This window comes from Lepisosteus platostomus, chromosome 13 (assembly GCF_059453375.1).
Source record: "Lepisosteus platostomus isolate fLepPlt1 chromosome 13, fLepPlt1.hap1, whole genome shotgun sequence".
NCBI classification, from domain to species: domain Eukaryota; kingdom Metazoa; phylum Chordata; class Actinopteri; order Semionotiformes; family Lepisosteidae; genus Lepisosteus; species Lepisosteus platostomus.
This window is the reverse complement of record NC_142623.1, coordinates 26,593,042-27,153,679: the sequence shown is the minus strand read 5'-3', so window position 1 is coordinate 27,153,679 and position 560,638 is coordinate 26,593,042. Positions and strand designations below refer to the sequence as shown.

Genomic DNA, 560,638 nt, shown 5'->3' with positions numbered 1-560,638 from the left:
CAAGATCGGCTTTTAAATATATACATGTATAAATGAACCACACACAAACAAGCCACATTTGGACAAATATAGAGAAACAGCTGTACAGTTTTTTTCCGCTAAAACTGCTGTTCCATTCATACAGAAAAGTCTTATCTGTTCCTATGTTAAAGATAAGTCTATCTTGATTTTTTGTTTCCTATTATGTGATGTATTTACAAAGAAAGAGAAAATTAAAAAACAATTGAATGTGAATACCCTGCAGTAAATGAAATCCATGATAAAAATAATGTCTGCAGTTAATCCAAGACTGAAACCGAAACAACTTATATTACAAAAGTCAAAACAATTTTTGAGTATGATTTCTTAATTCGCTTCAGCATTATAAGCACTGTAAACCTGGTTTCGTACAGACTGTGGAGCAAAAAATTGGAAATTATATTTTCAAAAGTTGGGATCACAAGTAGGTGCTCCAATTTCCTACTATAGGTGAAAGAAAAACTGGTAGGTTAATTGGCTTTTGTGAAAACTGGCTTTAGGTGTGTGTGTCTGTATTTGTGTCCGTGCATCTGTCCTGCAATTGGACTGGAGTCCCGTCCAGGGTGTAACCTGCCTTGTGCCTGTTGCTTGCCAGGATAGGGTCCAGCTCCCCCATGACTCCGAATTGGAAGAAGCAGTTAGAAAATGTATTGATGGGTGGGATCCCTAGTATTTCAACTCTCCAGGTTGACATCAGTCCCAGGTGTCACAGTTTTGATCTTGGGTCATGTCACTAATGGACCAGAATTCCCTAAGGGAGGCTGAGAAAGGGTTTGAATTTGGCAGGGCCCTGTCAGCCTTCACCCCAGAAGCATCACCTGGGATGTGGGCCTGTAGTGACATCAGTGGAGGACACTCAAATCCCCAGGCTCTTGTTTTACATCCTGTGTCAAAAGATGATGGCTCAGTGAGGGGGCGGCTGGAAGGAGACTATCTGCCCTTCCTCATTTTCAAGCAAGCCCAGAAACAAAGACACAATTGGTGATTCCCAGTTGGGAGGGGATACCATTAAAATATAAATTAATTATTTGAGAACTGAAAAACAGTTCAGTTGTAATTGAAATCAGAATTAAAAGCCAGAGGATGCTGTGGCCTTAGAGGACAGGAGTTACAAAACTCAAATGTAATGCTGGTGTAATTTACTTAAATTGAGAAAATACATAAACCAAAATATATGGTTAATGAACAATTCATTCCCAAAGATTTTAATTGGCCCAACAGCAGATTCGTGTTCTATAAGTGATTCAATTGAATTATTTGTTTTACCCCTCAGCAAATTCAGTCTTTCCATATAACTGTATTCTGCTTTCAAAGTGTAGAATGCTGTATGTGTGAATTTACAATCAATAAAGATGTCATATGTGATGCCTTGAACTGAAACAAATGCTTCATTAATATCCTTAGTCTTTTTCCCCTTTATGAATTTTTGGTTATTGCTTTATGAATTACTTTTCCAAAATCATATCACTTAAGTTTGCCATAATATGTGAAATTTTTAAGAACCAGTTTCTCTTCTATGTTAAACATTTTTTTATTTCCAGCCCTATGTCTGTCACACCATTCACAAACAAAGCACAGTAGCTTTCTCCTGTACAGTTGTAGGAAATGAATCAAGCATTTCTGAGACTTCACACATTTTTTTGCTCACTTTCAGTAAATCATGCTCTTTTCCTGCTTTCTCTATCACCTACACTGCTTTAAAAAATTAGAACATTGGCCATTGGTAATGGATAGCTAAAGTTCCAATAGTTGATGACAACACTGGAAAGCAGAGTGTCAGTGATGTGGCTTCCCAGAAACAGGAACAGCTCTCAGCGTGGAGGCTGAGAGCCGAGAGAGTCTGGTTGAAAGTCACAGCACAGTTGATGGAAAGAGTCCTTTTGTTGTGGTTACGTCTGACACCATGCCTTCATACAGCCAGTCACAGCTGTACTAAGCCTACGAGTGCTCCTGCATGCTGACAGATCACTGTTTTAGTGTGCGTGCTGATGTACGTAACAAAACCATATATATCACTTACATATCTATATCAGCATAAATATATATATATACTGTAACATACAAAGAAATAGTAAGACTGAAACACAAGGTATAAGATACATGCAGATACAGATATGCAATACCAAAGCACACATGTTCAAATTCCAACCCAAGAGGACTGCACAGGTCTAAACTAAGTTTTGGTAACGAATTTTGGTGCTGGTGTCCTTTTAATTGGGGCACAATCTGCAATATAGGCTGCCTTTCTAACATGAGTTCACCGGTACATACTTCTTGTGGTCATGGACAGCTGCAGAGGTGAAACAACACTGCCAATAGATATTTTTTCACTTGTTAATGGGAAATGAAATCAGGTGCATTTCCTATTGAATGGAAAAACTGAAGTGTCTAAAAATGACTATTGTTGTGCTTTGTTACTATTAATAAGAAAATCTGTTCTGAGGACAACTCCTTGGACAAAACAGATTGCCACGTTTGCTCCAGTCGAAAACTAAATTGTGTGAGCGATTCTACTTAATGAGCAGTCTTTTGGTTCAGCTTCCGAGGAATTGGAAATGAAACAAATCAGAGTAATGGAGATAGTGTAAAGTCTGTTAAACACAAATTTAAGGGCAATGGATTGATGAAAACTGGCTTTGCATTTTGAGTGTTCTTAATTAAAAGGGGACAAACAAAATCAACTACTCTAAGCCAAGAATGTTAAGGTAAGGTGTTTGTATGTTTAGAATTAAGTAAATCTGTCATTTATATGAAAATTCAGCTTCATTCATGCCTTCAAATGTTTAAAAAAAGTATCCCAGTTTGGCAAAAATCTGTGGAAACAATGCATAAGGCGTAAGAAATCAGAACTTTTATAAATACTTGTGATCTTTTTTAAATTCTCCCTATACATACAGCCCATATAGCCTTGATAAATACCAACTGCCTTCACTCCCTTTGATCTCAACCACAGAATACTCTCTATGTAGGATACATTTGATGTTTCTTATACATTGATGAAGTTACAGCATTTATTACTGTTTTTGTCATAATTTTGGAAGGACACTTATTTCCCTTGATTTTACACACAAAATTTTAGTAGTCTTCTGAAAAAACTAAATGTGATTGAATTGCATCAGGTAATAATTTATGGCAGTATACTATTTCAGATCATTACACCCAGTGGAAAACAGGGTGATGCTTACTATTTGTGGATATAATCATTATCTAAGATCTCACAGAACCCCAGTGTTCAACTAAAATGTACATTGTAGGTTGGTTGTTTCATCAGCAGAAATTGACATGCTTTTCTGTTTGTACATACTGTACTGTACATGCACTTTTTTAACTGTCACGTGGTAATAAAATTAAAATTCACTGAATATAATAGTAATTATGAAATAATTAAAATTTCAGTTAGTTTAGCATCGAGCATGATTTTGTGCCCTGGCTAGGTGTACCTTGCAATTGAAATGTCAGGTTTAGCTGTCAGGTTGAGACTTCCTGAGTGACTGGAAATCATGTTAATTTAATCATGTGATACATTAGTTTAAAGAGGCAGTCGTCTTTAAAATCAAAATTGGGCAAATGAGGCTTTTAACTACAAATTGGTAATTAAAAAGAATGTTTCGGCGACTTCTGAAACTATGTATCTACATTTTCCATTTTTAATCTTATGAATTCTTTAAAAAATACTGAACTGACTTTTACTGCTCTACGGTAAATTCTTATAGTCTCATTGTTATTTCACCATTACCTTAACCTTTTGAGTCACAAAATCATGTCTCTAAACATTCCCTGCTGTCAGTGAAATGTATAACATTTTGTATTTTGATTAAAATTCCATTTAGACCTCAGAGTTTTATCTTGTACATAATCTTTAACATATTTAGTCTGAATAAATGGACTCTGGAACAGGACTGACATTATTACTTCATCCTTCATCAGTCTATCTATTCATATGCACATATAGTTGCAGTTGAAAATGTACATATCCCCAATGGAATTTATCATTTCACAAAGCAATTACAGGATGTATTCAATTGACTTGCCCTTAGATGATAAACAGCCTCATAGAATAACATTACTACTGTAGCTGCATGTTTGACAGTAAGTATGGTGGTTCTCCAAATTTTCCAAATGTCACCATGACCAAATAACTCCACACCATCACTCCACAAGACATTTTACCAGAGCTCATACTCATTATTCACATTCCATTTTGCTAATATTAGCAATTGTTATATTTTTCTCAGAGCAGCTTGCTACTGTTGAGACACTCACCATGCAATATTCAACCTATACAGTACTTGAAATGGAAACCTTAGTCCTTCTTGCAACCAATTCACTTTGTATGTGAAGTATTTCCAACTTCCAATTTATATATCTTCTGTTTATAGTGTGAATGAAGGTGTGGCTATACAGTATCTTTGTAACAGCAATAAAGGACCACAGTGAATGGTTAAAGAGGAACGCTTGTATATCACTAGATAACACTCATAACAGAAATAAATTGCTAAATTATATGAAATTGTTAATCAATTAATTTTCCTGAACCAGCATTTTAATTTTTAAGCACTTGCTATGCTATAATCCTTATTGAAATCTGAATTAATTTAAGCATGTTTTAAAATCAAAGCACAAAGGGAATATTGTATTTTATGGATGCTTTTGAAGTACCAAAGGCAAGTTAGATTTAAACTTTTACTGGATGATGCAGAAGCCCATAGTTGGACTGTGGAGTTGAAGACTATGTCTTGTTTACATCAGAAAACTAAATTGCTTTTTTTCCCCAATTTCTGTTAACAATATTCAGCATTGCATATTGCTGTATGAGGATTATATATTGCTACACATACAGATTATAAAACTAATTAGTCCCAATCTTCAGTTATATTTAGTAGCAAAGAGACCTGGCCTGCTTCTGAATATGCCATCGGTTAAACACCTGATTATTGAGCTTCACTTTTCTTTATATGCCATCACAATCAACAACATTAATACAATTTCTAATACATAGAGATGTCATAGATGATTCCAATTTTTCCATTTAGGATATTGGAAAGGGAAGTGGCTGCATCCATTCTGCATTGTGAGAGATCTATCGGGTACCTAGCTCTACCAAATTTTTAATTTTATTTCTGCTTCTTCGATTTGCAATCATTATTTGTTTGGTTTAATCCTGACAGTCCTGTATCTTGGTGTACACTTGAAGAACATCTGTTCTTAAGATTTGCTTTATATCAATGTTCCCTTTAAATATTGTAAATTGCATTTTGGCTACGTCAATACTCTCTTGTGTCATAATTTCCCTCACTTAGGCGGAATGAGCCAGGGAGCTGCAGCAAGGGTGCAGCTGGTTTGGAGGGCAGGGAACTGGAAAGGACATGCTCAGAGTTGAGGACAGAGAGCAGAAGAGGAAACGTCTGTTAAATAACATTATTGAATGTGCCTTTATAAAGAGTTCTACAGAACTTTAACTTCCAAAATCTAAAGTTTAATGGAAATGTTTGTACAAGTTGCATGATCAATGGACAACAGTCAGTCTATATCAGTCACTTAGAGGAACAACCGAAGATCATATTGACAGTGATGATGTTTGTTTGACGCATTGTCAGTTTGCCTTAGTATAGGCTGTTTTGAAACATTATTAGATGTAGTAGTATAAACAATAAAGTAGGATACTCTGGGTTATGTTCATAAAACCTTTACTTAATTTTTACCACACCTGTTTTGAAATATAAAATATAAACTGTTAATGTTATGTAATAAAATTAAAAAACATTTCAATTTAAATACCATTTTAACTTAAATGATTTGAAAGTCATTTTAGTCTCAGCCTACCTTAGTCTAAGAACATTCACCTACAGTTTTCTAAATGTTTCTAATAAGGTTTGCATTATCACATTTCTATCATCTTGTGGACAAAAAAAACATATAAAAATGTATGAATATCTTTGCAAAAGAATTCTCAAAGAAAAACAAAATCTTTTAAGTTTTTGATTGCAAAACCATGTCTTATTAGAATTGAATATTGAGTTATGCAAGCCTTGTATTAACAGTGTATGAATTGTTCTATTTATGACCAGAGCTTTGCTTTTGAATTTCTTTTCACATTAATATGACAAGATTTAAGGGTACATTGAAATGTGTAATACTATACTTGTAATAGTTTAACTATTTAACTGGTAAACTGGAATAACAACACAAACTGATCACAAACTAGTCCCCTATCAAAATTAAACATTACATAAATTAAAAAAAGCACAAAGCAAATTCTGTATTTAAGAATATAATATGGCTGCATCAGAAACAGAGGAACAGGTAACGGGTTTATTCCATACTGAACAGAAAAGAAAGAAAACACAACGTTTCGGCCTTTCAGCGTTCTTCAGGTGTGAAGGTTCCACAGCCAAAACGTTGTGTTTCCTTTCTTTTCTTCTCAGCATGGAATAAACCTGTTACCTGTTCCTTTGCAGCCTATGCATGCTGAGGCAGCTACCTACTTGAACAGCATCAGAAACAGTTGTTTGTAGAGGTAGCCACGTTCACAATGTCATAATATAGGCCATTATAGAATATGTATATAAAATAATTGGGAAATAATCCTGGTCTAACTTCCAAACATTAGTGCTCAGATTTCTGCCACCACATCCTAAGACTGCAGTGTTCAGCTAAGTTTTAAACAGAAAACGTCTCTCTGAGACTAACAAAATGAACATCAAGAGAGCTTAGAGTGATTCCAAATTCAGACACTCTGTATGAAGCATTGAAAAATTAAGTAAAGATTGTCTGTTTGTTCATAGACAAACCCAAACATTTTTAAATGTTAAGTTTGGATTTGAATCATTATTCAAAGAGAGGCAGACCACCTCTGCAGAAAACTAATCTTGTCCATAAAATCCATCCATCTTCTAACCACTTCATCCAATACAGGCAAGGGGCGCAAGGCAGGATACTCCCTACACAATGCCAGTCTATCGCAGGGCAGACACAGACATGCACACTCACACCAAACCAATTTTCCCAAAAGCCAGTTAACCTACCAGTATGTCTTTGGACTGTAGGAAGAAATTGGAACACTCGGAGGAAACCCATGAGAACACGGGTAGAACATGCAAACTCCACACAGATTGCACCCACATTCCAGAACTGAACCCAGGGGCCCAGCACCGCAAGGCAGGTAGGTTAACCACTGCAACACTATTCTGCCTCTATCCTTAACATCTTTCAATAAATCATAGAATCAGACGTTGCCTTTCTTCACCTTCAGTGTTCCAACCCAAACAAAGAATTATTTTCTTTACAGTACGTGATTCTGCTACAACAAATCATCATTCCAGCACTCATTTTATAACACATCCGTGTCCCTGCAGGGAAGTGAAATATATATTCAAAAGTAGAAATAGAAGAGAGAAATTATGTGTTAAGGTTTTTTTTTTAAGGGGAGAAAACCGTACTGGCAAAGGATGTGTATAATTATCACATTTAAAATATTAATGAGAATAATTCATCCTATTTCTGTCTTCGGTTAAAATAAAGACTCAAAAATAATTTGTTAAACCAACAAAAGTAGGACATAAAAAACACTCCAAGTTCAGTACTGTTAAATCTCATGCCATGTTCTTCATTCTTTTATATTTTGCCAACTGTTTATTTGTTTAGGATTAATTTAATTATCCCCTTCTTTTCAACTCTCAGATTGTGTTGCAGTGTCATAAAAAAAATTACAAGACCCATTTTCAAATATCCGTTTCAAAGCGATCGCACAGGAGCTGAAGATAAATCTAATTACACGGTGTGCTTAATTCAATCTGAAAATTAAACTGCCCTCTGACACTGTTTAACACATTGTAAACACAAACCCTTCCTTGTTTCACATAAAACCTTGTTCTTTGTCTCATGAGCAAAAAGATAATATTACCATGCTTAAAATTAACCATGGTACCTTTTAAAAACCTCTGGCTAAAGTTAAAAAGTTTGTGACTACTGTGCATTTTTTAAAAACTACATTTTAAGTTTAGTTAATTGATTATTGCACAATTGAATGATTATAAATATATTTAATGGCAGTATCTTTACTGCACCACCTTTTCATAGTTTTCTAGACAGTTAAAGGGAGATTTGTTATCCAAAAAGCCAGTAACAAATGATATTTCAATAATTTAAACCTTGTGTACAATAGAAGACCTTTAAGAAAAGGTAAGATCTTCTAAGATATACTGTATGTATATAAATGTCTTGTTCCATTCCATAATTAGAACTTACTAATACTACATTTTCACAGCTGTAATATCTGAACACAAATATCAACAATTAATGTATTTTATACATATATACAAATACAACTATGCACAGATGTACTTTGATCAAAACAACATGCTGTAAAGTCCAAATATAAGAAAAATGCTAAGATAAATGTTACGGTTGATTTTCAGAAAGCTTATTTTTCATATTAATGATGATAAATATTTGCGGTGATGTTACATAGGATTAGGGTGGTATTCTACATAGACATAAAAACAGTCAAAATAGTCAGATTACACACAAGCAATTTAAATAACCTTTTTTCCATCATGTTTGTTTTATCTAATGCTTTAGTATCATATTATACAAAAAGGTACTGAGCCTGACTGGTATCCTTTTTGTTCTGTTACAGGAGCAGGTATCCTAGTGTCTTTGATAACATCAACAGGTGGACATTTGGTACTCAGCTGTTGAGTCAAAACACAGACGTTGATATGAACTTCAAAATCAAAATTTAAACAGCTGCAAAGGCTGTTTTTTTTTTAGCATGGGAGAATTCCAGTCAAATGCATGCACCCACAAGGCAGATCAACACATTTTTCTGTCTACATACGATTTTGTCAAATCTGTCTCAAGCTTTAAAAAGAGATCTCTGCTGAACCCTGCTGAAGCTTTAGTACTCCCATTGGCTACTAGACAATAAAACTGACACATTTTTGCACATTTTTAGGATGCCTTAATCTTTAACATCGTTGGTTGGCTGGTATCTTTGTAGGGTGTCAAGGGGAATTCCAGCAAACCTGTACACCAGATCTTAGCACTGCTGCTGATTCTGCCAGTCAATTGGCATTTTTGTTTCCATATCCATCTGTATGGGACAGCAGTTGAGAGAGGTAGCATTTCTAACACAATGCAGTTTTGTATATTTAGTTCAGGTGGGTAGCTGCGTCAGTATGCGTAGGCTGCAAAGGAACAAAGGCTGCACAGGGTGTGAACACCCAAAGAAGGCTCTACAGCTGAAACATAATGTTTTCTCTCTTCTCTTTTCAGCATAAACCTATTACTTGTTCTTTTCTGTATTTATACACGTTCAATGCATGATGCAGTCTATATGCAAAGTTTTTGTGACACACTGCACATAAACAAGTGTTGACAGTAGTTGATTTTCCTGCTTAGCTAAATAATGATTACTGTATATAGTCTAGTATTGTGGGCTAGACACAATGTGTTTCTGATTCCAAAGCTGGCATTTTCTTGTCCTTTTATTTATTTTTATTCAAAGGAATGTGATCTCCAGAGAAGAGGAGTCTTTGGTTGTTTTTTTTTTAATCAACAGAACCAAGACAGATCCTTGACTTAAAAAAAGAGGATTCCTAAAACAAAAAGACTGTAAAAAAGCTGGCAATTAAGCAAAGGCATTTAACGTTCCCGTTTGATTAAAAGGTTTAAATCTAAGAAGAAAATGAAAAGGCTATGATCAGATTAACATCAGAATTTGGTGAGAATTTCTTTATCCCTTGTGAGGTTTACATCCCTGAACCACAGTGCTATGTAAGTGCCATGCATATCTATATTAATCAAGCACCTACTTTAAAATTAAAATCTATTAAAGGTAATTAGTTTAGAAAATCTGATGATCCATAATCATAATTCGTTAAGTGACCTATGTTAATGCATGTGAGAATTTCACATTCAGATGCTGCATCAAACCCTTGTGTAGCAGACTGTGGTCAGGCATGATACGAAAGGTTAACCAGGGCAATTTGTGTTTTATGTTGCTGTCTTACCTCCAGGGGTCAGCATTAATCATTGTGCAAAAGCTGTTACTGTATATATCTGATAGCTAATATTTCATAGTCCATATTTCAAAGCTAATACATATTTCAGATAGAAACCAAGACCAAGTTTTTGTTTTTAATATGTTGTGCAATTATGAAAGAAAATAAATATAAGAATGTATAAACTGTTTTTTATTGGTTAAACAGTTTTTATATCTTTATTTGTGTACTTACCACAAACGATTTACTATTCTCTTATATTAGTATTATGTTTTCTTGTATCACCTATTGAATGATAGATTGCTTAGTGGGCATGAAACAAATATCGAACATCTCTTAAAATTTTGTTAAACAACAGAGCTCTCACTTCTGTTTGAGAATTGAGCCCTACATAGTGACAGGAGAATGATTAAGCTTTCTGAGACACATGGGCTGTTACAGTGTTGAAGATGGACTGTACACATGTGTACAGACATGAGACACTTGGGCTGTACTGATTGAAGATTTAATGTATTAAATTCCCACATTATGAACTTATTGTTTAACAAATCATGTCAATTAAAAATGCATGCATCTTAAAATGTTAAACTTCTTTTAGAATTCATACTTACTGGTTGTAATAAGTGACAGCTTGGTTGTATTTATTTTTTGCTTCTCACATTTATTGCTTAATTCTGTTGTTTATTTAGCAATGTGTTTGTTGTTTATCCAGAAACAGTCAGTGAAAAGCCTAAGGTGGTGACTAAGTTTAAAGCTGATTAAACATCATGATCAAATCAGCACTTTCAAAAAAACTGAATGCAAAAATGACAAGATGAACAAAGAACTATACTGAGTTCGGCTTGACTTTGGTTGTTTATTTTTGTAATCAGGGAACCACTTAAGCCCTGCATGTGGCTGTCACAATATTGTTTTCTTACTTGATTTGTTTTTATTTTCAAAATTTGATTATGATAAAAATTACATTAACCAATTTGAGATAATTACATTTTGAATGTCATCCCATAGCAGAATGAAATAATTACAAAACTGAAGAATTCACCTTAATGGTTTAAACTGGAAAAAGCTCAAAGGTTGAGTTAAAATTAAACACAATTAATCTTATTAAATAAATTTAAAGACACTTGTCTTAGTCTTTTGATAGAAATATTTTTTCCCAAATATGTAGGTCTGTTGCTCAGAGTTTTTAGCTTAAATTATTCTGTATATATTTGTAAGGTTGTTGCTGTTTTGTTGGATATTGTCTTTCTTCTTCCAGTGCTCTAAAAATATCCAGTCACAAAATAACATAACTTACAATTCTATTTAAATATTTTGATTGTTTTATCCATTTATATATTTAAAGTCTCATCCACTACTTTTGAATAATTGTCTAAAAGTAGCATAGTTCCATCTTATGTAAACGAGATATAAACCACTCAGCTAGAATGCTATTTTAAGTTAAAATTAAAAGCACCGACACTGCTACTGAGGATCTTACTGGGAAAAGAGCAGCAGAGAGTGGATTTTATCAATTAGTTTAAAAAAATGAACACTGTAAAATTTAAAATATAGGAAAAACATTAAAAACTGCAGGCTTCTGGCTACAAGTCTACCAATGTACCCTCAGATTCACTTATAAAAAATCTTAAATGTGCCCATGCAGCATATTTAAATAAGCACAAAAATGTCTGTAATCATATAATTGTTCATAGTTATCATGAATATCTAGCATGTTCCAAATAAAAAAATCTAATATTATCATCAGCTCATATCCAGTGATTGAAGTGTTATTTGGTTTACCATACTGCATTAAGCTTTTTTCACCTTGCACAATAGACTCAAGCAAACATTTTGCAACTTTTGCAAGTTTTTTGAAGTCATATATAGATATTCTGATGTTTATAACAATGTATTTAGTAGCACATAACCCTACATTGCATATATAAAAAGGATTTACCTTATTTTTCGCTAATAAGAAATTAGAAAAGTCAACAATCATTCTTGTACCGACCTCATAATTGTTTAGCTGTGTTAATTTAACCATTGTGTCCGAAAATAAGGATTGATTTAATTATGACCAATTATTTATTGCTATGACACTTAATTTTTGTTCCTTGTCTAACAATGACAGCTAAACGATGACATATATCTGATACCATTTGACAAAAATCTAAATCTGGGCCTAGCACACCAATGCCTTTACATTATTGAAAATAAAATGTTAATAACCAAACCTAAAAGGGAGATCTACCTTCAATTCTCTGTAACTTACTTATCTTCCCTGTGTTCCTGCTTACAGTGTAAAACAAAAAGAGAAAAAAAATACCATGCCTTTTTTAAAGATTAAAAGCCACGATGTAGTTTCCCTACATGCAGTAGAAATTTTGGTGACAGATTCAATCTACTTTAAATCATCTAAATTGTTCATGTTGGTAGAAAAATATAAGCAGATTGCCTGTTAGCAGGAGGAGGAAAACAGCACCTTTGTGCTTCTACTTCTTATCTCTAGACTTTCAACCATAGAATTGCAACAACCTGACCCTGAAAACAAAAAGCAACTGTGACCTGGTTCAAGACAACAAATTTCCCCAAAAGCCAGCACCTATTCACGCCTTCATTCACCAGCAGCAGCAAAACCTGATTTTAACAAAGATTTCTCACCTATGTAATCTTTGTTGCTAATATTAAAGGTGCACTTTTAATTTCCTATCAGGATGTCCAGCCCACACATTACCAGAAATTCTAAAGAAACTCCCAAAAAGGTACCTAGGTACAAGAGTTGATTTATAACATGAAAAGATATCATGAATTTAAACCAAGTGATTTGACAGGTGAACTATCTCTGCATGACTGAAGCTGCTGTAGCTATGTCCATTTTGAAAGGAAGTTTAATTGGTTGATCATTGTTCATAAGGAACACAGCCCTTCGCCATAGCCTGGAAAGTAGACAGAAAATTCCCAGACTAAGCCAAGAGGCAACATGACAAAACTGCCAAACACTAATAATCACCAGAAAGTCTTGCAAATAGAGCTGGAATCTTTTTCTTCCCCATCCAGCGATTCTATTCTGTATCCTAAAACAACAGTAACAGAAGAAGGCAGTTTCACATGTCGGGATTTTTCTGTTTGCTTTCTTTCTTTCTTTAAATCCCATCATCTCTGTACTGCTGAAAAAAGTATGTTATGAATATACAGTATATGTATGTCAGCTCTCATGCAACTCCTGAAATTAACATTGCTGTGCTATGGCCTAACGGACTACAGTATGTGTCATAGGTTCCAGTTTGATAACTGTTTAATTTTTTCTAAGGGGGCAATGTAGAAACACACGTTTTACACTGATGGAGATGCTGCTTCCAAACAATGATACATCATGAAACTTGACATCCTCTCCAGTGCCACATCACTGTTACAGTGGAAAAAATGACCCTGGAATCTGCTCTTAACCGTAAACTCAAAACTCCACCCGCCATCTAACCACTAGAAAGGAACCATGTTCAATGCAAAATTTTAATACTAGTTCCATAAGACTAAATACTGGTTAGGTCATTCTGTTTTAAAAACTGTGTCCAATTTTTTTCCCTTAAAACAAACTCAGATCAGGATTATGATGTATTTCAATGATGTACCCATTACAGCTTTAAACTTTATTATGTATGTAAGCAAGGTATTTCCCAATAAAGCTTTATTATTATTATTATTATTATTATTATTATTATTATTATTATTATTATTATTATTATTATTATTATTATTATGTCAGCTGGATGGAGCATTTCATTTACTGTGAAAAAAAGCTATATTAAAAATATTAAAAACAATCTATGTACAATATGTTTTTATAAACCATTTATTGAACACTACTGAAACTGTTATGGAAATGTATGCAATACTAGGAAATAAATGTTGAAGGCTTTTCAATACTGAGAAATACATTTTAAAAGCTTTGCAAACATACCTTAATTTAAGTGTAATCGATGCATTTGTCACGCACAAAGCATGAAAACAACTCAGCTTAACTGTAAGTAAACATACCAAGGAAGAGAGTGAAAATGTACTATATCGTCCTCACACTTCTGCGTCTTCTTAACTGATGTGGCTAATTGGTTTAATTCATCATGTAGATCAAAACATGTGTTCCAATGACATCAGCTGCCATCTAGCTAATGTGTGACCAGAGTCTGCCACTCCTGTGAGTTCCTGAGATCTCACGAAAAGTCACACTGTGCAGGACCACATGCTGGAGTGAATTCAATTCCGTCTGGATTTCCTGTCACATGGCCTCATGGCCTATCCATTTATGGCATCACAAAGGGAAGAAATCAAAGGAGGTCTCTGAAATCAGCCTTGAGCTACCAGTCACTGTGGTCAGGGACTGCCTCAGAGTCCAAGTGGTTCTCACGCCAGCCCTGATGTACAGCACAGTGCCCCAGTCACTCAGATCCATACACACCTGGATCTTTGTCAGTAGCTTTGTCAGCTGCTGAAACTAACAGGGATCCTGAGCACTCAGCTTTTACACCGTGTATTTGGAAAAAGCCACTTCAGAAATTAAATAGCCATTTGTTTTTAAAGCTCAATAAGTCATGTTTCTGTTCTATCTGTAAAAACAAGCCCAGGTAAAGTGTTTATCTGATTACACAGATGAATAATGAATACATCATGTCCTGCTATAAATTAAACACCATCTCACAATAATGCAGCGATGAGATGTGGATCATCCTGTCTTGAATGTTCACCACGAAACAAAAACGTGTAGAAGATTTTTCCAAAAAACAGAAATCCACAAAAGGCATTCTTAGATAGTTTGAAACAACACATTATAGAAATAACCACCTCAAAACTTTCTGAGGCATGAAATCCAGGGTGGCAATAATGTTATAATTAACAAGAAGAAAAATCTGAAAACCTACATAAGTTACAGCCACTGCATATAAACTGGAGAGAAACAAGTCCAGTACATAATATGACCTGGACAAAACAGACAGAGCTGTTGGGATTTTAAGAAGTTTGTAACACAAAATGTGTTTTGATACTGATGTACTGTAGCTGTTTAAGCTCTTAAATGTGAAAGGGAACCTGATGGCACAAAATCATGATATGAAGAAGTTAAATCCAAATCAGATGTGACTTTGAAGATTTAACAGCATTTTAATTACATGCATAAGACTCAATTTTACTTAATTAAGCTATATTTTAAAGTGTTTATTAGTTAAGAGAAAAGAACTTTTGATTTACCACTTTAGAGTACCCAAGCTCAAGGAAACTGTCTGTTTCTGTGTCACAACAACACGCACTGTGATTTATTTAATTCGCTTGGAAGCAGCTCTTTACATACTGAAGGATAACAAATAAAATAAGATTCAAAGACATTATACAGATCTAAACTAGGACAGAAAGATATGGATGGGAAGGCTGTAAACACAATTACAATAATTGGTCTTGTTGGTATGGTTAAGCAGAATTGAACCAAGGGAGGACGGTTGTTTATTCGATTGTCATGGAAAACAAAAAAGAAATGGTAGATTCAGATTTTTTGTTTGCTAAACTGCTTTTAATCTACACCTTGCTGAGAATGCACACATGAAGTTTTTTGTCAACTCATGTAGAAACCCATATCTCCTTTCAACTAACTGCAAGGTTCAAATTTTATTTCACCTTCTAATCTTTATAAAATGGGAAGAATTATGCAAATATGACTAGCAGGGAAATTTGCTGTTCCTAATACTATGCATGGAAACTCCAAGCATATAGCTCTTTTTAACTATTCTGGTAATTCAGAAAAGATGGATGGCAATATCTTGCCACACACGCCTGTGTTAATAACTGAAAAACTTCAGCTGGAACAAAAAGTCCCTTTCTGCTTTGTAAAGTGTGTATTCTCTGCTTTATAAAACTTACAATGAATAAAATAATGAAAAAGTTATTTCAACTGTGAAAATGTTTGTAATTACAATTTCCACTGGAGCACCGCTACATTGTACTGAACTGTGGGGTTTCCCTGTCAAATACAATTGTATAGAATAACAAGGTCACATAGCCTAACAGTGGGCAGGTAGAGTCCCTGCAGTCTTCTGCTGACAGCACAGAACTTGAAAACTCACAGGGAAGATTCCCACAATAAAATAAAGCAAGAAAATCTAATGATTTACAAAATCTTAGATGTTATATATATATAACACAGGTAAAAGTCTATATTTTTATTAAATATAAACTACTATAATAAAAATGTTTAATGTATACTTTTTCCAGATGGATAGAAAAAGCACAACAAATGAGTACTGTCAATGCCTGTCAATAGAAATACCAGGTGTATACGGTGAACTGCATTTTACATTTTTTTTAAATCCCAAGTTGGTTTCTAACATTTCAAGAAAATGAGAGTTCAGTGCATTGTGCAGCTGCATAATCTTTGTTAATAAAAACTACACTTGTATCACCGCTCATCTCATTCAGGGTTCTGTATTTTATTAGGATTAATAGCGTTGACAGTGATTTCTCCAGTAGATGTTAGGTTCTAGTTTTTTTTGGAGGGAGTTAAGGATGCTGTCCAAAGCTGACTCAGAGACTGAAGAACTCCCAGTGTTTCCCTTTCCCTCGGTCAGCTCTTTCTGTGCCAAGAAGGACTCACGGCGTGGCAGCCCACTACAGACCTGCTGCAGGAAGAGGTTGATTAGTGCCACAGGCATACTTAGGAATTCTTTTGCTGGAGTTGGGGAAAGAAATCCTGAGCTTTTAAGATAGCCTGAGCAGCAAAGAGCAAAATTCCAAAAATGAGTGTAGACCTCCACATCAAAGATGGCAGATCACATACATGATTTTGCCATCCATACAGTACCTGTCTTCACCCATTACTAAATTCTTTTGTATTTATACAGGGGCTTCAGTCAAGTCAAAATTCATAATTCCAAATAAGAATATCTCAAGCTAACCTATGAAGTACCACCTTTCACACTCATAACTCAACTCAGGAGATTGCATTTACAGCAGCAGAATGTAGAGAAGAAGCAGAGGTACAACAGAATGGACTCAGGGTACCAAATACAAGGGAGGTCTTGGAGACAATGTGTAAAGATTATACGTTTTATAGAAAATCAGGCTTATTTACTAAAGAGACAGAGAATCTCCGACACAGTTGACTTTCTGTAAATACTACTTAACCAGATCTTTTCTGTCCAAATATGCAAATAGAAAAACAAGAACACATCATGTGTGTTTCAGTCCAAAACAAACATGTCAAAAACATTGAAAAAGAATCAGAAGCATAATCAGTTGTGTGCTACAATTCAGTTGTGTGCTACTTGAAGGTAAACTACAGTTTCTGTTCATAAGACTTTTTTGGGACATTTCTAGAGGCAAGCAAAATTAAACAAACGCTTTTTGCAAAGTACAGTATGTTAGTTGCACTAGATTGATTTCCTATATGTAGATAAGTCTGTGTCTTTATGGAAATGGGAGAAGCTTTGCACTTGAGTTCTTTGGTATGAGACAACTAGGCAGATAGAATCATCATAAAACAAACCACTCGCAAAAATAACAGTAACAAGGGAACTCATTACAGATCTACAAGACGTTTTGGTACTACAAAGCACAGTACAAGAGCAAAGACCTTCAGTCTGACATAAATGTAAAAAAAACAAAGGAAGGAAGAAAGAGCTTAGGTTAAAATGTACACTAGACAAACTGCATTTTCCATTGATTTAACCTGCACCACAACGCACCTTTTACATACAGTGTTTATTCAATCTAGTGCATCTTTTAATAGCAAGTACACTTAACCACAGAGAGACGAGGCAAAGGAAGGAGAGATGATGGTTTTATGAATGTTTTTGTGTAGAAGGAGCGAGGAGTGAATGGCTTGGCTGAACATCAAAGGCCCGTACAGTCTCTGCATTAATGAGGCTCTTTGTTTCCTGCCTCACAGATTACAACAGGTTTCTACTTTATTGCCAAGGTTTAATCTCTATCTGGGAGGGCAGAATAACTCCAACGAAGGCTTTCTTCTCATCCGAGCCCAAATAGGATACAATTAATATGAAGAAGTAAACTGTGGCAACAGGGTCAATTCATCCAATCCCACAAACATACTGATCAGTTTTGAAGTCCCCAACAGATTAACCGTGCAGAAAGTTTGCCAGTCTCAGAGCTAGAGATGTAGTGCTAGGAGGATTTATTCATAACACAATTGCATTTACTGTACCACTGTAAACTTATGAATATGTGTCATTAAGGGCAAAACCATGCTGAATCATTCATATGACAGATGGAACCTTTGGATAAAATTGCATTCATGGGAGACTGCATAATTTTCAATGTCAATTTCAATCTACAGGCTTCTTTACTCATTTTCTTCCTTTAAACTTAAAACGGTACAAACAAATGCAACAAAGTTAATTAAAAGCAGAGGACTCCCTTTGTTTCCCAGCTTCAACCTTTTGCTATGAACCTTTTATTTTTTACTTTAAACAAGACATACAATGGTACTTATAACTGAGTCAATATTCAAGAACTGTATGTAGTCACCAATATTCATCTGATCAATATTCAAACAACTTTATAATGTTTAATAATAGTATTTCTGAAAATGTATATATTGTTTCAAAGTCTATTTTTTAATTTTAACTATCACCCCATGTTTGAGAAAATAACCGCTTAATAAGAATGCATTGAATATATGCAAACTGACACTAATGACAAATCAGATTTGCAACTATTTATAGGGGTATGTTTTAATCAACTGGAACAAAGGACTCAGATACTATAATTGTAACAGCCTTCTACTTTTTAGGGTTTAATTATGATGATGATTCATTAGCCTTTTAGACAGCCTATTGTCTATCAGGTATTAATGCCATTCTAGCATCTGGTCTAGTGCTCAGCTAAAATGATAATGTGCAGTGTTTTGCAGATCATGCCAGAAAAAACACAGTTGTGATTATTGTTTACTGCTGGCCTGGTTTATTTGGTTTTAATATAATTAGTTTACTCAGGATTGCCAACCTACAAAACCTTTATTTACTGACTTACCAACAGAAAACAGTTTTCTCATAGTCTTAGGAATAATGTTTTTCTTACAACTTTCTGGTGGTGGGGTCTTGCAACTTTTTCCCACCCGAGGGGGTCCCGAGCTCGACCTATTTTCCCCTGCTGAGGGCTGGAGCGTGCTCACTCAATGCATTTTTAAATGCGTTCTGCTGCATTTTCAGTCTACTTTCTTCTTTCTTCATGCAACAAACTCAACATCTGAAACCAACAACTTCTTAAAACTGTTTTTTTATGTATGGTTAATGCTGATCTTTTTTAGTGGATTGTCTGTTACAGGCTGTTGGCAATGCTGTCATTGTAAATCAAAATAATTGTTCAAATTGTTCATTTATTTCAAACAGAATGCAGTCCGTCATGGACTGTCAAAAACTAGTGGTGGCAAACTGTGACTGTCCCTGAGCTACAGTATATAACATGTTCATGAAGCCATAAAATTTGTTTGAGTTTTTCTTGAATTCTGCAGGCAATACATGATTTAAGGGTCGGATTAAATTTAGTCAGGTAAAATGTTGAGCTTTATTTTTAAGCTACAGATAACATTTTGTAATAAATTATTAATGCTGCATTTAATGTTCACAAACCACTTCTGAGAAATAATAAGTAGTAGTTGTAAGATTATCATGTTAATAACAGTTGTATTAATATGGTAACATATGTCACACTATGAAAGCTTTATAAAAGTAATTTTAAACCTCTACTATAAATTTGATCCTCTTTGATTTGTTGAACACCAACTACTGAATTAAGGGGAATATACGAAGCACCTCAGCAATGTAGTCAGTTTAAAATGTGCAATTTCTTGAAATTCTATAACAAGACAAAACAATTAACTGCTCTTTCTTAATGTTAAGTCAAAGGTTTGTTGTATCGTACACATATGTCTAACTTATTTCTGTACAGCACTGTGGATATTGCTCAAAAGAAGTTTTCTATTTGAGGGAAACTAGCAATAAAACACACAAATGGCTTGAGTTAGGAACTATTTCCTTCACTGTGGGCTAACCTCAATGAAAGGATATGATTTAATTAGTTTTCTTCTTTAATGTGCATGAAGTTTATTTAGAAAGCAGAGCTTGTCATTTTTAAGGATCTATAATTTATGCTACATATAATAAAATTTGTTCAGAAGAGAATTAATAGTTTATCATTTAGAGCTGGGGAAGAAGATACTGTGATACTGTGAAAAAGATACTGTGTTTCATGCACAACAGATTACCCCAGGTGACAAATGATAGCATTTTTCTGTTATTAAGTGTATTTAATATAGAAAAACTTGTACTTCATTGAACTGTATTTGTTTTCTTTCATCCTAATAATTTCCCCAAAAAAATCATTTTGATTTGCAGCTAAGCAGTAAGGTGTATTTAGAAAAGTAGCCACTAATTAGAAACAAAATGTTGAATGTATTTGTCTTTATGACTTAATGTTGATTCTCATTCAGTATTCAAAGAAGAACATGGGACTGTACAATTTAATGTCAACTAAGCTTTAAGATAATCCAAGAGGCAGGTGACTGGATCGATTTAGAAAGGCAACACAATTTTAATATAATTTCATTACCACAGAAAGTCACAGAAAACCCATACAGACCACATATAGTATGTGGTTCTACAGAACATCCTACAATCACCTAAAAGAAAAAATAATTTAAGTACCAGAAGTAAAAAAAAATAAGATGGCCTAGCAAAAACTCATCAGTTTATCAGTTTTTTATATAATATGTATCAATGTGTTAATTCCATAATCATAATGAAAATTCTAAGCACATTCCAATAAAAACAAGAAATTAAAAATACAAATAAGAATTTTAGTAGTTATCGTGAACACATTTGGTTTAAATTTTCATTACGTTTCCAGATTTTTAGGAAAATATGGAAAATACGTGTTTACTATAAATAAAGATCTGAATGATATATAATTTAGATTTTTTGAAATTATAACCACTACCATATGGTTAATATCAAATGTAGTATGGATGGGACTGTTTAAAAGCACCAAGCAAAGGAAGAGAAAATCCAGTTAACATTATTTAAAGTTATTGAAACTGACAGTTTACAATTCTAAAACCATAGAGTTGTTTTATTCAATCATTATTAAGGGCATATTTCATAACTCTTGTAATGCATTTGTCTTAATAGAGTGCATACAAATGTTCAGTTATATACATTATTAAATAAAAAGCACTTTTTTTCTTTCTGACAAAATACAGTATTTGAAAATGTGGCCTGTTTGATCAAAATATTAAGGTTATCTCTTTCTATATATATAGTATGAAGATATGCGTTTGTTATTTGTCCTTCTAGTACTTGCAAATACTTTGAACACATCTAATTGCTGTTTACTTTTAATGCCTTTGTTTTGATCTGTCGATGTAATTATATTCAGAGACATTGCTGTTTTGACCCTTCTGCTTTGTTGCCAGTCTGAATTTGACTCAGTACATTCATATACTATTAAAAAAGAAGCGCTAGTGTTGATGGTGGCTGAAAAAAGTTTCTTTTTTTCATGTTTCCTGTCCCTAAGGCAAAGCAGAAAGTAATAATTTACTGAAATCTGACGTCATGTCTGCAATTACTAAAAGTGATAAGAGATAAAGATATAAGGAACAGTGAAAGAATGAGTCATATAGCCAAAACAGATGAGCCAGCTAGAGACAGATATAGCAATAAATATATCAATCAAATACAAGAGTCAAACACAATTCAATTTAAAAAGAGTCTATAGGCTTGCAGGTAGATAAGGCAATCTGCAAGAAGAGGAAAAACTTAAAATGAATAATCTGGGGAAAAAATCCTATGAAAAACAGCTGTCCATATTTAATCAAGTCGAATCAACAAGGAGTTTAAACAACTCATTTATAATTTAGATTTGCATATATTAAGCGTCTTGTTTTAATCTTTTTATTAATATGCATGGATGATATTGTATAAATATTCAGCTTTATGCAAATACTAGACACATTTTATGTTTGTATTTCATTTTATTTCCCAGCTGTGGCTCATCATTTTTATTCAGGGCAACAGATTACCAAAAATTAAGTCACAGCATGAAACAATATAAACATTTCTAAATTAAAACCTGAAAAGACCATGATGCCATGTTTCAGGCAGCCTTAAAAATTCAGAAAAGTAAAAAGTAAAAGATACTGGAGCGTTTATACATCATAGGCGTGTTCTTAGCATTTTGACTACTTTGGCCAACTTAACATCTCAACTACCTCTTGCAGACGTCCTGCAAGACAAAAGAAAATAGCACTTTCTATTTCTAGTTGGAGTCCCTGTTAATTTTCCTTAAAATATCAATTTTGAGGATTACATAATCTGCTTTTTGGGATTATTCGAACATGACTGGTTGCAAAATGGAACCAGTAGCCAGATAAAATTATATCCTGGGTAACAACTTGTATTATGGAATGCTTTCCTTTTCTCTGAAGGGTTTAGGACAAAAAACACTTGAACTTTGAATCTTTATCTAACAAAGTAGGAAATAGGATCATGTCCTGTATTTTTTAGATTTTAATTAAAAAAAAGATCAGGAAATGCCCGTAGTCAGCGTCACCTCAAATGCGTTTTACAACCTATATTACATTAGGACAACATTGACAGTATAAAAGTATTATACACGGATCAGTATTTATCATGTTTTAAATTAATTTATAATTACTGCTATTTGCATGAATATGTCTAATCAGGAAGAGTCCAGGTCAAACAATGAAATCCCAGCTTTTGTAAATCACTAAATAAAAACTAGAAGAATTTGTTTTAATCTTTGGCACAAACAATTTTGCATAAATTCGCACTCATGCGTAACAATCGGGAAAACAAAACAACATGTAGCAGTTTAAACACTTAAATAACTTTACACAGTAACACAAACAGCTTGCTTTGAATTATCGTAAAGAAACTTGATTGTAATTTGTATGCTACTTTTAAACAAAAGAAGTTTTCACTTTATTTTACCTCTTAATAGGTAAAGAGGAAACCTGGTTAATTAGATACCGCAGTAGTGGGGAGTAACTGTTGAAAGCTACATCAGACGCTGGGGCAACCCTACAGGCCTAATGACACAAAGGTAAAGGACATTAAAAACTGTATCATAATAGTAGAATTTTAAAATGAAAGCCTTCGAGAGTATATTATCGTAGGTGTGCGACTATTTGATTTTAGATATTGTTTTAGATATTCCTTTTGCTTCAGAATACCCAGTGTAAAAACAGTAGGAGCTGAGGAAGATTAATTACGGGGAAATGATTCTGCTTGGGGTGGTAAAACTTTCCTTATTATTAGTTTATTCATTCATTATCCATATTGTTTTATGATTGCATTTATAAATCCGAGGTCTTCGAGACATATAAAAAATATAAAGTATCTTTAGGTTGTCAAATTCAACGTCGTGTGTAGGGATTTCAGAGTAGGACGGTTTATGGAAACCGTTAAGTAATTTTTGTTGACGCACAATATGAAAACGTGATTTTTTTGGAAAGTCGTTAGACTCCTTATCACGCTAGTTTAAACTGCAAATTATGAGAGCCTCTGGCAAAGTTGCTGTGACATTTCACAGCCCTCGTAAACCGTTTGAGTTTTGAAAGTGTTAAAACTCATGAATATTGCAGAAGCTGTTTTAAAAGTAGTTGTCTCTTTAAGAGCGGAAACCTTCGCTGAAACAATTGTTCAACCCCCAACAAGTCATTGAATCTGTCAATCACAAGGCGGTGCTCTTTGATGTTGGAGCCCTCGCCTCGTCTCGTAGCACAAATGTACTATTTGTTGCTGCTGGGCTGCAGTAGTTTCGCCGTGAGGGACCACTTCTTAGCTTAAGAACTTTTGCTTTGTTTCTTATATTTGTTATATCCGAGCACATCAACAGAAGAGGAAAAACAAAGCAAAACTTTGGGTGCTTGGCTTTCTTCAAAAAAGAAAACTAGTGTTTCTTTTTTTTCTTCTCCCAGCAAAATGCCTCAACTCAATAGCGGTGGAGGAGATGATCTCGGAGCTAACGACGAGATGATTTCCTTTAAGGACGAGGGAGAACAAGACGAGAAAATCCAAGAAAATGCCTTTACTGAGAGGGATTTAGCAGACCTGAAGTCGTCTTTAGTGAACGAGTCGGAGATAAACCAGAATCCCAATTCGGTAGCAGACCCGGGGGTGAGAGACAACCTTGTTTCTGTGCTCTTGTCGTTGTAACTAGAGATGCTCTGCCTGATCTGTTAATTGTAAAAAGTTTTATTATTGTTGTAGTCGTTACTTTTGATCTTTTTGTCTCAAAAACATTTTTGTTATTTTGTCATCCACACGGGTTTTAACAGGCGATCAGGCGTGTACAGCAGGACGAACACAGAGTTTACACAGAGAAGCACAGGGAGCATCTAGAGGACGGTAAGTTTGTAGCAATTTGATAAGTGTTGCGCGTGTGTTTCGAGATGTAGCAGCGAGTTAAATCAATGCTCACAGTTACCTTTATGGCCGCACCGTTGCATATACTCCTAATGCAGCGGTTTAATGCATCCCGTGAGAATTATTTTTAAAGGTGTTGGATTTTATGTATTTGTGCATGGTGCTGACGGAACATAAAAAGAAAGTTAATTTCGGTATCATTACCAATGGTCAGTTATCAAATCGTTTACAACTCGTAATGGGTTGATGAGCAATTGTGGTGTACAGTATTGCTATTCATAGCGTACCCAAGTTCTCACTTCCCCGGTCACCTCCTAGGAAAGGTCAATGCCGGGTACCATACTGACCGACGTGTGTCTTAATTTAGTTTACCTAGAAAACCCTTTGTTTTGAAAATGTCTGTGCTTCCTTATGACACATTACCACAAATGGGTCTAAAACGTAGCACATATCTCTCAGTGTATTTACAGAGGCCAGAAAGTACAAATGGGTTCATTAATGTATAAAAACAAGAATAATCGTAGTAAAAAATCAGAAGACTGAGGCCACATCTGTACTTGAATATTACTAATCTATGCAAAACATGCAAAGAGACACAGGTGTTTTCTGTCCATGCTGCAGAGGATCTTCCAGTCATAGGTGAAACTCAGAAGTCATCTTGTGTAAATTGTTCAAAGCTAAGGCAAAAACATATTTTGCTGTTTTGGGGATCAAAATCATTGCTGAAGAACCAGTGAGACCAGCTCACTCCATTTCATCTGTAGTAAGACGCCTGTGTCTGAATAACAAAATGAAGTACGTAGGGATATTTTGCAACAAAAAAAACATGATAGCATTGAGGTTGAAAGACTGCATGGATACGTAAACTGCATGTTTTGGTACATCCCTGTACTTTGACTCTTTTGTGTCATTTTGAAGTGAATAAACGTCAAGATGGAGGAATGTACAAAGCGCCTGCTTACTCAGGATACCCATTCCTGATGCTGCCAGATCCATACCTGCCCAATGGAACTATGTCTCCATCTGTAAGTTCACTACTTTCTGACACTATGCTCTATGCTTTCCTGTAAGCTTCAGGTGTCTTTTTCCCCAGAGATGACTTGTTACCCTTAACCATTTATCCTGAAACGCTCCTTTTTTAAACTCTGATCCTATAGTGCCTGTTAGTAGAATGTCAGTCGGGCTCACAATAAAAAAATCTTCAGATCACTTTTTTGTGTGTCTCCTACATTTTATGACAACAAGCATCTTTAGGGTATACACAGTAAAACAAACCTGTAACAATTACTGCCTGCCATTGATATGTGTCTAAGCGTTCAATAAGTGCACAAATAATGTATATTCACATATGCATTTTATGTCAGGGATTTGGGACGTTGTTTTTTTCCATATTTATTTCCTATTAAGTTGCAATTGAGTCAAAGGCTTAAAAGTAGCGTCAATCATACTGCACATATTTTGTTTTATTTGTTTGAGCTGAAGTGGATAAAAGCAGTTTTGTCAGGTGGAACAGTTGACCATATCAGCACCGGATATAAGCAGCTCCCGGCCACCTTCATGGTGCTTCAGAAGGTGACATTTTTTTGTAACATTTGTAAAGGTGATTATAATACAGTTAATTCTGATGAGTTTTTTTAATATTGAAACTGTATCTAGGTATGTATATTTATTACTAAATATGTCTAGATCAGACATTAGTTGCTGGTGCTTTTGAAGTGTCTTTGAAGTGTATGTTTTTAACCTTGTTATTTTGTGTGCTTCATGATAACAACATTAACCCAATTTCCTATGTTAAGTGTCAGGTTACTCAGGTTGCACTGTTTTGACTTTAGAGTGCAAAGGAGGCAAGAAATTGTTTGTTACACCTAAAATAAGTTTTTTATAATGCCAACACACTGTACATCACCGCTACCAGCAAACTGAAACAATTCATATGACAAGCAGACGCCAATAATGATACATGTAATACTGTAAACGGGGAGCTGAGAATAAATATCAAGCAGTGACTGCATATGGATTGAAAATCTGAAATTTCTTAGTTAAAGCCTGAAAATTCATATTACTATTTGTAAAGCATTGTGTCTGTATTGAGATAATTTGATGCTGAAGTTCTGAAAGTATTGTTTCCTATAAGAGTATCTTAAGAAAGCAAAGAGAAATCAAATCAAATAAAAAAATGAGAAATTGATTTGATTGGCAAAGCACAATCTTGGAAAGGAGTACATTTACAAAGTTATAGCCCTTTCAAATGATTTGAGAAAGAATGAGCAGCATGTTCACAGTTCTTTGTCTTCTTGATCTTCAGCAGTGTGTACTTGTAGGTTCTTGGTAATTAACAACCAGGCCACAAGAAATACCTGATACATGAAAGGGAAGTTAGTGATTATAGCATGAGAGTAGGGTGTAGAAGAAAAATAGCTGTGGCTTTCAAAACATTTCATTCATGTAACAGCAATAATGTTTACCTTAGACAGGAGTATGTCTGCCTTCCAATCTCAGAGCCTGGAGGCACCCTTATTCTAAACCACATGGTATTCCGGATCTTTTCAGGTTGTGCCTATCACGATTGGCTCAACTATAACTTGCTTTGCTTAGATTGTCTATTTATTTCTTTTATAGCAGACACCCTAAAGGCAAAATATGTTTATCGATAAGCTACTCTTATAGTAAGGAATTTGTTTTTCTTTCCATTTAATCAAAGATACTATATCTTAACGGGGAATTATTCAAAAATACTTTTTAGGGTTGAATTAATCCATTTGATGTTACTCAGTAGTTAATGCAATACATAAAAATACCATATTGTTCATCTGAGTAGAGCTCAAAAATACATGTGATGCACAAAATCTATTATATCTGTCAGTATTTGACAAATCCATTTGAAGCATCTTAATTTTAATGTCAGCCAAATGTAGAATGGAAATGTATTTTGAAAATGTTTACTTTAAGATTATCAAATATGTTTTTAGTTACAGTCCACTCATTAATTTATAGGCATTCATGGTCAGATGCTTTCCTTTACAAAGATTTTTACACTTAGATGATCAAATTGTATTTATTCTATTTAATGTCCCATCAACAAATTTTTTCGTTTACTAGGGCAGCAAAATTCACAGGAATAAATTAATATCTGTATATTCTCACAGCATTGTCTTTCTAGGGCAATCCAAATATATGTGGATGTAACTTTAATAGCATTATTAGTCATCCCCACTGACAGCTTTTTTAAGGACTTCTGAAAAGCTTGAATAAAGTAAGTATTGCTTTACACAACAGACAATAACTCTTTCATATTTGATGTTCTTCTGGGGGGGGCAAGTGTGTGTGGGGGAGTGGTTGTAATTTTCTGAACTACCAAAAGAGATTTTAATTTAAAGGGATAAGCGGTAAATGCTCAGAAAGTCCAAAAGGTTTTTGTTTTGCAAATATTCCTTTCTCGTCATCTTTCCAAGCAGAATTTTCAATAACTCCACTTCTTCAGCCAGGAATTTTGAGCTCTGGGCTTTAGAGATCTGTCCTCATCCCTGCTGCTTGTCCCAAGAGGGATTAGGAGGATGTTTGTGGCTGGTTTTACAAGTGGAGGGTTACCCTCTTAAGCTAATCAGAAAAGAACAAAGGGGCTGTGATGTGGAATATGTGGTCCTTCAAGAGGAAGACAGGCAGAAACTTGTTCAGCAAAAAAAAACGTGTTTTTTTTTCAGATCATCATTCCCATCCATATAGTGTTTCCATCTTCCATCTTCCCTGCTTGAATTTCCAAGGATGAATTGTGATTGACATTTTATTGCTCAAAGGGCTGTCTCAGACTATGGCACGTCCATATACTTTTATGAAGTTAACACTTTTGAGAATTGTAGTGTTGTTATTTAGCTAGTCCATTCACCTCAGGATAATGGACATATCTTCGGTCTGTCCTGTGAACAATGGTATTTGGTATTTAGTCAATGAGATGTGGCTGTACTGCATTGCTTTACAGAAACTTTTATAGTATCTTGGGCAGGCTCCCTATAATGAACTTTTTGAAATCCAAAACATTTGACAGAAATGTATTTACTTAATTGTAAACAGAAAACAAGAACTTTGTTGTTACTCCTTTTAAGGGGAGATGTGTAGATATAGAGGACAATGTATCCATTATATTCATATATTAATAAGTATTTTATAATATTAATAAGTATATTAATATGCCAGAAAATCTTGAAAACACAAGGGGAAATGTTTCCTCAGAAAGCTGTTTTTCTTTTAATTTATGAGCAAATGGAAAATAGTCCTCAATGAAGAAGTGACAACATATGTGGTTGCTTAATGCCTTCATCTCTGGTTATCAGCAGACTGCAGGATTATATTTTAATGGGTGTGAATTGTATTCACCTTCCCTCTGTGTTTTTTAAAAAAGTGAACATTAAGGTAAGCAAAAGAAATAGAAGTTGAAGAATGAGGCCTTCACATGAGAAAATCTTTACCAGAGAACAGGGCCTACTGGGAGGGAGAGAAACTACCCATTCACATCCAATCTGGAGGATCTCAGCTGTCTTCACTTCGATAATTTAATTAAAATGAATACCCCCTCAGCTGTTTATTCAGAACTGAATTGAGTACATTTAGCAAAGCCGTGTTTTTATTTAGTCTTCCCTCCTCACCCTAATCTTGCCGACTGTGTTGTGCCTGAGGCGTTAGTTCATCTAGTGACGCTCAGAGTAGATTACGTTTGAATTTTCAACAGATATGGGCTTCTGTTTGGGAACTTTCAGCTTTCTTCTTCTGGTATGCTGTGGATCACACTTTCTGGTGTTTGCTCCTGATTTTTCTATTGCGTTGTTATTACAGTATAATCCATCTTGTGGAGGATAAATAACAGATCTTTTAGTGCTCATAGTGTGCTCAGATATTGAGCACCGAATGTGGATTTCTTCCATAACTTAGTGTCTCTGAGATGCTATCTTGCTGTGTGAGTTCTTAGAGGCTTTGTGCTGTAGGGATGTGATTTGAGTGGGTGGTGGTGGCAAAAAAGATTTTTACTATGTTGGTGGAAGAGACTAGTTTGTGTTTGTTCCTTTTGTACTTTGTTGAGTCTGTGATCCCGCAGGCCATGTGGAACACCCATAATTCTTATTCACATATGTTTGCTAGGTCATAGTGGTCAGGACAGGCCAAATTCAGTCTGGGGAAGGCTGACACTGACATGACATGAATCCAATCGTGTTCAAATCTTTTTCTGTGCTTTGTGCCATATCACTGTGAAGCTTCTTTCAAATAGGATGCGTTCTTTACGCTGATGATGGGCATCCATGATTAAGCAAATGATGACAAGCAATTAATTAAAACTACATGTCGATGAGTTTGAGAAATTTTAAATGTTTGATGGCATCTTTCTATTGGAAAGCAAGACGACTCAAGTAAATAAAATCTCATACTAAAAAGGGAGAAATTAAAACAACTCAATTGGCAGCATTTTAAGTTAAATCGGGGCAAGAGGTAATTTAAGCACTTTGTGAATAAAACAGTTTAGTTTGGCATTGTCAGAGTCCTGTGAGATGCACGGAAATTATGTAGCTGTCGTGCAAGAGGTATTCAGCAGAGGTTTATATATCGTTTCTTGTTTGATATTTGACAACGACACCCGAATATCTGATCCTTAAGTGTTTGGTGTCCCACAGATCAAGGGATTCATTAAGTTTAAAGTAATGGATTATGCATTCCCGGATAACACTTCCTTGTTTCACATTGTGAAGTACTGTTGACACTGACTTGTTAAACCAACCCTTATTCTCAGAGTAAACATTGGAAAGCACACTGGTTTAGTCCTTGTAATCCCTCCATGTGGGCTAAGGGGTGGTGAATTCCTCTCTCCACTCCTGACTGACAGTGATAAGGAACTGTCTCTGGATTACATTTTCTAAGAAGGAAAGTAGCTTTATGCTGGTTATTAGCTACTTGCAACTTGTAAAAGCAGTATTTCAGCGGAAGATAAATTAATTGAAAACAACTTTAGGGAGTGGAATAACAAAAGGTTAATGCGCAAGCTTGTAGTCTTTCTCCATGGGAGACCAGGATTCCCGTCCAGCCCGGGCCTCAAGTTACTTAACAACGAGATGTTTGAGCTAAGTCGCCGTAACAGAACTATGGTGTGATTCACCAGTCATGAAGGAGATGCCTAGGACACATGCGCTGGGGAGAATGAGCTTGATGCTTAGAACAAAGTGGAAAACATCTCAAGGACAGGGTCAAGACACACTGGTGGGACAGGACAAGCAATTTGTTTTATGAACTGAGTTGAACAGGTTTTAAAAACGTTTTGAGGGAAAAAATTTTAAATTCTCACTATTTTGTACTGATGTATCCACAGTAATTCCAGACCCTTTCCTTCACACAACTAACAGTAGTTTAAAAATAGGATGTACTTGTACAGATCAGCAGCTTGATCTGATTTGTCCTCAAGAGACATATGAAATGTTGCAACGAAAGTCATTCAGCTTTTGGTTGCTAATAGCTTATTGATGCTACATTTTATTTAAGGACAACCTTAAAAACCATAAAGATGATGGGCATCCCCAATCCATTGGTTTTTTTTTTGCTAGGAAGTAAATTTTATGTCCTAGCAAAAAATAATACAGGACATTAGAAGCTGTTTGGTAATACTGATGCATCATGTAAGACAAATGTGTGAAAAGCATGGAACAAGCATGGTGTTGCCTAATCAGTCCTGCTTTTTAGACATGGTACTGTATCATCCTAGATCCTTTGTATCACATTTGGAAGGTAGGAACAAATGGTATTAACCAGATCAGTTGATTTAAGTATTGATAATTATAAGGCAAAAGTACCAGAGTAATGTCTAGACATTTAGCTCTAGTTGTGAAAGTGTTTTAATTGAACCAATTGGACTGCTATCTTAATATACTTTATTTTGGAAATGTACTAGTTAACCTTTGAATTTAAAAAATATTAATTTGTGAATTTACTTGGAAAAACATTTTTGCATCTTTTTCAGTAGGGAAGTGAAATGTGTTCCAAACAATACATTTATTATTTATCATAAAAAGGTAACAAGAAGATTTCGGTACAGGATGTGGAATTTGTAGGAGTAACTGATGACTTACAAATGGCTGAACAAAAGACTTGGCAGTGCTCAAATGTTAATCCCTTGAAAATCGTAGCATCTGCATTGCAGTTTATTAGCTCTTAAAATCACAGATTCAGTGACTAATACATTATATTAGATTGCTCATTTTACCAGACTGGCAAACACACACATCCAGGGAAGTAGCTGTGAAATACTCTTGACTAAAATGTTTCCTCGATTATTAGTGTTTTTTTGTGGTAAGTTACTGTGAGTGTTTGTGTACTAGAAATTTTTAAAGTTGAAAGTTGGCACATGAGTGATTCGTTTATTTTTACAGCTGGATGTAGAAAGTGGATGCATTGTCCCCATAACTCTGTTTACAGACAGACCTGGAGCCCCTGCTTGTGCACAGATGTAGGTTTCTCAAGCCTGAGTTAATAAACCACAGGAAGAGAATCACCTGGATTAAAATAGACCGTTTCCTTGCAAGTACTGCTGTGCAAATAAACCAACCACACATTTTATATGCATTATCAAATCAAACCAAGCCTAATATTAAAAATGCAATAACTTTGAGTAAGTAATGTGTATGTAAGTGTAATCCAAACATGTCCGAGCATGCAGTTTCCCAAAGTTAATAAATCGGTGTACTCTTCAAAGATGCACAGATATGAAAGATGAGCAGGGAATTGCTCTGACCAGCAAAACGGAAGTGATCATATTATTATATTTGTTTTAATGCAGCAGATGTATAATTCCCTTTTCCATTAATCTCCATTGAACCGATCTTAAAAAAGGGAACCTTTTTTTTCCGTTGCAGAGATGCTTGTACTGAATGGACAGATGTGGGACTATGAAGTGAATAGGACTGCCTTGTAGTTTACCTCTCGGATAACATGACCAAGAAATCTAGTACAGTTATTTTGTTTCTGTTCTTGTCATAGAGGCAGCACGTTTCCCTTGTTTCCTTCAAACCAGGCAACACATACATTCATGGGTTCATCAGGACACTTTCATTTACTATTTTAAATGACTCATCCCCATCTACGCTTAAAAAGGTGCAGATTTACCGCATGTGTTTTTTTCAGAATTTCCCCTTTTAACAAAATGCAATTTAATCTAGGAATGCAGATTGCTCATTATGGTCTTATTATTATTGTAGATGTTGAGGATGGTCTTGGTATGAACACATTTGCAACAAGGGAAGAGGTGTTTCTTCATTGCAAATGTAAGTGGCTATGTGGGCACAAGAGAAGTAGGTAATTGCCAAATTGAAGCGGTTTTCAGTGTCTTCCATGTGTGTCCACATTCACTTGCTTTAATTCTCCTCCCAGAAATCATCTGCACCACAGATGTCGCTCACATACTGTAGCAAAGCCAGCACCACGTACGATGTTTCACTGCTTACGGCACAAAGGTGATTCACTAAAGCTGTGAAATGGTGGAATGCCAGCTGACTCACACATTCTCACTATGCAGTGTTCTGGCGCTAGTTCCATCTTGCAGCCTCTGTGTGAGTGTTCACCCCTTTGACACACTACGCAAGTCAGTGGGAGGAAAGGGAGGAAGGGAGGAGAAACAGCTTGTCCTGAAGTGCGAAGTTCAGAGGTGGGCGCGATGGTCAAGATGTCACAGGCTGCACCTGGAAAAGGCGCAAGCTCTCACTTTCCACAACTGTCGGGATCAGCCATTAAGACCTTATAGGTGGGATCAGCCTCTATGACCTTCCAGGTGTCACTTGAAGCAACAGAATGGCGCGTCCTGCTCACAAACCAGAGTGAATGAGTCTCTCTGCTATGACATGATTTCTGCTTGAAGTCATTTCAGGGATTTGGAAAGCTGGCTTTAAACTCTTTGTAATCAAACTTCTTAGGGGAACAGGCACACTACACATTGCTTTCCTTTGTAGATCAAACTGGTTATAAGCTATGCTTGAACTGTACTGGTACTGTCTGACAGTCTGCTTTTTTTTTACCGGTATTTCTTGAGTCACAACACTTTTTAATGGTTCACAACATTAAATTAATTTCCTAATAACTTCTCTGTTTTAATCATGTTAGATGCAAAACACATCTGATTATACTTTGTAATAAAAATCACTATAATATGGGTGTGCTTTTTTAATCCTGTATGTTATTGCCTTGAGTTGAGATGAAAGAAAGCTAAGAATACGCTCAAGCTTGATCCCCATTTGATTTTATGATGTTTGTGAGGTAAGTTTTGAGCCTTCCTTCGACCGAGTAAGAGAATCCAAGACAAAATCTCTTTTTTAAGAGACTCCATAGACAAAGAACTGGCTTCCCAGTTATTTTTTAAACTCAAGTCAAACTAATACGCCAGCATGTTTTCTTCCAACATTTGCCAACATCAAGTTTTCTTTTTGATTGAGAAAAGAGGATACTTTTTGTTCACTCCAAGCAGAGCTTATAAATACTTCTCTGTATCTGCAATTTTTTTTAAATATTGATTTGCTTTTATATATCAATACACATAAACCTAGAATTGCCTGTATTGTGGCTTTCATCCCAAGGGTCATAAGGAAGTGTGCAGTCTGTTTACACACCTGTGTGTTCTTATGTGCTGGGAAGGTCTACAATGTGTATTCATAGTCATTTAAAAGTTCTTCAAGGTCATCTGCTTTTCTGTATCATATAATGAAAGTGTGATGCTTGCTTGATAGCTATTATACATGTCGTTATTGGGTTACATGCTGTTACTGGGTTATTTGGTAACATTATGATCCTGTTTGCTCAGGTGGACCGATTCCTTGCAGTAGTTTATCCTTATTCTTAAAATTGTTATATGACTAGGACTAGTTATAGCAGTTATGACATACTTCTTTACATTTTGCAGTAGGGTTTTTTCAGTGTCCTTTGAGTGAGTCTTCAGTGGACCTTAGACTTAGTAGCTGTAGTTCAGCTTCCGTTTTGTTGTTCAAATTTCTTTCAAGCATTACAGAAAAAAATGTACATAATAGTAAAGTCATAATATTGTAATTTCATAATATAAATTGCATTTACATAGCATTTTCTATACTAAAGTGCAGTTCCTACCTCATTCAAATTTGGCGGCCATTATGTGCCACTTGACATACCATGCAGGAGATCAGGAAGACAAGAGCAAAAGTGCTCCTCCAATTGAACTGATAGAATATAACCCAAATACTATCTCACGGCCTCTGAAAGACGGCTCCATAGGTCTTCAGTGATCATAGGGTCAGGATCTCGTTTTCAAAGAATAAGAATCCAAAGAATGGCATCTCCCAACGCATGGTTCAGTAATGCTGTAGATCAAAACGTCGACACTACATTGCAAGTGGAGGCCCTCACCTTTCTCTGCTATGACTCTGTCTGGAGTACCCCTTCTCTAGAGATCACTCTCGATTAAGGACTCTCAGTAATTATAAAGATCACTGTGGTCCAGTCTAATATATTTAAACCAGACCAATACAGCAGGTCAATACATCATTCATAAATGTTGTCAGAGCAGATTTGTTCTGGGAGAGTTTTGATTGTAAATTCTTCTGTACTTGAGGTGACATGTTTCTCCTTTTCTCCTGAGAATGCTCACAGTAGACTGTCCCTAAAGACCCCCCAGGGGTGCTCCTTGGATTTGGGATAAGAACCAGTGCTCAGCAGGAAATATTTCCTGGCAGTGGGCCCATGGGTTCTGCTTTGTATTAAGTCTGCTTTATTAATCCCCAATGTGATGGGCGATGGTATTATAAGAGCATCACACCTTTGTGTGTATGTCATATGTCTGTGATATGGCTCTGTGGGATCTTAATTTTTGGCTATATTGAAGCTGGGGCAATGATTGCCACCAATTTAAAAAAAAACAGAGCTCAAGGAACATGACTGAAAGCATATATCACCAACCTATTTGACTTGTCAGCAAAATGTTTTGGATGCCTGTTACTGAACACTTGTAGAGAAATTTGTTTTTTGAAGCCAAAGAATTGAGTGCACCCAATGTACCATGAAAGACTCATCAAGCACTGCATTCTCTCATCAGTTTACAAGAAGCATATATATATATGCCTATAAAAATGTTTGTTTCTAAAGCAAAGAGGTTTTGTACTTTCATGGATTAAGGAAGTGGAACTTTGCACAAAAGCGTTCTGGGGTACAGGACAATTGACTTTAGTAGCACTTCTCTTTTTCAAATTACATGGGATTTTTAAGAACCAAATAATACAGGGGGCTTCAGTTTTTGTTTTCATTATGAAAAATATGACTTTGACCCTTTAAGGTATGTAAGGAAGACGCACAACAGATTTAGGAGGAGTAATGCTAAAAGACAGAGACAGCCAGGCTGCTCACAAGGGAAAATCTCCAAAGCAATTTATAGTTTTCCCTCATGAGCGAAACATTTCTGCCTTTTTTTCTGTTTTGAATCATGATGTAGTCTTTTTTTTCCTATGTGTATGGAATTAATTTGTTTGTTTGTTTTTCCTTTTCTGGCTTCAGAAGGGAATTTTGTTCATTTGTGCAGGGCAGTGAGATTGTCAATTACAAAAAAATGCTCTTATAAAAGAGTTACTTGAGCTGAACGTTAAAATATGACGTTTAAGCAACTGGCATCTAGATAAGAGGTTTACGAAGACTGTGTGAGACTGTGTTTATTGGCATTTAATATTTCTTTGAACCTTAAATTGGCAGTAGTGTGGAGTAGTGGTTAGAGCTGTGGACACCAGACCAATCATGGTTTCAGATCTCTGGTGAGACACTGCTATTGTAACCTTGAACAAGGTACTTTACTCAAAGAGCAATAACAGCTCTTGCTATATAAATGGCTAATGTCCAGGCTATTATTGTACAATATGTTTTAAACTAACATATCAGGTTGAACAAAATAATAAAATGTCCAAAATGGGCCCCTATGCCTCACCTTTCTCCTTTCTGTTTCTCTTAAATTTGACCATAAACCAGGCATATGTATGTATAGATGTTGAAGAATTTGGTTTGCTTTTAGCTAAACTGTTACACTTTAAGTAGCATGATTATTAAGTAAAACATTAAGTAATGTGTTTGAAACCAAAGCATTATTCTCAACCTGTTATACTTTTAGAATTTTAAAGTGTATCCTTGAAAACACTAACACCAAAATGTAACAACTATTACAATCTGGGCTGCAGTCAATTAATTAGTTGCCTTAAGAAAAAAAAATGTGTTAAAAGAGACTAAAGTAAAATGGTTAGTTTTGTAAAGATTACTTACAGGTTTCCACTTTCACCATTACAGACAGTAATTTAAACGTGTTTCCTTATTTTCCAAGACATTTGTCTTGTTGGTCTTTGGCATGAAAATAGTACAGGCAGTTTGTCTCAAAGTAAGGAAGATAATTTATGCGATTCATCTTCACTGACAAACCTAGCATTTAATTGGTTAAATAGGAGCCATCCCAACTCCACCAAGCTACTCTGTCCCTTTCAAATGTTATGGAATGTGGTTTTCAGTGTGGTTTTTCCCCTATGGTCCTCTGGAGCCAACTGGAAACCATTTCACTTCTAAAAATAGGGCTTTGCTTATGGGATTGAGAGCAAGGTCTTTGTAGATATCAAACAAGAAAAAAAATCTTTTCAAAAATTGCATTGCGTTTTAAATGGTTAGCATGAAAGTCATTAGCATTCTGCCATTTCATTTGAATCAGATGGGAAGCTCGTTCTTAATGGTTGAGCTTGAAGAAAAGCATGTAGGGAAAAACTAAGTTAACTGTGCTGATGTGGGGGTTGCTTAAAGACCCCCTCAGCTTGTGTCGCAGGCTATGTGGTGTTGCTCATATGTCACTATGTCTCTGTATTGAGCACCCATTATGTGAATTCATTAGAACATCTTGTTTTTGTTTTAATTAAAATTTATAGTTTTATAGTTTATTTATCTGTTTTATGGGATTTTTGGTTTGTTTTTAATGGAAATCATACTGAAGTTGCATCTGCCAGTGACTAGCATTGCCAAAAATAATAACTTTGGTTGCATGTTGAATCTACCAGATCACCATGAAGCATGCATTCGTGAACCCGATAGCAACCAGTCAGCGCTTGTGATCAAGAATTGATTTCTGCGCTCAAGATTTTTTTTACGTGCAAAAAAGTGCAGGTTTATAGCAGGTGGCTATAAAGGTTTTATAATTGGTGAGCAGATGGATATCCCTTTCATTCTTAATCCATGTTACAAGAATGAACAACTCTTTCATGAAATGTGTTCTTAATATTGATAGCCTTTGATTATAAACCGCAGAGATTAGTTTAGTAATATAGCTTCATACAGACAGGTTAGCTGCAATGATCCAAACCTTGCATTCTGGCTTGTGGTTACCACCAAAAGAACCATAGGGCCAACACCACTGGTGCATAGGACATTGAACAGAGTGCAGATCATGTCTAATGATACATATCACTGTGAAATCTAAATCTTTTTTCTTCTGTTTGAAGTGGAATGAAATCTATTTTGCATTGCATTTTGCAAGTTTAATAGAATTTGTATTTTTTGTCAATCTTATAATTGGCCTTGTGCCAAGCCTTCCACAGTAAGATAAAACAAAATCAAAGCGTGAAGGGTACCTTAGAAGTGGACTAATCCAAAGAATAATAGTTTTTTCTTTGAGTGAATGTGTTTTGACATGGAAGCATGGCCTTCATGCAACTGGTTGATGTGTGTAGTGCAGTCTGAAAGAGAAAGTGTCAAATCTGCTGCACCAATCAGTACGGGTATGAGGTGCTCAAACGTTACAGAAGCTTCACCGAGGGTTCTCTTTGTGGGTTGTGTAGGATTGCTGTTGAAAGAAAAACATGCCTTAGCCTTTTCGTCCTTGCACATACATTAGTGGCCTTACCTTGCGCTTCTGATAAACATCCTGTACGGCTTGAGTTTTTTTTTTATTCGTAGGCAAACAGTGGCAGACAGTGCATTTTGAGTACTGTAGTGAGAGGCTGTTAGAGATTGGATCTTATTGATGATGCACGGTGTGGTTTGAACGACCGGTACAGTACGTGAGCTCTGCTGGCAAGTGTGTATGTGTCACTCTGGTTGTGTGTGTGTGTGGGAAAGGCAGAGGGCTAGAGAGAGTGAGACGAAAACAGAGAACGCACTCCCTCCGCTGCGTTATCTGATTTTGCGAGGATGGAGTAAACAGCGCGAGACAAAGAGCTGCGGAAGGGAGTTTGCAGTAAACAATAAGAAGCCGGTAACCACATGCGCACCTGGTACCACCTCGGGAGGAACGTCTTCAAACAGTCAGAAACACCTTGAAAAAAGATCTTAACTATTTCATAGCCCTTCCGTTTTAGGGTGATGGAGCAATGCTACTGCTTTCTCTCATTCTTGTCTGTGCGTAGTGCTTTAATTTCAGGAACTTTTCCCATTTATATGTTGCTCGTTTTCTCACACACCATCATAGAAAAGAGAAGGTGTAAGGAAACGATTTCTTCCGTTGTGAAATAATTCCCTAACTGCAACAGCCGACGTTTGATTATATGCACCATTTTTGTGAACTTTTGCTTATTTTTCAGTAAGAAAATGGAACTGTTTGAAACACTTTTTGGGCTCACAGTTTAACCTGTCACATAGTATGAATTTTCAGTTACCCCTTCAGCAAATGAAAAATGAAGAGAATAAAATGTGAAATTCCTCTTTTACTTAAATGTGTCAGTTAACAGTTTAAATAACACTTTCATCCCACATCATTATCCTCAGCTAAGTTTTAAATGTATTTCACACACTTTTCACACATCAAGAGTATAAAAAAACATTGCAATTTTGCCCAGTTGTTTATCTTATGTGGTTTATCCCTATTGCATATTACCTATGAAAGTGTGTTGTTTGTTTTCATTGTTAATAGACAGGATCTAAACCACTTTCTGTTCCTTTCCTTTTATCTGCTCTGGAGGTTTCAGAAATGTTTTTTTTTCTCTTCAATTACAGTTTTTTTTTTTCAAAATGCACTTGGCTATGTGTGTGCTTAAAGTCTTATATCTCAGCAATAGTAAAATTGAAAGCTGAAGGACATAATATTAATCATCCGTTTTCTTTTGCATCCACAACGAATAGGCCTTTGGTGTGTGTTTTTTTCATCCTGTGGCTCCTTTGTTATACACCTTCTCAACACCACTAAAATGAAACCTCACCTTCTGCTGAGATCAGTATCTGCAGGAATCTGGAAATGCACAGGTACATACCATCTATTGATCTGCTCAAGGAGGGCCAAATGAATGAACAAGCAGAGTATGATGTCACTATATACCCATGGCCCTCTACAGTTGGGATTTTACTTCTTTATTGGAAATTTAACTTTTAATTGGGGTTAGCAGCATCTGTGGCAAATGCCAAAGGCCACCAGAATAGCTTGTTTTCTAGTGAAAGAACAGGCCAGAGACGGCACAAGCACATTTTTACAGCACAGGACAGGCTGTCCTCTCTGCAGTAGGGCTGGCAGCTGGAAGAATAATTCTCGCTTCTCAGTCCAATAGAAGATGCCAGCAGTTTAAACCCCATTTAACTTGACATAGAGTGCTATGGAGTTCATTTGCTCCCATCCGATCTATGTAGGAACAGACCACATTGTGGGACTGTGCGCAAGTTTCTGTGTGCTCATCTTTAATCCACTGGGAGTACTTATGGGCCTAAGTGATTAACTAAAGGCCTAAGGCTATTTATTATTTCCTAGCGTCTGCCATGTGATTTTTTTTTCGCTTGCCAACAAGTTGCCACCCTGCATGTTAAGTAAAAAAAATAAACTGCAATCCACATCCTAAAAGCAGTGTGAAAAAAGCTATGTAAATCTTTTTTGAAGTGAGGCTAAAAAACTAAAACAAAAAATAGATTTGATCAAAGACCGGTTAACAGATGTTTCATACACACCAAACATAAATTTATAGTAATCTCAGGTATATGTGAAAGGATGCATGCTTTTATCATATTCTGTATAATATACTCCAAGTTCATATATTACCTAATAATGTAAGAAAATGAAACTTCTGCCTCCAATTGGACCAGATAAAATTCTTAATCATTCAATTTAATGATTTTAAAATATTAATGAAGTTTACACGTGGGGAGTTTTCTAGAAAAAAATAAATGTTTGACTTCTTTCTAAATTCCAGGCTTCATATTATTTAAAAATGTAAAAAATACTTAATCCAATTAATTTTTAGGCTACAACTCTCTTCTCTTTAACTCCTTTTTCTTGGTTTTGGAACAAATGTGTCAAATTAAAATTACCATAACAAATGTACTTTATAACTTCATTAAAACCACAAGCCCAGTCAAGCTAAAGGAAATTTTCTTTCTCATTAATTTCCAGAAACCCAGTGACTCCTGTTTTCTATTATGTATTCATTAATGGGACATGAAGTCAATATATTGACTTTTGGGAAAGGGAGGTGGGAGGGTGCAGGACTGATATTCTGGAAGTTTCCCGTTTCTTTTGGTGAACAGGTTATCCTAACATGAACCACTTTCCATCTTTTATCAGTTCTTTGTTTCTATTTTATCTACTGTAAGGTTCAGGTTCCTAAATATGTGTGTGGGTGGAGCAGCTTATTAACTTACTAAGTAAATAAATTGATTTAGAAACTGAATCTGTGCAAAACAGCATATACATCATACATGCAGAACATGTCTGTTGACTGAATAAAATCATTGCTTTAACTCTCCTTTTATATAGTGGAATACCTTATTTTACCAAAAAAATAAAGCTATCAAATAGAACCATTGTTGAGAATGGTTAACCTTTTAAATGGATAATAACTATTCTGTATCTGACATAAATTTTATTAAACTAAAAGTTTTGCATTTTACTAGCATTAAGTTCTAGGCAATACCACATGAAAACTGGAAAAATAAATAGTATTTTTACAGGGTGCAACAGTAAGAATTGTCGTGCACACTTCTGTACATTTTTTAATTTCTTGGTTTTTTATAGTATTTAAGAAATTAGTCAGTTTATAACATTTTCAAGCATTGAGGTTATTCCCAACGTTTTTGTTTAATTTTTTTCTGTTTTGTGTTTTCCAGCAAAATACAGTTTCATTCCAGGTAGCTCTTGATGTCTTTATGTTATTTTAATTGTGAGATCAAGGACTCTGACAGTTTTTGTGTGTTTAGGATAATGCTAAATCTTTAGTTACTGTTGCTTTAAAAGAATGATAAAACAAGATTAATCAGTAGATCAGTGCACTTGTGTATTTTGGGGGGGCTTCTCTGCAGCTTGTGACTGTTTGCTCTGTTAGTACAGTTATATGAGGTTAAACCAGATGTGGTTTACCATGGAAAATAAATATACGGTATTTCTTGTCACCTGAGTAGCAGAGTTCTAAAACTGTGGCAAGGGGAGGCTGCTAGATGGAAACTTTTAAGTGTTTTGGTCATAATTCATCTAGTCTTTTTTTAGTTAAACAATAACAAGCGCAGTCTCATTATCAGTTAAGCCAGAGGTTTGCAGCTAATTGTTGTTTTTTTTATGCTAGCACAGAGCATGTACATTATATGTTGACTCAGGTACAATAAGCACACTCCTTTCAAGCATAACAAGAATTTTTGGCTGTGTTTATCTGAATGATCAGCAGTTTCAAGAGCAGGACATTATCTAATCAAATGGACATGCTCATTCAGTGCAGGTCTTAGGTTCTGTAAGATGTGGGGAAGATTGCATTAAAAGACTAGCCTCTGTAGAGTGGTACAACTCTGTAGTTTTTTCCATCTTGGTACTGGAGAGGGATGAAACAGAACTGCTTATCTTAAGCATCTGAAGCCACAGTGCAGCAATAAGAAAAAGAATAATGCTGTTGGGATGTCTCTTGGCTCAAATAACTAGCCTTTGGCAAAGGGGAGTCAGTGAGCAATTAGAAAATAAAGTCAGTCCAGCCACTCAAGCAGAAGATGTGGTTTCTAGGAGGCGGTATTTGTATGTGTGACCACATATTTACATTACAAATAATTGCAAACAATTTGCCAGACCGCAAGACAAATAAGGGGTATTGTTCAGGGGATGGTGTGGGCGATCATGCTGTATCTAACCATAATCGGGAAAGCAGCGTGTCCTATTCATTTCGGACTATTTTAGGTAAAAGAAAAGTCTGCACCACTTTATTTTGAGGTGAAAATTACATAGTAACAAGTTTCACTATGTTATTTGTTCAGATGATCGATTGCTCAATACACCCTATGGTGGTGGGTGGGGGGGGGGGTTGGCAGATTCCCCAAACCATAGGCTGCAGTAGTTAAAATGAGGGAGAAAAGACTTAGCAGTATCTCTCTCTAAAATGCACACAATAATACATTACTTGTATTTCCCTGCCTCATGGTTTTCAGGACTATGGCTGTGTACCTGTTGAGTTTAGCTTGCCATTACTCACCAGGCCTGTGTTTTCAACCAGCTTGTCAGGAATGGCAGAGAAGATATGTTCTTCAGTGGGGGGATGAAAGGAGCCATGTAGTGGTACACAAATCATCAGTGTGCACTTTAGGCCTTAGGCCTTTGTGTCAGTTCAGAGCTATCCACTCTCATAAGAAACACAGCATATGGGGTTTGTCTGAAAGTCTCTCAAACCCAGCCTCACTACCTGAGGAGCTGAGAGTCTGGGGCTCTGTCTTGCATTGCTTATCTGCATTGCTTATCAAATCTGCAACACTGCAATAGGCAGAATTTTGTACTTTGTTATCAAGATTGATCAATCTGATTAAAAAAAGATGGCTGGTTACTTTGGAATTCACTTACTTCCTGTTTTTTTTTTAATATTTTAACCAGATAGTGTTCATAGTTAGATTAATTTTTCAATGGGTCCATCAGCATTTCTAAAGTGAGAGCTTGTTGTCTGATCTTTGTTACTGTGTAAGGAGCACTGATTAGTCATTCAACAGGGAATTGAACAAGAAGCAAAAAAATAGCTTTCTAATCAATCTCCTTCTATTAGAAGTAAGCATCCGGCTAATTTACATTTTACCAGTTGGCTTTGATATTTATTTCTGAAAGCCCTCTTAATAATTAATATTATGCGAATTGTGAGTACTCAAAAGTGTGTACAGCTATCCTTGATATTAGTAATACTGTTTTGTGCCTACCAATAGATTTATTTAATCATTAGTTTTTATTCCACAAATCTGTTAGCATGAAATGCTGTTGGTAGCTAAAGAGTTTAATGAAATGTCTCTTGTGTGTTTTATGAAGTACTGACCATAAGACAAGCACAACCAGCTCTACTGTAAACCTGCCAGGACTGTGTTTTAAGGAGCACTACACAGCATTACATTAGCTGAAGCTCAAAGAGAAACTATTAAGAAATAACCATCCTGAGTTTATCTGAAGGGAAAAAAATGCAATGGGGACATTAATTAGTTCTGCAGTAATGTAGTCAAGGAATAGTTAAATGATTACACATCAGAGGAGGACATGAAGGTGCTTTGAGTTCCTAGAGATAAAAGCAAAAGCATGAACATCAAATCAATAGTCCCATCAATAGAAACATCTATAAGAGATTAAAGAGAAGAGAATTCAGGAGCCTTCTGCTAATAACATACAAGAGAGGTAAATGGCAAGCTTTAATAGATCTGAAGAGGACAGTGATAATAGCCGGGGATCCGTGAGTGAGGGTGTTATAATACAATTTTAAAACCATCCAGCTCTTCAACCTTTGTCACAAGGAGAACCCCTTTGCAGTTCATTCTGTGTCCTGTGCTGCAGTGTGATTGATCACAAGTGTTTAAAGTGGTTTTGATAACACATTAAAAGGCAATACTACACAGGGACTGTGTTTAATTGAAGTAAAAGGTGTCGTCTAAAAAACTAATCATTTTCAGAATGTTTTTTTTTTCTATAATTCCTGAACTCCTTTTCAGCATGGCTTAGTTGTTGCTTTTCATTTTCTGTTGTTTGTTTTAAGGGAGACAGGCAAGAAAAGAATTAATACATGGTTTGACCAATAAATGCATTTAACTCACAGTCTGAAAAGATGCAGTTTATAGCAGTTTCTTTGACTGGATTTTTTATTCCATCCCCAAATATATTGTTTCTTTGGATACGATTTAATCTTCAGTTTGGTTAATTGTACCATTTGTCAAATAAAAATGGCACCATCTTTATATTGTGCTTCAACTTTGACTTTACACAACTGTAATGAGAAAAACTGACTAAGATAAATGGCTGCTGGGGTAGAGTTTAATTAGAATGAGAAGAATTTTAATCTTAAAATGAAACGTAATTTAATTTTTTGAAACATTAAATGTCTATTGTGATATATTTTTTTTAATAAACAGATATAAAATGTCCTGAAAGAAATTAAAATGCAGGTATGTGTAACGTTTTTTTTGTTTTCGAACTAAAAGGCTTCCGTTTCTGTGCTTGTCATCAATACAAAGCTTGTTTGATTCTCTGCGGTTACCAGGTGTATAAACACCCATCTCATTCCAATTAGCAGCTCTCCAGGAGTTCAAAAATAGCTGGCAGTTTTACATTCGAAAAGCCATATAAAACATTACATTAACAGTCTCAATGCAATGATCCAGATGTAAGAGAAACGTTGTCTTGCCAAAAAAGAAAAGCGCCTATAAAATTCCCTTTTAATACAATTCTGACATTTCTCCTTCCGAAATCTGAGTGGTTTCAATTATCTCGCCATTTGTTTTTTAGCTAGCAAATGTAGTACTAATGTACAGCCATTCATCAATTACTTGCTTTGTCATATAGTGATGGTGAAGCCAACGTGAATTGCTATAGTCTTTTTCCATCCAGGAACTACAGCCACAAACTGCAGTTTAGTTTCTCAGAGGGCACACTAATGCAGGATTTCCAAGCTTAATTGTCAGTGTGTCAAAACCGTGGATTACTGAGGGCGATGGATATATGACTTTTGAATTTGTCTTTTCTGATGGAAATGGTTTTGTTTTGCTAGTGTAAATCTTTATGGTCACAGTACTACTTGGTGTTGTGATGAAACTGCAGCTTCAAATGCACATATTAGCTGCTCCTTTACTACTGTATTCTTTCAGATTCGCCTTCTAGGAATGTATTTCCTCCTATTCTGCACCCACAAAAACTGAGGGAAAACTTTCTGAAGCGCAGAAGAAGCGAAGTGCTGTTAAGTTTTCACACTTTCCGCAGCCCATATCCTCCTTGAGGCTTTGTAATTGAATCTCACAGCTGCTGGAGTGGCCACCTGTGATTGTTCAAAGGTGACTGCGCCTCACGGGATTTCATGACCTAGTACACAGCACTGGGTGCTGGAACAAACAGGGTAATAGACATTCCAGGTCTTAGCCTCACCTGAAAAGGCCTGCAGTTGTGTTCTGTTTAATTGCACTTCGCAAACAACTAGTGTTCCAATAAATTGGCATAAAGAGGCCAGGATTATGAAAGCACTTACAAAAAATGACATTTTTCCTATTTCAGCTTTTTACATTTCTTTTTTTATTGATTAACTTTATTTAAGAGGCAGAGAAGAAGCTTGGTCTGTTCACTATTTTGCATCTTTGTTGTATCTCTGACAGAGAAGTTGAAGGACTCTAGATGTGAATGTCTGTTATCGAGAGTGTTCTTGTGTTAGACTCATTTAAATGTGCAGAGTATATTGTTTCTGAAGCATGTGAATCTTGTTTGACTGGTTAGGAGATGCAATGTGAAATTGAACAATGACTAGTTAGAAGGGAAACTAGTCACAAATTGGTGTTGAATAACCTGAGGTATAAATAACATTTCAAAAGTACTTTCATTTAGGATCATATCAGATGTTTTTTTATTAGTTTATAAAATGAGTACAGCATGTAGTCCTGGAGCATTTTGTTTACACATTTCCAGAGTACTTTTAAACTTTCTTCATATAGGAAAACCCATAATGCCTTACATTCTTTTTTATGCATTTTTATGATTTTTGATGTAGAGCTTATCTGTTGATACATCTTTGCTATTTCTTCTGTGACATTCAATAAGCGCCATGCAATTTTCTCAACTAAAGAGGGAAAATACATATTTAGTTTCAAAATAAAGAGTGGCATCACTAAGAGACTCATTTGTGATGTCCCACTAATTCAGCACAGAACAGTGGTTTTCTCAGAAAGTTAACTTTTAAAATAGAATTTACTTCTCCAAGAAATGAACAGGACATATCATTTTCATAAAATACATTATCATTTTTTTATTTTCTTTTTAGCAATATCTATGAATAGTTAAAAATGTAACTGCTGAGTTTTGTGATTAGTATGATCTTCCTCTGCAAAATTTGTATAATGCTCAGCCAGGGTTGTTGAGACATGGCAAAGGCTGAGACGTTCACTATCAGTTGCCTTTATTTTGTGTGGAGAAAATATGAATTTCTTAATTTCTCAAATATTGGTCACTGAAATGTTCACTGTTTTTATTTTCTAAATTCTATTTCCAGGAGTGACTCTTGACCATGTAATCAGTTAACGTTTTCCACTGATATGGAAAGTATTGAAAATGTGAGAGATGGTTATTTTTTCTCCTTCTTGAATGCATATTCTTCATTTTAATATTTAATATTAAACTTATTAAGTTTATAAAAAAAAGATTTAACAATCTGGTAGTCTATATAGTAATTTAGGACTTGATAATTACGAAGCACACCTCGTGTTCAGTATATTCTGGAATATTATCACTATTAAATATAAAGCTCCAAGAGGAAGTATATATTGTATTTTCATAAGCTCTCCCAATAACAGATGCTGGAGCAAGACTTCTTGCCTTTCAACTGTTCAAGATGGTAACCATGGGAACAGCATGGCTGCTTGCTTCCAGTCCTGGGCTGTTCTGAGCCCTATCATGGCCCAGCCCAGCAGGTGGTAAGAAACCAGCTGTGGGGGGCATCTCTGCTATAATAACTTCAGCCAGAGGGGTAAAGTGAATTAATCAAAAGGAATAAATTATTACATGAAAGGACTGTTTTTAACTTGATCCCTGCAGTTTACTTTTTTTCCCCTGCCTACGTTAGGCAAGCTATGTGCTTTTTTCCATTTAACACTTCCCGTTTTCATTAGGCCTGCTCATTTCCAGAGGAATATGACAGTGGTGGAATCCAAATTAACCTGCAATGGGATTTTCTATGGTTTTCAATGGAGTTTAATATGATAATCTGAGTATACCCACTACACATGCACTAAGAATAGGAAAGTAAATGGTTTGTTCTGTCTTTGAGCCATAATTTGTATTAAATTGTTTATGAGGAATATGATGTGTAAAATAAAGTTAGAGAGATCTAAATTCATGTTTTTGATCCTCCATGGATGTAAGGGCTAAGGAACAGAGAGTTGTAACTGTTAAAAGTTTTATTCTGAAAGAGTGTGTTCTGCACCACCCTGACTTCACTTTAAGATATCGCAATGCCACCATTTTGAATTTATTTAAAGGAGGACCTGAATCTGAAAACCTATTTAAGATAATACTTTAGTTTTATTGATATCAGGTGAAAAAGCATTTCTTATTTCATTTTGTTTTTAGAAACCCTTACATTGTTTTGTCAGATTATTTGGTTTAAATGCAGCCGACCCGCTGGTGCATTTTAAAGAGACTTGTTTAGTAATGTACCCAGTGGTAGCACACCCACATCCTTCTTGAAATTATAGGAATTGACCGACTTTTGTCAAGACTGACAAAAGTCAGACACACTTTGCTTTTCTGTTGAAAGGAAGGAAGACTGGAATTCCTTGACTTTAAAGACCCACTTTCTCAGCAAAGGTCAATATTAGTAACTTGTAAATGTCAAAATAAACCCTTAGTCATAACACAAATTAATAAAACAATTAAATGATAAAGTACATGTAAATGGAAAAGCTTGTGTTATATTTGAGGGGAGCAAGTAATGACTTTCTTACTTTTAAAAAAAGTTTCTGTATTCATAAATGGATTGGTGTTCTAATGAATCGCATTAAACATATATTAGTGATTTGTTTTGTGTTCATTATATCTTTTGATGTCACAAACACTTAAATTACACTTCATATATATATACAGTATACGCTTCTCTGGCAGTCTTACAGGTTTTGTATTGGTCTACTCTCTCCACTCCTTCTTAGTGCAGAAACAGTTCTGTGGTGATCTTAATTTGATCTTGATACAGCTGCATTCTGTACTACAAAACATAATCTTTTGGATTTATATAAGTGTTAAAGGGTGCAAATACTGTTATTGATGAGGATCGCCTGAAAATAAATTGAATAGATTTGATTGGTAAATGAGTTGGATTAGCTAATCTTAACACTTCCTCTTGAGTGTTCAGATATAGTTTACCATTTATTTAAAAATCTCATTAATGTGAATGAAAGATACCTAAAAGACTAAACTGTTTTTTGTTACCAACACAAAGCTTTATTAGTAACGAAGTCATTATAACAGTGAAAATCACTGGATTAGGGTTTGAGCAAATAGTTGCACATAAAATCACTTGTATATCTCCTCTTAGTGTCTAAGATGTCTTAGATTTTATATAATGAATATATACACTGAGAGTAATGAAATGCTAGTGTTTCCAGTACTTGTTGTATTCTTCATGCCGTTCAGTTTATATATATTGAAGTTGTTTTTTGAATTTAGAATAGAAGAATAAACAATATTGAGTTGCATAACCTTTTACTTGATTCTGACAAAAAGAAAATTCCTCTGTGCACTTGATGAAACTTTAGAAATACATAAAATATCTTGCCTTCTTACGTTACTTTAAGATACTTTTCATTTACTTTTTCACCCTGTGAACACTAGGTTTTGAAAGATTTATTTAATGTGTTTACTCAAATACATGTCAGGAGTCATGTAATGTAGTTTTGAACGTGAGTCTATAACACTTTGTATTGGAAATGACTATTTATTTTGGTCCTAAACAGACCAAATTCATTGATGTGATCTGGTTTGTGCTGTCAGATCACGTTAATGATCAAACAAAATATGGAAATGGACATAGGGATTGTATATTTACATTTAGCAAAATCTGACTGTACAGATTGTTTTTTTAACTAACTTTGATGAGGTGGAAACAATTGGAAAGCATGTATCAATGTGGCTTTATACAGATGGACATACACTTGGCCAAAAGCACTCTATGAAATCAAGAAAAAGCCTGCATCTTTATTACTTCTCAATGTTAACATTACCTCCCAGACCTGCACAGTTGACTAAATGTTGATAAGGCTTTTTGGCAGTGATAAAACTGTGAGAAGCTTCTCAGAGTGGAGTCTTTCTGACACTTAGGAGTATTTCCATCTGGGAATCCATTCTTTCTTTGGCAGTTTTGACAGTTTGAAGGAAACTAAGTATGAATGTATGACATTCAGAAGTTTTAAACGTCAGTTCAGAGGTTAGAGTACCTGGGAAAGAATGTGTTTTAAGAACCCTACATTTCACTTTAAGAAATGATTACATTCATAGCTGGTCTGAAGTGAGCAATCAGATAACTTAGCTTCAAATGTGCATTTTGAAATCTTAAAATGCAGGATTAAATGGTGATCAAATCTGATAAAATTGCGAACATCTTTGCATTTTTGAAAGTGAAAAGTGAGGAATGCTCACATGGATTCAGAGCTTCAGGGTGACAAACAGAAAGATTTCTGCATTTCTCTGGGGATTCCCTTTACTTCACCCTTGGAAAAATAAACATTTGTTTTTAATTTTACAAGTCAATACTGTATCCTAGAAAATAAATAGGTTGGCACATTTCCCCTCAATAACATAATTAAATAAAGACTCAGTTTACAATCAAAGCTGAGTAACTCTTCATCAGTAACCTTAGATGACTTTAATGCTCCTAAGTCTAAGTAAAAGCTGTGTTGGTGCTACTCATCTAGAGGGTTCAAGCTCATGAAACAAAACTTGTGGCAGCCAATCTGGAAATTTTCAGTGTGCGCTTTTGATCATTCGTTCCTCAAGCATTTCAATTTATTATTATTTAGACCTTTTTCATTCTTAACGAAAAGGAAGAAGTACATTAATTGTGAAACATATCAGTGCTTTCACTATATAATGCAAATACATTTCAAAGATTTTTTTTTTACTATCGATAATAGTAATTTAAAGCCCAGAAACTAGTAACAGAAGAGGTATTTAAGGTTATATATTAAACTATAATTTCAATAACATTTTATGCTGAAAATATTTATTGTAGTTTTATTTTTTCACTGCAGTGATGTTTGCTTAAGTACAAAATATATACAATATTTATGCTTAATTAAATGTTATTCTTCTAACTAGCTTCTTGATTTTATTCCCTATTTGCATTATTTTTTCCCTGTTTTTTCTGCTTTGTCAGTTGCTGAACAAACAACAGTTAAGCAACCCACTTCACTGTGCCAGTAGCACACATCTACATAATTTGGAGTAAAAGGAATAATTGCTTACTGGGCAATAATAATAACCCTAATAGTTCCTGTAATAAATGTGTTTATTGTATGTTTTAAGTGTGTGGGGACAGGCAGTTGAGAGGTTTTACCTTGGAGTCCTTCCCAAAGCAGCAGATAACCCAAATTCACACACCCAGTCTCTGCATGGAAAATTAAATACCAATCGAACCCAAACTAAATCCAGTCTTTTGAAAAGAAAAAACAAAATTACAAGAGTAAAAGAAATCTTTTTATGTCTCCTTCCAGCCGTGGGTGAGAATATAAAGGCTTGACAACTACCTGGTTAGTCCTAGAGTGCCTTTTGAAAACACAAATCAGGTTCACTCATGTGGTATCACAGGGGTAACTGTGGGGGTTTTTGTGCGAGAGGATCGAAGTATTGTGTGTATGGGTGTGTGTGGCATCTGTATTGCTCAAGTTCAAAAACGTTTCACTTCAGGGGTTTGCCTCTTTTTCTCTAAAAGCCCTTTGATGTTCCTACATTTAATAAAGGACCCTTAAACTGGTTCGGAATGAAAACACTTCTGAGCAGGGCACATCCCCTTCCTGTGGTGAGCTCCAAGTCCTTGTACTTGGACACCTTGGACTGTTCCCCTTCTTGGGGGTTAGAGGCCAGGAGAAATGATCTCCAGCACCTCTGCCCTACTGCACCAAACACGCAGCCTTTCATCTGAGAGCACGTTTCTGTCATTATACTGTAATTAAAATATAAGCGCCTCCTGGCTCCATTTGCAGCAACAGTAAGGTATGTTAGATAAGCACAAAGCAATGGAATATTAAAAAATAAAAATCGTGCTTCTTCAGGTCTCCTCCAAGAGGCTTTCAGAATAGCCAATTATTTTACTCCATTAAAGTACACAGAGAAAAGGGTGCAAATCGAACTGCTCTCTGCTTTGTGCCCACACTTTTATGTATAAACATCATATTTTTGGCATATTCCTAAGAAATGTAATGACGCTGTAAATCATGTTGCTCTATCAGTTTGCTAATTAGTTGTGCAGAAGGACAGTGATGCTTTACATTTCTTATGGCGCATTTTACATCAAAAAGCTAAGAAATCATTCAAATGGTCTGACTAGTAAACTACAATAGAGCTATGACTGACAGAAAACTAACTTTATACAAGCAAACAATACTCTCGTGGAGGAAATTTCATCAGGCTTGGCATTCTTCTCAGTCCATTTAGTAAGTTTTATCTGTTTGAAGGTAAAAATAAAATGTGTTAGGCTCTAAACAGATTGGGATACCTTAAACTCTTTTTAGGTATTTTTTGGTAGAGATTATAGGCATGTCTAAACCAAATTTCCAGACCCCATCTCCAGATAATCATGTATAATAATGCAACTTGTTACTGAATGGAAAACATATTAGTGCAGCATGAAAATGTACGCATGTAAGTTTTTCCTTTATATATAAATGTAGTTAAGAATTCCCCTTTTTGCCCAAATGGTAAAATACAAGGTATTTAAATGAAAATTGAGTCAAAGGTCCAGCCTGACTGGCAGACAATTTTTTTTTCCGATTTTGAATTATATGTGTGACTCCAGACTCTTCACTGTTAGTCAGGTGCTATGAGGTTTAGTATTCCTACATCTATGCGTGTCTGAAATGACTAGTTCAGGGTATTATCAACTGTTAATGTGTTTGCTGCTTTCTTCTGGACATCTGGTTACAGTCCTGTGATGTTTTAGGAGATGTGCAAACAGCTGCTGTTATGTCATCTGAAGCACTTGTAAGATCTATAATGCAAGTCATGTGCACCTCCCTAAGCGTGGCACCAGACAAGACTTTGTCAGTTTTGTTTTGCATGGCAAGGTATTTCCCATTTTGGTAATAATGCAGGTTTCGCAAATAATTGTAGAATGGAAACAGTTCCAAAAACTGTAGCACTGAAGTTTCACTATGATTTGCGTCTTGCTGTTTTTTTTGTTTACTCAGCAGAGATTGGAAATTTATTGTCGCGTCAAGGGAGAATTTAATTCTGGGGGATCTTTAAGAAATTTTTTTGGTGTTTTTTTTAATATATTTTTTTCTTTTTGGTAAGGGGATGCACACTGCAGGTTCCCAGGTGAAGAATACAGAACTAGAAGCTTAAGGTTTTCTTTCTGATATTGTTCTGTAGAGTTGGAGATTCACTGCATGCAGTAATCATCTTAAAAAGAAAAGGACTGTAACTAAGCCACATGCTTAATTTAATTGGTGGAAGCCTGTCCTGTGGTTTTATTTTAACAAACAAAAAAGGGAAGGCTTGGCCAGTTTTTCAAATAAGGAATGTTGTGGTACAGATCAATTTTGGGAGGGGAATTTCATAGTTTTTTAGTGCTGTTCAAACTACTGTGACTTTAAATGTTATTTAAAGTATAGTTTCTACCTGCTGTATCTACACTTTTGTTTATATAAACCACTTAAGTGATGATCAGTATTTATTTTTTGTTTCTTTATTACCATCCTAATGGATGACAGTTTATAAGTATTGTTTTTGTAACCTTTAGAATAAAGCCAAAAGGAGAAGGAAGTGGTTTTTGTTCAGCAGGATTTATGACATTTGCGGCAGATGAATTTCTGAAAACTGTTTTTTGATGAGAATTTTCGTGCTGCCTTTTTCTTTTTTTTTACCTTAATGTATAAGTAACAGAACACAAATAAGATTGTTTTATCATTTTCTTAAGTAAGTATTACTTTATTAAGTATTGCACACTTAGGTTATATCCTTCCATCTGAATTTGATGGCCAGTTAAACGTCATTTAAAACAATCTTTAGGAGATGTATCACTGGGTTTACTGCTTTTTCTCATGAAGGCCATAATTCTCATGTAAGATCTTACTGGAAGACAGAGGTGTGGACGACCTAAATCAAGGATGTCCAGTTCTTGTCCTCGAGGGACGCTGTGTCTAGAGGTTTCCTAGGTCTCTTTAAAACAGCAGTGCCCAAAGAGCTGGGAGAAGCTATTAAATAGTTCAAATTAAGCCAGTAATGAGTTGGTTTAGCTAGTTAACAGCTGAGCTGGAATGAAGAGCCACAGATACGCCAGTTCTCCAGGACCAGCATTGCACAACCCTGACCTTAATATTAGAATCAAAATCTGTGGATTCTAAAGTTATATTGTGTAATATAAAAAACATTTTTAAACAATTATTACCATCAGCTTTGTGTTTTCTCCAATTGTGAAATGCGAAAGATGAACTTAAAACTGTACCGTCAAGCATTCCAACAAATAATTACAACCAGAGGAGTTTGCCAACAATTTATCAGCACAGAGGCTGAAATGGACACTCATGCTGCTATTATTGAATATAATAAAGGATAATGGCGTTTTGCTCATAATTAAAGGTCAGTATGTTTGGAATCACAGGGCTGCTTAAAAAAGGGAAGCAATAAAAAAGGAAGGCAAACTTGGAGCTGCGCAGTCAACTGATCTATCTGAGAGTAGACGAGCTTGAACACGTACGTTTTCAATTTAGATGTAAAAGATTCCACTGTGCCAGCATTCCTAATGTAATTTGGAATGGAGTTCCAAAGACAGGGAGCACAATGACTAAAGGCCTTTGACATATGGCATGGTTTATAAGGCAAGCTGTCCTTCAGGTTTGTGTGTGGGAATCCAGGGAGCAAGTCTGTGCCGTGCAGTGAGCTGGAGCAAAAGCGCATAAATGGAGTTGCTCTTTTCCTGCCTGTGTCACACCGGCCCCTACAGAGCACTCCTCCAGTCAGGCAAGGCAAGATGAGCAATGAGCACCTCATAGGATCGATCGCCTGGAAACACCCAGTGTGTCTAAAGAGGGACTTTTGTTTCTAAACCTCTATTTAAACATGCCTTCGTTGTTATGTCTGCTTCGGCTTTGATGTTCCCATAACCTCCAACTAAGCGGCTCTCATTTTCTTAACTTTGGTGCGTGGAATCATTTCCAGATTGTGCCTCATATTTCAGAGTCGGGGTTATTTTGGCATGAGCCGATGATGACTTGGTTGCTGCCATTATGACTGCATCCGTAAATGAGCTGGAGCTGGGTAGTCCTGGCATAAAAATAAACATCCCTGCAGAGACAACACCAGTCCCTTTCCTTTAGGAAATGGGAGCTGAAGTCTTGAGCTAAGCCCAGCCATGGGAATTGAGAGAAGAGCCAGTAAGACCTCAGATACCATGCGCTTTTGCTTTTCAATCGAGTAGGAAACTTCCTTTGCTGTTGGTTACGGTAATTTCAATATACTCATATAGCACGCACCTAAAATGAGCACCACCTACTTTTTTCTGCTCCAAATTAACAACTGCTTTATTTTATTAAATGAGATATGAAAGTAGGCAGGTAATTTTGAAAGGCATTGTCATTCCCCCCCACCTCAACCCTCCGCGGGCAGGGAGGAATAAGCAATGTTCCCCAGTAATGTATTTTTCTCTCAAATTTCGGTTTCTCAGAGGCCCCCCCCCTCCCCTCCACACACACCTCCCCCCTCCCCCCCCCCACCCGCATCTCTTCATAGTGTGGGCAGTCTTGAAAGTGAATTGACTAATGCTATGCACTCAGGTTATCCCACAGACTGACTGATGCTAAAACCACAGCAGAGAACAGCGCAGCGATCTTGAGATATAGTCCTCTTCATAGCCTGGTTTTAATACAGTACGTATATGGTTAGTGACAGTGAGGGCTAAGTCATTTCTGTTCCCCACTTAGCTGTTTCCAAATTGGTAGGCAGGTAAGCTGAAGCCTGTACTTAAAGCGGGGGGGGAGTGGGTTGGGGAGCCTATGATACTAGGTAAAGAATAACGAACAAACCTAAAACAATATATATATATAAAACCATTTTGTAGATGGCTTTATGGCATTTTATTAATATTAGTGTTAACCTGATAATTTTGTTACATTCAGCTGGAATGAAAATCTTTTTTCCAGCAATTAAGCTGGAAAAGCAAAACTGAACAGGAGCTTTTGTTCTTTAAATTACTGATGTCTATGATGCAACGCTTTAAAAAAAATCAAAAGCTAAACATGCAGATTTCATAAACTGTCTGCACTTTAAACTGATATCAGAGCGTCCTTTCTCATAGGTATTAATAAAGACTTTTTTTCAAATGAAATGTGAACAACAAAACCTTTATTGTTCATTTATATAAAAAAAAGTGTTGCTGTTTTGTACTGTACAAGGGCAGCATGAAATTCTAAGTGCAAATAGTTTTTAAAATAAATAAAAACATTGCTCATACCGGTCACTCATACCGTTTGAATAAAACTTGTATTTGCAAAGTACTGTGCTCCCAATGGAGCCATAGCTCAAAGCACGTTTAATAAAGGAATATGGAATATCCAGGTATTCTATTCACACAGGATTTCACCATTCAAAGCACTTTATTTTTCATATTCAAACTTTGCTGTTACAGCCTAAATTGTCTGCTGCTGAGTTTTGGAAATCCCCTCTTCTGACATTTTTCTGATCCAATGAGAACATTACACAGTGCCCATTAAGGTATTTAATTTTAAAAGACAAATGCTTTTATGATGTTTATAATGAAAAAAGCTTCCAAGATTACCTGTCTGTTTATCTTACCCACAGCTGAGAAACTTAAATGCACAGTGTTGAAAAGCAGATTGAATAGCAAACTTGCAGCTAAATCTATTTTTTATTTATTTATTATGAAACAAAATATTAAATTGCTGTGCACAAGGGAGGTAGGAGATAAGTGCTAGATCACGACTCCAACTGAGAAAAAATCAATGCACTAATTTTGAGAATCAAATAATATATTAAATGTTAAGAGGCTTATGTGTATTAAGTTAAATAGATAAATAACTGGACATGATTGGGACAAAGTGTTGTCCAGTGTAAGCGTCCATCAGTCCATCAGTGGTTCCCATTTAAGTATTCCTGAAAATACAGTTGACTCTTTTATCTAATAGTGCATTCTTGTTCAAACAAACATCAGATAAAAGAGATTAACAATATGCTAATAGATTTTCTTTTAAGTTAAATTAGATTTAAGGTACGGAGAACTGAGTGTTTACTGCACTTTAAAAGCTCTAATATCTAATTGGAATTTGTCTTTGATGCTGCACCTACTAAAAATTCAACCCAAGTTAGAAGAAAGTCAGAGCTTACACACACCTGCTGCCTGTGTGTCTTAAAATTACAGAAACATAATTATCCAAAGTTGTAAGGGGGGTTTTAATTAGAGGGTGGCTGATAATTACACGTTAAATGAGTAATCTGATCCTTATTTCATCTCGAAAGACATAAATAAAAACCCATACACATGGAAAACCACTTCAAGGGCAGTTGATTGCTTTTTGGAAAAGAAAAACATCAAGAAACATAAATACAAAGTTCTGCGGCTATACTGTTTGAAGAAAATCTCAAATAAACAAGGGTTAATGAGTCTGTAAGTTCTTTTTACAGAACTTTTTTCCCCCATATGATAAAGGCTACGTGTGTTCGCCTGAGTGGCTTGATCAGCTAAAGTGCTTTGGGATGTCTGCATGAAAGACAGTTGCAATTTAACCCCACCAGAAATTGTATGGGAGTTCATGCTTAATAAAATCCAGTTGCATTCAATAAACTTTGGAGAGAAAACTCAGTTGAACAGGACTGAGTAATTACATTTTGTTGACAAAGGTAAAAAAAAGTGCTTAGCTGAAGGTGTTTCCTTCTGCATTTGTTGTAGCAGAAGGTTTTACGCATGAACACCAAAAGAGATTTCCTCAACCTATTCAAACCGATTTTTATAGAAGGGAGAAAAAGAAACGACCACCGAATTACAGGACTGCCCACCATAGGAAAAAGATATGGAAATGGTTAACTTTGGCAAAATTGAAACCCAGAAGCTGAGTATTAAAATGGTGTTGCATTTGACAGAGTTTTCATTTGCAAGTGCTGAGAGCTTGGACGTTGGCTGTTAACAAACAGCCCCTGGTCTATAGCCCCTGGCACAGACACTGATCGAGCACCTAGTCTAACAGAACATATGAAGTTAGTTGCATTCCCTTTCCTCCCTGCATTGCAAACCAGAAGCCCGGTGTTTTTCACCCCAGCGGGCGTTTCTTCTTTTTTTTTTCGAAAGCATATTTGTGAATTCATGCATTTACAAATTGACTGGCTGCCCAAAACTGATAACAAATTTCTCTTGGTGAAGGAGCAGCTTGCCAAAAACCATCCAGAGACTTCCTTGAATGGAGCTGAAGTATTCCGAGACAAGCTTTTAGTGGTTACAAAAATTGTTATATAGACACACGCGCAAAAAAAAACAGTCAAGGTGGCAGCCAAATTTGGAGAACATAATTATAAAATAACAGTTAAAAGACTTTACGGTGGTGAATGTTCACTCCTAAGTAATTGAACACTTCCAGCACAATAAGAACATTGATTTATAGTGTGGAGAACAGCATGCCAGTTAGTCTTAAATAAGATTCAGTTATGTTTAATGAAACCCACTAATAAATGGAAATTTGAAAGCAGGAAAGCAGTCTAAATGCCTCCAGTTATCATCAAAGGCTTATCAATAGAACAGGAGTTTTCCAACTTGTGCTGTAGTGCGCCCTGTTGTTAAAGCGTGTTTTACTTATTTTTACATGTTCATTACATGTTCTTGCTTTTGTCTTTTTTTTCCAGTCGAACAAAGTATCTGTGGTACAGCAGCCACATGGAGTGCACCCTCTGACTCCTCTCCTTCCCTACAGCAATGATCACTTCAACCCCAGCTCCCCACACCTGCCCACAGACATGAGCCAGAAGCCAGGTATGTGTCATTGCTTTCCCAAGAGAACAGCTAGGAAGAGGAGCTAGTGCTGTTTATTCACTTCGCCTTCCAAATGTAGTCAACCTGTTGAACGTGCACACAGACAGGATTCCATTCATCACAAATTACAGCTCGGAATCATCATCTGAAAGAATCATTTACTTCAAAACAGACTGTTTGATGGTCTTTCTAGGCCCGTAAAATGATAATTAAATGTCAACAAGAATTGGTGAAGTGAATCTCAGTTCTGAATTGAAGCCCCATGAATAATAAAGATCATTGTAGGTTTTTAAAACTATAAATGTTGAATTGATTATTAATTAACTATAAATAGTTAAGTGTTTGCATTTGTGTAGTGTTTTTATGTACATATAGGGAAGGAACCACTCTATACAACACTTAAGAGCAGCATGCGTTAGAAATTTAGCTACGACATCAGGGTTAAACGGGGTTAACACCCTAACTCCAACTTAGATTTGAAGAGTTAGTTTTTTTCTAGGATGTTTGTTTTGACAAAGAACAAAAAATAACAGAAGCAGACAACAGCAGAATGTGCTTTTTGTTTCTAAGTACCTTCTTTCAGTTACAGATCCATAGAGAATGAGTTTTGTGTCAATATTTGGAAACACTGTTTATCTCATGAAAATATCGAAATTTTAAGACAACATGAAATATATGAGTATAGAGCATACTCGCCTGAGCACACTTGCATTATTGGTCTGACGGCCTGTACCAGTGTCATGTGACCCCTCTCCTGCCCAGTTTACTATCTCCCCCTGGTGGATCACCATGTGATTTCTCTGAACACAACTTGTTATAAAACAATCCAAATCCAGGACTTGGATTGTTTCGACATGTTGTGCAATAAGTTTTAAGAACGCATTGTTTATACAACAATATAAATACTATATGGTACTATTGGTATGTGTAATTTTATCTTTGAAATTTTAGAAGGAAAAATATTGCTATTTCTTTTCATTAAACACCTATTCACACCTCAACGCGGTTTGGGAAGCACTGCCATAGGCAGAGACGTATCTAAATGTTGCTTCCAGTTTAAAATAGGAGGCTGTTCTTTGCTGAAAATTGTCAAATACAGGACATAATTTTACTACATGTCAAACAGGTCATGAATAAACGCTACTTTCATGCCTATTCAACATGAACCCAGTGTTAAATCGTTCATTTGTGTTTAATTACATTGTAATTACAGATGCTTGTTACATGGTGTTACCAAAGCATTAATACGCTAGTCATTAAGAAATAAAATATAAAATTAGAAACTCCTCAGAGAGTAACGGGGAATCTAAGCATTTAGAGGATGTTTTCATGTGGGTGAGTGTAACTGGAACACGAAATCAGAAATCTGCCCAACACACTGGCCTATATACCTGTACAGAGCTAACTCGTGGGGTTTGTTCTGCAGGTCATGTATTTTTTTTCATCAAAGCCGAGCGACACACCAGAGCAGAGATTTAGGAAACCACCAAGAGCTTTTGTATTTCATTACAGTGATGCAGAAGAAGTACAACTGAAAACACACTGAGATGTTTTCCATTTGAGTAATGCCGGCATGTATCCATAAGATGCTTTGGCTTGCTGCCGCTGTTTACTTACTCTGTTTGCATTCTTAGCCGCAACTGTAAAGCTCTTTAAATCATCGACAACAACACAAAAGGCCCTCCTCTGTTCAGTCTCCTGCATTCTTCCCGCACTTGAAGTGGTTTGAGTCCCAGGGGACATTCAGTAGCCGCAGAGCCAGAAGGGCTACAGCGCAGCAGCCCCCACACCATGCTGGAAGCAATTAGATTGACAGTCACAGGGAAAGCTCTCCGCACAGCACTGGGCTTCACTGAAATTCAACAAATCTAAGTGCAAGAAAAAAGGATGGGAAGCAATATTAGGCTTAAGTGTTTCAAGAGATCGTTAATGTCTTTTTAAGCAAGTCTTCAAAGTTGGATGAACGGCTAGAACAGCTTGCATTGCCTATGAGAAATTAGACCGACCTATCATCAGAGAAGACGATTTCTTTCTGTCTCTTGTCGGTTTCAGTTCTGCTTTTGCATTTGTTTTTTGCTTGCATTTTTTCAAGCGCACAAGGGGTTTAAAAATATAAACTCGGTAATCTGAGTGCATTCACTGGAAAGCAAAGTATTTCAGTGCAAATAACTGTATTTTGGTGTGCTTCGTTTTTTAAATGGATGTTAAGTTGGGTAGATAAATGTATTTTTGTATGCCTTAACGTGGCTTACTTTATTGTGCAAATTCTTGATTGCTTTTGAAATTCATCAGCACAACATGCTCATTCAGGTGTCATCTTTCAGAGGTTTAATTATCTGAAGCATCCTATGGGGTGAGCTGTTAAGATCTGAAACTTGGGTGCACAGCAAGTGTGAGTCAATTCAAGGGGAAAAACATGATGCCAGCACTTACCATGGCTCACCAGAGATCCTTCTCATATTGAAAACCCTACTGTGCCTTTTTAGAGGTGTGCTTATGAGAGATAGACTTATGGAATTTCCCTCAGGGGTCCTTTGTGAGAGACACTCCTTGTCTAGACTCCAGGACACTCACAACCTGTTGGTCTCACAATGCCCAGACGTGACATGAGACACCCTGACTCACTGTTAATGATAACGTTCGTTCTGATATCCCTTCCAGGTTATATATGAAGAACGGCTTGAAACCTGTCTGAATTTTGTGTATTTTTTGTGTGAGAGAGATAGAGTAAGTAAATAAACTCATAATGGCAAATGCAGTGCAGGTGGACCCAAGTATGAAAAATTGACCTAAAATTACAGAAATTGTAGAGTTCCTTTAGAAAACTGGAAAAAATTACAGACTATTTCTGTCTTCTCTAGTCTTACTCTGCAACCATTCAATATCATTTAAGTCTCTGTATAAAGTCCTAACCCCAAAAAAAGTGATGTAGCTTATAAGAAAATGTATTAGCAATGTAAAGGTCAAAGTTAGAAAGAAAGGTCATCCTCAAATGTCAAAGGGAAAAAGTTCAAAAGTTAGAGCAGTTAATAACTTACAATTTATCTCCTTAAAAAATGTGAACAATTTCTTAGCTGCAGATAAAGTCATCACAACATAGAATATGGCTGAAAAGATTTACAGCTAAGTACTAACTTTAGTATTGATCTACATTTGATTATCTAGATTACAGCAAAAGTGTCCAGATTATGTATTGGATTTCTCATTTACAAAAATATGATCTGTGATCTCTACATTGGCTGTAGTGTCTACAATCTGCAATTTCAGTCAACAGTTTTATAACTTACTGTTTTGTTTAAAGCTAATATCCGATACATTTTCAGTTTGATTCCTGAGATAAGAGCAGAACAGATTAAATGCAGGCATATACATTTCAACACAATTCACAGGGATTTTGTTTTTTGTTTTATACACAACCCTAAGTATTGTAGGTTGGCAAAAATATGAGTTACCAAATACCTCCAGGGCCTTGTTGTTATATCTTTGTTAAATTAAATTTCTACCAGATGAGTAATACAGTAGAAAGAAATCTGTAAGGGTAAAGTACAACTGGATATTTCGAGCATTCTACCAGAAAGCAGCAACCCAATGCCCTTAATGTACTGTAAATGTTGTTTCAAACAGCTTTTACAGTCAAACAGCTGCAGTTTTCAGGTACAGTACTGAGTACAGTCCAGTCATTCAGTTCTTCAGAGCATGTTTCAGTTTCGGTATTTTTGGAAAAAAGTTGATATTGAGATTTCTTTTTTATCCATTCTGTCTTCTACACCTGATCTACTGACAAAAGCACTAGATATTACACAATTAGATACTGAAAGCTCCTCTGTTTTTGAGTAAATGAGTTTATATTTAGAATTTGCTTTTAAGTCTCAATCAAACTCAAAGTATTTTAAAACACAAAAATGAGTAAAGAATAACGTGTTGTTTCTTCTGAAGTAAATATAATCTTGCGATAAGAACAGCTTTAGAAATTTGAAGCACCTAATTTTGAAGCCTTATACATTAAAATGTCAGAATCTATATTTTACATTCAGAATACTCATTGGTTAATATTTGTTTATTTGAACACATTGAAATAAACAGGACATTTGTAATGCAGAATCTACAAACCTGGTTGGTTGTAATGTCAAAGCTAGGACTGTGATCATGAGAAACTGAACTCTGTGGTGGTTAAGTAACTTTTTTTTTTTCATTCAAAATTCAAATGGAATAAAATCTCATTTTATTCAAAATGAGATTCTGGTACAACTTTATTATACTCAGATTTAAAACATTTTGCATAAACATTTGCAATACTATTTCTTAAGATATACATTTTTTAAGAGGAAGATGCAATAAAGTTTTTTGCATTTGTCATGCCATTTTTGTGAAAACGTTTTTAAATTCAGATCCAATAAGCTAACTCTTTAGCTATTTAGCTAACCAATGCTGTTTCATGCTGTACAATATAATCTTTTTTTGGGGGGGGGTTCTTCCGAGATTATTTCTGTACATTTTTTAGTTATCTTTTCAAATGATGTTTCAGATTCTTCTTTATAAGGAGATAAATCACAAAAACACAGTTTAACTAAATATTTTGTACTTAGTACACTGTAAAGAATAATAAGTGGCTTTAACAGCTCCTTTACTTAACTTGCATTGTTTGAATGTTGCTTCTTACTGATTCTTACCTTCAAACTTCTAGGATTGTTAACAGGAAAAGTGGAACAAAAGCCATTCTGATGCAAAAGAAGCTGTGAAGTTTTGAACCATGCCAAAATGAGACTTAGAGTCTTGTTTTTGAAAACAAAATTAAAATAGGCTTTTAGTAGTTGTTTATATGGTATTTGTGTGGCGGATTTCCAGAAATGTTTGACAAAAAAAGAACTGCCGCCTCTTACAACTTGAAGAAAGGGGTTCTTTTTCGTCGGAGGTGGAGGGGGGAGCTGAAAGACAGTGACTCAGTTACATTCCTGTTAAACAGCTTTATAGATATCGGAGTCCAGAAACAAGCCTACAGCTATTTCAAATTATAGTCATTTGCAGCATTCTTCTAGTAAAGTATATGTTACCTTTGGGTTTTGCTAAGTGCTAGGTGCTGTCTGCTGACAAATGACTTCCTTTCAAAGGTACTGAAACTTTTTTTACCCACAGTTTTGTTTCAGGAGCGCTTACATCTGTAAGTGGGCAATCGTAAGAACTGCTCACTAATCTTTTAATCAAAGATGCCAGTTACTTGTGAAAGGTGATGACAAAATGCTTTCTCGGTTTTATGCAAAACATCTCAGCAGCAGTCTGCAGTCTTATTAACGGGGTGACTTATTCAATGTAAAAACCCAGATTCAGATTTAAAAAAATTAAGACCACAACAACTAAAGACGTGTGTCTAATCACACATTTGAGGCAGCTGGAGAACTAAGTGAATATTCAGTCTTGAAGGCATTAGCTTACGTTAAACTAAAGTTGTATGTCACACCATATAGCTGTCTAACCCAACATCTAAGACATTATAGCATCAGTACTATAAGAAGCGTAGAACTGCAGAAATACAGTGAAGACATTGAAAAAATCAATCAGAAATAGCTGCGTGAGCCATCATTTCTAAAACAGACTTGTTGTTTATATTGCACATTTGAAAGTAAGGCAGAAGCAAAGCTTGCAAAGAACTTGGAATTAACCAGATCCATTTAGGAACATCGAAAGCATGTCACATACTTGTTAGCTTAGCCATTCAAGTACATTTTTCTCCGTTTTTTTCTTCTTACTCTAATTGAACACAGGTGCCCTATTGGCGTGTAGAGATAATTTGAAGAGAAGAGAAATTCAGTCTTGTGACTGAAAAAAACACACCATTTCAGGCACTGTGATGGCATCAATAGAAATTATTTTTTTTAATTAGTGTTGTAATCCTAAAAGGGGGTTGAGTTGTCTTGTTTGAATTTGTAATGTTCTTGGATTGAAAGTCTCAAGAGTGCTACTCTGTTTCTACAGCAAAATGTTGATTGACACTAGTGTGTATAACCTTTGGATCTAACCTGTAACTTTAATCCTCTTCCATTAGCCCAAGAAAACCTACAGATTTTTTCCCACAAATAATATAAGTTTGTATGAGTACATAGATTGAGCTTTGAGATGAAAGAGAAATCTATGAATCTCACACTAACAGTATCAAAATAACGTGTCATCTGATCTTTGATGCAGTTAAGGCACTGGCTTCTGTTTCATAAACATGCCTTTGTGTACCGAGCCACTGTTATTTACTGGAAGTGCTTAATGTTTGTGTTGCTTCACAACCTTTAGAAAATTGCTCTACTTTTGAGACTGCAGAAATCTTTCCCCCCATGTTGATATTGTCCTGATATTGGTGGGTTCCAGAACACTCAAGGAGTGTTAAATTCTGCTGACATGCTGATTAAAACACACATTCCTAGTGTTCTGAAGTGGGTATTTCCCTAATGAGTCTTCTCTTGACCTCATTTTGTCAGCAATTAAGTGCTGTGATTGCCCTCTGTAATAGTAGTTTCCCAGTGTGGTAATGATGGCTTTGCTGACCTAGGGCCTTCACTTAAGTGTTTTTGTTTTGTGTTCCCTACAGGCATTCACAGACCCCCATCCCAGGAGATTTCAGGCTTCTATTCTCTCCCTCCAGCTGGTGTTGGCCAGATCACCCCTTCAATGAGCTGGTAAGTGATATTGTCCCCTTGCAAACACACAGAGCCCCTTGCGTGAGTAGAGAGGACCAATCGAAGCAACAGAGCGATGCACCAGATCAAGAGCCTTGCAGGATGATATTGAGAGTCGTCCATCAGCTAGCGAAAGAGGCAGACGTATTTTCTGCTCCTTTCATTTAAACTTTCCAAGTTCTACAAAACATATTTAAGAATTAATGCTTTTTGGAAAGGCAAAAAAAGTTTTATAATCAGCCCGACTGTTTCATTGAGTTCATTCATTCATGGGTCATTCACTGTTATTGTGGAACCTCTAATTAAGCCAGTTACATACAAAAGTTGATTATTTTCCCTCTTACACTTCAAAATGTTCCTCAATGAAGAGCCACAGAAGAGCATCTGGAAGGGAATGTGGATCAGATAAATTCTTTAAGGCAAATTATATCCTTTATTGCTGAATACCCAGCATTGCAGTTTGATGAAAGGAATAAAAAGACTGTGGGATTAAACAGAACATGTAGTCTGAAGCTGTGGTTTGCAGTACCACAGAGGACGGTGTAGTGGAAGGGGTCTGGAACTCTGGTGGGCGTAATTTTCTTTTCCCAGCGTCCTCTGCTGAATGCTATAGACGTCCTCGGCCACACCCGATCTTTGTTGCTGACAAGGGGGTGATCACAAATCGTGTTAGATTTCAAATTATACTGCATTTTCAGTGTGTTTTTTCTGCTGAAGAAAAGATGAAAATTTGAACACAAGCACCAACAAGTCTAGATTTTCTTAGAAAGAAATGAGAAATACTTTTTTTTCCAGAACTGAGAATAACTTAAATTTGAAATGTATCTGCTGTTTTTTAATTTAGCCGTAAAAAGGGGCGGAAGGAATTAGGTGTGGAACATGTACTTTCAAGTTTGCCAGTCTGGGTTTGATTTTCGCTGCCATCTACAAGTTAATCTCCAAGAAGGATTTGGCCCGATTCAAAAGGAACAGCTCTCTTCAGGATAACATGCTGCAAATACCTCAAGTTCCTTTGCCTATATTTCTGGTAAAAATGTGTTAGTATGGAAATATGTTTGAAGGGCAGAAAGGTATATTGCCTATCACCCTTTGCTGTCTAACTTAGAAGAAACGCCCAGAGTTACGGTGGAATCCATGTGGTTTTGTTTATTTCATCCCGAGGAAGATTCGGTCTGGATGGTTTCTTATGTCACTTTAGTTTTACAGAAGAGAAAGTGAGGATGAAATGCCAAGTGATGCTTTTCGTTGTTCACACAACTACCCACCCCCCACCCCAGGTCCCCAAGAGCCGTTATCTTTTGCTTGTCTTTATGTGCAATTCCCTTATCAGCCGTCGTTTATGGTGTTGTGCCCCATAAAGCTTCTGGTAAAAGTGCAGTCTAAGTATATGCTTTGTTGAAAAGTCTTTGTTACAGGTAAGTTATAGAAAAAGACTATGATATATTCCCATTTTCATATGTTACACTTCATTGTTACTCTGCATTCTGGATTCCGTAACAGAATGTAAAACCCATAGTCAGACAGCATCTACCTAGTCACTTTATGTTGTATTCAGCAGTTCTCCACCGAGGTGACTGATGAAGTCTGTTAATTCTGTCTCAGCAGCTGTGCATCATAATTGGCCTGTTCACTCTGATTTGCAAATGAATCCCTCCTTGATCAGGCAGTGGAGCTCATACAAGCCCAGAGCCAGTGACTTCACAAGCCCTCACTGACCTACAGACATTCCACCTCCCCTAGGGGCACAATTGTTCAACATCAAAGGACAGTGACTTTCCTTGGGACGGCGTATGATCCCCGCCTGATGTTTTTGTGATGTTTATCCTGTGCTCACGAGCCACTTCGTTCAGTGAGTCACTCAGCTTAACTCCTCCTCAGTGCCCTCAAGCTGGGGCCCAGCATAGTGATCCACTGGGGTTTTCTTTAGGCTGTGAGGTTTAAGCAACAGTTTTTGGCTAGATTACAGTTGCCTTTTAATGCGGCATTGGCTTTTAAAAATGCATATTATAAACTTCCTTAAACGTGGCCCGCTTTCTTTTCTGGGAAGGAGCAGCCAAGAGACGTGACATTTGTACCCTTGTGGAGTTCTTCTGATGTGTGTGATCTAACATAATTCAGTGCGCCTTAATCAAATTTGAATTTTCAATACTGTTAAACCCATGGGAGAGTTCAGCTGGACATCGAAGAACAAATAGGGGGAATTAAAAGTCCCTGATAGTGCCGCGGAAAATCTACCATATAAAGACAGATCATGTCTTTTAGAAATCTGGAGTCTGTTCCGTTTGAACATTCATCTGCCCTGAGTCACTGCTGCCCACTTGCACCGCAGTGGCTCTCAGTGTTTCAGAAGGGAATGTTAACTGGTGTCAGCGTGCTTGGACACAGTAGGTCCTCCTGTTGTTCCCGGTAGCTTGATGGCCTATTTCTTACCCCAAATGCAGGCAAAGTCAGCCTGTTTATCCCATCTCATCGTGTGGATTCAGACAGCCCTACTCTTCCAGCCTCCCCACCAGCTCCTCTTTCTCCAGGTAGGTATGGGCCGAGCCAGGAGGGGGCTCCCCTGTGCCGCCCACCCCCCTCCCATTCTGCTGCTGCTTGCACTTGGCCCGCCCCATCGACTCGAAAGTCGACTGCCCCGCCGGTACCCAGCCACCGGCTCCGCCCCGCCTGCAGACAGCTGGCAGTGCCTCCGTGTCCCTGCTTTGCGTGTGGCGGCAGCGATGTCCATGTCCAATACCCCCCGCTGCGCCGTCCCAACCCAAGAAGACAAAATGCTTCCGCTGTTCACTGCTGCATCACAGCCGGCTGTTGCTGCTCTGGACCGGTACTTCAGAACATGTCCTCATAGGCCTAAAGGAACATGGGAAGACAGGCAGTGGTTGAATAGATATCACTCAGTGTTTCTGTTCTTTGTGTATTTTAATTCAACAAAGAAAATATTTTGGGGGGGGAAATTGGCCTTTGAAACTTTAAAAAAACATTGATATGGACTGAGTCTTATATGTTACAATTGGTTCTAAGTAACCAAATTGGGGAGTGGTTAATGTATGAAAATCAGTGAGTATATCTTTAACATCTTTTTCTAATTGTAATCATTTTAGAGCAGAAATGAAGTTTTAATGTAGACATTGGGAGTTGTATTCCTTTAATGTACTAGAAATGTTTTTGTGATTTAAAAAGGCCTCAAGCCTTTCTTCTTTTTTTTTTAATCCCATAAATTATCAAGATTATAAAGATGTCTCTCGTGTTATGTTTGGATACTTAAAGTGCTTAATTGATTCAAGGGTTCATTTATGTTTGACCTCAGTGAAGGGTCCCATCTTTTATCCTAACAGTAATTAACACTAGCATGTCAGAGATTTTGATCGGAAAGCTTTCAAACTGAGATAAGTGAACTTCACGGCAGAATTCTTTCATGATAGTAAAATTCTAATAACTTACTGTTTCACTTCAGGTTGCTTCTGGATTTCCTTTGCTTTTTGTTGCAAGTTGTGCTCCATCTGGTGGCCATTGTTCAAATTTTTATCCGATCAAAGATCAGTCCCAAAGGGTAAAAGGGCAGATCTGGTACTAAACTGTTACAGCTGTACAGCGGATCTGCATGGCTTCCAGCCAGTTGTTAAATAGATGTTTCCTTGTCTTTTCCAGGTTTCCCCATTCTCTGGTGCTGGGTCCTTCTAGCATGCATCCAACGGGTATTCCCCACCCTGCCATAGTGCCCCCTACAGGCAAACAGGAGCATGACCAGTATGACAGAAATATGTATGCGTACGTATACCTAAAATATTTTTTTTTCACAGAAGTGGGGAGGGAATTTCCATTCAGGACCTCTGATAATGAGTTAAAACATAAAGTTCTCGGTCTTTTAAATGAATGGACACTGGAATCATGGGAAAAGTAGAGCCAGTTTCTTGGGGGGAGGGGGTTCAAATTCAGTCTTGCCCACAAGATTCCACAGTGGTGTTTTCAGCCAGTTCCTAAATGACAACTCACTATTTATTATTTCCTGTTTTGTACTGTACTGTGTACATTGTGTGGTGTTGTCTGTTATACTGCGCATGTCCTGAGAAGAATGGCACTGATTGAAAATCCCATTGTACGTGTACATATGGCAAATTAACCCCTCTGTCTCTATTGAATTGACAAGTTGCCAGTGGGTCTGAGAGTCATGATACTGATCATGGCTTCAGCTGGAATGTGCACTCAACACAGCTCCTGGGGGCACTCAACACGGTCATGCCCCATCGTGCTACGCGTTGTGATGTTCCAAAGTGTGTGGCTAAAATCCAGGGCCCCTTCTGTAACGCCAGTGTGCATGTATCCAACAGGAAGCCCCAGCAAGAGCCAAAACGAGACAAGGAGCCAAAAAAGCCAGTGATCAAGAAGCCACTGAATGCTTTCATGCTGTACATGAAGGAGATGAGGGCCAAGGTGATCGCAGAGTGCACCCTGAAAGAGAGCGCTGCTATCAACCAGATCCTGGGGAGAAGGGTGAGTGGCCCACAGAGCAGCACGGTGTCCACTGTCTGACTCTCTGGACTGTCTGTCCAGTGGCCCACCAGGAGCGGCTGAGCTGCAGTCTGTGGGCTGGGACAATAATACTGTGCTACCTCTTTTTTTTAAGTGTCAAGTTCCGAATTGAGAAATAGTGAAAATGAATGAAAAAAGAGAATGAAATGTCTAAAAAAAAAACAGATTTGCTTGGGCTTCACTCCTAGACATGTCTTCACTGAAAAAGCCATTCCCTGTGTTTGTGTAGTGGCACGCCCTGTCCAGAGAAGAGCAGGCCAAGTACTATGAGCTGGCCAGGAAGGAAAGGCAACTTCACATGCAGCTCTACCCAAGCTGGTCAGCCAGAGACAACTATGTAAGTCAATCACATCCTTTACCTTGGATTTTATCATCTAAACTGGAATGGCCTATGAGAATGACTGTGTGTTTTCAGGAAAGAAAACTCTTTTGTTCCAGACGTCAATCGGACATCATTCAGCCTCTGTCAAAAAGTAAAGATAATGTTTGAGATGAAGATTTTATTTCCTCATCTCAAATGATAATCTTGTAAGGGCTTTTTGTCTCTTACAGATACATGGTTAATAAGGATTAGGGTTTAATTGAAGTCGATGGTAGATACAGCAGATTTAATGTACTGTTCCTTCAGTCAGGCCTGATGTGATGCTCTCACTGCTTTCACGTTGGAGTTTTTGGAAATCCCCTGATTCTTTAAGTTATACCATACATTTTCTTTTTTTTTTTTGGTTTTATAGCACTTTTTATCTGCACATGTATTCTGTGTGTAAATGTTTCTTCTACTCTTATGACTTGGTCCCCAGTGATGGTAACAGTCATCGTTGTGATCTGAGTCTTGCTGTGGTAACCTTCACAGATTGCATAAATCCAAATGGAGGGCTTGCCTTTTGACTCCAGGAGCCTTGAACACAGAGAGCTTTGGTTTTTCATTAATGTTCATAACAGCATCTTGTGAACAGGCAAAGGTTCACTGGCAGGCAGCAGTAGGTTTTATCCAGGATTCAATAACTCTGCAACTTGCATGTTAGGGTCATTCAAGCAACAAGAATGGACAGACAGAAAACAGGAAAGCAAAGAAAAATATAGTCCTTTGCACTACACAATTAATAGCTATATCTGTAAGAATGACATGAATGATGATCTTGTATAATTTGAAGAATGTGAAAGTTGCTGTTGAACTCTTACAGGAATCGAACCTTAGAGGGGAATCGGGGGAAAGGCATAAAGCAGATTGGGTAGGGCAAATATTTTGCACGACTTACTCTACTAACAAGCAAGAAGCTTGCACTTGCGTTCTTCAGACATCTGGGTTCTGGATCAAATAAATCTAGACAGGCCTGCAGTAAAAACACCAGATTAAGGCTGGGACACGTATTCAAATCCGCTTCAGATACAATCACTGACTCATGCCTGGTGTCATAGAAGTTCAGGGAGAGAGTTTAGAACTCTCGGAAGTAGATGGAGAAGATGATGATCCTCCAGATACTGATCTCTATATGGAGACACTCGAAACCTATTTATCTTAAAAATTAATTCTGATGCAGACTTCTTTTACACTCCATTATCTAGCCATACACATAAACTATGCTTCTTTCTTTCTAAGAACTAAACAATTCTAACTCTGTATGCATAAATACAGTGGCTTGGTGTATGGCTTCTGCATTCTGATTTTCCTGTCTTTTTTGACAATGTGGTTATTTAGTTTGCCTGACTCTGCCACCACAGGGTAATAAGCTTTAGTTATAGAAGGCCTAAATGTCTTCTTAGCAACATTGTGCATGAATTAAAATTTCCTGGATACTGACTTTTTTACTTTCCTTTATCTTTTCAAACAATTTGAACTTAAAATAAATGCCTTTGTGTATCTCTCTCATGAGCATAAAAGAAGCATGAAATAGGAGCTCTTACATGGATTCATGAAGGCATATTTACATTATTTTGGAACAGCTTTTGCTAACAGCAGCCTAAGGTCACTGATGAGACACTGATGTTGATCGGTTAATATATTTCAGATTTTTACTGTTGATTACGAAATAATACAATTTGCAAACACAATATTAAGGAGGGAGTGAAAATGAGGATGTGATTTTCCCTTTAGGATACCATTCCTCAGGAAGAATTTCAGATAACTTCCACAAAACATAATTTCTCTCAGAACTAAATCTTAACAATGGTAAACCATTTTATCACACTCAAAATTCAATTTGCAAATGTCATTTGATAGAACAAATGATCCCTGTTGTAAGATGCTGGTCTTTGGTATTGCTGGCTTCAGCCTGCACTAAGTGAAAGGGAGAGCAAAATCTAGGTCACATATCCCAGTCACATGACCCGCTATCAGACAGGAAGTACAGTTCCTCCCACGGCATACTTCAGCTTGCTGCGGTTCGGATCTCTCCACCTTCACTGAAACCACAAAGACTCATTTGAGAAGTCGGAGGTGAAACCTAGAGCTGCTAGCTGATCCTTTCTCCTGTCTTTGTTTCAGTAGTTTCAGAGCTCCCCCTGGTCTGTTCTGCATTTCTTTTGTTCCATGTGTATTGGTGTCCTACGGGGCCCTAGAGCTGGGCTTTTCCAGGATACTTATATTGAATGGATGTCTTATTAAATCAGTTCAAATGGTGCCGCCTGATACGTTGAGTTGTTAAACAGACATATTAAAGCCACTCCTTTCTCAGAGTATAGCTTAACTTTACTTTGAAAATCCCCTCGTCAAATGGGTTGTCCCTTGGTTTTTCTTTTTGGCTTTCACTGCTTTTCTTGTCCTGGTTTTCATGTGTCATGCAGATGGTATTCACACATGCTAAAGACCAGTTTGCTTTTTAAAGGTTCTTCTCCACAATGATTCATATTACATGCATAAAGATACTTTTTTGGCCTGTTTTAAGTTAGTTATAGGTGATGTGGATGTGGTGGTTACCGCAATCCCAAAGAATTAGCTGAGCAGAATTTCTTGAGCCACCTCTTGAGGAATTCCATTTAGTCACAGCAGCAGGCTTGTGTACCACGTGGCTATTTCGTTGTGATCCTTATGTCGGACTGAATTTTTGTAATCTTTAAAAATGAACCTTTCCTACATACTGACAAAGAGACAATATTACTTTGTATTACTTCATGTTTTTAGAAAAAGCTCTTGTGTCATAGTACACATAACTCTTTCAAGCTCATAAATTTATTTAACTGTGTTTTGTGTTTGTGTGTAAAACAGGGAAAGAAGAAAAGAAGAAAAAGAGAAAAGCAGCAAGATTCCAGTTCGGGTAAGTTAGAATTTGATATTTTAGCTTTTGCTTAATATTAAAATCCTGACCTGGAACACTAAAAACACCTTTTCCATTCATCCCTCAGGAAAAGCATTTAACACTGCAAACGTATTCCACAAAACTGACTAAGTTCAGCAAAACACAATTCATACACATATGCATTACTCTCTGAATTTCTTAAATTGTTTTCACCTCACACTGTTAAGGCACAGTACCTTACTATACTACAATATCAGCTCTTTTCATGGATGACTGCTGTCCTAAATACTTTTTTCTGTTGTTGGTCTTCGTTTTTCTCGGGTTAAAAGCAATGTTTTTAACGCTTTAGTAACATGCTAACAATTTTTTTCAATTTTTTTTGCTGCCCTTTGTCCCGTTCCTCCTCCTCCTCCTCCTCGCCCGTCTGTCCTTCCTCTGGCCTTGCCCTCTCTCTCTCACGCGCATGTTGTCTTGTGCTCAGACCCTGGCTCTCCTAAGAAATGTCGAGCTCGCTTCGGCCTCAACCAACAAACGGACTGGTGTGGCCCCTGCAGGTGTGTATCCCAGCCTCCTGCCCGGCAGCACTGCTCTCTGCTCTGCATGTCTGTCTCACTAACGCCATGCATACACAGCCTCAGAGCAATAAGAGACTAGAGAAAAGCTTGCGCTGGTTTCTCTTGTGGCAATACTGTTTAACATTTTAAAGGAAATTTTAAGGAAGCTGTGGCACCAACCAGAGAGGTGTTCGGTTATTTTTTGGCTCTTGTTTTTCTAAATATTTTATAGGGATCTCCTGCATTTTGCACACCAGTCTCTTTTTCTGAGACAATGTAATTAATCAGCGATGCTAATGAGGTAAAGAATTCCCAGACATTATGCACTGAATTAACAGAGCTCAACGCATGTGAGAATTACCACTTTGAATATTCTGGTGGTTAAAGTTCCAATTTGTTCATCTCCTTAGGGGTGTTATCATGGAACAGATCTTTGAATGGTGAAAGAGATTTGGACCCGCTTTTGGTGAAGGAAAATTGCTTCCGTTATTGATACACACTTTGTAGCATTTAGTCCTTAACTGCCTAGAATGTCACCTGTAATTAAATGACTTTGGAAATAATTTAGTTATTTTTATATTATCCATTAAAGACAAATGATCATATCATTTAAAAGATGATACTATACCACTTACGGACTGCAAAGATTTACTATGACGAATCACCTTTGGCAAAAGATGAGCTGATAAACTTCTTTGTCTTTTCATTGTAGCAATGATGTTTGCAAACAAACCATCCATAACTTAACACCTGCTAGCAATTTAATTGTCCTTTTTAGGAAGGGGGTAGCTCCCATCAGCCAGTCTTGGTGGACTTTACTGTTTTGTTATTGGGGTTTTGCTGCGTCAATGGAGCAGATATTTCCTCACGGCAAAAACTTTCTTTATGAATATGTATTAGTACAGCCCAAATAAGAATATGGAAATGTAGCATTTTGGGATATGCACTGCAGTAGCAATGCTCGTTAATGAGTGGGTGGATCAAAATGTCACTTGACAGACGTTAGAAATTCAAACTGGTGAGAAAATGCCATAGCTGGGTTCCTTTTTTTGAAGACGGCCACAATTTTTTTTCATTTCATAAACATTAATTTGACCCTGCGGAACTGACTGTTCATTCCATCACACCGAAATCCGGAATTTTGCTCCTTAAGATTTAGCCGATACTCCACAAGACTGCTGACTGCCATGAGGGAGTTTACAGAAGAATCTTGGAAAATGACTGGTGTCTGTGCATACATGTATCATAATGACAAAATAGTCTCTGCACGATATAGGGAACAATGAAAGCTATTCTTCCCCAGCTCAGATTCCAGCTGAAGCACTGGCTCTTTGATCTGGTTTATTTTCTATAGAATTATTCAGTGGTGCTTTTCATGCAACAGCCATTACTGTGTTACATCAGTATAGTTCCTGTAATGTCTAGAATATTAGAATTGTTCTTTAAAACTATGAGCAATCCTAATTGTTACAGGGGAAAAAATGTTTTAGTGATCTTGCTGACATCAGCAAAAAATCCTCTTACACACTGAAGTGCACATCAACACTGTATTCTGCTGGGTGATAATTCTGCATGCTTTCGATCACCTTCCTCAGCATGGCGATAAAAATCCAATAAATTCTCATTTCCCCTTGAACACACTGTGGCTAACACGTTTTTCTTTAGATGTGTCTTTATTCTGCTACTTGATAGCAATCTTAATAGGTGTGCTTTATGGATGTTCTTAACAGATAATAAATGTGAAGAAAGCCACGTGCATCACTGTGGTTAGCTTTATCCTGGTTCCTCCAAATGGCTGCACAAACAAAGCATGCTTTGCACTTTGATGACATTTTGTATGCAAATCTCCATTCACTTTTCAATTAATGCGGTCAGGCCTATACATACCACTGCAAACGTTTGATGGTTAAATGTGACCTTTTGAATTGATCTCAAATTGCTTATCCTCATAACTGTTTCTCTCATCATGCAACTTCCCAGATGAAGTTGGACTTTACCCTGATACATGTACAGATGGTATTTTTACATAGTTATGACTCACTTCTAAATTCTTGATATTACAAAGCAAACCATCACTTTTTGTTGGAACAATGCCAGTAGATTACTTTTTTCTATCAGGAAATGGTAATTTCTATAAATTCGCTTCCAAACCCTCTATAGGGTTCATGATGGTGTTAAATGATATCTGATTAGAATGGGCAATCCCTTAAATGACCTATTTCTTAGTGAACCAGCTACTAGCTGTGTCAATTTAATTAAATTCAGGAAAAAATATAACTTTAAAAAACTGTTCAATTGCATGCAAGTGCTTAAGTGTAAAATTGCAGATGTGGAGAATCTAGAACTTTTATTTCTTCGTTTTGAACTGTTAATTGTAAGATCTACCATGTGTACAGACCTAGTTTTTTAAGCCACCTCTTGTTGGTGCATGGTGCATGTGATTTCACTCCATATTGGTGACACTTTGAATCCACGCTTTATTCACAGATAACTCTCTTGACTGTTCCTAGGAGGAAAAAGAAGTGCATTCGCTACCTTCAAGGAGAAAGACGGTGCGCCAGCCCCGATTCTTCCGATGGAAGTGCTATAGACTCTCCCCCTTCCCCACCCGATGTCCCCCCAGCTCCACATCAAACCACGGAAAAGCTTGCCGGCTCTCCAGTGTCACTGAGAAGAGAACAGACCCCCTCCTCCCTTTCTGGAAGTGCCAAACCCACTGAACTATCGGTGAAAACCTTAACAGAGTCGCAAGATCGCACACATCCATCACACCAGCCTTCATCAGCTGCCTACAGCATCTCAAACACTGCAACGTAAACCAGCGTCTAAGAAAAAAACAGAAATAATTTCAGGAGAAAAACAGAAACTTGGAAGAATTTTGGAAATACCGTTCACTGGCATCATCTACTGATGGGGGGGATGGGGGATTATATAAACCACTACCAGTCTTTCAAGGTTCTCCTACTCTAGTCTCCTGTTTTTCTGATTTCCCTTGATGACAAGGAAAAATTACCCATTCGTGGACCTGAAGATAAATGTCACTGTCTCGTTAAAATGAGAAACTACGAAGATAGACTAAACCCCTATACGCCTGACAAGTTGCACTCATTATATATTCTGTTTTGGAGCCAGCACTGTCTAAAGTTAAGATTTCACTACAAAAATATTTTATGAAGTTTCAGATGGGCTCTTTTATTAAGTTTTAAAATGTAAGTGCTCTTATTAGAGCTTAATTTGTTATATTATGGATGACTGAAGCACAAGATTTTATAGGCTGTTCAGTAAATCTGTGCAATTCACTTTTAATACAGCAGTCTGAGTAAAAAATAGGATCAGAAAAGAATATTGTTAACTTTTAATTTGTATATTGGATTTCAAGGTTTTTTAAGCAGTCATTACAGTTATGTGTTTAATAAATGGCTTTTGAAACTATTACCATGATCTCCCAACACTAAGAAATGTGTTAAAATTAAAAATCTTAGTGTAAGCAAGTAATTAATTAATCAAAACTATATACCAGTTGTGTTTTGGTGCCAAGTTTTATCATGTGTGACATTAGGAAAGTTGTCTAGATTTTGAGTTCTCCATAAAGGATGGGTATTGGGTATATGGCACTATAATATCAAACTTAAGAACCAGATTTCAGGCAAGGAACTGACAGATAAGAATACAGTTTCTTAAGTAAACATATATGTGCTTATAAAGACTCTTTTCAAACAATGTGTCATGAAAACTGCATCATGGAGGAATGTGATTATGTACACGCACAAATGTACATTTAATTTCCATGCTCTAGTCAACAAAAGCACACCAGAGGGCGCTAACTTTAATAGTGTCTGCCACAAGATAAGTACAAGCAATTGTAACCACATATCATCAGTTTGAACTGAAATAGTGCCCTCTGGTGGGTACTGTTCTTGTTCCCAGAAGTCACATTTGTACAAAATTCAGTTTTTACCTCGGCTGTTTGAATAGATTAAATACATTTTTAAGTACCCTTAAAAATGTACCCCATATGTTTAAAGTAACAGAGCTGAAGTAACTCTGCAAATGAAAATGCAATGTTATTTTGAAGTCCTAGCCCCAAATTCAACATTTTGTTTTGCATTTTATCTCTGGCTTTCCCTTCAAAATAGTTATACATATTGAATATCCACCAGAAGCTGTCAATGCACAGGGACTAGCAAGAGGGCTTAACTGCATTATATTTGTGTTGGCACTTTTAATAGTATGCAGATTGTTAGCCTCTTGACTTAAAATGAGCATATTAGTGTAATAAAGTTGACGTATGCTTCCAACAAAGGATGCACAAATTTTTAAATAAGGTCATTTATTACATCAGGCTGGTCTATATATTTATGCTGGTGTTAAGGATTTCCATTAATGAGTGACATGAGATTCAAGGCTTCAATGTCTCAGTAAAACTGAAAAGGCGTGCTCAAAAGTCAGTGGAATAAACCAAATGGGTACTGTATCTCAGATGAATATCAACATATAGAAGCTTTAAGAATGGGACACCTTATATGCGAGAATCAAACTTTTCTATGTTGTTTTGTAAAAAAAACAAAATTATAAAAATGCTTTGCTATGTTTTCATTATTTTTTTTTATCATTTTCTGAAGCAATTCACTTCTACATTTTTTAAAGCAGTGGCAGGGCAATGGAGCAGGTGTTAAAGAAGTCTGGGTTTTATCTTATGACGAACTAAAACTCAAGCTGCTTTTACACCACAACTGAGCCTGAGATGATAACTCACTCTCAGATCAGCATACTAATCATCTGCAATTCATGCATGTTACTGCCTTACTGTGCCAAAAATAGCTTTATTTTGCGCTTTTAGCATCAATCTTTTTTTCTGTGGAAAGTCACAGTGCCAAGTGATATTCAGCCAGATATCAGTATTGCAAATACCGTAAATACAGATGGTGCTGTGATAACAGATGTTTCACTGCAGGCTGAAATCTGAAAAAAATTGTGCACTTTGGTTTTTCCAAAGTGGGGGAAAAAAAAAAAACCAAAAATACTTAACACAATCCACGTAGTGCTGGCAGTGTCTGAAGTGTGTTTTCATGTATACATTAAATGATTTTGTCTTCTATTGCGATAAAACTTTTGTTAGATGTAATTATAATAAATTTTGGACTCCTTGATTTTTTTCTAAGACTTGTTTCATCACTGAACTTTACATTCATGAATGTAGAACTCAGAAATATCATGCCTAAAAACCAATATTGTTATGCATGTAGCAAATGATACTATGTGTTCTACATAAAAAAATAAATTTGATTTGTTTACCTTTAAGTGAAGATATTGATTTCCCCCAGTATCCCACTAGGGGAACCCTACATACAAAAAAGACCCCATCTGCCGGATTGCTAACTTCCTTTGAAGAATATCACTAAATATCACTTTGTTTTTTTATACAAAATAATAAACAAAACTCAAATTTCAGAAACACTATTTCAAACCTGTTCAGAACATAAGTACAAGCTTTACATGGTCATAAAAATCTTGGCAATATACATGGGCATATACCAGTGACTAAACTCAAACTAACATTTGTATTGTTTACAGAGGTCTTCATGCCTGTAACATTAATAAGCAAATACTAAACTCTGTAGTACCACAACCATCTGCCATTACCGATGTTTACCGAGCACCGATTTTTTCCATGACATTCATCAGAGGGCTGTTCAAAAGTCAAAGTTTAAAGCTGCTCTTTATTCAAAATACTTAATTGCACAGCAATGAATCTCATCACTTAAATAAATGCTTCTCTACATTACAGAGGGGATAAAAACAATAAGGAAATGAAAATGTGGAGCTTTGAGATGAAAATGGCAAGCTTTCCACATTAAAGAATTCCATAATAAAACAGTTTTCTTTGTTACTGTTTATTTCAATCATATTAAGGGTGAGCTTCCCAGATGTCATTTTGTTTAGTTATAAGCGGTTTTCATCTTAGTAACAACAATAAATAGAAAGGAAATACTGAACTGTGTAATCGAAGACATTATTTTTACTACATACTAATGCTTTCAGTCCACAGCAAAAGCAAACCAGACAATATCTTCTACACAGCTGTTCTGAAATTTTATTGTTGACTTTCACTGCCTGTAATTTTTTCCATTAAGAAACAAGATATCCACAACTTCCTAAGTTTATTATGTTGCATTTCTCTTGTACAGGACAGGATACAAATGAATTTGAAATTGGCCATATTTACAAAATTCAGCTTTTATCAATAATATTCATCAAAAGGTTGTTTATTTACCACAACAGAAAAACAAATTCAGTAAAAAAAGACAAACCTAAAGCTTTTAAAAACAGCAGGGGGAAAAGGTGCTTCTAATGTTCAGCGATTCAAAATTATCATAATTTTAGATATCCAAGACTGAAAAGTGAATACAACCTTCAATAAGTCTGTAAAAACAAACTGGAAAAAAATTTGCACCAGACAAGCAATGGGAATTATCATGCTTTGAATGCACATGGATTTGCTGCTCTATTTCTCTACGGTAATATTAACAAGTATGAACAGCGCAGTGCAACCAGTATTTGGAACGATCATTACAGTGTGTTGTAGTGTCAGCTTGTAAGAGCTCATTTTTCTTCACACCACTGGTTCTCCTTGCGTACCTAAACAAAACAAAAGTCAAATATTTTAAAAAAAAGTTGAAATACTCATTTAGCATCTCAAAAACCCTGACCAAACTACACAGATTCTGCAGTTTATTTCAGCCTTCATCTAACCTGAATTTGCCAAGTTCAGGTATTCGGGCAGCTACATGTTTTTGGAAACCACAATGCAATACTGTATATCCTACAGTGGTAGAAATAACTAACTTGTCTCGCAGCTTACTTAACATGACTTCTGGATAATGCAACCTGTATTAATCACTGCTTTTAAATGCAGTTTCAACTTCACATTCCACATTCTTACATGCAACATGGTTTTGGGCTACTCTCGAGCACAAACCTTCCTAGGTAAAATGTATTTAAGGTATATACGTTTACTATGGTTGGGTAAAATGATAGTATAGTGAATTAGACAAAACATTCTGAGGAAATATGCTGAAGTTGTGACACGCATTTAATTATCTTTCAAGTTAAACAATGTTTTGAATTGCATTAAATCTCACCAGACGCAAGTATAATCTGTGACATTTCACCAATGTCTTTTAAAATTTACCTGAACAAAACCTTGATTCATATCTCGAGGGTTTGACCCCACTGCTCCATTAGCTGTAGCAGTACAGTGTACTGGTGTAACAAAAGCCTTTATATTGCGTAAAAGGGCAAAGTAAGTTTCTGACAATTGTTTAACTCAATTATTTGATTGCTGGCATCTGTTAACTACATAATTTGCTTTGTGCAAATCAATTAGTTCTGTGTTGTGTGCCAATTTGTAACTGGTGTAGGAGTGGCTATTAAGCAGTGGGAGGAAGGTGTGCTTTGGAGCAGACCTGTGTGCAAGGTCGACTGGTTAGAAAGAAGTTCAAAGAGATAGCTGCATCAGCATGTGCAGGCTGCAAAGGAACAAGTAAAGGTTTATTCCATGCTGACGAGAGACAATATATAAAACGTTTCTCTCGTTTCTTTTCAGCATGGAATAAAACTTGCTCCTTTTTAATTTCTTTATCTTCTTGCTTTGCCTGTTTAAGGTTTAATGTAACTGTTTTCTGTGTTTGAGGACCAAGTCAAGACTTGATTTTTCTTTCTGGATGTCCACAGGGGGCCTGATTTGAGAATGTTTTTGGTAATGATTTAAAAACCAATGATGGACTGGCACAAGAGCAATGTTCAAGTGGAAGCTATAATACTTAAAAATATGAAAGCAAATACACTTTCCACCATTTACAATTTGGTCCTCATGTAATGTCAGTCTTTTGTTTGGAAAGGTTTTGCTCCGATTTAAGACTGCCTACTATGTATACTCCTCTTTTCATAACATCACCCCAGTGTACTACCAGTATTAGTACCTGTCCCAGATTAGGCAGAACAATAAAGGGAACTGTGTCTTATGATGAAATGTAGATTAATATGACCTTATGAATATTGTTATATATTGCCCACCTCTAAGAAAAGATCTCCCTAGCCATCCTGTTCATTATACACATACAATAATAAATACAAATAAACTTTGATTATAAATAAATTGTGGAGTTTATATGTTCTGTGTTAACATGGGTTTCTTCCTACGGTCTAAAAAAAAAAAAACAAGTAGCCCTGGTGAGAATGTGTGTGTATCTGTCATTGTGTGTCTGTGTGTCTGCCGTGTGATGGACTGGTGTCCTATCCAAAGTGTACCCTGCCTTGTCCCTGTGGCTTGCCAGGTTAAGGGTCCAGCTCTCCTGCGACCCTGAACTGGATGAAGCGGTTAAGAAAATGGATGGATGTAATGCATAGGATATCAACGTTAACCACGTCTACACACAAACTGAAGTAATTACCTGTGCTTCCTCTTCCTCAGTGAAGTCATTTTTGATATTGAAGGTCTTTCGAATTTCTTCTGGAGTTTTTCCTTTAATCATGTTAGCAACTGTCTTGCATGTAACATCTAACAGTCCCTTGATGTCCAAATAGTTTGCAGCCTTGAAAAGATGTATACATGTAAAAACATTATATTCAGATCAAAACTCTGGAAGGCACATACTTTCAGGCAAATCGATATTGCAGGAATGAGAAACAGTTCATAATCAGTCTAATGACTGACAAAATGGCAGTCATTACTGACAAAACAGGACATTAGAAAGGCTATTAAATGTATTGCTGTGGGAGCCACAACTAATAGAAGGTTTTTTTACTACCATAACTGTTAAAAACAGTAAAGGAGACAGTTAAGTGTGTAATGGTTAGCAAGTGAGTAACTGCACTTTATAACACAAATTATTAAATACACCCTTTTTACATTTCTACTAGAAAGATTAAAGATTTGCATGCCTGAAAGAACCATCTGAAAAAAGGCCCTGCTTAATCTAACATTATTTTAACCAATCAGCTGGACATCCAGTAGCACTTGAAGATTCAAAGATCTTGTTATATATTTTGCTTTAACTTGGATATTTCACACGCTCTTAAAACTGGGGTTGTTCTTACCGACTGGAAAAAAAAAAAACATGTTAAATCTATCCATTACAAAGATACTGAACAAGGCAAGTAGACAAATCAGTAAAACTTCTGAGATTATGGGAAAAACTAAATTTAAAGATCTTTATAGCAATAATCATCAGGGATTTAGAAATTATAGATGATCTTAATAAACTGCTAGTTTTCAATGCAAGACCAACAGTTGAAGAGGATACAAAGCCTATGATATAGCACATTTCTAAAGAACTTTTGTTTGTGACTAGCAATGTCACATGATGTAGACTGAAGCAAGTTCAAAACAATCAACATCTTTACGCCATGATTTTTCCAGCTCCATTCACTCTGGTCCACTGCAAACTGAAATCTGCAGCCTTCCAAACACATTCTTCATGTACACCATCTTGTATATGATGCTGACTCAGTTTTAGTCTCTTCTTCATAAACACATTAAAATTGTAATTTATTTCAAACTACAGTCATACCAAGTTAAAATGATTAAGTATTGGAAAAACATCATTAAACAAGGTTTTGCTTCTGTTTCAGGAACTAATGAGAGTTATGAGAGAAGGTTGTGAGGAATTTGTTGATGCTTTAAAATAGAAACTGCAACTCCTGATTGTGTATAAGATGACACTGACTTCTGTAAAGCAACGTACTGGAAAAAGATGCAAAGCATTTAAAGCTAGTTCACAAAGGTCAAATGTGCTCAGATTACAAATTAAGTATGTATTACATAACAAAACAGGAGTGGGACAGCTATACTGATTGCAAAACAGCCACATCAGAGCCAAGAATTTCACAACAGCCTTACAAGTAAAACTACTTTTACAGAACACAAGTCACTCATACAAACAAGCAGAAGAAACTAATTTGTGCTTTACAGTTGAATCACTAGGTTGGATTATATTTTTCAGTGGACACCTATTTGCACTGCTTTTATAAATTACAACAAAAGCAAGGAGCCTAGTGATCTAATTTTATTGAGTTTCTAACCAATTATTACCAACTCTTAAGCACACACTTAGACAATTAAGTACTTGAAATAACCTACAAAGACATTAATGTTCACACTTTTCAAACCCAATGAAGAATTAATAATACACACCAGGATAAGCTCAAAAAGTGTTCCCTGGTCAACTTTCAGGAACTCCTGATCCCACACAGGGATATCATCTGTTCTCTTCTCTTTGTTTTCATCATCTTCAGGAGGAGGGGGGTCATCTTTGTGATGAGTGCACCACTGAATCACCTAAACAATTAAAAGGAGAAAAACAAGTTTTCAGGAATCGGAAAGGAATTTTCAGATAAATTCATATATATTATTAATTTCAATTGTAATTATCTGAAGGGAGCATGGTTACATTTCATACAGTACATACCAGATCATAGCAAAGAAACAGAATTCCCTGGAATTACGGGCTAATCTAACATCAAGCCGAAATGTTATAGCTACACTCACTACTTCATTATGAGAAACTATCCTGTGGTGGTGCGGTGGCTCTGTGGTTAAGGATCTGTGCCTGTGGCTGGAAGGTTGCCGGTTTGTATCCTGTGGCCGGCAGAGGAATCCTACTCCGTTGGGCCCCTGAGCAAGGCCCTTAACCCCAACTGCTCCAGGGGTACTGTATAAATGGCTGACCCTGCGCTCTGACCCCCAAACATTTTTCCCTGTCTATATGTCTCATGGAGAGCAAGCTGGGGTATGCGAAAAGACAAATTCCTAATGCAAGAAATTGTATATAAGACCATTTTATTAGCCATATGTACAGACATACTGTATTTAAAATGAGAAAATAAAAAACACTTACCTTTTTCAGAATAGCTGCATTAACATTGGGAAGAGGAACAGGATCATCATCACCTTCATCGTCCATGCCTAAGTCTGTGCCAAAATTAGCAAACACAGTATATCAATGTCAGCAAATGAGATCTACCTTCCAGCAGGTTTTCTAAAATTCTGAGGACCCATAAATGATCCAGAGGTCTGTTTACACAACCAGACTAAGCAACCATTGCAAATATTCATTTCACAGTTCCCCTTCTGGGAAAAAAAAGTAAAACTAACTTCTGTCCTTGAAGAAATAAACCTGTTAACTTCCAAGCTTTTCTTTTATGCAATCCTCTTCATAACCCACTAAAAATAAACTTGTTTCTAGCTGTACACTACAATTCTCAACAGTAAAAAATCTTATTTCTTTTGCAGATTATAAAAAGTGAACAGAGCATATTACAACTAGGACACTCTCCTTAAAAATATAGCTTATATGTATCCTCTCAGACCCTTATCTAAAAAACTTTAAACTAAGGGCCATTATGCTTCCCTGAAATTCAGTTATTCAAAATAACTATAACAAAATAATGTAAAATTCTTGATAACTGACAACAGTCCCTTCTTTTCTAGCAAACAGCAACATGCCATGTTTGAGAGGAAAAGAAAAATATTTCCTTAACAGTAACAAATTCAGTACTGCAAAGTACTGCTTTGAGAAGTTCTTTCCTCTCACGAATCTCCTTTGGTTTTGTAAATTCATGTTTTAACAGCTTAAAACAATGAAAACGTCATACACAAGAGTTTATGTGAACTTCTTACCTTCTAACATAGTCTTAATGGTTACAGACTGCTTCGCAATTTCAACATCAACTTCAAATATCTCTCCATCAGAACTCTGCAGTTTAATAGTAGGCATCTGAAAAGTAAATATGGTGGAGATTTTGTGACATCTAGCTAAAACTAAATGTTGTATTTAGCCCCCATGCACCTCAATACTGGACAGAAACGGCTTATGTTTTAAGTAAATAGAACATCTGAACATATTTAGTAATCGAGAATTTTGAGTACTACCATTATTTCAGTATTAAGTTATTTGTCAACGGATCTGAATATGTGTACGTAAAAAAAATCATTCTTGTCATGATGATGCATGATTTTCAGCGTAATGAAGCCACAAAACAGACTAAGCGGACACGATATTACTGAGCTCACGAATATACAGAAGAGACCAATTTGAAGGTCTTTTAAATATGCCTTTACAGGTTTCACTATACAAATAATGTAAAGACTCCCCTTTGCTCTTTGTACAACCAATTTAGCTTTCTACCTTAGCATTTTGAAGAATGCCATTAATATCGTTACCACCACTTATACCCAAGGTTTCGCTAATTTAGAAACACACCACTATGGCTAAAAATCCATAATAAAACTTTTTACATAACACATCTGAATTTAAAAAGCCAATTATTTAAACGTCAACACGGAACGTTTCTCGAAAAAGAAAGCGCCTCACGAGAAAGGCCTCTCTTAGCAACAGTAATTCATTACAGTAAGCAGTTGTTGTTTAAAGCCAGACAGATAAATTGAGAGGTTGCTTAAAATAAAAAAAACAACAAAACACGTATCCCGTATAGTATACATTTCAATTCAACTACCGACTTACGGTGAATATGGTATTATTTCACAAAAACAAGACGACACGATAGCAAGGCCCAAATACAGCAACTACTACTATAATCCGTTGCTTTTGTATGCGAAAGACGACGAAGTTAGCTGTCTTCTGATATTGCCGGTTTAATTTATGTCACGGCGGTCTAGGTTTTTTTTTAATTTGATTGACGTTACATTAGTTTTAAACATTACCAGTTTAACTATTTATAAAATAATCTTACTTCTTTACTTTTAGATTTTCTGATTTAAAATATCTTCTTATTTATGGTTCAGGCAATCACCCAGACTGCAATCGGCGTTATTCTAGAATATGCAGTAAATGGAGGAGTGATGTGTCTTTTCAAAACGAAACCTCTTGGTCATGCGTTTTCTGATCCTTTCAATTTTGAGTTTGTAAAATATCGGCTGTATTGTTAAATAATCCAATCATTCTTTCCACTGGTCGAAAAAAATACTGCTATAAAAATGTATCTGTTTGAGTTGAATCACTTTTTAACCTGAGTCCTTTGATTTATTCCATCAAACATTGTATTATTTGGATGATTCATATAGTTAAATAATTATCTACCCCGTAAGTCACTGATGAGAGCTAAAAAATAAATAATATTATTACTGATAACTAGATTTAGATGCATTATAATAATGTTATGTGTATAATGATGTAATAACTAATTTGATGTTATAGGTTGCCTCTGATTTTTTTCATATCTAGGAAATTTGTGTTGATTAGGTTCACCTGTAGATCTTCCTGCCACTTGCCTTATCACTACAGAGTGAAATTAATTTGACATTTCTAATTTTATTATTCTATTGTGTGTATGGGGATTAAAAGTGGACAATAACAATGCCCCATTATTGTTGAAGAATGTCATACCAGTACTAGTGCACGTTTAGATTACTTTTATTTCCAAAAAAGAGACAATTCCGGTTTAAGCCAAGATGTTTATTTTGTATTTGGGTGTCACAGTGGTGCAGTGGTTAGCATTGCTGCCTTGCTGCTCTTAGGTCCTGAGCTCAGACCCCTGAGCCCAGACCGGGGACGCTATCTGCGTGGGGTTTGCATGATTTCCCTGTGTTTGCATGGGTTTTCTCCAGGTGCTCAGTGTCTTCCCACAGTCCAAAAACGCACTGGTAAGTTAATTGGCTTTTGGGAAAACATGCCCTGATGTGAATGTGAGTGTGTGTATATGTCTGTTTGCCTGCAAGGGTCTGGCATCCTGTCCAGAGTGTACCCTTGTTGCTTGCGGGTATAGGCTCTGGCTCTTCCACAACCCTGAATTAGAAGAAGCAGTTAGAAATTGGATGGATTTATTTTTTAACTATCTTAACTAGATAATTATGTTTGCTGGTTTGGCCAATCCTGGTGCAGGACTGTTGGTGAGTCTTCAGGATTTTATTCCATCTCTGATCTTATTCTAAATCAGCTCATTATTGACTTAATAGGACCACATCAACAATATTCCAGCTCTTCAGGTGCTGCTACTTCCAAGAGACATAGTAAACCTCTAGACACACCTGCCCTACTAGAGATTTATTACTTGTCCCTGTGATAAAGATTTATGTGGCCACTTATCTCAATCATTTCAGTAAGAGTGCTCTTTTATAATCTCAGTGATTTTCTTTGAATGATCTGTAAGACAAAATAAGAATTTTGTACCCAATTTGACAATCAAAAATCAGAAAACGATTCAATGATACTTTCACCAATATCCCCTCTAGAATAAATATATTTCTTTAAATATTTTGTATTTTCAGAAGTGCTAATGAATTGACGATGTAAGCCATCAGCCAAAATTCCTAACAGCAAAATGAATGATGCTTTCAGCATCTAAACAGTCAATGTGGTAGTGAAAACATTAACATGGTGGTAAAATGTCTAAGTCTTAATAAGAAAATCAGGTTTCTACTATTTAATGTGATATGGACATAAAAACACTTCTTTCACACTCTATTCATGTTTATAATCTTTATAATCTTTGGGGTTAATCTTTAAATGAACCATAATTAAGTGTGGATCCACATATCTAGTAATACTGTTCTGGGTTTTAAAAATTTCGTAATTCAACTTGTAAGACACTTGGAACATGAGACAGATGTAGGCCGGTTGGCCACCAGATGGCAGGAGTAATCTTCAAAATGTGGAAGGATCACACCACCATATTTTTATTCCACTTATATTATCCTTTTAGATTTCTAAACCCCAAGTAGAATTATTAAAGGAAAACATAGATTTGAAATCCTTAAGTGAAACAGCAAGAAATCCCAAAGTGAAACAGCAAACAATTACCTACAGAAAGAATACAGAATATCGACAAGTTTGTGAATCTTGAACACTTTTAGACACACACCAGATCAATGATTACAGATCAGGTACCCATGACAAGTGTTCAGTCTTAAATGTGACACAGTGTAAAAAAAACATTGCGAGTTATCAGGTATGACTCCCCTGCACATTAATGCAAACATGGCTTGCAGTGTTGACTTATACAGCAGATATTCTCTCGCTCTTCCTGTGCAAACTCAGCAAGTAGCGGAGGGCTGTCTCCTGTCAATGACATTGTTTTTCCCCACAGATGTCAAAAGATGCTCAGAACAGGAGAAAAAAGATGACAATGGCAAGATCTCACCTGTTCGTTAAGGGGAACCATAGGAATTTGAGCGATGTGCTGTCATTCTGTGAAAAAAGCCAACAATTCAAGACCGTCCTGTAGCAGCGAATAACAGAAGTGCAAGTGATCACATTACTCCTATCCTGGAGTCCTTGCACTGGTTTCCAGTCAGGTTTAGTTTCAACTTCAAAATCCCCATGCTCACCTGTAAGGCTCTCCATGGCTTAGCATCTCAGTACCTGTCTGAGCTACCATCGTCCTACCCCCACCTTGCAACCTCCACTCTTCTAATTCTGGTCTCCTGTCAGTCCCCCAAGCCCATCTACACACTATGAGCAAAAGGGCCTTCTCCTGTTGTTCCCCAAAATTTTGGAACTCTATCCCTTAGGATATCAGAGTCACCTTCCCTAAAATCTTTCAGATCTAGACTCAAAACCTTTCTCTTACTTATACCGTATTCAGTACTCCCATCTACCGTCTCCTCATTGTGTATTTGTTCTTCTTGTTGTTCTGTAAAGCGCCTTGAGAACCACCTTTAAAGGCGTTATATAACATAATGTTTTTTATTATTATTGCAAAGGAAAGAATTGATCAAACTAGCTCTGAGAAGTAAGGTGTCCCTTAGTCTGCACTAGAAGTGTCCTTGTGTTGAAAGAGGTTCCTACTCTAGTCCTCAAATATTCACCACCCCACTGGTTGGCTTGAAAAACTCAACGATAAACATAGCACTCACCCTGACATTTCCACACACCCACTACCACCAGGTCTGTGAAGAGCAAAATGGCTCCACTAGTCTCTTCGGCACCACCAAAGTTGTGCTCTGGATCACAGAGGACGGCGATTTCACCTCTTGGCTGTCAACATTACCCCACGAAGTATGCAGATCATGCTAATGCAGTCGATGGGCTGCAGTCATTGCACCGATGCACTGGTTCCTCGAGCCATTTTGCATGCTGTAGCCACTATAGTCTGAAAACCCTGCAGATGGATCATATGGAAATGACTTTCCTGGGTTGGTGTGGTGTGGCTTTGACTCCCAGAACATGAACTGTCAGTTTCTTGGTTTATCAAGTGAGTGAATAAGGAACAGCACACATAAAGGGTGAATGCCCAAACTGGGGTGATGACCACACCTGACAGCCTTCCTCTCCTAATTAAACTAATTCACTTTTTTTAATTACTCAAATGTCACATATACTTTGAAGTCTCTACAAATTGATTTAAGTGTGACCAGTAAAATGTGATAGGGTGTAATACTCTGTGGAGAGATGTAGCTATTTTTGCACTATACAAGTGTGAGTTTACCATGAATTAACCATAATCACCACCACCAATGCTTTAAATAACTGCTTATCCATATCAGGGTGGTGGAGTAGAGCCTTTACTGGGAAGCACTGGGTACAAGGCAGGATACACCAGTCAATTGTAGTGCACACACAGACACAGACCCTCTCACACCAGGGCCAGTTTTACAGGAGACTTAACCTACTAGCACGTCTTTGGACTGTGGGAGGAAAGCAATGTGAATACAAGGAGAACATGCAAACTCCACACAGACAGCACCCCAGGAATAGCTCCCCATGAGAGACAAAAGCTATCCTAGAAGCTGCATCTGCATTCATCTGGTGAAAATGTGAGCTAATAACTGAGGTCTGGCTCACAAACAAAAAATCCAAATAATTGAGTCTAGGTTCTGATTCTTTTATGTAACCAGAGTAAAATGTCAGTCTTTTATCTCGTCAGAACTATTATTAATTTGATAAACAATTTCAACTTCTGTTAATAATCTATACAGAAGGAAATGACCTAACAGATTTGTTCAAAATGGAAAAGGAATCACAAAGGTAGAGTCACACATGGAAACAGTTCTTCTAATTGCTGCCTTTCTTCAAGAACTGCTTACATTATTTGGACGTGAGCCATTCCAGTTTTTCTCAGCATTTGATATTTAAATAATGGAAGCCAGATTGCATCCAAAGAGAAGGGATGTTATAAAACAGCTTGATTCAACGGGCACCCCAGTTTTAAAAAGACAAACACCCATTAAAACTCGACAAAGAGCCCAGTTAGTTTCTGGCAACTTTTAAAGAAAACTGATTCTTCCAAAGATTTTGGAGGTTTTACCTGAAGGGGTACGCATTAAGACATGAGTTTACAAATACAGATCTCTGAAATGCAGCTTGATACAACACAGCTATGATTTTACAACAGGCTACATGAAAGTGCTCTGAAAAACACTGGGATACTGCTCCTACTGGCAAAATGAATTAAAGCACATGATTTGTGACACTTTCTTTCTCATACAGTAGACTTCAGTGAAGTTATGTTTGAGAGCGAGGACATGAAGTTAAAAGGCCACTGTCTGCCAATAAGTTTCTTGATTTACAAGACAGCACAAAGAAGATGCAAATCCTGGCCCATTTCCTTTAACCCCCTTTGAGATGCACCTCAACAGGACCATCTGGGTTAGAGAGGTTTCCACTTGGACTGCTGTGCATACAGATGAATCCCAAACAGCTCAATCCGGTAGTTTCACCCATTGCACTCCACAGATCAGATCTCAGAAACAAAGCAAAGTCAGGCCTCTTAAGTTCAGAAGACCTCAAAAAAAGAATATAGCTGGTTGCCCTTATAAGATGCGTGTTGGACCAGAATTTCCATACCAGTGACCTGGAGCTATAGAAGGTGTTGTCCAACACGTGAAAATAAGAGTCAGACTATTTGGTCATTAAAGATGCAAATGCAATAGGTGTTCATCTCCTGGTGTCCTGGATAAATTCTACTTTTAGACAATCATAACTCCCTAAATTACCCCTTCATTCAGCTCAAGTCATTCTTTTCTCTTCCTGACCTGCTGTGTGATGATGGATCACTCATATGGATGCTACTCTTCCAGTGATAGTTGGTTCACTGCTATATAAAGAGCAGTTTAGGATCCCTTGGGATGTAAAGCTATTATATAAATGCAAGTATTGTTCTAACTAATTATCGTAACAATGCCTCTGAACCTTACCACTAACAAGCAGCATAATGGACGAATGTATAATAAATGAGGGGATTATAGCCAAGGCAAATATAAGTGATGCAATAACTGAAATGAGAAAAGTGCTGCCTTTGAAACCGTGAGAAAATAAGTCTTTGTCTTTTAGGGGCAGTGGATAGGGGAGTGTTGATCAGCCCCAGTCTCTTTAATAAAACGTCAGTGAACCTCCCACAAAACTAATTTCTCTTCATTATCACTGTGAATTGCTTGCAGTTAAGTGCTTGTTATGCTTAGCACATAAAGAAAACACTGCATTACAACTTTTGAGTTCTTGACAGGAAACCACACACTTAAATTTAGTTTCCCCGTCTAGCAGAAAACGCTCAATCTTCAGGCTGATATGCTGTAAGCAATCTCAAAATATACCTTTTACTGTATATGAAAACCTTAACCTAACTGATCATGTTTGCATAATCACAATGTTTAAAATGCAGGTCAATGTAAAATGTAGGGACAAAAATAATGCACTTCTCAGGTGAACTGGAGGAGAGTTTTGATGCTGATACTGGAAAGCCAATTTTTTTGCAAATATTCAAGTTATGTGGAGTCCTACGTTCTGTCTAGCAGTCTTCCTAAACAAAATCTCTTGCAGCTAATAAAGCTTTACATTTTTTAACTTTAGGTAATTGTGTCATCAGTAATCTATTTTACCTATATACTTAACTATTACCTTGACAGCTTTCCTCAGCTGTGTAAAACTGTGAGGAAAAAAACAGCAGTACAAAAGAAATGTAGTCTGAAGGAGCAACTTCAGTCTTTATTATTCCCCTGGAGCCTTCAATACAGACATTATCCCATCAAAAAGTGTTAGTGTTACCATTTCAACAATGGCATCCATTTCCACGTTTTCCCTATACAACTGAACTGGACTATTTTAAGCACTTAGTTCACAAGTTTGTTATGTAAAGAAAATATGCAGGAAATCTCTCCTGCATTAAAAAAGGTTTGACTGGAAAAAAAAACTTCTGCTCAGTACAGGTAATCAAGTATGAACCAAGTGATAAAACAATGAAAAAATAAAGAGTGCAGACAGAAAATTAAATTAAACAGTACTCCCTGAAAAAAATAGTTTGCACACAAAACAGGAGGCCGTGGTAGTTTTTAAAATGTTCTTTAAAGCTCCAATGATTGTATGCTGCTATTTTTATCTACAGTCATGCTGAGTAAAGCTATAGCTATATGGATTTTTTAATCACAAGGTCCAAAGTTTAATCTTTAATGGTTATAACTTTAATTCTCCACAGTCTTTCTTACAAGCAACAGTACCTATTAACTGTACTAGTCCAGGAACAGTGGCTTATTGACCTGGAGATTAAAAAAAATGCAACATCATGCACAGAGGAATTGGTGTTGATTTATATGGTCATGGTCTTCCTGGACTGAGGCCTTTGCTTTTCAAATATGGCACACCTTTTGGTCCATGTACAGACAAGTTTCTGAATGCTTAAATAAAGTTGCTTGTCTGAACAATTTGGAGTAACTGTTGCCCTTCTCCCATCTTGTTTTTAATCTATTATTCATGGCAATACTGTACAGACATTAAGATTCATTTTTACAGGAAGTAGTCTGGAGTGCGGCGTGTCACATGGGGTTCTCCTCTGCGAGGTGCTGGATCAAATTGAAGGCTAGAGAGAAGTAAAATAAAGCGTGAAACTCGAGAAATGAAGTTTTAAAAATGTGGTACAAAATTCACTGAAAGCAGCTTGAATGGTTTAAACAAGTAAATTAAAACAATCTTGGAGAGATAGCTTTAAATTGCATATGATTAAGCAGTGTCTTGCATTAAAACATTTTTTAAAAGGCAATCTTTAACCTGCTACTTAAACCTACTGGTAATGGATTTAATACAAATCTAAGCTCAAACAAATTCAGTCTTGGTGCACAACTAATTTTTACAATAGTTACTTAGAACTGTATTTGTTGTAAAACAAAAAAAAATCTCATCTTGCTTTACTGAATTAGAACCATATTATAATCAAAACATTTGAGTCACATCTTTAGACACTATAGGAACGTAAAAATACTTACAAGGAGTATTTAAGAGTGTCATCAAGTTCCATGATAGCTGCCTGGTTACCACAGCGATAACAGTAATTAGGTGCACTGAAAATTGTTACCACATTGCGATCGTGGCACCAGTTATAACCCTGAAAGAGATTTCTCATTAGGACAGAAAAAAAATAACTGTATACGAAACGCCACTGATGATAAAAACCAGCCTATTAGGACTACACCAGGCACTATGCCATCTGTTAACTTGCTACATGAAACCGTATCAAAGGTAGCCTTATGAAATCATTTGCCATGACCAATTAATAAGTGCAATGCAAACTGAATAAATGAAATTACTTAAGCAGCATTACAGTGCCACCTGACATGTATACCATTTTTCATATTTCCTCATTCAGTTAAAGAATGTTGCCTTTAGGAAGAAAGTCCAAGGCACAAGGAGGAAAAACCAGTTAAACTACAGAGCTGAGAGAGCTGCCAGTGCAGATTTTGTGTTTCAGCTGAAATGTCTTGGGCAGTTCTCAAGACTACAAATACAAATGATGTAATATTTTAGGGTCTGCACACACTTGCAATTGCAAAATGTACCTTTTCATAGAACAGATTATATATACATTCAACTCAAGTACCACCTACACTAGTGTCTTAAAAACATATCGATACATACAATTACAAATTCAGTTTTTGTTAATATATACTAATGTGTATATTACTAATGCACTAAACGAACCACAGTAGGTGCTGTACAGATTCCTGTGCATATAAAGCAGCCATTCAATGGCCTTTAGCAGTGCTTTACTACCAAAATGGCACCTTCAGTCACTGGCTTGTGGGAAAAAAAAGCATTGATTGGCTACCTTTATGTAAAGCACTGGACTTCAAAAATCAAAAACATGAGCAGTACCAAGCTCAGCATTCACGCAGCTAGACAGTGCACTCACTCTGTACAAGAAAAGCATGAATAAATGAAAACACAAACACTGTAGTTCAGCTGTTTCTATTAGTAGCATGACAACTGCCAAAAAAACAGCAAACGGTAACCAAGCCTTCCAACTGAAAAGCTCTTACCTCCATCACCAACTGGTGAGCTCTTGAGACCAAAGTAAGGCCATTAGCATGATTGAAAGTTTCAGAAATATCCTGTCCAAAGGTGTAACCTGCACCACGTGGAGAGATTCCCCAGCCTCCACGATCATCAGGATCTGACCACAGCAAGTCACACATTGGCCCCTAAATTAAACAAAGTTTTACTCACATAGAAAAGATTCTATAAACTTACAAAGTGAAAACAGGACTATAGCCAGACTAACATTTTACAGTTACCAGTTTAAAAATCAAACTTTATATGTACAAATCTACTGAGTCTTTAAGACCACTTAGCCCCAAACAATCTCCTACTTACACTACTCCACACTCAGTAGGGGTTTTCTTTAATCCTTGTGTGCATACACAGCAGAACTACAAATTGGGATACATCTTAACATCTACCAGTTCTCATTCAAGACATCCCAGATAAGAGCAAATATCTACCTCATGTGGAACTTCCTGTAAACGGTCGAGTGCTCTGATGTGATCCAGTGTGTCTATAGATGGCGAGAGTCCTCCATGAAGGCAAAATATCTAAGCCATAGAAAACAAAAATTGTTTTATAATTTAATGCAGTTTTTCTAAACATCGAAGGAAATTGAGCAAGGTGCATTGCCTACATAAAAAAAAAACTCAAATCCAAATAACTAGCAAGAATTTGTTTATTCTACATTATCAGAAGTTTGGATGATTGGGCTCAAATCAACTGGGATTACCAAATCTTAAATCACTCAAAAGACTTCTTTGAGACAAGACAAAAAATATTCTTCCTCAATCTGTTACATAAACGATAATGAACCTTCATCATGTCTGATTCTTAATATTAGCCAAAATGAAGCATGTTGTATTCTATGTACTGTGTCCGCCCATCAAGGGTTCTCAATAAATGTTAATAGTAGCAGATTCAGTTACAACATTTTTCACCTAGAGAGGGCCATCAATTTTATACATTCAAACTCCATTAAATTGCTATTAAAGAGTGCATAGTTGTGATTTCACAGCCTCATGCATGTAGGAAAAGGTTTCTATTACAAATTTGAGAAAAAATCAAACTTGTCGATAACTGAGAATAAAACTTTTTTTGAAAAGACTGTAGGTTTTACAGGCATATAATATTCAGATTTCAGTGCTACTTACCTGACCATCTACCAAGGCAGTTAAGGGAAGGTAATCAAAGAGGTCTGTAAAGTATTTCCAAACATTAGCATTTCCATATTTCCTTAAACATTCATCATAAAAACCATACACTTGTGTGATCTGTCTGCTTTCATGATTCCCTCGAAGAATTGTGATGCGTTCACGGTATCTAACCTAAGAAACATGAAAGGAAAATAAGCATGAATTATACTCCTCATTAATACTTTTACCAAGTAAACTGCCCATTGCATTGGTGGATTCAAGTTAAAAATCTGCTTTTATTTCCCAAATAAACCACAGTAAAATGTAGATTGAAATGAACCCTTCTGCACCGAAGCCATGATTGCTATACTCAACAGATCTGATAATTGTATTTAATCGGCATATGATTTCTAAACTGGGCTTTACTATGGAAGTAATGTGATGCCTATATAATGTCATTGATCAGATCAAGACCTTTACTTTCTGCAGATATCAGTCTCTAGCTGCTTCTGAAAAGAGCTATGGAAAACTGAAATCGGAGCACTAGAGAGCAGTGAAAGGTCACCACTTATCCTGATACTAATTTTGACATTTTTGCTGTAATTTTAAAGCTGAAACTGACAAATCACGTCAAGCAATTGCAGGAACATATTGTGGGAGAGGACATCTGACAAAAACAAAAAGGAGATGGAAACAATTGGGTTCTAAATATCTTTAAATTTGCAAACTTTAAATTAACCCCAGCCTTAGCAGGATAAAAAATAGCTTTAGAAAGTCTATTCATTTTGCCTGAATACATCAGTTATATGAAAACTAGATGTTAGGGCCTACTATAAAAACAGCATTGGTTAAATTGTGGTTGTGTTGAGGACACACCATTAGTTAATTGTATATTATGCTAGCTATAAGGGTGTCACATTGCAAATGAGAAAGACAACTTAGTTTTCTTAAAGAAAATGCACAAAAAACTCCAGCAACTCAAGACAAACATTAGGATCCAAATAATGCCCATGTAAACACACAAAAGCTAATATTTGATTAACTAAAAAAAAAGACTCCTCAATTTTACCTTAAGAGCTACAAGCAGTGTGACCGTTTCCACAGAATAGTAGCCTCTGTCAACATAGTCTCCCATGAAAAGGTAATTTGTGTCTGGAGATTTGCCTCCAATTCTGAATAACTCCATGAGGTCGTGAAACTGTCCATGAACATCTCCGCAAACAGTGACTGGACACCGTACCTCCTGCACATTGGACTCTTTTGTTAAGATTTCTTTAGCCTGAAAAGACAACAAAAATCAGTTACATCACAAAAGATGAAAATACTTTCATAACCATTTTCTAAAAACACAGCTGGCACAGCAGATGCATGTCAGGCTAATTAAAGAACTTTATCAACTGGGCACCTCAAATTTGGATGAAGGCAGCCATTATGTATGATAGTCTGTTTTCGGCAGCTTGAAGGACACGGAAAAGCCAGTTCAAGACAACTGCTCATGAACTAGAGATAACACCACCACATTCCATACTTCAACAAGGAGATCAAGGAAGAAACCTGAGAAATTAAAATGTACAGTATATTGACACTTTAGAGCTCATCAAAATATTAAGTTGGTGAATCCTCAGTCGAGTGTAGCAAGAGTGCTAGAAAAATTTCCTGTAGGCCAGGGAAATAGGATATTTAGAGGGAATGAGATCACTGAAACCCTTAGGGACAGCTGATCCACAAAACGAAGTAAACTACACAAACTGGGAAGGTTAAAACTGACAGCTGTGTGGGTGTGTTGACAATTCTACTTTGCATACTGTTGAAAATATTCTGCATGAAGTTGTGGAAGCTCCATTCTTGTTATTCCACCATTCTTTTGCTATAGCAAAAAATACCCTGTTACCAAATGAGTTATGTTTTAATGCAACCATTAAAAAGGATGTCTGGAAAACAGGTCAGGATTAAGTGACATGGGCAAAAATGAATTCACTTTATTCAGTAACCCAAGAGTGCCATGCAGCTGACCTGTTTTTCCCCACTTCTGTTTAAGAATTATGGTATTTCTCAAAATGAAAATTTGGCTGAGATGACAAATTAGCACATTAGAAGGGTGCAGTAACCTCCCCTTTCCTTGTCATACTTTTCTACAGAAATTACAGCAAAACTACAACTTGAGTGCTAAGAAACCTGGGTCTTACTGTATAATGCCATTTGACATCACCCACCACAAAAAAGTGAAAACCAGTTGGAATTCTGTAGAATTGTGAAATTCTATCTTGAGACTTGTGACTAAAATCAAACCATTTTAAGTTTTCATATGGAAGCAGCCTTGCGTTATCAGAACACGCCTAGATTTATTTTCAAAGTATCCAAAAATCACAGCTCAGATGAGTCAGAGAGCAGAGGTAATTTGTGATGCAAGTCTGAATCAATCTAAATCCACAGCTATTTTTACACTCAATTTAATGCATGTCTGAATGAGGTAACCGTTTCCATGGAAGCACAAATTCCACTAAAACATTTACGATACATGCTCCAGACCAAAATAAAACTGGACTGAATTCCTGCTTTGTTCTGTGAAATGTTCAAAAATAAATCTACAATTCATGTTTGGCCAACAAAGTGGTGTAAGTTCAGCTTGCAGGAGTTAAGTCATGTAGTTTTTCCACATTAGGATTGAAAGATTTTATAAAAACAATTAAAAAACTTAATTTGAGTGTTAAAGCTAAAGTGCGAAGACAAAACCAATAAAAAAAACTAACAAGTGCACTTTGTATGTCGATTACGTGATCAATCTCATTATGAGTGAGTTTCAAGTGCCATAACCTCACATTTCACGACAAATAAAGGAATCCGGCTCTCTAAAAACCAACAGCTGTGTGAAACTACACGAACAATGCCTAATTTTCATTCTTGCCAAGTTCATGAAGCTGCAGCGACTATTTGAAAAAGAATATTTCGTTAGGAACTGCATCAGTGTGCAGTTCACAAAGAAGACACCAGAGGTTAACTCCATGCTGAAAAGAAAAAGGTTTCAGTTGCCAATCCTTCGGGTATGAACCTTTAAGGCATTTTAAATTGCTTTAACTCAACCATTTATCACACATGGTTTGTGAACCCTGGGAAAGGGAGGGATAAAAAAGCCACTGTCAATCTGATTTGGAACGGAATGGACTCATCTAGAAAATATCAAGGGAGAGTCAATGTGTAGCTACAAAATTAGACAACTAGTTTCTTCAGAAAAATAAAAACGAAATCAGGGATTAGAAAACAGAAATTTTACAGGGTTTCCTACAACTACAAAGCTGTACACAGCAATCTTCCCAGATTTTGTGCAACAGAACTTTATCTAATAAAAAAATCTCTCACACATCAATTAGGTTGAATTTTTTTACGCATCTATCACCTCAAAGCTGCCATCGGAAAATATGAAAATACCTAAATCTATCAAAGGATGTTTCATCAACATTCATTTTAAAATACACATTCTGGAAGTATACATTAAACTACTAAACCTACTTATATTAGACATCTTCAAAAACATGGTAAAATTAAGATGTTGTCAGTCTCAGCTGGTACTTCAAATTGTTTGCACCTGTTCACTGTGTAATGTCAAGCCCCCATTATGCCTGTAACCTTATTGCTAAAAACTAAACAATTGAACCTGAGTTTCAGTGATGAAATTCCCATTAATTGAGTTTTTAACTCCCAACCCAACAGAATATAGGTTATTCTTGTATCTATTGACATAAGCATTTATTACTTACTTTACAGCAGTAGTTATAAATGTGAAGAGCTTGACATCTTCAGGGAAATAGCTATCAAACAGCAAATGTTAATGCTCAGTTTTCCCATACACAACTCCTAGTAGGAAACCCCATTATAAACCTAAACACCAGAAAAGCCACAATAATCTGAACCATGAGGAGTGTAAAAGATAAAGCAGGTAATTTGCCCTTTCTGAGGGCTTTTCAATCTTCTTATACCAGTGAAACAGCAGCTAGACAGATGAGCTGCACAGATAAAGCAAATAACTGGGATTTTTATTTTTTTTAATTTTACAAGTATATCTATGAAACTAAAATATGCAGGATCTTGAGCACTACACAATTTCAGCATCATAAAAACTCCAATGAACCAAACTACTGCACAATAACCGATTATCAACAAAACAAAATGCAACGTAACTATTATAGCCCCCCAAAATTACTTGGTTCTTGAAGTGTTGGCTATTCACTTGCTTATGACAAACCCAATTCACTGTCCCTGCTCATCTCATGGAAACACCCTGAAACTGTTGCTTCCCATCTATGTTGCTTAATTCCCTACTACCTGTTCCACAATGACCATCTCTTGTGACCTTTTATTAGCCCCAAAATATTTCCTTTCATTTATCCTGGAAGCAGCTGAACGGTCTTGCAGTGTCAACTTTTTATATTCTGACCAATTTTAACCACTGCTAAAGGTTAAAATTTGGAAGTGTTTTGAGTAATTCCATTACTGTATTAAAAACTAGTTGTAAAATGGAATACGACATTGCGGAAAGCACACTATTCTTACTGGTTGTTAAATACTAAATATAATTATCCACCAAGATCCCGAACATCTGCAAGTTTGCAGACTAGAACCCCTAAACTTCCAGAGCTTTGAAGTCTGCAAACCCTTTTTCAAAATTAAAACCAAAAGAAAATGCCTTTGCACTTTAATTCTTACCAGATGATTAAACAGATTCTTCGTAAATGTAACAAACATTACTTAATACTCTGAACAGTCTCACCTCGTTAGAAACAGGCTGTGTATATAAGAGTGCCAATTATATTTCATACGAAATGCTCGGACAATGAAGAGAACACACAATTTTATCAAAAGTGTTCCATCTCAAACATTTCTTACTACCAAGTTAAAAAAAAGCCATTTCAATTTTAGTATTTTAAAATGTCTCTCCCTAGACCAGATGCCAAACACACCCAATTACATATGCACTACCTTAAATACTAGAAATGGACTTCCAAATTTTTACTTTACCTGTAGGCAAATCACACTTCATACTAAATTCTATAATTTGTCCCGAGTTTACTAATGTGGAAAACCCTGTCCTAGCTCTTACAAAAAGCATCCATTAAGTGTTTAGACCAAAGAAATGACCAATGATTTGATGATCTTGAAAGGTTTCTTCTCTGCTTCAAGTACAGAAAATCTTAGAAGTGGATCTCCTTCAGCTCATTAAACAGTGGCAGATACAAAATTATCATTAAAATAATCTATAATCCCTTTATCTTTTAAACTCTTTAAAAACACTTATAAAACAAAGAGCTCCACAATCATTTGCGCAGGTATATTTTTAGATCCCAACAATCAGGTAATAAAATTTCTTTCAATATCTGAGACAACACTGCAAAACAACATTCACAATCACAGAATAAGTTAAAGGGAAATTTAGGATGAAACAAAATAGTCATTATGTATGAAGCAACATTATAATGCAACACTATAAATCTCAATTATTTGTCCTCTCAGTACAGCCCACTGAGTTACTAACGATGCCTTTCTTTAGTAAAAAAAAAAGGACATCTACTGGCTCATTCTGGTACAGAAGCACGATAAGGTGCACTGAACCACACATACAAAAATTACAGCTTTGTCCTAGGAAGAAACAACGATTTCAAACAATTGTTTAAGATGTCACACAAGAACAAGACTTCCTACACCCGTGTCACAGCTTCCATACTAGGACGGTGATTTGGAAATTCGGGTACCAGTTCTCTTTAGAGGTCTATCGCAGTACTCAGCAGACTTTGCTTGCTTAGCTTCTGAGCTTCAAAACGCACAGGAAATAAGGTTTTAATACTGCCTTTTCTCCTATATCTTTCCCAGCAGAAATTGCTTCTACTTGACATTTTAGTGTTGGATTATACAATGGGCGTGATGCTTCAGAAGTCATTGGACTCTCTTGTACAATAGATCTTACTTTTGGTAGAAATACACACTTATGTACTTTAAAGGGGAACTGCAATGCTATTTTTATTCTGGAGTTAGAAAGAATCTGCATTGAGTGCATTTTAAACTACAATGAAATTAAAATGAGCATTAAGAGTAAAATTTCCATCACGAAATAGATCATGACCTCAAGCTTCTCTCCCCGTCTGTGTGTCTCATGGAAAGCAAGCTGGGGTATACGAAAAGGAATTCCTAATTGAAGAAATTGTAAAGGGTTAATAAAGTGATGTTATTTCCAGGTATAAGCAGTTCCCTATTTTGCGATTCAGAACGAGGCAACCAAACTTCCGCTGAAGTGAAGCAGCCCTACTTTCTGGTAAACAAACAGGCTTGCAAAGACATCTCTTTAAATTGAATACAAATATTGCTCTCAACTTCGAGAGAGTTTTGCTGACAAATACAACTTAATTGTTAACTCAACATTCAGATCACATTGAAACACTTCTGCGGTGAAATCTCTGCTACACATGCACTTATTTGCTCATACATCACATTAGTCATTGCAGGGACTAGTAAGCAGGAAGGGCTGCTTCACGTCGCAATTTGCACAAACTTGCTCTCATCCATGGTGAAACCAGGGCTGTACACATCACAGCGACAACACAGTACTTTCACCAAGTTCACAAATTTGTACTTAAATCTGAATTTTGATAACATTAATTTCCAAGATTTACTAACCAGCCTGAGAAATTGGGACTGCAGTCCCCTTTTAAGGTAAAAGTCCTATTATTTTTTATTCCCATTATCCTGTCACAGAGATCTGTAATTGTTCAGTGTTACCTGGGCATGTTTCCTCTGCAAGAGCTTGTCCAAGATAGGTGACCAAGTTCCTTATGTATCAACCAACCATGGGTTATTTCAGCACATCCAAGAATAACTCTTTTTTCTTAAACAGAGAACAAGTTTCTTAGAACAAGTAGTACACTGCTCCAAGAACTGGTCAACAGCTGATCTTTGCCAGCTTACCCTGAAGACCTATATGAAGCTTAACTATTAAACATGCAATCAGAGGACAAAAAATTGAAATACCTGGGTAAATGAGGGACATCAAGTAGACGGAAGCACATCTCATTTGTTAATTAGGCAAACAACACCACAGCATATTTAGGATCATGTATAAAAGTGCTGGACAGGCCAGGTTGCTAAGTTAAGTATGATTGGACTGTCTACAAGAAGAGATCTAAGTGAATTTGAAAAAGCCGCAATGTATAGTGTCTACACCCAGAAGGCTGTCTTCCGGGATGATAAATGCCCCCATCCACAGACCATGTGCAGTTTTAATGAACATGACACTACTGTCATCCATATATCATGGCCTTCTCAGTCACCATATCTGAGCCCAACCAAGCATTTATGGGAAATTCTGAGACAGCATTTTCCACCTCCATCAACCAATTTCACGGTCTTGTGGAAGAATGGTTTTGCACAAACTTCCTGCAGAATTCCAGAAGCAAGCAGACTCGATGCCATGGAGCATAAAGGTAGTACTGGCCACTCATGGTGGCTTAACATGCTATTAAGTAACTTTACATAGTTATTTCCATTTTTCCCTACATATACAATAGCAATATATGAACTTAAAAAAATGTACTTTAGTCTAAGGTCCAAACCCAAAATTAGTTGTCTAATTTTATAGCTATACATTGACTCTCCCTTGATAAAAAATGCAAGGGAAATCATTCTTTACTACATACTATGTTCTGGGAAGGGTAATTTTAAAAGACATTTTAAAGAAATGCCTTGTGCTGACAGTTAACTTTGACCCAGAACTAGACATTTAACTATCACAAAAGTCACCTTACATGAAATCACCCACCTACAAAACCACTGAATCTCACTTGAAAGAGTACATGATAATAGCCAATAATAAGTTTTTAGAAATTTGTTTACATTGATGTTCCTCTGTGAAAGTAACTTAGATTAATTTGTAATCTCATGAATCTCATTAGTTTACCAGGAAGAAAGCAAACAGCTTAATAGCACTTTTCCTGACAAACACAAGCTAACAGCTGATAAATTATTTTGGGAATCACTCAGAAAAGTTTTGCTTAACAATTTGTTTAGGTGCACACAATTGACATCTGGGTCTTTGAGAAGGTACAGGGTCTTTTGATTTGGTACAGGAGTCTTTTGACAAGATACAAAATGTAGACCCAGAAGTTACTATATATAGTGGGAGTCCTCCCTATAGTCCACACAGGCCTGCTTCCAAAACAGTTCATTTTAACGTCTGGCAGTGTATGAAAAAGATTAACAATAAACGATCCCCTTTCAGTACTAACCATGATGCAGCCAAACTTAGTCTGGGCTACTCATTAGGAAATCCTCCATCCTCATCATTGTGTACATTAACATACCATAATGTTTCTTGACTATGGGTGGAAACTGGAGCAGCCGAAGGAAACCCACACAAACACAAGGAGAACATACAAACTCCACAGAGATAGAAGCTCAGGTCCAGAATTGAACCAAGGGCCTGAGCGCTGCAATGCTAACCACTGTGCCATCATGCCATGACATAATACAACAAGCTTAATTTGCATTAAACCTGTACCAGATGCCAAGTTCAACTCTCCTCTCATTGAGCTTTGCCTCCGCGACTTGGGTGCATTTAACAAATAGAGCCATGCTCCACAAGGAATGCTTAGAAATGTCACTATCTGGGTAATAAGAATTCAGAATTCCAATTTAGAGGAACATTCATTTGAAACTAAGTTTATAGTTCTTCTCGCTATATATAATTGAAACAACAAAACATTTGTGAAAGTCCTGTGTACAAAAAATAGTTAAAAATATATCAAAGATTCAAGACACTTAACTGACTGACAGCTCACTGGAAATGAAAACCAGCAGAGACAGGAGTACTTCAGGATCAGGGATGGAAAACGACTCTCAAGGGTCCAAAAACCTTATGGGTAAACTGTAACCATGCACAACCTAAACAGAGGGCACACCTGCACACATGAAGAAGGTTTCACAGCCAAAACGTTGTGTTTTCTCTCTTCAGCATTGAACAAACCTATTACTGGTTCCTTTGCATGCTGACGCAGCTACCCACCAAGACAGGGGTCTTGTTTCGTTTAGTGACGCTTCTTTCGGCTGTCCCCTTTATTCTGTCACAGAGATCATCACTTCATAACTCTCACATTTGAGAACAGCCCTACAAAACGTTGAGTTGTTTTAAATACTAAAGAGCAGATCTTGACCACTACTACATATAAACTTAAAATACAAATGAAAAAAAAAATAAAATCCATAACTTTACTATTTAATCTAGACAAAATACCAATCATTATTAATATACCTATTGAATTTAAAATCACCAAGGGCTAAAGGCGAGCTAATTCAACTTCCACGTGAGGCTACACTTAAGTCAGAAGTTGCCACTGTAAGCGTTGTTTTAGAAGTAAACACTACTCTGCCTTTCAGTACTTAAAAATATTCTGAGCAAGGAACAAAGCAAGGAAAGTTAAGAAAGAACGCCAGCTTCTAAAAACCACCGCTACAGCATTACACCGGAATACCGCGGCTCATCAAAAACAAAATACCTTAATAAACTGGGCCGAGGTCTCGTTGCTCGAATTTAGGGAACCTAGACAAAGTGCTTATCTGATAAAAACGCATAACTACTACGATAAATAGAGATCGTTTTTCGTATAGCTACGTTACCGGACAACACAGTTAGCCTGCACGGCTTTCGGAGTCTGCTATGTGTAACTATCGGCGCCATTTTAGGAATGTACTACAGCCCATCGCAAAAGCAATCGGAAAGCGACGCATTCAATTTAACGCCGAATTTCACCGCTACAAACAATTCAGTGCCAAGATGTCCGCAGGCAGTTCGAAATATTAATCATTTAAACTGCCTTCCTCCGCCAGCAGTGCTGTTTTTTCTATTTTAAAAGAAGTTCCTTAGTCAATGCATTTAACCTATATATCTTGCACCATCAGAGCTGCTGCAGGCTTTAGATTAAGGTCTATTTCTCAGCTAAGTACTCTTGAATTATAAACTGTTAAATGCTTGAAATACCGCTTCAAATGAGCTTTTACGAATAATACCTCATTCATTTGAATCGGTAACCAATGGCAATCCACTCCGCCATCTTAACAAGCCGGTATATGCAGGGCAAGAGAGGACCCGCTCGAAACCCTCGACACCGTCCCGTCCATACACCTTTCCCCCAGTTAAGATGGACAAATGTCTGTGTTGTACTGAAGAAAGACAATAATTACCTTTTCGCAGAGAGTCTTGACTTGGCTTTCCGAGAGCTGCTTGCACTCGTTGAGTTGCTCAATCCATTGATCAAGTTCCTTCGTGAACGCCTTTTCGTCCATTTCTGAACGTTACCCTAAAAAAGATTAAGTATAAAACAGAAACGAAAAAAATAAAACGCCCTGCCCTATTGTTTTACAAACCCCGTTTAATCTGCGAGGGAAGGGAAAGACTCAGTCCCGGCAAGTAGGAATTATAATTATTAACTGAAGCAGATAAAAAAAGAAATACGAAGACGTCAGTCAACCGCTTTCCCACCCCTGCCTCTCCGGCTGCCTAATGGCCGTCCTGACGTCACGAACGACGCTGATCACTTCCGGTCCCGAAAGGAAGCAAACACAGTCCGCCTAAAACCGCACTGGGAGTGTGGTAAGCCTGTCTGCAACGCTGTTGTGGGCAATGTTGCTGGTTTTGAGTACCGTGTTACACCCATACGCGCCATTCCTTGGAGGTGTTATAGCTCGGCTATCCGAAATACTGTAGCTGTTATAAAATAGATTGAATGCTATAGTCAGTACAGAAATACATGTACATTTACACTGTAAAATAATGCACGTTTAGAAGGATAATGCCCGGTGTAAAAAACAGAGAATGTAATCTTAAAACAATAATATGTAATTTTATGTAGGACATTTAAAAGCAAACATTTAAAGCCCTTCACTCTAAATAATTAGCACATCACAATTAAAATTGTGGAGCTCAATATGAAAGCAAATAAACAAGCACAAAAATCCTTTCTGAAAAAGATAAGTTGCTGCTTACGATTTCAACAAAAAGCAGGGTTTTGACTGACAACGTCCCAATCCCCCTTATTCGCTTGAAAATCGGTCATGGCTTGTGAATGTTTTTTAAATCTTCTACAATCCATGAGTGTCAGACATTCGTTCTGAAGACAAGTTTCCATTCAATGTTAAAATGGATGTAATGTTTCATTTTAATTATTATGTTAATCACCAAGACAATGATGTGTACAGCCGTCTTATACTGTTATAAGACATTTGTGTTAATGAATACGGTTGTATTTGAAGAAGGCTGCTTCAATATTAAGATATGAATTCAGTCTAGGTCCCAGATAGGCTTTTTCTTTTTACCCATTTAATGTGCGTCTTCAATTCTAAGGACTTTTTTTTTTTTCAAATTACCTGTTTTACTTCAAGTTACATTGATGGATTCCTATCACAATGTGTTGAATATAGAAGGTCAGAAGACTATTTACCCAGCACCTGTAGAATGGTTGCCTTTACAAGGTGTATAACATGCTGACATGCTGTTGAACTTTGGCTGTCAGCTGTAATTTGCTTGCATAACCTAGTTACTGGTTTATTACTGTTGTCATGTCTTACACGTTTCACATTTACATCTGAAGGGTTGCAAAATATTTATATTTGAGAGTGAAAAAGTGTCTTTTAGAATATTTAAGCATTTGTCAAGTAAGTCAAGAAATAACAAAAAGGGAAAAAAGTACAGCAGTTTTGTTTCATGTGCTAAGCTTACTGTCCTAATATTGTTGAGTCTGTTTTGTATTACTTCCCTGCCCAATTGAGAGCTATGGTTAAGAGACGTTATGGCATAAGATGTACCAGCTTAGATTTTGTTGTTTTGTCCTGGTTGCATGATTATACGCAGCATTCCTGCCATAAAAACAAAGTGGCTTGCTGTTGATTGTGTATCTTGTCACCTTCATAAATGCTGATGCTTACAGTAGGTCTGCCAGTTACCAATTCATATGAATGTGTGGAAAATTAAAAACCACACATATATATATATACTGTACGCAGTATCTTGCAATTTTATTAATTTGCAATGAAATTAATAGGTCACACCATAAAGTAAGAAATCTGAGAAAATTATATGGATTTTTCTGAGTATTAATATGTGATAGAAATATCTACATTTAAAAAGCTTTTGTAAGAGGATCTTCTGCAAATACATGTGCATTAGTAGTCACATTTATAGTTATCTTTATTTCACAGTAGAACACAAACAATGTGATCTTTAAATAGTCCAGTCACAATGACCATGTCACAGTGAGAAACAACAGCATTTCTCTCTGGTAACAGTGGTTCTGTTGGATGAGGTCATTTATTTAGAGCTTTTTTTAAAGTCTGGCCAGGTGACCACAACAATTAAAGCATTGACATTTGCCATGGAGATGAAGTCATTTATTATTCCTGTAAATAGCTGCCAAGAAAATAAATTTTGCTAGACTTCTTCACTGCAACATGAATCAGCAGGTTAAATACTAAAGAAAAACATAAAGAACATTTCTTTAAAAAGAGTGCCACAGCAGTAAATGACCTAATGGTGTACAAAAAAGAAGCAATCTAGTTATTCATATTTTTAAGCATGGGATTTATTTACATGAAAATTATGTGAGCAAGGAAAATGATAAATTATTTGAAAAAAAGATTGAAGAAAAAGATAGGAGCATTACTAAATGGCTCTGTGATTCTCTGCATATGTTAATATTGTATGAAAAACTTAATCCATTAATCCATTTTCTAACCGCTTCTTCGAATTCAGGGTCTGGGGAGCTGGAGCCTATTCTAGCAGGCAACAGGCACAAGGCAGGGTACACCCTGGATGGGACACCAGTCCATCACAGGTCATACACTGACACCTAGTGCCAGTTTTCCCAGAAGCAAATTAACCTTCCTGTATGTTTTAGGACTATGGTAGGAAACCCACACTGACGCAGTGTATACATTCAAACACCAAGCAGATAGTACCCCAGGTCTGGAATTGAACCCAGGGCCATAGTGCTGTAGGGAAGTGATGATAACCACTGCACTACTGTGTGGCCCGTTAATCATTTTTATTGTATTGGCCATTGAGGGGACCACTGGGCTAACTATTATTTATAGTTAGAACTATTATCAAGCACAACCAGCAAGATAAGCAGTTTCACATTTTGAAACTATGTTAATGTGATATGGATATGTTTAACGAGGGAAGGTCACGGGTTCAATCCCCGTATGGCCCAGGTGAACTCCTTCTCTAGGGGCGGAGCGGTGGAACTGTGGCTAAGGATCTGCGTCTGTAGCTGGAAGTTTGCCAGTTCAAATCACGCGGCCAGCAGAGATATCCTACACCATTGGGCCCCTGAGCAAAGCCCTTAACCCCAGCCGCTCCAGGGGCGCTGTATAAATGGCTGACCCTGCGCTCTGATCCCAAGCTTCTCTCTCCTGGTCTGTGTGCCTCTGTGTCTCATGAAGAGCAAGCTGGGGTATGTGAAAAGATGAATTCCTAATGCAAGAACTTGTATTTGGCTAATATTGACAAAATGCCTTTTAGACACATGTGGCGTAATTTTTAGCACTGCTGCCTTACAGTTCTTGGGTTCTGGCTTCAATCCTGGATTGGAACCCCATACCTGTGGAGATTGTTCTTCCAAAGCCTGCATGGGATTTCTGCAGGTACTCTGGTTTCCTCCCAGCCCCCAGCAACATGCTTCCTAGGTTAATGGGTGCCCCCAAAGTGGATATGTGTGCTCCATATTGTATTGGTGTCCCAGCACATATGTAGCCCTGCCTTGTGTTTCTGGGATGAGCTCCAGGGTGCCATGACCCTCACCAACAATGGATTCATGGGTAGTCCCATTGGAAGTCTTTTCCAGAGTACACAAGTACAATATATGCAGAAAAGCCACAAAGCAATTTAACTTAACTGTTCTGAACTCAACAGTCTAATTATTTCTGAGGAAAACAAAAAGACGCAGGCTGAAACAAATGCCAAAAAACAACTCCACCTTCTAATTAGGGCTCACAGTGAGAGATACCACACCACTGAGCATTGCTTCTGTTCCAAAATATTTTCAGCTTGCTACCATAAAGCACCTGAAGCAATTTGTGCATAGTGCACACAAATAGTCTCGGACCATGTGAATTTATTTTGAAGTATTTTGAAGTAACAATAACAGAATTGTTAAAATAAAGTTCTACATTAAAAAACTTATAAGTACTCTGAGGTAAAAGCAAAAATAACATTGTGGCTGGAAGGTGGTATAAAATATCAAATTTATGTGAAATTTATGTTATACTGCGTATCTACAGTATATATTATTTGTTATGTACAGAAAGAGATAAATAGATTTAATAGCCCCTACTGCATAGTCTTCCTCAACTGGTATGGTTCTGGATGGTAATATTCTGTTCTTTTCAGTGAATTAATGCTGTGTGATTTGCAAATGTTTAGCACTATGTTAGAACTACGCAGCAAATACTGTATTCATGTAAATTCATAATTTATTCTGCATTGGCACTATCACTTTATGAATTGTTTTTTATGGAAAAAATCCCTGTAAAACAAGATACAAGGAGTTTTTTGCATTGCATATTCGGGAAGGAAGTGGCTCATTCGGGGGTACTGCTGTCCTTGTGACGACTACTCTGTGTATCAGTAGAAACCTGAAAAACAGAAGAAACTCATTGCCGTGAAATTACATTTCAATCAGTCAGACTATTGAGACAAAGAAAGCCACGCATGTCTTCTGTCTGTACTGAATATAGACAGAATAAAATGAACCATGCTCAACTTAATTAGCTGAACCTGTTATCTGCATGCCTTAAATTTGTACTTTCTATTACATTTGAAGATTCAGAAGAAAGAGAAAGGGAGTTGAATTATATATATAAGACTTTATTGATCCCAAAGGGAAATTGAGGAATGATATGGTATAAAAACTGTTGTAACACAAAGCTGGTGCAATAGTTAATGTTAAAAACATTTTCTGCAATAAAGTGTTTCAGAGTGTTAACAGTATCATCCCTTAATGGAGCCCCATATTGCAGAATGACAACAGAGCTGCTTATCCATCCTCCGAATGTTGCGTTGAGAAAGTATCTATTCTTAATAGAAAGTGAATAGGAATGTTAAGAAGTGGAACCTTGCTAATCACATGTTGAATACACATTGTTCATCTTGTATGTGATTCCATTCACAGATTAATTACTGGTGGGATACAAATGAACTGTACATTTATGTAGAGGAACAACTCATTGCAATCTACAAAACCTTTAGAAAAATGCACTTTATTGAACTGCATCATGTCTTCAGCTTTATAGTATTACACATTCTTTCATTTTGTTGATACAATGTTTTTCCTAATATTTAGGAGCTATCTAGCTAGGAAAAAAACATAGTAACATTTGAATTGAAAGAAAGGTCTTAGAAATACATATGTACATACATGGGTATTCAGCTGTTCTAGTTGTACCTACCTGTTGTTTTCCTTGATCGGAGTCAAATGGGACTAATGATGGAATTCTTGAGTCCTCTCCCTTTCTCTGCTCCTTTCTCGGGTATTTCACTTGCTTAGCTTGGGAAGACAAATCAAGATAACATTTATTGAAAGCAGTGTAAGTCACTACAGTATTTAATAGAAAAAGTATATTCCTGTTGTTTTTAAGACATTTGTTGAATCTCAGTTTTAGTTTATTTCATTGGTGCATTTCCATTTCTAGGACTTAGCTATAACAAAGAATGCTATGGATGACTAAAGAGTTAATTATTTATATTATCAGTTAATCACCCATTACATGTGTTGGTTTCATTCACTTTAAATTAATGGTTATAGAGTGCCTTGATTTGTAAAACAAACAGAATATTTGTAAAACAGCTAGAAATATAAGCACACTAAAGGTATTTCTTTAATTTTATTTGACACAAATTCTCACCATTATTTTCCCTTTCATTATCTTTAATAATTGGAAGCTCATTATTTTTCTTGGTTAATTTTACTTATTGAATGTTTACCATAATAGCTCCATGGGTGTTTCATTGCAGAATACTGATTATATGATCACAAATTCCAATACAAGTCTGGCATAATACAAGGAGTAGTTAAAAGACAACTATACATGGCTTTTCTTGATCCAGTTTTACACTTTGATAGCACATCATTGTATAGCATTTCTTTGTCACAACACATCTATTAAATTACTCATATGATTAACATTGCTTTCTAAACTTAGAATACGGTTCAAAGAATCTCTGGCTTAAAAAACACTGTTTAATTTAGTATTCTCATCAATCCAGTGACATATTTATTTGTAGCTGTTGTTTTGCTTGGCTTAGGCAATGTGTTCTAATTACATAACCATGACATGAATGTAATCTTTCCACAAGTCAAGATAATGCTCTGTTTTTGTAGCCACTGACAGCTGTTTCAAACAGGAAAGAACTAGAAATTCCTGGGTAGGCAGACAACGCCAGGTCCAAAAAGGAGAAACCAAACAAGCAGACTATTGCTGACATTTGCCAAAACAAACCAGAACAGCTAAGTCAGCCTAAAAGCTTTCAAGGGATGGTTAATAGAGCTGTAAAGTGTGGAGGGTGTGCTTTGACTTTTGGTGTCAACAAATAGAACTGCCACTGCAAAGACTAGCGCTCTTACCCTTTCTGATCTATGGCCTTCAAGCTGAAGTACTTTCCTGGCACACAGCTATCTCTGAATGCACAATATCAATTCTAGAGGCTTTGGCTTCAAATGAAGCATTTATACCGGTTTCTAATGATTGCAAAATGATTGATGATTGATGTGGTGTAGAAAAAAAAACTTTAGAGCACTACAGGGAACAAATAGTCTGGGACATCAGTAGTGAAAACAGTGTCAGCGGCTAAATCATTTCCAATTTTAATGACACAGTTGAATAAAACAGATTTCAGTCCCCATATCTGCGAGTGTAGCATAATAGTTACTGTACCTTTGTAAAAACCGCAAAGTAAGGCCCGGATATCTGCGATTATGAAAGATTTTACTTGGGTCTCAACAACCAAAAACATTATTCCCTTATTGCTTATTTTTTGTGACCTTCTAAAGCTAAAACACATTGATCATACTCCACCAGGCAGTGGTTACCTCTGAACTCCACAGGACTCATGAATAGTACATTCTCTATTCTCAGAGGCTTCCAGTAAATTCATGGAATATTGAATTTTCATAAATATAGCTGTAAATAACGTTTCAAGGCTAAAAAATGATTAACACAGTGTAAAACATGAAAAGTCTGAAAGCAGTAGTACTTAAAAAACTCAAGAAAAACTCAAGGATAACTACGTGTCATGTGTCGTATTACTGTTTTTTAATTCACTCTCTTCAGAAGCTTTTTCATTACATTTTTCATTACAATTGAATGAAATATGGTAAGAGAGTTAAAATTTGAGATCAACCACAACCTTGAAACAAACACATTTTGAAATATTCACATGAAACATTTCCATAATGAATTAAATGTTCCACTGTTTCATCTCTTCTTTCAATTCTATTTTATTGTGAACAAATGCACAACAGAGAAACACTTAACAGCATTTTATATTTTAAGGCCAATTATAGAAGGTTTGTACGAACAAAGCTGGTGATTAACATTTTTAAATCGAACCTCATTATGTGTTACTGCACATCTGTCCCCTACTATGCTGTAAACCATATTTTTCTATTATGTCTACCCTATAACAATAAAGCAATAAAGAACATGAGTACAATTTAAATGAATTAAATAAGCACTGTGATCCTACCTGCCAGCAAATTTTGAAAAGATGTAAACAATAATTGCTTTTTTTTTCAGGAAACTTCTCTCTTCTACCTAAAGTAAAGTCTCAGATGAGTACTGGGCTTGTATTTTAAATCAGCAAGTAAGTTAAAGTTTTAATTTAATCCTGGCTGCAGTTAAATAAACACAATATCTAATGACTCACAAATATGTTAAGTCTTTTATTGCACATTGGCTGAAAACCATGATTATGTTGCTCTCATTTGCCGTGCAATCATGAAGATTCACCAAATACTGCTTTGTCCTTATTAAGAATGCTTCTGATCGCAAATGAGACAATCTGCCCTGTCAAAACCAATGGGAAAATCACATTTAGTGACGCAACAAGAAATTGCTGTTTCTTTTTGGTTTTTTTCTTTCAGAGTGCTATTCTAAGACTGCCATCTCTTCAGCTTTCCAGGAAAAAAACAAAATGAAAGATTACACAATACCGATACTAAGCTTGATCTGAAGATAATACTGCCTTGACATTGAGTACTGACATAATGGAGCTACCTAATCCTTAGCACTTCATTAAGTGGTCAGATGGAATTGTTTCTCACTCACTAATATCCAGCACTGTCATTTGTAGGTCACAGATGTGAACTTTGTATCAGCTATGTAATGGGAAATTGTTTCCCATTTGAAAGAATATTTGATGTTCAAAGATTAATACTGATATAGAAACAGCTAGAGGTACAGCCTAGTAAAGGCTTTCTGTTTTTCTTATTTAATATGTACATTTTTTGGAAATTTAGCTTATGTGTTATTTAGAGGAGTTAAATGTTTAAATGTATTAATGAATATACATTTTCTTTTGATCAAGAAATAATCATATTATCAATTAGTGACCAAGTATAGAAGGGTGCAAATTTCACTGTGGTGTCCACTTTCCACTTATTATATAAAGAAGCAAATCTATGTTGATAATGCTGTTAACATTAACAGTATAAACTAACAGTTAACAGCTGGTCAAAATTTTGTCTTCTCTCGAATTGACTAATGTAACACTCTACAGACTGGAATATCTAAATTAACAATGAAAACATTTCAGTATGTCCAGAATTCTGCAGACAGAATCCTGACTAGGTCTAGTGCAAGTCATCACATTACTCCTATCCTGAAGTCTTTGCACTGGCTTCCTATTAGGTTTCATGTTGTCTTCTATACTCCTACTGTATTTAGTACCACCATCTACTGTCTCCTCTAACTGTGTATTGTCATCATGCATATCTTGTGTTTTTTTTAATTGTTGTTGTCATTCTGTAAAGTGCTTTGAGAAGCCACCTTTAAAGGCGCTATATAAAATATATATTTTTAAATTATTATTATTATTATTTCAAAATCCTCATGCTCACCTATATGACTCTACTTGGCTTGGCATCTAATTCTGGTGTTCTGCATGTTCCCCAGGCCCGTCTACACACTGTGGGTGAATGGCCTTCTCCTGCTATGCCCCGAAGGAATTCTATCCCTAAGGCTATCAAAGAGTCACCTCTCCTGTGCACTTTCAAATCAGGACTCAAAACCTTCTTCTACTGTTCTCCAAACCCTTATTATAATTGAGTGATCCTCCTGTCTTTTCTCATTGTGTGCTTTTTTTCTTTACTTTAAAGCTCTTTGAGAACACACTTTTATAGGCGCTATATAAAATACAACTCATTATTACTATCATTAAGACTACTTCTAATAATAATACAATTATATTTAGATAACAGTTGGGACCTCGGTGTGGGGATTTACTATTACTAATGTGAAAAAGGAATCCTTATGGTCATAAGCAGTTAATGTCAAGACTTTTGTTTCTTGTTTCTTGGCTGAATCATCTCTCACAATCTCTACTGGACCAAGCACAACCATGAGTGTCTTTTCTCAAAACAGCTGAAAAATGTAGTTTTGAGCCAGGTTATTGTGACCCAGTCCTACTGAACAATGATTGAGTGTTTGTGGACTTCTTCTCTCACAGTGCAAAAATTTAATAACAGCACTGATATCTCAGTAAAGTGTATTGATCCAGGAGCACCTAGAAGACTGAGCTTATTTGTGCTGATTAGTTTCACCCATCCAACCAGGTTTTTGAGTTTCTCTCATTTGGTTGGTCCTATTGATCTATTTAAGCGATTAGCAGCTATTCAGAAACATTTTTATCCTGGTGTCATACAGATATTCTCATGCAAGAGCTTTTATATTTCTGTTTGAGGTTGTCATCATCATAATCACCATTTCATTTGTATTACACTTTTCATCGCAAAGTTCAATCCTGGACCTGGGGTGCTATCCGTGTGGAGTTTGTATGTTCTCCCTGTGTTCATGTGGGTCTCCTCCCACAGTCCCAAAAACATACTGGTAGGTTCATAGGCTTCTGGGAATATTGGCCCCCGTGTGTGTGCAAGTCTGTGTCTGTGTCTCTGCCCTGTGATGGGCTGGTGTCCCATCCAGGGTGTACCCTGCCTTGCGCCTGTTGCTTGCCTGGATAGGCAAGGGTTCCCCACGACCCTGTATTGGAAGAAACGGTTAGAAAATGGATGGATGGATTTAGGGAGGCCAGATTATACAATCTCCAACATGGAATTTCGCCAAGACACTGACATTAACACCCCTACTCTTGTGAACAGTGGCATGGGATACTAAAAATACCCCCAACAGGACATAACTTCCATTCCTCTCTAAATTGCAATTGCTCCCAGGGATATTTAGAGTGCAGTTTAATGTTCTAATTGTGCACTAAATAGTTTTGTTGCATGAGGTAATTTGTTGCATGAGGACTTCATACTCCGACTCCACACAATGAGTAATAAAGCTTTATGGTGGAAGAACTACTAACAATTGAAAAGAAATTACTTTTAAAATATTACCACTTGAAGTGGTAGGATTTTGTATCTGACTTTGACTACAGCACATACTTTGTATTCAGCGATGCATGTTTGGTTGGTATAGAAACCAGCAAACAACAATAATGAAATCACAAAATATTTATGTTTTTAAAAATAGGAGATCATTGTCCTTTTGTTAAAACCACTTCTTCTGTGTGTGGATCCTGAAAAGTGTGAACTAATGTTTAAATGTCAGCCTCCTACAGCATTTAATTTGTATTTACAACATAAACTTTCTTTCTTATTCTATAGGGAGTGTAAAAAGTTAGTGAGTTATTCAATAAAAACACCTTGCTAAAATATTCTTGTTTCGTCATTGCACTCACAGGTTACGAAGAACTCTGAACTCTGAAGAACTGAAGAATTACCTTCTGTTAACATTGGCGCCACCTTCTGGGTCATTGTTGGTAATTCTGGAAAGCGAACATCTTTCATTGGTTTCACTCTTCTGATTACGCTTGCAGCCTCAATATGTTTGGCGCATGTATACTGCATCTGCAGAAATAATCATACAAGGTAAATAGGAAAAATAAATGTACCACAAAATAACCTTCATTGTTTTGGATTTTCACTTTTTAATGTTCTAGTTCTTTATGGCCTGATTTGAAAAACAAAATCACCCACAAACTATTTACAAGGATATTGTGAATTTTTAAATTATCCAAGCATTCTATCAAATATCTTGACCCCCCTTTTGAAATTTCACCAAATGGAAACGAATGCAGTTTAAAAATAAGGATTACTCTATTCAAGCTTTTTGTGGACTACAGCTTTGAATCTTTACAGGTTTTGACATAAGAAACACATTAATACTTCACTGTGCATACTCAAAGTGGGAAAGCCTTTTTTGTCAAAACAATACAGAAGTAACAGGACTCTGTTTAAACAGTGCATGTAAGTGTGTTTATATTATTTATTTTACAATTCCGCACTTAGCGTCACATATCTCCAAGGATATGAGATCATTTCTGCTAGATTGCATTTTAATTACATACAAATTGGCTGTTTCTGAATCCCACACAGCCTCATTGCGTCTGTTCTGTGATTAATGCATTTAAATAATGACACATGCTGCTCTTTGAAATCTGTTGCGCATAGAGAGGAGGCCAGTCAGGGTGAGAATTCAATCCCTGAGCTTAGGCAGTGAAGTCAATAAGAGATCATTATTCTGAGGACTGATGAAAATGACCCATATCTGCTGGACACCCGGGTTCAGCGGCTGGAGGGCTTTGATGGATTTCTTCATCCTTTAATTTACCTTGCATTTTTGACTCCCTACTTTCCCCTGTATCCTCATTCCTAAAACAAGATTCAATTTTCAGACAGGAACTTTTCTCACTGAAACACCTCATGGGAAATCTTTGTGTGTTTTTTTGCCTGAGGAGGCATTTTCTGTTGTGATTTTAAATTAAGATCCTGATTACATGGTCATTCATAAGAGCAGGGATGTTTACTCCAACATCCTGGCTTCCCAGATTCTCTAGCTGACCTGCTGAGTAGTGAAGATGGTGGTGAATCAGAGCTGTTGCTCATTTGGTGGTGGAAGAAAAGGGTTTCCTTCTATTTAAACTGTACTTTGAGATCCTTTGGTGTGGAAAGCGCTATCTATACATCCATCCTTTTCTAACCCCTTCCTGCAGTCTAGGGTTGCAGGGGAGCTGGAGCCTATCCTGGCAAGCAAGGAGTGCAAGCGGAGAGGACAGGATGCAAGAGCATACAATTGCAAGTGATTCTTCTCATTGTTTTTACTGGTTCTCTCACCTGTGTCATGTCAGGGGTCTCATCCTGCTGTCCAGAGGCAGCAGCTAGTCCAGGATTGTGCTGGGGGCTTTGTCTTCTCTTGACATTGTCATGTTGGGCCCTGAAGTAACAAACCGATTTGATGAACAATGAAATGAAAAAAAGATTAGTCAGTTTGGTTTTGTAGTGCATGAAAGGGAAAGAGCATGTTGTTGTTGTAATTCTTACACATTATTCCAGTGTTAGGAGCTCTAAAAGTAACTCAGACAGCCCTGAATGGCTTTGCACCTTCTTAAATGAAATTATATCTGAATCCCACGTACGTCTATACTCAAGATTTTAGGTAGCTTGTTATTTAATTTTTTTTTAAAAGAAGGTGGGTGGATCCTAGGGTTTCCATTACAGGGCATCTTAAACTTTGTAACGACACCTAGTTTTGTGGTAATAAGAGTTGCAGTGTTTAAAATTAGATTCAATTTTAGAATTTATCTGCTTCTTAACGACATACCTTTTAAATGGCTTCACATTGTATTTACTGTTGTGTGGTGACTTTTTTGTTAGTGCTAAAAAGGAGTTTTATTAAATAATGATGCACAGATAGAGTAAAATTTGAGCAAATATTATTTTATGTATTTGTATTTGGTGAACTCTTTGCTCTTTCGAATGATGGTGATCAGCGGTCAGAGTAAATGCGATCGTCTATCTGTACGCACTCAGAGAACAGCACAGGCAGCTCCAGTGTGATCATCTCCAAAAAACCTCTCAACTACCCTTTAAATCAGCTGTTAAGAAGCAGAGGAATAGGTGGTCTATCTGTCAAAGCTGCTCTGAAAAGTTCCCAGTACTGCTGGATTAAGGCATTGAGACTGAGACAGTTGTTAACTTGGAGCACAGGCTGAAACGTCCAAAGACATTTCACCTTTACAGGTCAAGGAGTAGAACAGCTTAAAACCCCAATCCACTACGCAATGAGTAAAAATCTGATGTAATCGATATGTAAAATGTAGTTCAACTATGGCATATCACTCAGCTTGCCCAAGAGCTGGAATTTAGCTTGTACTGTGACTTAAAGCCCCAATGTGAGACCAAGGATTAGAGCCCATGCACTGTTTGGAGATCTGAGAGAGGGTGGAGACCATATTCAGTTAGCACTGTAGTCCTACAGCTATTGTACAGGAATTGTTGATGACCTGCTGACCAGGACATGTTGGCCTCCAGCCCGGAGGCGGCTGCAATGACCAGGTTATTGCAGGAGTTGATGGGGGGCATGACGAGTGTGATGGGAGACTGGGCCTTTCCCTGGCCGGGGTCAGGTTTGGAGTCTGCTTTGAGAGTGATGGGGTTCTCCTCCTGGAGGGGCTCCACTCTCTCTGTCCTCCTCCCCTCTGTGTTGCCCACTCTGGACCTGGACGGTTTAGGTTCACACTTCCTGACCTTGTCGTTGTCCTAACACAAGTGAGAGACATCGCTGGCAGAATGTACTAAATACAGCAAATAACACCTATAAGACAACTTACACGTGGTAAGCCTGAGCCAGGTTAAACATGTAAACCAGCACTGATCAGAAATAACCCAAAATCTATCCAAGCAAACTGAATTGATCTTATTAACTGATTGGTTTGTGTCTTACACAAGTCCATTTGAGGTGCCAGTTTTCCACGAACAATACATACAAAGTTTATCTGTGTACATCAAGCAAGATGGGCCTCTCTTATCTATATTTTCAAGAGGGCATAAAAGTATGGACATAACATCTTATGAATCATGGTGGCTTTAATTACTCCTATAGAATGATGAAAAGTTCTTAACTCAACCGCTATGATCAACAACAGAATAAAAGATGTTTGAAAGTAATGAGGCCCAGCAGCTAGTGTGCCTCCCCCCGGGTCTAACCAAAATTTACTGCATCTCCATGAAACCCTTCACAGAAATTCATAATACCTGGATAAACTTTGTAAAACCAGCTTTGAACTTTTGGACATAGCCAGGAAAAAAATCCCAACCTTGATTTGTTTCTTGTTGCTTGACTTCATGCTAGAAGGCAGCGGGTCATCTGGATGCTCCTTCCCCGCAGCGCAGAACTGACTCCTCCGTCTACCACAGCTCCTGCTCTCCTTTTCAATCAGGGCCTTCAACTCTGGAACGAACCTCAACATTCCCGACAGGCTCCACTGAAAACTGTGCATCCAAACCATTTCACTTCAAATGTATACATTGTCCCTTCCCCCTCAAAGAGATGTTCGGAATAAATGATTTTTTTTATCACCTCTCAGGAAATCGGTCCTTAGTGATGTAGTGATGGGACAGCAACTCAGAGCATGATGCCCTATCAGGAGGATCAATCTGGAAACAAGACTGAAACAAACAAAACACCTTTCAGATTGATAACCCTGGCATTCATGGAGAATTCTATCCTGTGCGTGAAAGGTCACTGATGTTGTCATGAGTAATTTGGGGGGGGTGTACATACAGTATTTGGCAGGTTGTATTCTTGAAAGCATGCCTGTACAGCCTATGCATTTACCTCTACTAATAATACAAGTAAAGTGGCTCGACAAGGCAAAGAATGCAAAGCTGATGAGTGAAGCTTACATCCACCATTTCTGCAAGGAGTGGGGTGACCTTGTGATATTTCTTCCTTGTCTCTCTGGGGAGCTGGACTTGAGGAAGAGTTGCTGCAGCAAAAACCGGGTTTTGGCAATAAAGATCCAGCTGGTGGAGGGTCAAAGGCCCTGAAACAATGAATAAAATGAAACGATTAAATAAGATTAATTAGGAGAAGTGCACAAAAAAGAAGAGCTCCACCTGCTTAAGTTCCAGCGTGAATCACAGGATTGGAATCTTATTTTTCCTAGATCTTCAATCATTTTTTCAAGGCTTTGTCTTAACAGCAGATTGCAACGATTTTGCAGTTTTTGGTGATGCTCTCTCTCTTTAAGTATTCCCCTGTTAACAATAATGTGTAGAGTCGCCATTCATTACATTTAATACTCTCAGTTGTCAGCAAAAGTGTCTTAGATAATGACAAGCTTTTCTTAACAGCACATCTGTTGGTGTTTAATAAGGTCCTGGTGTATGAAGGCTTACACTGTCATTGAGGATTAGCTACCAGTTCTTCCATTGCTTCTCACACTCACACACATAAGAATGGAAACAAGCGTAAGAGCAGGCCATCTTGCACATTTGATAGTCAGTAGCAAAGATTCAAGGATCTCATCCAGCCATTTCTTGAAAGCAGCAAGGGCATCGACTTCATCAGCTTGGCTGGGTATTGTGTTTCAGACTCCTGCAATTAACCAACAAGTGCCTCCTGTTCTCAATTTTAAACGCACTTCCATATAATGTACACTGTGCTGTCCGGTTTGTGTTTCACTGTTCATTCTGCAGAAATCCACTGGATTTACTTGGTCTGAGGGTTCCGAATACTTGTATCAGGTCCCCTCATAGTCTTCTCTTTTCAAGGGTAAAAAGGCTTAGCTGCTTCACCTTGTCATTCCATGAATCCCAGAACGGATCTGGTTGCTCTTCTTTGGACTGATTCCAGAGAGAACTGTGTCTCTAGCTGTGAACTAAGTACATTATATATACAGAAAAACTAGACAAGGATAAAGATAGAAAACTGAAATATTGTTCAGGAATAGCTGCTCACATGTCTGCTGTTCTGTTCTATCAAAAACTTTTCTGTGATCTCCCTTGGAGCAAAAGTGAGCCAAAAGGCACCAGACTTCTTTCAGCAACAAGCGAGTCATTTGATATGATGGTATGCAAAACAACTCATGCTCTTCCATCTGAATTTGTTGAGATTGAGGTGCTTGATTGTTCTGTGCAAATCAGACCAGTAATTGAATTATGACGCACACAAATTTGCAATGTTAGTAAAATGGCACGTCCGTAATCACAGTTAGCATGCATAATTACACAGCTCCAGACAAACAGTTCGTGGCTGGAGTTTCATTTGGGCACAAGGCAATAAAAAGCTGTAATGAATCATTTCAGAGACACTTTGACTATTGTAAATAGATCTGTCAGCCTGTTGGACAGATACGGTGTATCTGTAGACAGCTGCTGAACAAAAAGGAGCACTCTGTCATGCACCGCACATTATTATCGCTGCTGCATTGACGCTGGCACACTGCCATTACTACCGAAGAGGCTTTGGAGTATAGAGGCAGACACTCTGGGACCGATTAAGGAGGTGAGTAGCCTTGGGTATATGTTCCTTCACAGCTATTCCGGTTAATGAACTGGAAACTAACTAGATGAAACATTTTCTCTTACATAAAGAAGTGTTCTGCTTTCCCAGGAAGGGATTCCAACCGTTTCCCCTCAAAGTCCTATTTAAAAAAATAAAAATGAGATAATTGGCCCAATACCTTTAAGAATTCTCAGTGTAATCCTGCATTTGGGGTCGAGCTTAATTGCAGGCTCCGACCTCACGTTAGATCAGGGCGTTGATCTTATCTTTCCAATCTTAGAAGGATTCCAATATTATAGCATTTAATTTGACACAGGTTGGTTCCTCTAACAGACTGTGCTTTGAATTAATTTAATTTAAAGCAACTTTGGCAGATGTCTGAGTCATTGTTCATGAGAGTCCTGTAAAGTGGTTTATTTTTGGAGCAAACATTTACAGCTATGGATCAGAATTGATTTTGTTATCCTAGACAGAAAAAGAGCTGCTTTTCTGGGGTCTAAAGCTGGACTATAAAACTGCATTTGTCAAACCACATTCCAACATGCAGACCTCATCCTATATGAAAACCTGGTGAGAATCCTGTTCTACTCACCTACTTTAGTCACAATCCTGTGCACCTGATCCAGGTCAGAGGTCCCTTTTAAGAAGGCGTGACTAGTGGCCATTTCCATTATCAAGCAGCCAATGGCCCAGATATCTACAGGTCTATAACATGGAAGAAATACCAAGAGAACTCGCTTGTGAACTTAGAAATTCTACTGCTTCCTGTACTTAAATATTCCTACCATGCCTTTTACTGTTTTATTTTCACTTTAATAGCTTGCATGACATATTTACGTCATGGTTAAACACATCGATGTGGTATTATAGTTTGAAAGACATTATTCAGAAATAAAAACATGCAGTGCTCTGGTTCCATAATGCAATGCAGGGCCTACTTTCATATCTGCAGTCCAGACTTTTCTCGGGCTGAGACTGCTCTTTTTCAAGAAAAAACAGCATTTTTTTCCCATTTATTTGTGCTCTTCACTCTGCTATCCTTGACTTTTCCTTGGTTCACAACACACCCTGTCATACCTCTTTATGGTTTAAATGTTTTGTCACAACTCCTTAGCATTTGTCATTCTCGCAACTACATCTCACCCTGCACATCACAGTAAACTGTTGTAAAGACCCTTTTTTTTTTGACCCGTACTTGCTGTAGGTTTTGTCTCCAACAAGAAGCTCAGGCGCTCGGTACCAGCGAGTGGCCACATAGTCTGTGAAAGGCTCGCCTGTTGGTGCAAGAGTTCGGGCAAAGCCAAAGTCACACAATTTCACAATCCCCGAGTTGGACACCAAGACATTCTCTGGTTTGATATCCCGGTGGATTATCTGTTGAGCAGAAAAAGAAAAACAGCAAATCTACATAGATGCATAAAAGCAGGGAATATACACCTGTGAATCAGGCAGGTGTCAAACCTCTTTGTTATGTTGTTTAAGGGAAGGAGTAAGTTAAAAAAAACATTAATTATTTGGAGCCTTTCTGATCCTTCTAGCTTTCAAAGGATTACATGAATCTTTTTTTTCTGAGGTTGTTTTCCTCCAAGTACTGCTGCAGAGCCAGCCTGTTGTATGAGGTCTTTGTCAAGAAAGGAAGCAGAACTTTGTATCCACTTACATTATGTTAATTATAAAATGTATGATGAGTTTTAGGGCTAGAAATTGTATATTAAGAGACTTAAGAATACTTAAAAATATGCAATAATGATCCAAAGATCCCTAAATGCTTAATGAATGACTGATAACTTGTGTTACAATAGACAACTCAGGGCCAGACCACTGTGTCCCCCTATCTTCATATGATACTAACATTGCACGAGTGAAGGTATTCCACCCCTCGCAAAACCTGGAAGATGTATTTCCTGAGTCGTCTGCTGTCAAGCCCACAGGGGAAGCGGTCCAGCTGCTCCAGAACGGTGTGGTCGATGAATTCAAAGACCAAAAACAAGCGGTGCTTGTATCGGAACACCTCCAGCATGTTCACCAGGTTGTCATGCCGAAAAAGCTGTACAGAGAAGAACGTTCCATTTGTCAGGATAAGGAAGATGACAACCTAGAACAGCATTTCTATTTTCTTTCCTCACTCTTTTAACATGGGGCATTCCAGACTTTGATGAAGAAAATCAGAAATGTTTTACTCCCTGGTGCAATCAGAATCGTATGTATCTAGAGATACACATAACTACTATAGTTATTTTAGTTAAGTTTTTTTAAGTAAAATATTGTAGTTCCTACATGTTATATATAAAATATTTTTTTTCATAACCAAAAAATAAAAATAAACATTATGTTGGAAACAGAGCTTTGTTTAGTTTCGTTGTCATGTTGTTCTCCAAGTGTTTCTGTGGGCTATATCTTCCATCTCCACTAAAATTAAGAGTAACAACAGAGGATCGCATTAAAATATAAATATTGAAATAAACCTTTAAGGGCTTAAATCAGTTCATTTTATGAGAAAATTACACAGAAGCAATATTATTTTTAGTGTAGGAATCATTGGTTACGTGACAATATAAAAAAAATGATCATTTCTTACTTCAAGCAGTATGAAAGGAACAGATTTGGTTGTGTGTGTAGGAGTATGGCAGCACAATGTGTGAAGAAGGAATCAAGCAGAAGAGAAAGAAAATGAGAGAACTAGAGTAGGATCTTTCATCAATCTGTAGGCAGAAGAAAAAAGGATAAACTGTCAGAGAGGATGTTAGTTGTCGTTACCTTTATTGAAGAAGCATCCTGCATTTGAAAAAAAAAAGTAGCTTTTCTTTTTCATTTTTGCAAAGTCAGATACCATTCAATATTCCCTTGCATTCAGAATATTCAGACATTTCCTTGCTGGGTATGGACTTAATGTGTTTATAAGGGTAAAGACATTGTTGTCAAAGACTACAGCTTCCTGATATTACTCAAAATGACCCAAAATGCTACTGATTTTTAATGGCATATTTAATATGATGTAGGTGAAAGTGTTAATTGAAAGATTCACGTTTTGTTACTGTTCTACACATATTACAAATATGTGTTTGAAAGATATGGGTGACTTGTTTTGTTCACTGTACAGTGTCACTAAACAACCCTGCCCCTTAAAAAATAAAGATCATTACTCTTATGTCAAGGACATAAACAAAATTGCTAGACATATGATGACCCATGGAAAGCCATATTTCACTTTTCTCTTTTGACTGCTTCAACTTTTAAGTTTATACCACTATTAGACAGTGATCTAGAAGCATTTTTTTATGTACAGTAAACATGGATCTATATGGGGTACTGGGTTTGTGCAAATACAAATACCTTATGCCAGAGATATATAAAGCAATAAAGCAGATATCACAAAAGGTAGATATAGGTTCTTATGGAAATTAAGAAATGTGGGTTCCTTTCAGGGCTGTAAACTGAATGTGAATCTAATTCTGAGGGTACAAATTCATAAAATAAACAGCACCCCTCCTTTCCTTCTCCCACCCCAAAAATGGGAGAAAACAAAGGGGTTGGGTTTCTTATCACAATACATGAGATAATATTATTTAGTTCTCAGTAGTTTCTCCTTACCCTTAAGAATTTGATTTCTCTTGTGATTATCTTCTTCATAGTTGTGTCTTCTTCTGTGTCGGTGAATTTCTTGATGGCGACAATGTGGCCTGTTTCCTTATGCTTGCACTTCATGACCAATCCATAGCTTCCCTCTCCCACAATCCCAAGATTCTCATACATATCCATCATACCGGGTGCATGGGCTGTGTATCACAACTATGCACAACAACAGAGCAAATGCTATTGTCTCCTAAAAAAGAGCACAGACATTCTTCTTTGCACTACAGATACTTCAGAGAAAAATAAAATCACATATCTTACTACTTACCTAGTCTTCAGCAATGAAATAAAATAGCAGTACAAACAATGCCCTTCAGCGTATTCTTCTTTTTCTGCTTATTTTATTTTCACAGATCACTTTTATTCCTGGTTGCATTTTTTTCTATATATGTTTTGGAAAACTCCTCATTATTTAGCTTCTTCTTGTAAATTGGAATACAATTACTATTATAACGCACCTCTCCTGACAGGTTATTTGGGCACATTAAACAATTTACAGAAATCTGAAAAGTTAAGAATTAGAAGTGAAGTTACCATGACAACAAACCAAACAGTCACAATAGAGAAAAAAACATTCTGGAATACTACAGTAAAAGGAAGAACAGAGCACAAACTGAAGATAAAATGTTGATAGTTGCATTCTTTCAATTTATAAATTAGTACATGTCCCATGTACATTGTAAGGAACAAAAAGAGGTTAATTCTACACTGAAAAGAAGTAAGAGAAGAATGCTTCAGTCTTTTCCAGAACTGTCAAAAAGCTGAAACATTGTTTTTTTAATTTATTTATTTTTATTTTGGGGGGCATAATTAACCTTTCTTTGTACCTTATTAGCTTGCAGGCTAACACATCTCCCCTAATCAACCTTTAAGATAATATATCCATATATATTGAATTCTTAATTCAACAAGTCAAAATTAGATATTTATGCAGTGTTTGCAATACTATCAGACGTAGGTCTTTCAGACTTTTTTAAGTCTGTTTTAAGTATATACAATACAAAAATCTAATTTCTTGTGAGGATTTTGACCTAATCGGGAATAAATATCCTGTACACAGTAGATTTATTTACTGAACTGTTTTATCATTCAAATACAGTGGATTACATTTTCTCTTTTTTAATTTAAATCAATCCAAAAGGAGCTGTGTTAATACAAAATTCATCTGAGAGGAATGAGAAAGAGCTACAGCAATGCTGAGTCAAGACTGTTGGCACACAAAGTGATGGGGAAAAGCATTACACTGGCACTACACAGAAAAATATATACGCTAGATATAAAAATATCAACCGACAGAAGAGACTAGGGACCGCTGCCACACTGGACAGGCCCAGACTTGTTACAGTTACCATCTACGTCCCATTTGGCATGGCTTGTCATTACTGGACACCTTAATTAATTAATTAATCAACCAATCAATAAATAATAATAATAATAATGATAATAATAATAATAATAATAATAATAATAATAATTGTTTACACTAATATAGCGCTTTTCTGGACACTCCACTCAAAGAGCTTTACAGGTGATGGGGACTCCCCTCCACTACCACCAATGTGCAGCATCCACCTGGATGATGCCAGAACGCTCACCACACATCAGCTATCAGTGGGGAGGAGAGCAGAGTAATGAAGCCAATTCATAAATGGAGATTATTAGGAGGCCATGATTGGTAATGGACAATGGGAAATTCGGCCAGGACACCGGGGTTACATCCCTACTCTTTTCGAGAAACATCCTGGGATTTTTAATGACCACAGAGAATCAAGACCTCGGTTTTACATCTCTTCCGAAGGACGGTGCCTGTTTACAGTCTAGTGTTCCCATCACTATACTGGGGCATTAAGACTCACATGGACTGCAGGGTGAGTGACCCCAGCTGGTCCCACTACACCTCTTTGAGCAGCAACCTTAGTTTTTCCCAGGAGGTCTCCCATCCAGGTACTGACCAGGCTCACACCTGCTTAGCTTCAGTGGGTAAATAATTAATTATAATTAATAATATAATTACTATAATAATAATTAATAATTATCATGCCACTGCTGATATTATAATGTGTCTTATCTATACAGGGATTACCATTTAACTTCCCAGGCTGCTGGGAAAAAATGTGAAATGGAAAACCTTAAAATCCAAAGTATGAATAAAAATCTTCTGCAGACCATTGACAGTTTCCTCTGGTAGCCCATGTGCTGCAAACAATATAAGCAGTTTCTCTGCCATCCAAATGTTGGTAGTGTAAGCCATGGGCACAACCTAAGGCCACCTAGAGTTTGTGTGCAACTGCATACATTGATCTCTCTTTTCTTGCAAAGCCCAAATTTAACTGCTGCAGGGGCCTGTCTGCTGACTTCTAGCGCAGAAGCAGCAGTTTACCAGGCAACTGTCTGTTTTGGCCAATGACATCTGCAAATAAAAGGTCCAGCTTCAGGATCTTGTATTTGAAGGCCACATCCTCTGCAACACCCAGTAACTCAAACAATTTCTGTGTAAAGACTTTCAAGACAATTTACAGGTTCCAGTTTAACTCTCTTAAAGTTCTTTTCAGAACACCTGCCTAGAAACTGTACTCATACTCTGATGGGAAGAAAACAACATGATCTATGCTGGACCAACACTGGGTATTTCATGGTACCAATGTCATTTTACTCATCAGTTTCACATTGTTCCATGTACAGTATGTGAGCCTATTATATATACACATATTCTGTATGCGAATGTATGTTAGAAAAAAACAATTTATGTTGATGGAAGTCTGGTCACGTTACTAGAACCCTTTAACTACCCCGCTTCCAATAGTAACTGAAACCTTAACTGCACTTCACATATTGATCGAACGTATTCCAATTTTATTCTCCATGATCTCAACATGTAACACCATTTGGACTTAACCTTTATTGTGAAGCACTTTTTTTTCCCATTTCAGGTTTACTAAATATTTGCCATGCACAATTTGCTAAATATACCAAGCATACTGTAGGATATGCGAAATTAAACCAAATAATCTACTTTCCATTAATGGTCATAATGATTACCTACCAAACACCGCTGTTATGGAAAAAGGCATTTCGTTTTTTGGCCTGGTATGAAGGAGCAAAATGCACAAGTATGTACAGCCTGCTATGTAAACATTTATATTTCTTATACATGATATCAAATGAAGTCACAAAAAATACAGACTGCGCTCACCTAAGCCCTACCTCCAAAACACACATCACTTATACTTCTGCTCTAATGCCACTGAGCCAACTGCTACAGCGTCTTATTTCTGTGGAAGCCGCACCAACTCTTCATTCTGGAGAGGGGTGGTACGTAAAATTGAAAAATGTATGTATAAGCCCCACTAATGTAAACAGGATAAAGAGGACACAGTTCTAAAGGTTTTTTCTGATTAATAACAATTAATTCGCATTTATCTAAAATGAACCGTTCACCTTTCACTTTGTAGATAAAATTAAAATTGGACTATTCCAATCGGTCGATTCGTCACCTTTTATTTTCTGGGAGGTCTATGACGTCACCCTAGTTGTTTGGAAGGAGCAAAAAAGGCACAAGAGGTGAAATTAGCTCAAAAATATACCGGCTCGGCTTTGGTTTTATGGTTGAAAATTTCTGAATTTGTCATTTTGAACCATGTCTACCCCGGCCCGGAGGCGACTTATGAGAGATTTTAAAAGGTGAGCTCCATTTTTCTGAGCATTGTTTTTTTTTCCATTGCCCAACAGTAATATTCAGTACGGCAGTGCTAGGCCTGTGCTTTTAGGTATTCAAGTTTCGACTGCCTGGTCGATATCTGCGGTGCATCGGTGCTTTTCTTGAAGGTGAACATATTTTTGGTGTGGGGGACTCATTAAAGCGAGTTGTCTTTCAAACCACTCTTTCGGCTTTCTTTGCAAAAAGGTTCCTTTTCGAGAACCGTGCCTGAATTTCTCACACGAGAGAATGCATATCCTTTTTTCTTTTCAGGCTTTTTTCCCCAGTAAACACAATTCAAAAATTCAGCGGCGAATGTATATTTCCAAATTCACTGGTAATGCTGAGCTAATGTGATATCACCCCTCGATTGTGTCAAATGAATATATAAAGGAGAATAGCTCGCACAATGACACCAGGACGCTGTTGGAAATTCATTTTCACTATTACTAGGTTTTAAACGACACCAATAGACAGTAGATTCACCTTTTCAGGTTAAGTACAGGTCACATGTTTTTTAGTTGGGATCTTTTTCTTCCTGAAACCCAGAAACTGGCCGGTGCCCTATAATTCCTTGGTGGACAGGGGCAGACGGGCTGGGTTTGGTTAAGAAGTCGGTACTCGCAGTAGAGAGGATGTGTCCTTTTAATGTTATGTAACGGTCTTTTGGTGAAATGTTTGGTGTGGCCATCCCCTAGGATGTGTTGTGATTCCAGGAGTCTGGGTATTGTTCTTCAGGAGAAATTGAAGTTTTCCGTAAGCTGTAGGGAGGCCGTCTCTCAGCCTCTTATTTTATTATGGTTCTGGATAACGACGCCCAAACGTAGCCGATACAGTCTAACTAGATTTTATACAGTAATTACAATATTATTAATAATGCTACAGGTTATCATTGTAAAAATATCAAAAGCTGAATTTCAGGGCAGAAAACCCTCCTATCTCCTGTAACATCATTGTACCGTCTTCTCTGTTGGTAATATTTGTCTTCCTTGGTGTATTGTTGCATTTGTAAAGCAAATTTCACCCAGAGCATAATAAAGCTTGAATTGAATTCATGGTACATAGTACTTGGGGGGAAAAAATTGAAACTTTTCTAGTCCCTCTTTCTTTCTGGGTACCACTAGCTGAGAACTAAGGGATGTTGTAACTTGCCAGGCGAGTTTGTGGTTGAATTTTGGGTCCTTCCTTTTCAATATATATCCATTAACTGAAGGTACCTTTTATAGAATTGGATAACTGCTTTTCTTTTGGAAAACAATTTGCTGCTGGTTTTCAAAATCCAATTTTCCTTATTGTGGGGTGAAAAAAATATATTAATTTAATTTCAATGCAATTATTGGACTAGATATAAGAAACAAATTAACAGGGCTCTATGTTTTTGCAGCATTTTTACACAAATGTAACCTTTTCATAGTGTAACAGAAGAGCATTGCTGTTCTTCCTGGACCCTAAAATGTCATTTGGGAAACACATCTCCCCTTAAAACAACTGTATGTGCTGATGACATTTTTTCATTGGAATCTCTCAATCCACTCAGTTAAAAGCAGGCTTTACATCTTGGAGAAGAATATTTGCTGGTTAACATTCATATATGCCTGATATAATAGTGTATCGCAAAGCCTGAAGGTACAACATTTATGTTTTACACGAAGCACTTAATCTTTGACAGTGTTATGCAGCTGAATGTACCTTTGCAGACTAATGCATCATCTTTTCCTTCGGAAAACAATTTGATGAATCTGATGCTAGTTTTTTAAATCCAGTTTCCCTGTTGTGGGTGGTGGTTGTTTGTTTTTTATTTAATTTCTTCTGTGATGGGAATTGAGCCCATCTTGAAGTAGGATAATCCCTGGGGCTGGGGCAGCAGTGGCGCTGTGTGACAGTGCAGTCAGCAGCAGTGAGGCATGACCTGCATCAACCTTCTGTCATCGCAACAGACAGATGAAGGGCTCACGTGTGGAAGCCTGTACTTGAGACTGAGCTCTTTTTGTTTGCTAAGAGCAGCGCTAGACACCTGTTTGAGGTGCAGATGGTTTGGAAACCTTACAAGAACAGACTCAAGGCGGCTGCTGTTAAGATGTAATCATTCATGTCCCTTGAAGCTGGGGTATCAGATATTGGAAAGTGATCATAGTCATGCGCTGGGATGACAGGCAGACATCTGCAGAACAGGAGCCTAAAGCCACAGGTTATTCGGATTATCACCAAATGTTTTTAACATTGTCATTACTTTCTGGTGCATCGGTCTCTGATGGATGTGTTGTTTTGAGCTTTGGTAATATACTTAACACTTCTAATAAGATTAAACTGCTAGGGAATAGAATCTGCCACCTTTATCTTAAATAGGACCAGAACCAGCAAGCATTTTAATTCTTTTTTACTGGCAAAATAGAGCTTATACAGTACAGTTTTGTCTTAAGGTACCTCTAGACTGAATAATCCAGACTCTGCAAAAAGGTTAAGATTAAAGAAAGCCATCCATTACTGAGACCTGTTTCCTGTTCTATACCTGCATTAAGGTAAACATGTGCCTTATAACAAGTCCTTTTAAAAAAAACCTTCAAGGCTTTTTCTAGGCCGGTCAGATTTGGAGCTTGTTTTCTATAATATTACTAAATCCTAAAAGTACATTTTCACTTACAGTATAAAACTCTATTATTTATGTCTTAAAAGGCTTCAAGAAGATCCTCCTGCTGGAGTCAGTGGTGCCCCATCAGAAAATAACATCATGCTGTGGAATGCAGTGATATTTGGGTGAGATTTAATAACCGTAATATTGTACTGGGCTTCCCATACTTTAGTAGAAAGCCAGATGGAAGCAGGTGTGATTTAAGTATTTGGTCTGTTACATTATATTGCAGCTTGGTTCAAAACTAATCTTATGAGTTGGGAGTATTTGCAGTCAGTCTTGTGTCTTGTGACTGAAACAAAGAAGAATGCTTGCTTGTTTATGTAGAGGTCCCATAGAAAGAAAAAAATCATAGAAGAAGCAATTACCTGCAAATTAAACTGTTGGAAGTGTATTAAATAAGTAACAGCACCACATGATCTGCTTTATTATTAAACTAAATTTTGGACCCAATTGTTGTATTTAATGCTCATTGTTAAACAGTGGGGCATCAAGGTGGTGCAGCGGTTAGCACTGCTGCCTTGGAGCACTGGAGCCCTGAGTTCAATTGCCGACATGGGGTGATGTCTGTGTGGAGTTTGTATGTTCTCCCCATGTTCACATGGGATTCCTCCAGGTGCTTCGGTTTCCTCCCACTGTCCAGAGACATACTGGTAGGTTAATTCGCTTCTGGGAAAATTGGCCCTGTTGTGAGTATATATGTCTGACTATGTGTGCCTTGTAATGGACTGGCATCCCATCCAAGGTGTACCCTGCCTTGTCTCCATTGCTAATGCTGGGATAAGCTCCAGGTCCACTGCAACCCTGTACTGGATAAAGCGCTGAGAAAATGTATGGATGTTATATAGTAAATGCAAAACCTGTTGTCATGTAATTCATATTTTTGTTATTCTTTTTCAGCCCTGAAGGCACACCATTTGAAGATGGTAAGTTGACCAAAAATATGTAGAAGTATTGCAACATCCTAAAATATTGATGTTGTATTTTCTAACACATCATGATAACTCTGAACTAGTCTGATTTCCCCTGAATCCCCCTGGGGTGTGTGCTTAGTCCATCGCTCTACTCCCTCTACACCCATGACTGTAAGGCCAAACATAACACCAACTCCATCATCAAGCTTGCCGATTACACCACAGTTGTAGGTCTGATCACAGACAATGATGAGAGGGCCTATAGGGAGGAGGTCAATCTCCTTACAAAATGGTTGGAGGACAACAACCTCACCCTCAACGTCAGCAAAACCAAGGAGCTGATCGTTGATTTCAGAAAACTGCAAAACAGTCATGCCCCTAGCCACATCAACGGGACTGAAGTGGAAAGGGTCAGTAACTTAAAAGTCCTTGGCGTCCATATCACCGAGGACCTCACATGGTCTCTCAAGGCCACTTGTCTGATTAAGAAAGCGCAACAGTGCCTATACTTCCTAAGACAGTTGAAGAAGGCTAAGATATGTCCCCAGATCCTCACTAACTTTTACAGATGCACTACAGAAAGCACACTGACAGGTTGCATCACAGTGTGGGATGGCAACTGCAGTATTGCTGACCGCAAAGCCCTACAGCGGGTGGTGAAAACTGCCCAGTCCATCACTGGGGTTGCTCTCCCATCCATCTATCCAGGACATATATGACAGATTGTGCTTGAGGAAAGCTCTAAGCATCATCAAAGACCCCACGCACCCAAGCTACAGACTGTATGACCCTCTACCATCTGGAAAATGGTACCGGAGCATTTGGGCCCGGACTACCAGACTTGGAGACAGTTTTTACCCTTGCAGTATCAAACTATTTCTAAAGCCTCTCTCACCCACGATCTGAACCCTTACAGTGCCTTCTCTCTTTATCAAAACTCAAACACACATTGATATCTACCTCTACCTCACATGTCAAGAAGTTCACTCCCCATAATTTTTTATCCTTTATTTAATTCTGTTGATGTTTGATTTTGCACAACTGATGTTGATTTGCGTATTGCCTGTTGTCTCTCTCTTTTCTTATACAATTGTATTGTTGTTTTTTTGTACTACTTACTGTCTGAGAACTAGCTAAATAGCATTTTGTTATACCATATACCTGTGTATGAGTATAATGACAATAAACTTGAACTTGATTTCGTCATGATTGTTATAAAAGAAACACTTTTACTCACTATCATTGTCTTATTAAACATTCTCAGACTTTTTCTTTCATATAAGTTCTCTAAGAGACCGTTGTTGTAAGGATATAGATAAGCATATAATCAAAGCATAAATAGCAGCAAATCATCACAAAACAAATAGAATATTAAGTAAAGGAACAAGTAATAGGTTTATTCCATGCTCAAAAGAGAAGAGAGAAAACACAATGTTTCGTCTGTGAAGCCTTCTTCAGGTGTGACACCTTTCCAGACTACGCATGATGACGCAGCTACCCACCTGAATATTAAGTAAATACTTAATCAGTATTTACAGCTGAGAGGTGCCAATTGAATGGAATAGGCAGATGCCAGATTAGTGATCTTTGCCCCATTTTTCCTTCTCTCCTCCTGGATGATGAAAAATTAGGCCTAGTTATGTGAATGAGCAGAAGGGTGTCATTATAGTTAACTATGTTAATTAAGTAGAGATTTAATGGTAATGTGATGAAAATGTTAAATGCTATCGTATTCATAATACCCTAAAAAATATCGCTTGCTGAATCATCATTTATTTTTAATCCATCATTAGTCCTTTCGTACATTATTAACAATGAGGTTGATATTTTTTAGTCCCAAATCAAAATTAATTCTTGTCATGAGGAAAGTGTTCTATTTTTAGTATCCTTAATTGCTTTTCTCCACTCCACAGGAACTTTTAAGCTTGTGATCGAATTTTCAGAAGAGTACCCAAATAAACCCCCAACTGTCCGATTCATCTCAAAAATGTTCCATCCAAATGGTAGGACTTTCCCATGTGTAGGTTTTGTTGATGTTGATGAATTTTAACTTCTTAATTTTGTTGCGTAAGGATGGCTAGCTAAAATAGTTCTGATGTCTTCACACTGTTAGTAGGTGGATTTCATGCTGAGACTCCTGCTTATGTAAAACTGTAAGACAATGCCCACTTACATTCTCGTCATTTTCACAAGCTGCAGTCGATCAGTACTTCTACTTCTGTTTTGTCTACAGATATTGGTTTAGCCAGGACAAATCAACCTTGTCCTGACCAAACTGAACTCAGAAATTGTATAAACTTTATGTAGTTATTGATGAACAGCCACTCAAGGATTTTCTTAGCATGGGTTGGAGAGTTAGAAGGACATGCATCTTAAAAATTGGTCCTTCTGACAAATGTCACAAGTAAAGCATCTATGCTGATTCTGCATGTTTGCAGAACCACACATCATTTTAATCTTAAACTTCTGGAGTTAGGACATCTGCCATCTTTTACTTGGGCAGTCCTTACTTCTTGTGTATTCACTGTTGTGCTTTGTAGTAGACTCTATTAAGTCTTCTACGTTATCTAGCATTATCAACTGCACTACAAATCGAGGTTTTTTTCTAGCTATTTGAGACAAATTTGTCTCCCTGTACTGAATAATTTCCCCAGATATGCTTTACAGTGTATGTCTGCTCCACCCTGATGCACTGCCTTAAAATAGTGTTTACACCTATTTAAATGGATATAAATTTAGGTTGTGTAATTCTGAAATACATTTTTATTCTTCCAGTTTATGCTGATGGAAGCATATGTTTAGATATCCTTCAGAATCGCTGGAGTCCCACATATGATGTGTCATCTATTTTAACCTCTATTCAGGTTAGTTTTAATTCCCTACTTTCTGCAGATTATATAACCCTCTTGATTTTTGCTTGTACCTTCATTGCGCTACTCTTCTGGGGGTCTTGTGCCGATGTATACAGTATTAATACTGAGTCAGCAAGAGCGTACCACAGGATCTATGAATTCTGATTGGGTAGCTAACATAACTGTATAACATAAAGTCTGGTAAATTGCTGCTAGGCTTATAAAAACCATGAGTTTTATGCCTGCTGTTGATATGTAGTACATGTGCCATTTTAACAGTGCCTTTAAAAGACTGATTTTCTGAAAAAAAATAAGGTATGTCATTTTAAAGAGGCTGGCAACTTTACTGAAGTATTTCTGCTAGGTACAATCAGGCTAGTAAAAGGAGCTGCTAGTAGTTGTCCTGTGCGCATTCACTGGGTACATAAATGAGACTTCCACCGACATAGGAGAGGAATTCCCAGAAAATTCCAAAGCTGTTTTCCTAAGTAATTTAAAAATATTCTATTTTTTTTCTTATCCAGTCCCTCTTGGATGAACCAAACCCGAACAGTCCCGCCAACAGCCAGGCAGCCCAGCTGTACCAAGAGAACAAGAGGGAGTATGAGAAGAGGGTCTCTGCTATTGTAGAACAAAGCTGGAATGACTCCTAACAACAGAGTAGAGTGCTCCTCACCACTATCAATCTCTCATTTACCTCATCAGGAATAAACAGTCAACAACAGAAGAACTTTTAAGTGCCACACATTTGGAAAGAAATAGGGACTTTTACTTGCTTGCCAATATGTTTGAAATCTACCTTTGAGGTTTGTGTTATTGTTTTTAATTTTTTATTGCATGATGTGAAATAAGTTATTGCTAACAAAACTTGTAATATATCTTTATTTCCTTTTTTGTTGGTTTGATGCTGTTACTTTTCAGTTTCTACCAAACTTTTTTTTAATGTTTATCTTGGTTTGAAGAACACAGGCTGTGAAGAGTTTTTTGTTGTTGGTTTTACTGGTGCAATGGCAGATCACATTTTAATTTTTTTGGTTTTGTCTGAACAATGGCTGCTCCCTAAAAAAATGAGGATTTAATCAGTCACAGTCCTGTCCTTTATCAGAAAGATGCAGTGGAATGTTGCTCTGGCAACTTTAGATCTGTCCAAACTGTAATTTTCTAATCAAATTTCTCTAATTAAAAAGAACTACAGTCCCCGCAAATTTAACAGTGTATCTTGACTTGGAAGTGAAATCTATTTTAATTTGCTTTTCAAAAGCAGTTTGACCCAAATCCTTGTGAAGGAAAAGCACTTCTTGTGCAGAAATGTTCAGCTGTAATAGGTTGAATCAACTAAGCATGTGACAAAAATGAAAAACAAAATTACTTTTTAGTTTTAAAAATGATTTCTATGAAGGTCTTCTTTCCTTGCCTTTCTCACCACGATCTGCCATTTCCGTACACCTGCTGAAGTCTAGATATGGTTTTCTCTGTGTGTTTGTTTCTTTTTTAATGCGGCATCCAATTAAAGGTAACTAAAAATAAAGAGCATTTGTTCACCCTGTCTTATGTCCAAGAAAACAATTGTGGATGGCAAAAACATTTTTTCATTAAATCAGATTTTATTTAGAGAATATTGATTACTTAGTGGAAACATAATTTTGTTTCCACTTAATATAATGAAAAGGGAGATGTTATAAATTAGTATTTTGTGAATTTATTAAGACACAATGTAAACTTCTAATATGCTGTATAAACATAATAAAAACATTTTGCAGACTTTGAGATGACCACTGTGTGATGTTAATGTTTACAACACAGATTGTAAAATTTTTAAAAAAATTTAATTGCTAAGGTTTTGCAAGTCAAGACTCAAAAATGCCCTCAGCGTTTGTCCCTGAACACTGGATAACAGGGCCGCAGCATGGTTGCCATGGGAATGGCAGAGCTTAAGATTCTTTTTGTTTCATTGATATGATGGAATTAGCAGAAATGTAGTACAAGGGCAGATAAACTACTATTGTATGACTCCCTGTAAGATCCCCCTTCTGTCAAACACAAATGTGTGCTTTTACCACTGTTAAGAATTCATAGAAAGCATGTTTTTGAGCGTCCTACAAGAAACAGTTGTCCCACTGTCAGAATACAGGGGTCTTAAGTTTTCTCTTCATCAGACACAAACATCATCTCCTGATGCAGTGAATTACAGATTGTTTTATCAATGTGCCTTAGGAGTCCCCACTGATTTTTCATAGAAGATTTGCCTCTCACCTCTTTCAGTTATGTATAAATCCACTAAAAGCTTGATTAGTGTATCAGGGTTAATGTTAAGATCAAAGCCCCTACTCCCTGAATACTAAATGTTTCACCCAAGACAGAACTGCTGCGGACTCAATTTTCAGCTGGGAAAGCACAGCCTACCCGATGAGTTGCTTTTAAAATATGCATGCAAGCATATTATAATAAGTTTTAAGTGACATTAACATCTAATTTTAAACATCTAATTTTCTTCATGTAATTGCAATGTAGGAAGGAAGAGCTTTTATCCACTTCAAGTGAACTAACTATAGGTCCACTAAACCTGTAGCTGAAAATCTTTCAACTCCAGTAATTTAATAGGGCAAATTAATACAGTATATTAAACATACAGGAATGTTTTTTACTCTACCCAGCATTTATAAAAATTTAGAAAATCTTAAATTCACCCTTTAATTTTTAATTGTAATGTAAGATTTGCATTATGGTGCCATTACAGCTATTGTAAAGTACATCAACAGCACCGTGATAGCTCTCAAGGTAATATCGGCCCCAATTACACGTTCTACGAGTGTTATTATGTTTAATTATGACAGGCCTCTCGTACAATGGCCAAATAACTTGCTTCAATAGTAATAGTGCAGCGCATGTATGTATTTTGTATTATGTAGATTTTTTCAAATGATCTCATCAGAATGGAAAAGCAGAGTTTTAGGCGAAGGCTGCTCTCCACCCTGTCAGACCCATTGTCCCATTCAAAGAGTACTTCTCGGAAGTGACTACGCTGCTGTGCCCCTGACAGGTATTTCTCAGTGAGAACACTCAAATTACCATTAGTCTTCAGGTTAGTGTAGATTTTTTCAAGTGGGGTTAAGTACACTGTAAGTGGGCCATTCAATTGTAAAAATATTAGCTACTGTAAATCACATTTCTGCTAATATGGAACCTTCGACAAGGCTGGCAGATGCGCCTTGTCTTACTTTAAAAACCTTTTTAATTACCACACACGTCTTCTGGAATTGTATTTGTTCCATTTTGAAAACAAATGCTGATAAAAAAAGACAAGATGACGACAATATTGAAGCAGAGGCTGCCGGAATCGACCAGCTTTCATTACAGCGGAAAGGTCCACTGTTCCTTCATGTCTTTGCTTGCTCGACGGATGTTTAATAAGGTCTGTTAGTGGTGTTTTAGAAGATGCACTCACGCAGGTCTCCTGATCACAGGTTCGAGCCTGGGTGGCGTCACCAGCCTGCAGCGACAGCCTGAGGGCAGGAATGTTTGTCCAGGCCTGTACCAGCACTCAGAGACCCCTGTGACCAGGCATGCGGTACAGTTACCAAGGGGCACACCCCTTCTCTAATCACCACTGAACCTCCTGTGCTGAGCTGATGTGTTAAAATACTATTGGGCTGAGCTTGTTGGAAGAATCTGCCTACACCTCCTCATTCTCCCCTCTGTGTGGGCTGCTGGGTTGGTAGCTCCAAGCTGACACGTAAAAAAAACACAATGGCTACTCCAAATCAGTTGGGGATAAAATATAATTGGTGATTCCAACTTTATACATTAAAAAAGTAAAAAAGATACACAAAACCACATTGGCTACTCCAAATCAGTTGGGGATAAAATGTAATTGGCGATTCCAACTACAAAAAGTAAAAAAGAAGCACTTCAATCAACCTGTCATACCTCTAAAACATGAATTATCCATCAAACCAGTGTAGTAGACAACTTAAGGGTCATTTTCTGATAGATGTTCACATTCTTATAAGAAAAAGACAAACATCTTATAAGAAAAAGATGCTGGTATGTTTTCTATGTCTGTTCATATCACACAATTAATCTTTACTATTTTCATCTGGAGACCAATGCCTCATTCCTTCAATTTTGTTGCTTAAAATACCCACTGTAAGTGGCCTTAAAATAGTCCATAATGAGTCTTTTGCATCCGGTAACCCCCAGCACAGAGGTCTGGTCCAAATTGTCTTCCGCTGGAGCTGTGTTCTTGTGCTGTTACCGCTTCTGAAGTGGAGAAAGTGAAGGAAAACTTTATTAATGGCAAATAAATATACAGACTGTAAGAGGCAATAGGCAAAAATGACATTTGCAGCTGTGGTATTTGAAACAAAATACTCCAGGAAACAACTGCATCTTAAAAAATGGTTTAAATCCAGTCTGTTCTCCTCATTACTAAGTAAGGAGATGCAATATTCAATACACGATTCGGTTTAAATTACTCCTGCTAAGCAAAATGTTTGGCTAAGCCTGACATTTAAAAATCAGTTCAGACATAACTTGATAACTAAACAATGAACTGATCATAATTGTTTCCCATTATTTCAATGGGAAGGTACAGTGATGCAGTGGTTAGCATTGTTGTCTCACAGCATTGGAACCCAGGGTTCAATTCCAGATCTGGGGTACTATCTGCATGGAGTTTGCTTGCTCTCCCTGTGTTAACATGGGTTTTCTCCAGGTGCTCCGGTTTCCTCCCAGAGTTCAAAGACATTCTGGTAGATTAATTGGCTTCTGGGAAAACTGGCCCTGGTGTGAGTCTGTGCATGGTTGTGTCTGTGTGTACACCGTGATGGACTGGAGACATGCCCAGGGTGTATCCTTCCTTGCGCCTGATGTTTGCTGGATTGGGCTCCAGCTCCCCCCGACCATGTACTGGGTTAAGTGGTTAGAAAATGGATGGAGGGATAGATTACTTCAATGAAATACAATTTCTTTGGAATGAAATGTCAAAGTCGTTTATACTTGAATTGTAAAATTGTGAGGTTTTTCATGGAGCCTTGGTAAAATAATTAAAGTCCTGTAACCACTAATTTTGTCCACAAATACATTATTCATGACTGGGATACAGCAAAACCCACCATAAATCTCTCTAGAATTGTTCAAGCATTTTGGAACAAAGGTCTCAAGTTCATTTTATGGGTGGCCCTGCAGTTCTTGTTCCAACATGAATAGCGAATTAATCAAATAACCTAATTATCTCCTCAGTAAAATAAAGAAACGTACAGATTACAGATTATGTGTACAGATTATGTTCAAAGGATGAAGTTCTTTAAAGTTCCAGTTATGTATAAAACACTTTAGATCCTTGTTGCGTGATTGAGAGCTCAGGTAAACAAATAGCCCAAAGGCAGTGATGCCCACCGGGAACTCAATTTAAGATCCCTGTTAGTGGAGGAAACAAAGTGATGGTGAAGACAGCATGTCTTCTGGTTATCATTCCACCCTGGACTCTTAATGACTTCTTCTGAAGCAACTGTTCACTGAACTGTTCTGTAGAACCACTGTTTCCAGGGCCTTAGTCCTTAGTCCTTAGTCCTTGGGGATTTTTGTTACTTATAACAGCCCTCCAGGTCCAGCAGATAATACTGCTCATCGACAATTTAATATACTCTCCTAGGACAACTATTAATAGGACAACTGTTTCTATCAGTACATTTTCTTTACAGCAGAGCAGTACAAGACAAGACAAGGTATCTCCAACAAGCCTGAACCAAGTATCTAATTCTAACTATTGAAAGATCTCTCTTCCTGATTAACAACTGCTCACCTCTTTCATGATCTCATCGCGTGTTTTAAAGGTCGGTGCATCTTCAACCTCAATTCCTTCTGCCATCTCCTTTACTTTCTCCATGAGGTCCGGGCTGTATCTACAAGAAAAATAAGAGCCTTCAGCAAACAAAGAGTGTCACTCTTTTTCACTACAAGAAATCGCCATGTATGAAGATCAGGCATTTTTCAAAAGTGCCCCCCAGAACCAGATTCGTTCTGTCCAATGCAGACCAATAACTATTCTAACAATTTTTTTATTTTCTTCTTTCAGTCCTTGGTTCTAGGCTGTACTGTTGCCAGAATGATCAGGAAACAAAAACTGCTTAGTCTGTCCTCAATTCTAATGATGCCAATGATGCATTAAAACCAGGTGGAAATCACAGTATCTCAAACATTCTGGTAATGATCAAATCCACTCATTACTGAAGGTGAACAGCAGTCCCAATTTCTCAGACCGGTTATTAAATCTCTGCAACAAAATTAGTTCAGTGACATTACAGAAAATGTGAAACATTTTCCAAATTAAGCACAGCATCGCAAACTTGGTGAAAGTACTATAAATTGCCATGTTGTCGCAAACCCCTGGTCTCGTCAAGGGTGAAAGCCAGAGTTTCCACAAACTGTGACATGAGGCGGCCCTTCCTGCTCGGTAGTTACTGTAATGACTAATGTAATGCGATGTACGAGCGAATAAGCACAGATTGTGTAGCAGACATTTCACCGCAGAGTCAACAAGTAAGTAGTTGTTGGCAAAACCCTCTCGAAGTTGAGAGCAATATTTCTATTGGATTAAAAGAGCTGTATTTACAATCCTGCCTGTTTACAAAGTAATAGGGCTGCTTCACCTCAGCGTAAGTTTGGTTGTCGCATTCTGGCAATATGGCATTGTGCATGCCTTGAAATTGTGTCTATTTTGTGATGTACAGTGCAGTCTGTAAGTATTTTGACAGTGACAATTGTTGTTGTTTTGGCTCTGTACTCCAGCACATTGGATTTGAAATGAAACAATGACTATGAGGTTACAGTGCAGAATGCCGGCTTTAATTCGAGGGTTTTTATGTCTATATTGGATGAGGAATCACAGCCCTTTTTATACATAGTCCCCCTATTTAAGGGGATCATTTAGGGGGTTGAGTTGAGTTTAAATTTCAGTCATCTGGTCCAGTCATCTAACCAAATGATGGGTGTCTAAATCCCATCTAAATATCAGTACCAGGTACAAATCTAACTCCTGTTTAGAACCTAAGAAAGGTTACAAATCTTCCATGAAAGAAGCCAGGTATCAGTTTTGATTAGGTAGCCCATTTTATACTTCTACAATCCTCAGAAATTCAGAGCTCCCTTGTAATAAAAGCAAAAAGAGATACGACACCCTACAATGGGGAATCGGAGGAGAGAATATCCCGTTTCTCCAGCACTGAACACCCCCTGCAAGAGGACTAGTACCGAAAGCAGCTGCTCTAGACTAGGCAGACTAACAGAACACAGATCGCCTTGTTCACGAGCACACTACCAAGCAACGGCCGTTTTATTCACGTAGCTCAGATCCACCCATCCACACACATCTGCGCAGATTCCCTACAGCCTAGTGCTTCGGGAAGAAATGAGCCTAACTGCAGCTTCGGAGCGATAAAATGATGCAGCTGTTATCTGCCATTTCATTCAATCATGCTTATGTTTGCTTGTAAACCAATACGTCTCTGATGCTGCATGCATTCCTTGAACAAAGCCAGGACTATTTGCATTCCCATTGCTGAGCAGTCTCTTCATACCCTAAGGCAAATTATGTTTTGGAAAAACGAATGATGGATATATACACATTTACGTGGTTTTAACTGGCATTGTTTCGTCGTGCTTGTATTTATAAAAGTAAAAGTTACTAGTCCTACAATATGAAAAGAAACAGGGATTAATGGCAGGGGAAAAAACACAGCTAAATTCACACTTTGCTCCGAAGTTTTGTCTACGTTGTTGGACAATACCCAAATGAGTTTACATTGTCACGCGTGATATTGTGGGAGATCCTGAACTTTGCAGAATTTAATAATGTGGCTGTAGGACCGTCATTAATTCTCAAACATTCAAAGTGTGCATAACATTTCGGTCTGATTTGCACCCATTTATACCGTCTGCGCAAAAACGCAGACAATTAACAAATAAATCATATATATATATAACTTCACCAACCGACAACCCAGGAAAACATGGTTCGCCCAAACCATAGACAAAGCCAGGAGATGGTCTAAGTGTGGATCCTCATAATCAGAGAGATTCCTGAAGATAAACTCCCTTCGCGACTTCCAGTGCTTTTCGCTCTCCGAAACAGAGCGGAATTTATCCACGAATTCAACAAGATCCCTGTTTTGTTCCACAAATTCCTCGACATCCACAGAAGCCATAACACAGACCAACAGAAAAACTAACACCGACACAGAACACAGGAAATCAGTCTCAAAAACGCTAAAAGACCTGCGCACAATAAGACCCACCCGATACTACTTTTTAAAATACAAGGCCTGTAATTTTTCGCAGCGCTTCCCCGTGGTCACATTTCATATTACCGCGGCAACATAAGCAAGATGAATGATATTTCTCTAGGAAATCATACGAAACTGTGATGCATCTTAATGGTTTTCTCACAATAACCCTTATCACTATTATTAAACATCACTTTAACTTTCAGGATGATAGAATTCTGCCTAATGGAATTATAATGGAAAATTGAATTTTGCCTGTGTTCTCCTATAAAGCAATATTAAAATATTTAAGCAGAACTTGTTTAATTTATAGCGTAAATAGTACAAAAATTTTGAAGGGTTAAAGAATGAAACCTTTACCATGATAAGTATAACAGCACTTTATTTACGTTGGCTAGAAAGCTTAGTAAGGCTTTCTACATAATCAAAGCGGATTATTTTTTTGTTTTTTAAAATGTTTGTAATTAAAAAACTGGACATAAAAACAGTTCAAATGTAGGAGAAAACAATCCACCGATGTAGATTGACTAAAATCATACAGAAAATAAACTAAATCATGCTTTCGGATAATTTTTGACAGAAGGAATAAAGGTGCACACTGTATGCTAACAGAATAATGTGTCTGCTCAACACTCTTGGGTCCTGGTTCCAGCCTGGGGAGCCTTCTGTTTGAAGTTTCCATGTTCTTCCTATTTTTACATAGGATTTTCTCCAGATACTCTGATTTCTTCTCACTTTCCAAAGACGTGCAAGCTAGGTCAGTTGATGTTTTTAAATTGTCCCTGTGTGCTTCGGATTAAATGTACTGTGTAGTGGCGTGTTGTCCATATGTATCCAGCTAGGATAAGGTTGCAACAACCATTAAATAAGCTGCTTTCTGATAATGGATGGACTATGACTGAGCTCCCTGGAAGAAGATCTAATGATTCTTAAGTGGAGTTTCGATGCTGAAAATAAATCACCTGAAAGAGACTTCTTTGTGGGATTCGTCAATCATTCAATCATTAATGGCAAGCAGGTTGCTGCAAGAGAATCCTTTTATCACCCCACCCATCCTGGAATAATCCACTTTTGCTCATCCCAGGAATATTCCTCCAGTGTGTCTTGACTTCAGTGTGTGCGGCAGTCTCTCCCCACAACACCAGACTAGAAAGTCTCTGGAACGTGTATAGACTTGTGGAGATACATGCTGAAATTCCAGCGGTACAAACCTACAGTATAACAGATATAGACCTCCCTCAGACTTACAGTATTTACTGAACAGGTTTCAGCAGTATCTTCAGAAACAGGGCTGTTACCAAGCACTCAGAGAGCTGCACATGTTGAAGTACATTTTCTCATGTGAAATACAGTACTATATGTTGGACAAAGAAGCAAATCCTTTTTTATTTCTGTTTTTGTATGAAATCAATATGTCGTGGTTTCTGAAATTTAAATGTTCTAATTTTTTGGAGTCTATTAGATCCATTATCACAATAATAAATAACCATAACTATAGCGAAGTAGAAACTGATGAAGTGATGACTTTTACTATTTATTGCACTTTATTTCTATACATTTTGTAAGTCTAATCCTTTATTAATTTAAGGATCCATACTTGAGTAATATGATCATATTATTCATTATACATACTGTATTTTTCTTATTATTTTTGAAAATGAATGTAAGTTCAGTATTCATACTGAAAAACCAAATTATTCTTCTATTGTTTTAGTGGTGGTTCTGAAATGTTTGTCAATGTCACAGGCTTCATTATCCTAATATCAAAAGAATGCAGGCCATTCTCATAATTGTCCAGATGGGGAGGCCTGAGATAATATGATATGTCTCATAAAAAGTGTATTGCATTCTTACTTCTGAGTGTGTACTGTCCTCAGACAGGCCTAGTTAACAAAAAAGGCCCAGAAACATAGGTTTGTCAATTGTTCACTCTGCAATTCTTAAAACCCTATATCAACGTTTGCCCTTTGTGGAATCATGGAACTTGAAATGTGCCGCATTGTAAACAGCAGGAAAAATACTTTAACTGAACAAATAATTCTATAAATTTTGGCTCTAATAAAGCAAATTTGGAAAGAAAACAAGAAGATGGAGGAGTCCATGAAGGATTAGATCAGATTAGATTAGGACAAGGACATGTGTGTTAGTCAAAAAGTGACGCTTTTAATATTGTGGAATGTAGTCCAATAAGAACTGCCCATCTTGAGTGAATTCCTAACATGATGTTGTATGTCAACAAATACATTTGGGGAGAGAAACCATAACCTGACTACACTGGAGACACAAGGGTAATTTTTACAAGTGTAAATTTTTACAAGAAGAAAATAAATCATAGACATATAGTTACAGAATGTGTATTTTAGGTATAAACTGCTAAAAACCAGTGATAAAAACTAAATAGGATTTTCTGAAGGAGTGTAATTACTTTGTACAGGACAATTTTCATAATGGCACCCTGGCCCCACTGTGTAAATGAAAGGATACAGCAGCATGAATGTATTTCGTTAAAATCTTATAAAATTAAAACAAAGTAGCTCTGCATAATTAGTGGCCTAGAGCTAATTTGTCACAGATGAGTTTCATGTTAATCATAAATCTCATTTTAAGATAGGAGACCCACTGTCCTTAGCGTAAATAACAAAAAGGACATATTCATAAATAGTAAATGATAAGTTGTATATAACAGAACATTATCAAAATATTTAATCATATAGTGATTATGGCACAGCACACTGGTGCAGTGGTTAGCACTGCTACCCTGCAGTTCTGGGGCCCTGGGTTCAATTGCTGGGGTGCTATCTGTGTGGCGTCTGTATGTTTTCCCCATGTTCGCTTGGGTTTCCTCTGGGTACTCCTGTTTCCTCCCAACGTCATATTAATATACGTGTATATAACACACACTGGTAGGTTATTGGCTTCTGGGAAAACTGGCCCTGGTGTGAGGGTGTGTGTGTCTGTGTGTGCCCTGCGATGGATTGACATCCTATCCAGGGTGTATCCTGCCTTGTATTCATTGCTTGCCAGGATAGGCTCAAGCTCCCCCATGACCCTGAATTGAATAAAGTAGTTAGAAAATGAATGGATGGATGAAGTGCTTATACTGCACAATAGGGTACTTTCTAACCTCTCTGTCTGCGGCACACTTTAAGCATTAAGGCTAACATTTCTAAAGTATTGCATGAATTTTTAAATCCTTATTCGGAATTTGATCTGTCATTTGGCATTATACTATACAGTAGAAATATACAGTTCATAAGAAACTTATCACTTACAACACCAAATTCACAAAATTATTATCAGGAAAATGGAAGAATCTTTTGTGCTGACATTGAACATAGTGATTGAAAAGGTAAATTCCTTACTCTGATATACATCTGTCATCAGCATGGTTGATCAACAGGGGATTTACTATAAAAATCGCAGGCTGATAACATATGCAACTGCTATTGAAGCAGTTTAAACTGTACACATGTGGCTTTGCACCAGGTGCCCCCCTTATGGGATTCTCCCTCATCATGGCCTGTCATTGACAGACTGACTAGCTGTTCATCCTCCAACATACTAAAGGAACAAAGACATTCTTCTCTTGATAAGAAATAAGGGCATGTGGGTTCCTTTCTGTGTTTGTCTCGCCTCTTCATCTCTGCCAAATCATTTTTCTTATGAAACAAAGTTACTCAAGTATATCACGATGAGTTATGAATGATCAACTTTTAAACCAAAAACGTTTTTATACCAAAAACATTTAAAAATAAAATAATAATCCATCCATCCATTTTCTAACCTCTTCATCCAGTTCAGGACCGTGGGGAAGCTGGAGACTATCCTGGCATGCTAAAATGCTAGAAATTAAATAAAATAATGTCTTAAAGCTGTATATTTTATTTTTCTGAAAAAAATCAAGCATAGAGTGACAGGTTTCTTATAATGCTCATTTTATCCATTGAGGATATATTATTTTCCATATACTCTACTAAACCCATAAAGAATGGTATGCAATTGAGGCCTGTAACGTCTTCTGGTTCTGTTAAGATGTAAGCCCTCACTTAGTTAACCACCTTAATTTAATTATAACTGCCATGTGATGTGTTTATTCTTTGTAAAATGTTTTGTGCAGTTCAGATTTTTATAAAGTATTTAATTTGTTAGATTATTATAGCCCCCAGTAGCTGAGCTTGACTTTGCTCACACAGGTAGACCTCGTGCCAGCAATACCCAGCTTGACCGTGTCTGAACAATCACAGGGCTTTCTGTGCAGAACAAAGGATTTCCAAAAGCAGAACACAATTGAATAATGTATTTATAATAAAACAAAGACTTGAATTTTATCCACAGCCAAGATTATAACATCATAGTGTTGAGTAGTAGTTCAGTGAAAATTATGGAGTCTGAATTACTAAACCAATGACAATAAGGGCAATAAAGAAGCAAAATATTCCTCCACCATCCATTATTTAACCTCTTCTTCCAATTCAGTGTGGCAGGAGAGCCAAAGCCAGTCCCAACAAGAAACAGGCACAAGGCAGGGTACAGCCTACCAGTTTGTCTTTGGACTGTGTGAAAAAAACAGAGCACCCTGAGGAAACTTACCTGACTTGGCACACATAAACACTGGGAGAACATACAAACTCCACACAGATAGCACCCCAGGTCCAGAATTGAATCTGGGGCCACCCAATCACTGTGCAACCTAGTATAACATGCAAAAATCACTGTAATATACATGTATTCATTCTTTACACTGTAGAACATTGAATTTGGCTTCAAATGTTGTAAGTGATGTTAGTCAGTCCCTCAGCTGTTTGTGCACTAGGATCTGAACCTGGCTGTCATCGCTGATCTTCTGACCTCAGAGAGCTTCTTCCTTCATCAGGCTATTAGGCTGATGTGTGTTGAAAACCTCACAGTGCAAGATCCAACCTATAAGAATAGTGGGATCACAGATTGCTCAGTGCACTGTATTTCAGGTCTTTCTGTGCATGGCAGTGGTTTGCCAAGTTGGAGTATCACAGACTTTGGCTCTGAAAGCTGTCTGCCTCGTCCGGACAACAACCATGCAGTGATGAAAGAACTTCATTGAAAATAACGAGGTTGAGCATGACTGTCTCAATTACCATGTTATTTAAGTTTATTTTATTTTGAGGGTAGCCCTTAGCTACTTATTTTGAAATATTCCATAACTTAGTAAAGTGGCAACAAAAGTGCTTAAAAATAAAATAGTATTTTGTCCTCTCAAGCACATTTCACATATTCAAGACAGTTCACATATTCATTTTATTGATTGCATTACCCTTGTGTGTGCATACATATAATATTTACAAAGACACAAGGCAATGTTTCAAAATATATCTGAATGGACAGATGTTAATTCACAAAATATTGTTCGATGAGTCCAGGCACATGATATGAAAAATAAAAAAGTCTGCAATCCAATTTCCTAATCAATGCAATATTATATTGTTTTGAAGTTCAGTGGATTGCATTCTCAGTTTTTTGCCTAATGTAATTTATTTTATTTCCCTTTTCCCAGCATGATAACTGAATAATCTCCAATTCTGAAAAGCCCAGAAACATCTCTGTTATGGTGAGTCACCTAATATACTCATAGTAAGGAGAAAACTCTGATCAGGAGTAATAGAGACAGCAGGTTGGTTCCCTGTTCAACAGAAACCTGGTCATGTGCCAGGGAAACAAAGCTGCCCTTGACAGCCACATTGAGGGCTGGAAAGTGCTTTTCTAGCTTTCTTCTTGATCCTCATAAGAGCTCTTTTTTCTTTTTGAGTGGAAATGTTTTCTATTAATTTTACTCCAAGATAGGATAAATGTGGAAAATATGTACTGGATTAAAATAATCAATAGCAATAGTCAAAAAAACTTAATACTCTTGAATAGCTTAGAGCCACAGTACCGGCCCACCCGCAGTATTAGGGCATGTTGTAAAGTCTTCTTCTCCGATTACTGCCAACAGGCTTCAACAGTAGTTTGAATATTCCCTACCACTTAGTTCTGGACTGCTCTCAAAAGACTCTAAAGAACTTGTGCCAGATTTTACTGAGTAGTACTGGTAGACCAGGAGGGTGGGAGATGAAGGACAAAAGTCAACTGGAGGAAGAGATTTTCTGTGGCTCGCAATAAGATAAATGGAACTCTATGATTCATTGATGGGATCATGAAACACACGGGCAAGATCCTGGTAAAACCAAGCCTGCAGCCCCAGCCTCACACCCTAAAAGTGACAGCCCTAACAATTGGTTGAAAAAAGGATGCAAAACAGGGAGACAGGCTCCCGAACCTTAGCAGCTGCAGAGTTTCATGTTTGCCACCAGGGGATGATGTTTATGACAATCATGCATCTCCTAAAACTTGCCTCCTATTCTGGTGATCCTATTCTTCCTTTCTGCATTCCAGTTCTGTCCCCTATTGCACTTGTAGAGGCTTAGTAAGACCACATTTAGCTTCTTTTTAAAAACAAATGAATGAGAATATTTTAATATTTTAATTTGGGGTGCACCAAATAGTTTCACAAAAAGAATAGACTCAGGAACTGAAACCAGGGTATGTTTGTCAATTCATGCAAGCTGAATGGATGCATAATTGTTGTCTGCTCATGGTAAGAATCAGTGGTGGCATTTTGGGGCCATTGCTTCAGAAACAGGTCAGTTTCACTTTACACCTCCGGTGTAGATTTGATGACAGTTTTCTGAACAGCTCACGGACTCCCATAGGTGTCAAACACATTTTTATTATCCACACGGCAAATGTCTGTCATGTACCTCTGATGATTCCAATTCAAATAATTGCCCTGAGTAATGCATCCAACTTTTCCAGCGTTGTTATTCTCAGACTCCTGATCTCTGCTACTCGACTTTTTGCCATCATGCGTGTCAAAATGAATTATGGTATTGGCTCAGAAGAAGCCTCTTGATTAAAATGGATAGATGAAAGACTCCTTGGGACATGCTTCCAGCACATCATCTGTGTCACAGGTCTTGTCAAAAATACACAGTCTATGAAATTTTCAATTGTTTGTGTCAACCTCCTGCTTGTGTCAAGATTGATTTTATGGAAAAGACTTATGGACCTGGTTCAGCTTTACCACTTAAGGCATACTCATTCATATTCATTCTACAAACAGAAATATTTTTTTTTACTCAGATGGATTTAGTTAACTATCTACACCCTATCGGGATGTGATACATATGTAAGACAATGCTAAATCATGAATTGCTTTATGCGGGAAAGATGAAAGTAGATTCACAGGGCACAAACCTCTATGCACAATTTGTTATATACTGTATACTGTATACTGTAACTATATGCTCATACATTACTCCCCTGCCAAAATGTTAATAAGCAAGTAGTCAGTTTCATAGGAGTGACCCATCCTGTCCAAAGTAGTGGGAAGTCAAAGTATATGACGGAGGACAACAGCAGACGTAGCTACTGTGTCAAATCAGACAGCATTAAAACTTTACAATGTTTGCAAAACACACCAACAGGTAGTATAATTATGGCTACAAGAAGCACCTGACAAGGAGGGTGCTCTAGGAAGACTGATTCTCTATTTCCATGGAAATTTGTGCACATCTAGTGGAACCAATTGTAGCAGCTCTGACTTTCACTTTAGGTGGATGGACACCCATATTTGAGGTTATCATTTAATATTTTGGAAAGGCGCTATATATGAATGTATTTAGTACAGCATAAGAAAATAAGAAAAGCTGCAAATGAGAAGAGGCCATCTGGCTCAACTTCCTCACTTCATAGTTTTAGGACGTAAACCAAACCAAAATCTTATCTGGCCATTTTGTAAAAGTGCCCAGAATTTAAGAGTCCTTACACTTATATAGTGCTTTTCTAATCACTCCGCTCAAAGTGCTTTACACTGTAATGAGGACTCTCCTCCACCATCACCACCACTGTGCCGCACACACCTGGATGATGTGACAGCAGCTATAGTGTGCCATTACATTCACGACACATCAGCTATCAGTGGGGAGGAGAACAGAGTAATGAAGCCAATTCATAGATGGGGATTATTAGGAGGCCATGATTGGTAAAGGCCCATTGGAAATGTGGCCAGGATGCCAAATTATTTAGGCCTCAGACACCAAGATGGGGAGCCTGTTCCAAATACACACACAATACTTTATATAAAGAAGAATTTCTTATTATCTGTCCCAAATGAATTCTGTTTTAGTTTCAAAATATGACCCTATGTCAAAGACTACTGATTGTGAAATAGTCCCTTGGAATAACCCTGTCTTTACCCTTTAGAATCTTAGATAAATCTCTCAAATTCCCTTGCTCCAGATTGAAGAGATTTAATCTCCTTTACCTTGTCTATATATGACAGTTTGCTTTGACTAGGCATTCTTCCTTTTGCTCTTTTTTGAACTCACCTTAGGGCTATAATATTATTTTAAAAGTCAGAGTGACCAAAACTGAACACAATATTCAAAGTCAGGTATTACCAGATTGAAAATCTTGAGCAAAACAGGACCTTCCCTTTCTAAACTATGTATGCTTTCTCTAAAAATGCAATTGTGTTCTAAGCATTTTTCTAATTTAACTCTTGCTTATAATTTCCAAAACTGTACCTGTAACAGACATAAAATGTACTGGTTCAGTTCTGACCCACTTTTTATAAACGAGAGTTACATCAGCAATGCACTAATTTATAGGTACTGCTTCCTTTCTAAGATAACATATATGGTAAGCATATATACTGTACTGATTTATGGAGTGTCACTTTGTAAAACCAAAGCATCAAAGAGGAAGCATAGATTTTTTCCAGTTTTGGAGATCAAGTCTCAATACAAGAAAATATATAATGGCTTTGTGCTGCTGCTAGAGTGAATATTTCAGCGCTAAAAAAACAGCACAAACTCCTCTGAAGGTTTTTTAGATTGAAACAAATCACTGGTAATCATAAAGAAAATAAATGATCTGGTGCTCTTTGTTTGGGATGCTTGCTTATTCTCCAGTAAGAAGTAACTCCTTGTCTTCATTAGAGAATTTGATCTGGAGCCAAAAGACTCTCAATGCCCTTGAAAACAGCACTATGACATATGCAAAAGGGAGTCTCAACATTGCAGATAGAAAGACACCTGACAGCAAGACAAAATTGTGCTCTCGGCTAATTTGCTTTCAAAAGTCATAGACAGAACATTAAGGTAATTAGGACCTCTTATGATTTTAGTGTGATACAGTGCTAAGATACTAGGAACTGGATTTATATTAGAAGAATATAGAAGATACAATGATTACTTGCAGACACTCTCTTAAATAATTGAAATGAGGAATTAGAAAATGCGAGGGCAGTTTAATAAAAGAAAGAACTTATGAAAGAGAAAATTCGGCTCTTTAAAGATGTTAAAAGTTTCCTTCTTCGTTCTCCACTGATCAAATATTAGCTAATAAGAGAAAACTTGAAAGTAAAACAAAATTAAAAATGAACTAAATCCTAATGATAAAAAAGATAAGTAAAGCCAAAACTCCCTCTTTCAAAAACATTTAGAAATTTACCACTGCTATACATGTATCACCTGATTGCTCCCCGAATTATTTGCAATTTACTACCTCTTTAGCTATGAGTCATGACCAACAGTCTGTATGACTATGTCTAATTTTATTTAGTAAGGATTTTGATGGGATAATATATTCCACATTGAACTCATATCAGTATGTGAAAATACTGATGAAACATGTTGATCAATCAATCAATCTGCATCTGGATAAGAAACTTTTTCTGCCTTTTCTCTTAAATGTATTCACATGTATACTTAAATGCATGCACCTTCCAGTGTCATTCTCATTCTATAAAATCAGTATTTTTAGAATATATTGTTAAAGAATCTTGTTAAATTTTAAATGATGAAATTACTACAATTGTATCTGAATCTGGACCTTTTTGAAACGCATTGCTGTGTTTGTGACATTGATTTCTTAATGTTTGACTTCAGAATAGCAAGTCTGAGATGTAACGACTATACTGCATATTTTAATATGCTTACTCATTGTGCAGGTATAGTGTAATTCTGGGCGGCTTATTGTTTCTACTTTTAATGAACCACTTTCTCCTACTTATTCACTTAACACTAATAGTTATCATTACGTAGAAAAGTTGATTTTTAGATTTTTTTAAGCGGTAGTCTGAAAACCTACGGGAAAAGAAACGGATTCCAGTGATAATGTACTGTACACAGATAAAATCTCTCACCTCAAGTATTTGCACTTGAACAAGATGGACTGGTACAAATACGATGAGCTGGCTGGGGTTATAAACGTTTACTGTGATATTCAGTGGTAAAACAGAGCAAAGTTGAGAAAAAGCATAGCATAAACACGTCGAAGACACCGTGCACATTTCAAACAGTAAACATATCAGACGAGGGAGGGGGCGAAGGAGACGCGCGGACTCAGTACCGTGAGCAACGTTTTGCCACTTTAACTTGTAACACGTAACTACAGATTCTATGTGATTTGCTGGGTCACTGCAGACTTTAATAAAGTTAGAAATTATCCTGTTGATATAATGCAACACCCCTTTGGTTACCGTGGGAAATAAACTAATTTTATTTTTTTTAAAGCTATTTTTCTGTAATCCTAACTACGACCGCAGACCATCGTATTTAACTGAAGTCCTGTCATGAAGCCACTGCTCTGTGTTTCTTGGACAGTTAGCCAGCTATAACCTTTTCTCTTTTTAAAATCCATGAAAGCTAATGTTGTCACTTTCCCAAGAAACTTGACAGGCGAGAAAACAGCTCTTGTTGTTTTGGATTTTGTTGTCAGCATTGCAATAAAAGTGCTATTTGAGACGCCTTTGGGGCGCAGGAGAAATGGCAAATTTAAAGTACGTCATTAATATGGCGCCAAAAGATTTTTAAGTATGAGCTTATTTTTGTTGTAAGGTTGCGAGACCCAGTATACGCCTGTGCAATCACACAGGAGAGGGAGAGGGAGAGGGTGAGGGAGAGAACGAGAGCGAGAGAACCAGCAAGAGAGAGAGGGGAGAAATGTTTTGGTAGCAGAGCGTTGCGAAACTAACCTGATCTGACTTGTATACTGCAATTTAAACCACCAGTTTTTTTTCCACGATTACAAGAGGAAAAAAGCAATCTGCTGTGAAATCATAAACTGAGACAGGACACCATCCTGGATCTGGATTCCTATCGAAAATGCGACATTGGTAAAGACTAACAGCTAATTTGGAATCGGAAGACATCGCTACAAAGTCTAAAAAAGATATAACAGTTATACAGTTAAGAACTGGCTGCGTAGGCGGCCATCTCGGTTTTGATGCATTTTTCTGTGCCCTTTTGGATGTAATACATGGAGTAGTTACTTTATTTCGACTCTCGGGAGAGCATCAAAGCGCTGTCACTAACCAACGTGGAATGCTGTACTAGAATTATCTGTACATGTCAGTGGTTACCAATGATATCCTAATTTTGCAGCATCGTTCATCCTCTAGATTCGAGGACGCCTTGCCTCCGAAAACCACACTGCAAGCAAGGTAAAATGCATTTGTTTGCTCATTATTAATCTTTTCAAGTAAGGAGATAAACAGCAGCGGAGACTTCAGGATATGAGCGGGTCGACAGATTTCATACGCATGTAGGTCAGATGTTTTCATAGATAAAGCAGAAACGAACCATACTTCAAACTAACTTTTTAAAAATATGAAAACGGCGCTGTCGTGATAGTTGCTAAAATATCCACGCCACTGAAAGAACGGTATTTTGCATTCCCGCAAAACGTAAAAGGTGTCGTTTACAATACTGAACGCGGGGCTCTGGAGATCAGCAGCATGTCTTGGGAATGGATCTGTATTTTGCCTTTTTCATATTGACTGTGCTACTGGCAGGAAGTAAAAAGTCGATGTCAAACTTGTGCCAAGCCTTACGTCTCTCGTACCCAGTCGTCTGTTCGGTTTCTTTCAAAATATGGTTAATGTGCTGGCTTCAGTACAACATCCAGAATTATATTTGAATACATAAAACATGTGAAAATGGAAATTTCGGCAACGAACTGTGTTCTTTGAAGCGGGCGGGGGGGGGGGAGCGGCGGTGGACACGGATGGGGAGGGGGGGGGGGTGTAAGGATTAATCCTTTAAGCAAATGCGTATGATGCATTGAACTGAAGTTTTATTGAAATTATTTTTGCAATCCGGAGTATGCGGCGAACATACATGCATGCAGGGTGAAAAGGGTGTTTTGTAACGCAGGCGACGAGCGGGCATCTCGGAAAACATGCTAAGTGCTTGCGAGGCTGCTGCTACCTCCTTGCGCCGAGCGGCTCGCAGGGCCGACTGTAGGGGGCGTGGCTGTTGTTTACCTTCGGAAAGTCTGTGCGCTCGCAGCGGTGGGGGGCGGGACTCCGAGCCAGCAGCAACATCGGATGTCCTTTCGCTGCGCATGACATACCTTGTAACAGCGCAACGTTGGAAAGGTTAATCTTCAGCTAGGAGAGGCGGCCACTGTATCCCAGGGGTGCTGTACTGTTTCCCATTTCTGACGTCTCGATACAGTAGCTCTTTTCAGAAATGAACTTTTGCTCCTGCGTCTTTCGTGACGCATTTCTGTGCTTGCTTCGTGGCGGTTCTTATGGATATTTGAGTTCATATTATTAAACCACTTTAATCGAATAAACAGCCATGGGATTTGTTTAACAGCCATTTTGGGGGGGGCGAATGCAGTCAGTGATCAGTTTCATTTGGTGGGGTTTTAGAACTGTGTTATTTATTGTGGTTTCCTGAATAGCGAAAGGTTCAGGAGGTGTGTAGTGATTTGCTGTTATCTTCTAGTGAGTTTCATCGGATCGAAAGATCGAGAAACGTGGCTTCTGTCTCCGATTGTAACGTAAGAATTCCCTCACTACACCTTATCCCGGAGTCCTTTTTAAGACAAAATCGCAATGCTCAATATAATATTTTCACATTAACCCCCTTAAAACAGTCTAAGCAGGCATCTTATTGCTGCTCCAGGAGATTTCTAATCCAGTATTTCTAGATAACCATAAAATCATTACTTTTTGGAACAATGATTGCTTAAATTAAGCAATTTAAAAATTATTCATCCATTAGTAGGATGACACTTATTTCTGGTGATAGTTGCAGCAATCTGGTTATGTGTCCCAACCAATAGGAAGGACTACAGTCTGTTGTTATTGCCAGTCCACTGCAGGTCACATGTAACCACACAGGATAATCTAGAGACACCTGATAACAAAGCTAGCATTTCTTCTGGAGGTACAAGGAACCAGACCACACGGAGAACATCCAGCAGAGGAGAACATACAGTCACTTTTGGTTTTGAAACTTTTGATTTTGGGTGACCTCAAAGTCCTTCTGGATTGTTCTTGTTCTCTAGAACCAGGGTAGAGAAATATACCCAACTTTGTTAAATCTGAAGTTGGTGTGCTCATATATTGCCTTTTAAGTCCAACTTTCAAAAGTTTGCAAAATGTCTGCTCTTCACAGTGCAGCTAATCCTTCATTTCTCCTCATTTCCTTGGCGCTACATTTTAGTCATGAAGTCTTTTTCAATTAAACTCTGCGTCATTTCAAAATCTAGAGCTAGACATAGCTACAGTACTTTTTCTTTTTTACTGCAGTGCAGTTAAAAGCAGAAAAAAGCACAGTTTTTCCAGCTGGAGGTTTTCACATCTGTGAACATCATGAAATCTTAAAACATGTCAGGCAAGAAGTGTACAGAGAGAAGGAGTGACAAGGTTGAAGAGCACACTTTTTGTAAAAACACGGCTGTGTTTAAAGTCACCACAAAGTAGTTGCCACTGTAATATTTTGGGAACAGTTATGGGTGCTGTTTGCCAGCAGTGTCAGTGAAAGGTCAGGTGGATTTGCTTGAATGTCTCTTATTGAAGATTCTTTAGGCATGTTTTTTTCTATTGTGATGAAAAGGTATCTTTATGTGAGTGAATTATAGCATTTAAATGATGTAATTTTCTATTATTAAGCTTCTGTTTGTGTTGTGACTGTTGCTAAACTTTCTTAGGATCAGTGCACACGTCTGTCTTTTACTAAGCAAAATAGCAAACCCTCATCTCCCTCAAGATAGATCAAATAAGGCAGAAAGTTAGACCTGTTGATCGTCCATCTCCAGGTATTTTGCATTCTGCAAAATAGGGGCAACGTGTTGTGTGGATCAGAGATGGAGATCTGTGGAGTTTTATTGCAGTTAAAGTGTCCATCAAGATCCATCAACTGTTAAAGTGCTGAATGTGCAAGCATTGTGTTTGGCTAAGTCTTCGAGTTCTGTGATTGGCTGAAGCTTCAGGAGTCACTTCCCTTTTTGAATGAACTGACCACTGTAGGAAAGGGTCCAACAGACTTTTGAATGGGCAGTTATGTCCCATTACCACCTTTCCTCCACAGGGGGGAGTATTATTCATGAATGAAAAACCAGGGAGTTACTCAGTACTGCGGTGCTATTACATGGAGAAAAGTGCCTCACTTCATATGTGCTTCACATGAGCCTTAACTGCGAGTAGACAAAGAATTATCCAGTAGAATACACATTAATGAAAGCTGTTGTGATAACGTCATCACCTTGTTTTGTGGCTACATTAAATTTCTGGAAATAAGCAGTATTCCAAGCCATTTTCAATAGGCTGATGATGACTCATTCTGATTTGGAGCCCTGTTAATATGACAGAGCTATAATTGTCAAGTAGATTTTAATCTCTAGGCTATTAAAATGTTACTAAATCATATTTTCCCCCATCTGTGAATAAAATGCTGCCACAAATCCCTGTAGAAAGTGTACATTCAGTCACATACTGCTCTTCAGTTGTTTTTGACAAATACCTGCTGAAGACGTGGGTTGAAGAATATGTTGGTCTTGTCAGGCTGTGTTTTTTTTCCTTCGAATGAGCTGGGAATGCAACAGCCGTATTTTAAGAAGAAAGCAAACGGGCTGATAAATAAGAAACTATCTGATGTTTTCTTGAGTTCTATTTTTTAGCCCTCTGTGAGAAGGTCATCATTGTTGATCAAGCACAAATCCAGCCTTCTCACCAGCAGAGCTCTGCTATGTAATTGCACATCTGTTGTTTTGTTTAAAACAACTTTGGAGATCCAGTGCATTGTCCTTATCATGTTGTTGAAATGCTTGTTCCTTGCTTGTTATGCTAGTTGAATTATTTTAGGAAATGTAAGGTGTTTTGTCAACAAAACGGTACAGAATTAAGACACTCTAGAAATGTGAGGCAATGAACTGAGTCAACTTCAATCAAGCCTCTCAGCTTTTCTGTGTGTAGCAATGGAATCAAATGAGCCATCACACCCTCAATACACTTCTGACGTCTTCCCATTGCTACAGTATGTTTCCCGCGCCTAGAGGTTTTTATGTGTCTCATCCTCATAACCAGACTGTTTCTTTCCCCTCATCTGATTCCTCTTGTACCATAAGAATTTATGTACTTCTGAAGTTTCTGTTAGCCTGCACAGGCCGCTAATTAACTAATGATCGCATGAAAGCTGTGAGTTGTGGATTAATCTCGCGAAGCCTCCCTGCACTCCTGCTCGGTAGCTTGGCAGACTCTCAAAGGAGGCTGAGACATGCAGAGGTCCATTTGTCAGCAGTTTTGGATGATGCCTCAGACTGATTCTGACCCCAGAATGTAAATGGCTGCTTTCTAGTGACTGAAAATGAGATTAGTGGATCAATAAATAAGGCTTATAGTATCTTATACTTATACACCTTATACTATCATTTGCACTGGACAGTAATTCTAAACCTTGTTTGTCCTCCAAATGGCAGAGTTGTAATGTTGCCTCTCCTCAATGTTGTTAGTTCTTCAAGGGTTTTTTCAGGTGCCAGCTGTAGGGATAGTCTGTCAGGATGCCATACTCAACACTGAAGTCTGCAGTCCACCTCTCTTTGTTGAGACACAAACTCTTCTTATTCAGTGGGCTTCAACAATAAAAAGCTCAGGTGCTATAAATTACACAGATAATGCCACACAGACCTCTTTTTATAGCTCTCACTATCCAAGAAATGAATGTTAATTACAAAGCTTCAATGCATACTGATCACCTGTTACATGGCAGCATGGATATACAGTAGGAAAACCTGTAGTCAGATGTTCACAGCCAAACAAAATAAATGAAAGCGGAGGATAGACTAGGATAATAATGACACCTTTAAGTTAATATAATAAGTATTAATTATAGGTGCACTGCAATATCACCCTTTAGCATTTTTCTGCTGATTAAGGATTTTAGAATGTCTTGCTGTCCCATACTTGTGAAATCATTACTCGGATATGTATGAGTGACAGAATAGTAGGCAAATATGCCTAGTTTTGTACAATGTGGAAAAGGTACTGTAACCTGGTCAGTAGGATTCAAAATGAGAAGATTTATTGTAACTAATTGTGTGGATCTTTAGCACGGATAAACTACTTTAGCTGATGTATTCATGCACTGTGCTTTTTTTCTTCACATTTTCCAATGAGGAGTAGAACAACAGACTGTATGTATTGTGTATAGGTTATAATATCCACTCATCCATTTTTAATGACCACTAAGTCCACAGCAGGGCTAGTTACAATTAACAGGTATATAACACAGCAGAAAATGGATGCACAGAAGGTTTCAACCTGGATGGAAGGTAACAATCTGTAGTGTTAAATTACAGAAGTGAATCCTACTGTAAGTTGAAGAACTGCATATTTGGAAACAAAAGGTGTATCACGGTAGAGGTTTGTCTTTATTGTTTATTTCTTTTTTTATTTTTACATTAAAAATCTTTATCAAAAACCATCTGTTAGAATTCTTTCCCCAATTACTTGACATTGTTGCATTTGCCTGAAGCCTTTGCAAAAAAAAAGAATTGTTTACAATGGCCATCACCTTTGCAATATTTACCTCGATACAGATAATGATTCAAGATGCTTAACTGATGCCACAGTCAGTTATCCAGCGAGTAACTCCTGCTGTGATGGATATTAGTGCATTAGAAAGCCTAATGCCAGTTATGCTGCAATCTGGCTGTTTTTTTAACGTCTCCTAAAATAGCTCAATTGCCATTTCTGTGCTAGTGAAGTGAAAACGGGAGCAGAGTCCTGTGGGATTTGGAGTGATATCACTGTTCTCTTGTCGCCTGAGTTTTGTTTGGACACAGGGCATTAACACTGTACTGGGCACTGTTATAATTGCAGCGTTGCACATGTTCAATAAAAGTTTTATTTGGAAAGGAAGAAAAACTGTAATAAGAAAAAAATGAGAGCCTGGCTCTCTGACAGTGTTTTCTCACATGTGGCTCAGGTATGCTATTTTGTACTTGCACTGTGATCTTGGATGTTGCCTTTTTTATGGTATTGCAGATTTTAGCAGCACCTGTGGATCAATTCATGGTTTAGACCTTGAAAGCACAGGTGATTTGAAGTCTTATCCACTTAAGTGGTTCAGTTAAAAGGTCTGTATGAAACCTAGTAGTTTTTGGTTTTGATGTAAGATGTTCAGGTAGTATAAACTTTTAGTCATTTCTGAAGAGAACAATATGAGACATGTAGTTTTCAGCTGTAGGTATGTAATGATATAATAGGAATGTTAAGCATAAGATCCATTCACTAAAGCATCAGAAAATGCAGGTTTCATATAATATTGGGAAGAAGAATGGTTTAATGAGTATGAAGAATGTACAGTAGTTTAAAGGTGGGTTTGAAATCACACACAGTCTTCTTTACTGTATGTGTGCTCCATAGTACTGCAAGTGATTTAGGACCTGTGTGGGATTGCACGTAGCTGTCTATCTTACAATCTCCTATTTTCTAGTGCTTGTCACGTTACAGCAGTTATAAGGAGAATAGGGCTAAGGGTTGTTGGAGCAAAGAGATGAAGTTTCAGATAATTATACTTTCTCTTTTGCAACCTCTGGATTTGTTCAAATATGACGGCACCTAAAAGATATTTTATTTGCTGTATATCCAATTATAGGCAGCATCATTCGCAAGGAAAAAGGTAAAGAAACGGACTGGAGGCTTGGTGGATATCAGTGAAGAATTGAATGCTACCAGTGGCTCATGTTTTATCGAGTTTTCTGTGAGTTGTCAGCAGGCTTTGAATTGGGGTCAATTTGCAGATGCATCCTTGTTCTCTTACCACTAATCTGGTACAGTTTACCAGCGTTCACAAGCCAAGGCAGGCTGCCAGCGTTTTGCACTGTATTTACTTTACAATAAACTACGTCGATGGAGAGGGGCCTGTGTGAAGTCAAATACCACAGTAATGTAATCCGACTTGGCTGCAGCTGAAAGCATTTAATGCCAACTACTACCGAGTGTGTAGAAGGCATGTGTGTACCTGCTCAAAATTGGCTAAGTGCTTAATTTGTTTATGGCATCGGATTGAGGGGACACCTGGATCAATACATTTGGAAGCACATTACTGCTCTTTAGATGGGTGAATAAATTGGAAGGCAAACTACTTCATTAATGACTTGATTTGAGTTAGTTGCATTTATGATTAATTCTGTTGTTTCTGGGGCTTTGTTTGAAGGAAAAGTTCACTTTTTACTGGCATAAAATGAAACGGTTCAGATTTGTACTGGGCTACATCTACATGCATAATGGGAAGTTTTGAGGTCATGAGAAAAAGCTCAAAGGGATGTGGAATCTTCCGTAAGATGTACAAGCTGGACACTAACGTCGGCTGGACAAGAAGCATGTTCACAAACAGGAGTCTGCTGAATTAATTAAAAAAAAATCCTAGCCAACACCATGGCTCTCAACAAAGATAACGAGAAAATGAAAAAGTTATTTTTAAACTGCTGTTACAGCTTTGCCAATCTAAATGTCGTATTTTGGTGGTCAGAACTTGAAAGTGCCTAGTTTAAATGCGAAAAAAGCACAGTTTTAAAGCAGAGATTCCTCCCCTTTTCCTAGCTAACTGGTCCTTCTACTGGAGCAGGTGAATCCAGCTCTCTCTCCTTTCCTCCTCTCTGGCTTCATGTTGGTTTTCTGAGGGCCATAGAGTGTGGATAAGGACTCTGTCAATAGTGTATTAAAAACATGGAGTTTGCATGATGCAACGTCTCACTTAAGTGTTTTATTTCTTTTCCTCCAGATGGAAAGTGAAAAGAAAAGGAGGAAATACTCAACCAGCAGCAATGACTCAGACACCACAGACAGTAAGTAGACGCTTCAGCAAGATAAGGTGGGGAGTGGGGATCGCCTCCGTTAGAGACTAATTATTTTGGAGTGAGTTAGGAGGGCTCAGACTAAATGGAGCAGACCACACAAAGCTCTGTTCTGTTCGACAACTGTTCCCGGAGTCTTGGGAAAAGAAAAAAAAATCACAAGGATGAAAAAATACAGGCGAGCATTTGGGAGATACTTAAAAGTATTTTTACGAATGGCACTTGTTTTTGCTTTGGTGTCTCTGGACTAATAGACTCAGCCCAATGTGCTGCCAGGGAAAAGAGCTCTTTGACTGCTCATTAAGCCGCAGCCACAGTATCTCCTGAAACTGATACTGACACTTACTACAGTAATGACTGTCTGCCCTTATTTTAGCAAACACTTTCATTCCCCTGCAATGCACCTTCTGTGCATTGCCACAGGTACTGTACAATAAGGGTCAACCCATATCTCCAGCATGTATTTGCAACACTTTCTAGCAGTTTTCTTGTCATGTTGTTTGTTGATCTACATTCCCGATTTAACTGTGATGTTTTTGGGCTGTAAAATAAAACAGTGGATCCCCAGCTTCGAAAAAGTTACGTTTTTGAGTGTTCAAAGTGAAACCTCAGCAGTCCTTCACTGTATTCAAATACATTTTCTCCCAGCACCCTAGAGGAAGTTTAACGTAAGTTTATTGCAGCCTGGCAAATAAAGAGGGTGGGAACTTCCTGGAGCTCCCCATCAACACGTTAGATCAATCCCAGGGCTCTTTGCACAGCACCTGCTTTTTTAGATTAAATTTCAGTCCAGGGCGTTTTATATGGCAGCAGCCCTTTATGCAGGCCCCTTAGAAGTGCACATTGGATGTGGAGCCAGGCATTCCCTCCCCAAAATCTTAAGAGAAGAAGCAGGAAGCAGTCCTGACCTTGCAGGCCGCAAGTGCACACACAGCACTTTCCTGTGGTTGCTCAGTGGGGTAAGAACCACAGCTCACTGATGCGTAGCTCTGCTCACTTAGGGATTTTATAGAGGGATTCCTCAGGGACTCTATGAAAACAAGTTTATTTGCTGATGTTAAAATCTGTACCGCTCTAGGGACTATCTAGTCTGTGGTTATGTGTGTCCACCGTATGATGTAGTGGTGTTCTGTTTGTGGTATAGTTCTGTTTTGTTCCTTATACTTCCAGGATAGAGTTCATGTTGCTGCTGCCCTTACCAGGATGAAGTGTTCTTTAATAATGGCTAGTTGGATGGTGTTACTATTACTCCAGATACATCAAGCTCACGGCTGTGTGCGCGTTTCATTCATAAAGTGTCGATTTTCCTACAAGAGGTGTGGTCTTGTTCAGTAAATAATTTCATGTAACTATAACCACCTACGTGTAATTTTAGGTCATCGCCTTTTTTCTGGATGGTGTCTTTTTAAAAAAAAAAATAGCCTGAAGTTAAAGTATCTGAAAGCTTTGATTAAATCCTCTCAAAGTTGTCAATTCCAACCTCTCAAATGTGCCTGGATTTTCTGTGCTTTTGTTAATACTGTTACAGCTTCCCATATCCTTGGTAAGTGATTATCTGAAGTGACAGGCTATCTGCTTTTACAAGCACTTCACAGCAAAACAGTTCCTGGAGTCGTATCTGAATTAGTGACACAGACTATAACTGTGCATTGGTGTGCAACAAAGAGTTTTAAGCCAAAACCACTTTATGGGGTTAATAACAGAATGAAGGTCTTTAACAATTAAATTAGTCTAAACTAAATACAGCTGCTACACTCCAGGTGAAGATGTGCTTGTGTATGCCTGGGGCAGGTTTGTGCCCCCTGGGGCATTTTTTCCCTTCAGGCAAAGTTAGTCAGGACTTAACACTTGTTTTTAAAACTGTCACCTGAAGGTAACGTTAAGGATATGGATCTGTAGCAGGGGTAAATCTGGATGAAAAGAAAGAAAGACCGGGGTTTACGTTTTTCCTTTATTCCCTATAGGATAATTCACAGGACATGTGGTGACCCAGTAGAAATATCTTTAGAAAGTTAGCTTCTCTTCTGCTACATCTACTTCTTCTTGTCTAAAAATCTGACCTATCCATGGTGAAGCTCGGTCTTTAAATTCATATTGGCTACCTAAACTCAAAATGTGGCTGCTTGCAAAGTTGCACTCCTGTTACGCCATGTTTTTTTTGTTGTTGTTTTCCTTTGCGTTTTCAAGGTGCATTTGAAGTGCAGCATTGTGTTTCCATTGCTTTAATTACACGCACAGAACTGGAAGCTGGTGGCTCAAGGGAGGGCTGAGTCATTGTCTGCAAGGCAGCTTCGAAAATGTGACTGAGTCATCTGTCCTTCTGTTTTGTGGCAGGTCACGTGACCTCCTGGTCAAGGTGCTCCAAGAACACAGGCACTAAGTGCACATGGGTTCGGCAGGAACAGAAGAAGCCCTCTGAGGTCAGTTCTCGGCAGCACCACAAGGGTCTCACACTGAATCTGGGGGAGAGGAAATAGAACATTCAGACTGGCGCTGCATAAAAAAATCTTAGTAACAATTTAGTTAAGGGGCTGCAGATTTCATTTATAAATCCTTTATAGCCTCTAATAGGTAAGCATTGTAAGTTTTAGTCATCAAATTTATATAGATTTTTACAGAAATATGCAAAAGACCTTATTAATGGCTACTTCTGTGTTAATAATCTTGATTGTTAAGCATTTTTAAAGTGTGATTTCCAGAATCTAAAGTGTTACCAATTGGTTTAGAACTGAGTCTTAAATATAGATACTTTATACTTTAACTTGGTTATGGACTTTAATATGTCAAAACTGGTTAGTCAGGAAGTACACCCTTTAACTCAAGACACAACTGTCAGATGCCCATAACTTGCATTTTGCATCAGTTTGCCATAAGATTGTCAGTGGTAATGAAGTACAATGGAAAGGAATTTGTTTCTATTAAACAGTGGTTTCTCAACTATGGCTCCCAAGAGACAATCCAGGTAATCCCTAGAAACAAAGGAAAACTTTTCTCCCATAGACCTGACAGTAAGAAAAACATTCTTGAACCATGAATCAGCTCTGACAGAGCTTACAGTAAGTCTGCTGTGCATTTTTGCTTTTAATAACTTCTAATTATTATTCGTCAATTAGGTATTTTCTATATACTGAATTAGAGTGCCCATACTAAAACATATTTTTTTACAAGAGACATATATGCAAGGAAAATGATGAGAATCTCTGGAATAGAGGAAAGATGTGAGCAGACGGTGGACACAGCCTTGAGCAGCACTTGCGTCACTGAATGTCCTACTGAGGTCATTGCCTTCTGAAATGTCAACTTGTTGGGCTCAGCCTCATACCACATCCTAAATTCTCAGTAACTTCATTCTCGGTGTATCAATTCTGATACAAAGCTCACTCAACCCATCTTCATTGTACAGTTCTTGGGCTTCTTGTCTTTGAGGAGTTCATGGAACATGTGGTTTCTTCTTTGCTGAAGGAGTGAACACAGTAATTACAGGAGTTTCAATACTGCTTGCATAGCCAGAGTTCAGCAGTAGTAAGCTTTTGTCTTGTTGTCTTTATGATTCTGTGACAGTTGTCAACATTCTTGATAGTTAATGGTTTGGGCAGGGCACAGATTCAATTTCTAGGCACTGAAGACTGAACTGAGACAAAAACATTGTCAAACAAGATGAGTTTTTGAAAGTAATTTTTAAACAGTATGCTCAGCCATATGCGAAATGACTCCAGACACACAGACTAAATAGCATAGCAACTGATTTTGTGAAAGGGAAAAGCTGCCAGAATATTTGCCCTTGATAATGCAGTTAAAAATATCTAATAAAAGTCACTGAATGGTCTCATCAAGTGAATATAGTAAAGAATTTAGACTTTATTCATGAGGCATTTGTTTTGGGTTGTGTGTTGAGGTTATTTAAACTGTTGAATTTCAAGCCTGGTTTAAGGAAAAATACAGAAAGGAACCAGTATGCATTCCTTATCAAGAGTCCATTGCCTTTATGTTATCAGTAAGTTTAGATTAAGACTAGATTAAGTCACCTTAGGTGGACTCTCCAGTAGAGGAACCATATTTTGAGCTTTTTAGCCATCAAACCAAACTTTGCATAGATGCAAACTACCCAGTTGGACATCAGCAAATGTGGTACTAACATGCAGGACACACTAGTTGTATACAGCAGACCAGTTGTGTGAGAGGTCCTAATGTAATGATCAGGGCAGGAATGTCTAGTCCCCACCCTAACATTTCATCAATATATAAAATCCATGCAAATTATTCATGCATATACAGAGTGCAAACTTTATTTTGATTCTCGACTGTATTTGGGCACTAATGGACACCAAAACACAAACCCCTCATGAATAAAGTCCAATTTCTTTACCGTATTCACTTGATGAGACCATTCAGTGACTTTTATTAGAGTCAAGACTGCCAACGACATGTGTCCTCCTGCCACATGTACCTGTATTACATTGCCTTTTTGGCAAAATGAGAATGTGATATTTACTCTGTGGATGCTTTATTCAGCATACATGAGCTCTCTTTAATAATATGGGATGAGCAGGGGATACATGCAGCATCTAGGGTTTGGAGACCAGTGAAGAAGCCTTTTCTCTCTCTGAGCAAGGAGTTGGACAGAATCCCACAAGACAGCATCTGGAACTTCAAGCAAAGCTTTTGTAACAAGTATACAGCTTCTCTTACTTCCAACAGTGCGCACACACTTCTAACCTTTGTCTCTCACAAGCTGATGATAAATGTTAATCAACTTAATTTATATATGTCATAGCTGTATTTGTTGCAAAAATGTCAGTGCATGTTATGTTTTTTGTTTTCCTTATGATTTTATGAATTTGTTGCAACTGTAAGTTAGGCCTAAGTGTTTTTGTGTTTATATGTGTTACTCTACAAGTGAACAAGAATGTTACAGTAGTAGAAAGCTGGTCCACCTCTTGTCATTTAAGCAGTTTTACCAGCAATGCATTGCAGCATCAAGTTTTTATTTTGTTCTGGCTTCTTTAATATTCTTCAGGGGCTTTGCCAAAGATAAGATTTGCATTTTTAACCATGAGATTGAAAGGAAAGATATGGAAGTGAGGGTCTTGAATGTAGAACGCAATTATGAAGCAGCCAAACAGCTTTTATTACAAGACTGTCGTTTTGGTTCGCAACAGTTCCCTTGTTAATTCCTCTGTCTCTTTGCTCCTGTTTGAATGAAAACAGATGCCACAATCCGTACAAACGTATTGATGCTAGATGCCACTGATTGTAAAAATCAATAGATCCAGATGCCAGCAGTTGCATACACCCATAGAACTGGAAGCAGACAGCTGTTGGAGCCTATTAAGCTCGGCAAAAACAGCTGTGCAGATCCATGGAAATGAGACACAAACAGCTGTACGAAACTAGAGGAGGTAGTTAGATCCATCAGACGTGTGCAAATAACTTTAGGTGGACTTTCAGATTATCTGGCATCTACTTTTGATGTTCAGAGAATATACAGTAGGTAACAGCATCCAAAAAATATCTTCATATTCAAATGTGTGGTAGGTCTATAAATATGCCTTCTGGTATATAAGCTTAAGAAATCAAACCTGTTATAGGTTTGGATGTTGCTGTTTTGTCACATCATTAAATCTGTTTTACTTTTAGAAAGTGGCCAGGGCTTTTTGTGGCTTAATACTGTACATGCATCCATTTTCTAACTGTTTTATGCAATACAGGGCAGACACAGACACACACTCACATCAGGGCCAATTTCACCAGAAACCAATTAACCTAACAGTACATTTTGGATTGTGGGAGGAAACCGGAGCACCCAGAGGAAATCCATTCAAATGCAGGGAGAACATACAAACTCTACACAGATATTTCCCCAGGTCCAGAATTAAACACAGGGCCCCAGTGCTGCCAAGCAGCAATGCTAACCACTGTGCCAACATGCCATTCCTACAGTACATACGCCATAAAGGCAAATTAAAAAAAACATGTAAATAAGAACAATAAGGGTTAGTGTATTTCTTTTTTAGCTAAACTGTCTGCCAGAGAAAAGGGCTCTGTAATGTACTTGTAATTGAGGGACAGACATGATTACCTGTGCCTGTGCACTTACATCTTAATGGTGTGTTGTTCACAGTCACGGTGTAATGCAGGTCACAATCTTTGAGTGTCAAGCATTACTATCTTTCAGTGAGTGACTAAAACCTTGGCTTAGCAATCTGTCATTATTCTTGAGAGATTTTTTTCCAGTGAAGAGAAATAGAGATATGCAAGGTTGTAGGTATATTTTATGTAACTTGTGCATTGAGACAGGCACTGATTTAAAAAAAGGAAGAATCACTCTGTTAGATGGTTTATATAAGCAGTGGACTCCGATTGGCCAAGCGCTTATTAAGGTTCAGAGAATGAGGAAGGAACACTGACATATGGTCTCGTCATTTCAAAAGGTGTAGGTGTCATACTGAAAGCTCCCATTGAATTAGTTAAATTGCTTTCATGTCACAAAATGGATAGATGTGGTAAACAAAATAAAATGACTGCTGAAGTGGGATGAAGGATGTTCATGTAGAAACAGTTATGAAAAGAACTGTCTTATTGACTTTCACAATGATTGTTTTCTTGTCTAACAGACTGATACTATTCCATGCATGCAGGCTTAACTTTCTCCACTTTTTCCACATTCTTATTTTGTGACTTCTACAGTACTTTCAGAGGGGGAAAAAGACTGCAGGGTAGGACACCACGCATACAAGTAGCAGTTGTCATAAAGGCAAATTCCGAATACAAATAAGTAACGACACGGGTTAGTGTGTTTTTTAGAGCAATAGCCTGCTGGAGAAAGTGCGACTGTAATGTACTTGTAATTGAGGGACAGACATGATTGAAAGGTTATCATGCTCTGCTTTTGGCAGTGTGCTTTCCCATTTTTGTTTTCTGCTCAGGCTTTTTGTAACTGATCTTGCTGAGCGTCGGCATCTTGTGCCAGATAGTTGTGAGGCTCCAGTCGCCGGCCTTTTGAAAAATGCCAGGCCAGGGGCAGATCCAAGCCGTCCCCTACTGCGTATCTTCATCCGCATTTCTGAAAAAAGTCCAAGTGCCTGTTTGCGCTAACGTCCTTCGGCAGTGTTCTAGGCGAGCTTCTGATTCCGATTGGAATCCAAGGGTTTTAAAAGGACCCAGGGAGCAGGAGGAGTGGGGCTTCCACCCTCTTTTGCATTCGATTCCTGTAAAAAAGATTCCCTCTGTGTCAAGAGGGTTCTTAGAAAGCAGTGGCACGGGTGTTCAGTCCTGCATCACAGACTGGGCGCATTGTCCCTTCTCGTGCCAGGAACGCCTTCTCATCATGCGCCTGCATTGGAATGATAAGGTCAACACTATCCAGTGTCAGTCTTGGTGCATTGTTAATAGTTTAATCTCCCCCCTCCTCCTCTGGAGCTAGCTGTGATTGCGGTGGTCATAAAGGGTGATGGCCAGGCTTGGTCGGGGTCTGGCTCTCTCTTCTCCCCCAGAGGTCTGCCAGTCTGTACCTCTTCCTCTGCCCTAGATATGAGTCAGGCATTAGCTTTCGTTCAACTCCTCCAGATCTTCAAGCAGTCGATCCTTCAGTCCGTATGGATGCTAAAATTAGACTTTCTCTGGCAGCTAATGTTTTGACATCTGTTGTGATGCACTAGAAGATAGTTGTCATAGCAGTTTACCATGTTCATTTTCTTTTAGGACTTTTTTTTATAGTAGTGTTTGATACAGATGCACATCTAACAGAAAAATTGCTTGTGCAGTTCTGATGACATTTTTTTAAATATGAGGTTTCTTTGATTCTAACAGTGCTAGATTCACTCCCGCTATGAAAATGTTATGATATTTAAATCATCCACTGTGCCATTTAGAAGTCTTTAGTTACCTTTTATTTAGGTCTGTAATTAATTAGAACTGTTAATTAACCTAGATAGAATGCAAAATACAGATAAAAGAGGAATAGCCTAGAATACAGATAAAAGAGGCACAAGTAGGTGGTCTACAACTTGAATACCACTGGAATAAGAGGCCACATACAGTTGGGCTAAACACCTTCCTCTCAGTACAGCACACTCAACTAAACTAACAAAAACGTAGCTACTAAAGATGACCTTTTTGCTTAATCACTTCTACTGCTCAGGTTGGTGCTGGCCATGTGCCATGGATACTTAGTTTTGTTACAATAGTAGTACAGGCGCACGCTGGAGTATCACATGGCCGCTATGGTGTGGAAGGCAAAGCTATTTAATATTAGAGAGTAGACACTAAAACTGGGGACCTTGTAATTCTGTTTCCCTGACGTTAATTAGCTATGGTTCTGTTGTGTAAACACGCTGCAGTAAAAATGAATCACTGGTGCAGCAGCACAGCGCGCCCATCCAGCAGCAGAAACTGGCATTTCAATAAATCTCCGCAACCATTCGTAGACGCCTCCCATCTAGGAGATCCTGTGACGAGTCCCTAGTCCTGGACCAGCGACAGCCTGCTAAGTTTAGATCTCACACCTCAGCGAGTGAAAGTGAAAGGCTCTTCTGGGTGTAGGTATTTTGGAACAGCAGTATTTGCTGGGTGTTTTTTGTGCACTAAAGCAGTGAAAGACAAATGAGTTTTCGATGATGTTTTTTTATGAGGCTGAAACCGTAAATCTGTAAGGAGTAACATTTGTAAAGCATCTGTACAGAGGAATCTAATAAATCTGGGAACAGGCAGCTTATATAGAAACAATAAACTGTATAATGAAGATGATGTCAGCAGGCTGAACTCTGTGACTTGGAGGATAATGTTTTCAGCTGATGTCTTTGGGAGGGGGGGCTGTTGTGGGTTTGGACTTCTTCTTGTGAAGAGAAAACTTGAGCTCCCTGCTTAGTGGCACCAGGGACAAGTCTTTAACACCGCTTCCCAATCTTCCTGCTCTAGGTGCATTTTTTTCTCTCTTATCATCTCATCTTCATGTTCAATTGTAGCCAAATTCCTACGGCAGAAAATTCTACATGACTTCTTGCTGTTTGAACCCTGGATTATAAAATAGGCACATGCTGTACATGTGTTCCTAAATGTCCCTGGGCAAAATAGAGTGATTGGGGGAAAAGAAAGGCAACAGGCAGAACTCACACATCTTTTCTCTGACTTTACCCTTGTTTATAATACAATGGTTGAATTTTCCATGAACTGCCTGTGTTGCTGTTTTCCTTCCTTGCTTTGCTTCCAAGCTGGTTGCTGGGAGGCCTGCTGGCCTGATGAGTGCCAGGACTGTGGGTGACTAACCTTCTCTCAGTGGAATGCTCAGTAACCGTTCGACACAGAGAAACAATGGGATAAAAGAAGTGGGAAGATTCTGACCCCATTTCCACCCTTCTGCATTCTGGCAGGTATTCCAGACACATTTTATTACCGCCATGAAGCTTCCAGATTCCTCCCAGCTAAGTCCGGACGAATTCTACATCCTCTCTGACCCTTGGCGACAGGAGTGGGAGAAGGGAGTTCAGGTTCCTGCCAACAAGGAGGCCATTCCGGAACCCGTGGTCAGGTACAAAGCTCCGAATCTGTTTGTGGTTAAGCAGACCTTCAATAATCAGAAGCACAGTGCTTCTATAGCCCTCCACTAGTGTACAGGAGGCAAGTGTGACAGGCCTGGCCAGGCTCGGGGGAGCGCTGGAGTGTTTTTTGCATCATCACAGCTCATAACAACACAACAACAGATTCAGTCAAATAGCAGGATGAGAGACAGTAAAAATGAGAATTCAGAAAATCAGCAGTTCATACTTTTTATATAGCAATCAATGTGGAGCAGCAGTTAGGGTTCTGGATTCATATCTGGAACATTATTGGTTCACATCCCAGGTGAGAAACTTGGTGTTGTACGTACCCGTTGGACAATATATTTCACCCAGTGCTCCAATAAAATGCCCAGCTATATAAAAGAATGTTTCCATATCATAAAAGTGTCAGAGAAATAAATTATTAGAAGTTCTAATGAGAGTGCAGAACACCAAAGAACGCTGCATGCTGCAAGGGTATAGAACCTTGCACAGGATGTAGCACATATTACGCAACACATTGCAGAATGTTATCACATTTCTTGCAAAGGAAACCATACATTAAACCGTACTTACTGTATCCTCACATTAGACTATTGAAAAACTTATACCTTCTATGATATGCTACTTTGATTGCATAGTACAAAAAGTGTGAATTGCAACAAACTTTTCACGGTTGTTCAGGGATGTAAAGCATGCTGGTAGAAAAAGCCCAGATTAAAAAAAAATGTAGGCTGGCTTTTAAATATAACCATGAAGTAAATACTTTTTCAGACGGGATTCAGTGGTCAAAGATGTTGAGTTTTTGAATTTTTGATTACCACATCACATGTGCAGAAAATTACACTTTATTGTAGAACATGTGTTCACCTGGCTTGTGCAGACAACACAGGAGACATCTGTCAACCTTTCTTTACCCATAAACCATTGCTTAGTCCAGCTCATGTGTAATATATCCCAAGTGCGTCACTCTCCACTATACCTATGTACCTATCTACTTGTTTGTCTTTGTGTTCTGAAGAAAGGATGTAATCCTTTGTCATTTGAGCTTCGTACAGTTTTATGTTTCATTGTGATGGTATTTTTTTTTACAATGTAACTGCACAGCGTTGCAGTCTGACTGAGCAGAGAAGACAAGCTGTGTTCAGAGCCAAGTGGAAGTAATTAGCTATTGCATAAGAGTCCCATTCAGCAGACAGAGAATGGCGAATTGGCAGGACTTCTTATGCCTAAGTCCCCTTGCAAGCTGGGAAATTAAAATAAAAAAATAAATATATGAAATCATTTAAACAAAAAAAAAAAGCTTGACACGGCTTAATTTTCCACTGCCATAAATTGGAAACAGCATCTTTTAGGCAACGTACTGGCCAAAAATGGATCATTCTTGAAGCATATAAAAAGCTTAAGTCTGTGAGAGACATAGCTCTCAGATCACAGGCAGACTGACTGCTACAAAGAGATAAAGGCGTAACAAAACTGTGCCTGGGAATCCCATGTGTAGAAATTTAGATGTACAATTAGAATATTCAGCCATGCAAAAACAATATTTACATCGGCAACATTTGCAGAGGTGGAGATTTTTGAGGCCGTTTCATGTCGGTGTCCTTGCAGTCTCCGAGCAAGGCTGAGACATTGCAAGTGTAGCTGATGAGGCATTCCGGAGGTATCCAAAGCGAATGGCTTCCAATTCCTTTGCCACATCTGGAAGGCAGTCTGTCTTCAGCGGCAATTAAGTTTAAGCACCGTTTCAACATTTAAAAAAAAAAAAGACAAAATATGAAAGCCTGAATCTGAATTGAGTATGTGCTGGAGAAAAGGCTCGCGCTGATTAAGAGTAGAAAAACTGCTTCTCTGGCAGCTGGGGAATGATAGCTATTACCAGTTGGATTTCCTCTGCAAAACTACATTTTGGCCAGAATATTTTAATACCAGAATACCTTATTAACAGCTGTCCCACATTACCACGGGTGTCCTTTAAAATCATAGCTCTGTTTTGCACAGGACAGATGTTTTCTCTAGACTACAATATATTTTTCCTATAGCTTATTCTTGTCTCTAATTTATTACCTCTTAAAAAATGCTTTCAGTACTTACCCTTTCGCGATTCAAAAAATGGACTTTTCAGGTGAGCTTCTTACCTAGTTAAGTTTAAACATTGTTCTGCTTTCTGAATTAGAAGAGCACGTCTTTTAAAAGATGATTAAATGGGAGGTTTCAATTCAATTCTTATGATGTACATGATGATTCCTAAATAAATCAGTGTAAGCTGTCCTCTGGGTATCAGTTGAACTCTTTTTGAAGACTGGTACTTCATCCTCAATCCTTCATGCAACTGTCACAAAGCAAACAAGATTCTATCTGGGATTACATTTTTGTTTGCTTCACACTAATCTTGGGTGCAAGTTTACTGAAAAATAAAACAAGATAGTGAAGCCTCATATTCTCTGGTTGTTGGGAAGCAGTATCATGTCTTTATCTGAATCATTAAACCCAAATCCTGAGATTGGTTTAGGTGAAGTCACGAAGTTGGCACGCTTACCTGGATGAGGGAGACAATGGCCTATTTAGCTTCGCTGTCAAGGTTTCATATCCTCATTGCACAGATTTGCAAATTAAAAAAAAGTCAAGATCCTTTGCAAGCTGAACATCAGTTTAGAAGAATGAAACAATACTGCAGCTTGCACCCGGATAGGTTAAGCAGGTGAAAAGGGATGTGTGAATGTTTACTTTTGCAGGCAACCCAGCTGTAAGCTCCACCTGCAGTATTGCACAGTCATCCTGTAAAGAGAGACAACAGAGGAAAAGTTCTTACATAGAACCCGCTAATGAAGCTTCACCACGTGTTGCATGTGGTCTGGCATGCTCCATCACTGCACACAAGATCAAAGCTGCAAATTGCTAGCAAAAAAGGAACCAAATGAGGACTTGAAGGCTTCTGCATCTTTCACTGATCAGCTCATCTGATCTTCTTTTTGTGGTTGCCTGAAGAAATAATATCAAGCAAGTATAATTACTCTTGTAGATGAACGCTGTTTTAAATATGTATTTACTCTTTTAAATAAAATTCCAGTTATTCTTATGATTGGAGCACCTATTTTTTATTTGCTTCACTGTTCTCCAGGATTGCTGTTGATTTTGCTCCCTGGGTTCTCGACAGTTTCTAATTCCAAAATTGTCTTCTGTTGCAGAAGCCCCAAGCTGGACAGATATGAGTCACACTCGTCCTCTTATTTACAGAGTAACAGTTTCCGCCCACCACTGCCTGCTCAGTCCATTCCACCTATTATTTGACAGAAACGCCTCCAGAGCAGTATTATAGTGATTGTTCTGTCTCACACTGTACAGGTTTGCAAGCCCTGAAAACTAGTAAGTTTGATGCACTTAGCATAGTTTGTAATAAAATAATTACAATTTTATTGCTACATACTTTTTAATTAACTGAAAGTGCTGTGCAATACTACACACATAATAGATGTTAAAAGAAAGAGGGGGAAAAAAACACAGAGTCACAGAGACTTAGTGGATTATGCTTGTGAGCTCCACAGACATAGTGCTGCACTCAAAAAGGCTCTATGGCCCATTGTGCAGAGTCTGGTTTTCAACAGAGCAAGAAATCCTGAGTCAGCCGATGTGAGATTAACAGTTAGATTATGCTCATGGAATATTATGATAACCAGGTGCAAGAGCATTCAGTGCCTTATAGGTGAGCAGGAGTACATTAATATCTGCTCAGAACTTCACAGGGAGCCGGTGCAATATACAGAGGATGGCAGTAATGCTGAGTAATGCTGAATAATTAGAATTCTGGACTTGCTGAAGATTAATTTAGTACAGTTTTCTGTCCTTGATGAATCAAAGAGGTATTAGTATTTCAGCATCAGCTAGGCAGAGCAGTCTTCACAGAGCAGTGTTGCACAGACAGGAGGAAGATAACCTTATGATGTGCCTAAAGTGCATTTCAAAGGCAACACATGGTTAAAAGGAACCAAGGTTCTTAACTTCCATCCAAAGTTTAATTTCCGCACTGTCAACAAGTACACCAGTCTTGTCACTGTTTGTGTCAAGAAAATACTGTTGAATTCCTATTGTGAGAACCCCTTGGGTGTGTTGTAACAGGATCTTTAAAATAGGCAGGTCCAGGAAAATAAACACATGCGCACAAAGCTGTGAAGTTAAATAAAAAACACCAGTGTAATTTATAGTGAGGGAAAATCAAAAATAGTCACCGCAAACCAAAACTTAAAGCCTAAGCTCCTTTTAGAGCTCCTGACTAAAGTTATTTTCAAAGTCCCTGACTAAACCTAGCCGTGGAGCTAAGGTGCTTACCAGCTTCAAAACAACCACAGCACCTCAGTCTCATCCTGAGATTCGCCTCAAACTTTGAGAAAAGAGAAGCTCCTAGTTCGTTTTGTACATGGTCAGTCCTTGTCACTCTGGTAAAAAGTGCACATGGAGTATCGGCCTTCTGGCCTCAAGATGGCAGATTCACCCACAGACTGACACAGAAAGACTCCGCTTCCTGTTTTTTTAAGATGTAACTTGGCCAATGGTCACCTGCTAATGCTCAGGTGACTGAGAACAGCAGCTCAGTTCCTCAAAGCTCCCCAGGGAATGTGGTCCAGACAAGGCTGCCATCTTGTCTGAACTGGCTGTGCTCTTACAATATGTGAATATCATACAGGCACCTTCAAATTGCAGAAACTGCAGTTGTGGATACTGATTTGGTATCCAAGTAAATCTCTGTATCATCAGCATAGCAGTGAAATCCAAACTATGACAGCAAATAATCAGATTATGGCTACATGTATATGCTAAATAGTAAAGGTCCAAGCACACAACCCTGTGGAACACCTTCAGCCACCACCAAAGGGAAGTAAGAGTGATCCCTAGTTAATTTCTGATGCAATCTAGTAGCATGCGTTGATTGATTGTGTCCAAACTGCACTTTTATCCAGAAGGATTATTAAATTACCCAGAGTCAGAGGCCTTCAGCAAGATACCAACTTCCTTAACAAGAGCTGTTTCAATAGTATATTTGTCCAAACATTAAAAAATTCAATGAACTCATTATGATATGAGGTTGTAATTGAGCTACAGTACCACTTCTTCCAGAATATGTATTGTCTTTATACAAATTTGCTTTGAAATTTGGAAATATTCAGCCAGAAGTGTAACAAAAACAGTACTACTGTTGCAGTGGTATGTTTTATATGTCCAAAACTACCTTGCAATATTCACCCACAGCAATTGCCTGGAAGGAGGGATAATAAAGATTTTCTTTTTGAAGATTTTCACAGATTCTGCTCTTCAGCACTTTTAGGTGTTCTCTGTTTTTCTTGCAGAAATATTTTTCTTCATTTTTTTGGATTGCCTCATTCCCATTAGTGGTATTTGCTGCATTTAGGAAGATGAGGCACAGAGGAATGGGAAAGCAAACACTTTCCTTCCAAAGAAAACATTAAACATGCCAAATGGCAACGTATAGCAGAACAGCTGAAAGAACAGCTATGTTTAAGTTAATGGTGTTAATGCTTCTCAGACAGCCCTCTCCCCAACAGAGTCAGACTCTGTGGAAGTGCTGCAGACAGCAGGAATGGGGAAGCAGGTGGGAAGGATATGACTTCCTTCAGCTTTAACACAGGTGTCTGCAGACAGTACAGCTGTGGTTTGTCTCCTGCTAGGTCTGAGTCACTCTTCGTGTTTTGAGCACTCCAAGTGCCATTAGGTCTGGATGACAGCTGCCCAGGAGGAAAAGAGAACCAAAAACATTACCTTGTTTCTGGGGGAACTGTTTGAAGGAAACACATGCCTCTTCAGTTTCCAAGAATTGCAGGGAGGAGTTAAGAATAACAAAACACACTTTAACATTTTGACTTGTTAGATTCTTTTCAATTTGATCATTGTTCGTCAGCGAATCACCATCAGACTGATAAATCCAGTCTGGCATTTCACAGGCCCAGCAGCAGATAGCATGAAGTTCACATAGCAGTTACTCATTCAGAAGAAACTTGACCTTGGTTAACTGTATCCTGCCACTTCTCCTTCCTGCCAAGAAAAGCATAATGACTGATCTGGTTTGAAGAGGACACCTTATTTCAAACCTTCCTTCCTTGTGGCAAGAGCCAATCTGTCCACAGCTAAGCTGGTTGTCCTTATAGCAGCTGATGGCTGTCTTTGAAAACAGTGCAGTCTGGAATTGTTTGCAATTTAGAATGACAGCCAGAGTTTAGTGTTCACTGGTGGGTACTGCTCTTAGTATCCTAATTGATCCACTTTCCTACTTTGAAAAGTAGAAAGAAAACACCTTATCATGTCAGGGTCGTGGTGGCTCAAAGCCTGTCCCAGGAAGCATTGGGTGCAAGGTACGCAAGGGACCAGGTACACCCTGGACAAGACACCAGTGTATCGCAGGGCACACACAGACATACACTCACACCTGGGTCTATTAGAAAACTGGTGTGGGGTTAAACTGTAAAATTTGGGTTCTGCGTTGCTGTTACCTTGAACTGATACAACTTCAGACTGAGAAAACCTTTGCCTCTCATTTATACATAAGGTTCTGTCTGAGAGTAAATGATTCCCTCTTACAGCTAATATTTATAACTCACCAGTTGACTCACCATTGTTCTGTTAGGAGCAGCTGTTTCCCACACAAGTGCAGCACAGCATTTCCATTATGCTTTTAGATACTCAATAACGAGCACCTGATTAATTTACAACCAGCTTTTTTGTAATCACTGTTGACAGTGATCCAGGGCAGCATCAAAGAGCAGATTTCTCCTTGAGTTTGAGTTTGTCTGTTCTGACATTATATTTTATAAATCACACATGTACAGTCACGTGAAAAAGAAAGTACACCCTCTTTCAATTCAGTGGTTTTACATTTCAGGGCATAAAAAACAATCGTTTGGTCCTCACCAACTTCTATAATGAGACAAATCTAGCCTCAGATAACAGACAACACATAACAGATTTCACTATGTCATTATTTATTTAACAAAAAGTAAGCCAAAATGCAGAAACCATGTGGGAAAAAATAAGTACACCCTTACTGTTTCCACAGGAATTAAGAAGGTAATTAGCAGCCAGGTGCTGCTAATCAAATGCACTTGATTAGTTGATCATCAGGAAGTGTGACCACCTCTATAAAAGCAGAACTTTTGGCAGTTTGGTGGTCTGGAATATTCAGGTGTGTGTTAACACCATGCCAAGGAGAAAAAATATCAGAGAAGCCGTTATTGCTGCTCATCAATCTGGGAAGAGTTCTAAGGCCATTTCCAAAACAATTTGAAATCCATCATTCTACAGTGAGAAGGATTATTTACAAATGGAGAACATTCAAGACAGTTGCCAGTCTTCCCAGGAGTGGGTGTCCCAGCAAATTCACCCCAAGGTCAGACTGTATAATGCTCAGAGAAATTGCAGAGAACTCAAGAGCTACATCTAGGGATCTACAGGCCTCAGTTAACATGTTACAAATTAAAGTTCATGATAGTACGAACAGAAAAAGACTGAACAAGTATGGCTTTCATGGAAGGGTAGCCAGGAGAAAGCCCCTTCTCTCCATAAAGAACATAGCAGCACGACTTAGGTTTTCAAAGTTGAATCTGAACAAACCACAAGATTTCTGGAACAATGCCCTTTGGACAACGAGACCAAAGTGGAGATGTTTGGTCATTATACACAACACCATGTTTGGCCAAACCAAACACAGCGTATCTCCACAAACACCTCATACCAACCGCCAAGCATGGTAGTGAAGGGGTGATGATTTGGGCTTGTTTTGCAGCCACAGGACCTTGGCACCTTGCAGTCATTGAGTTGACCATGAACTCCTCTTTATACCCAAGTATTCTAGAGACAAATGTGAGGCCATCTGTCTGACAGCTAAAGCTTGGCAGAAATTGGATCATGCAACAGGACAATGATCCCAAGCATACCAGCAAATCTACAACTGAATGGCTGAAAAAGAAAAAAAAAAAGTCAAAGTCTAGACCTCAACCCCATTGAGATGCTGTGGCAGGACCTTAAGAGAGCTGTGCATAAATGAATACCCTCAAACACCAATGAACTGAAGCAATGTTGTAAAGAAGAGTGGGCCAAAAGCCTCCAAAACGATGTGAGAGACTGATACACTCATACAGAAAATGATTACTTCAAGTTATTGCTGCTAAAGGTGTTTCTACAAGCTACTGAATCATGGGGTGTACTTAGATTTTCACACATGGCTTCTGCATGTTGGCTTATTTTTTGTTAAATAATTACATAGTTGAATCAGTTGTGTTGTTTGTCACCTGAGGTTAGATTTACCTCATTTTAGGACCTGGTAAGGACCAGATGAATTTTTATGTCCTGATATGTAAAACCATAGAATTGAAAGAGGGGTGTACTTTTTTTTTTCACATGACTGTGCATTTTAATATACAGTACTGGGTGAGACCAAATTATATTTAAATGAGTAAAGAGTGTTTCCTTAACTTATTAGTTACACAGTTTGGAGAAGGTGTTCAAGAGCCCTGAAGAATATGAGGAAGCCAGAGGAAAGGCTATGTTGGGTATCAGTGACTGGTAGTGACAGGAACCTGGCGGTGATAGGAAAGATGATGTTTACTAGTATCCATAGTAACAGGAGTGTCTTAGTTATACTGACTCCTTGATATGGTTAGAGCATTGCGTCTAGTCTTTGTAGATTTTTAGACCTATTATAGAGAAGCTCACTAACTTGAAATATCACAATACGTCATCATTACTTGACTTAGAAACAAAAGAGCAACCCTTGAAGATGTTTAATTGTATTATTTCATAAAATTGTTTCACCTTGAAGTAATAGTGTTTATGTTTGTCTTTATAGGAATATGGATATATTTACTGGGGTTTGACTTGGAGGTTGATTACTTTCGTGTAATCTGAAAAGAGATACATAGCCTGATATGGTGAATTGCAGTCTGAAATGGCCTCTTTCTTTTATTTCATTATCACTGTGAGGTACCAGTATCCCTAGAGCATGTCTGTCTCTTTTTTCAAGTCCTCCAAAAGAGCATCTTAAGGAACTTGGCTGTCCTACACAGTCACAGACATACAGTACGTTTTCACTCCCATACTCTGAAACTGAGAAAGAGGTGCTCATTGTAACATTTCTAGCTTGATGCATTCCTTTGTCTTCTTTATTTAACACAATTAGAAATAGTTATTCAAATGGTTAACTGAATTTTAGTTAAAGTTTCATCAAAGTACATGTTTGTCTGAATAAAAGGTGTATATGTTGGGAAAAAGTGGTGCAGTTGTGCTGCAGAGATGTAGCACTGATGGTCTCTAACACATTGAAGTTAACTGTGGGGCTTTCTTGACATAGCTTGATGTTACATAACAATTTATGTAACAGACATTTTTTTCAGAGTATTTCAGTGTCGAGATGTTTCTGCTGTTCGGCGTATTCACTGAAACACTGAATAATGCCAGTCGGTGACAGGCTGGGAAGTGCAGTAGCAGTGATGGCTGGCACACCCATTTATTCCTCCTCTAATCAGGAAGAAACAGGGAAGCTTTTTATTTCTCCACACTGCAGTGTTTTAGCAAAAAAAAAGAGAATGAAAAAAGGCAGAGCTTAGAGACCTAAAATGAGGTCCTGGCCCACTGCCAGCTCAAGCTTCAGCAGCCTACGAAGACTCTCTCTAGCTGGAACTGAGTCAGTGGAAAATGTGAATGAAAACAAACTCGGTCCCTGATAAATTGCTCCTTTTTTAACCAAGCCTAATATGAATGTTTTTTATGTGCATGTGTGTGGTGGTGGTGATGGAGGGGGGGGTATACATTTGAAGTGGGTTTTTGGCAAAAGAAAACGGCTAGACGTTTTTTTTTAGTAGTAAAATAAGCCCAGGATGTGGATGTTAACAAGGTACAGAGATATATCCATGACAACGCACTTGGCATTCCCGAGCAGACCGCATTGGCATCTGAAGGAAACACAAAATGGCAGTTTACAGAAAACCTCAGCTGAGGGGCTGGTCTTAACCCTCTGCCTGCTGACAGCAATGTAACACTTACCAAGGTATTTTTCAGTGGCAGAAATGCTGGTGAGTAAAAGGCAGACCTTTGCCTTACATTCAGACTTTCATGTACTGTACAGTATATTTAAGAAATGGACTGCTTCTGTTTCAAGGTTTCAGCTTAAACATTCTTTTATATTATTTTCTTGAATTTAATATTACTACAGATGTGCTATAGGACAGGGTACTCAAAGTAACATTATATGCACTCTATAACCTGCCAGTTCATGAAAATAGCTGCATCCTATGTCTCTGAGCATTTCATCTTGGTACAGGACTTAATTTCTACACAGTACCAATAATTATTAAAGCTTATTTGAAAGAAATGGCTGCCATTTCAAAAGGTGTCAACTAAGAAATTTTGAGTTTGAAATAATACCTAGAAACAAAAAAGCTTTTAAATACCTTTTTTTAAAAAAAAAACACATTCATGAAGTAATTTCCAGCTCGCCATTTCAGTGGGATACTTGGCGATCTTCCACAACCTGTTGAGCTCTTCCAGGTATTTTCATTGTTTTGTTTTAAAATCAACCAGTGCAGGAAAGTGACATTCACATCAATATGCAATTGCAAACAGTAGCAGGGCTGTCTTTGCTGTCCAAGTAAGTAAGCTCTTGATATTCAGATTCAGATATGCAACAAAAAACATTAGATCTTTCATCCACAGCTCTGGCACTTCTGGGGTAAATACTGATCATTGGTCAATTTGACCATTTTGGCTTCTTTGTGCACAAGCAGGCTCTGCAGCTTGTCTTTATTGGTGTCATTTGAAAAGGGATCTCACACCCAGTCTAGTCTTGACTAATAAGTAATGATTTTCCCATTTTGCAAAAAATTGAGCAACAAGAAATTGCTGCATATTAGGTCTGAAATATCAGTGATTTCTGATGGTTTAATCATTTCATTAATTTAATTAGATTTTGTCACACAGATCCATCACATTGGAATCTTGTCCCTGCATGCTGGTGTTGCGCATGTTTAGTTTTTTCAGATTCACCTGACAAGCATGCTGATTTTGCAAATTCCATTTGGATTTTGTTTAAACTAACCAACATAGATCTCTGACCCAACAAAAACTCCACTTGCATGTTACTCCACTTGCAGATCAAACACTCTACCTAGTGCAGATTCATGGGAGAGCCAGTGAAATTTGGGATGCAGAATGTAACTGTAGTACTTTTCCACGGAGTGGCAAAAGCGAGTGATTTTTGCAACAGGTGGTAAAACATCTTCCTGCTTGGGGCTCAGCTTTTTTGATGCTACCTGTTGTATTCTCGCAAACAGCCCATTTTTACTGCCAGTCACAGCCTTTACTCTATCTGTGTACATATTGAAGCAGTTTTCCCACACAAATGTTACATGTACAGTACTTGTTTTGTGTACTGATTCAGCACTTTAAAAATGTCCTCTCCTATTGTTGGTCATCAGGTTGCAAGTCAAAATGAACTTTTTTGATAGTTGCCACTAGTTGAGCCTGCTGAGTTTCCTATGTCTACTTGAAATATGTTAGTTTGTTTTAAGTCTTTTTGAAAACCAGTACCTTTTTAAAACTTTTTCATAATCATAATCATAATAATTACAGTTGCTTACAATTATAGACAATAGTCCTTTTCTGGACACTCCACTCAAAGCACTTTACAGGCAAATGGGGACCACCACCAATGTACAGCACCCACCTGGATGATGTAATATCATCCATAGTGCACTAATACTCTCATTAACTTTTGCAGAAGCCAATTCATAAATGGGGATTATTGTGGAGCCACGATTGATAAAGGCCCATGGGAAATTTAGCCAGGACACCAGGGTAACACCCCTACTCTTTTGAAGAGAAGTCCTGGGTTTTTTTAATGAGCACAGAGTCAGGACCTCATTTTTGGATCTCTTCTGAAGGACGGCGCCTTTTTCCAGTCTAGTGTCCCCATCACTATACTGGGGCATTAGGACCCACACAGACCACAGGGTGAGTGCCCCCTACTGGCCCCATTAACACGTTTTCCAGCAACAACCTTAGCTTTCCCAGGAGGTCTCACATCCAGGTACTGACCAGGCTCACACCTGCTTAGCTTCAGTGGGTTTCCAGTTGTGAATGAAGATGATATAGCTTCTGACAAGTTCATGCACATTTTGGCAAAAAGCATTTTACTAATACCCTTCTAAAGCAGGAGTAATACAAAATTATACAGTTGTATGAGCAATATTAGATTGTGACCTAAAGAGCAACAGCACTTTCACTGCCTTTAATGCTGTGACCAAACACCTGCTTTTGGTGTTTGAAAGATGGAGATGCTGTCCAAAGTAGTCAGTTGATTTTCCAACTAAGTTGCCATTTTTTGTTTTCGAGTGTCTTTTAAACAGAGACAGCTTCACACTTAATACAGTGTATACAATCATCCTAACAAATTATATACTTTATTTGGAGTTTATTATCAGGGCCAACATTTAGAAATCCAAATAAGAATCTCTGTACCTAAGCAGTAATGTTTGTACAAAAAGTAAAACATCTTGACTTAGATAACTTATATATAAACTTAATAGTTAACCCACTCAAAATAACATTCTAACTAATAAAAAACATCCATCCCGTATCATAAATCCCTGCTTGGTGGAATAGGCCCTGGCTTCCCCGCGATCCTGAATTGGAAGAAGCAGTTTAACATATTTTTTTCTCTTGTCTTGTCTTGTGTATGGCAAGCCACTCAAGTACACTACAAGAATAACTGTACCCTCTATATTTTACTTCAAGTCTAAATAAGCAACAAAAAACACTGCCTGCAGTTAGCCAAATCTGGTAATTCCTTGAAGGGGTAGTACTGACTCACATAAATCTTAAACAAAAAAAAGAACCTTCTTATTGTACTTTATGTTTTCTTTTAACATTTTGCGCCAGACTGTGATTCAACTGCCGCCCTAATTTCACTATTTGTCACATCCAATGACAGAAGCTTGTGATTATCCCAGTTTCTACCTCAGGCCTGTTTGTTAGTGCCTGTCAGATAGGAATATGAGTTGTGATTTGAACCTAGTGCTTTGTATTAGACATTTGAAACATTCAGGTTCTTAGCAAAAGCAGGCTTAACATGTTTCCTTCTTCATCATAGTACAGTGCAGATGTTCTGTCTCTTAATTAAACTGAACGATTACGATTCTCCTTGGTGAGAGAACAAAATGGGTGCAGTCATATCTCTTCTTATTTTTCTTTGGCATCTTCAGTGCTGTTGGAAAGTGAAAATAGAGCCTCACAGTTACATTCAAAGCAGTTCAGGAAACATTATTGTTCTTTTTCTGCATCTGAAGCTTTACCTCCAGGGTTATTGGAAAAGGCCCATTTTAAATCAGTACAGCAGGGAAAGTGTACCATTTAACAGGAAACCTTGCAGAGGTGAAAACTGCGTGGTATAGAGAATCGATTATATATGCAGAGCCAAGAAACATTTTGAACCTTATTGGTTCAGTAAAATTTTCTTATTTAATCTTGTCCATTCTGAGATGAATTAGTATGCAGAGACACTAAGCATATAGTGAGAAATGTTGGTGAGGTGGTCTCTGTATCTATATGTATTTACTGCACATGGGAAGAAAGCTTGGTGATCTTGATTGTTTTTTCCCTTTTCGAGCAGTATTTTGTCCTCGCTGTGCAGAGTTCACGAGGAAAGCATCCTGTCAGCTACGTGACAGCTTCTCCCACTAAACCTAAGTGATAGCTGTCATAGCGTGGCTCCCTGGAACATTGCTCAGAGGAGTGTGGCTTATTTTTTCTCTCTGTTTCCTTCCTGTGAGGACTGGAGCTGTGGCTGGAGATTCCAGCAGTGGTTGTAAAAAGGAGCTCTCCCAAAGAGACAGGTTGTGTGTGTGATGCTGCTGAGTGATACTCGCGTGCTGGCCCAGAGCTCTCTGCAGTGGGGAGAGAGCGCGGTGTCACCAGCCCTGGCAGATCTAGCTCTAGGTAGAATATGCTGCCTGACAAGAGAAAAAAGGGAGTAGGCGGGGGGAGAGGATGTCATTTTTGTTTTGGAAGACTGTTAACAAGCATATCAAAGGTGTGAAAACTCTGAGAGGGGAGAAAAGAATGACACAATGAAAGGAATTCTTGCTTGTTGAAATGTCAAGTGCTTTTAGTGGCTGTTAGAAATGCTGAAAAGCTACGTGTTTTCTAGGCATGATATTTGAGGCTGCATACTCTTATTAAATGAATTGCTGATTGGTTTTAATGCTGCAATGAAATGCATGGAAGAGAATATCCATGTGCTGTATGAAAGACTGAGAAGCTGTGCGCACCAGCAGAGATGAAAAGATACAGATAGATTTATTCCATTATGATTCCCCTGTGCCACTCGCCCACGCCTTGTTTGCTTATGACTCTGCAGCCCCCTAGCCAGATAACACAGGACAAGGCATGAGTCGGCACTATTCTCCCCGGTCTTGTCGGGCTGCCGCCTGATTGGCTAGCTCACACTAGCCCTTTCCTGCTCTGACGCACGAGGGCCAGCTGTGTCCCAGAGGCCTGTTTCTCTGCCCTCCTACCGGCGCAGCTTGTTCTCAGGCCAGACTGTCCGGCATACGCTGGCTCGCTTTCCCACTACACTTAGTGCCTTGCATCTAGCCGAGAGCCCTGCACTGCTCCGGGTTAATGTTGTACGAAGATGCGAAACAGCTGCCTGTTGGACACAGAGAGCAGAGGCCTGGCTGCTCAGGGAATAAAAAGGACATCCTTCTGGCTTAAATATCTTTTCATTAGGAGGAGGTCATCTTCTCTTATTTCATAGACGTGATGTCTGCATTTGAGGTAGCAATAAAAGACGAGAAAAGATTCTTGGAGGCAGCGATTGGTCCCTTGGCAGCTGTTTAGTCCATGTTGGTGCTCTTTTAGAGATGTTAGTGAAAGGTGAAAAAAGAAAAGCACTGAGCAAGACCAAAAAAGGAGCTCTCCCTTTATCTTCCATATTACATCATCCTTCTTGAAGGGGTTAGCTTTAAGGACCACTTGTGCCCTTGCTGTACATCCTCCCAGTGTATTCTCCTGCAAAGGAACAGGCCACTGCTGCCATTGATCCGTTGCACAAAAACTGTGCCAGATGATAAATGCTTTCCAAACCCTATAAAGTTGTGTGCTTCAGGTTAAAAAGGAAATTGCTGTTTCAGCATGCAACAGCCATAAGTGACTCTTTATCTGTGACAACAGCCTGGTAGAAACTGAAACACTCCTTCGCTTTGAGAACTCACCAATTGCAGGGAGGTGTTTGAATTGATTATGTGTTCAGTGACAAAACCTAATAAAAGAACAAGTGGAATCATCGTGTTGGCAGCAGTATATTGGCATATTTCAAAAATAATGTCTTGGGAGACAGCTGAACCACCTACAGCTGTGCCTTTTCTGCTGAAGAGGTTTTAACAAGATGACATGCAAAGAGTGGCTACAGGAGATTGTTTTTAAATGGCTACATATTCATGTTTTTACATTTATATCCCACTGTTTTTCAGAGAACACTCCATATTTACTGCTCTATAAATATACTTTAATATTACTGGAAAATTACCATGGCTTCTGGCTGAGATAGCAACATCTACTGTACCTTCACTCTGTTTCACAACCTGTGTAGTAAATTCTCCTAAGCAAGGTCAACAGAATTAATTACAGGGACTGAAGGTGTAGAAGGAAGGAGAAGTTCTGTAGGATAAAACAGAGCAGGTTATAGCAAAACATACACAATATACATTTATTGCCATTGTCATTCCAGCGATCAAAAAAACAAATTAAAAACGTTTATATAAAAAACAACTCCACCCTCTCTCTAAACCATGACACTGCAAAAACATATGCATATTGTGAATGTGTGTGTATATATTGTTTGCAATATTGTATCAATCAGTGGGGTCACAAAAATGGCCTCTAAATGAATTTACATCAATGCAAGGACAGTCCAAGGGAAGGTTATTAAAAGATTGCACCATACAAAAGAAGTAGGTAAATGAAAACAACGAAGAAATGTAGCCCATCCAACAGGTACACAAACTAAGAAAGCTAAGAAAGCTAGGATTGATGCTTAGAAAAAACAGTCATGCAGATGGGATCACCGTAGAGTTTTCAGACCATTGAAAATACCATTAAAGTAAGATCACTTTATATACAATTTCTTCCATTAGGAATTTGTTTTTTTGCATACTCCAGCTTGCTCTCCATGAGACACACAGACGGGGAGAGAGAAGCTTGGGGTTAGAGTGCAGGGTCAGCCACTTATACAGCGGCCCTGGAGCAGCTGGGGTTAAGGGCCTTGCTCAGGGGCCCAACAGAGTAGGATTCATCTGCCAGCCATGGGATTTGAACTGGCAATCTTCCAGTCTCAAGTATAGATCCTTAGCCACTCCACCCAGTATGTTTCACGCATTGTATCCACCAGTGATTCAGAACTGTTTTGTCGTTGTTAAAAAAACAGGAAAACCTCTTTTTTGCTTTCCTACATGTTCAACTTTAAAAGAACAATGAGTAGCATTCTTACTGCAAACAGTTGGGATAAGTGTGTTTACAAAAAAGACCATTTTGCAATAAAAAAATAATTCTTAATATCTTATTACTGCTTGCGCACACCTTTTCATACATGCATTTGTAGGTAAGAATGATCAATAGTTTAATAAAACTAAAACTTAGATTTGTAGAACATTTTCACTGGTTCTTTTTGCTTTCCGGGCTTTAAGAGTTGGTGTATTCTGTGTTCATAAGTGTACACGCTCTCACAACATTGTGGTATACAGAGCTGAGCTGTTGGCGAACTTTGTGGTCTGCTGGTTTCATTCTGGATTGAATATCAGTTGGAGAAGATTTGACAGTTTTGTTATATGTCAGTGTTATAAGTCAAATTGATTTCCGTGACCTAAAAACCTAGATCAGCAAAAGTGCACTCTTGAGAACTCTAAAGACTGTATGGTACATGGTAACTCTGTATTTTGCTCTCCAATGTCTGACTCTCATTTTAACTAAAGTAATAAAATAATACTTATAATTCTTTAGTAGATATTTTATCCAAGGTGATTTAGATTACAGGCAATGAATGAAAAATAAAATTCTATTTAACACAAGGTGTTATTAGTAATTCAAATATATATAAAGTGTTTCGCTGACACTTTTATCTAGCTCAGTGACATACTCAAAAGAATCCAAAAGCAGTGTCCCTTCTGGAATTTGAATCCATAGCTTTGTAGTTAGAGGTGAAGAATCCTAAACACACTGCAGCATGTATGTGGTACAATGTGACAATATGACAAGACGGACCTTGTGTGGGTTGGTGAAGGACTGAAATGTTGTTCTTTAACATGCTTTTATGAATCAAAAAATAAAAGTGCATGCACACTCCAAAAAAACTCAAAAAACGAAATGTTCACAAATTAAACATCAAAATGCACAAAACAGCATTCTTTCCTTGTTTTGAAGTTGTCTCACAGAGGCTGGCCTGACAGCTTTTTAAGAGCTGGAGGCCGGCCTGTGAGTGACTAATTGACTGGTTTCCTGCCCAGTGAGATCAGAGCATGGCTGTGTGCTAATGCCAATCAAACAGTGAGTTAAAGCACCTCAAGACGGCCGACACTCCAACCACATTAGTCAAGCTTTCTCCAGGGTAACTCCCAGATTATTTTACTGGTGAAATATTGAATAGTTATTATTAGTAGGTTAGACAGAGGGGCTGGGTCAGCATACAAACTGCAGAGAACAAAGTGAGGTTCATTTAACAATGGAAATTAGAATGAAAGAAGGAAAAACAACTATCATTCTCCCACTCAAGTGTGAATGCATATATTATGGAGATTAAGAGACTATGAGAACTATGCTTATTCTTGGTAAGGGCCACAACAATCAAGAGCCTGTCTCAGAAGCAGAGGGTGCATGGTGAGACTTCTCTTTGGATGAGACACCAATCCATTGCAGGACACTTACAATTTAGAGACTTTAGGACTTAACCAGTTTAGGAGTTTACCTAGCCAGCAGATTTTTGAAAGGTGCGTGGAAAAGGGAGTCCCTTGAAAAAAAAAAAACATGCAGTTTAAGAAGAACATGCAAAACTCCGCACAGAAGGCACCCCACTCTGGAACCAAACCCAGCACCTGAGAACCCTGAAACAGCAGTGTGAAGGGCCATGCCACCATGCTGTCCTCTGTTGATAGTATATTAACTGAATCAGACCTATAAAGACATAATTTGAATATCTTCAAGCCATGTGAGTCAGGAGGTTAGTATTTAGGCTCTGGTAGGCTGAAAGATGTGTTTGAAGATTTGTGTTTCTTGAAGTTTGGCTTGTAGTGAACAGCTGTCTGTAACATACTTGTGTGCTTGTGCAGGGTGTTGCCGGAAGTCAGCCGTATCCCTTTCTACTCTGCGTCTCAGAGCTTGCTGATGGGGTCGGTGTCCCTAGAGTCCGGCTACGTGGGCACGAGGACCTCCACGGAGCCGCTGTGCCGCTACGACCTGGATGACCTGGATGTCTACTGGCTGGAGCTGGTCAACTCCGAATTCAGGGAAATGGGTACACTGGCTTGCTTTCCCATGGTTTCACCTGACGCTTCTGACTGTGGTGCAGCAGCACCAAGAGCAAGAACAGGGCGAGCCAGACAAGGGCCTTCCCTCAGGCCCCTGTGTGTTCACACGCATCCCCGAGTCCTAGGTCTTGTCACTGTGGACCTGTGCCAGGGTTTATTGCTTATATAATGTGGACTTATGACCCTTTAGATCTCATACCAGCTAACTAATTTCTGATGTGATCCCATGTTTAGAGAACAGGAAGTTTAACTCAACTGTTTAATTCTCCAGGCTCTTATCATGTTTTCACAAAAGCTAGTTCTGTACAACATTGTCTCTTATCACGTGCCATTTTTAGATGCTTTGGGTCATCTTCTTGAGAAGGAGTAAGAGCATTTTAGCCCTCGGTTTTCTTTCTTTCTAAATAATTACAGAGATGTTAGAAATTGAAATGATGCTTTGACTTCCAGCTTCCTTTTCAGTGAGTGTTTCTAAAAAAAGTATAATTTCTTACTTTCTCTACTTTACTATACAGCTCCCGTTAGCTTATGAACAAATAGTATCATCATTTCATGCTACCGATTAGACAAATTCTGGGTCCTGGGATATTTATTATACTTTTTAAAAAACAGCTAAGTCCTCCTATTTTCTTTACTGTTCTTTACTATCAGATGTGAATTTCTTTTTCCAAACTTTCAGTTCCCTCTTTAAATGTCATGTACTCTCAAGTAAATTATTAACCCACTTTCCACCTTGTTTGCTGTGAAAGCAGTGTATCTCTTATCAGTACAGGCTTCCTGGTACCAGGGGGAACAGTATTAAACTGATAGATACTGATAGATCTTCACGTTAGGAATTAGGCTTCAGCTGAATGTTGTCCCTCAGTTGGCAGCAACTGACAATTGTTTGATTATAAGAACTTAAAATAAATTTTGGGGAAAAAAATAAATAATAGGTCATGTGTTGAATGTGTCTAATTTTTAGAATCCAATCATCTCTTCAGCTGGAGGATATAACACAGGGCTTCATTTCTACAGATACACTGGTGTGCTCATGAAGTGAGCAAATGAACACAGACCACACCTTTCACTATGTTCAAAGCCAACTCCCTGAGCACTTCTGCCTGTAGCAAAAATAAATACAAAATCAAATAGAATGTAAAATAAATATTTTTCAGTAAAGAGTGGAACATTGGTTTAGACTGCTGGATGCTTTCTGAATTTGAAAGAGAAAAGGTGTAATGATTAATGACAATCGAAATGCCATTTTCATTTTATCCCCACCCCCCTCTGTTTTTTTTTAATTTCTGCTCCGCCTCTGTCCCGTAGCCCTGCCGGAGCTGGACGAGCTCACGATGGAGCGCGTCATCGGGGAGCTGGAGAGCCACTGCTACGAGAACATGCAGATCGCCATCGAGACGGAGGAGGGGCTCGGGATTGAGTACGACGAGGACGTGGTGTGTGATGTGTGCCGCTCGCCCGAGGGCGAGGATGGGAATGAGATGGTCTTCTGTGACAAGTGCAACGTCTGCGTCCATCAGGTACGGTGGAAGGGGTTTGGGAAACCTGGAAACGTGGTCACAGCCAGCCTTGAGTAACAGTACTTTTAGATAGATTCATACGTTGTTATTCATTATTATTAATACGGGCACAGTCCTTCGTATGAGACATAAAACCGAGGTCCTGACTTTCTGTGGTCATTAAAAATCCCAGGACGTTTCTCGAAAAGAGTAGGGGTGTAACCCTGGTGTCCTGGCCAAATTTCCCTTTGGCCCTTACCAATCATGGCCTCATAATAATCCCCCTCTATGAATTGGCTTCATTACTCTGCTCTCCCCTCCACTGATAGCTGATGTGTGGTGAGCGTTCTGGTGCACTATGGCTTCCGTCACTTCATCCAGGTGGTGCTGCACATTGGTGGTGGTGGAGGGGAGTCCCCATTACCTGTAAAGCGCTTTGAGTGGAGTGTCCAGAAAAGCGCTATATAAGTGTAAGCAATTATTAATGGATTACCAGGGCATGTTGTGCAGGTGGAGATGCTGGGAAGTTTTATACTATAACGATATGAAGGCATTGATGGGTTGAATAGCCTTTTCTGTCGTGGACATTTCTTAGTTTGTAATATTGTTCTGTGAAACAAGTAAGATGAAGGAAAAAATCCAAGAAGGAAGAAGAGGTTAATTCTGTACAACAAAGTAAAAAATGAAAGAAACCTTCTTCAGATGTGTGGAAAAAACACAGTTTTATTTTATGTTGCATTTTCAAGCATGAATGTGTGCTTAAGTGAAACAAAGATCCCAATAAATTTCCTATTTATAGTTTTAGAAGCTCTAAACTGTATGTGTAATATTTAATTTACTCTTTAAAATGGTTCCTTTTCTATAAGTGGAGTTTCTCATACACCTTGGTGTTGTTTCTTTTTGGGGTTGAAGTTCAGAGAGTTACAGTAGATTCACAGGGCTGGCCAAAATGCAGCCCTAGAAATCAGACCTCAAATCCATCTTTTTCACAGGCATGTTACGGCATCCTGAAAGTGCCCACAGGAAACTGGCTGTGCCGTACCTGCGCTCTAGGGGTCCAACCCAAATGCCTGCTGTGCCCGAAGAGAGGGGGAGCCTTGAAACCCACCCGCAGTGGAACCAAGTGGGTTCACGTCAGCTGTGCCTTATGGATACCAGAGGTAATATAGGCTCTGCTGTGGTGACAACGCAGAGAGACTCTTGTCTCTTTCTGACCAACCAGTTCCACACAGAAACTGGCGCTGAAGGAGAGACTTGGCAAGTGAATTCTGAAAAATTCATTTTGTTTAGTGACATGAAACATTTTGCCAAGATTTAAAACCTCTTCCCAGACAATGATAATAGTTTGTCACCTTTGATTAATCAGTTTTTTGTCAGGAACAACCACTTTGCAGCACATTTTATAAAGGAAACAGCAGTGTGTTAATAATGACAACGTGGAGCTGTGAACTTCACACATACAACAGGGGTGCTAAGCAAAAGGTTTTCTGCCCTGGACACTAAGAAATTCGATTTCCTTTTGGCACGTTCTGCTGTGTTACAAAATGGGTTCTGTAAATGTTTCTTGTTGTCCTTTATGTTTTGCATATGACAGGAATATTGAGCCAGTATGATACAGCATCATTCTAAATGATGTGGCTGCTTACTGAAGAATTTCTGTTATTATTTCTAAATTATTTCAGGAAAAATAGTCACTCGGATGCATTTGACTTAGTTCTTAATTTTTTTCTTCTGGATGGTCATTTGAAAGCTTCACAGGTTTTAGATGTGTGGAAAACTGATTAAAAATAGCTCACTTTGTCCTTCTACATTTAAAAAAAAATTATGCATGCTGGAGCAAGCTTTCACAGCATGGACATTTTAATCATGTTTTCAATTCCACAGTACTCTCATTTCAGTCATTTACTATGTTTTTTAACACTTCCATTGGAATGATTAAAGTCAGTAGCTGGTATTAAATGCTTTTTCATGGATTATTTAAGTGACAAAAGGATAAAGAGACATGGGGCTTTCATGGCAGATTTAAGTGTATTCATTGAGTTGGTCGCCTAAAAAGAGGTGAAAGAGAATGTTATAAAAACGAAAGGCAAATGTTCGCTGTGTGATTGCAGTTCTCAAAAGAGCTGGTTCAGCATAGGCTGTCTAGACCACAGATATTATGAAAAGAAATTCCTGGGTCGCTGTGTGGAGCCGCTCTAGCTGGACGGGTGACATAGACGGGGTGGCCAAATTTGCTATGCATATGGTCACGAATTCAGCACATATTTTTTTAACCCTGGGAGGACATTACACTTACAGAAATATAAAGGTCTTCATTTAAGGATTCCAGAAATGCCTCCCAAATACTGACTTATCTGCCACTAACATTTCAACATTAAAGTTTAGATCATTTTTACATAACAAATGTCACTATTCCTTTTCTTTAAGTCGTTTTAAGAGAAATCAAAACAACTGCTTGGTTTTACACCAGGCCTACATTGAATATACCATTTCAAATTAACATAATTCCATCCATTTTCTAACCTCTTCTCCCAGTTCAGGGTCATGAGGAAGCCAGAGCCAGTCCCAGCAAGCAATGGGTGCAAGGTGTGGTACACACAGGCACACACAGAGACACACACACTCACAATGAGGGCAAATTTTCCCAGAAACCAGTTAACCTACCTGTATGTTTTTGGACAATGGGAGGAAACTGGAGCACCCTGAGGAAACCTCACGTGAACAAGGGGAAAACATACAAACTCCACACAGATAGCAGCCCAGGTCCGGAATTGAACCCAGGGCTGAGAGGCAGAAATGCTGACCACTTTCTACTGTGCCCCAGTACTTAAATGGTCTTGACTGGGTTTTTTTTGGCTCTTCAACTGGCTGGATTTTGGTGCCGAGAGTTCGGAGACATTTCAACATTTCCAGCTGTAATCCTTTCATTTTGTTTTGTTTAGGTGAGCATAGGTTGCCCAGAGAAGATGGAACCCATCACCAAGGTGTCCCATATCCCAGCCAGTCGCTGGGCACTTTCCTGCAGTCTGTGCCGAGAGCACACTGGCACCTGCATTCAGGTTAGTGTGCTCCCCTGCATCCTCACTGACACAGCAGCCTGCTCTGCCTGCCTGCTTTCTTTTTTATGCGGGCACTTAGAGTTAGAGTTCGTATAGTATTCAGTTAATCAGATCAACATTTTTGCGCACCTAGCCAGCCGAACACAAAATATTACAAAGTTGGTGTTTTTCAAAAATTAGTTGTTAACAGAAGTGGGACACGCCCATACCAACGAGAATTGCTTGTACTGTACAGTATGTTATGCAGCACCTTGCCAGCATGTATTTGGAGGTGGTAAAACTTAAATGAGAAAGGATGTGGTCAGTGAAGTAAAAACACCAACATCCCTGCCACACCCCACCTTCTCTGCCGTGCGCTACAGTGTGTTAGGCAAACATGGAGACCAAGGGAGGAGCCCAGGTCGCAGTGCAGTAAGACACTCAGAGCAAGTAACTTTCCTTCGTCACTTGATGAAAATAACAAGAATACTGGAAATTTCTATCAGTGCTGCCTAGAATTGATTTTTACACTGTTTTTATGTGTTCATTTTTTGTATTTTTCCTTCTAACGTATCCTGGCACTGAATATGAAAGTATTTTTTTTTTAAGGGGATTAGTCTTGAACTCCTGCATTGTAAGCTGACACTAGTTTTCTGTCCTTTTATTCCCCAAAGCCCAGGCGGGACAAACTTAAGTATACCGTACCCAAGGTGCAGGACTGCTACAGCATGCTGTTTTGATTGTCTTGGTAATGCGCTGCACTGAATGAGACCTGCAGTCATGAATATGTATTTTAACCTTATTGGACAATGGAGCTCTGTCTGTTTTGACAGTAAGCTACAGAATCCTGAAACCGCAAACATTATCAGATCTTTGAAATCTCAGGCAGTTTTGAACTCAGTTCACTTAAGAGTTGCTTACACTGATGCCTTGTATTTGTTGCAAAATCCTCATGACATCTGCAGATAATAATGTGTTTCTTCTACAGCACATTTCTGTTCCACTTGTGGGCCTAATGTAATGAAGTGATTTCATTTCCATACTGTACAAAGTTGCAGAGAAGGCCGTTCTTTCCTACAACTGTTTAGTAAGAGGTTTTACTGCTATATGAAGTGATTTAACAATGATGTACAGTAGTTACTTTGCAAACATGCTTCCTGATCTTCTGATTGCTGTACTTTTTGGATTTGTGTCCTTTGCATTATTAGTCAATATTTCTAGTACTGACAAGTACAGGTACACTGTGCCAAAGCAAACCATGTGTCAGATCTGACCTTGATCATTTCTTGACTGCCACAGATACCAAGGCTTTTACATAAGCAAGGTTACATTTAGTACATCCAGTCTGTTTGCTAGATAATTGATTCAAGGATCACATCCAGATGTCTGCCAAAGAAACCAGGGTATCAGCTTCAACGACATGACCAGCTTGAGTGACTGAGTAGCAGCTCTGTAGCATGTTCAATACTCTCACAATCCCTTCCTTAAAGAATTGCCTCCTCTTCTCAGTTTTAAATTCACTTCTATGTAGTTTCCACTTGTGTTCTCCAGTTCATGTCTCATTGCTTATTCTGAAGAATTCCACTGAGTTGCTTTGTCAGTGGCTTTGAGGATTATGAATACTTGGATCAGGTCCCTCATAGTCTACTCTGTTGAAGACTTCAGTTGCTGCAGCCTGCATTTCCTTAAACCCTGGATTGAATCTGGTTGCTCTTCTCTTGGTGAATAAAATTGTACACAATATTCTAAATAGGTTTTTACTGTTGCATTGTACATTGAAGCATGAGATCCCTTAATTTAAATTCTACACTTTTAACTGTATATCCAAATATTGTTTGCTATTGTTATTGCTTCCTCGCATTGTCTAAAATATGTAAATGATATTTGTATATAAAGCCTAAGTTTTTTTCATGAGTAGCTTTTGTTTCTTCTATGTGAATGTAATACTCTCCCCGTATATAGATTTACACATCAACTGCCAGGTGTTTGCCCAGTCTTGAATTTTATCTAAATCTTTTCTTTAGCTCCATCTTGTATTTTCAATAATTCCATTATTTGAGGATTGTCTGCAAATGAGACTAGTTAACTAACTACTGTATACCTGAATCTAGAGGACTGATATTAAATAGGAAGATCAGTGCCCCTAGTGCATATCCCCGTGGTACTCCACTAATTACATCATGCCAGTTTGAGAATTTAACCATTATCTGTACTCTTAGTTTCTATTTACCAACCAATTTTATCACAGGGTTTCTTGATTTAAATTCCTGCAGGTGCTTCACATTTTTTCTCTTAATTTACACAAAAGTTAATTTTTCAAAATTTGTTGAAATACAGTAACTTAATAAGAAGATGTTAAGGTACCTCTTAAAAAGATTTTCCTGGATGAAAGTATCCCTCTGTCTAGAGAGTATTGCAGTTGATCAGGCTTAACCAAACATGAGGCAGTTGTGAGTGTCATAGCTTCATAGTTCTTCCATCTGTTTGTGTTTAAGAATAGCTCTGACAAAAGGAGTTTCGAACTGTGGTAATGTACTGTAGATTGAATGGATTTATATCTGAATGTTAATCAAATGAAGAAATTTAAACTACGAGCAGCATCTTTAAATCAATTACCTGTGCAAAAAAGTGAGCTACAAGAAAATGTTTTTAGCTTGAGACAGAAGAACAAGACAGATTCATCTGCTGGATCTCAGAACAGCTGTCCTATACAGTACAGTATGTAGGCAGTATCTTTTGCTGTTGGAAAGAAATGGAAAATAGGTCTTGTAGGGACATCCCCACAAAGTTTTTTAAGTTAGAAATAGCAATGAATAACTGTTAACTTAAGGTTTAATTTTAGAAGGTTGTTTAAAGTTATGGAAAATTCCATCTCACTATCACTTTCTACCCTTCATGCTTTCAAAACAGGCTGCGTTACTGTACTGGATATCTTATATTTTTAGTGGTGTTCTGTCAGGGCTATCACAAACCCTGTTCCACCTACTGTAGAACAAGTAAACACCTGATTAAAAAGACCTGAGATGACTATACCATGAACTATAGCCTAAAAGAGACCAGTTTTACTGTAACACTGTCCAGTCAAAGTTTAGGAATGCTTCTTATATTCCTGGTTTTGTCTGAATAATTAGCAACACTATACAGTATCTACAATACTCTACTAACACTTCAAAGCACTTGGTTTAAAAGTTTTTTTCTATCCATACAGTTATCAATTTATTCAGCAGCAATTATGTGAAATATATATTTTTAAGCAACTCTGTGAAATTTTCAAGCCACATTTTAATCATCATTAAAAAATAATATATTTTAATTATTAAATGCCTTACCAAACCCAAGAACACTGTAGATAGTAATAAAGAAAAGACAAAAAAGTACAATAAAAAGTAAAAGAAAAAATAAACAAGACCATACAGGATTATGCAGATAGAACAATTTGTCTCTGCGTAGAGTCTGAGGAAGTTCATTCCATAACACTGGAGCAGGAACAGAAAAGGCATGGTCACCAAAAGTCCGAGATCTAGTAAAAAGAGAACAATATGTTGATTTTCAGGACTTAATTTTAAAAATATGATTATCACAAGAGCACACCAGACGTACTTCAGCCAATAAGTGTACTACATCTACAGTATCTAATTATATACTCAATTTACCAGCAGTGTTGTAGTTAAAAAACAGTACTGCCAAAACTTTAAGAATATTCTGTTCATGTTTATACAACACTTTGGTCTTCCTCTTTCAGTCTACATACACCATGTTTATGTATACGCACACTGCATAGGCATTTAAAGTATATTTTGTATATGCAGGGTACATATTTGTCATTTACAGACAGACAGGTTTATTAGTATAGTTTATTAGCATGCTACTTTTATAATCTGCATAATATAGACTCTTCCCTTATACAACAGGCTTTAGGTCTTTTGAATACTTATTTTGAGCTTGTGGTGGCTCAGAGAGGGTGCAAAGCCAGCTTTTATTTCTGCTAGCATCTTGGAGTCAGCTTTTCAGCATTGCAGAGACAGATTAAAGGTTCTGTGTTACAGTCTCTTAGGCCATCACGGGGACAATGGTTTGAGTGGAGATTTGGTGTGAGTATCAGATTGATAATTCAAGATGAGAGAAATAACTGGTGTCTGTGAAAATACAATCACACCCCATGTTCTGCACAGCACCTTGACCAGGGATCTCTGTCACTAGTAGCTGCTGACCTAGGAAGAGGACTTTCAAGAAACTAGGAGAAAAGATCACGTAATCAGCCCAAAGTTTCAGTGTTGATGCAGTGCTGTCTCTGTTCTCTCCTCAGTGTTCCATGCCATCCTGCATCGTAGCCTTCCATGTCACCTGTGCTTTCGACCACAACCTGGAGATGAGGACCATTCTGGCTGAGAACGATGAGGTCCGGTTCAAGTCCTACTGCCTGGAGCACAGCAGCACCTGCCACAGCGGGAGCAGCAAGGGAGAGAGGCCCGAGCACAGGGCGCCTGCTGCAGAGGGCGAGACAGAACAGCCGGAGAAAAAGGACCAGACGGCGCTGGAGAAGGCCAGCCAGCGGAAGCAGAAGCTGCAGGAACTGGAAGATGAGTTCTACAGGCTGGTGAATCCCGAGGATGTGGCCGAGCGCCTGGGCCTGCCCAACGCCCACGTTGACTTCCTCTACCAGTACTGGAAGCTGCGCAGGAAGTCCAACTACAACCAGCCACTGCTCACCCTTAAGAGAGATGAGGTCGACAACCTGGCCCAGCAGGAGCAGGATGTGCTGTACCGACGACTGAAGCTCTTCACGCACCTGCGGCAGGACCTGGAGAGGGTGAGTGCCTAGTGCAGACATGGTCAAACCATCAGGGTTGACACCGCACATTCCTGTTACCAAGGAAACATGCTCCCTGTGTACCCGCTTGTAGACAGTGCCCAGCTATCAGCTGGCAATGAAGACAAATAAAAAATGGCTTAAAGGTTTGTTTGGATTCCATTGCTGCTAGCTTATATGTACAAAAGTAATACGGATAGATGAAAGTCCCTGCAGAAGATTTTTTCTGTCAAAAAAAACTAATTTATGAAAAGAAGGGACTGGGCAAGTAGAAAAGTTAGACTTTAAAATGAGAGTTTTGTAATGCAAAGGAACTGCCATTTTTCTTTTTTAGTATTAGTTCTCCCAGAATATTCTCTGGCACGTTACAGGTAAATGCCAAGGGCTATCCTATCACCATCTGGGGATTTTCCATAGACTATTTACTACTTTTTATTAAACTATTATTGTTTTCAGTTTTGTTTTTTACTCATCACCTTTTTCCAAAGCCCGTTTCCACCAGGGAGTAAAAAAAACGCGCTATGGTATCTCGCAATTGCGACATTACATCTCAGAACTACAACTTTACAGTATATCTCGCAATTGCGACTTAAAATCTCCGAATTACGACTTTATATCTTGCAATTGTGAATTAAAATCTCAGAATTACGACTTCACATCTCACAATTGCGATTTAAAATCTCGTAATTACGACTTAATTTCTCATATTTACGACTTTATATCTCGCAATTGCGACTTCATATCTCACAATTTTGACGGCACTTCTGGCGCCAGCAATGAACGTAGCCAGGCCAGGTTGCTCATCTGGCAAAAGAAACCCATGGTGGCGTTATACCTTCTTGTGTCTCCTTTTGGAATGATGTGTTTAGGAATATAAATTGGAAATTAGTTTGGACAATTGCTGATAGATACTGTCTTACAAATAAAGTTAAAGAGATTTCATTTAAGAGCGTTCATAGATTTTATCCTGTTGAATTGACACTTTCTAGATTTAAGCATGAACAAGATGATTTATGTGTATTTTGTAATAATGAGAAGGAAGCTGTTACTTTTTTTGTTAATTGCATATATACAAAATTGTTTTGGATAGATTTGCAAAATGTTATTGCTTATAAAGATTTTGATATTTTATATTTAGATCTGATTTGGATAAAGAATATGTTCTTATTATTAATCTGTTAATTATTTTGGCTAACTACTTCATCCACAAAAGTAAATGGTCTAATACTGCTCCCTCTATTAATGCTTTTAAAGTGAAATTCCTTTTTTACTTAAATTCTACTAGAAATTTAAAGAATCAAAAGGCAAGACATACAATGGAAATATGTAAAAAGTATAAGTTTCAGCTTTTATCATTGTGAATTCCTCTGGGTGTGAAGTGTCTATTTCTGTATCTTTTTTCATATTTTGTCTCTTTTTTTTTGTATTTCTGGTGTTTAAATAAAAACTTTTTAAAAAGCCCGCCGTCCACTATTCCATCCGGGTACTATGGAAGCCTCCCTGGCGGAAATGGGATTCCATAAACATTAGTGTAATTAATTTGATTTTTATCAGGGCACTTGACAGGACAAGTCTTCAGGCCTATAGATCCTGTACGATTTATGAATATAGTGTAATGGAACGGTACGATCTGGTTGCAGTGCGTTGACGGCACCGCTCTCCCCTGCTCATAACAGGTCTTATTTAGTTTCAAGACCTGGGTTCGAGCCCAATGCGGTGAGGCACGAACTAATGAGCGGCGAGGGCACAAGCCCAAGCACCCAAATCCATTACAATAACAAAAGGACAGACAATGAACTGTCGCATTTGCGAAATATGAAGTGTAATACTGAGATTCTATGTCGCAATTGCAAGATATAAAGTCGTATTTGCGAGATATGAAGTCGTAATTCTGGGATTCTATGTTGCAATTGCGAGATATGAACTCGTAATTATGAGAAATCAAGTCGTAATTCTGAGATTTTAAATCGCAATTGCGAGATATAAACTCGGAATTCTGAGATTTAAAGTCGGAATTGCGAGATATAAACCCGGAATTCTGAGATACTAAGTCGCAATTGCGAGATATAAACTCGGAATTCTGAGATACAAAGTCGCAATTGCTAGATACCATAGCGCATTATATTTTTGCTCCCTGGCAGAAATGGGCTTCCATACATCACACATCCCCAAACAATGCTTCAAAAAGTTCCATTGATACTTATTCTGAAAGGGCAAGAAATAATACTGGCTTCACTTTGATCACTTAAGGAACATGGGAAACTATTGGTTGTAAGTCTGTGACTCTTGGTACAGTAGTTACACAATCCTTCTTGTTGCAGTTCTTTTCGGTAACTGTAGAGCAGTGTTCCTTAAATAGTGTTCTTGGCATGTTGCTGTGTAGCCCTTCAGCCACAGGGGCTTTGGTTTCAAGTTCTAAATTACTTCTTCAATGTCCTTTTACTCTTTGTTTTCTTTAGACAGCAGGAAAATTGAAGCAGAGGACCATTCCTGTTTGCTTAAAGGCAGTACAGGATGCTTTATAAAATAGTCAACTGATTTAGGACATCAAAGGCTTAGCCATGAACTGGGTCCAAATAGGTAATTAATGATCTCAATTGAAGTATGATAGAGCTCTGGAATGACATCCAGGAGACACACCTGACTGTTGGGTAAATGAATAAACCTTTTATTATAGGGATAACTAATGCAAAGGTGAATAACAGTAGTTCAGGATCTCTCACTTTAATTTTTTGTCCCTCCACAAGCCTTACAATAATTTGAGAGTTAAAGTTCTTATATAGCCACTTCTATTTACTTTATTAACCTTATGCTGTATCATTAAGGTGGGGGGAGTGCAGCGATGCCTTAATGCAACTAAGGGTGCCCAATCTAGTGAACTCCAAGATGTAAGGCTTGCCAAAAAAACTTTAAAATACAATATCCAATTCTGTACTGTCGTTTAGGGTTTAATACAGTGCCAGTGTCATTGTAATTGAAATTAACAGCCAGGTCTAGGTGGAATTTGCTATGTATGTCAGGAGGGTTAACCCACAGTTTGAAATTAATTTCAGTCCGCTTAACCTGAATCAATATACAGTAAAAAATTACTGGGGGGAGGGGGTTCTGAATCCCACATTTGCGTTTCTCATTGTAGACAAACATCAAGAGGATTTAGCTAATACCTGTGATGTTGTAATTTTATTATGATTTTTCCATCTGCTCTTTTCAGTCAGCTGCTGTTGCTGTTGCTTTCCGGGTTTGTTTCAGTGTTCCTGACTGTGAGTCTCACCAATTAGAGGGATAAAGGTGGTTCTCAATTAAAGTGGCAAATGGAGCTATTAGAAACAACTAGTAAAAGGGGAATTGTTAAACTGGAACCATTTTTGTAGCCTTGGTGTGCTGCATGAGGATTTCCTCTGAATTTTAAATTGATGTTAGCTTAACAGGGTAGCAAGGGAGTACAAGAGTATGAGTACAGAAGAAGGCTTTGAGGGCTTTGATTGTGATGCACTGCATTAATGTAGGGTATAGTACTAATTTCTAAATATGAGCAAATATGGAATTTGAAATAATATAGCTGGACAGTATTTGTTTTTTGTGGTGAGGAAGAGTATGAGTATTTTGCTGCAAAAAGTCTTCACTTCTGGATCTTGGTTAGTGATACATAGGCGTATCCGCTACACATCAGTGATTCTTCCAGGAAAGACAAAAGACAGGTCGTAGTGATTTGATTTCATCTCTTGCTGGAACAAGCTGTCATGAATGGAATTACAATCTGGTGTCTTTTCCGTAGGTTGCCTGCTTGAAGAGTTACTGCACCTCTTTACTCAAATATAGGTGCTTGCATATGTGTTACAGGATTGGAGGGCTTTGCACAGCACACAAGGATGACAGTTTGATTCGTGATGCGCCATCAAGCAAGTTATAATGCTTTTTTCAAAGCAGAGCAGCTTTTTTCAGAACAAATTTACAGTGGAAAAGTGGGGGGGGGGATAAAGTGCTTTCTCATGCCCTTTTTGGGAAACGATTAAAGAGAAAGGAAGAGCTGTAAGCATGTGGAGGCCTGTGTTAAAACTATTGAATAAAATGAAGCATGTTGAAGAAAAAGTCCCATGCCATTTTCCTGTGCTGTATCTCTTTCACAAGGGCCAGAAAAAAAAAACTTGACAGAAAGATTCCTGGGGAATTCTCAGTGTATTAAATTTTCCTTTGAAGTGATTGCAAATTGAGCTGAATGTCTCTAATGCACTGTAGAGCTTTCTATTTAATTTTTCTTTTATCGCCCATCCCTGCAATCAAGGTAGTGCGGTTTAAAAAGGACATAATTTAGTAATTGTATATATATAGCCTGTAAGTTGCAGGTCTGGAGTTGTTGTCAGAGACAAGATTATACAAATTACAGAGTGTAAGATACCAGGATGCCTTCAGAAGCATTACAGGTTACAGTCAATTAGCTCTGGTGAGATTCTCAGGCAGCTGGGACTGTGTGTTGATGTGTGAGGGGATTGAGGTAGATTACTTAACTGTGTATAGGGCCATACGGGGAGGAAGGGCTACAGTTCTGAGCACGGGATTCCAGGGTAACGTTATTCTTCTGTGTCCAGAAGAGCTCTGCCCGCTTTGATCTTCCCCGATTACTGTGTCACAGGCAGCAGGCTTCATTTCTTAACTGAATCATACGTTTGAATGCAGAGTGTTGGGGAATGAAATGCAATTGACAATGTTTAAAGAAAACATAAATATTGTGCACTTTTAAAATAACGCCAATGGGTGTGTTTGGTAAAACGCACCTTTATGCAGCATCTTAATCAGTGTCTTAATTCCCTGACGAGAAGATACTATCATTGCTGTACCTGTGCCATGCAGACTGGCATATTCTGTGCAAAATATGGAGTGCTATGTTGGCATAAAGTTAGTTTTGGGCTTGAAGAATGACGCCAGCAGAAATTTGGTTTCTGAGCTGTTACCAAACCACACTGGCCTGGCAGGGAATGATCAATATTTTTATTCAGTGTATGGGAGGCAAACCGACTTCTCTTTGCTACAGTGCATATAAAAGGACTTTTGTGCTTTCAGCAGAGTGGAAAAGAAAGGAAATGAAACAAATGATATTTTGATTTACTTACTTTCACTTACTCCCCCCTTACCTGAACTTTTCTAAATGTTTTGCTTGCTTTATTTTTAAACATTTCTTTTGAGCAACACACTGCTTCTGTTATTCAGTCCTCAGGGTTCACAAAGAAAAATAACAGTTTTCAGAACGTACTGTGGCGAAGGAGAGTTTCTGCTGACTTTAACATATTTCTGTTCAAGATTTGCATACATTTATAATTAGATTCATTTTGGATATTTATCAGACTGTAAGTACTAGAAAAATTTGGTTGGGCCTGAAGGGTTGAAAGCCTGTTTTTACACCACCGCCTTTGTCGGATTTTGTTAGAGGAAGTGGGGTAAGAGCTCAGATATGAAGGACAACAGCAACAAGGCTTGGCAGTTAAGTGTTTTACAATGGCCTGTTATTTAATTTTGAAGTGTTTTCAGAACAGACCAGGCCAGAAGACTAGCATATGAAGTGAAACAAAACTCGCCGGCATATTCTGTTGTGCATGTATTTTAGCTACTCCCCTCTGATGTTCCTGACTCTTCCGAGAGCAAGCAGGTGCGATGAACCCTAGAGCATGAGAGCAGCATATCTGTAGGTATCGTTTAAATGGGACATCTTTAAGATCTGATAAACACATCTTTGCGTTTATTGAGTAGTTAGGTAAGCTTCTCTGAGTGATTTAAAGGTCAGCTGAAGACTGAAATGAGTTGCAGAAGTGCCATGGACACCTGTAAAACTGGGTTTGTTGACCCTGGTAGAGACTCCAATATTTCTCTGTTGTCCTTTGTCCTTTTGCATATCCATCTTAATTTTTCTCAAATGAGCTGCTCTAACAAGCTGTCAGAAACAAAGGTAATATTGATTGTTTGCTCTGAGAGTTGTGTTTGAGTGTTTTGGGAGCACTGGGGCAGTACATGGAAACTTGCATCTTAACAAAAGACTTTAACTGGAAATTAAGTGAGCTTGGTGTGAGTGAGGGGAGCGATCAGTCTATCAGTAAATGATTATTAGTAGAAGTTTGCGGTCTAATGTCGGTCAGATCCATTGTTCTGGGAAGTTCTATAATTTTCATTGTTCTTAAAACCACCCTTGCTTGGAGTTGAGTTCTTAACCACTCCAGAGTTCAACAGCTTTAGTTGAGTTTCTGTGATACCTCCTTTATTTATAAAAAAATCATGAGAGGTGAATAAATATTTATTTCAGCCCTGCCATATCATTCTGCGGCTTGGGGTATTCTTTTACCTGGAGCACAGAATGGGTGAGCATGCTGAGGTGTTCAGTGGTCAGATAAATTATTGAAATGTAAAACCTTGAATTCACAATTCCTTTCATAATTCATTGAAGAGGGACTTGTTAACCCTTGTGTGCTTGGTGAGATGTTGTCACTCTGTGCTTCAGGAGCAGTCAGGGGTAACTGTGTATCTAGTTAACCTTCTAGATGATAAATGCACTGTGAGACATTACATTGTCAAGCCTTATTAGAGGCTGTTGAGGCATTGCAGTCTGGAGCTGACTCCCCAACCGGAGAATATAGTTTAAAGTTTAGTATGCTATGGTGCTGTGGTCGGGCCATCTTTGTTTGTTTTAATGTAATACAAACAAAGCCGTATTCCTTCAGGCTGGTGTTTTGTTAGCACCAGCATAGAATGCAGCTGTGTCACATGCCCCCACACTAACTCAATTACAGTTAGATGGAAGTTCATTAATAAGTAATGAAAGCAATAACTGGCCTGCAGTTGACCTGGGTTTTTAATATTTCAGAGGGCTGTTTTTGTAAGAATGCACTAGCTGTCCAGGTGTAGCTGTGAAATGTTGCTGTTGTAAAGAAAGAAATTTAGTTGTCCTATTTTGAATTGCTGCCCCCATTTGCTCCCTTTCTTCATGAATGAGCAGAGAGGTAATGAGAACTGAAATATCTCGTCATATCCCTACAAAACAGAAGCCGACACGACTGTAACTTCTTTTCTTTGCAGTTCCTTCTTACCTTTAGTGCTGCATCCAAAATATCAAATTGGACAGGAGGGAATGCACGGAAAAGTATGGTATTCATGAAGTGATGCTCAAGAAGGGGTTTTCTTAAATTCCCAAGGTATCATTACCACTTCTTTAGATATGACTTCTTCCCCATCCACTATTCTTACACAGTCTCACATTCACAGTAACAGAAGAACAGTGGTATTTACATGGCTCCTTCCTTAGTTCCAACAGTTCTGTGCCTGGCTGGTAATGGCCTGCAGTTATTTACAGCACCAATATTGGATATGTCATTTACTCAAGAAGAGACCTGCACATTAAGGCTACTAAATGTAAATGTATTACTAAAGATAATATGCATGAATTTATGGTAAATGTAAAGAAATTAATGCTTCAGATACCATTGGCAAACTATCTTCCAGCGTTTCGTATCCAGAGTAAAACGGAAGGGGTGGCCTTGTAATTGGTGACCAGCAGAAAGTGCAAGGATGAGCCGTGGTCCAAAACTCCATAACTGAGCATCTGGACCGACAACAAGGCTGGATGTGATTTTGAGATAAACCTCCATGTAAATCACTTCACTTGGGGAAAGAAAAAAAGAAAATAGACCAATACACAAATGGCAACATTCGTTCAAAAAACACTCTGACAGGTGTTTTTTAATTAATTGCCATTGGTGTATTAGAAAGGAACAAGTAATAGGTTTATTCCATGCTGAAAAGAGAAGAAAGAAAGCGCAATGTTTCGGCTGTGGAGCCTTCTTCTGGTGTAAGGTTGTAATTGGTGTATTACTTTGTTCTGGGTCTCTTGCCTGGAATTAAAGAATATCAAGGACAGGAGGCAGAGTAGGTGGTGGTTTCTAAAGCGCGTGAAGAAGAAGCAGATTGACTCTTAGGTGTGGACCAGAAGCATACAGGTGCAGTCCTGGTTACCTGATGAGAAGCCATCTTCTGGTTACTTGATATTGCCATCTGTTGGAACCTTACAGACACTACGCCTTTTTGGAAAAAACAGAAAGGTCTGTTTCTTTTGTCTATAGTTCTTATCCTGATCTTTAATAAAAGCCTTTTATGAAGTCCATCTTACTAAACTGAATGACCAGTCTTTTAGAAGTAATTGAAATAGAGATCTTGTAATGCTAAACTTCACAATGGAGATACACAGCAGCTTGGGCATCAAGCAGATCATGATGTTGTACTGTATATTAAAGCAAAAAAACCTGGTAAGGTATTTCTGCCACAGGCATAGAATTGTGGTGCAGAAAATGACGCAATTCCACAGTGCTCAGCAGAGGGGCACATTTTAATGTGGTGGGACTGCATGCCACGTATTTGCTAATTAATGGGCTCAAGAATGTACAAAAGACAGAGAGATATGGCTCGGGGGTTTTTTGTGTCTATGAAACAGCTGTTTCGTTGGGCTTCCACAGCTCTTTTAAACGTGACACTCAAATTTACAGACCTGAAAAAGAGTCAATGGTAGTGATAATGGTGTTATAGATGGTGACCAGGAGGTCAGTGAGTTTTATTTTTTATTGTTTTAGTTAATTGAATCCATAGACAAAGCCTGTATTCAAAAAGTCAGGAGGACGTTTTTATAGACTGATTATTGCCTCAGAGAGTGAATGAGTATATATAGGAAAAGCTCTGCACCTAATAATTAATATTAATGTACCGAATTCTACCATGCTCGGGCAGTATACAAATTCTCTTTTTTCCTTTAATCTCCTGCAGGTGGAATAATATATTCTTTATTTTTTACAGCAAGGCACTAAATGTTCTGTCACCAGCTACACTGAAGTAAATGCCTGCCTTCTGACTTTTGCACAATTATCTACTATGTATTTTAAGCTGTTTCAATATGCTAAGGGAGCTCTTATTTAATAAACTCTGCCTTATTATTCATTCCTTGATTTACCTCAACTTCCTGCCTCCTCCAAGAAGTGGCATAATGATAGATGGCGAGATTGGTTTTGGTTTTGATTTGTTTTGTTACTCACATCTTCTTTCGCTGTGCAAGCTGTGCAATTAAGTGGATTTAGCCAGACAATTTCTGAGATGCATCCTGACTCCATAACAGCTTAAGAATTTTATTGCCTGTGATTCAGTGTAGTGCGCACTCTTACAGACTCCTTGAGGAGGCATCCTGACATGTCAATTTTCATGATAGCAGTGAAGCCTTCTGTTAAACACCAAATGTCAAGCGGTTGCTGACAGAATCCAATAATTAAATCAACAGGTGTCTGGCCTTCACGAACGTAAAAGAAAAATGAATCTTGTTTATGAGAGCCAAGACTCTGTTAATCAGTTCATTTAGTCTGCTGAGGCAAATACACCTGTCCTTTTTGCCACATTCTTTGATGTTAACTTTGGAAATTCTAGTGTTTGTAACCACTTTTTGTTCTTTCTTATTAACTAAAAGTGGTAATGCTTAGTCCTTGGAATATATTTCTGATACTGATAATATTAAAAAATTATCTTCCCCAGAGTAGTTTGAAGCATTTCTATTTACTCTGATACAATTCTTTTTTACCCATTTATTGATAAATGATATGGTTTGCCCAGCACATTTTGAATACATGCCATTAAAACACATTTTATAAAAGAAGAATGATTGTTTCCAGGGCAAAACTGACCAAGAGTACATCACACAGATCAGTGTGTTTGGTTTAATTAAACTCTTTACCCCAGATATACTGTTTGTCAATGTGGGGAAGTACTCTTCCTTAGTTGTTTCTGTAAAAAACAAAGTATAAATCATACTGAAAACATGACACATACAATATACTAACTAAAAAAACACTAACACTATAAAATCATAGTTCTGGCCATCACAGAAGCTGGCCAGAGTGGACAGCTTTGCCTTTGTTGAAGTGTTTAGTTGCTTAGGGAGGCACCACCACTGTGTGCCATCTTCGGAGAATCATACCATCATCACCTCACATGTGCCAGCAAACAAAGAACGTTCTTTCTTGTCTTTTCCTCTGCCTGAAAGTTCTTTTTACACGCAGATGTGTACATACTGGCACAGCGCCATCTTCTGGCTCTTTGTTAGCGGCTGCACAAATGTGGGTCCCTGAGGGGACCACTGTGTGTCAAGGCACTGCAGAAATCACTGCTCAGCATCTACGTGTTGTTTTAAAGCAGAAACATATGAAACCGATTTGAACGACTTGGAATCAGGAACACTGCGTACAGTTGCATAAGGTGGGGGAATATTAAAGCGGAAATGGGGACCTTTGCTATGATGTTTTTCATGAATTCCTTGCATAAACAGGACTTCCTTTATACAGCACTGTCGTCATATGTTCAGAATTCCAGTTGCATTGGGCAAGGGTGTTCTCTGCTGTACACATGCATGACTCCATAGAGGTAGTGGTACACTGAGCATCAGAAGAAGATTATCACTTAATCTTAATACCAATTAATGGTTAATACCAGAGAAAGGGTGTTTTGTAGCAGGTGCAGTGACATTTTATTGAACAGATGTGTCATAGGTAAATTCATTGTGCTGATCAACATTTGTCATCAACGGTGTTGATCAACGGGGGGGGGGGGTCTGTGAAAGTCACAGGCTAGTAGCATGCGTGCCCACTGTTGGAATCAACACAAGCTGTACATCTGTGACTCATGCTTTGCACCAGCTTGCAGATGCTCTTTTGTGGGATTGTGTCCCACTCTCTCTTAGGGCCTGATCGAGCATGTGCCTGTTCACTGAGCCCTAGATGCCACACATCATCCCATTTAATCCCACAAATGTTCAATGAGGTTTAAGTCTGGAAAGGAGAGCATCCTCAGCTTAGCTCTCGCTGGCATCTCACAGGAAGGCCATTTTTACATTAGCACCATGTTGTCCTGCTGGAATGTCGTCTTAGGATGGACTCACAGGAAGGGCAGCAGTTGAGGTCTCAGGAGACAGCGTAGCACATTGCAGTCAGGTTGCCATCAATCACTACAAGTACAGTTCTAGACACAAGACAATCTTCTCCCGACCATCACAGATGGATCTCCCCATCGACTGATCTGTACACAGCAATTAGCTTATCATTAACCACATCTGGGCCACATTTGCTGATGTCCACCAGGGTGGTCTACACCTTGTCTACACCAAAACTGATTCACCACTTAGGAGTGCTTGGCTCCACAAGTTCCATAGGCATATTGGCTCCCTTCTGTGTTTTTCATTCTTGCTTTTCACAGTGCTTCACAATCAACAGGTTAAAGCAGCTTATCAGCTGTGCTCAGTCACTTCTTTCACTAATAAAGGGTTTTAATGCTTCTGCAACACTCTCAGTCACTTGGGTGTATCATAATCCCTTAATCACAATCATGCCAAAATCTTTAATCAATATGCAATATAGAGATCATTTATTTTTCTATAAATCTTACATGCATTAAAAATGATAGGCTGTATTGCACTGATTAAGATGGAGAAAACTGAGGCAGACACAAATTTGCAATGTGATGAGTGATTGAATCAGCTCTGCGCTTAAAAAAATGGATACCTTGTGAAAAATGATAAAGCAAGGTGCAGCTAACTACACTGCTCTTGGAAAACCTGGGGAATGGGCAGGTCTTGTCCCTGCAGTATGTTTTTGTGATTTCACTGTATATATGACTTTCAGTGAAGCACTGTACCCTGGAAGAAAAATGTGGTGATGAATATGAATGTCACTGCTTACCTGCTCACTGCTCACACACGAGTAACTGTTCAACACAGATGTAAACAGTGACTCATTAATGCCGTCCTTCATCTTTACTTAGCCTTGACCCAACCACAGACTGAATCATCTCTGTCTCCAGGAGAAACAGCTGTGAGTGTTTTTTTTTCACCTTGGCAGGTTAGAAACCTGTGTTACATGGTGACACGACGTGAGAAGATGAAGCACTCCCTCTGTGATCTACAAGAGAAGATATTCCACCTCCAGATCCAGTTGATTGAAGAGGATTTAGCAGGAGGTAAGTGAGCAGTAAATCACTCCTATAGCTCAAAGAAAAAAAAATGAAAGCTTTCCTTTCAGTATAGTTCACATTAACTTACTGATGTTTTTTATGGTAATTGCTAGGTCCCTTTAACACCTGGTAACTAAAGGCTAAATCGAAAAGCTGAAATGAAAATTCTTGTTTTCTTTCCTGAGATGGGTCTTCTGATGATCTCATCGTCAAAAGCCAAATTCAAGTCAAACTGAAAATATGGGTTTCATATGTTGCTTTCCTCCCCCTTTTCTTCTGTACAAGACAGGAAACTGGATTAAAATGCATCTACGTCTGTGAAATTGTTCACAATAAGGGAGTAAGTTACATGCAATTCGGCAACACAGTGTTGCCAGGCTTCTGATGTACAGGAGCTGCCCAAGTTCTGAGAGTAATACGCTGCAGGTAGCACTCACTCTTTTAAAAGCAATTCACAGCGCATCTGTTTCGTGGTCAGAGTGACAGATTTTAGAAGTATATTTGGTTATTATATTTGAGAAGAAAGTGCTGAAACAGGTGAATTCCTGGAAAGAGATTTATTGGTCAGACAGCCTGTAAAATGGAGCTGAGATTTGAAGTTAGTTTTGATTGCGATGTTCATCATTGTGCTGTGAGCTCCTGACACTTTCCCAGAGCTGCTGCAGCAGCAGTTTTCCTGTATGCAGGACTTCGTTAGGCAGCTCTAAATGCCTGTATCTATTCACAGATGCAAATTAATGCTTGGAGGAGGACAGCCTCATAATAAGCTATGGAAGGCTGAATCCTACAAGAAGTTGAGGTGTTTCAATAGTGGAAAATTAGATTTGTTTTTGTTTTTTACAATGTTAAGTTCTTACTTCAGATCCTATGCCTTCTTCTGGCCCTCCATTCTGGCCTGAACATTCACAGCTTACCAGTGATCTTCTGAAGATATTTTAAAAAATAACTTAAAATCCTTTAAATTCTGTCAGTGGTCTAGATAGGTGAGTGGATTCTTAAATTAACCCCAAATATTATATTCTATAAATTTTCCTGCTAAATATTTGATAAATACTCCTGCTAATCGTACACCTCCTCCTCATAGTACCTGTAGTTTCTGATCTTTGAAGTAATTGTTTTTAATGAAGAGTGAGAACTCTGTGCAAAGTGTGAAACAACATCATTGTCCAAATCCCTGGATCAAATCAGAGTACCTGTAGCACAATGCTGTTATTTGTATTGTGTTCAAGCTTTTCCCTTAAAATATATTAATTTGATTTTGCACGTTAATTACTTTCTCATGATAGCTCTGAAATTGACAGTGCTGTGATTTAGCCCATATTACAGATGTTTGCTGTTCCCTGTATTCCAAACTGATCCATACGTGTTTTTATAAAGATCCAAATGATAGTGGAAGCAGCTGCTTTTTTAAGTCCAAAAACATTGTTTTACATTCCCCTTTTGTCACATTCTGTTTTTCTTCTTATCAGAGGTCAGGGCAAAGAGGGGGAATATGAGAATATGCGGGGGACTTGGCACTTGAGCTTGCTGTAAGTCATTTCAAGAGTGCTAGCACCTTGCTAATAGGCAAAGAAGCTCATTGGGCAGAGAAGAGAGACCGAAGACAGAAAGAAAATTAATCATGTACTTCAAACATGAGTCCCCAGGCAATACTTCTGAATAGGAAGGCAGAAGCTGTTTTTAAAAAGCAAAAACAAAAATGCTGATGAAAACCTACAGTTCATCAAACAAGCTTTTTTTCTTCCCTAATAACTGCGATATTAAATGTCTCTGTTGTGCTTAGATTTAGAAAGAGAGAGGAAAGGAATCCAGGGCATCTTTTTCATAATGCATGTTCTCTTCATGACAGGTAGTTCAGGTTGCTTAACACGGCACACAGGATTGAGCTGTTTAGGAGATGTGCAGAATCTCAGGACTTCACCATACATGGCAAACTAAAGTGACAAGGAAAGGATTATTTCTTTCTAAGTACAGTCCTTACGAATCCAAGTAATTAGCAATGGTTATTTTTGGAAACATAACTTCAGTCCTGTAGGTCTTGTTCATGTCATTATTCCCCCTTGTGAAATTTTTGCAGCTTGGAGTGTACAATAGTTGTTAGTTTTAGGCAGGTCTCGTCTGCTTTTAAAACATTTTCTAAAATTTTTAGATTTGGATTTTTAAAACTTATTTTAATTACCCCACATTTTGTTTAAAACATTATCCTGTATCTTCATTGATCTAGATATGAATTTGCAGTGCGATTTTAAATATGATATGCTGCATGTTTCATAGTTTTATAACATTTGAATGAAAAGGCTTATTGAAAGCAAAAATCATACTATAAAACTGAAATAATTTAAATATCCTATATTGACTATAAATTAAAAAATACCAGATAGCACCAACTCTAAATAGTAAAATTGGTTTAGTAGTAGTACTATTAGTACTATAAAATTACTAGTAATATAGAATATAGGAATATAACATGTTTATAAAACATGTAATATAACGTTTATATGTTTATATATTATGTTTATATAACGTTTTATATAGTATGTTTCATATAACAGAGCCCTATGTTTTTTATATAAAGGGAGATTGTCCTCAAGAGATATCTTATTCCAGGGCTGAAGTTAATGTGTCTTTGCATCAATGCAAAGTATTTCTATATCTAACTTGGGGGCTGTGTGGTGATACTGTTCAGTACAAGGCTGAGTCGAGCTCTCTCTGGTAACAGTCACAGAACACAGCCACTCCCTGAGCCCCACCACTGTGCCATGGTAACCCACATTTGCTCACTTAACAGTGCACTTCAGAGCACTAGCTGAACTGTGAAAAAACTGTTGTAATCAACAGCTATTCCTATAAAAGGTGTCTGTTCTTCAGTCTGTAACCTATTTTAGACTTTGAATTTATTAAAAGATTGTTTCTTCAGTCTAAAAATGGATTGCTTAAGTCTTTTCACTCCTTTCATTTGTTTTTATACTCTTAACAGCTACAGACATCTCAGGAAAGTGGAATATAAAGAAGCGGTGCTTAAAATGCACAGTAGAATTGGAATGCCTGGCTCAACACTTGGATGTGTTTTTTTAGAGCACGTCAGAGTAAATCCACTGGGCTTATGTTATTACATGTTCTCTAGACAATGGGAGCACCACCTGTGACTTCTGAGGAAAAGCCATTCATTCATCCCACAATGAAAGGAAACATTATGTTTATACAGAGCATAAGATGAAATCCCCAGACAGGATAGAACATCTTGCAGAGGGAACTATTGGGATTGGGATTGTTTTACAACTCTGCATTAACCACGAAACCTCATATTCCACTGTTTAATTTGTTTTGTACAGTGTTTACTACTCCTTCAATTTACCTGGTCAGATCCATTGACTGTGAACAGAGTAGTGTGTTATCTGTAACGATTGTTCCCTTACAGCTAATTAAATTTGAAGTGTAGTCCATAATTCCCCTTATATATTAATGGAAACTTCAGATTTGACAGTGTTATTTTAGCAATAAGATCCCCACAGGCTTTTACTCCTGGGAAACCCCATACGCTTTGCTGTGCTGCTCCATATCAATAAGATGCTTCTGCAAGATCCTAGGAAGCAGTATTCAGCACCAGCAGAGGGATGATAATAACACAGAGCTTGTCTCTACTGTGTCCAACCTTTCAAAGACTCTCTTTAAGTGGCTTAAGTCTTATTTTCAAAATGTTTAACACAGATACCTGTTGCTAGAAATAGCATTCAGTTCTGTGACCTTTCCTGGCCCCATCTCAAAACCATTAACTTTGGAACCTTCTAAGATTTGAAAACCTGATTCAATGTAAGGGTCTTTGAAAGTCTTTCTATCTCTCCATCTCTCTTGTCCAGAGAAGGCTCTGAAAGGAGCCAAAGGCAGGCAGAATGAAGGAAAAGAGAGAGGGAAAGAGCGTCGGAAAAGCAGTCCAGAGAAAAAGGAGAAGTGGAAACCAGAGAATGGTTCGTTGCTGAGACCCCTAGGTACGTAGGTACTTGTATCATTTGTCCTTGGTTTTTATTCTTTTATTGTGTTTTTTTAAAACTGTTCTTAGTTTATTAAGAGGCCTTGATCATTTCTGCTGTTCCTGTTTATCCCTTAGATATTTCATAATAATAATAATAAATTTTATTTTATATAGCGCCTTTAAAGGTGGCTTCTCAAAGCGCTTTACAGAATGACAACAATGAATAAAAAGAATAAACAAGATAAAACACAATTCCAATACACAGAGGAGACCGTGGATGGTGGTACTAAGTGTAGTAGGAGCAGAGCGGTAAAGAATGGAACCAGTTAAGTAAAGAAGAAGGTTTTGAGTCTGGATTTGAAGGAGTTTAGAGAAGGTGACTCTCTGATATCCTTGGGGAGAGAGTTCCAGAACTTTGGGGCATTACAGAAGAAGGCCCTGTCACCCATAGAATGTAGATGGGCTTGGGGGACAGGAGACTAGAATTAGAAGAGCGAAGGTTACGGGGTGGGAAGTAGGGTGAGTAGTAGTTCAGACGGGTACTGAGGTGCCAAGCCGTGCAGAGCCGTATAGGTGAGCATGAAGATTTTAAAGTCGATATGAAACTTGACAGGAATCCAATGCAAGGACTCCGGACTTAGGATTCTGGCTGCCGAATTTTGGACATACTGCAGTTTGTTCAGAGTAGATTTAGATACCCCAGCGAGTAGAGCATTATAGAAGTCAGTTCGGGAGAACACAAATGTGTTGATTAGCTTTTCAGCCACAGTAAGTGATAGCATAGGGCGTAATCTAGCGATATTTCTGAGGTGATAAAAAGATGTTTTGACAATATACTGCGCATGTGGGTCGAATGTTAAGCCAGAATCGAATATCACCCCAAGGTTTTTCAATTTTAGACTGAAGCTCAAGTACAGAGCCATCTACAGATAGGGTTACAGGACTAGCTTTACAAAATTGCTGGAGGATGCCAATAAGCATGACTTCAGTCTTGTCACAGTTAAGATGAAGGAAATTTTGTTTTTATGTCAGAGATGCAATTAGATATAATAGAGACAGCCACATCAGTATCAGGCTTGGTATGGATGTAGATTTTGAGAATCATCAGCATAGAAATGATAGCTGAGGCCATGCAAGCTTAAAAGCTGACCAAGTGGAAACATGTAAATGCTGAAAAGCAAGGGGCCCAGTTTTGTGTCCTGAAGAACACCAGACTTAACAAGACCAATTTCAGACCTATACCCATTAAGAGAGACAAAGTGACAGCGATCAGTGAGGTAAGACTTCAACCATCTGAGAACAGTGTCAGAAACTCCAAACACAGTCTCAAGACAAGAAAGTAAGATATCATGGTCAAGAGTGTCAAAAGAAGCACTGAGATCAAGAAGGGTGATTATCGAAAGAGAACCAGAATCAGAAGCTATTAGAAGGTTGTTAGTAACTTTGACCAGGGCAGTTTCTGTTCTGTGAAGTTGACAGAAGCCAGATTGGAGGGGGTTGAAAAGGTTATTTGATATGAGATGGTTATGAAACTGAAATGTGACAGCATGTTCTAGAATTTTTGCAAGAAAGGGTAAGTTAGAGATGGGGCAAAAATTGTTTAGATTGTCCAGAGTCATGTTAGGCTTTTTTGGCAGGGGGGTAATTGCAGCAGTTTTGAGAAATGTTGGTACAATGCCAGTGCTCATGGATTTATTTATAATATTGAGGATAATGGGACAGAGAGTAGACAATAAGTAATATATAAGTAATCCAGTAGATAAATGATCTAGACAATAGTCCAGTCTAAGATGACCTAACACATGGTGTCTGTATGTGTGAAAGATTTACATACAGTATATAGCAGCTAACTGACTCCTTTCAGCTAGCTGTTTGTTTTAAAGGCTTTTTATTGAGTGGTCCATTTTGACATGACTTTGGGTGATTGCTTAGTATTGGCGTTTTTGGAGATCTCTTTAGAGAGGGCTGAAAAGAGGTTATGCCACTCTACCCTACTGTCTAAGCCTTTAATCATATCAGAGCAAAGTTAGGTGTCAAAGCTCCTGACAGACTCTGACCCTAGGAGAGTGTTGCTATGAGCCAGAAATTTCAAGACCAATTAGCAATTAGACAGGGAGGCACCTTTGAAAAATTAAAAAATATATATTTTCATTCTCAGACATATGAATTTGTTATGAAGCTTTTCTTTTCAAAATTGTCTTTCTAATATAAAAGTTTAGTCAAAGCCAGATATTAGACTTCTTAATAGCAAGTGTATGAATGCAGATGTTGTTGAATGATATACTGCATACACTATTCTGTTTTGTCTTCATCATCTGTGGAATCAGATGTAATAACAATAGCTCCAGAATATTCTGTTAATACTGTGTGTCAAGTGTTTTTTTCCTGTCACTACAGGTGAATTGGAAAAATGCAGATTCAGACTTGTCTTTTTTTGTTAAGCTGGTATTCAGTTTGCACAGATCTCTCTACTAGGGTTGTCAGGGTTACAGCCTATACCTGAGAACAATCCAAGAGTCTGTTCGGTTTACACAAACAAAAATGAGACGACTTGGCAGTTCCCCAAGAATGACATTCCAGACCCTGATGTGTCGTGTGAATTTGCCCATACTGCGTTGAGAAATATAAATATGCTGTGCAGGCAGTACCAGAGAGCAGGTTGAGAAGCTCAGCCTGTGCCCATCAGCACACCCGCTGTGTCTGCCAAAAGCAGGCGTTCTGCTGCGTCATGGAAAGAGCTCACCATGAGGCCTGACGACAGCAGAATACTTCTTAATAGCGCGAGGAGCACTGGACTCACAAGGGCTTTGGAACATCGTGTCTGTTAACGCAGGCACAGATCTTTCTGTACCCTGACAGATGTTTTTTTTTAGGTATGTCAGGTTTCCATATTTAATATGCCAGTAATGAGAGTTTAGTATCAGGTACAGATTTTCATTTAAATAACCCCTTCCCTCTTTTCAGCCATTACAAACCTTTTTTATGTTGTCTCAGTATCGCTGATAGGAAATTTATAAGGTTATTCCTTCCCTTTTTTGGTGTTATTTTAGGCCAGAGGAGATAGGGATTGTTCCTGAATTTGTTCATTACTGTTATTAAAACAGCATCTCAAGCAGGTTCTAAATCACATTAGGTACCATGGACTCATGAAGTAGTCAAGCTTTAATTTTCTGCTCATATTTTACCTCTTGGCTGGAGAGCTGTGTTAATGATACGACTGTACATAATAATTATAATAACCTATAGTAATACCCATTTCCAAAATGGTCAAATGAAAAAATTGTAGTTAAATTTTTCAGTGGCACTGCCAGTAAAAAGGAAATAAGTGCTGTATATTAAAATCTGCTTGTTGGCGTGTGTGTGGGTGTGTGAAATTATCTCCCTGAACATTTTTGTAAGCATGGGCACTCAAAACAGAACATTGCTTTTTGAAGAATAAAAAAAATCCTCAGTGCCTTGTGTGGACTGAAGTGGATAATGAAGTTATCACCAGCTTTACTCTTCAGAAATATTTTGTGCATAAAAGGGAATTGCCAATCATAAAAGTGCAGTTTATCAAAACAGATAGAGCAGGCTCAGATCTTGTGCCTGCCTGTCTGATGCATGTTCCCTATTTAACTTCAGACTGAGACAGTGCAAGAGAAATCAAGGCACTTCGTACTGTAGCCTTTTGCCAGCATTCAACAACTTCCGAATGCCGGGAGAAAGGAAATATAGATGTCAGATCACTTCTAAAATAAATTGGATTTACTTGTCATAATGTACAGTGAATTTAGTGTTTTCCATTTACAGCACGTCTTGTATCTGAAATTATTAGAATCAAAAATCATCAGCATGAAAAATAGAAAACTCTCATGACAGCTATAAATCTGTGTGATGGTTTTGACATGCATCTCGTTGTTTAATGTTTTTAGTGTATTTTGATTTTCTGCTCAAGAAGTAGAAGCAACAAACAGTGAAGCCAAAATGTTGCCAAAAGACTTTGAGCTACACGGCAGGGGGAAGGAGAGAAATCCCACCTGCGGGGGTCAGTCAAGACGTAAATGTTAATCAGAAGTGCATTACAATCACTGGAAGACACTCCAGGCTTGAGGCTGTGCTCACGTTTTCCCTTTGTTTTAGATTTACCCAAGACGTTCCCTATTGACGGGACTCTCTTCGACAGCTGGTTGGCGCAGTCTGTGCAGATCACCGCAGACGATATGCTGAGCCAGTGGTCGCTGCACGGGCCCCACCAGGAGAAGACGGGCAGCCTGCTGTCAGACCAGTTGCTGCAGGGAGAGGAGAGCCTGCTCAGCCTCATGATGGACCACTCCATGAAGTCCACCTGGAAGACACCCCAGCTGGGGAGGAAGTCCAGGGCCAAGCCCAAAGCTAAGAGTCACAAGACCAATGGCAGTACCCACAACTCCTCCTCCTGCTCCAGCACTGTATCAGCAGCTAAGAACAGCAAAGGGAACCAGGGCCTGTCGGAGGAGAAGAACGTGAATATCTTGAAAAGAGCAGAGAAGTCCAAGTTCTCGAAGGCTTTCCACCAACAACATCACCACTACCCCTCAAAGAGGAACAGTGAGACCAAGCAGGACCCTGGCACAGGATCTCCTCAGCCTCCCATTTCCAAAATGGACTCTTGCCACATTTCAGAGGAGAGAGGGCCCTGGGCCAGCCAGCCGGTGCTGACCCAGGAGGCCAGCTGTCCTGCCAAAGTGCCTGAGGCGGGGAGCGGCCCCAAAGCTGTTGTCCGGTTCCGATTGCCGAAACAGGGTAAGTCCAAATCAAAAGCTGGGAGCCTGGAACTGGGAAAGGAGACAGAGGATGCAGGGAAGGACAGTTTACTGTTCGACACGGAGACTGATGGCTATTATTCGGATGCTGAGCTGAGCGACTCCGATACTCACTCCAGCGGGGGAAAGATTCACCTCGGTCAACTTCATCCCAGAAGCGAGGAGCTGGTTAGGAGAAGTGTGCTGGCCACTTAAGGAAGGACAAGCAAAACAGCAACAGCGACTAAACCTGACAGTGTGGAAACAAAATGTGATCCCAGTAACAACTGCCATGGCTGTTGTCTTTGTTCGTTTCATTGTCTGTTTATGGATTTTTTTCCAAACCAAATCCATATCTTTTCAAGTTACAGATTGCCTTTTTAGTTTATTTCTAGCTTTTTCCTGTCAAAATGGAGCTACCAATCAATTAGTCACATCATTAGTGAAAAATAATGCTTTGCATCAAAAAAGTCTTCAAGTTTTCTAAAATATCCAGATGAATACTCATGTTACTTTTCTGATATCCGCTGGGAAGTTAAAGTATCCACTAAAGTATACGTCTTTTAGCCTCCCAGTGACTGTAATTGCCAGTATTAACTGCGTGTGCAGGCTCAAGATATTTCGTGGCATTAAAAGCTGGTTCAGGAGGAAGCCTCCCATAACCTGAACCTAAGATGTGTTTGGTTGGTGTTTATTTGGAGTATTTCATTTTGTAATGAATGTCTTAACACGAAGTGAATGCTGAGAATTATTTTTTAAAGGGAGTTCAATAAAGCACAATTGGTTAATGGGGGTCAATTCAGCTCCTCCAACCAAGCAAAGTCCTCCTTTTTAAAATCTTCCAATGTCCTTGTTCACCAGCCACCGCGTTCTGACAGGTCACTTCACAGAACCTTTCCAACTCTTCTCTGCCTTGTAGGGCTCTATTCATAGTACAGTTTTTCATTGTCAGGGTCCCCGTTGTCCTTTTAAATATTGCAAACAAGAGAGTGTAATACAACATTAGATTTTGCAACCATGTGCCTTTTTAATGCCCTTAAAAAATTGTAAAACAAGCTAAACATGAAGAAGACATTTCGAGAGAAAATGAAACAATGCATTGAAATCTGTATAGTAAAGCATCTTAGCACCTTCTGAATCTATCAATCCATCATATACAGCCAAGTCACCCCAAGCAGGGACATGTTCTGTTCAGACTACTAGAATTGATATCACAACAAACTTTAAGCTTGATGTTAAGCAGAGCCTCTTGTGCTCAGACCATGTATTTTTACATGTACTCATTTGAATCACATTTTAGGCATTTTGGCTTACCTACTGTCCCTACTGTGAGCAAAGAAATAAATTATTAGGCCTTACAATTTTTTAATACCCTCTCCTATAATGAATGGAGCCCTATTCTGGCAGATGTGAATGGTCTCTGGCATAACCAATCACATAGTAAGCATCTTAGCCCAGAATGCTGACGTTTTTGTGTTTTGTTTTTCTGAAATGAATTAACAGCATTGTATTTTCTATTTAATAACAGTGGTCCACAGTATTTACTCAGGGGTTAGCAATATATATACATATGTATATGTATACTTATTCTGTGGCGTTATCGAAAGACTACACTGTTTGAAACCTGACTACTGCTGAGTTTTTTTTCCTCAGTAACTTAAGAAGCTGTTTTTTTATTTTATAAATGCCAAAGAACAGTATGAAAATGTGGCACATCGTATTTTATGTTTTTGGTGAAAGGATATGATATTAATGCAAGGCTAGTGGATGCTGACAAATAATTTATAGTTGAATTGCAGGCGGGGTGTTTGAGGAGATTCTCAGACATTCACCATAATACCAGTGGCTTACAATCCGTCACTGGTTCACCAACGGTGTTTAGCTATGGAGACTTGATTTAGAGAGCAAAATGGCTTATTTCCAGTATCAGGCAAAATAGCCAAATGCTGCTACCTGTGTGACCCTTCTGCTAATAGAGGTAAATTTCATTTATGGCCTAAGCACCAGAAATTCCTCTTGGAAAACTGTATTGTATTAACAAGGTTTTTTCCTTCCTGTTCAGATGTGCCACCCTTTTTGTGTGGCAATCTGGATTTTAATTTTAGGTAGTTTTGAATTTTATTCAGACTGTGACTGAAGATGGTTACAATCATTAAAGCATTTGGTTACTTTCTCTTCTGGAGCAGGCCATGCGTTGTGAAATATACCTTACCGAAACAATATATTTGTGGACAAGAAATCCAACTAGCTAGCTGCAGTCCATCTTCAACTTGCTATTGTTTCGTCTTGCAAAGACAATTAAAGGTAAACCTGGTTCAATGTTCAATACTGTTCAGTTATTTTACAGTTATTTAAAGCTAGTGTTCAACTACAAACACTTGTATCCTACATGATAGGTAGCAGTGTGTAAACAGCATTCTTCCTGTACTGTTCACTGTTGTAGGAGAATTGGGAAAGATGTGTTGCTGGTGCCTCAGCTATAAAAGCTAAGGAAACTGAATGGCATTCTAAGGATGATTAGAATTTTTTACAGAATGTGTTCCATACGTTTCATTGGAATAACCAAGAAAGAATGTCCTTTTACAGTGCTTTTCAGTAACATCGAGGACTGTTCTGATTTGTTTTTTGTTGCTGATGTTGTTGTGCTTTAATGCTAAACAGCATTTCAAAGGATTTCTTCTGCTGTGTTAGCTGCTCTGATCCGTTAGGGATTGATTCGAGGCTGTAGTCAAAGACTGACTCCTGGTTTTTGTATGCACCAATGATAATGTATAGTACAGTACTAGCAACCAGTTTTCTGTAACAGGCTTTGTAGGCTTTTTTTGTAAGCTTTAGCTACAGTAAATATTATAGAATGCTCAATTATAATTAGATCGACTGCATCTTTACCGGAGCTTGCTTCAGTGTACTTCAGTTAAATAAAAAAATTGAAGTATAATTACCACACAAACCCCACAAACCACTGCTTCTAGCTTCTGTGTTCTGCATCCTGAGTCCTTATTCGTTTTAGCACAGGAGGATCAAAGAAACAGACTTAAAGGACAAATAATGACAACCACATGTTCTGTATTCATTCTATTTTCATTCTGTCTAGAACTTGAGGGCTGTATTGCAGTGTTAGTACATAATGTTCCATTGCTGTCCAGTGTTTTTGCAGCTAAAGTAAACAATGTATGCACAATAGTTCCTGCAGATTAGCTTAACCACCCTGTATTGTTGGTTGAGAATATCCGTTTAAACGCAGACTTGTTGTGCACCTGACACAAAGAGGAATTTGAACAGTTGAACAGCAAAATTCAGAGTAACATTTTTTCTTAAAAAGCATTTTATGGCGTGTGCTGAGAAAACACTGCTTCAAGGAAATCATGTCACTCACTTAAAGGTTTTACAGTGTTCAAGCAAAAGAAATGAAGAGTTACACTGGTAGTGTTGGTGTGAGATAGCTGCTGCATTACACTGAATAAACTGCCAATAAAAACAAGTGGCTCCTCTCATTTTTGCATTTTCTATTTGGGAACATTCACAGCAGCAGCAGGCATAATATTTTTTTTTGAATGAAAAGGGCATGAATACTGAAGACCTGTTTTTTTGTGTTGGATAACTGTGTAGTATAAATAGGGAATCATGTTACTCCAGTCAAACAAGAAAGATTAAAATTAATTTCATAAGCTAACTTGTAACTAACAGATTCCAGAGAGTCTATTTTAATTCCTTGGAAATTGAGTCTAAAGGCAGGCAGACAATTCTGCACTGCAGGACCTTAGAAAAAGATTTTCAAAATTGGCAATATTGACAGTGCCGCTTTGTTCTACATTCCTAGGCTTATAAGATTACTTGCAAAAATGAGGAGCCATCACTGTTTTACTAGAGACAATATCTTGATAAAGAGCATTTATTTTTCTGATCTTCCTTTTTCCTTTAGGTAATGATTCCATTTTTAGGTCCAGACTTTAAAATATGCAGTTTCCAAGAAAAAAACAACAACAATCCCTGAAATGTGTGTGTTAAACTTTTGAACGTCACTATTACCTAGGGCAATAATTGTAGGTGTTCAAAAAATTGCTGTCTCTCTTTGTATTTGTTCGTAATTACTCTCACCTAATTTGCATGCTGAAACAAATCAGCTTTAAGCAGCACTGAACAGATTTCCTCTAAATGAGGATGAGCCACTTTGTTGTTTTTCATCATCCTGACAACAAAAACTCTTGGAGAACAGAAAATAATGACACCGTTTGGTTTTATGTAGCAGGCACACACACATTGCCACTCTGCAGCATCTTCAAATACAGCCACCATATTATTTCGCATCCTGACATTGGCAGTTTTGTGAAGTTTTACAGTCCTCAACTCACTTTGAAAAATATTTAGACAGTCTGCAACAAAAACAATCAACCTTAGGAACATGAAAGCAGTTAGATAAAATAAGAATTGCTTTGTTAAAAAGCTTATCGATCTTGGCTCTGTGTAAAACAAAACCCCTTTCTGTCAACTAATTCCTGCTTCCTGCTGAATGTCTTATTTGTCCTTTAAGCAAGTTCACGTTTTTGTTGCTGTGTACAAATCCTGAAACATTACTGCTCTACATCAGTTATTGATTCGATAATATGAATGTTACAGGAGTTTTTTCCTTCTGTATTCTTTGTTCAAAGAATGTTGTGCCATTTGTTAATAGCAAAGAGAAAAATATTGAAGATATATAAAAAGAAGAGCTATTTTAAATTATTTTTGGCTTTTTTTGCGATATTTATTTTCTTGTATTAGAATCTTCTTTGTAGGAAAAACAAAAAATGTATTTTTCATTAGTGCAGAAACCTATTTTTTCCTTTTTTGTACATTTTCCATGTTAAGCAATCTTTAAAGCAATATGATGTACAAGAAGGTGTTTTATGTGACTGTATCTGCATGCTGTTTGTGTTGCCTTAAAATGGCTGCATCCACCACTGTTCCCACCTGTCACAGAGGGCGTGGGCTGTTGCGTAATATTCTTAGCAATCTTTGGCGTGGTTGACAAACGCAGTCAATAAAGCAGTGCTTTCTGTGTACAAGTGTCTTGGTCTTGCTGTTGTCTCTGTCTTTGTCTAATTCTTTTCCTATTGCTGAATTCCTCTGTCCTGAAACTGAAAAAGTATTCTAGCACTTACATCACAAACATGCGCCATCCTGGATACAATCATACAATCTCATATTTACAAGTTATCCTACGTGTATAAGTCAAGCACCACAATTATTGTGAGGTGCTCATGACTGTATCGTTATATACATAGTTATACATTCCATATACATCAAGAAGCTCCTCAAGATATTTTTGGCTGCCCTTCTGCAGAAGTTGTACAAGGAAATTGTTTCATACTCAAGAATCACATTTTTTTTAACCTACGGCTTTCAGTTCTGCCCACAGTATCCTGAGTTTGTTTTTACTGCTGTTCTGAGATTAACAGCATACAAAAAGTGTATCCTAGTAAACAGTTTGTAGTTCCTTATAAAAGGGACTGAAGAAAGGTCAAGTGGATTTACTGAGAGATACATGATTAATGTGTGGGAGGAATCCTGAACCCTTTTTGATTTTTGCACGTTACAAATTTAATTTTAAGTCTGATCTTGATCAAACACAACACAACCAGTCAAATTTCAAGTATTTCTAGGCTGACGTTCATGGTTTTGTAGCATATTCATGTGATAATTAACATATTTAAATCTGTTTTGAAAGGCATACACCACATTTCATTGTAGCACAAAGCAACATCCTTAATCCCGTAAGTATCTTCCTCTTATTCAATGAACGGTAATTGACTTGCTCTGCCCTACAAATCTTATCTGCAGCTAATAACTATTACTGCAAATGCAAAGATCAATATAGGCAGTTTCCTTGAATTACTACAGCCATCAATGAGAGGCTTTTTGTATTTTTGTATAATCTGCTTGTCACAAGTGCGGCAGGGATTTAATGCCACAGGGTGGTATTGCTCGTGCGCCTGCTGAAACAGAAAGCCTTCCCAAACACTGCATGAAGCTCTTCTGGGGATTTCACTATGTGTTTCTCCTGGTTTGTTCTGCCAAGACAGCAGGCATCACTTAAAGCCGAAACAAGTTGTTGCGTGGGTGGGTGGCTGTGACCATGACAGCATGTCTGTTTTGATGGTTTTGACTTTGAGCTTTTTGGGAGGCAGGCTGGCTGACAAAAAAAAAAGCAACAGATATAGGATGGAACAGCACTGGCTGCCTGGCAATGCAGAAGAGATACTGTGTTGGTGCACATGTTTGTATTTATCTACTGACCTCTTGTGGTTGGCAATAGGCAGTGTATGATGCTACTGGAAGTATGCAAACTGCTACACCTTGTGTAAAAAACAGACTTCTTAAGAGCCTTCTTGACTGGAATGATCTAACACTACACATTCTGGAATTTTTAAAGCCAGCTGGCTGCTATTCCTGATGGCCCATGCAGCTACCATTGAAGTAGGCAGCTTGCTTGTTAGGAGTGTTTTCAGGTGACTTGGTATAACTGTATGAAAAATGTGTTAGTTTCAATGGGCTAGATCCTTTCAAGGGAGGTTTACAGCTCACAAAAGATGGTGAAAAGATTTGTAGAAGGTTTTGTTTATTAAGTATTCTTCCGACTGTGAGAAGTCCAAATGGGTTTAACAAATATATCATTTCAGGTGGATGATTAAGATCTGTGAACATCACCCTAGAATGTGTCACAGGTCCTCTTTATTCAAACCTTCTGCTTCCAGTCCTCAGATGCAACTCTCCAGTTCTCAGAAAAATGTTCATTGGACTAATGGATGACTTTGGACTTCGAGGATGTGTTCTACAACTTTGATGAACAGCCTTTTCACGCATTACGTGTTTTCACATGTGTAAAAACATTGCTCTTTAGTATTATGCTTGGTGAGTTCCATTAAACTCGACCTTGATTTGGATCCAGACCTGATAACCTCCATTCATGGCATTTTGATAGAATGGGTTCTAAATCCTGCATGCTTTGTAATATATATATGCTTGATTTGCAGTAAATAATACCAAGCAAATCATTTTGACTGTAGGCAAGACTTGGGGAAAATTTTCAATTGAACATTGTTGTAAAAAGAATACTTGAGTTGATATGTCTGTTTTGTAGACTAGTGTGTTATATTTTGTTTAAGTAGGACATTACCGTGAAGTGTTTAAAGTCCTTAAACATTATTAAAGACCTACAGCACATTTTCCTATGTCAGTTGTGTTTTAACTGCTATTCAGTCTGGTTTCTTTCCTTTTTGCTTATAGCCATTAACCTTTTCAAGCTTTAGAGGCAAACCACTTTATACCTCATGTACTCACCTGGCCAGCTCCAGCTTTGGTGCTTTTTTTCTACCATACTTATTGAGAAGCAGAGCACAGATTAGGTGTCTATTGTTTGAGCTCTTGAGAGTAAGTAACTTGAACCTGCTGTAAATTTGATGATTGAATCAATCTGCAACAGAGAACACGGGGAATTTCTTACCACTTTTGCTTGTCACTCTGAGCTGCCTCCCTCTGGTAATATAGATTTTCGTGTATTGCAGATCTTTGAGCCATTTGCTACTGTTTTAAGAACAAATGTGAAAGAGAAATGAGAAAGGACAGAGAATGTATTGCCATCAAACTGAGTCAGGTTCAGAAGGAGCCTTACATTATGCCCCTGGAGTCAAAGAACACATTGAATTCTTACCAAAGTATGACATTTGAGCTCAGCCTGAGATGTTAACCACCCTTGCCTTTTTTTCTTGCACCTTGCCTTTTGCACTCAATATTATAATAAAACATATTTCTTTTATTTCTTCTTTTCATATTCCCTTGCTCTTGCTCATGACCAAGCACAGTATTCCTGTGCTGTTTTATAAGTCTTAATCAAACCTGAAAATAACTACCCTTTTTAAAGAGCCCCAAATTTCAGAAAAATTTATCGAAAAAGTTGTCATTCACGGATCAGTATTACATACAATGTACTAGCAGGAAGCTGTGTCAGTGTGTGGGCTGCAGAGGAAAAAAGGTTTATTTCATGCTGATAAAACCTAAATGTAAAATACAGAGTGACTTGGCAGTGAAATCCTCCTCAGATGTAAAGAAGATAGGGAGAGGAGCAGGAACTAGAGAGAGAGGTGAAGCAGGGAAAGCAGATGGAAACAAAATATAAACACATTGTATATATTACTTCTGTGTAAATATAATGTAGTAGTTCAGGTGGGTAGTTGCGTAGGCTGCAAAGGAACAAGTAATAGGTTTATTCCATGGTGAAAAGAGAAAAAACAAAATACAACGTTTCGCTTGTGGAGCTTTATTTGGGGTTTACACTCCCTGAAGGAGTATAGGTTTGAGATTCTGCAGGAGGAGATTAGGGGAGAATAGTCTCCCCAAAAGAGTGCCCACAAATCTGCTTTACGCAGAAAAGGAGGACTGCAGGACACCCTATGAGAGTGAAATGGAGGAAGGAACAAGCCTGGCCAGGGATCTTCTTTTCTACTCCCCAGCAAGACCAGGAGAGAGCCCGGTGTCCCCCCACTCCTGTCTCCAAATGACAGGAGTTACATTTAAGGCAAGACCAAGTGTTTAATGTATAACTCCTGTCCAGATAAGGTATAAGCAGACCTGGCTAAACTTAAAAATCCATCATGCCAGTGAAATTTGCATTCATGTCTGCTAATGGCAGAGGGCTAAGAGATCAAGTGAAAAGAAAGGCAGTCTTTCACTACTTGTCCTCCCTGCCATTCTCAATATGTTTCTTACAGGAAGTCCACCTGGGGGATGAAAGCGACAAGTTGACATTCTTGAAAGACTGTAGAGAGCCATGCTGGAGTGTAGGAGGAGTACAATCTTCTGGAGTTGGAATCCTCCTGAGACATTGGCATATGAAACTGATCACCACCTTCTCTATAGTGCAGGGCCGGATCCTGGTTGTGGACATCGATGGGAGAGGGCAAAAGTTGAGAGCCATTAACTTCTATGCTCCAACTGAGTCCTCAGAATGTGGGAAATGTTTGTAGACCTGGTCAGGTACTGCATGACGAACAGCCAGGTGGCACAGGCAGCAGTGATTTCAACCCCAACCGAGAGAATTGGGCAAAGCAATTTACTTGCTCAAGCAATTTTCCCTGGCAGACAGCTTTCAGTGGTGCTGCCCAATTGACAGCTTGGAGAAATTCTAAGAGAGTGTGCAGTCACCTGGATTACATCTTTGTACACGTGACCTGCTCCCTGGAGTCTGCAGCTGTGTCCCTAGTGTGGAATTCCAACCACAACTGTGTGTTGGTGGTGGCTAATGCCAACATGCCGGCATTCGGTTGAGGCGATCCATCTGCTGGAACCTCCAACTCACTGGAGGCCGAGGACCAAAACATGGCTATGATGAGTGAGCCTTGACCAGGAAAAAGGCTTCGACAGTGTAAACCACAGCTATCTGTTCAGAGTCCTGTAACGCTTTGGATTCATAGAAATTTTCAACAGCTGGATAAAGACATTGTACACTGAAGTGGACGGCAGGGTCAACTTCAATGGAAAGAGTAAGTTAAGGGTGTCCTCTTTCACCTCTTCTCTATGTTCTCTCCACAAAGTTATTGGAAGAGGCGGGGAGACAGGACACTATCATTGAAGACCTGGTAATACTGGGAGCATGGGAAGTCCTCAAGATATCCCAGTACGCAGACGACACAACACTATTCCCGAGCCCAAACAGGGGGTCGCAGAGAGCACTGCAGGTTATGGAACAGTACTTCAGGGCATCAGATTAAAAACCAAAGCACAAAAGAGCAAGGTCAAGTTCTTCGGACCTGAAGGGACAGGAACATAGCACAGAAAGGTCTCAAGGGGAAGGAAGGAGCCCCTTAAGATACTGAGGGTTTCCACCCAGAGCCAGGACAATGAGACCATATACTGGACAGAGAGGATTGTCAAGGTGAACACAAAGCTGGGTCTGCAGAAAACACGGTCGCTGACCCTCTCAGGGAAAGTGATGGTGTTGAATGCAGACATCCAGCCAGCTTAAGTTTACTTGACTGTGGTATACCAGCTGCCGGCCAAGTAAACTTAAGCCGGGTGAGACGAGTGCTGCTAGAAATGGCCTTCAAGTTTTTCTGGGGGGAGCAGGTACAAGTACAACACAAGAAACTGGATGTACGAGGCAGTTGAGGAAGAGGGGATGAACATGCCGCATTTTCCCCCGAAACTTAACTGCATCTTTTTCTAGAACCTCTGTTGGGCGTTATGGGACCTGATCACTTATTAGTACCAGTACTTTGTCAGTCTGTGGTTCTCCCCTTCGATAAGGCACCTGATCCAGTGGTCAAACAGTAAACTGAAAGCGGAAACGCGACCAGGAACCTACAACCATGCTGTGAAGTAGAGCCGGAGGTACAAGGCCATGAGACAGGCAGAGCTCTGCACCAACCACAAGCACTGTACAAGGAGGTGTGAGGGCAAGTGGTTGCCTGGGAGAGGTTGACAACCCCAAAGGAAAACTGGGCAAGGACTGAATCCAAAGTACCAGCCAACAAACTGAAAGACCTCAGCTCAATGGCTGTGTACCAGAGGCTGGTGACCAGAGAGGTCCTTTACAGGCACTTGCTCTCCAAGAACCCGCACTGCACCCACAATATTTGTTCTGTCAAGGAGACTCAGGACACTGTTCTGGAGCTGCTTCTTTGCCAACAGCGATGTGGGGCAGAATGGACAATGCCTTGAAACTCTTGGGAGGAGGAACGATGCTAAGCTACCAGTGTATCCTGCTGGGGCTGGCACAGACCGGATTGGACAAAGGGATGCAGTACCTGCTGTGGCTGCTGGTGTCCCTCACAAAACAAGGACGGTGGAACATGAGGAACACCCTCATACAGTGCAACACAGAGTGGAGAAAGAGAGAGCTGCAAGAGAGGATGCTTGTGAACCTTAGAGGAAGAATAAAGTGCGATGTAACCAGGGGGGTTTCTCCATGGCAAAGGAGCACTGGAAAGGACTGTGGGCCTGAAGAAGAAAAACCTGTTTCTTTGTGCTTCTGCAGAGATCTGAACTATCACAGTTTCAGAGGCAGGGCAGGTGTTTTGAAGACATGAAAAGGACTACAGCAAGAGGTACATTAAGGCTTGGAATATTAGCCTTAACATCCACTTGTGAAAACAATTGATAATGGACAATCAACTTTTTGAGACTTTTTTAATTTTTGGATTGTGAAAATGGTATTGTTTAGATAGATACTTTATTGATCCCGTGAGGGAAATTGTAGTGCAGCAGCAGCTTAACACAGACAACACAGCCACAGTAACGAATGATACAATAATAATAATAGTACAATACATAATCAGTACAGTGAGGGGTGCACTAAAAGAGTTACAGTCCGGACACACAAAGAACAAACTAGAACAGAACAGTACACAGAAAAAATCGTATCACACATATGAATATAAATATAGATGTAAATATATAGATATAAATATAAATGTATTGCACGGGTCCCTGGCATATATTGCACAAAAAATGGTTGTAAACGGAAAAGAAAAGAAAGAGAACGGATGTAGCAGTAGATGTGTAGATGCGTTCAGTCCAGAAACAGGTCACTGTCAATGTTGCCTCTGCCCAGACGTAAGGTGGATGCGTTGTGGATGCGTTTAGAATTGTGTTGTTAGAATTGTAGTATTTGAAAGAGTTGTATACATTGCTGTATTAAAGTTTATTTTCTTTAAAAAATATGGATTTTGGAGGAAACCCGCACAAACATGGGGAGGACATGCACACTCTACTCAGCATCACAGTTCGAGAATTTAAGCCAGGGCCCTATCTCTGCAAACCACCATCCTGCCAGACTGTAATCCAAGTGCTTGATGTGTAACATACTGTTTCAAACTCCAGTCATAGCTTCAGTGATAGGGTAGAGTCAGTACATCCATGACTGGCTAACAGCACTGGCACAAGACAGACAGATCAGGGTAAACTATTGCCTTTAGACAGCAGGTGCAACAGTCAGAATACTGCCTAACCACCTAAGAATCCCCTTGCAAAAAGTCATCAACAGTTTATGGGAACATTGTGCTGTTGACTGGTTTTGTGACTTTTATTCACACCTCTCACATCTGGAACTATAGGGATCAGTAGTCCGAAGACTTGAATGACTGAGGTGCATACAGTATATCTATTTTTATATATGTTTCAGAAATGCATCATCCATGGGCATTCCCAGTAGCTCAACCAGCAGAGGCACTCATTGGGAGAACACGCTGAGCTCTGGGATCTACTCTTCATCTCCACAGACCTGGGTGATGGGTCACCTCACCAGCCATCTGTGATCTGTGACGAGCTAGCTATGGCTCTCTCAACTTTCTGGCACTGCCATCAGCAAGACACACACCACTTCTCCAGTTGGCGCTTACTCTTGTGCCAGGCACTAGGGATCCCTGGTGCCTACAACATGTCTGATGACCAATGCAAGTGAGCATTTTGATGATAGTGTCTATAGTCAGGGAGATGTCTCATAAAAACAACTGATTACAAAAGTGCAGATATATGGTAGAAAATATAAATCAGCAGCATTTGTTGAGTTTTAATGTCTCTCCATATATAAAAAGAATGTTAAATTCATCGTAGACTATTTTGTTATACATCTTTTACCCAAACTTACACCACTTTGCCATTCCATGTACAGTAGTTTATAAAACTTTGCAAAAGAGATATGGGATATTTAAACAAATGTACAGTGAGCAATGAAATATGTATATAATTGCCATTATATAAAGCATATAAAGTATATCTTATAGTACAGAAAAAATCACTGTTACCACAATGTTCCGGAAAGAAAGTTGTTAATTTAGAATTGTTTGTCATAAATGATTTTTATGAATAAGTGTGAATACGTGTACTTCATTTAGTGAACATTCTCATCAGTTGTTCATTGATATGTGACTAAAGGAAGGTTGCACCATCACATAGTAAAAATAGATGTTTTGGGAAAGCTAACAAATGTATTAGTAACCCTCTCATGTATTTATGGGACATGCTCATTTGTATCAGACTTAATTTCTACATGAATCTTCCAATGTCCTTTATTCCCCTGGTTTCCTTACTGTTTGTCTAGGCTTACCCATGTCACACAAGAGAATACATTTTTTCTTTTTATTCTCTTTACAGCCTTTTAATGGAAGTTATTAACTGAAGTTCAGGAGAGATAACAACAAGTCAGTCTCACACAGCTGCAACTAACTACTATCACCACCAAACTACAAAAACTGAACTCACACTGCTCCCTTTGCATCTGTCTCAAACTGCCCTCATCTGCCCCATCTCCACATTGCAGCTCCCCCTCGGTTCACTCAGTCTGAATGTGGCTTGATCCCATTACCCATTAATCAAGTACGTTGATCCAACCTTTTCTCACCACATATTCCAAGCATTCACAAAGCATTCAGTCCTTGGATGTTGTTGCCTCAAGCGAAGTGGTTTTGTAGAACTTTTGAATGTAGTACAACCAAACTACCCACAGTTTTAGAAGTACACTTTTGTCTTCAGTCACTATCACTTTTTACCTATGGCCTGAAAAATTGAAAGGGTTTATTTTTCAGTTTCAACAATGCAATACTCAGCATACTAAAAAGGGAAATGCAGCAGCTTTTATTCTTTATTAAAAAAGCAAGTCTATGGTATTTCAAAACCTGCCCAGGCTTGTGTTTCCCAAAACAGACTCCTTTGAATGTCGATATATCATTTACCACAGAATGCAAAATTGTAAAATGATATACAATAACAAATGTGAAACAATAAAAGGAATTATATTACTTTCTTGTTAATAAAGTGGCCATGTAGCTCTAAGTGCTGTATGGAAAAACTACAGGCCTATATGGAGCACATTTTATTAAGAAAGCTTATCGTATTTTGGCAGAAATTTCCCACCCGATTCAGAATTTTTTTAATTCAAAAACACTCCCTTATAACAATGTACAGACAGATAACGCAACAAGGAGCTCTGTTCACGTGCACAGCTGCAAGAGAGGATTTCTGATTCTAAAATAATCTCGCCACAGTAACACAAGCAGCCTGCTCTTTTACTCAAGTCTATCTGAGCAGGGTTTAGTTGACAGGGTTGTGAATTTGTTCTACTTGTCAAATGTCTAACACTCTGCTTTCTATATTTAGTCTTTCAATAATCTGAACAGACTCGTTTAATGTTACAGCGTATTTGATTTCCCACATGCAGCACAACAGCAGGCTTTGTTCAAAAACAACATCACTCAAGGACATGTCTGCGTCACAGCATTCTTTGTGGCAGGACTATAAATAGAAATATTCTTAGATTTATATTCAAATGTTTCCTGGAATAACAAAGATACCTTGAGTTACTGGTAAGAAAATAAAAAAGTGTTTTTTTTTTTTAAAAAGAAAAGAATCTGGCACTGTGTAGCTACATTCCCGATATGTTTCTGCTGAGACATTTCTTACAATATCTGTGCAGCCACAAAATACAGTTAGTGAAACAACAGAATATTTGTTTAATTGTTCAATGGATCATCTCTCACGATATGCTCCTGAAAATGCTTACCAACCTATAGTTAGTACCTAAACTATATATTTATATTTATAATGTGCAACACAACTTTTTGTGTATATTCTGGACTCTTCTTAGTGCACTTCTCACTGACTGTACTGATTGTATTGTATGTATTGTATTGTTGTATTATTGTATCATTTCGTTACACTCTGCTGTGTGGACTGTGTTAAGCTTCTGTTGCACTGCGATTTCCCTCATGGGATCAATAAAGTATCTATCTATCTAAACTACTATATAGTGTTATAGAAAATAAGGTGAATGAACATTTACTGATGGTGGAGTATGAAAAGTGCATTTTCTTTAGATTGACATCACAGAATAATTTCATTTTTGGTATTTGTTTTGGTCTTTTTAAATTATTTAGAATCTCATAAGGAGACACGAAAGGTAACAACTGGGACATAGCCATTGGGGCCACCATGCTTGCCTCTGCTTTCTATACTTAATGTTTCTTGGGACCTGTATTGGTGCTGATTTTAAAGCATCCCCTTGAGCTGCCTTCGTCACTGTCCCTTTAAATTTTAAATACGTGAATGAAACACCTTCAAAGTTGTCTACATTTCAAGCTAAAAAGTTTCCTTTATTTGTCTGAGTATTTGTTCAGTTTCCTTTATTTGTCTGAGTATGACATTCTCCTAAGACCAGGTATTAGTTTGATAATCCGTCTTATTACCAAAATTGAATGCAACGTTCTAAAAGATGTGGAATGAATGACTCCATTATTAGCAGAAATATTACCACACTGCAGTAAGCTACAGTGATTAGGTATATTGATACCTAATTAACTAAAGGAATATGAATGCAGATTGAGATGGCGCAGTCAAGTAAAGGCACTTGGTTCAAGAGACTTGGACCATGAGGGCTATGATTCAGATGCTGGGAGTCCTGCAGCTGACTGTGACCCCTGTGTCACTAGCCAACTGAATTCCTGTAACATGAGCATACTGTGACCCTGTTGTCACTAGCCGACGGTGACTTCTGGCATTAAACAGGCTTGGTGCAACCAGATAGTATGGTATGCATGGGATTTGGGCTATCTTGGCTGCTTTTGAAACTGTGATCCCTGTGATGTCCTAGGCACCTAGAGCTTTGCAGTCAGGGATGTGCCAGTAGTCCAGTTGGTGCTAAATCTCCTACACATTTCTGCAACTCATTAGAAAAATGATTCAGTGAGTGAGTCGCAGAAGAGCTAATTGACAGTGCCTTGTTTTACCCTATTTGGTAAGGTGAATAGCATTAGTTGTCATAAACGTCATTGAGCATTTTTTTCTATTTTCAAAAAATAAAAAAATAAAAAATAAAAAAGATTAGATTTTCTTTGTTTTTCATTTTTATGAGGTGCCATACTCGTAGGCTTTAGTGGATGCACTGAACTTTTAAGGCAGTGATTTTCACATACTTTGCAAGTGTATGACTGGGCACATTGAGTGGAAAGGAAAAGGTGAATATGACAAGGACAGTGCGATACTCTAACAATGAGATACAAGCATGGGAGCCTCTGAGATCGAACCTCAGTAATGTTTTGTGCAAATTCGTGTTACAGGAAGTGTGTGCTTCCTGTATAATATACATAATATAACATGGCCTATATTAGATAATAAATTGTAGTGATGTGATTTTTTGTCTGTGTTTAAATTTCTTCTCTCATGTTGTTTGCTACAGCTCCCCAATACAATACTGCATACTGTTGAACCTTTCAGCCAAGGAGCACTCAGTGCATGCTTTATGTCTTTTTGTTTGTAATATGTACGTGCTGGACACATTATAAATCTGAAGTAAAATTATGACTTCCGTTAAACTCTTCAGGGAAAAACATTCGCCTCAGGGAGCTTGAGCTTGAATAGTAAGTCTTTGGAAACTGCTTGCATGACACGTTTGGAGTGAGACAAACTGAAACAGTGATAATGCGGTCACATCTGTTCAGAGAGCTGCTCATCTCAAAAACAGCCACCGCACTTCACCAGCTTCTCCCTGGCAGTGACAGAAAGTCAAGGTAAGAAGCTCTGTAAGTAGGCAAATGTATTTCAAACAGGATATATACAAGAATATGTTTCCCCTCTTAACAGGTTTTCTAAAATGATTTGCAACTAGAATTTACTAGGAATAACAACACCCAAGAATAAAGTGTTCTGAAAGGATTATGGAGTGTTTAGTGAAAATTTGGTTTAACCTGCTTGGCTGAGGGCTGACCTCTTGGCCAGAGGAGGAGGCTGGTATCCTCATGCTGAGTGAGGAGTGACCAAGGGCAGGTGTGGAGGTAGAGATGGGGTGGAGGTGGGATGAAAAAGATGTGGGTGGCAGAGAAGGGGATCACATACAGTGTTGATAATGTTCTGGGAGAGGAAATGGCATCAGGAGTGATTGCAAAATACTGCCAGCCAAGTCTGATTGAACTGATTGGCTGCTGTTATCCCTCCCGAAAGTCTGTTACAAACTCCTTTAGAAGAGAAATCAAGAACTCTGAACAAGGAGACAAGCTTGTACTGAAGAAATAAGAAATACAGTGGACTTAGAGTTAGAGAGGTCTCACTAAAGGAAAAAAATCATTCCTTGGAGAAAATTGTCATCACATTCATTGCACAAAAAGACAGAATAATTGTATTTTAATTTAATAATTAATTGGCCCTCTTAAGCAATATTATTCAAGACAAGGAATTTGTACTGATTCTAATACTAAAGTACCAAAATAGGGCAAAAATCTCTGAAATGTTGTTTATTGGGTAGCCACTTATCTTCAAATACATATAATTAATAATAATTATAATAATTGCTTACACTTATATAGGGCTTTTCTGGACACTCCACTCAAGTGTTTTACAGGTAATGTGAATTCCCCTCCACCACCACCAATGTGCAGCACCACCTGGACATATTGTAAGGACAGGTGCATGCAAGTATATTTCATATGCAGTTATGTATAAAATCATGAGTTATTGATCATGGAATCAGAAAACTCCGATTTTAAAAGTTGCTTTGTAAATATTGTAACGCCCGGGTTCAAGTCCCTAGCGGTGGGAGGCTGACCTGAGGCGGAAGTGACGATGTACCTTTTTTACATTTAGATTTTGATGTTTCAGATTTCAGATTCTGAAATCAGCCAGGTAGCTGTGCTAACATACTGAAAACAATATTTTAATTTGCCTGTTCTCTTGCTCTCCATTTTTCATAGCTCTGCTGCTACAGAGTCACTCACCTGGAATATACAAAAAGCAGGACTTTCTGCTTTTAAAAATAAAACGAAAATGACAAATATATAAAACGCCAGTAAATAGTGCACACCAGATAATTTCGTCAAAAAGACCCAGGATGGAAGGAGAGGTTTTTGTGGAGATACCAGAAAACCAGAACACCTGCAGACTGAAGCTGTGTTTGAAGTACCACATCACTCAGCTTGCAAGCAGGACAGTACTCTTCCAGGGGACAGAGACAGATTGCAAACATCCAGGCCACAGCTATTTCAGCAGAGAAACTCACAGGAAGAAAGGTCACCAGTGCCTTCTGTAAGTGCCTCTGTCAATGTGTGTACCCGATACAAAACACCAGAGGGCTTTCAGACCCAGAAAAAAGAAGATGCCTCGATTTGTTTCCAGTACTGCACTGCATTAAGAAACTGCTGTGGAATCTTTGGGACTGCTGGCTTTTGCAATAGTAATCACCTCTACTAGAATGGCATTAGGGGTCTGTATGTTTGATTTGCTGAGATGAAAGACCGAAGTTTAGCGGAGAAGTAGGGTCATTCAACAAGACTCCCAGGAATTAAAATATTCAGACAACAACTATTCGGTTTTTTTGTACTAACAGAATAAACATTAATCATTCCCTGGTGTCTTCATAAAGGGTATCCAATAGGTTGTAAGCACACAATTGTATATTATATATAATTATATGGAGAATCATTAGTGATTGGTTAATTCAAGGATTATTTCCCCTGCAAATAGCAGTGTACCGAATTATAAACATCTGACAGAATAAATCCATTTATTTAAATTTTGGTGAATTAAATTTTCACAATGGAACAGTTCTTTATATTTGGTGTGCAAATGTTATTTTTTCCATCAGAGCTGAATCTCTGTTACCTCACTGTACTGATTATGTAGTCCAAAAGAGTTTTCTTAAAACTGTGTTCGTACTGCCCTCTATCGGACCCGCCAGGAAAAACATGTTAGTGCAATGCACAATGGTCCTGTATAACAGTTCAAATTGTGTTTCCAAATGGCTAAAAACAGATCGGTGAAATGATATTTTTACGTTATTTCGAGCGCCGTTTGAACCTGTTGACGATTTTTCATTTTTTATTGGATCCAAAAGTCATATAGGTATCGTCTCGCACACTAACTCCAAAACTTCCACTTCAATCCCGTTCGCAGTCACAGGAATCGAAAAGAAATGCCATCAGTTTCGCAAAGCACACACCTGTTAATTTTCATTCAAATAATAGACAACAGAAGATATATCACATTATCTAACCAAATTCCGAAAACATCAATTGAAAAAAATATTTACAGTTCAAATAATAAAATATTTAAACTAAAATGTTATGTTTTTGTAAATGCACATTTCTTTCATTGGTGAAATGTTAAAAAAGATGTAGCTAAACAAGTAAGGCAATATTTCTTTTCAAAAGCTATTTTGATTATGCAATATGTAACAATCAGATATTATGTTACATTTATCATAGTACTTATTTACTTATTATTTCCAAAGGTTTGGAATATTATAGTCGGATACTGTTTGTTAATAAAAACTTACCTTTGAATAATTAACCATATAATTTTTTATATTTTTGTTAATAGCGGACGAATAAGGAATAATTGCTCTTTTCGCTTACTCGTGAAACACGTAGTGATGGTAATTGGAAATATATTAGGTTAGGCGATCGAAGTGTATTTAGGAAAGGGTTTTCACGAAAGAAATAATGCAGTTCCCATAAAAAGCAATTGAAAAATAAGGTTTTTCTCCACTAAGATGTAGGTTATCCAACTAATTGCATGTTCATGGTGCAGAATTCTACGAGTTATAATTTAGGTAAGCTCTTTTTAACCGCTACTTGTTTACGGATCTTAGAATAGAAATCACACCTCTGTTACAAGGGCGAGGAATTGCCACAGGAAAACCCGCTGTGCTTAGGTCCTTTTCAAGGAACCAAGAACTTCAGTAAATCTCTTTGTGCTTTCGGAGAAAAATTGTGCATCACGTATGTAAACCAAGAGTGCATTTTTATGTACACTGATATGACTTAAATCCCACTAAATTAAATAATTATTTTATTAAATGTTATAGTCGATTGTGCAAATAGTTTAACCGTGTATAAGGTAATTCTGTCACTCCAATAGATAATGTCATATAAAGAGAGAAAAGAATTTATCTCTTTTATTGACATGTTACTGAAAGGGTACGTGCAGTACCCGACTCGCTTAGAATCTGAGCAAAGTTTGAAAACTACCGCCGTGGTTTGGATTTGTGAGTCAATAGCTTCTATCAAACACCTGCACAAGAGGCAGAACTCCCGCAAGAGACACGGTAAACGTTGCCAACGTACAAATATACCCAAATAAACGGCTTCCACCTGCTGGGGAAAAAATGCGGTACAAGGCCGCCACACAAAGGAAACGATACGTTACTTCATAATGGTTATGCCTGAAACACAGAGGTTCGTGACAGAAGAGCATCCCAACAACACAGTTTTAACCCCTGTAACGTTTAAAAAGGAGGAAATATGTTGTTCAAAAAAAGTTTTATACCTTTTGTAACATCATACTGTACTGGAGCTCGGTGCTGTTCCACCTACTTGTCATTAAAGCCACCAGAATAATCAAGCACCAGCTGTCCACCAAAGGCAATTTATTAATTGCAAAGATTTAGCACAATCTGACATGAAGACGTTTTTCTAAATGAAAAGTACTCGTGAAACAGACAAGAATCCTGACGTGAGGAATAGAGTTGTTTTTAGTTTAGAGATGTTTCCAAACAACCCCAACAACATTCCTGTTTTAATTATAATCTGAGCCTTTGGTTTGTTTTATATAGTCAATCCCCCTTTTTGTATTGTTTTTTTTTAAGGTGCCAGTTTTTTAACATTAAATGCATGCATTACGTGTTACTCAGAAACGGAAACAACACCAATGACTAACGGGTGCTCCACTCAGTAAAATTGGAAGCTTTAACACATTTAATTCCATTGTCATACTTTCTTGTTTAAGTAATACCACATTTGTCTGTTCTCTACATAACCAAGGAACTACTTAAATTTAGCAGTGGCCTGTAACCTGGCCTGAATTTGCAGAACCATTCTATTCAAAGGACAACATCTTAGTAATGTTGTTTTAAAAAAGAAGGAAGTATTCCACGCTTTTATGCGTTTTTTCCATCATGAAGGATATCAAAGACCTTTACATATGTAGCAGGAGACTCGCAACATTCACCACTGAAGTGCAGAACCAACCTGGGTAACACCCAGCAGCTATGATGCAACACCAGCCTCATGACACATCTGTGCAGGTAATGAGGGGAGAACTTGCTTCACCAAATATATTAAAGGTGAACTTCAGGAAAGCCACTGTGCATATCCAGAGCGGAACGTATCCCAGGTATAGGAGTTAATACAACAACTCTATCGAAAAGAGACATGTGATCTTTAATGACTACGTTCAAAGGATTTTGATTTAACATGTCATCTGTAGTACAACACATCCCAAATCACAACCTCCTTGGTCACCACAATGGGGCATTGGCTTTGAAAATTGTGGTCCAGGAGGAAGGGTGCCATCTACTGGTACACCAACAGGCAAAACCTTTTCAGGGTGTAGTAAAATATTACAACCATCTATAAGCAATTAACCAGTTCGACAGCTAATGCATTAAAAACCAAGTTACCTTTAAAAAATTCCATTCACACTCCTAACATTAATATTCCATGAAGTGAATTGGTTTGTGGCAGATCAGTATTCACTTTAACAAGTGACAGAGCTTACCCTCATTAAAGTTGTGCAATCTTTAGACTCCTGTCAAGACACCAAGGATGCCTGTTCACTTCAGGCAAACATAAAACCTGGCACTCACATTGGAATGTGTAAGCAGAAAACAGTGGTTACTTTAAAGCAAACCTGTATCCTAAATGCCAAATAGTTTATTGTATCTTCATATTCAAAGAAGAATAACAAAATAACTTTTTGATTGGTTTTAATTACATCAAATGGGCAGGGGCAGATATGGTCTGACTTAAGGCATCATGCAGCTAGAAAATCTAACAGAAATAATTTTTTCAAAGTAACAGATGTATACGTGGTTACATATTCTAGGTTTATTGAAACCAAATAGCTCAAAAAAAAAAACAACATAAAAATTGAACATTAAATACTAGTCGCATGTCTGTCATCTCTCCTGTTAAAAAAAGTGCATTCAGCTGCATACAACTACCACGTTTCTCTTTCACTCTTTTGTATGGTTTTGGGAACTGATGCCAAGAAAGGCTGTTTAAAAAGAGTCATCCAGTGGGATTACAGAGTTAACATGTTTCGACGTTCACGCATACAAACTGCTCAGAAAAAAACAGGTATTCTCTTTTTTTCAACGGCTCGGACTTAAAATGTTTAGCACGGTTGATGCTATATTATTCTTCTAGAAAAATGTCAATTTTATAACCAAATGTTCAACCAATAAAAGTCTATTGGGTTCGTGTTGTACATGTTTCAACAGCAGAGGCAAACTTTATAACCAGACATGGGATCAAATGTGGTGAACTGGGATTCCTCCCAAGGCTCCTGAACACTGGCTCAGTCGATGTATTGGGCCAGCCAGCGGAACCCCTCGCCGTAACCCTGTCTCTTCAGCACACTGCACATAAACACTTCTAGTGGTCTTGTATTCAGCTCCTTCAATGGAACGTTGCCCTAAAAAATGGAAAAATCATAAAATTAGATTGGGCACAAAACGGTAATGAGCATTACCTAGACGGCTGTGCTTCTATTTCTCCATACTGCATAAAAGTATTAAACATCCTAATAGGTGCAGCTAAGAAAAATATCAAGCACCCATATCAAGCATAGCTTAGAAAATATCAAGCATAGCATAAAAGGATACACATTCAGAATGGGAAATTAGATCCATAAATCTATTTTCATGATAACGTTCGGGCTGCATGGTGGCGCTAGTTAGTTTTGCTGCCTCACAGTTTTGGGGCCCTGGGTTCAATTCTGGACCTGAGGTGCTATCTGTGTGGAGTTTGTATGCTCTCCCTCTGTTTGCATGGGTTTTCTCTGGGTGCTCTGGTTTCATCCGACAGTCCAAAGACGTGCTGGTAGGTTAGGTAGCTTCAATGATAATTGGCACTGATGTGTGTGAGTGTGTGTCAGCCTTGCAATGGACTGGTGCTATGAACAGGGTGCACCCTGCTTTGTGCCCATTGTTTGCTCTACACGCTCCAGCTTCCCCACAACCATGAACTGGAAGAAGCAGTCAGAAAATACAAAGTACAGAAAAACACATGACCAGGTCTGAGTGAGAAATGTGCTCTCATTACCTTGCCTGTTGTCTGTCCATATAACCCAAACAGTTCTCGTAACTTCTCTTCACTGATGGCTTCTGGTCTGTCAATCTTGTTACCAAGGATCAAGATAGGCACATTTCCAATGGTTTCATCTGTCATTAATGCCTGAAAACAAACAGAGTTCAGCTTGAAAACACTTATAAAAATACTCCAACATTAGTGCTCTACTGCCTTAACCACAGTGTACTATAGCAGCTCAAACCTCCTCTGCAGTGCTATGTGTTTGAACCTTGGTTCAGTCACCAATTACCTAAAAATCTAAAAAAAAACATTTACATGAATAGAATAAGATTAAAAGTAAGGTTCATCACAAGTACCAGTAAAAATAAACTAAAGAAAGATATTCCCCACCTCCACAGTTCTGGTGGACAGATATAAAGATGTGCCAGAAGCCACTTGTATGATCATATTAATTATACACAACTTGAAGCTTTAGGCCAGGCATTGTGAATCCACTTGAAACTGGCATGCAAATTTTAATCCTTGCTGTAATATACATGTGCATTCAAATATGGCAATTATACAGTATAACATACTTAGAAATGTTAAAAACACAACAAATGAATATAGGACCACTAGTATTGCTTGCGTTTTAATGCCTCTCAGTATACAGTAAAGTAAAATTTGGAGGTTAACCACTCTGTTAATACAGAATATTCACCTGCCAATGAAATGACTTAATTAACTTTTACACACCACATGAAAGCATGTAATTACAACAAATTATACCTAACCATATATAACGAGCGCTAAGCATGCCATTAGGTTTTACACCTGCTTAGCTTCAGTGGGTTGCCAGTTCTGAGTCGCAGGGTGACATAGCTGCTGGAGTTTATAGTTTTGACTGTTCTACACATGTCTCTGCTTGTAAAATCATGTAAGGGTGCTGAAATTATATACAAAACACTAAAATGTATAAAACACATTTTTATTTCTAATGAGGCACTTACATCAAGTTCTACTTTGGACTCGGCCAGTCTTGGGTAGTCTGCACAGTCCACTAGGAAGACAATACCATTGATGGCAGGGAGGTAGTTTTTCCATACTCGACGAGCTGAAGAGGTAAAAACTGTTAGTGCCTGGATTGACAAACAATAATAGCAGCACAGAGATGTGCAAAAGTTTTGTAGTGTAGGTATCAATTTTGTTTGTACAAGTACCTTGTGCGTGGCCACCCAAATCAAAGGTGGTGAAGGTCATACCAGCAATGGTCAGCTCTTCAGAGGCTAGTTAGCAAATAAAACAGACATTGAAACATATTAGGGTAAATTATCTGTTCAAAAAAGGAAGAACAACAGTAGTCAGGCAGGGTGGCATGATGAGACAGTGATTTGCATGGCTGCCTCCCAGCACTGGGGCCCTGGGTTCAATTTCCTGGGTTCTATTTGTGTGGAGTTAGTATTTTCTCCCCATGTCCACATGGGCTTTTGCTGTGCTTTTTACTGTGCTCTAGTTTCCTCCCACAGTCCAAAGACATGCTGGTATGTTCTTTGGCTTCTGGGCAAAAGTGGCCCTGGTGTGAGTGTCTGTATGTCTGCCCTGCGATGGACTGGCGTCCCTTCCAGGGTGTATCCTGCCTTGTGCCTGTTGCTTGCCGAAATTGGATCCAGCTCCCCTGCGACCCTGAATTAGATGAAGTGGTTAGAAAATGGATGGCTGGATTACTCAGGCAGTTCACTATGGCTTTTTACAGTTATTACCTTTTTCAAAGTGAGTGACTGATTCTCACATGACTTTGAAGTTAACAATCAGAAGGAAATAAAAAAATATGCTTTCCAAATGTACATTGGGAATTCACAATCAAGTTAAAATAAACCACTCTTAAATTGAATTCTCATGTTTTTTTCTTTACTGGAGTAATCATGCAAGAAGTGCATAATCAAATTGGTTCTGAGCAAACATACAGCAGGAGGCATGTGTGTAGAAACAGGACAGTGGACCCTCTGCTCCTCAACAATAAATAAAATGAAAAAAGACAAGTGACTGGGAATGCACAATCAGTACACATTACACAATTTCTGACTGCAACATGAACAGTCCTAAAAACATCACATATGTAGCAGTGATTAAGTGTTTTAATTGTCATAGCTTCAATTCATTACCATTAGGATGGAAAATAACCTAAATGACAACTATATTGTACTGGTAAAACACATCAAAATAGGCACAAGTAAATTCCATCTTGTCAATGCATTCACAGAAACTTATTTTATGCAAGCTCAACGATTTTCATTACAGACAGCGCATTTTCAAAAAGGAAAAAAAAGATCAACTCACTTGGATGTAAAGTTGGCACATGCTGTCCCAATCTGTCATCTTTGAGCATGTGCAGTAGCGTTGTTTTGCCAGCATTGTCCAATCCAAGAAATACTAATTTGCCAGATTTCTTGTACAGTCCTGAAATGCAGCAAACAAAATAATTAGCATACCAATTCTTTTAAAAAGGCAGAAAATCATCTCTTCATAAAAAACAACTAAATTAAATTTAAAGGCTATTTTATATAATACTTTATGTGCACCTGGTCTTACACTTCAGTAAGCAAGGACTCTCCACATGCACAATGTATTCAAGTTGATTTTGTTGAAAGTACACTGTACCCCATTAATTACATCACGAGTACCTAAATCGCTTCTCCCATCTTTCCCAGACAAAGCTCAAATCCCAAAGGGAGATGTCTTAGATCAACCTTTGCTTAATTAAACTCAAGAGCCATAGTTTCTCAATAATTACCTTAAATCATTCAAGAAGCTTAGTGACAAAATGCAGATGTGAATGTTTAGAAATAAACTTTATACAGCACGCGTGTATCTCAGGATTTCTAGAATGATAAATATCAGAAATATTATAGATGTTGGAGAGCATAGTGAGTCACAGAGCTGAAAGAATAGCTGCTTGTACTGCTGGGAAGAAGACTCCCAGCAGCCAAGCAGCTAAACTTGGCTCATAATCTGCAGGGAAGGGCGAGTTGCCCGTGTGATGCACCTCACACCTTAGCTGTAGTGCAGGTCAGGTTTCATCAACTTCCTCTCCAAGACACCAAGCATCATTACAGATCACTGACTAAGATGTTTATAAGACTGTTTCAAAACGGTTCAGAACTGTCATGATTCCTAACATAGTCTGATAATCAAGACAGTTCCTTGAATAAAATCAAAATACGAACCAGTCATCATCATACATTTGGAGTCCTACAGGAGTTCAACCTTCTACCCACCTCTGAGTCTACAGTATATTTGCTTTAGGGTACAGACTATCACATTACCTTAAACTGAATATCTTTACTAGCCACTTACCTAGAAACTGTAGTACACTACTGAAACCACTGTAAATCCAATCAAATATGAAGGACATATCCGGATGTGTGAATCCTGTAATATAAATAAAAAAATAAAGAAAATCAAAAACTCTTCCTGGATTTGCAGTCTCTGACTATAGAATGAGAGGCCATACAGCAACCTCAATGCTGACCAGTTCATTACAGATATAGGCAAATAGGAATATTATTTAAGGCAATTTAAGTTAAATAAGCTGTCGATGTTATGGAAGGTAGGACAAACCTTAAAAGATAAGATCACTTTATTGGCCATATACAATTTCTTGTATTAGGAATTCTTCTTTTCGCATACCCCAACTTGTTCTCCATGAGACACACAGACATGAAGAGAATCTGGGTGTCAGAGCACAGGGTCAGCCATTTGGGGTTAAGGGCCTTGCTCAGGGGCCCAACAAAGAAGGATTCCTCTGCCGGCAGCAGGATACGAACTGGCAACCTTCCAGCCACAGGCACAGATCCTTAACCACAGAGCCACCGCACCACCCAGCCTCTAACCCTTACCTGTGCAGCCTCATCTGAATGCACTGGAAAACAGTATCATAGTTGCCACAGGTGCAGTTTTTTAGGTACAGTTCCCTGATTTTCATGGTACACTTAAACAAATACCTTAGACAATGAAAATCCTGATTATGAATGTATAAACATTCTACACTATGGACAAAATTAGAAATTACTGTATGGCCTTATATACTGTACAGATTTAGCACAAGATCACCTCCAGTAAACTTTATTGCCATTACACTCCGCATCTGATTTATTGTGAACTACCCCACATATTTATTCAGGTTAATAAACATTACCTCAGGGATCATGATCTCTTTAGCCCAAAAAAAAGATTTACAAAAACAGCTTAAAACAATGCAACAGAACATGGAGAGCTAGCTGGGGTGGAGTGTAATTTTCACTTCACTTACAAAATAATCTAGCATGCTTATTGTTAATATGCAGTAATCAATGATAATTTGACTAAATTATCAATCAAAGCAATAATCACTGATCATCACAGATGTTTTCTTCTTCCTCAGCTCCTTAAGTATTTTAAAAACAACCTGCCAGGAGGTCAATTCATAATCTTCTATTATGAATTTGTCCTCGTGTTTGCCTAGAAATACATCTATAATACTAATAAAGGTATGTTATCATAGTTTATGCATATTTTTAATTATTTTAAATAAAGATTTATAGCGTATTTATCCAACATTGCTCTTGAATCATTTAATTCCTGTACACAGAATCCAAAAGCTGTCAGTAAACCGTTTCAATTAGAGATACTAAATAGGCTAGAAAAGGCCTACCAAATGTTTGAGATCAGAAGAAAATTTCTTACCATAATCCTTTCTCCAGATTCACTTTGTAACAGAATCTGATAAGCTGACCTATAGTTCGAGTTACACAACATCCAGATGATTCTGGAGCAACATATACTGAAAGCAAAGGTCAAGAACATGCAAATACCACAAAAACTACACGTCAGCAACTATTTTCAACTCTAGCACACTACAAGAGTAGGATTCTCCTACTCACAAGAGTAAATGATACAATACAGCAGCAAATTCATAGGGTCAACTGCCATGACGTGATTTAGTGCATCAGGTTGCAAAGACTTAAATAGCCTATTAGAATTCAGCATGTACTGAAGAGTGTGCTAACGCAACAACAAGATAGTCGCGAGTACAAAAACGATCAGAATCACTTTTCCAAACCATTTAAGATTTTCACCATGACATTCAGCACCATCAACAATCCCAAGGATAACTTTAAAAACTTGATAAAATCAACATGAATCCTCCACAAATAATTAAAGAACTTCAGGCTGGCAGCTGGCTTACACCCGAAGGCTCCACAGCCCAAACGTTGTGTTTTCTCTCTTCTCTTTTCAGCATGAAATAAACCTATTACTTGTTCCATTAAAGAACTTCTTTGCCATTTTAAATCACTTCGAATTTAAACATTATTTTCATATAAATTAAAGCCAGACTTGTTAAATATACCTTGAGAGACATCTAAAAACATTAGATGCAAACTTAACCCACATCTTATCTTAACCCATAAGGGGGACTTTCAGTGGTCACACTGAAAATAACTGATCATTTCAGAATGCTCTCAACAGCTGGGTATACATTTGTATATGGAAGGCAACTAAATTTATTTTTATGAGGTTAACATATCAGCGTAGCATGTTTCCTAGACTTAATTTAACATTCAGTATTTTTTTACTTTTAAAGCTTTTTATTGGAGAAACCAAAGACTATCAACTCAACTGGATACTCTACATGTTAAAAATGGACCCTCATCACATGCAAACATTCATTAAGCAGTGATATGTAGTGAAGCCAGGCTGTCATTATCCCAGCGCTGTTTTTATATTATTATTTGGCACTAAATAAAATCTACAAACCTGTGCTTGACCCCAAATTCAAGACACCCAATGAGACTATTAACCATTTAAGGTGTATTAATTGCCAATTATGGGCAGCACAGTGGTTAGCATTGCTGCCTGTCAGTGCTGCATAGCTGAGTTCACTGCTAGACCTGGGGTGCTAACCGTGTGGAGTTTGTATGTTCTCCCCATGTTCATGTTCCTCCGGGTCCTCTAGTATCCTTCCACAATCGAAAGATATACTGGTACGTCGGCTTATGGAAAAATTTGCTTGCACCCATTACTGATTACAGGATAGACTCCGCCTTGCACCTTTGTATTGGATGAGGCAGTTAGAAAATAGACCCGTTACATGAAATGAAAGATTACTCATTTTGTACCTCTTACTGTATATACAACAAAACCATCGGCAAGGAAGGAGAAAACAAACAGCGCCAAACTTGTGGTGAAGGATGAGCAGCAGAGCACAATACATATGAACCACGTCTTTCTCAACAGTTGGGTGCACAGTAACATATTTGTGCTAACAACATGAGAATTCAAGAAAACATCTGTAGGGACTTTGACTTTTATGTAAATTGTCTAGTATGGTTAATGTTTCAGCAAAGCCACAACCATCTGCACAAATTATATGTGTGGAAGATTGCTTTTTATTTACCCTCACAACCCCATAAAGCAGGGGATCTCAATCCTGGATGTCAGTGTCCAGCATGCATAAAGTTTTCTGTCTCCTTACACTGTCAACAGTTTCAAGCTGTGGTAAAGGGATGGGTTGGTGCATTAAATGTTAACTGGATGAATCTAAGCTTGTTCCAGGTGAAGAGCTGTTCATTAAAATGAGACACAAAACCTCCTAGGCCCAGAAGACCCCTGATGATATACTAGTAGAAGTGTGGGAATGTACTTTTGGTATTTCACAGCTCTGCAAGGCAGATGAAAATCCCATCTATTGTACATTAACATTAATGTAATGAGATAATATGACAAATAAAAGTAATATTATCTCATTACAAAACTAAACATGCATGTTTGAAATGGACATAGGTTCAAAACACTGCAAATTTCAGATTTCACTTTGCACACAGACCGTCCATATATAAACGCACTCACATTCACACATTACAACACCCAATCAGCAGCAATATAGGCTGAATAGGATAATGCTTGTTTGGCACTGAAGCTCAAATACTCAATTACACTCCATTACTCAAACCAATGAGAGAATGAGGAAATACCAATGCTGAGTTAAACATAGTTCAAATATTTATAATTCTCAAATACCACTGTGCTTACTTGCCTCTACTACCATGACATCACAATTTAGTAGGAAGGAATGTGTACTCTGCAAACACTCAGGAAGATATCATCTCTCAAGTCTGTATGGCTCAAGGAATTAACACATTTGAGAAAGGCACATCACATTATTCCTACAAAGTATTGGCTAAAACTAAATTTCTACACGCAGTTTTTAGCGTCGTCTGGAAAATTGACTTTTTATAGAAATTACCGTGTTGACAGAGCAATTACAACTGCCGTTTTATCTACAATTCATTAAAGAACAATCATTTTCTTACTTTTTCCATGAGCTTTTAGGGCCTCAACTCCAGAACTCTAGCCATGAAGGAATAACACTTCACGATTAAAGGAAAATGAGACAATCGCATGAAACAACAATTATGAGTATTTGAATCCACTCTATACAGCATGGTGTGGTAGTAATTAATTCCGGCTTATTCGCTGGATCCTCAACTAATCTCTCAGAACAACTAGTGTTGATTAGAGTCGACCGTTAGATTCGCATTACCGGGAAGAGCTGAGAATTAAAAAGAAAGGCGTCTATTATCACTGTCTTCTAAACGCGGACAGAAAATGTATTTGCTCCTCCTAATTTGAAGCGACGGAGTTCAGTCGGTTCCTCGCTCACCGGCAAACGGGAGAAGAACTCGTTACTACAGAAAGTAAGAACGCTTGGAGAATATTAAAAACCTTCACAAGCTATTTAAAAAGGAGCGTGGTCAACTTAATCAGTTTATAACGAGAAAGCCGGTCGCTTTTCACGCGTCAATTATAAATAGAGCTAGAGGGTAAACGAAATGTCAGAAAGCCCCGTCACCATTCTCGTAGCACAGCCTAAGCTTTCCGTATACAGGATAGAAGATACTATAACCAAGCAAGAAAAATTATGACGCCTCCCATACCCAAAAAGATTGATCACCACTTTCACTGAGTATATTAAATTATTGAAAACAGGAGATCAGACCAACGTTTAGAGGTGAAACGGAAATCCGTGTTTTCAGCCAAGAAATACGGGTACCGGACATCACTCGGTACCACCAAAGCCAGCACAGCACACCTGAGTCTACGTGTCCCGGCTAAACTGACATCACGCAAATCTCCTCTTTCACGAAAAAACGCAGAATATCCCCCTACACACCGCGGTACTCAGAAAACAAGGCTACCCGACACACATAGATTCTTAACATTAACTGTCAATTAAATTCACTCTGATTACACAAGCCCAGCAAACCTATTGATCTGGAGGCTTACCGTACAGTCCTATTGACCAAGATATCTCAATAACGCTTTCGCTGGTAAAAAGAATAACGACTCGAAAACCTACCTGTAACCGGTACGATAAAGAATTAAATGCTTTTGCTCTACTCGTGAAGAGAAATACGTCTCCGTCCCCCCTGTGTGCCCGTATCTCTCCTCTCTCCGTCTCCGTGTTTTGTTACCGAGCCACGACACACAGCAATGGCCGACTATCAGCTCCCAGCCCTTGACACAGCCGCTTCCTCCATGTGTTACACACTAATTCGTCCCGGCGGGCAACAGCAACACTCCCAGTTTTTAGAGGCACTGCCTAATGATACCGTAATACTGGACAAAAGACTCAAAGTTCAATTATATATATATAATGTATATTTGTTTTCAAGTTTTTTAAAAATTTTTTAAGTATTAAATTGTCAGCGTCGAACGTATGTCCCGTCTAAATATTGGCCTTTTTGTCATTTATTTTTAATTTTCAGTTCGGTTTCGTAATTTTCCAGATTGTAGTTCTCCGCATTTGTTGACTGGAGTACGATTATTGTTTTATAAATTCGTAGAAAACAAAAAATGAAAGAAAAATTTTCACACGACATAAATAACAGTTATGTTGACCTTTTATCGTGGTGCTCCCATCTACTACTCTACTTGTCAAAAATACTAGAAGAATGCATTTAAATTAATTTAAATGTTAAAATAATCCACAAATGAAAAAATCAAATTTATAATGGTATATTATAATGCATAAAAAGCCAACCTCGATTTGGCACAGACTTCAGCCTTTGATTTTGGTTTTGAGTCGCAAACTGAAACCTTAACTATTTCTGGTATATATTTTTTTCTGATCTCTTTGGGGTATTTATTCACAAATTGCATGATTGGTATGCATAGTAACCGTGACTGTAAAAAACTTCAAAAGTAAATATCACTCAAAAGAAATAAAACGACACAGGTAAAGATTTAATTCCAGCTGAACACATTGCAGTGCAGATTGCTCTGTTGTTTCTAGTACATCTCCAAAGGCTCTTACACAGGAAATGCCACGTGTACCCAATGCGCATGTGCAAGGGAGGTTTCTGCACTGATCCTGCCTTCCTGACTTCCTGTGCGAGAAAAGGAGGATTTTCAACGATTACTTTCGATTGGGCCTGCACCCCCAGATCTGCTGGGAACGGCCCCAGACATGTCCCTCTAATTCTAACGCGACTCGGATTCAGTAGCCAAGGTGTTCCGTTAAAATAGAGCCGCTCTTTGTCAAGTGACTGTTGTCATTTACGATTTTGAAGCAGGCATACTTATTCGCTATCCAGCCTGCTGTGAATTTGATCCCTGTGTCAGTTTCAAGATGTCAAATACTGGTTACAACTCACAGAATGGTGCTGGGGGGCAGCCTTTTACCAACGGTGAGTACGTAGCCCAGTGCTGCTTGTGCTTAGGGTTTCTTGGATGTATTCTCGCTGCGTGTAGGATCTCACTTTTTCGGTTGAATTTCGACCTCGGTTTACCACCCTCGGGGTAGTAATACCACACAATAAAGTGTGCCTGCTTACGCACGGCAGAACGAAAAAGGAAATTGCGCGTACTGTGGGGTTATTCGTGAAGTGTGAAGAAAATGCTTTTTAAGGGGTTTGGAAAAGGAAGTCACATGATAGACGTGTCGATTCCTTCGCAATTTTTATATTGTGCAACTACATGATTCCAGTTGGCAAGTTTCGTGATGTCATCGTGTTACACCTAGATTGTGGAGTGCTGAGTGGCCTCGTTTCGTGTTACAGACCTGTTGAAAAGTCACCTGCGTGATCTGAGTAAATAGAGCAAGTTTTTATGTAATGTGCAACATATTTTACCACCTGTTATTATTCAGATTTTCGAAGTGAACATGTCTAATCTCCGCGTACACAAAGGAAATAATGGCAGAATTGGTATGTAATATAGAATTTATGTCGTGAGCGACGAGATTTCTCATTATCTCAATAGCTGTGGATGTCTTATTAAAAACTGTGATTGAGCTTGGCAGTGACGTTTTCAGTGAAGTTGTTTATGTTGGTGTTTAAGTTTTTGGCTTGGTGTTTATGTTTTCCATTTAAATATATACTTTATTTCAATTGTAATATTCGTTTAGAGATACCGCCAACGGAATACCTACGACATTTTTTATTTTCTTCTTTCTGAGATGTTGTTTGTGTTTACTGCTAGTAATGCTCAGTGAATTGGATTTTTAAAGTGCTGTTGGTTGTTTTAACGTTATGGACGATAGTGATTTGGTCGAATAGCATTGTAGACGACTGAAGAACAGCCTATCTTCAGAAAGGAAAGGCTGTCTAGCTCCAGGAGTCTGGCAGCTTTCACTGTGCTCACTGTACATGTGGCATCTTTCAGGGACCTAGCTGTGGGAGGGCGAAAGCAGATTGTTGAAGTGTTCGGAAGCCTGTATTGAAATCTAGTGACTTGGAAAGTTTTACAGTCTTGTTTACAGATTTTAACTGCTAGGTAGTGATCATCTTCTGAATGTGTTAAGGGGTTATATCCCCAGGAATATTTTTTTATAACAGCCTGACCCATGAGTGCTCTAGCCAGTCTATTCTCATGCTTAGAAGTCACACTTTTAGTGTTTCTTTGTAAGCTGCAGCAGCTGTTAGCATTGCTGCCTTGCAGTGCCAGGGCCCAGGGTTCAGATCCATACCTGGAGTGCTGTCTGTGCAAGTTTGTATATTCTTCCCTTGTTCAAATAGGTTTTTGCCAGGTGCTCTAGTTTCCTCCAACAGTCCAGAGACATACTGTTAGATTAACTGGCTTTTGGGAAAACTGGCCTTGATGTGTTTGTGTCTGTGTGTGCCCTGCAATGGGCTGGTATCCCTTCCAGGGAGAATACTGCCTTGCGCTCATTGCTTGCTGAAATAGGCTCCAGCTCTCACATGACCCTGAATTGGAAGAATTACTCAAGACCTGTTTAGGGATCTAGTGTATGGACATTGAATTCTGCCTTAAATTAGAGTTAATTGTGCTGAATCTGCTCACTATGTAATGGATCAGAAAAGGCCTTTTTACATATCACCTGAGATGATGAAATCTTTCTTGTCCAGCTAATGTATTGTCTTTGATAACATGCTTTCAAAGTGCAAAGATTCAGGCACCTTAGAAGCATACTCCTTATTCAGTTTTAAATCATCAGAATTTTGAATTTCCCTTCCGTTTCATTTGCATTCCACAGAAAGGTTTGGACAATGTGGTTTCTACATTTATCTTTGAGATAAACATATCTGAAAGAGGATCCTATACCAAGCTGAACAGATACCATCCAAAACCACAATGTTTTCATACAGATCGACACAGTATCAATCAATACTCTCCACAATGTGAAAAATCTGTGCTGTAGCCTAAGTGAGCCTAAGCTGTATCTAGTCAGGCCTTCTAATTTTCTTCAATCCTGTCAGCTGGATAAAGTGTCTTGTTTCTTTCCTTATCTTTGACTATTGAGTAGTTGTAAAACCTCTGGACCCTGCACAGTGTATGAACTCTGAACGGTGCCTGTCCTCTCTCTGATTTATCATCATCAGTGAAACGCAGTTGTGGCAGGGACTGTTTGAGTTCAATCAATTGTTATGGTTAAATCGGAATTTTGAAACTCGTAGGCTGAGTGGTCACAGTGCCTGTTTGTGGCTCAGGTTGAGCCTTGTTAAGGTCAGGGAATAAGTAGTGAGGGGAACACTCCCAGTGGGGCTGAGCCTCGTCAGGGTCTCCTCGATTTGTTATGCACTTGTGAACCTGCAGTGCCTTCGGTGAGAGCTCCATCTGTTTCTGTCATAACCAACTTTGCTGCTGGCAAGAAACAAAAAATAAGTGTGTGTTTTGGGAAAAATAACATCTCGTCTTCACCTTTCACCCCTCCCCCAGTGATGAAACAAGTGTTGTGGAGGAAAGCACAGCAGATTAGCACCTTCTAATTCCATATTGGGAGGGTATAAAACATTCTGATTGCAAATTATGTTTCAGTAGAAGTTGGAAGCACTAAAAAAACTCACACAGGACTGTTCAGTCAAGCCTTACAGAATTTCTCTGCACACACTCGTGTTTTCATGCTTTTATAAAGCTACACCTCTTCCTTACCGAGAGTCCTGGGATACAAAGTCAGTGTAGTAACACAGGTCTCATGATGAAGGGATGTAAAATATCCTTGACCATAAAAACGTTTACAGAGGAGGCCATTAAGGGTATCTGGCTCATTTGGCATTTAATAGCTAATTAATTAAGCCAAGGATCTCATTCAGCCATGTCATTAAAGAAGCCAGGGTATCGGCTTCAACAGCATGGCTGGGTAGGTTGTTCCACACTCCCACAGCCCATTGGGTAGAGACATGCCTTCTGTTCATGTGTTTTAAATGCTTTTGTTTTTTAATTGTTTCATGAAGTGCTCTATCTTCCCTTACATTTTTCCTAATTGATTTGTTGAACCTTTTGGAACAGTGTTTTTTTTTAGTTTTCAATTTTACTTGGTTTCCTAAACCAGTGTCTCAAACATCACCATCTCAGACATATATAGGATGTTTCTTAAGGACAGTTTCACTACATTAAAGGTACAGCTGCCTATTAAACCTCAGAGTCTGATCAGAGATATAATTATGCAGCTAATTTGGTAATTAGAGCAACTGTAATTGAGTTCTCTGGAGGAATAAAAGCATAATTTAGGCCCTCTAGGAACTGAGTTTTAGACCCTGGTTCTAAATATGGTTTATGCTACCTTCAAAATAATTCATAAGAGAGTGAAATTTCCATTAACAGACTGTTCTCTTTTAATACCTTCAGTATTTTAACAATGTTTAATTATAATTAAGTTCTAAACACAGCTCAATACAGTTATAAATTGTTTGTTCCATGTTATTGCTGAATCGGACATTATCACAGAAACAGCTGAGCATGGGGAACTTGACCTGAGAGGAGTTTTGTTCGGGTGGTGCCTGACTCCTTGATCGCTGCAGTTTGTGAGTTTGCAGCCTCATTCATAAGGTTTTCCTGCTTTTCAAGAGGCAGAGGGATTACATTTTATCTTTAGCTCTGAAAGAGGTTGTCTTCTCATCTTAGTTCTCTGCTTAAACATGCACCTCTTACTGGATAAACCTGCCTAATCAGTTTAAACGATCTGCCTCTCTTCTCAAGGACGGCAAATCCTCAAGAGTTTCCTCAAATCCTCAAATCCGTTGCAATTTTACTGCACTACCAGCATGTTATAATATTTGTTTTGCTTTTGCCACATTTGGATGTTTAAACAGCAGATGTGTTTTAAACATATCAGATATTCATGGCTTTGATTATTCAAAGATCTCATTCAAAAAGATGATTTTCAATAGTTGTAGCTTTGACCATTGTGATTCGATATTCCAATTAAAAGAGCAAAAATGGCTTTTATAATAGTTATTTTTGTAGATTTAAATAAAGCAGAATTTCACTTGTTCTCTGAGAATTTTTTTTCAGTGCTTTTTAACTGCACTTTGTTGTTCAGTAAGAGTGTAGGTTTTGTTGCTTCATCACAGAGAGACTGGTGGTCTGTATTATTAATCCAGGTGATGGGGTTTCATTCAGCAGCCTAGTCTTACTGCTCTGTCACCTTGTTGTGAATTTGAATTGTTCACTCTAGCTACGCTAAAGTAATTAGATCTCTATTCCCTCTATGTTGTTCCTCACACTACAGCTCTGCCAATTTGAATCCTGGTGGGAAGCTTGATTCAACAGTAAAGTAGTCAATAAAGTCAATTTTAATTTAAATTCAACCCACATAGTCCTTAATCTTATTTTTCCTGCTTTATAATCTATCTTTTCAAAAATGGGTTGCAAAGGCCTGCGTATTTATCTTTTGTTTTTAACACATTGTTGACTTTAAATGCACATGTGAGATGGATTTTAATGTACTCCTTGTTCTATTCTTGTTCACAGGTCCTTTACAGAACCCAGTGGTGATGCAGCCTCCCGGGCCAGGATATAACATGGGAGCTCAGCCCCCATACCCAAGCCAGATGCCAGGGAAGGCTCCTCTGGCTCCTCTTTCTGGACAGTATAACTGTAGCCCTTACCAGAATCCACCTCCAGTGAGCTTGTATCAGGCGCCTGGTCAGGTGGCGGTCAGCAGGCCTCCTATGGGGCCAGCTCAGCCACTGGTACACACCCCTCAAACTTCAGGTTCCAGAATGCCTCCACCTCCTCTTTCCCAGAATTCTACCCCTGGCACTGTACCTGCTAACAGTTTTTATGCTGACACCCAGCAGCCCCCTCAGCCAGCCTGGCAGTATAGCATGCCTCCTCCCATGAGCCAGCCTGCAGCAGGCCCCGTTACCAACCATGTGACCTCAGTAACCAGCTCAGTACCAAACCAGCCTTCATCATCAGGATATACCATGGCCAGCCCTCCCATCTTTCAGAAAGCTGCACCCTCTGGGCCCGCCGTCTCGCACAACAACTTCGTCCATCCAGGTACATGACCTGTTCCCACGACCTGTCTTTTGTTCTGCAACATGACAAATTCATGTTGCAGAACAATTTTATAAACAGAGCCATGGTAGGATTTATTTTTAAGAACTGAAGTGTAATTTTTCTAATATCATGGGAATTGTTTGCATTAATAGTTATAATTTTTAAATTGATGATGAAGAGCCCTTAAATTTTCTAAGTATGACCTCTTAAATACTCAGTTCTAGTATTTGGTCTTAATTATTTAAAGATATTTTATCATATTTTATCATATAACCATTGTGAACCAAATATCACTTTTGGAAGCATTTATGTACATCCATGAGTTATTTAGTTTGAATTGATCATTTACCGAGTCTGCCTAAAACCACAAAATTCCAAGACATTTATTAATAAAATATATAAAAAATAAAATAAGTTGGTTAATAGGGTGCTGGGCCACCACATCTGGCCAGTGCAGCCTTATGCGTCATAGCATAGAGTCTCCCAGCCACTTGGGTTCTGTTGGAGGAATGCAGGACTGTTCTTCCACTAAGAATGTCAGTCAGCTCATGTCTGGTTGATAGAGGTGGAAAACACTGTCTTAGGCATCATTCCACAACATCCCATAAATGGTCCATTTAACCATTAAGTAGCGATTAGTGTGTACCTTGCTTTCCAAGACATTGGGTTCTCCAAGATCACACCAGTCCCACACTGTTGTGAAAGTACCAGAATCTTTCACTGCTGGATTCATGTAGAGTTCTTTAGGTAGCACCAGACAAGCACTCATCCGTGTGTCAAGTTCATAGTGAAGGATAATTCATCTGATCATATCACATTTCTGCGCTACTCAGTTGCCTGTGCTCCTTGCACCCTGGGCATACAAAAGCACATTGCTGGGTGGTAACAGCTTGGTTAATTAACAGAATCACGAGTCTCTACAACAATGTCCAAATTTTACATTCATTGCTTAATTTTCTTAATCAACCTAGACTTAATGCAAGTCTGTGAGATATTCAGACCAAGCCATGAGACCATGAGAGCTAAACGATTAAATACCATCACGGAAGCTGGCTGACCAATAATCTTGCTCTGTTTTATTACGAAACAGTATTTCAATATGGATTCTTATGTACATTTTGTCAGTGCTCACGCCTTTTTTTTGGCCAAGCAGCCTGGCTGGCCTGTATACAACTACGGGACATCCTGCATGTGTGATGAGCAATGCTCTATGGAATTCCTGGCTGCTCGTGCCATAGTTTGAAATTTGCGGTCAAGTGATATGTGTTTGAGCTTCCACCCACTATTTGACCTTTGCTGCTCATGTCTTTCACTTAGAGTTTGGTGCTAATGTCGCCTTAGACCCCATCACTTCTGGGTGTCCTCAGCAAGTTGAGCTCTTATGGCCGTTGAAGATCTGCCAAACACTCATCTTGCAGCCATGTCTACCCAAATTATATGATACTACACCTTTCCCGCATTTTTATGTATAAACTTAAGCATCTGGCATGTCATTTGCTTAATTAATTTTAGAGGCCACTCCTGTGTGGAAGCCACTTGTACATTTAAAGAGCAGAAGAAATGAAGCATGTACAGGGTTTTAGTAATCTGTTTTCCTTCCCTTGTGGACATTGCAGTAACGCCAATATTCTACTAAAAAGGAACTTGTTAAATTGCCCTTTAAGTCCACATCTACAGTGTGATTAGGCTGGCTGATGCTGGAAGTGCACTTTGCCCTGTGTTCATACTAAAGAGACCAGCTTGGCAGAACGTCTCCTTCTCTGGCAGGCTTTCAGATGAGGTAACAAGCTTACTGGAGAATGAAGTCAAGGGCCAGGTTAGAATGCAATAAAAAGTTGCAAATCTACTTTTCGGTTAATCTTGCCACTTCTGAATTTTAGCCAACGCAGAGCTACACTACAACTGGAATGAGATCTTTGTTATTTAAAGGGGGAAGGATGTTTAACATTGTATTGTGTCATCGTATTGTGAGCCTGTTTTGTGGACAGTGTATTTTCAGTAATCGAAGTGGGTCATCAGATTTAATGTGGTAGGCTGCACTGGGTTTTGCTTTTCTAATACTTAGACTATAATATCACATTCATCATTACAGTTTCTCTGGTAGATAAAGTATAAAACCTCCTACTATACTAATCTACTTGATGGTCTTTTTCAGGTATCATTCTCTGTGGTTTTTAGCACAGAAGCCTAGGCTCAGTCCTTATGCCTTTGAGGCAGTATACACATCTAATATGCTGTTTTGCTCAAATTAAAGTTCTGCTCTGTATGCAACCATTGCATGCACAGTTGAAAATAATCACAATGATACTTTCACATCACGCTGCTCTCAGCAAGCTGTCCCTGCTGTAGTCCAGAATGCTGATATGTCTGACTCATTCAGTAAGTGACGGCTCAGTGATGGGGATCACATACATGCACATGGGATGTTGTTGCTTATTTTTGGACCATTCAGAGTCTAAATGCAGGCTTTTAGGACCATTAGTTCCTGTAGAACTCCTGTAGGACTCTTTTTGACTTGCATATGTGTTTTACAGTATTCAGAGAATCAAGTGTGTTGTAATGGAATGAAGAGATTAATTGCTTGAAATGTGACCTGTTAGGTGCTGTCTCTCCGCTCATGAGCCCCCCTTCATCTCAGACGTACCAGCTTGGTAGAACAGCTTATGGGCCTCCACCAGCTGCAGGACCCCCCCCAGCAATGAGACCCACACCACCGCCGCCCCCTGCTGGCCCACTGGGCAGTGCAACCCCACCTCTGCCTTCCACCCCACAGCATGAAGGTATAACTTTTGTTCAGATTTTGAATTTGCAAATTTAAATTTGTTTCTGCAGTGCTTGCTGACAAGCATGTGCATTAAGGGAAAAGATAAGTTTATTTCTGTTTTCTTTAATAATAATAATAATAATAATAATAATAATAATAAACTTTATTTTATATAGCGCCTTTAAAGGTGGCTTCTCAAAGTACTTTACAGAATGACAGCAACAATAAATGAAAAGAATACACAAGATAGAACATAATTACAATATACAGAGGAGACTATGGATGGTGGTACTAAGTAGAAGCAGAGGGGTGAAGAATGGAACCAGTTAAATAAAGACTCTTCTAAACAAGGTTTTGAGTCTGGATTTGAAGGAGTTTAGAGAAGGTGACTTTCGATATCCTTGGGCAGAGAGTTCCAGAGCATGGGGGCATAACAGGATAAGGCCCTGTCACCCATACATACTGAGGTGCCAAGCCACGCAGAGCCTTATAGGTTGGCATGAGGATTTTCAAGTCCACATGAAATTTGACAGGAAGCCAGTGCAAGGACTCCAGGATAGGAGTAATGTGATCACTTGTAATAGACCTGGTCAGGATCCTGGTTGCTAAATTTTGGACATTGCAAACACTGAACAAACACTGCAGTTTGTTAAAAGTAGATTTAGATACCCCAGCGAGTAGAGCATTACAGTAGTCAATTCGAGAGAACACAAATGTGTTGATCAGCTTTTCAGCCACAGTTAGTGATAACATAGGGCGTAGTGTAGTGATATTTAATATTTGAACTGTCATAAATAACTTTTTTTTCCCATTTTTACTGTTTGATGCCTCTATGCTTGCTGCTTCTTTTGCATCTGCTATTTTTTAAACCAGTCCCTCAATCCTCTAATTATGTGGATTTCTCAACAAGCTTGAGCAGAAAAACTGGTTTTGTGCTGAGAATGGGAGGTTTTAAGTGGTGGGTATACTGTACAGCATTCCAGAAAACAGACCTCTTTGAGCAGTGAACCAAATAAATTAGTTTTCTGTCTAAGCTGTTTGATTACAATTCTTGTCTTCTGCCAGCAGTGGATTTCTGTCAAAATCAAAACTAATGACAATGCCTTCTGCAGTCTACAAAATACTTTTTTACTTGAAGATTTTTTATTGATCTGGCAGAAAAATGTACAGTGCAAAAGCTAAACAAATGACACAATACTTGATTTGAAAAATATTTATATTTTTAATTTGCCTGATCAACTGTTTTGTTTCTTATAATTGTGTATTAGGAGTCAGTAATATACAGTGCACAATTTATTTTCTGAAGAGTCATCTTCATTAAATCGAGATTGCTTTTCTCTCTTTCCCTTGGTTTCCCTTGGATTTTTCTGCTTTTTCTTCATGCCAGACATTCATTGTGGGAATATTGGTAATAGCTTGGCTCCTTCATCTTTGGCGTCATCCCCTTCAGAGGACGATGATGAAGAGTGTGATATTGAGTGCCCAGGTGTGACGGTCATCCCTGAATGTCGTGATTGCTGTCCAGTGTCGTGCTTGTGTCTGTGCTCCACGTCATGACAGCGATCTCATTTCAGAACTGCCCTGCAGTTTGTGATCACCGATTGTGGGGTTACCCTTCCTGTTCCTGGAGAGCCACAGGTTCTGCTGGTTGTCATGTCACCACAGGACACCACCTTCATTCAGTTAATTGATTTAAATGGTCTACAAAAATATCTTTAAAGCAAGCAGTACAGTGGCTCACTGGTGCCAGGAAAAAGTACCCCTGGGCTTGCCTAATAACTAGGTTTTCTGTCACATGAAATGGCAAATGAGGCCATACACAACTACTCATACCTGTGGGCCCATCGATTCCATAAATCCATCTTCCACCTGGGATCTTTTTTTATGGATTGCATTTATTAAAGCAAATTTCTTTTTACGTCACTCTTGTCCTCAGATTGTTTTTCCTTCCCCAGTATGACAAAGAAAGAGATGAAATGTACTAGGAAGTCTGAATGTTCCACATTTTTGTCATGCTGCTGTGGTAAATTCTGATCACACCTTCAATGTGTCCCCTCTACCAGGAGCCGCACATCCACCCACCCCTGGTGATGGTTCGCAGGTCCCCAACAGTTTTGATACTCTGGAGTGTGGGGGCAGGAACATGGGTAAGACTTTGTGCCGCAACATTCTATATGTGATTGACCGATTTGGGGCTTAAATCTGTAACATAATTAGAATGAATCATTTGTTTTTGGGAGCAGCAAGCTAATTTAAACACTTGTCTTTGATTCCAGGAGCACCACATCCACCCCAGCCTGCGGCAATGGGCAGGGCCATGGGCCACTCGTATCCCTCATTACCTCCTGGCTACCAAAATATGGGGGCCCCCGCTAACACTTCAGGAATGCAACCTCCAAAACAACAGCCTTATCCATCAGGGCCCCAGCAGTTTCAGCAGGTACAGTACGTGACTCAGTGGCAAAATAGTTTCACTTTGTCAAATAAGCCAGAGCTGTATCAGAATGTTCCTTCAGAATGCAGGTTAATGGAAACAACAGTGTTGGTTTTTGCAATGTTTTCAGACTTTTTAAAGCAAATTGGTCTTTCGATAGTAGAAAGTTTTCATTAAAGGGGAACTGCAATGCTGTTTTCCTATTTTGGGGTTAGAAAGAAACAGCATTGATGAGCACATTTCAAACTGCAGTAAAAGTAAAATGTGCACAGTAACTTGTAAAACCAATTTACATCACAAAATTGACAAAATTTGACAATGTGCAGTGCTGTGTTCTGCAGTTCAGAATGAGGCAATAAATGATCCGGTGAAGCATATGGCCCCATGACATTGTAAACAAGCAGGCTTATGAATATGTCTCTTTTAATCCAATACAAATACTGCTCACAACCTCAAGATGGTTTTGCCAAAAAATACTAATTACTTGTTAACTCTGTATACAGATAACATTGAAACATTTCTGCGGAAAAATGTCTGCTGCACAACCTGTTTTTAGACGCTAGTACATGTTAGTCATTATGGAGACTAGTGAGGAGGAAGGGCTGAATCATGTCGCAATTTATGGGAATGAATTCAAATTTATGACAACATGGAGACTTACAGCACTTTTACAAAATTCATGATTTTTTACTTAATTTCACATTTGTACATTTTTGTCTATAATGTCAATGAATTTATTTTGTTATCTAAATGTAATAACCAGTCTGAGAAATTGGCACTAATGTTCCCCTTTAAACTAACAGGTTAATAGCCTCAAATAAGCTTAAAGATTGTGCAAAACGTACATCGGAGTAAGCAGAGCAAGAAAGAAGGTCTTCTGATGGATGGACATTTTTTTTTCTGTTCAGCCCCCTGTCAGCCCTGCCCAGCTGACGTCTGCGATGGGGGGGATGAGCTTGCAACAGGCCCAGCCTCCTGAAGCCCTGAGAGCCATCAACCTGCTGCAGGAACGCAACCTTCTCCCCCCACGCCCCGTCAGTGCACCAGTGCCCTGCCTGCCCCAGGACCTGCAGAAACTCAACTGCCACCCGGAGTGAGTGCCCGCGCTGCTCAGCTGAGAGATGTGTTTTGACTAGTCCATAGCAACACATGGCATGCAAAAGTCAAAGGAGTTTCACGGATTGTGCCCCCGAGTAAAATGTGCAATTTCAACCTCTGTTTTGCGGAATAAAAATAAAGCATCAGGGACTTGTAGCTTCTCAGCCTTTGGAATCTGTTGTAAGTCAGGGTTTTTTCCCCTGCCGCTGCTTTCTTCCTTTACAAGAAAATACTGCAAATTAATTTAAAAGGTAGAGTTTAAGGAAACTCAAAAGATCATGTACCAAAGCACCAACACATTTATTTTTTTTCCTTTTAATAAATATTTTAAAATGCTGTTAGATCGCTTCTTTCAAAAGTAACTGTGGCACTATTATCACATCTACACTTTTTGTTGCTTATTACGCTGTTCACATATTTACAATAAGAATGACAGCATTTCAGGAAAATGTGTATTGATATTGTAGAAGTGTTACAGAAGACCTATCATTCAAATTAATAACTGTTCCTCCTCCTTTGTGAACAGGGTTTTTCGTAGCACACTGACCAATATTCCTCAGACGCAGTCTTTGCTGAACAAAGCTAAACTTCCACTGGGATTACTTCTGCATCCTTTCAAAGACCTCTCAGTAAGGCCTTTTCTTCTCTTGTCCAATGTTTTTTTTTAAGCTAAGAAGAACCACGAGTGAATGTTTTTGACCTCCAGGAAACCTCTTGTCATTACTGCTTTATTTATTTATCAACCTGTGGTTTAATGTAACCTCTCTGTTGAGATGCATATTGGAATGATCTCAGGTGTCTACAGTGTGAAGCAGGCCTCTGTGAATGTGTCAACTGAATTTACAACAACCGGCTGACTGGCCTAGTAATTATTTGGACTGTTAATGTAATCGAGTCTTAAACTTTCACAAAGCAAAGAAGGGCAACATCAGACAAACTGGATGTTATATTTGATCTTTAAAATCTAATGTTTTAAAAAAAATGTCTTAAATCAGGCTCATGACAATGTAAAGGTTTTAAAGGCAATGCAAATGTTACAGGCAGTGTACAGAACTTTTTATTATTTGTGTGCAATTACAAATTACATGTCAAATGTTTATTTTGGAAAATAATCAGGAAACATTTTGCCATCGATTTATAAATGATCTGAAAGGCACTTGTTCCTGGCAAGGGTTACAGCATACCTGGAGTGTATCCTGGAAGTATAGTCTGAAAAACAAGATGCTAGTCCACCGCAGGATACACTCAAGGACAATTTAGGCCAGCCTGTTGACATGGCTGACTTGTCTTCTTGGGGCACCATTTCTGTACGCACGGAATGACCATGCAAACTCCACACACAAGGATCTGCAAACTGGAGTAGAGTCCGATGCCAAAGAGCTGCAAGCTGGCAGCACTGATTGCCAGGTTATTATACTGCCTACAAAAATTATTACCACTTTAGAAATGAAAAGATGAAATATATTTTTAGTGTTACAAAGATTCATGCACTTGGTCCAGGTGATTAAGTGTGTGATGCATGCTAGTTCCCCGCTTTTGTGCTCTGCCTGCTTTTAACAGAACAGTTTCTCATTGCAGCAACTGCCAGTGGTCACCTCTAGTACCATCGTGAGGTGTCGCTCCTGCAGGACCTATATTAACCCCTTCGTGTCTTTCCTGGACCAGAGGAGATGGAAGTGTAACCTCTGCTACAGAGTCAACGATGGTAATAAGTTGCACTGTTGTGATATAGAAAACTGCAAAGCTGCATGTAGTGATAGTGAACCAAGATGTGTTTTGATATGTTGTGTTTTTTTCCCTGCCAATAAACAGTTCAGATTGAGTTTGGATTATATTATGTTCTGGCTTTTGGCATTTACTTACTATATACCTTCATACAGCACTTTCCATCCACAGCTCACTGCCAAATATTTTAGATACCTGCTTTGTCAGAAGAGTTGTTGGAAAATGTGTTTTTGTTATCCGTTGCTCTGTGCCATCCTATGAAGATTACTGTGCAATATCTTTTTTCATCAGGACGTTATCCAGTGCTTATAGTGTTTCTGTTACAATTTGTGTTCCTATTTCTCTGCAGTATGAATCTATATCCGCCATAAGTAATAAATACATGGTTGAGTTTTTAACTATATGTTGAAAAAAGATCTGGTTTGCAATACAGGGTAGAGAATATGTAACAAAGCATGTGAAACACAGGTTATTATGATCAAGTGAATAAAACAAAGTAGTTATGACAATGACTTTGGAATTTCCTGGAAAAACATGAAGGTGTTTCTGTGCTTCACCTGAAGCAATATAAAATTGGTGACATATTGTAGGGATCATCGTGACAGGTCACAGGAATCACAGGTACTGCCTGATTTCCTGATTGCATTTCTGTGTGATGATGGTCCTGCTTGTATTTTTCTGCAGTTCCTGAAGAGTTCATGTACAACCCGGTTAGCAGATCGTATGGAGAACCACATAAAAGACCCGAAGTCCAGAATGCCACAATTGAGTTTATTGCTCCTTCAGAATATATGGTGAGCTCTATTTGAGTTATTTTTCCATTGATGAGTGGTGATACTGTTTATTTAGCATGATGCTTAAGCGTTGATGTGTTTAACTTGAGTGCCTTTTTGACATAATAGTGTCACGTGCAGTAGAACGACTTTATATGATATAATGTTATGGCTTTGCCACTTCAGTATTATAATTATTCATATGATACTTTCCATCCACAATCTCAATATACTTTACATGTTTTGGAGGGGTCCCATTAAATTTAGAACTGGTGTCTGGCGCCCAGCTGGGTTATATTCTGTGCAGTTTCACTACATGCATGCTGTGGCAGATTGGGTCTATTATGATATATTTTGCAATGAGGATGTTTGAACATTTGATGTGTATAACCAAAAGCTAATGTTAATTATAATTTTATAGAGTAAGGAACTAAATGGATTTTAGATTATTTCTGTTAAATCTTTTCACTTAATTCAAACAAGTATTGCTATAATTTCCATTAACTTAACAACATTGTTGTTGCAGCTGAGACCTCCCCAGCCTGCTGTGTACCTTTTTGTGCTGGATGTATCCCACAATGCCATAGAGACTGGCTACTTAAACGTTGTCTGTCAGTCACTTTTAGACAATCTCAGCACGTAAGTTTGTAAACTCCTGTGCCTTTTTCATGAGTGCCATTTTAATTTCGGGAAGAAAAACCTGAAGGGAAAGCATAACATACCAGGCAAAGCAAATAATGAAAGGAGAAATTGGTTTTAATTGGCCCAATGGTAGAATTTGTGCAGACAGATCACTACTTCAGTCAGCTGGATATAAGAAACATTTTGGTCAAATTGACCACAAAACAGGTTGTTGTATTGTGTCCCAGTAATAGGGGCGCATAGCTGGAGACTGGACCTGCATCATGAGATAACTGCAGTATGCATATACAGTAGTCTGTATATTATCTTTATTATCTTTTAATATCCTGCGTATGCTCTTGTAAATATTAGAAAGCATCACATACCAGATAGTTTCTGATGTTTTTGACAATATCTTATTTTCCAGGCTTCCAGGGGACACCAGGACAAAGATAGGCTTTATTACATTTGACAGCACAATCCATTTCTACAATCTCCAGGAGGGTCTGTCTCAGCCTCAGATGCTGATTGTCTCAGATATTGAAGGTGAGCAGAAGAGGCCCACCGATTATGTAGAGGACTGGGGGAAAAAAAAAATAATCTAATTGGCCCTGGTGTCTTAGTATTTTTATGTTTTTTAAAACTTTTGACATTGAAAAAATATTTAGAATTTAAATATTATTGCCACAAAACAGGAGCAGTCTATAGCATTATCTTATTTTATTTTCCCTTTCAGATATTTTTATACCAACTCCAGACAGTCTTTTAGTAAATCTCAGTGAATGCAAAGAGGTAAGAAACTATTTGTACGTCTTTTTATGTGTGTGAAAGCAAGTGTTAAGCCCTGGAGTATTATTATGCTGCCTATTGGTATAACTCTACTCTCAGAATGAGAATATGCATTCAAATCATAGCTTGTAAATGTCAGAGATACGAAAAGAATGACTGATCTACATTGTGTTCATGTTCTCTACACAAATTGTGCCCCCTGTGTAAGGAAGAGGTATTTGTTCTGTGTGTAAGCTGTATTTCAGTGTCATTTTTATTTATGTGCCTACTAGTCCAACCTGGATCATACCAGGTCCCTGTGCAGGGAGCTTACTGAAATGTGGTCTCTGTTTTCTGGATAGCTGGTACAAGATTTGCTGAAGGCTTTGCCTCAGATGTTCACCAAGACCATGGAGACTCAGTCAGCCTTGGGTCCAGCCCTGCAGGCAGCCTATAAACTGCTCTCGCCCACTGGGGGTCGAGTCTCTGTCTTCCAAACTCAGCTGCCCTCTCTGGGGGTGGGAGCACTGAAGTCCAGAGAAGACCCTAATCAGCGGGCATCTGCAAAGGTGAGACCGAACCTCCGGATGGGCTGTCCACCAGCATACTGCAGCTCCGCATATCTTCATCTTCCTTAAAATCTGGATTTATAGAGATGATGCTGTATCACTGAGAAATCAAGTGTATATTCTTCTAGATGTTGTAATAATAAGCTTCTCTATGTACTCTGTGGAATTAGTAGAGTTTTTTTTAATATTTGTAAATTATTTGGTTGCTTTACTAAAGCATATATCTTGGCAAATATCAAAATTGTTTAGGTTTTTTTCTGAAGATTTTTCTGTGAGGCTGTGCTTCCTGAAATTGTATGCAGCGGGATAGTTAACTCCATTGTACTTCTCGTTGTTTCCAGGATATTCAGCACCTCTCCCCTGCAACTGATTTCTACAAAAAGTTGGCTCTCGACTGTTCAGGGCAGCAGATTGCTGTTGATCTTTTCTTACTGAGCGGACAGTACTGTGATTTAGCATCCTTAGGTGAGTTTTCCTCTATTGTTTAAAAGCCATGTATCATTCTTGCTGATACACTTCTTAAACTGTAGCCTTCATTTGTGCCTTCAGTATAATGTTTTGTTGAATATTGACCATTATATTTTGTGTAAACGTGTATTTCAAATTAAACTGTTTTGAATAGTTGTTACTATTAGGTTTACGGTTTATTTGTAAACTGCGCCTTCTTTTCCCCAAAGCTGTGTCAATACTTGTTCCCTCTGGTTGGCAATTTCTAAAACCCATCCAGCTTCTTTCTTTCAGTTCAGGAGGAAATGCAAGAACCATTCTGTTTTGTTTTATTTCAACATGAAGGTTTTCCCAAAGCAAAATTTAGAACAGAAAATCAGCTTAACATTGTGAAAGCAGTTCTGTATCATTTTTGCTTCTCTCTTAGCTTGCATATCTAGGTATTCTGCTGGCAGTGTCTACTATTACCCTTCGTACCACCACCAGCACAACCCTGCTCAGGTGGAACGCTTCCAGAAGGACCTGAAAAGATATGTCATCAGGAAGATTGGCTTTGAGGCAGTCATGAGGATACGCTGTACCAAAGGTGTGTGCTCAGAAGGATTTTGTGAAGGAAATTTCACTCAATTAGAGGTTGGATCTTTTGACATGTGAACACCTGGTACACAACACACCTGCTGTCAGTTTTCATGTGTTATTCCTCCCCGTTCTGTCGTTGACCTCTTTTGCCTCTTTTTCTTTGGAATTGCAAATACTACGCTACCGTTGTTTGTTTAGAGGGCATTAGTACAGCTTAATTTGGCACCCTCACATATTCCTGTTCAACTGCTGCCAGTGTACCATCATTTTGCACTCTTTTCACTTTTTAGATATTTCTGCTTCAGATAAAGTGGGTTCATTAGAAATCCATCCTTACTGGTTTCTATAGCTGTAAAAAAAAAGTAAAGAGAATGGTAATGCTCTTAGCTTTCCATAAGTGGTTAACTTTGATTCATCTTTTTCCCTCCTTCTTAGGCCTTTCCATACATACCTTCCATGGGAACTTCTTCGTCCGATCCACAGACCTGTTGTCCCTGCCCAATGTCAACCCAGATGCAGGGTTTGCTGTACAGATGTCCATTGAGGAGAATCTAGTGGATATGCAAGTGGTCTCTTTCCAAGCTGCTCTTCTATACACATCAAGCAAAGGTAATAAGAGTCACAGTGCCATGTCTATAAAGAGCTGTATAAAGAATCAGCTTTTTTGTGGCATTGTTTCAGGATTATGAAAGCACTGTGGAGAATAATTACGCCAGTTGTAGGAGAACTGCATCACTATTTTTATATTTTGGGGTTAAAGAGACTCAACATTGACTTCATTTCAAACCACAATGAAGGTCAAATGTACACAGTAACCCGTAATACCTTGTAAAATAGACAAAATAGACTAAATTTCCAGGTTGGCACAGCGCGATATTCTACAATTAGAATTTTGTAACAAGGCAACAAAACTTCTGGTGACATGTAGTGACCCAGTTACATTGTAAACAAGCAGGCTTGTGAAGGCATCTCTTCTAAACCAATATTGCTTTTGACTTCAAGATGTTTTTGCCAAAAAATACAACTTGCTAGCTCAGCATGCAGATCACATTGGACTATTTCTGTGTCCAACCTGTACTTGTTTTCTTGTACATTACATTAGTCACATTAGTGACTAGTAAGCTGCCTCATGTCACAATTCATGCAAGTTCTCGCTCTCACTCATGGTGAGACCAGGGCTGTGTGAGAAAATGGAGACCATACAGTACTTTCAATAATTTCACAATTTTGTGCTTCAGTCGGAAGTTGTAAAACTTTTCTATACCATCAATTAATTTTGTGACCAAGACATAACAGTTGGTCTGAGAAATTGGGAATACGGTTCCCTTTTAATTATCTTCAGGATTTTTTTTTATTGTTGGAAGTTTTAAACACCTATCCGTGAAAGGATCCTAATTTGTCTGTGTTAAACAGGGGAGCGACGGATCCGAGTACACACGATGTGCCTACCTGTTGTGAACTCTCTGGCTGACATCTTTGCTGGAGCAGATGTGCAAGCCATTACAGGACTTCTGGCTAGCATGGGTGAGAACTGCAGTGCTGGGGAAGCAGAATGGGATTCTGTGCCTAGCACAGCACAGCTGCTTTGAAACCTTTCTTATTTTTCTTAACAGTTAACATGCTTTAAGAAAATGGGAAAACTGGAATTTCAAGAAATAGGTACACAATAATTTGTGTATTTTGAATAAACCTTAGCCACCTTTTGCATTTGCCTTCAGGAGGTGGCGTGGCTGATATGCTACATCGACAAGAAGGAGCTGCGAGCCTCCTCTGTGTTTACATACTAATGTTAGATGCCATTTGTGATCCTGCCATGATCTATTTCTGCTTGTATGCTAAAAACCAGGCAATGTAATTGTGATCCTTTATACAAGTTCTGTATTCTCCTCAACCCTGCAAATGAACAAATGGGTGTCCTGTCCCCTTGGAAAGTCTGGCAGAGGGTGTGATGAGCATTAAGGCATCAATGATTGTGCAGTAGAAATCGGTGTGCCCTCCTTCCTTGGCGTGCTGTTGTGTTAACCCGATGACTTGCCCCTCGTGCCAGCTGTGGACCGCTCGGTGGCAGCCAGCCTGAGTGACGCCCGGGATGCCCTGGTCAACGCTGCCATCGACTCCCTTGCTGCGTACCGCTCCTCTGTGCTCAGCGTCCAGCAGCCTGGCCTCCTGGCCCCTGTTTGCCTGCGGCTCTTCCCACTCTACATCCTGGCTCTGCTCAAGCAGGTAAGGCCCATGAAGCCAGGCCTGCTAGCTCTTTCCACACTGTAAATTTGTGAATTTCCTACCGTCTTGTAGAAACACTGGTTTTCACTCCAATATCAATGGTGCAGAGGAAATGAAAACGTTGTTTTTCCTGCTCCTGTTCAAAACTTTTCTGGGCTGGCTGTGGATCCTATTTCTTTATGCACACTTCATAATATCTATTTAGAGGATATATAAGTTTTTATAAGAACATTCCTAATATTTATGATCATTGTTCCTAAAGACACATCCAAACATCAGGTGTTCAACCTGAGCTGAACAAGAACATTTGCATAACATTTGTTTAGAACAACGTGGGGTTAAAGCTGCAGGTGTGGTTTTGATCAGGAGTGGCTGTTGTGTAAAACCTTTTGCAAGCCGCCATATCACCCTTCAACTCACAACTGGCAACCCACTGAAGCTAAGCAGGTGTGAGCCTGGTCAGTACCTGGATGGGAGACCTCCTGGGAAAGACTAAGGTTGCTGCTGGAAGAGGTGTTAGTGGGGCCAGCAGGCGGCGCTCACCCTGCGGTCCATGTGGGTCCTAATGCCCCAGTGACAGGAACACTATACTGTAAACAGGCGGCGCCGTCCTTCAAATGAGACGTAAAACCGAGGTCCTAACTCTCTGCGTCATTAAAAATCCCAGGGCGTTTCTCAAAAAGAGTAGGGGTGTAACCCCGGCGTCCTCGCCAAATTTCCCATTGGCCCTTCTGGTGTGTTCTGGCGCACTATGGCTGCCGCCGCATCATCCAGGTGGATGCTGCACATTGATGGTGGTGGAGGGGAGTCCCCATCACCTGTAAAGCTCTTTGAGCAGAGTGTCGAGAAAAGCGCTATATAAGTGTAAGCAATTATTATTATTATTATTTTGTACTTGTTATGTCATTAGGAAGAACAGTTGTAAAGCTATAACGTATTATTTAGCCTGTAAGAAGGTTTTATGAAGGCATTGTGCTGGCTATGGGTGGCATGTTGACACAGTGGTTAGCATTGCTGACTCACAGTGCTGGGGCCATGGGTTCAATTCCAGACCTGTGGTGCTGGTCTCATCTGTGTGGAGTTTGTATGTTCTCCCCGTGATTGCATGCGAGGCATTAGCAATAGCCTCTAAACAAATAAAACAAATGTGAGTCTTTCAATGAGCTCACTTCGGGATACGTTGAATAAAAACAGTGTCGCAGGTGGACTGTGCCTTCTGCACTGGGATCTGCCATGTGAACATCAGCGCTCTCTTGTACACTGGACTGGAATGCAGAGTGTGTAGATCAAATTGTATGATGTGTTACTGGTAGATTGAGGTAGTTGGTTCCTAGCTATGTACTATCAGCACACCCTTTCCACATTTAAAGTGTGCTCTTGGAAATTATGAACATGGATATGAAAGAAATTAGCCCTGTATTGTCTTGCACTTACAGGCAGCGTGGTGGCACAGAGGTTAACTGGTACAGCACTGTGGTCCTGGGTACAATTCCGGACTTGGGGTGCTGTCTGTTTGGAGTTAATCGGCTTCTGGGAAAACTGGCCCCAGTCTAAATGTGTGTGTGCCCTGCCTTGGAGTGGATCCTGTTCCCCCATGACCCTGAACTGGAAGGAGCAGTTAGAAAATGGATGGATTTACTGGCTATATAAAGCCTTTTCTAAAAGAAGCATATTGTTTATTTCTGGGTTGTTGTCACTGAATTGCTGAAGTACATCTTTATTTCCAGAAAGCCTTCCGGACTGGGACCAGCACCCGCCTGGACGACCGTGTGTTTGCCATGTGCCAGCTGAAGTACCAGCCCCTGGCGTACCTCATGCTCATGATCCATCCCTCTCTATACAGAGTTGACAATCTTTCAGACGAGGTGAGGAGGAGGCAGATAAGATTCCTACGCTGTTATTTGTTCTTTCACCCCCAGCGGAAGTCGTCTGTCTTCAAAATAACTTCAGTCTTTCTCATTCTGCAGCACGATTCTTGCAATTTTCTTTGTTGGGTCATTTGTCTTTTGCTTTTTGAGACAGGGTGTCTTTTCCCTGTTACATTATCCCATAAGTGTATAAAAGCTGGAAAGCACTACTGCAAGTTCCACGCTCCCCTCTACCCCATGTAAATTTTAAAATACCACAATCTGTTTTCCCTGCTACCATCTGGAAAATGATACCAAAACCTACAGACAAAAACCAGCAAATTTTAAAACCGCTTTTTCTCAAGGGCAATAAGACTGCTGAACAACCAACCGCAGCAGCCACAGCAATTACCCAAATGACCACTGATAAATAGTCAGTCCACTGCGTTTTGTTTTTTTTCTTCCCCGCCTGCGTTTTTTTATTATGCGTAATCTTGTAAATTGTAACTGTATAATTTATTGTTTTCTTCTTGTAACCTTCTATCAAATTCTGTCCTATCTCTTCTTGGCGAGCTTGCGGAAAATGCATTTCACTGCCGACAACCACCACTGTATGCTGTATTGTTCTGCATTGATAAACAACCCTTGATTGATTGAAATAAACTTGGTTCACACAAGTTCTGTGCTGTTCCATTGCCATGAAATAGCTCAAAATCACCTTGTCCACCTGAGTAATAATTCACCCTGCATCATTTTTGTTACAGGGAGCTCTTAACATAAATGACAGAACCATCCCTCAACCTGGACTGCTGCAGCTCTCTGTGGAGAAGCTGAGCAGGGAGGGGGCCTTCCTTATGGATACTGGGATGGTGAGCACTTCCTGCGATTTCCTATTTCACTTCCTGTGACTCTATGGATGCGAGAACTGTTTTGAATGATACTCCTGAGGGCCCTTCTTGTTATCAAGGCTTTACAAGTACTGTATAACACTCCAGCGAGGAGAGGTCACAGGAGTTCCCTCTGCAAGATGTGATTAGAAATGCATCACGAGTGGATTCTTCACAAGGGTTGGGGAGAGCTGTGATGGCTTCCTTGATGGTGACTGTTTGAGAAGTACCATATGCAGTAAAGAAGCTTTTTCTTCTTTAGGCTTACACTTGTTTCATTGAAGTGGGACACAACTGCAAAAAAAAAAGCTGCTGATTTGTAAAAGCTTAAAGGCAAAGAATAATCAGCTTTGAATTTAAATGTTTAATCTGCTACTTTAAAACAGTGAATAGATTAATTTTGATGATTATGTTATCTGATTAGACTTATTTAAGGATAAGCTTATTGTATGATTTTCCCTTAGGCCTTTGAGACATTTTAAAAGATTGAAGCTTTGGGTGATGCTAAAGTACAGTCCAGAGACATCTGGTCAGTATCCAAAGTAAGAATGCATTGTTTATAAAGCCTGTCCTTTTACAGGTGTTGTATCTGTGGATTGGAAGAAACTGCAGCTCCAACTTTATTACCCAGGTGCTGGGAGTACCAAACTACTCAGCAATACCTCAGAACATGGTAAGGCAAAGCAGCCAACTGAGCAGAAACACCAGGACTGTGGTCACACTAGAGCTTCTCAGCTGATAAATGTTCTTGTATTTGTTACAAAACAGAATCAGCTCCCTGAATTGGACACAGCTGAGTCTGTGAGAACGGGAGCCTTCATCTCCTGGCTACGAGAACAGAGGCCATTTTTCCCAGTGCTTCATGTGATCAGGTAAGCCAGGCTGCTCTTTCATTTGAGCCAAATTATGACAGATTCGTTGTGGATAACAAAACGTTTTGATGTTAAGAACAGTGCATCGGGGGAAATATACCACATTTCTTGTTCCACAGTACGTTTAGAGATCCCCTGTTTACTGTTTACTGATTAGAATATTCTTCTAATCATTGTGGCACTGGTGTTTTCCTGTAAAAAAACTCAGAAATTAATAATCTCTTATTGCAATCCATATTTACAGCCTGATTTATGAAACCATTCCTGATCGAGAGGTTTCTCTGTTCATTCAAAGGACCTTTCACAATTTCCTACCATACCTAGTGGGTTTTTTCGTCAGATATGATGGAATTTTATTTTATAATACTCCTTTTTGTATTTACAGGGATGAGAACCAACTTAAAGCCATCTTTATGCAAAATATGATCGAGGACCGAACAGAATCTGCGCTGTCGTACTATGAGTTCCTGCTTCATCTGCAACAGCAAGTTAGCAAATAAGCAAGTCCAGTGAAGGCAGAATGATGACGAATAGAATATTATAGGTATTAATGAGTGAGGGAAGAATCAACAGGTGGCATTTTGAATAGAGCTGTTTATCTTCAGGCACTTAAGTCTTGGCTAATTTTTAAAGCATTTCTTTTTTGCCTCTTGAAGATTTAACTTATTTGTGGCATGACTGAAGCACACCGAGTTACTGGACTCTAATAAACACAGACCTTTTTGCTGAAGGGGGGGTGCTCCATTACTGGCTCTGAGCTTTTGGTAACAAAGAACCTAAGCATATCAACATCAAATGACAGAATAAGCTTTACACAAAAGAGAAGAGAGGATATCAGGAAAATCAGTGTGAATCCCCAGAGAAACACTTGTAATAAAGACTGCTTTTTCAGTCAAAGACAAGAGGCATGAAGCCATTTTGTCTAAAGCACATTTGTTTGATAATAAAGTAATATATATGTATTATATGCATTCTGAGATATTGTCTGCCTGTGGGGGTTGATGTTTGATATAAGCAGCACTGCTTGTTAAAGATGTTTTTCAGGTTGAGAAAACTCACACACTTTCTCCTGTTAGATTATGAACAATGATCTTTACTATAAGATGAGGGGACAAATGTTAGAAGTGCTGTTTTTTCTTTCATCATGCATCAAACAAGCAATTATGTTGGCAAACTAAAGCAGAAAATCACAGGACAGCTATGTCACCTTTTAAGTAGTGTAAAGATATTTTATGATCTCTTAGAGTTCCTCAACTTCTATTTCCCTCTGAATTTGGCCATAATTGGGCGAAGTGTAAAGTGTATTCTTTTTTTAATTTATGAGAAAGCCTGTACGAGATTTATTTCTGTAATTACCTTGTATGAGAACTTGATTTTTATCATTGAACCTCTGTGTTTAAATGTTGACACTATATATGAAATATTTTGATATAATAGTATAAAAGTAATTTCTTTAATACGTACTTAGAATTAAGCCATTTTTGATCTTTAACCTTGCTTTGTTGATTAAAAGGTTTACAGTAAGAAATCTAAGTGATAAAATTAAAGAATTGATTACTGTGAAATGACGCTATAAATAAAATGGATGGTTCTTTTTAACCCTAGTGATTGATTTGTGCTATGGAAACCATTGGAGAAGTAGCTTTTTCAGATGATACAGTTATTATATTGTTACATCCAGATGAGAAAGATATGGTGTTTACTTTGCAGTTGTGTATATAACAGCCAGAATGTACATTTTTACATTGTTTGCTGCACAAGGGTTCAGTAAGTTCTTTAAGACCTGTTGGTAATGTATGATGTGGTATGTTTGTCTACAGTCTTCCTTGTCTGTGTCACTTGTAGCATTTAATACTTGTTGCTTTCACTCCTGTTTTTCAGGATGACTAATGTCCCCAGTTAATTTTGCTAGCCCACATGCATAGTAAAAGTGTTTGGTTCTTGGAATCTTGTCATTAATTGTGGGATGTTTCTTGGAAAACAATGATACGCTTTTTCTTAAGATGCTGAGGTATTTCCAAGGTAAAAGGTTTGTACTCTGTGTATTCATTTATCAGTCAGGAGCACAATTCTTATTTTTTGTTTTCAACTGCATGGTTAAGTTTATTTGAAACAAGACATTTTTACCTTTTTTGAGCTATTTCTTAACATCTTCACCACTGAGGTTAGTATAATAATGTTTTATTTTTAATTTAAAATTCTATGGCAGTATTCTTTGTGAGATTATAATGCAGTTGAGAGCCATTTTGGTAGTCTAGGAGTTTAGATTATGACATGCAGCATAGCTCCATGCACTAGAAGCAAGCCCGGTTTGACACAAAACAACTCTCTTCATATCATTTTCTCCTTGGGAGCATTTGTTTTTCTTCCATTAACTTGTACTCAAATATTTTTGATACCCCCACTTTCATTTATTAACCCAGCAGAAAAGTGTTTTTTTTTCTGAAAAATAAAGACCTGATTCTGAAGATGTATTTTATATTTATTTTAGTGTCTCTTAAAAAAAGGCATAATGAATTCTATCAAGCTGTGGGACCATTTTATGTGGCTTGGGGATGACGTGCTACTGAAGTCTCCTGTGCAAGTATTAGATGAGTAGCCATTTTGTACATATAAGTTGTGCTTGAAGCTTTCATGGAACTTTAATATAGTTATGGTTTTATGCCTCCAAGCACGCATTAAATCCTGTGAGGGTCTGGCATTTAAATTTATAAATCCTTTGCTCCCGTGCAGATGTTTTAAAAGCAGTTTTCTATAAGACTTTCAGAACGCAAGGTGACCTGTACTTGCACAGGTGACTTTAATGCTGATAATCTGTACAATGTAAGCACAGCAGAAAATCATTTTGTAAAGTAGTGTACATTACTGTAACAAAATTAAATACTAGTTCTCTATGATGTTTGAAAGTGTGCATTAATTTTGAGATGTTGACCAATTTTCTTTGACGGGAAATAAATTTAGACTAATTTAAGGCACTCAGAGTGGGGAAGGAGGAGAGTTTTAGAAGTACACCCAGAAGACCTTCCACATATTAATGCTTTAGACTTGTATCAAGCTGAATATGTGTGCACTGCTAGAAGCTTGGGACTTCTTCCTTATTCCTTCTCAGTCGTGGAAAGCAATGTTAAGGATTATTGTGAATACTCACTCAAGATCCATACCTACATCCACATTTATATCCTAATCCATATCCTACAAGGTGGATAATAAACCTGGTCTTTTCTGCTAGTAATCAGGAAACATATTTTACCATCTGTGGAGGATGACCCACCAAAAATGTGAAGGCCTCACAAGATTGAAAATTGTGAATTGGGATGTATTCTGAATAAGTTTGGTTGAACAGTGGTGTTTTTGGTGTTCTGTTGACAAAGTTACAAGCTGTGAGTAGCAGCTGTGCTATGAAGTTAAAGCTGTGTTTTAGCTATCCAAACATTCCAAGAGATTTTGCTTTGTCAGAAAATTCTAAATAAAGCCAGCATTGTCAGCTGGACCTTAAGATCCAATTGTGACGTGTTAGTCCCTGAAGCCACACAGTTACTGTCAGGAATCTTCCACATGACCTGTTCTCACTTGTTTCTTCACTCGTTCATGTGAGAAATCAGCTGAGCTTTGGTGTCAGTTTTTGGTGCATTCTCCTATTGGGTCTTTATTTCCAGTTCTGCATTGGTCGTCCTCAAATTTTTTTTCTGTCATTTTTGTACACTCTGTAGTGTGAGGGTAACTATTCCTAAATTACAGAGAAGACTGAACCGAAGTATTGGAATAGTGAATTGAAGTTGTCCCTTGTGATTGTTTGCCCAAAATAATGTGGCTGTGAGGTACACACCATAAATTGCTGTGTGGGGACTTGAGCTCATGTCCATGGGGTTTTCACTATTGATGGGGTGATCAAGGATATTACTGGATTCTGTCTCAGGAATGTTGGTTCTGGTTCAAGAAAAAGGTGCTTATGAGTCGATATCGGTGATGCATGGAAGATCCTGTGTATCTCAGTAGGAGGATTTAAGGAAGGTTTGTGAGGTCTGGAAGCAGAAGACAAAAAGGACATTGCATAGCAGCTGGATGGTGACATGTCATACTGAGAATCTGAGCCCTATCTGAGGAGAGCATGGAAACTGTCTCTTATGTCTGAAAGCAGTCAGGAGAGGTCCAAAAACCAAGAGAAGATGATCTCTCTCAGTAAAATTTGGGGAGCCAGAGTTGTGAGGGAGGTGTTCGGGCAAGTAGGCTTTATTTGGATATGTTGTGGCTCAGCAAAAGCTGGAGAGAGGAGAACTGTCTCTCCAGAAGTATCCTGCACTGGATCAGAAGCTGTGACAAAGAGAAAAGGGTATTTGCTAGGGCAGGTTTGTGCTTCTTGGCAGATGGTAATGCAATGAGCACATTCTGTTGAGTAGTGAAGAGGGAACCATGCACAATGCACTCTTACCAGCTATATTATTCCACAACGGATGAATATGCAAGCATTAAGAGTGGAATAAAAAGTCTCGCTAAACATCTTGAAAATAACACTTCAAGATTGGTGCCACACTGTTCTGAATACCTGGTTCTAGAGTGACAGCTAAACATATAAAAGGCAGATAGTTTGATTATCAAATTGATTGCAAATCTGGCCTCTCCCACTCTTTGAAGTGGATTGTTATCCAAACCAACAGTATAAAAAGAGGTGTGCATTTTGACAGTTGAGTTTTCCTCATTAGCCTAGCACTTAAAGTGAACATTTTTATTTTAGGTTTTCCTTAAGCAAATCATTATTGTGGAAGAGGGAAGATAACTTGAGACTTTATATACTGAGCATTAGAACACTTTTTTCTCAAGTGATCTTTTTAAGAATATAGATTTTTTATATTGATTAAATGTTTTTGGCATTATTTTAATTAGTTACGTTGTTGCCTAAGCACTAAGTAAGACAGATGATTTGGAAAAGGTGTTTTGGAAAACCACATAGAAAGCACTTTGAAAGAGGTGTGACAGACCGGCAAAATGTTGTTCTTTAATGAAGTACTGTATGTTTCTGTGTTGAGGGGGGTCATACACTAATTGTATAAATAACAAATTTTGTACTAATGGGTGAAGTAGACAAGGAAACTGCTTCAGGCAATCTGTTATTTCACGAAATCCTTTTGAAAATAAGGCAATGATGCAGCAGAGATTTCACAGCCCAGGGCTTTATTGACAAAGTTGTGCAGTTATTGGCTGTCCAACATTGTCTTGATTTTCCACATGATAATGCCCAATCCACACACCACGAAGCTCACCAAAGCATTCCTAACAGAGAACAATGTTTAAACAGTAGACTTACTGATACTTAGCCCAGATCTAAATTGTGTTGAAAATGTGTAGAATTGAACAGTGAAGAGAGAATAACAGGGGTCCAGCAATAGTGAACACCAGACATTTAGATAATCTTTTTCTAAATAGGTCGACTTGTGCAGTTGTAATGGTGTGTAATAGAGAGGACAGACCTATTCCTCATCTACATTTAAGTCCTGGATAGGTGGAAATAGCCAACAATATACACAAGTATATGATTGAGACATGATGTATTGATACTACCTTAATTCCTTTGATACTAGGACTAAAATTATATTGTCAGTTAATAATAATCCAAGTTTAAAAATATTAACAACACATTTCAGAAGCTGGGCAGTTTATTAAAAACCATACACTAATAAGGGAATGTGAGATACTGCACACACAAGACACAGCTGCATTAATGCTGTTGACTTACAATATCATCAGAACAGAAAATATAATAATAGGAATATATCTGCTCTGGGTCTGCTCTTCATATGTGTCAGAAAAGCAGGATACTACAGCTTAGAAGCATGAGAACAAAATGAAAAACCTAAACCTTAAGTGACAACTGTTTCTATCCTTCTATATTGTCAAGAATAATTTGTGCATATTATGCAAACAACCTCTTTCAAGCCTTTTATATTCAATTAGGTAGGTTATACATCATTTTCCCCCATTCTTTTTTCTTTGGAAGATGAAGGGAAATCATCTGTGTTCATCCCATCAGTGGATTCTCTTGTGAGGGCTGTAAAGACCACTTCAGTTCTCATCAACTCTGCATCTGTCTTCTTCCTATATCCTCTGTAAATTCTGTAAGCTGTAAAAGTGAAAAGGTCACAATATACCCAAGTCAGGGAAGATTGAACATTTTTTAATTATGCAATCACATTAATTAGACTGTCACAAATTGGTTAGGATGGCCAAGTGTGTTGAGTCACTTCCACATTGGAAGTGCAATATCCACATTTGTTCAGAACAAACTGCTAACCTAATGTTCCAATCATTAAAGCTTAATTACACATGGAGGATTGGAATTTTGCATTTTATAAACCTTTTGCTTAATGAGCTCAAATTGAACAATGGTTCTATCTTTTCACTGGCATAGATGTGATTTAAGAAAAATTCATGCCATTTCTGTTCAAGTGGAAGAAAAAAATATATATGTAATATGCAAACAAATATGTTGGGGAGCAGCTGATGTTAGTATAACCTAAAATGCGTAAATGGAGTTAATTTAATAATATCTACTATAGTGGAGGAATAGCAAATTAGAACAGATGTTTTACAGATTCGTTTTCATACATTAAGCAAGCAGGTGACAAATCTAATTAACACATTTCAATCATCTCTTGCTAGATGTCCAGACACCTGCTGTTTGAAACATGATATACCTCAAGTTATTATTTTGTTGTAAATCTATGACCATTAAAGAGCTGTACAAGAGCCTTTCAGTCTGTGCCCATCAAGTATCAAATTTGACATTTTTAGTTCAGTTATACTATGACATCAGCTGAGTGACTGGTGGCATTAGACCCTGTGGTCTGTAAAAGAAAAATGGTTTTTAGTTTTGGTAAAATGTTTTCAGTATTAACATCTAGTCTGTTGAAATCCTCATTTGCAATGCATACTTACCAGCTATAAGTCCTATTGCAAAAAATGTGAAGCTACAGGAATAAACCATAGGGTAGAAAACCATCTCGCCAACCATCATTTTTGGGAATGAAACCTGAAGGATGGTGCTACACATGGTAGCATTCTGAACACCAGTTTCCAGAGAGATAGTTCGACACCTAGAAGCAAGAACAAGATGATGGAAGTATAACTGGACAGGGGGAGGTCATAAGGCAGCAACCTGGACAATTGTCCTGTCCATGAGCTCCTTCTGCCCCAGTCCCACCTATTTTACTAACTCACCATCTCATTCTCTCCTGGGACTTTTTCGCCATTTGACATGTTTCAAGTACTGTTACACTCTCTTTTTGATAACCCATCAACCCATTTGTTTTTTAAAAAAGAGATCAGCTAAGTTTCTCTTACTCACATACTGTTCCTGATCTAAATAAGGACACAAATACATTTCTTGAGAGAATCTATGATGGCAACATTTTGTAACGTACTCTTACCTCTTCCATGACTGACAAGCCATTCTTGCCAAGAGAAACCCAAATCCATATCCGACACAAGGAGTAATGATTCCAGTAAACAAAAGAGAAGCATCCATGTCCCACATGTCTTTGTAAAGGATTATTGAGACGACCATGCAAGCAATAAGCAGAAAGCTCCCGAGAGACACACCGACCTAGGGAAAGTCAAATGTGCCACACTCAAGACAGAGAGTTACAGATCTCCTAAGTAAAGGTCAAATAGATCTCTAAAAACGCCACAAATGTTATTTTATCAGTAGCACATAGTTTATCAACATATTTTAATGTACAACTCTGTGAAGACAGTTCACTGCTATATATGATTAGTTTTCTTCTCATAATATTTTGCTTTTTAATAGAAAATTAGTGCTTAAACAAAGAATCACCATCCTGCAGTGCTGGTTTGAAAGGAGGCTTATTTGGGAACTTTCCATCTTGGTTCAGTAAAGATGGCTGCTGAGTAAGTGTAAACAGGTTTATAATTAGACATACCTGGATCCTGAGTGTTTATAATTAGACATACCTGGATCCTGAGTGTGGTGCAAACGGAAGCCTGGATGAGTGACCAAATGAGATCAGCCAGAAGAGAGAGGAAGCAGACAGACATTCTTGGAGCAGGACTGAAATAACTAATATGTCTGTGGGACTCAGCTAGCAGTGGATGAAAAGATACAGTGAAGATGAGTTACTGAAGGATGTCACAGGCACAGGACGTGTGGGTTTGATGTTAGCTCCTTTTCACCCAGATTGAAAGGGTAAAAGTTGTGAGAAGGGGAGGCAAATAAAGAGAGAGGAAATTCTGCTGATCGCCAGAAGAGGACTTCTAGGTTTAACAGAAATGATGCAAGGTGAGATTGACATGCAGGAGGCTTTTCCTCACTTACCTTTGCAATACATCTTGCTGTAGCTGGCCATTTTACGTTCAGGAGTAATCCAAAAGAAGTTGGAACAAAAACTGAAACCATGGTTAATCCTGTAAAGATGTGAGGTCTAGTTTTAGTCTATGGCTTAACATGACTACAGCACAATCCTCTGAAGCAGTTATTTCTCCCATTCTCAGATCCTTCTAGTTCCTAGATGCAGTTTCTGTAAGCACAGTCTGTATTGCAGAGTTGAAATCACCTTACCTATTTTTTCAAAGGGTATAGAGATACTACCAGCAGCAGTCCATTTGCTTGTGTAGATGAAGAAACACAGAGGAAGAGTCCCAAAGGACAGGAGTGTAGAGACTGTAGTCATACACATGCTGTAAAACAAAATTTGAGCATCAGTGCGGCAAAGCAGTTCAACTATGGTCTGACCTGGAGTGCAAGGAGTGAGTTATTGGATAGTTTGGATTCTGAGAAAGTTTCAGCTGCTGGATATAGATACTGTAGATATCTATATCTGTAATAACTGTATAACTGTATAGATATAGATACAGCAGGGCCAACGGACAGCTGGGAGAATTCATCCCCCAGATATCCGGAGTCAGACAAGAGTGTCCTCTTTCACCTCTTCTCTATGTTCTTGTAGCGCATTCGCCCGGCGCTGCGGCCTAAGAGCGCCCGGGTGGGGTACGCGGCGAGGGGCAGGATGGGAGTGGTAGTGGTCAAGGCACGGATTAGGAAAGCCGCTGACCAGTGCAGCTGACCCACTGTGAAACAGGCTGAGGAGTCTGGGGAGATCGCCCGTTTTCGTGTAAATAGTTGGTTTCACACCCTTGTGTCGCTCTCTCTCTCGCTCACTCTCGCTCTGGCGCTTGCTCGTTCTCTCTCCCTATCTGTCTGTCGTTTTCCCTGCTGGCACACGGGCACAGGTGTGCTGTGCTGGCTGTACCGAAGTTTAATAAAAGTGCTGTTTTCTCTACTCAACGAGTGTCTGAGTCACTGAGTCCGTCCTCGCCGAACCCGAATTCGCTACATTCTCTTAACAAAGCCACTGGCAGAGGCGGTGAGACAGAACCTCATCATTGAAGGCTTGGTGATATCAGGAGGGACAGGGGAAGTCCTCAATATCTCCCAGTATACAGACAACGCTGTTCCTGAACTCAGACAGGGGTTTGCGGACAGCATTGCAGGTTATGAAGCGGTACTCCAGGGCCTTGGCCTTGAAGCTCAACTGCCAAAAGAGTAGAGTCAAGTTTTTTGGAACCTGCAGGGACAGGAACCAGAAGGTTTCAAGTTCTGCATGGAATGACTTAAGATACTAGGGGTTTCATTAACTGGACAGGAAGGATCACCAAGGTGAACACGAAACTGGGCCTGTGGGAAAACGCAATCACTGACACTCATGGTGAGAGTGATCGTATTAAAACCCGACATTTTATATACGTGACCACGGCATACCTGCTGCCAGACATGCTCAGACAAGCACTGCAAGGAATGGTCTTCAAGTTTTTCTGGATGGGCATCACAAGAAACCAGATGTTCCTGGGCGGAACTGCAGCTTCAGAGCCAGGACAAGTTTTAGTGACATGCAATTAATAATAAAAATAATTGCTTACACTTATATAGCGCTTTTCTGGACACTCCACTCAAATCGCTTTACAAGTAATGGGGACAACTCTCCACCACCACCAATGTGCAGCATCCACATGGATGATGTGACTGCAGCCATATGCGCTAGAACGCTCACCACACATCAGCTATCAGTGGCGAGGAGAGGAGAGTAATGAAGCCAATTCATAGATGGGGATTATTAGGAGGCCATGATTGGTAAGGGCCAATGGGAAATATGGCCAGGACACCCGGGTTACACCCCTACTCTTTTCGAGAAACACCCTGGGATTTTTAATGACCACAGAGAGTCAGGACCTCGGTTTTACGTCTCATCTGAAGGACGGCGCCTGTTTACAGTATAGTGTATCTGGATGGCCTTCAGATCACTGGTGACCCAGGGTTTATTATTGGAGAAGCAGCGCACTTTCCTGGTGGGCACTGCACTGTCAACACAGAAGTTTATGTAGTCAGTGATGCAGTAGGTAAAACCATCAATGTCATCTCCATAAGGCTCACAGAGTATCTCCCAGTCTGTTGTTTCAAAACAGTCCATCAGTGCATCATTAGCCTCAGCTGACTACCTCCTCACTGTCCTGGTGGTCACTGGTTGTTGTAGGACAAGAGGCAGAGGCATGTACAGAGATAGGAGATGAACAAGGTTGTGGTCAGATCTGCCAAGGGGGGGGGGGGGGGGGGAGTGATTAGGAGCTGTAGGCATTGTTGACATAAGCATACAGCAAGTCCAAAGTCTTATTATCTCTTGTAGGCAGAGGAGAGGAGAGCGAAACATGATTAAAATCACCAGTGATCAGGAACACGGCTTGTAGCCCAGCTACAACTGTGTATGACGTCACACGCTGAGGCTGCGTCGGCAGAGGGCGGGACATACAGCAACACAACAGTAACGTGCGAGAACACCCTTGGTAGGTAATATGGCCGCAGGTTAACTGAAAGAAGCTCAATGAGCGGGTTGCATAGCTGTTCTTTTTTATCCCGCAGCCGGCAGAGGAGTCCCACTCCGTTGGGCCCCTGAGCAAGGCCCTTAACCCCAACTGCTCCAGGGGCGCTGTACAATGGCTGACCCTGCGCTCTGACCCCAAGCTTCTCTCTCCCTGTCTGTGTGTCTCATGGAGAGCAAGCTGGGGTCTGCGAAAAGACAAATTCCTAATGCAAGAAATTGTATAGGGTTAATAAAGTAATGTTATTATTAAAAAAAAAAGTTATTTTACAGTAGTATGATTAAAGTTACACCATCTGTTATTCACAAACCAGCCCTCCTCCTCTCTTTTTACCGCTCTCCTCGATTTTCCGATCCGCACGCATCTGAAAACCTTCTTTTGTAGCATTAGCGTCGGGAACCAGTTCGTTCAACCATGTCTCTGTGAAGCACTTAATACAGGACTCAAGATATTCCGACTGGTTCCTCGTCAGTTCCGCTAACTCACTCCTCCATCTTGTTGCCAAGAGATCGTACATTCCCCATTATGATGGAGGGTAAAGAAGGTTTATAGCTTATTTTTTGAGCCCGACACGTTGCTCCGGATCTACAGCCTCTACTCCGTTGTATTACTAGTTCTCTGGGGATCTCCAACCGAGAACATTGCCGACTTTGTAACATGAAGAGCTGGTCTCTGGTGTAAACAAAAGAGCCCGGTTTGCCCGTAGTACACGCCGGTTTACAAAGTTGCTCAGAGACCGTCATAAATCCGAGAGAGAAAAAAAAAGTAAACGATATTCCGCCATATGTGTAAATCATAATTTAAAAACATCAGATGAAAAAAAAATTGCAATGATCTAAGACATTTGTACTGTTAAGTTAATATCCCTTGATAAAATTACCTACAGAAATATCTCCATTTTCTATTGGAACTTAAATCTTAAATTAAAATCGAAATGAGCATAATTTTACAGATCTATCAACATATGAATACCAGTGAAATGACACCAATAACTCATCTAGTCATGATTACATATTTTATGAAAATATTTTTTACAGAAAATACCCCAATATTTAAAGAGTTCCAATAGAAAATTGTACAAATGTCTTAGATCATTGCACTTTTTTTTCATTTGATGTTTTTGAAGCCTGCTTGACAGCACACTGGCTTCTATAGTGTAGTACACTGCACAATATGGCAAATCACAAGTCATGGATATTTATATAGGACACAATCACAATTCTTAAAACACTCACAAATGTGTCAAAATACATCTTGTCTCTCCTCAATAACACTCAATACATAGGATTCCAAGCTTTCTTTGCAAATAGTCAAAACAAAGTTCAGCAATGGTAGGCTTGTGATGCAACAGATCTTGATTCAGTCTTACATTTCTTACCTGAGGTCTATATCTCCATCCATCCAATAAGTTGCCAGATTTGAGGTAATGCCCCCAGGACAGCTCCCCATCATAATTACTGCAATGGCATGAGAGGCTTTCATTTTGAATGCCAGTGCAAAGAGGAAACAGGAGAGAGGCATCAGCCCAGCTTGACACAAGAATCCAGTGCACAGAGCCCATGGCTTTTTCATATGGAACCAGAGTTTCTGTGTATCTGAAGAGCAACCCATTGAGAACATGACAATTACCAATGTCACAACTAATACCACTGAGTAGATCACACCCACAAGGTCATCAATCTCGTCTGAATCCAGCAAAGTGCCATTGTTGCTTGTTCCATTCCAGTTTTGTTCCATATTTGGATTTTGTGCCTAGTCACCACTTGCTGGACTCTTTCAGTTGTGTCTTCAAATACAAGGTGGGAAAACTAACCTCAAGAATAGCTTCCTCCTTTTGGTTTATAACTATTGTGACAGTTGAACACACCTCCCACTGCACTCCCCACTCCGCGGCGCGTGGGAATGCGCAGCTACAGCACCTGAGGCTTATCAGGGCTGCGCTTTAAGATCCCCATGCGCCCGCAGACGGTGTTCAACTTAGAACTGAATATGTTCCCAAGCCGGCTACACAAATAATTGCGCTGATCTAAAAGACGATCTATCCTCCTAGTTCAAAAAGGATTCTCTCCTATACAGGACAACAGAAACCTCCTCAGACGATTACACACTGGCACACCGCACAGAAATAACAAGCGCTCTACTGGTACTCAGGCAGCAACCTATCAGGTCCGTCACGATCACACTATACTTTTTGCATGAGCATGAATTAAACTTTTGGCTACTACACAGCTGAGGCAAAATAAAATCTACCTCTAAGGTGGAGCCTTAGCTATATTTGCAAGTTCTCAAACCTTCTTATAATTTAGATGAGTTTTTTATCATTTAGCAGTGGCTACAGCACACTGTAGTCTCTGCCCGTCACACCCTACAATGCTCTGATAGGTGAGCAATTGGCAATTAAAATGAACTTATCACAGAAAAGGAGCCAGCAACTATTCTCTTTGCTTAAATAGAAACATGTTATACTAATTTTCACACCCAGAAGTCTCAGTGTCACAATGAGATGCTAGAGACTATATGTGTGTGAGACCCAGACTGGTGACACCAGAGGAGTATGGCAGTGCTAGAGTGGATGTTGGCAGTCCAAGGGCTATGTGAAGGGAAACCTTTGTAGTTGTGTGTCACTGGGGAGTAGGAGGCTCCATGTTGTGTATCATTGAAGATCAAGAAGGCTCCTAGCTAAAGAACATCATCAAGTATGTTGAGGCTGAGAAACCTTGAGTGAGGGGCTCGGTGAGGAGAGGGACTCCTAGAAGATAGTGGTGTGGTTGAGTTAGAGACTGGGCCTGAGAGTCGACAAGCTGTGGGCCCAGAGGTCTCTCACATTACAATATGCACCACATTTCCTGGTTGCCCCAATGAGGGGGCCATGGAAAACACCACTCCTGTAGGAGGCTGAAAGGGGTGTGTCCGGAACATTTTGAAAAGCCTGTTCATGCTGAAGGTGGTGGCCACAACCTCCATGCATCACACTTGGTCTGAAATATTCCTCTATCATCCTGCCCCACATTTATTCACAGGTATCCAGAATCAGAAGACTGAAGAGTTATTTTTTACTAGAATAAATTCTATTCAAATGTAATTTTGAGGGCAACATGACAGTGCAGTGGTTAGTGCCTTGAGATGCACAGGAATTTAAGACTTCCTGAACTGAGGTGCTCTCTGAGTGGAGTATGTATAGGTTTCCTCCAACAGTGCAAAGACATACTGATAGGCTAATTGCCTTCTGGAAAATTGTACATGGTGTGAGTGTGTGCGTATCCATGTCTGAGTCTTTGTTTCTGCCCTGCGATGGACTGGCGTCCTGTCCAGGATATACCCTGCCTTGTGCCCATTGCTTGCCAGGATAGGTTCTGGCTTTCCAATTACCCTGAATTGGAAGAAACTAAAAAAATAAATAAATGGATGGATGATATATAAAGGGAATCAGGGTGGCAGTCAATCTTGGGTTGATTCAGAGTAGGTTTTTGTGTTATATATTGTGGAGAGTTTTGTTTAAATAAAGTCTTACTACACAATATGTTTGTTGTTCAATGTGATTTCTATGCACTCCGGCCTTGTGTCATAGCAATACTTCAATGGCAGTTCTGTTGGGAAATATTGACAAATTTCAGGTGTTATTCACCGAAATCCTTTATTTCAAACTACAAATTATAATATAGTACATTATTTATCTTAGGTTGCAGCATCTGACAGTGTGGTTGTAATTTTTCTTCAGACAACCTCAGTGACATACTATGCAGCAATGGACCGGTACAGTGATGGACGAACCTTTCATCCTGGTGGTTCCACATCCCAGATTAGTGAATATTTCTCTTAACCGGGCAAAAAGTGTAAATCCATGCTATCCAATCAACAGGCAAAGCAAAGTGCAAGTAAATTTTCAAAACCCTGCTTTGGCTACATTACATGCAAATGAAAAAATGTGACAGTAGTTCACCAATGTATTTGAAGACTACAACAATTTGCCTGGATTGACGTATCGAGTGAAGGGAATCTTATTAGCAACCATACAACCCTGACCAAAAGGGTTAAAGTTCCAGTTAGACTAAAAGAGGAAAAAGATAGATACCCTTCTGACTTTTCCCTTAACTTTTGGCTTAGGATGAAGTTTAAGTCTTATCTCGTGTCTTCGAAGTTCACTGTCTATAGCCCCTACTTAAAGTTCTACAAGTAGAATTTGAACTACAGTTTTAGTCTACATTGTTTTTGCTGGTTATTGTTTTTCATTTTGTATCATACTTTAAAATGGCTCTGAGGGGTTTAAAATGCTTTTAAGGGGATTTTGTTATTTTTAAAATACTTTTTTGCCACAAGAATAGCAGACATCACTGAAATGTTTTAGAAGGGATATTTCTATAATCAGAGTAACTTTTCTTTGTGTCCCCCTTTCCTGTATTAGCACAAAATAAATTACTTTATTTCTATATGTCATTGAATTACTGTTAAGCTTTCTTAACTAGGAAATTAACTAGACAAAAGATTTATTAGCAACTCAGTCACTAAATAATTTCTGTTTTGTTAAATGTTGACAAACAGTATGAAGTGCAAAGTTTGTTATTTTATAAAATAATAATGGTATATAGCTCCCCCAACTTTAGATCTTTTCCAGGAACAATATCCCCAAACTCCTTCTCCCCATACTTCTTCCACCAAACACCAAACACAGATGAGTCTGGTAGATATGATTAATATTACTTTCTTTTCACCCCAATTAACCTTTTGCTTATAAAGGGTGTGTTAATATCAGTACACTTCCTCTTCTTTTCAAGGACTGTCCCTGGTCTCTGCCTCCTCCTCGCACACCTACTCTCAACCAGCCATCCCCTGCTCACTCAGAAAAAGTAAGAAGGCTTTTCAATCTTTTCACTTATTTACCTTTTGTACTTCAAGACATTTATCATTTCTTTCTTTCATCTTCTCATCCTTCCATTAAAAGTTAATCATTTTAGTCTGTTTTTCAACAATACATATCAAAGTTGCTGTGTTACTTAAGACTGTACTAAACGGGATTTTTTCGTCCCTATCCCTAACATATTCCTTCATTACATCCCTCTTTCACCATCTTACATTGTGAAATGCAATCAAAACCTCTCACATTTATCAAGATATCATGTCACCTAGCATATTTTCTGATGGAAAGAGAGATGATGTACTGCTCACTCACACAAACACATGCACAGACGTTCACACACACATGACAAACACACACAAACTATTTCAATGTGACAGTGTTCTTTTGGGTATTTCTAGTATTGTTCGTTCTATTCTACTCTTTTCTAGGCAACTAAAACTAAACCTGCAATTGGCCAGTTCACAAGAGAGTCCACACCTCAGGGTGTACAGGCTAAGGTATGTGTAAAGCCATTTGCAGTTCTAATGCTTTATAATTGAGTAGAAGGTACACACGTGTACTTCAAGCAAGCATACACAGATAGCTCAATTGTTTCCTCACACTTGTTCTCCAAATGTTGTCTTTCTCTATAAAATGTACAGCTCATCACATTGAGGGATCGCTGTTCCTGTGCAACTGCAGCAAAATACACAAATGATCTGATGCATTCTTGTACACTACAGCATACATGGCATCTCACTATTTCCTGGGCTCTTCATCTAACAGCGAAATAAGGCCACCCCTGTCCCGAGAGGAAGTTGAAGCTATAATTGGTGAGTGTAGATGGCTTAGGTTATATTCTGAAATAATCTTTTAGTATATTTTGTTCAGGTAAATAATATTTTTCTGTTCTCTTTCTCTTGTTAGCTGAAGTAAAGACTGTGTTCCCTGAGAAGACCCATGCAGAAATCAGAGCCTTTATGAGACAGAAGCTATCTAATGCAGCAAAGATTCTAAAACGTCAGTGTGGTGTGGGCCAGGAGAACCAGCATCATGAACATGAGCCAGTCTACCTTTAAATGCCCAGCTCCCTTTAACTTCAACAGTGAAATTATTATTTAAATGTTGTTGTTGTTATTGTTGTATTTGTACTGTTATGATCATATTCTCTATTGATGTAAATATTAATACATTTGGACTTAACTGGTTAATGAATTTTATGTTTCATTCCAAAACCTAAAATGTTTTAAATAGCCTGTACATTTCATGTTGGCTTTCTATTTTCTCTGCAGTCTTCTTCAGGATTAATAAAGTAGACCTATATATCTATTTATCTGTCAATCATATTTTAATAACTAGTGTTATGTACCATGGTACCCCTACAAGTACCATACTTCTGTAAAAACATCATAGGATAAAACGTACCACATACTCAAGGTACCTTAAGAGTACCATGGTATACAGTATAAGTACAACGGTACTTCTACCATGGTACATGTACTATGGTACTGTCAAAAATACCAGGGTACCGTACCATAATACTGGTACCATAAATGTACCATGGTACAATTTCTTATGTGTAGTTTTACAGATAGGAAAGCCTTCCAAACCTATTAATATGAATATGAGGGTATTACCTTTACATTTTGATTTAAGTAAAGGAAGTTTTAATTCAGTTTATAATTAAACAGATGAAAACACATTTCTCTTTATCTCTTTAATTTCTCTTTATCGTTTCCCGTTTTCTCTTATTTCCCGTTTTGCGCGCTGCAGTGATCAGTTATTAAGTGTGACATCATCAAAGTGCGTCCGTTTGAGGAGCGCCTTGCCCATTGTATTAGTGGTAGATACGTCGAGGTGTCATTTTGTTACACTGACAGTATTAAACGTATTTTAACATTCACGATAATGGAGTCTGCAGATCAAAACATGCAAAAGGCTTCTGAGGAAATAAACAATATGTCTGCATCGAAAAGAAGAGCAGAAATTAGGAGGAGAAAACTGCTGATGAATTCAGAAGACAGAATGAACAGGATCATGGGGTTTAATAAGAGCGACGTAGACGCCAACGGTGAGGCGCTTATTAAAATACTGAAAACAGGAATGAAAAGGTTCATACAATTGTAATCAAACTATCCATCTGAAAGATTAAAGGACGTTAAAGATTACCGATATCAGTAAAAAGACGGATACATTTCCTTTAAATAAATCACATTAGCTACATACCATTACAGCGCAGTTTATCACCACCCTTAACGAATACTTCGCAAATTCTTTTGTCTTTAATTTAAACCAATCTAAATTAGATGAACACGAATTATATAGGTACTGTATATTTTAATCGTATGCGTTTTGTAACTTTTTTTCTCGTTTGACTTTGATTTAACTGCTTAATATTGGGAAGTATTGTTCTTTGAAAGGTAGATGCGATAATTCATGTGGCGTTTTATAAATTAAAAGCATTAAAGCTATTTTATGTTATTATTTTAAGAATTCGAATAAATCGAGTTTAAAGGAGTGGCACAAGGAGGACACCTGCTACGCCTGTCACTGGGCTTGTACATTCTGGTCAGTTGTCTGGAATTGCTGTCACAAAGTTATTAATGCTGAAAGAAGAGGCTATCGGAGAGATTGCATATTTCATGTCTTATTTCTCTATTCAGGTTAAAAATATTTTGACATATGTATGCTTGTAATGATCTGTTATAGGGTTAAAATTCTGAAAACAATATGCTGTAGTTGCAAAATAATAATGTCCATGTCTTTTATGAATGATTATGCATTTCCTAAGGCCTTTTGTTTGGCATTAAATCCCTTTTTTTTCAATTTAGGCTTTCTTGGAGACCCAAGTATTTTCTGTTTTTTGTTCCAGCTGGGCCCTTAATTACTGTAGCTGATTTGAACCTATAAATGAGACAAACCTTTATTAAGGGACCAGGTTTTAATGAACAAGCATTTGTGATAAAAACAGTATATCAGGTTTCAGTCATATCAGTATGAGTCAGTATGAATCTAATGGGTTATACTCCATCTAACACACATGAACGCTTTAGTACAGGGTTTGTATTAGTATCAAATTTTATTCCCCTTTTGAAAAACTGAAATAACATTTTAAAAATGGAACTCAGAAAATTATAATAAATTAGTCTGTAACTAAGAACTGAACTGTTGTGAAAACCAGAAAAGGCATGGGTTTTACAGAAAAGGCACTGAGAACTACCAAGGTAGGTGAACCAGTACTGGTTCAGCAATTAAAATGGGAGTAATTAACCCTGTAAATTGGTTTGTCAACTACTACAATTTATCATCCCATTCTGAAAGAATCCAATTTGTGGTTTGATAATTTTATTTCCCTATCTTCTACAAGATGACAGACATACGTTGGAGCCCAGAGTTCCCTTGGATCATGGCAGAGCAGAGCCGCGGTCTCTGTCCGCCCAATCCAAGAGACTTCCAGTCTTCCAGAGTGAGATGGGGGTGAGCAATCACCATGGCGACTTACCTGAGCGTCAGGGGTCTCCCCTGCGGGAGTGCAGGGACCCCGCGGGCCGCAGCGGCGAGGGCGAAAGCGCTGGGGAGGTGCGGCAGAGATCCCGGGCGGACGTCCCCTCCGACGGCATCCCCCGCTCCCCCCGCCGCGGGCTGCAGCAGTACCTGTCGCGCTTCGATGAGGCCATGAAGCTCCGCAGCCAGCTGATCAGCGAGAAGCCGGCTCAGGAAAACGGCTCGGGCCCAGAGGAGCTAGATGCCTTCCGAGTCTTCCGCCTCATCGGGAGCGTGATGTTAGCCATCACTGTCAGAGTCTTTGTCTGCAAGTATTTGGTATGTCTGTGTTGCAGATCTTTGATTTGTTTGATTTAAGCACTTTCCTTCTCTAGCTGGTAAAGATCTGGTTGCAGGAAAGCTAACAAGCTTCACTTTGGTTTGCGGCTTGATCTGTTTTTCGGCTTAACACCCTGCGGCTCACCACTGGCAACCCACTGAAGCTCAGCAGGTGTGAGCCTGGTCAGTACCTGGATGGGAGACCTGCTGGGAAAGCTAAGGTTGCTGCTGGAAGAGGTGTTAATGGGGCTAGTAGGGGAAGCCCACCCTGCGGTCTGTGTGGGTCCTAATGCCCCAATATAGTGACGGGGACACTATACTGTAAAAAAAGGCACTGTCTTTTGGATGAGACATAAAACCAAGGTCCTGTCTCTTTAGGGTCATTAAAAATCCCAGGGTTTTTCTCAGAAAACAGTAGTTGTGGCCTCCTAATAAATTTCCACTAATAGCTGGTGTGTGGTGAGTGTACCGGTGCACTATGGCTGCTGTGGCATCTTCCAGGTGGTGCTGCACATTGGTGGTGGTGGAGGGGAGTCCTCATTACCTGAAAAAAGGTTTGAGTGTCCAGAAAAGCACTATATAAGTGCAAGTATTATTTATTATGTATTTAGATATTAAGAACTGTAATGTTGCCCTGATGAAGACAAAATGCCCTAACTTAATTTTATCTTCACACTTGAGGCATTAAAAATGTCAGAGTTTGAGTGTTGACTTATTCAGGACCGAACACCTGTATAGCATGGTGGAATTCATGTCTGCTTCTCAACAAAAAATAATGTAGTAAAGCTTAATATCACACCACTGGGAGTTCCTATTTAGAGCACAGCTCTTCTGCTATCTGACTAACTCATGACTGCCCACCTTCTTCAGACAGGGCTTTGAAGTTCTGAAAACCAGCTGCAGTAGTGAGCTGTGGGTTGACTGTTTTTATGACATTATGTTGTAACAAAGGTTTCTTGTTCTCTTATTTGCAGTCTATATTTGCCCCATTTCTTACCCTCCAGCTGGCATATATGGGCTTGTACAAGTATTTTCCCAAGGTGAGTGTGTCTGTTTTGAAGATAGGTTGTTTGTAGGTAAGTTATTTGGCTCTGTATTAATTTGCTTTGAAAACAGAATACTATATCCCTTTTTGCAAGCCAGTACACATAGCAATTTCTTTTGCATCGCTTTTCCTATCTTTCAGAAAGTGTATTGCGTTTATAATTCAGGGAAAATGTATTGTTTTATGAATTATATTCCTGCATTGTGCTTTTCAGCACACAGATCTAAAATAATGAAAGAACAGTCCTGTTTGTAGTGTTTTTCCCATTGAAACTATTTTTAACAGGCTTGAAAAGCAAAGTATATTTGATCAGCAGTAGTTTTTGTAAAAGCACACAAAACATTTAATTGAAACAAATATTTCATTAATTTAAAAAGTGGGCTACTAGGCAGGACAGAAAAGAGACGAAACCATATAGAAGAGCTGCTTAATAAGATATCCATATTGAACAACATCCATCCATTCATTTTCTAATGGCTTCTTCCAGTTCAGGGTTGTGGGGGAGGCAGAGCCCAGTCCCAGAAGACAGGGTGCATCCTGGATGGGATGCCAGTCCATTGCACTGACACACAGACACATGTATGCAAACACTCACACCAGACCCAAGTTTTCCAGAATCCAGTTAACCTACCAGTATGTCTTCAGACTGTGGGAGGAAACCAGAGCATCCGGAGGAAACCCACATAAATATGGGGGAGATCATACAAAATTCACACAGATAGCACCCCAGGTCCAGAATTAAACCCAGGGCCCCAGTGAAACAAGGCAGTAGTGCTGACCCTGCCCCTTTTTCAACAACTTGAGTTTTAGAAATCAGCTGTTTTTCTTGGGGTGACTTTGAGGATTCTTGGTTGCAGAAAGGTGAATAGATTCTCTGTCCTCTTTACTTTCAGAGTGAGAAGAAGATGAAGACTACAGTGTTGACTGCTGCTCTGCTGCTATCAGGGATCCCCGCAGAGGTCATCAACCGTTCCATGGACACTTATAGCAAAATGGGGGACGTCTTCACAGATCTGTGTGTCTATTTCTTCACGTTCATTGTGTGTCACGAGATCCTCATCCTTCTGGGTTCTGAAATTCCCTGATGTTTGCTTTACCCCTCCCCCCCTCCGCTCTTCCATGCTTTGGAAGAAATAAAATCGAAACCCCTCCGCCCTGTTCCCCTTACATTCCCAACGCTTCCCGCCTCTTGTCCGGCCCTTGACTATCAGGGAAAGATGGACATATGGACACTGCCGGTCCTTGAAAGATCTGGTCCTGAGCGCTAACCTGGTCACGGTTAGCAAAATGTCTTCTGCACTACCATACCATTGCAGGAAATAACAGAATTTCTGCTTGTCTTACTAGTAGCTGAAGACAGCGCCGCAGTCCATATGTACTGATGGTTAGGTTTTACTAGCGCTCTGGTCAGAAGCAAGGGGTCCAGTTTCTTATAGTTGAAGGAATTTTTTTTTTATTCTGCATTGTGTATTTTTGGATTTAGCTGACTTTTGATTTTGCTGCTAGTAACCTTTTTTTTAATTTATGGAATTTATATATCCACTTAAGCTAAAAACTTTATACTCCTTCTTCTCAAGAACATGTTGGTGGAAAGTAATGCAGTAGCACAAAATGCTGTGAAGTGCACTGCAGAAACAAAGTCAAGGGTTAACAATTCTGTACCCAAATATTAAAACAGGGTATGAGCTGTGTGTTGTATTTGAATTTTTGGTGTTGGTTGTTCACTGTTACCGTATTTTAAATTTGTTTTTTTGTCCCTTTAAATTTGTATTTAGCCATTTCTTGGTTAAAAACATGGAACCTCTGCTAATTGTGAAACAAGGCTGTTTTTACCTTAACTTCCCAGCCACTGAGTGCTTTGCCTCATTAATCATTAAAATTGAGTTGACAGGTGATACTGATCATCAAACCTAGATCTCATTTAATTTGAATGGTTTTGTGTTTATTTTCACCACTGATTAAGTGAGACATCCCCACGCCAGCAATTTAAGTGGCGTACAATAATCACAACTGTGATATTTCAATTAATTGTGGTTAATGATAAATAAGCATCTTTTACTTGGAGGTCAATTAATACTTTTGGTTAAATTGGCATCAAGTGACAAGTTCATTTTATTTTAAAGAGGGAAACATCATCGTAAACACCGAAAACACATGCATTTTAACACATGCAGTATGCATCGGAGGTTTTGTACTCTGAATGTGGTAAAGTTTGGGCAAGCAAGAGTATATATGGGCTAAATTCCACGTTTGCCTGTGCCACCTGTGTGAACTGTGACCTACTCCCATGTCTTAGTGGCATGCTTAGGTTAAATTTACAATAAATTATTTCGTCCGTCATTTAAATGTTGTAACCACACATACTTGTTTTTTTATTGTATCTCCTCCCTGTCTTGACAAAACAAGGTAAAAAATGTTGACTGCCATTTTGTTATTAAAATTTAAAGAGCAATTCTTTTTAGGACTTTAATTTTAAACTATGATGTACCAGGTTATACAACATCCAGATTATCAACCCATAACAGTGTAATTGATGTATTGGTCATAATTTAAATTGTACATCTGGGTGAGATGTATTTACTGCTGAAATGTGGAAAAGCTACTGAAAACTGAACAAATTAATAAAATATCAAAGACGGAACTAAAGCTTTTTTTCTTGAAGTGCTAAAAGGAGAATTTTTACAAATATATTGTTTGGAGGGACAGCTTGAATCATTGGGTGAGCACATTTCTTTACACGGCTTTCCGTTTTCCCAAAGAAAAAGCTGTTCATTTTAATTTGGGAAATACTTTTTCGGTTTTAAGTCACGTATTGTAGTTTTCTTTTCACTGGAACTTGATTTCCTTAAGTATCTCATGTGGACAATAAAGGGGACATGAATGGTTTGAATATAGGTGATCTGGGTGTGAATATTTAGTGAATTTCGATGGCATATTTCATTTGATACGTTATTTCTTTTATAATAAAGGTGAGTGCAGATTTTGATTCTTGTGAGACAGTAATTCAACGCTATGCATTCCCAGCTCTCAGCACACATCCCCTTAACACAATCTTGTCGACGTTTCGCGTTTTTACTGTTCCTAAGGTCAGGAAATATCACGGTGTGCAGCTTTATACAATATACAGTACAGTTAAAGCAGGCAAATGTTCAACAGTAGAAATTGGATTTTGATCGTCTTCTTTCGGAGGTATCAATATGAATTTGGTTCTTCCAGCCGCTGGGGGGTGCTGTTTGGATGGAGGAAGAGAGAAGATTACGGATGTACGATCTTGAATGTTGGGCATTTATTGGTTCGCAGAGAAGTTTGGGATTTACCACGAAAGCGCTGAAGAAGAGTGAGTTCAAAATTGAACAATACCTACTGATTTCCTTAGAAAAACAACGAGAAGATGGGTAGAGAGTCGAGGTATGTGTGCATTGTTCGTCTTAATTATTACCGTCTGAATATTTTTACATCTAAAAGTTTAGTCACTGCAGATTCGTACGCCTTTTTATAAAGATCGCCTTAGGCCGCACATGGGAAGAAAATATGTAGCGCTTCAAAATTAAACCTGCTTTCCCTCCATCAAAGTGTTCGCGGCGTTATTAAATCAACTCATTTTATATATTCTAAAACGTTATATTGTAGATATCTGAGGTAACGTTTCAGGCTGCTAGAGAATGTGGTAGCTGAGAATTTGCTAATCGGATTAGAGTTGTGCTAATGAATACGTACAATATTTATGAGGTTATTGCTTGAACTTCAAACCGAACGATACAATTAGAATGAAGCCCCAGCACAACATTCTAAAGTCAAAATCACGGTTCTCCTTTATATTGTATTGTTTTCGTAGTCCAAAGGTAGATGAGCTTTGTTGTCATGTCATGTTCTTTTGTAAGTAGACATTCAGCTAGATCTGAATTTAACCGCTGAGCATTTAATTTAATTTAATTGCTTGCACTTATTTAGCTCTTTTCTGGACACTCCACTCAAAGCGCTTTACAGGGAATGGGAATTTATATTAAATCAACCCAAAGACAGAAAAATAAATTGTGTTGGAATTTTACTTCATTGTGCATACGTGCACGTATCTGTGGAAACTTGAAGTTATTGTAGTGGAAGGAATATGAGATAAATGGTGACTTGCCACTTTCTTCAGCTAGACACTGTGAATGCATTAAAAATTACGTTATGGCTATTAAGATTGTAGAATTATTTTTATTAGAAACCGTAACATTTGTTTTCTTTTTAATGCCTCTGGGTATACAGTGCATTAGTTAGATTTATTTTGGTTTCAGCTTTGGTCACCAAACTACAACATATATTGTCACTCTTGGTGGGAGCAATCACACTTCTTGGTGGGAACATTCCTGTTCTTAAGGAGAAGTTGTACCTGAAAGGGTCAAGATATTTTATTTTATTAGCTTTGATCAGCGTAGAGTATGCGGGGTACTTGATTTAGGTGTTCAAAATCATGAAAAGGTGTTGATTATATCAAATTCATTCATGATCCTGGAACAATGTAAGAAATTAAGTTCTTTTTTTTTAAATTGAAAATTCATATGATATTTCCTTATTGCTTGCTATGCTGCAATGATTTACGCCTCCTCTTGGCAAGGCCATCATTGAGAATGAGAAATTCTCAGCTGGGTGTTTGGTTGTATAAAGGTTTAATAATAATACTGGCTGGCTTGATGGTGCAGTGGTCAGCATTACTGCCTCACAGTGCTGTGACCCTGGGTTCAATTCTGGACTTGGGATGCTATCTGTGTGGAGTTTAAGTGCTCTCCCTGTATTTGTGTGGGTTTCCTCCAATAGTCCACAAACATAACTGGTAGATAGGGGCTTCTGGAAGATTCAACCCTTGTCTGATTGTGTGCCTTGTGATGGACTGGCGTCCAATTCAGGGTGTATCCCGTCTTGTGCCTGTTGCTTGCTGGGATACCCTTTGGCTCCCCTGCAACCCTGATTTGGAAGAAGTGCTTAGGAAAGAGAATGATGGATTTTATATATATTATATTATATATATATAAATATATAGATATAATACTTCAGGTGGGTACCTGCTTCAGCATGCGTAGGCTGCAAAGGAACAAGTAATAGGTTTATTCCATGCTGAAAAAAAGAAGAAAGAGAACACAACGGTTCGGCCGTGGAGCCTTCTTCGGGTGAAGGAGGCTCCACGGCCGAACCATTGTGTTCTCTTTCTTCTTTTTTTCAGCATGGAATAAACCTATTACTTGTTCCTTAGATATAATACTGCCACCTGGAGATAGTTATGAGGGGAACCGAGGGGGATGTGATGAAGCGGATCAGTCAATGCGTGTGAAACGTCTTTCCCAGGCACTACCGCAAGCACTCGGCTTCAAGGGGGCGGTCCGGCAGCCGCTCCAGGAGCCGGTCTCCGGAGAAGAGGTCGAAGCGAGAGGAAAGGGCTCGCTCCCGCAGCCGAGACCGGGAACGCAGGCGTGAGCGCTCCCGCAGCCGTGATCGGCGCCGCTCCCGATCCCGGGACAGGAAGCGTCCGAGGTGGGTGACTGCACTGGGACAAGCAGGGCCTTCAAGCCACAGTCTCCCTGTCTGAAATGCCGAAACATTTCCGAGCTCTCAAAGGCTTAGGTTTGTTATTCTATGTAGTCGGTGACACAATATTCTTAAGACGGTCCTCTTATGATACTGTTAAATTATGATTCTTTCAGTCCTTCTTTCACCTTTCTTTTGAATTTGGAGTGCGAGTTAGTGAGCTGTAAGAAGCTTGTCCTAAAATGATGTTAGTGAATGACAAGACAGTTCCAGTCAGTAGAGAGAAAAGTATCGTGTTGGGCGGCTCTGACGTGTCCCCCCCTCTTTCGGGGGGCAGCGAGGCTCTCTGACAGTCGCGCTCTCCTTCTCTGTGTGTTGCAGGCGCTCCAGGAGTCGGGAAAGGCGGCGATCCCGCAGCCGAGACAGGAGGAGGTCTTGTAGCAGGACCCGGGGCCGGAGGTCACGTTCCTCAAGCCCCAGCAAGAGCAGGAAGACTGACGAAGGGTAGGACTCGAGGATCAGATTGTTCTTTTTCAAACCAGCGCCTATTATGAAAAATGGCATAGGTCTTTTTAAATAAAGTTTCATTCAAAACCATAAATATCGGAAAGAATGCAGTAAAGGTACTGCACACTAAGCACACGTTAAGAAAATATGACGTTTTCCAGTTATTTCTAGCTTCAGTACCAAGCCCAGCGTTGAAAGACTGTTTTTCTTGCAGGTCAAAGAGTAAGGAGAAGTCTGATAGCACAGAGCCGTCTGTGGAGAAAAAGAAAATAAAAGAAGAAAAAGAGGAAGAAAAGGTAGAAGACGTAAGTTAGGTGTTAGCTGTTTAAGTCTTATTTCTCTTTTAATCTTGTAAAAGCACTGTGCCTATTTTGTGATGTACAGCTTTGTTTGGAATCAAATGCCTGACACTTCTTTTCTCTCTCCACAGCAAGACTTTGACCAGAACAAACTGGAAGAAGAAATGAGGAAAAGGAAGGAAAGAGTGGAAAAGTGGAGGGAAGAGCAGAGGAAGAAAGCGATGGAAAACATTGGAGAACTGAAGAAGGAGCTGGAGGAGATGAAACAAGGAAAGAAGTGGAGTCTGGAGGATGATGACGGTGAGTAATTTGCAGATGGAGTCTCAGGTTTTAAAATGACATGCCGCAGGCTATTTACAGCAATTGTAATTCACCCTTAACCCTAAACTTAATTCTAGCCTTAAACCTAACCCCTAACTCTGTTGCTAGCTCCAGCCCAATCTGATTTGCATTCCTCTTGCAGATGATGATGAGGAGGCTGCAGCAGCTGCTGAGCCTGAGGAAGAGGCCATGGAGGAGGTTGATGAGGAGCAGGATCCTCTGGATGCCTACATGGAGGAGGTGAAGGAAGAAGTGAAGAAGTTCAACATGGGCAGTGTCAAAGGAGGAAATGACAAGGTAGGGACCGGACTGGGCCTGCGTGTTAAAGTTTGTCTAGCTCTCAGCCAGCTGGGTACCTCTCTTTCTCTGTTCCTCTCTTTCTTTCTACTTCAGAAGCTCCCAGCGATGCTCTAGATGACTAATGTAATGTGAATTTAAATCCTCTGAGTTGTCTGTACGACTCTTTGAACATTCCTCATCCCTGTGTTTGGCGGACAGCCTTCAGTGTTGTAGTCAATGGCAGTTGTGTTTTCCTTCCTTTATACCAACTTGTTTTTCCCTTCATTTCAACAGAAAGGAGGAACGACTGTAACCAAAGTTGTTACTGTAGTCACAACAAAGAAAGCCTCTTCTGATGCCAACAAAAAGAAAGGGGAATTAATGGAGAATGACCAGGATGCTATGGAGGTAAGGTGCTGTGAGTGATGACCACGAAGGTCTGAATATTTTGTTCTTGTTTAATGAGGATTTTCTTTTCATTATACAGTACTTGTCCTGATGATTAAATTACCCATGCCTGAGGAATGTTTAAGGCATGAGAAAATTAAATGAATCATTTTCATTATGAGGGCAGTACAGTGGTGCAATGGTTAGCATTGCTGCCTCGCATTGGTGGAGCCCTGCGTTCAATTCCTAACCTGGGCTGCTATCTGCCTGGAGTTTGTATGTTTCTCCCTGTGTTCACCTGGGTTTCCTCCCACAGTCCGAAAACATACTGGCAGGTTAATTGGCTTCTGGAAAAATAGACCGTAGGTGTTGGTGTGTGCATGTCTGAGTGCGCCCTACAGCGCACAGGGTGTACCATGCCTTGTGCCTGTTGCTTTGGCTCTCCCACAAAGAAACAGTTAATAAGATTAGCCCTATACAGTTTCCTGCATTAGGAATTTGTCTTTTCGCATAGTCCAGCTTGCTCTCCATGAGACACACTGACAGGGAGAGAAGCATGGGGTCAGAGCGCAGGGTCAGCCATTGTACAACGCCCTTGGAGCAGCTGGGGTTAAGGGCCTTGCTCAGGGGCCCAATGGAGTAGGACTCCTCTGCAGGCCATGAGATTTGAACTGGCAACCTTCCGGCCACAGGCGCAGATCCTTAGCCACAGTGCCACCGCTTCGCATGGATAAATGGATTTTCATGATGATCTGGGTGCGACTAGGTTTAAGTGTAGAGAAACTTAAACAGAACCGTGTGACACATTACTGTTGTCTTACACGCATTTTTCTCAGCGTTCTGCTTTGTATTGCATGGAAATTCTAGAATAATAACATTTATATAACATTTTAATTCTCAGTATTCATCAGAGGAGGAAGAGGTGGATCTTCAGACAGCACTGACTGGCTATCAGACCAAGCAGCGGAAGCTCCTGGAGCCAGTGGACCATCAGAAGATTGAGTATGAGCCCTACCGCAAAAACTTCTATGTGGAGGTACCAGAACTGGCTAAAATGTCACAAGAAGGTAAATCATGGATATCCGTCTTAAAGTAAGAGATAGAGATGAGAACATACCTTAATGAAAAAGTATATGTATATATTATTCTCAATTTGATATTTGTGATCTTTTTTCCAGAGGTGAATGTGTATAGGCTGGAACTGGAAGGAATCATTGTGAAGGGGAAAGGCTGTCCTAAACCCATCAAGACTTGGGTGCAGTGTGGCATTTCAATGAAGATTTTAAGTGCACTAAAGAAGTAAGTTATCTGACCTGCGTAAGTATTTGGAATGTTTCAAACGCCACCCTCGAGAAGAAAATGTTATTCAGCAGCAAAAGTTCTTCTGAATATTGAATGGCTTATTTCGGGGAAGGGGGGCATTTAAAAAGATTCCTGGGGATCACAGTAATGATAGTATCACATCACTGTCCTCCTTAATTGTTTTTTCCAGGCTTTCAACAAATAAAACATACTAGGATATGGAATAAACTGCCACTGGCCATGTCTCGTTTCTGTGGAATGTGCATGTAACTGTGTTCTCCTTCCTTTCTCGAGGCATAACTATGAAAAGCCTACACCGATTCAGACCCAGGCCATTCCTGCCATCATGTCTGGGCGGGATCTGATTGGCATCGCCAAGACCGGCAGCGGTAAGACCATCGCCTTTCTGTTGCCGATGTACCGGCACATCCTGGATCAGAGACCCCTGGAAGAAGCGGAAGGTCCAATAGGTGAGGATGTGCATTCATTTCCAATACTAGCCGGGACCTCTAGCTCTGTCTTGAATACTGTAATCTCAGACGTTTTATGAAGACATGTAATGTTGGAAACAATAGAGGATTTCCCAATGTCTGTTTATGAATAAGTAGTGAAATTAACATCACACAGATGATAGACGCTAATATCTTGCCAATTCTGTTGAAACTGTGAAGGTTATTATTTTAATAATGCCTGTTCTTAATCGTAAATCTTTCGGGTGTTGTCTGTCATTCATTTCCCAGCCGTTATTATGACTCCTACCAGAGAACTGGCCCTTCAGATCACAAAGGAGTGCAAGAAGTTTTCCAAGCCTCTGGGTCTAAGGGTAGTCTGTGTGTATGGAGGAACTGGAATAAGTGAGCAGGTAAAAGATTTTACCTTAAATCATTTAACTTCAAAACCAGTACTTGCTTTAATTTGAATACCCTGTGTATAAACATTGTTTAGCCTGTTAAAAGAGTAATCTTAATTATCTTTAAGAAAATTAAAGAAAAATTGTTTCCTCTGTATTAAGGTATAAAAATCTTGAAATTGTTTTTCTACCAAAATAATAAATTAAACATAATTCATTCTCAGTATTAGTCATTTAAAGTAATGTACATTTTATCTAGGTTATAGAATTTCAACAGTGTATTAGTCTGATGTCTAGATTAAATGCTGAGCATGCAATATTATTATAATAGTTATCACATTTCCTCTCATATGTTCGCTGTGTGTATAGTTGATAATTCTGAACAGCAATGGATGCTGGAGAATTATTTCTTTATTGAATTAAATAAATGGGCTTATATTGCTGCAAGAAACAAGAAAGCGCGTTCTAATATTGCAGGAGTATTTGTGTATGTGAGTCTGTGATCATGACTTTTTCTGATTTCCTCTGTTTCTTCTGATGACAGATTGCTGAGCTTAAGAGAGGAGCAGAAATCATTGTCTGCACCCCAGGAAGAATGATTGACATGTTAGGTGCCAACAGTGGTGAGTAATGTCCCCTCTATACCTTTATGTATACACTGTGATGCAACAATGCCATGACTCTGTTCTTTTTACTGTAGCTGCAGTATCTATGTAATTGCTATCATAAATGTCATTTTTTCAGTAGGTTCTGTGATCTGCGCATGACGTTTAAACACTATACTTATTGAATGATGCAGTATCCCCTTTGTAAAAACTGATCACTTTGCTAATAGCAGAGATGAAAGGGGTCTTGGCTAGTCTTACCAAGGACCAACAAGAATTACTTTTGCTAGCTAAGGATGATAGAGATAGAGCAAAACTACTGGTGGATAATTAACTGCAGTCAAAGTGTAGTCTGTAATATTTGCTGTAACATGATGGAATAGCAGGGTTTACCTGGGAATAACCAAGATGACAACAAATCTGTTTTGCTTATGAAGCTACTGTGCCTTAAGCAATTAGGCTTATACATGACAAACAATAAAACCAGTTTTCTTTGAAAATGATTTCAATTGATAGATACTGCAGCTTTATGAAAAAATATATCTTATGCTGTGCATGCATTGTTACTGTATGTGAATATATATATTGGTGAGAGTGAGTTAAGTACAATACTTCTTACTAAACTGTTGACATTATTTGACTGCCTTGGGAAACATGTCCTCAAGATATTTGAAGTGTTCCTCAAGACTAAACCAGCAAAAGGTAGGTGGAGAGACAGCTGCATTGCCTCATGTTCATGGCTTTGCCTGGAAAAGTAAGTTATCTTTAATTTAGTATTTTTCTCGTATTGCTTCATAATATTGTAATTGGAATATTTGCACAGGAATTATTTTTTTTCACATTTTTAATAACCTGTATAGCCACACACAAAGTACTCCAGTAAATTACAGATTAACTTGTTGTAAGTTTTCCTGTAACGTTTTTTCTTTCACTGAGCTCTGAGTCTAGCCCTGATTTTTTTTCTGGTTGTGGATGAAGCTGGGAATTTCCCAGAGCTCACAGGCCCAGGGGTTAAGGAAGGTTAAAGAGCCGTGTAAATAACATTAGCTAAAAAGACTGAAAATCCAGTGTCCCCTTGCTTTATGTGTAGCTGTTAGTAAAGAGAGTCTTTTCTTCCACACATGCGGGGTAATCTCTAATATGTTCTTTTGTAGGTGAATGCTGTCAGATTATGCCTGATGTGGCTCCGTCTCAGTCTTTATTGTATGATGTGGCTGTTTTCTGACTTTTACAGGTTCTTCGTGCCCCTGAGCTGGTACGCAAGAAAAGAAAATCAATTTGGGCACTAAAGTTCCAGTTGTGTAAAAATTATACATATCCTGAGGCTGTAATTGCTTTGTATAGATTTACCACGTAGAAGTGTACTGTTCATGTTCGGATGTTTTATAGAGTTGGATTTGAAGTGATTGATTATCTTCATCCATTTCTTCATTTTGGATTTCTATAGGTAGAGTCACAAACCTCCGGAGAGTAACGTACGTTGTTGTTGATGAAGCAGACAGAATGTTTGATATGGGTTTTGAGCCACAGGTAAGTTACTTCATTTTCCTATTGTTTGATTTCTCTGCACTGTAAACAATTTGAACAAGCACTGGTAAAAGACATGGTTGAACTATTCAATATTTTTTCAGTTCTCTTAAGCACATTAAAGATTGAATTAGATAAGTTGAACGTTATAACCATAGGGCATCAACACTGCTCTGTTCCCTTGAGAATTTCAAAATGGCTTTTGGTAATTTCTTCACAATCAGCAATTACCTTGTAATTAAGAACAAGCTTACTATTGTCACATGGGTTGCTTCTTGTCAAGACCGTAAACAATGTTATGCTTTAAGAATATAAGACGCTTACAAATGCAAGTCAGGTCAGTGTCTACATTTCCTTAAAACAAGGAGGTGTGTAGATCCTGTTGGAGGAAGTGTTTCCCTTTTCATTCATATGATGCATATGATCCATACCTTCTAGGAATTTTGAATAGCTGCATCAGGTTTCCCTGTAATCTGCTCTGTTCGATACCAATGAGCTGCCTTTAGCCTGTCTTTCGCAATCCCTTTCAACCTGGTATTATTCCAGTTGCCCTTTTTTAAACTCTTTATAGAGCAGGAATAATTTTATAGTGTGGTAACCAGAATTGTAGACTTGGAGTCCACCTAAGCTATGAAGTCTCTTGTGTACGTTGCTTCCTCTAGTTCATTACCTACCTTCTGATATTTATGGAGTACATTTTTGTTACCTTGCTGGATTGCTTCTTTTCTTGTCTGCATAATATTATCTGGCTGCTATTTAATGGCTCTTCTAGGTGATGCGTATAGTGGACAACATCAGGCCTGACCGCCAGACTGTCATGTTCTCTGCCACCTTCCCCAGAGCGATGGAGGCCTTGGCCCGCAGGATCCTGTCAAAGCCTGTTGAAGTACAAGTGGGAGGCAGGAGCGTTGTGTGCTCTGATGTTGAGCAACATGTGGTAAGCCCATGTGTTCTTAATGGAATTTGGTTGCAGACAGCCAGAGCTGGACAGTTAATCTGAGTGCTTTTACTGTGAAAAGGAAGTTGGTTTGCTTCCATTAATGGCAGGGTAGCAGAAAGGGTTTTAGCATTGTTTGTTGCCTTAAAGATTTGCTCAAATGGCTTACATGGGTTTAGAATCCATTTTATTTTCCTGGTGACTGCTACCCTGAAAGGACTCATAAAGCCGGTGTCTGAAGAAATAGTGTGCTTCGAGGAAATTAATGGCCACTCATGGTACTGTAGTCACAGTGTGCCTTAATTTGATCTGATTCCTTCTCCGCCTATTTCTTTGAATGTTTTAATTTTTCACAAACTAATTCATCCGTCTGTGTTCAGATTGTTATAGAAGAAGAGAACAAGTTTCTGAAGCTTCTTGAAATTCTGGGACATTACCAGGAAAAGGGCTCAGTCATAATTTTCGTGGACAAACAAGAACATGCAGATGGGCTGTTGAAAGATCTCATGAAGGCCTCCTACCCCTGCATGTCCCTCCATGGAGGTAATGGATTAAAAGCAGAAGTCAGCAGCTTTTATCTGTTAATGAAGGCACTCTATTACATATTAATAACGTTTCAGGCATTTTATCAACTTTCTCTAATCTTTAACAGGATCAGTATTAATATATTCTACAGTCTCCACGAATATAGTACTGCTTTAGAAATTTCACATTGTTTATAGAACTAAACCATTTCCATCATATACATTTGGCTCAAAATAGTTTTTGAGAGCTTGTAAGAACCATAGTGATATACTTGGTATAAAAATGTGTGACTGTTACTGAAGTTGTAAATAGTTACCTATGTACAGGAGTACTAATTATGACCTTTCTTGTCTAGGCATTGACCAGTATGACAGAGACAGCATTATTAATGATTTCAAGAATGGGGCATGCAGGCTGCTTGTAGCAACATCAGTAGCTGCCAGAGGACTCGATGTCAAGCATCTGATTTTGGTGGTCAATTATAACTGCCCCAACCACTATGAGGATTATGTACACAGAGCTGGAAGAACTGGGAGAGCTGGGAATAAAGTAAGTGTGGATTTTTTGGTCTTGGGGATGCATTGTAACACATCAGTAATCAGTTAAAGTGCTCTTTGAAGTTTGTTGTACATTCATAAGTGAATGACCTCTTTCTTTTTCAGCAGAAATTCTCTATAAGTTAAAGAGGTTTAAAGAACTATTGTGCATCTTCAGATTTACTCCCTTCAATTTGTCGTTTGCAAATGTTTACTTATTGAGTTGCTTTTGTTTTATTCCAGGGATTTGCCTACACTTTTATCACTGAGGACCAGGTTCGATATGCAGGCGATATTATAAAGGCTCTTGAGCTCTCAGGAACTACTGTACCACCAGAACTGGAACAGCTGTGGGCCAGCTTCAAAGAACAACAAAAAGCTGTAAGAATGACAATTTTTCAACTTTAGCAGGTTATGAGTATCATAAACAAGCACAAACTAACCACTTCATATTGTTCGCAACTGAACTTCTGCTCTTTGTTTAATAATGGAATACAGTGCAGATTTGTGCAGGTTAGTGCCCCACAAAAAGTGGCATTACGTCAGATTCTCTAGGTTTACAGATTGATCAAGAACAGACCTGTTAAACAGTTCCAAAAAAAATAATAAAAGATTAATACCTCAAATTGATCCTTTTTTTTTAAAAGTCAATCTGTTTTGCACTTCAATTTTCCAGGAGGGCAAAAGCATCAAAAAGAGCAGCGGGTTCTCTGGGAAGGGTTTCAAGTTTGACGAGACTGAGCATGCGCTGGCCAACGAGAGGAAAAAGCTGCAGAAAGCTGCTCTGGGCCTGCAGGACTCTGATGACGAGGACACTGCTCTGGATGTGAGTAAATCATGCTGCTGTCTATGAAAGGGTTTCTAAAAGTTACAGCATTGGCTGAGGCATACCACATTGCAGATCTTAGTCCTGTGTAATATTTCAAAAAATGTTACCATCAATACAATTGTTTGACTTGTTACCTTTCTTAAAATTGTTAAAAACTTATCGAATTCCTCAAATAATCTTAAGAGTCCCCTTTTAACATCCAAGGCTGAGGTCTTTTAACTTCTGCATTAAAAAGTGTAACCTATTACTGTCTTGGAAGTGAGAAAAGACCCAGTGTGTTCGATTGTTTTCCTTACAGATTGATGAACAGATCGAGAGCATGTTCAATTCCAAGAAGCGGGTGAAGGACCTGTCGGCGCCTGGTGGAGGGGGTGGGGGCGGAGGAGGAGGGTCTTCAGGTGGTGCCAATGCTCCAGGAGGACTGGCCAGTCCTGCAGTGCCCTCTGCTGGTAACATTGAGAAACTGGAGATTGCTAAGCGTCTGGCTCTCAAGATCAATGCACAGAAGAACCTTGGAGCAGAAGCACAAGTTAGTTGTTTTTTTCATGTAGTTGGGTTTTAATGTTTTTTGGGTGTTGGGTAATATGAGACTGGTGAAATTTGTTTTTTTGTCTCGTGCATTTTTGAAAAAGTTTTCTATATCATTGTAGCTAATATTTGATGCTTTTTGCTTGGCAGCACCTGGTGATTTAGATTCATGACTGTAAATGGAATAATATAAGTCATAGACAACCTATTCGTGCATATTAAGAGTATTCACCATCAGATGGAGTAGTGTAGACAAGACTAGTCAGACTAGTGAAATAAAAAGTGAAGAAAGTATCTGATCTGTAAACATTTAATGACAGGATGTGATGCAGCAAGCCACCAACGCAATTCTGAGAGGAGGCACTATGGTGGCTCCATCTGTCTCTGCGAAGACCATAGCAGAGCAGCTGGCTGAGAAGATCAATGCCAAGCTCAACTACATTCCAGTGGAGAAACAAGAGGAGGAGAAGCAAGATACTGCGCAGTCTGAAACAATCAAGAGATATGAAGAGGAGCTGGAGATAAATGACTTCCCACAGGCAAGTATTTATTGCTACCTTTCTGTTCTCCAGTTGTTGATTCCACTGAAGTGCTTTAGCTAAGCCTTAGCTAGCCAATACGTTCATGTTGTCATTTTAATCATGTGTAGTGTAAGTTGTGTTTTCCAAGTGTATATCGCCAAAGGACAAAGCTGACACCACGTTTGGTGAGTCACTTCTGCTTTGGTCCGTTGTGACAGGAGAATTCCTTTGAATTGAGATCAGGCTGCCGTGATCATCATTTCCATGGTTAGGCTGGAAGGGCAGTAGGATGGAGGGTTTCAATGTGTTTTCTGGTGTCTCTGTAGACTGCCAGGTGGAAGGTTACCTCCAAGGAGGCTCTCCAGAGGATCAGTGAGTACTCTGAAGCTGCCATCACCATCAGAGGAACCTACTTCCCTCCAGGCAAGGAACCCAAAGAGGGAGAACGCAAAATCTACTTGGCCATTGAGAGTAAGTCAATCATAAAGGTTGGTTTGAGATTCAACTTAATTCTTGGTAAGAAAAGAATTAGCAGTAAAATCACATCTCTAACTTTAAGGGTAGGAATGTGTGTCTAAAGATAATCTAAATGGTGTTTTTAGTGATGCTTTTTATTCATTGGCATATATACACCGTTTCAAATAAATAGAATTTAAATGGGCAGAATCCATCTTTATATTTGTTTTTCTTTTCTTTATTAGGTGCAAATGAGTTGGCAGTACAGAAAGCAAAAGCTGAAATCACCAGACTTATTAAGGAAGAGCTCATCAGACTAGTAAGTACTTTTTTTCTTTGTTCATTCTTTGATTTTTTGTAAATTGATTTATGTTATGCTAGAACACCACTGAATAGTGACAGTGAACAGTTGTACTTTAGTTATACATGTGTGCAATACTCATTTTCCACTTCTGTGCAAGAAAGGTTGCCAAAAATGTTCTAGGAATGTAGATGACAATACCCACATTTTTCAGGTCATGCATTCTAACCTGGCCAGGAAATCAGTAACAAGATCATTGCTTTCCTTCACATAACTATATACATTAGAAATGTCACTTGTTTTGCATATTGCACATATATATGGAGTTGATATGTGAAGATCATGCTGATAAGCGCTGTTGGGTAAAAGCTAAGAACTGTAAACAACAGAGCAGTTGATGATGAGTAAGTCAAAGTGTGATGGCCTTGGACAGGACTGTCAAGTTGCTGTAGAACTTTGCATGGTGCTTCATTGATCATGTCTTGAGACCTCGTTTGGTACCTTTGCTCCGGGCTTGTCCTGATAAGGCAACATTTCAACAGGACAGTGCACATCCTCATGTTGCTTATGTAACAATGGTCTTGTGAGAATGTGATAGTCATACCATCAGGGCCCCACTCACCAGACATCAGCCCTATTGAACATTTGCGGGAGGAGCCTGGATGACGTTTGGGGATTTATAACTCAAAGATCAGGCATTTCCACAAGATGGCATCTGCAAGCTCTGTTGCATAACATGAGTAACAGATGTATAGTTTGTAATGCTTACAATAGTGGCCATACATGCTAGGCTGTGATTTTCAAATGTTAATGAACTAAATGAATTTACTTAATATGTCTGTTCACTAATATGTTATTGCACCTGCTATGAAAAATATGATTTTTTGGATGAATTTGTTGCTGTTGTAATAGGTTTCTGTTGAAGCTCAATGTATTTGAACACTGAATGGAAAGCTTTAAAAATGCAGCTTGAGACTGTTCTTTAGAAAATGCTTGTCTAAATTCTTTAAACAAACTGGTTCATGATTTTTAGAAGCACTCCCTTTCTATAATGTTCTTGACATTGTATTGATTTTTTTTTACTTAATGTTTAAACTTTTTACTTTTTGTTTTTAGCAAAACTCCTACCAGCCAACCAGCAAGGGAAGATACAAGGTTTTGTAGAAGAGTGAGACTCCAACTGGAAGACATCAGCAGCAAACTGTGCCATTTTGTCTTCAAGTGGATTCACTTGCAGTGTCTTTTTTAGATGTTTATCATTTCATCAGATAGTTAATTATTTCAGTGGGAGTCTCCTTGTGTCAAGCAGGCCTTTTCTGATAATTATTATAGGTTTTATTTACTTTGGGTTTTATAGATTGTCACTTAAGTCTTGTTACCTGATGAACATTTTCTCATGAAAAGTGGAAGTTTGTTTTTTTTTGCCTTCTAAAGGGGTCTTTCTGAAGAATAATCATCTTGTTGTAACATTGCCTACTTAGTGAAAATTCTTCAAACATTAGGTTTGCAATGGATTAATTGCAGTATCCTTTTTCTGTATTCTGTTAAAAAATCAATCCCAAAAGATCAATCTGTTAAAGCGGATGATGAAATTATGGTCAATTCTTGCCCCTTTTTTAGCCTGTATACTGAGGTTTGTATTTAGTGTCCTCAGAAATGTATATTCACATTGGCTCTTATTCTTACATGGTATGGTTTTCAATTTGTATAGAATTTTATCTGAGGTGATCTGGTTTCCTTTTGAGCATCACCTTTGTCTCATACCCTAGACAAAATCTAGGCAGCTGAGCTTATCATTGTTTTAGTGCAGTGCTGTAAAGATTTTTTAATATGCAAAGAATTTTTTTTTTTAATTTTTGAAGGAAATCTGTTGACTGTAGAAAATTAGTTCAAGACCATATTACAGATCCAATTAATTTGGTATGTTTTTTCATTTGTTTTTCCACAATAAAACTGTCAGAAGTTCTCGTTTGACATTTTTTCATTATCTAAAACTGTTAAAGGTGTGATTGATTTATTTTCATTTTTATTTGACTTATTATAATTGATTGTGGTCCTAATCTCCCCTGGGTACCATCCATCTTAAGCAGTGTGCTGCCTTTGTTGTGCATTTGCATAGATAACTCTGGGAGATCCATTGTGTTTATCTTTAAACAATACTTTAAACATTAATGAAAATATACCACGTGTGTTTAATAATTGCAAGATATTATGTATCTCTTTTCTTCCTTTAGAGCTTTACATATAGGAAGGTGTCCTACTGAAGTCTACCAATCCACCATCTGAGTGATGTGTGGCAACCATTATGTTCTTGTATCTGGTAGCAGATAAAGTATAGAAATTAGAAAATATTTTAATGGGTGAATTAAGGGGACCTTTGTAGATAATCGAGTGTGCAAACCCACTATGGTTAGCAGTGCTATTTTCAATAAATGGGGTGTTTCATGACCAGGTGGTATCTCAGTTTAATGTCTCTTCTGAAGGATAGTAGCATCTACTACACAGTGTGCCAGAGAAAAGTGTGCCACCTACTGGTCAACTATCTGCATTTACAGAAGCAGCCTGCTGTTCAAAGTATTGACTAGGCTTGCTTTGCTTCTGAGATCTGATGAGATCAGGCTATAAGGTGGAGACACTTTTAGAATTTAAACTGTAATTCCTTTATTCAATATACTGTATAAATGTCCTGCGACACTAGCTTGGTGTGTGATTTTGTTGGTTCAGTAAATCTAAATGAAGTATCACTGGATTATAATTCACATTGGGAATTTGTTGGTTCATTGAGTGTTTCAAAACTCGGCTATCCTTAGTGCTGTGTGTTACAAAGTAGTTATTCTCTGGAGAAAAACATCGGAAACAAAAATTATCCTGAAACTTGGTTCACACCTCCCCCCTCTCTCAATGACAGACTTGCTTTCGTGTAATCTTCTCTATTCACATGCAGGTTTTGACTTCACACCTCTTTCCACTTCGCGCCACCTGAGTGCCCACTCTGCCTCCCCCCTGCTCCTGCCTCCTCCACTCTCCCAGCTTTTGTTCTCCTAACTATTTAATCTTTGCCATCTGCCCTGTCTTTCTCACACCTGAAGAAGGCTCCACAGCCGAAACGTTGTTTTCTTTCTTCTCTTTTCAGCATGGAATAAACCTTTTACTTGTTCCTTTGCAGCCTGTGTATGCTGACGCAGCTACCCACTTCAACGTTGTCATTCTCTGGCTAATCTAATTTAATTTTCTGAAATTGGGGTGTACAAATGTTTGAATAAAACTTGTACCTACTGTACATATAAAATTAATTTCTGCCTATAAATACTTCATCTCTGCCCAAATATTCATTCAACCTTTTCTGTGTAAACAATCAATGGAATTCAAGGCCCATGACTGTCAGTTTCTTTTCACACATCAAAGCACTCATGGACTTGTTGACAGATATTTTTCTAGAACTGACATTAACCAACTAACCAAACAAGTTTGTACTAACTTGTTTTAACAATCGAGAGATTTTCTGTAAGAAGTCCATTGCACCAATACATGTACCAGTTACATATGGCAATAAAGTTCAAGTTCAACGTTAGAATATAAACAAAGTTGAAGTTTCATCTTCTAGATTTGTAGAATGATGCTCCCTTGCATTTTTTAAATTCATTTTACAATAGTTGAAAGATTAGTCAGGCGCGGTAAAATTAATTTCCACTTAATCCTTCTGCTAAATATGGTTCCTAGACAGTTAATAAGGATGTAGCCTATTAATTGCGGTTTTCTTACTCTAAATATTGTAATATCATCAAATGGGAAATGTCATAGAGGCAGGGAAACGGAATCTGAAAAGGGAACAACAATGACTTTTGTATAAAAGCTCTTAGCAGAGCAACCGAGTTGTCAGTCACTTCGTCCACTTCTTGGATGATCTTATTCTTGTACAGTGCGGTATATTCACATGACGTAACCAAGGACGTACTCGAAAGGGAAAAAGGGAACCTTTGAATATTTAAAGTTAGAAATCCACCATTCGGTTTCTTTTTATTTCATATTAACAGTTTAGTTGCTGCAGTAAAGGAGCAGTACCGACCTGATTAAAATTCCAGTGTTTATGTGCTCTGGTGTTGCAGCAATTCCCAGGTTGAGCAGTGCGCCTGCGCAGTATTCCCTCCTGCTTTATTAATTTTTAATGGAAATGGCTGCCTTTCTCATCTAAACCTCTCTGCAACAGGAAAAAAATAAAACATAAAATAACCCACATTGAGACTTTCTGGTGTTCTGAAGAGACGAACAAAACGCGGCTGACTCGATCGCCTGTGATTAGCCGAGAAAGATGAATCTGCTTTAGGATTTAAAGGATGGAAGATCTATCGTTTTTGTTTTTAACCCTTTGCATTCCATGATCTGCAGACAATCGAGGTACAGTAAAACGTTTTTTGAACGACGTGTTGTAATTAGGCCTTGTTTTACCTATATTATTATCCTCAGAGTATGATTTATTTAGCAAAAAATCATGGTATTAGTAAGAAATGCACATTTTGGTTGAATTAATCGTGAAACAAAGAAACCTTTTGTCCAGTTATAGTATACCCCCTTGTTGCATCAAATTAATAATTTATTATTATATGTCATAATATTGTTTTAAATTATAAATAAAACACTGCGATATGATAACAAAAAAGGGTTAAACAGTGGGCCTAATATAGAATGTAGTGTTACATCTGACGACCAAAGATTAGGCTAAGGTAGTAATTCTCCCATTATATGTACAGTTACTGTGCAACGGTGTTGCTTTTAATATATTTACAGTATGTGCATTGGCATGCGAATGGAAGAGAAACGTAATTGCCGAAATTGCTTTTTAAGTTTTCTAGGAAGATAAAAGTTGCAGCACGCGATTACTGTTCTCACGATTAATAGCCGCCAGAATTTAATTTACACAAGCGCGTCGGGTTGATTGTTTTAATTAAATTAGACACTCCCCGCACGCTTATTTATGGATTCTGTATAAAACCACTGAACACATAAACGTGGGTTACTTTTTTCAGTATATCAGACCGAACGCAGAAATTATTGTGGTGTAATTTTTAGAAAAAAATGTTGGTGTATGACTATGACTGGATACATTTGAATTTCATACAAAACTGCTGCAAAACAGAGAGGTAAGCGTTGCTATTTGAATAATTTTAACAGAAATATTCAGGAGTCTTTGCGTTTTAGGTCATTACAACTTGTTGCAGTTTGTCTTCGAAGCAAATGTACAGAAGACTCAGAGCTTGAACAGGCACATGTCAAGCAAACTTATTCCTGGGTGTAGCAATTTTTTCTGTTGTGAAAGAGGTCCTACATTCAGTATCACATTGATCCACATGCATCAGTGACATGTACATTGTACATTGACCTTTCTTCCCTTAAGCATCTAAATGAAATTTAGATTTTGGTTTACAGTTTTTCTCATCATCTACTTAGGACTGCTTCTACATTAAAGAAGCTGGCTATAAGGAGCTGAAATACTCTGAAGCTCATCTGGTTACTAAAAACTAGTTATGTTTTAGTTATACTAAAGGCCAAACACAAAAGCATTCAACAACCATTTATATCTAACAGCATTAGACTGGGAGACAGTGGAGTTCAGGGCCTTCTTGAAGCGGAAGACATTCAAAAACAACCTCATATGTTACTTTCAGTGCTGGAAGCGTTGATGCTATTAGCAAAAGAACAAGCAAAGCATAATTCCAGGGTGAAAAGAAAAAATAAAGAAATAATCATTTCAGCTGCTGTCCTTTGATCTCTCAGCCCGGGATTGAGCTTCACTTGTTCCTTTGGAGCCAACACCCACTGATACAGCTCCCCACTTACAGCTCCCCACAAAATTAATGTTATTAGTATTATTATATTAGTTTAATAATATTAGTATAATACTATAGTATTAGTGTATTAGTGTTATTCCTTTAATGTTTTGTATCACTGAATGGTATATATGCTACATGTGTTAGATTCTTATAATAATAATAATAATAATAATAATAATAATTGCTTAGACTTATATAGCGTTTTTCTGGCACTCCACTTAAAGCGCTTTACAGGTAATGGGGACTCCCCTCCACCACCACCAATGTGCAGCATCCACCTGGATGATGCGACGGCAGCCATAGTGCGCCAGAACGCTCACCACACATCAGCTATCAGTGGGGAGGAGAACAGACTGATGAAGCCAATTTATAAATGGGGATTATTAGGAGGGTGTGATTGGTACACCCCTATTCTTTTCGAGAAAAACGCCCTGGGATTTTCAATGACCACAGAGAGTCAGGACCGAAGGACTGTGTCTTTTTACAGTATAGTGTTCCCGTCACTATACTGAGGCATTAGGACCCACATTGACCGCAGGGTGAGCTCCCTGCTGGCCCCACTAACACCTCTTCCAGCAGCAACCCTAGTTTTTCCCAGGAAGTCTCCCATCCAGGTACTGACCAGACTCACACCTGCTTAGCAGCAGTGGGTTGCCAGTTGTGAGTTGCAGGGTGATATTATAGCAGTTTTCATTCAGGGAATGCCAATGGTACTGTCTTCAGTCAAGGAACAGCAGAGAGCACTGATTTAGTGTGTGTAGGACAGTGGTTTGAGACACTGCTCCCACTTCTAGTGCTCGTGAGTGCAAGGGGGTACCTGTTACTCCTGGGGGGGTCAGATTCCGAAAGTAACGCCCATCTTCTCATTAACCTTTGTCTTCTCCCCACAGAAGATGATGCGCCAGGTTGCCGGCAACAGCAATGACTATTGCATGGGCGGCAGGGCGTCGTGCCTCGCGGAAGATGGCCGACACCCTGCCAGCCACTTCGACTTATGTACCTCACAGTCCAGCAAGTTCTACCCCGCGCCCCCCCCACCTTCATTGCAGCTGCCCCTCCCCCCGTTGCCCCCTCCGCCGCAGAACAGCCTCAAACCCCTGCCCTGCCAAAGGCAAGACGCCAGGAGTGACCCCGGCTCCCAGACAGTGGGGGTTAAGAACGCTGAGAAGCCAGAGGACTCTAAGAAAAAGAAGAGCTTGGGGAGATCCGGCAGGAGGGGCAGGCCCTCCGGAACCACAAAGTCCGCGGGCTACCGAACCAGCACCGGGCGACCGCTGGGCACCACCAAGGCGGCGGGATTCAAAACAAGTCCAGGGAGGCCTCTGGGCACAACCAAGGCTGCAGGCTACAAGGTGAGCCCAGGGAGGCCGCCCGGCAGCATCAAGACTCTGTCCCGCCTCACCAAACTGGGCTATGGTTCTTGCAGTGCAGCAGCCTTCCCCTACTCAATGATGCACAAGAGAGCCCTGTGCGAACCCTCGGGCAAAGAGAAGGAAACTAATGAGTAACGTCTTGCTTTCCTTATTTATTGCATTGCTTGTAAGGAGTAAAGGTTTGAGTGCATGTCCTAAGTGCTGTGGATCAGGGAGTGTGTTGTGATATTTCAGAGCTAGTCTGGTGGAGGGGGGGGAGGGAAGATGTACAGATTTACTTCTGATTGATACCTACATCCAGCAAGTGTATGCCTCAATCAAATCAATTAGTTTTTCATATAAATATATATAGAATATATATAGTGTGTTAAACAAAAAAAAAAGAAGAAGAAAATGCTATGGTTATTGTTTCACATCAGAAAACCTTTCTTTGTTTGCCACAGGACATATAATATATTATTAATAGACTTCCAGAATCACTTGTGCCACCCATGTATCCAAAAACATTTTTTGCTCTTGCTGTACCATGTGTGAATTGTCAACTGCATGATGACATTCACACAGTTAATCACTAAATAAACATTTTTTGGGGTGAATCATTATTTTAGTGAATCTGGTGACTAATCTGACCTTATCTGAACTATAATACATCTATAATAAAATGAGAAGAGGGAGAGTATGTTTCCAGTATCAATGGAATCTTTCTTTCTGTGTTTAATAGCAGAGACAGAGCCACTGAGTGGCTTCACTGAGTCTACTTGGCTTTATGTTCTAAAATAAATAAAAGAAAAGCTTTCAATGCAGTACATTGTTTTCTAGGTCATGCAGTCTCTTTGGTGTCGATACCATTAAATAATCATGGAAGGCACTATGATCAGTGGAATTGTGGATATAGTCAAGAATATGTAATGTATTTTCTATCTCCTAATTATTAGTGTCTGGTCTATAAAGAGCAGTGGATGTCAGATACCAAGAGCATTAAGTAAATGAAAGCACTGAGTAATCTAAATATTCTAAATGTCTCTTATTTTCTGACAGTGTAGCATTAAAAACATGTTCTGTGTTCTGATTTAAGGCTGTTATTAATGATGGATTTAAAGCTGGATTTCACGAGGAACGGACACCTTTCAGATTTATTTAGGAACGCAGAATGGAGTAACTTTCACCCTTTGTGACGGAATTGTTTTCCATCTAAAATGTTAACTCAGACATAATATATTGACCAACTATCTGATTCTACCTACTCCATCATGGAAGTAAACAATGATTTGCGAAATGTATGCTCACAATGTATGCATTTGTCTTGCAAACGAAAAAAAAAAACATTTGAGCTAACACCATGAACTTCATAATTCTACCATGTCTTAATGTATCCACATTTATTCTGTCAATCATTCATTAGTCATTTTCTACAACACCTGCTTTTTCATAATGCTTGACAGAGTCAGATAACAATAATACTTAGGGTATTAAACCACAAATACACACGTGATCAAGTATTCAGAAATAATTAGCACAAAGCTAATCAAGCTAATCTAGGTTTTTAATCAGTTGTTTTTTCCAAAGTCTGCCATTTTTTCAACATAAAAACTTACAGCCTGTGACAAAATATTTGAAAATTATTTTACTGTATGAAAAATAATACTTTTGGCATGTTTTACTGCCTTCATTTACATTATGTTCAGAATATACAAGTTGTTGTTATCATACCTATTAAGGCAAACGAAACATTTTTATACTGGTGGCCATTCGTGCTGAGAAGATGCTAAAATGGTTTTCAATTATCTTTTATTTAATATTATAGTTTATCAGGGGATTCCTAAGTACTATTGCCATTATTTGTGTCTATGAAGGTACAACACTCATTATTCATGATGAATCAGTTTTAGACTATTTCTTATTTTTAATTCTATGTATAATAGAATAGTGTTGCAGTGTCCTCTTCCTGCTCAAACGTGTGTGCTTTTCCTTGTATGTGTTCTCTACCACTGAAATGCCAGTGTTGTCTGTTAGGTTTTGTCAAAACCCCTATCAAATTGATTAAGGGGTTGTACAGATTGTGCCCTGTATATCAGAGATAAAATGAGCTTTATAGTCTTTATAGTGGGGGATGGGTCAGGACTCAGCAATATAGCTGCAGACCTAAGCCAAATGTGGGGGAGAGATAACAGTTTTATTCTACAAATAAGTGTTAACATACACCTCTGCTTTTTTATCTCAGCTCTTTTTTTTCAGTTGGTAGATTAAAAAGAAACTGAATTTATGAGTATTGGATTCAATCTAATTCTGAACCAATTGCCATAGCATAAATGGGCTTCTTTGGTGTGTATATTAAGTGGAATATAATTAGACTCTTATTATGAATTATACTAAGAAAATGATGAGGATAGTACTTAAATTGATACAGGTGGATGTGTTTGTTCTTAATATTTAATTTGGACTGTATTTTTCCTATGTTAAATTCACCTTCCCACACCTAAAATGCCATCAGTAAATAGGCTTTTAAAATAATAATAATAATAATAATAATAATAATTATTATTATTATTATTATTATTTTTATAATATATTGCTAAAATTTTAAAAATGAAAACAGTAAATGACAAGTTATAACAGGATGTTAAAGGAATATGAATGACATATAAGTTTTTAGCACAGTTCCGTGGCACGCATGTTCATTTGGGATGCCATTATTTTTCTTTTTCTTCCTTATTTATGGGAAGCTTTGTACAGCACTTGGGACTTCTTGCTCATAGAACTCCTCACATTCTCCCTGTGTTATCCAAGCAGATGGTTAACTGTATAGGAAGTTAAAATATGGCTATGGAATGAAATAATTCTAAATGTTCTTTGGAAAAAAAACCTGACTCAAAGATTTGCTGTGAACATACATTTCCTTTAACTGTTTTGTTGGGTTTTTGTTTTGTATGCCCTTTAACCAAAGAATCTGATTTAATCTGCCTTCTCATGCTGACAAATATGTGTCAAGTTACATGCATGGTAGCTTAGCTGGTTAAGGAAATTAAAAAAAAACCTGGGTAAACACAACATTAATTTTTCAGTTTCCAACAGAGACAAAAGCATCTGTAATTCCAACAGAAAAAAGAGCACTTATTTACCTCTATTCTTTTTACTATGAGAAAACAAATGAGATTCTCCTTTTTATTTTTACCAATGAAAATCATATTGATTAATAGTGTGTTTTAAAAACTGTCAATATGCTGTATAAACATTTTCGATATTGTCTTTATCTCCAGCTTTTCCAAATATTTTAAACCCTACTGGGAAGTAAATCAACACCTAAGAAAACAGGAACAATAATGTGATTAAATAAACCATTCACAAGCATTAACCACTGCCTTTTCTTTACATTATGTATGTTGCAGCGCTATATGATTGCCTTTTTTGTAGTGCCTATATGTAGCTATGTCTCATATTGGATCCAATGATTATGAAACTCATATATTCATGACACTTTATTCATATTATCACTTGCCTTTATGCTGTAATGAAGAGGGGTTTTGTCATTAGCTAGGCATTGTGAATAAACAATGTTCAATTTATATGTATTTACTTCACTTTTATTGCTTATTTGATAAAAAATATCTGAAATGTTGAATATGGTACTGTTTGGTTTTGATTAAACTTTTTGTGCATTTTGTGCATTTCTATCATAGAAAGATCATTACCAAACGTGTACTGGAGCTTCTTATAACACTGTATGTTAGACATATGTTTTGTGAAATTAAGGTCTGGTTTTAATTCAAACAGGTAAGAATACTCTGTGGAAACAAAAAAAAAACACTACTGTGCTTTAATAGGACTGGATAACAAGTAACATTCCAAAAACAAGTGGTTATTCCTGCTTGACTGGCTTTAGTTTGATGAATGCAAGGCATTTAGTTAGAAAGCCTTTGTTCCAGGATATTTAATAGCAAAAAGATTATCTTTTAGGCTATAAAAAGATTACAACTTTTCATTACTCCCAAGATGTTTAAAAATGTTGACCTTTAAAACCTACCTATAATCAAGTAAAGAAAAAAGTTACAAAGTAAAATGAAACATAGAGTACCATACCAGTCTCAGGACAGAAAGCTACCTTTAAAAGAGGATATCTAGCAAATACCTAAACATGACAGCAATGTCTGTAAATTTTACACAGTGATGCTGTCACATTTTTTTCTCAGAAATATATTAAAGTGGCATTTGATGATAATAAGAATAACATCACATACTTAACTCTAACTAAGTACTGTGTGTTTTTTACCTTTTGCAGTTCTGCATGACTGTAACACAAATCTCCAAAAAATAAATTACCTTTTTCTCCTTATAGTTTGATAATGAAGATGATGTCTTCAATCAAGGCATACGTTTTGGGATCACATGTAACAATGTTACCTGAATTGGGTGACGATTAAGCCCAGTCGAAACCACTTTTATTGTAATTACAATAAATAAAATAAACAGTTACTATTTTCTTGTTTTACCCTTTCTGCATGATTGTCAAGTGTGAGCAAAAGTGGTGTAATAAACTTTCCATTTACACTTGGACTAATGCTTGTTTTTCTGAAGAATAATGGAATTTTATTATAATGTACAGTATAGAAGTAATATATATGCGTGTGCTGTTCATTAAAAGATCTCATCAGATTTGTCTGTGGGAGAGCCTTGGGTTCACTGCTGTACTCACACACCCCATCGCAACAGAAACGGCCATACAGTTTCCTAACAAAATAAGGTTATTTGGCCCATCTAGCTTATTTGTTTGTCAGTATCCCAGTGATATGAGAATCTCCTCAAGTTATTTCTTGAAAGAAGTGGTAATATTGACTTCAACAACATGGTTGGGTAGCTTGTTTGTTTCAGGCTCCTGAAAACCATAAATACATGCCTCCTGTTCTCAAGTTTTAAAAGCTTTTCCCTTAGGTTCCCATTTGTTTCTCTGGTTTATGGTTCACTGTTGATTCTAAAAATGTCTACAGGGAGAACTTTGTCAATGTCTTTTAAGATGTTTTTTTTATATTGCCAGCAGCCATATCATCCTGCAACTCATAAGTGAAAACCCACTGATGCTAAGCAGGCATGATCCGGGTCAGTACCTGGAATGGGAGGCCTCATGGGAAAGCTAAGGTTGCTGCTGGAAGAGGTGTTGGTGGGGCCAGCAGGGGATGCTCACCCTGCAGTCCTAATGCCCCAGTATAGTGACAGAGAGACTACACTGTAAAAAGGCACCGTCCTTCAGATGAGACATAAAACCGAGGTCCTGACTCTCTGTGGTCATTAAGAAACCCAGAAGAAGGGTCCCACCTGAAGAAGGCTCCACGGCCGAAACGTTGTGTTCTCTTTCTTCTTTTTTTCAGCATGGAATAAACCTATTACTTGTTCCTTTGCAGCCTACGCATGCTGACGCAGCTACCCACCTGAACTATTAAGAAACCCAGGGCGTTTCTCGAAAAGAGTAGGGGTGTAACCCCGGTGTGCTGGCCAAAATTCCCCATTGGCCTTTACAAATCATGGCCTCCTAATAATCCCCATCTATGAACTGGCTTCATCACTCTGTTCTGCTCCCCAGTGATAGTTGATGTGTGGTGAGCACACTGGCACATCATCCAGCTGATGACTACACATGGTGGTGGTGGAGGGGAGTCCCCATTACCTGTAAAGCACTTTGAGTGTAGTGTGCAGAAAAGCGCTATATAAGTGTAAGGAATTATTATTATGATTATTATTGTTGTTTAGAAACCCTGAATCAGGAGTTCTCAAAAAGTTGTACAAAAGTAGATTCAGTTCTTTTAGACTGTCAAGGTAGAAGACACATTAATGTGTCACCTTGCTCATCTCTGGATTGATTAACAGCAGCAATATCTTTCTTTTGTAACTAGGACCAAAACTTCATACTATGTTCAAAAGTAGGTCTAACTAGTGTATCAACACAACATTCATTGATTCTACACCTTTAAGTATTTTTCATAATATTCTGTTTGGATTCTTTATTTCTTTAAAAAAATAAAATGACATCAACACCTAAGTCTTTTTCATAGGTAATGTTACCTACTTAACATTTTAGTTTTATGTTTTTACTCCCTGAATATAGCATTGCATATATTTACATCAAATATAATTCACCAGAATGGGCCCAGTGTTGAATTCCATCATAATCAGTTTGTAATCTACAGGATTTGTTAAACATCCTGTTTTTGTATCATCTGCAAACTTAACTGGTTTCCTAATTGTACAATAATCTAGGTCGTTGTTAGAATTTAGTTACATTCTTCAAGTCATTCTATGTTCTACTCCAATTATAAATGTTTTTCTAGACACTGCAATGATCAATTTCACATATTTCAATAGTTTTTTTCCCATCCATTAACCAGTTCTTAAACTGGTCCTGTGCATTTCCTTGAATAAAGTAAGACATATCGGTCTATAATAATTTAGTTTGGTGTAGTCATCCTTTTATGGATGAGTGTTGCATTAGCAATTTGTCACGTAATAATTAATATTACCCCTATGTTGCGTCCAGATGACTCTGTTGACTTCTGTTTTCCTCTACACTTTCTATATCATTCACATTCCATTTTACATCTTATAAGTTTCATTCTTTCATAGTATGAATTGCACACCTTTTTTATGGCCTCTATCTCTTATATGCCTAGATCAATTCACTCCTTTAGGTGCTCTGACTAAATAAAAAAGCACCTGTACAGATATATCTACAATTAATTCGCCTTACAAAACAATTTTACACTAATGGCTTGGACGAGAACCTCACTTTACCAAACAATGTACAATCTACTATAATTTGTTTGTATAAAATCTAAATAAACTGCCGTGCTTTGGATTTGATAATTGCAAAACACTGCTCTCTGTAGTCAGTAGAAGGCAGTGCAAAAATATGTTAGACTGCTGCTGGAATTCCTCTTAACTTCAGTTTCAACATTTTTAACTCGGTCCAGAAAGAATGAACGGCAAAAAACTGTCGAAAGTACGACATTGGTCTACATTTTTAATTTAATCCCCAAGTTGTTGAAAGTGCACATTTGGCAGAGGTTATGTTGAAAAATTATGGATTTTGTTTGCAGTAGTCCTAGAGTTTTATATACAGCGTTTCCGACTGTTTTGAATGTCTAATAAAATAGGGAAAATGCACAACAAATAGATCTAGCAAATCCATCAGATATTCTTAATTTAAAAAGGGGGTGATGTGGTTATTTTGTATATTAGCAGTATTGCAGCACTTCACAAAACGTCTCAATTTCCAACACGCTATCAATCACAGGAGAGTCCCGATACACTCCTGTATTACCTGTAATACTATAACGCCTGTGCAACGCTGACATTTTTTACATTAGGAGTCATAAATATTAAAACGCTTTCAAGGTGTTTTTTATAACACTACACGTAATTCGATCAACCTCTTGCTGTATGTCTGGTATTTTTTCACTGCGTCTTTAAAGTTTAGATCTTGCTTAGAGTGGGTACGTGCGCTGTAATACAGGAAACCGTGATATTCAGGACGACAAACACTGTATGTGGTATCTGCTAATATCATTATCAAATTAACCATGCTTAACCAAACTAACTCCTACACTATGCAATATTTCAGGAAAGCTACTCCTACCACAAATGAACCTTTATCTTTGAATAACGCTTTACCTTAAATACAAGTGTTAACTACAATGTTTTACGACTAACCAGGATATATTTTTTTGACCTCGATTTGTGACTGACAGGTCACCAAAACAACTTCCGGATTGACAAAACAAGTCAAACCCCTTTGACCGGGAAGTAAAACAGAATAGGGGTTATTTACAGAATTGAGTGGAATGTCTTTCCATCATGCACAGGAAACCATGAATTATATTGTTTAAATTAATTGCAAGAAAGCAAGAAGACGTCCTGTGATGGGCTGGGCGGTTAACACCGTATGGTTCATGTATACTTTATGTTTTGTACTCTGCGTGTTTGAGCATCGACAGGTGTTTGCCGTAGGTTAGTGGTTTTCGATTGTAGAGTTATCACAGACATAATATTAAACAAAAAAACATGAACACGTTTTTTTATTGATTTAGTAATATCACTTGCATGCGTATGCTTTATTCTCTATATCCTTTATCTAGTCTTTAGTTACGAATTAAAGTCAGTTTATGTGATATCACAGCGTTCCGGTTCTGGCTAACTGAATCAGTAAGTCTGCCCAAGCTATTGCTCATTTCATTTTTTTCTACTTTTAACAGTTAATTAAATGAGGAGTTCGGATAGTACTGGTTTTATCTGATAGCAAATACAAATCTTATATGTATTCTTCTAGGTTGCAAGTAAATATTATTACAAACCAATGAATGTATCTAAAGCCTTATTTTCGATATTTACAGAAGAAGAAGACCCCTCTCAGTTTGAAGTTCCGGATGGATTACATTTGGCATCCGACACGGGAATCGGCCCAGAGTTCATCGGCACGGCCGGTGAGTCTGAGACAGAGGTGACGACGGCAGTTCAGTTCAAGACCGCCGAGATCGCGGACGCGATGCTGGGAACAGAGGCAGCGCCTGGCCGGGCGGAGCTGCGGTCGCTAATTCCTGCAGACGCGACACCCGCCCGAACAGGGTCCCAGGTCTCTTGTGACTATGGGAAATGTGGGTCCCAAGAGAACGAGCTGCTTTCAGCCCAGCAACCGGCGGAGGAGTCCCCCGGCGAAAATAGCGTGGAAGACGTGCCACCGGTAACCCTGGACATGGTCCACATGGAGGCAGCGACCTCCGAGGAGCAAAATTCAACCGAGACTGCAAAGACGCCTAAAGTGAACTGTGAAAAAAGAAACATGACTGAGGTGGATAACCTCACAGTACACATTCTAAATGCCTCTCAGGTAAAACTATATATTTTAAAAATGAATTTAACTAGATTAAACAGAAATGATAGGACAGTGAGGTGGATATGAAGACAGGTCTGTGCACATCTTGTCTCTTGTTCATCGATAACAGTGCAAGGACAACTTAAAAGGAAAAATGGGGATTTCATCGCAATTTCTGGAAAAGGCTAATTACAGTTATGTGCCTCCTTCAGTGTTAGCTATAAGAAAAGCTTTGCTTAATTAGAAAAAAATCAGTTTAACTTGAATGTCAGTGGATGGAAAGTACCTAAGTATCAACCACTATCCAGGAAGCAGAGCAGTATTTATCTACATATGGGAAGAAACGTTACTGTGTTCCTTTTTGTTTAAATTCAGGACCTGATGGAATTTCTGAATGTCAACAGCAGCGAATGCTCGGTGGTTTTGTTCTACACAGCCTGGTGCCAGTTTTCTGCCAGTCTGGCTCCTCACTTCAACGCGTTGCCTCGGGTGTTTCCAGCCATCCACTTCCTGGCCCTGGACGCTTCGCAGCACAGCAGGTGGTCTTTGGCAGAAATTAAGATACATTCATTATGTGATTAATTATTACTTATGTGTACATTTTATGTGAAGAGTTGTAGTAATGTTGTGATAGCTTGAGCTCAAGAACTGACCTCGCCAAAACTCCACAGAGTGGCTCAACCTGTAAAGGTTGCACTTGGAAGCAGATGTCCTGGGCATCAGCATGGGAGGTCGGTATGGGTTGGAGAGGGCTCTTAGCTTTCTGGTAATATGGAAGTTCCTGCATTTGTCTGGGGCGCACAGTGTGAGAATCAAGTCCTTTCTGACAGGTGCTGTGGTTTTTGCCCCATGTCATACAATGACTGGCTCTGATGGATGGGTAAGGCACTGGACTGTGTCTGTCCTTCCTTATCCTCCCTGTGTAGAGCTGAGATGTAAAAGTACACTTGTCAGTTGCACATCGAGTGGTTGTAATATGACTAAAAAAAAACTTTCTTCAACAATTGACCTCATATCCCTAGTACTGCATTGACTGATACCACAGTAGCATTGGGTGGCAACTAGTTAGTTCACCTTTTTTATTTAATTAGTTGAAGACAATTCTGATTAAGCTTAGCTGGGTTTTTTATTGTGTAGTTACTGAGCCCATGAGTTGTTAATTATAGTTATTTGCATGCAGGAAATGATACATTCTATCAACACTAAACCTGCTGTTTTAAGTTACTATTTAGTCATGTTTCTATATATTTTTACACAGTTAGTGTATCCCATGTGTATAATTACCACACTGCTGCCAGCTACTCTGCTATTTTGTTATCTATTTGGTATTTATGTGCCACTGTATGTTGGCTGTTTTAACATGCATCTTCTTTTTTAGTCTCTCCACAAGGTTTGGGACTGTAGCTGTTCCCAATATTCTTCTCTTCCAAGGGGTTAAACCAATGGCCAGGTTTAACCAGACAGATCGGACACTAGGAACTTTAAAGGCTTTCATAGTTAACCAGACAGGTGTGTACCATGCAGCATCTTTCTTTTTCCAATTTCAGTAAGAACTGCAGGAGAACAAAATTTAATTGTTTTTTTTTTAAAGTGTAGGACTTTGGAAAAGCATTTGAAAGTGTTTTTCATTTTGAAAAGCTTAGAACTGTTGTCAAGGGAAGGAAACAAATGCATTAGTAAGATCCGATTTAGACGTTGCAAGAAGGAAATTGCCTGGAGAAGGGTGACAGTGCTAATTCCTGACTATGAAAAAATCTTGCAGAGGTTAAAAGAACTGATTCCAGATATGTTCAGTCCTTGTCCTAGAGAGCTGGTGTGTCTGTAGGTGTTAGGTTACTTCAGTTAAACCAAAGACATAAGAATGGTTATACATGAGAGGGTAGTTGTGTGTAAAGTCGGAGTGTTGTAAAGAAGTCTTGCAGACACATCACCCTTCACGATCCACAATTGAACTCCTTTGTCCGAGAGTTTCTGCTCCCAAATTAGTAAAGTAAATGAAATGAGTAAAATAAAAACTAATCAAAAGAATAATTTGATTTGTTTTTCAATAGCACTAAAGTCTGCTGCAGTGAAGACTGCCTTTTTCATTTTTCCTTAGGAATCCACATAAAGGTTGGTGACTGTTCAGAAATGTCAGGCATTGATTTCTTATGAAGAAATATACTATTTTTAATTTACCCTTTATTATCTAGTTACTGTTTGATTCTAGGATTATGTGACTTTTATGCTTTTTTCTTTCATGGACTGCTTGTACTGATTCAGATTATCCACATTATAGTTTTAAATCTGTTCCAGCCTTTGTGAGGAGCTAATGCACTTATGAATTCTATATTTAGGTATTGAAGCTGACCCAGTACAGGAGGTAACAGCAGAAGATCATGCAGGACCCCTGCACAGTATTCCTGTTCAAAGCATTGACTGGCTGCTTGTTTTCTCCATCTTTTTTATCTCTTCTTTTACTACTTATGCAATACTACGGACAGACAGCATTCGATGGCTAATTCCAGGACAGGAACATGAGCACCAGGACTGATACTTGAGCCCCTATTTATAGTCAATGCTAAGAATTTAACTGGATGAATGTACTGTAAATTGTGATTTTGGTGTAAATTACTAAAATGCTCAACAAAATTGGGCAAAAACGGTTAAAATATAGATTCATTTTATGTTAATTAATCCATGCACTATGTATTTATAAGCTCTACTGTGGTATATGCTTACAACAGTTTTGCTGTTACAAAAAAAACCTGTCTACTGCTGGACTACTTGGAAACTTAAATAAATACATTGACTGAGGAATTAAAAACCGAAATGAAAGAAAAATCAATGTAATGAAATATTATTATTATTATTAATAATAATAATTGCTTACACTAATATAGCACTTTTCTGAACACTCCACTCAAAGCACTTTACAGGTAATGGAGATTCCCCTCCAGCACCACAAATGTGCAGCACCACCTGGAGAATCCTTGTTCTGGAGAGCCTCAATCCAGTTTGTTTGAGAATTCACCATAATCCCCTGTTTTGACAGCTTTGGGACACTTGCTAATTATTGATCAGTTAATCAAGGACTTTGTCCATTTAACTGATCGTTAAGGATAAGAGGCATTCAGATTTTCCTGATAAATGATCTCTAAATGTCTTAATAGAACAAATTTTCCTGGCCTAATAATTCACAGTTCATTTGTTCCAAGATGATGTGTCTAGTGCTCCTTGCCCCTCCTGGGATTCAAGATCCAAGCCCACACAGCTCCACTCAAGTTCAAGTTCAAGTTTATTGTCATTGTACTTATATACAGGTATATGGTATAATGAAATGCTATTTAGCTAGCTCTCAGATGATAAGTAGTACAAAAAAAACAACAACAATACAATTGTACTGTATAATAAAAGAAAGAGAGACAACAGGCAGTGGGCGGAGCGGTGGCTCTGTGGCTAAGGATCTGTGCCTGTGACTGGAAGGTTGCCGGTTCAACTCCTGTGGCCGGCAGAGGAATCCTACTCCGTTGGGCCCCTGAGCAAGGCCCTTAACCCTAACTGCTCCAGGGGCGCCGTACAATGGCCGACCCTGCGCTCTGACCCCAAGCTTCTCTCCCTGTCTGTGTGTCTGTGTCTCCATGGAGAAAAGCTGGGGTATGCGAAAAGATGAATTCCTAATGCAAGAAATTGTATAGGGCTAATAAAGAAACATTATCATTATTACATTTTCAAAACAACAAAAGGTAACAGGTAATGTGCAAAACAACATCAGATGTGCAAAAACATGCATCAACAGAATGAAATAAAGGATAGAAAAATTATGGGGAGTGAGCTTTTTGACATGTAAGGTTGAGGTAGATTTCAATGTGTGAGTTTTTGGTAAGAAAGAAGGCACTGTGAGGTTCAGATTGTAGGCTGGGAGTTTAATAGTTTGATAGTGCGGAGGTAAAAAACTGTCTCTGAGTCTGGTAGTCCAGACCTGAATGCTCCGGTACCGTTTTCTAGATGGTAGAGGGTCATACAGTCTGTAGCTGGGGTGTCTTTGATGATGCTTAGAGCTTTCCTCAAGCACCATCTGTCATAAATGTCCTGTATAGATGGGAAGGCAACCCCAGTGATGGACTGGGCAGTTTTCACCACCCATCTGTAGGGCTTTGCGGTCAGCAATACTGCAGTTGCCATACCACACTGTGATGCAACCTGTCAGTGTGCTTTCTGTAGTGCATCTGTAAAAGTTAGTGAGGACCTGGGGACATATCTTAGCCTTCTTCAACTGTCTTAGGAAGTATAGGCACTGTTGCGCTTTCTTGATCAGACAGGTGGCGTTGAGAGACCATGTGAGGTCCTCGGTGATATGGACGCCAAGGAATTTTAAGTTACTGACCCTTTCCACTTCAGTCCCGTTGATGTGGATAGGGGCATGACAGTTTTGCAGTTTCCTGAAATCAACGATCAGCTCCTTGGTTTTGCTGACGTTGAGGGTGAGGTTGTTGTCTTCACACCATGTTGTAAGGAGAATGACCTCTTCCCTATAGGCCCTCTCATCATTGTGATCAGACCTACAACTGTGGTGTCATCGGCAACTTGATGATGGAGTTGGTGTTGTGTGGCCGTATAGTCGTGGGTGTAGAAGTAGAGTAATGGAATAAGCACACACGCCTGGGGGCTGATAAGTCCGCCACACAAGGACCAGGCACAGTTTTACACTATCTAGATTTCAAAGGGGGGGTGGATGTCACTTCTGTAACTAGCTCAGTTCACTATACATTTAAAAAGTGAGGATTAAGCACACCACAGTAGTGCATTGGTTAGCATTGCTACCTTGCAAACTGCCTCATAGTTTAATTCCAGACCTGGGGAGCTATATGTGTGGAGTTTGTATGTTCTCCACGTTTATAGGGGCTTCCTTTGGGTGCTTCGGTTTCCTCCTACAGAGACACATTAGTAGGTCAATTGTCTTCTGGGAAAGTTGGCCCTACTATGAGTGTGTGTATCTGCCTGGAGTTGAGGATGTATCCTGCCTTGAGCCTGTCATTTTCCAAGATAGGCTCCAGCTTCCCCATGACCCTGACTTGAAAGAAGTGGTTCAAAAATGGATGGATATATTTAGTGATGACCTGCAAAACAAGCTTTTATACAAAGCATTTGGTGTGTGTGAGATGAGGCATTACTGCTGGGACAGAGACATGTGGCTTTACTCCAGTAGAATTGGTTTACATCAGGGTTGCACATGGATGGTTTTATAGATTTCTCTAAAACACCAACATCGGAAGAATTGGGGAAAGGTGTTAAACTAGTGCAGTTAACACCGGAAGTAAGGCCATAATTAGATCAATTAGATTAGGGTGTCCCAACAGCAGTGCTGCTGTGTATGTAGGTTTTAATTCCAACTAAGTCCTTAATGACCTAAATCAGCTTGCTGTTGACTTAATTGGACCAGTTTGACAACTTCTTCCAGATCTTTAGGTGTTGCTGCTTTAAATAAACCTAGCAAACCTGGCGGTTATACCAGACTAGCCTGGTTCTTTTATTGATCTGATACATTTACACTACTTTTTGCAAAAGATGGGGTGTTGATGGCAGTTCTCCGGAAATTCTAGATCAGATTCCTTGTTCAATGAATTAGTGTCCACATAACAGGAATTGGTCGAATTCTTTCTTTTGTGTAGCTTTGTTATGTATATTTTGTTACAAAACATTTGTAAGTATCTGTGAATACCGGTCGCAAATGGTTGTAGTGTTCCCATTCACGAATTAGAGCCCTTCCTCACCCAATCAACACACGTTTCTGATGTGAAACCTCCTATATAAACAGCTTCTTCTATAATATTATATTTTATTTATATTTGACAGGAAGCTTTAATTTGTAAACTTTATGGTTCGTCCTTGGTTTATTATTCAGTTAAATGTCAACTCACATAGTCGATATGTTAAGGTTTTTAATAGTTTCTTTTTGGCGTAAATAAAAACAAAAAGCGAAGTACTCTACCTTTTGTGCGTCGCCAAGTGCGAACATTTTTTTCTTTCAGGCAGTTGCTGAGGCAGTTACGAGGGTCCTAGTGTTCATGAATACGCTTCGTAGGAAATGAAGTGTTGCAAGCTATGCTCTGCAGAATTATGCGTTTGTTAATGTTTACGCCTAAGGCAAATTTTGTATTTCAGCGTACGTTTTTTAAGATTTACAACACACTTCTTTCCAGACAGTCTTCTAAAATGGTAAGGATGTCCTTACTTTTGGGCTTTACTCGAATACCTTTGCCTGTAACATAAAAGGGTATCGATACGAATTCGTAAAGCAAAGTACATTAGTGAGTCATATTGCTAATATCCAGTTATTCGTTTAGTTTTTTTTAGTATACGTTTACGCAGTTAGAACCTACGTAAATAACTCTTAACTTTTAAGTTTAATTTGCAGCATTCTGCAAAATGAAACGGGACACTCCCACTCTAGATTTCAAAAGTAAAAATACGCAAACAACTCGCTTTGTTATCAAAGGGTTTTATTATAATGTGATTTATTAAACGGGATATTATGCAGCTGTCGTGGCTAGGGGAAAACGCCAGGTTCCTGCTTTTCCTTACACAATAACTACTTTTCTCTTGCTGGAATGCAGTTGTGGGGCACTGTGCTAAGAATACTGCATGTTGTCTTGAAAGAAATGCATGATGTACATTATTAACGATTATATCATATACATCACTACAATCATATAAGTACTTAACCAAAAAAATCTTATTTTCTCCCTTTGAGTTCCCCAGTCCTCAACTCCAGTACTGTGATTCACAAAGCTGTCACTAATTTTAAGTATAAGATGTACATTTAAACGTTACATAAAAACGTTTATGATAAGAATTCCTCTCTAGACATTATCTATATTATTACATGACACTGCTATCTTTTCTCATCACTTTAAATCCTTCACGCCAATAAACGTCTTATGCTGGTATAATTATTGACTTGGAGTCATTAATCATTACTCAAGAGTATTTAAAATTAACTCAAATGTATTTGTAAGGCAGCTGTACTATTGCAGCTCTCAGGGGAGAGCTAAACCAAAAACTAATCTTCCATATTTAACTTGATAGTGAAAGACCTTATTGGGAACAAATTAACACATTTAATTTATTCTTAATGCATTTCTACAAACAATATATTTTAAGTAATTATATTTCAACTGGCTTGTTCAGAAATTTGGCATGACCTTCTATATGCTGGTTATAAAAGCACTTATTAGTTTTGTTTTTTAGATAAAATAATGTTTTGGTTATACCACTCTTTACATTGAGTAAGTGCTTAGTTTTCTATATTCATTGTCAAGTACTATAGTTTGCCGTCTAGAATAATAGATAATTTGTGGTTAAAGAGCTGTTACTATTGCCAAGCAGCTGTAAATAGCGGCGACTGCCTATATTATTTTAACTATGGCATTTGGTGCCCCCTACTGGAAAGTTTGAAAGTGTTTTAACAAAAAAAGATATCAGTGAAGTAGCCTGTCTGGCAATCCATATCAGCTAAGTAATAAAAAAAGACATACAAAATCCAATCATTTTTTTTATTTTCAAATTTCACATCATTTTTTGTTGCTGTAATCTTAATAGTTTGCCCACTTAGTTAATCAAACACACTTGAAAACTTAAGTCTTCATGCTTTGCCACATAAACAAAAGCCACTGGTTGCACAGCTGCAATGGCTTATCAGATTATATAAAGGGCACTCCTCCTGCTAACCCTCTTCTGTGACCGAATGCACTTAGCCGCAGTGTTGCTGGCAACAGGGTTGTTTTGCAAACGCCAACTGTACTGCACCTGAAGCCTGTATTTTTTTCAAAAAGTGAAAATACTTTATTTAGAACAGGACAAGAAGGTAGCAGACCCCAAAGAATGTCTGAGAAACGAGACTCGTGTTTGATTAACAATTGAGAAAGTAGTGCAGTGGTGCCCACTGGGAGAGCATGCAACTGATCTTACTTTAACTTACTTTAAAACTAATAACCTACTTTAAAAACAGAGTGCTCTCCTGTTTGTGGGACAGCTGCGCTAGAAAATGATCCAAGATTCATTTTCTAGTTATTGAATCTGAAGGCAACATCCTTTAATTGCTTATTTCTCACATTAGGACAGGGCATCCAGGTTTTAAAAAAGAGTGGATTTAGTATTTTTTATGGGCACTGTACAGTAGATTTTTGAAGATTTCCAGCATTTCTACGTAGGCCCCGTTGTGTTTTTACGATCAGAAAACTTGTTAATACTCAGTGCAAAGACCTATGCGGTTTGTGCCCAGCATATCACATTTGAGCAAAGAGTCAGTTACAACACAGTCTTACAGCAAAATGTAAAAAAGTAGTCAGTCAGATGGAATATGTAGGAATTGGAATGTTCCCCCAGCAGAGGGCGCAACAAGCCAATAGGTTCTTATGGGGTCCCCACTTTTATGAAGAATTTAAGGATAAAAAGTTACTTATAATGATGAGGAGTCACATAACACTGGATTATATTTATACAACCCAAAATGAACCGTCTTAATTGTGGTAGAGGTTAGAGGAATGCTTCACAGATCGTTTTGTTTTAAAAGTGGTTTTGTAATTTAGGCTGAGACCAGGCAAATGCAGGCCTTTTCTTCCTTCCAGAGAGGCGAAATAATTGATTCAGTCATATCGTGTGTGAGTCCCTCCGTACGGCACGGAAGAAAAGAATGCTTTACTCGAGCGAGCAGTGAATTCCTGAAAAGAGCGGCCATCCCTTCTTTTCCAGGCCTCCGATTCCCAGTGGTTGTCGCCAGGAGAGAGGGAACAGCTGCTGCTAGAGCTGAAAGCCACAGGTTGGGTGGAAGTGGAAGACCGGGATGCCCTGTACAAAGAAATGAACTTCAAATCCTTCAATCAGGTATTCTGTGATCGACGGGACATCCTGAGCTGGCGTATGAATTCTTTCCTCTGGTGGGGCCCTGGCAGGTTCACCAGCCATGCAGTCAGTTATTTCCTCCTCACTTGTCCCATGGATTTCTTAGTTTTGAGAGCCCAAAGTTGGTGTGTTATACTTGTTAGATTGTACCTTCAGTCCCCTGCTGGTTCAGCTTACGAGTAGTACTGATTGTATCATTTAAAAAAAAATTATACCTCAGGTCGTGTCAACCTGAAACATAACACCAAGCCTAAATTTTGTGTTTTAATTCTATCAGTTAAGCCTTCTGTTATGCTGTGTATGTTTTTTAATTTAAGCATTAAGTGACAATATTTTTACCACCAGTGGCATTTGACAAGGTCACTTTCTTTACTGCTGCGCTAACCTGGTTTTAAAGTATTGTTTTGAAAGCCACTGTTAAATTGACAGGAAGGCAGGAATGAAAACCAACACTGGCAATAAAAAAGTACTGAAATGAATAAAAAGATTAATCAAACCAGAAAAAAAGTTATGTGAAATAACTAAATGTTGAAAAGATCATGCATGGTCATACACGTGATTCAAATGCTCTTGGAAACTTTAGGTTGTAGAGTTTTGAAAAACCTGGTTGGACATATACTGGGAGTTTGCAAAGTTGACCAGATGTGTAAAATTTACAAGTAACACCTGTGCCTTCTTCTTTGTAGACACAAAGTTTGTTTCTCCCTACTACCAGTATTTGTTGCAATGTAACAAATTTATAAGGTACTCTTGATTGGTTTTGTCAAACTCCTCCATGAGTGCCATGATTAATTACCCCACAAAGAGCATTCAAAGATCTCTCATATGTTTGTCTCATACTTCACATTATATACTTAATGTATAGGCCAGCTTTTGCCCTGCACACTTAGCAGCTGTTGAATTTGATTTGTTTCCGTGAGGTCAGGAGAGAGATGGCTGGCTGCATTAGTGTCGGAAACAGGCGTATTCGTGGCAAAAGCATCTATCGTGTGACTCTGCTCAGTCTCTCTGACTGCTGATTGGTTGCAGGTGTAGCTCCAGTCAGTTGTTTGACCTTCAAGAGCAACCAAAAGGGGATTGTCTAGTTTGTGTAAAGACATTCTTAGGATTATTTAACAGTTTGGTTTATCTAAAAACAGAAATTTGGACAAAGCTTGTGGTGTTAAATGTATTCATATATACATTTAATTGCATTTTTTTTTCTTGGGAAGGTTTCTAATGTTTTTTTTTTATTCCAGATTTGTTAAATTGCTTTATATTACCAAATAAAGTGAGATATTTTAAGATTGAGGAGCTCAGTGAGACGTTTTCTTTTTTAACTTTATCCTCCATACACTTGGATGTGCAGTAAGTTATTCACAACACAATTTGACGAAAGTGCTAAAATGAGTTATTCAAAGACAGCTGCACTCAAAGCAGCTTTAAGGAAAAAAACATTCTCTGGTTTTCATGGCAAAATTATAAAAAAATCCTTTTTAGCTTCAGCTTTCAGAATATCCATGTCTTCATGTTAAAGTGCTGGCGGTGCAGGAAATGCGTTCAAATCACACGTGTGTAGCTTTAAATAGAGCTAGAGAACTCTATGACATGTTATGACTTGGCCATGTGATGCCATTTGTAATTTGTATTTTTCTTCCAGATTTACAGATGTAAACGGCAAAATCTCAAGGCCACTTAGCGGACATCCGCTAATCCAGTGGTTAGTTGTTTTAGCCCCTAATGTACTCTGTTTTTACACTTCCACGTGTTTGAAGTGGAGGACTCGGCTCTGACCTTTCCCATCTGCTCCTCTCGCAGTAAAACTCTCCTCTTACCCTTCCTTGTCAAACCAGATTAAGATGAGAAAATCCAGAGGACCGTTTGGCAGCAATTTGGGTTTCGATCAGAATGATTTCTCTCACAAACAATCAAATGAGATAAAAAGTTTCATCTGCTTCAGAAACCACTAACAGTCCCATCATTCCTAACAGTTTGATATTTTGTTTGTGTTTCACGAAAAAGCAGGCAAACTCACGTTGTTCCAATTTGACATCTTGTGCCATTTCTTCTCATGTATTTTCACTGTTTTTTTCCTTTCATTTGGAGACTTTTCCTAGTACTTTTCTTAAAAGGGATTGAGATGAAGAGTGACAAGCTGGATGATTTCCATTTGCTAGTTATCTCTAAAGTGATGGACTAGGGGAAACTAGATCCCTCAGAGTTTATAATGAGAGTCACAAATCCCCTTCCTCAAGAAAAGAGACATTCCCTACAGGTCCTCTTGGGGGAGCTTGTATTTTGCCAATTATTATTTGAAACTAGCTGAAGAGAGCTTTGCAAGAAAGACAGGATTCCATATAGAACTGCCAAGAGAAGGATAAGCAAAAATGTTTTTTTTAAATATTTTTTTCTTGATGAGGACAAATTGAATGCAGTAAGTGGAAATCTTAGTATGTTATAACAAAACCAGTAGTCATATCTTTGTGCCAAGTGAAGTATGTGTCCTAGTTTTAAATAGGTTGTGAAGTAAATTTAAATTATTTTCCCTTTTGAATAGTGACATTTATAATTAGTTTTGAACATTTAAATCCTTTTTCTGGAACAACATTTGCTGATTCTGTTCCAAACATTTCTTTGGTGGACATTTCTATGTATTGTATTACTGATCTCAAATGTAAATTATAAGCATTTTAAGAATAGAATAAAATCTTTGGGTTCTGTAAAATGTTTTACTATTTGATTTGAGTGATTCTCCTATTTTTCTGGGGAACTGGGAGTGCACAAAAAAAATTAAAAAATTAAAATAAGAAAATGCAATGAATGATTTATACAGCTGTTGAATTGATCGTTTTAGTTTATTTTGCCTACTGAAGACTCATGAATTAAATACTTTGTTTTTACCTTTGGGTCTGTGGAATGCTGGAGTTTAAACGTTTTTGTAGCTTTCTTGGCTGTAGAAATTTCAGATTTATTTAAATGTATTAACAATGACAAGGTCCTAATATTGTATACTGGTGGAAGCTGTTTTACCTTAATTTCACTGTTGCCTTTGCTTCAAACCATGACCACATTACCTTAAATGACAGCAGGTGTTTAATGATTCTAAATTACAGAGAGTTTGGAAATATGTTCTGTTTGCTGGTTTTTGAGGACATGTCCAAAGTTCACTCAGATTTTTGTGTCTTAACAGTGTTTGCTAGTGGAAAGGGTTAAAGTGTATGTGCAGGCACTCATCTTTAGGGAAGCACCATTACTGGGATTAGAGATTCTCTCTTACCCTGAGAGACAACTGGCCCTGCAGCAGCTCTAAGGGATAACTTCAAAGTTTTTCAATATCCCTAGCACACACTTTTTTAGACCTTTTCTCCTATTTTGTTCTCCTAAGGGGGCATTCAGACAAATCTTGGGATGAAACTGCCTGTTCTAGCCACATGATTTGCTGTGTTAATGTTAAACTAAGGTGTTGTAGAAGTAAGCCTGGTCTCAGGGGCTATATGCCTACACTGGCCATTTTCTAAATGACTGACAGTGCTTTCAGTGTTGTATAGTGTTCTGTCGCTTATAGAAAGCAGCCACATTTTCAGTCCCGTGCTGTTGTAACTCCCACAGAACTTCGCACACAATCTCCCACCCACAGCAGCAAAAAGGACCGCTAATAAGTAATCTGTTGAAACATTCTGAAAAGCTGTGTGTTACTCGGTCCCTGGAGTTAAAGCTGCTCTGTTCAAGTTCAGACATGAAAGTTGATGTTTTAATACTTAATAGACAACCGTAACAAAAAGATAAGTTTGGTCTGGTACCAAAACTGGATGATTCAAAGGGAGAGCCTGCTCCAGGAGTAAGCACAGGTGAGTAGGAGCTTGTTGCGTCTACAGTTACGCAAAAGGGAGGGCTAGTGCAGAACATAGTCCTACCTAAGGCTGAATGGTGCCAGTCTGTTTGTCTTTATAATTAGTGATCCCTCTGTAATTTGATAGCTCAGATTTTAAAATGTGGCCCGGAAAAGTGTTTTGTATGGAAAAAAAAAAGATTTGTATCACTATATGGTCAGCTTTGTGGGGGACCACAGATGTAGCCTGGCAGTTGTTACTGCGAAACATGACTTCATGTTGGATTTGTTTTCCCATCCAGCCGTCCTTTTCTTGTAAAGTTTTATGAAAGTCCTGACGCCCTCCTCACTGTGGTACTGTGGGTTCTTGTTGGATCCATGTTCAAAGATTAGTGCTGGGGGAGCTGAGCGGTTGGTGAATCTGCATACATTTAGCCATGGCAAGACGATATCCGTTTTTAAGCTCTATCCCGCACCGTGAAAAACTGATCTGTAAATAACAGGCACGTGTTTGAAACTAGAACTGTATTTTCACTTCACCGCAATGTGGGTGTGCCAGTCTAATGTCAAATTGTCTCATTCAGTGTTTTATGACAATCATATGGTAATAACCAGAAAGTGCCCTTAAAGCAGTACGAAGGGAAACACTTGTTTTGGCCAGTCAGGTGTTTCTGATTATTTGAGACGCGGGTCTGCGTAATGTTACATCAAATTACGCAGCCCTGACAGGATGTGAATTATTGTGGTTTAAGGAGTATGTTCCATATGATGGAAGATGAACAAAGGACCAGAAAGGGAGCATCTTTGACCTCTGGTTGCTAAAATGTTTGAAGATGAAAGTTCTCAGTTCAAGTGCAGCATTGAAAGCTGGCAACAACTGCACCTCCCCCTCATTTGTAAATATTCTGCCTCTTTGTGCTTTTTTTGTTGCCATAAAGCACAGCATTAGTAAAATATCTTGGAATAAGCTGACAACTGCAGAACCCATAAAACATAAAGTCTTTAGGTCTGTTTTAAAGTGACAGTTGTTTTAGATATTGATTTCATAGTGTAAACTTCTCCAGTTTGTGACACACCTTTATATTATGCATTTTCATATACCTGGCAATGGTTTTTGGACATTCGTTATTTGTTTTCCATTTACAGGCAATGCATATAACAATAATATCCGTGGTCTCTTAGCAAACTTGGTTTATTTTTTTTAACTTAAATTAATCTTTTATTGAAACAAAATAAACAACTCTGCTTTTTGTTTGTCTTTCACTTTTCTTGCACTATGCTCTACTGGAACATTTTTTAAGCACTTTCAGATTGTATTGATCAAGAAAAGGTGCTACACAATAAATTCTGTTCTGCAGGCATAAGAGATGTGAATTAAATAATAGCTAACCTTGCATTGGAGAGATTGGTAAACTTACTAACTAAAAGGGTCACTGTAAAAAAGAATGAATCATGAATCCAATTTATGAGAAAAAACGAATACATTAGGTAAAATTATTAATTCATATAAGTAACACATTGATACTGTATATTAAGTAGTAAATTTTGACCGCTGAATTTGGAAAAGACCAGAATGAACATTCGATAGTGATCTGCATAGCTGGCTATATAATAATTGCTATTATTTTTAATCAAAGTTGAAAAAAAGCAGACACTAGTTTGAAATTGGTGGCAGGCTCAAGTTGCAGGAATATGGCAATTACTTAAATTGATCAGGAGATGGCTTCCTTGATAACCAATTAAGTCAACTCGCTGCTCGTGTTACATCACGTGGATGAAAATAAAACTGATTAGAAATTGGTTACAACATACTAAAGGCTAAACATAATTTTCTCTTCAAGTAATTCTGTTTAATAACGATTGAAGGCGGGCAAATCTACAAATATGGCCTCTATGATGGCTTATAAACAATAGTGTTTCAGTTTATTTAATTAGCTGAGGAAGTATTTAGAGGCTTAATTGAGATTGCACTGGGAAATTGCTCTGAAATAGCAGGTCTTGATTTTTCTTGGTTGGGGACGTGTGTGAGGGATTTCACTCTTCTTTGTGGATAATTAAAATAACCATAATGACTCCCTGGATGGCAGCTGATTGGTAATCGCATATGTAACCAGAAATTTGAAGATTGTAACTTTGTTTCAAAGCAACATGGTTTCCACAGACTTACAAATTGCACTTGTTTAAAACAAAGGCTGTGAGGAGGATTTAAGACCAGGAAAAAAAGAAAGCTGTTACTTTAAAGCAGATGAATTTTATATTACCTCTAGGGTGTTCTTTCCAACACCACAAAGTATTGTTTTGACAGAAAATAATGAAAAATGCATTATACTTAGTAAAAAACAATAAACGTCTAATAAATTCTAATGCTTAATATTGCATATGTTGAAAATGTAGCCCAAGTATGCACATGAAATTTAAAAATCATTTGGAAAGTAAAATCTTGATTCAAAACATTTGACTGTTTTGACCGTTTTCACCCCAATTAAAATTCTTTTGTTTTCAGTTTTTCTTATTCTGTTTCTTAATTAGGCTTTTGGATTCATGACTCGAGTGGCTTTACAGGCTGAGAAAATGAACCACCACCCAGAATGGTTTAATGTTTATAACAAGGTAATTACAGTAATCATTGACCATTTAATTCTCAGTTTTGACAAGTGAATGTGTGACAATGCAGTAAACGTATGAGCTAATATGTTTGTAAGATTTTTATTTATAAAATGCCTAATTTCTGTAAAAGCACATTGCTTTCACTGTTCTTTGAAATTATAACTATCAGAAGAAATATTAAAATGTGTTCTTATGCTAAAGACTACTGTATACAGTAGGGTTTTTTATTTAATGGAAAATATTTTATATCTTAATCCTGAAGGCTGTGTTTCATTTTATGATCCATTATTAACTCAAAATGACTACTTGTAGACATGAAAAACGGGCCTCAGAAAATCCTTTGGATTCCAAGTATAGTCTCTGAATTATTGTGTGGCTCCCTGACTTTATTGTTAGGAATCCTGTTATTAATCCCCCGTTTATTAAAATAGCAGCAAGACTGGACAGCTTTTGGGCTCTTAATTTACCTCTCTTATTCTATTTGAGCTATCACATGTTTTGGAAAGTACTGTGATTAAATTAATTTGCTCTTTTTTGTTGCTTTTCTTCTCCTTTTTCAGGTTCAGATAACACTGACCACTCATGACTGTGGTGGACTCTCAAAGAGGGACATTAAACTGGCCAAATTTATTGATAAAGTGGCTCTTACTATGTAACATTATGATTTAATCTCAGTTTTATATGAGAAAATGTAATCTGGTAATATTAGATCATCTGGAAATTGTGCAATTTTGAAGCAGAATGTTTTTTGGGTGGTTTTTTTTCCAGAAAAACAGAATATTTTTCTTCCTCTGCTTATAGATTGTTTTAGTTGATCCCATTTTTTCCACAAAAATATTTAACAAGTAAAAACATGACAAAGCAAAGGCTTTGATTGTGAAGTCTTTTGGGAAAGCAGTAAATGTTATTTTAGTGAGATATACTGCTCTTACCTGCAAAGTTCTTTTCTATTTTTATTTTATTACATACAATCTACAGTGATTGGACTAGAAAAAAATTAGGACACCTCTGTTTCTCTTCTTGCAAATTTAACTGGAATATTGTTAATATAATTAATTAATATTTTAAGTATTTTATCATCTCTGCTGGCTTAATATCACAAAGTACCCACTCTACAATGTATGATGTACAAATGAAATGCAATACTTCACAGCAAATGTGAACACAAATAAACCTCTTTTATTTTTTTGTAAGTTTTCACTATAAAATGTGATGTACTGTCAAAATAAACATGACAAAATTAATTGTAAGTGCTTTAACACAATCATGGAAGCATTGATGCACAGACCTGATCAGCCTCTGATAGAGTGCTGTGTTATGTTCCAGCCACTCCTGTAACTAACTGATGAAGGTTTGCTTGTTGAGGTTGATGGGACAAGAAAATAACATGACCAGTGCAAGAGCTCATCATTGTTATCTTGAAGTCTTACCCCTGTAATTCTAGTGTGCAGTCTTGCATTGTCTGCTGCAAAGTCAACATTCATGGATTGACTTGTAGGATTGGATAAGCTATTGTTTCAGTACATGGTTTTGCATTGAGGAGATTTAACGTTGTTCTCGATCTGCGTGAAAAGTGGTGGTTTTTGAAAGACATCATCACACATCCACTGCCCAACTGTTCATTGTTATGGCTGTTTCTCAGCTGTAAACATATTAACGTTGAGCGGCCTCTGAGCATGCAGCTAGAGCATGCAGATAGTGAGCTACATTGATTCTGCTGATTCTGTGTTATTTCTTCCTGGAATTTCTCAGGTTGTAACTAGCACAGTCTAACAATGATTACAGGTAGGTAGGAAAATGATAGATCCATAGCAACTGTGGAAACTATTACTTTCCAAAATGTGACCTTTTCCTAATAGTCACTTTCCACTTTCTCCAGATTAGTCTGCTGATTGCTGAAAAAGAGCATCTTATTCTTTGTGCAACTTCTCCTGACTGGCATCCTTCATAACAGTAACAACCTTGCAACCTCCATTTCTCATACAAGGCATTATTATATATTTTGGCGCTTTTGCATTAGTAGATTAATCTTGTCTTTTTAGTGACTGTTTAGAAAAACTCTAACTAAACTTGTTAGTTTTAACTCAAATATCCAAACACTAAGCACAGTGTATTTTATGAAAACACTTGTTTGTTATCCTAATGAACAGTTCTACTATATCAACAAGCCTGTTTTCTCTTAAAATGTACATAATATAATGTACTGTATGTTCCCAGTCAGCTATCAGTGTAAAATGTAGACTGTTTGTACTTGCAGTGCACATCTGTATACTTACAGTTTTTCACTTCAACTGTAACAGTGGTAGAATTGTCGTAGATTACAATTGGTAGAGGGATGAATCCCTATCTTCTATAACAGAAGTTCATGTTTTACAACCATCTTGCTTTGTTGGAGAGCTGGAGAGAATGTCAAAATTACCCACTTAAACCCTTGTATTCTGGTGGGTTGGTCATTGATTCCCCTCTGTCACCTGTATTCCCTTTACCTAGGCTCACTCTGTGTGTGTTAAATATTACTTGTGCAAGTAACTGTTCAGTGTAGTGCCAGGTTGTCATGGTAACTGATAAAGGCCATAAACAAAACCCAGCAAAACAAAAAGAGCCTCTCATATATTTATAGCACAGACAATTTACACAGAAGAGTTGATCAAACTGTAACTTCCACATCATCATTCTAATACTGTCATAAAGACAGTAGACCAAATGTTGTTAAATGAAGCATGAGATATAGTCTCCAGATAAGATACACTTGACTAGGTGCTGACCTTGGATTTATAATTATTTTCAGCTTTGTTCATTATTGTTTTTTCCACTGCCAACAGTACAGAATGAAATTTACTGCTTATTACTATTAAACACAGCGTTAGTAATACTTTAAGACCTAGAATTATCTAGGTAACTAGTAATGTTAATCTCAAATCTTAATTTAGGTTTGCTTCTATGGAGAGTTAATCATTACTGAAGGTAGTCCGTCACTATGTTAAATGACGTATAAAAGATCTTTATATGTAAATTAATATGCGAGTAGTATTTCTTCTGCTAATAAACGCTAAGTAAAATTAGAGTGGGTAGTCTCAGATTATGACGTAAATCGCGCTCCTTTCTGTCATGTAATTATGACCTCACAATTACATGAACGAAATAAATTAGTCGCTGGTGTTGCTGGAGTTTCTGCGTCTTGAAAAAGCTGCTAAAAGAAACTTGAAAAAAGATTAAATTCAACAATGGAAAACGACGCTAAAATTAAAGGAAGAAAAAGCAGTGAATTTCTTATCGATGGAGCAGTCAGTCAGATAGCTCTTCGGCGATTCTCTGATTGGAATACTTCAGGAACAGGGTTGGCTTCTAGTAAAAAAGTGTAAGTAGAATAATACTTATGTTAACCAAACTAAACTAAGATACCTGAACCGAGGAACACGATGCCTGAACTTAGTGGCGAATTATGTCTTCTCACAGCTTCTGAAGCTGAATGTGTGAAATCAGCTAAATCCTAATTTTCTAGTTATACTTATTTTTTAAATACATAAAAATAGAAAAAGGGAGAAGTGTTGGGAGGACTGTGGTCAAAACTTAAACTACCCAGTGAACACCATGCTCGTTTTAAGAAGCATATATTTTCAAATACGATATATGGCAACGTCTTTAGATGAGAGATTATTGTTGTATAAAAATAAAACCAGAGCTCAAATGAAGAACAATGAAATCGTTATACTGAACCTTTGATAAACCACTCCTTTTGTGTTCAATATAATGAGTTTAATTTATAAAGAATTTCACTGGAATGCCACGTGTGTGTACAAACAGGAGAAAGGATATCGAATTCTATGATTACATTTCCAACATAACTCAAAAATTATTGTTCAATGGCATCATCATGTCGACAATTTTAATCAACGCCCTGTTCATGGCGCTGGAGACAGACTATGACCTGAAATACAAACTCTACGGCTTTTTTGAGGTGGGTGAAGTTATATTTTCTCCTGTACGTTATTGGGTAATCGTGTGCAGCAATTGCGTAAGAGATGAACGTAGGATAGTTCATGAAAAGAGCGAGTAAAAAAGGTTTTTTTACAGTATGTTACTTTCCATCTGTCAAGGTGATATTTATTCGTGGTCTTAAATCCCAATTCCATAAGAGAGCTGAAGACCTATCCATATAGAACATACAAAATATCTTATTTCGACACCAGACGAAAATTTCCTTTTTTTAAAAGAAAAGTATTTGTATATGTGGAAAGTTGCCTACCAAGAGTTAAAATAATTTAAATGAGAATCACAAGAGGTATTTTCCTGAAACGTACAGTTTGCAGGAGATTATCTGGGTTTGGATCAAATGGACCTAATTTTCCTTGTATTAAAAACGAATCCGTCCTTTTGATGTTTATAAAACAATTTATAACACTTCTGAGTCAACGAAATCCGTTGACAGAATCGTTGTATTAGAATTTTAAGTCTATGGTATAAAGTTAATGATCGCATCTGAAAATGGTTAGCGTTTGAACGTTGTTACAGAACTGACTCTTTTGTGCACAGATAGTAGACGAGCTTTTTCTGGCCATTTACACCATGGAGTTCTTGATGAAGGTGTATATAGAGCCCAAGGGATATTGGAAGAGCGCGTACAACGTGTTTGATGCCTTTACTCTGACCGTGTCCTTCATTCCGCTATTCATCAGCGGGACAGGGATGCGCTCCCTCAGCTCCCTGCGCATGCTCCGCGCGGCTCGCTCCTTGAGAGTGCTTAAGACAGTCTCCTTTATTCGGGGTTTGCAGGTAAATGACCGTGCGAATTATTTTTCTTCTTTGATTTTCCAAGCTCACATATACAAGTCCATTAATAGTAAATTGCAGATTTCCACCTTCTTGCACGTAGTAACGGACGATCTGTTTTGTTTTTCGAGTGTCTATCGTCTAATTATATAATATTTACTTTTGTCTTCCAGTACTGAGCATTACTATTCTATACAAAGTCACGTTGAAATTTATTACGCACTACAAAGACTGGATGATTAAATGACTGGTTTCCAACGAACAATTTGGGCCAACGAACGATTTCTTATTTCAGGCTCTGATTTCAGCGCTGTTCAAGACCCTGAAGAGTGTGGTGTATGTCCTGGTATTGCTCTTTCTCCTTATGTTTATCTTCGCAATAATTGGATATTACTTCTTCGGGGATCCTGTTACTGGAGACCCTCAAAACTGGGGTGACCTGGGAGCTGCCCTCTTCACACTCTTCAGTTTAGTAACTGTAAGTACAACTGGGGTGCAGACCCTATGGATATGGAACATACAGTTTCCAAGACTAAGATATACACCGAATAGGTCCAAATTGGCTGATTAAAACTCCCTATCTTGTGTTTCCATAATGGAGGCCATCAGTGCTGAGGGATTTCTTGCATTAGTAATTTAAATAAACAATAGCAAGTCACCTTTCAGCACAAAAAGTATACTTGTGATACTTGTGATAAACCTTTATTTTCTAAAAACAAACAGGGAGGCTTAATGCCACAATAAGGTTTACCAAGGACATTCTCGGACCTCATAAGTATTTTCCAATTATAATACAGTGGATGAAAATACAAAGAACATGTGTTCAGCTTGTTTAATTGTTTTTTTATGTCTTTCCAGGTTGATGGCTGGACAGATCTGCAGAAACGCCTGGATGATTTGGGCTTTACTTCCAGTCGGGCTTTTACGATCGTTTTCATTTTGCTTGGATATTTCATTTTCTTTAACATGTTCATTGGAGTGGTCATAATGGAAATTCACGTATGTTCAGTTCTTGGTTTTCAGTGGTGGGGTCGTGCTGTAAAATGCATTTAGGAAAGGGGTTGTTGGTTTTGTTAGGCCTAAAGTTAAAAGACTTAAGTTCCGTTAGCTGCACTCCTGAATTAGAAAAAAATAATTGATTTTACAGCAACTAACTGAGGAGCCAGATGTGGCCCTTCTGATAATTGCATCCAGATGAACTTTAAAACCAGGCATCCATTTCTTCCATCCATCCATTTTCTGACTGCATCATCCACTTTTAAAGTCGAGGGTGAGCTGGAGCCTATCTCGGGGCACATTACAATGAACAAAAGTACTTCTGTACTTAACAAATAACAACAAATAAGTTGCTTTGGATATAGTAAACAACATGTCTTCTGAACAGAATGCATGTTATAGTTAACAGCTAAAGGGACTATTTTTCTTACATTTTCTTTTCAAAAGCAGTTTGCAAGGTTTGTGGTTATTTATTTATAGTTCTCTTATTCAGTCTGTAATGTTTTTATGGCTCTGTACCAACTCCTCATTGGTTTCAAACTGTTAAAGATGCAGCCCAATGACAAGAGAATCTGTCCTCGGCTTCCATAGCTGGTGTTCCATATAGCTTCTTCCACTGTTTTTCTATACTATCCCTACTGAGTTGTTGGCATTTTACAGTACTACCACTTTCCTATGCTACTTACTCAGTCCCATGAAAAAAAAATAGTTTCCTTTAATAGACAAAACTGCAACTAAAAGTTGACACTGGTAAGAGTTTCACATTTGTATGTATAAAAATAACATTGGTCAAAACTGCATTCATCCATCCATTTTGTAACCACGTTACTCAGTACAGGGTTACAGGGTAGCTGCAGCCTATCCCGACAAGTAATAGGCACAATGCAGGGTACATCCTGGGCAGGACGCCAGTCCATCTCAGGGCACACACAAACACAGACACAGCATACTCACACCAGGGAAAATTTTCCCAGAAACCAGTTAACCTAACAGCATGTCTTTGGACTGTGGGGGGAAACTTCAGCACCTGGAGGAAACCCATGTGAAAATGGGGAGAACATACAAACTCCACACAGACAGCACCCAAGGAATTCAATCCAGCGCCACAATGCTGTGAAGCAGCAGAGCTAACCACTGTGCCAATGTGCCGCCCCACCAACTACATATATAGTATTTTAAGAATATTTCCACATTTGTATGTTTTAAGTGTCATCCACCATATTTTTGCCCTGTTTTGAATTTTGTTTAACTCTGATTAACCATCCTTTGCCATTTATATGCTCTCCTATTTTGGTATAGTGTGCAAACCTGACTAGTTTATTAACTATACCAGAATCTAAATATCTAAATCATCAATATCAATTATGAAGAATAATGATGCTAATATATTTCCCTGTGGCAGTAAATATATTGCCCCAAATTTAAGTGTTAATCTGTGTTAATCTCTTATCTCCTCGGCTTTCTATTCATTAACCTGTCCCCTCCCCCACCCCTTACAAGCTGAGCAGTTTGCACATGGGGTCTGCTATCTTCCGCTCACACCATTTTGTAATAAGCTTTAGTTTTATGGCAGAAGGCACTGGTTTGTGGCTAATATGTCTGGGTAAACTGTGGAATCTGTTTGCCTTTTAGTCCTCACGATGACAGCAGAACCAGAGGATCCAACACAACACTGAAACAGAACTATTTCATTTCTCATCTTTACACAACGGATGACATCCTTTTCCATGTTTTACCTTTCTCTGCTTGCCACACCCTAGGTCAAACTGTCCAAAAACCCAATCTGTTTTTCACCTTACCAGGTCATGTGGTTTCATTTGAGTTGGGAGTCATTTAGCTGTTAAAATTGAGTAAATTCTATAATGTTGTCATAGAGCTCTACTACACACATCAGATTCACAGGGCCCCATTATTCAAATAGTAGTCATGGACACATTCCTGATGATGCCATTTTTATTAGATTCCCTGTTTGTGGCCAGTAGGTGTGAGATATCTTCCTAAACCACTTAACTGAGAGACTATGTGGGTAAAACTTCCTGACATCCTCTTCCTGGTGAGATTGCAACCATCTCATTGACCATCTCTCATTGAGATTCTTGAAGATGGGTGCCACAGTTGAAATGGAGATCTTTCATGGATTTGTATAGCTGCGTAGATTTTATGAGATTATATATATATATCCATTTTACTTCAGATCAGTCTCCTTTTATACCCAGTGGCAATGAAGTTAGCTTCCACAAGCTTGTATACAATTTCTAAGACTTAGTGAATGTTTCAGATGGCTAAAATTATTACATTTAATGACTAATTTTAGAATTTTATAGAATGAAATGTACAGTGTTTTCAATATATATGTACAGTATTTTCAATATATTTACAGGCACTGAATAAATATTTACATTATGTATTTAGGAATTTAATTACTTTCATAGTAATTAATTTAATTAATATACCCAGTACATCTGTTCATACATTTATATTACATATTAATTAATAAATTCTGTAGCTATGTCAGCTTTATATTGCTGTTCTTCAGGCATATGAATTATTTTTGAGACTATTGTACATAAAGCAACATATTTTTTGTTTTGTTATGCTACAAATGGAAGCAAAAAGCTTACTCTTCCCCATCTGTAAGCAGGTATCTGGATGCATTTTTTATGTCTATGCATATCTCTTGATTATCTAAGATTGTCATATAAGGAATCAAAAGTCTATTCAAGTTTTTAATTTTCAATGTGCAGCATTCGACAAAGAGCTTTGAGAAGGAGGTACAGAGTGAACGAGAAGCCTCACTCATGCAGAAGAAGCAGGCAATCCTGCAGAGGCAGCAGGAGGAAGTCAGACAGCTCATTCAAAGCCACGTGGGTCTTTAGGACTAGACAGGAAGGATCACGTACACCACAGCTTTCAAACTTTCAAAGTTCTCAACATTCGAAAATTGAATCCAATTGTTTTCTAAGGGCAAAGTGAAAACAATTTCCATTTCCTTTGTTAAGTTATTGCACAGACTTTATAAAAAATAAAATAAAATAAATGGTACAGTATAAAGTAAGGGGTTCGTCCTTATCACAAATTACAAAGGGTGTGAGAAAATTAAGAAATCTTCATAAAAAGCTTAAATGTGTGCATAAGTGTTTAAGCGCTATTCTTATGTACTGTAGATTTAAAGAGATACTTTGCAGATAATAATTGTACTGATGCAGATAATTTACTACTTGTTTGACTACTTGTCTTCATTCAAGATCCCATGGGGTTTGCGTTTTAAACTAGTTTCTTATTTGTGTTAAATTCCTTAATGAGTTTGTTATTTAATTTTTCCAATATATTGATATATCCTTTAAAATGTTTAAAGATAACATAACAGCAAGGGGTACTTAGGACTTTTATTAACTGCAGACAAAAAAAATCATATTGCAAAGATCTCCTTCCTTGTTTTTTGTCTGTAGACAAGCAACGACCATAAAGATTTCAGCATGCTGGTGGAGCAGTTCAAAAAATCGTTGCGGTGCACTGATTACATGGTTATGGAAGATCTTTGTACAAGCATGTCATTCATAGATATCTACTTAGCATCTCTGGATCATCAGGACAATACTTTAAATAGGTGGGATACCATTTTCGGTACAATAGTGTAATTCACATTCCACAAGCAGATGCATGCAAAGGATTAATCATTCTCCAGTACAGCCACATTGTACATTGCAGATCTGTTTCAGCCGTGCTTTAAAATGTTCTGTAATTTAAGTTAATTGAATTATGCTAACAATACTGTCCTAATGATGGCATTTAAATGGTGTTCAGAGAAAATATTTTATAAATATCAGTGCCTTTTAGAAGATTGGTAACAAATGTTTTGACCTCTTCAATCAGCTTTTAAGTAGATTATTTCCAGCCCCTTCCTTACTTCCAACTGAACTGAAAATGTACTGTTTAGGAATACAAAAATTAGTAGAGATAATTCTTTTATCTCTTTCACATTATAAGTGTGTGAATTTAAAGTAGTATTAAACATACAGTTTCTATGCATCTCTGCACTCATTGGATGCAAGCATTTTACCTGGTTTCCTCTCTAATATTTAATCTAATTATTGTAAATTAAACCTTTATTTTAAAATAATCATCTACACAATTATTTTTATCTGAGGCACTTTTACAAGTCCTAGTAAAAGGTGTATTAGGTTTTAGATAGAAGATAGATTTAAATTGACCTCAGTTATTATAGAAGAAAAGCTGTACCTGATATGACATTTTGTATGGTCTGCAATGTAAACCTGAGTGTACACAGCTTTACCCAAAAGAGTAAAAAAATGATTATTTCCTGATTCAAAAATTGTCCATTAAGACTTATTTCCACCATTTTCTGATATAAGTAAATTTCTTTCCTTTATTGTCTTCCTTGTAAGAGATAAATACCTCAGATAGAAATGGCTACTTTGTTTGAAAAGTACACATATTTTCATTGTTAGTGAACCCATAAAGATAGGAGTGAATACAAAATCATAAAGTTAATCTGATTGATCATTCCTTTCAGGTTGCAGCAGCTTTATTTTGAAACTGCCTTTGTATTGAGTCAGATTTTGGAAGAGGACTTGCGTCAAGCAAAGGGGGAGAAAAAGGCAAAAATCCTTGAGGATAAATGAACAAACTAGTGGAATCCTGAAGAAGTTGAACCTCTGTTTTCACAGAAGCAAATAAAAGCAGCACTTGTCATTTGTGTTACTTTGTTTGGGTTGGCGTGCAAAATGTGCACTGGGAACTAGAATCTGTTAGTCCCGCAATCACTTATTAACGCATCACATTATATAATGTATTAAATTTGCGCTAAATTTGACTATCAGAGTGATTTTGTGTACCCACCACAGCAAGCTGGTAATGTAATATATCAAATACAGTACGTTTACATAGAATTCTTTTAACAGAGGCTGTGTTGTTTTGTCCGAAAAGTCATAATGACATACTCTTGGATAAGGGAATTCAAATTCAGTGTTCCATTTTCCTAGTTCCATTCCTGGAAAGTCAAGTTTCCTTTGGGTTTTGTTCCATTACTAGTAATCATTGAAACAATTCTCGTAATTATTTTCTTAGACAAACATAGGATTCTTCCTTAAGGTTTTTTATTGTTGATTCCTCAAAACATTCACATCATTAATGGGGTAGCTACCTGTAAAACTGTCGGAGCCTGGTCAGACGACTGGAACATAATAAAATGCTACAAATAAAAGGCCATTGGGCCTACCTGGCTTGTTTTGTTGCTCAAAGTTAATTGATAAAAGAATCTCCTCCATCCATTTCTTCATGGAGGATGGGATAGCAGTGGTTTCAAAACATGGTGGATTCCCATAATTCTGTGTGTAAAAAAATACAGGTCTGCATTTTTCTCCTGTTAGTTATAAATAATAAGAACAACTGTGTACCAAGAGCTCTAGTAAAACAAAAAACAGAAGACACTAGGCCTTGCAGGAACTAAATTTTAGACCGCTGTACTACATGAAAAATATTATATTTAGTAGTTTTGGATAAGAAGCACAGGAATAGTATTTGTAAAATGTAACAAATTTGTACAAAGTTTTGCGGATATATATAATGTACAAAAGGCACTGGGAGCAGTAGCCTGTTGCCATTAATAGTACTTTAATGTGTCAATAATTCAGATATGAAAGGTTGGTACAGTATTATAAGAAAGATACTACACATTGATTATGTGGTTAATGAAGTGTGAGTCAAAGCTTGGCACTGAGTGAGGGGCCAATAACTAAAGCTCTATAAAGTTGTTATCTCAAGCCCATTTGCGTAATTGCTATAAACCACATTATACCATAATTTACGGCTTTTTCTGTCACTCGAAATGAGACACTGCAGTGGCAATTACTTTTAGATGATAGATTATTTCTTCATGCAGACTTCTAAAATAGCATTTTATCAACGTACGTGCAAGGCCTTTGTAGTTCAAGTGTCCAATTACGCTGAAGCAGAAACCCAACGCTTGTGCTGCATTTACAGTGTATGTACTATATGACTACGCGCACGTACGTTTGGGTGCGCGTATAAAGTGGGAAGGAGGAAAAAGGGTAACTTCATTCAGAGCCTTCATTTATGAATATCTCAATTTTTCTCCACCCTTGACAGTTTCCATAAGAGCTCGTGGTTTTCCATTTTTACTGTAGTCATAAAACAACTTAAACAAACAATGAAATTTCAACGTCATGCTTGATAGCTCAAAAATTCCCAGCAGCCAGTTCTAGACTGAGACACAGTCTACACAAAACCACGTAACTGTTTGTAAACGGTATCCTGTTATAGTATAACATTCACCAGCAACAGTACAAAATGCAACAAAAAAGACAGCATTTTCTAGTTGCAAATAGAATGCTGGCATTGGGCTTGTATTATTTTTAAACTCATGCAAAACTTATTAATTGAAATCTCATATACTGTGTTTATTATATGTGATGGGTATTATTATTATGTATTATGTGTTTTTATTGAGAGTATTGTATTACAGTTTACAAAAGAGACTAATGAACGTTTCAAGAGCAAAACCTTCTGACCTATATCGAAAATATTTTTTACAAGTATGAATTCACAATGTACTTTTTTACGGTTTTCAAATGAAACTGCATAGTTTTCTTTTTAACTCAACATGAAAATCCCAAGTTCCCCTGAAAACAAAGTCCATCGATCCACATAATTCCAATTTGAAGTATATATCAAATAGAAATTATTTTTACCTTTTAAATTTAAAGGCTGGGTTCCTTGGGTAAAATCGCTTTATGATATTTTCACGACTTATTTAAATGATTTTTGATTGACAAAAAAAATTGAAGGTACTATTGACGAGTAAAATATATCTCATGTTGCTGCACAAATTTCAGTAAAATGTTACGTTGCAACGTCTGTCTCCAAAGTTACAAATGTCGACTGGAGTTTTTTCTTTAATGCCTCCCAGCTGCTTTCTCCTCCCTATTTTTCGGCCCCTGAAATCACCTTAATCCCAGAAAACTGAAATCCTATCTATTACAAAAATCCAGTTTCTTCCCTGGAGCAGGTAGGGTCGAGCTCGTCTCTCCTACAGTGACCACAGCAAACAAAAGCAAAGGGTATTCGAGGGATGTGCCTGACACACAATCAGAGTTTAATAAGACCATAGAGGACATGTTAGAGATGTACAAGCAGACAATAGCTTATAGATCGACGTTTAATGGCGTCTGTGCGCTTTTTTGTTGTGTTGATCGAGGATCTGCAGACTTTGGTTCTAGATAGTTAATGGTTTACACTGTCCAGTCTCGAGTACCGAAGCAAACAAAGCCAATACACACTTGTCGTGACAGTGAGCAAGGCGAAAGATTTTCGTGAAACCCTCAGGTATTTGGTTAGCTGATATGAGACGTACACAGCAGTTAAAATGCTGAGATCAATGATTCGCATCTTCGTTTGAATGAAAACCGTTTCAGCTAAACGTGTTCCTTAAATGTCTGGGAATTAATCATCTTGTTTTATTAATCTAGATAATGTGTTTGTATACAGTATGTATAGTTTGAAGTGTTCACAAGCATAAAAGCATGAACATTTTTCCATTCCTTCGATATTTTTTCAGTTAAGCAAGAATGTAAAATCTTCCCATTCTTAAAATATTCTGTTTAGTATTTTTAAAAGCAAACACTGTGCTTTGGTGTCCGAAAATACGCAAATTTGCAATAAACTCAATAAAACCCAGCCTGCACCCCGTAAATATGTCCGCTTTCCAACACAAAATTTGCGTTGGACATATGTTTAACACACGGGTTTACCATTTGAGTTTCCTAAATGCATTATTTAAACCCATTTTCTAGTCTGTTTGAAATCTGAGTTAGATTTGATATAGGAATGTTATCGGTTTTAGTAGTCAAGTTTCAGTTTTCATAAGAAATAAGCGAAAGAGGTGTTTTCTGTTCCCTTAATTAAGCTTTGAAAGTAACATTTCAAAGTTAAATTTGGGAAAAATTATATTTAAAATACGTAGCATTTATGAACGCAGAAAAAATCTACGAGACAAAAAAATATCTCATTCGTCTTTTCAGTACCTCTTATAGTTCCACTCAAACTGTATTTTTAAAAATAAGTTATTGGTTATTCTATTGCTCAACAACGATATTTAAAACAAGTTTTAAAAATCTATTTTTCTATTTTTCATTGACGACGGTATTTGTGCACTAAGCCTACCTTTGCATACGCTTACAAACGAAGCTGCAAAACGCTGCAAGTTCTAATGTACAACGATGCGATTCCCACTTCAAAAACGAGTATCTTAAAACGTTATCTGCAGTACTTTATTAAGACAGATATTACCATAAATACATGCAGATATTTTATCAATCACCTTTAGGATACAGAATAGTTGACTCGCTTCTATTTTTTTACATTAATATCAATTTATACAAATCACCTTGCACTGAGTAAAGCATGCTGTTTTCTATTAAAAAAATGTTTCGTATTGGGAAAACCGCTCCAGAGTAAAAATATAAAGTTAAATTGGTTTTACAGTTTAAAGACGCTTCATCTTGACCGTAAAACACAACCATGCATTTCCTGCGCATTATAATGGGGTCAAAACACAAAGGTAACAGCATACAAGTTTATATACAAATTACATAGTTAATCTTCTACCATTTTGCATTTCCTGCCTTTCTTTTTAAAATATTTTCCCAATTCAATATTAAAAATTATTTTCAGTTAAATTGTCAATATTTCTTCAAAGCCGAAGAGAAAAACATGCCTCTGTCCTTTTTAGTTCTTTATACAATGTTGCAGTGTTATTAGTCTTTCACCTGTAGGAGATCCAATAATATGGATATTTAAATTGTTGTGCAAGTTTATAAGTAAACACATGCAACCCGCATAATCCATATGAAAATAATTGCAACTAATCCAGTTTAGTTGTCTTTTGTGCCACACGCAGGTCCGCATCCGCAGGAATCTAGTTTGTTGTATGAGCTAGACCGGCTGTATCAGCTGTTGTACTGGCAGGCGTTTAGACTAGATCCAGGACTTTGCAACCCGCTGTATCCAAAAGTGGGGTGCTGTTTGGATTTCAGTCTTAAAGTCGCCAGGCCCGAGTTACAAGTGTCCCTGTAAACGCTGTATGGGGAACCGGGAGGTCCATAAGGACAAGCGGGTGAAGACATAGCTGAATTGATTGAAGAACTGTTGATGTTGTTTAGGCTGCTGATGTTGTTCAAGCTTGAAGCCGACATACCCGGTACAGCGGTGTGGGCCATGGTAGGTGGCATATTCATAGAGGAGATAGAATTTGGCGCCGAGAACATGGATTGCGAAGTCAGCGGGCTCATGGAGTTGAAAAAGGTGAAGTTCTTGGTGGACAGGGGAGCGGGAGCCAGGCCTTTGTTTGTCCAGTTGTTATACGTGTAGGCAGGGTACATGTCGTCGTAAGGCTGCACGAGTCCGCTGAACTGGGGAAGGTAGCTGTTTTTACACAGGTCCATTTGTTGATTTCGTTCGCGCTTTCTCCACTTCGCTCTACGGTTTTTAAACCACACCTAAAAAATACACAAACAGACATTATTTTCTCCTACAATTTTTAATTTTATGAGCGGTAGGAGCATATGCACAATGTTCGTATCTAGGCCTACCTAGAAAATAATGACTTATCCAAATCTAACATTTTGACGATGGTTTATACATCATTTCTCACACTAGGCCGACTCCCTTTTTCACTAGAAATCACATAACATTTAAGCTTTGGATAATTTATTTTTCAACACCTGGTGGAGACGAGTAAAAATCACAGTATCAATTTGAATAAAGGGAGATATTTTGATAATGCAATAAAACAGATTTATAGCCGCAACAAAACTCGGCTTGAAAAAATGTTGAAGGGTTCCCATTTTACAGTAGAAATTGAAGGCGAAATCAGAACGTTTTAACCTTTGAAAAACATTACAGGTCACCTAGTGGACGAATGGGAAAGTGGTAGCCTGTGTTGAAAGGTTGCACAGTCATAAAAAACTAGAAACAAATACACAAACTCCCAGAACAAATAACAATGGTTACACAGGCGTATCTACTCACCTGGGTTTTCTCTCAACATCGTATCAAGTCAATTAATAGCGAATAGGTAAATAAACAATGAGGGCGATGAACGTAAGTGCAGATGTGAAACCACATAGTCCCACAGCCCTACACTTAATGTGCTTTAAATTATTTGTTAACACGAAGCCTATCAAGCATTTTACCGTGTACAGTTCGACACATGTAAAACAAAATTGAGATCGAACTCGGTGTAATTCTTGGAGTTATTTTATTATATACAGACAATATAAGTCTCAAATACCGTCTACTAAATATATATAAAATTACTGTAAAACGCCTGGAAGCTAACGATGCTCGAACGACCTTCAACAACAGCAATAATAATAATTTATGTACAGTAGTTTAATAATAATCAAAATCATGACAAAAATCGATGTCGTGAGAAAATACGTTGTAAAACTATCTGACATAACTAAAAGCACTTTTTACTGTAACAGTTAATGTCTATTTGTGTCTAATGTTGTATAATAATACTAATAAAAATAATAAACTGCCTGAAATACATGCAGTTCGTTTAATACAGTTGAAGCGTGTCCGAATTTACGCACGAATGAAAATGCTCTATGAAATGAAAATACTTATTTCAGCTGTGATCCATTCAACATTTCAGGACAGAGCATGATGTTTACAAATAATTATTTAAATTCACTTTATATTCTTTATCATGGGATAAAACAAAATGATTGAAGCAGAACCTCCCGAGATGTAACTGCAACATCTTAATTACTTTAAAATAAATTTGACTTTGAGAAAAAAAATAATACTGGCTACATTTTATTTGGCGAATGCATAAGCCGCATTAAGTACCGCCTATAGACCACTAAATAAAATGTTTACATATACATGTCTTAAATAATATATTGTTTTAAAAGCAACATATTTGGTGTTCGAATAACCCCTCTGCGCTCTGCACATTTAATCACGCACAATAAAAGCTTTTTGAAAGGTTTAGTATGATAGATTATCTAAGCCAATAAACATTGACAAAGAACAAAAACAGCAGCAGAAACAAAGACTTTTTTAGCTCTGTAACAATTTATTCATACTGTACATATCTCCTTTTGAGGCTTACCCAAACCGTTTCCTTCGGTTAAATATATTCAAAGCCACAGTTACTGAACTCAGTTTGGTGTTTTAATCTCTTGTTAAACATACTGTATAACCTGTGTTAACCAAAGGGGCATGGGAGTATGGAACAAGCTACCCAGTCATGCTGGTGAAGTCGATACCCTGGCTTCTTAACCTAGAGAAAGAGGTCCATTCTGAGATTTAAACACGCGTGTTCTGAGATTTTGTTCCACCTGCTATTTCCTCGAAAGCAGTGTGCGAAAATGTAAAAAGAACCCGAAGTTACAAACCTCACTAAGTAGGCGTCTCCACTGTTTACATTATCATTATTACCATTACTATTATTACTATAATTTACTTGATTACGCAACAAGTCCAAAGAAGCGACTTTTCGTTTTATGCCATTGCAAACCCAGATTGACAAATAAAACTAATTTAGGCCTTCTGCGTATTTGTTTAAACTAAGTGAAATACGAGCAGACTGTGAGTTAACCTTTGAGTGAGCATTTCAAAGCATCGATAACAAATAAAAAACAACAAAAGTCAATCTACTTTAACTTTCCTGTGCGTCAACCAACGCCTCACGTTCAAGCCAACGAAAATTAGCAGCAGAAACTTCAGGGGTTTCGAAAACTGCTGCTGTCTGTGCGTGTCTCGTTTGAAACGCTTTTAGGCGGTTCCTCGGGCCTTTTCTAGACCTCTAGGCCTATGCAAAGACCAGCAAATGAAGTCAAAAAACTAGATGACTAGTTTTGTTTTCGTGTAGGTCTACATCAGCTACGCTAGATACAGGCATTTGTTTTTATTTATAAAACTAACAGTAGGAATGACACATCTTTTCTGCTAAAAAAAAGCCTGTGATAAAACCTATAGTATAAGGTGATTTGTGTATGTAGTAAAACAGCAAATATTTATGAAACCAAGTAGTTTTTGCTTAGCCTTTAAGTTCTTTCCGTCTTTTTGACACGTTTCATATACAATGAAAGGGCTGGTGCGCTACACACAAGACAAATTGAAAGGCTTACCCTCACTCTGGCCTCGGTGAGGTTAGTCCACACGGCGATCTCCTCTCTCGTGCTCATGTCTGGGTAGCGGTTCCGCTGGAAAGTGGCTTCAAGCTCTTGTAGCTGTTGGCTGGTGAAATGAGTCCTCTGTCTCCTCTGTTTTTTCTTTTTGCTGGGATCTTCGGGATTCCCGTCGTCGCTTCTACGCTCGACGCTCCGTTCTTTCTCTGTACGAATGGAAATACATGCACACACCTTGTGACTTCTCGAAGACGTGTGCGGCTCGTTTAATTTGAAGTGGGTGATGATCACAAAATGTAGTCCGAAGTAAATCGCAAAGTCATTCAAAATCTGCGTTACGAATAAATCTGTTCTTCACTTAAATATGAAGAACGAGTAGGATACTGCTTCTTTTCCAGTATTCTTTTTGCTATATTTTATATTTTTCATAATTTATTTGACATGATTATACATGATTGCTACTAACCTAATGTAAATTTCATATACGGAATGTAAGTCGCTCTAAGGGCGTCTTCTAAGCGAACAACAAAAATTAAGAAAGTCATAATTAATAAAATGAAATTAAAATTTTAAGAAGGATAACTGAAAATTGTTGTTTACAAAGATTTTAAAAGACAAAGCACACAAAATTCTATATAATACAACTGTACTGTTATGATGCCGTTCACTCCAACTGCTCAAATGATATTATTAAAAAGTAGACATTAAACCTGCTGGTTTAACATTAGTTTTATAATTCGTACATTTGCGTTTACGGAACGAAAATGCGACTAATTGTTAAAAGCTCATCAAAAACCACAGCTGCATACTTGAAATCGATGTTCACTTCATCCCAGTTACTGATTATTTCGCTATAGACCTGTAGAGAATGGATGAGTTAAGAAACCCAAGTGAAACATTCACATATTAACAAACAAACATCATTGCTCACTTTTAAACGTTCTTCTCTGAGAAAAGGTTATGGAATCATGGCCAGACAAGAGAAAAATGTTTAATAAAATGTTAACATTTAAGCGAAAAATGTCTGTTTAAGGACAAAACCACATTAACCCGATCTAGCGTGGGAGACCGGTTTCTGCTTAAAATTGAGCCTCATCTTGTTTAAAAAATCTGAACTCTTGACTATGTGCGGTCTTAGAAATATGCTATTCATCTTGTTTGCTTTTAAAAATGGGACTTCTCTATGCAATGAACGCTCCATACAGCTTTACATTTCCGAGAAGTTGCCTTACCACAGATATCCACAGTTTAGAATTAATCATAAATGATAGCTTATCCCATGAATCCTAAAAGCATTAACATCAGTGTAATTATCAGACTTCGAAAACCAAATCTTGCATTTCAGTTCATATGTTAAAAACATAAGGTGGTGTACTGTAGATTTAATATCTGTCCAAAGTGTCCATGTTTAATGCAAAGTTTACAATTTTGATGTTTGTTATAGAATCCATTTGGATGTAGCCGCTCTAATTAACATTTATAATCGTCCAATTTCAGAGAGCAAATTTATCATATGTAGCAAATGATCGTAGACCAATTATTTGTTATTTTTATGGAATGTCTCCTGTAACTATTGCGAATAAACTTCTTAATATAAAATGATTTAACTTGAAATGAATTCTTTTAAATTAAAATTTCTTACGACATTATTGAATAGAAAATGCTTATTTAAGCACATTTTTGTACCTTTTCAACCCAATTGATTTCAAATGAAGCAGCGAGAAATATAGGACAGATTAAAACAACACAGTAACAATTGCTTTGATTATGTACTGCCGTCGGGAATCTCTTAGAAATGGGAAGCTCTGTAGTTCTGGTACTGTTATTAAATTTAAGTCACCCTAAAACTACACTTCAATGAAACACTTTTCTTTTAATCATGTAGTCTTTCAGTAACGGCTCGCCTGGTGTTGGATTTAAATTACAGGCCTACTATTTTTTATGACTGCACCGGCTCATAATTGACAGAGGAAATGCAATTGTATTCTTTGTGCTTCAACCCAATTTTATTCCTACACTAAAAGGCACACTCCAGGGAGAAGCGTTCAATATGCATAAACGTGTTGAAGTGCTTTGGGAAAAGCACTAATGACAGCAATCGAACGTAACAGTAGTTATTAACTAGTATCATACAGAAATTACAGTATTTTGTACCTGCTATTTCGGTATCTGATGATTCGCTGCTCGAATTTTCCAGAGTTTCGCGCTTGGTGCCTGACGTTCTCGGCAAGTGAAAGGTAGTGGCCATGTCCCGAGGTGGCGGGGGTCTCACGGCTTCTGGTATCCGGTCCAGATTCATTCCGCCTTTAAAAGAATGATGCTTTAAACAACAAACATCCAATCCTGCATCTTCGAGGTCCAACTCTTTTTTTTAATAAAAATAGTTACACCAATTCCTCTGCTGTAAAACACTGGTCATGTTGTAGGAAGGCTGAAAACTGGATTCTGGTAAAGGTTTTTTGTTTCACGGTTTTACCAAAATGTTGCATGTGGAGAAAACTCTTCCATAAAGCCGGGACAGAACGTACGCTTTCGGTTTTCGCAGAATGGAATGAAGCTAACCTGATCGAGCTGAAGTGCCAGGGCTAGGAATGGGATCCACCCATTTTATGTATTTAACCTCCCCAGTTTTTCAACGAGTCCCACCCACAAGGAGAGCTCGGCCTAATGTGTCTGCAGGCCAGAGCTCTTTCGGATTTGTCTCCGAGGACATTCGACCGCACCGCTGTAAGCCGCACTACAAACTCTGGCAGAAAACGGGTCTTTCTTTCGTGCAGTTTAAAGTAACCGAATTACTATGGCATCTGGCAGCGCGTGTACACACACACGCGCTCACAACATGTATTTTACAAAACGGATAATGCACACGCCGCTGGTTAAACAACTCTGAATCCGTATAGGTCAACCCCGCTTTATTTCCATTCTTTCACGAAACTGTGTATACCTGCATAGTACGTGTGTGTTACAAAGGTACGGGCTAGATTAAAAAAAAACCCACATATATGTATATTTACTGTTACAACCTCACATTAACTGTTTAATATGTGCTTTGTGACATGATTTTCCTTGACTTTTAAAACGTAATGTGTTTACGTCAGTTAGAAATTATCTCGGAATAACGTAATGAATCACATTATGTAAACTGGATGATTTGACGAAGAGTGACTAACATATCATAAAACGGCTACAGCCATGCTCCCCCCTATGGTAATGGCCATTACCTGCGTACTATGCGTTTCCCTACAGGTCTGGGAAAGGATACTTTATCAATTGTTGCTGGTCAAGTTCAAGTTGTCTTAATAAAATACTGCTTTGTGGCATTTAATCGTTCCCCCCATTTTGCATTTCTTTCTGCCAACACTGGTAACATTACAGTAATACTAAATAGTATGACATCTCTTAGTAATCCAAGCAGTTGTAAAAGCGTGATAACAACGCGATTGCTCTTCCAAGCTTCGGTTGTAAAACGTGGTAATTGGTTATGTTACTTATTAAAACGTTCAAATCTCCTTTCATTGTTTCACACCATAATATTTAAACAACACGGCGACGTAGTTAACAGCGCACTGATTTATAAAAGAAGAGCATTAACATTAGGTTTTTCCTTGACGTGTTTGCCCTTTCCAGGATTGACGGATGCTGTTAAAATAAATATATGAAAAAACCTTACTTATCCTTTAATCTTCTTCAGCGAATTAAGATTCAGCTACAGGATTTTTATAGGATATATATAATGTGCTAGGTCAGTTAATTTGACATAATCAATAACAAGAGTTCAGGAAGTCAAAGTTCAGAAAGAAAGTTAAGTAAAAAATAAAAATGAAGAGCTCTACTTCGTGACATTTTCTAGTGAAATCACAAGCTTAAATATATTTCCGTGCTATTTTCATAAAAGTCTGAAAATGAACATTATTCTCATATTCTCTGGAATGTATATATATATAACATTTTAACAAAACGATAGCTTGCTATTGCCTTAAATGCCTTTTTGTTTAACGTTAAAGTTAAAAATACATATATGTACTAACTTTCATGTTACTGTCATAGGTTAAAAGGTTTTGAACAAAGGATATTAATTTTACTTTTTTATCCACTGCTGATTTTTTTAAGAGACGTTGGAATTGGCGCCTACAAATTAGAGGATAAAACTAATAGATTGAATTACAGTATGTTTACCAATATATTTAACGCATCATAAAAATATAACATACTGTAATTTCATCTATCATAATGAAACCAGTTATAATGCATTCTGTTATTGCACGTTTGTATACAAATATTTGCGGCAATACAACGAACGCACAAACTCTACACATCCGTGCAATAACAGAATGCATTATAACTGGTTTCATTATACTGCATTTTGAAATTATTTTCGATTTTATTTAGACGACAATAATATAATTATAATTATATAATAATACGATAATAATATAATTAAAAGTAATATAGCAATATATAGCAATATAGCATTTTCAAGTCGTTCTAAAATGCACATTTTGATCTATGGTGTGTGTAAAGAAGTTCAAACACATTGTTAATAAATAACATTTATGTAAAATACTGCGTTTGGTTATTTAGTTTAACCCCACTAAAGAACATATAAAGCATTTTGTCTCAGCCAATATTTTAATAGTGTCCTATAGAAAGAAGAGTAAAATGAAAAGTGAGACAATATAAAAACACAAAGCATAAAACGCACTAGACATAATCATATCAGTATCTCAGAAGCTTTTGCGCAATATAGATGGCTAACATTTAAGTTATAGGCAGAAAAACTAAACAATACTTTAAATCTTTATTTTTAGCATGTCAGCGTTCTGCAAATTGAGGAAGATATATAACTCAATTAAACGACAGGTAAATAACCCCATTAATATAGTTAACACTTTTTTCAGAAGGAGAAGGACTTGTTTAAAAATAAAGCTTTATGTTTAATTAGAAAAAAATGTTTTGTATACATATTCCCCGTTTTTAAGTTCTATTAGAAAATACTTTTTCATCTCGACGATTAATTTTATTCTGCAGCGGCTCCTGCTGGTTGAAACGCAGATTGAGAAAATAATAAAAGAAAAATTATACTGTACAATGCGAATGCAATGTTTATACTTGAGTACTAAGTACTCCTTAAAACCCTCTCCACTAGGTCACGTAGAACTGACACCACGAAAGATCACGGGCGCAGTGCTAACGTATTAAACTTTGTATTAATTTCATTATGGATTATTGATACTGTCACAAGTTTTGTTCTTCTTTGTAGGTGTCAATCAAATCCATCGCAAACACTTTTTTTTTGTTCTCTGTGAAATTAACAATATTTTCTAAAATTATTTCATATTAATCAATAGTTTACTACTATTTGCTACAGTAGTTGTGTTACAGTAGTTGGAGAAAATGGTTGTGTATTTGGGAGACATTAACACTGAAGTTCATACTTGAAAAAGGTATACAAATACGTGATGACTGCGATAAACCAATTCAACTGAAGTATAAGATTTTTCTGTCTTTATTTCCATTTATCCAATTTAGAAAGCTTTTGTTTTTTTTCACAGTTTATACTATCAAAGGAATCACAAAGACCCTGAATGGAGAAATAAAACAGAATAAATGAGTCTATGTGAATTATAATTTTCTTTTATGTATATATTACATTATATATATATACTAGACATTAAAGTAGCTTTAGGCATTTATCAGAATAATGCAATACATAAAATAACAACCCTTCTCTTTGCTACTTTATTTCTAACATAAAACCCAACAATACATCTTACTAAAATAACATGCAAGAACCAGCCACACACAAGCCAGTAGAACAATATAGCAGGTTTTACAGTGATGTAAGAAAATTCCTTAATGCCCTACAAAGTTATTTCTCTGTAATTTCCTAAGCAGCCTGGTTTCCTGTGAGACCTTTGTGTATTTTATATTCATAATTCATGTTCATTGAAGTTAAATATGGGTCATATTTGAATGATTTAGTAGAAATTTCATTACAAATACATACTATTAAAAAGGTAATTGTAGTTAATAAAAACAAACAGGATAATTGGGAACAGAGAAAGTACCAAATGCACTTGGGTCATGGCATTAAGAAGCAGACAGAACACCTGGAAATGAAGGGAAGAGTTACAACCAAATCAGCATGCTTATTAAGCTAAAATGCCCTAATAGGTTTTCCTGTTTCTCAAATCAAACACTATTGTCATTATGCTAGGTTCTTACACTGAAAACCATGGTTCCATTTCTATACCTGTCGTATAAGTTAATTAATCGTAAAAAAAAGCATGATGCAGTTTACTATGGCATCACTTAGTTAGATCCGCATCTCTGCTCTGACTTACTGGGAAGCACTTTGCTCCAGTGATTCTTTGTATTTTATGTCACTAATGAGACTTTTGACATGGGGCCTTGTATAACTGGAAAACCTCCATCTGGTGCCTTCGTTTAAGGTAACCATGAAACTGCTCAACAATTAACTTATTTTTTATTCATTTGTTAGGTTGCTTTGCCAAAGCAATAATATTCTAATAACAAACATACCTCCACTTATTTTCTACATATAAGGAGCTTCTCTCTGGAAATGCTTGTTAGTAGGGTTGGTAACCAAAATCTCTACAGCAACCATAATACATAGCTGGCCCTTAAAGTGAATATTTACTGCACATTATTAGTTTTGAGTGTTTTGATTATTCTGTTGTCCGGAATTTGCTTTTAAGAAAAAAAAAATCAGATTAGTCTTTGGTGTTTCTATGCATAATAAGACTTTGTGTTTTTTCATACACATCCTGCAACCCATTTATTTAGACACTGTCAGAACACTTCCACAGTAAAATTGGTTTTTGCTCCGAATTCTTTTTTTTTCAAAGTTGAAGGATAAAACAAATCTCAGATGTGCCAGCATATGATTCCCATATATGGTTTTTACAGAAATGAGCTGTTCATAAACTGTCAGAATGCCAATGGTCTGTTATCTTTTGCATTTACAGAATTAGTGGTATGATGTCAGTAAAGAAAAAAAATGCTAACACAACATTAGTTCACTTTATGCAAAATTATTAAAATGTTCTAAAATATACTATTTTTCACAGTAATGGATATTACTGGTTAACCACTCCTCTCACACATAAAAACATAAAAAAGGCTACACACAAAAGGAGGCTATTCAACCCATATTGCTCATTAGGGTCCTAGTTGCTTCAGGATCTAATAATTATATCTATCCCAGAGTTAGCTCTGAAACTCATCCTAGACTCCCACAACCCTCTGTGTAAATGATTGTCTCTTGTTCTCTGTTTTGAGTGGATCCCAATTCAATTTCCACATGTGTCTCTGTGCCATGTGTTGCTCTTGATCTTGTGGACATTCCTGAGTTGACATGTTCTATGACTTTCAGAATTTTGAGAACCCACCTCATTCAAATTTTTTTTCTCTGCAATCCTAACCACCAGGACTTTTGAAGCAGATGGAATTGTCTGAAACTTAGCTTTCTCTTCAGTGGCATCGGTCCGACCTGGCAGACTTGGCATTACCTCTTGCCTTCCCCCCTCCGAATGAGTCAGTCATACTTTGTTTTACAAACTCAACCATTCTCATGCATTGGAAAATGCCCACATTAATAAATGAATGAAGATCTCTGTGGATACAATGCTGTACTTAACCTTCAGATGGTGGCTTCAGGGGGATAAAAAGTATTGCTACCTGCAAGCTTCTCATACACTTTCCTGCTACTCTAGGCATGAGGCTTTGATATGCATGGACTTCCTATATGAGAAGAAATTCCTCAAGGAACTCCTATAAGGTGTCCTCTGATTTGGCCTAAAATAAGAAATAGCTTGAACATTGTCTTGGCATGCCCATTGTATCAGAGAACACTAATTTATAGGGTTTTCATTCTCATGAATGTGACGCTGGGGAAACAAAGATGGATCATACTTTTTTTAAAATACAACTTTGATAAGTCTTATTCAATGCGGGTGGGTTTCAGTGATGATCTACACAAAAAAAACACACTTGAAGGCATACTGTAGTGACATCTGTCTGTCAATAATTTATTTTCTAAAAATGAGGAATGGCCTTCATTGGGACTCAAACAGCAAATTTAATTAGGACTATTATTTTATTGTTCAACTAGCGAAGGTTAATGAATCCATTATTAGCTACTGTATAATTTATGGAAAGATATGAATAGCCACCCCGTGCATTCCAAATCCATTTATTTTCAGACCAATTGTTTCAACTGTATTAAAAAAAAATAGCTTCTTTTTTGCCGAAACAAACCACTAAAAAATACCTAGCCTCTGACAAGGAAAACAGATTTTCGGATTTGAGTGTAATTCCAAACGGACTGTAATATGAGTAGGCTAATAGTATTAAGTGCTGATGATCATCGCAGGGCGCCCTTTTCAGCCATTCTCAATGCACATGTACATAATCTGCATCAGCTGGTTCCACATGTCCCTGTAATTAAAGTTTTCTTTTAAATAAACTGTATTGTGTCATAAAGCTTAAATGCAAATTAAGGCGTTCCAAACAGCATTTCTGTGTTTCTTAATTGAGGGGCTTAAAAAGTGCGTGTGTGAGGGTGAAGGGTCAAATATATTGACAAAAATAGTAGTCTGTTTTGTAAAATCCTTTATTTCTATTTCTATGTCTTTTGAACTGAAACGGTTTGGGTTTATTTAAAGAAATATGAAAATGCATTTTTAAAAAAACAGACAACTAGTAGACAAACGTTTCCGAATTCACTATACGGAAAATGTACGCTTCCATTTTAAGAGTAATATGATTTTTTGATGTATTACTGTGTTTACGTTAAATTACATGGTCAGAAAAAAAGTAATTAAAAACGGTTTTCCTGAAAAGAGAGCTCTAAAATACTCTGAAATGCGCAAATGTTTTGCATGCTGATTACAAGCTCAGATGCAGTTGTAGGAAATTTAACGAAGATAAAATAATACGTTTTAAACCTTAAATATATACTTGATATCCCATTTGAACTATGTACTTATATATGAAAAGGAAGAATCGTTTTTAAAATAACTATTAGACTGGAGATACAGAAATAACAGATACTCGCTTAACCTACACCTTTTAAGTCATTGTAGACACATTACTCTGAACATCCCACGCTAATGACTTCGCTTTGTTCTTTTTTGCATCACTTCATACACTTCGTGAATAATGAATTGCGCAGGTTATCATTCATAACCCTTCATCTGATTCTTTTAAAGATCACCAGGTAGTGTGTAATAACTTTACACCAATTCCATTTTTTTGTTTCAAATGCAGTCGCAGTATTTACATACGACCACTCAGAGACATAAATAACTTTAAGTGATTTTTGGCTTTCCAATTACCAATAAAAAGTGTAAGAATATAGAACAAGAGAAAATGTGAGCCTTGGTACAAGAAGGTTACTTTATGGCTAGCTCACTTGGTTGCTAATAGACTAAAATGATCTTAAATTATGATGAAACAAGCACTATATTTCAACGGTGATAATATAGCAACTATCAGTCACTTAATTTGTGTCAACATAATTTGTGTTCACGTAGACAACATGGACTGGAATATTTTATTTCAAGCTTGCTTCATGTGAAGCGGAAACAATAATATAATATTTTTTCACATGTAATATTATATACAAGCATATATAAGCTTTAACTATAGCTTCTACAACTATAACTATAATTTCTACATTTTAATCTCCAATGGCCAATGGATATTGATTACTATGGGCTGCATGCAGGCCTAGGTTATTGCTTCACAGTTATTGTAGACCGACACAAAGCTACTAAAAACGAATGGTTTTTAATGTTTTCATTTTCTTATTTTCTGAGTTCTTGGAAATCAAAGAATGGCTCTGGTCATGTAATAAAGCTAAGTGGTGACGATCTGAGGTTTTCTTTGCTATAACCTATAAACGCAGAGTCTTGTGTACCACACATAAAGAGTATATCAAACGAATTACTTTAAATGTTTGTGGAAAGTGTAACATCTGCTATAATTCTAAGATTTAATATTTTTAAGGTTTTTCCTGAAGACATTTCTTACTATTCCGATAAGCACGGTATGATTTTACAGTGTGCATTTGTAACTTCGGTACACGGTAGTTTGTTGAAGATGTTATTTTTCACAAGACCAAAGATTTATCATCACCAAGACACTTATTCTAATACACTGTCTGTTGTGTTAAGGTCAAATATCATAGTGTATAAAACTAAAAATTATATTAAAAGGATTTAAAATTATATTATAGTGTTTTAATGCATGGATTATGGAGATTTTATTTTGGATTTTCTCTAAAATTGTACAATGGGTTGGATGCATGATGATGTAGTGGTTACAACTGCTGTTTTATACCGTTTTGGTCTTCTGTTTGATCCTTGCTTGTGGTGCCTTCTGTATAGAGTTTGTATGTTATAACTTTCTCGAAGTACTATGGTTTTCCCCCACAGTCCAAAGACTTAATATTCAGGTTAACGTTTGTGTCTGATTTGCACCCCACTTGTGTGCCCTATGATAAGACTGTCATCCCGTCCAGGGTGCAGTTGCTAATTTGCGCTGTAATGCTTTCGGGTGGGAATTCGGCTCACCTTGACCGAGAACAAAGTGATTCCAGAAAACGGACGAATGGGTCGACAATGTTTTATGATAATGTATTTTGTGATGCTTAAGGTTTTGCAAAAGAATATCGGTTGTGTGTTTTATGGTGATCATTGTTTTACGAAGTTTTGCCTTTTTATTGTGTCACATTGGCCGCACGTGAAAGTTTTCCTAATCAGAGAATGCTTGCGCTCAAGCATGATAACATCATGTAACAGGAATGATAAATTTAATCGGGAGAGATTATAAAACATTATAAAGTTAAAGGGTTTAACTTCCCGAGAGTTTAAATTTTTTAAGTTAACCCAATTTGTTCTGAAAACAAGAGTTTCGAGTTCCTCACCTGGATCCACGCAGGAGGTAACATTCTTAGATAAATTAAGTTCCATTCCAAAGACCTGTAATACAAGACAACATTAATCTCAATTAGCAGTCGGTTCATATTTTGTTTATTTTTCCTTAACCCCTTGCACAATATATCGTCAGATGAGTCTTTTATGACTAACCTAGCGCTAGACATTTCAAAATTCAGAAGAATCCGGAACCTTAAAATTATAAACATAAAGGTTATAATAAATAATCCACTTAATATTTTACAGCCATTAATCATGACGTCGCGGTGAGGAGTAATATGCATAGGGTTTACTTCCTAGAAACTGCTCTAATTACCATTTTTTACCAATTGAAATTAAAGAATTGTAGTTGGCTTATTTAATTACGGTATTTAAGGTGTTTTTTGCGTAGCTTTTCATAGTAAAATTATCAAAAACTAGCATTTCTCCTAAACATACGGAATGCAGGCTATCACCTTAAACACCACCACTTCAAAAGAAAACAGAAAAGAGAATCCAGAAGTATATTTGTTATTTTCTACATCCAGTATAGCAAGACAAAAACTGAGAGCAGTGAGTAGTGTATTTCAATTGATAATGGAATACGCATCTTGGAAAAATATTTTTCAATTTTTTCTCATTTTCAATTACTTCTCACGTTTCAGCTACCTCCGGATGATTTTCGTGTTTTTAATTTTTTGCCCTGGTGTTTTAAGATGGAGTGAAGATGTATCTGCCAGGGTATGTGCATCTTTTTGATAGTATATTCGCCTAAGCTCTCTTATCTTATGGAATCCCTGTGTTTGTTTTATGTTGACAATAAACCGTGACTCGCGACGCTCTGGGTCCTTCACTCTCGGCCTTTATAAACACAGCAGTCTCTTTGATTCTGCTTTATCAGATTCAAACACTTGACTTTTGACATCAGATATATGATTTTGGGAGTCCTAAAAATATACAAAGCTCGGCGTGCATGGCTATTGGCACTTGAGTTTGTGTTCTTCACATCCGTCAATGTACAATGCTTATACAGGAATTTAAGGATACACACTTTAGTTTTCAAGTGTAGAAACCTGGAATACACTTTAATAGAACAACTCCACAGTCTAATATTCAAACTAGCAGAAAACTCTATCAACAAACGTTTTACTCATTGTACTGTACTTTGGCAACATATTATATCGCAGTTTAAACGTACAAACTTTAAATTGGACGAATACACTATATTTCATTTTCCTTAACAAGTAGGATGTATTTTCACATATCTGGGAATTATAAATAAAATTCAGTATCTAGGTATTATTCATAGTATCAAAATATCCAGGTGCGTTAACATTTTCAGGAATATATGCTTTTTCTTTGAGCATTTTGTGTGCTACAAGCCACAAGAGCTACTCAATCATCATCTTCATCATCGTCACAATTTTTCATATTGTAAACTAAATAAGAATTACGTATTACAGATTATGGTACATAAGAAAATACGTGAATCGTAGTAAATGGTCCACAACCACCGTCTTTTCTAAACTCAAAATATTTTTGTTAGTTTAGCAAGTTAAAAAAACCACTAAGTAGAAGTGGTAGATGTTGATTTCACGGTCGTTCTACTATCCAGTTTCCCCGTATGTTAGAAATGCTATAATAATCATTAATGATTTTATATGTTCGCGTAACAGCCAAGAGAAACTAGAAATGCCCAGAGACGAGCGTCATAGCTCTAAATCATGAAGTGTTATTTCGGTGGTAGTTGGAAAATTGTAGCCAAGTATTAACATGAGACATTTGCACGATGCCTGTGTTAGACGGAACTACCGCGGTTGTGTTATGCAGTGTCTGCAGCTTAATTCTTCTTGGAAGTCCTAACAGCCAGCCGCCTTGCACACAAATACGTATTGTATGCTAAATGATCGCCTATCTTAAACATATTCCGCACTTTCATTATTGTTGTGCCTTTAAATTCGTAACAACGCAGCACATAGCCTCCATAGCCTATTCGTTTCTCTTGTCTGGTGATTGTCCACGAAATCAAAACATTTAGAGTTTTTAACATCGTTTGCTATTAAATAAAAAGAAGAAGAATGACATACCAGCTCGTTCCCGCCACAGTCAAATTAAAATACCATTAAGTTTTCCCATGCAGGATTTTAATAGATCCACGGACATGAAGATAGAAGCGGAGTTGTACAATGCGCTTTGATAGATTCTCTGTGTGCTGCACGGGGTTTTCTTTAGGAGGCTTCTCTGGCGTTCCAGTGACGTCACATAATTCCCTATTGCCAGTCTGTTAGCGTGTGGGAATATGCGATGAGTGGATGTTCAACTGTGGGTGTCTGTTGCAACCAAACTATGTGGTGAATAAAGTTAAATATTATATACATTGTCGTTCAAGATATTTTTTCCACAGAGGGTAAAATAAGTCACACGGTTCATAAACATGGGGAAAATGCAGTTTTTCAGCATATTGTTTTTGATTAAAATGAGTTTATTTTTCCTCTAAATATTGCTTAAGACACTTTATAACTAGTAAAACATTTCATAAGTGTTTTAATGTACTGTATTATTCATTAATTTTGGTGAAGCTGTGTTGTTTGAGCATTTCCAAACCTCTGGGCATTTCTGTTTATCGAATGTTTTTAGGGGTAAAAGCTTCTACGTTTTTTTCATATGTGAATTGATTTCAAACTCATAATACTTTATATATAAGATTTAGGTTCTTTCACAGGAACTTAGTTTATACTAAAATCCCACTGTAGGCCTACTGCTTTTGATATCTTTTCCACCCGTCACAGTCGTCTCAAGGTACAGTTTCCAACCTCTGGGTAGAAAGAATGCAATTTAATTACATTAATTCTTTATTTAAACTACGTCATTTTTTTGTCTTTGATGGACGTCATTATCTGATTTTAACACGAACAAGTACAGTTCATATCGAAATAAATCTTGAAAAGAAATTGACAATAGCAAAAACTTTGTTAGTTATGGACATTGAAATACGATGGAATTTTCTTTAAAATACATTATTTGAAAGAATAATGCAATTATTATGTCTTTGAATAAAATATAAAAAACACAATTTTGTAAATTCAGTAACGGTTTCAGATAAAAATGCAATTTTAAAGTTTGTATATAATTTCATAATTTCCAGGCATTTGTTAAAGAAAACAGCCTACCTCTAATTCGTTTAAAACTGTGTGAAATTAGTTATATGTTTCCGCATATTTTTCAAATGAATGTGGATTTAAAGAAAATTATATTATAGATTTGCTTTCTTGTAACGTAACGAAATCTTAGCAACAAAATTACCTATTATTACCATTATTAACTGAATGAAATGGTTGCTTGTGTTAAAAAGATTAAAGGTGAAATACATTTTATTTTACATTCATTAAACAATAAACAAATATTAATTGAACATTGAACGAAATGCCATAAATTATAGGAGAAGATGAAAACAGATTTTACATTTTATGCGCCTAGCTCTTATTTTAAATACAATTGAAACCGATGTAAAGGCAGCGGTTATGTGATCTATAACGTTTAAATCTCATTCTGCAAATAATCGAAACGGTAAATACTATATTAAAACAGCATATACTGCTTTTCATATTTTTGCTGTCAAGCGTCAGTAGTGAACGTACAATTTAATGGAGAGTCTGTCATTTGTATTACCACTTTCAGAGTTCTGGACTGCCTTCTTTTAGAGAATAAAAATTGTTTAGGACAAATATGTACTGAAATAAAGAAATCGTAAGATAAAGTGTGAAAGTTCTTCAAATGAAAATTCTTCTTATGCACACACACATCAAGGATTTAACAGGTAAAACTTAAAAAGGTTTAGAACTTTCTTCAAAATTCCCTCAAAATGATATACAGTATACATATGGTTATAGGTACTGATTTTCATATTTGGACTTCTGCTTTATGCTGTTTCTCTGTTTATAGAGAAATAGCATTTTATTTCGAAATGGTCTATTCGCTTGTTTTGGATGCCAAGCAGGACATCTCTTGTGACTGTAGTACTTATTATTACTTGCTATTATAATGTGTACGTTTTTATATAGGTTAGTGTATGTATGACTGTAAATGTTTCCTAAACAAATGACGAACTCAAATTCAGCAGTGTTAGATCTCTTATTTGTCTTTAGTGAGCAGTTCCGTGTTAATAGTCTGATCAAAACGGTTAAACAAAGGTATTTTTTATTGCTCCTATAAACCTAGAACAACAGGAATACAGGTGTCTCATCGCGTCATGTAATATATATATTATATTCCCTTTTAATTGTATTATTACCGTAAATGCTTCCTGCTCCTTTGGCGGATAATAGCAGATGTTTTTTTAATAGTGTCTGTAAATTAAAGAGTTATCTGATGGAAACGGGTAGCTGTGTCTCCTGCTGTGGGAATGGTATCAAAAACAGGACACAAAAACACTACGCTCTTCATAAAAAATTACAGTACAGCTGGAGGTGGTCCGTTTTATTATAGACTATCACACAAACACTGACTGTAAGTCCGTACACTTTCTTTGAATCTTCGCATAGTTTAACGTTACATCTGAAAATCTCGGAAACTTCTATAAATCACCCTACCAGTCCTCAGCAAGCACACATCAGTGTTTTTTATTTTTTAATCTAATTATTTGTTGTTTTTGTATTCATCATCATTTTTTACTGATGCTTCACTGTATCGCGTATTTCCACCTATCCACAGATGTAGTTCTGTTTCATAACATTCGTAGACCTTCACATCCCTTTATTTTAATTCATAGGAAGACGTTCTGTAAGCACATTAACACAACGTTATTGGTATAACATCTTTTAAACAAAACAGTACAACAAATATGAAAAAGACCAATTAATTAACCAAAAAATATGAAGTTAACAAGGCATTCTAATAATAATTAAAGTATAAAGCTTTATTATGAAGATGAAATTACGATGATTTGGTATACGAAAGTGGAGATACGATATAAGCTGGTGAAGACCTATCCTTGTTATATGAATAAATTGCTAAATACGTTATGAAAAGGTTATTATTTAGTTTATAACATAGATGTTAAAGAGGTTATGAGACGTTTATTAAATAATGTCCTGTCATTTCAGTTTGGGTACCTGCCCAACGAGCTTTGTATTTGACACACAGTTAAGATAACACATGGCCGTGTAAATGAAAATAAAACAATTTCAAACATCACCCTAAATTTAGTTCCAACGTAGGTGTCTGCTCACTACTGTTTTTCTGCCTCAGAATCGGCAAGAACAGACCCCGGTCATTCAACGATTTGTTTACGTTGTGTACAGCCGTGACTTACCCGCAGGTAGGAAAGACCCTGTGGCTGTTCAACTGTGTATCCTCTTTCGTTACCTTTAAAATCCCTGCTTGTCTCGTGTAATCACGTGCTTTGTTAGACAAGCTAGATTTAGACAAGAGTTAGACAAGATCACGATTTAATCTCAAGGCCCTTAAAGAGTGTTTTCCCCTTATGTTTGTTAACATTTTGCAAACAGCCAATGGTTTTGACAGAATTTCCATAAGGTACTTAATATTGATCCTATATTAATCACCAACAGTCTCCATTACGGAAATTATATAACCTACATCTACAGTAACAATAAAATACCACCACAGTAACATTTAATGCAGGAAGATTTGCATTGTTACAATAGATTTAGGAATGTGCAGTCAATAACAATGCAAATAATCTGTCCATGCTAGGTCTGAAGGGCAAATTATTAAGCTTTTAAAAATGCAGTATTTCTTCTGATTATAAGGAGATGTTGACAATTCGTCTAACCAAGTTTTGTAATCTGAAAATTATAAATTTGCATCAAAAGGGTGATGCTAAGAGCAGTTACTGCATATAATGTCCTAATGCTATGATATAAAAATCAGCATAACATTGGAATCAGGAGCAAGAAGATGAAAATAGACACAAAAACAGGAATTTTGAAACTTGAGACAGGTATATTCTGAATCATTTGGATATGCTTTTAAGAGACGTTTATATTTGTTGATACTTTTTTTTCATCTTCTAAGTGGCCTTTAGCCGAGTGGGTGGTTAGTGTGTCATCTGCTAGCTAAGCCACTAGTTCCACCTGTGCTTTAAGAGGTGAATATTACCTTCTTCTAAATGGTCACAAATGCTTGTTTTCTTACTTAACTTTGGAACACAGTAATAAACGAAATGCCATGACAAAGCAGAAGATATGAAGAGAAAGATTCCAAAGTAATGGGTAATGCAGTGACTGCCACCAATTTTCTGAGCTTCCATTGACATCAACAGTCATGGTCTTGTATTTGCGTACATTGGAGATAGTTTGCATTTATTTGTCATTGCAGTGCACGTAATGAAATAGATAAATGCCTATATCTAAGCTAAAGATATGTCTGGTTCTGAAAGCTTATTTTCAAATATGATATTGAATTGACAATTGCTGCTGCATAGTACATTACGTTATGTTAAAATAAAGAAGTCAAGAAATGTTCATGTAGAAGATCCTGTTATTATATATAATAGATTAACCATTACTCAACAGAAAGGTAAACACACTATCTGTGTGTGCATGTCATAAATTTAGGGAATTAATTTGGTCAATTTAGAACATTTTCCCTTGGTATGGGTATGTGGAGCTTTGTGAAACTGACCCATGGGATCCATGTGTTAGGTGACCCATGGCCGCAACACCACCATCTACAACAATAGGTTTGATGGACACAATGACATGGACTCATCCATTCCTTCAGACTCAGAGGGAACTCTGCTTGTCTTATGATGAATCTTACACAGCAGGTACACAGCAAGGTTACTGAAATCTTTTTGGATGGAACCCTATCCTTCTTGATTCAATTGTTCTACTCTGGTGATTTCTGTCTGAATTATGAATTGCAGGAGTGGAGGTAGGAGATATGCAGTTATCATTCCAAACTGAAGAGGAAAATTAGCAGGAGGGAGATGTGGTGGGTGGGGTATATCCAGCCAAAGAACAGGTCTGCACAAATCGCCCCTCAGTCCTGTGGATTCTAAAATATCTGATTTAAGACTGAAAGCATTCTGAAATCAGCTTTCCGTGAACCTCTCTGGAGGACAATAACCAAGCTTTTGGCCTCCCATTGTAACCTTACACTTGGTGGGACCTTGAGTTCACCACTCATGTAGCTCCAGTGTTTGTCATTGCATGACTAATTACCTTAAACACTCCATGATTTCACCTGTGTTGATAAACCCTTGCACACTCTATCTTAATGGTTGTGCGTTTCCCATTTATGTTTAAAATTTGACATTCAAGTCAAGGTAATGATCTTGAAGCCTCTCATTTATTACTCTGAATACCTGCTGCGTAAAACCCTGAGATTACCTGGATTCAGGTAAGCTAATGCCACTCTCTTTGACCATGTAATTGGGTTAAAAAATAATTAAGCTAATATTTAACACACAAACATACTCTATATGTCTTTTTAGGAGTTCTGTAAAGAATGTGTGGCTATACTGTGTTTGGCACACGGTAATACACAACACTGTGCAGGAAAATCTCTTCCTTCTTTTTATTTCATTATCCGTTTTTCTACACATATGCGTGCAAGTTGATTTGATCCCAAGCGTATACATTGATATTACTTAAAACTCCTGTGGACCCAGCCTTCATCTTTAACAGGCTTTCCAGGGAGATATCAGATAAATACATTGCAAAATGATTACTCCCCAAATGCAGAACTATAATTATGCACTAAATGCTATAATTATGTAATTCCTAGGAGTTAAGTGCTACCCTTGAGGCATTGCAGTGTCATTGTCTCCATTCTTGTGTAAATAGGTGTGGGGAATTACTACTTTCAGTGAGCCTTGTTGGACTGCAGCTCTGTCCAGCCTGTTTATTAATCTGTGTCCGAGACGTTGTGTAAATAAGGCCATTGTATGTTACAAATAGTAAACATGCACCTCTACACAGCCAGTAAGGCCCTGTAAAGCCTTTCTTTAACTGGTGTGAACTAATGCCACCACAAATAATGGATATTGTTAAGAGGCAGATGCATAAAGCATTAAACAGCCTGCTCCCTGAACAGACAGTAAATCACAGGAGAGACATAATATAAATCAACAAAGATTATAACAATGTCATTTTTACCTCTCCGTCTTCCTTCAGATATATAAAGCATAGTGGTACTCGACAGTGTGCAAATGATTCTACCAAAAAAAAGTACTTTAATAATAACGCAAAAATTAGTGATGTGAGAAAACAATAACAATTAGACAATGTGGTAAAAGTATTAGACCTGACTACAGGCACTTTTATTATAAGACTTGATGCCTATATTTGTCTAAAGTTAATCTACTATAATTGTAACAACACTACTACTACTACTACTACTACTACTACTAATTTTAAGACAATATGCCAGCATCCTACTTACCCTTTAAGTAATCCATCTTTTGAGATGTTGCAAAGTACAGGAAGTCCCATACAGGAAGTCCATAGGAGAGTTTACTCTGATTGGAGGAGTGGACCATCCCTCACATATGTCACTGCAAGCCTGCAGGCACCTGAGAGTGTTTCCAACAGTTGCTTAGAGCTCTGTCAAACATAAACCAACAATTGTTAACAAATGAAAACAACATTGAATTCATTTATTTCAATTTAAGTTTTCTGTTGCGATGATCTTTTAGTTTTAGACAAAAAAATCTGCTTTTTTTCAGTGATACCCCCCTTTTCTCTTCTCCACTGTGTGCATATCCTTTGCCTTGGATTCTGTTTCATTCTGTCCTAAGCTCCGAGGTAGCTGCCTTGCTCCTTCTCCTTTAAACAATTTCATGTGTCCATTTTGCTATGCGTGAAAGACCCATGTCACAATTTCCTATTTGCTACATATTTAATAAAGTTTGGATTATGTCAGGCTTTGAGCTGACCAATGTAAACAGTTTGCTTGGATCACTACTCAGAACCTTTCTCCTTTTAAAAAAAACTTCCCAGGGTTTTATGTTTTGAATATTGGGGATCTGAAGTCCATAACCTCTTCTCTGAAGTTTGATCCTGGGAGTCGGGGTGTTGGTTCATGCCAGGTTTCCACCTGCTTCTGGGATCCAGCTAAAACTGAACTGGAATAAAGCTTGTTTATCTTCGACAAGCACTCGTGTGACAGAGTTGCAGTGCTGACATAATGACAGAGGCCTATTATTTAAGCAAGTGAAATAAAATCAAAAACAATAATAAAGCAGAGATGTAGCATATAGTTATTTTACATTCAAAATAGGGAACCTCACAGTTCTTGTTAATAGATTGCAAAGCTACTGCTGAAGTCTTGTGGTTAAATAACAAGTTTTTTGTTTTAGACTGATGACTAAAGCATATTCTTGATCGATCGTTTTATTTACCCATTTCTTAACATCTGGTTTCTAACTTCTGTGAACGAAGCAGGCAGCAAAGGCTTTGGCCTCAGCCTCTTGGGCTAAGATTTATGGAGACATCTTATAGCACTCTGCTCTGTTTGGGAAAGCACTGCCCAGCTTACATCTTCTGTTTGCTGGGAGTCAACCAAAAGGGGTGTCCTATCTTTCCCCAATTTTGTCTCATGATGAAATGACGGGGACTTAGAAAATGATCCTGATGCAAATATGTGCCCGCATGTGCAAATAACTATAAAACCATTGCTTCTGTTCTTCCGCAATGGTGTTTATGTCAGTAGGATGTGTTGAACAACATAGCACTTGAAGCTGTCTAACTGCAAGGAGAGTTTTTGCATGTGAGCAGGAAACCATTCATATATCAAAATCTGGTGCAGTGACTAAACAACTGGACCTAAAGCAATACTGTGCACAATAATTGGAGTAGTCATTTTTTTGTGTTATGGTAAAATCAACTTTCTTGACCTCCTTCTGAAATTAAGGTAGAATGGGAATCTGTGCAAGCCAAGTCTGGGGTCCAATAGCATGGCTCTTTGTTAATTCTGACGTGAAGATTAATTGTGTAAACATTACATGTAAAAAAAAATACATATTGAAACAATTTAGACAAACACTGAACACAAAGTGCACTCTGCGCCCCATCAAGAGAATCATGGTTCATGGGAGGATGAAATGGGATGAGGCTGAATTTGGAGTGCATTAGTAGTCTTGCTTCAGGAACGCTGAAAGGCAAGCAGGTAAAGGCGGCATTGTGAGTTTTCACATGAGCTGTCAAAAATGTTTGATGATTTTTGCAAGGCAGTGTGCACTGAAAAGGCAAAAAGTAGGTGTGCTGCATAAAAGCAAATACTAAACCAATACAAAGGGGGATGTTCACAATGAAGGTAAATGCCTACAAAGTAACCACTAGCAAGAAAGAGTTCTATCAAGTAGGACTGCTGCAATACAACCTACCTTGAAAAGTATTAACACATGGACTCAGAAGTTGAAGGATTCCAGCTGTGAGGTCATCAGTGATACTGACCTTACCAGTGGCTGTTGCTAAGGAAGGATATTTGAAGGCTGCTTGGTAACCTCCTTAAATCAGGCTAATAGGCAATTGTGAAAGGAAAAGGGTGATCAAATGGGATTAATTCATTTTTGGGATTTGCAAGGATGCCGGTTTCAGTCTGCCATTGGTTAAACTGAAGGCTTGAATGGTAAAGAAAAAACCTACAAACAAAGATAAAAATGCAGTCTACACTTTTTGAGGTTATTCTGGTTTTGTATATCAGCAAAAACCAAACACACTATTGATGTAAAATAAAGGAAGAAATGCAAACTATTCAAAGATTAGGAATGCTGCAGGTGTGATACATATTCACCGCAAAAACACCAGAGCCAGAGTTGAATTGCTACAATCCTCGCTTGCAGATTCTTTTGTCATGATTTTAATCTGGAGATTCATTTCACTTTTAAAATGTTGTATGTATCAGTGCTATTTGTTTTCTTAATTACATAATTTCTATTAGTTCACCAGTGCCACATGTATAGCTCATGTTTAAGTTCCTTCCAAAACACTGCTGCTCTTTGTTTCCTTCCTTATTGGTATCAATTATAGTAGATTGTGAGGGACTGAGTGAGTGATTTAGGTATTAGTTCTGTAAAATAAAAAGAGATGATGGCATAACTTACATTCTTGTGTTGCTAGACGAAGGCTGTACACAGTGGTCTGAAGACAATTTATTGTGTTGCATGGGAATTCCACATGCTTCTGATCTGGGAATGCCAGCAGAGAAGCTCAAGCAATGAACAACTATGGCATTTTTATCTTGATTGTCAGATAAAATGGTATCTGCTCCCATAAACGTCTTCAGTTAGTCTTTAGTAAGAACCACTTTACTGCCACTTCTGTTCTTTCTGCTTTCTGGCTTCTGATAAAAATCACCAAACATGGACTAATTAAGAAGGCTAATAAAAGAGAAAAGAAACATGGTGCCTGTGACTTATCTCCTCCGTTCTCTAAGTTCCTGAGCATCAGTCAGGCCTTGGAGCAGGATCAGTCCTTATGGATCTCTGTGTATGCTCAATGGAAACCTTAAAAAACAACCAGCTCATGGCACAAATAGAGACATTTTTTAAATATGCTGTAACAGAGCTTTACTCATTCCATCTGGAGTTGCTTAAAAATAGGTGATCTTCCGTTTTTATGAGAAGTTATTTATACAAAGGTTCTTGCAGTTATTTCCTGGTTACAATTTAATATTTTAAGCAAAATTTCATATTATTAGGAACTATAAGACAGTTAAGAAATAATTGGCTGGTTCAAAGGTGTGTGTTCAAGCTCCCAGTATCCTTTGTTAAAAAGTGTAAAATTTTCTCTACCCACTCAGTGACTGTCTTTGTCTCTGTCTTCCATTGCAAAGCTCTTTCGGAGCTTCATCAAATTTGTCTGTGTGCATGTAGACATTTGTATTACAAATACCCGATGTGTGTATAGGTAGCCTGCTAGAATTCTGTTGAAGCCTGTAAGAACAGTTTTGAATATTGCTGATACATACAATAATCTAAATTACTAATGTAAAGCCTTTTCTTTTGCTTCTCGTGCTTGGCCAGGCAGTTTCTCATATCTCTACAACCTTTATTTAAGGTTAACCCTGCAAGCAGACAGCTCAAGACCTCAAAGCTGCTCTTAGAACTAAACTGAGACTGCTGTGTCTGGTGTCCAATACAAAAGGTAGCAGCTGTGGTTTTGCTAAATTGTTTAGTCCACAAAGAACTCCTTGCAGTGCTAAAATCACTAAGTAATATTTCAGAGCAAAGCAACTTCTTTTTAACATGACATACTTTGATCATTGCAATACAAGGTGTCTTACTGTGTATGTACATCCAGGACTGATTGCAAAAGGTCAGAACCTAGGATTAGGGGGATTTGGAGTGTTCCTTTTTAAGGTAGCATTGTAGTTCTACTATTTTCATTTTAGTTATTGTATTCTTTCTTAGCTGAAAATTGGTTGAATTGGACGCCTGTAGCATTCCCTCACCAATGTGTACAGTACTCTCTTTGAAAAACTTTGAAAAATTTCTTTTTTCTTGCAAAGTGTATCAGCAAAGATGACATTTTACAGAAAGCATATTCAGTGGGGAGCCTCCTTCCACCTTTTTTTTGCTTTCCCAGTGAAATCCTGTCCACTACATTGTAGAAAACTATCTTTATTAACTTTAAAATATATCAGCAATTATGTCTGTTTCAGTGCCACAACTATCATGAATAGTTAACTAAAAAGGAGTAAAGTTTATAAAAATATTTTTTTCATCTTTTCTGCTGAAACTTTTAGAACCATATTTAGAACCAGGAGTCATTTTTTAAATGCCACAAGTTAAATTAAAATCTGTTATTAAAAAAAACAGTTATTAAATTATTTAGTTTTATTTCCTTACAGCAAGTACATTTTGTTCCATCATTACAGTTCAGTGGTACATATCTACATATATTGTATACGTAACTGAATGGGGCATGGTGAATTTCTACTAAAAGCGAAAAGGGAACTAAATATGAATGAAGTAGGATCTTTAAAATCAACTAACATGAAGTAAAACAGTTTCTCTTTTAGCTGGTTGTGACTCCTGTGAATGATGTTGATCAAGTTTGTCTTTCATAACCAGCCCAGAGTCCAGGGGTTAGATAAACACAGCTGGTGATTCTTCCAGAGTCTTGACAGATCCACCCTTTCCCATCAGCTCTGTGAGGATTGGAAGGCTCTTAAAGGAATTTCTTGAATCCTTATTGCTGAGATACATCATGGAAATAGACTTTTTCTCCCACCATGCACTGAAGCATCAGGGCACTTGACATGGTGTAATTTCACAGGCCAGTGATGAGTCTGAATTGCAGGGTTAATACTTCCTTACACTTTTGGATTATGACATCACCAGATGGAAAGAATGGTGTAATGTCATCCTCCCACTCCAAGACATGGCTGGATCAGTAGTCTCTTCACAAGAATTGATTCAGCTTCCTGCAGTATTCCTTATGAATCCATGCATTGTTTTCAGATCTACTATGCTTTATTATGGATTCCTTATCTCTATTGTAGGAGCTGTGTTTAGGATGACATTAAGCTACAGAAATCTACATTCAAGATTTGTTTACCTATCGCATATTATTTTTCTTTGTATTTTTGAGCCACAAGAAATGATTAAATAAATGCATTGTAACATGTGATCTCTGTAGACATAACATACTGTATGCATCTTTGTTATCCAGTTGTATATTGTTACCATAGGAAGATCAAGTATCCCACATTTTCTACACAGTGCTTGGATAAGGTATAGCCACTCCATTACCTAGGTCATCCTTGGTTTATTTAAAAAAAAAAATTTCATGTTTCTTTTATATACCTCTTACACAGTACATATACAGTGCCTTGCGAAAGTATTCGGCCCCCTTGAACTTTTCAACCTTTTGCCACATTTCAGGCTTCAAACATAAAGATATAAATTTTTTATTTTATGTGAAGAATCACCAACAAGTGGGACACAATTGTGAAGTGGAACGAAATCTATTGGATTTTTGAAACTTTTTTAACTAATAAAAAAATGAAAAGTGGGGCGTGCAAAATTATTCGGCCCCTTTACTTTCAGTGCAGCAAACTCACTCCAGAAGTTCAGCGAGGATCTCTGAATGATCCAATGTTGTCCTAAATGACTGATGGTGATAAATAGAATCCACCTGTGTGTAATCAAGTCTCTGTATAAATGCACCTGCTCTGTGATAGTCTCAAGGTTCTGTTGAAAGCGCAGAGAGCATCATGAAGACCAAGGAACACACCAGGCAGGTCCGTAATACTGTTGTGGAGAAGTTTAAAGCCGGATTTGGATACAAAAAGATTTCCCAAGCTTCAAACATCCCAAGGAGCACTGTGCAAGCGATCATCTTGAAATGGAAGGAGTATCAGACCACTGCAAATCTACCAAGACCTGGCCGTCCCTCTAAACTTTCAGCTCAGACAAGGAGAAGACTGATCAGAGATGCAGCCAAGAGGCCCATGATCACTCTGGATGAACTGCAGAGAACTACAGCTGAGGTGGGAGAGTCTGTCCATAGGACAACAATCAGTCTTACACTGCACAAATCTGGCCTTTATGGAAGAGTGGCAAGAAGAAAGCCATTTCTCAAAGATATCCATAAAAAGTCTCGTCTAAAGTTTGCCACAAGCCACCTGGGAGACACCCCAAACATGTGGAAGAAGGTGCTCTGGTCAGATGAAACCAAAATCGAACTTTTTGGCCACAATGCAAAACGATATGTTTGGCGTAAAAGCAACACAGCTCATCACCCTCAACACACCATCCCCACTGTCAAACATGGTGGTGGCAGCATCATGGTTTGGGCCTGCTTTTCTTCAGCAGGGACAGGAAAGATGGTTAAAATTGAGGGGAAGATGGATGCAGCCAAATACAGGACCATTCTGGATGAAAACCTGTTGGAGTCTGCAAAAGACCTGAAACTGGGACGGAGATTTATCTTCCAACAAGACAATGATCCCAAACATTCAGCAAAATCTACAAAGGAATGGTTCACAAATAAACGTATCCAGGTGTTTGAATGGCCAAGTCAAAGTCCAGACCTGAATCCAATCGAGAATCTGTGGAAAGAGCTGAAAACTGCTGTTCACAAACACTCTCCATCCAACCTCACTGAGCTCGAGCTGTTTTGCAAGGAAGAATGGGCAAGAATTTCAGTCTCTCGATGTGCAAAACTGATAGAGACATACCCCAAGCGACTTGCAGCTGTAATCGCAGCAAAAGGTGGCTCTACAAAGTATTAACGCAAGGGGGCCGAATAATTTTGCACGCCCCACTTTTCATTTTTTTATTAGTTAAAAAAGTTTCAAAAATCCAATAGATTTCGTTCCACTTCACAATTGTGTCCCACTTGTTGGTGATTCTTCACATAAAATAAAAAAATTATATCTTTATGTTTGAAGCCTGAAATGTGGCAAAAGGTTGAAAAGTTCAAGGGGGCCGAATACTTTCGCAAGGCACTGTACATTCTGTTTTTTTCTCTTAAGTGATGTTTGGTTAAACAATAGCTTATGGCACCATGACTGTTACTTTAAAAAATATACAGTGTGCATTTTCAGACTGGTGATTCTGCATATTCTTCAATAGATGTGCAATGTTAACTAACAAATAATTTAGTCTAATGGTTAGATTATGAATGCACTGAAGACCCCAGTGCTGCTACTTCCTAGCTGAAATTATCATGCCTGCTTTTTTAAAATGAATGTTGTTTTTCAGATAAACCTTTTCATTTGTTAAAGGAGAGCCAGCATAACATGTTGTGATTGTTTTAATCTGTAGTACATTTCTGTAGTGTCGTCTACACACCTCAGTGAGTGATTTGTTAGGAGTACAATTTTGATTCCAGAATTCATTCATTGCATTAGATGATCCTTTTCGGTTACTGGACATTTTCCTGCACAGCACTTATTTGAGAAAAAACAGAACTGGGATAATGAATACCTCCAACCTTTTTAACCTGTTTTGTACAAATATCTCCTGCTTATTAAGGGATGTCCGTATTGAATGTTAAGGGGTTATTTGCTTTGACAAGAAAAAACAGCTGCCAAGTGGGAGATCACTCCATTCTCGTCTTCATGTTACAGATGGATAGCACTGCTGACAGATAGGAAGAATAAATTGCTGGTGATATAAAATGAAACAAGCTTACATTACAGGTTTTTCATTCTCAAGGTATATTTTTAGTTAAATACATTGAATAGCACACATACCACACGACAAGTTTTTAGGACTGGAATTTGATATCTAAAGTGATTTCTCTAAGCTCCTCTGTTGTCAGTAGTAGTATGGATTTCTAGTTAGAATTTTTATGCCATGTTTCCTAAATTATGCTTCAATTAAGGACAATTTTTGCAGGATTTATGTTAGAAGTTTATGGATTTCCCTTTTTCTTGTGAGCAAGAAATAGTACATGAATGAAATGATAATTAAATATAATTCTTTGCTAAAATATCTAGCTACACCATACAGGACTGTATGTACACTTATGATGTCCTTTTCTTCTCATAGACTTTTCAGCATGTGATAATGAAGCCTTAATTTTATTTAACTGGAAAATATTTTTCAGGGTAGTTTGAGTGGGTGTAATAGTCCACATTTTCATGTCCTGTAAGTTTAAGTAGCACCTGCATCTGTATAATAATGGTTCTGCTCTAGACGTGATTATCAGGGAAAAATCAGAGAGCTTCTAACATGTCCTCATTGCATGTGATACATAATACTAATTATTATCAGCAACTGAATCTTAACTGCGTTTGAACCTAAAGCTCTGTGAGACAAGAACCCTGTGAACATGTGCTGTAGGCAATTAATGTATTTCCCTTTAAAAGGTGAATAGTAATCTTAGGATGAGTTTGGTTTGGTGGTACGTGAATTACGGAGGCTTTGAATATAAACATGGCTGATCTATGGGGTCAAACAGATTTGGTACATGCTTTTGATAACGTGTGTTTGCTTTTCATGGCACAATGCTGGTGGCTGTAAATGAGAGTAAATAGTTACAACAAGGGACAAGGGACAAATGTAGCTTCTTGAACCATGTAACAGTTTTCCATTCATTTCTATTTTTAAAGACTAAAAGCAGGCAAAATTAAAACAGAGAGTAAAACTTAATTATCTTGGTCACTTTGTCACTCATGTGGAATTACAAATCTCGCTTCAGACATTTACTGTACCAGAAAATTATTTTAGACACAATGAGTTACAGATTTTATGTTGGCATTGCTTATATAATGCAATACTTTTTAATATTTTATCGAGATAAATGGAGGCCATGTTGAGTGGGTAATCAATGAATAAATAAAGTGCTAATGACTAAAAGGAAAACTTTAATGAACTTGTGTAACGTTCAGCTGAAATCAGCAAACTATTTAAAAACAAGATATTCAACAAAAAAAATTCTGTAATCCTTTTTACCGAAATTGCATTAGCATAAGGTTTGTAAGGTTTGTAAGGAGAGTTTTATGTAAGAATCGTTATCCTTGATACTTACAATAATTAAATGATAACATATATCTCTAGCATTGTGTGCAAAAGGTAAATGAACTGTTGACAGAACTGTGTAAAAAAAATATTTCAAAATAAAGTATTTTTGTTAAGTAGCTATAGTTCTGAGCTTCTTTACTCACTATTGTGTGACTCAAAAGTTTAGTAAATCATGGTCTCAACTTTTAATGACTGAGGTCAACAGATTCCTGATCAGTTTAAATTCCTAATATATTATTTGTTTTCATAATCTCATTACACTTAATTCACTCTGAATTATAAACCATACTTTCTGTTAGGAACATTTCTAAATATAAAACATTGTAAATAGCAGAAGAGAAACATGGTTTGAGGAGGCATTCTGGTAAAGTTCTTAACACTTTTCATAACAGAGAATATATAAATAAAAACAGTGTAAATTGACTAGTATGACCTGACCCAAGTCTCCTTTATACTGTAGGTGTATTTAGCAGTCATCAGTTAAAAATCAACAACAACAACAACAACAACAACAAGATAGTATTGCTGTTGTTTGAAAGCTATAGTTTGTGTCTGAGGATGTGAAGCTTGCTGAAGTAAATGTTTATACATTCTTGAATTTATTTCTGAGTCAGAGGGGGGCCATAAAAAGAAGATTATAAACAAATTTACTCAGACTAATTACAAAACAAATTGGCAACTGTGCTAAGGGAGCTGAGCCACATATTGTGGTTAACACATCATGGCTGGAATGAGATTTTAAGCTTTTAATTACAAAAGCAAAACATGATATTGACAGAATGGGAAGAGCTGCCTTATTCTGCTAAGAGCATAGAGAGCAGCTCAGTTATTACTATTCATTTATCTGACTGACACCTTTATTCAAAACAGCTTAGGGAGGTGCAATGATCTGTTCTTTAACGTACACATTTTGGTGCCCATTTATACAGCTGGGTTTGTTGGCGCAACCAAAGTAAAACACTTTGTTAAGTAAAATACCTCCCTGCAAGACATAAACCCACAATCCACCAATCAGCAGTCTAGAGCTCTTACCACTACTCCCCCAGACAAGTTACCCAGTTATGCACAGTTGAACCATCCAGGAAATAAGTTCTTTTTTATGTAGGTTCTGATGATCTACTGTACATTGACCATTTCGCCTCCTTGCATTTGTAATTTTCCTAATGCTCTTATGACAAAAACATTTAAATAGGAATATAAAATAATGTATTGTATGTATATACAACATATGTGTTTCCATGTCTTTTAATGTATATGTGCACTTTGATACAGTATATTTGCATTAATGGGTAGTTATTTGTATTTACATTAGCTGGTCTTAAGATCAAAGATTTTGTTCACAGCTCTAACAGGCCACTTCCTTTAAGTACCTCACAAAGAACAAGGCCTCTAGTGAGGGCTGGGCTTGTGTTTACTGAACACTTCTTCACATAAGTTGCAGTCACCTGCATTGTGAAGCTGTTGAAACACTCCAGAGAAGTATATAAAGTTGAATCTCTATAAGCCTGCCCTTAAATTAGACATTTGGTGCTGTGCTAAGTAAAATCTGAAGGTAAAGGCCAGGCTGGAGCCAAGAAGCTCAAAAAGATATACTGTGACATTAAAGCTGTTCTCTGCACCTCACAAAGGCTTGCAATTTATAAAAACGCAAAGATCTTGGCAGTATTGGATAACGCAAATAATCTTTTTTTTTTTAAAGAACCTCTGGCTCCATTAGTATCTTGGCTCCAGCTTGTACACATTAGACAAATGCCTCAGAAAGGCCTCCATAGGTTACAAGATTAATTGCCAGTGTCTTGAACTGGCTCTGGCATTTATGAAATATGACTTTATTCCTGAAAAGAATTTGCAAGTTAATTTGTCATGAAATCCAATAACCAGACGAACTGTGCGGTGCTGGAGAATCCAGAAGATCATCTGAAGACTGATGAGCAGTTCTCACCTGCCTATAAGAAGATCTATAATTTTTAAATGAAGTTTTGTTGTGTATTTAAGAAATAATAATTTGCGCTCCTAAGGTACATTTATGAAGAATGGGCTACATCAATCAAAGTGCCAACATGTGGTTCCTACTATTATTTTAGATCAGAAAAGCCAGTTTCTTAATGTTGTTTTTTAAGATTCAAAGTTTACTGTTCAACTTTACACTATACCTAAGACATCGTGAGTGTCACTATGGGAGAAGTATTAAAGTATTTGATAATTCCTTCCATACTTCTAATCTTAATCCTGTGCAGAGCTCTAGACTGACATTTATTATCGTTGTGCTTTATAACTTGTTTACAAAACTGAAATGTTGGATATAGAAAAGTACAAAAAAATGCCCTTTCTCCTAATAAGGAGATAATAAAAGCTCTCTGCCCTTAATTATGTTACAGTGTTAATTCAGTTTTGTGAGGAATTGGAAAAGGAACAGAGTAATGTCGGCTTCCTTATCTAACTAACAAGGCCAAGTGCTAAATCTATAAGGTCCTCCCTCCTGTGTTTAATAGTCAATTTATGGCTGGATATTCTCCAGGTCATGGCTCAAGTTCCCAATTTTGAGTGAAAAGCAGAAACTGAGGTTGCAATTTCCATAATGTTTGCAGTCTCAGTTGTCCCACATATCTAAATGAGATGCTTCTGAAAAAAAAAATGAACTGAAGAGACAAAAAGCACTCACCAAACGACTTCACTACACTGCAGATAAAATGATCATTATTCAAAAATTTAACACTGGCTTATCTACCATTATATGTACAATAAGATTATAGATTTCATGAATGTTTCTACCTTGAAAGCAGATAGAAGTGATTCTTTAGGGGATTAAAATATATTTTTAGTCCATTGCAATCATAGTTTAGTTTTTAAAGTAGTTTGAAATACATTACTGTTAAATGTAGACTTTTCTGTTTAATAAAAAATACCTAGTATAAGAAAAAAAATTAATGAATAGGCACAATAAAATAGTTACTCCAAGTCATCAATACTGATACAGAATTTACATCTTTATACTTTTTTTGGTACACTGCTTCTCTGTTGTTTACCATTTTGCCTTCAGATGATCTGGAAACATTAACTGGAACAATGTGTGATTAATATACAATATAAAGGAGGATTGCTCTATTAAAAAAATATATATGTCATTGCAGTGAGCTATTTCCTTTTTTTAGTCAATGCATTCCTTTCCTACAAAAAATGCAGTGTTGCAACTCATGAGAAACAAACTACAAAAAGAAATAATTCTATCACATAAATGACACTTATAGACAATACTACAGTGGGATAAAACGTAGACCACTGTCATTTTATTTTTGTTTTCATAATTTTAAAGAGAGAGTGAACATGGTTATAAACATGACTTTGGCATGTCACTTACAGTACCTAATAAAGTAAAATGGCCTGAAGAAAATAACAGGTATAAGCATATTAGAAGCTGGAACATGAGAATGTGCTAAAGGGTGCTTTTATCACAGTTTCAAGTTAATACGGCTCCAACAGTTTCTTAACAGATAGGATTAAAAGAAGTTGTTCTATGCCCAAAGGATAATGTTAAGAAATTATAGTAATCTTTTTAAAGTTTTATGACTCTATAAAATGGATTGTAGAATAGCACGGTTTGTAAAAAAAAAACATTATGAAGCAAATGACCTGCAGCATGAGGTATTTCAGAGGGCAATGGTTCTTAAAGAGACAAAAACTACTCACTTTACCCTCCAATCAAGTAAAGTGTGCCCCCACTGTAAATATAAAAACGGGAGATTACTTAGTTACATTTCTTATGATGTTCTGTAAGTTATACACAACTGACAAAGCCTGAGTAGCTGGGATGCAATACAATTAGAATTCAAAGCTTAATTTGAGCATTTCCTATCCTTTAGGTGTCCTGAGACATCCCAGTTTTAATCTATTTTTAAACACACTTCATAATGTCAGAGCAGTCTTTATAAAACTAAATAAAATAAAAGACGAATAAAAAATACAGTTTATCACAGCAGTTTGACATTACATCAATTTGGGCTGATGTCTGCCAGCTTTTCTCTTAAGAGTGTTTATTAGTTTCATCAACATTACTGGAATGTTTGTTATTATAACGTGTCCCAGATTGAATCCTGAAAAAAATAAAAGTGTTTGCAGGTCTTTTTAGCTGGCAGAATTTTTGGAGAACGTGCAGCTGTATTTGCACACCAGAATAATAAATGGGAATTTAAATCTGAATTTATAGCTTTCAACTTCTTCGCCATTCCTAGTTTAATACCTACCATGTACTGTACAAACATGAAACTGACTTGCTCATCTTGGTCTCAGTAACAGACAGAAAGTAGGCCCTATTTCTAAGTCTTTGAAAAGCATTTTGATCAGGCCTTGTGAGCACACTGTAAGGGAATTACTGTAATACAGAATTCAGTCACTGTGCTCCTATCTAAGTGGCCGCTATATGAGAGAGTATTGTTAGGACAGCATGCAAAAGGTAGACAAGAGTAAGTGGGGATTGAATGGATTCATTTAAGTCTTTGCACAATCCTTACTGAGCCCAATATCTTGCCACTCTCTTGAACTATGAGCGTTTGAAAAAAAACTTTCTACCTTTTCCATTCCCCTCAAACATCTTTACAGCATGAAAACCAGCGGTTTTGTAGGTTAGGTTGTCCGTCCACTTAACTCACAGACATTTATGGTGAGCGACAAGGCACTGAAGTGTAACTCTGAATCACAAAAACAGCCAATTTAGTCAAAGAAGGAATAAAAAAATCTAGATCTTTGAGTTTTGTGTTTGGTCTCAGTGTCATCCCCTAATACCCTGACAGAATCATAAACACTGACAAGATTTAAAGGGCTGAGCAAGTTCTGTTTTCAGTGTTTTACTCTAGTGATAAAGGTTTGGCAATTTAGGTGTTCAGATTTTGCTTTACTAAAAATTAATAATATACTTTTTATACTTATAACATGGAAGAAATTAAATACAACAGAAGAATGTGATTCAGCAATGATTTTTCATTAAAGAGAACATTCACAATAAACATAAAACAACACTGTTTAGCTTCTCTTAAACTGTAGGGATAATTTTAAGTAATGCACAGGGGCTTTTTAATGACTGTAGTATTTAAGGTTCTGTTAACGATGCAAAACTGAAATGTGATATACAATATACAGTGTATAAATCATCTTTTTCATCTTCTTTGAATCCAATTATGAAATCTGTTTGTATCTTTTATTTCCAGATAGATTAACTAAGAGCTACCTTATCTGCATTATGATACCATTTATTCACCCCACATGCACAATTCATTGCCTCTCTGAAGTGCAAATTGGAATTAATCATACAGGTAAAACTGGAAATTCTTTGTTCTGCAGTTTTGAAAAAACATGGTTAATGCCAATGAGCATATCTTAGCATGACTGCAGATCTAGAAGGGCCTGTGGCTACAAAGATTTTCCATCTAGTTATTACGAATTCCTATTTATCGAGCGAATTAGATAAATTTTCTGTTAAGCCCATTCCATTTTGTGTGGATTTGGACAAATCTTCTAAGGGCTTGCGGTGTAGGTGTTTTTGAGCTGGTGGAACATACAGTTTGGAAGATTCTTTTGTATCTGAAACACAAAGGACTCCGATTCCCTTCACTTATACACCTCTGCAGCTCCGCTCTCATAATGCAGCAGATTAAGGGTATGATATGAGGTTTTAATTCTTGGGAAGATTACACAGCAGCTGAAATTCAAGAGCCATTTAATCTTGTTCTTACTCTAACTCCAGGGTAGGCTTTGATTTCCTGTGACTGACAGCAACAGCTCATTTGACAAAACACCACTCTACCACCCAAATCGGGGATACATTGCAATGAATTAACGAGTTCAAGGTGTATGGGACTTACTCTAGAAATGTGGGATTAATAGCAACAATATTTTCTGCTGCAAATGAGAGAGGAGACAGAAACAAATGTAAAAGTAGGCATGACTTAGTAGAGGGAGGGAGAGAGAGCACACAGAAAACTTAGTGGGTCCTAAGAAAAACCAAGGCGTGTCATACTGCACCCATTTTTTGCTCAAGTGTTTTGAAAAGAACAAGAGTTCTCTTTCAACAGTAAGCTGAGAAGATTTGACACACCCTGTTTTAATTATACTTGTCAGAAGACCTCACTTGCATTGCCTTTTTAGAGTTTAGTGTACACGAGTGCTGTGTAGAGTTCACCAAGTCTGCAGGAGTGTTTATTTTGTTCCCTGGTAATTTAAGAAATGCATTCACCATGAAAAAAAAAAACACAAAGGCAAAAAAGTCCTGTGAATTTCTTCAGTAATCCAAAAAGAGCGCTAGATGCTTATTTTCTTCTCACCACATGATAAAGGTGCTCCTTCCTCTCTTTTCTGTCTTATGGTGAGACTTGCATCTGTAGAAAGCTGTGTGTGATGGTTTTTAAAGTATTAAAAAAACAGGTCTTGTCGGGAACTCACAGTAGTTCTTTCTTCTTTATCAATGGATAAATCAACCTCTCCCATAGTACAGAGCTCTGGATCTGGGGTCCTGCTGTCAGTCTTTTTCCCAGTTATACTGTATCTCCAAATGGAGTAAGGCCTCCGGAAGAGGACTATTTGTGTTCGATTAAAAATCAATCTGCTTTCCTTTCTCATATGTTATTGATAGGTTTTAGATATTTTTATAGGGGTGGCACGTGGACGCAGTGGTTAGTGTTGCTGGCTTTCAGTGCTGGGGCTCTGGGTTCAATTCCAGACCTGGGGTGTTATCTGCCTGGAGTTTGTATGTTCTCCCTGTTTTTGTGGGGGGTTCCTCTGTATGTTCCGGTTTCCTCCCGCAATCCAAAAACATACTGGTAGGTTAGTTGGCTTCTGGGAAAGGTGGCCCTGGTGTGAGGGGTGTATCATGCCTAGCGACCATTGCTTGCTGGGATAGGCTCTCATCCCCCACGGTTTGAAACTATGTATGGATAGATATTTCTACATATCCAATTCATACCAAGACTTCCAATTCATACTGCATTCACATACTGTTCTCTTATTAATATGAAAGGAATGTCCGTCATAAAAAGCCTGCAGGTATAACATGTTTTTCATTGGCCGATTCAATAAAAGCTTCCAGCAAAGTTTAAAGCAAGGTCATCAGACCCACAGACAGGTGTAGTCCCTGTTGCTAAAGACACATCTGAGACGCTCTTCATATCACGCTGTCAATCTTCACTGATGTAAACCTCAAAAGACGTTTCAGAATATAAAGTATGAAGAATGAAACCTGTGTGCACATCGATATAATTGTGCTTTTTTATACATGACAGACATATAAGGATGCGTATCTTGTGTAGATTACTATCTTCAAAAATAAGGGAAAAAACTGTTTTTTTCTGCAATTATTTAATGGTTTTATTCTTTATGTGTACATATTTCTTGAACAATTGCTGATGAAATATCAAAGTAATTCTATGATCAAATTAGGCAAATAATTAAAAAAGCATGGAGAAATGAAATTAAGGTAAGGCAATTATCAGTTGTTATACTATTAGGAAGTTGTTTATTTTATATTGAACGTATATTTCTATACAACTTTAAAACACACAGTATTATTGTCACAGAAAAATGTTAAAAGCAAGCTTGTTCTGAGCAGTATGCTTTCTGTAGAACTGTGTGCTTTCTGAATTGTACAGTTATTGTTTGAATGTGTGCACAGGGGGCACCTACTGTTGAATTATTCTGAAGATTGACAGCAAATTTCCTTCAGAAGGGATTATAAATGAGTGTGCACACTAAAGACCAAACATCTTTAATGCACACTACTGAAATAAAACAACAGCCAGAGTGAAAATAAAGAGTCACTTTGTGGGCAGTATAGCTAAACATTTCTCTTTGGCAATCAGCTTTACAATTTTGAAGTAACACAGAACAGCATTATGTCAGGATTTCAATGCAAGGTACTGACACTATTTAAATTTAAAGTTAATACAAATTTTAGTACTGTAGTAAATAAAGCTGATTGGATTGAATAGCTTGCATGTTGTATTCTCTGTGGGATAAATTATTTTAATCTTCAATGAATGACATTAATACCTGGGTTGTTTCTAGTCTGATAAAGGTTAAGTACTAGAGGAAATCACCACTGTATTCAGGGATTTATGAGCGCATGTTCAGTTTGCCTGTTCTAAAGGGCTTATTCTCTTCCCATGTTTTGCTCAGCATGACGGAATGCAGTTTCTTTGGCTAACGTCTTTGTCTGCTGTCCTCACAGGTCACATGTCCATCATCACCATTGTAAACAGACATTTTGTATGTACTAGCGCTCATTAAGTGCTGCTGTGTGGACACACCTGGCTCAAACATTTAAGTTGAGTAGGAGTGTGTATTGAAAAGATATACTTGCTCTTTACATATTTTTTTTGGTAGATAGCAAGCCGCACGGAAACAAACTCAGTCAAAACAAAAGCTTTGTCCTTTAGGGCTTATGATAGTGTCCCAGACAAGTAAAACTTGAATGTCATGGCATGAACTCAGTAGGTGGCTGCCATTTATAAAGTAAACTCCTACAGTATATAACCACGCTGATGCAACTTTAATACTGATAGTTTCTTTTAGAAAAATACTTCAAATTGCAAATAGCAGAATGCCACGTAATGTGCACAGGCAGTTCATGAACTCGCTCTGGAAAGTTCTCCATAGACAGACGTATTATTCACGGTACTGTGGAGCCTTGCAACCATCCTACATCTAATACTTCCACAAGTGAATTGGGAGGTGCTTGTTTTTGCAAAATGCTAGTTTGAATAAGGATTTTTAGAAGATCTCTCAAAATGTGGTGTTTGGCTATAGCACATCATAATGAATACAGTATTTAAGGTCTGTGGACTCAGACCTGGAATGTTATGGGTTCAAATCCTGGATGAGGATCTACTATTGTATTGTTGAACTATAGTAGGTGTTTCACTCAGATTGCTCAGGTGAAAGGACCAGTTGTATAAAAGGGTATAAAAGGCTAAAAGAGCCAATTCTATGAACTGTCTTCATCACTCTGTTCTCCTCCCCACTGATAGCTGATGTGTGGTGAGCGTACTGGTGCACTATGGCTGCCGTCACATCATCCAGGTGGATCCTGCACATTGGTGGTGATGGAGGGGAGTCCCCATTACCTGTAAAGCGCTTTGAGTGGAGTGTCCAGAAAGGTGCTATAAAAGTATAAGCAACTATTAATATTATTATTATTAAAAGCCTGTTTATTAGGATAAAAAAAACTAAGTAAACAAAGCATCAGTCAAATAATTCAGGTGGGTAGCTGCTGCATTAGCATGCGTAAGCTGCAAAGGAACAAGTAATAGGTGGAGCTCCATGGCTGAAATGTTCTGTTTTCTTTCTTCTCTTTTCAGCATGGAATCAGTCAAATAAACCAATAATAATAAATTTACAGTGTAAGAAAACTTCCATATCTTAAGGCAAGCTTATACAGTACCATCCATAGATGCAAGTAGTTGGTTTTGAAGAACTGGAAGAGGAGGCTTTGCTTTACACACAGGATCTCGAGTGTTCGGATCGTATTGCCAGGACATGTGTATTGGACGCTAAGTCTTGTTCGGGTTCTTGGCTCAATTAACTGCTAAACAACCTAATGAGCAAGATAGGTCAAGTGGCCTTCCCTTATCTTTGACTTTCTTTTCATGTGATGGAAACTAGCCTGTAGCCATTGTAGTCTTTCTGGGGCAGCAGTCTGGAAAAGTAATAAGGGGTCTGGCCTCACTGTGTTAAGGCTGAGATTTCAAATCCAAGCTAATACACTGCTGTTGTCCCCTTGAGCACAGTATTTCACATTATTGAAGTATTTCCCTTGACAAGAGTCAGTATTGAGATGTGTATCTCTGTCACATTGCTGGCTTCATCATAATAGATGATTGCCTTCTATTTGCTACAGAGGAGGTTATTTTTGAATATGCTTTGCATTTTTCCAGTTATGTCAGTTACATTTGTGCGAAGATTTTCTGTTGTTAGAATTGATAAAAAAAATATGGATGTGTGCGGCTGCAACTTCTATGCTAAGGATTTAACCAATTGACTTGCTGGAACTCAAAAACAAGAAAACATGCCTTTTCTTTAATGTGTGTTGGATGTGTTGTTCTACCTTTTGTATAGGTAATTTGGGGTTGCGTACACCATTCTAGAAGTGTAAATAAAACAGAGATGATCAAAAAGACTCGCACAAGTTTAATGTTCTTTAACTGTCTCTAATCAGGTTTGCTGGAAGGTTTAAGAAGGTTTCATTAATGTGCCGATCTGCCTAAATCTTCTGTGAATCATGCTGTTTCATGTCATTTCAAGCAGGTGATAAACAGCATCCAGAGTAAACTGTTACACGTATCCAGAATTTACAACTTTGTGGATTAATTTCCACAACCTTAATGAGTGTTTTATTTTCTCATTTTTAGAACACTACTTATTAGTGGTAAAGAAGTCAGACAACAATATTATATCTACACTTGATTCGTTCCCTGGCCATTACTCAGGCACATTTTCCATTATATTTCTCACTTTTCAAAGCAGTGTTGAAAGCATAACCATAGATTCCTTGACAGAGTTTTTATTTTAATAGTTTGCTTTAGCAATGTTAAATAAAGATGGATCTTTATCAGCTACAAGTGTACCTAAAACTAAAAGAAATTAAAAGTGTTAGTACTGTTATAATACAGTAGGACATTGCAACATTTCTATCTTACTACCCTTGAGCTCAGTCTGTCTGCAAGGAAAAATTTAAAAGAATTATGTTAAATTAGTTATGCTGAGATCCACTGTGACATCAGAATAATACAAGAATCCAGCATTTTCCCTGGTAAACAATTCATATGACTTAGACTGAGAACTTTTCTGACCCAATTTCCTTTTCTACTATTTTTGGTTAAGAACAAGAAGTAATAGGACACAAAGCAAATGATGAAGAGAAGCATTAGCTTTTATAACAGGTTCACAAAGGACCATATTTGCATAAACCGATGCATAAAACCGTTAAAACTGGTGAATCTATCATACAATGGGAATATATATGTGTGATTCCTGTTGGTTTAGAGACTCCTTGTCCTTAAACCACACCCATGGTTTAAACCTTCCTGGGGTAGCACTTAGACCTCCAGGCTTGTGTGTAGCTGACTACACACTAGCAGATGGCTTGAATACTGATGTCACTTTATTGACAACTTGGCAAGAGTCAAATAAAAGCAGTTTGACAAGAGAAGAAGATGGTTCTTACCTGTTAACGTACACATTTTACAGAACTGTATGTTTACATTGTTTTTGTATGTGGTCATCCTTCACTGGCTTTAGAAAATCAATGAGCCAGGCCTTGTGGCTTTGCTGTGTTTTAAAAGACAACATTCAGTGCTCAATCTCCCAGACACCTGTGGCTTATCAATTTCAAAACATGCATGATTTTGAAAGCTCAATGGCCAAGTTTGAAATAGCTTTTGTTAGAAGAGTGGATGCCTTCTTTCTTAGCTTCGAATGTGATCTCACTGTGCTTCTGTCAGCAAGAAATAATCTAAAAAAAACACCAATCGTGATTATGGTTTCTGAGATTAAAACACAGTGCTATGGCAAGAGCATACCTATACTAAACTACTTGGTTTTAAAGTAGCTGGGTGCATCTTAATAGAGATTTTAAGGGTACCACAAAATGTTCCAACACAGGTCATGTTCATCCATACTGAAAAGTGACTAGAATCCAGATGGATCTATTCTGCATTTCTGAACGGTCTATGTATCTCACACATTATTTAAAATTGATGCTTTATCTTTGGAATGAAGGAGTCTCTAAATTGCATGTTTAAAGATAGAATAAAAATGTTCCTTGTACAGCTCACCTATTATGTCCTAGTTTACTCTTTTTGCCCACCCTAAATGTCACAATCCATACATATATGCTTTTCAGACATATTAATCATTTTATTTGACTTTGCAATGCTGCTGTACAGTATATAGATATTTTTAACATCAGTACATTGTGTAGCCATGAATTTGACTGAAATGGCTTTAAAATGTAACGTTTTTTTAAATCTTGGTTTCTGTTAAGCCAAGGATGATAGGGTAAAGTTGCTGCAAATAAAAAAAATGATAATGATTATTATTGTAATTGTTATAGTGGGGTTTCATCTCTGAAACGCACATCAAAGGTACCAGTAAAAGCAGTAAGCGAAGGAGGAGTCTGATATTTCTCTGAAAAATACCTGCAAGAAAGAACAATGTCGGGTCAGGCTCCACTTTTTTAAAGTTATTCACATTGTCTGGTAGACCTTTTTGGTTTATTAAAAAAAACACTTGACCTAACTGTCATATCAAATTGCATCTGTTACCCAGGCCTATACTATACAGCATTTCCTCTTCAGGGATTTCTGATGCATATACATGAGTGTTGCAGCCAGAGTCCTCTGTGCCAATTTGCTGAGTATATAAGGACACAAGGGGATGTCAAGACAGGCTGCTCTAATAGAGTTAGTTTTTAACAAGCTCATTTTATTCTTGTATTATTTTGATGTCACAGTGGGTCTAAGCGTAACTCATTTGACTTTTCTTTTTTGCCTGCAGACAGACTGATCTCCGCAGTTGTAAGATATAAATCGGTTCTTACCTCATTTGTGAGAAAAAAGAAGACAAACGAGTGTGAGAGTCCTGTTACCTTACTGTTTACATGTCAGAGCTCTTAGACTGCCAATCGCTGTCAAGAGCGTCTCGCTGCTGTGGGAAAATGGGTGCCTGACGCCACCTCGATTTAAAATGTGCGTGAGGCAAACTTGAGTACATTGTGTTGCAGAAATGTGGACGGCTGAGAAGTAGAATTAAACTAATTTCAAAACTTAGCTAGTCACAGGGGTTCACAGGGGTGTAGTTCTTTTATTCAGGGAAACACAGTTAAGAACTGAATCTGAATCTAAATTACAAGATTATTACATTTACTCCTTCAGAAAAACACGGAGACGGCAGTCCGGAACATTTCCCTGCAAGACGAAAACTCACCTGACACGTTGCTTACTCCCGAAACAATTCTTCAGTCAAGTGGCGGTAGCACTTTGTGTAAAGAGTTAATTAAGAAGGATCACAGCTTGTGGGTCTGGAGGTATTTCTCTGCCCCTCTAAATCCTTCAAAAACATACAGATGACAAATTCAGAGGTAGAAGTAATTACAGCCCCAGAGTTATCAAACGAAATTTGTCGGAAAGTACCCACACCCCTTCTACTGCAATTCCAACTCAAAACGCTGTAACACCGCCTCACCTGTGTAGCCCCCCTTGTAACTCAGGGCCACTCAATACCAAACGTACAAGACAATCACAAACAAAAATAGCCCAGCACTATCCAAACTTTTGTTATCTCAGTATTTTCAAAATACACAAAAACATTAGAATCCAATTGTTTCCACATGCTACTGCAATTTTGTTTATGCAACCTGCATGAAATTACAATTATAGGCTGCAGTCTAAGTTGAACAGTATATTGATGTTGGGAAGAAATTGTGGACTTTGTGTGACATGTCTCTTGTATCAATTAAAATCTTCTCATAACATAATAATTGTTGGATAGCTAAGTTTGCACAGTCCAATCAAGCAAAAATTGCCAGACTATATTGTCACATGAAATTCCCACTATATGAGAGTAATTTATTGCTCACTTCAAAAACACAAATGATAAAATTCCTTACCGATTTTGATTTAATGTGGCACTTGCTATTTTTAAGCTCAGGGAAAGTTGTATTTCAACAGACAGGAGCAGTGTGGTCATTTCCTTTCACATCCTAGAAATTAGCTGGATGCAACAATATGAGATCTTATTCATAAACATGTTCATGCATTCAAAATGGGAATTGAGCAAAATGTCTCACTCTCTGCATGAGCTTGACAGTTCGTCAAGAGGCGTCTTGTATGGCAAAATAAAATTTGCAAGTATATCAGTGCAAAGGAAACTTACTACCTTGGGAAATTATATTTTTTCTCAACATACATATCCATGAAAAGTCCACATGGATTTTAGAATTCCTGAGAGTAATCTGAAGCACCAGTTCTTTCATTTTCCATCTCCCTCAGGATGGTGTTAATCTACATACATATGTACCGGCACAAGCAGAAAATCTTTAAGGGTCAGTATGCTGGGAAACAGGCACACATGGTAAAGTAGGCTAAATGGCACAGAGGTTTTATAAACCACTCGAGTAGTCCTGCTAGTTTGGGTTCAAGGCTGTGCCTGCAATTCAAAACAGTTGTGGCTCACTTATGTAGTTCACACATTGGAGATGGTTTTTCTTTTTATGTTGAAATATTTTGCTTGAGCGCCTAAAATTAAGATTTATAAATTCAAATAATTACTCATTAAATAACCCTACCACTTTTTAAATGCAATTCGAACAGTGTTCACTTTTTGGTTTGGCTGCTATTGTTATCTTGTGGTGTTTTAATATGAATATAAATTCTAAAGGATAAGTAGCTTCTGAACATGGATGGATAGATGCACATTTTAAATAAATTCCATAAGAAAATTTCCTTAACTGCTATTGAAATCCTACTGTACATCTTTACTCACAAGCAGTAATAATTCCGTATTTCATGTCCTTATTATGTCCACAGAGTCAACAGAGAAAGATTGTTTTTTAAACAAAGAAATTGAACATTATTAATTTTTAAATTGCTGGAACGTGGGAAGAATCCACCATTTAACACCCCTGAGGCAATTGCTGTATACATTAAGAAAGAAGAAAGCATTATGTACACATTCAGTAAATGCCATTTATTTAACATTACATTGTCTCACCTGCAGACATCAAAACATGTCCTGCCAACACGACACAACCTGCTACTCTTGTAAAGGGCGTGTCAATCAACGTGTCAGACTGTGGCTAAAATAAGTCACTAAGTAAAATAGTAAAATGAAGTCTCTCATCCATAACTTCAAACATTTATCCATGAGAATCATGTTAACAGAAAATTAGACAAATGTCAATGTATCTGTTGCCTGGTTATTTTCTCTTTATCATTCTACAGTGTGTTTGAAGTTATGGATGACTGAACTTCAACTGGGCTATGTGTTTAAGTTTTCACTTCAATTATGGGAAGCAGTGCGTAAAAAGAGAATGCTTAACTATCTTGTTGGTTCATAGACAATAATGCATGTTTCAATGGTAAATGATAGGTTGCAGAGAAGATTGTACTTTCTGAAGAGGGGCCCCATATACAATCTTAATATTTTCTTATTAAAAAGAATAGAAAGGAGGCTTGATGTAAGACTGAACAAAAATACTTTATTCTCTGAGGGGGCCTGTAGGGACTGATGTGGTTATCGTTTCTTCAAATCTAATTCAAAGCATCCAATGGAATTGTTTACCTGTAAAAAAACTGTACAGTTCACTGCATGCTTTCCTTAAATTGTTCATCTGTGGTAGAATACACACATTATATACACCTGAAAGTCAATAAAAAGACATAAAAAAGATGAAACATCTTGATTTAGTCAGTCAGCAGGAAGACCTCCCACAATTTCTTAGCGTGTCTTGATCAGTCATTTTTGTCCCAATGGCTTATTCTCTAACAAAAGAAGACAATTAAGCTCAAGTCCAAAAAAATGTCAGCAGCAGAAAGTTTCAGACTCAGGCAATTTCTGTATAAGCTGAAAAAACATTGAAATTACCTGCCTCTTAGAAGCCTAAACAAACTTCTAATTTTTAAAACAGTTTTTGTTGCTTTATTCACTACCCATTGAGAAAACATGAAGCATATTTCAAAACATAGATTTAAAAAAATATTCCTTATATTTAAGATAAAAGATTCTGAACTGCAGAGTTTTTTTCTAATTGCCCAAATTAACCCCATCCATTAAATAGTAATATATAACTGATTAATCTGATCATTAACTGTATGTAACTGTATACATCTTTCAGTATGACAGTTTGCAAGGCAAGTTTTCTCCATTGAATAATATTGAAATCTGGAAGGATGACACAATTCACTTAATTACGGCATATAAATCACACCTAGTGATACATAAAATTGCATGTTTTTTGTGCAGTGCAAGTCAGAACACATTTAGAATGCTTTAAAAAGACAAGTATTAAATATTTTACTGACTGTACTAGTATCTGAAATATGTAACAAAAACATGTAATAGACAAAGAAACAAAAACAAAGCAATAAGGAAGCAGTCTGCCATCATTTATTTGATTATAGTGTCAGTAGTGACAATAATAATATTTTATTAGGGCTTTTCAAGAAACTTAAGGCAGTGAGCAATAGTTCATATATTGTTAGTAGATATATAAAAAGACAATTCCAATATATTGGCATAGTTCCACCATTATCCTCAGTGAAAGAAGAGATCTTTAATTCAGGTTTTAAACAAGAAAACAGTAACAGATTTTTAATGGATTTTGGCAGTAAATTTTTCAAATGTAATGCTGCACATGAGAAGATTCAGTTGCTCTTTTTCTGGAGCCTGGTTTTCAGCAGAGTAAAAAGATTTGGATCAGCAGATCTCAGGTTAAAGGTTAGAATATGCTCATACCAACAAATCCTTAAGGTAGGTTGGAGTTAGACCATTCAGTACTTTATACATGAACAAGAGAACCTTAAATTTTGCTCTAAACTTCACTGGGCACCAGTGCAATTTACAGAGGATGGGAGTTGGGATACACCGTATTAGTTTATTTGGACTTCATTAGTTAGAGTAAAGGTGGCATAATTCTCACTTGTATGATGGGTTTGATTTCAGAACTAACAACAATATCACTGAAATACTCAAGTATGAAGATATTGTTGTGAGATAATAAGCATAACCTCAATCATGGCGTAAGAATTTTCTGCTGGTCTGGAACCATATCTTAATGTCAGACAGACACCTCTAAAGTGCTGGAATCACAACAGCAGTGTGTGGCTTGGCCTGAAAGTAAAGCCTAGTGTTTTCAGCATAGCAGTGAAACCCAAGTCTTTGATGGTAATAATCTAACCAAGAGGCAAAATGCAAATCATAAACAGTATAGGTCCCAGCACACTACCCAGAGGAACACCATGAATAAGTTATAGAATATCAGAATTAAAATATGATTTAACTCAATTAGAGACTGGTCCCTTGAAGCAAAATAGGAGCCAAGCCAATGAAAGGGAGTGGTATTGATTCTAAAGACAGTTTTCAATGTCATCCAAGACAATCTCATGACGATTCGGATGATAAGGTTAGTCCATAAGGAGAAGAATATGAACTGAACCAGAGTTAGAAGCCATCAGCAAATCATTAACTATTTGACAATGTTTGTTTTATCACTACCATCTAACCTTGATTAAAAAGGTTCAAATAGCAAATCAGATGCAGGATGAAGTTGGAATTGAGCTGGCACTGTCATTCCAGAATGTGTGAGAGAAAATGCAAACTGGAAATGGTAGGATGGTAGCTGTTGGGATCAGATCAGATTCTTTTAACACAGGTGTGATACCAGTGGACTTTAAGCCTAAAGGAACAAGACCACATTTCAGGGACTCACTAATTAGGTTATCAAGAGGATGAAAAGCAGAGAAACTGCCTTTAAGAAGTGGTGTAGGAAAAGTCAATTTGAGCTACCCTCTCAACTCGGTCGCATAGGAAGGATCTGTATTTTATCCATGTAATTAATAATAGCAACGTATATACAAACACACTCTGCTTGCGCTCTGGGCTTGTTTATTTCACAATTGGTCCCTGTGAACCATAATGAATCATCCAAGGTATATTTATCCAATTATATTTGTTATTTATAGACCTATATTGCCCTATTATTACATCAGTGAAAAATAGCAATTCAGACCTCTGCATCATTTCTTTGCAACAGAGTGATAATGACTGCTTACAACATGTGTGCTCTCTCTGTTGCAATTTATTAAAGATTAAGCGTTGTGATAAACATCTATGTTTGAATTAGGCACAGTTATAAAACATCAGAAGAAAATAAAGGTGTAGGAGATACATCTTTAACTGCTGTCTCCCAGCATTTATTATATGTTTGAATGAGAACACAATTAGAGAAATTAGAACTTTAACAAAACTTTAAAGTTAAAACTACAACACAGCAATCACTGGAGTACTGTATTTTTAAAACTATATTTATTTATATTTTGAGTTTTTTGAATGTACAGTTTTATTATTAAAATGGACACCAATTCTCAACAAATTAAATATTCCTGTTTTTTACAAAAAATGTTTTAGAGTCTGGGCTTTTATACAATTAAAATATGTTAATAATAGGCAGTAATTTGTAACACTCAGTATACTTCCAGAATCCCCTTATGTCGCCAATTTTTATGCCTCATGTATTTTTTTCTTTTAAGGTTCTAGTTTGTTATTAGTTATTAGGAATAGACTTCCACATCTATTTTGCAGAATCTAAATGAGCTGTTTGCTAATGTCTGGCTTTGGAATGTATAGGGTTTGGGGAGCAGTGATTAAAGAAACTTGTATTCCAAGAATCAATATAATGTTTTCTAAGGTTGAGCCAGGAACACTTGGTTTTCTTTGTATTTTTGCCATTTCAAAATGTCTATGGTTTGGTGTTTGTGGAAATATTTTTACAGCACACAAAAACAAATTTAGGAAATCATATTCTGACATTTAGGAGCATAGACTTTGTACTAAGTAAAGTAGGTTTATTATATTTACGTCATTTAACATAACATGATTGGCATTTCATGAAGAAGAGAAAACGTTTTTGTCACTAGATAATATATTGTAATGCAAAACTGAAAAAAAAACTGGGAGAGTGACTACAAGAATCAGAATGAAAAACTGGCAGCCTGTAGTTGTTCAAATGTATTTTTTTTTACCTACTTATTGAATCTATCTGTGACTGATTATGCTGCATACTCAATCAGGTTGTCTGATTTGTATATACATTATTGGTTGATATGTTAATCTTCCTTTTGTAAAAGAAGGAATTGAGAATCTTTCATCATCTCTTCCACAATAAAATGTGGGTGGGATTCATTTTAAAAACAGACTGTATTTTAAGGGTGGGTACTGTCTTATTATTTATTTATCACAAGCCTTAATTCATGCCTACAATTGTAATTTACAATGGGGTGTGGTTACACTTGCTTTAAAATAACAGCAGCAGGTTATATTCATTGCTTATGGGTGGCCTCTTTGCTGTGAACAAAGAAATAATCTGCCTGGATTCAGCTCTCAAAATAATTTATCATCGTTATTCTATTCTGTATTGTGGCAGTTTAATGATATAGGGAATATGTTAATGTAATTCCAAGGTCCAGAGATGCATCTGTACATTTCCTCATAAAAAATATACATAAACATTAATAAGTGTCAATGGAGGAAGAAGAAAAAGAATTTCAGTATAGCTCTATGCACATAAATACAACGTATTCGATAATACATTGTTTCTATGCAGTTCTGAATGACTGCAAATTATACTGTAATTTTGCAACACCTCACATACGTTGACTAAAATGTTTGCAAAATATTCACTTCAGTTTAGTTACATTTAAATGCAGCTTGGCCTGACATATTCTCTCCCTTGTTGAATTCTGGCCAGGAGGGAACAAATAGTGAAGCAAAAAAAGACTAATGATCTTTAAATGTATGTTATCCTGATAGCTGCCATCAGTTCAACTATCTGTTTAAGTCGTATCTGGTCTCTGTCTGTGATGAAGGAGTAATAATAAATGGCATCTTGACTGAGATGAAGCAATGGAAATCCATTTAAAAATAATAGTGCAACCATTTATTGTGTGTGTGGTATAGAGGATGTGGGGGAAAGCAGAACGCCGGCACATGATGTTTATTGGGATGGACTATGAGGGGATACATCGCAAGGAAGATAAGCAGATATCATGACAGTTATTCCAAAGTTACCATTCTGCCCTGAGAACATAGCTAACAAGATAAGAGCCAGGCAGTTTGGGAAAAAAAGCTACAGTAGTCAAGAATAAAGAAAAAACAGATTGCTTTCTGCTCAGTCCCTCCAAAGTGGTAACTTAAGTGTGAGGAAGGGGGAGAGTTGATATCCCCTCACGTTTTTTCCCACTGCCTGGTAGGTGGTTTAAAGACTATATACAGTACACGAAGGCAGCAGGAGGACATTTGACATGTTCAGAGCCAATTAAGTTGGTAATTTCAGTGACAAAAAACCACGGGTATTGCCGTAATCATACAGTACCTCTTTTGTGTAATTATAATGATCAATGAATCAAAACATCTCTCAAGGCAGTGTTTTTCCATGCTGGGCTGTTGTAAAAAACAATGGTGCCACACTGAGTCACATGGTGTTGACAGAGAGAGGTAGCTAAGACTGTGTGTGATGTAGTCACCTGGATGGTAAGGCGTCCCGTTAACCTTCCTACCAAAATAAAGTCTGAGTTTTATTCTCAGAACACTTCAAGTGAAAATAAAGGGCTGTGTTTTTACTAAGTTGGCAAAGGTTAACTGTCCAGAGATTTGCTAGCACAAGAACTATAGACGTCATAGTTGTTACAAACTCATAATAAACTTTTATCATTATGTTTATTATTAGTATTATTATTAAAGCTTGCTTTACTCACTGTTTGTGTTCCCTGTCTGAAAAAGACTTTGATGGTCGTCAGGCTCTGTTTTCGGTCCCTGCAGATATTTTGGGGTTATTGGGACATGGCCTTCCTCCTTTTGAGAATTGTCTAACTCAGTTATAGGCTGGCCCACTGAAGTGCCTGCTGTTACTTGCTTGAGCAGGATATAAATGATATTAATATCATCTTCAAACTCTTTTATAGCCCAGGAAGCAAAGCAGACATTAAAAAGGATTTCTATTTTCAAATTAATGCTTTGGTTATACAGGAAATACAATACAGGAGTAAAAAAAATGATAGCACCGAACTGTTCAACACATACATCAATTTCCTTGTAAGTCAATTCCCTTGTCTATTTTGTAACAGATATGTAAAAAAATTGACATGGAACCCAAAGCTCTCCCTCTTCATTCCTTTCATTCTCCTAACAATGACAGAGCACACAGCACAGCATGAGAAACTTTGACAGAGAGATTAAACCCGACTGAGACAGCAGTTTACAAAATACCTTTCTCTGCCATGTGTTAAAAGATGACACATTTGAGATATTTTTTCTTATGCATTTCCCGTTTCAAAGTCATTGGTGAAAGTGATTGCTGTTGATTTTCCAGAGTGTGGAGGTGTATCCAGTGCACAGACAGCCCCTTGTAGCTGTGAGGAAGATTCCCAGTCCCCTTGAGGTCAGAAGTGGTAAAAAGAAGGAAATAGAGACTGCTTGGAGACATTTAAGTTTAGGAGTTTTTAAAGGGGCATTTATATATTGTAGTAGAAAAGAGAGAATAATTTACAGCATGGCTTTAATTAATGACAGTGCCAGGTAGTGTTGTGTCGTGATGTGTACCAGACTTACTGTGGTGTCATGTTCTTGTATCACAGGACAGCAATACGTTTTAGCCAGTTACAGTTACATTGGTCTGTTATATAATATGATGTTTCATGTTTATTTTTCTATGATGTAATTTATTTATAAATCTTTCAGTTTTCAAATCTCAAAGAAGTATCAAGACAATGCAGTTGTACCAAGAATTTAGTTTAGAAAAGAGTGAAACACATTTTACTTGCTTGATGGGTTTTAGTAGTAAAATATAATAAAATATGCAAGGAGGATTTTAATTTGAATTTGACTTTTAGAGTCTTCAGATATTTGGATGTTAATAAAGGGGTTTAAAATATTTTTTGTATTTCTTAAAATGTCTTCCAAATTCACAAATGATCATAAATAATTGGAATAGTGAGGTAATTTTGACTAAATTTAAGGCACATTTATCTTGAGGTTTTTATTAGTGTCCCTTCTTCTTATATTCATAACAAAAGTCCATTAACATTCTTTCCCATGCCCTCAAATGAGTACTTTTCTTTTATCCAAAATACTAACAATTGTGTGTCTTCCTGTAGAAACAAAGACAACAAGCAAGTAAGGGCCAACTCAGTAACATCTTATGAATTCCAGAGGAGCCTTTTTTCTTTGATGCCAAGTGTTTTTTGTTTACTTTCTGTTGCTACTTGCGGGTATACGTTAAAGCACTTTCTTAATCCTTAATGCCTAGTAGTTTAAAAAAATCAGCTTCACAGTCACTTTGTGGAAATGTTGGTCCAGATTCAGAACTATAGTCCTTAGCCACACCTTGAGGATCAAGTCTGCTGTTTAAAAAGGAGGAAAATCACTTTACCTCTTTATTGTTTCAGAAAGGGTTCAAAAAAACAGCTCAGCAGAAGTTGCTAAGCAACCCCAGTGTCTGGTGTAGAGGGAGGAGAGACTGGAAGGCAGACAGGTTAATCCTTTCTATCGAACCAATTTATGCATTTCCCTTGGTTCACAGCTCTCCACACAGTAGCTGCTGTCCAGAAAATGTGCAAAGGGCTATAATTGACAACAGTCAGCAATCCTTTTTGAAAGCTTTTGTCTTAAAAATACTCTTTTTCACTGGTTGTGACAAGTGAAGAAACTGTTGTTTACGAGAATGTCAAAATGCTCCAGAATATCAGTAGAAAGTAATAATAATGATGATCACACAATCTATTATAGGATGTAAGAAATATTGTAGAGATATTGGGACCATATTTTTCATATTTTTAAGTAGCCTCTTGTTGTGGTATCCATTTTAAAATTCACAGTAAGTGAGAATATGATTACCCGGCTGGTCTGTTGATATAATTGTACTATTTTTTGTATCTTTGTAAATAGTGTTTTTTCTCTCTACCATCCAAATGCCCATCATTCCATCTGTGAACTTCAAGGAATTGGTAGAATGCTTACAAATATTCTTCTCAGAGGTTATTGCATAAATACAATGATATCTAAATACCATACGTATTGCCAAGATGACGGTACATATACTCAGAATTTCTGACTAGACGCAATTAATAGTTACTGCTCTTTAAGTGGATAACAGAAAAAGTTATTGCTTTTATGGGATATCAAAATAAATTGTTCTTCATCTTGTTTAAATAAAATGCCCCCACTTGGAAAATATGGGGAAATCTGAATGTTTTCAATTATAATTAAAAGTATGGAATATTAGATACTGTATAAAATAATAATGGTGATGGTGATGAAAGGGTGTGCTGTCATGATAATTAAAGGAGAATGAGCAGAATTTCTGTCTGCAGAAAAGATCACACATGATCTTGCAACTTTCTAAGTTTGTGTTAATTGCGCCTTTAAGTGTGGTTTAATTGGAAACCTTAGTAGTGAATACCAGTGGATTTTGGGTAATTGAGTGTGAACATTTTTCTCTTGGACTTACATGATGAAAGTGATGAAGGAGTGTTTATCCTAAATGTGCCATTGTTTTTTTTAATTAATAGAAGGGAATCTTTGGAGCTTAAATGGTAAAACCTCATTAACCAGCTATTCTTGTTGCATTTCAACCCCAGCACCCTAATTTTTTATTTATTTTACGCCAAAATACAAGCATGCCAAAGCACACATCGACATGTCTCTGCAGCATCAACAAAGCAACTACCTTTATCCAGAGGGAGGTTTTGCCCCACTTACTAGATACATCTAGGCAAGGAGTTACTAAGGTAGACCTCCCATGAAGCCTGGCCAGACGACTGCAGAAGTGGCCACAGGCCTCCAATTAGGCTTTGCCCAAGGGTTCCTTTATCTCAGCAGGACAGTGGCTTTAAGATTCTCCCAAGAGGTCAAGCTTCTTAAGTCTTGTTAAATAAAAGACAATCTGTGATTTTATTTTTTCTTCCTTGCTTTCAGAGAGCTGGCCCCCTTTTCCGCCATTTTGTGTTTAATTACACTGTTTGTCCTTCAAAATGTGGCTGATGGCTTCAGGGCAGATTTACCTGTTGACAGGTCACCACATAAGCTGTGTTTGCCTTGTGTGTTGACTCATGTTAGGTGGAATTATGTACAGAAATAAGCAAACAGAGCCAAGTCAATCAGATCTATATATATAGAAATGCTGTATGAAGGGTTTGAGATTCCTATACTTGAGCTCTTCCCAGTCCAGTTAATTTATTTTCTTTCAAAAATTAGAGGGCATTCTGAAGATCTGATTGGAAGGCGTGTTGGTTTTACTTCCCTACAACGGCAACAAAAAAATGCATAAATCCGTAATTCCTTAATTTACAGTGCCTACTTTAAAAAGACATGACTAAAATTATTTTTTTGCACGAAGAAAAATGTACATTAAGTTATAGAACAACAAATGGCTTTGTATGGCTTCATTTTTATTGTTAAATAAAGCCTGACAGGGTTTTTACCAATGAGGAAAGAATTGTTTTGGCTCTTTTTCTGTTTAAGAACGTTGTCCCCCACAGAAAACCTACAATTCAAGCTGCGGGAACCTGAACAGACAAAGAAAAAAGTTGGAAACTGCATGTGCAAAACCAAATGCTTACCACACATGCCCCATAAAAGCTAGAGCTGTTAATGTTGGCGTGGGTGAACGATATTTAAAAATCCCAATATTCTGAAACCAGGCCCAAACAAGGCCACATTCAAGGTCTTGCCAGACATTCTGAAACCCCCAATTCTCAACCTCAATTAATGTTTCTGCATGCACAGAACCTGTTATTACTTGCAAACAGCAGTAACATACCGGTATTGAAGTGCTAGTTATTTTCTGGCATGAGACACCAGGAAAACAGCACTAAAATGCTGCACACAACTACACTGCTAAATGTCTTGGAGGTTGGTTGTAAATACGTTGGAATGCACCTCCCCAGTTTTGGCTAAAGAAAGAGAAAAGAACCAAGCTTCTGGAAGATGAAATTGTGAAATTGGAGTTTAATAAGATAAACATTGCCTTTTTACAAAGGCAAATTGTCCTCCTTCTCTTCCAAAAAGTATCATGAACACTTCCAAAAAATATCATGAACATTGTGGTTAATTGCATTTTTTTTACAAAACATAAACATTTTAAAAGGGTATGTTAAGTCCAGTCTTGCGTTTTTAAATATTTTATATTGATTTTGGGGATGAAGAGCACATTTTCTGGCCTAAAAGTTCACTCTCTTCCATATTTGTTTCTGATATGTATGGGCTGGCATGCATCCTGGAGGACATATTGTACTTGTCTGAAAGTTGCAAGCGTGACTGTGTGTGGAGGTTTAGATACTGGGAGGGAAAATACTAGGGCACCAGTGACAGCGAGGCAACACTTAAAGACCAAAGGATGATATCAGTTTCATCATGGGAGTTCCTATAAGAAGTTGAAGAGTTCTGCTGTGTGGTATGTAGATGAATGGAACATTTTAAAGTGAAATAATAAAGATAGACTTTTGAGACAATTCCATTTAAAGCTTACAAAGTAACTGAAGTGTAAAAATATAGTATTTACTATATACAGTATCACATACACATACAGAGCTGTATTGTTTGCACAAGTATATATGTATTTAAGATATTCTTTGTACTTTTTTCACATTTCATACTCGCTTTTCTGAAGGTCTTCTTTTGTTTTCTTGGAATGGTATTTAGAAGTCTCCCTGTTATATTTATTTTCGTAAATGAACTTTGCTATTGATTTATTGCTGAAGAATTATAATTTCTTTACTGCACTTTTTTCTTTTTGGCTGCGTTCTTTACATTTCAGATGGGTGTGTGTCACTCCTTACGAAACAGCCACAGGACATTTCGTTGCTCTTCTGACAGTAAGTGTCCCTAACTGTGGGGTAAGTCGAGGAAACTCCTTAACTGTGATGAAACAGGACAGTGTTCTGTCTGTTTCACCTGGTTGTCATAGCAACGCCTTATATCCCCGAGACTTCAGTAAAGAATAACGTATTTCAGATACTCTTTACTAGCGTACAGAGTATTGTTACACAAGACCTTGTTTAGACCTCAGGTATGCAGTAAAATAAAATGTTCTCATAAGTGAAACTGTAAAACGCATCATTTCCAACTTGTGCTAGAGACCTGTTCATGAGCATTCAGCATATAAGTTTAAAAAAACTATAATGCCCTAAGATCTAACAGCTCTAAATTATGAGCAATGATTACTGAAACCACAGTTCTTCTTTCATTTTGACCAGGCTTTATGAAATAATTTTTTATTTGTTCAAGACTCATGTGAAACATTTTAAACCCCCACTGGGAAGCAGCCTTGCAATGAGATTGAATAAATACACAATACAAAAAGAAAGACACTCTGTTTTTAATTATTAAAATGAATTTTTAATGAAACACAAATGAGAAAATCTGCAGATTTATGCTATAAAAGGCACTGTTCTGACATTGAACACTGAACTTTAATTTTCTTCAACATAGCTTTTGTTGGCTCTGAGCTAATTAGGGGCCTCACATTAAAAGGAAATCCAAAATAATGAATTAGAAATTCATGATAATCCTAAAGCATTTGCCAGCCCTTGTCATATCTTTTGTCTAATGATGTGAACACCATAAAACAAAATTGTCTTATTGTGGTGTATAATTTAGCAAGGAAACTGTTTACTTAACACCTCCACACTACATCTAAGTGACACTTCATTTAACATTAGTCCATAACATTTGTGAGCTAGTTTAATTGTTGTTAGCACAAGAAGATTTAAGAACCATTGGCACCTTATTTTTTCTCCAGTGTCTGTTTTCATATTCAGGGAGCAACAGATATAGATAGAATTAGCGGGCTTGATGCTACCTCTGACATGATAGGAAGAAACTCCACACTATGACCTGTAAATCTATGTCTCTTAGTTACTTTATTTTTCTGTTTTTGGAAAACAAATTTATCATAAACATATGAAGTGTTCAATAGCCTAAATTGAGACGTCCTGATAAGGTGGACTCTGAGACTGTTAGTCACATTTAGTGCCAAATGTGGCTGTCTAGGATGGATTCCAAATATAAATACTTTTGAAAAACACATAAACATGGACACAGTTTCCAGTAGATGCTGTATCAGGAAGGCTACATAGATTTATATAGATAATCTGGTAAATTTCTAAATTTCTAATTTCTAAAATTAACAGTGTTTAAAATGAATCAAGTTTATGTTTGTTATCAAAGTGTCTTCAACGAATGAAGTGTTTATTTGGATATACATGTTGTTTTAAGTAAAACAGTAAAATTAAAAATTATTTACTGTTTGGCCTGTTTTACCTGGTAAACTAAGTGAACAACATCAAGGAGCACAGATTGTAGTCAATAATATTGCTTTTAGAAGATAATTTTAGTAAATTTCAATAGGGCTGCAAATCGTATATAAATATACTTTATAGTATATGTGTAAGTATACTTATATTCTGCTAGCGAGATATGATTTAATCTCTTGTCCTGCAAAATAAGGCTCAACCAGGCTCATTGTGCTTATGCCTATGTGCTTGAATTGTTTAAAGATAAATGTGGAATCGTTTTAAGTGTAGCACATTTCAGATATTTTTTTCTTTCTGGTCGAGGAATTTGCATAGTATGCCGAAGTAAGAACAAGTAGCTCAGAGAAAAAAGATATATAAGGTATTGTTTGGCAATTAAAGCAATTAGGCAAGCATCAGCATGACAATAGTCTTAAAACACATACAACTGTTATATGAGTCAAGTGGTAATTGCTGTATTTGAGGCAGTGCTGTGGCAAGGCAGAAGTGTCCATTCTAAGGTGGCTATTTTCCTTCCTTAGACCCACACTCAGTGCTGATGTTATCTTTGTGAAGACAATAGTTCATTAGTGGATTAACTTTAATTGCCAGCATTAGCTATTAGGCCTGAGTTTAGGTGGCCAATTTGCAGCTGTAATCTGTAACCCACTATTGTGCTGAACTCAGCAGAGTCTTTAAATTTGCTCACAGCCCTCTAGCACTGACATTTCCACATCTGCCCCAAATAATTTATTTAGTATTAGTCAAGTCGTAGCATGGCAAATATGGCACAATGTGTAAGGAGAACCAAAGTCTGGCAAACAGCTACTAAGAGTGAAATCAAAAACAGTCCTTTCAGAACTCTCTGTATCTCCCTTTGCATTAAATAATATCACAGAAACATTTTTGCCTTTATGTCAAAACTTGCATTTTCCATGACAATTTAGTTTAATTAAAAGTCGCTTGTGTAGAAAAAATATATAGACTCACATTAAATTCTTATTTTGTATCATTAATGTACTATTGTACTATTAAATGTTACAGCATATTAGACTACTTTTATTACTCTTCTGCTTTTTCATATGTACATTAATTTAAGCAAAAACTGTTTTAGTCCATTTTTTGATACTGTGCTTACTGTAATCAACTGTTTTGATCTGTATTCACAATATATAGCAGTAAATGCATAGAGATAAATGTTTTAGAGCAATGCATGATGTTATGAATAAGTAGATTTAACATGCTGGTTAGAGAGCAGGACTGCTTTGTGATCACACAGGCACTGCACAAACTGAATACAGTAAATCAATAGCAGATCAACCCAGCCATTCTCTCTAAATAAACAAAACTCTCTAAATAGCACCTCTAAATGTAATATCAGTTTTCTCCATCCTTTCATACTTTCTTCTCAGAGGGTTTCAAAAGCTATAGGTGTTTCTTCAGTTCTAAAGTTTCCAACTATGTCATGTCTCATATGAACAACAATGACAGTACGCTTAGTCTACTTTTCCTCAGGGGTTAAAAGCACTTCATATTGTCCCAAAATCATAATCATAATCAACAGGAATTTCTCCGGAATTGCAGCTAACACTTTAAAACTAAGCTCTGTTTCTCAGGACATTCTGCAGGCTACTACACTGGTATGTTTTCTAATAGCAAAGTCTTGACAATAACAAACACTCTTAGGCCACCTATTTGAGAGAAAAATAAATTCTTACTGTATTAGAGATACAGGGCATAGTTGTTTTACAATAAAAACAGAAGATGCAACCAACTATTTGGGCTAGAAGAAGGTTTAGGAACTTTGCAGTTTCTTCCAGCAAAGAGTTGATGCAAATTAAAATATAGTACTTTAGACCACATTATTATTTAGGAATGGAGTAGCGGGAAAAAGAAAATAAAACAAACCTTGTTCTTTTTAGGAATTTGTATTTCTGATTTTATAACCTGTTATATAATAAATTTTGAGAGAGTAAAGTGTGAAGATAAAAATAACAGAAAATCTGTAAATAAAAACTCTCTAAATAAATGTATTGCAACCTAATAAAGCAGATACTAAAATAATAATACACAAAAATACACATATTACATTTTCTTCCAGTAGAGTGTATGCCACCATACCCATGTTGTAAAGCTGGAATGAGTAAATGTCCAGAAAAATGTGTCCTAATAAGAAAATAAAGGAAATAAATGATAAGGAGTATAAAATGTAAATCACATTTCTTTTTGTTTATTTTCTGTGTTTTTGAAGCAGTTTATACATTTTTTGTTTTTCCTGTACAAAATAAAAAATAAATTCTGGAGCGCTAGGTTGGATGACGTTTTCCTCAGAATGCGCTGTTGATATTTTTGAGTATAAATAATGTGACAGGAGAAAAACACAGGCAACTACAGAAGAAGTGGATGATTTTGTTTCCCTCAGACATAATCTGAATTTTTATTGTAGCAGTACAGTAACTGAATGGATTACAGCTATCATTCTTTACCTTATTCAATGTTTATTTACTAAGGAACAAAAATAGTTTTACTGTTAACAGCTGTTTCACAATTACATACGTATTTAGCAATTAGATTTCACGACATTGTTATCAGGATTGCAAACACAGAATGCAGTACTGTGTTGCTGTTTAAGGGTTTTTGTGACTTCAGATTGATTTTTCACGTGTGCTTTAACTGTTTCTTAACCATAACACAATAAGAAGAATATTGCCATAAGCTTTCCTTTGAGATTTATATCTGACCTTAAAAGCTCTCTTTTAAGAAATGTTTGCTTCCATTCTGTCTTACAAAGGAAAAAAAAGCGCGTTGCTTTGACTAAGGGCATATGGTTCCTAGAAGAGTTTTTTAAAATTAGAATACGTGTGGTTACGTGAACGATTGAAATGAATTATCAAATTATCAAATGCGGAAAGAGCTTTGCCAGTTATGAGACACTGCAACCACAAATTTACCTGTATTCATTTGGAACAAAAAAACATAAAAAAAACTACGTTAAAAAATGCCGGTAAGAACAGATTATCTCGTTCTTCGCTGACTTTTTGCCATGCCTCTGGGTCCCAATGTACAGTATATAGAATGTTTAGCCATTCTTTGGCTCTGTCTTTCGTAAACTAAGTTTTATTATTTGTTGTACCAGAATACTTTAACAAGTTTTTTTTTTTAATCACACTGTGATAAACGTATGGAGGTTTCTCACCCGTCCTTTTATCTTATTAAGCAAGGCTAATTTTTCCACCAACTGATGATCATATTTCTGGCAGCTTTATAGAGTTTTATAAAGATGTGTCTAAATTGCTATTTTGATTGGATCAATTGCACACTGTATCACATCACTGTATAAAAAGACATATGGAAGGAATGCTGTGGCCGTTTTAAAACAAACATTGCCCCAGTTAGGAAAATGCTGACGGGCTTAGTACAGAAATATCAACGGAAGAAGAAAGAAGGCACATATTTGCCTTCATTTGATCACCACAATTTTTTGTAATATTTTTGCAGGGAGGGGGTTGGGAGGTTCTTCCTTGCTTAAAAATGAACCCAATGAGCATAAACAGTATCTTTAAAGACATACATATATAGAATAATTTTTTTTTATCAAAGTGAAACAGCATAATGCAAATTTAAGATAGAATTAGATTGTGTACTGTAGTTATTTTGTCTTAGTTTGTTAGAAAATAAAGCTGTTTCAGACACTTAAAAAGAACAAGCACTGCCATCATGTGTCCAGAAGGGAAAATGAACAGCACTGTCATGTGAGTCCTACCGAGCTCTTGACAGTTTGACGTGCAGTTTGAAAGTTACATGTCAGCTTGCCAAAGTAAGATCCAACATTCCCATTGTTTCTATTATTTCTCCTTGATTTCTACCACCTTGACTTTTTATATTGAAATGCACAGTAAATTTTCTGACAGTTCACTTAAGCACTTTAATGTATTAAAGCCTCACTTTCTAAATTTGCCAAAAGATCTGTTTTTAATAGAACAACAAAGGTCACTTTCCAGTTTGTGATAAAACATTTTGGTTTCGAGATTGGTAACAATTAGCCAGCAGTAAAGTCCCCACAAACCCCTGGATATAGTTTAAATTCCTGTTTTGTTAGTGTAAAAACACTTTTTAACTTCAGAATGCTGTCTCTTGGTTCAATAAATTAGTTCACACATAAGAAGTACACATAAATAAAGATATTGAAATAACAGGGTTAGAAACCAATCTTACATACAGTACATATATATGCGAAATAACTTTACAAAGATTATTGACTTTCCTTTTACAGATAATAACCCTTTTAGAACCTTGATTACACATACGATTTACAATACAGTATAATTTATTTTCATAACTTATTTCATAGCAATGATAACTTATAATGTGTTTACATATTGTGCAGGGACACCACAGGTTTAAGTGAATACAAAACAAGTTGTGATTTTAATTCAGGAGTTTTACCACAATACAAGAAGGCCAACAAAAATGGACTTTTCTCTTGTCTAAATTGGGCTTTTGTACTTCCTTGTTGTCTTAGTATTGTGACCTACCTGGTATTACTTTGTTAATATGAAAGATATGTGTAAACAATGCTTTCACGTTCTGTATACATTTCCCATGTCATTTCCTTGAGGTGGTAAATTGAATATGACCCTTTGCTTATTTTCACCCCTTATTTGCTGTGATTACTAGCTTGAACTCCATTATAGAGAGTTGGAGATTTTTATGACCACTGTATGGTGGAATGAGGGCATATGGAGAGAAAGAAGCTTTGGAATTACCATCCATTTATTTTTGGTAACTGCTTCATCCTTAGAGTGCTACAATGAGCCAGAGTCTAAACAAGAAGACAAAAGGAGCAAGGCAGGACTACAGGTGCTAGTTAACCTAGCCAACAAGTCTCTGGATTCAGGGGGAAAATCAGAGTACCCAGACTATACCCACACAGTGAGAACATGCAAACTCCCCCCAGAAGGTGCCTCAGGACAAAATTGAGCCTGAGCCCAAGAATTGTGAGACAACATCAGTTGCAATCACACCACCATGCCACATGCATTACTTCCGACTCCCCTTTAATGTTGTTATCAGCAGTGCCTTCGAGAAAATTCAGTTGTTTCCTCACAGGATTAAATTACACTTTGAAGAATACTGTTTTGAAAAGCAGCATTCCTTCCAAATGTCTGTAATTTGTATATCTGCTAAGTAAATTGCTATTTCTACAATATGTACATTGGTATCTGTCAACCTCTACCAAGTTTCTGTAGGTTTTGTTGTTTTAATATTCAGCTCTAACACTTTCAAAGCGTCTGGTCATTTGACGATCATAGAAATACAACTAATCCCAATGTATGTACAGTATGCACTTTCAACCAGTGCAGTTTTTTCTTGTCTTCTCTATTATATTTTTTTATCTGTCTGTGTCAGTGCATTAGGTGTGTGTTTAGGCTGAGTTGTTTTGAGTATGAACATATTTGTACCATTGGTTCCTTTTAGCTAACTTATTTCAACTTCCGGAAAACTATTTTATTTATTGATTGAATAATTACCACAAAATTGATAAAATACGGCAAATGTGAAAGAAAATACAAAACCAGGTGATTGATTGTATCTGTGTATACGTGCTTATTTTTACATTTTGATTTTTTTATATTTTAATAGAATTAGTTTAGCAGTTTAATTGTGTTTTCATAACACGTTAAATAAAAAATAATTATATCATATTTTGTTAAAATATTGCTCAAAGAGAGAAGAATGTCTTTGCAAACCTAAAATTTAATTGTATACCGAGACTTCACAACTTCGACACGTTAAGTGAAAGCAATGCATTTTGAAGTAGATACAATGTATATTGAGATTAAGAATATGAATCTTGATAGTTGTTGTTTTCATAGTAAATTATTCATTTAATCAAGGGGATATAGTTTGAAAATATTCACATTTTTACAGTGGATGTAATTTGTTAACATTGTCTAGAATTCAGAGTATAATGTTAATTATAACTATCGTCAAAAACACAGCATACGGTTATTCTCAATAGAATTCATTTATCGGTATAGTTTTTTTTTGTAATTCTGAGCAACAACGATTAAATAAACTTTCATTTCATGAAGTGGTATTAGAAAACAACAATCGATGTTAAGGAGCTACCGTACAGTACATGACGATTAAGCATGAACAAGAGTTTAGGTAACAACCAGCATATAGTAGCACTAAAAGATCATGTACTGTAAACATCTACACATTTAAAATGTATTATTGATTTGACTTTTACATATTTGTAACTTGCTCTAGAAAATGTAATATAAAGAGAATAACTTCTATTCATTGACAAAAAAAAACTTCGGGCGGCGTTAGCTGAAACAACAAACCTTTGTATTAGTATAACTAAAATATAAAGAAATAACAATAATATTAGTTTATCGTGCTATTGTAATATTTGATAAGGACAGTAAACAGTTTACAGTTTACATTGCGAGTTTATATGCTTTATCATCCAAATATCCATATATACTATATACTGTATAATACTCTTTCTGCTCTAAAACAATACCGATTATTATAGGTTATTGCATGGTAAATGTTCATGGGGATTCCCACCGAACAACATAATTATATAGTTTTCCATCACTTTCATAAATGCCTGTACTCAATATAGTGCGGAACACTCTTCTTCCTTAGGTTTTAGAATGGACTGTCTGGGACACATTATTATTAAAAATACATGATCGATTCTTTTAAAAGTGGATGGGAAATGTTTTAATAGTGTATTTTCATTATAAACTACCAGTGTAAGATAAGAATGAGGAATTCGAATAAAAACATATTATTTGTATTTTTACTCGAAAAAGTCAAGCGAAACAAGAAGCTTGTTTGGAATATTTTGAGGATTCATTATAACCTTGCTATTAGTTTTCACCTCAATAATTTGTTGCATTCTTTTAGTAGTCTATACAAAACGTTTATGTCAGAAATATGTTTTAATAACTGATTCTGTTTACGTAAGTTCAGTAATTGTAAAGGCAACAAATTGTGTCGCTCGAGACTGAGCAAACATTGAAAACTGCTATCATACAAGTAGGGTGAAAGTAGTATTATGTAATAATATTAAGAAAATAAATATAATGTATTATGACAGAAAATTAAAAAAGTCTGAGGATATTTTATTTTAGTGTACACTTTTTTAAAAAAACTATCAGGTTGTAAATTTTTATAATGTGCAGTGAGAAATCAAAATACAAAATACACTTTTGTTTGCGCATTAGTATTTCTAAAATCTTCTTTCTTATCATCAACAGTTGATAGTAATGTGATTTTAACCAAGTAGCTATCTGCTACTGTACTTTAGTCGGCTTTGGAAACGTCAAAATGATTTGTACATAAAGTCAGGAAGTAAAATGCAGGTCTTACCCAGTTAAAAGCAAGCTGCTGCCACCTGTTGGTGTAAATCAAGTACAAAAAATGACTTTGTAAAATTGATGTGAATTAGATGTTGATCTAATTACGTAAATTTACATATAGTCAAAACTTTTAAAAAGCACTTTGCAACCCACAGAGCTATACATACATGAAGAGACTCACTTGAACCACCACTTATGTGCATCAGTCACGAGACCTTTAGAAAGTTTCAATTGTTAAAATATTAATGTCTAGAAAACGTGCCATCAAAGAATAATTATTCATTGCTTGATACCTTCTTTTCCTCACATTTTCTTGTAAGGTATCGAAGGTGTATCGATTATTTTTATGTTATCGCTTTAGATACTAGACGCTACAGTTCAGCCAACAACGGAAATAGAGACCGAAAACCTCCCTTTGACGTGAAGCCTTTTTAGGAAGAGAGAGTTGAGACTAGAGCTTTGATTTATACTCCGAAGGTCAAAGAGAATGCATTAAGACCTCTTTGGAAAGAACCTCTCCTAGCCCTAAAGAATTATAAACTGCTTCAATTGATGGTGACATAACCTCATTAATAATAATAATTAAAAGTCCAGAGCCTGACCTTTCCTTTACATAATAAGATATTGGTTTCTGCCTTCCCTGGGATGGTCTAAAAAATAGCAAAGAGGTTTTAAAGTCCCCAGCAACTGTAGCCCAGAAAGACTAAATAAAATACTGTCCCCTAAAAAATATGAGTACACTTTGGCCCAAAAGAGAGAAGTGGAAGCTGCAATGAAAGTTTTAACTACATCACTTTAAAAAGAAAAACAAATGCCAGCAAAAAAAATGGGAAGATGGTGTAAATCTAAAATCTAAACATCGGTTTTAAATTTGGTCTTTTTATTTCATGAACAACATCCTTGAATTATTATTTATAAAAAATAACAACTTAAAAATGTTTCAGGATGTTTGTGCACGTTTCACAGACTGTGTATACCACAACACTAAATCACTCTCTAGAGACGGAAAGTAATCTTAATCAAACTGATTAAGTAAGCCTGGATTTTTCTCAGGTAGTTTCCTAGGTCTTTTCACTGCATTTTGATTTGGAAGGTTGCTTCTATCAGCCCTGGAAGTCCATCTAGGTCTTAAAGACACCCCTCTCCCTGCTCAGCAATGTAATACTCAATAAGTTTTCTTTGGAGTGTTTACATGGATTTTACGACTGAAGCCTGCAAAATAGGACAAGTGCAGTGTGTCTGGAACATGTCAAAGAACACATCAAAGTGTAGGATCCCTTTTTACAGGCCATATTAGGCCCTACATCAAAGCCTGCCTTCACTTCAAACCAACATTTAGCTGCACCTATCTTTCTTACAGGCGCTGATGACATACTTAAACACGAGGATGATAGTGAGTATAATAGCAAATCTGAGCCCCAAAGCAGAAAATGTAATTGTTTATATATCATATTCTAAATTAAATTACATACCATGCACTAAATTCCAAAGCATAACAATGTCTCCCCAAACCTCAGTTTATTAAGTTTTGTGCTCAGTTTCAGTTCGCACAAAATAAGCGCAAAAAAAGCTTGTGTAAAATTTTCCTTGTTCAGGAGATTGTACAGATTTTTATCTTAAATGTTCAATTGATATGTGTGCACCCTTTTATCTTCAGAGAAATGTGTAAATATTAGGTTTCTTCTATGTGCGCTATGTGTTTAATTTTGATGACTTCTGAACAAGTCTCATGCATCTTCAGAAGTGTTCTGAACAAACAGATCAAACTAAAATCAGTCTGAAGCTCTAGGAAGTCTCTGTCTGCTGCAATTACCAGAACATGTCTTGTGGCATAACACTAAACTTTCCCACTGAGGAATTTGAGATTTGTGGACAAAGGGACTTGCATATTCAAAGCAGAAGCTTGTACAGTATGACATCTTGATTGTGTGCTGTTTGAAACCATAGTTACTGCCACAATAAATGAAGAAGTCATTAATTCACTACACAAATTGAAGTGAATCTCATTCTCTTAAGAGCTTTTCAAATTCTTTGTTTGGTAATTACCCACATAGCATTTCAGTACGTAACGTAGATAATTCATTTTTACAAACATGAGCACCTGGTGTTTTTAGTTCAATATTCCTCCAAGTAGTAATCAATGACAGTACTTGCCCTCTAGATTAAGTTGCAAGATCATGTACTTGCATGACACTCTGCTTCTTGTAGAATGGCTTTTTCTGCTACATAAAAATGTAACAACCCATCAGCTAAGGTTAGCACTTACAAGATTCTGGAAACAGATGCATGCTAATCTGCTGTTATAATTCTATGAGTGCACACAAACAAGAGCATAAACGAATAAAACTTGGTTTTGGGTCAATAGCTGTATGTATCAAACCAGATTTACAAGTACTGCTGTGTCCTTAAAAGGCTCCAGTTTCGATAATACTGCAACTATGATTCAGCTAATTATGTGGACAATCTATGTAGGTGCAATTAAAGATGAGAACAGGTCTGGTGGGATGTAAGCAAGTGTGTTTGGATTAAAAATTGGAGAAGGTAGAAAACAGGGAGTACAGATAAGGATAGAACTGGGGCAATGTAATTAGTGGAGTACTACAGGGATCTGTACTAGGGCTACTGATTTTCCTATTTTATATTAATGATCTACGTTCTGTCAAAAAATATAGAAGCAGCAAATACAAGTTAAAAAAAAAGATTAAATTCAAAACTGGGCAACACCTGGGTAGACTGATGTTTGGATTGATGTTTAATGTAGAGTGCAGAGTGTTATGTGGGGGTAGCAGAAAAAACGCTGAATTTGAATTTGTTTATAAAAATTAGAAATGCTGTGCTTTAAAGGCTACTTACATATATTGCTAATACATATATTGCTAAAAGACTAGAATTAAAATCATAGGGTGTTGTGGTAAAATTGTATATTGCATTAGTAACTCCTTGTTTAAAATATTGTGTACTATTCTGTTCACCATGTTATACAGTATATAGATATTACTTAGTTCCCATTCAGAGAAGAGCAACATTTCTGAGTTTAAGGCCTGTCAAGCATTACAAGAAAACTTGGTACTAGTATTCAAAATCTTCAAAGACATGTATTACCTGTGTGTCTCTTGTGTTACCTTCTTTTCTTATGTTTTGAAGACTGCTAGAATTCACTATAGAAAAAATAGGAGAGGAGTAGGTTTGTGCTACAAGTTTCAACAATATTGTGAAAATCATTAGCTCGCATGTGTTTGCTTATATTGTTGAAAATGCTTGATGGTAAAACCTAGAGGGGGAATATTCACAATATACACTTTGAAATGCAGAAGTGAATATAATACAGGTAAAAAATAGGACTTCCTGGTAAAATGTGAATTCATTTTTACAGAAAGTGTTTTTTACATTTTTGCCTGAGGTTGATGTGTCCACTTCAAAACTCTCAGAGTATCACAATACCTGTGGCTCCAGCAGCATGTACATGACTTTCTGTTTCAAGGTGAAGGTTAGAGTTCTGGTGAGATTTATATTTGGAGGCTGGGTTGTGTGTTGAAATGTATGAATTCTCCAGGGAAATTTGCAGAATAGGTCCATTTACCCTTCTGCTTCACAAATATTTCCTTTTGGGTTTGCTCCCTGATGTACATATATCAAGGACAGTACAGATTCCTTTTCTTTCTTTTCTTTGTGCAGCTGCACTGCCTGTTTTTTTTCTTTACACTTGATTTATTTTTTTTATATGGAACTCCCTTTCTGGAAGTTTACTTTGCACAATCAGGTGGCCTGTCTTGACGCAATGGGGGACAATTTATCAGCCCCGGTCTTCTGTTCCCATGACAGGTTTTGTAACCATGACCTTTTGCACTAATTTTGTTGTCAGCTCTGGCACAGGTTAGCAGTTCCAAAGGAGCTCAAACAAGCCATAGAGTACCGTTTCACATGAGCGTGACAGAGCTGTGTTTTTCAATTTGCACGGTTTACCTTTATATCATCAGTTGTTGGTCTGTGTCTCCGTACTGACTTGAACGTATCACTCTACATCACTACAGCAGCTAGCCCAACACCTTTATCTTCAAATCCATAGAGCTCATGACACATCCAGCATTGCCAATCCTGCTGTTGAGAAACCACTTATCATCGCTATTTAATCTGAAACGCAGATTGCTTAAAGAGCTGTAGATTGCTGTAGTCTTAAAGTGTTAAATTTTAACATTATTGAACAAAATTAATATTATTGCTATTACTGATATGCCTTTAAGCAGATCATATACTTTAAATATAGTATACTTAAGGAGTTTCGGAGAGGGTTGTTTCTAATTTGTGTGTATATGTATGTCTATTACATCTTAAAAGCTGTCTGCAATTTCTTGGGATTAGGAGACTGCCTAGCATTTCAAAGCATCTTAAATGTTCCTTCTCAGGCACTTAACGTCTTTTATACACCTTCATCATTAAGTATTGTGCTACAAAAAGCACATCAAAATGGTGCAAGATACTCAGGAACGGAATGCTTGGTGTAAAATTACTTTATAATATACAGTAGATCCTTCAAATGGGATATCAATATTTTAGAATGACATATGTCACTACACATGAAAGTATGTTTGTGTCTGCATTTGTGTCTGTGTGTGCACTGCGATGGACTGCCGTCTCATCCAGGATGATCCCACTTAGTGCATTTTGCTCGCCTGCGACCCTGTATAGGATGAAATGGTTAGAAAATGGATTAACTGCACATATATTTGGTAAAACAGATAGCCATGTGAAAAACTGACTTTCTTTCAGACACGGTTTTTTAGGTAACTGACAGATGGAATGCAGTAGAATGTGTTGTTTTTTTATTGGGGTGCGGAAGAAAAATACATTTTTGCCATTGTTAGAAAAGGCCAACATTTTAACATTCTCCTTACATTTGTGCTCTCTAAACATACTGTATATCATATATTGGTGGCAAAAATGACTGAAGCTTCTTACAACTGTCAAAAACAAAGAAACTCACATTTATCAAAAGGTTTTGTAAAGACTGTGTGCATTGGACCAGTTTTTCTTGTTATGTGAGGATATAATTATTTCTCCAGGGTGATTCCTAGTAAACATTGTTTGTAATGAATTGTGCTGTGCCTGAAGTTATGTTGTAATCTAAAGAAGTACTGTATGCAAAGACATTTTTTTCTACCGGTAGCATATATAGCTTCAGGGACAGAACAGCCTATTTTCTGACAATTAATAACTCCCCTTCAAGTCCTAGAGAGATTCATAATTAAGCGTCATCAAGGAATTAGCATTGATAAAACTGACAGAAATTGTACGAGCTATACATCTAATTATAACAGTCAACTAGCTTACTAAAATATCAGATGAAAGTACTTCAACTACTGTTTTGTAGTGCAAGAATGTTTCTAATGTACTGTACAGTAGCAGTCAATCCATAGTTTGTTCTACAGAGCACTGCAGCTTATGTAATGCATGCAACCACTTAAACACACTGTACATATATTTAATTTTATATTACTTTGCTATTATATAACACTAAAGCTTTTGGCCACAGTTTGGTTTATGTATGATCAACAATATAGCCATTTATTTTGCCATAATACCTGTAGCATGCAGCTGCATAAGTTAGTAATGAATCATGAAGTTGAGACATGTTTTACTAAACACTTAGAAACAGGCTAAGGATTTTGAGAGATTATTACTGTGCTGGCTTTTAGAAAGAATTTATATTTTTCTGAACATCACCTCACACAAATGAGGTAAATAATGAACAGGGGGAAGTTGTAAAACAAGTTGAAATCTGTAGTCTATTGAAAATTAACATTAAGATTAACTCCCAAACTGCCATTAGTAATCAATATAAACTCTGTGGTTAAAAACAGCCTTAACCAGTTTATCTCCCATTTGGCAGTATCTATTTACCTGCTCTTACATGGATGGCTTCTGCTAATCCCCTATTGACCGTAAGTCCTTACATGAAAGTTAATGGCTGTGTGGTACATTAGAGGTCATACCTCTAGACCGAAGGTAAACAAATTCTTAACTAATAAGGAGGTTCTTTGTCGTTCATCCCCTCCTCCCGCCTTCCAGTTGATATCGGTGTGCTGCTGGCTGGAGTCAAAGGCCAATCTACACTGGCTCTGTCAAAATGTCTGACGGAGATGTCAATAATTTTTTCCCCAGGTTTTATAAAGTATGTCAAAAGCCTGAAGGGATGGCCCTTTGACACTCTTCAAAAGATTAAGAGTTTACTAAAAGCGTGTTAATAGAGGGATCAGACAGACGGAAGAGGTTGTCTCTTCTGGTTTAGATTTGCAGTTGGCTGCTTTTAAATTACGTTCAGAGGAACTTCACCTTATCTATCACTTAAACTAATGCATTTGTAGCTTCTCTGAAAGAAAACAAAATGGGCTTGTGGAAGAAACAAACTTCCAAAGTCATCTATTCTGATTAAAACTCAAAAATGCTTTCCTGCATTTTTTAAACAGAAAGCCGTGGTTCTGCTCAAAAAATTATACTACAGGTGTGTGTTGCCAGTTCTAACACCTGAAGGGTGCAGACTTATTGTTGCTGACATAATTCCAGAGCTTTTTCTCCTCAGCTTTAATTGTTTAAAATTCATAATTATATTCCTCTGTGGTGTAAAATGTCAAGAAATATACTATGGTTAGCTATTTGCTGCCTTACACATTGAAGCAATGCAGTCCTGCCTGGGAGGTTGAGGGACAGGTGACTCTTGCTGGAACTGTGAGTGTTTTTTGTGTGTCTGCCCATATAAACAACTGTGGAAATGAAACTGCTCCTTACACTTCTTTACCAGATTCTGTTAATCAGCAAAAGCAAAACTTCATGCTTGTTCCATCAATAGAAGAGTTACCATGGCATTAGAGACAGATAAAAGGCTTAAATGTCACTGCTATCCAAACATGCTGTGAATAGGGCCTGCACACCTGTGTGGTAAGGCATTAGTAGGCTCAGAGTCCAGCTGGTTGTAAAGAACTTAATTATTTTCTAATATTAAAATTATTTTCAAGAGGTGCCTGACAGCTATGTTGAGAGGTAAAGATTAAGCTTTAACTGGAGAGAGATGGCACACAGGCAAAAAAGAAAGGTACAAGGAGCAGGGTGTGTATGAATGCAATAACAGTGAAAGGGGCTACTGTATCTCTGGCATTATTACAGTAAAACCTTTCTTCAGACACAAGTATATAAATAAATCTGCCACTCTGAAGCTTCACAAAAAGCAGTCTTTCATTGTGACAATTTAGGCGACACTTTGACACTGTTGTTGACCAGCTGTGTACAGTAGGTTTTGCCTTATTTGTCAGTGTAATTCCAAAATGTCTGTGATCAATGGATTTTTCTACTTCCAATTTTCTACTTCCAACTTACATCTTAAGCAGTTATTATACAACGCAGAAAAACTTGTCCTCGATCTCACTCTGATGAAATCAGATATCACGAGCATGACTTGCAATATGCTCTTACACACAGTTCAAATGTTGAAATGGTGTGCATATAATTTACCTTTGAGTAAACACCGACATGAATTCTGAATTCTGCAATTTGTCATTCTGTGGAGCACGTCTGTTTTGTCGTGAAGTGTTTGCAGTAATAATGCCGTTGAAAACGGCTGAAGAAGAAGAACAAAGACTTCAGACTTTACAAACAAGATACAATTCTTTTGCAGTCAACGAATCATTGTGAATTAAATCTTACACACATGGAGCAATGTTTAAAGAACAAAGCTCTGTTCTTGTTACACTCTAACACATTAGAGTTTAAATTGCTGCTTGCCTTGTTCGTTGGCTGAGGACATGTGTTATTAATAAAAGAGAAATACATATACAGATGAATATGTCTACAGATGGATTCCAGAAATTCCTTCCTCTAGCATGTGATTACAACAGTGTAATCAAAGAGTATAATGATTGCATGAGTCTTTAAAAAACTCTATGCCTCTCTTTTCTTTTTTTACTCAGATTTTTTAAATGCTGACATTGAGGAAATCCACCTTAAAAGTATAATTTTAGCTGTTCTAGCGGTATATGGATATAGAACAGCTGGGGTGCCTAATCTCTTTCACAGCAAGTATTTACTAAAGCATTTCATGTTTAATTGTTTAATTGACCATTAATTAAGGTTTACAAATTAAGGCACGGTCTGGGACAAAACTAATGTGCTGGAATAAATTGAAATTCTGGGTGATGACTTGGTTTAAAATCTTTCTGTGTATTCTGTTAATAATATTGATGTGCTAATAGTAACAGAAAGATACTAAAATATTGATTTCTTAAAAAATAGCTTAAAATCAGACATCCCGTGTTTGCTGAGTGTTCTCATGCTTACATCATGTTGTTCAAAGCAAAATGTTTACAGTCCATTTTTAATGATTTTACCAGAAGGAAAACTGAGATTTGTCTCTCGTGCTTGTCTGGGTTTTGTAACAGCTGCCTTTAGTACATAAGAACATATGAAGGCCTTGACCTGTTATATCTGCAGTCCTTGAGGTAAGAGCTGCATACTTGACACAGTCACTAAGCTCTCATTGGTGTGCAGACAACACAGGGTCCGGGGCACTTTCAAGGGGTTTTACTGCATGTGATTTACATTGTTGTACAGTAGTCACTGTTGTGAGAACAGAAAAGAAGTTGGTTTATCTTAATTTGTTTTTAGTAGCTCTTAAGCTATAATTGAGTGGTTGACCTTTGCCTTTCTTCCTGACACAAACAAAATATGAAAAGATTGTTTGAGCAGTAAGCGCCAGAGAAATAAATGAATCATTCAAGTATTCAAACAATTTGGAGTGGGGGTGGGAGGATTGTGAGGGTGGGGGTGAGGTGGGGTTATGTTTATAGGTTAGAACTGGGGATATATCTAAATGAAACTGCAATTCACTGAGGTGCTTGAGACTGTCAGAGACCCCCATTAATTTTGTCTCTAGCATGAACATAAATTACAAATTCAAATTCTTTGGCGAACGGCACTCTTTCTGAGAAAGCTCAGCCATTTGCAAAGTCAGACTATGTTGAAGAACCAAAGAAGACAAACTGTGCTATGTTTCAGTTCTGAAAGTTCATAATAAAGACAGTAGTGCTTCCTCACACACTCATGACCACAGCTATTGATGTTACTACTGGCAGTGAGAGGAGGATATTTACTATTATTTGATGACCGCTTTGTACACGGATGCTCAAAATAAATGCAACACTCAAGTGTAATGGATTTAATATTTATATATTTAAATTGTGCTATTGAACAGAAGTCCAGTAGGAGGTTAAATTATATTGTCGTACTTGTGCTTCCCTACACATAAAGCAAAAGCTCCCGGGCTGAATACTGCTCCACAGCATGTCCTTTTGAGAATCCCTTCCTCTGCCTCACCATTACCATTGCAGCAATGCTCCCTGGCTCATACCTCCTAACTGGAGAGAGGGAATATGGTGGCACTGGTCTAAGCATGCTATCTCTTTATTAATCAGCTCATTTAGCCATTATTAGAATTTGTGTTATTAGATTATTAAAATCATTACGTGAACTGTATACATGATATTATAAACATAGCTATCAAACAGAATCCTAGAAAATGTGAACAAAAATACATTTAAAAGAATAAAAATAAACTGTAAATAGGAGGCATTACATACTTTCAAAATGAGTTTCCAAGGTATTCAAAAATGTATAGTATATAGAGCATGTAGCATCAGATGTATGACCTCCCTGAACATCAACACAATCCTGGCAGTATTGATGGAATATGCTGTGGTCTACTGAAGACAATGATTTTATCTCTCAGCTGTCAGCATTACCCCAGAAAGGCTTCCCCAGTCTTGACATTTGTCTTAGTGCATTTGAATTGCCTTTGGTGCTTCTGTAGGTCTTGCTAATCCTCCTATTTTGGTATTATCTGTGAATTGTACTAGTTTGTTAACTGTACCAGAATGTGGGTTACTTATATAAATTAAGAAGAGCAGTAGTTCTAATACAGATCTCTGTGGTACACCACTAATTACATCATATCAATCTGAGCATTCATTTCTTATCTGTACTCTCTTTTTTCAATACTTTAAGCAGTTCTCAATGCAATGACATGCAGTACTTTGATGCCTATGGCCCTTGTGTAGAAATCTAAATATACCATTTCATATGCCGTGTTTGCATCCATCACTGCTGTTGCTTGTTCAAACAACTCTAACAGGATAGTTTAGGAAGAACTTCTTTTCCTGTTGATTGTGTCCTAGGGTCCTGTCATCATTCAGATGACTGAGGTCTAGTTTTTGTCTCTGTAACTTTATGTGAAATAGAAGTAAGACTTATTGGTGTGTAGTTACTTTGTCTGATTTTGATTCACTTTTGTTATGTGTACTCTACTAGATTCTAGCAGTTTTCCAGTCAATGGGCATTAAGCTGTCTGGTTGATGTTTTTTTAATAACACCAGTTTTTTATCCATTTATAAATAAAAGGCCTGATAATTTTAATATATAATATTAACTACGTCTGCAGTTTGAAGGCATAGGCTTCTGAATGGTGTCCTGACCAGCTGAGTCCGGGGCTCGGAGTGCCTGGTCTTGTCACTCTGTTTTTTAGCTTCTTTGTCCCTGATCCTGTTCCTGTTTTTACTCATGTCTTGTCTTGGATGGATCACCTGGTTTTGGATTTTGGACTGTGCCTAGATTTTCCCATTGGACTGTTTTGGACTTGTTTTCCTGCACTCCCCCTTGCACCTGGATCACTGTCGTCACCGCCCCCTGTTTGCCATCCCATCCATTCCTCACCGTGTTTTTCCCATAGCCCTTTTCCAGTCAATTCCGGATATACTGTCTGCACAGGGTCCTAAAATATGCACGTCATGGGAGTCAGGACCGGGAGTCGTTTTCTTAAACTCTGTCCTGTTCCCTTATTATATTATGGTACAAGGTTATTGATTAAAAATAGATCAGTTCAGGTATTTTTCCTTTAAGTAGATGCCATTACAAACAGTAATTAGTCCTGTTAACCATTTTATCTTCTGACATTCCTAATGTTATTTTGTCAATCCAAGTGAGAAAAATCATCCATTATAACTATTTCTTCTTTTTATATATATATTCCAGTTTTTATTACATAGTAGTTACATAAGAGTGTATTACAGTTGATATTTGCAACTGCTGGTCTGTATATATTTAAAAACATATATTTTGAATATTTGTTTACATATGTGACTCATATACTGTAGATTCTCATTATAATATAATTGATTTAGGCTAATTACCTGTGTTTGAATGGTATTTTTGCTGTACTGTACTACTGTATTAACCACAGACAAATTTCTAATTTGTAATTTATTTCTAAAGTTTTAGAACATGTGGTTGCTAATCAATTACACTTGTTAGCTAACTATTAGTCTGAACCATTCCTGTTTTTGCACTAATCATAGCACTGGCACCGCTCTTGTCAGAGTTGTGAATGATTTACTCATTGCATCTAACTCAGGGGGTATATGTATTCTTATGCTCCTTGATCTTATTGAGGTTTTTGATACAATTAATAATTCAATATTGCTCAAATGCTTGCAGACATTCTGTTATATCAATGGCCCCACCCATATCTGACTGGCAGGCAGCTTATTGTTTCTTTTGATCTTCATAAATCCCCCTTAGTCTCGGTCAATCATGGGCTGCCTCAGGGTTCAGTCCTGGGTCCATTGATTTTTATTATTTATATGCTTCCTCTCAGTCAGATTATGTGCAAACATGGTCTTCAGTTTCGTTGTTACGCAGATGATTCTCAGATTTATGTTAAAACTTCTTAACCTTCTGATCTCCTGCCTCTGTCACTTATCTCGTGTTTGCATGACATTAATCTCTAGTTCACATCAAATTTCCTGAAGCTAAATAGCAACAAAACAGAGATTTTACTGGTGGGCAGCAAATGTCAGCTAGAAAAGCTGAAGAGTTTCACAGTAATGGTGGATGGCTTGCCCATTACCCATCAGCCATAGTCAGGAATCTAGGAGCCATACTCTATCCTTTCCTGTACTTTGAGCCCCACGTGAAAACATTTTATCTTCTTTTCACCTTAGATATTCAATTTAAGATCTTCTAACTGACGTTTAAGTCTCCATCATACATCTCTGAACTTCTTCATGTTTACACTTCCTTCCTATAGGTTCCATTCAGTTGAGGCTGGTCCTGTACCTGGGGCTAATCTCAGACATTTGGTGACTGTGCTTTTTCTGTTGCTGCTTCTTTTTTATAAAATACCCTTCCTCTGACAATTTAAGAGACAGATTCTTTGCCTCTTTCCCAATCTTAACTTAAAACTCACCTTTTTTTCTTGGGCCTGTGACTTGGTTTCCTTACAATTTATCGTGTACCGTATGTTCTTTTTTTGTTTTTCTCTTTTTCTTCTTTATCACTATATGCACTGTATAGCATCCTTTGGTTTGGAAAGGTACTTCATAAATGAAAGTTGTTATGATTATTGTGTAGTACAACATATCTACACGCTCTTTCTTGTCCTGCTTTCTGGATGTATCTATGTATCATTTTCCGTTTTTCCCTGTGTATCACTGTATTCTTCACTAGCACTTTCTGTTAAATAGATTTTGTGATTCCAGTTCATCATTCATCATTGTCAAATACTGATACAGTAGTCGTCGTTTACTAACGCTTCTGACATTTAGATACAAACAGCTGATAACTTGGCCTTTTGAGTTTTTTTTATTGGGCTTTCCTTTTGTACTTTTTGTACTTCCTCTGTATATTGAATTTCCCCCTCTTGATTTCTAGTTAAAATGTTCTTAATTTCTTTTTTTTAAGCAGATTGATTCCTTTCTCATTTAGATGTAATCCATTATATCTGTGCAGACAGCCATTGATATAGAAAGCCTTCAAGCAGCTGAGAAGGCTGAACTCTTCTCTAGTGCATGTTCTTATCCGTTGATAACTTGGAACTTGGTACTACTTCTTCCTTTGACAACTTGATATCAGCTCTGTCCTCACAGTTTCTCACAGGTCTGTTGATTTGAAGTGTATACCTCCCTGAATGAAGGAATTCCAATACCTCTAGAAAATGTTCCCCTCTCCAGTGTAATCATTTTTATTCAAGGAGGAACTGGCATCTTTGGCAGTGTTCACTTTCTTTTTTTTCCCTTCATGTTCTCCATTCTTTATTCTTCTTGTAAGTTCTCATGTTGCAGCCGATCCGGTCTGAATGGGAGAACACAGATGGGTCTTGTCGGTGTGATGGCCCCAGTATGTGGACCTTTTTCCTGGAATATGTCCTGTCCCCCACAGATCCGGTGCCCTGCTTTCTCCAGATTAGTCTGCTAACTGTTCAAGCAGAACATTTCATTCTGTGGTCAAACAGGGGGTAATGTTTGTCTGTTGTGATTTACTGGGAACAGATCATGTGATCCAGCCCCTTACCTGAGGTGTGTGCTGTAAGACTGAGGACCTGCTTATTCAGAAGTAAGCGCCAAACCTTAAGAAACAATGACGCCACAGGCTAATGCAAGGAGCAGATTGTTATCTGCTCACTAATTTAATATATAATGGTCTGTGGTACAATGAATATCTCTGCTTATTACACAATTACACAAACTAATTACTACAAGAAAGAAACATAAATCAACCAACAAATTAAAAAGTAGAATGGCGGTTATATCCGTTTATAAGTGGAGAACATCAAATCAAAAACACACCAGATTCTAAAGCACGTTGTACAAGCATTTAACACGATACATTCATTTCTTTGTAGTCAGTGGCTTTTTGACTAGGTTTCAGATCACTATTTAGGCATTTTACTGACATGCCTGATCTTGGGAAGTAACTGCTTTTCTTCCTTTCAATATGTCTTAATGACATTAGTACCAGTGAAGTCACAATGTTCTCACTTCCCTTTTGAAAGTGCCATCTCAGCTTGTCTGCCTTAAAAAAAACCTCTTAGCAATCTAAATGTATGTCCGTGTCACCCCCTAGTGTAAGACACGAAAATACACCATTTAGATTGAAAAAAAAGTTTAAAAATGTTACTCAGTGCTCTTTGCTCTCAGTTTGTTGTTCTTTATATTTGAAAATAAATTAAAACGCATAACTATTGTTTTCAAAATTCCTGTTGAAATTTATTTTTGATGTGTTGTCTTTTTTGTTGTGAAATGTTGTTTTAAATCATCGTCGAATGGAAAACTGCATTCGGATTTGGGGAAAAACAGCCATCCCCGCCCCTTGAAAAGAAAAACCTTTTGCCCTTTTTTAAATTACAGTTTCCCATAGGGTCCTGTGTGACTGGGGAAAGAACAAGACTAGTGTAGTTTGAGTGGGTTTCATATTAATGTCATTTCTTTCTTGTATCACGGTATCAGTTTCATATTCAAGACATATAACTTGCATAAGCTGGATGGATGCTTTAGATCAGATGAACTAAAGAAATGTTACTTTAAAAGCTTGTGCACATTCTATACATCTGAGGGTTGGATAATCCTCACTAAACTGGAAGTCCATTGTCTAATCAATCTACCTAAGCCCTCTCACTCATTGCTAACTGTACCTATCAAGTTTCAGATTGATTTTACTGGATATTGTAGGGATTATAGGCAGTAGCCACTCAGTCTAGACACGGTTTCTGTTACATTAAATACAGACAAAAGAGTGAGTGATATTAGTGGAGGGGACAGGGTAGTGTATGGGATTATAGGGGGGCTTCAATAGATTGGCCTTTGAGACCAGGTAGGATGGGGTTCAATCACAGTCCAAGATGCTAAAACGTCAAGAATGATTTGTGTAACTCAAACCTCAATAGGAAGAATCCCATGGCAATCAGCTCATCCCAAAGCTAGATCCTCCCTGATGATATAATTCCTGTATGTAATAATTCCTAGTTTACCTTAAAGTTAATGAATGTTAGAGTGGATTGATTGATGTCAAACTGCAAGATCCTCTCCAAACAACATTATTGTTAACTTCATAGATTGCACTTAACTTTCACCACTTTGGTGGATTTAAAATTGCACACCTTGGTATTAACTAAGAAGTATCAAGATTTGTATTATTTCTTACATAGTATTTACTGCAGGCAAGTTAACTTCCCTTGCATTAATTATTAAATGGATTAACTTAATGCTGACGACAGAGTCTGCACGTGAACTAAGACTGGTATTTAAAATTACATAACAGAAAGGACTCCATGAATTTTGAACTTTGCTTCTAAATTCTGGATTCTACCCATTTACCCAGTTATGTGTAATACTTCACAAATTCTGCAGACAATAAGGCAATTCCCTGATTATTAAATTGAAAAATAAAGCATCTGTGAATGCACTAACAAGATAATTGTTTGCATGCAGGAGACCCATGCATCTTCTGTAAAACCGTACACATAGAAGTCAAAACATACAATAGTGGGAAAGGGTAAAGTTCTAAAATGCTTGTATTTGTATAAATCAGAATTAAAAATGTCATTAATTTACTGAGTGTCTTTCTGGTTACATGTTAGGTAGAAATCCACAAGTCTGATTTTAAATGAGTATTTTAGTACTGTCAGCTTTGTTTTCTATAACTGACTTTTGGATTTCATACTAGTTTTACATTCTCTAATAGCCATTTAAACAGCCAAAAGTCTTAACACATTTGGTATCACTTTAAAGCTTTATGCCAGAAGCATTCCCTGATTTTTAAAGTAGAATTTCTGAGCACGAGCAGATGTGAATAATTTTACAGGAGCAAGTCCTCGTCACTGTGGTTACATATTCATAATCTTTTTGCCACTGCAGGAGTATTTGATACAAGATAATATCGAGGCACTCTCCCCACATATACTGTACATGCCAAAAGCTTGCCGCTTTGGAGTCCCAAATACAAAGAGCCTGTAACTCTAAATGGTTACACTTGAGAACAAGTATATCATAAAGATTTAGTTTCACATTTGTGGATTTGTTCAAACTATCTAGGAGGCTATTGCTCTAATAGATGAGTATGTCTTTCATGTTTCCTGAAATTTCAGCTTCAAATTTGGAGTTTTGATATGATACTCAGATTTCAATATACTCATTACAACTGTAACACAAAAAATAGTCACCAGTTAGAAACTGATGCTGCAAGGGATAGGGGACTTGGAAATTATTTATTCATAGCAGACACAAGTTCCTTCATGTTTAGATTTGACATTTTTTTTAGATGTACTATTGTACAAGAGATGTTGTATGATGTAACCATTTGTCATTTACTTTACAACCTAAATTCTCCCTAATCCTTTAATTGCTTTTCATTGCTCCACTGCCCATAAATAACAATTTTGGCCTGTATCAGAACAGTGCGTCAACTTTGGTGGCAGACCAAAAACACTGGACTGTTGTTCAGATGGCTTTTTTCCAAAACCATTCAGCTTTTTTAGGAATGTTTTACCTGAGGCTTTCCTCTGTTGTTCAGAGTGCAGTGCACACAAAAATCACTCTACTTAAAAAAGACATTTTATGTAATTATGTATTTAATTAAAGTTATGTATAGTTTGTTAGTTACAGTACATGTCTTGAAGTTTTACAGTATTGTGACAGCAGATGGATTTTGTTTTAGATGGAATATTGGCTACAACATTCATTGAAAGCTCAGAGCTTCTTCACGCACTGTACCTTAGGATGTTGTATATGCTGTCTCAGCTTCTCAGCTATTACACTTCTTTCAAGTGTAATTAAGAAGGATAGATATATAATTTTAATTATTGATGATAAAATAATGATCAGATAAAATTACCTTTTACCTTTCAGAGTGGTAGCTTGGAGTAGAGCAGTGGCTCTGTAGCTTAGGACTTAGGCTGGAAGGTTGCTGGGTCAAATCCCACAGCTAGCAGAGGAACCCTACTCTGTTGGGCTCCTAAGCAAATCCATTAACCCCAGCTATTCCAGGGGTGCTATACAATAGCTGACCCTGTGCTCTTACCCCAAAATTCTTTCCCTGTCTGTGTATCTCATGGAGAGCAAGCTGGGGTATGTGAAAAGACAAATTCCTAATGCAAGAAATTGTATATGGCCAATAAAGTGATCTTATTCTATCTCTATTGATATTCAGTTTTTTGCAAACATGGTTCTGGAGAATTAAAAACTTTCTTTGTCCAACATTGCATAACTGACACTCACACACAACCAAAAGCATATGAGTGAATAGTTGACTAGAAATATGAGTTCTAGTATTTTATGATATATAGGGACATTATTAATAATTGTGTCCTTATGTTTCAATCTCATGTTTCGATTTTTTTTCTTTACATATTGGATTCTCATTGAGAAAGATTTCTTGAAAAAAAAGTCCATCAGCCAGATGTGTTGATTAAACTGATCTTTGCTGCTGTATTACAGCATTTATTAAGATCATGTGACAAGTTCCCTGAGTGAGAGTTTTTAAACTTTAACCCTTTAGAGCCATCCCTGTCTGCCAACTCTTCACAAGTTTCTATCTGCACTGTTGATTTTTCCTACAGTTCAAAAAAAATCCCTGACACATTGGAACATTTTGCAATTGCAATTAAAACCCACATGTTTAGTATTTGGTGTTCCTTTTGAAAGTTTCATCATCTGGAAATATTTTCCAGTTTCTATGATGTCTGTAATTGCAATTATTTGGTTTATGATGTTATTCAAGTAGTTTCAACAGAACTGCCTGTAACCAAGATGCCAAAATTATTATTATTATTATTAATAATAATAATAATAATAATAATAATAATAATAATAATAATAATAATAATAATAAGACCACTTTTTGTGTGTGTTAATATATCAGGACAGATTGAGTCTTTTATGACCACATTCTAACTTGCATGTGCTCTCAGTAGTCCAAAGGGTCAATATGGCATGTTGATGTGTTTTTTTAAAAAACACTGTATTCAGAGCCTGAATTTTCACATTTGCAGACTGACTATAGACGCTCCCTCTTCTCCCTGTCAAGTCGTTTTAAAATGTAATGAACAGACAAAATCTCCTGCTTTAGGAAGAGGAAGACAGTCTTCGCCTCAAGGGAAAAGCCATCGCATTGTCTACATAATTCTCCTCGTGTCGTGACCTGACTTTCATCAATGCAAAAAGATGCATAGCGCTGGACCTCTTCCAAGTCACTAAAGAGTCGTTAAAGTAAACAGCAAAGTTTGCCAGAGGTGAGTCTGCTTTGATGAAGACACCCTCCCACAACAGAACCTGCCATTGAATTTTTACTTGACAGCAACCAGGAGGACAATTGCTGGATTTTGCTGACATTAAAGTAGAGAGATGCTGATCGACAGCTTTTAGCCTGCAGTTGGGCTGCTCTGCTTGGGTGGTGCAATTTTTCTTGGTACCTGAACTGTGCGGTTAAGCAAAAGAAAGAAAACAAGGCAGAGACGCGCTGAACTGTTTTTAATGAAGGAGTGACTCAGGTGCATGACTGATTAAGTTTTATTTAGAAAAATAACTTTTGTTCAATTGGTTTGAAGAAACATTTCCTGTATTGATATCATGGTGACTGCGATGAGAGAAGGGCTGACTACATCTGCAGAAGAACTCAGAAGAGCTCAGATGAGCCCCTCTTACTCTTCCACAGTGGAACCACATACTTGGGGCTGATCTATGCAAAGAAAATTTAACTGGCAACTTTCAAGAAGGGGGAAACGCAAACAATTTCTCAGGAAAACTGTTCATGTTACGATGCCCTCCATTTAGCTTCTTAAGAATGATGACACACTTTATCTGTGTCTTGAGTTTATAAGTTTTTTAGCCTGCTTTGTAAAGCATGTAAGCACTAGCACGCAGGTTTCTAGTGACTTACCTTTCATAATATTAGTAATTTGTGGTGAAATACAAAAAGATACAACAACATTGACGCATCCCCACAGTACTGTTTAGTTTGCCATGTTTTGATTAATGTTGCAGCTGCTCCAGTTTTGTGGTATTACTTTTATACGTCTTTGCAATGAATGTGGAGCCGAATGACAATACTGTCAGTGTGATTAAGTCTTTGGAATGGACAAAGCCCTTAGACATGATCCCTCACGCAAGTATGTATTTCCTTGAAAAATACAAAAATATTACCTGAACGTGTTTAAGTCTGTCAGCTACAAAATGCTTAATTTGATCTCTAATCACTCACTTTGTCTTAATTGTTATTTTCGCATTCAACTCAAAGGGAATTCCCTACGAGTTGTATTTATTCAGTATTCATTTTATCTGACGACCTCAGTGTTTTCTGTGCTGAACAGACTAACCTCACAGATAACTACAGGTTGTGTGTGTGTTGGGAGGGATTGAAATTTCTTTTGGAACATCTGAACTTCCAGTCTTCTGTTCAGACTGGTTAGAGTCCTATAAAAAGGGAAGCAATTGAAAGTATCAATTATATGTTTTTTTCCCATGAAGAAAAAAGGTCTTGTAATTTGTATGTGTGGATAATTAATCTTTAGAATTAGAATATGTATTTTTAAATTTGTCTACTGATCTGATATTTTCTATTAAAATATCCTGCATTTATTTCCTCATTGCTTGCTTGTTAGGTAGACTTGCTTTTGAATATTGTTTTTGTTATAAATAAATAATAAAAATGCTTTCATCTTCAATCATTTTGCTAACAAAATTTTCAGCTTTATTACACCTATCCCCCCCCCAAATAAAACTCATTTGTTGCTGCACTCAAATTTCTGAACCAGAATTCAATGTTTGGTGAAATAAAGAAGAAGGAAGCATTTAAAGATCCATGATTCATGAAACCCAAGTATAATACATGGAAATGTCTACTGAGATACCTCACAGGTTTTTTAAAGGTGTATTTATTAATAGGTAAAGTACTAAATTAGATTCAGTAAAGTTGAATGTCTGCAGGTTTGAAAGGATTAAATTTCTGCTTTACTAATTTTCAATCATTCTGGATTGTTGTTTAATAAAAAATGTAGATTTCTTCTCTGTTAAATGATTCATGGCTCTGTTGTGGAACAACTGCTAATCTATATATTTCATTTTACATAAGATCTCATGTTTTAACGTCTCCCAAAGAACAATTTTAACAAAGAAAAACATTAATTTAGTGTTCAACGTCTGTCAGCAGCATTTCTAAAAGCTTTTTGAAATTCTCTGCCACTAATGACATTGCGCCAACATTATGGAACAGATTACGCGAATGCACAGAATAAAGTTTCACATAACATGCTTTGATTATTACCCAAATCTCATGAAAAAAGATTCTTCTCAAGGAGGCACTCTTTTTTTGAAAAAAAAAAAATAATATGCTGGATTAGTTTTACATGCCTTACTATTTATTTATTGAATTTCGTTTCTGTTTTTACTTCATAATGGTATCCTATGGGATACCAAACTAGCATAAAACCACCCATAGCCAGTCATATATCATGCATTTCTTTCATTAGGAATTTAACTTGGCTCTACTTGACAGTATTAGAGGAAAAGAACCAGCAAAGATATTTTTTTTTATCTTTTCCATGACTCAAGACACTTAAAAGGTACAAGTGGTACATATATTGGACAGAAGGCGTTTCACATATTCCGAGACTACTTTATGCTTACCAACTGCAGGCATAATTATCAATAATTTTTAAACTAATTTGTTCCTATCAACTGCAGGCATATGGATCAATAGATACATACAGCATATAGCAATAGTTTAAAATACAATGAAATAGTCTAGCTCCAAGCACTGAATTTCAACCAATTCCAGTAGGATAATATTATAATCAATTAAACCATCTACTAGTAAGACACTGTAGAAACTAAACAAGTGACTAGGTACGCAGATTATGAGGTAGTAATCCTTTGCCTGAATTTACTAGATCTTGCACGGTTTCACTGAGGGATAAGGGTGTGGATTTTAACAGCCTCTTCCAGCTTCCCTTGAGCCCCCAGTCGTCAGCATGCCCATACAACACAGTAGCCCCTAATACTGATCCAAAGGGTCAGCAATTATCCCCAACCATTCAGTCCCTTTTCACAGTTTGACTGACAGTTAATTATGTCTGTGCCATTTTTTTTTGGCGGCCACATTTGAGCTCCCCAGATGACAAAAAATAAATCAGTATGCCCCTCCATTGCAGCTGAGGCCTAGCTTGGATTGAATTTAATTTATTCTCCTAAGCCAGGGAATCAGGCCTTCAAAAGGAACAAAACTATCAAGTTTCCCGTGCTAACCAGTATGCAGCACAGTGTGGCAATGGAGGGATTTCTCTTAACCCCTTGGTAGTAGATAGATACACACTGGGACTCTTATTTATTGCCGTAAAACAGCAGGCTTTGGAAGATGAGGCATTTAGAGCTCTGTTCTCAGACCTAATCTGGAAATGCCTTATATGGATGGATAGAACATCATCTTCATAGGTACAATGCCTTCATTGACATTTTTTGCTTTGCAGAGTTATGTATTTTTTCTCTTATTTTTTAATAACAATGGTAATAATGAATGCCAAAAATAAATAGAGAGAATTATTTCTTACCTCTCTAACCCTACCCTCATCCTAAACATTTTATAAAATGGAATGGAATGTCAAAGGTCCTCTATGGTTCCAAGGTTGAAATAACTGACAGAAGAATAACAAATTAAATATAAGTCTTTCTTTTGTCCTTGCGCTCAAATATACGTTTGTCTATTTCAAAATGGTCTACCGTAAGAGAAAGCCATCGCACAATAAATAATTCTTACTCTTCCAATTGAAGAGGATTACCTTCTTAGTTACTGCCATGGAAAGAAGTACAAAAAAGGAACCCTGTTTGAATATATAGAGCCCAGAAAGTTTTACATTTTTGACTTAAGCTATTTTTTCTGATCCTTAGGACAGAGTAATAGATTCACTCCAGAGTGGCTTGTATAGTCTAGCATTAAGCGGTTACCCAGGACACCATGATAACTGGTGTTTAGTATGTTTAAATACTTCACAAAATAAATATGAACCATATGAATAATTCAGACCTCTTCATGACTGTGGGGACTGTATTTGCTCATTCTGCCATAAAACATAAATACATATATAAATGTAAGTGAATAAATTTAAAATAATCCCAGATGGAGCCAATTTATAATTAATAATGGTAAACAATGCTTTGCATAAACTGTGATACTCGTAGGCTTCTCTACAAGGAGACGTGAGACGGTATTCAAAATCCTCAAAATCAGAATGAAGTTACACAACAACCAGAGGGAATGAATGGAAATTACATAGAGGTGCTTTATATCCAAATGGTGGTGGGATTGTGGAACAAGCTACTCAGCTATGCTGCAAAAGCCAATACCCTGGCTTCTCTTAAGAAATGGCTGGATGAGATCCTTAGATCAATTAACTACCAACTGCCAAATGAGCAAAAAATGGCAGAATGACATCTTCTCCTTTGTAACCTTTTTTGTGTTCTCATTTTCCTATGAACAAGACAAAAAACAAAGCATTCCACATACATGGAAACACAGTTATTAATATTGTTTTCTTTTTATAATGGACAAACAGTTCACCGGGTTTCCATTGCGTGTAATGAGGGACAGATTACATTCCATTCTCGTATACTGACAATCTTTGAAGACCGGGTCTTCACCCCCTTGATCTTATGCAGTGTTTGCTTTACTTTATTCTGTTTTTTGTCTCATTTTTCGTGCAAAGAAAAAAATCTTATCTTGGCGGTTGGGAAAGGCCTGCAGAAAAATCTGGACCGCTAACAGATGCTTTGAATTTGCTGAGATTTTCCTGAGAGAACCATTGGAAAACCTACCAGTATTTCCTGGGATTATCCCTCAGATGGGCGCGCTCTGAGGAGGTCCGCTATGGCTGCCTCTCTCTCTGGGAAAGTGACCCCCACCCGACTCCTCAGAGCACCCTACTAGCCCCTCCCAGAGACAAGACTGGCCTGGGGCCCTACTGCACTTTTTAACACAACCAAACCACTTAACCGCATAGGAAAGGTGCTTGGGAAAGTCAAATATATGAGCACAAGCTTCAGGTTTACCACTCATCTTATAATGTTTTGAGTCCCGCATGCTTTGGAAAAGGCAAAGTCAGATTTCAGTTTTTTTTCCATTAGCATTGAAATCATAAATCAAAAACTCTAGAAATCATAAGATGTTAAGAGCACAAAACATTTCTTGTGTAATACATATTTTTATCAGGTTAAAAAAAATCTCCTCTCATACTGTTGAAAGATTAACTGTCAATCACTAGATTTCCACAATCTATGATGTCAACAAAACTCTGATGCTTTTAAAATATTCTGGAATTAATTTTAAATAAGAACTATATTACTTGGAACATCGTGAACTGACAGGTACAGCTTTAGATTAAAAATCACAAGCTATTTTAATGGGAGTATAAAACATGTAAATGTAATTTATTACTTCAAAAGGTTTGTTGATAATCAGCAGATACATAGCTACACCTAGTGGTCATATGGGAGAACAACTATTAATTTGTACTGATGTGTGAAATGGATCCGATTGTGGTCAGCAAGATGGCTGGAATAAACTTTCACTTTTTCTAAGTTTTTTCACATTTAGTAGCCAATTACCAGTCATGTTAAAATGTTTAAAGAAAGCAGAAAAGAGTGATGATACTGTATTTCTTGAGACTGCCTGACCTACCAATTACACAACAGTTAATGGGAAATTAAAACTCTAAAGTCCACATTTTCTGAAATAAAAAGAAAGAGAATCATACTACCACATTCCAATATTTTACTAAAACATTTTACATACACTCCTTGTCTAACATTAAGAATACACAGTAAAAACATAAAAGGTTGTAGCACCTGTTTAAAAAAGAAAAAGAAAAACAATGGTCGCAACACATAGTAGCACAGCACAAATACATAATGTACCTGCCATTTCCCTTCCACATAAAAGATCACAGTATTCCAAACAGTTGGAATGCGATTCTACCTTTCAGTTAAAAGAAATCTAGGAATACCTAAAGGACAAACAATTGATACAGCTGGGAGACAGTGCAGAATTCAAAACCAGATTCTGGTGTTCAACAACATGATTAGGAAATGTTATAATTAAAAGACAAGTTTTTTGCCAAGAATAAATTAAAATAAAAGTGAAACCAGTGACGGTTTCAGATACAGTGAAGCTCATAAAAGGATAAAATGAGAAGTAGGAAAATGAGATGAAGGTGTGTGTGGGGGGGAGACTTAATTAGCATCAAGCTTGGCCATTTCCTGCACATAAATCCCTATACTCTCGCTGTCAAACAGCACAAAGTATACTGTCTTGATTGAAGAGGACATGGTGGAGACAAAGTAGCTGGAGATGGCTTTCAGGATTAGCTGGGCTGCAGTTTGTTTTGGAAAGCCATTCCTAAAAAAGAAAAAAATAAAGGAAAAAGAACAAAGGCAATTGAAGGTGGTGCTTTGCACAGGTTTTGATGGTGAAGTTAGCTGGCATGTCATTTGGACAGAGGGGAAGCACACTTGTGTAATTTCCTTCACCTCTGATTTCTTGGAAGTAGTTCTTGGAGGTAGTGTTACTCACAAATCTTTTTTCCCCCCTTTAGGATTCAGGATAAGTGTAAAATGCACTAGTAAGATCTCTTTTAGAATGATGCATGCAATTTTGATAATCACGTTATGAAAAATATATAGTTGCCCTGGGAATCAGTCCAGAGACGGTGACCCAAGAATTTTCAGTGCTTAAGGGAATGTCTTGAACTGACAGGCTCAATGAACCCGATTCAAGTATTTAAACCCACTGGAAATTTTCTGATTCATCAATGAAGTACAAACTAGAAGACACAAGAGAAAACTAAGTGAAAGTGCATTTAAAACTGAGAACGGGAGGCATAAAATCACTTTTTTTCACACGAAGGCCTGAAGGAGACTGTGGAACAAGTTACTTAGCATGTAACAGAAATGGATACTTCTTTCAAGAATTAGCTGGATGAAATCCTTAGATCAATAGGCTACTAGCAAATAAATGAGCTGAAATACTAAATAGCCTATTCCTATTTAAGAAAAAGCTGGATGAGATCCTTGAATCAATTAGCTTTTAACTACCAAACTGGCAAGATGGGCTGAATGGCCTCTGTCTTATGTAACCTTATTTATGTTCTCAAATCTGCATGGAGTTTGTTTGTTCTCCCCAAATCATAAGCTTTCCTCCAGGTGTTCTGGTTTTGTACAAAAAACGATTAACTGGCTTTTGTAAAATTTGGCCCTGATCTGATATTGTGCTTGTCTGTATCTGTGTTCGCCCTACGATGGACTGGTGTCCTGTCCAGGTTGTATCCCGCCTTGCGCCCAATGCTTGCTGTGATAGGCTCTAGCTCCCCCTCGAGCCTGAGCTGGATAAGCGGTTATTGAAAGTGATGTGATGATGTGATGTGACCTTTCAAGTTCAAGTTTATTGTCATTATACTCATATATAGGTATATGGTATAACGAAATGCTATTTAGCTAGATCGCAGACGATAAGTAGTACAAAAAAAACAACAATACAATTGTATAATAAAAGAAAGACAGAGACAACAGGCAGTGCGCAAAAACAACAACAGGTAATGTGCAAAACAACATCAGATGTGCAAAAACATGCATCAACAGGAAGAGATAAAAGGATAGAAAAGTATGGGGAGTGAGCTTTTTGACATGTAAGGCAGAGGTAGATTTCAATGTGTGTTTGAGTTTTTGGTAAGAAAGAAGGCACTGTGAGGTTCAGATCATAGGTGAGAGAGGTGAGAGAGGCTGGGAGTTTAATAGTTTGATAGTGCAGGGGTAAAAACTGTCAATTCAATTCAAGGTGCTTTATTAGCATGACCGATGGGTACAATTAGTGTTGCCAAAGCAAATAAAATAATGAAATTCACTGTCTCTGAGTCTGGTAGTCCGGACCCGAACGCTCCGGTACCGTTTTCCAGATGGTAGGGGGTCATACAGTCTGTAGCTGGGGTGTGTGGGGTCTTTGATGATGCTTAGAGCTTTCCTCAAGCACCGCCTGTCATAAATGTCCTGTATAGATGGGAGGGCAACCCCAGTAATGGACTGGGCAGTTTTCACCACCCGTTGTAGGGCTTTTCGGTCAGCAATACTGCAGTTGCCATATCACACTGCGATGCAACCTGTCAGTGTGCTTTCTGTAGTGCATCTGTAATAGTTAGTGAAGATCTGGGGTCCTTTGCGCTAGTCAGTAAATTAGACTTACATATTTTCTTCTCTTTCTTGTGTGGGTACATGGATTCCTGTGGAAGGGGGGGCAGCCGCCTTGGCTTTCCTGCTATAACAACTTATCTGTGAATTCCCAAAGCTCAGAACAACATTTCAATGAAACCCCTTTGTGTGTTTTGCCAAAACAGCAAACATTGGGCACCAAGTGTTCTGCTTACTCTTTAGGAAGGCAGAGAACCGGTTTTACCTGCCACTGCCGATTGATGGGAACGCCACCGACTTCAGCTTCTTTTCGTCTGCCAGGGCCAGGCAGTTCTTGACCGTTTTCTCCAGAAGCTCCTCACACTTGTCTGAGCCCCAGCCTGGGCTGTTACAGTGGATGACAAACTTAGCCGGAAGGCCATGACCCGCTGTCAGTGCGGCTGTGTGAAAAAACAACAACAATCAGCTCAGGAAAGGGCTCTTACAAAATACATTTATACTGCATTCCTTCAGGTGTACCGTTCAGTTTATAACTCAGTCAGACTGCTCCGGTTCTTTAATTTAATGCACAGTGATTGCAGTTTGACATCCTATATACAGTCCTTTGTATCCAAGACATAACAGTGCCAAAATAACACACAAATAAATTAAATGTATGCTCTGTGCATTGCAGAGAACCAATTGCAAAGCACTGAAATCTTAAGCATGATTCTTCAGAATGAAATAATTATTGTGTGCTTCCCCCAAAACCAAATTTAACTGAAAACAACTAATTCTAATTTTGAAAGGGGAAGAACAGCTTAAATTGAAATTATGAAATTATTTTAAAAAGTTCAATGAAGAGCAATTTCTAAAAAACAACTTGAACTTGTTTTGTATTCTTTTAACAGGGACGTGAGGCTAGGGGGGGTTGTATCTGACTGGTCCAGAGGGACGGGACATTTAGAATCCACAAGAAAGTGACATTGAAGAAAGAATCTTGGCTTTCATAGACTTTGTAGTAATTGAGAAGTTCTGTTTATTTTAGTTTCTAACAACTTCTCTTACATCAGCAACCACAGTATTTCTTTGCCAAATCCTAAAAAGCTGTGTGCTGAGAAATGGTCCAATCGAATTTAATTACTTCTATTCACTGCTGTGGGTCTGTTAGATCTATAAATTCAATGTTGATGCAAATCTGAAACACAGATGTATTGCGATTAATGGGATGAATCTGCTATAAATACTTGCAAAAATACAACTGAACACAAAGAAAATGAACTCTATTCTAATAAGTAGTGCTTGGCGTTCAGCATTTTGTCAAAAAATATTTGAGCATTTTTAGTGCACATTTTCTTTCAAAAATAAGGAAGCATTTTGCTGTCTTCTCTTGAAAGTACAGTAACATCTTATACTGTCATTCATTTTAGCATCATGAAATTATAGTAACCCCAAAAGACATCAAAATATGTTAAAGTTATTATTACTCACACCCATAAAATGGGTAAAATTCTTCATGAGTATAGCGGTTCACTGCTCCTGACCTTATGCTAGTATTATAATATTATAGTATTAAAGGTACCTGCGAGTACAGAACTCACCTTCCTGGGATGCTGATTAACTACAGGTCAATCCCTACTAAACACAGCTACCCATTAGCTGCAACAAACTGTACAAAAGTATCTTGCTCAAGGACAAAACAGCAGGTCACAGAAGGATTTGAATCTGAAACTAACTAGTCTAACCAGAGCCCTAACTAGTACTCAGCACTGACCCCTTATTATTTAACCAGGTGATTAGTAGAAGTGATAACTTAATATAAACAATAATTACTTGCATTTCTTGACCTCATCTTTACAGTTTTGTGGGCTCTAAAGTGGGTTTACTTTTAGTGTGCTTATTTGGCAACCCTAAAAGTGTCAAAAATGGTACTGAGCCATTCAAGTAAAAAATAAAAAAGCCAGTTCATTTTTAGTTCATTTTAATTAAGCTAAGTAAATCCAAAACTTCTGTCTTTGAAAGAAGTGGCTACTGCTTGAAGACACGATGAACAGCCAGTTCACAAAGCTGTGAGACTGAAACACACATTCCAGCAGAATTTTGGCAGCCTGTCTGTAAAGAGACCAACAGGGGCCTACAAAATGCCAATGCCTTAATTAAGTGCTTGGATTGAAATCACTGCAACACAAGTGAGGTTATGTGACATCATGTTTGGAAAGTGTGAGCAAACCATTTCCAAGGTGCCTGCAGTATACATGTCACATGTCTGCCAGGGCAGTGGAGGAAAACGTCCTATAAATCCAATATTTTATCTTTGCCTATAAACTCCAAGACAAAGTTGATGTAATACAGCCTTGTGCAAAAGGGACTCAGAATTGGCCACAATAAAAGGTACACCTGCTTCCAGCTAAAGGAGCCAAGAGGTACCTCCTGCTACATCCAAAGGCCCGTTCTTCTTGCGCAGCTCGCTGATGGCCTCCGTGAACTCCTTGCCTCCTTTCTTCTCCAGGGCATTACCTAAGAAATGACATTCCTGGATCATGGGAAATCAGCCGAGACAAGCAACGTCTGTGTTTGGGTTAAGCAGGTAAGGGATGCTAAAGCAAGCCAGTTCACCCATTTTCACACTGCATTTTGGAACCTCTCTGGACACCACACACCCTCCATGTGAAACCACTACTGCATGATCTGAGTAAATACTAATTAAGCCCTTATTTTTCCAAATGAAAACAGAACGCATAACTTTTGTTGGTGAGATTTAAGAGACTGCAAATGCCATTTATAAATTCCTTATAACTTGTTGTATATTAGGATGATTAATAACTTGGTTGGAACAAACCTCTACTAATGATTAATTAACAAAACATGGCTTGTCCTAATATCAATTCTTTATTAGTGGATACTTTTTAATGGGTTGCTATACATTTATAAAACGTCATTTGCAGCTCCCCTTTCCACCTTTTCATTTATCGGAAGAGTTGTCTTTCCATAGAGCTCAGCTCCATTCAATGTATGAAAGAGAGCATGCTGCCTCAGCCAGAATCAACATTAACAGAGTGGAAAAATGCAGTGTGTGTTGGTACCCTGAGAGGAGAAGACAAATCTGACTGAAAGTCATTCACACTGCCCACAGTCTGATTCAGAATGCAGATAGTGCTGTGATCCACTAAAATTGTATTAGTCAATCAAATTTATTTATTGCCATTTCTTTTAAAAGTTAAATGCAAAGCACTTTCTGCACTTCTTCTCTGCTCTTCCAGAACTCATGGAACAAATAGTAATGCAGTATTCTAATTTGTTTTTTGTAAAAGCAGAAAAATAACCTGGCAGCACTTGGGAAAGCCAGGATTTGGTTTTAACCTTTTAAAGGGAAAAGGCAACACAATAAAGCCTTTACATACAAGACAGAGATTAAAAAAGGTTAAATGATAATAATCCAATTTGATTTGTGAGCAATTATCAAGAAACTCAAGAACTGTACTAGCAGCTGAAACTACTTCTTAGGCCCTGTGTGTATTTCTTTCACCAATAACAAGCTTGTGTACTTCAAATTATTGCATAAGGACCTCCATGTGCCATGTGTAGAAACCCTGCAGAAAGTATGAAGGGAAAGCAGATGTATTTCTTCTTTTATTGGAAACACAATGCTAATATAGATTAAATACATACAAATCTGTGCAAGTAGTATCTGGAAGAGGGAAGAAGATGCACTGAAAGGAACGCCCCTCAAAGAACTGAGGCTGGCTGGCATCAGCACAAACAGAGAGTGCCACAGTGAGAAAATTCCATTACCTACTTCACCACCAGTGTAGAGGTCGGAATTGGTCGGGTGAACAACAGCGTCGCTGTCGATGTTGGCAATGTCAGCCTGCACAACTTGCAACTATAACAACAACAGGCAAATAACAGGGCATCAACCACTGGGGGAAGGTAAGCCAAATGGGAAAAACTCAAAGAAATTCCTCCCAGGGCAGGCGCCTCCTTTATAAGACGTACAAGAAAAGAGAGGGCAGATCACAAAAGAATCAAATTGTGTCTAATGGAGCATGATATCCTTTAACATGGTCTAAGACACAACAGAGTACAATGAAATGCTATGAGTGGGTTTAAACTTTTCTGCGGAGATTTAGCAAAATCCTTGAAAGCTGACAAAAACAAAATTCAGGTTGATTTTCTTTATTGTCTCTTAACAAGTAAGAGACCAAAGTAATACAATATCTACAGTACAAAGCCATTTGTATTGTATTATTTATATTTATATTAATAATTGTATTATTAATTCTACTTGGTTAGATCATTTAAAGACGTTCTTTCAAGGATTTTTCAAATCCATACAGCACAAAATGTCTTTGGCGTAACTTAGAGCTGACATGGAATGAATGGAAAACAATTTCTTGAGAATTACAACTCATGGTAATTAAGATTCTTTTTAATCTCCTCCTTGTAATGTTCACAAAAAATAAACTGAATGAGAGGTACAAGGATCATTTCAGGAGAAATAAATCAAATAGTGTATTTTTAATGTTTTAACAGTTTTACTCTTCTGGAAATATGAAACTTATATTTAACACACTCTAATTTGCTCATTTTCCTGCTTTATACTACTAGAGCATCTAGCAATATATGCAAGGACTTTACAGTTTGCAGAACAATCTGCCAATCCAGAGGTTATTCGAAATTGAAACTACAGGTAAGATTCCACATGGGGAACAACATGGGTATCTCAAGGAGTATTTGTACTGAAGATTGTTTTGATTCTTTTCCTGGCAGCTCTAAGTCAGTGAAGGTGAGAAATGGCCATGCCCCATTTACCTAGATCATCTTTAAGGTCAATGTCAGCATTGGTGGGATTGATTATACCCTCCACGTCAAAGCCAGCCAAGTTACTGATTTCACTGTGAATAAGGTTCAGCTGAAAAGAAAGCATGCCGCAGGGAAGAGCAGGACAGTTAGCACTTTCACAAAGGAACCTTGTAAAGCAGCAAAATCAAACCAATTCAGCATAAAATGAACAAATAAATAGCAAGAGCGCAAAAGTATACCCATTAAAAATGATATTCCTCCATTGTGAAGGATTTGTTTTCACTCTTGTTGTATTATATGGTCACTCACACCATAAGTGTCAGTACTGGTAAATGAACTTGGTTAACACCACCTTTGTTTCATTATTTTAGAGTAATCCACTATCAGAACTCTTTTTCTATTGCATGTTCATTTGGCCTTATACATTTGAGGAATTGAAAAACAGAAAACTTTCTGCTTTTGTAAAGTGTAATGGGTTGTATCGCTGAACACACAACTGTGTATGTTCTGCTATATAAACTGTATAAACTGTGTTCTGCTATATAAACTGTGAGCACAAATACTACAGTATATAAAAACCAAAGAATATGGATGCATATTCTATAATACCATATAGTTTCTTTACAAAATATATCTCCTGTGTTATCCAATGAAGGGACGATTTCTTAAGAATATTGTAATTTTCAATAACAACTTTAGTTAACATTTCCAAAGTGGTATTGAGGCATATTGTATACAGCTTTTAATATATAAGACCAAACATTTAACTAATATAGTGGACATCTCATTTTTATGTAAATTTTAATGTCAGTAAAATAAGCAGAATTAACAATATAAAAGTAGTAGCACTGTTCAGTCAGAATCTAATAGCACAAACATCATGCAGGCAAGACATTTATATTCAAAACCCCTATTCCACATCTTCTGTAGGATTTCAACATTGCCTTTCTACCCTATTACAGCGGAAATTTAACTTTACATAAACAGTGCAGAGAGAAAGCAGGAAATAGTCAAGGACTGGCCATACTTGGAAACAGGTTTCTAGGTGAAAGGTTGACAATGCAGCCACCCAGTGAATTAACTTAAGACTTCATTGGCTGCTCTTTTGTAGCCAACATTTTTGAAAGCTTTAGTAAATATTTATACACGTGAAAGTTAAAAACTGGATAAATATAAAAAGTTAAGTCAGCCATGTCATTTTAATTTCCAGTGGATCAATATGTAAGTATGCATTACAAACTGGACAAATAGTAATTGTCAAAAGCTGCACAAAAAATCTTTTAATATTTAGATGCATATACATTCTCTGTGTGTAATTTATTGGTTTTATAGTTCTAGGTCTGAACTGAACATAATTTCCCCCCCTCAATTTAATTAGCTTGCCTTCAGCATTAACCTTGGTGCACTTGTTTTTCAGACTACATGAGGAGGAATGCTTCTTCTATTCACTGAAGTGGAGCTTTCTCTAGAATTATCTCCAAGTGGATGAGAGTTCAATTAATGTGCAGCTGTCCAGATGAGGAGGAAGTCAGAGGCAGCTTCACTTCACTCAGATTTACTGAGGATGGGCTGTAGACTACAAGTTATGGCATTTTTCAATGCAAATGAAAGCAGATGCTGTAAATTTACTGGAAAAGGGGCATTTACAGGAAAAGTGTGAATAAATTGGAAGTGCTTGACAAGAGTGAAGGAAAAATGAGTACCTTTTGTCCTAGGAAGAGGCTCTTGGTAGACAGGATGGTGAACCCATCTGCAGGAGTGCCTTCAGTAGTGCTGTCTGCGCTGGCTGCTTTGCTCACCTCGCCCTGTTTCTTCTGGAGTAATACAAGAGCAATTAATGGACAGAGAGACGTATTGCTTGGGTGATGACAGTGGTATACCAGTATATTTATAAATTCTCACACCCTTCTTCTTTATTCTTAGCAGAAAATGCCAACACGTAATTATGCATGTGTGGTGATACATCCATCCATTTTCTAACCATTTCCTCCAATTCAGGGTCACGGGGGAGCCAGAGCCTATCCCGGCAAGGAACAAGAGCAAGGCAGGGTACATCCTGCACTGGCCAGTCCATAACAGGGAGCACACAGACGCAGACACAAATACACATTCACACCTAGAGCCTGCTTTCCCAGAAACCAATTAAACTACCAGTATGTTTTTGGACTATGGGAGGAAACTGGAACACCCAGAGGAAACCAACATGAACTTGGGGAGAACATACAGATGCAGCCATTCAAAATGGGTGAGGTATTTTGCGGCATACCCCGGTGGGCGTGTCGCGGTGTCACGCGGTATCACGTGGTGTTACGTATCATTTGACGCTCTGCCGGAAACTATCCGGCGTCGCCTTGTAAAACCGCCAGGGGGAGCTTAACCTCTCATTTACAGCATTTGAGCCTTTAATTTTGAACTGTGTATTACAGCATGTTAATCATCAGTCATTAAAATGTTGGTATATTTTATGAAAGCAAGATTGCTCAGTTGGACAAAAGTACACAACCTACCTTTATCAGAAATATTTATGCATCAAAGCCTTTTCTGAAGATATTACTAATAGTATTAATAATGGATGACTTTGGACAAGCTGTATACTTGGAAAAATACACACCGGTATTCCATTTCTCCCTAAACATTGTAAGCTTCGAAGTCTTTAACTAACGTGATACCGGAGTCAACAAGCATACTTTTAGAATTTGATTAAAAGGGAATATAATATGGAATCGCGTATCTAAAGAATTTAATAACGGTATGATTATATCCGTGTACTGCGACAGGGCTGTGTAGGGCTGTTTCGCCTGCCCGTTCATGCGAGCTGTATTGTAGCCTACTGGTCTAGGTGCGTGACTACCAACTGGCAGGTTGTGTGTTCGAATCCAGCTGGTGCTGGACTTTTCATTTTTATTTATTTTTTAATCGCGTAACATAAACATATTACCGTATGCAAACTGTACTGTATACAGTATGTATATGTATATTTAATCGGTCTTGAGATATTTTTAACTTGATTTACAGTATTTGAGAGGTATGTCTTAACACCGATACTACAGTGCTTAAGTACTGCTCACGTATATGTTTCTAGGTTTATATTATGCATTTCATACGGTCAAATTACTTTTGAGCAACTAATAAGAAGCGCGAAACGGTATGCGTTTTAGTTTCATTTTGTGCTGGGACCCGTGGATTGATTAGAGATAACAAGTACATACAAGTCATTTTTTAAATGTTGTAGTTCGTCTTGAAAAAATGTTACGAGTACATCATCTATCAACAATTACACAGGTTCTGTTTCCATATTGCGGATTTTGGTTACGTAATATTATTTTCTAGATTTCACGTTGTGAATATATGATTTGGGCAAACAGAGCCGCAAAGAAGTACATTATTGGTTGTTGTTTTTTTTTTGCAGTTTTATCTAGAACAAGCGATGCTTAAACCTTTGTCTGATTCTTGTGAAACTATCCACACGACAGTTACAGTACCTAGGAGTTGACTTCAGTGATGTCACTGATGGGATGTTTCTAAAAATCCATCCTCTGTAAAACGTCTTCTCTAGTTGTCCTGCATATGTATTCGCTAATGAAGCTGTGTGTTCTGAGCCTGGATCTCTACATTTCTGTATGAACCAGCTTAGAGGGCTAAAGACAGCTTGTGTTTAAATTGAGTGTAAGGCAATTTATGCTTCTAAAGTCATGGTCAGCATTTATTTTTGTACTGTGCTGTAAACTTGTTCTGTGCCAAGTCACATTATTTTATAGCGTTTTTATAGCGTTATCAAATCCGGTGGTGCTGTGTGTTAATTTCCTGACTCCCATGTCACATGGTCTGTGATTGAAACCTGTAAAACCGGTTTAATTCGTCACAGCCAGCACTCTTCAGGTGTGAGGGTCTTCTGCTCAGAATGAAACGCTAAAATGTTTGTGTATATTCTAATGGTAGTGGGGGCAGGGTGTGTGGGAACAGGTTTGGTTGAAATTGCATTGGAGATCTATGTTCTTCACACCTGAAACATTTTCTCTGAAAGCATTTTCTTCGCAGTTTAACTGATCTTGTTACAGCATGTTACAGTTTACTATTATTAACCATATTAATTTTAAGTGCTTAATGTAAAATCTTGTAAAAATATATTTTCATTGTTCAAATATACATTAAGTCTGACTATCATATAATAAGTTAAATACAAAACTAAAGAAAAAATAGGGTTAAATATAATTCAAAATATTTTGCTAACAATGTTAACTGTTTATGAATAATAAAATGTATTAACTAAGGAGTAGGATGGCACAGTTGTTAGTATGTTTTTTGTTTTGTTTCTTTTTCATAAATACAACAGTAGTACCTGATGTCTCAGTGGCTTTCAAAATTAAATTATGCATGCAAACCTGTGAACTAGAAAGATAACTAAGATATCCATCCATTATATTCCATAATATCCATGAAATATATGGCGCTGAAATATGTGTGACGCAGTGGTGGCCTGACACGGTGAGGTGCCCTGGCAGCTGTATGATGCAGTGGTGGCCTGGCATGGTGAGGTGCGCTTGCAGCTATGTGACGCAGTGGTGGCCTGGCATGGTGAGGTGCGCTGGCAGCTGTGTGATGCAGTGGTGGTCGGGTATGTAGAGGTGCACTGGCAGCTGTGTGTTGTGACGCAGTGGTGGCTGCCAGCGCACCTCACCATGCCAGGCCATCACTGAGTCAGAGATTAAATAAAACCTCACTCGCACCAAACAAATTTATATTTCTAAATATCACAACATGATCGAATTTAAGTCATTTTAATAACAATGCATAGTCACCTAGGCGTTACAAATGCGGGTTTAAATATATGTGTTTTTTGATTCACAATCAAATGCAACATAAATTGATATCTTTGTCTTCTAAGTATCTTAATAAACTTTCAGCATAGCTTTCTCCCTGTTTAGATTTATTTTGGGATCAAACGTGGAAAGATTAGATTGTAATCGTTTTTATTTTTTAAATACATTTTAGAAAAGTGTAATCTATACTAAAAAGCTGTACACCACCTGCTATAAAGATACATATTGTAATACTTTCGGGTTCTCAGAGTAGAACAGACTAACCTTCTAATGAAAGACGGTCCACCCCCCACGGACAGGAAAAGTGCCCACAGGCACTTAACTTAATATGGTCAGTAACAGTAAACAGTAACATGGTCAGAAGGAGCACGTACAAACGTTTCCGAAATAACCACATGTAAGACTCTGATGCTTAAAATGTTTAGGGAGAAAGTGGAATACTGGTGTGTATTTTTTCTTTAAACTACCAATACCAGCCATATACAGTCTGTAACGTAGGGATTTCTATATGTCTTTATTTAGTGGTTACATTAGTGACAAAGGCTAAACTTTTAGCTTCAGTAACGTGTACATATCTCCCCTTTTTATAAAACGACATGGTTGAAAACTGTTCCAGAGCCACTGTTGTTTCATCAGTGAAAAGTACATCATGAAATGCCTCTCCCTGTTCAATCCACTGGAAAAAAGAAAAGGAGCATAAAGCTTCTGATGGTCATAAACGATATTCATTTAGGAGCAGCATCAGAGGTATGTTTTTAACTGCACTGCATTGGAGAGAATACCATAGTGTGTTTTTTTTTTTTACTCCCTGGCGGAAACTGGCTTCCAGAAGAATCAGTATGGCTCAGAGATTAAATAAAACTTCACTCGCACCAAACAAATGTATATTTCTAAATATCACAACATGATCGAATTTAAGTCATTTTAATAACAATGAATAGTCACCTATGCGTTACAATATAAACATTTATATTGTTTTAAATCGCGTTTAAATCACCTTTATTTAAAACCCATAAATAAAGCTGATACTGTTTAGACTTTTAATTATTTAAAACTGTATTAAAGCAGCAAGATACACAATGCAACGTAAATCGCTATCTTTGTCTTCTGTGTAATAATGTTCACCTCTCTGTCCAGCAAATTTACAATAGTAATAATAATGAACTTTATTGTATATGGCGCCTTTAAAGGTGGCTCCTCAAAGCGCTTTACAGGTTAAAAACAATACTGTTAGGCTGGGAAAACGATTTTTTTTTAAGAAATACAAAATGAGATATAATGATATGTTCCGGCTTAGACATTAACGAAGAGCATAACGCGTGTACTGTATACACTGCAAGTACAACCCCCCTCTCTGCAGGAGTGCTGGCTGTGACGAATTGAACCGGTTTCACGGGTATTTTCAAAGTAGGAGGTGAGATTTCCAGCGAAAGACACCCCCCTCCCCTCAAAAACCCAGTAAGTACAGTACTTACTAGTTAAAGGCTAGGCTCCTCAATGAAATCGCTTTAACATGCTAATGCGTTGGTGTAACAGTCCGGGCGTGGCAAGCTTCTAATTTCAACCCGACTACGGCGAAAGGAACCCTTCTTTCATTAGAAGACAATGAACATATTTTAGCCCTGAATGAATTAATAGTAAACATGGTTTACATAAAAGACATTTTTCCAAGAAAGTTTAGCCTTTGTCACTTATGAAACCACTAAAGACATAAATATAAAAATCTTAAGATTTTTAAAATACATGACTTTGCTAAAATTTATTTGAAAATAAAAACAATTACAACCGCCAGGGGAGAGAGAGAACAGGGGACGGATGTTGGTTTTGCATAAGGGGCGGGGCTATGGAAATTAGGTCTGTTTGGGAATGTGTAGTTACATGTTCTGGCTGTTTGTGAATTATCGTTGTTGAGTATGGAGTGTTGAGGTATTGATTTTGTGTAATGCTTTATGTTGAAAATTGAGGTGGATTTTGTTTATGATAAACAGGATAGACTTGGATGGGAGGAAGGTTTGGTTTTGCATAAGGGGCGGGATTATGATAATTGGAGGACTTTGCGAGAGTAAAATGGTTTGATATATTTGATTTTGTATTGTGGTTGTTATCTATGTTTTTGGTTGGTATTATGTTTATATGGTTGTTTTTGTTGGTTGGTTGTTATTATGGTTTATAATAATACGATCTATAGTTGAAATCTGAGCCTAAATAAAAAGAAAAAGCAAGTGATTAGGTTTATGAGCAATCTAATTACTTATTCGTTTAAAACGCTATATAAAATAAAGTTTATTATTAATTTGCTGGACAGAGCGGTGAACATTATTATGCATAAGACAAAGATAACGATCCTGATCAGTTTAGAAATCTGTGTACGCTGTAAGGTTTTTACTTCTTAAACTTTTAAAATACACGTTTTGAATAGAAAGAAATCCTCTTCCTGGTACAGTATGTATAGCAAACCAGCACGTCTTTTTTCTCCAATCAGAGGGGTGTCAGATGGTGTCAGCCAATCACCATTCTGAAGCCCTACCATAATCTCTGGTATGGGGAGACCCCAGAATTCTGTCCCATAGTTTAGACAGATGATAGATACTTTTTTTGATCCCGTGAGGGAAATAAAGTAAATCATTTTCATTTTAGGAAATTATTAAACGCTCGGTTAAAAGCAAAGGAGATTGTCTGTTATAGTGGACATAAAAACAAGAGTTCGCTGGCATTATATCCTGGAAGACACAGACCGGCGCCAGACCGGTAAAATGCCTCATGAACTAGGGATTGGACAGTTTCCAAGTGCTTGTACAATCGATGGAAATGTTCAAATAAATGTGCAAAAGAAATAAACAAAATAATCATTTATTTCTTTATCATATTGGGTAGCTAATGTCCTCTCTTTGCTAGTTAGTGGCTGTTTCTGCGTTGGGTAGCAACGGGTGACTGTTCTCAGGCGGAAGATGTAAACAGCTTAATGTTCGTGTTAAATAATTTTTTTAAATTAAAATTCATTCTATACAGCAATCGCATATTTGGGTACCGTTTCATAAAACTTTCATGCTTAAAATGTTTAGGGAGAAATGGAAGACTGGTGTGTATTTTTTCTTTAAACTACCAAGACCAGCCATACACAGTACAGTTTACATACATACAGTAATGTTTATGTTCCTAAATTAATATCGTTTATGACCTTCAGATGCGTTATGCTCCTCTTCTTTTTATGCTCAGCTACTAAAATTTCCCTTTATTGGTAAAATCCATATAAATATTCAAAACTAAGCGGATTAAAATGTGCACAGTAAAGACATTAAATGATTAAATCTTTGCACTACCAACCAATGCACCACGAGTGCCCCTGTCGGTCATTTTGGCCAGCCAATCACTTGCCCTGCGGTGCCCTACGGTGCCCCGCGGGTTGGTTACTGTACCGCGGGTTTTTACCGCTCATTTTGAATGGCTGCATCTGTACAAACTTCAGGCAGGCAGCAGCCCAGGTTCAGAACTGAACCCAGGGCTCTAGCACTGAGAAGCTAACCACTGTGCCACCGAGTGTTGATACAATAACAATTATTAAGAAATAATGACAGACAGTTTCGTCTCCTGCTGTTCTAAAGGACTGGCATAAGGAGAATGATCTTATGCACTACTTTTGCAAGTAGGCATTTTTTAACTATTTTGGTATGAATTCATGCCTCTAAACAAAGTTATGATGTTCCTTAAAGAAAAGGCATTGCATCAAAGGTGGAGGTGAGTGATGTCTGGCTTACCTTGGACTTCCCGGCTCCCTTTCTGCCCCCTGCCTTCTTTGCTGTCGATTTCTTCACAGGAGAAGATTTAGATTTCTTGACTGGAGGCGGGGTTATGATGGCTTCAAGTTTCCCCTTGGATCCTCGCTTTTTAGCCAACAGCTCTGGATGAATATTAGGCAGAACGCCCCCCGCAGCTATTGTTACTCCCTTCAGCAGCTATGAATGGGAAAACACACTATGAAGGAATGCTTTTTTTAAATGAGGAGGTAAAATACTGGAAACACAAAAGGGCGCATGTCCATTCAAGAAGAATCACATAAATATCTTTGGACACTAAGGAAGTTTCCATTTTGCACAGAATATTATTGCTGGTAGAACACATTACAATCTTTTTTTCTCTTCTATTTTAGGCCCTGTGAAATGCATAAGACCTAGGCACAAAAAATGGTTTGTGTCTGTACCACTATAAAAAACCAAGACTCTGTACTTTACAAAATATTCAGATTCAAATACCTACTGATTGCAACATACACATGAGTGATGTAAAATGATGTTACATCACCAACAAAGCTAAGTTCCTTTACTGTTTTCAGATTAAAGTACATTTCTATGATACCGAGTCTAGTGTTTTAGCTTGAGGTTAATGTTCTCCACAGAGCACTTGTGACCCTGGCCCTTATATTTAATTCTGAATATTGAAAATCAAGTGGTGGAAAATATAATTCCAAATTAGAGTGCCAGCCTTGGCTTATAGTACCGGAAACCTATCATAATTATGGTCTTAAAACACCAAAAGTAACACCTGGTTGAGTTCTTCATCATTTGCGATAGCCAACAGGATATGCCTGGGAGTGACCCGTCCTTTTTTGTTATCCCGGGCAGCATTCCCAGCTAGCTCCAAGATTTCAGCTGAAACATAAAATTAAAGGAAATTACAATTAATTTCTAAGAACAGCATTTTAAGGGACTCAAATATACAAAAACCCAAGAAATTCAACATTTGAGCTTTTTTGTCCCTTAGTGTGTGTCTCATTGCCTCTCTATTGAGTATATTTCCTGAGAGGATTATGTATAATTATTCTTATAAACCAAGGTTACTGCAAGGAGGATGTACTGCGTGTCCAACAGAAAGTGCATTCTCGCAGCAAAATGAGCATATTCTACTCTTTAAAACGTTTAAATGTTTAACTTTGGTAATGTCTTGATAAAATGAAAGTGACACTAATACTCACACTAATTGATTAAAAAAAAGTTGATATAAAAAACTGTAAATCAAGTCAGGGATTCAGTGTTTCAAAAAAGCATATTTAAAAGGGATAAAAAAACGTGTTAGAAAATTAACAAGCTAACCTAATGTGGGTGAACAATATCCAAGCAATTCTCCAAAATGCATCAAAGCATTTTTCACATCAGATAGGCCTTGTTATCATCACTCACCACCTAGTATTGTGGATTATCACATGTAAAACAACTTTGTTTACACATTCCTGTGTAGTTTAAATGTTTATCAGTGGTGTTTAAGTGACTTCTCTGTAGAAACACATGAGAACAGCTGTGAACAAGCCTTTCAACTCTAATCACTATTTGTAAAGACCATTTTAAGCACTGCTTTAGTGTATTTCTTGCTACTGTGAATTTATAATAACCTCCAAACAAAAACAAAACATGTTTAATGCAATATCCTTTACTAATTGACATTTCTTAAGTAAGCAGGACTTAAAATCTGATTTTCTACATGGATTACCTTAGATAATTAGATTATTTTTGTTTCTGGCACAGCCCTTTGCAGGGTACTACATGAACCTTTTTATTTTCAACCTCAACAAGGCAGCAAACAAAGAAATATACAATTATACAATATATAAAAAAGTGAAATGGCCTCTTAGTATTGCTTTAAGTATTATTTGTAACTAAACATATATGTATTCAATATTTAATTCTGGATATATATCTATATTGATTAGGTATCTGGTACTTTTTGGATATATAAAAAATGAACTATTTATTGTAATATAAATGAAACAGGAGATAAAAAACTTTCCTAAGATCAAAGTACAGAGAGAGTTGCTTAGTTCTCACCAGTTAGGTATTCCAGGACTGCTGCCATGTAAACTGGGGCTCCTACTCCAATCCTATATTTGGGGTGCCCCTTCTTAATGTAGCGCAGCATTCTGCCCACAGGGAAAATAACCCCAGCCTTCGCAGACCGAGATGTCTTTGTAGTCTTCTTCTTTCCTCCTCGGCTAGACATAGTGCTGTTGCCAGTCTGAAATTGTAGGTCTGGAGAAGTGAAAAAAACTCAATGCCATGGAAACTAATGTTCTGTTTACTCTCCTCAACATGTCTGTACAGATATTTATTGAAATACCTAACAAGAGCATTTTAGTGGGGGTAAAAACACTTTCACAGTTTCTGATTTAGCAGTATAATTTGCCAGCAGCTTTATGATCCTGCAACTCACAACTAACAACCCACTGAAGCTAAGCAGGTGTGAGTCCTGTCAGTACCTGGATGGATGACCTCCTGGGAAAGCTAAGGTTGCTGCTGGAAGTGGTGTTAGTGAGGTCAGCAGGGGGCACTCACCCTAAAGTCTGTGTGAGCACTAATGCCCCAGTGTAGTGATGGGGACACAGCCCAAGGGCCCAGTCCTTTGTACGAGATGCAAAAACCGAGGTCCGGACTCTCTGTGGTCATTAAAAATTCCTGGATGTTTCTTGAAATAAGTAGGGGTCTTACCCTGGTATCATGTCCAAATTTCCCCTAGGCCTTTACAAATCATGGCCTCCTAATAATCCCCATCTATGAATTGGCTTCATCACTCTGTTCTGCTCTCCACTGATAGCTAGTGTGTGGTGAGTATTCTGGCACACTATGCCTGCCACCCAGGTGATGGCTGCACATTGGTGGTGGTGGGGAGTCCCCATTACATGTAAAGGTCTTTTGAGTGAAGTCTCCAGAAAAGTGCTTTATAATTGTAAGATTTTTAAAAATAAATTAATGAATTATTATTATGATCATTATTATGTGTTGCAGACATACAAGTATCAAACACATTTTTCACAAAAAAGTTCTGAATTTTGTTCAGCATGTTAAAAAAAGATAAATTTAAGTTTTTTCTCTTTCTCAAACATATCCATATCACCTTTTCCAGCAATAGCACAAGTATGTAAAATCATAATATACTTGTATAAATATGGCCTAAATGTAAAACACAAGCAGCGCTTTCATTTATTTAAGAGGTCACAGTCCTGTAAATTGTGAACATTTTAGTTTAATTATATTGAGCTTTTTAAAATAGATCTCAGTTAAATAATTTAAAAGAGAATGCGGTGGTTTACTACACCGGTAACAATTAGATACTGCTGTAATAAAATACGAGTTTAATTCTAGTATTCTGACTGATCTATGTCTTCCTATTACAGGCTTTACCTGTCTGGCTTTTGTTTAGATGCATTTTAATTCTCTACTTCCTCAGGGGCACACTTGCCTTTCAGGTACAGGTTGCTAGGCAACAGCTTCTTAACTCCCAAATGACTAGTCTTTTGTTTAAGTGCCTCATGTGGAGTTTACAAATTACACCACTAATTTTACAGAGTTACAATAGATTACAACATATTAAGTAAAAGAAAATATTTAAAATGTGTCATATAACAACAATTATGATAGAATAATAGTGTATACTAAATATCTAATTAGCAATAAGAGATTTCTGGAGGGACATGAAAAAATAAAAACATCTCACATGTGAGTTATGAAAGCAACGTCTATAACTCATCAGCAACGCAAACATGTCACTTCAAATGTAAATCGTGGGTTACAGATGACTAAAAAGGATTACTTCTGTGAGCAGTAAAAATGTAAATAGATTACTCACAGCTACAATATTGTAGCTACATTTAATACATGCAATACTATAGCTACAGATATACTGATTAATAAGACAGGAATTAGTATTAAAACATACAACAATAAGAGAAAAATAGAGAGGAAAGCAGCTGAATACCAGGTTTTATATAAACATCAGTGTAAGGTAATTAAAATTCCAGGGTCCTCGGAGAAAAGCATTTTATGCAACATGAAGTAGATAACTGCTGTTTTTGTGTGACAGAAATGTTTTGTATTCAGCTATCACTTTTTTCAAGCGTCTTCAATTCTGCATGGTTTTTGAATGATCAGAATCACTGAGTTAATACACTTTATATAAAACGTTGGTTACTTTATGTGCATTCTAGTGAATGTAGGATGACAAATAAAACGTTATTATACAATTCGAAGAGGCCAAATATTGGTACCACATTCTAAAGTTAATACAGAATTAAAAACTGTATTACTATTGTCCCATTTTAAACACTGATTTTTTTTGTTACTGTCACTGTCACTGTCTTTGGCTGTAGAAAATATAAAAATGAAAAAAAAAAATCCAAGAAGAGCAGATAAAATTAATCAGAGTGCTTAGCTTCATAAACATCAGAAATGCGAATGTGCAAAGTGTACTACATTAACCATAATATTCTGTAGACACGAACTATTTTCTCCCCTCAGGATGTATAGCTAAAGGGTATTAAAAGTAAACAGAAAACATACTGTTCTATATTACCACTTTCTCATTTTTCACGTTCTTCCATCTTATGATATAAAGTATAATGAATATATAGATATTTATATGTTGTTAAATATGCATATTACATAAAGCAAAAAAATGAAATACTGGAAATAATGTCGTGTTAGAAACTAGAATGGTTCGGTTTCCGGGTTTTAAAATGTTACCATCAAAGAAATATACAAAATATTACCAAACATTAATGACACAAATAATGAGACAACAATCTGTATTACACATGACACATGTTTTCTCCCGCAAAGATATTACGCAGCAGTATGCTTTTTGTTTTCATCAGCGGGGCTGCGATTCTGCTAAACATAAATGTAGCCTATAAATACAATTCAAGTCACACGGCCCTGATCTACAAGTAAAATGGGTAGACTGGGTTAAAGACGTGACTGGTAAGGCAGATGATGTTTTTCCAGAAAAAAAAATGCGGCGTTTGATTTTTCAGGGCGAAATAGGTGTAAATTAATATCAAAGAATGTCAGTTACTTACAGAATAAAGCACAGCAATATGTCTACTGTCTCCTGCAGCTCCAATAAAACAAGCCTGGGCAGTGTCTCCGATTCCCACAATCCATAGCGACCTCAATCATAAAGCTGTATCTACCCTATTTTGAAATACAGTAACCCTGTGGTACTGTGTAAAAATCTCTAAAGAGGAAGCAGTTACTAGCATTTCGCTGTAATTAACCGGAATCTTGATAAATGCTCAACGGCTGGTGCCGGTATTAATGTTTTGATTGCAAGTAGACTCAACTAAACACTTTCTTTCATGTACAACATTATTTAATTTGAATTAGAAGTAAGTATACTCTGTTTTATTGACTTTCGTTTAACCTTAAAATCGGTCAACAAACGAGGCTTTTCGTTGAGCAGACATAAAAGCAGGTTTCAAAGTCTGCCTTTATTGATCACAACATAGTTATGTTTAAAATAAACGTGTTTCACTTGGGCAAATAGTCTGCATTGCTAAGCAACAAAAATAATATTCAGGTTAAGTGGGTATTTGCGTCTGTAAGTCTGTAAAGCCTTAACAAATGCATAACGAAATACTGTAGTAGGCAATTTAAATGCTAAATTAACCTTGAGATTGAAGCTAAATGTCTTACAATGTTCTTTTTAAAATACAGTGTCTTTCTTTATTAAATGGCGTTGTTGAAATATATTTTAGAATACCGGACTATTTATAATTTATTGTACACTATTATTGAACCGCATTTCTAATTAGCATTTACGCCAGCAGGTGGAGACACACCCACTGGTGCAGTAAGACTAAGAGGCAGCTACAGTATAAGCGTTTGTGTTTTCCAATGTCTTTTTTCAATCCTCGCATTGCATACGGTCGAGAAGGAAATATATTAAATAAATATGAATGGGATTTTACATTACAATTTTTTACAAACAGTTCATTTTATATGATAATTATTTATATGAAATATTTAAGATTTTAATAGCAATGAATTCAACTCGAAATTCTTTGCTAAACCCTGCTGTCTCCAAAGTACAATTTAAATGAAAAGTAAATCTCGAAGAGTTTGGAACAGATACGATAATCAGGCTTCCTGGAGTGGCACTTAGGAAGTTATTTTCTATTTCTTGACAGCTGTTTTAATAAATTGTGTTAAATACTTCCTATTTGATGCCCACAGGGGATTTCAGAGAATTATGTTAGAAGTACATTGCTAAAGAGGAACTAAAAAATAGCCCATTGTTACAAATTTTATTCATTGTAGTATACATTTTAAAAAGAGACAAAATTACAAAACAAAATCTTTAAAAAATCAGTGAGTTGTCTTATGTTTGCAAAATATTACATTTGATTTTTGGTAAATTGGTCAAACTCACCTCACAATTCTAAGATATATTTTGTAATATCACAAATAATTTGTCAGAAAAGCCAGATATCCCAAACAGTTAATGTAAAAAGGAGATGGACTGAAAATCAAATAAAAGGTTTTAATAAACTTGTTTTGAGTAAGCATGATAATGAATTTCCATTCTGCCTTAAGACGTGATCGTTCAATTCATTAAACGGCTGATCATTTGCATCATTTGCTTGATCATTTGAAAAGAATATTTTCAATATTAAATGAAAAGATTATGTGAAGTTATAAGGTTTTATAACCATGATACAGTCTCAATTTGTCTGCTCTCTAGGGGTTTCAGGTACAGAAATACAATCCTAACCGTACCCTTACACATATTGATTTATCCAATACAGGGGGAGCCAAAAAGCAACAGGTGCAAGGCACGATATAACTTGAATGGGACAGCAGCACATCATGGGGCACACACAGACACAGACAAACCAGGGCCAGCTCTCCCAGAAGCAAATTAACCTAGCAGTGTATCATTGGGCTGTGGGAGGAAACCCACACAAACACAGGGAGAACAAAAACCCGCTGACAGATTTGACTTTTCCAGTTTTGCTCTGATTCCTTGTGAATTTTCATCTCACTCTACTGGGAAGATAACACAGACCACAAACCTTTTAACTTAATATTAATAAGAGATACACTGACAAAATCTGGGAATAAAAGAACTTTTAAAAAGAGTTTAGGGCAGCACAGTGGTTAGAATTGCTGCTTCACAGTTCTGGGAGGACATCCGCACAAACATGGGGAAAACATAGAAACTCTACACAGATAGCACTCAAGGTGCAGAATTGATTCCAAGGCCCCAGCACTTCAAGACAGCAATGCTACCCACCATGTGACACCATTTGGCATTATTGACAAGATCTGAAGCCCCTCATCATAATCAGCTTAAGCTAGAGAACAGATACAACTTATGTGTACTCTCCACTGTACAACACAGGTTCAAGCAAGGAGCTGTGTCAGTGTATGAGCTCTAAAGGAACAAGTAGAAGATAATTCAAAACTGGAAGTAGAATTATAAACAACAATACTGAACCTTTCTTTTTTCTTCTTTCATTCTACCTGCCTGTTAATTTATGCTGAACAACAGTTGACCAGCAACGCTACATTTCTTATTATCTTATTCCTGCTGGCTCTCTGAACCTTGTGTTATATTGAATTCCAAGAAGAAGCTTGAGCTATAATGGCTGTAAAGAATCCTATGAACAATAAGACAATTCAGCATTTTGTTTGAATTATTTAAAACTACAGACATATCTACAAAAACTACAAAAATACAAGAAAACATTAATAAGAAACCTGATTAAGATATAGCTTGCTAAATATAATTGCAGCATGATATTGTTATATCTCTTATTAGATAGTTTACATATTGGAGGTTATGAATTTAGAAAAACTATTTTAAAATGTGTTGTTCTTAATGTATGTACATTAGCTGGCTTATTTATGTAAATGTATTAATGAAATGTCACAGAATGTATTGTTTCATTCTTAAATCAGATTAAGTAAACTCTTAATGAAAATATTATTGTTATTAATAATAATAGTAATAATAATCACAATTTATGAATGTATAAAATATTAGAAAATGTATTTAATGACCTATAGTTATATACAGTAGCTATTATTTATTAAATGAAAATTGTATACATTGTATAATAGAGTTTATTTAAATGTTTAAAAAGAATATTTTTCTCTCACAGCTATAATATTTGTTTTTGGAACTCAGAAAAGGTATTATTTACAGTTTCATGCCCCAGTAAATATTTTGGATTCCATGCCTGTTACTACATACATTCAGAACTATGTTACTAAAGTAGAGCAGTACAGTGGTTAGCATTGCTGTCTCATGGCGCAAGGCTCTATTCTGGACTTGGGGTGCTATCTGTATGGAATGTATTTGCTCTCCACATTTGGGTTTCCTCTGGCTCCACTGTGACCCCGAAATGGAAGAAGCGATTACAAAGTAAATGAATGAAAATAAAAGCTTTAGTAACTTTTATGGGGTTTATCCTTTTGACAGTGATGTTAATTTCTAGTGTCTAATTTCATATAATAGTGTCTATTGGTGCAATACAAATCTACCTCGAAATGCATTACCTCTGCACATTACAATTACAATAACAATAATAATAATCATGCCATATTTAACATTATTATAGTTATTAATTAAAAAGCAAATTATTGGAGTGGCACTGGAAATAATTTGTCGTTCTTAGTAATTGAAGGAGTTAACAAATTAGTTCATTTACGGAATATGTAGATAAAAACAAACATCTAATTATTATATTTATCTTGTGATAGAAAGTAAGCTTTCCTTTATCACTCAATAATCTTTTATGTAGGTTATTTGATGTCACACATTATTATGTTTTTGGTTTTCTATTATTTTTTTAGCATTCATCCAATAAGGCTTTATGTACCTGATGTTTCAATGTTTTTCTGATAAAATAAAAACATATTGTTTTGTTTGGGTCACATTATTAAATCCATACATATAGTCACATTTTATAAATCCAATCTCATCTCTGTCTATTTTTACTAGATACAAATGTCTGCTATGAATGGAATTTCAGCACTTTTACATTCCCTGAAGATGAGCAATTTCATCTGCCTGTCTCACTATTTAACATCTATTTGTTCACCTAGTTATCTCAGCTATCTGATGTGCAGATGGGGCTCTGAATTCTGCAGTCGTTCACTTGGTGCTTTTTTCATAGACAGAATTATTCGATTTCTGGAGTTTGCTTCTTTCCACTAAAGTCTTGCTGTTTTTCACTAGCACTAAGTAGAAGAAGTTTCTATGAGACGTTTCCATTATCTTTCTTAAAACTGAGTTATTTAATGGAAATTGTAGCTCAAAGGTGACAAATGTATTGAAGCCAAGTACTATCAGTAGGTATCACTTTCTTCATTGTACCTAAACTTCTAAACTTCTATGTCCCTAATTGTTTTGTTAACATGTGCTGTTGTTCTTTTTTTATAACATCCTATGAACTGTCAAATGTTGAAATATGAGTACTGGGCTGGTCTTAGCACATTTCTTTAAGTGTTCTTCAAAGTGATTTAAAGTAATCAATTTTATGTCACTACACTTCAGTATGGATGGCTATTCTCTTTTTAGAGGAGTACTCTTCCTGCTTGCACTTATTAGAATCCCAGCAAATGCCATTGTTGTGGCAACGTCTACACATGCTGACATGTGTGGCGTCCAGATCAGTCCAGTGGAGAAGGACAATCTTGCTTGGCATTGGTTAATGTTATCTTGACTGTGAGTCTGGGGATCCCATATTGCCCATCTTTATCTATATTTGGAGAAACCAGTGCACTTTTCAGTGATCCTGCCTGCAAATGTTTAATCTACTTTTACAGGGTTTCCAGAGCAGTGGAAACCAGTTTAAATTATCTCCTCAGCTGCTTTAAATTCTTAAAAATTATTCCACCAATCTATGGATTGTCCAACTACAAAAATAAAATATCGGCCGTTTTGATGGAACTCAAAATTCTTCAGAAAGAGCAGAGCAGTCAAGACAGTTGTTGTTCTGGAGTCACTTTTCATCTTATTCTTTGGCCTGGAGAACACCCTTTTGTTGTACCCCTTAACAGGCAGCACAATATCTTTTTTTCTCTGATACATATGCTACTGTATATGTCTATTTATCTTATCTTGTCTATATCCTATGCAACTCTGTTCCCTCTTTTTATAGTCTCACTGAATACAAAATGCTGAAATGTTACGAAAGGGTACATTCTCAAGAACAAGATGTCACGGAAACAAGACTTTGACACTTATGTAGACTTACAAGACCAAAAAGTTATCTTAAACCTAGAAGATCCTTAGCCTCTGGCAAAGTGCAAACTTACTCTCCATTCACCATTAGGGGCATGTCTTTTAAAATGGTATACTGTGAATCAGAGCTGTGTAAAAATAGATAAAGCTACCTGTGGCTTAAGTGTTTTGTACTGATTTCCTCAATAAAGAGCAAATCTTCAATTGAATCCAGATGTACAGTTTTGTTCTGGGATGCCATAATGGGAATAATTAATTCTCATTTTCCACCTTGTAATAGTGTTTGATTTCCTTATCGGGAATTACTTAAATTTAGTTTTGTTTTACAAATCTCAGTACTTTTCACTGATAACTAGAAGACTTTAATAAATCACTTTCACAATTTTAATCAAAGTTTAATAAATTGTTACCAAGGTAACATTTTGGCTAGCTCAGAACAGGCAAGTTTTTCTCTGCCACTGTATGTTGTATTTATCCCCACAGCACCAGAACAAATTAATTAATTACATTAATGTTTTTCTGATGATATTGATATTTCAATAGCAGTACAGTGTCCAGTATTTGGACGTCCACAATTACATTTTCATTTATGTGAAATATAACATAATTTATGTGAAAATGGGTCTCTTTGGGGTATATGAACATAAAATGGAAAGAAAATAAGGTTGAAGAAAGATGATACAACATTTTTCTGTGCTATACTTCTTGTATATAAAATGTTTATTATTTTATATAAAAGTTCTACAACTCTGTATTGAATAAGTGTTTTAGAAGTTGGATGGATTACATCAAAGCTAAATAAGAAATATATCCCTATAAGACACATACAGTAAATGCCCTGTGACAATATGGTGGTATGCTTGAATTGCTTTAGCAAACCATTTGATTGAAGTACATAAGAAATGTGTCATTTAAGTGCATTGAAATCAGATGAGTTTTGTCTTGCAAAACTTAGATACTGACTATATACTAAATCAAGAAACCTCAGAACTTTTCATCATCTTGTAATATTTCATTGACTTTCAGATTGGCCTGTAGGGAGTATGGCGCTTTAGGACTTTTTTTGCGCAGATCTACAAACTGACCTTTAGAGGGCAATATGGGACTTTAAAATAATTATTCTGAACCTGAACATTTTAAACTTACAAAAACCACTGCATGCCAACAAGAGCAAGCAAATACATAAAAGATTCACAAAGCCCATAATAGCTTATTTTAAAAGTGCTTATTTGCATGTTCAAAATAGAAAATACCTGTTATATTTTTCATACATTAATACCAAAATAAAACAAAAAGTAAATACCAAAACATTTCTGAGAAGCCTTTATCCTGATAGTTTTGTGATGGATGTTCTGTGCATCTTGTAAGGATTTGGCCTTGGAATATGAGATTTTTCCCTACTGCTGTATCGTAAAAACAGCAAAGCGACACTTTAAAAAGAATGCCAGTACTGAACAGAACAGAGATCTATGCTCTAGGTCCCGCAAAACCCCAACACTCTAGGTCTTATTGGCCACTCTAAATTGCCAGTTTTAAAAAGACGACAAACATTTGTAAAGTCGGTTGGTCAAGTAAATTAAGTTGGTCAAGTAAATTAAGTAAGTAATTTATTCTATTAAGGAGACTCTGGTACTTGAGGTATGAAGGGTATCGTTTACTCCAAATGATCTGTAATTTGTTTAATTTAACAAATCCCTGCTAAATTGATCACAATTAAATAGTACAGAAGGCTCATGAATTGGTGACTTAAGGGTAACCTAGGAAACCGTGATTAGTTTTCTCCAGGACAGGACCAGGTCTGGACACCCCTGGTGTAGAACATGTGTGCTTCACATCTTTTCCTTGTGAAATGCATTGCTTCTGGATCTCTATCTTCCCTGAGTCTGTAACTTCTTATCTTAACTGAGTATATGTTTCACTGGAATCCTTAATCTCCCCAGGTGTGCTGCAGCTGATGGATTCAAAGACAACCATAAAACCTATCTTTTATTTTTACTATTTTCATTTTGGTTTACTAATTTATTTTCATCCTTTTTTAAACACCACCAAATTAGAGAAAGGGGATTGTGATCTGCAGAAATGGCCTCTACTGTACCCAGCTCATGGAGGGGTCATTGAACAACTGGGCACGTCCAACCTAGAGCAACAGCAGGCTAAATAATGTGGTCTGGTTTTTATTAAGCCTCTGAGTCAAGGTTCTCATCTAGTACTCTGAGGAGAAGCATCATGGCAGGAGTTAGAGAGCTCAATTTCTTCTTTCATCACTACTCTCCTCTTTTTAAATTCTCATTTGGGATCTTGAAAAAGAAAAACTGGTATTTACAAAGGCAAATATTTAAAGAACTATGGGAGTTTCCAATAAACTTATATGACTGTCACTTACGAGTGGTTGTCACAGCTGACGTGTGTTCAGAAGAAGAGCAGTGTCATTTTCTTGTCAGCAAGCATTTTCAGAGTGAGTCGGTGACAACAAATATGAATAGAAGACACCTCACCATCAGGCCACCTGAGGAGTTTCTACACCCTTTGTTCTGCAGGATTTAAACACTTCATGGTGCCCTTTATTAGGGTGTCTCTATAAATAATGACGAGAAGGCTGTGAAACTGACACATCTCACAGTGCATTTTTTGACTGTTAGACAACAGGAAAAAAACCTAGTTATAAAATGACACAAACAGAACTTTGATCTAAAGATGTGAACATGCCAAATTTTGGTGAGTGTTTATTAATTTACCAAGAAATCATTTTTAATTTGTCCTGTATGAATTTGTCCATATTTTGTTCCTAAAGTAACTTTAATGATAAAAACGTTATACAAAACACTAATCTCAGTACCTAAAAAATAGGAAAATATTTATCTCCATATTTTTAACCAAATTGTATATAGCATTATATACTGAGAGGCATTAGATACTTTATAAATGCTATTAGTTCCAATACTCATTTTTGTGTTTTTAATGTCTTTTAAGTATATTGTAACGTAATACTATAGGTAATATAACAATTAGGACATAATTTAATATAATAATTAGGACCTAGCCAGCAGCCATGTCACCTTGCAACTCACAACTGGCTGCCCACTGATGCTAAACAGGTGTGAGCCTGGCCAGTACCTGGATGGGAGGTCTCCAGGGAAAAACTAAGGTTGCTGCTCGACGTGGGGCCAGCAGGGGGTGCTCACTCTGTGGTCTGTGTGGGTTCTAATGCCCCATCTTATCCAGAGGACACTATACTGTAAAATCCTCTGGATGAGATGTAAAACTGAGGTCCTGACTCTCTGTGGTCATTCAAAAATCCCAGGTTCTTTCTCAAAATGAGTAGGGGTGTAACCTCAGTGTCCTGCCCAAGTTTCCCATTGGCCTTTACCAATCTTGGCCTCCTAATAATCCCCATCTATGAATTGGATTCATCACTCTGTTCACCTCCACACTGATAGCTGATGTGTGGTGAGCGTTCTGGTGCACTTTGGCTGTCATCACATCATCCAAGTGGATGCTGCACATTGGTGGTGGTGGAGGGGAGTCCCCGTTACCTGTAAAGTGCTTTGAGTGAAGTGTCCAGAAAATAGCTATATAAGTGTAAGCAATTATTTTTTTCATTAATCTTATAACACTGTGTCTGCTGTTGGATGGTAGCATTGTTTTATGCTTAAAATCAGTTTCTATGCTCAGTAATCTCTGTGTTCTCCTGGAGATTACATCTACTGTACTTTGCTGATATATTTGTTGGTTTGGAACCTGTAATGTGCTCATACATACAGTAAACAATGGGACTGGATTGGAGCCCACCGACAAAACAAGATCAAAATGCTGTGTGCATGAGGTGTGTAGGGTCTTGGGGTGAGTCACAACACTGCAGAGCTGAACACAAACTTGTGTAGAACAATCATTTAACGTTAACATTTTTTGCAGAGCATGAAAGAACATCTTGTGAACTGCATTTTTGGAACATGCTTTAGTATATTTTAAAAATACCAAAAAAGAAGCAAAGTGCAAATGATTATGCAAACTTCCATGTTGAGAGCTATCTGGAATAAAAAGTAGAGAGATACCTGTCCTGCGCTTTACTACAGCAGGCATAGATCAGACTATAATCAAAGCAAAAGACTCAAGTTACACCCTCTTCTTCTGCTGTCTCTTCTTTTGTTTTCCACTGTTGTGCAGAAGGTAATGTGAAGCCTGCACTGGGGTGTTATAATGTAAAATGAATGAACAGAAAATGGGTGCTGCTACAGTATGTTATAACCATTAAGTTTCTGTCTGTAATGGAAACAGACCCACAACTGCCCCTGGTGGATTCACACTTTAGATTCAGATGCCAAAAAAAGAACAGGGTCAAATGTCAACGTGGTTATGTGTAGTACGTCTCCTGGCTGCGTATTTAAGAATTCTATAATCCAATGAATAGAAGGACAGAACAACTAATTAAGGTAAAAGAAAAAGTGTATTATAGATACATACATATACATACATTATAATTACATATCTTTTCAGAATTTCAGAATTTGTGTGTGGAGTTAATCATGAATTTCTAAAAATAATTACAAAACCTGTACAGTATAACCCAAATAATGCACAATGAATGAGATGCTGTCTATGTACAAAGCTATTCTATAGTACCTCTTGGTTTTGCATTTTCTGTTTCTGTTCCTTCTTTGGCTACTACAGTTGTCATAACAATAACTTTCCAGGCTCCTACTGTACATAATACAACTTTGATACGATAGAGATCATTCTTATGGGAGGAGTGCACATATACTCTTTTCATTCCAATAAATTTTTCATTTGAATCAGAATTTCAGTGGATTTTCTGAGAGATCTTTGTCCAAGCATATAAAGTATCTGTTTATCTTATCTGTTTATCTGTCATCTAGGTTTCCTGAGAACAATAGAGACAGATGTATCGAGGTACTGTATATATAAGTTACCTTGCTACATAAGAGAAAGAGAAAAGCCATTGAACTCAATTACAGCTCCATTCCACAAGTAAGGGCTGCAAAATATTAGTGCAAACATTAGTGTTGTTTTATTGTACCATTTCTTTCACTCTTACAAACAAGGAAAGTTACTCTTTGGAAAGACTGTCCAATACATTTGGGTGGGTTTCAGAGTTTTCTTTTCTGTCAAATGCCTTTTCAAAATTCTGCTTTAGATAGGGATCAATCCATCCATTTACTAAACCTTGTTAAGCAGAACAGGGTGGCAGGGGAGCAGGAGCCTATCCCAGTCAGCAATAGGCACAAGGCTGGATAGATGTCCATCACAGGGCACACAGAGACATGAACAGACACACATGCACTCACACCATGGCCAATTTTTCCAGAAACCAATTAACCTATTGCATGTCTTTTGACCGTGGGAAAAAACAAGAGCACCTGGCAAAAGCCCATGCGAACATGAGGAGAACATACAAACTCCACACAGACAGTAACCCGGAATGACTCAGGGCAAGGCAGCAATGCTAACCACTGTACCGCCGTACCACCTTTAGATATGGATACCTAATTTGGACCAAATAGCATGCCAGTCTGTTGTGTTATATTTACGGTGTTAGTAATATGAAAAGCAGTTCTCAGTGCTGACAGATTTACAGTGGTTGTTTCACACACCTGAGAAAATTTGTATGGAGATCATCTAGACTAGCATAGGACTTTCTAAAAGAAACTCTGAAACTCAGGGTGAAAGCCAGTGATATGTAAGTTTACAAACTGCCACACTTATCTCTACAAATAAAAAAAAACCTTCTACTATCCAGTGAGATAATAAGGAGACGGAAAAACTAAATGAATGTAAAAGTTGTACTTGCCAAAGAATAGGTGAGCAGAAAATATCAGTATTTAAAAGCAGGAGGCAACTGCAGAAATTAATTATAGTGCTGTAGAAATGACCTTGTGTAATTTTATTTGTTTTTGTTTGTCTTTGTTCTTGTCTTTGGACCTCTTGTCTTGTGCAGTGGAAGACAAGGTTAAGGTCAGGCCTAATGCTCAACACAATGCTTAAGTGAAATATTAAATCTCACGGTACTGAATGAGGGAAAAACACATACAATAAGTTTTATTATGAAAAATTCTTTATTGCAAATATAAAGTGCAATGAAAACACACAGTTTCATCTCAGTTTCAGATGGATAAATAATATGTCAGTAAGAAATGCATGTATTCTTAAGTTAATGCCCTCATAGTGGCTTTCTTTAATAAAAATTCATAAAATTGAATTTGCTTTGTTAAAAAAATTGAATTTTAAATAATTAAAATAAGACTTTTAAAATGTTTAAAACTCACACTGTATATTTTACAATTTAAAAGTACAATGGTTTAAGGAATTTGAAAGTGCCCAGAAAGAGGTTCATTGATGCTTCTGATTCCAGTGTGTTCATTAATTGAGATTTTTGCTTGATCTCTTCCTGCGGAAAGAGATAATACAGCACATGAATACAATGTTTTCCCATGTACAATCTTCAGTACAATTACAAGGCAATAGACACTGAGAATTTAAATATAATGTAGATGATCTTAGCGCAATTCAAGTCTTCAACAATTCCATTATGAAACAATTCCTTATATGCTTGTAAATATATATTAAACTGAACAAAAATATACATGGCATCTGTAAAAGTTATATATAACAGTACATGATCTTCGTCTATAGTCAGTTGCATACCCACCTCCTCTGGTTATTAAAACGAATATTTCCTAGATTTTTGCGAACACAGGAGGATGTTTGAACTTAAAATAAACACAACTTACGTTCTTAGCTTCTGGAGGATTTCTCTGATCTTCTTCATGTTTGGATCCAAACAATAATGAGCCCCACCATCCATGTTGACACTGAAAATGTACCAGAAGGAATCATCACTCTCTGACATGGTGAGTGGTGGAAATGCTGAGCATAATCGTAGAGTTACAGTATGTCAATTAACTAAACCACGATGAATTAAAAGACTATCTATAATGCTAAATTATACAAAAAGGTCTATGTCTTAACATGCATTTAATGTGCAGGATGTTAATTACATTGCATATAATCTTTCTAAGGGATTTCCACAAATATGTTTTTATAAATAGTCATATAGTCATATTATAATAATATTATTGCTTCATCTGTCAGCTGCCTCCATACTCTGTACTCACATGATTTCCATGTTTTCACAGAAGTTGGAGGGAGGGAAGATTTCCACATTCTTGATTTGTCTGGGGTTTCCTACAATCTTTTGTCGGATCCTCTGACATAGGCATCGAGAGCTGTCACTGGCGATATCTGAGGACAAAAGAACAATTAGAACTATAGGGCTTTCCACAACAAACATACTGTCCATTTTTTGGGAGTTTCAAGATTGGTCAAGACAGGAAAAATGATTTATTTTTTTTGTAGTAAACTGCAGACAACAGCATTGTTCTCTAAATGACTAGCGCATTACATTTTAATGCAGGAAATGGAAATGAAATCCTGCCTGTGCAAAACAGTGCAATAATTAATCCTTGTACAAAGTTTTATTTTCCTCATGTTTTCCCATTATTCACACTTGTTTGATCTTGTTAGATATGTGACTGGAAACAAGGCAATTCTAATAGACACAGCATCCCCTGTACTCTAAATGCCAAAGCAGATATGCAGTATCAAGCTAAAAAGCAGCAAAAGAGAATTGTACTTACGTTGCGAAACAGCCACTGTGACAGCAAGAGCCACGATCAGAAGGACTTTAGTGCTCATGGTTCAGACTTGCAAAAGGGTGAAACCCACTTCCTTTAGGTGATGAGAGAAGAGAGGCTGTATAAGCTGTGCTTCAGTTGGTTGCGATGGACACTTATATACACCCCTCAGAGGATTACCTCAGCTTCTTTCCTCTGCAGGGGAAATTTCACGTGGAAATTCAGGGCCACTGGAAATGAAACTGTGACACTTCAGGAACTTTTAGTCACTGAAATGGCCCTAGCGGGACTCTACTGCTTCTTATTTTAAGACTCAGGATTTCAAAATACACCCGATGCATTTTCTGCTTTTCATATGCTTTTCATCTATTCGGGAAACGAAACACAGTACAGCACACCTTTATTACTATACTTTAAAATCCTCTGGAAATATTTTATAAATCACTGTCTCTTCAAGATCTATACCTGTAGTCAAGTATTTCTAATGTACATAATGTACCTGCAAAATTTGGGCACTCGTCTATGTTACTGTAGTTTTCATTTTTCACTTTTCCATTTCCATTTTCAATATTTTGAATTTCATTTACTGCTTTAGTATTTGATGATTTTGGACTGTAAAAATATTTGGACTGTGAAATATTGAATATCCGCTTCAATATTTGATGCAACACTCCTCTGATTTTGGCATCATCTGAAATTTTGATAATATACTTTTTTAATAATTATAATAATTTATAATAATGATAATTTTTTATTTATTCAGTATTTTAAGAAATTTGGAAAATTTCAAAAAGACAAAAACAGCACAAAATACACAAAACATGTTAAATAAAACAAAAACAAAGAAAAAACTACACCTGGACAAAGAACAAATAGCTAAAACCTGCTTATGACTTTTTACAGTTTTCTTGTTTAAAGTCAGTATAGAATCAAAATCTGCAAAAAAGTAATCACAGAATTATTGGATGTGTAAAACAATCAGGGAAAAGTACAAAGCTCAGTCTTCTTCAAAACATTAAAGAAAGCTACCCCAGATCCTATGAAATCGTATGAGGACAAATCCTCTCCTTTGTAATCGTGGAGATTATCTCATAGAGCCAGCTCTTGAAACAGGGCACAATGACAGATTTCTGTTCTTTAAGAATATTTTTTTTAGCCACATCCATTGCGAACATCAGTGATGATTGTTCTTCTATTATAGTTTGCGAGTTGCCTCTGAACAACCCTGCTATTTCTCCATGATATAATGATCAGAAACGATCCCTAAAACAGGAGTACTGCAAACTAGAGTGCAAATTGAGGTCTACTGGTCTACAAGTATTCAAGTCGGCATGGACTGAGCCTACAACAATATAAGAAAGCCCTACCTGTATATAGAGCTCGTTAAGCTTACCCTCACTACCTATTTAAGACTATAGCTATTCTTACAAATAAGACAGATTCTATAGTACCATCTAACTTTAGTAGTGATGATTTTATGAACTTCTTTAATGATAAAATTAACACCATCAGACTTCAGACGCAATCAAATAAGCCCCAAAGAAGTCGCAAGAAATACAGAAACAATATAAGCACCTCTATAGTGTTTTTCAATTAGTTAATGAACAAGAACTCAAGAAATTAATTATTGAGACAAAGTCAACCACCTGTCCGCTAGATCCCATCCCCACTCAGCTAGTCAAAGATTCTCCTGAAGTACTGGCAGGACCTATAATTAGTATGATGAACATGTCATTTGCATCAGGCGTTGCACAGTACCTGATCAATTTAAGGTAGCGGTTGTTAGACTGCTCCTTAAGAAGCCAAATTTGGATCCACAAGTTCTTAACAACTACAGGCCTGTCTCAAACGTCCCATTTCTATCTAAAATTCTTGAGAGAATACTTGTGGCCCAATTTCAGTCGTATCTAGAATCAAATACCCGGCATCCTGGCCAAATTTCCCCATCGGCCTTTATCAATCATGGCCTCCTAACAATCCCCCTCTATAAATTGGCTTCATTACTCTGCTCTCCTCCCCACTGATCGCTGATGTGTGGTGAGTGTTCTGGCGCACTATGGCTGCCGTCGCATCATCCAGGTGGATGTGGAAGGGAGTCCCCATTACCTGTAAAGCGCTTTGAGTGGAGTGTCCAGAAAAGCGCTATATAAGTGTAAGCAATTATTATTATTATTATAAATAATATACTTGAGAAATTTCAGTCTGGTTTCCGCCCAGGCCACAGCACTGAAACTGCACTAACAAGAGTTGTAAATGATATTCTGTTAGCTACTGACACGGGGAATGCAACAGTGCTTGTGCTTCTAGATCTTAGTGCTGCCTTTGACACAGTTGATCACTCTGTCTTGTTACACAGGCTTGAGTTTGAGGCTGGCTTATGTGGAACCGTCCTTAAGTGGTTTACTTCATATTTAAGTAATCATTTTCATTACGTTGGCTGGGCACCATCTGAGTTGGATGCTGCATCACTGCCATGGATCCAGGAGGGACATCGTGGATATAGCTATCGTTTAGGAGGTCTACAGAGATCTTCATGGAGTACTGAAATACAGAAGACATGATGGATGGATTAAAATTCTCATTCATTTATTTCTTTTTTTAATTGTATAATGTTAACATGCCCAAAGGGGTTGGGCAGCCTGTTTACCTTGGGCCCCTGGAGTTTTTTTTTCTCCTTCCTAAGGAGTTCTTGGTTCCTCTCCTCCATTGTCTTCTGGTCTTTTCTGTTCTGTATTCACAACATTTATGGTCACTTGCATTGTTAAATGCTTTGGGTTAACCTTGTTGTGAAAGGCGCTATATAAAAATAAATTTAATTGAATTTTGAGATACATAGGTATATTCTTCCCAAACACTTTTGAATGCCACTGAAATAACTACCCAAAATATACATATACAGTGGTGTGAAAAAGTGTTTGCCCCCTTCCTGATTTCTTATTTTTTTGCATGTTTGTCACACTGAAATGTTTCAGATCATCAAACAAATTGAAATATTAGACAAAGATAACACAAGTAAAAACAAAATGCAGTTTTAAAATGAAGGTTTTTATTATTAAGGGAAAAAAAATCCAAACCTACATGGCCCTGTGTGAAAAAGTGATTGCCCCCCCTGTCAAAACATAAATCAACTGTGGTTTATCACATCTTTCGAAAGCTGAGTTCAATTTCTCTAGCCACACCCAGGCCAGATGACTGCCACACCTGTTCTCAATCAAGAAATCACTAAAATAGGACCTGCCTGACAAAGTGAAGTAGACCAAAAGATCCTCAAAAGCTAGACATCATGCTGCGATCCAAAGAAATTCAGGAACAAATGAGAAACAGAGTTATTAAGATTTATCAGTCTGGAAAAGGTTATAAAGCCATTTCTAAAGCTTTGGGACTCCAGCGAACCACAGTGAGAGCCATTATCCACAAATGGCGAAAACATGGAACAGTGATGAACCTTCCCAGGAGTGGCCGGCCGACCAAAATTACCCAAAGAGTGCACCGACGACTCATCCAAGAGGTCATAAAAAACCCCACAACAACATCCAAAGAACTGCAGGCTTCACTTGCCTCAGTTAAGGTCAGTGTTCATGACTCCACCATAAGAAAGAGACTGGGCAAAAATGGCCTGCAATGGCAGCAGAGTTCCAAGAGCAAAAATAACATAAAGGCTCATCTCAGTTTTGCCAGAAAACATAAGGGCATGGTTATAAGGAATTTTTAATCAGATATCTTCATATAATATAATATTCTTAGTGCGTTTAATAAAAAAGTGCTTTTTCCTGTCATTTTACTTATTTGGTGATTCAGTTTCACAAAAAAGAGAGAGGTTTTAGTGTTTGCTTGTGCATCGATGTCCAACCACTATCTATTCCAGACTTATGGGAAGAGCTCGTTTGCCAATATGTCATGACCCTTGCATTTACAACCAACTAGATTTTTTTACCTTTACTGAAGCCAATTGTTTATTAATTTAGAATCCATTTATGCACTTTGGAGGTATGAGCTACAGGTCTGTGCACAATGATCTATGACCCCCGGACTGAAACATATATCACATAGTGTTCTCTGTCACAAATAATACTTGAATAACCCATCTGTCCAATTTCTAATTGCTTCTTCCAATTAAGGTTTGCAGGTTTGCCAGACCCTAACTCTGCAAGCAAAAGGGTACAACCTGGACAGGACACCAGTCCATCAAAGGACAGATACACAGACACACATGTACTCACATTGATGTAGAATATCCCAGTATGTTTTTGGGAGTGAGGGAGTAAATTTGAGGAAACCTATGTGAACACTGGGAGAACATATGAACTCCACACAGATAGCACCTCAGGCCTTGAATTAACCGAGGATCACGAGGCAGCAATGCTAATCACTGCACCACTGTGCCGCCCTACATTAATAATATAGTTACTATTTTATACACAAATAGGCATGGAACACAAAATCTTTGCTGGTGAGTGAAACCATAAATAAAACAGTTTGTGAGCTCCAAAAAGAAATATTACATCTGTGCGAAATAAAAATATCTTTAACATATGTTATACTTTGTATACTATTTTAATTTAATAAATAATGGCTATATATGTTATATATATATAGCTGTCATTAATTTAATTTAATAACTAAATTTGATTTAAACATAAAATGATAGATTCTGTGACATACTGTGAATACAATTACATAACTTAAATTATTTTTCTGAATTAATAGCCACTGTAAATGCTTTATTTGTATGATTTTCATGAAGTATGTATCTGGTAAAAGATAACATAATATCATGCCATATATATTTTTAGCAAGCTATATTTTAATCGGATTTCTTTTTAATATTTTCTTGTATTTTTGTGGAATGTGAAATAATAGAAACAAAATGCTGAATTATGTTTTATTATTCATAGGATTCTTTGTGCGGATTGTAGTTAAAGCATTTTCATGGAATTCAATATAACACCCACAACCAGGCTCAGAGAGCCAGTATGAATAAGATTACAAAATTTAGCTTTGCCGGTCAGCTATTTCTCAGCATAAATTAACAAGCAGGGTTAAAGTAGAAGGCAAGAAGAAAAAAGAAGGGTTCAGTATATTGGCTATAATTCTGCTTCTCAGCTTTAAATTAACTTCTCTTCCTTTGCAGTTCATGACACAGCTCCTCACTTGAACATGTGTTGTACAGTGGAGGGTACATGTAAATTGTACATATAAAGGTCGAGGATTCAATTTTGAACATGAGGTGCTATGTGTGTGGAGTTTGTATGCTCTCCTGTGATCATGAGGAATTCCTCCATGTTTCCTCCAACAGTCCAAAGACATACAAGTACAGTACTGGTATTGTAATTGGCTTGACTCTGAAATTTGACTCTGGTGTGCATGAATCTATATGTGTCTGTCCAGAATGTATCCTGCCTGTTGGTTGCTGGGATAGTTTCTGACTCAACCGCGACACTAAACTGGATAAAATAGTAAGAAAATGAATGGATTAATCTCATGAAAGATGGCTTCACAAAGGTCCTGGGTAAAAATGTTTTCTGAATTCTTTAAGAAGGCTAGAACAATAGATGACTGTTCCAGAAATGGCAAACAGTCAATAAACAAATGTGTTTCTCAACCTTTTTTATACCAGGGACCAGTTCCCCTGTGTCATTCTCATCTGAGGGCACTTAAGATTTAAAGCAAAACAATAAAGGACAAAAAGTGAATTTATCTATTATAACTGTAACTCTTGGGCTCCGGCTGTAAGGTTCTGGCTGTTACTGGACAGTTACTGAAGGGCCAATTGAAAATTGTATTCTCCAAAGGAATTTCATTTATTACTTTTTCATGAAGGACTATGGTATTGCTACATGTCTTGGAGTATTAAATTAAAATGGTAATTTAGTAAAGGTTTATTTTCAATTTGTAAGATAATACACGTTTATTTAGGAGTCTTTTGTAAATCTTGTCCTGTCTCAAGGTGTCTTGAAAGTATGCAGCTAGGTGGCGACTCTAGTTGGACGGACGCATCTTAAATCTCACACAGGTGCACATAATAAAAGCATAGTGCCTGACACAGACTCTCTCCCTGCTAGCAAATCGTGTTCTGTGAGGTTGGAAATGTTGGTATATTTCTCCTGGGGCTCATATCACAAATATTCTTCTTTCTCTGAATTAAAGGGAGATATTATAGTGCTGTGTAATGGACTCTCTTTGTGAGAAACTTTTAAGAACAATTTCATGTCCGCTGTTTCTTAAACCCAAAGGTATTATTATATGTGTATTATCATTGAGGATTGTATTAAAATGTAATTAAGTCAAGGAAAAATAAACATGTTTTAGTAATGTGCCAGAACTTAAATGTCAAATGTAAAATAGAATACTCTCTCAAATTATACATAAATAAATTGTTACTAATTTATATGAAATAAAAAAATACGTAACTTTTGATCAGTAAAATATGTAAAGTTTCAAAATGTTTTTCCATGCCTAATAGACATGGAATACAGAATATTTCTCAAGGCAGGAAACCAAAGGTATAATCTTTTCTAACTTCCAACGTTAGTGAAGTTGTTGTTGTATTGGTAAAATAAAAATAATAAAGCTGCAAAAACAAATGACTTATTTTTTTAAAACAGAAGCTTTATTTTTAACAATTAAATAAACTCTGTTGTACATATCCTCAATTTGTAGCTAATAAATAATAACAAAATATAAAATGAAATATCATAAATTCTATCATAAATTCTATGACGTACGGTGAAGCAAGTTATATGCAGTACGTAGACCAATCTATACAAATAAATATATTTTTAGCTATAAATCTATAAATCTATAAAGTGCAAAATTAACAACATTAAATTGAAAAAATACTTCAAACAGAGCTTTTATGACACAAAGAAACAGCTTGCAATGTGCATAGCAGAGAAAGTATGATCATTCTTCTAAAGAACATCGCGCAGTAACTATTTGCACATTTCCAATTGGTATGATGGGACTGGATCAACAGTTAAAGAGACAGTTCTGTGGATAATTCTCTGTCACAGTGCGGAGCTTGTGAACACCCAATAGTATCCATTACTTTCCGGCTGGGCTTGCCTTCTTTCTGTGAAGAGGGAATAGAAACATTGTATGAGTTTTTCTGCATGAAAATATGAACATTCTTCCACCCACAGAGAAAGCTAAAAATAAGAACTAATGTACTGTATCTCTTGGTGATTGGCATTTTCATTCATACATCTGTGGTGGTATTTTGTTTGCTTAAACACACCATTAAGTTTGATTAACACACATAATGACTTAATGACATATTTATGAAACTATGGAATTATAACTAATAATTCCTTTTTCAAGAAGTTCAATAAAACTTGAATTTGTATTAAGTGCAAGTTTGTATCAAATATGTTTACTTACATTTGGAAGTTCATGATAAAGTCTTTGATCTTCTTGGCATTGGGATCCAGACAGTACTTTACCCCATTTCTCAGGTTGACACTGAAAACAAACAAGAACAGCTCATAATGATGTGCTGACACTGGGAACAACAGAGCATAAACCACATTATTCTTATTCAGAGAAGAACCAGAAAAGATGAAGAAGATGTCTAAGGTAATAACACACATTATTGTGATTGGTAAAAACGTAACTAAAATGTTTGATATTTGCTCAGATACCACAATAATTGTACTGCACTCAATGAGAAAGAGGAATTGTTTTAAAATAACTGCACAAACATATAAAAATTCTAAATTGCATCAATATAGTGGACTCACATGATCTCTGTGTGTTCACAGGAGCTGGACGGAGGGTAGATTTCCAAATTCTTGATGGATTTGGGGTGACCCACCATCTTGTCCCGGACACGATGACACAGACACCGCGAACTTCCAGCTCCAAGATCTGAAAGTGAAAAAAATGACATTCTCAATCTACAAGTAAAAATGGTCTTGCATGTTTCACATTTTAAAGGCTGCCCTGCTACTAAAAATACTAGTATTTCTAAATCAGACTGAAGCAGGAGCTGGAGAATGAGGAACATACTGTACCTTGTGAAAGAGCCACAGAGACAGCAAGAGTTACAATCAGGAGGATTTTGGTGCTCATGGTTCAGACTTGCAAGAGGTGCCACCCACTTCCTTTCGTTGATTCTGGAGAGGGAACTGAAGCTGTGATGAACCTGTCTGTGATGAACTCTTATATATACCCCCCGAGGAACTAACTCAGCTCTTGCCCTCTTTAGGGAAATTCCACAGGGCAACCACTGGTAGCGGAAATGTGCTATTTGAAGAAGTTTTATTTTTCTGCTGGTGTGGGTTTAGCTCCGGTCTTATGAAATATTTAGACTTTTTTTCTTTTCAGTCCACATTTTGGTTCAAGGTCTTTTTTATGGGTTGAGAAATAAAAAGAAGTATTAAATAATAAAACACTGCTGATGGTAATGAGAAAATTGACAATACAGTAGCAGAAATGATTGCTCCAAATTGGACATGTTTTATTACCTGGAATGACCTGGTGAAGAGACAAAACAATACCATGCTGTGGTTAATAGCTATATTTAAATCCAGTTTTCTCAGAAAATTGTTTTTTCAGAAAATCAGGAGAAAGTGTCGTGGTGTGTTTTCTAACCAAAACATTGATTCATAAAGTCACATAGCTATAATATCTGTACTCCACAGTCTAATCAAATAATGTTTTACAGAGTTCTACAAAAGGTTATTTGTTCAGAAAAGTAAGATATTTAAAAAGGAAAAGGCTTGAGTCGTCTGCTTCAGTCTGTCTGAAGCAGACTGTCATCTTTTGTCATTTCCATATTTTTACCTGTTGTGTGTCTTATTTTCTTTGTGCATTTGTTTCTGTGTTTTGTCTAATGACATATCACTCTGCAACTCACAAATGGCAACCCACTGAAGTTAAGCAGGTGTAAGCCTGGTTGGTACCTGGATGAGAGACCTCCTGGGAAAAACTAAGGTTGCTGCTTGAAGAGATGTTAGTGGGGCCAGCAGGGGGTGCTCTCCCTGCGGTCCATGTGGGTCCTTATGCCCCAATATAGTGACGGGGACACTATACTGCAAACAGGCGCAGTCCTTCAGATGAGATGTAAAACCGAGGTCCTGATTCTCTGTGGTCATTAAAAATCCCAGGGCGTTTCTCGAAAAGAGTAGGGGTGTAACCTGGCCAAATTTCCCATTGGCCCTTACCAATCATGGCCTCCTAATAATCCTCATCTATGAATTTGCTTCATTACACTGCTCTCCTCCCCACTAATAGCTGATGTGTGGTGGGCGTTCTGGCGCACTATGGCTGCTGTCGCATCATCCAGGTGGATGCTGCACATTGGTGGTGGTGGAGGGGAGTCCCCATTACCTGTAAAGCGCTTTGAGTGGAGTGTCCAGAAAAGCGCTATATACAGTGCCTTGCGAAAGTATTCGGCCCCCTTGAACTTTTCAACCTTTTGCCACATTTCAGGCTTCAAACATAAAGTTATAAATTTTTTATTTTATGTGAAGAATCACCAACAAGTGGGACACAATTGTGAAGTGGAACGAAATCTATTGGATTTTTGAAACTTTTTTAACTAATAAAAAAATGAAAAGTGGGGCGTGCAAAAGTATTCGGCCCCCTTGCGTTAATACTTTGTAGAGCCACCTTTTGCTGCGATTACAGCTGCAAGTCGCTTGGGGTATGTCTCTATCAGTTTTGCACATCGAGAGACTGAAATTCTTGCCCATTCTTCCTTGCAAAACAGCTCGAGCTCAGTGAGGTTGGATGGAGAGCATTTGTGAACAGCAGTTTTCAGCTCTTTCCACAAATTCTCGATTGGATTCAGGTCTGGACTTTGACTTGGCCATTCAAACACCTGGATACGTTTATTTGTGAACCATTCCTTTGTAGATTTTGCTGTATGTTTGGGATCATTGTCTTGTTGGAAGATAAATCTCCGTCCCAGTTTCAGGTCTTTTGCAGACTCCAACAGGTTTTCATCCAGAATGGTCCTGTATTTGGCTGCATCCATCTTCCCCTCAATTTTAACCATCTTCCCTGTCCCTGCTGAAGAAAAGCAGGCCCAAACCATGATGCTGCCACCACCATGTTTGACAGTGGGGATGGTGTGTTGAGGGTGATGAGCTGTGTTGCTTTTACGCCAAACATATCGTTTTGCATTGTGGCCAAAAAGTTCGATTTTGGTTTCATCTGACCAGAGCACCTTCTTCCATATGTTTGGGGTGTCTCCCAGGTGGCTTGTGGCAAACTTTAGACGAGACTTTTTATGGATATCTTTGAGAAATGACTTTCTTCTTGCCACTCTTCCATAAAGGCCAGATTTGTGCAGTGTAAGACTGATTGTTGTCCTATGGACAGACTCTCCCACCTCAGCTGTAGTTCTCTGCAGTTCATCCAGAGTGATCATGGGCCTCTTGGCTGCATCTCTGATCAGTCTTCTCCTTGTCTGAGCTGAAAGTTTAGAGGGACGGCCAGGTCTTGGTAGATTTGCAGTGGTCTGATACTCCTTCCATTTCAAGATGATCGCTTGCACAGTGCTCCTTGGGATGTTTGAAGCTTGGGAAATCTTTTTGTATCCAAATCCGGCTTTAAACTTCTCCACAACAGTATTACGGACCTGCCTGGTGTGTTCCTTGGTCTTCATGATGCTCTCTGCGCTTTCAACAGAACCTTGAGACTATCACAGAGCAGGTGCATTTATACAGAGACTTGATTACACACAGGTGGATTCTATTTATCACCATCAGTCATTTAGGACAACATTGGATCATTCAGAGATCCTCGCTGAACTTCTGGAGTGAGTTTGCTGCACTGAAAGTAAAGGGGCCGAATACTTTTGCACGCCCCACTTTTCATTTTTTTATTAGTTAAAAAAGTTTCAAAAATCCAATAGATTTCGTTCCACTTCACAATTGTGTCCCACTTGTTGGTGATTCTTCACATAAAATAAAAAATTTATATCTTTATGTTTGAAGCCTGAAATGTGGCAAAAGGTTGAAAAGTTCAAGGGGGCCGAATACTTTCGCAAGGCACTGTAAGTGTAAGGAATTATTATTTAAAGTTTGATCAAGTTTGTGACTCTGATTCACATTGCCATGCTGGTTACAACATATTGGCTCCAGCTGCTTGATTGATTTTGGATTTTGGTTTTCATACTTCACCTCAAACCTATTAAATCTTGCAGCTGTGAACACCGTCCCTTTTACAATTAACAGTGTCACTACACAAACAATCTCCAGAAATTGCTAGGCTTTTCTTCATAAATACTATATAGGTAAGCAATACAAAAAGACAGCAAATGTTAATGTGTATAATAAAAATTACATTTTTTAAATCGAGTAATGTTATAATTGTTTGACTTGTTACAAAGGGCTATGCTCTAGAATTTGTCCAAAGAAGAGTTATCAGTTACATTTTGGAGAGTTTACAATAACTGATTCTTTTAAAAATGTAAACAGAGAGGACTATGGGGGACTTGACTCAAATATTTATGTCAATCCAGTGCACAGTTTCAGGATCAACAGTGAACCATTAATAAGAGGACAGAGGTGGATACTAATTGAAGTGCATCTGAGAACAGGAGTCAGTACTTTACACAAAAGTTGTAGCAGTCTGGAACAGGCTACTCAGACATATTAATGAACATCATAACTGAATGAACCAGATGGGCTGTATCTCCTGCACTTATTTTTAACCATATTTATATTCATAAGGTTTTTCATCTTCCCTTATTAAAAATACTAAAAAGTAAGTTTTTATGTGAAAACATTATTTTTTACCAGTGATATCTTAATGAAAACTTTTTATGTTGCATATTCTTATTAATATTTATAATACTGTGAACAATATACTTTTGTTTACAGTTATTTTTAGATTTACTTAAGATTAAAGCTCACCTAATTTCCAATGGTTTTTATGGACACTAAACCTGTGGTAGATAATTCAGTCTAATCATGCACAATCAGTTCCTGTGAGAAACCTGCTACTTTAATCTTTATCTATGGCCACCCACTTCATCACCCTTTGTGGAGTGGAGTGTCTTTTGCATTCTGAAAAATATTTGGTTTCATGAAAGAAGATTAGATTATTGATTAAAAAAGGGCCCCTGCGTGATGTAACCACAGGATCTTCTGTGCATTAGAGCTAAAGGAGTCTGTATTGCTGGTAGTTTGTTGCCACTGAATGAGAGTTGAACTATTTGCTCTGTTTCAAACAATTCTAAAAGCACTTTCCAGAGGGGATTTCCTGCTGTTTTTATGTTAATCAGATACATTTTCTAATACAGCAAGATGCATTGTTCTGCCACTTTTGAAAAAAAGACTTCATTTAGTTCATTTGCAGCAAAATAATAGGTGAATTGTGTCATCTATTATATACATTTACAATCACTTTACACTGGAAGTCCCCTATTTGCTTCTTTTAATCAGATGAAATTGGCAGGAAATCACATAGCTGATGCAAAGCACCAACAGTCCTCACATTGTATGGCCATGTGAATATGGCATATTCAGCCTTGGCACCTTTTAACAGAAATACCACAGAGATTTGTGTTAACCCAGAGCTGTGTTAAATATGTCACATGTCAATTTCTTAAATTTAAACCTTTGAATAACACTCACAAAAAAAACAAGGACTTTTGAAGACAAGTTTTGTGATTGCATTGAATCACAGAGGTACAAGCACACAGAAATCTTTCTGTTTTTATTAACCACAAGGCCAGAGCAGCAAGCGTTTTGCTTTTCTGTATCTCAGTTCACTTTCCACAAGAGGATGAATCTATCATCTCACCTGCTGATATGTAGGATAAGAGACAATCCAAGTGGAAGAGGGCAGAATAAGTGTCCACTGGGAAGAGAACCAAGACCATCATGGAACAGATATCTGTAAGGGTAAGGGTTTCTGTAAAGAATGTATCAAGTGCAGACAGCAATGGAATAAAGCCAGTTACTAAACAGATGCAAGATTGTGTACAGTCTATACTCATTACAATGCCTTCTAGGGTATCAGAGATCACAAGACATAATGGCATGAGCATCTGAGCTCATTAGAATGTCTGTTAGGAAAAAACAGGACTGAAGGTGTATCTGTTGAGAGCAGTTTCCAAACCTCTGAACTCTGAGACCTGAAGGGTAACTGCTTATTTACCTCTTTATGTAAAGCCACATGGTGTGTGCAGTCATATGAATGGATGAGACAAAGTTTAGATGGTTTCTGTATTTTGATACTGACAAGGAAGTTTCATTTATGAAAGGTAAAGGGAAATAATTAAATACACAAAACATCATGTGACCTTCTTCCTCCACGACATCTTTCTAAGACTTTTAATTGACCATCCATATGCTAGGCTATCAATTAATTTTGCTAGCGTTGGACGTGGAACCCACTGAAGGCTTGAGCATGTTTGTGAGTGAATGAACCTTGTGGTACTATACTGTAGCTCATGTGGGGTATTTTGACTTTCCCCCACGCACACTTTGTGCTTGGTTGCTGTTTCTGAAATTGGTGCGCACACCCCGTGTGCTGTGCTTGGAGCTGTAGCTCTCGGTCAGTGGTTAACACCTCAGTTCGTCTAGCATGTTTCCACTGTAGACCTAGACACTTGAAATTATCTGCGGAGGAAATTATATTCATTTTCCTTGACATTTCATTAAATTTATAAAAATAGAAGAACTTTTGGAAGACCGCATCTTAGTTTCGGCAGCTTAACATTTTCCAAACACAAGGAGCGTGGGCCTACTGTTATTATCTTTTCAGATACAATATATGTAGAAGTCAAACTGAGCATGCCTTCCGATTTCAAAGACACATTACTCTGCTGCAGCCCTATACCTTTGTTGTTGGTATTTTTACGTTTGAAAGCCATTTTATTAACATAACAATAAAATGAGACAAGACTTTAAATACTGTAAAGTGAGACAGACAATGTTAAAACCCTTAAATGTCTCTATCTAGGGGAAAAACATCATCATCTCCTGAAGGTCATAGTGTAACAGGTTACCATGACATTTTTGTAAATGATACAGGTAATCAGCCCTGGTTCTTTATGTGTAAAAGCAAGACACAACTTTGTCTTGCAGTAAACTTTCTTTTTTTGCCTGTTAGTGACACTGAGTTAAGGTGATTTGTTATAACAGCACCTTTGGTCTTTGAATTGAATTTCAATTGAATAATTGAAAACCTTCAGTCTCAAGGACTGGAGCTCTGAAGCAGGTCAGTTAGGTCATCTTGTTTTTCCACTTTTCTACTCCAACACATACATTGTGGCATTGACTGTTTCTCTGGCTCAGTGTTATGTAATGGATGGCCACAAAAGATTTCAGATCCTGTTTTGAGTTTCTAATATAGACAGCCACTAAGACTGAAACAGGATGTGCTGGAGTGTTTAACTTAACAATAAGGTTTCCCCTAAATGAACCTACTGTAGCTTAAAGTGCTAAGGAGTAAATGGAAGTATTGAAGTACAAGTACTGTAATTGGCTATGTAAACACAATGTCTTAAAAGTATTTCCCTTGACATATCTACTTATGACTCAGCTCCAAAGCAGTAACACATTTTGTGTGTCCCCCATGACCCTGAATAGAAAGAAGCAGATAGAAAATGGATTAATGGATAGATGGATAAATGTTGATGAATTCTTATTAGCACAAAATACAATATCTACAAAGTCTAAATAAAATGGTCACATTATTGCTATACCTTATGAAAGGGTCATTACAACATTATTACTACATTCATTATATTGCATGTATAATTATTGCTTTCTAACATTTATGTATCATCTATAAAATGTGTTCTATTCAGGGTTATGGGGGTGCCAGAGCCTATTCTGGCAAGCAGCAGGGTACCACCTGGACATATACACATAGGGCCAATTATCCTAGAAGCCAATTAACCTGCCATCATGTCTTTGTATTGTGGGAGGAAACTGGAGCACCTGCAAAAAACCCATGCAAACATGGGGAAAAAATACAAAATCCATACAAATAACACCCAGGGAATTGCACCAAGGGCCCCAGTGGTTTGAGGCAGCAATGCTAACCAATGCTAACCACTGTGCCACCATGCTGCCCATAAAAGTAATAGACTATGTTAAATATAGTGTTTAAAACAATATCCCCCCCAGCCTTATCTTCTTATGACTCTGATTCAAAGCAAGAACACTTTATAATAAGACAGTAGTGATCTATACAAATTTTCAGAATGGTAAATAGAAATGTTAGAAACCATTAATTATACATTTGATAAATGTAGTAATAATGTAGCAATTATCCTGTCATAAAGTGTGGTTATAATGTGATTTTACTTATATAAATATGATACAATACAATATATGTATTGAATTTTGTGCCAATATGAATTCATTAACGTTTAGTGACATTTTTTTCTATTTGAGTGTGAGTCAAGCACTTCTACAGTATGTTTAATGGAGTTTATAATATTTTATATAACATCATCTTAATATTAGTAACCTTAATGTTGTGGTACACTATAAATTTGATTACAGCACGTTAGACATTCAAGAGCATTTGTTTTATTTGCTGCCCTTATTTTGTGTTATTTCCCTTAATAACAAGTACTCATCATGATTTTATTAATTTTATAAGTTTGTGACCTTGAATTACTGCATTGATTTTCCCTGTGATCTGAACACAAACAAACACAGAGGGAGAGTTTGAAAGAGGAAGAGACGAAAGTTGTATTTTTACTTTCTTTTGGTATGTGTGCCATGGAACATATTTAAAAGAATAGGATTTGAACCTGGGGATTTTAAGGACTGTTTCAGTTTTAGTTTTGTTTTTTAAAAAGAATGCAAGGCAGCATAACCACTGCTGAACAGAGAAAAGTGAGATTCCTTTCCTCTTTTTTCTTTCAAAGTTCCCTCTTCTCAACTGAGACGAAAAGGGGGGAAATCTGGGCAAGATGTGGAATGGTGATTTTTTTGTCTTTAAGTTGTCCTTTGTGTGGTCATGTCTAGTAAAACAGTGCTTAGTAGAACATTTCAATCAATAGTGCTACTGTTGTGAATTGTGAATTGTCTTTCTGCTGCAGTGTGGACCTGGGAGATGCTGGAGCGCGAGGGTGATGAGGATGATGATGATATACACCACTATTCTTTGAATGCACACATCCCTATTGCCATGAGATTAATTATACTTAGAGACAACTCCAGTTTCGTAATAGAAACTGCACAGAGAGTTGTCAGAGTTCAATTACAGTACAGAGTATAACTGTCCACTCCGTCTTCCCATACTTATTGTGCAAGCTGGTCTGTAATAGTGGTCAGCGGTAACTTCAGGTGCTTGTGCACTGGGTGCAGTGTGGTAGATGGGGTCAAGTGTTTGTACCAGAGCAATGAAACACTGAGAATATACAGATGGAAACTAGTGTTCTACACAAGTATTTTTTTCTGATGTTTTTTATCTCCATCCTGGTTACATTATTACTACTGTATATTTTAATAGCATACTGTATCAATCAATGAAATGTCTTAATAATACCTCATAGCCTCTTTATGAATGTTATATGAATACATAGGTAATATTCATGTTTCCTTAACATACAGGTAAAGCATTAGCACTGCCTTGATATATAGCTTAAACATTGCCGTCAAATCTGTTCTTAAAACATTGTTAACTTTCTAGGTGTATTATTGCCACAGCAAATGTTGCTATCCTGTGAGAAACAATACCTCAGTACATTTGCGAGAGAAGCAGTGGAACTCTCATGTATTGATAAAGATGCTAAATCAAGATCCTGTTATCATTATGGACACTGTCACTACAGTATATATATGAAGCAAGGTTGAGAGCTCCTTTAACAAAGGTAAAATTTAACAGGTTTATTAAAACACATCCTGACAGTACAACTCATTAATGCACATGCTAGTTAACCTCGTTCCTGGAGACACATTCTAGCCCTTGGTATGAAAATCACTTTTCTAGTCTTTTACTTCCTAATATGCATTTAAGAATCCATTTCTTTTTATTGCATTGAATTATTTTATTTGCATTAGTTGTTAGTACTGAAAGTGTCTGCAGTAATGAAGTGCTTTAACATTAATTTCATTTTAAATTAAAAGAGAAAGAAAAAGACATGAAAATGCTTATAGCACAATAGTTTTGCACTGTAACACATTTCTGCACACACATTGAGGAAAAAGCACGTGCAAGGATGCAAGGAACAGGGTCTTCAATACAGATGCCTTTGCTTGAGGAAGATGATCAATGGCAGCAGTTATAAGAAATGCAGCAGACTTGGAAATCCCTCTTTCTTAAAAAGGGAAATCTGGTGCCAAGCTTTTAGTTTTCATTTTCATGTCTGATGTCATCCTTCCTCTTCCCCTGGTCTGGTACAAGTCTAATCATCTCAAGTTATGCAAGAGCAATTTGTGATTGTCACGGGGTTTTTTTTTGGCCCTCCACCGCTTCTATTCTCTTTTTGAAGAGCATAGCCTTTTCCTTAATATGAGTCTGACTTGTACTGTACATTAACAGGCTGGCTCAGTGGCAGGCAATGTGTGTTTGACTTGTGGATTATGAGACCTCATACTGACCCTCACCCTAATCTTGTCAAAAACTGATGAAACCAATGGAACATGCAGCTCAGTGTCACATCCCATCCCCCTTGTCACAGCCTAAAGGTGAAGATGATGCTGTTGGAAGAAGGAAGTGGGTTTGGGCCGCAAAGATTTCAAAACCTGTAAATTACGTCAAATCCTGTTCAAGGTGTTGATTTGGTGACCGATTTTTTTTTTGGTAAGGGGTTTTGATTGTTTCGGCTGGCATAACACTACAATAGGACCCCAGCAATTCTTGTAGGTAAAATATCTATTTTCATTTAATATGGGATTTTGTTCAGTTGTGTTGATGTCCCACTAAATCAGAGAATAAGTCAAACTGTAATGTAGCTCAGACTCATGACTTTATTAGTTCAAGTGATGAAAAATTACTGTAGAATAAGCACATTCTATAAAAAACTGCAATGTGTGGCTGGCGCTAGAAACATTTGGATAAATTTCATGCAAGAGATGTTACATTTGTTGTGTGGATGGTGATGAGTGGGTGATGTGTGGTCAGTTAGCTCATGTTATCACCCAGATGATTGTGCACAGAAGGTCAAGGGACAGCCCCTCTCTTACAGCTAGGCTGTGGCTAAGGAAGCCAATTTACTAAGAACTCCTACACTACTTTGCAGTACAACAGGCTCATGCATGGAGGGTGTGGGCTAAATCAGATATGAATACTTAACACAACCCCATTCTCTCTTTTAGCATGTACTGTAACTGTAAGAATTTACCCTCATCATCTTTCCAATGCATGTAGAATAAGTATTGTACTGTATATAATGTGATTTCATTGCCATGTTCTGATTGTGATCTTATTGGAATCTTCATGTAATCTTAATGGAAGTCTCCATTTAAACCAGAATTTGTGCTCTCCCCAATATACTACTGTAATGCTCTACTCGCTGGGGTTTCTAAATCTACATTAAACTGCAGTATTGCCAAAATTCAGCAGCCAGAATCCTGACCAGGTCTAGAGCAAGTGATCACATTACTCCTATCCTGGAGTCCTTGTACTGGCTTCCTGTCAAATTCCATGTGGACTTCAAAATCCTCATGCTCACCTATAAGGCTCTGCATGGCTTGGCACCTCAGTAACTGTCTGAACTATTATCGCCCTACTCCCCACCTCACAACCTTTGCTCTTCTGATTCTGGTCTCCTATCTGTCCCCCAAGACCGTCTATGGGTGACAGCACCTTCTCCTGTTATGCCCTCAAGCTCTATAGCTCTCTCCCAAAGGATACCAGAGAGTCACCTTCTCTAAGCTCCTTCAAATCCAGACTCAAAATCTTCTTCTTTAGAAGAACCTTTACTTAACTGGTTCCATTCTTTACCCCTCTGCTCCTACTGTACTTGGTACAACCATTCACGGTCTCCTCTGTGTGTTGTAATTGTGTTCTATCTTGTGTATTATTTTTATTTATTGTTGTTGTCATTCTGTAAAGCGCTTTGAGAAGCCATCTTTAAAGGTGCTATATAAAATAAAGTTTATTATTATTCTGTGCTTATTGGAAAATTTTAAAGCCTACTGTAGGTACAATAACAAAAGGTGTGAAAAAATCACCTTAAAGCAAATCCAGGGGTGATAACACGTCATAAACACACTGACAAAAAACTAACAGTGCTCTGAGCAAAAAACTATTTATAAAAGGAGATGGAAAAATACATCCTAAAACAGTAAGATACACACTAGTAGTTTTAAAGATCAAGTAAATACCAAGGTGTGTTATTTACAGACACATGGTATAGTACAATACACAAGCCAGACTCAGACTTGCTACATGATGAGTGCCCGATTAATTACTTGAAGTCTCACCCTTGGCTCCAACTGATGGACAGGAAGTCTCCATTTAATCCAGAGACAGGCTGTGCAATCCTGGCACAAAATGACGGAGCAAACAGATAACCACAAGATTGTGGATCCACAGCAGGTAAGACCAATGCTTAACCAATACATCGAATAACTATACGCACAATAATTTCACCAATCTACACTAATATAGAGTAAAAAACACAAATAAAGTGACTATGTTTCAACAACAATAACAATAACAATAGGTGAACAAGTGAATAAAAGTGGGTGATAGACCTAAGACGTCATGTGATGAGGGTGTGCACCAGCCCTTTATCACTAGAAAGAAGAAAACAATCATGTTACTTCCTCTACAGACTCCCTTTACTGTTGCTCACTGGATTCATGAAATAACCACCAGTATACAGCTTGAAAAAATATCTTACATTTTGACAGACACTCCACAATTATTTCTTAAAACCAGAGACTGCCTAATTTATTGATTACCTCCCTATTTGCTCTAGATTTTGTGTTCCAATAATAATATATATGCAGGGGTATGTTCTAGTGATGTTTTTAGAATAGGTTGGGTTGCAATGTACAAATTAATGACTGTAAAAGAAAGTAGAGTTTTTATGTTGTATGCTAAGTATAAATGTTTAAAAATGATTAGTTTGAGGATGTTACAATACATAGTTTTACATTAAGACTGATACCTTTGTGTTGACTCACATGATCTACTGTAAGTGTATTCAGGTACTCTTTTCTTCCAATCTGCCTACGGCATTCTGGGAAGGTTAAATTCCTTGCGATGGACTAGCATTGTGTCCAGGGTATGGTCCCACCTTGTGGCCTTTAGTTTCAGTAAGGGCTATGGATTGCCACATGATTATCAGGAATAAGCAGCTTAACGATAAGAGATGAATGGAACACCAGAACTTTTAAATACTTTTAAAAACACAAAAAAGTCAATAATGAAAACAAGCTTGTTCCAGCACAAGTTCCAGGTAATTGTGAAACTTGAGTTGAGATTTCATTAAAAGTTTAACTGACTTTGTTCCTAGATATGCATCTTAGATGTGAAAATTAAACTTTTAGAACTTGTGACAAACTGTATAGATTATTTTTATGTTTTGAGAGAGAAAAGAAAAGAAAGCTAAGCATAGAAGTCTAAAATTTCCATGGCAATTAATGTAAATATGGAGACAATTTGCTTTATAAGTTGTATTGTACTAAGCCGAAGTATCTAATAGTGGCTGTTTTAAGCTTGTTTCAGCTCTTTTTTAGTCATACTGAAATTCTGTAAATTCCTTGATTCCTTAGTGGGCTGTTGTTTTAATTTGTTACAGTATGTACAGTACAGTACATTGGTAAGGGCTAAATATGTACTGTACATTCCAGTTTCACTCACTGAAGAGAAAGGAAAGGAAAACCTTGCCAGTGAGGAAGTGAATATATCATGCAAGTGTGTTGTGGCAACTTACACTACGTTTTGAAAATGTAAAGTTTCACAGCATGCAACGTCCTGTTGTCTTCAAGCAGATTTTGAGGGACACTTTTGGAATTTGGAAAGATTTTTTAAAAAAAGTTGTAGTTCTGCACTGGCCAAGAAAATACATACTCTAAGAGGAGTGGCAGGAAAAAAAAATAGTTCAGAATAGAAGTTTATTTTTATTGCCAGGGACTTTTCAGATGAAAAAAAAAACAGTATACAAAAACAAGGACATTTCCACAAAACACACGTGACAAGTGAACAATTAAAAAGAGGGTCATATATGGACTTGGGTGTGGACTGCAGGTCGAAGTACTCTCAAAAGCAAGATCGTTGGTGCTGACCTCTCTGTAACTGAAGATACTTTCACTGGCGTCTCCTAAAGGAATGACAACATTCTTTTAAAATTATAACAAATGCAATTCAAATGCGTAGGCAAGCTACAAAATGTTTACACTAAGATCTACTGTGAAAAAATATTGTCATAACTTCATGATAGGGAAATGGGGAATATACTGTAAAGAAGAAAGCGAGATAACTTTAATGCGCTGAACAACTCTTTTCAAAGTCAAATTTCATAACAGAAGATTAACACATGGTCTTAATGGAGAGCTTATTGCATCAATAATTTCCTTTGCATGGAAATAGGAAACAATATATTTTGCAAGGCACATCATTAACCAGTATATTACTTAATACTGTACAGTATATGTGGTTGTACGAATTAAAATGAGATGGTCGATGGGACATAAAATGTCTGTTTAATACCAAACACAGTAATCGATGTGGGTTAAAAATAGTAATTTTATTGTGCAAAGGAAGTGAAGCATGAAGAGTAGAAAAGAAGCCAGCTGTGGGCTTTTGGAAAAGGGACACAGAGGATTATTTATGTGATTCTGGATCCAAAAGAATACATAGTATTTACATTACCTTTTGAGGCTGAAAAGAAGCTTCTTGAAGTTTGGGTCCAAACAGTACTGGATTCCATTTTTCAAATGGACTCTATAACACATACAGTAATTATTTATTCTCATAAATATTGCACTTATCTGATTTACTTAATATCTCCAACAACACACACAGTAACTTTTTCAGATTAGAAATCAGACGGTGTCTATAAAGTGAAATTAGTTGCACTAAATTTACTGTTGAAACCACTTTTTCCCCAAAACGCACCACTTGACAATGTTTTGAATGTTCTCCACAACCTCTTTACCACAACTAATATTTAACTTGTCGTATCGTGTAAACCTGAACTACAGTACATTTATGTAATTTTGCACTTTTAAAATTAAAAATATCTCAGTCCAGTGAAAGCTGCCAAGTTTGTTCATAACCTATGCTGTACATTTACAATTTAAATAACCTAAATGACAAGGCATGTCATTCAGTATTAAATACATAAATGAAACTACAACTACTGTTCTTACTACTTTGCTGATTACTTCTACAATCAGCAATAATAGTCTTGAAAAGAAGAATGTGATCCATAATCTTATTTTGTTCACAAGTGTGATGCTTGAAACCGGTAATTAATATACCTTAATAGTAATGTCCATAGTATTAGTTTCAAAGGGTGAAGTCTGCAGGACACAGAAGCTTTGGGGGCATTTGAATATTTCAAGCTTGTGCCTACAGTTAATGACTGCAGTAGAATTTTAGGATGCACACACTGTTGGACTGTGGGACCAGAGCAGGAGAAAACTGCACTTCAGTTAAAAAAAGTTGTCAATATTGTTTTGCAATTAGAATTTTAACAAATGAGAGGATTTGGCACATCTAGTTCATTAGTTAGTATTTAATTGATCTATGGATCTTAACCAGCTTCAACAACAAGGCTGGGTAGCTTGTTCCATTCTCCCACAACACTTTGGGTAAATGACTGATTCCTGTTCTCTGACTAATATGCACTTCCATGTAGTTTATATTTGAGCTGTATGGTTTGTGTTTCACTGTTGATTCTAAAGACGTAAATAGGCTCAATACCTTTGATAATTTTGAATGCTTGTATCAAGTCAATTTATAATTCTTTCTTTCTTAAAGCTTTAAAATATGTTTGGTTCCACTCTGGACTAATTCCAGTTTCAACTTGGCAACCAAACGTTTACACAGTACACACATACACACATGTATACACACATTCAGATTTTTATACAATACAATACAGTATTCTGAATAAAGTGTTCCTAATCCTGGTCCTAATGTACTAAACACCCGCTGGTTTTGGTTCTATATGTGCATTAAATTAAATAATCGAACCCTTATAGGTTTAATTTGAACTGTTTAATTGTTACCCATTCCTAAAGGTTCCTTTTAGCAAATCCAACTCTTCTTCGTGAATCCCCTTTCATAGCTCATCTTTTACCATTTTGTATTTATAGTTTATGTTGGTACTTGTATACAAGGGTATTTTCAAGCCATCATAATAGCTGCATTTTGCAAAATGTGCCGCTGAATCTATAGCTAATGAGAAGCATGCATGGTGAAATTAGCCACATCCTTTTTTACCTTTGATCTACTCCAAGTTCAGTGTGTCAGTAAGACATAAGCAGTTCATTCTGTGGTTTTACATTGTACAGATGTGCAGGTGTATTTTTCTAGCTCATAACCATGCTTTTCTAGCTGTCCAACCTGTCTGTGGCGCAGATTATAAAATCTTCACCACAAACCTATAACTGAAATAAACATAATATACTGTATACATTCTTTACTTCACCAGTATTTTCTTTGCATTTCCCAAACTAAAACCATCAATTTCTAACTTAAAGACATACAGTATTGTTTCCATATATTATAAATGTATGTACATGTACATAAAATAAGCATAACACAATTACAATAACTCTTGTTAACTGGATCAGTTGCTGTATTTGAGGAAAATGTAGGTATTAAAGAAAATGATTCTGCATTTCCTGATCCTTATTTACCACTATGGCCAATATTTGAACTTCTTTATTTAATGTAGCAGCTTGTCATATTGTATGTGTTGCTCTGCTGTTTACAGATGTGAAAAACAGTTCATAACAATGGAACTGTATATCTTGCTTGGTTTTAACTGCCAGATTCATCTGGCAAAAATTGATCACAAATGATACTAAATTGATCACAGTTTGTTATTCTACTGCATTATAGAAGGGTGTATGAATGTATTTATGGATATTAATGTCTTTTATGTTTCTTACATGATCTCCGCTTCTTCACAGCTGGAAGTAGGAGGCAGGATCTCTATGGTCTTTATGTCCTTGACAGCTGCCAGCCTGTTTCTCACTCTGATGCACAGGCACCGTTGGCTCGAGGAGACATCTGCATAGAAGGACATAATATTTAGGATGTTCTGACACCTGCTTTTTTACGTTTGTTGTTCATTGTGTGACAAACCTAAAACCAGAAATGTACAATGTACAGACGGAAAAGTAAAGCACTGGGCACACCGGAACCATGACACACAAAGCCCTGCATTGCAAATTACAGAAATCTTACAAAAACTTTTTTTTTCATTAAAGATTTTAGAACTGGTTATTATTTCTTACTTTTTTTACTGTCCTGTATGGGAAATTTGCTTGAATTTATTTATGTAAGAGCATACAAGAGATATTGCTATGACTACACAAAGAAACAACATTGAAGTTGTTATTTTTAGAAAAAAGACTTTGAGTGCATTAAAGTCAATCTTGTTCAACTTGTTCAAATATTTCTTCTTTTATGTTTTTTGACAGTTCTATTCAAATCTATTCTTGAGATTCTTGCTTTTAACCCTTCTTTTGCATTATTCACTTAAATTTATTTTCATCACATTCTGATTGTATTTAAATTTTTGATTTGTCATGTCAAACCATGGCCAGGTGGACAAAAACAATATTTCTTACCCATTGCAGAGGCAGCAATGCAAACTGCCAGGAGCACAAGGAGCACCACTTTACAGGACATGATCGGACTGCAATTGTCTTATCCTTTTTAATCTTCTCCTCAGGATTTAGAGACAGGTGTTACCCGCTACAGTATTTATAACTTGCCTAGAGGAAAGGGGAAATTTTACAGGACATTAAAAATAAAAGTAAGAACAACAAGGGAAATTTCACAGAAGTTGCGTAGGAAAAAAATCAAGTGCAGTCTCTATTTCTCCAAACATTTAACTTGCCACAGCAATACCCTGAAGAAGAAATATTTGATAAATTCAGCCTACACACACCCTTTCGGTTTGTAGTGGTTCACACCAATACCACACCAATTTGAAAAGCCTTAGTAAAATGAAATAGAGACTCCAAACCTTTGAAGAACCTAAAATGTTTAGATGCATCAAGTAGCCCTAATAAATGTACTACTATGAATCAGCTATGAATTATAATTATATTTACATGCAGAGTGCCCATCCATCACAATTTGGGTACCCCCATTAACATTAGTCCAGAATTTTGTCCAGAAAACAATAAATTAGCCAAATGATACTTTGATTTTTCTTTGCTATTGTCTGTTTAATGGCCATGTGACAGCTTCTTTTAATTCCAATAGATTGGTGGGATTTGTGAATCTCAGGTGACCTTCAATAAAACCCACAGAGAATTGATGAGTGGCTTCCTCTTCCATAATGTGGTTACCTTTAAATTGCAGTGTAACCAGCAAAACTAAGATATTCTTCAACCAGACAACGAAGCCCAAATTTATCAAGGCTTTGACTGAATTGCAAAGTCTTAGTGGTGGTTTTCCCATTATGACAGAAACAAGAAGCCTCCCTCAAGTAAATGTGGAATTTAAGTTTTGATTTAAACCAAGCCTATGCTGTGCTCAGGTAGGACAGGCCCCACCTGAATGCTTCATTTTGCCATGAGCTAGTCTGCTGGGGAAAATGACTGAGTGACAGGCCCGGATGGCAATTGTCTTGACAAAACACTCAGCCAGTTGACTGAGGTGCCCTCTCTAGCTTCTCTAATAATTGAAATTTGTACAGTTCAGTTCAGTACAACATTTATCACCATGTTATTCTGTGCTAAGTTTTTCCTGTTTTATCATTTCTTTTTTAATTAATGGTGACTTGTTATCTTTGTTATTTGACTAACCTTGTTCTTTTGTCTTTCAATCTAAACTAATTTTCGAATTGTTTTATCATTTTCATTTTCTAACCGCTTCTTCCGATTCAGAGTCGCAGGGGGGCCAGAGCCTATCCCAGCAAGCAGCAGGTGCAAGAAGGGTACACCCTGGAAAGGACACTAGACACTCACACCAGGGTCAATTTTCCTGAAACCAATTAACCTACCATTATGTTTTTGTACTGCAAAATGAAACCAACACAAACACTGGGAGACCATACAACTCCCCACAAATAGCAATCCAAAAATTGAACCCAGCGCCTCCTGCTTCAAGGCAGCACAGCTAACCACTGCTCCACTGTGCCGGCCTATTTTATCATACGCACCCAAATTAGAATGACCAATTGTGTTTTTTACTTTTCTTTATTCAAATAAGTGATTATATTTTATTTGCTTTAGAGCAGAAACTGCTTCATTGGTTTCTACATCCTACTAATTTTTATGACTCCTGTTGTAATTTTCATTTCAGAGTAGGAGCTGCAAAATGTTTCAATATTGTCAATACATTTTCTTTAAGACCTTTTTTAAAATTGCAGTCCTTTTTGTATTTTATGTAAAGGTATTACAGAAATCTCAGGGAACAGCTAAATTCTATCTGACTATCCAAACGGATGCCTTTTTGACCAAAACCATTCATTATGGGGGTATTTAACATAAATTCTGATTAATACAGTATATTGAAAATATAATCAGCACCCTCAAAGTATCATGGATACTGGTAATTTGGTGTATGCATATATGTAAATAATAATGTGGAATTTATGTCTAAAGAACATTTCCCATAAATTCTTTACTTTTCATAGCAGCTTTATTACCGAATATATGCATTTAATTGAATATTTGTGTTTAACAAGCAGCCAGTAAAACCTTGCACACAAATATTTTTCATTTCAGATTGGGATTTTTTGTACGAACATCTTTATACATAGGAATAAGCTTGCAAGGTCTTATTCAATTCTTATTCTTAATCAGGAGCTTCTCATTTACAGGTATAGGATTCCTAACATCTGATATTTAAAATAAAGATTGACACTCCAGAAAAGGCAAAAATCTGTAAAGCATCTATTAGTTACATAGAAATGATACACAAGCATCTAACACTTGATGGACAGCTCATACATAAAGGTTGGCTAGGTAATAATGATTTTTATTCAGTAATAAACACCCTAATAAATACCTCCATCTGTCACTAATAAACCACATCCTAGAATATAATATAATATTCGAGACCCTGTGATTCAGTAAAATAAAATAGCAATACATGCCTTGCATATACTTTTTGCCTATATTGAAGTACTACCAAATGACATGTTAGCCATAGTTTTAGATTGAACATGGAATTAGTATTTTGTTGAAGAACATTGGTCATACGATAAACATAGAAGCACAAATAGTGCAAGGCAAAACATAGTTTAAATGTTTGAAACATAAAATTATAGTGGGTTTTCCTTGAATTCATTTACAGTTCTTTATCAACAGCAATAACAAGAAAATAAGTATAAAACACACATGAAAAACGCCAGGCCAGTGTTTGTCAGTCAGTTACGCATGGTTTGGTAATAGGTAATACTATACCTAATATTAGACCTAGTGGTTAACACTTTGCTTTGTGAAATTCCCCTAAGCATTTTGATGACTGGTGGATTTTCCACTCTTTACTATAGGGTTGGCTTTAGTTTATATTGAAACACATGGTACAGTTGAAGCAATTTGCCTTTGTGGTTCTGAATAAAAGATACAACATGAGTTTGGTCAGGCATCCTGCATGGTGTGGAGATGTGTCTCCTGATAAAATGAATTGACTTTATTCGTTTTTGTAGTAGGCTGCTAGAAAGAGTTTCGTTGACAAAACAGCATGACTCTACACTTTGATTTCCAAGCTCACTGCTTAGTTGGGCTCTTCTAAGTATTTTGCCATGTTGCACGCTATAACCCAGACTCCACCAATTGAGCATAGGCCACTTCACTATCTGCCTATGACTGTGATTCAGCAGGTGTTGGCATTAATGTAGTCGACTGCTATTGAATAGGATTGGTATTGGCAGAACAGGGGCCTTGTTGTTTTCAACGGAACTGTGACTGTGTCTTTTTGGGTGCCTGTAAGCATGTAGTGACATCAATGCATCCAAATGCCACTACCTCTCCTATAAGATGATGAATAGCAACAAGATGAATGGCTCTTGTCTGAGGAGCCTGTCTGTAGGTCGTATTGCCCCTGCGCAGAACAGAAGCTGTAACTTTAACCTAAGATTTAGAACCTAAGATTCATGATAAGAAATCAATCACAATTCATACAAAAGGTGATAAAAGCATGTAAAATATATTACATGCTTACAGGCACCCAAAAAGACACAGTCACAGTTCCTTTGAAAGCTCCAGTTCCTTTGTTCCTTTGTGAGCCTGGTCAGTACCTGGATGGGAGACCTCCTGGGAAAAACAAAGGTTGCTGCTGGAAGAGGTGTTAGTGGGGCCAACAGGGGGCGCTCACCCTGTGGTCCATGTGGGTCCTAATGTCCCAGTATAGTGATGGGGACACTATACTGTGAACTGGCGCCGTCCTTTGGATGAGATGTAAAACCGAGGTCCTGACTCTCTGTGGTCATTAAAAATCCCAGGGCGTTTCTCGAAAAGAGTAGGGGTGTAACCCCAGCGTCCTGGCCAAATTTCCCATTGGCTCTTACCAATCATGGCCAGCTAATAATCCCTATCTATGAATTCGTTTCATTACTCTGCTTTCCTCCCCACTGATAGCTGATGTGTGGTGAGCGTTCTGGTGCACTATGGTTGCCGTCGCATCATCCAGGTGGATGCTGCACATTGGTTGTGGTGGAGGGGAGTCCCCATTACCTCTAAAGCGCTTTGAGTGGAGTGTCCAGAAAAGCGCTATATAAGTGTAAGAAATTATTATTATTATATTACATAAAAAGGTGATATTGCCATAGGTTATATGGCCTGTGTGGAACTTTTCTTATCGGGTTCAAGTGAGTTTTAGCCAGGTGCAACAATCCAAAAAGACAGGACAGCAAGTTTTGATTATCTGTTCTAAATTGTGTCATTCTCATGTCTAGTCCACAGGACAGTTATCTTGTGCTGCCTCAGTCCTTCCCTATGTCCTATACTGTACATCCAGGATACGTTCTATAAGAACATAAGGAAGAATATAAGAAAGTTTGCAAATGAGAGGAGGCCATTCAGCCTAATTAGCCTGTCTAGTACTTTATATTTAATTGATTCACAGATCTCATCCAGATGTTTCCTGAAAGAAGCCAGGACATCAGCTTCAACAACTTGTTTTCTACTCCCTCAATGCTTTGGGTAAAGAATTGGCCCCTGTTTTTCATTTTAAATGCAGTTATCATATGCTTTCCACTTTTTTGGTTTGTCTTTCACTTTCACTAAGAAATCCCCTGGGTTGATTATGTCCATGCCTCTGAGGAGTTTTTGAGTACTGTATCAGGTCCCCTGACAATCATCTTAATTCAAAACTAAATAAGTTCTGTTTCTCCAGCCTGCCAGTATAGGACATTTAAGCTCCAGAACATATCTGGTTGTTCTTCCCTGCACTGAGTCCAGAGCAGCTATGTCTTTTCTATAACAGCAATCAAAACTGTACACAGTATTCTAAACAAGGCCTAAAAGAGCTCTATACAATTTTAACAGTAGACCATTGATTTAATTCTGAGGGTCCAACTTGTTGTGAAAGTTTGGCAGAAAAAGCATTTTACCAATAATACCAGTATTTATGAGCACCTACCACTTATTTGGATTGAACAAATAGCAGCAAAAGTTACCAGTAAAAATGTTAATCTAAAACCCTTTAATCTTTGAGGTTTAAATTCCGCTCAGATTTACCAATTATATTCAATACTTTAATTCTTCGTTATGAATTAAAATTGATGGCACATGTAGGCATGCGCTATAGTGATAAACTCTGAAGAGCTGTTGAAACATACCATGTTGTGTCATGTTTTATATACAGCAAGTCAATACATTATGTTAGTGCCTCCTAGTATCTTTTCAGGAAATTATTTAATATTCATTATCTATGCTGTACATTATAAGAATAATTCAATCTGCATATAATCAAATACAGTAATTTAATATTTGGGCTATGATTATTTCTGTCTTTGATATGAAAACCTTCCTTTTCCTGTCCTTTTAATGGGTTTCAGCTCTCCTTAAGTAATAAAAAAGCACCAATTTACAACAACCTGAGAAACAAATGTTCTGCTTGCTGTCAGCTTCACAATTTTTGAACATCTGTATTTGCTGATAGCACCATTTCATAGATAACAACAAGGTATACTGCAGCATAGTCACATAGGCATAGTTAAAGCATATTGTATGTTACTACAACATTTTTGAAATCTTAATGCTGTTGTTATTTTTAGATGTATATGTGTGGGTTCAGTATAACCAACAGTGTCAATTCTCAGAATTCTCAGAGCAATGTCTCAGATTAGTCTTCTGAGGGTTTCAATATTGTTGACTTCTAAAGTTTTCCATATTTCTGAGAGGATGAGAGGATTATGATCAGCATACAGTATTTGCTGGCACTATCAACCAATACAATTTACAGTACATTTGTACTCATTTATATTGTATTTTACTCAAGCAATCTGCCACTCCAATATCTTTTTGCTTATTTGGCCAATGTTCATCCCAATACTATCCCAGTGTAAAAGAACCAGGTTTTTTTTTTTTTTTTAGCAAATAACATTTAGATCATTAGATCATTTAGATATTAAGGAAGCTAATAATGAAAAAAGATATTAGTATTTATATGAAGTGACAAATATTTTATTAGTATTTCTGCCTCGACATGCTGGGACCCTGGGTTCAGTTCCTGGGGTCCTATCTGCCTGGTGTAATGTTGCCATAGCCAAATATGTAAATGTAGTGGCTCTCTGAAGGCACCAGTTCTGTAGGGTTTTGGCATTTACTGAGACAATTATTAATTGTAGCAGTAAATCACAAAAGTTGATTCTTTTGATGGCTTTAGAATCCAACCATGCGATATAACTCAAACAACGCACACACACAGGTACTAATACACGAGGATACATTTATTAATACATAGAATATGCATGTAAACCTAACAGATCTTATCGAGAGGGTTATCAGAATACAAAAGGTATATTCAGTCAGTTACAAAGTGTTACACATATCAAGAGGACATACGTTCAGTATATCATTCATTAAGACCGTTTCGTAAAGTGAACTTGGTTATAACTTCTACATTAGATACTCAAAACAAGTGCATTACTCTTAGGAATTAAATTGATATCAACTGGTTGGGATAACAATTGAATTCTCTAGCTGTAATGCATTGAAGTTGAATACTCAACTGGGATTCAGATCTCCTGCGGGCACAAAGAAACAGTTGCAGGCTGTTGCTGTCCAATCCGCGCTCTCTGGCTGTGTGCCAGGCTGTGCTGTGCGGCTTGCGACGGTGCGCTGCTGATGCTCACTGACCGGCTAGTTAGTGTTGGCTTTAACTAGCAAAGTTTGTGCACAGGAGAAAAGATGACTGTGGGTCCCAGCAAGTCAGGAAGAGGACCGGTTCGTTCCTGATAAAGCGCTAGTTCTGAATAGTGATTCAGCTGTCCACAGTTCCGACCTGTTCACGAGGCCTGCTGCTGGTGCTAACCTCGGGTGGATCCTCGGGTTACTCTCTGGCAACCTCCGCTCTAGACTCTTAGAACAAAGGAAAGTTCTGGCACTCGGACACACTGGCCGTTCCGTGGTTGTCCGGGCTGAGTCTCAGGATGGTCAGGAGGCGCGCTGCGAGAATGTCCTGCCCTTGGGAGCCTTCTGCTCCTGGGCCGTCCTGACCTGGAATTCTCCTTTGAATTCCCTTTAGAAAAGTCCACAGAATTCTCCTGAATCCCTGAATCTCTCAGGCTCTCTGTGTTGCCTGTTTTTACCTGGAGGAACTTCAGCTCGTTGATTGGCTGAAAGTTCCATGGGCATCAGAGTCCCACGTGGGTTACTCGGCCCTACCAGTCCCTGATTGGTTGATCAATGTGAGATATGAGTCACTTACTCCTGACACTTAGGAATGCAGTCCAGATGTCCAACTCGCACTCCCTAGACAGATAGGCACCAATGGATGACCATTGATCATGATAGCCAGGCTTAGCTAAGTGCATCCCCCTTTGGGAGCTATCAAAGGAAACCTTAAATCAGCCTGCATGAATAGTTTCTCTGTGGCTGCACCACAGAGATGAACAGAGAAATGGGGCCTCATTTGGGAAGGCTCAGAACACTTAATTCTTTCTTATTAATAAGCCTCGCCGCTTCACTGGAGTTTGTATGTCTTCCCTGTGTTTATGTGTTTATTGTGTTTATTTCCTCCAGGTGCTCTGGTTTCCTCCCACAGTCCAAAGACATCCTGGTAAGTTAATTGAATTCTAGAAAAACTGGTGTGAGTGTGTGTGTCTGTGTGTCCTGCTTTCCAGGTTAAAGCTTCCACTGCAACCCTGTAGTGGATAAAAGGGTTTAGAAGATGGATGGACAAATTGGTAAATTCTCACCCAACTAAAAAAATATCCAATATAAAATATTGTGAAAAGCAACGTATGGGTAAGACTTTTTTTGGTAATCAGATTATCATATTGATTGCCACATTATAAAAATGACAGCTCTCGAGTCATTTCAAAGGCAGTTCCTGGTGTGAAAGGCATAAAATGACATGGCATAAAATCTTCCTCTCTTTGAACAAAACAGAAACTATGAGGGGACAAGATTAATGTATTTCAAGTTATGAAATTAATTGACATAGGCAATATAAAGTACTAAAGTTATGAAATGGACACAAGTAGAAAAATAAAATGTAGTGCATTTTGGTCTGAAGAAAAATAAACTTCTTTGTAAAATTGTCATTGGGATCTGGAACAGATGGATTGGGATTAGATTGTTGAATCAAGAACAAGCTATGTCCCATTTTGTTGAATTACAAAAAATGCATACATATTTTTAAAATGAATATTTCTATAAAAAAAATTATCAATCCTTTATTAACCCTTTATATATTATGAACATACAACATCAACTGTTATAAGTGCAGTTTTCAGTTTTGGCTCATCATCCCTTCATATAAATGTGAACTTATGAGGGGTGTTTATTAACCATTAACCTTTACTAATCCTTCATTATTTATGAAAGGATAATACAGGATTAATAAAGGGCACAGTATTGAACCTTATTATAAAGTATTACCAAGGATACCAATGGGCACAACTCCATTAGAAGCAATATTTTACCTTTTCTGTCACAATGTTTTAACACTGGAAAGTCCCCCACCCCACTAGAAAAAAAATGTTCAAGTAATGAAAGAAAAATAATTCTGACACTGCATGCACTCTTCCAAAACACTCCCACAGAAAGACAAATGGAAATATAACAACTTATATACAAATATTGCAGATATGAATTCTATGTTTTCCGTTCTAATTGAACAAAGTGTATAGATGCCACAGATGATGCCATATAGATGCCATAGGGAACTGGATGCTTTGGGGATTTGAACAGCACACTCTGGTACTGCCATTATCTGCTGGGTGTCTCATTTTCTTTACTGCCCATGAGAACAATAGCTGTGATAGATCAACTATCACATCTCTGTGTGGAAAACAATCTTTGGCCTTTTGGTATTTTTTATAAGTTTCTTTCTTCTTGAATACTGCAAAAATAGATCACCTTCCAGTACCAGCCATTTGTACTGTGTCCAAGTAACCTATAAAAACAAATCAAATACTTCTTATCCAAACGTTTCCTCTTTAAAACTATACGTTCTGTAATATTTTCTTAATTTTTTGCAGGATGAAAATGAAAGAAAACTGAATGTTTCTCTTTGACCCCAATGCCATGTTTTACTGGAATGGCTTGTGTTTGTAAAAATCAATATCATCAATGGAGCAAAAAAGAACAATTCTTAATGGTATACTGTATGGTTCTGGCAGTGAGAATAGTCTATCCCTGGGAAATTACAACAGACATAGTATCACTGGTCTTATTTTAGTCTATTTTTTGTGAGATTTTAGAATCATAATGCAATGAACAACTTCAGAAAATTCCCTAAGCAAAGACAAATCTTTAACTTTAAAACATTATAATAAAGTGATTCTTCATTATTCCTATTTACAAAAATAACGAGCAATTAAAATAATAGCACTTTGCTTGTATTTCCCCTCTGATATAGACTAGGGGTTTATTATCACTTTTTGCTTTGCCAAGAAACAGCTCTGTTACGGGGGTTTTATGCTTCTTTTAATACCTGGAATAGACAAATACTTCATAGAACAAGTTAGTTGTATCAGTAGTATCTCTGTATCGGCCACAGGAAGGAAATAGGTTTACCTAAAGCTCTATCTCACATCACTTTTGCTCATGTGACACCTACTTTTTTCTGCTGCAGCAGCTACTTAATCTGCAAAATCTCTTATTATTGATACCCACAAAATACATAATGCAGGAGTGAGCTTTGCCTCCAGATCATTATCTGGTACTTCATGAAAGTGACTTATCGTAAAAAACCCAAGTAATGCGTGCTACTGTATGACACAGCAGCACACAAGATTACTGTATCAAGATGATAACATAAAATCAGATGTTTTATACTATATAATGCATGAACATTCTTTTTTTTTACAGTGAAGTACTCCATAAACAAAATGATAAAGAGGGCCCACAATAATAATTTCTTTTGTATTGTTAATGTAGGTAAATGTAGAATTTAAACATTTTTAGACCAGTAAAATCAAGCCATGTTTAATATGTGATCTACTGTATTATATACTGGTTTGTAGAATGAAGGCTTTAGTGAAAATTACCTTTCAGCTAAATACCTCAATAAGCAGAAAAATGATGAGCTGACAAAAAATGTGAACTGTTAGTCTTGTTACCTGAAATGAATTTAGTAATTACACATAAAAGCTACCTCAAAACATACATCAGATGTGTTAGTAGTGGTGTTTAATTGTTGTAGAAAGTTTGAACAGCACCAAAATGGATGTTAAATTGCAATTTGCAAAAACCTTCTTTCTTGTCCTTAAAGTGACATTTAAGGTTCCTCTTTTAAGTTGATCTAATCAATAAAAATTGTAATGTTTGTCATATGAATGTCTGCCATTTTCTTCCATGCCAAAAGTGACTGCTCTTCAGACTGATTTTTATTTCAGCTGTGACATCACTGTAAAATTGTTCAGTAATGATGAAAACCCATACAGAAGTATCATTGTTTTCTTCCCTGAATCAGAGCAAAGAACATTTGAATTGGACCTTTAGAGTCACACATTCTTCTCTTTATAGTTTCAAATAAAATCCTAATGACTAAGGACTCAAAATTCTCATCTTTAATAACAGGTTATTATGACCTAGCTTTCATTGTCCACAAAAACAATCTTTGTGTACTTTGTCTACTGAGATTCATTTTATTATTCATAGAAAGTGGCTGAACATATGAAATATATTGACATATAAGATATTTTGTTTTTTTACTTTTGCCATTTACAGTTTAATTAAGTGTACTTTTTATATCAAGTCATTTTACTTACTCAAAAGAGGAAGTCAGAAGCAGAGTTATACCACATTTGAAAACCAAAAAAACTGATTTACCAAAGTGGCAGTGCTCTGGCTTTTTAAATGTTACTTCCCTATTCTAGACAGCATGCTAATAAATTGAAGCTGTTACTGTAAAAGAGAAAGTCAGAAACTGATTTCAAAGTGTTGGGAAAAAATGTGATGTTAGGTTTATTTTTTATCCAGACACTGGTAGAGAAAAGGAAGTGGAATATTTTGTCTGCTTTGCCTTCTCTTTCAATAAACAGTGTCCGTGAATTTCTCACAAAGGTGAGCACAGAGTCAGTTTGGACAATTATCTCACAGTGTCATGTAGATGTTATGTAATTTTTCATCTTGTAAAGTTATAACTTCATAGCTTTAAATGTGTGCTTGGGGGAGTTATATTCTGTGGATAAGAGTGTACATATTTTGCAAAATCCTCATGGTTGAAAAACTGTTATTTTCTGTTGCTTTAAACTTCAGGTACTTTGGGATATTTCAAGAAAATAGCATAGCATAATATTTTCTGAATAAAGAGCTACTCTTCTGGCTTTACAATTTCAATAAGGGGGTGTAGACTTTTTATATCCACTGTAGTTAAAATAAGACAATTGAAAGAAATTACAAACAAGAGCAGGCCAAAATCAAGATAAATCATGTCAGACATTTTTTCTATCTTTAATGTGACCTTGCAACCAACAAAATTCAAGAGAAAAACAAATAGATAATAGAAAAATAATTTAAAAAAAAAACTAAAACACCCTGGTTGCATAAGTGTGCACACCCCCGCCCCCCCAACTAATACTTTGTGGAAGCACCTTTTGCATTTATTACAGCAGTAAGTCTTTGTGAATAAATCTCTATCAACTTTGCACACCTGGACTTTGCAATTTTATTCCATGGTTCCACCACCATGCTTCACAGTAGGTATGGTGTTCTTTGGATGATGATGATCTTTCCACCAAACATATATTTTAGATTTAAGGCCAAAAAGTTCACCCTTTGTCTCATCAGACCATAAGACATTTTCTCACACGTTAAGGGTGATTGAATGTATTTTTTTAGAAAATTTAGACGGGTCTGGATGTTCCTTTTTGTGAGAAATGGCTTCCATCTTGCCACCCTACCCTATAGCCCAGACGTGTGCAGAATACGGGAGATTGTTTTCACATGCAAGAAGTGACCAATACCGGCCAGAAATTCTTGCAGCTCCTTTAATGTTGCTGTAGGCCTCTTGGTAGCCTCCCTGATAAGTTTTCTCCTTGTCCTGTCATCAACTTTGGAGGGTTGTCCTGATCTTGTCAATGTCCCTTTGGTGCCACATTTTCTCCACTTGTTGATGATAGTCTTCACTATCATCAGTGCTCCATGGTACATCCAATGCCTTTGATAGTCTTTTATACCCCTCTCCTGATCGGTACCTTTCAACAATAAGATCCCGTAGATGTTTTGTCAGCTCCTTGCGGACCATGGCTATCCTAGTAGGATGCAACCACGAAAGTTTCAAGGCAATTCTACAGGAACAGCTGATTTTTATTTGGGGTTAATCAGAATCACTTTCATTGATGGCAGGTGTATGCTACTTACCTTTGGACATGATTTTGAATGTGATTGGTTAACCCTGCACACAGCTACAGCCCCCATTATAAAAGGGTGTGCATACTTATGCAACCAGGGTGTTGCAGGTTTTTTATTTCAATTATTTTTCCTAATTTTCCTTATTATTATCAATTTGTTTTTCTCTTGAATTTTGTTGGTTGCAAGGTCACATTAAAGATGGAAAAATGTCTGACATGATATCTGGCTTTACATCACAAAAACCTACAATTTCAATAAGGGTGTGTAGACAATTTTTATATCCACTGTATCTTTACAAAGTACAATACCCTCCAGGCAAACACAGTGACCTAATATTGAATTTCCAGGCAAGTATGGTGATGCGTATGGGTATGGATCTGAGCATGCAGTACAATTGTGACATCTTCTGTTATGCACTAAAATGACACCTAACAAGTACTATTATTTCACGTTAAACACCTAAACTTTAGAAGTTGTCCTTACTAGTTGAATAGCAGAAACATCATATCAGGAAAATATTTTCCTTTCTTATCTGTATCAATAATAAAATATATTAAAAACAATCACTGGAAAAAATCAGCAAGAGTTTCAAATGTTAGCTCTTGTAGGTTATGATACAATAAGTGCTTGTAAATAAGCTGTCTCACAGAAACATTGTTCAGCACATGTTTAAGTATCAGCAAATCATATTTGTGCTTTGCTGTGTGGATTCTGGTGTATTTCTCTAACCCCTCGCAGCACACTTGTCACTAAACGTTTTTCAGGACCCTATGCAGATGGCAAAATCCGGAGAGGAGTGAGACAAACACGGGGAAAAAGACTAGGATAGGGGCTGGAAGAAGAACAGGGGGGCGTGTCCAAGGTGCGCTGGTGCTTGGGGGGGGGGGGAGGGGGGTTGTGTCCCAAGGCAAACAAGTCCAAGGGGGGTCCGTTACGAAATCCATTGGAATGCAAATGTCCAGAGCTGGGTGGTCCATCCTTGACGAAGACAAGACGGAGTTAAAAGCTGGAATGGGATCCGGTGAAGGGTCAGTGGGATAAAAAGGGTAAAGGGACCAGGCATTCCCAGCCCCGGACCCAGATGCTTTTGAACCCCTCCTGGGCTCACTGGTAGGCGGGCTTCCGGGAGTCCATTTTCCAAAGCTGAGCCTGGAATGGTGGGAGCGTCTGGCTTTTAAAGGGGAAGGGCTGAACAGGATCAGGTGTGGGAAAATCAATACAAACGAGAAAGGGCTGGAGCGCCTTTAAGAGGAGGGACTTACGATTGTGACAACATTAACTGAAAGAGAGACTGGTTTCTTTTAATCTTAATCAAAACAAAGTTGGAAATTTTGATAATATGTAATTAAGAACTTATAGTCTTTAAAAAAATACTGTGGGCAGACACATTGAGTTCTCTGTGGCAGATAATGTTATCACTGATCCTGCAGCACATTAATAAATCTTATTTGAATTAATACGTAGGTAGGCACAAACTTTTGGTGTAGCAAATAAATGGCAAGGCTTTAAGAGTACTTCTCTTATTTTATTCATAACAGATTACAGAGCCACATCTGATATTTCTACTGAATATCAAATCTATGCAAGTGTAGTGATGTGAGGATTTTATTTTAATTTACTGTAACACTTGTTATTCTATTGTATTGTAACACTTGTAACATCAAATTGCGAGAGTACTAGATAACTTTTAGAAACCAATCAAACATAATAATTGACAGTATCACACATGGATTCTAAATATACGATATACAATTAATTGATACAACACCAAAAACATGTACCAAACAGCAAACACAATATAATATATTTGTATAATGATCTGTTATAAAAGGATGATTGTTCACTGAGGGATTACAAAGTGAAGTTAATAACTTTAGAGTTAAAATACATTGACTATAACATATATTATGATCTACCTCATAGGTTTTAGCAGTCTCATATACTTACAGTAGATTCATATTTGCAGATACAAGTAAATATGCATTTACTATCATGAACTGAACGTGGAACATGTTTGGAATAATAGTTAAACTCTCAAGAATTATAATATAAATGAAGAAGATATATACTCAAAGATCCATTGGCCAAACAACCGAGCTTGGCTGGCTCAGTTGGTCCATGATTTAACTTGGAAATTGCTCAATCTATCTGGTAGTGTGCCACAGTGTGTGAGAGGAGAGAGAGCTTTGTCTAGTATTAAAGCAGCTCTGCAAGGAAGTAGGGTTGCACTGGCTTCTGTCTTTAAAAATTGTATTTAAAGCAGTCTGTGCACAGTTGTCTTCTTGGATCTGGCCACAATATAGACCGGTAGGGGAACTGGGTTCAGGTAACTTGGTGCTGAATATGCTTGTTTATTCAGAATGTCGACAATAAGAGTCCAACTGTCTTATTTTGTTGATCGGGCAAATACAACAGGGGATTTTTTCTGTTTTAGAAATAATATCTTTTTTTGGAATTCTGTAGTTTACTGACCTACTCTCTCTTCCTGGTATCTTGGAAAAAAGTTTAAGTCCAGACTGCTTGCAGTTGTGTGTTGGAAAAGTCAGATTGCTAGTTTAGTTGGAGAGAGAAAAGCCAGTGACCTCACCAATGAAAAATGCATTGGGTGCAAGCTTTTAAGATGCAAAATTACAGCTGGTGATTTGTCAGGAAATTATCAGGTATAGTTATGGTTTCCACCCTGAAGTTCCCCCATTGGTGAATTTTCCTTTGGGTGATGAACAGAGACTATATATAATTTATCAGAGGGGTCTCTATATCCCCTTAACAAGCGATGACAGGTCAATTACCAGGTATGCAATACCTCACTATTTTATATAAAGCTCACTATTTCATATGCTTCAAATGCTTAATTTATTTAATGGGGCTCATGTATGGTGATACACTTAGTGGACTCGGCACTGATTAAACAAAAGCTTCAGCAAACCCATAGAGGGTGGGTGATTTGCAGTTGATGTAATGGTTCAAATTTTGATTCAGTCTAGGTCTTTGGTGTAAACATTCTATAATTAATAATGCATATATAGTAAACATTTATCAAAAGTGTCTTGCACAGAATAATGAAAACAGTAACAAAAAACAGTGGAACAAAATAATAACCATAAAAACAGTCTATTGAAATTTCTTCCTTTGTTGTTTATCAAGGTATATGTAGAATGAACAGGGGAATTAAAGTTCATACAGTAGATGTACTGTAAAATAATATGAATGACTGGAAGAAACAGCAATAGTCATAACTAGGGCTTAAATATCACATGTGAAAACTCTAATATAATGTGCATCTGTTAAAATATGAGAATCACAACTATGTTTTTTCTCTTGGAAAGGATGTTTTGAACTGGAGCTGTTAAACTCATACCTGCTATTTAACTCTTGGGAAATATGTGTATGTGTTTTTTCTGTCTCTATGGTTACAGTTGTCAGTATCCAGGGAAAGTAGTCCTGCAGTTCTTCAAAGGTTTTTCCACCTGCTTTATGTAATTGCCAAAACTAATCATGGTTAAACTTAGATTACTGTTCATGTATTTCTTCACTATTTTTCACATAGTTTACATTTATAAAGTCTAATTAATATGTAGGCTTCATGTTGCACACTGATAATATTCACCATTGCTCCAACAATGTTATACCATTCTTCATAGTCCCTCTGTAACCACATAATACAGTATGAGACTAATTTAAAAATTGCAAAGATAATTAAGTGAAATTCTTTTTTCATAAAAACTTGAATGTTTTAAAGATTGCAGTAAATATTGCAAGCCCTACCAGTCAGATGTACAGGACAAAAAAACAACATGTTCTACAACATGTACCTTGATACACAACAAAGGAAGACTAGACCAATGGTGTCTTGTTTCTCATTATTTTCTGATTGATACAGGTTTCATCTGCTTTTGTGCCTGGATACATACAACTGTTACCATAGCAACAGAAAGAACCTACAGCTGAGTTACAAAGAGGTAAGATGTGCATATCAACTGGAGGTCTCAAGTTCTTATTCTGTAAAGGTCAGAATCTTAAATGTTTTCAGTGATTAATTTTATCCATGCATACTGAAGTTCAAAATTGTTTTTTTTCCATTGCTGCTATGTGATAGCAATAAAATAGTTTTTTTTCCGTAGAGCATAATGTGAGCTGCCATGATTCTTATAATGCTTTATATTCCTCTATTGGTTTGCCCATAGGAGATATGGAACTGGATATAAAATTGTACTGTCCATTTGTTTTTCAAATTAGAGAAAGTATCCCCTATGTACCAACTAAATGAGTAAATAATATTAATAATAGCTTTTTATGTAGTTTGGTCAAATTCTAATGAATGCAATGAAATGATGAATATAAAGTGTACTTAATAGCACACTTTAATGCTCGTCGTCTAAGGCACTAGATTACAATATTACAATAGTTCCGTCTAAATGGTAGCTAATGCTACAAGATAACAAATACAAGGGGCTAGTCCATTTAATTTGTTTCTCTTTGCTGTTAACTTGCCTCGCTGTGAAAATGAGAGCCGTGGTAATAAGGTCAAAACTGCCAAAATTCCCAAAAAGGATTCAAGGACCCCCAAAACACTGATACAGATTTCTTCAATAATATGTATAAGTTTTGTTTAATATGTTCGGATATGCAAGCTTTTATAAGAACACCAATCAGAGGACGTTCGCACTCTGTGGTGGGCTGCGGAAGATGTTGCACCGACCCGGAAGGAGTAGCCTGAGGTCAACTGCACTATGAATGGGAACTGGTAGTCACTAGCCACTTGCTTATGTGTGCTACAGCAGAATGGATGAGGATGGACTCCTCAATGGAACCCCCAAAGGAAGAAAAAAAATTCAGCTAAAGTGTGATCTGGAAAAACAACAGTAGTTACTGTAAACTGATGATCTAAAAGTGATGATCCTGAAGAACGACAGCAGTTACTATAAATCAATGTACTTAAAGTGGAGATACCGAAGAACAGCAGCAGTTGAAGTGATGGTCCTGAGGAGAGAAGAGTTGAGGGCTGACACCCTGCCAGCTGAAGGGAGTAAAGAGGGAGGACACCTGTTGCTGTGGCTACATGGACCGTGTCCCAGTTGCAGGCAACAGAGACAGCAGAGACACCGAGAGGTGTGAATGAAAAGCCCTGGCCCAGTGTAGACTGTTCACTCTCAGCTTCAGGACAGATCAAGCAGGTAGTTCCAGGTAGAGGTAATAACACTGGGAAAACTGGTTAAAGTGCAGACTTTGAGGCCGGTGCAGGGTGCAGGTTGTTTTCCTGGGAAAGGTTGATGTCAAAGAGCTACTTGTTAAAGATGAAGTGTAAAGTCTGATGAGACCAAAACACCAACAGTTAGATAATACTGTATGTGGATATAGTGGGGTTCAAGAGGCAAAAAAATATTCATAAGACTGCTGAATTGTTCACAATTCTGTTTAATAATTTAATTTATGGTGAAGTCAAACTTTCATATCAGACCATGATAGGTTAAGTTGTCATTCAATTAATAATCCATTCTTAGCTTGCATTGTTAAAAAGAGCATTCAAGAGCACAATGTTAGTTTTTCTAGGTGATTTTTGGAGGACATCATTATTAGAATTATTTTTGTTATGTTCTAGGATGTTGTTGTCCTCTTTTACAACAATCTAAGACAGTATCATTGATAATTGTTTTATTTATATGCAAAAGATAAGTTAAAGAAACACTCTGTCAAAACAGCATGTAAGCATTTGCTATGACCCCATGGGCCTATGTCTTGGGGTAAAGGGGTGTAACATTTAGGATAGGTTTGGATGCAGGTGGGTTTCTGGTGAGGGACTTAGGGAGCATGACGACAAAAGTTTGGAGCAAAAGTGATTTATTTTTAAAAAAGTGAATAAATGATTGGTATGTATCAGGACACAATAACACACAGGGAAAAGGAACTTGAGCGGTGCCAAAGGAAAGAAAATAACAAAACCAAACAGATCTAGCTAATACAGTGAGGTCTAACCTAACTAACCCAAACCAAAAAAAATCAGGTCTTCTGCGTTTTCATGCGCCCTAACTTCCCTACACTGAACGAACCAGGACCAAAATGGGGGTGGCACATGCCCCTAACCTAGTGCGTCTAGACAGAAAACAACCCTACGAGTGAAATATATATCCGACGATCTTACTTATTACCTTTTTCCAAAGTGTACATCAAATTCACATTAAAACACAAATACGAGTGAGCAAATTGCACAATAGTGGAAAACAGGTAATAGGCGAATACACAATACACAAGCCAGGAACGGGGTATAATGAGAAGTAATGAGCAGGGTAATAGTTCAGGTGGGTAGCTGCGTCAGCATGCGTAGGCTGCAAAGGAACAAGTAATAGGTTTTTTTCCATGCTGAAAAAAAGAAGAAAGAGAACACAACGTTTCGGCTGTGGAGCCTTCTTCAGGTGTAGAAGGCCTTCTCACACCTGAAGAAGGCTCCACTGCCGAAACGTTGTGTTCTCTTTCTTCTTTTTTTCAGCATGGAATAAACCTATTACGAGCAGGGTAATACAAGCACAAACAAACAAACAAAAAAAAAATTTGAACTTGAGGTCTGGTTGCTGATTGGCCGGGAGTTGATTGACGATGATGTCACAACTGCAGTGATGGTCTAGTGATGGATTAATGGGGGGGGGGTGCCTGAAGGAAGTTGAAAAAAAAAACAAAACAAGGACAAGGACACGCACGGTGACATAACAACATTCTTTAGAAGTACTCACTGCATAAAACATAAACTAATGTTAAGTTAATAAAGAGTCCTTCAAACTGCTCTTAATTATGTAAAGATTTAACTGAATTAACTCTAATAATTTGTTTTTTTTTCAATTATTGCTATAGAGCATGATTTACTCTTAGTTTTCTGAGAGGCTTTGCAAAAATATGCAGATGCCGGTCTCTGTGGAGATAAATACATGTAATAAAGAAGAAATTATTAATGTTTCTTCTGAAAGATTAGAGGCAATCTGGCCAATCTTACATGTTGTGAAAGTGAACTTAAAAATAGGAATGTTGTGTTTGTTAAACTTAAAGAACAACAGATCAGCCATTGATCATGAGGGACATTCCTAAGACTCAGATATGCAGGACAGGTTTGATTATAAAATATAGTACATTCAGAAGGAACCCACAGAATATTAGTAGTGCTTCTGTAGATCATTTTCCTTGTCTGGCCATAAACAGAACCAAAAAAATGTTTTTTTTTACTGAGTTAGAGTGGACACGAAGTACAAAAAAGATTTCAGAACACTTTATTACATCTTTGTCACAGTTCTGCCCCTTTTCTCTTACACAGAGCTAATGTCTTTACATACAAACCATTTATTGTATTGAGACAAATGAGACAAGACTGTTCACACCATGTGGGGTGCTCGTCTAGTGTCTATGAGAAAGATGAATACAATGGGATTTTATTCTAGGGTAACTTCCAATACTCAATTCAGGGCATTTAGAGTCACAAATAATTTCACAGCATGATTTCACATTTGCTGTGTAGTCAAAAAAGAAGCCCACAGTTAAGATACTGGAGTCCAATAGAAAATTCAGTATGAAATTAAATATTTTCCTCTAGATTCTTCATTTGTCTCATTATATAATGAATATTAATCAATATACTATTTTCATTATGAAACAGTTGTTTAAGATTGAAATGAAATCATCAGACTGTCATTTACTAATCTAGAAAGTAAAATTGTTTGATCATCTTAACTATCTAATTTCAATCATCAGATTAACTCATTTTCATTTAACAAAAACTCCTTAAAATAGAGTATCGAGATAATTTTTAAGTGCTCTACATTTCTAAGATTATACTTTACTCACAATTTTCTCATTAGTAAATGGTACTTAATAAAAAAGGGTGCAGATTTTAACATTCTGCAAATTGGTTTGTTTACATTAAAGTACTGTACTTTAATGCTCAGTGTAATACTTCTGCATATTTTTATTTGGAAATTATTCATATAATTATGTTACTCTATATTGGGCGGAATGAATTAGAAGCATTTGAATAATAAATAATGATGGAGCTTCTCTTCGTTTCATGTTAAATAACTGATTTGTATCTCTGAAAAAGCATGCTGTACATGAGATTTGTGTTTGTGTACCACTCAGTCTCAATAGTCCCAATTTTGTATATTGCTAAATTTTTTATGCAAGCTTAGAGAACTGACTTGGCCTCATTTCATTCCTTACTTGTTGCAAATATTTTCCTTGATGTGAAAATCATTATACTGTAAATGGTTATATAATTTTTCTTAAATATTTTACCCCATTTGGATTTTGATTAATAATTCTGTTGTGTGAAGCAATGCATATGACCACACTACATACTGCCAGTTATAAAAAAAATTGGTGGAAATTCAAAACAAGCAAGTAATTGTGGAAAATTATGAATGGTGCTTTTTCAAATGTCAGTGCCAGTTTTCCAAAGTTAAAAGTAACATCTTACCACACGAGCATCAGCATGGTTTGAACAAATTAAAGTCTTATCCCACACAGTACTATCTTGTATTTACTCAGATTTAAAACTGAGCCAACAAGAAGGGCATAGCCAGCTTCTTTAGTTATATATTAGCATAATACATGAGATAAAAAAATGATCATGGTTCAAGGAGAAAACTTCCAGTGGTTTGTTTTAATCTATAGTTTTTAAAAGCCATTTTTAAATAAGAAACACATTGCACATAAGAGTTCATTAGTCTTTAAAAGCTGACTACTTCACATCCGTTCAGATGATCATCAAAAGTTAAATATTACAGAGGAAATCTCACATATAGTGCCATTTCTTAATTCAAAATATTAATTCATTAAAATGGGTGCTAAGACAATAATTTAAATCTGTTGTCTATGAGAGATTTATATTAATACCAATATTATTTATACCAGAACAACGTCTGGGTGTTTGATTAAATGTTTCTTGGTCATAAAAACGCCAATGTCTGTGTGCCCTACTGTGAAAGTGTCGGCATACAATATATATCTTTTTACAAATTTTTAGATCAGAAATAATTGAATCTCGTAGAAACACTGTCTCAGTCCAGTTTTTCAATGCAATTTCATTCCTTCTGAAGAGACCTTATAAATAAATCTTTTGTGTGGAGAGATGATAGAAACTAAAAATTAGCAGTGTGAACTTTGTACAATCTGAATTGAACTTTGAAAAAGTAATTTAAAAAAAATCATAGTATACGAGTCATTGTTCACTTTTACATCTCTGCAATGGCTGGCAGCATACAGGCTCTTATCCTGGCCTCTTTCCAGGCGCTTTTACAATCTGCTATCCAGCTAGAGATCATATTCTGCTTGTCTGTCTGACCAAAGCAGGAGCCAAAGGACCTTTCATTTCTAATGCTGGAGTTACACTTTGTTTCAGAGTGGCAGAGGCTCTGGGATCTCCTGGGTGGAGGTTTCATCACACTGGGCTTCTTGTCTTTAGGAGGATGAGGCCAGACCTGGCCAGTAAGACTAGTCCAGATGGAATCGTCACTGCTGGGAGTTTCTCGAGTTGCCGGGCCTTCTAACTGCAGTTCAGGGCAGCTGATCTTCCGCTGCATGGGACGAGGAGAGCAGAGTTGTGGGAAGCTGTTTGCCCGTTGGCGGCTGTGAGAGGCCTCCACAGTTTTAAGCTGTGAGTGCCCCTTGCTCCCCCAGACATCGCCTACCTCTGTCCTCTCAGTCAGCTTTCTGTTGCTCTTGGTGCCTTGGAGACAAGATGCATTATGTTGTCCATACAGGTATTCCAAGGGGTCTGCATTGGAGCTTTTATTGAGCCTCGGGTGAACACCCTCTAAAGCGAGAAAAGGGGTAAAAATGGGTGCTTCCTTGCTGCTGGTGTGGTAATGCACCATTTGATTCAAGAGTGGTGCTGAAGCTGGAAGTTTTGGTAATTGTGGGCCAAGTCTGAGAGCATCCAGTTTGTTGAGGCTCACAATTTCACACAGTGGCTCCTGCAGGACTGGGAAAGTAGGTCTGGCCAGTTGACAGATGGATTGCAGATAGTCCTCTGAAGAGAGGCAGTCAGAGTGGATGTAGAAAGCATTGGAACAAGTGCTGGCATGATTCATATCCTGTAGGATTTCTTCATAAACCTCACAGATGGTGGGGAGGCGCTTAGTGGTGAGCAGCCTGGACCGAGGACGCATGCCTGTTGGAGAACCTGAAAAATTAAAATTAAAAATAATTTGCATAAATATCTCTGTAATCTGACTTATACAATTAGTGATAGTAGTGTTTCCTGAATGACTGAGACCCATGCTTTCTCTGTCTCAGTTCTGCATTGACAAAATCTTTTAATAAGTCAAAAATGGAAAAACAAATCAAAGTGATACAGAAAGCTATATATTGGAAATCCATACAGCCATCAAATGTTGGTGCAGAAAGTGATGTTCTTGAAAATCTGCTAATGGATAAGAACTGGAAAATGTTGTAGAAAAATTGGGCAGGTTTTCTATGTAGTGTACCAAGAACAAAATGTTTGTATTAATCTAAAATGATTTACATTTAAAATGTAGGTAAATCATATTCTCAGCAGCTCATCAGACCAGGGCTTATCATGGTTTCCATGGCATTAAGCAAGCAAAGAGCACATGACCCCCCTCAGAGATGGGATGCCAATCCATTGCTGAGTCTTCCTCCAGTAATTGTTGACCCATCATGCATAAAGCGGTAAAGTGCCAACTTCACGGTACAATAGCAAGGTCTTCAGTAGGGGCTTGAATCCACAATCCACCATTTATAAACCCAAGAACTTGCTATGCAGCCCCAATTAATTGCTTTTAATTTACAGGTAAAAACAATGTGTATTTTTTGCTGGGCAAGTTTACCTCAATCTCTCATATTTAGTGTTGCTTTTTTCCCAAATTGGGGCATTCTAATTGGTGATTAATTAGATTGCCTGTCATCAGCAACTTCTCAGAGAGGTTACTTTGTTATAGTGTTGATGTTTTGGAGGGGTCTTAAGTGCATTCGTGACTGATATCTAAGAAATTCTATCTGGAACAGCTTTTCCTTTTTACAATATACTGAATGCTGTTTTCTACAGCATGTTCCTTTTTCTCTCAAATTTGCATTTAATGGTATAGATCACGTATATGTTTTATATAGGTGTATTCTCTGACATGACAAAAACAACATTTGATAATGGAGGTTTACTGAGGGTACAGTTAATGAATAAGTTTGTTTCCCAGTTATTAATTTGTTGCAGCATGTTTGTACAAGACTGCAGCCTCTTCGCTAGGGTAATAAATACTAATTTATTGGTTCATTGTTTTGTGATGCATTAAAAGAGACAGGTTCAACATGCAAAGTCACAAAATCATTTTTTTCTGAATGTGATCTGATCCAAGGTCTCTGAAAAAGAGCCGCTTGAAAAGAGAAGGGCATTGATTTACTAGAACCCCTCCCTGTCCCCATCTCACTCCACTAACATAACTTTCATCCATGCTTAAGTTTGATTAAGGAGGCTAAACCATCATTAAATTAGAATATATTCCTCTCCCACACCTACAAACTGTAATTAATTGTACCTAAAGAGGCTCCATCAGTGCTGCTGGCAAATGCCCCACACAGGAGGTGCTGAGACTCAGATAAAGTGAAACACTTATATTTCAGGGAGGTATACAAGAGCTTTCATCAAAGTTCATTGTTTTACAGTATGAATACTTTTAAAAAAATATTTCAAACAAGAAGGATTCTTGACTGAGACACATAAGACATAGGCTTACAGTGCAGTTACATTTTATCATGAATGCCTATAATTTGAGAATAACATGTTATAAAATTACACTCAATAAGTAATGAACCAAGATAATTAGCATGTGCACATTAATCCCGCAGGTATGATTGTGATTAACCGCTAGAACTTTAAAAGAAAAAGCAGACAGACACTGATTCAAAAGGGACAGTGTGCAGTATAGCCAATGATTAAATCAAATTCCCCATTTGTTATGGCATGGTTATTTAATAATTTCAGAACAAATATCAAAGATGTTTACGCAAATGCTTTTGCAATGACCTTTTCTTTTTGTTTTCTCAATTTTTCAGAATCTAGGCAAATTAAATAATGAAAGTTTCATGCCAACTTTGAGCATTAAAGAGAAGTTTGTCTCAAAATGAGCACTGTTCACCAAATCTTGTATATTCATAGTCCATGAAATCAATCTGCTACAAAGAGCTCTAATAAATTATCAGCATTTTCTTTGGCGGCCTGTAAACTTCACGAGTGTTTTGGACCTTTAGATGTTAATAATAGGTGCTCCAGTGTTGATTTCTTAAGTGGCAATATTTAGAATAAAGATTGTAAACACATAAAAAATAAACAGGTATTGTTTAGAAGAAAGAGTACTCATACTGCCTGTATGGACCAGATTTCTTTTCTCTTTATGGTAATAAAGCAGTACCATTAGAATGAGACAAACATCATCATCAGATGCGTGATAAAGATAAATAATAATAACAATACAATAAAATTATATAAATACAAGTTAATTTCGTTTAATTGTACCTAGTTTGTGTACGACAAAGGACTTTGCCCTCTGTGAGGTAGAGTTTATATTTAGATAATGCCATATCTCTTTTCCTTTTGGGAGTGACCTTGATCTAGATTGCTGTGCTTTCTGGTGCATAAATAATTACACCAACATCATGCAGAGTAGCATGTTACTTAAGTCCTATTGTCCAATACTAGCATAGCAGGTTTGCGTTCAATTCTTCGGAACATCATCATCATCATCATAATAAAATTAATAATAATAATAATAATAATAATAATAATAATAATAATAATAATAATAATAATAATAATAATAATGTAGTTGTAAAGGTCTAACATGCATTTCTGCTTTGAAACCCTCCCCCTTACTAAATCTACATTTATTTGTTAGTAAAAATAATTCAGGATTGTCTAGCTAATGTTAGTTTTGCATTTGCTTTTTATTTTTTCTGCGGGGGGGGGGTTGTCTATCGAAGCTGTTCTGCAAAAGCACACCAAGACAAAAGCTCCCTTTGTGATTGTCTTGAATCCTATTCAACCTTGAAACAAATTCCTATAACCACACATAAATTCCTTCCCTCCTGTTTTGGCAATAGTGTGTCTCACCTGGTTTGTGTGTTGAGTTAATTTCTCTAGCGCTGGTTCCTCTGTTGATACCCAGCCTGCTGTCTAAGAGCTCTGTGATGCTTGCCTGAAGCTGATACGCTGTTAAGTTAGAATGTGCATACAGTCAACCAGCTTGCAGCCAGCAACTGCAGCAGAAATGATTTCTTGTTGCTAAATATAGCACCCTGGCCACTTCCTGTCCCTGAGTACTATGATTTGGTGAATGGATTTTATTGAGGCTGATGGAGAGGGAGAGAGAGATTGGCAGCAGTAATTACCTGCTCATGACAGAGAACCAGCGCATGCGCTGGCATTTTATCGAATAGTGAGTTTTCTTCTGTTTTAATCTTTTTTCCTGACATGCATCTTGCAGAAAAATTGTATACCTGCAGGAATGTCTTAGAAAACTGTATAACATATATTGATATAACATGTATAACATATGTACAACATATTGTTGAAGGGGTTAAGGATTAATTGATCTTTTTCTGAAAACTGCAGAAATAGAATATTACAGATTCTCAAATAATAAAATACACGATCTTACATAATTTCTATGCATGCCACTGTTAAACCCCAGGTAAAGTAATCGAAATTTATGTAACAATAACAAATAGCACAGCTTTTATCTACTCTTTTAGACAGATTAGAGAATACATATGTAATCATGTGTTCCACTAGACATTTTTATACATAGCAGCCAGTTCAGTCATTGTAGTGACAGACCAAACACGTGGATTGGAATAATGCATGGACTAAACTACATTGCTACATCTACATTGTGCTGCTACAAAGCAAAAAGTAAGGAGTTCCTAAAAGATAGTTACATGAAGAGATTATAAAGAGTTCTTTTCATGTACTGAAACAGCTATTTATCGACAGTCTCACCCTCAAGAACTGTCTTTGTGTCCCGTGTTACTTATCAGTGACCAGGCATTATTTTTCTACATTTCTAAGAATCTGATGATTTTCAGAGACAGTGGGTGACACACCACACACTTACAGTGGCTACTTTTGTCAAGAGTTTGATGATGAGCACAATCACATGTGACTTTACATTTCTGAATGTACTGTACTTCTGTGTATAATATAATACAGTATATTCCCGGTATCATGACAAACGATATTGTACTTAACTGGCTGATGTTATTTCAGATTTAATTTACCTCAGTTCTTACTGTAATTATGATATAAAGAAAATAGTGTGTTAAAGTACAGTACAGTATATATCAAATATACCTTTGCCTTTGCAAAGAAATTTCCTTATATTTAATAAATAAGGTTTCAGATGAACCAGAACTCACTGCTAGTTCCATACAGCAATAAACTAATGTAAACACATCAGTAATAAATCATGCAAACTGTTTAAAAAGAAAACACTGTGAGAACTGTTATTCTTATTGGGGATGTTCATGTATATTTTGTATTTGACCTATTTTGGCCTCAGAATCTTACTATACTAAAGAGAGCAGAGCTGACAATGCTAAAAGTGGTTAGAATTCCTCTTAGGACTGTAAGAATTGTTATCCTTATCTGGGATGTTCATATATAATTTGTTCGTATTTCTATTTTGGTTTCAGAATCATATGATGCCAAAGAGAGCAGAGCTTACAATGTTAAGAGTGGTTAGAATTCCTCTTATGACTGTAAGAATTGTTATCCTTATCTGGGATGTTTATATATAATTTGTTCGGATTTGACCTATTTTGGCTTCAGAATCGTATGATGCTAAAGAGAGCAGAGCTTACAATGATAAACGTGGTTAGAATTCCTCTTAGGACTGCCAGGCTTCTCTTTAGCAATAAAAATATCTCTGTGAGAAGAGAATAGTTTTAACAAAGGGAGTAAAAGAGAAATTTACCTGTAAGTGAATTTCCTGTGCTTTATGTGCTTCTGTAGCCCAAGATGAGATGAGAATAGAGCTTTCACCGGCCCCTTTGTCCTTTCCTTCCAGTTCTGCAGAAGTAGCTGAGATTTGCCTGAGTGGAGAATACTGCAGGGGAGTTCTGTTTGGGAACCACGGCTTTAGAGCTGGTATTTATAGACTGCTCATCCTGTTTTAATATGCACCACTAGGGGGAGGGAAGGGGAAAATCAACATGATGTGTCACTTTAAAAGGCAAAGAAATCTGTTCCTGCTTGTTTCTTTCTTTCTCTTCTTATTATTAAATTAATGTTTCAGGTCAACAGTGGTCTTTTTTCTTTCCTTTTGATGAAGTCCCAAAGGGTTACCTATCTTAGAGGATAATAAATGTTCTACAGTCAAAGGGCATTAAGAATAACTACAGAAAGAATGCAAACTACATGTGTTTTTAAAAATCTCTTGTCTTGTCCAAAAATATTTTAAAAATTTGAAATATATGTATAATGTATAGTAATGTACATTATTATGAATTTGTTCAAGTAGGTAGCTGCGTCATCATACGTAGGCTGCAAAGGAGCAAGTAAAGGTTTATTCCATGCTGAAAAGAGATGAAAAGAAACGTTTCGGCTGTGGAGCCTTCTTCCGTGTGACACTATTAGACACTATTATGAATTTGTTGTCTAAATTCATAATAATGTACAGTACTATACATTATACAGATATAGATTTTTTGTTTTCACCATAAAACTTTGCTTCAGGATATGCTACTGCGAGAAATAGTCAGGTAAGTGGGCTATGAATTTGTGCCTAGTAAGAAGATTCAAAAGCAAGTTTATGTAAAAGCCAATAATAATATCAACACCAACAATAATCTGAAGAAATATACTTAAAAAAAAACAAAAATGGATGTCTTGCGTGGTGCATGTATGTTACGTGTTTAAATATTTAACCTAATTAAAGCCACAAAATTGTTTTAGATATTAATGAGCCTTTAAATCTGTATTTTTAATCATTTTTAAATGTCAACAAAAATGATTCACTCAATATTTACTAATGCATGGAGACACATGGGTTGTGCATGGAGACTTAGTATTGTTTTTTAAAGATCTTGTTTGCTTGTTTGCTTTGGCCTTTACATATATATATGTTTTAAGTCAATTGAATTAGACTACCTTCAGGTATACTGGAAAATGCACTGCTTCTTCATTAACTTTAGAATGAAGCACATTCCACTGAAAATGTTTCATAGAATATTCCAAACCTCAATCATTTTAATTCTAAATAATTGTTCTGTGCTCCTGGGATTAGAGACCCTTTACTTAAAAAAAGGACCCCAGTCTGTGTGCCAGGTATTGCTCTCTGTCATTACCAAATTCTTATGTTGAGCTGTGCTCCAAAGTATTGACATGGAGGCTTGACAATGCTATAAATAAATCCAATTATACATCATGACCAGACAAGATTTGTCAGGAGTCGGCATGCAGACAGATAACGTTCGCCGCCTTCTTCATATCATCCAAACTACCAACACTGACAAATTCTGCTATTTTGTTGCTGAATGCTGAGAAGGCTTTTGACCATCTGGAACAGGGTTATCTTCGGACAGTTTTAGATCACATTGGGCTAGGTACAAAATGATTAAAATCCTGTATTCAAACTAGGTGGTTGAGGTTATTATGAATGCTCTCTCCTTTCCCCAGTTTGCTATATCCAGGGGTACTCACCAGGACTGTCCACTCTCACTATTGCTAGTTTGCATTCTCTTTAGAATCCCTAACACAGGCAGTGTGTCCATCTGCAGTGCAGCTGATGCACTCCTGTCCCTGGTGCCAGTGGGTCTTTGTCTTTCCTATCTCTGCTCGAATGGAGCTATTTATTGATTGGATCTTTGATAGCACAGAAGGGAATCCTAAGGTTCTGGGAGACAACTGTTGAAATCATAAAAGCTTTGTTGGTCCTGCTGCCATCCTTTTAGTTACTGAGTTGATTTTGCACAATCACTGGGACTGGCTATTTGGGAAGGTATAAGTTCTGTTATGAAAGAAGAAAACATAATTAAGATATACAGTATTAAGTTATAATTGTAAATATCAAAATGTTAAACTCAGTATGCTGATATTTACAGTAGCACAGGTTGAAGATAAACTACAACGATCAGTCACTTATTCTTAACCACAGAGGTTACTATATTCTTTTCCCAAATTAACCCATGTGACCCAATGAGATTCTTGAGAGATGACAGTCATGCAGGTATTTGTATGTGACCGACTGTTGCTATAGCAAACTTACTGTAGCCATGGTAAAATGTTCCTGTTGAAATGTTGTAATTCCTGTAGAAAAGCCAGCAGATGCATTTTAATTCCTAAGGTTTTATACAGAGTTTACTTTCATTTTTTTGTTGCTAAGGAGCCTATATTTCTTGAAGAATAAGTTGTAACAATTGTTCATGATAAATAGAGAAATACTGTATGGTACATTTCTATTTTAAACCATTTAAATGACTATTAGTAAATTATTTGAAATACTTTTACAGAATTTGAAATGGGATGATAAAATATTGTGATTGATTCAGATATGTAGATCTATCTATGTTGACATATAATGTATATATAAAGAAACTTGTCATACTGTAAGTAAATATGCACAATTATTAAGAAATACATGTTCATTCACTATACAAATTTATAACCATACATACATACATACATGGACCATGTGGCTGACTTTTGATACTTATTGTCTAAAATATTGTGCAAGATTTCTGACACCAATTATTTTTACTTTGAAAAAGAAATTACTGAAGTATTTAAATAAATAATGCTATTCAGTGATCTGTGGTCCCTTAGTGTGGTGAATTGTAAGTAAATTGGTTTGTTGAATCATATTATTCCTGTGATTTTGTGTGTATAAAAGTTAAACAAGCATTTTCATGTTCTATACTGACGCATTGTGAAGTTTTTGGAGATCAGAAACAAAAAAATATGGAAGGAAGATATTGATGTCAATAGGACCCAGGCATAATGTTCCTCTTCACATGATCTCTGTTTTATATGGTATAAAAACAGACTTGTGTAGAAAAACAAACTAGACTAGAAAAAAAAAAGATAAAACACTACACGGACACGACTTCTTCATTTATTAATGCTCATCTTGAGAAGCCAAAAAACTCTCAGTAAACAGGAATTACATGTATGATCATGATTTACCAGTGCAAACCTTAATAGAGGTTATGTACTGTATAAAACTAGGTTGTGATTATCAAGTGCTGGAGATAATATTGGAATTTGTTAACAACATTTTAACAGTGATAAGAGTGTTCACAATACAGACGTTGCTTTCTTGCAAACTGACTTCTAACTAAAACTGAGCAGAGTAAAACACTAGGTGACCAGGACATATGCTTTAAATCAGTTGCACAGAACCCTGCTCTGTGATAAAATGAACAGCCCCAAAGTAGGGATGATATCCATGAAACACAGCACTAAGCACAAATCAAAAATCACATAAAAATGAAAGATTGGCATTTTTATCATATCTTGTATCATACAAGGCCTATTTAGATGGTGATGCAGCATGGAAAAATCGCCAATCCAGTAATCCACCAATATTTCTGATGGAGCATGAGGCTGCATGCTAAGCGGAAGAGGGAAGAGTCCCCTTCCAGAGCAAGAGAGTGTAAAGTCTGAAGTGGCACACATTCACTAGACATGGACAAATTATCAGTGGTGTTTGGTTGTGATTACTGATGTGATTACTGACTGTGCCCTAAAAGATGCTGTTGGAGATGATGGGGTAAATATCCATTCTTTTCAATCCATCAAAGTTTATTTATCAAATGCACAACAATAAAGCGTGCAGCAGTAGTTGCTGGCAATGAAATGTCTTTTCTGCGAGCTCACCGGGGGGTAAAAATCACAAAATTAAAGTTACAAAATAAGTTACATAATAATACATAATAGTGCAATAGAAATTGAATAAAATAAACTCAGACAGAGCTCAATATAAATAGAGCTGCGATATGTCCACGGTGTAAGCAATACACATCCAAGTACTGCAGGATGCCGAATACAATGAAAACTGTGTGTCCATGTAGCCATTATAGGTGATTTCCTGAAGGAACTGCAGCTTGGCTATTTAGCAGTCTTATTGCCTGGAGGTAGAAGCTGTTCCATAATCTGTTAGTCTTTGAATGCTTTGGTCAAAGACTAACAGATTACGGAACAGCTTCTACCTCCGGGTAGAAAAACATATCTTTTTCTAATTGCTTCCTCTAATTCAGGGTCATGGGGAACCCAGAGCCTATCTTGACAAGCAACAGGTGAAAGGCTGGATGGGATGCCCTGGATGGCATGCCAGTCAATCATAGGGCAGATGCCCAGACAGAGATCCATACATCCACACTAGGGTCATTTTTCCCAGAGGTCAATTAGCCTACCAGTGTGTCGTTTGACTATGGGAAGAAACTGGATTTAAACTAGGGAGAACATACAAATCCCACACACATAGCACTCTAGGTCTGGACTGCAAGGCAGCAATGCTAACCACTGTGCCATCTTACCACCCTGAATATTTGCTTATCAAACCATTTGATCATTTGGTGAAGGGGGTGTGACAGTATGGACAGGCATATCTAGTCTGTGAAGGACATTGTGGACGAAGGACAAACTTGTGTTTGTCACCTGAAGAAGGCTCCACAGCCCAGTTTTCTTTCTTCTCTTTCCAGCATGGAATAAACGTATTACTTGCAATTTGTGGTCAATGCCGATGTTACAGATCAGCTCTATGTGTCAGTGTCATAAATTAAATAACTATTCTGTTGAATTATTGCTACAGACCTCATTTCCTGCTCATGGGTGACAACACACCTCTTCACCAGGCTCATCTCAGCTCTCACCTTGTCTAGCTGTTCTTATAGAAACCCAGGCTTTCTTATACAGACTGGCCTCCCCTGTCTCCTGCTGTGAACCTTATTGAATATCTCTGGGATCAATTGACATCACATCTCACTGATAACAATCGACAATCAAAACTGCATGGTGCATGTACAGAGGAGCAAAACACTTTACTTCTGTACAGCTTTTGTAGTTGAGTGAACAGTATGTGATGACAATGTCATACTGATTTGATGCTCAGAGGGGAGTTTTTTTAATATTGACATAATGTATTTTTTCATGATTATATTTTATTTGTTTATTGGGTTAACCATTAACCCAAAAAACCCCAACAAGATTACAATGACAACTTTCACCTGCATTATGTTGGAGAACAAATAAGCTAGTTAAGGTATTATATTTGTGCAAAAGGCAATCAATATGCATTTGTGGAAATACTGTACAATATGCAATACTGTAGTTCAATATCCTTAAGTTTGTGTGCTTGCTTTTGTACTGTATGTACTGTTTTACCCATAAAGGATAAGTGCAATATCATGTTTCCTATTGTAGCTTGTACTGTTGAAGTTGCTGATATTCTGATGTCAATAACTGTGAGCATCTCAGGTGAAAAGTGCATATTTGAAAGCACTAAAAGAAGGGAGGACCTGTGCCCAGAAGGCATACACTGGGTGCGCTGCTCACATGTAAGTGGAGACCGTGGCACATTTACTCAGTAAGACAGAAATTAGGAACAGCATGAAGATATTTCACGCTTTGTTCATATTTGTGAATGTTATCTGATTGCTGGAATGCTCCATCTGATAAAATACTTATTTGCTGCTATTTTAGACTTGCTGAACGCTAAGTGCAAAAAAGCCTGAGGTTTGTAATGGCTCAAGAGTCTCCTTTGTGAGAATTTTTGCAAACACGCTATATAACGGTTGCAAACATATATCCAGATATAGTTGTTTAAAAAATTGAACATTGAAAATATTTGATAACAAATATATGCTTTTAAAAGAAGCTGTCATCTATGTATCCCTTACATCACTGTCTACAGTATGTATTTAAACAAGTGTTAGATCTAATTTTACAGGAATAAACTTTCTATAAATTCAATTATCTACACATTTTTGTTTTCCGCAAATGTGCACTTAATGTTAAACGTTGATCAACATTGTAGGTTCCCCCGATTCATATTATGATAATAATAATTTGATATTTTCAGAATTATCATCATCATGGCCCTTTTTCCTGTCAGATGCAAAGTACAATTCTTTCGTTCTTGTTTGTATCTAGCCTGGTGCGTGTTACTAAAACATCTTTATATCCATTTGACATTAGCTAAATCTAGAAATCTTTCTCTGGGCTTTCAAATGAGAAATTAAAATGGATGTGAACCAAACAAATCTCTGTGGAGTGAGGACACATGAAAGTGAGCCATTATTTATTGTTTGGTGTGAAGCAAGCATATTATGTGAGCACATGTGAGTGAATTATGTCCTTTATTTGCAATCAAAATAAAACAATGAATTTCTAACCATTCTACAGTACTAAGTACTTAAGCTGGCAAAATCACGAGATCTAGCATAACATGCCCTCTCAAAGTGCCACTGGTTCACAGAAGGGCTACATATTTTGTTACTTTGTAGGTCAATTAAAATTGAGCATAGGCAATGTACATATGTACATGTAATAATATTTTAATGAAAGACTGTGAGGATAGTGCAGTGAATGCTCATCGATAAAAGATACATTACATCTCATATATATAATAAATATAAATCTACTATAAAGGAAAGCTGCATAGATTAATTACGCGTTTATGTGATCTGTGAAGAAACTTTTACAGATTTACAGTGTTACTGTAAGCACATACATGCTGGTTCTAGTATCATTAGTTAGCTGTGGTTTACAGCTGGTTCTATAGGCATACTGTATGTTGAGCTGAATATCCATGGTTTGCTATTTAACTACAGCACCTGGGAATTGCTGGGCACCTGGGATTCTACAGTGAGAATTTCGTCTCTTCTCTTCTCCATTTGATGCTAATGTGACGGTTCTCACTTGTTATTAATGTTGTGGAAATATAGCCCTCTGTAGCTTGAACATCTGTAGCTGGGTTACAGATCTGGTCTTTTGGCTGGGAGCCAGCTTGTAACACTGGAGCTTGCAGTGTTGAAACTGGCATATGGTTTCTACATTAGACATTCTGGAGAAGGATGTGCACTCTTCTCATCCTTCCAGAGGAGGAGCACCTTAGTAGTATTGACAATTGGAAATTCCAAATTTTGTGGGGGCATATAATGTATAATTGTATTTAGCTTTTTTACATAATTGGATGTATGCCTGCATTTGGATTCATAATGTTTCTTCACTACTCCTGTCCTGTTTCCTCTCTAGACATGTAGAAACATGCCCAGCACACTTCAGCTAACAGGGATTAAAGGAGACATAGATGCTTTAAGTAGTGTTTAAAGAGATTTCAAATTATGAAAACAATGAATCCTCTAGATTTCAGAAGTTTGTGTTTAACTTGAGGGAGTACCATGCCTATTGAACAGTGGAGAACCTATGTGCCTGGGCAATCTTACATACTGTAAATGATGTCATACCAATTTGAGTTCTCAGAGAATTGACCCTAAGGGGGAATTTACAGGTGAAACACTGCACTAGCCTTCTCTTCCAGTTAGACTCCTGTAAATTAGCTCTGAGTCTGATTAAACTCACTTTTATCTTTTCCAGTCAGAGATCTACCTCCTGATTAAAACTTTAATACAATTAATTTTTTTCTGATATACGCAAGGTTTTACAAAAGTAATCATCCCCTTCTTCTGATTATATCCAATTCTGTTGAATTACAAATAAGATACACATATCTTTTTAAGCAATAAATATTTTTAAAGGAGAGATGTACAGCACCAGACGTGGAAGGGCTCTCCAAGCTTTCATTAAAACGAGTCTCCAAGCAGTCACTTATTTAACTTGGTCCAATTTAATGTTTTATCCAGGTCTTTAAGAAATTAAGAATTTAAAGCCAAAATGGTAAACTCAGATCTTTGAAGGCCACAACTAGCCAGTGTTATTACCTCTTTGAATCTTCAACTGCAAAAGAACAGTGGAAGGAAAAATACAACGTTTACCTAAATATACTGTACAGTATAAATGATCTGTTCATGCAAGTAATTAAGGCAGACAGAACAACAACAGCCAGATTCTGGATATGTGCAAGACTAATAAAAGCAATTGAAAAATTATCTCAGTAAAAGCAGAATCAGAGTGAGTCTGCATTCATCTACAAGTTTACTGTAGCTATGGGTTTTCCCAGCACTGTGACATTTCAGATATCAGAAAACCTACTTGATTACCAGTTAAAACTCAAAAGACTTTTAATTGAAAGTCACTTCAGATCTTGATGTTGTCTATTCTAGTTCTTTCCACTTCAGTGGGTGGTTGTAACGATGGTTTGAGATAATGATTAAAAGAGCCGCAGGTGGCTCTTTGCTATTAAACTGCCTCTCTTTCTCTCTTGACCACTGAATTATGGGCTTTAATTAAAAAACAGTGGGATTTTTGTGTATGGTGCCTGCACCCAGGAAACAAAGCACTCTTTATTTCAATAATATCTTTAGAATGAGAAGGTTAACATTTCTTTCCTTAACCTAACTGCACTTCAAGCTGTTCCTGTGGTCAAGCTGGTGAGAAGAGTAATGGCATGAAACTGTTGCTCTCTTCTGAGCTAAATGTGGGTATGTTCTGGTGCTGGTGTAGCTAGGGTCAATTTGCTTAACACAGCAAAGACTCTTGGTTGCAATGAAAGGTGGGACACAAATGTAAAAAGCTGCTTTTAAGACAGACTTCTCAACAGGAGTTTAAAAAGGATTTGTGTTCTAGCCTGCAGAAATGCCTCTCTGAGAGGTACAAAAGGAAGCAAGAAGCTTTGAAGTCTAGAGAAAAACAACAAGATCAGGGTTTAAGGGGATGAGCTACAAGGACAGGTTGTCCTTGTAAAGATATCTCAGAGGAGACTTGATTAACATCTCCAAAATGTGAAAGGGAATCAATATGATTGAACTCAAAAGATATTTCAACTTGTGTCTGATGAGAAGAACACAGAGACATAACATAGGCTGAATGCATTACATGGGCAGATTGCGGAGGCAGAGAGACTGTCGACTTTCAAGTCTAGGCTTTATGCTGTGATGGGATTAATCGGTGTACAGAAAGCTGATAAGCACCAATAAAGATCAGTTTATTAGCCATATACTGTACAATTTCTTGCATTAGGAATTTGTCTTTTCACATACCCCATCTTGCTCTCCATGAGACACACAGGCAGGGAGAGAGAAGCTTGGGGTCAGAACACAGGGTCAGCCATTTGTATGACACCCCTGAAGCAGCAGGGGTTAAGGGCCTTGGTCAGAGGCCCAACAGAGTAGGATTTATCTGCTGGCTGTGGGATTTGAACTGGCAACTTTCCAGCCACAGGCACAGATCCATAGGCACATTTCCTAAACCTAGCTCACTCTTTGACACACTATGTATACAATCCACATGATTTCTAATAAATTCTTCATACTGCTCTCAGTCAGAGGCTAGGCCCAATGTACCACATTCTATCACACTAATTTATATAAAACATATATGCATACAAATTATTGATTGATTTACATTACATGTCTATTTGCTATTGATTTAGGTTGAGCAATGGAGCTGAACAATGAACTTTGCTTTGAGCAAACCTGAATATGTAAATATTATGAAGACATGTATTTAAACTGTACTGTAGAATATTAATCTGCTTTGATTAATGTGTTTGATGAGTACTGCACTTTATTAAGTTAATCTTAACTTCTTTTAACAGCTTATATTGAATAAGATCTTATCTAACTTTGATAAGTATTTACTTAACAAACATTGTCAAAATAGTTCTGATAATTTTGGTTAACTTGGATAACTTCATTACTTATCATATATTAAGTCATTTCTTTAAAAAAAACTTTTAAAGAAAAGGTTAAAAACTACAGTTAAAGTTAAAGACTGCTGCAGCTGTCCTGTGGTAAGTTAGACTCTTTCCAAACTAGATTTCAAACATTTCAGACAGCCTACATGTGTCATACATTTTTCTCCTGAAGTGCCCATTGTTTGAATAATGAAGCCTCAGATTGCTAAAATAAGTACCACATTGACCTAAGAATCGACAATTGTATTTGTCTCTGGGGAAGACATATTATGGAAAGATGTGCCCCCAGAGGAGTATGCTTAGCAGCAGCCATATCACTCTGCAGCTCACAGCTAGCAACCCCCTGAAGTTAAGCAGGTGTGAGCCTGGTCAGTACCTGGATGGGAGACCTCCTGGGAAAAACTAAGGTTTCTGCTGGAAGAGGTGCTAGTGGGGCCAGCAGGAGGTGCTCACCCTGTGGTCCATGTGTGTCCTAATGCCCCAGTAAAGTGATGGGGACACTATACTGTAAACAGGCGCTGTCCTTCGGATGAGATGTAAAGCTGAGGTCCTGACTCCCTGTGGTCATTAAAAATCCCAGGGTGCCCTGGCCAAATTTCTCATTGGCCCTTACCAATTATGGCCTCCTAGTAATCCCCATCCCCTTTATTACTCTGCTCTCCTCCCCACCGATACAGTAGCTGATGTGTGGTGAGCGTTCTGGTGCACTATGGCTGCTGTCGCATCATCCAGGTGGATGGTGGAGGCGATCCCCATTACCTGTAAAGCGCTTTGAGTGGAGTGTCCAGAAAAGCGCTATATAAGTGTAAGCAATTATTTATTATTAATTAATTATTTTAATAGGTTATTTCTGGGGGTTTCAGAATTGTGCTCAGGAGGTCTTGGGCAATGCCCAGGGTCGTTGATATTTGAACAATTATCAGAACTGTAGTTTCTCCAGAGAGCTCTTTAACAGTTTTTAGGCATTGACTTAAGATAAACCCAGCTGTATAGCAGCACCACCCCCTCTTGATGGACAGCTAGTACATCACCTCCCACAGACTAATTAATATTTATCTAACACTTCTATCCAAAGTGGCTTAGTATTTGTATCATTTTATATATCCATGCATCCATCCATCTTGTTACCTGCATACACTGGTGTACGCCAGTGCACAAAAGCACACACACACACAAACACACAAGGGCCAAATATCAATTCAATTCAAGATGTTTTATTGGCATGACCAATTAATAAATCAGTGTTGCCAAAGCAATACAAATACAATTAACATAAAATATATAGACATTTACGATAAAGACATATCATAATACATTTACATTCAAACATATAGAGCATTATTCAGAGACAGGCTCCCTGTTCCTCAGATCACATACTGCCAGTTCAACTGAGTTCCCTCCTCCCTCTTCCAGCATGATTGGGAGTTGTTGTGATTCTGGCAGGTGTGGAAATTCTGGGATTTGATTTGTAAATTTGGGGAAGAATGTTTGTCTAATCCCAGAATATTTGTCACAGTGCAGTAGGAAGTGCATCTCTGTCTCTATTTCTCCCCTCTGGCAGTGGAAGCACAGCCTGTCCTCTCTGGGTGCCTGGTCTGCTTGTGTCACCCAGCTTCTATGGCCACGCTGTGGTCACTGAGCCTGTACTTTGTCAGGGTCTGTTTCTTTTCACTGTTTCTTATCTTGGTTAAATATTCGGTTAGTGTGCCTTGTCTGTTTAGGGTTCTGTAGCATTCCAGTTTATATTATGTTTGTGTGTGTCCCAGTGTGTGAGATATTGCTGTTATATCTGTGCTGTGATGTAGTTTGTGGTATTAGTCTGATTTGTGGTGCTATAGAAGTGCTGTCCTAAGGCTGGCTTGTGTTAGTGTGGCTCAGGCCAGTGTGCCTCAGGACCAGCTGGCCCAAAGGGCTCAGATCTTGTCTCTGCAGGGCCTTGTGGTGGTAGGAGTTTTGGTTACTCTCCTCTGTATGTTTATTAGTAATGGGTATTGGCCTAATTCAGCCCTGCACTCACTGTTAGGAGTTTTTCTCTGTATGTGGAGGATGTTTCTACAGAACTCCATGTGCAAAGCTTCTATGGGGTGTTTGTACCCATTTAGTGCAATCCTGGCCTGTGAGGGGACTCCACACTTCACTGCCTTCTCCCTCAGTGCCCTCACTGCTAGGTCAAAACTCCCAGATGAGCTGGTATATATAGCTGGATGCATGCTTCGATGTGTTGTTGTTGAGTGTGAATATCCCAGATATCCCAGAAGCTTCAAGGAAACTTACTTAAACACAGGGAGAATTCCACAAAGGCAACACCCCTGAAATTTAACCCTATGCCCCAGTGTTTTAAGACAGCAATACAAACCACTGCGCCACTGTGCCACCCCCTCATACAATACAGCCGGGTGTTTTTACTAAAACAATCGGGGTGAAGTACCTTTCTCTGGGATACAACAGCAGTCTGCTATCTGTGATTTAATTCCTCTACCTTCTAATCACAAGTCTTAAAGCCTATCCACTTCTCCATGTAAGACACAGCTCAGTCAGATTCTGTAACCTGACACAAAGTGGCAAGACAGACAAGGACAACAATGTGGATCCATGACAGGTAATCCACAGTTACACAAAGCAACAACCACTGCAGCAAAGAAATTATTAATACTTGCTGTTACGACCCCAAGTGTCTAGGGGTAAAGGGGTGTAACATTTAGGATAATTCTTTTGGAAGCAGGTGGGTTTTGGTGAGGGATTAGGAAGTGTGATAACAAGGGTAAGGAACTAGAGTGGTGCCAAAGAAAAGAAAATAACAAACAAAATGGAGCTGGCTAGGACAGTGAGGGAAAGCTAATCTGACTACAAAAGAAAACCTGAAACACACGGTCTTCGGCGTCTTCAACACCCTAGCTAACCTGCACTGACTACCCAAAACCATACAAGACAAACGGCACTCACCCGTACTAAACTAGTGTACTAATACAAAATCAACTAAGTGTGTAAGTGTACCCAACAACCTAAACTAACCTTATATACAAAAGTTCACACAAAAACACAAGTGAACCAGGAATACAAATAAGGGAAAACAAGAGTAATCAACAGGAGCAGGGTACAAAAGAACACAAAAGTTGAACATGTAACACTGGGGCAAGGTAATGACAAAAAAGGATGAACACACAATTATTGTTGTTAAATAACAATAATGAAAATTTAAATTAAGAAATGTAAAGTCATTTTTCTGTCCTGGAATGACAATCAGTCAAACACAGATTACACAGATAAATGCATAAGAATTACAGAAGACCTTCGCAGAATTCATGGCATGTGGGTGTGGCACAGCCCTTTGTCCACCAAATCTCTGCACTCCTGAGATTTGGTGGAATGGAGTCAACAAGACTCCAACACAGTCTGACTGCATCTAGCTGGAGATCTGGGAGATTGTGCCAAATATGTCCAGTCTGTATCTGTGCACTCTTTTAACTATTCTCTTGCTTTAGATTTACCAGATTGTTCACTGACCTGGAAAACTGCCACCTAGCAATTCAATATTTCTCTAGCTGGTTGCTCTTGAAGAACAGAATTTTCACTGTTTCACTGTTTCAGAATTTGTTTACTGTTCCAGTATATGAAAGTGAAAAGAAATATAGTACCTTTCTGTTTACATGTTTCCATAGCTGAATTCAAACTTTTTCTTATTTTGGAAGGAGTCCACTGAATTATTTAGGGGAATTCCCTGACCTCCTTAGTACAGATTAACAGCATATCCAGGGACTCTCAGACTGTAAAATGAAACTGAAATGATTAGTCATCTCTTTCTCATACTGAAACAAATTTTGTAAAAAGACTCTTCTGATAATTATGCATGATATTACTTGTCTTCTATCCTGGCACCAGATATTCCCAATCTTTACTTCTTAAGATTGGGAACAATCTTAAATTACTGATCAATAAAGCATATAAATAACATATAATAATAACTAAAAAATCTTTTCCAAGTAATCTCTAAAATAAATAAGAATTAATGTAATTATTGAATCAATAACAATTAAATTAGTCCAAACATTCTGAACCTGATGATGGTATATTTTGTACTAGGCCATCTGAGGACCCTTGTTTACACTGTGGTGATAAAAGCTTTGGCACTCAAAACGTGAAAAATACACCTTTTTCAAATTTGCCTTGGGTTTTACTTAAAATAAGTTGTTATTTTTGAAGCTTACACAATCAGCACTTCCTGTTGTTACATTTTTGCTTGTTACATAGCCCAAAAACAGATACAACCCTGAATCATAACATAACAACTTGAACGGAAACTTTTGTCATGTCTACGCAAGAACTTAGGTCAAGCTGGCATCTATAAATAGATTCAGCCTGAAAAAAATGATAAATTAAGAATGAATTTCAAGGGTAATTGCAAAATTATTCTTGCATCATTTGACTCCTTGTGAATGCTATCATACTGGCAACTTGTAACAAAACTATATAACAAAAATGTTATAATGTTATAAATGTTATAATACTTCACATTTACAGAAAAGTGCTTTTTATCTCTAGGAAGCACCCAACCAGATTACCCACGGCAACCAATGCACACCATCATCCCCACTGCACAGCAGGTCAGTGAGGAATTGCTTCACCTTTTCAAGTGGAGTAAGGCCAGATCGCACAAGCCCAGAGGGAAAATCAGCCAGAATAAACTGCCCCTCCCTAACCTTTAATGATCAACTATGCAGTCTCTTCTGACTCCTTCTGCAAAGTGCCCTTTGATTACCATACTGGGGCACTGGTTATTAGAAATATGCAGCTGATGAAATATGCAGGTGCTGTGTTAGGTTAAAACAAACTTAAATAGAAAGATAAAAGGAATTTCATCAAGAATAGAATGGCATGAAGCATTGAAGAAATACAGTCACTCACAATGAGTTCAATAAAATAATCATATTCTGAAATAACTAAATTAATATTTGTTTATATTTTAATATATAAATACATTTAGTACATTTCACTTACTGCCTCCAGATGATTAGCAGATTGAAGCACTTTTTGACAAAATAAGAAATCAATTTTCACTTTCAGTCAATAGAGAAGAGGGAAAGATAAAACAGACTTGTTCTGTATCATTTCTGAACTGCCCTGGGGCCATAATTATCTGAATTATCATTCACACAGAGAGGCTTCACCTGGGCAAGCATTTCAGATGGGAAAGCGTGGTTTAAAGCAGGATTCCACAGTGCTTTTTAGCCACACATGGGTTGACACAACTTCAAAAAGAAAGGCCACAGCAATTGAACCTGCTTGTTTCAAATGAATATAGAGAAATCCAGGTATTTTCCCTCTCTGGGTACTTGCGAGTATTTCATATTGTGCGCCCAAGTAAGTTCCTTATATTCTAAATTGAAAACAAAAGCTTAAAAGTTCAAATGTTTTGCTTTGATACAAAGTCTTCTGCATTAACAGGCCAAATGCTGATTTATTGTGCATTAATGACAGTAAAAACTTTCCCAGAAAATTGTTAGTGGCAGCTTTTAAATTTGTGAATGTCTAGCCCCGTGGATTCCTTTGTGATGTCATGAAGGGCTTTTAAAAATTTTCTAATGAGAGAATCATCAATCCTGTTTAGAGGCTTGCAGAAACTTCAGAAAATATGCTGAAAGCTTTTTTTTCAGTGGCATACAGTGATGATAATTTTATTTTCTTTATAATCGTGAAATGTGCTGGTTGGCCACCTGAGAATGGAAGATCTTTGTCTAAACATACAGGAAAAGCAACGACAGTCCTTGTCATTGTAGGGAGCGTCAATATACAATACTTCTGCCTCTGTTTCTTGTTGAGGGGCTATCTTAGTAGAAGAACTTGTTAATCCTTTATCAGGAATTTTAATATATCATAACCATAAAACACAGCAGAAGTTCATTCAAAGCATGCTCACTGTAGAGCTGTTCATAGAGGCATTCTGAGTCAGTGTAATAGACCATGGGATTACCTGAATGGAGAATTCATCATGAATTAAACAAATACTGCTGATTATTAAGCAATAGAAAGAGGTCACATCTTCTTTAACTGAATAGTGGACACGACTATTGGAAAAGAGATGTCCAGACCTTCTTTTAAATGTTCCTGGTTTGAAATTTCATGACAAATGCTTATTTAGGATATTTCCAGTTGCAAAATAATTTACTTACACATATTCCATCCACAAAATAACCGAGCCAATCTTTTGTTTTGCCTCTGATAAGACCAAACTCTACAGTTCTTGACTGGCTCAAAATCAAAAAATGAGTTTGAAGGAAAGAAACAGTTGGATTTTGAACTAGAGATATGTCACAGAGTCTGGGTCGGCCCTAGCCTTTTGGGGGCCCTAGGCAAGACCTTTAAAACAATAAAATAAATTATATAATTGGAAAACGTTTATTACAGTTTTTCTCATTTGGATGCACACTGTGACTGAATGAATACACAAAGTCATGAATCGCTCATGCTAACATCCCATACCGTTTCTTCAAGACTATAAACACATTCTCATTGTTTCAACACAGTTTTCAATTCTGATGCACACTCCTTTGACCTCTGTTTTCTGTTGTACTGCATTTTGATTTTTGTTTCCCTTGTTATGATTATACAGTATTTGAGAATGTATTTTTTACAGTACATAGAGAATGCAATTCCGTTCTTTGGGGTCTTTTGGGGGGCTGGTGATCAAACTCTGTGATTCTGTGAAATGTAAATAAACTGAGATTATTCTGTGGTTTTGTGTGTTTTTTTCATTCATATTTAATTTTGATGAGAGAATTTTATGTTTTGCAGCACAGTGTCTTATTCAGTGCTCAGTGTGAGCTCCAAATATGCTGCATGTGTGTGTGACTCTGACTGAATTATTTGGTTTTTGGGGGTTGTGTGTAGTTTTACAGGTAATAGTGAGTTTTTCCTTGTGTGTTTAAGGTTTTGAGAATGTGGTATTTGATCATGGGCTTTGTGTATATAGTTTTGGAAAACTGGTGTTGTATTCTGAGAAATGTGTGTATCTAATCGGTAAAAACTGTAAACAGCATAGAAGAACACCTAATAAATAACTTATTGTAGCACCCTCGGCGGGTGCCTTAGTGGATATTATATGCACCGTGGTGCAGGTTGGGAACCGCTGCCGGGGGGGGGGTTATGGATGGACTGAGGGTCTGCTGGCTGGCTGCTAGCTGACCCTGGCTGTGTAAATAGTGATTAAAGAGGGATATGTATATAGTTGTGTTGTTGTTTACCCCTGTTTCTCCCCAAGACCCGTATCCACCCTAACATTGTGTACCTGTTCCCATTGCTGCCCTTATGTGTTGCCTTGTTTGAGCTTTTACAGTCTCTGTTGCCTGGTAGCTAGAGTCTGGAGGGAAGAGAGTATGAGCTATTTTTAAGCAATAAGGTAGAATAGACCGTGCTATATCTCAAATATAATCATAGTTAAAAGGCAATGCTGGCAACTCTTTTGACTGTGACTATATTCATTATATAAAACAGGTCTCGAGTGCCTTATTGCTTTTGTAAAATGGTTCCCAAATATGCGATTGCTGCATAGAATTAATTTTAATTAAAAAATTTATTAAACACAGAAAAAAAGCTTGTTCTGGTTGTTTCCTACACGATCCCCATAGCTACTACATTATAAACCCCTGTTTCTCCCCAAGACCAGTATCCACCCCAAACTTGTGTACCTGTTCCCATTGCTGCCCTGGTCTGTTGCCTTGTTTGAGCTAGTTTTTACGGTCTCTGTTGCCTGGTTGCTAGGATGAGTGAAGAGAGTGTGAGCTATCTGAAAGCTTGTTCTGGTTATTTCCCACATTAACCCCATAGCTCCTCCATTATAAACAAGAACACAATGCACACATTTTAGAAAGATTACGTATTTTAACATTGAAAGTAATAACAAGAAGCGTTAACAGCAATAAATGTTACCTTCAAATTTGAGCAAATCCTAGTTTACAAATGACTGCGATGAAAACTTTGTAGAAAGGAATTACAGAAATAAACATGAAATTAAGAAATAAAAAAACAAGTGTACTCAACAACAAGGAAGGTGAGAGCAGTAAGGTTGAGCTGAGGGGAAGGTTTACAAATAAATAAATCTATAAATCAATTTGCCTTTATTTTCAGTCTCAGGTATATTTTAATTAACTTGAGCTCTGTAAAGCTCCTCTCTGCTTCTGCCACTGACACTGGGAGAGAGGCTGCAATCCAAAGTGCTAGGCTGAGTTAATAAAACTGAGTTTAATAAAATGCAGATGAAACTGCGAGGAAAACAATGTGTTTCAATGCCGATTAAGCATAATTGCCGAACAGTCTTTTGTATTGTACATTCGCTTTCACACCAGTGCCAATTTCTAGCCAGGTGACCCACATGGCATGTGTACTATCGCAGGAAATGTGTATTAACTTCTAGCTAAAACACCTCAAATAGTCTACGTCTCTAACTTAAAAATGTGACATGTCTGCCATTCGCTAGTTACAGTATGTAGATCTGACAGGCAGAAAACCAAATGAAATAAAAAATTATTACTCATATTGTGCACTATTACAATGACTTAATTAGGCATACCTCTGTTTTGAGGTTGCTTATCCCGCTCTTCTTTTCTGTGCTTCAGAAACATTACGTACTAGATTATGATTGGTCATTGGGCTTCCATAAAGAAAATCCACAGCAACAACAGAAATAGTTCAATTCTGTTAATCTTATTTGTCATATGCACATGTGCAATGAAAAGATTATTTGCATGTGTGCTCCTATACAAAGACATTAAAGGAATCACCATAAACATAAACAGAACAGCAGCAGCAGCAGCAAGAAGTTAAATTACATACAACTTTAAAAGAAAGTCAGACAAGCAGTGTGAGAACAAAAAACATCAGTGTGAGCCAGTGGTAGGGGTAGAGTTCAGTAATCTGACATTTAGTGGGAAGAAACTCTCAATCTGGAAGTTTGTACCTTTATGCTCTAGGGATAATTCCAGCCTGAGCAGCTGTAGGGAATTTTTTGCTCACATATGAATGAGCCGATTAAAAATATGATGTATTCAACATTGTGTGGAGCCCCCTGGTGGCCTCAGGGCCCTAGGCAGTCGTCTAGTTTGCCTATGCCTAGGGCCGGCCCTTACAAGAATGAAAAAATGGGCATGGAGACATAATGTGTCAAGGATTGTGTTGGTTTGAAGTTACATAGAATGGCCACTGGATTTCCATTTCCTTGCTCTTAAGCTTTTCATTGATCAAAGGTCCTTACTCAGACACTTGTTAATTACTACACATGGTAATAACGTTACCATGGAATGTTGCAGTTCCTAAAAAAAATAAAAAGGGCACTTCAACAATACTACTGTCTATTGCTGGTCCACGGGTTCACTGTGCACTGGTGGTTCCGCGTGGTAAAAAGAACGTGTTGTGGGAGAAAAGGGATGCTAGTACCTTTATAGCTGAAGTCATTTTGCACTTGGTCACCATCTGTAACACCCCTTTTACTTTTAGTTATGAATAGAGTAGCTTGATCTCCCACACACACCAGTGGAAGTAATGGACCAGCAAGAGGGTTTAGAAGAGGAGGTGTGGTAGTAATAATGGTTTATTGATACTCCAACATTGCAGAGGCATACTGCCTCAGGGAGCCCTATGTGTTGCACGGGAGGCTTAGCGCAATTGGGGATTATGGGGCCCAAGGTACTGTGAAGGCAAACTGCCCAGGAAAGCTCCACATACTCACGGTAGGCATGGAGGCAAAATTTGTTTCTGATTCGCCTAATGTTAAGATGGTATACTGCCAAGGAAAAGCCCCTTGTGCTGCAGAGGCAGACAGGCCTGGGAGTCCTGTGAAACTGTTAAACAATTAGGTTCTGGGACTCAGAGGGGTGTGAGCTCAGACAAGTCCAAGGTAATTGGGCCTTAATTACCACACAGTTCAGAAGGAATGTAGGATTGCGAGACAGGTCTGACTGGACCTCAGACTAAGACAGGGGCTCTGGAGTAGGGTGAGAATACACAATATATCGTTACACCTGGCCATCTGTGTGGAGCCAGTTAATCAATGAGTCCCGAGCAGTTAGCTCTGTCCACACCCAAGCCATCGAAGGGACACGTTCCACCCCCATGAGCTGGATTGCTGCTGCACAAGCCTCCCCCAGACCAAAAATGTAGGAAGAAGCCTGAAAAGACAGAGCTTGAAGCTGTTGGACCCAGCAGAGAACTCAGGGACTGAGAGCAGAGGAGGAAAGCCCAGCATCATCTTCCTACCCCCTCTACCCAAAACTGGACTTGGAGACAAATAGGATAGGGGGAAAGCATCAAGGACAAAGTTGTTTGGGACAGTCAGACTGAAGAAGATGTCTAAGAATCGCTAAAGGATCTACATAGAGAAGAATGCTCCTGGGTTTTTTCTTTGGGACATTGTGTTCGGTAACTGGGGACCATGAGGTACTTGTGTGGGTCTGGAGTTTTGCCCCTTGGAGATACTTTTTGCGTTTCAGATTCTTTGTTTTTGGGTAGGGAAGAATAGCTGGTAGGTGGGTGCACTGGCTTTTCTGGGAAATAAAATAACCTGTTGTGGGCAAAAGTATAATTGCTAGGTGGCATAGTCAGCTACAAATTGCATTTAGGGGTCAACATCCTTCACAGATATAAATACTGTAGAATAATAGAAGTACAAATGACTACCTCTTTGCTTTTCTGTCCAGTTCTGTGTGGTTTCTATGATCTCTCACAATGTTTTATTTTGAGGAGTGGAACAGTGGTGCATCTCTTACTGACATTACTGTCATTGTAAGCCTGCAGGTACTTGGGAGGTCACACAAATTGCTTTGTTGCTAACAGCTGAAAGAACCCTGGCCAGCTACTTCCCAAACCAGACTAGTGCAGTGCACTGTCACTTCTACTGAACTAATTATTATGTACTAATGTAAAGTGCAAGCAATTAAGATGAGTTTTTATGCCAAGTTGTTGCCAACACTGACTTTAAATACTGACATGATATTTTATCACATGAGAACTGAACTGCTCATCAATCAATTGAAAAATTGTATAGTGCAGCATAAATATTTGAAGTAATTCAACAATATTTCATGCACTATTTGTCATTTACTCCAGAGCTGTTACACTGATATCAAACACTTTCCTTTTGAGGTTTGGCAATAGAGCTTATGTTTGTTGGAGGTACAACAAATAACAGTTATAATCTACTTGTTATCATGATGTAAATGTTAATACACTTGAACTGATTTTCCCAGAATAATCACTGTTACGTCTAAGAGCTTCAAAGAGTATGACTTGAGCACTCAACTTTGGAAGGTAATCCTGGAAGATACAAAAAAATATATATATATTGTTTAAAGCTTGACAAAAAAGGTTATAAAAATGACCTGATGGTATCTAATTTCTGTTTCACTTTAAAGCATAGCTTAAGGCTGTGATGGTTTTAACTTAAGCTTCAAAGGATTCCAACTATTTTGTTATACATAAGCATGGCTCATCATTTCTCTAGATTCTTACTCAAATGGAAATCAACCTTACATAATCAAGAAGTCAGGACTGAAATAAATACTTCAAAACTGGTCAAAGTTAAAAATGTTTTTTGTTTTGTTTTCTGGTAAATTATATCAGTATAAGAATGCATGTTGATTAATAGGCAGAAGAATATGCTTGCATTTTCTATTTTTTTTTCTAAATACAAGAAAGCAATACCTGTAAATCCTTTATTTCACAACCCATGCTTTATTTGATTATATTTTATTCCATGACTGTGTATTGCTTATGTGGTACAGTGAAGCATGGAGTTGTCAAATATCAGAGGCTCTGATTGATCTTGGCCATGAACTTCCCACAGCATTTGTAAAGATCAGGGATTTCTTTTGTGGAAAGACATCTTAGAAAAGCCTAACGTTTTTAAAGCACAACAAATCTTTCTATTCAGTTGAATGTCCATTTGATATGTCTTGACTCATCCAATGTTTTTTTTCACAATGTATATACTTGAACTTGAACTTTATTGCCATATGTAACATGTACTTGTCACGATCGTAAACCCCTCCTTTTATGGAAATGGAAGGGAGGGAGGGTCCAATGATCTTTTCAGCTGTTTCCACAATTGTAGGGTCTTGCGGTTTGAAGCGTTGCAATTCCCAAACCAAACAGTGATACAGCTGGTCAAGGTGCTCTCAATGGTGCTTCTGTAGAAGGTGATAAGAATTGGCAGGGGAAGGTTTGCTCTCCTCAGTTGCCGCAGGAAATAGATAATGCTGTTCTTTCTTGGCTAGGAAGGTGGTATTGAGGGATCAAGTGAGGTCATGTAATGTGTACACCAAGGAACGTGATGCTTCTAACTGTCTCCACATGGGAGCTGTACAGTGGGGACTGATCAGCGTGGGTCCTCCTGAAGTCTATGATTATCTCTTTTGTTTTGTTTACAGGAGATAGGTTGTTGTTTGTGCACCAGTCCACTAGACATGTAAAAATGTAGACTTGTAAACAATGACTGCAGATGTGCAATAAATAAAATTACAATGAGGTAGATGGTGTAGGTGTGGTCCGAGGGCATGACCACATGTGTCCACCAATCGCAGTGCTTGTGGGTAGAAGCTATTGAAGAATCTAGTGGAAAATGTCCGTATGCTCTTGTATCTCTTGCCTGAGGGCAGTGGGGTGAAGAGCTCATGACCGGGGTGGTGACTGTCCTCGGTGATGGCCAGAATTCTCTTTCTTTCTCGAGAAGAGGTGTTGCCAAACCACATGGTGATCCCATCTGTGAGGATGCTCTCAATGGTGCAGCGGTAGAAGTTCACCAACACAGGTACTGGCATCCCCCATCGCTTGAGGCACCTCAGGAAATAGAGGCGCTGCTGAGCCTTCTTCAAGATAATGTCCATGTTCACAGTCCAGGTTAGGTCATTAGAAATGTGAATTCCCAAAAACCTAAAACTGGTGACTGTTTCCACTTCCATTCCATCATTACTGAGTGGGCTGTGAGTGTGCAGGCTGAAAGTCCGAAAGTCCACAATTAGCTCTTTTGTTTTACTCACGTTCAAGTCCAGGTTATTATTATGACACCACCTCAGCAGCTGTATGACTTCAACCCTGTAAGTGGACTCGCCATCATCGCTGATCAGGCCTATTATAGTGGTATCACAAATCCGCACATTTGTTGCTGTGTCTTGCTGTGCAGTTGTGAGTGAATAGGAAGTACAACCTTGGACTCAGACAGCAACCTTGTGGGGTGCCAGTGCTCAGGGTGAGTGATGTTGATGTTTTATTACCTATCCGCACCACCTGTGGTCTCTCGATTAGGACGTCCAGCAGCCAGTTGCAGAAAGAGTCGCACAGTTCTAATCACCTGAGCTTTGTCACCAGTTGGCAGGGTATGATGGAATTGAATGCTGAACTGTAGTTTAGAAACAGCATTCTCACTTACGAGTTCTAAGTGTCCAGGTGGTCCAAGCTGTAGAACTAGGTAGACAGCATCATCCACTGATCTGTTGTTCTGGTCAGGCGAACTGCAAGGGGTCCAGGGACTCTGTGATGGAGGAATCGATGAAAACACCAGGGACTTCATCACCACAGATGTTAATGCTACTGGGCGGTAATCATTCAGGCACGTCACGTTTTTGTTATACAAAAGCATGGCTCATCAAATTCTCTAGATTCTTAATCAAATGGTAATCAACAAGACAACAAAAACACTGAAGCAGTGGTAAAAGAGAGGACATCAATCAATTTAATATAATATTTTCCTTTCCTGGTGCATTTTTGCTAGGTGTATCCTGTGGAGTATCTCCACAGCAATCTAAATGGTACTATTTTATCAACAGTGTGGAATGGTGCTTAGGGCACTGCATTTCTTGTCTGAGCTATGGGACAATATCCTGGGTAGGGCATTGTTGTTGGCTATTGCTCCTAGTACTAGTACCAGCTGCATAAACAGTTACTCTTTGCAACTCAAGGGTTGTGAATTGTTTTTCTGCATGTACAGTAAATAGCACAGCTTACAGCTTAAACCATGATTCTGAAAGGGGTTTAATTTTATACATGCATTTAGAAATTGAAATTGTAGCCTTTTTTTGTAAAAAAAACTTTGTACTGACATTGTACAAAATGGTTTTGTGGTAAGTTGTTTGCTTACTGAAATACAAACATTTGATTTAGTCTGCTGGTTAGCTAACAAATGTGTCAGTGATGTTGTATTCTTTCACAATATGTGATATTTCTTCTAGTTCTTCTTTGTAAGACAGACAGTTTTTGCAAAAAATTAGTTATTGTTTCTTGAATGTTTTTCATGTTTTACTGACTCAGATGTTGGTCAAGTATATGTAAAAACAGATGCCAACTCACAAAACATGTATGATGTACTGTACATTCTTAAATATTTTGAGAAAGTTTTCTTTAAATTCAAATTTAGAATCATGCTCATCTTAATCTAAGTCAGCTTTGGAACTTTGTACCATTATGGCAACCTGCTAAAGCTGGTAAGAAGTATTTGGTCATGTTCCAGTGCATAATATCGTAATGGATTCCCAAGAGAGATTTGCACAGTGTGATGTAATTGCCTCCATACTGTTTTAGTACAATTTTGTAAGATGCAGAATAACACAGACTCTTCATTATTACTCACTCACCTGACAAGTTTTTATTAATTTAGCATGACTATGATAAAATCACTCCAGAAGGCTTATAACAATGACTAATGACAATGATTAAAATTCCTTTTAAAAGGAGTGGTCAAGAACGGGCCTGTTGTTGTAAAATCCTGTGCTGCAGACAAACCCTCCTGGACAGTTCATGTGACGTTAGAAAATGTGATTCTGTCAATTTAAAACCCATAGTATGTTTTCACATGCATGTTCCATATTTTCAGAGCATAGATACAGGTATTACTTGCAATATTCTTATTCAAGCTTGCTCTTAATATTCGAAGATTTACTTGAGAACGCAGGTTTTGTTTCACTATAAGACATTTCTCAGTCTCACTACATAAGGTTGTGATGTCAATTTGATAAATTTGTGATGTTGCGTGAAAGATCTACAGCCTCACTGGATAAATGGACAATTAGTTAACAGCAGAGTAAGACTTCTGGGGTTCATGAGTCTCTAGAGAAACAGTTAGCATAAAGCACATAATCGATCTAATCGATCCAAGGATCTAATCTGCTTGTTCCATACTCCCACATCCCTTTGCAGGTTGAAAAAGTGTCTCCTGTTCTCAGGTTTTAAGACAGTTCAATGTAGCTTCTGCATGTGTCATGTGTGGGTTTATATTC

The 560,638-nt window shown here is 37.4% G+C and overlaps 22 protein-coding genes and 4 long non-coding RNA genes across 53 annotated transcripts; 13 read left to right on the top strand and 13 right to left on the bottom strand.

Annotated features, from left to right (window-relative positions):
• Positions 1 to 23,756: 23,756 nt before the first annotated feature.
• tcf7 (transcription factor 7) lies at positions 23,757 to 76,391 on the top strand. 10 transcript variants are annotated; one of them, XM_088603900.1, is made up of 13 exons: positions 23,757 to 24,196; positions 24,358 to 24,427; positions 25,364 to 25,470; positions 58,437 to 58,563; positions 65,138 to 65,225; positions 67,667 to 67,753; positions 68,874 to 68,993; positions 69,554 to 69,716; positions 69,985 to 70,092; positions 70,940 to 70,987; positions 72,961 to 73,009; positions 73,473 to 73,545; positions 76,056 to 76,391. In XM_088603900.1, exons 1-13 carry the CDS (start codon positions 24,002 to 24,004, stop codon positions 76,360 to 76,362), a joined length of 1,542 nt encoding a protein of 513 aa, XP_088460026.1. In that variant the 5' UTR covers positions 23,757 to 24,001; the 3' UTR covers positions 76,363 to 76,391. The 10 variants fall into 10 exon arrangements, with proteins under 10 accessions (XP_088460026.1, XP_088460031.1, XP_088460028.1 ...); XM_088603905.1 differs by having other exon boundaries at positions 76,033 to 76,170; XM_088603902.1 differs by lacking the exon at positions 67,667 to 67,753.
• A 2,854-nt stretch (positions 76,392 to 79,245) lies between these two features.
• Positions 79,246 to 86,225, bottom strand: skp1 (S-phase kinase-associated protein 1). Its single transcript, XM_088603911.1, has 6 exons — positions 86,070 to 86,225; positions 85,226 to 85,322; positions 84,444 to 84,517; positions 83,741 to 83,884; positions 81,999 to 82,139; positions 79,246 to 80,184 (listed from the first exon to the last, which is right to left on the bottom strand). Exons 2-6 carry the CDS (start codon positions 85,320 to 85,322, stop codon positions 80,149 to 80,151), a joined length of 492 nt encoding a protein of 163 aa, XP_088460037.1. The 5' UTR covers positions 86,070 to 86,225; the 3' UTR covers positions 79,246 to 80,148.
• A 6,234-nt stretch (positions 86,226 to 92,459) lies between these two features.
• ppp2cab (protein phosphatase 2 catalytic subunit alpha b) lies at positions 92,460 to 106,498 on the bottom strand. Its single transcript, XM_088603898.1, has 7 exons — positions 106,163 to 106,498; positions 97,014 to 97,223; positions 95,963 to 96,136; positions 95,270 to 95,359; positions 94,808 to 94,969; positions 93,758 to 93,876; positions 92,460 to 93,354 (listed from the first exon to the last, which is right to left on the bottom strand). The coding sequence occupies exons 1-7, from the start codon at positions 106,262 to 106,264 to the stop codon at positions 93,282 to 93,284; spliced, it is 930 nt and encodes a 309-aa protein (XP_088460024.1). The 5' UTR covers positions 106,265 to 106,498; the 3' UTR covers positions 92,460 to 93,281.
• Positions 106,499 to 110,424: 3,926 nt separating this feature from the next.
• LOC148650276 (cyclin-dependent kinase-like 4) lies at positions 110,425 to 129,441 on the bottom strand. Of its 6 annotated transcripts, XM_088603897.1 has the most exons (13): positions 126,441 to 127,578; positions 126,131 to 126,362; positions 124,392 to 124,586; positions 123,729 to 123,913; positions 123,132 to 123,244; positions 120,937 to 121,076; positions 120,611 to 120,699; positions 120,348 to 120,492; positions 119,543 to 119,790; positions 118,366 to 118,465; positions 116,973 to 117,099; positions 111,422 to 111,519; positions 110,425 to 110,608 (listed from the first exon to the last, which is right to left on the bottom strand). In XM_088603897.1, exons 2-13 carry the CDS (start codon positions 126,299 to 126,301, stop codon positions 110,555 to 110,557), a joined length of 1,665 nt encoding a protein of 554 aa, XP_088460023.1. In that variant the 5' UTR covers positions 126,302 to 126,362; positions 126,441 to 127,578; the 3' UTR covers positions 110,425 to 110,554. The 6 variants fall into 6 exon arrangements, with proteins under 6 accessions (XP_088460023.1, XP_088460020.1, XP_088460018.1 ...); XM_088603894.1 differs by lacking the exons at positions 110,425 to 110,608; positions 111,422 to 111,519; positions 126,441 to 127,578 and adding exons at positions 115,898 to 116,227; positions 129,366 to 129,441; XM_088603892.1 differs by lacking the exons at positions 110,425 to 110,608; positions 111,422 to 111,519 and adding an exon at positions 115,898 to 116,227 and having other exon boundaries at positions 126,441 to 127,582.
• Positions 129,442 to 129,682: 241 nt separating this feature from the next.
• Positions 129,683 to 138,031, top strand: ube2b (ubiquitin-conjugating enzyme E2B (RAD6 homolog)). The gene is made up of 6 exons (XM_088603890.1): positions 129,683 to 129,853; positions 132,543 to 132,623; positions 133,399 to 133,424; positions 135,326 to 135,415; positions 136,188 to 136,276; positions 136,789 to 138,031. Exons 1-6 carry the CDS (start codon positions 129,810 to 129,812, stop codon positions 136,915 to 136,917), a joined length of 459 nt encoding a protein of 152 aa, XP_088460016.1. The 5' UTR covers positions 129,683 to 129,809; the 3' UTR covers positions 136,918 to 138,031.
• A 1,994-nt stretch (positions 138,032 to 140,025) lies between these two features.
• On the bottom strand, positions 140,026 to 144,532 carry xtbd1 (XRN2 binding domain containing 1). Its single transcript, XM_088603891.1, has 3 exons — positions 144,257 to 144,532; positions 142,068 to 142,167; positions 140,026 to 140,524 (listed from the first exon to the last, which is right to left on the bottom strand). The coding sequence occupies exons 1-3, from the start codon at positions 144,466 to 144,468 to the stop codon at positions 140,516 to 140,518; spliced, it is 321 nt and encodes a 106-aa protein (XP_088460017.1). The 5' UTR covers positions 144,469 to 144,532; the 3' UTR covers positions 140,026 to 140,515.
• Positions 144,533 to 154,950: 10,418 nt separating this feature from the next.
• Positions 154,951 to 225,397, top strand: jade2 (jade family PHD finger 2). Of its 3 annotated transcripts, none has more exons than XM_088603887.1 (13): positions 155,020 to 155,740; positions 156,026 to 156,067; positions 163,644 to 163,707; positions 166,051 to 166,136; positions 173,085 to 173,242; positions 191,627 to 191,811; positions 193,133 to 193,344; positions 194,316 to 194,483; positions 196,266 to 196,382; positions 200,668 to 201,171; positions 213,072 to 213,189; positions 217,041 to 217,169; positions 221,276 to 225,397. In XM_088603887.1, exons 3-13 carry the CDS (start codon positions 163,644 to 163,646, stop codon positions 222,130 to 222,132), a joined length of 2,598 nt encoding a protein of 865 aa, XP_088460013.1. In that variant the 5' UTR covers positions 155,020 to 155,740; positions 156,026 to 156,067; the 3' UTR covers positions 222,133 to 225,397. The 3 variants fall into 3 exon arrangements, with proteins under 3 accessions (XP_088460014.1, XP_088460013.1, XP_088460012.1); XM_088603886.1 differs by having other exon boundaries at positions 156,009 to 156,067; XM_088603888.1 differs by lacking the exons at positions 155,020 to 155,740; positions 156,026 to 156,067 and adding an exon at positions 154,951 to 154,975.
• Positions 225,398 to 235,852: 10,455 nt separating this feature from the next.
• On the top strand, positions 235,853 to 240,474 carry LOC148650272 (uncharacterized). Its single transcript, XR_015926068.1, has 3 exons — positions 235,853 to 236,252; positions 238,265 to 238,451; positions 239,628 to 240,474. It is a non-coding gene; the product is annotated as an uncharacterized LOC148650272 (long non-coding RNA).
• A 3,146-nt stretch (positions 240,475 to 243,620) lies between these two features.
• On the bottom strand, positions 243,621 to 254,776 carry sar1b (secretion associated, Ras related GTPase 1B). 2 transcript variants are annotated; one of them, XM_088603885.1, is made up of 7 exons: positions 254,636 to 254,776; positions 248,298 to 248,372; positions 247,281 to 247,400; positions 246,164 to 246,229; positions 245,954 to 246,057; positions 244,977 to 245,108; positions 243,621 to 244,347 (listed from the first exon to the last, which is right to left on the bottom strand). In XM_088603885.1, exons 2-7 carry the CDS (start codon positions 248,353 to 248,355, stop codon positions 244,231 to 244,233), a joined length of 597 nt encoding a protein of 198 aa, XP_088460011.1. In that variant the 5' UTR covers positions 248,356 to 248,372; positions 254,636 to 254,776; the 3' UTR covers positions 243,621 to 244,230. The 2 variants fall into 2 exon arrangements, with proteins under 2 accessions (XP_088460011.1, XP_088460010.1); XM_088603884.1 differs by lacking the exon at positions 254,636 to 254,776 and adding an exon at positions 253,339 to 253,512.
• On the top strand, positions 254,342 to 280,228 carry sec24a (SEC24 homolog A, COPII coat complex component). Of its 3 annotated transcripts, XM_088603881.1 has the most exons (24): positions 254,342 to 254,668; positions 259,194 to 259,727; positions 262,328 to 262,507; positions 263,879 to 263,977; positions 264,555 to 264,638; positions 264,768 to 264,931; positions 265,834 to 266,018; positions 266,550 to 266,652; positions 267,602 to 267,728; positions 268,433 to 268,542; positions 269,048 to 269,160; positions 269,570 to 269,688; positions 269,879 to 269,934; positions 270,273 to 270,479; positions 270,821 to 270,944; positions 271,354 to 271,512; positions 271,941 to 272,114; positions 272,919 to 273,029; positions 273,553 to 273,728; positions 275,456 to 275,593; positions 276,340 to 276,444; positions 277,043 to 277,135; positions 277,231 to 277,334; positions 277,720 to 280,228. In XM_088603881.1, the coding sequence occupies exons 1-24, from the start codon at positions 254,611 to 254,613 to the stop codon at positions 277,832 to 277,834; spliced, it is 3,438 nt and encodes a 1,145-aa protein (XP_088460007.1). In that variant the 5' UTR covers positions 254,342 to 254,610; the 3' UTR covers positions 277,835 to 280,228. The 3 variants fall into 3 exon arrangements, with proteins under 3 accessions (XP_088460007.1, XP_088460005.1, XP_088460006.1); XM_088603879.1 differs by lacking the exon at positions 263,879 to 263,977 and having other exon boundaries at positions 254,343 to 254,668; XM_088603880.1 differs by lacking the exons at positions 254,342 to 254,668; positions 263,879 to 263,977 and adding an exon at positions 254,984 to 255,187.
• Positions 280,229 to 282,482: 2,254 nt separating this feature from the next.
• Positions 282,483 to 290,072, bottom strand: LOC148650269 (ileal sodium/bile acid cotransporter-like). The gene is made up of 6 exons (XM_088603883.1): positions 289,594 to 290,072; positions 285,904 to 286,022; positions 285,661 to 285,749; positions 284,756 to 284,931; positions 284,265 to 284,422; positions 282,483 to 283,449 (listed from the first exon to the last, which is right to left on the bottom strand). The coding sequence occupies exons 1-6, from the start codon at positions 289,950 to 289,952 to the stop codon at positions 283,289 to 283,291; spliced, it is 1,062 nt and encodes a 353-aa protein (XP_088460009.1). The 5' UTR covers positions 289,953 to 290,072; the 3' UTR covers positions 282,483 to 283,288.
• On the top strand, positions 288,025 to 294,519 carry LOC148650268 (uncharacterized). 2 transcript variants are annotated; one of them, XR_015926067.1, is made up of 5 exons: positions 288,025 to 288,179; positions 292,988 to 293,059; positions 293,499 to 293,567; positions 293,793 to 293,882; positions 293,977 to 294,519. It is a non-coding gene; the product is annotated as an uncharacterized LOC148650268 (long non-coding RNA). The 2 variants fall into 2 exon arrangements; XR_015926066.1 differs by having other exon boundaries at positions 293,712 to 293,882; positions 293,977 to 294,517.
• Positions 294,520 to 294,854: 335 nt separating this feature from the next.
• On the top strand, positions 294,855 to 300,562 carry camlg (calcium modulating ligand). Its single transcript, XM_088603878.1, has 4 exons — positions 294,855 to 295,120; positions 296,417 to 296,871; positions 297,846 to 297,911; positions 298,810 to 300,562. The coding sequence occupies exons 1-4, from the start codon at positions 294,958 to 294,960 to the stop codon at positions 298,999 to 299,001; spliced, it is 876 nt and encodes a 291-aa protein (XP_088460004.1). The 5' UTR covers positions 294,855 to 294,957; the 3' UTR covers positions 299,002 to 300,562.
• Positions 300,563 to 301,165: 603 nt separating this feature from the next.
• On the top strand, positions 301,166 to 316,096 carry ddx46 (DEAD (Asp-Glu-Ala-Asp) box polypeptide 46). Of its 2 annotated transcripts, none has more exons than XM_088603877.1 (23): positions 301,166 to 301,324; positions 303,242 to 303,427; positions 303,803 to 303,925; positions 304,143 to 304,224; positions 304,359 to 304,527; positions 304,691 to 304,845; positions 305,122 to 305,235; positions 306,116 to 306,281; positions 306,393 to 306,513; positions 306,811 to 306,986; positions 307,257 to 307,378; positions 307,911 to 307,989; positions 309,419 to 309,501; positions 310,271 to 310,435; positions 310,816 to 310,978; positions 311,316 to 311,509; positions 311,740 to 311,877; positions 312,173 to 312,322; positions 312,624 to 312,854; positions 313,174 to 313,392; positions 313,701 to 313,845; positions 314,076 to 314,149; positions 315,248 to 316,096. In XM_088603877.1, the coding sequence occupies exons 1-23, from the start codon at positions 301,308 to 301,310 to the stop codon at positions 315,293 to 315,295; spliced, it is 3,120 nt and encodes a 1,039-aa protein (XP_088460003.1). In that variant the 5' UTR covers positions 301,166 to 301,307; the 3' UTR covers positions 315,296 to 316,096. The 2 variants fall into 2 exon arrangements, with proteins under 2 accessions (XP_088460003.1, XP_088460002.1); XM_088603876.1 differs by having other exon boundaries at positions 304,143 to 304,233.
• Positions 316,097 to 318,104: 2,008 nt separating this feature from the next.
• Positions 318,105 to 322,341, top strand: c13h5orf24 (chromosome 13 C5orf24 homolog). 2 transcript variants are annotated; one of them, XM_088603875.1, is made up of 2 exons: positions 318,105 to 318,526; positions 320,853 to 322,341. In XM_088603875.1, the coding sequence occupies exon 2, from the start codon at positions 320,853 to 320,855 to the stop codon at positions 321,465 to 321,467; it is 615 nt and encodes a 204-aa protein (XP_088460001.1). In that variant the 5' UTR covers positions 318,105 to 318,526; the 3' UTR covers positions 321,468 to 322,341. The 2 variants fall into 2 exon arrangements, with proteins under 2 accessions (XP_088460001.1, XP_088460000.1); XM_088603874.1 differs by having other exon boundaries at positions 318,110 to 318,526; positions 320,850 to 322,341.
• A 6,767-nt stretch (positions 322,342 to 329,108) lies between these two features.
• Positions 329,109 to 333,009, top strand: txndc15 (thioredoxin domain containing 15). Its single transcript, XM_088603869.1, has 5 exons — positions 329,109 to 329,324; positions 329,708 to 330,201; positions 330,562 to 330,725; positions 331,565 to 331,695; positions 332,523 to 333,009. Exons 1-5 carry the CDS (start codon positions 329,237 to 329,239, stop codon positions 332,717 to 332,719), a joined length of 1,074 nt encoding a protein of 357 aa, XP_088459995.1. The 5' UTR covers positions 329,109 to 329,236; the 3' UTR covers positions 332,720 to 333,009.
• Positions 333,010 to 336,212: 3,203 nt separating this feature from the next.
• LOC148650263 (pterin-4-alpha-carbinolamine dehydratase 2-like) lies at positions 336,213 to 346,728 on the top strand. The gene is made up of 4 exons (XM_088603873.1): positions 336,213 to 336,384; positions 338,920 to 339,051; positions 345,407 to 345,487; positions 346,045 to 346,728. The coding sequence occupies exons 1-4, from the start codon at positions 336,271 to 336,273 to the stop codon at positions 346,138 to 346,140; spliced, it is 423 nt and encodes a 140-aa protein (XP_088459999.1). The 5' UTR covers positions 336,213 to 336,270; the 3' UTR covers positions 346,141 to 346,728.
• Positions 346,729 to 348,613: 1,885 nt separating this feature from the next.
• Positions 348,614 to 355,967, top strand: LOC148650262 (cation channel sperm-associated protein 3-like). Of its 2 annotated transcripts, none has more exons than XM_088603867.1 (8): positions 348,614 to 348,842; positions 349,289 to 349,442; positions 350,018 to 350,257; positions 350,550 to 350,732; positions 351,113 to 351,253; positions 353,995 to 354,114; positions 354,700 to 354,857; positions 355,785 to 355,967. In XM_088603867.1, exons 1-8 carry the CDS (start codon positions 348,709 to 348,711, stop codon positions 355,891 to 355,893), a joined length of 1,239 nt encoding a protein of 412 aa, XP_088459993.1. In that variant the 5' UTR covers positions 348,614 to 348,708; the 3' UTR covers positions 355,894 to 355,967. The 2 variants fall into 2 exon arrangements, with proteins under 2 accessions (XP_088459993.1, XP_088459994.1); XM_088603868.1 differs by having other exon boundaries at positions 348,788 to 348,846; positions 349,292 to 349,442.
• A 3,578-nt stretch (positions 355,968 to 359,545) lies between these two features.
• pitx1 (paired-like homeodomain 1) lies at positions 359,546 to 376,599 on the bottom strand. Of its 2 annotated transcripts, XM_088603871.1 has the most exons (5): positions 376,460 to 376,599; positions 374,384 to 374,438; positions 365,587 to 365,736; positions 363,433 to 363,638; positions 359,546 to 360,786 (listed from the first exon to the last, which is right to left on the bottom strand). In XM_088603871.1, exons 2-5 carry the CDS (start codon positions 374,427 to 374,429, stop codon positions 360,238 to 360,240), a joined length of 951 nt encoding a protein of 316 aa, XP_088459997.1. In that variant the 5' UTR covers positions 374,430 to 374,438; positions 376,460 to 376,599; the 3' UTR covers positions 359,546 to 360,237. The 2 variants fall into 2 exon arrangements, with proteins under 2 accessions (XP_088459997.1, XP_088459998.1); XM_088603872.1 differs by lacking the exons at positions 374,384 to 374,438; positions 376,460 to 376,599 and adding an exon at positions 365,995 to 366,371.
• A 40,304-nt stretch (positions 376,600 to 416,903) lies between these two features.
• LOC148650260 (uncharacterized) lies at positions 416,904 to 440,934 on the top strand. Its single transcript, XR_015926065.1, has 3 exons — positions 416,904 to 417,022; positions 417,386 to 417,443; positions 439,402 to 440,934. It is a non-coding gene; the product is annotated as an uncharacterized LOC148650260 (long non-coding RNA).
• Positions 440,935 to 449,855: 8,921 nt separating this feature from the next.
• macroh2a1 (macroH2A.1 histone) lies at positions 449,856 to 470,866 on the bottom strand. Of its 3 annotated transcripts, none has more exons than XM_088603864.1 (9): positions 470,719 to 470,866; positions 467,696 to 467,896; positions 466,419 to 466,525; positions 465,635 to 465,832; positions 458,763 to 458,873; positions 457,069 to 457,168; positions 454,684 to 454,773; positions 452,543 to 452,717; positions 449,856 to 450,496 (listed from the first exon to the last, which is right to left on the bottom strand). In XM_088603864.1, the coding sequence occupies exons 2-9, from the start codon at positions 467,865 to 467,867 to the stop codon at positions 450,331 to 450,333; spliced, it is 1,119 nt and encodes a 372-aa protein (XP_088459990.1). In that variant the 5' UTR covers positions 467,868 to 467,896; positions 470,719 to 470,866; the 3' UTR covers positions 449,856 to 450,330. The 3 variants fall into 3 exon arrangements, with proteins under 3 accessions (XP_088459990.1, XP_088459991.1, XP_088459992.1); XM_088603865.1 differs by lacking the exon at positions 457,069 to 457,168 and adding an exon at positions 456,049 to 456,139; XM_088603866.1 differs by having other exon boundaries at positions 467,696 to 467,882; positions 470,719 to 470,805.
• Positions 470,867 to 481,944: 11,078 nt separating this feature from the next.
• LOC148650258 (C-X-C motif chemokine 10-like) lies at positions 481,945 to 483,692 on the bottom strand. The gene is made up of 4 exons (XM_088603863.1): positions 483,545 to 483,692; positions 483,023 to 483,149; positions 482,639 to 482,719; positions 481,945 to 482,295 (listed from the first exon to the last, which is right to left on the bottom strand). Exons 1-4 carry the CDS (start codon positions 483,600 to 483,602, stop codon positions 482,268 to 482,270), a joined length of 294 nt encoding a protein of 97 aa, XP_088459989.1. The 5' UTR covers positions 483,603 to 483,692; the 3' UTR covers positions 481,945 to 482,267.
• A 6,437-nt stretch (positions 483,693 to 490,129) lies between these two features.
• LOC148650257 (C-X-C motif chemokine 9-like) lies at positions 490,130 to 491,714 on the bottom strand. Its single transcript, XM_088603861.1, has 4 exons — positions 491,554 to 491,714; positions 491,281 to 491,407; positions 490,922 to 491,002; positions 490,130 to 490,613 (listed from the first exon to the last, which is right to left on the bottom strand). The coding sequence occupies exons 1-4, from the start codon at positions 491,609 to 491,611 to the stop codon at positions 490,586 to 490,588; spliced, it is 294 nt and encodes a 97-aa protein (XP_088459987.1). The 5' UTR covers positions 491,612 to 491,714; the 3' UTR covers positions 490,130 to 490,585.
• A 12,803-nt stretch (positions 491,715 to 504,517) lies between these two features.
• LOC148650256 (C-X-C motif chemokine 3-like) lies at positions 504,518 to 508,363 on the bottom strand. The gene is made up of 4 exons (XM_088602310.1): positions 508,225 to 508,363; positions 507,541 to 507,661; positions 505,289 to 505,360; positions 504,518 to 504,737 (listed from the first exon to the last, which is right to left on the bottom strand). Exons 1-4 carry the CDS (start codon positions 508,283 to 508,285, stop codon positions 504,725 to 504,727), a joined length of 267 nt encoding a protein of 88 aa, XP_088458436.1. The 5' UTR covers positions 508,286 to 508,363; the 3' UTR covers positions 504,518 to 504,724.
• Positions 508,364 to 525,981: 17,618 nt separating this feature from the next.
• Positions 525,982 to 528,166, bottom strand: LOC148650255 (uncharacterized). The gene is made up of 2 exons (XR_015926064.1): positions 526,775 to 528,166; positions 525,982 to 526,130 (listed from the first exon to the last, which is right to left on the bottom strand). It is a non-coding gene; the product is annotated as an uncharacterized LOC148650255 (long non-coding RNA).
• A 1,451-nt stretch (positions 528,167 to 529,617) lies between these two features.
• On the bottom strand, positions 529,618 to 535,705 carry LOC148650254 (uncharacterized). Of its 2 annotated transcripts, XM_088603860.1 has the most exons (3): positions 535,545 to 535,705; positions 533,684 to 533,782; positions 529,618 to 530,743 (listed from the first exon to the last, which is right to left on the bottom strand). In XM_088603860.1, the coding sequence occupies exon 3, from the start codon at positions 530,727 to 530,729 to the stop codon at positions 529,794 to 529,796; it is 936 nt and encodes a 311-aa protein (XP_088459986.1). In that variant the 5' UTR covers positions 530,730 to 530,743; positions 533,684 to 533,782; positions 535,545 to 535,705; the 3' UTR covers positions 529,618 to 529,793. The 2 variants fall into 2 exon arrangements, with proteins under 2 accessions (XP_088459986.1, XP_088459985.1); XM_088603859.1 differs by lacking the exon at positions 533,684 to 533,782 and having other exon boundaries at positions 535,545 to 535,704.
• Positions 535,706 to 560,638: the final 24,933 nt, after the last annotated feature.

What these genes read in the sequence shown, in the direction of transcription:
- tcf7 (XM_088603900.1), top strand. Translation starts at nt 24,002, where the DNA reads ATGCCTCAACTCAATAGCGGTGGAGGAGATGATCTCGGAGCTAACGAC. An exon ending in ATGGAACTATGTCTCCATCT is followed by an intron (nt 25,471 to 58,436) that starts GTAAGTTCACTA and finishes TTTTTTTTCCAG; the next exon opens with TCGAACAAAGTATCTGTGGT. An exon ending in ACCAGCTCCTCTTTCTCCAG is followed by an intron (nt 67,754 to 68,873) that starts GTAGGTATGGGC and finishes TGTCTTTTCCAG; the next exon opens with GTTTCCCCATTCTCTGGTGC.
- skp1 (XM_088603911.1), bottom strand. Translation starts at nt 85,322, where the DNA reads ATGCCTACTATTAAACTGCAGAGTTCTGATGGAGAGATATTTGAAGTT. An exon ending in CATTAAGACTATGTTAGAAG is followed by an intron (nt 84,518 to 85,225) that starts GTAAGAAGTTCA and finishes ATTTTGGCACAG; the next exon opens with ACTTAGGCATGGACGATGAA. An exon ending in CTGAGGAAGAGGAAGCACAG is followed by an intron (nt 80,185 to 81,998) that starts GTAATTACTTCA and finishes TGTTTTGTTTAG; the next exon opens with GTACGCAAGGAGAACCAGTG.
- ppp2cab (XM_088603898.1), bottom strand. Translation starts at nt 106,264, where the DNA reads ATGGACGAAAAGGCGTTCACGAAGGAACTTGATCAATGGATTGAGCAA. An exon ending in TCAAGACTCTCTGCGAAAAG is followed by an intron (nt 97,224 to 106,162) that starts GTAATTATTGTC and finishes TTGTCTTTTCAG; the next exon opens with GCTAAAGAAATCTTAACAAA. An exon ending in CTCACCAGTTGGTGATGGAG is followed by an intron (nt 93,877 to 94,807) that starts GTAAGAGCTTTT and finishes AATCTCTTTCAG; the next exon opens with GGTTATAACTGGTGCCACGA.
- LOC148650276 (XM_088603894.1), bottom strand. Translation starts at nt 126,301, where the DNA reads ATGATGGATATGTATGAGAATCTTGGGATTGTGGGAGAGGGAAGCTAT. An exon ending in CTGGAGGCCAACATGTCCTG is followed by an intron (nt 118,466 to 119,542) that starts GTCAGCAGGTCA and finishes TTGTTACTTCAG; the next exon opens with GGCCCAACATGACAATGTCA. An exon ending in GGCGCCAATGTTAACAGAAG is followed by an intron (nt 116,228 to 116,972) that starts GTAATTCTTCAG and finishes CTTCCAATACAG; the next exon opens with GGTCGTGGGGAACCCTTGCC.
- ube2b (XM_088603890.1), top strand. Translation starts at nt 129,810, where the DNA reads ATGTCTACCCCGGCCCGGAGGCGACTTATGAGAGATTTTAAAAG. An exon ending in TGGAATGCAGTGATATTTGG is followed by an intron (nt 132,624 to 133,398) that starts GTGAGATTTAAT and finishes ATTCTTTTTCAG; the next exon opens with CCCTGAAGGCACACCATTTG. An exon ending in AAAAATGTTCCATCCAAATG is followed by an intron (nt 135,416 to 136,187) that starts GTAGGACTTTCC and finishes TTATTCTTCCAG; the next exon opens with TTTATGCTGATGGAAGCATA.
- xtbd1 (XM_088603891.1), bottom strand. Translation starts at nt 144,468, where the DNA reads ATGGCTTCTGTGGATGTCGAGGAATTTGTGGAACAAAACAGGGATCTT. An exon ending in CATGTTTTCCTGGGTTGTCG is followed by an intron (nt 142,168 to 144,256) that starts GTTGGTGAAGTT and finishes TTTTTCTTGTAG; the next exon opens with ATACAGCCCGGACCTCATGG.
- jade2 (XM_088603888.1), top strand. Translation starts at nt 163,644, where the DNA reads ATGGAAAGTGAAAAGAAAAGGAGGAAATACTCAACCAGCAGCAATGAC. An exon ending in GTGCCTTATGGATACCAGAG is followed by an intron (nt 194,484 to 196,265) that starts GTAATATAGGCT and finishes TGTTTTGTTTAG; the next exon opens with GTGAGCATAGGTTGCCCAGA. An exon ending in TGCGGCAGGACCTGGAGAGG is followed by an intron (nt 201,172 to 213,071) that starts GTGAGTGCCTAG and finishes TCACCTTGGCAG; the next exon opens with GTTAGAAACCTGTGTTACAT.
- sar1b (XM_088603885.1), bottom strand. Translation starts at nt 248,355, where the DNA reads ATGTCCTTCATATTTGATTGGATTTACAGTGGTTTCAGTAGTGTACTA. An exon ending in TAGTGTACTACAGTTTCTAG is followed by an intron (nt 247,401 to 248,297) that starts GTAAGTGGCTAG and finishes GCTGCATTTCAG; the next exon opens with GACTGTACAAGAAATCTGGC. An exon ending in AGTCCAAAGTAGAACTTGAT is followed by an intron (nt 245,109 to 245,953) that starts GTAAGTGCCTCA and finishes GTTTGTTTTCAG; the next exon opens with GCATTAATGACAGATGAAAC.
- sec24a (XM_088603881.1), top strand. Translation starts at nt 254,611, where the DNA reads ATGTCAAATACTGGTTACAACTCACAGAATGGTGCTGGGGGGCAGCCT. An exon ending in CAACAACTTCGTCCATCCAG is followed by an intron (nt 259,728 to 262,327) that starts GTACATGACCTG and finishes GTGACCTGTTAG; the next exon opens with GTGCTGTCTCTCCGCTCATG. An exon ending in TCCTGGCTCTGCTCAAGCAG is followed by an intron (nt 273,729 to 275,455) that starts GTAAGGCCCATG and finishes CTTTATTTCCAG; the next exon opens with AAAGCCTTCCGGACTGGGAC.
- LOC148650269 (XM_088603883.1), bottom strand. Translation starts at nt 289,952, where the DNA reads ATGGAACAAAACTGGAATGGAACAAGCAACAATGGCACTTTGCTGGAT. An exon ending in GATGGAGATATAGACCTCAG is followed by an intron (nt 286,023 to 289,593) that starts GTAAGAAATGTA and finishes TTTGTTTTACAG; the next exon opens with CATGTGTATGACTACAGTCT. An exon ending in CAGCAAGATGTATTGCAAAG is followed by an intron (nt 284,932 to 285,660) that starts GTAAGTGAGGAA and finishes GACTTTCCCTAG; the next exon opens with GTCGGTGTGTCTCTCGGGAG.
- camlg (XM_088603878.1), top strand. Translation starts at nt 294,958, where the DNA reads ATGGAGTCTGCAGATCAAAACATGCAAAAGGCTTCTGAGGAAATAAAC. An exon ending in TCTTTGTCTGCAAGTATTTG is followed by an intron (nt 296,872 to 297,845) that starts GTATGTCTGTGT and finishes TCTTATTTGCAG; the next exon opens with TCTATATTTGCCCCATTTCT. An exon ending in TGTACAAGTATTTTCCCAAG is followed by an intron (nt 297,912 to 298,809) that starts GTGAGTGTGTCT and finishes CTTTACTTTCAG; the next exon opens with AGTGAGAAGAAGATGAAGAC.
- ddx46 (XM_088603876.1), top strand. An exon ending in TCAAAGGAGGAAATGACAAG is followed by an intron (nt 304,846 to 305,121) that starts GTAGGGACCGGA and finishes TCATTTCAACAG; the next exon opens with AAAGGAGGAACGACTGTAAC. An exon ending in ATTTTAAGTGCACTAAAGAA is followed by an intron (nt 306,514 to 306,810) that starts GTAAGTTATCTG and finishes TCCTTTCTCGAG; the next exon opens with GCATAACTATGAAAAGCCTA.
- c13h5orf24 (XM_088603875.1), top strand. Translation starts at nt 320,853, where the DNA reads ATGATGCGCCAGGTTGCCGGCAACAGCAATGACTATTGCATGGGCGGC.
- txndc15 (XM_088603869.1), top strand. Translation starts at nt 329,237, where the DNA reads ATGGGCTGGGCGGTTAACACCGTATGGTTCATGTATACTTTATGTTTT. An exon ending in ACATTCTAAATGCCTCTCAG is followed by an intron (nt 330,202 to 330,561) that starts GTAAAACTATAT and finishes GTTTAAATTCAG; the next exon opens with GACCTGATGGAATTTCTGAA. An exon ending in GACGCTTCGCAGCACAGCAG is followed by an intron (nt 330,726 to 331,564) that starts GTGGTCTTTGGC and finishes CTTCTTTTTTAG; the next exon opens with TCTCTCCACAAGGTTTGGGA.
- LOC148650263 (XM_088603873.1), top strand. Translation starts at nt 336,271, where the DNA reads ATGCTCTGCAGAATTATGCGTTTGTTAATGTTTACGCCTAAGGCAAAT. An exon ending in CCAGACAGTCTTCTAAAATG is followed by an intron (nt 336,385 to 338,919) that starts GTAAGGATGTCC and finishes CTTCTTTTCCAG; the next exon opens with GCCTCCGATTCCCAGTGGTT. An exon ending in ACTTCAAATCCTTCAATCAG is followed by an intron (nt 339,052 to 345,406) that starts GTATTCTGTGAT and finishes TTTCTTAATTAG; the next exon opens with GCTTTTGGATTCATGACTCG.
- LOC148650262 (XM_088603867.1), top strand. Translation starts at nt 348,709, where the DNA reads ATGGAAAACGACGCTAAAATTAAAGGAAGAAAAAGCAGTGAATTTCTT. An exon ending in AACTCTACGGCTTTTTTGAG is followed by an intron (nt 349,443 to 350,017) that starts GTGGGTGAAGTT and finishes TTTTGTGCACAG; the next exon opens with ATAGTAGACGAGCTTTTTCT. An exon ending in CCTTTATTCGGGGTTTGCAG is followed by an intron (nt 350,258 to 350,549) that starts GTAAATGACCGT and finishes TTCTTATTTCAG; the next exon opens with GCTCTGATTTCAGCGCTGTT.
- pitx1 (XM_088603871.1), bottom strand. Translation starts at nt 374,429, where the DNA reads ATGGAACTTAATTTATCTAAGAATGTTACCTCCTGCGTGGATCCAG. An exon ending in TACCTCCTGCGTGGATCCAG is followed by an intron (nt 365,737 to 374,383) that starts GTGAGGAACTCG and finishes ATTCTTTTAAAG; the next exon opens with GCGGAATGAATCTGGACCGG. An exon ending in ATCAGATACCGAAATAGCAG is followed by an intron (nt 363,639 to 365,586) that starts GTACAAAATACT and finishes CCATTCGTACAG; the next exon opens with AGAAAGAACGGAGCGTCGAG.
- macroh2a1 (XM_088603864.1), bottom strand. Translation starts at nt 467,867, where the DNA reads ATGTCTAGCCGAGGAGGAAAGAAGAAGACTACAAAGACATCTCGGTCT. An exon ending in AGGGAGCCGGGAAGTCCAAG is followed by an intron (nt 458,874 to 465,634) that starts GTAAGCCAGACA and finishes GTATTACTCCAG; the next exon opens with AAGAAACAGGGCGAGGTGAG. An exon ending in CCATCAATCGGCAGTGGCAG is followed by an intron (nt 450,497 to 452,542) that starts GTAAAACCGGTT and finishes TTTCTTTTTTAG; the next exon opens with GAATGGCTTTCCAAAACAAA.
- LOC148650258 (XM_088603863.1), bottom strand. Translation starts at nt 483,602, where the DNA reads ATGAGCACTAAAGTCCTTCTGATCGTGGCTCTTGCTGTCACAGTGGCT. An exon ending in CACAGTGGCTGTTTCGCAAC is followed by an intron (nt 483,150 to 483,544) that starts GTAAGTACAATT and finishes TTTTGTCCTCAG; the next exon opens with ATATCGCCAGTGACAGCTCT. An exon ending in TGTGAAAACATGGAAATCAT is followed by an intron (nt 482,720 to 483,022) that starts GTGAGTACAGAG and finishes GTACATTTTCAG; the next exon opens with TGTCAACATGGATGGTGGGG.
- LOC148650257 (XM_088603861.1), bottom strand. Translation starts at nt 491,611, where the DNA reads ATGAGCACCAAAATCCTCCTGATTGTAACTCTTGCTGTCTCTGTGGCT. An exon ending in CTCTGTGGCTCTTTCACAAG is followed by an intron (nt 491,408 to 491,553) that starts GTACAGTATGTT and finishes TTTCACTTTCAG; the next exon opens with ATCTTGGAGCTGGAAGTTCG. An exon ending in TTTATCATGAACTTCCAAAT is followed by an intron (nt 490,614 to 490,921) that starts GTAAGTAAACAT and finishes CCCTCTTCACAG; the next exon opens with AAAGAAGGCAAGCCCAGCCG.
- LOC148650256 (XM_088602310.1), bottom strand. Translation starts at nt 508,285, where the DNA reads ATGTCCTGTAAAGTGGTGCTCCTTGTGCTCCTGGCAGTTTGCATTGCT. An exon ending in CATTGCTGCCTCTGCAATGG is followed by an intron (nt 507,662 to 508,224) that starts GTAAGAAATATT and finishes CCTTCTATGCAG; the next exon opens with ATGTCTCCTCGAGCCAACGG. An exon ending in TGTGAAGAAGCGGAGATCAT is followed by an intron (nt 505,361 to 507,540) that starts GTAAGAAACATA and finishes TATGTGTTATAG; the next exon opens with AGTCCATTTGAAAAATGGAA.
- LOC148650254 (XM_088603860.1), bottom strand. Translation starts at nt 530,729, where the DNA reads ATGCGTCCTCGGTCCAGGCTGCTCACCACTAAGCGCCTCCCCACCATC.